This window comes from Schistocerca gregaria, chromosome X, assembly GCF_023897955.1.
Source record: "Schistocerca gregaria isolate iqSchGreg1 chromosome X, iqSchGreg1.2, whole genome shotgun sequence".
Lineage (NCBI taxonomy): Eukaryota > Metazoa > Arthropoda > Insecta > Orthoptera > Acrididae > Schistocerca > Schistocerca gregaria.
In genome coordinates this window covers 35922475-36499190 of record NC_064931.1, presented here as the reverse complement: position 1 = coordinate 36499190, position 576716 = coordinate 35922475, and the positions used below count along the sequence as shown (strand labels likewise).

At 41.1% G+C, this 576716-nt stretch overlaps 1 protein-coding gene across 1 annotated transcript; it reads left to right on the top strand.

Moving 5' to 3' along the window:
• Positions 1–133714: 133714 nt before the first annotated feature.
• LOC126298656 (zinc finger FYVE domain-containing protein 9) lies at positions 133715–523852 on the top strand. Its single transcript, XM_049990071.1, has 19 exons — positions 133715–134280; positions 199436–199500; positions 231638–233738; positions 271215–271537; positions 292342–292441; positions 304798–305013; positions 327100–327255; positions 352226–352312; positions 380569–380724; positions 388729–388893; positions 394780–394939; positions 422460–422610; positions 444931–445035; positions 452155–452308; positions 471741–471859; positions 482057–482181; positions 509980–510100; positions 519063–519224; positions 522552–523852. Exons 1-19 carry the CDS (start codon positions 134223–134225, stop codon positions 522708–522710), a joined length of 4683 nt encoding a protein of 1560 aa, XP_049846028.1. The 5' UTR covers positions 133715–134222; the 3' UTR covers positions 522711–523852.
• Positions 523853–576716: the final 52864 nt, after the last annotated feature.

Sequence of the window (576716 nt, the reverse complement as noted above, 5' to 3'; positions counted from 1 at the left end):
GAGAAAGATTTGTGCAAAAAGGTCCCCAAAAATCTCACACCACAACAGCGAGAAACACGAAAAAATGTGGCAGCCACTCTGTTAGAGCAAATGAAAATCAATCCAGAATTGTTGAGCTGTATTATCACTGGTGATGTAAGTTGGATTTTTCAGTACGATCCAGCGACAAAACACCAAAGTTCGCAATGGTGCTTAAAGGGATCACCCAGACCCAAAAAAGTTCGCATGTGAAAGTCAAAAGTGAAATCATGCTTGTGTGCTTCTTTGATTTCAAGGGAATTGTTCATAGAAAGTGGGTGCCACCTGGACAAACGGTTAACCAATATTACTAAAAAGAAATTTTAGAAAGACTTCGTAAGAGAGTTCTTCGTGTCCGTGGCAACATTGCTGATAATTGGATTCTGCATCCAGATAATGCCCCATCCCATACTGCTCTGTCAGTACAGCAAGTTTTAACCTCAAAACAAGTTTCAGTACTACCACAGCCACCTTATTCACGAGATATCGCTCCTTGCGACTTTTTTCTATTTCCAAGAGTCAAAACGGCGGTCATGGGACACCATTTTCAAAAGCTGTGATGAGGGTCTTGGAGGATATTAGAGAAGATACTTCTGTAAAGTTTGGAAAGTAGGAGACGGATACTGGCAGAAGCTGTGAGTACCAGGCGTGAGTCGTGCTTCGGTAGCTCAGTTGGTAGAACACTTGCCCGCGTAAGGCAAAGGTCCCCAGTTCGAGTCTCGGTCGGGCACACAGTTTTAATCTGCCAGGAAGTTTCATATCAGCTCACACTCCGTTGCAGAGTGAAAATCTCATTCAGGAGCTTTTGTTGTTTATGCAGATTTAGAACGCCAACTAGCTCCTGTGACGCGTTGTAAAGGCAACCAGAATGCCCCTCATATTACCTTTGCAGTGTGACATTTACCTTATGCAGCCATATATCAAATTCTATGCTGGGACGACTCTAATCTTAACCAGTTCGAATCATACATCAGAGATAATCCTGTGAGAAGACTGCTCAGCAAGCTCGAAGAACTTGTATAGTTGACCAACTCACAGGAGAATGATGTCTTACACAAGCAGGTAGTTGACTGTCACATTTGTGAGCTGCAATTAGATACAAAAGCGGAGATGCCCTTTAGAGTGCGATTGTGGTCCGATGGGGAAGTTCCACAGGGAGCACACAATGCAGTACCAGCTACCATGACACTTACCATCTTTCTCTCACAATCTGATTGGGTATGATCCTCACTTTGTTGTCGAGAACTTGGGTGAATCTTCCAAACGAATCACACCAAAACTATCGCTTTGGTCCCTGGATTTCCCACACATCATGGAAGAACCTTCTCAGAAACTTGCTGATAAACGTGCTAGAAGGACATGCAGATCACTAGAGCTGCTTATCCCAGTGACAAGTTTCAGCTTGTGACAAAGAAAAGGGTTTTTAATTACAAGTATCTTGATTTAGAGGAGAGATCTGACGAAACCACATTGCCTGCTATTGCCCCATTCCATAAAAAAATTATAGGCATTGCCATAAAAGATTTGAAGTATGGCAGAAATTCGAGGTTCCAGGGCTTTCGTGGGATGCAAATTTAAAAGACACATGTAGACATCAAACTGTTCATTGATGTTGACATGCTTCGTTTCTGAATGTAGGGGATTCACAAGGTGGATGTAAACAGCGCTGTGCACCAATCTCCTTCAGTTGGTGGGTTCAGCTGGCTGTCAAAAAGGAAATCGTCAGATTCGGTATATTCAAAGATATGACTCTGTCGTAGAAACAAAATTGCCATGTCCCACCCATTTGCATGACGAGCTCAGTGACTTGCAGCAGTGACTGGAGCAACTGGTTCTGTGCAATTATTCCATCCCCAGGCTGATGATGACGCTGGGGAACATACATAGATCCATCATGAGTAGCAAGTGGGCCAATTCAGTGCATTAGTGGATTATTTAATGATCAAACTCACTCAGCCACAAAAATAAAATACAAAAAATTAAATCAATAAAAATGTATTCAAGCAATGAACTCTAGATTGTGAGATTCGTTATAATTATTTTTAGTTCTCTTCATTCCTTTATACTTCAGTTCAATATTACCACCTTCAAAAAAATTGAAAGTCCCAATTAGTTATTATTTTACTAAATCTGACTGACAAAATAATTCTAAATTTAGTATCAAGCTCCATACAAATTTTCTCCCCATATCTAGTTTTCAAATATTCACATCCCATATGTAATACAACTCATTTACTTCTAGTTCACTAATCTTTCAAAACAAATTAGAATTGCCTACATTATTAAGCTTTGTCAGTATAGTTTCCATTTACATAGAATAAAAAAATAAGATTAAAAATGTTCACTCAAAATTCTATGCTGGGCATAATATGTAAAATTTTCTTAATGTACATGACTAAGTAGGCCACTGTAACTTTCTGAAGTTTAACATTAAAAGTGACAATTAATTTCATTGTAGTTTTCTGTTGCCTAATACATTCATTCACCTACACATGTTACAACAAAAATAGGATAATTTTGAATAAAACTGAAGGGATTTACATTGACATCGTCATCCAAGTTCAGTGACTCTCTTAACATTGAGGAAAGGGTCTTATGCTTTCAGATAATTATTTGGTGAATTGTTGTTGTTGTGGTCTTTAGTCCTGAGACTGGTTTGATGCAGCTCTCCATGCTACTCTATCCTGTGCAAGCTTCTTCATCTCTCAGTACCTACTGCAGCCTACATCCTTCTGAATCTCCTTAGTGTATTCATCTCTTGGTCTCCCTCTACGATTTTTACCCTCCACACTGCCCTCCAATGCTAAATTGGTGATCCCTCGATGTCTCAGAACATATCCTACCAATCGATCCCTTCTTCTAGTCATGTTGTGCCACAAACTTCTCTTCTCCGCAATCCTATTCAATTCTTCCTCATTAGTTATGTGAACTACCCATCTAATCTTCAGCATTCGTCTGTAGCATCACATTTCGAAAGCTTCTATTCTCTTCTTGTCTAAACTATTTATCGTCCATGTTTCACTTCCATACATGGCTACACTCCATACAAATACTTTCAGAAACGACTTCCTAACATTTATATCTATACTCGATGTTAACAAATTTTTCTTCTTCAGAAACGCTTTCCTTGCCATTGCCAGTCTACATTTTATATCCTCTCTACTTCGACCATCGTCAGTTATTTTGCTCCCCAAATAGCAAAACTCCTTTACTACTTCAAGTGACTCATTTCCTAATCTAATACCCTCAGCATCACCCGACTTAATTGGACTACATTCCATTATCCTCGTTTTGCGTTTGTTGATGTTCATCTTATATCCTCCTTTCAAGACACTGTCCATTCCGTACAGCTGCTCTTCCAAGTCCTTTGCTGTCTGTGACAGAATTACAATGTCATCGGCGAACCTCAAAGTTTTTATTTCTTCTCGATGGATTTTAATACCTACTTCGAACTTTTCTTTTATTTCCTTTATTGCTTACTCAATATACATATTGAATAACATCGGGGATAGGCTACAACCCTGTCTCACTCCCTTCCCAACCACTGCTTCCCTTTCATACCCCTTGACTCTTATAACTGCCATCTGGTTTCTGTACAAATTGTAAATAGCCTTTCGCACCCTGTATTCTACCCCTGCCACCTTTAAAATTTGAAAGAGAGAATTCCAAACAACATTGTCAAAAGCTTTCTCTAAGTCTACAAAAGCTATAAACGTAGGTTTGCCTTTCCTTAATCTTTCTTGTAAGATAAGTCGTAGGGTCAGTATTGCCTCACGTGTTCCAACATTTCTATGGAATCCAAACTGATCTTCCCTGAGGTCAGCTTCTATCAGTTTTTCCATTCATCTGTAAAGAATTCGCGTTAGTATTTTGCAGCTGTGACTTATTAAGCTGATAGTTCGGTAATTTTCACATCTGTCAACACCTGCTTTCTTTGGGATTGGAATTATTATATTCTTCTTGAAGTCTGAGGGTATTTCGCCTGTCTCATACAACTTGCTCACCAGATGATAGAGTTTTGTCAGGACTGGCTCTCCCAAGGCTGTCAGTAGTTCCAATGGAATGTTGTCTACTTCTGCGCCCTTGTTTCGACTCAGGTCTTTCAGTGCTCTGTCAAACTCTTTACGCAGTATCATATCTCCCATTTCATCTTCATCTACTTCCTCTTCCATTTCCATAATATTGTCCTCAAGTACGTCGCCCTTGTATAGACCCTCTATATACTCCTTCCACCTTTCGGCTTTCCCTTCTTTGCTTAGAACTGGGTTTCCAACAAAGCTCTTGATATTCATGCAAGTTGTTCTCCTTACTCCAAAGGTCTGTTTAATTTTCCTGTAAGCAGTATCTATCTTACCCCTAGTGAGATAAGGCTCTACATCCTTACATTTGTCTTCTAGCCATCCCTGCTTAGCGATTTTGCACTTCCTGTCGATCTCATTTTTAAGACGTTTGTATTCCTTTTTGCCTGCTTCATTTACTGCATTTTTATATTTCCTACTTTCATCAATTAAATTCAATATTTCTTCTGTTACCCAAGGATTTCTAATACCCCTCGTCTTTTTACCTATTTGATCCTCTGCTGCCTTCACTATTTCATCCCTCAAAGCTAACCATTCTTCTTCTACTGTATTCCTTTCCCTCATTACTGTCAATTGTTCCCTTATGCTCTCCCTGAAACTCTGTACAACCTCTGGTTCTTTCAGTTTATCCAGGTCCCATCTCCTTAAATTTCAACCCTTTTGCAGTTCCTTCAGTTTTAGTCTACAGTTCATAACCAATAGATTGTGGTCAGAGTCCACATCTGCCCCTGGGAATGTCTTACAAGTTAAAACCTGGTTCCTAAATCTCTGTCTTACCATTATATAATCTATCTGATACCTTTAGTGTCTCCAGGGTTCTTCCATGTATACAACCTTCTTTCATGATTCTTGAACCAAGTGTTGATTAAGTTATACTCGGCGCAAAATTCTACCAGGCGGCTTCCTCTTTCATTTCTTAGCCCCAATCCATATTCACCTACTATGTATCCTTCACTCCCTTTTCCTACTGACGAATTCCAATAACCCATGACTATTAAATTTTCGTCTCCCTTCACTACCTGAATAATTTCTTTTATCTCATCATACATTTCATCAATTTCTTCCTCATCTGCAGAGCTAGTTGGCATATAAACTTGTACTACTGTAGTAGGGGTGGGCTTTGTGTCTATCTTGGCCACAATAATGCGTTCACTATGCTGTTTGTAGTAGCTTACCCGTACTCCTATTTTTTTATTCATTATCAAACCTACACCTGCATTACCCTTATTTGATTTTGTATTTATAACCCTGTAATCATCTGACCAAAAGTCTTGTTCCTCCTTCCACCAAACTTCACTAATTCCCACTGTAAGTAACCTTAACCTATCCATTTGCCTTTTTAAATTTTCTAACCTACCTGCCCGATTAACTGATCTGAAATTCCACACCCCTATCTGTAGAACGCCAGTTTTCTTTCTCCTGATAATGACGTCCTCTTGAGTAGTCCCCGCCTGGAGATCCGAATGGGGGACTATTTTACCTCTGGAATATTTTAGCTAAGAGGACGCCATCATTATTTAATCATACAGTAAAGCTGCATGCCCTCGGGAAAAATTATGGCTGTAGTTTCCCCTTGCTTTCAGCCGTTCGCAGTACCAGAACAGCAAGGCCATTTTGGTTAGTGTTACAAGGCCAGATCAGTCAATCATCCAGACTGTTGCCCCTGCAACTACTGAAAAGGCCGCTGCCCCTCTTCAGGAACCACATGTTTGTCTGGCCTCTCTAAGAGATACCCCTCCATTGTGGTTGCACCTACGGTACAGCTATCTGTATCGTTAAGGCACACAGGCCTCCCCACCAATGGCAAGGTCCATGGTTCATGGGTGGTGAATTAAGAGTCCCTAATTCGTGAGGAAAAACTTCATTTCTTCCATAAATATTTTGTAATTTAACATGATCGAATAAAGAAGAATCAATTAGTTGATTATTTTTTGTTTAGTTCGGAAAACAGAACAAATAAAGTAAGGCACATCAAATTCCGATGAATTATAATAATTAGTAACATCTAGTTCAAAATTTCTTTCTCCTTCTAATCCTGCTATTTCAACTCTTTGGATTCCAAGAAAGAAATTGAAATTTTTTAATTTTTTAGTCTTTGTTCTTCTGGTTCTAGTGAATATTCTGGTTCATATTTTATGACAGGAACACAATCTTCCATAGATTCTACTTCGATTTTACCTTCTTTTGGAAGTGTATGTTTTATTTCATTTCCAGCATCGTTTTTATTAGCCCATCTAAGATTAGCATCTCCAGCACTTGAACTCAAAGGAAAAATTACTGTTAAATCTCCTTCCCACATCAGTTCTATAATCTTTGAAAAATCCAACAAACAGATCTAGTGGAAAAAGTACCTCATTTCCTTACTTTTTATCTTACTGTTATTAAACATATGCCCTTCCATGGTTAACTCATGAGCTATAGTCGAAGTTAATCTCATAACGACAGATGAAGAAATGAGTGAATGTTCCATTATAGAAATAAATATTGTTTCCTGTCTTTATAGTGATGACCTCAAACAAATTCGCCACATAGTTATCAATTAATTTTTTATTGGATTTGCCATCATATGATGGAGAATCTGTATCATTAGCTCCAATAACACTAAAACACATATATAACTATGCATGATTCAGCTGAACCCATCCATCTTCAATATTTATACTAATCTCTGCTTTCTTGTTGCAAAGATTTAGATTATTTTTAGTCTCCTCATATAATGGGAATGAGTAAACTGATAACTCGCAATTAAGTTCATGATTTATTAAGGAAAAAATTTAGTAGCGTTAGCAAAAGCAGACTTATGTGTCAGCAAATAGCTGACTTTGTATCAGCAAATAGTTGACTTTGCAGCAGCAAATAGTTGGCTTTGTGTTAGCAAAAGCTGGCTTTAGTCTGTGACTTAGGCTGTGACTAAGACATTTCTAAATTACAGTTACATAAACACCATTAAAGTCAATCAAATTATCATTTTTGTCAGTTATAGTCATTTCTAAGTCTTGAATAGGTTCAAAAATTTGATTATATACAGGATAATGTGGTTTATGATGTATTTCACCACCAATTTCAGAATTAGTTTTAAATGAAACATTAATATTATTTTCTCAATGAAAATGATCGTTATGTCTAACAAATATTCCATCAGCAAAATTAAAATTTACATTAATTATGTCGACTGGAATCATTTTAGGAACATCTTTAGCAATAGTTTCTTTATTTAAGTTAATAATTCGATTATTAAAGCCTAGCATACTTGCAAAATTATTTTCTTTTATATCCATATAAAATTTTACAACACTTTCAATTTCAGCTCTATTTAAAATTCCACCTGCTTTAATATGAATATTTGGCTTTTTTGACTGAATAAATTTTTCTATATTTTTCAAACTATATTGACCAACAGGACTTTCTATTGTTTCTCCATCACAATATAATTTATTATTTTTTAAAGTATTATTTGGAGTTAAAAAGTTGAACAAAAACAAAGTAGTGCAACATTACTGAAGGTGTCTTGTAGAGGTACAGTCAATTTCTTTTCGAGAACAGATGGCTTATCACTCAATTGAAATAATGTGCTCGTTTAGTACTAAAAATTTATTAAATAAATGAAAACTGATTGGGAACCAAAAATAAGAATTCTACAAAAGGAATCAAAAATAAAACATGGTAAAGTTTGACAAAATTCTATTTGATGTGTAATTATAGGACTAAGTGGTGTTGTAAAAACAACATTATTTACCGATAGTTATATTTTTAGGATGGTTGAACTGGAATAAAATTAATCATTTCTACATTAATTTTAAAGTTTAGATCAACCGAAATATCGAGAATTTATAAAAGATGTGAAAAACTGAAGATAATCGCAATCATAAAAATTACTACTTTTACTGAAAATATGAAGAAATTATTCCATTAGATCAATGTCTATATAAATCTGTAGTAGTATTTGAATACTTCATTCTTGAAAATCAAGATATAGTTAGAGAATATTTTACTAGAGGAATACAAAAAGGAACAGATTGTTTTTCTTTAAGTCAAATATATTCAAAAATTCCAAAACACTTAGCTGGAGATACTTTAAATTTTTAAATATTTTAGACAAGATGATACAATTTTAAATCGTACTTGTCATGAGTTTGTTGGTGGTGATTTAAAGTTTGATGAATTTAAAGAATTGGAATAAAAGTAAATTTGAAATTTTGACAATAGATATGACTAGAAATCCGAATGAAGGTAAGTTCAGAAATGAAATACAAAGTTTCATAACATTAAAAATGTTTAGTTATTGTTTTTCATATATAATAAATCTTTGTAAAATATGATGTAGGAGTTGTTAAAAAAGCTAGGCAAAATAGAAGAGTAAAGGAACAATCGAAAGAAGAGTTTGAGAAATGGAAAAAACAATCAAGAACAGAATGTGATAAATTAAAACAAGATCATGCAGTTATAGATACAATAGAAAACGTTAACTAAGGAACTGAAGGATTAGGAGAAAAAGGTTTAAAAGCAATTGTAGTAAATAGAGAAGTTGAAAGACAAATGGTACCTTATTCTCATTATCAGTTAGAAGAATTTAATGATTGCACTTACACAATATGGAAGTCCACAGCGTGACTATACTTTAAGTGAATCAGAGATACAAGATTTATTGAGTACGTGTGGAGAAGAGAAAAAAGGATAAAAATTTTAAAGAATAAATGTAAGTGAAAGAATGTTAGAATATATTAATCGCAGTGAAGTTGAAGTTTTTGGATTAAGACCTGTTGGCTCATTTTAATTCGTTGGTAAATTACCAGTAAAATTTGGTGGAAATAAATTAACAATTGGTGATAAGACATTTGAAGGTAAAGATAGATTAATGAATCTTTTAACTAAAAAACAGATAACTGTGGAATACATGAATACACTATTTTTATGTTCTGATTTATCAAATTATACAGCTATATTATACCATTTAGGATCATTATATTCTGCTAATAATCCAAATAAAATGAAATCGAATAGAGGAAATAAACATAAATATTTCATAACAGAAATTGTTGATGACTTTTTTCCAGTGTTGGGACAAAATGCTTTAGATGATTCATATCAAAGTGAAGAAGAAGAAAAAATGTTGAATGTTTAATTTAAAAAAGTACAGAAAAAGAATCGAATATGGTGAAGAATTAGCTTGAAATTAAAATTATCATAATGAAGATGTTGGAATAATGAAATAGTCGGAATAATGCCAATGTCAACTAAGAAATTAAGTGATTTTATAATTAGCAATCCAAAAGGAATTCCTTATTTAATGCAACTACCAGAATATAGTTACTGATGGCCATTTACTAAGCTTGAAGGAAGACTAGCACGTGGTGATCCAGGAATAAACAAGTTGAATGTAGAATGTAAAAAACATGATATTGCATACAGAGATAATAAATACTTAGAAAAAAAGGGACAGTGAGCAGATAAAGAACTTAACTTAGTTACTAAAGAAAGAATGCATGAAACCAATGCTTCCTTAGGAGAAAAATTAGCAGCAACTGCGGTTAGAGGAATTATATATGAAGAGAGAAAAAAGGAATGGTCTTAGGCGTGGATGACAATGGTCAGTGAGTATAAAAAATATTAATTCTTATAAATTCTTAATCTATATTAATGAATAATCGTTTCAGTTGATTATACTTTGCTACAAAGTAACAAGACTAAACCAAAATCAACTAAATTTAAATTAAACAATGAACAATTACACAGTATTGAACCTTTCTTAACTGATGTTCAGAAAGAATGAAAGGGAAAATAACTGGCGGAAATTTACTTATTACGTTAGGCATTCCTGTTGAGTAACAGATTATTGAATATCTGACAAAAAAGAATGAAGGTAAAGGACCAACACAACATGAAGGTGGATTTCGTCTATTACTATTAGTTGCACTATCTAATTTAGCAACTAATGGTTCATTTGCTGGTGGTTTGGCAGCAATTGCAAATGCAGTAATAAACAAGAAAAATGTTGATACAAAAGTGTAAGAAATGAAATGACATAATTTGGAAATGGAAAAGAAAGGGAGAGGAGTATAAATTTTCGAAGAAATAATTAAAAAATGTAATGGTCTTTATCTAATTCTGACATTGAAAAATTAGTTAAACAATTTAAAATTAAAGACTTTCCTGGGGTTTTTATGATTGAAGGATTAGCAAGTCACCCTAGAGAATACGAATCTGGAATAGTTAATTTAGATACATTTGATCATGTTTGTTGTCACTGGATTTGTTATTATAAAAATAAAGATATAAAATTTCTTTTAGAGTCATTTGGTGCTAATATTCCAACTAAAATAGTCACCTATTTTGGAAAAAACTATCTATGCTACAGTTGTGAGAAAATACAAAATTTTAATCAAGTAATTTGTGGTCATTTATTTCTATTTGTGTTAAAATTGCTATCAGCGCCAGCTGAAGCAGGCTTCGGCCTGCAGCTAGATTATTACAAGTTTAATGATATTTTGGCTTTATTAGAGGTACATTTTTGGAAATAAGATCATTAACGAAGTAGATTTTCCACCAAAAATTAATAATATTCAATCATCAATAGACTCAAAAATACATAATGTAATTAAACAATTTCAGAAAGAATTTAATGCTATTTTTAAGATTACTAGAGGTTATATTGGCTTTACAGGTAGAAGAATTGCGAATGTAAATTACCCAGTTGGTGCAAAAGATGTAGTGAACGAACATTATTTACAGAAAGAGTTTGTTGTTACAAAACCTTAACATACAAGTATTCTAACTGAATTCAATAATTATAAGAAGAATTATGAAACCTTGTCACAAAAAATAAATACAGCAAAAATTTACAGATTAAAGACAAAGAAATGGCCTCTATAATGGTGTCATAGAACATCATAATAAACAAATATTCGACATGAAAACAAGTCTTTGTCATCATAACTAAAATGGATATACTAGAAAGGAAACTTAACTTGCTTCATTCGAAATTTAACAATTTACATGAGAAAGTTGGTAAAGATCTATAAAATAAAAAATTTAATAAATTTTTATTCTATATGAATGGATAATTATAATAACCTCTACTTTTGAAGTGTATAAAGTTTACTGAAAAACAGAGTAACAACTAAAAACGGAAGACAAAGAATTGAAGGTCTTTGTACAGTATGTAAAAGAAAAAAGAGTAAATTCATTGAAAAAAATTGTAGGTGGAGATTTGAGAAAATCTCTCACCCCTAATATTTGTGTAGAAATTATTAATGAGTTATGTAAACCAATGAAAAAATAATTTAAATGAATAAATGTTGTTTCATTTGGTATAGATGATTTATGGGAAACTTATTTATTTGAAATGGATTCTGGAAAGTTGAAAGGAATTTCGAAAATAAATAAAGGATTTAAATATTTGTTAACTATGCCAGACGTTTTTTCTAAAATTTGATTGAGGGCTTCCAGCTACAGATAAAACAGGTCAAAATGTAAGTAAAAATTAATTCTTTTGAGGAAACATTTGAGTCAAGACACAGTCTCAAGACTTCTTTTGCTGTTGCAAGAAAACCAAGAAATTTACAAACAGATAATTTCAAAGAATTTTATAACAAATAATTTCAAGAATCGATGAAAAATATAATTTTAATTATTATTCAACTTTTACTGAATAAAAAGCAACTGTTATTGAATGATTTAATAGAACATTGAAAGAAAAAATGTGGAAAAATTTGCTCTTCAAGGAAATTATAAATGGGTTGAACAATTTTCGAAATTAGTTGATGAATATAATAACATAAAACATTCAAATATGAAACTGAAACCAATAGAAATTAATAAAAAGAATCATGGACCAACTGTTGTTGTAGCTAAAGATAAAAATAAATTAAAAAAGGGGCTAAGGTTAGGATTAGTTAACTTAAAGGACTTTTTGAAAAAGGGTACACTGCCAATTGGTCAACAGAAATGATCGAAACTAAAGATCTTATTCATTCTAACCCAGTCACATACAAAAGATATCGAAGGACATTTTTCATGAAAAGAAGTAAAAAAAAAAACACAATGTATATCTTGTCGAAATTATTTTGAAAAAGAAAGGAAATAAGGTTTATATTCAACGGTTTGGTTTCGATAATTCACATAATAGTTTGGTAAATAAAACAAATCTAAATTTGTAAAAGTTAGATCATTTTATTAATAAGATTTTTGTCTGGATGTAAGTGTAACTGCTGGTTACGCTTTAATCTAAGTAATTTTTAATATTTTATAAAAGTTAGACCTAGGTCTAAGAGGAAAAACATTTCTATTAATAAACTTTTTTCTCCATATATGGCTACACTAAGAATGAAACAATTTGCACTTTCATTGTTTCTATCTTTACGTTATCCAAATGAAGAGACCTCCACGGTCATAACTTAATTAACTGATGAAAGGGTGAATTACTTGTTCAGACTCAAAGGAGACAAAGTTTGTATTGTTTATGAATACTTAAAAAAACAGACTTATATTAATTCAGTCTGATGAAGATGATAAAATATGTATAGTAGATTTACTAAAGTTAAATCGGTACCCTCAAATATACATTCTAATACTGCTTTTTCTCAGTGGTCGATTTTTTGGATCGCTGACTTTCTTTAAGTTGAATTTTTGTGAAGAAGATTCATTATATGACTTATCAATTATTTTTGTAAATAACTATCCAAAATATTTAAATAATTTCGATGGCAATTAATTCTTAAAGTTTCTTTCTTTCGATATACAAATTCACTGAGTTTGGTACATATGTAATTCTCAAAAATTCTTCACAATTTTGATGTCTATTTATGATAACATTTATTTGATTTTGTACATTTTTAAATTGTGCTCGAATAACATCATATTCATAATTAAAATCATATAAACTTAAAATAACAAAAGTAGGACTTAAATTACCATTATTTAGCTGAGGAACAACATGTGGCAATAATGTATTTGTTTCTTTGTTTCTTCTGTTTATTACATCGTAAGCCATATCAACAATTTCTTTCAAATTTTCTACATTTGTTTCAGCCAATTTAATTATATTCTTTGGTCATTCTATACAATAATTTTTGTATTCTGTTTGATTTCTATAGGAATCTATCATTACTCTTCAAATTATGTATTCACCATGTTCACGAATTGCTGTTAATTCTTCATGTATAGCAATATTTATAAATTGTTTTGCTTCTTCTCTTTTATATTAATATTAATCAATATAATCCACAGATTCATTGATAAACCTTGTCTTTATTTAGCAATTCTGAGAGGTAGAGGTGGAAGTAAAGAAATAATAAATTTACCTGAAGACAAAAAGACTAAAAAATGTCTCACAAGAATTAATAATAATGATAATCTATGTTGTCCTAGAGCAATAATAGTTGTATTAACATACCAGACAAATAGTATCTTAGGTAGAGAACAAACTGCAAATGAGATTAAGAAAATTAGAGAAGGAGATAAATACAAATTACAAAAAGAGTTAAATGAAATGTTATGTAATCAGTTGAGAGAATATAACGAAGAAGGCTTTACTTTACATGACATTAAAAATGTGGAAGAATAGTTGGATTGTCAAATAAATGTCGTATGTGCTGAGAATTTCAATTCAGTTATCTATAGTGGTTCTGAGAATGAAAATAAAGATATATCTGTATGAAGATCACAACCATTTTGATGTAATGAACTTTATGAAAGCTTTCTTGGGATCATCATATTTCTGTGATAAATGTAACAAACCATATAACAACAAATACAAACACAATTGCAAAATAGAGAGAAAAATCTGTAAATTATGCAACAGGGAAGAAGGCGGTAGTGAGGAAAATAAGATTTATTGTGAAAGCTGCAGTAGATACTGTTATAATGAAGAATACTTAAAAAATCACCAAGAAGTTTGTGAGACAGCTTATAAACTTAAAGGATGTAAAAAGATCTGTTTGACAGGAAGGAATGAAGAGAACTAAAAATAATGATAACGAATTTCACGGTCTGTGGTTCATTGTTTGAATAAATTTTTATTAATTTAATTTTTTATATTTTATTTTTGTGGTTGAGTGGGTTTGATCATTAAATAATCTTCTAGTGTGCTCAAGTGGCCCACTTACTAGATGGGTAAGTCTGATCATTAAATAATCCCCTAATGCACTGAATGGTCCCACTTACTACTGTCATGCACTACAGAAACTAAGCAGTGTTTCAGTGCTTCTGTTTAGGAAGGGAACTTATTAAACTCACCCACACCATGATGTAATTCTACAGTTTCACCCTGCATATTTGTTGATCTAACATCTACATCTACATCTACATCCGTACTCCGCAAGCCACCTGACGGTGTGTGGCGGAGGGTACCCTGAGTACCTCTATCGGTTCTCCTTTCTATTCCAGTCTCGTATTGTACGTGGAAAGAAGGATTGTCGGTATGCTTCTGTGTGGGCTCTAATCTCTCTGATTTTATCCTCATGGTCTCTTCGAGAGATATATGTAGGAGGGAGCAATATACTGCTTGACTCTTCGGTGAAGGTATGTTCTCGAAACTTTAACAAAAGCCCGTACCGAGCTACTGAGCGTCTCTCCTGCAGAGTCTTCCACTGGAGTTTATCTATCATCTCCGTAACGCTTTCGCAATTACTAAATGATCCTGTAACGAAGCGCGCTGCTCACAGGTGTACTGCCGGTTCATAGTGTCCAACAGGCACAATGTTTCAGCTATCAGGCATATCAGCATTGTCAGGTGTGTTGACAAACTGAGCTAGTAATTTTTTATAGACTTTCGTTCCCAAGGGAGGGTTCTCACACTCTTTATGGCCATTGATATTTGTGCTGTTGCGACTATTTATTATATGAACCTGGGATACTGGGCTGGGGGAGGGCGTTTCTCCTAATTAGCAATTTTGCAGAGGGCATTTGGGGCATAGCTCTTGCATTTGCCTTACAGTTGAGAGGGAACCTCCAAAAACCATGGCTAGAGCTGCAGGTGTTGTCAACTTAAGTATTATTCCTGGATTTCTGACAGTAATACACACTCTTTCCATTAAATTCTAGAAGCTCTTGAGAGCTCATCAGGCAGTTGAACTTTTTGATTACCTCATATGTCTGTATCTCTTTGGACCTCTTCTCTAGACCATCCTCGCTGATGTTTGATTATGGTTGTGTCCACTGGTGTACCTCGTATTCATCTGTTCGGGAGGACGACGAGGCAAGCTGGTGTGCGCCTGTTGGCACCCTCACGACTCCATTGTCAGCCGACAGTGGTATGCCTGCCTCAGCAGGAGGCAGGCAGCCTCCATCTCCACATGTAGCACCATCTGAAAGCGAGACTCAGCCTCTTCTATGGTGGTATCAAAGCTGATGCACGAACTGTCTGTGTTGCTGGGGGTGCCACTGTGGCATCTTATGCGCCATGACGTGCTAGTGAGGACTGCCTTGACCCTATGCTGGGCATCTGGCTTCACCCCCCCCCCCCACCACTTTCACTGGTGGAGGGGGCCGCTGGCTGCACGTGATGGGAGGCTGCTGCTGGCTCGCCACTGCTCGCTACCAGATCAAAACCCATGTCTTTGCTGTGTCTGCTTCCTCTTCGGTGGCGTTTCTTCTTAGTTCCGCCAACTTCTTACAAATTCCTCTGCTCATCGCCAGGTGTCTATTTTGTGGTGTTGTTACTGACTGTAAAGGCTTTGCATCCATGCCAGTTTGCCACATGAGCGCTCTACACCAAGTGCATGTTGGCCTGTCCTTCTTCAATGTTCAACTGCGGCTAGCGTGTTTGCCAGCGCACAGTACACATTTTGGCTGATTGCAACAGTGTTTCGTCATGTGCTCTACTTATTGACACCTAAAGCACTGAGGCTCAGTGTCCTGTCCCAGTGGGAGAGTTTCGACGTGCATGTGGAAGCTGACTGGCTTGTGCACTTCGAAGATGGCATTAGGTAGCAGCAGAGGAAGCTCTGCTGCTGACTCCCTCCTACGTCCATCCACTAAGAAGAACAGTGGTGATTACCTCTTGTTGGTCCCATTGTGCAGCCAGACTGCCACTTCTCCGAATCCAGTCTGTAGCAGTCCTTTGTAAATCATGCCTTCATTGCACAGCCAGGTTAATACCCTCAGGAATACCTTAGCTGTGGTCGTCTTCTTCTTTTGCTATGGCAGGTTCTCTGGTCCAGGGACGATGTATTTGTTCGGGAGTGGTGACAGGGCCTCACAGTCGCTCCAGGATTCGACTTGCACCTTGACGAGAGCTGCGTTAGCTCGACACTTTATGCCTCTTTCTCCAGTTGCAGTTTCCTCCAAGGAGCCGAGTAACTCCATCCACATCTCTTCCTGGTCTTGGATGTAGAATGTGTGAGGGAGTGTCGGCACCGCAGGCTACCTGGTGACCTGCTCAAATTTTACATCCCTCAGCTGTGAGTCGTCTTTGCAGTCACGATGGTAGGCATTATCATCAGCGACGGGTTTTGCTCAGTTGGTGCACGTTGTGCCTGCGAGGTGCCTATCGTCGGCTTAAGCGTCCTCCTCTTCACCTCGTGTCTACCTTTGCCCATCGTGGTGCTCACAGCTACGCACGACGACTATGCTTGTCGCTGTTAAAACAGCAACACGGTAATCTGCTTAGTTGTGCGCACGCCACTGGCCAGACATACGTCTCAGTAACAGCAGTGCGTTCAACACAACGATGCACTCGCTACTACTGCACGGACGGGACTGTATCGAGCTCCTGCAAGCGCGTGACCGACTAATATACCTGTCCCTGAAAGCCACTCCCTCCGCAGTCCGCGCCCGCGGCCTCGGGTCCGCAGTGGCGGAGACGCTAGCGTCGGCGTCAGTGACAGCGTTGAGGTAAGTTCTCTGTCACCCAAACGTCCTCATGTCATCCAAATTTTTGTTCGTTATGTGGATGACACGTTCGAAGGGATTAACTCCTTGACTTGATTACACATTTGAACTCCAAAAAGCCCAACGTCAAAATCACTTTGAAGACCTAAGCGGAAGGAAGATTACCTATCCTGGGTGTCATGATCAAGAAAAGAGATGATGACACCCTGGGCCACAGGTGTACACTAGTACACAGGGCGCGTACCATTTCAGACACAGAGAGTCTGCCCCAGGAGTTGATACACCTCAGAACTGTATTCCGAAAAACCGGGTACCCACAATAGCAGATTAGTCACCCTCTCCGCCGCACCACAACAACACAACCTGTGGATACAGAAGAAGCCACAGAGAAAGAGGCAGCCACCGCCTTTGTACTGTACACTGGCGCACTGTCGGGAAAAATTGGACGCATATTGCAAAAGCAGGGAGTAAAAACTATCTTTTGCCAACCCAATAAGAGACGAGCATTATTGGGAAGCGCCAAAGAATATCTCGGTTTGCGGAAGGCCGGCATCTACCATGTTCCATATCAATGTGGAAGGACTATTGGACAGACAGTGCACATGGTTGAAGATCGTTGCCGAGAACACCAAAGGCACACTCGACTAACGTATTCTAGCAAGTCAGAGGTCGCACAGAACTGTTTGTCCGAGAATGAAGTACAAACACACAAGTATCTTGGCACAGATTTTCAAAGATGCAGCCGCAGTCGTGGACCACGGAGGGAACGGCTCTCGGGGACAGAGGATATTAGTCGCTGCGCGCCCTCTATGAGATCGTGCGTGCTGCAAGGAAGAAGTCGGCATTAAGTCCGTAGACTCTGATGCCACTATTGTTCCGCAAGCAGCGTACGTGGACGACAATAGTGCACTGAACAGCGCTACCTCGTCGTGGGAACTACAGAGAAGACAAAGACGCTGCGGAAACAGCGCGAGAAGGTAACCGAGGCGTTCCTCTTTGGGCTACCTTGGATCTGCCACAAAGCAGCAGTCTGGGAAAGCCTGTGGCACTCTAGTTACTGGCAAGCAACAGTCAAACTACACAACTGAACCAATACGAAGAAGCCGCCACTGTTTATTGTTGTACAAGTGGCAGTGGACAATGGCGACATATTCCAGTTATGGAGACTCCTCGGCTTCCTAGTGAAAGCGGAAGTTCTCCCTCCCCAACTGGACACTAAGTACCAGAACTTCAAGTGCCAGGGACAGTGACATGTGGTGAAATACTGCCGCAACGCTCTCAGGTGCATCAAGTGCGCCAGAGTGCACGACCGCTGCTCCTGCTTGAGAGAAAAAGAAGAGGCACCGACAACCGCCTGCTGCGGAAGTCGCTTGTCGCAGACTGGCTGTCCAGCCTTCTCAGGGCACACCATGGCCACAGACAAGAAGAAGAAGCGCCTCCATGAAGAAGAAGACGTCGAAAGACGCCGCAAACCAAAACGTCTGCACCGAGTGAGAAGAAGACGATGGCTACGCGCCCAACTGGCATGGATAGCAGCGCGCCACGAAGCCCCCCCCCCCCTCCCCCACCACCCAGTGAAAGTGGGAGTGGGGGGGGGGGGCGACCCAAAGCGGAAACTCAAGCACCGACCGCAGAGAAGACATTGTGGCTAACCGACAAAGCGGTTGCAAAGGATGCGCCAGAATCCCAACCACCAGCGAAGGAGATACTGCCACACTGTGCACCACCGCCGGGGAGCAGATGACCATGCTGCAAACCGCGCCAAGAAGGGGGCCTTCCTAGCTTCACATTCACCACTTCCACTAAAAGTTCATTAGAACAAACTTTGCTGATCCATGCTTACTTAATTTGCATACAGACAGTTTCATCTGTTGGGTGAAAGTTTGTAATAAATATCAAGTAGTAAAATACCGTTCTGAAGCACTAGATATGTCCAGATCTGCGGCTCATAATTCTTAAGGCATTACACCTTGAAACAAGATTATCGGCTTGATGAAGGACAAGGCGACTGGTTCAAGATTGTAGAGTTTTGTGGGGCTCATATCTGAAACGTACACTTACTGTACAGATATGGCATCCATCCAAAGATGGGCTGAGAATGAGTATCGTGAGACGTCAAATTCTCTCTCAATCGAAAATTACAAGAGATGCCTCCTCAAGGGTGTAGTACCACTCCTAAATTGATGCGCCAAGCAGTCTATATCGCGAGACCATGAGGTCCATATTGCTTTGCAAGTGGAAGTTGGAGTGTCGTGTCATGCAACAAACTGTCATCTGCGGTAACAGGATCAGCATCCTCCTGTACTCGCATTAGTCATTGCATGATTAAGTATGCAGCTGTGTATTTATTTACAAGTAGTGTATGTATGTGCAGAATGGATGAACCATTTGTCATGGTGTGTGGACATGCACATTTCATTGCACACTACATGTGTGTATAAAAAGTGGTACACCTGCATAATATCGTGTTGGGGCCCCACAAGCATGCAGAAGTGCTGCAAAACGATGCGGCATGAACTCCACTAATGTCTGAAATAGTGCTGGAGGGAACTGACACCATGAATCCTCAGGGTTGTCCATAAATCCATAAGAGTACGAGGGGGTAGAGAGGGGGTGGAGATCTCTTCCGAACAGCACGTTGCAAGGCATCCCAGATGTGCTCCATAATGTTCATGTCAGGAGAGTTTGGTTGTCAGTGGGTGTTTAAACTCAGAAGAGTGTTCCTAGGGCCACGCTACAGCGGTTCTCAATGTGGAAGGTGTTGCATTGTGCTGCTGGAATTGCCCAAGACCGTCGGAATGCAAAGTGGACATGAATGGATGCACATAAACAGACAGAATGCTTATGTATGTGTCATCAGTCAGAATCGTATTTAGACATATCAGAGTTCCCATTTCACTCCAACTGTACATGCCCCACACCATTAAAGACCCTCCACCAGTTTGAACAGTCCACTGACATGCAGTGTCCATGGATTCCTGAGGTTGTCCCCATACCCATACACGTACATCCACTCGATACAACTTGAAACTAGGCAATATGCTCCACTCATCAACAGTCCAATGTCGGTGTTGACGGCCCCAGGCGAGCCATAAAGCTTTCTGTTGTGCAGTCATCAAGGGTACACGAGTGGGTCTTCAGCTCTGAAAGCCCATATCGATAATGTTTCCTTGAATGTTTGAATGGTTGACAGGTGTTGATGGCCCAGCATTGAAATCTGCAGCAATTTGCGGAAGGGTTGCACTTCTGTCACGTTGAACGATTCTCTTCAGTTGTCATTTGTCCTATCCTTGCAGGATCTTTTTCCGGCCGCAGTGACGTTGGAGATCTGATGTTTTACTGAATTCCAGATATTCAATTCACGGTACACTCGTGAAATGATCCTATAGGAAATTCCGCACTTCATCGCTGCCTCGGAGATGCTGTGTCCCATCGTTATTACGCCAACTATAACACCAAGCTCAAACTCACTTAAATCTTGATAACCTGCCACTGTAGCAGCAGTGACCGATCTGCACTCATGCTCATAAATTAAGGATAATAGCAGAATGTGGTGCCACATAACGCGACACTACACAAAACTGCCGCTAATAGCACAGGCACATAGGGAACACACACGACACAGATCTGTAAGTCCACAGTATTGGTGATAAGTTGAGAAAACCGTCCTGAAACACATGTGCTACAAAACGCCACTGTTTCCTGGGCATGTACCCCGACAGCAATGTGGGATATGATCACCATGCAGATGCACATAGGCAGCACAATGGGTTGGCATACTCTGGTGGTCGAGCAGCTGCTTGGGTATAGCCTCCCATTCTTGCACCAGTGTCTGTCGGAGCTCCTGAAGTGTCATAGGGGTTTGAAGACGTGCAGCGATACATCAACTAAGAGCATCCCAGACGTGTTCGGTGGGGTCTAGGTCTGGAGAACAGGCAGGCCACTCCATTCGCCTGATATCTTCTGTTTCAAGGTACTCCTCCACAATGGCAGTTTAGTGGGGCCATATGTTAGCATCCATCAGGAGGAAGGTGGGACCCACTGCACCTCTGGAAAGGAGGACATACTGGTTCAAAATCATGTCCCGATACACCTGACCTGTTAGAGTTCCCCTGTCAAAGACATGGAGGGGTGTACGTGCACCAGTTATAATCCCACCCCACACCATCAAACCATGATCATATGTGGACTGCTGCCAGCGCCACCATACGAGGACCGTAGGTCAAATGCACCATGTCCCGAGGTGATTTAAACCCGCAAACCGCCCACCAGAGCGTTGTTTCACCATGTAACAACATTATCCTTAATTTATGAGCATGAGTGTAATAACTGTGCCAGATGCTTGTTGTCTTATATAGGTGCTGCCGACAGCAACCCCATATTCTGTCTGTTTACATTTCTCTGCACTTCAATATGCGTGCCTACACCAGTTTCTTTGGCATGGCACTGTGTATTGTGTAATATGTACACGACTGCACACTATACATACTTATAAATACTGTATATGTTTGTGTGTGGGGGGAGGAGGGGTGCCTGGGTATGTATTTCCTCACCTGCTACTAGTCTTACCAGTTAGTCTTGCTGTTCCTATTTATTCTATATATTGCATAAAAGTATATAAACATCCAATGAGAAATGTAGTAATATACCTCTGGTAGATACGTATTTGTTAGTTTTTTATTAAAGTAAAATTAACGATTATATGATAAAGTAACGTTGAAAAAAGTAACTTGATAAAATTGTCCTTAATAAACAAGGATTTTGTTATTTTTTTCGAGACTTAGTACAGTTCTTGAATGAATGTCGAAACTCACACAACTAGGAGAATGAATTCAGAGGAAGGGAGGGGGATCTTCATCCCTAATGGTTATTGGCCAGCGACCTCAGTATATGAGGACAATAGCCCTTTGCCCCAGAAAAATCCATGTGGTTGGATAACCTAATTATCTTTTTCTCTTATTACTCTTCTTCTTCTTCTTGTCTGTCATACTTTGTGTTTTCTTTTCACACATAAAATAATATCTGTATACTGCGCCCATATCATTTCCTTCAGTATATTCTAGTTGTTCTCTTATCACCATCGAATTCTTCTTCACCTCTGACTGATATAATTAGTCCTGAGACATATTGTACCACAACTAGCACATAAATAGGCAAATTTAGTTATTCCACACTTTTATATCCAGTTGGCATTCCATGTCAGAACTGATGTAATGTGGAATGTGGAGCAGAAATATGGAATGTAGCTCCAGAAATCTTATAATGGGTAGACCATTAATGTTCAGAATATATACTGCATGTCTTGCTGTCTTTAAACTTTCTTCTTCAATTAAATTTCTTTCAAAACCTTAAACTGACTCTGTATTGTTACCCAGCTCAAAATCAACGCATATATCACCCTTCACCTCACACCTTTGTAGTAGAGTAATGGCAGTACAAGCACATTTCGTTAGTGCAGATTGCATACATTCAGTGGCAAGCATACATTCAAAAGAAAAACGTCACTGATTTATAAGACCCTCCCATTACCTTATTTTTCTGTTAATTGATTTATGAGCCCCTGGGGTTGACCACCTGAGGACAATCCATACTTTTGAGAAACCCTCGCCACCCCTCCCACTACCTCCCCCCCCCCCCCCCCCACCTCTGCCACCCATCTGGAAAATCCCCAACTCTCCCTCCTCCAACTCGCCACCACAAGAACACTTTTCATATCAATTTAATTGTCTATTTAATTAAACTGATCAATTAATTACCCCATCATTGCTGCGAAAACCACCAGGCCTCTCCTACCCTCTTCCCCACTTCCCCCTCCCTACCTAGACAAAATAGCGAGAAAATACCTCAGTTTGTGCAGAGCTGTTGGTGTGGAAGGTGCAAGTAGTAACACTGTCCAGCAACTACCCATCCTGATTATGTAATTACACTGCTGTAGATTGGTGCCGTCATCTTGTTGCAAAATTTTTGCGTGTGTGCTCACCTTGATGTGCGGAATTGACTAGGCTAGTTCACAATGCTGCTGCCACCAGAGGATGCCCCACCAACTGGCCCCTCCGTCTGTACCCCTCCCGAAAAAATTGTGCTGGAAAAATCTCTGAGCTGAAGGATTGGAAGGATCTCATGACAGGAAATTCAACTACACTGGCGAGGGTATATTAATATGATGGTTATTTATAAAATTGATTTCACATGGATATCTCTTTTTTTTTGGTGGGAAAAACTCTTTATTCTCCGCTGTTTTGGAAGATGGGGGTCTTTTAAAATACATCGAAAAGAAATAATTAAACAGATAAATTTTTGCCGACTGCACAAGATTGTGCTTAACATATCTGGCGAAAAAACAACTTTCCGATTTAAGACACTTGCTTCTTCTGGCACGACATATGGAGAGTTATGTGTGCTGATGGGGCCGTGGCCGCATGCACATTGAACAATGGGCAGTAACTGTGGGAGTAAAAGGCTTTGGTGCAGAGCCGGGTGGAGGGTCTGAATCAGAGGCTCAGACGGTTTTGCGACCGTATTGGCTGCAGATTCCTTGACTTGCGCCATAGGGTGGTGGGGTTTCGGGTTCCGCTGAATAGGTCAGGAGTTCACTACACTCAGCTGGCGGCTACACGGGTAGCGGAGGCTGTGTGGCGTTGACTGGGCGGTTTTTTAGGTTAGAAGGCCTCGGGAAAGTGCGGGATGGGCTGCAATGTCAAAGGGTGCTTGGCAATTACAGGACGTGCTTGGATCAAGGAACAGTCGGAATTATAGTTGTAAATTGTTGTAGTTGCGCTGGAAAAGTCCCTGGGCTTCAAGCGCCAGCACAGAAGCTGATATCGTTATAGGTACAGAAAGCTGGCTAAAGCCTGAAATAAGTTCTGCAGAAATTTTTACGAAGTCTCAGACGGTGTTCAGGAAAGACAGATTAGGCAGAATTGGTGGTGGAGTGTTTGTGTCTGTCAGTAGTGGTTTATCTTGTAGTGAAGTCGAAGTAGATACTCCATGCAAATTGGTATGGGTGGAGGTTATACTTAACAGCCGAATTAAGTTAATAATTGGCTCCTTCTACCGACCCCCAGACTCCGATGATACAGTTGCGGAACAGTTCAGAGAAAGTTTGAGTCTCGTAACAAATAAATACCCCACTCATACGGTTATAGTTGGTGGGGACTTCAACCTACCCTCGGTATGTTGGCAAAAATACTTGTTCAAAACCGGTGGTAGGCAGAAAACGTCTTCAGAGATTGTCCTAAATGCATTCTCCGAAAATTATTTCGAGCAGTTAGTCCACGAACCCACGCGAATTGTAAATGGTTGCGAAAACACACTTGACCTCTTGGCCACAAACAATCCAGAGCTGATAGAGAGCACCATGACTGATACAGGGATTAGTGATCACAAGGTCATTGTAGCTAGGCTCAATACCATTTCTTCCAAATCCATCAGAAACAAACGCAAAATAATTTTATTTAAAAAAGCGGATAAAGTGCCACTAGAAGCCTTCCTAAAAGACAATTTCCATTCCTTCCGAACTGACTATGCGAATGTAGACGACATGTGGCTCAAATTCAAAGATATAGTAGCAACAGCAATTGAGATATTCATACCTCATAAATTGGTAAGAGATGGAACGGATCCCCCGTGGTACACAAAAAAGGTCCGAACGCTGTTGCAGAGGCAACGGAAAAAGCATGCGAAGTTCAGAAGAATGCAAAATCCCGAAGATGGGCTAAAATTTACAGACGCGCGAAATTTGGCACGTACTTCGATGCGAGATGCCTTTAATAGGTTCCACAACGAAACATTGTCTCGAAATTTGGTAGAAAATCCGAAGAAATTCTGGTCGTATGTAAAGTACACAAGCGGCAAGACGCAGTCAATACCTTCGCTGCGCAGTGCCGATGGTACTGTTATCGACGACTGTGCCGCTAAAGCGGAGTTATTGAACGCAGTTTTCCGAAATTCCTTCACCAGGGAAGACGAATGGAATATTCCAGAATTTGAAACACGAACATCTGCCACCATGAGTTTCTTAGAAGTAGATACCTTAGGGGTTGCAAAGCAACTCAAATCGCTTGATACGGGCAAGTCTTCAGGTCCAGATTGTACACCGATTAGGTTCCTTTCAGATTACGCTGATACTATAGCTCCCTACTTAGCACTCATATACAACCGCTCGCTCACCCATAGATCTGTACCTTGTTGTTGTTGTTGTTGTCTTCAGTCCTGAGACTGGTTTGATGCAGCTCTCCATGCTACTCTATCCTGTGCAAGCTGCTTCATCTCCCAGTACCTACTGCAACCTACATCCTTCTGAATCTGCTTAGTGTACTCATCTCTCGGTCTCCCTCTACGATTTTTACCCTCCACGCTGCCCTCCAATGCTAAATTTGTGATCCCTTGATGCCTCAAAACATGTCCTACCAACCGATCCCTTCTTCTAGTCAAGTTGTGCCACAAACTTCTCTTCTCCCCAATCCTATTCAATACCTCCTCATTAGTTACGTGATCTATCCACCTTATCTTCAGTATTCTTCTGTAGCACCACATTTCGAAAGCTTCTATTCTCTTCTTGTCCAAACTAGTTATCGTCCATGTTTCACTTCCATACATGGCTACACTCCAAACAAATACTTTCAGAAACGACTTCCTGATACATAAATCTATATTCGATGTTAACAAATTTCTCTTCTTCAGAAACGCTTTCCTTGCCATTGCCAGTCTACATTTTATATCCTCTCTACTTCGACCATCATCAGTTATTTTACTTCCTAAATAGCAAAACTCCTTTACTACTTTAAGTGTCTCATTTCCTAATCTAATTCCCTCAGCATCACCCGATTTAATTTGACTACATTCCATTATCCTCGTTTTGCTTTTGTTAATGTTCATCTTATATCCTCCTTTCAAGACACTGTCCATTCCGTTCAACTGCTCTTCCAAGTCCTTTGCTGTCTCTGACCCAGAATTACAATGTCATCGGCGAACCTCAAAGTTTTTACTTCGTCTCCATGAATTTTAATACCTACTCCTAATTTTTCTTTTGTTTCCTTTACTGCTTGCTCAATATACAGATTGAATAACATCGGGACCTACAGATTGGAAAATTGCGCAGGTCGCACCAGTGTTCAAGAAGGGTAGTAGGAGTAATCCATTTAACTACAGACCTATATCATTGACGTCGGTTTGCAGTAGGGTTTTGGAGCATATACTGTATTCAAACATTATGAATCACCTCGAAGGGAACGATCTATTGACACGTAATCAGCATGGCTTCAGAAAACATCGCTCTTGTGCAACGCAGCTAGCTCTTTATTCGCACGAAGTAATGGCCGCTATCGACAGGGGATCTCAAGTTGATTCCGTATTTCTAGATTTCCGGAAAGCTTTTGACACCGTTCCTCACAAGCGACTTCTAATCAAGCTGCGGAGCTATGGGGTATCGTCTCAGTTGTGCGACTGGATTCGTGATTTCCTGTCAGGAAGGTCGCAGTTCGTAGTCATAGACGGCAAATCATCGAGTAAAACTGAAGTGATATCAGGTGTTCCCCAGGGAAGCGTCCTGGGACTTCTACTGTTCCTGATCTATATAAATGACCTGGGTGACAATCTGAGCAGTTCTCTTAGACTGTTCGCAGATGATGCTGTAATTTACCGTCTAGTAAGGTCATCCGAAGACCAGTATCAGCTGCAAAGCGATTTAGAAAAGATTGCTGCATGGTGTGTCAGGTGGCAGTTGACGCTAAATAACGAAAAGTGTGAGATGATCCACATGAGTTCCAAAAGAAATCCGTTGGAATTCGATTACTCGATAAATAGTACAATTCTCAAGGCTGTCAATTCAACTAGGTACTTGGGTGTTAAAATTACGAACAACTTCAGTTGGAAGGACCACATAGATAATATTGTCGGGAAGGCGAGCCAAAGGTTGCGTTTCATTGGCAGGACACTTAGAAGATGCAACAAGTCCACTAAAGAGACAGCTTACACTACACTCGTTCGTCCTCTGTTAGAATATTGCTGCGCGGTGTAGGATCCTTACCAGGTGGGATTGACGGAGGACATCGAAAGGGTGCAAAAAAGGGCAGCTCGTTTTGTATTATCGCGTTAAAGGGAGAGAGTGTGGCAGATATGATACACGAGTTGGGATGGAAGTCATTACAGCATAGACGTTTTTCGTCGCGGCGAGACCTTTTTACGAAATTTCAGTCACCAACTTTCTCTTCCGAATGCGAAAATATTTTGTTGAGCCCAACCTACATAGGTAGGAATGATCATCAAAATAAAATAAGAGAAATCAGAGCTCGAACAGAAAGGTTTAGGTGTTCGTTTTTCCCGCTCGCTGTTCGGGAGTGGAATAGTAGAGAAATAGTATGATTGTGGTTCGATGAACCCTCTGCCAAGCACTTAAATGTGAATTGCAGAGTAGTCATGTAGATGTAGATGTAGGCTGCCATCAGTAGCAGCCTCTGGTCACCTGGTACATAATCCCTGAATAGCGCATCAGGTACGAATGACCTTTACTTCTTGTTATGCTACCAAATACATACCTTCCATACCAGGTCAGGGGAAGCAGCTGCTCTATGTGCTCTCCCAACTGTGCAGTTACTGACTAAGTTAGTTCACAATACCACTGACAGAGCAACCTCTCCACCCCTCCTCCCACCAATCCCATCTTTCCCCCAACTCACGCGTCTGATTACTTCCTGTTGAAGAAAACATTATATGATGGCAACTCTTTGATATTGATACCTGAGAAATTCCTTTTGAAACACATGCTCTCTCCCTTCTTCTCTCTCTCTCTCTCAAGTGGCTACTTGCTGTTTGACTGTGGACCAACGTCTCCAAACACACAGGCAGAGGTATTCAACCCTCTTCAGAATACTGTGTTCCTATTGGCAAATACTGGAGACAAAGGGAGAGCTGTCACAGTTTCGGTATCAAAAATAAAGAGAAACAGTGCGTTTGCACTACGCTACCAAATTAATTGTTTAACAATTTACAGGATCCAAATAGATTGCTTAAAACACTCACTGACACCTTATGATGATTCTTCTTTGTAATAAAAGATATTTCAGCGTTTCAGAATCAAACACAAACATTTTGCAAGTCAAGTAATTATATTTCCGCCACAAATAGATCGTACCGTTAAATTTATATAAGGTCTTGTATTCACCGATGTATGACAACACAAGCACCCTTTCTACCGCAATGTTTCCTCGGAACATATCTGCTGAAGTAGACACTCATACCCAGCATCCACACACTGGCCCTGCCGAATGCTCAGAGGTCAGAGACACTATCACAAAGCAGTCAATCAATCAATTTACATGGGGGAATAACCATACATCGCCAACACCCATCGTATTGACTCTTGTATCACAACATACATATGAGCTTCTGTCACCGCTCACCAGCGTACTGGGCACTTTGCTAGACAGTCATCCAGAGAGTGCCACCACCGGAACTATTCCCCATGGAAGTGGGCGAGAACCAACAGGTCGGAACATTCTTTGTTACTAACCAACCGTCACAGGCTAAGGTAACCCGCGACTTCTGGTCGACTGAAGACGTGTGCCAACTCGTGCCGCCAGCTGTGGCGCACTGCAAGACAACAGGCGGAGCCTGGAGTATAGCTTTAATCGCAATTCCACTCCAATAGAGACTCTCCCCAGTTTAAAAACCCCACCTCACCCAGTCCGAGACAGAAATGTTGTTGAACATACACCTCGAATTTCTCACATGGAATGTAGATTTTTACCTTTTATTCGAGTTATTTTCGAAGACAAAAGAAATCGGGGCTTACACGCGTTTTCACATCACTGATATACAATTATTGCATGAGAAAATTCTGTAACAGTGTGGCATAGGCTATATTTTCTCTAAGTATTCTCTCATCGGGTAAAAAAAAGAAGTGTTATAATCAACTTAATATCTGTTACGTCGTGCATCACAGGACTGGAATATTAAACACATTTTTGGCTCATGGTGGAGTGCTAAGATCTACCTCTGTCACAGAATGCTTCCTCACTTTTAAACTCTTTAAAAGTAATCAAAGACTTCATCATATTCAAAGTCTCTTAAGGTAACAGCCGAGCAAGTTGTAAATATCAGGTTTCTACCATGTATACATTATAAATTCAATACTAGAGCTGATTTTATTACGATGTCATCTCCCTTTGTGTAGGTGGCAGACTGAAATTGTTTTTTTAAAGAACGCCTGATTACTGCTGCAACTGCACCACACCTGTGGTGCTCCAGCCCTCACTTCCACCCAGCTGTAGAAATGGGGGCAGTTGCAAGATGCATAGGGGTGACTAAAACCACGTTGTAATTTTACTGTAGCGCCTAGGTTCAGGAAAGGTGACTCGTTTTGAGATATGAGAGTGCCAGAAATATGATTCACTTGTGGGTGTGATCGGATGCAGGGCCGGCCGGCGTAGCCGAGCGGTTCTAGGCGCTACCGGCTACAGTCTGGAACCGCGCTACCGCTACGGTCGCAGGTTCGAATCCAGCCTCGGGCTTGGATGTGCGTGCTGTGCTTTGGTTAGTTAGGTTTAAGTAGTTCTATGTTCTAGGGGACTGATGACCTCAGAAGTTAAGTCCCATAGTGCTCAGAGCCATTTTTTTCGGATGCGGGTATGTGCTTGAATGGAGAGACCTGATTCCAAATGATTGAAGTCATTTCTACATCTACATCTACATCTACATCTACATACACACTCCGCAATCCACCATACGGTGCGTGGCGGAGGGTACCTCGTTCTACAACTAGCATCTTCTCTCCCTGTTCCACTCCCAAACAGAACGAGGGAAAAATGACTGCCTATATGCCTCTGTACGAGTCCTAATCTCTCTTATCTTATCTTTGTGGTCTTTCCGCGAAATATAAGTTAGCGGCAGTAAAATTGTAGTGCAGTCAGCCTCAAATGCTGGTTCTCTAAATTTCCTCAGTAGCGATTCACGGAAAGAACGCCTCCTCTCCTCTTGAGACTCCCACCCTAGTTCCTGAAGCATTTCCATAACACTCGCGTGATGATCAAACCTACCAGTAACAAATCTAGCACCCATCATTTCTAGAGATCTGAGAAGGTAGTGTACATTTTCCTTCTTACGACCTTAATCAGCACCTCATCTACTACTACTGTTTGCATTCCTTCTCAATCAGCCATTACCTATTACTTAGTGGATATATGGCAGAATGTCTGATATGGTATGGAGCCAGAATGTCTTGCAAATACTAAAGATGTTTCTAGTTGGGGCGATGTGAGGGAGTCGCAAATACCTCTTACACACCACGTTGCTTAGCTGAATCACTTTCAAAGTTCATTAATTTTATCATGAGGTTACATCATTGGCTGATAATATGTATTCGTACGATCATCGTCACGATATTTGTCCGGAAAACACCACCTCACTCAGAGGTAATGTCGTACCTCAATTTGTAAAGCGGGTATAGCGTTTATCATGGATACTTGTGTGCACCTGTAGAATGAAGACCGCTTGCGACAGTAACATGCACGAGCTGTTGGGATAGAGTTTCTTTTCTTTAACATCTGGTCGACTACGTCTATAACACGGTAGTAGGACTCGCAAGGAGAAGTTAGAGACATGCACACCCATCGTTGATTTTCGGTCAGTATTATTTCGTATTGTAGGCAAACAGTTATTGACGAAATATTATACTTAGTATTAGTGCTGGGTGCGTGATATGTTCGCATTTGAGCATCAGGTTTATAAAGTATTTGTGTTTGTATAAAGAAAATGAGTATGTCCAGCCGTAAGGTCTGTATGGATTAGACTTGGAGAACTGTGATAGCAAAGGGTAGAGAATGTCCAGTCGTAAGGCAGGTACAGATATTTCCCTTTCCTGAGCCACCGTCTTCGGCGAAGTGTATTTACGATACTTCGCTCATTGTCGAATGACCTTCAGTTGAGATCGCGATCGTAACATTTAATTGTAAGTATAATGATAAAAGATATATGTGGCCCGTTTTCTGGAATAATTCCATGTACGCAAGTGCTGTGGTGGAAATGATTCACGTTCCCCATTAACGGCAGCAGCCGCCCGAATGCTCAGGCCTGTAGGAGTGTAGGAGTGTTGGAATGTATATGAGTTAACTTTGACGTCTCTAGACGATCAAATAGAGAACTAACAGTTGGTATAAGGTGGGCGGTTTTCGTGATCAAGGGGAAATTTGAGAAGATTGTGCGTTTGCTCTGGACTTTTATTCTCTACCACGTAAACTGTTCGGATAACTGCTTCTGCACATTTCAAGTCTTTATTTAGTTGAGAGAAGATGGATTGTGGTGTGTGCATCTGGCATGTTGAAGATACTTTTGCCTGTTGTCTAGACATGGAGTAAACCTTAGTTGGCTCTTAAATTGTATGGCTGATTTGGAGTATGTTAGATCAGCGAGATCGGTATTCGCATGTGGAAATATGATTTTTCATGTGTTTGTTTCTAGTTAGTCAGTGGTCTGGAGCACTCTCCACGTAGCTTAAGTTTCGTTTTTGTAGAGAAATGATTTCGATTCTATATATCGGGAATTATGTTGTGCTAGCGATCGGTAGGACGCAGCCTAGTGCTTGATATGGAGAAGTATCGCGAAAATGGTATAATATTATGGCGAAAATGACTGTGTTTTTGTAATAGGCGTGTCTGGAATGTGTATAGAAAAGCGAGCAGGCAAGGAAGCAGAGACAGTAAAGTGTCTGTGTCGAGGGGAAACGATCGCGAATTTGTAGAACAGTTCTGAGAGCGACTTCGGCCCACTGATGTAAAAGGGGTGATTTTGTATGGTGGGGTATATGAAGTGTATGTTCGCTAGATCGGCATGGTACGCGTTGGTATACTGCTGAGTTGGAGATCGGTTTCGTGCACTAATATTCAAGCTCCAGGCCCAAGTGGCAGGAGAGTGTAAATGAGTAGGTGTGTTTACGTATTTGATGATCTTTAGACACTTTTGCAAAGTTTAGTTGTCGGTGTGAAATGGTGATCAGTGTATAGTAGTTTATTACCGCTAAATGTCGCATCTGTAGAAAGAAAGAAAAGGCGGAACGTGATGCCCTGGGACTGGGTGACATCGTAACATATAGCCGGTGTGAGTGTAGGCGTACGATAATTTGTTTGGGTGCTGTACAGATATAAAAGTTAAGTGTGTTGTTTCTGTAAAATGTATATGTATTGTATTGTAATGAAATGTTTATATGTTCCTTTGTAAAGTAACTATGGTATGTGTTATGCCATGACTAGAGAGGATGACAATGTGTCCTATTGTGAGGGACGCATAGATTCAGCACATCGATAACGAAGAGGGTATGAGAGAGAGTTTTTACGTGGAAAATTATATGCGCTATAGATACTGAAGGACAGACGTCAAGAGGAGACATTACCTGGAGAATGACTGGTGTCAGACTGTAGCAGCAATGGTAATATTTAACTGTAGTTTGATTGGTAAATATATTCTGGGTTTGCAATATTCTTGTGAGTCTGATATGTATTTGATAATGTGGAGACAGTTTTGCGGGTTTAACTGTCAATGCAATTTAGCCATCTGTGTAAAATAACCGCTGCAAGTCCGAGAAAGAGTAAGTGGATGGTGCTTTGATACCGGGGGCATAAGTAATTCGGCGTGTAAATTCGATAAGAACAAGTAAGAATGCTTGATTCATTGACATCGTTTGTGCTGGGATATAGGAGTCTCTACAAAGAGGAGGAACGTTTGCATGTGTTGACATCTGGAAGGGTAAGACGTTAGGAGCGATGGGAAGACTGCATTCGGCGTTATTTTCGTAAACAGATTCTGTTAGGGTAAGAATTTCCGTGCATACAATCTGAGGCACTAAGACAGCGAGCGTTAGCTATTTCTGGAACACATTACAATTCCCGGGAGGTCGACTTGGCTCTTATTTGTATACAAAGCGATGTGACATAAGAATAACATTGTTAACGTTGTTAGATGAATTTGTAATTATGGGCGTGCAGTTGGCGTTGTTGCTTCACTCAATCTAGGTAGTTAAGTATGGTTAAGCGCGTGTGTAATGTCGCCCTAGGAGCAATGCGCGGTGTGCTGTTCTGTCATAGGCGGTAAAGACATCTGCCCATTTGCTGCTAGGATGTGTTTCGCGTACTGGGGCTGTGCCTTGGAATTCTGCGACGTCGGTATAATGGTTGCTGTATAGACCCGACTTTCATCTATGTACAGTGGCCACGGCTCGGGGCTGTGACGGAGTGTGGTCCTGAACGGTCGTCTGTGTGTGCTTTGACAGCAACGGTCGCGTCAACTGCACGCTCGCGCGAACGAGATTGTAGCGTGTGGGCTCTGTAAATATATCTGCGCTCCGGTCCGATCGCGTCATCATCAGTGTGTAGGTGAACACATACTGTGATACCAATATCTCAGAAATGAAGTATGAAAGGGATGTGACCGCCTGCGGGACCCGGGAGGAGGCCTGTGTGTGGCTTGACAGCTGACGGCCATGGCACGTCATGGGGGCTTCCTGGTTGCTCTACTGGACAGGAGTTGGCGGAGGATGCTTGCGGGCGTTGATTGAATTATTTTGTGAGCAGGTGTGTAGGCTGTGCTATGAGTTATTTGAACAGTTTACGAGTACTGAGCGTATCTAGACATAACTGTGCTGAATTATTTAGGAGGAGTGTGAATGTCTGTACTTAAATTATTTGCGTAAATTAGCAGTTGTTTGCGTGTCTGCAGTCTGTGTATTGTGAGCCCAAGCATAAGATAGCGAGTGTTTTGCGTCAGTGTGAGAAACATATTCGATAAGTAAATAAAATGTTCGAAAATAAATAGAGTGCACCCTGATTAATTTTTCACCATTCTCGCTCCTACAGACCACCATCTGGGATTAGGTCATAGGAGGGATGACAGTATGTCTGGTGGTAGTAATGTGCACTAGGTCAGTTGGACAGTAAATCACGTGGTGGAGACACCGTCTGCAAAATAAAGACTTGTCTTGAGATCTGTTTTCATGGCATTTCACCCCTTCATCTGGGATGACGTGATGCGCTGTGCACGGTAGTACACGATAGTGCTGGTTAGTGCACGCTAGTGCACGTTAGTACATGTTAGCCTGTCAACATGGGTCGGTAAGGGCTTGTGGTGCTAGCTTGACAATAATGGTGGAGACTTTAACTATTTGATTCCAAGTTCAGGTGGGTGTGGATTGGTGAAAATTGATTCCAAGTCCTAGGTTCTATGAAGTTGAATCACGTGACTAATGCAGTAGCCAACAGGAGTGCAGCATTATAGGGGTGAGGGTGGTACATCATGAATGAATGCCATGCTGATAGTGGGAATATGTGGAACTCCTAAGTTGATCATTGAATATTGAAATTGTAAACTGACTTATTGAATATGATTAAAATTGAAATGGAGTTAAATACTTTGGTAATTGATAGGTTAGATGAACGCTGTTGGTGCTACATTAGTTAGAATATTTAGAAAAGACCATGTCCAGTGCGAGTATAAAGGTGTGGGTTTGAGGCTGTGATGTAAGCGGCTCTAGGGGCAGCTGGCGCACCGTGTGTCCGGTTATAACAGGAGCGTGAGAGATAGCAGACGATCTTGTGTCATCACCTGACTTCACGGTAGAGCCCTCTGGTGGCCATGATATGAACTAAGTCAGTTGGGCTCTGGAGCTCGTGGTGAAAACACTGAGTGCTGTCATCTTGAATACCGGCACTTGCGTCATGATCTGACGTCAGGAGAGCGACCTCTGGTGGCTCTGATATGAACTAAGCCAGTTGGGCTCTGACGCTCGTGGTGAACACGCTCTGTACGGCCATCTTGAATAACGCTACTTGCGTCATCACCTGATGAACTAAGCCAGTTAGAGTCCAGACCCAGTGGAGAACACTCCTGCTTGAAACTGGTTAAATAATAAAGACAAGTCCTTTTTTCCCGCCATTTTCTTTGCTTCGTAGAGATAAGCGTGGTGCGATGCATTACCATGTTGGAATTTGAGCTTCACGCCATTTTTCTGGGCGAAGGGGGTGTAACTCCAGAAATGCATATCCTCCAATTTCCTTCTATTGTACTATAAATTTTTTCCTGATTTTGTTACCTGAAGACATGACATTTCTTTGCTTTATATATTGTTATTGTTTAGCTATATATATATATATATATATATATATATATATATATATATATATATATATATATATATCGATGTATAATTGGTTTGTTTTTTAAATAATATTTGTGTTTTTACGCTGGATCTTGCGTAGGGAAAAACATGCTACCAAACGATTACAGCAATAGGTCGTGTGTAGAACCAAAGTGTGTAGGATCTTTGGTAGTGTTAACTCTGCCGCAGGGAGCACGGGCAGAGCTGAATCTGGCTGGAGTAGGGCGGTGGAGCAGGTGTGTTGTGTGAGACTCGCGCAAGTTGCCGCGCTTTTGGGGTTTGGCTATGATAGCTTCTGACATGGTGGCGTGGACGGGAAGCATTAGCTGGCGCACATCAAGAGCCCATTTTGCCTGGTGACCATGTCGAGAAGAAGGCGCACCAACATCGAGCTTCTGCAACAGCGACGGCCGACAATGAGTGACTGTCGCCACCTCCCCGATCGAGGACTGCAAACCTTCAATCAACCAGCAAGGAAGACTAAAAGCACGTGAAGTTTTAGAACTGTATGTGCAGACCTCGGCTTTTCAAACTGTTGCATCAAGTATTCATAGCTGGCTACAATATTTAGATTACACAAGCAGAAATTAAGAGAGCGAGTTTTGTTACCATATTTTAGCTTACCTGTGACTGCAGCTCAGCGTGATATGTACTAAATTTTACTATAGTTAATTGTTCAGAATCATTTAATTCAAGATCAAAGTTAAATCTCTTATTTCTAAATTGCGTAGATTCAAGTAGCTTTTGAAATGATTGTTGAGGTAGCCCAAGATTAACCTTATTTTACTGAATTTCGTAGTGCTTCAGGAACAAAGTTCACTATTAGTTTCAGTCACTAAATTAACTTTCAATTTTCCGGTTTTATTAATTCTTTTGCTAAATTGAGTAAAAGTGTAGCGAAATTTATTACTTCTGACAAACATTCAGTTTTCACACAACACGTGTCAACCTTCAGTTGCCATGCTTTTAGTGCTAATTATATGTGCATTAATCTTTCATTTTCAGTTATTACAGTAGTTGTCCATAGGACTGGCGACCATAATTTTCCCAAATCTCAAATATATAATTAATGCCAATTAATTGTTAATGTAACGACCGCACATTTACTTTGTTTATTAATTTTACCCTTTTCTCAAAATTAATTTTCACCAATTTCATTTGCATTTTTCCTTTCATTTGGATGTAACCATTTCCTCCCTCTTTATCGACAAATTAACTTCGGTGACGATTGCTTTCCCCAAATTTCCATTAGGTGCACGCAGTTTAATTTTTCGCTGTCATGAAGGTCAACAAGTGAGGGGGAGGTTGGAGGCACATGGCACTTTCCCGCCAAAATTCAAACTTCACTCCAAAATCCGCCATCTTGATTGACATCATCGCTGCCATCTTGGATGATGTCATCGCCGCCATCTAGGATTACGGTACTTTGGCGCCGAACTGGTCTTGCCCCAATACTTGCAGTCACTTCACAAGATGAATGTGGCATATTAAAAAAGAAGCGGTATAGAGTTCACTTCATGACCCCATTTAGTCACAGTATCGCTTACCTTGTGTATTCTCATGAGTCTTCCAGTCTTCGATATGTGGCATTTCAGTCCATTCATACGAGTAAGATGTGTCCCCCACCATGTTACAGACCCCTGTTAATTCTCTCAAAGTCTCATCACATTCAAACAGAACTTTCCATTAGTTAGAAGAATGTGTAGTGCTCCACCTGTCACTGACTAGGTAGAGGGCTATCGCAACCAGAAAACTAGCACACTAATGTATGGGGGGAAATTCACAACCATGCAGAGTACAGGGGACTACAAAAAGAAATTCAGAAGCATAACGCCTATAATTCATCGATATCGAATAACTGTCTATAAATGTGACCCTATACTTGTCCTAATCTCCTTTATAGTTTACCTGTGATTACTATATTAGAAATACGACAGTGTAATTGGGTTGGAGACCGAAAGCACAATATCTCTCTCTCTTTCTCTCTGTCTTGTCTATATAATCATTATTTTTCTAACATCCAAAGGAGTAAAACTACAAACTATAACAAGTTCGCCAACATCACCTGGTAGAGAACTTGGTAAGATATTATCGCATATCTCTCTTCTGATATAACAAAAACAAATCCCATAAGTGTGTTGTCATCAAGCATATTAAATATATATAAATATACCTATTGGTTCATTGGACCAAGTGGCCAGTGATCGAAATCGCTGGCACAGACCTGTGTAAAGTTTTATCACCCATACTGTAGGAGGTCTATATCCCACAGATTACCAGTCACAAGAGAGGGTTCCTGTGTTGCACTTTCATAAGTAGTTTGATACATTGTTTTTGTCTGTTGAAACACAATCAAGCAGTGTATGACTACATATTTCTACACTGTCATACATTCTGCTTTCCTGCCATTACTTTGAGGTCTGTGTCAAATGCTAAACCGGCATTAACATATTTCGATCCATCGGCTCTCACCATAAGCTGGACATTGTATGGTTTAAGTTAAGCTGCTTCCACAACACACAGGTTGGTTGAAAGAAAAAAACAGTGGTGGTGTTTCTTGTTGACAAAAATTGTGGAAGACATCTCAATGTATGAAAACTGGAAGAATTTGTGGCATTGTGGAGAGCTTCCAAACAGCTATCCAAAGGTGATCTACTCTACATTTAATATCGTTTCCTACACCGAAAAAATAAAAATCAGTTGGGTGGTTGCCAATAACTTTGGGATTACACCTGGGTGCTTGTGATCGGACATACATAAATTTATTGTTCTACATTTGGTAGTCATCCACAGTGAGATATCTATTCAAGCCATCTTATCGCCGCCCACGAAAAATCACTGTTTTCCTGGTTCCTAGTAGTTCCACCTCTAATTTTTCTCATACTTCTCTTGCTGTCACGTTCTCCTTCACATGTACAACATTTTTTACACACCAAGCAGACATGTAAGTACTCCCTCATTCACCCTCAATTTCCCAATATTTTCACGAAGATTGCCTCAATTTATACGTCTTTTCTATAAACTTATGTAATTTTACCGATATTGTGTCACTTATGCCCATGTAATCATGACATCACTTCTCGCCACGTATTCTAAAACCAGTTTCATGTCGGTGGCCCCATGGCAAACAGTAGTTTTGGGTAGGTTCAAATGGCTCTGCGCACTATGGGACGTAAGATCTTAGGTCATCAGTCCCCTAGAACTTAGAACTACTTAAGCCTAACTAACCTAAGGGCATCACACACATCCATGACCGAGGCAGGATTCGAACCTGCGACCGTAGCAATTTCTCTCCATAGTGAATAGAATATAAATCGTACAGGGTGAATGTATGTCATGTGTTGCAATATACACTCCTGGAAATGGAAAAAAGAACACATTGACACCGGTGTGTCAGACCCACCATACTTGCTCCGGACACTGCGAGAGGGCTGTACAAGCAATGACCACACGCATGGCACAGCGGACACACCAGGAACCGCGGTGTTGGCTGTCGAATGGCGCTAGCTTCGCAGCATTTGTGCACCGCCGCCGTCAGTGTCAGCCAGTTTGCCGTGGCATACGGAGCTCCATCGCAGTCTTTAACACTGGTAGCATGCCGCGACAGCGTGGACGTGAACTGTATGTGCAGTTGACGGACTTTGAGCGAGGGCGTATAGTGGGCATGCGGGAGGCCGGGTGGACGTACCGCCGAATTGCTCAACACGTGGGGCGTGAGGTCTCCACAGTACATCGATGTTGTCGCCAGTGATCGGTGGAAGGTGCACGTGCCCGTCGACCTGGGACCGGACCGCAGCGACGCACGGATGCACGCCAAGACCGTAGGATCCTAGGCAGTGCCGTAGGGGACCGCACCGCCACTTCCCAGCAAATTAGGGACACTGTTGCTCCTGGGGTATCAGCGAGGACCATTCGCAACCGTCTCCATGAAGCTGGGCTACGGTCCCGCACACCGTTAGGCCGTCTTCCGCTCACGCCCCAACATCGTGCAGCCCGCCTCCAGTGGTGTCGCGACAGGCGTGAATGGAGGGACGAATGGAGACGTGTGGTCTTCAGCGATGAGAGTCGCTTCTGCCTTGGTGCCAATGATGGTCGTATGCGTGTTTGGCGCCGTGCAGGTGAGCGCCACAATCAGGACTGCATACGACCGAGGCACACAGGGCCAACACCCGGCATCATGGTGTGAGGAGCGATCTCCTACACTGGCCCTACACCTCTGGTGATTGTCGAGGGGACATTGAATAGTGCACAGTACATCCAAACCGCCATCGAACCCATCGTTCTACCATTCCTAGACCGGCAAGGGAACTTGCTGTTCCAACATGACAATGCACGTCCGCATGTATCCCGTGCCACCCAACGTGCTCTAGAAGGTGTAAGTCAACTACCCTGGCCAGCAAGATCTCCGGATCTGTCCCCCATTGAGCATGTTTGGGACTGGATGAAGCGTCGTCTCACGCGGTATGCACGTCCAGCACGAACGCTGGTCCAACTGAGGCACCAGGTGGAAATGGCATGGCAAGCCGTTCTACAGGACTACATCCAGCATCTCTACGATCGTCTCCATGGGAGAATAGCAGCCTGCATTGCTGCGAAAGGTGGATATACACTGTACTAGTGCCGACATTCTGCATGCTCTGTTGCCTGTGTCTATGTGCCTGTGGTTCTGTCAGTGTGATCATGTGATGTATCTGACCCCAGGAATGTGTCAATAAAGTTTCCCCTTCCTGGGACAATGAATTCACGGTGTTCTTATTTCAATTTCCAGGAGTGTATTTCCTGCGCTGGAGTATTAACAGTGTTTCATTCCATGTGACTAATATACTGAAAATCACACTGCTTTGACATTATACCATGCTGAAGCGCAGAACTGTGTAGTCTTAGGAGCGTGTGATTATGGTCTGCGATCATTTTTATCTTCCCAGTACCTTCTGAGTATGGATTCCAAATACTACAACAGCTCTACAGAACTGATGGCACAAGACATTTTTGTAAAATGTTTCAAACTCCTTCTGTCTGGACCTCCATTAAGCATAAGTCATACGCCTTTTCTACTTCTTAATCGTCTCTTACATCACCACATTACCCTCAAAAGTATCAGGGTCATATCTACCATATAAGGAGTGCTAAGCTCCCCCACATGTAAACATCCTGAGAGATTGTGTGCAAGTGGACGGGTGTTGTGAGTGAGATTGGTACGGAAAGTCTTCACAGAATGGCAGTTGGAATGAGAATACCGGTCTATATTACTAACGTTGGTCAGAGAAAGTAAACACATGCTATACTCTTTGAGAAACAAAATATCGAAGTGTATTGATTACGTGGGACTCAGCTCATTCTGTTCCTTCATGAGACATCAGATGTAGCACGTATACTACCCTCCTACTTCTGTTCAGTTCCAAATTAAATCAGAGACAATGTTGCACGGAGAGTTACTTAATGACGGAGGAAGAACTACAAGATGCCTAGAAAGAGACCCTCCAGAGTTTTTCTCAGGGTCCTTAGCAGATATGTTCAACGAAGGGGTAGCTCGTATCGAAACAGAGGGCAGAATTAAACTTTGAATCTCTGACTTTATCCTATGAATGTGAGAATACTTTGTGACTCCCATCCGCATAGGGGGAGAGACCAAAGGTAATAAAATCTTACTGAATTAGAAAAAAATGTCGTTAGCTGATAGCATCACAAGATCTATGTGATGAGACGTTTTGTTGATGTGACAACTCGTCGACAATGGTAGTTTGGATCTCGGGTAACGGAGTAAAATGTGTTGAAATTATGGAAAACCTGGTAAACTGACGAAACTTGATGGAAAATACGTAAAGTTGATGAAAATATGACAAAAATGTGGAGGGATGAGGGTACTTACACGCTCACCTGAATGTATGAAAATCATTCCATTGCTCTACCAGTGAGATTGACAATTGACGGCGCATACTACACATGATCTATGGGTTTAAGTCTTGAGGAATACCCCCTTGTTCCGCATGTAGTTATGCATTGTATGACATAAAATGCAAAGGCGAAGTATCCAAAGATTGGGGGTCTACGATCAAATACCTGGGTGCAATATGCACCGCCAACATGAAGTGTCAGTGTTCAGGGTCTCTTCGGAAACAGAACACCGATACATCTGCTACCCCATCACTGTGGAAGATGAGATTAAATGTAGAGTTCATGATCTTCGGATAGCAGTTTGGAAGCTCGATGCTCGATGTCAACACACTTATGGGGCTTGTTTTTGATACATCAGAAGAGAGTGACACGGTCATATCTTACCGAGTTCTCTGCCAGGTGACGTTAGCGAAGTTGTTATAATCCATAGTTTTACTCCTTTGGATGTCACAAAAATAACGAGGAGAGAGGGAAGAGACAGAGCTAGAGAGAGAGAGAAAGAGAGACGGAGAGACTGTGCTGTCAGCTAAGTATTCGGCACAATTACCTCGTCGTATTTCTAACGTAGTAACGGTAGGAATACAATAAAAGAGGTCAGGACATGTAAGGTTGATACAGGCCGTCATTTGATATCGATGAATTGTAGATGTTATTCATCTGAATTTCTTTTTGCTGTCAGTCTGTACTCTGCATGGTTATGAATATCGTTGTGTACGTTGGTGTGCTAGTTTTCTCGTTGTGATAGCCCTCTACCTAATCAGTGACAATGGAACACTAGGCATCTTCCCAGCTAATGGAACAGTGCTGCCGGAATGTGTTAGGACTTCGAGAGAGTTAGCAGGGGTCTGTTATTTGATGGGGGATATGTCTTACTCGTGGAAATAATGTGTAAACGAATGCGATATATCGAAGACTGGAAGACTCGTGAGGATACGGAAGGTAAACGACACTTTGACGACAGAGGAGTTGAGATGTGGGCTCTACACTACTTTTGGGCAAACATATTTTAACCTCCCACGTTCATCTCGCTAAGTGACTGCAGTGAGAAAATTAGAAGCATGTATGAAGATTACAAAAGTTCTGTCCTTTGTTTTCTTTATAAATTAGAGACAACATTATTCCATAAGTTTTTTGTGCCTATGAATAGATGGAGTGACATCTTAATAGGTAGACTAAATTTACATTTGTATCTATATGCTTAATTCGCAAGCCATCATATGGAGTGTGGCGGATAGTACCCTGGACCACGAGTAGTCACTCCCTTTCCTATTCCACTCGCAAATAGAGCGAGGGAAAAGACAGAGTATACGACCTGTTCAAAAAAACTTAAATCCACCCGCACAAACCATGAAGGCCCGATGGTACTGACTGGCCGCCGTGTCATCCTTGGCCCACAGGTGTCACTGGATATAGATATGAAGAGACATGTGATCAGCACACTGCTCTCCTGGACAGATGTCAGTTTAGGAGACCGGAGCTGCTACTTATCAATCAAGGAGCTCCTGAGTTTGCCTCACAAGAGCTGAGTGCATGCCGCTTGTCAACAGCTCGCGGCAGATTGGATAGTCACCCGTCCATGTGCTTGCCCAGCCCAGCAACGCTTAACTTTGGTGGTCTGACAGGAATGGATGTTACCACTGTGGCAAGGCCGTTGGCATATGACTCCTTATGAGAGCTAATTTCTTGTATCTTATCTTCGTGGTCGTTATGAGAAATGTATGTTGGTGGCGGTAGAATCCTCCTGTGGTCAGCTTCAAATCTCGGTTCTCAATAGTGTTCCTTAAAAAGAACGTTGTCTTCCCTCCAGGGATTGCTACCTGGCTAGTGTAATCTGACTGATGGAAAAAAATTATCCGCCATGCAGAGTGAATCTCATGATCAGTTTAATTAATTAGCCTATCAATTTGATATCAATGACATGCCACCGGAGGGCTGGAGCACCAGCGCCTAGAACCGCTCGGCCACACCGGCCGGCCCTGCATCCGATCACACCCACAAGTGAATCATATTTCTGGCACTCTCATATCTCAAAACGAGTCACCTTTCCTGAACCTAGGCGCTACAGTAAAATTACAACGTGGTTTTAGTCACCCCTATGCATCTTGCAACTGCTCCCATTTCTACAGCTGGGTGGAAGTGAGGGCTGGAGCATCACAGATGTGGTGCAGTTGGAGCTGGAGCACCACAGATGTGGTGCAGTTGGAGCAGTAATCAGACGTTCCTTAAAAAAAAAAAAAATTCAATCTGCCACCTACACAAAGGGAGATGACATCGTAATAAAATCAGCTCTATTATTGAATTTATAATGTATACATGGTAGAAACCTGATATTTACAACTTGCTCGGCTGTTACCTTAAGAGACTTTGAATATGATGAAGTCTTTGATTACTTTAAAAGAGTTTAAAAGTGAGGAAGCATTCTGTGACAGAGGTAGATCTTAGCACTCCATCATGAGCCAAAAATGAGTTTAATATTCCAGTCCTGTGATGCACGACGTAACAGATATTAAGTTGATTATAACACTTCTTTTTTTTTTACCCGATGAGAGAATACTTAGAGAAAATATAGCCTATGTCATACTGTTACAGGATTTTCTCATGCAATAATTATATATCAATGATGTGAAAACGCGTGTAAGCCCCGATTTCTTCTGTCTTCGAAAATAGCTCTAACAAAAGGTAAAAATCTACGTTTCATGTGAGAAATTCGAGGTGTATGGTCAACAACATTTCTGGGTGAGGTGGGGTTTTTGAACTGGGGAGAGTCTCTATTGGAGTGGAATTGCGATTAAAGCTATACTCCAGGCTCCGCCTGTTGTCTTGCAGTGCGCCACAGCTGGCGGCACGAGTTGGCACAAGTCTTCAGTCGACCAGAAGTCGCGGATTAGCCTGTGACGGTTGGTTAGTAACAAACAATGTTCCGACCTGTTGGTTCTCGCCCACTTCCACGGGGAATAGTTACGGTGTTGGATCTCTCTGGATGACTGTCTAGCAAAGTGCCCAGTACGCTGGTGAGCGGTGACAGAAGCTGATGAGTGTGTTGTGATACAAGAGTCAATACGATGGGTGTTTGCGATGGATGGTTAGTCCCCCCATGTAAACTGATTGGTAGACTGCTTTGTCTCTCTGACCTCGGAGCGTACGGTAGGATCGGCGTGTGGATGCCAGGGATGCTGATGCGTATTGGTCTCTCCTGACTGGCACCCGCACGACGGCACGTTGTTTCGGCTTTGGGTGCAAGTCGGCAGACAGTGCGCTCTTAGCGATTGCGAACGTCTGTGATCGGTAGGATTTTTTTCATCTGTTATGTTTATTGCAAACGTTGTGGTAGAAATTGCGCTTGTGTTGTCAAACGTTAGTGCATACAAGACCTCAGATAACTTAAATGCTAGGATCTATTTGTGGCGGAAATGTAAGTACTCGATTTACAAAATGTTTTCTTGTAATTCACAAAAGCTGAAAATATGTTTTATGACAAAGAATAATATCGTAAGGTAGTGATGGCTATATTAAGCGATCTTTTTGGCTCCTGTGAATTGTTAAACAATTAATGTGGTAGGGTAGTGCAAATGGAATAACTGGGGAAGTGAGTGGGGGTGGGAGGAAGAGGAGATTGGAGGGAGGAGGCGTAGGGAGGTTGCTTCTTCGAGCGTCCTGTGCCCGTAGTATTGTGAATTAACTCAGTCAGTGTTTGCTCAGTAGGGGGAACACATAAAGGAACTGTTTCCACTGACCAGGCAGGAAAGTGTGTGCCAGCAAAACAAGCAGGAGTCTGGTGTCAAATGGACATCGCCACCTGACGCTTTATTTGGAAATTAACTAGCAGACGACCAGAGGCTGCTACCGATGGTGGCCCTTTACTCCCACAGTTGGTACCCATTGTTCAATAAGCATGTGGCCACATCCCCATCACCACACATTACTCTGCAGAAGACGTGCCTGAAGAAGCAAGTGTCTGGAATCGGAAAGTTGTTTTTTCGCCAGATATGTTCAGCACAATCTGTTATATTGTAATTATGTGATGTGAGTGTTTTGTGTTGACGGTATTCCTTTTAGCAAAATATGATCTATTTAATTACTTCTTTCGATGTATTTTACAAGACCTGCATATTCCAAAACGACAGAGAATGATGAATTTTTCCTGCCAAATAAAAGTTAGTTCCAAGCCATGTGGATTCAATTTTATAAATAAACAATATATTAATATACCCTCTTCAATGAAGTTGATTTTCCCGTCGTGAGATCCTTCCAATCCACCAGCTCACCGATTTTTCCGGCCAATTTTTTTTTTGTTGAGAGAGGTGAGGATGGAGGGGGCGATTGGTGGGACATCCTCTGGTGGTAACATACTGAACTAGCCTAGTCAATTCCATACCCCAAGGTGAGGACAGATGCGAAAATATTGCAACAAGATAATGCCTCCAATCTGCAGCACTGTAATTACATAATTAGGACATGTGGTTGCTGGACAGCATACTACTTGCACCTTCCACTGCAACAGCTCTGCACAGTCTGAGCGATTTGGTGCCAATTGTTTTCTGAGTTGGGAGGTGAGGGAAGGGATAGGGGTTTTCCCAGGATGTTGACAGGTACTTCACTGATCAGTTTAATTAATTAATCAATTAATTTGATATCAAGAGTGTGCTTGTATCAGTGAGGATTCCCTAGAGGGGTGGTGGAGGTGGAGGGGGAGTGGGATGGGTGGTAGCGGTTTCTCAGAAGGACAGATTATCCTCAGGGGTCGTAAATCAACCCCAGGGCTTCATAAATTAATTAACAGAACAATAGGTTGAGGGAAGGGTCATGAGATCATAAATCAATCCAGTTTTCCCCTGAATGTACACTTGCCACTGAAAGTATGCAACCTGTACTAACAAAATGCATTTGTATTGCAATTACATTACTATTCCTCAGTTGCGAGTTTGTTGTAACTGATGTTCAGTTTTATGTTGATTTTTTCTTTATATCCACTTTACCTTTACAGCCATTCTTGATGTTCTACGACGCTATCGCCTTCAACAAGGCAGAAACAATATGATGGTCTTGATGAGTTCCACACTTTAAATTAACTCTGTCCAGAATTACCTGACAACCTATCTGATTATAGAAGTAGACGTTATTGCTTCTAGGCGTCTGGGCCACGATGTGTACGAAGGATTAGCGTGATTTTTTGCTCATTTATATAGTGACAGTGTACTGGGTTCTCATTTGTCCTATAGCATAATCCACGATGGAGGTTATACAATGAGCGGAAATCAATGTAGCAACTTTAAGTGAAGCCACTAAAATTCTCAAGCGTCAAGTAGCCACGTTACTCCAGACTACAGCAGGTCAAAACTGGATTAATGAAGAGTTGGAGAAGGAACTGGAAGCCTTACAAGTCGTGAGTGGGCAGGCACAGTCCCAGAGAGGGGACATCAAGACCTCAGTGAACATACCTGTTCTGATCACTGATTCTATGGCAGGCAGTCCCATTATGCCTTTTTCTGGAAAGGCATGTGAGGATGTGCCAGTCTTTCTTGCTGATGTGAGGGCCGCAGTTAAGTTAGGGAATCAGTCTTAAGAAACATGCGTCTATATGCCTACATTACGATTAGTGCTAAAAAGTATGTGATGTACTATGACACCCTCAGTAATCCTGGTTTCGATGTGGGGCGGCGGTGGGATAAGTGGACTGCTGTAACCTGTTGTGGGGTTGTGTATCACTGAGGCTACGGCAGGGACGATGCCTCTCCATCGTTTCTAGGTCCCCAGTTCAATACAATACAATACAGTACCATGACACCCTTAGTATGGCACAGATATTTGACCATCTGGCTGAAGGGCGCATTCAGCGATATTGTAAGCATAATAACACCAGGTTTTCCAGGAAGAAACTCCCTGGATTGATGCAGAAACATAATGAGTCGGTAGAGACACTCTCTGACACAATTCATAAAGTGAATTTACAGACTCACAAACTGTCGCACAATGCAAAGGCATATAGGGTCCTCTTGTGGGAAGAAGAGAATAGGATCTTGGATGTATTTGTAAGGGTTGTTTCGATGGATATGTCGCGGTGGGTGAGGATGAAAAATTCTAGCGATTCGTGCTCACCTATCAATACTGCCATGCAGCTAGAAATGATGGATCTTGATACGCAGGTACAGAGTGTCTGTGTTGTCTTCTCCTCTGACGTCAAGTTTACAGCTGTGGATAGGTGGGCCACATAGAGAAGAGATGTCGCCAGCCGCAGAGTTTTGAGTGTGTAGATGGTGGGTATAAGGTGTGTCACTGCAGAAGTAGGAAGCAGGATGAACATAACCAAAGAAGCGTTCGTTAAACGCAAATATGAATGTCTTAACTGTCGAAAGTCATTCCCAATAAAATGATACACAGCAAGAATGTCTGCAGGGACGGATTGTAGCTTACTTGGCACAGTGAATAATAAGGAACAGAAATTCTTGGTGGACACGGGTGCATATACATCTGTTGCCAATAGGGACCTCTTCGGTGGAAACAGACTTGTGTCTCTTTGGTATAGGTTATGTGGGATGGGTAACAATGAGGTGGAACAATTGTAAACAACATTGCTCTCCTTTAGCATTTGGGCTAAGAGTGCTAAGGAGTATACAGAAGTGTTGTCACGTGTTGGTGAGTGGTACTGTGCAAACCTCAGACTTGATTTTCTGGGCAAACATCTCACTGTAATTAATGTTACACAGCATACAACTGAGCTTGATGGAACTTGGTTTTTGCTGGGGGAGAGAGCTACTGGTGAAACAATGTCATGAGGTGCACCTGTCAGGAAGGTATTGCCAGCTAAACTATGTACAAGTATGCAAAAGGTTAATTTGTGGGACTACATGTCAGTAAGTACAGAAAAATTGATCTGCATCTCACTATGTAGTAAAATTAGATCGAACATCAATACATGTTATGCATATATTGACAGAAAAACCTGTTTTGTGGGATTATGAATGAGATGTATCATACAGTAATCTGGGACCTTTGCCTTTCGCGGGCAAGTGCTCTACCATCTGAGCTACTGAAGGACGACTCACGCCCGGTCCTCACAGCTTTACTTCTGCCAGTATCTCGTCTCCTACCTTCCAAATTGGCAGAAGTAAAGCTGTGAGGACCGGGCGTGAGTCGTGCTTCGATAGCTCAGATGGTAGAGCACTTGCCCGTGTAAGGCAAAGGTACCGAGTTCGAGTCTCGGTCGGACACAGAGTTTTAATCTGCCAGGAAGTTTCATATCAGCGCATACTCCGCTGCAGAGTGAAAATTTCATTCTGGATACAGTAATCCATTTGAGGTGCTGAGAACGATAAAGTACATCATCGCCGACTGTGAGACTGTAGCATTTATTCATGCTTCTGGTATCTGTTGATCTTATCGTGGATCAGGTTTATCTGTGCTGTAGACCAACACTGTATATATGAACATTAACGAAAAAGTGTCTTTCTGGCTTCTGTGATATTCAGTTAAATGTGGGATCGATGACGGAGTGCTTTTGGCCCTTATGGAGCTGAGCACCTCATTTCTACTTTAGTCAAGTGATCATGTTGGTAGACAGTACTGCATGAATTTAACCATTTCCATAAACGAAAGTTTGTCTTTGAAGTTGGTTGTTTACTGTGCTGGAATCTGCTTTTGTGTATAGTGTCAACATGAACTCTGTTGAATCTCTTTTAAGTTCTGAAAGAAAAGAAAATTACCAGGAAATGTTAGCCAAAAAGGAATTGGGGCCTCCCAGATCAGATAGATTGACTGAGAAAGTGAGGAAATGAAATAAGCGAGAGTACAAGTAAACAAAGAAGTTTATAATAAGTATAAGTTGTTGTGTGGGTGCAGCAAAAAAATGTCTGATTTGCAGCCCACAAATTAATTCATTAACTAATACATGTGTTATCGATCTTCTACATTTGTCCGAAAAATTTAAAAAAAGCATGAAAACTCCCACTGACACAAAAATGCGAAACAGAGAGTAACGAAAGCTTACACATTATTTCGTTCTTGTCCTGAACTTTAGGTAATTATGTACAAAATAACAAAAGTACTCATAAACAATTTTTTATTTCTTCTAGACAAGATATGTATATTTTTATTATTATTGTTGGCAGTGGGTGTAGTTGTGTAAACATGTTGATAAGAATAACTATTATACAGGAGATGCTATTATTATCTTAATCTAAAAGTCTGTGAACATGCAGAAAGTTTGCTCACAAGCTACCACTTCATTTATGGCTGTCAAAGTGGCATGCGCCAGTTTGGAAGGCCAGGGGGGCTCAGCTACATGCTATATCCTGGTAACTTCCCAGCAACAGAGATTAATGGTACATGTGCATCCCATTCCCAGCTTCTTTCCCTTTCTGGTTTATGTTAAAGGAAGAGAAGGAAGGCTGTGCAGCTGTTAAAGGCAGGTGATAATGGTGCAGCCCCTATGAATCTCAACTCTTCTAATGACACGTGTCTTATTCTTTCATGCTCTACAATGCTGAAACGGTTCAGGTATAACTCAGAGTACATATTGTAGTCTTTTACAGTGTTTTAGTACATATTATTATTTATTCATTATAATTTTAGTGAACAGGTATATTTTTAATTATTTTAAATTAGTTTCTGCTTAAGTGTGCAGTTGGATTGCTGAAGCAATACGAAGTAGAGGGCTCGTCAAAAGATACAAATACTGGGTGATCAAAAAGTCAGTATAAAGTTGAAAACTTAATAAACCACGGAATAATGTAGATAGAGAGGTAAAAATTGATATACATGCTTGGAATGACATGGGTTTTATTAGAACAAAAAAAATAAGAAAAACAAAGTATCGCTAGACGCGTGAAAGATCGCTTGCGCGCGTCGTTTGGTTATGATCGTGTACTCAGCCACCACTTTCGTCATGCTTGGCCTCCCAGGTCCCCAGACCTCAGTCCATGCGATTATTGGCTTTGGGGCTACCTGAAGTCGCAAGTGTATAGTGATTTACAGACATCTCTAGGGATGCTGAAAGACAACATCTGACGCCAATGCCTCGCCATAACTCCGAACACGCTTTACAGTGTTGTTCACAACATTATTCCTCGACTAAAGCTATTGTTGAGGAATGATGGGGGACATATTGAGCATTTCCTGTGAAGAACACCATCTTTGCTTTGTCTTACTTTTTTATGCTAATTGTTGTTATTCTGATCAGATCAAGCGCCATCTGTCGGACATTTTTTGAACGTTTGTATTTTCTTGGTTCTAATAAAACCCCATGTCATTCCAAGCATGTGTGTCAATTTGTACCTCTCTATCTACATTCTTCTGTGGTTTATTCACTTTTCAAATTTATATTTACTTTCTGATCACCTGGTATATCAAATTGTTAATTTGTGCTGGGAAGTCTGGAAACATTCTGGATGGACTTAGATTTGAGGGGAAAAGTGACGTGATCAAACAGGGGTGGCCTACACCAAATCTTCTACATTTAAATACAACAACTAAAAATTATGCCACACACTTTCAGGAAACTTCTTACTCTTCTTACAGATTTTTATGTTACTGTAAAGAGGCACAAAAATTGTACTGTTAGGCGTGTGTTTTCTTTTTTTCCAATATGTTGTGGACAAAACATGGCGTGAGTGACATCAACAATTTCAATAACTAAAGGAAACAGCACGAAAATTCCAATGATCGTACTACGTTAAATTTGGCGGTACGAGGATATATTTTTGTTTGAACTGTACCTTGATATTAAATGTACAGAATCATAACGAACAAGCGAGAAAAAATAGACACATTGTGACCTGTTCAACGGTTGTCACATGTTTCCTAGCTGCACAAGAAAATCCTTTCAGAGGATATGATGAAACAGAGGATAGTGATAATCAGGACAATTGACAATTATGTTAAATTGTTACACTTGATGGCACAAAAAAATGAATGTTTGTCCAATCACTTGCAGTCTTCAACTGTTTTTCAAGGTATCTCAAGTGACGTACGGAATGACCACGTCAGTTGCCTTTACTAAAGTCATTCGCACAAAAATTTCGAAAGAACTGAAAGAAACACCATTTGTTGCTGTTATTACGGACGACGCCGAGATAGATGTTTCAAGCTAGTTACAACTTTCTATTGTTTTGCAATATCTTTTATCCACTGTTGAAGTGTGTGAAATATTTTTGGGATTTGTTGATGCCACTAATAACTAATGTGTTGCTAACTTAGTGGTGCATCTGTTTTTGTGCATAAATGAACTTGAGTGCGGTAGAAAAGTTCTAGTTCAAACATATGATACCTGCGCTGTCATGGCTGGGCAACATAACACGGTATAAAAACTTGTGGGAGGCAAATATTCCACACCTCTCTTCATACATCACTATGCTTATGAACTGAATTTAGTAATGAAACAGTCTGTTGAACATATACAGGAGTGAAAAATATTTTTTCAGACCGTATGTGGTTTTGCTTCTTTTTTTCTCCAAATCCTCTAAAAGATCCAATGCTTTAGATGAATCTATCAAACGATGTTTTCTTCAATATCCAACTCCAGATGATTATGCAACAGCAGGTTATTAGAGCTAGTGGTGTACTATAATACTAAACTGGAAGACGTTTTGAGACCTAAGAAAGGTGATCCTAATGTGTGGTTGGCGAAACAGGAGAGTTTACTAAAGGTTTTTCCCTGATACTTAAGCAATTTAGTTTCAGTTTCTACAGGATTACGAACAGATAACAGAGTGTGGTGATATAACAGATGGTTAAGGATAAACATGTGCTTTCTGCATGATGGAGCCCCAGACGGACACAGCTTGAAACATTTTACATAAATCAACTGTGCTATCAATTCTGAAGTATTGTTCCAGTGTGTGGTGTCCCTACGAAGAAGATACAGGAAAAAGAGAAATGATTGTGGAACGTAAACAAATTCCAAAGTGTACAGGGCTCTGCACTGAAACATGCTATAATGCTAAAGCAGTGTCATTTCCAACTAATTAATCATGTGAAATGCAACACTGTTAATAGTCCAATGTAAGAAATATATTTCCAGCACATGACAGATAGTCTCCAAACAAGTTTCTCTACGATAAACTACCACGACAAACTGTAAGCTGATAAAACAACTACCTTGTACACTAAAGAAAACATCGATTTTTTGTAACACAAACACCACATCGGTTTCTGGAGGTGTATGACACCTGCTGTTTTCGTAGTTCAAGCATGATTACGGTTCGGAATGTTCAGAATAGTCCTATAAAATGATCGTTGACAGCCGAAAATGCATATGAACAAAAAGTAACATCTTATGAAGAAATAAAAACCACGATCAGTAGCCAGAGGATTAACAGTCTTACCACAGTTTACCACCACTTCTGGTAATCTTGCTCTTGCACTCAGAATTCGTGGTCCGACGTTAGGTTGAATTGCTCATGTGGAGACTTCTGCAGAATACCTCCTCTTTCCACTCCTAAGGTGGGTATATGTAGCACCAGTCTACTCTCCTTCTCCAGAACACACAATTTTATTGACCTCTGTCAGTACTAATTTCATGATATTTTCCTATAGTTGTATATATTCTCTGTCAACTTCTCTAAGTTTACTAGTTTTTCGCTATTTTACATATTTCATGTATTTCCCTCAATTTTTATGTATTTCACATAAATTCTTCGTTATTATATTAGGGTTTCCTCGAATTTTACCGATTTTATGTCATTTTCCATATTTTTTTCCATAGTTTTCATCTGTATCTGATCATAATGCTGACATACCCTTGTGCTCTTTGATTTTTTACAAGTATATTTGTGCATCTTATACACCAATCTACTCAAAATTCCTAAGACTTGCAGTCTCTCCAATGATCTACATGCATGCATTTTGGATAGAACAATCACAAAAAGTATAGTAACACTCGTTTCCTACCTATATGAAACTGAAAACTCTATTAATATCCCAGATGTAATAGAGAAATGGAGTACTTCGCATACATCTTTGTTTGCCTACAACAGAGTGTTGTAATACGTTTTCCATCGATGAACATGACTTTTGACAGATGCATTTGAAACCCTCTGCTGACAATGGTAAGGAAAAGAAGCGAGTGTTAGTATACTTGGTGTGACTGAGAACTGTCACGACCGATACAATGTTGTCATTCAGACATGTGTTGTGTATTTCTGCAGAAATTGCACATATGGCGTGACTGGGAGCTGTCACTCATTCCCATGACTGTGACTCTGTTATCCATTGTTCTGCAACTGTCCTGAACTGGAATCACAACGAACACCACATGCAGCTGCAATGGAATTGGAGGACTGATGACTCAGTAGAGCAATACCATGAATGCAGCGACCTGCTGTTGTAATCTGAGGGACAGTTCAGGCCTGAAAGTTCTTCTTGGGATCAACCAAGTTCGAGAACCTGAAAACCAATCACTCAGCACCATGCCTGTTGGGACCTGCTGGTGCAACTAGATAGCATATGGAATGTCAAATCAAACACTTTTCAGTTATCTAAATTTCAAAATTGTTATTTTATTGGGCTATCATCTTCAGTCCCCCCGATCTATGTGTAGAAAGATTACTACCTCGGTTCTGGTTGGAGCAGGGGCCAGCATTCAAAGACTGCTATCTGTAGATTTTTGATACAGCAATCACTTCAAACATCATCTGTCCAGAGTTATGAACTCAAGGGCTCCTTGCTTAAGGGCACAGCCCAAGATTCATAGAATGAACTACCAAATTAGACCCATTGTTAATTATATTGGTAGTCTGGCCTACAAGGCCTGAAATAAGTTGAATTACATATTAGTCCAAAATTATGTGTTAGAGTGGGAGTTTACTGTTAAAAATACTTATGACCTTTTTGAGACAATTAAGAATGTTTAGATACCAAGTAACTACAGATGGATGTCACTAGACACCCATATACTAAGGTCATTACTCTTGTGAGGAAGAATTGTATTAAAAATGGATTATAGTATATGTATGAGAATTCTAGACAAAAGAGAATATTTTTTCAAAATTTCAGATATGCAACCAAGATTTTAATTTCGCTCTTTCCCCTATTTAAAAACTTATCTATTACCATGACCAAATTTTCATTTATTCAAAAAATTAAATATTTAATAGATTTTTCTTTATAAAAAGATTCTGTGAGATTGTGTTTAACTATAGCCATGGACGAAATTTTCATTAATTTAAAAATAAAAATCTAATAAGTTTTTTCTTTGTAAATAAGTTCTGTCAAACCTAGGCTATCTATATGAACTGATTCAAATTTTAATTAAAAATTCAAAGGAACGTTTGAACCATAAATGCAGCTATAAACATTTCATTTTTTTAAAAAAAATTAATTTTTTCTGTATAAATCAAAGCTAAGCAAAATGTATTCCAAAGCAGAGGAATTTCAAAAATTAGAAAATTATTATAAAGGAAAACATGGATTAAGGTATGCTGATTTAGAAAATTATTATAAAGAAAAAGGTTATTCAAATGTCACTAGACAAGATCTAGAGGAATTAATTGGTTATTTTAATATGAAAGAAATGAGGAAGAGAGAACTGGGATATAACAATATGAAGTAATTTAAAACAATTTGTAAAATGAGAAATTAGATAAATTATTCTTAAGTTAGTAATGAAAAATTAATTGTTCTTAATCTAAATGCTGTTGAGAATGTTAATTAGAATAATAATGAACTGCCTGAAAAATCATAAAAGGAACTTAAATAAATATGTAAAACAAAAAATTTAAATAGCATTACAGTTTTATATATAACTATTAATTGATCTTATAAAAAAACCTGTTGACATATCAATAATGATAATGAACTGAATAATAAAATCTTTAAAAGAACTTCATGAAATCTGTAAAACAAAATATTTTAAAAATTATTCTAGATGTAATAAACAACAAACAATCGAACCTCTCAATAGGTATGAGGGCAATATTAGTAATATCGATAATGATAATTATGTCACAAGCTTGTAGTAGATAAATAACGAGAAATTAAATGAAAAAATTTTGTTTGAAATTTACCTGCATTGAATTTTCTAGATGATGTCGATTTTTTTAAAAATCAACTACACAAATTAATGTAACACCATCTGCTTTTAAATCGAGATCAATAATTTACAAAATTAATAATGTCGATAATATTGTCGCCCTTTAGAATTTTTGAATCATATTTAAGATACTGAAAACGCTAAATTTAAGAATATTTTAATACAAAGGAGAGAGATTAAAGTTAATAAGAAATTTTATTGTAATTTTAAAAATAAAAATGAAGCACATGAATTTAATTTTAATACAATTAATAAAATTTTATTTTGAACCTTGATTTAGAAGGTTATTATAAAAAAAGTCAACAAGTAAACTATTAACTGAAATGCAGGAAATGGAAAGAAAAAATCAGAATGGTCATTATTTTATGTAAAAAGTTAAGAATTAATGGTTAATAGGCAAATCCATTTTTCGTTTTTCTTATATCGATTTAGCAAACGAAAAAAAATAAAAATGCTGTATTAAGGAAAAAGCGCAGATCAGAAACGTTTTCTTTATTCATTAAAATCAGCTTCATATCCAGCAAAAGATCATTCTGATAGAGTTAAAAATTATAAATGTCTTGGATCACAATTATATGAAATTTTTGAAAAAAAGAAAATTAATTTTTCTGTTCAATTAACAGATATTCAAAAACCTGAAAAAAGCCAAATATTTCAATTAATGTTTACACATACAATGAAATATTTATAGTATATCCTCCTTACCATTCAAAAAAGAACAACTTAATCACTAAATTCGAGATAAAAATAATTCACATTATTGCTAGGTAACAAATTTATGGAGATTATATACAAGCAAACACAATGGAAAAATTTTGCCTTGTGATAGATGTTTAAGTTATCTTTATTCTCAAGAAAAACTGGAAAACCATGAGAACGATTACAAAGAACACAATGAAGTAAAAATAGATATGTTTGTATTAAAAAAAATTAATTTAGAAATTATAATTATTCATTTTGAGTATGTTTTTGTAATTGATGTCAAAAGTCTTTTAAAAGATGTGAACACTTCAAATCCTGAAAAAGCATATATTAATAAATATCAAAAACATTTACGTATATGATTTAGCTGTTATATTAAATATTCTAATGACAATTGTAAAAAACCTGTAACTTACACTGGTAAAGATTGAGCAAAACAGCTATTTTATTTGTGAAAAGAAATTTACTAGTGAAGAAAAAAGTAGGTAATCATTGCCATTAAACAGAAAAATATCAAGGAGATCCACTCAAAGCAAAATTCTAAATTTATTTCAGTTTATATTCATTATTTATTAAATTATGATGCCACTATGTTTATTAAAGAATTTGCAATAATCAAGAATATATTAATGCTATTCCAAATACTGGAAAAAGTATATTTCTTTTAGTAAGGAGGCTTAAGCTGGATTAATTTCAGACTTTTGGATACACTCAAACTTATGGCTGCAAATATTTATAACTTATCTTCAAATCTACATCTACATCTACATCTACACCATACTCCGCTATCCACCTGACGGTGCATGGCAGAGAGTACCTTGAGTACCTCTATCGGTTCTCCCTTCTATTCCATTCTCGAACTGTTCATGGAAAGAAAGACTGTTGGTATGCCTCTGTGTGGGCTCTAATCTCTGATTTTATCCTCATGGTCTCTTCGCGAGATATACGTAGGAGGGAACAATATACTTCTTGACTCTTCGGTGAAGGTATGTTCTCGAAACTTTTACAAAAGCCCGTACCAAGCTACTGAGCGTCTCTCTAGCAGAGTCTTCCATTGGAGTTTATCTAGCATCTCCGTAACACTTTTGTGATTACTAAATGATCCTCTAACGAAGCACGCTGCTCTCCGTTGGATCTTCTCTATCTCTTCTATCAACCCTATCTGGTACGGATCCCACACTGGTGAGCAGTATTCATCAGTGGGCGAACAAGTGTACAGTAACCTACTTCCTTTGTTTTAGGATTGGATTTCCTTAGGATTCTCCCAATGAATCTCAGTGTGGCATCTGCTTTACCGACGATTAACTTTATATGATCATTCCATTTTAAATCACTCCTAATGTCTACTCCCAGATAATTTATGGAATTAACTGCTTCCAGTTGCTGACCTGCTATATTGTAGCTAAATGATAAGGGATCTTTCTTCCTGTGTATTCGCAGCGCATTACACTTGTCTACACTGAGTTTAAATTGTCATTCCCTGCACCATGCGTCAATTCGTTGCAGATCCTCCTGCATTTCAGTACAATTTTCCATTGTTACAACCTCTCGATATACTACAGCATCATCCGCAAACAGCCTCAGTGAACTTCCGATGTTATCCACAAGGTCATTTATGTATATTGTGAATAGCAACGGCCCCACACCACTCCCCTACGGCACACCTAAAGTCACTCTTAGTTCGAAATACTTCTCTCCATTTAGAATGACATGCTACGTTCTGTTATCTAGGAACTCTTCAATCCAATCACACAATTGGTCTGATAGTCCATATGCTCTTACTTTCTTCATTAAATGACTGTGGGGAACTGTATCGAACGACTTGTGGAAGTCAAGAAACACGGTATCTAGCTGGGAACCTGTGTCTATGGCCCTCTGAGACTCGTGGACGAATAGCGCGAGCTGGGTTTCACACGATCGTCTTTTTCGAAACCCATGCTGATTTCTACAGAGTAGATTTCTAGTCCCCAGAAAGTCATTATACTCGAACATAATACATGTTCAAAATTCTACAACTGATCGACGTTAGAGATGTAGGTCTATAGTTCTGCACATCTGTTCGACGTCCCTTCTTGCAAACGAGGATGACCTGTGCCTTTTTCAAATCTTTTGGAGTACTATGCTCTTCTAGAGACCTACAGTACACCGCTGCAAGAAGGGGGGCTAGTTCCTTTGCTTACTCTGTGTAAAATCGAACTGGTATCCCATCAGGTCCAGCGGCCTGTCCTCTTTTGAGCGATTTTAATTGTTTTTCTATCTCTCTGTCATCTATTTTGATATTAACCATTTTGTCATTTGTGTAACAATCTAGAGAAGGAACTACAGTGCACTCTTCCTCTGTGAAACAGCTTTGGAAAAAGACAATTAGTATTTCGGCCTTTAGTCTGTCATCCTCTGTGGCAGGACAATTTTGGTCGCAAAGTGTCTGGACATTTTGTTTTGATCCACCTACTGTTTTGACATAGGACCAAAATTTCTTAGGATTTTCTTCCAAGTCACTACATAGAACTTTACTTTCGTACTCATTGAACGACTCTCGCATAGCTCTACTCCCACTAAATTTCGCTTTGCGTAATATTTGTTTGTCTGCAAGGCTTTGATTATGTTTATGTTTTCTGTGAAGATCCCTCCACTTCCGCAGCGGTTTTCTAACTCCATTGTTGTACCACGGTGGCTCTTATCCATCTCTTACGATCTTGCTTACAAAAAAAAGAATTTAGAGATCAGCAAAGAACTTTAAAATGTGCACTATTAGATTTAATAATTTAAAAAGGAATCTATCTTTGTAAATATATGGATTATGAATAAAAACCGCAAGTAACAAAATTATCTAAGAAAGTTTTTATTCGAGACTTAATAACGGAAATATTTCTGCTGAAAATTACAATTGTGAAAAAACAGTTTGGAAAAAATTCGATATTAAAAATTGAGATGAATACATAAAATTATGTAATAATTCTTACATTTTAAGTTTAGTACATATTTTAGAAAATGCATTAAATCTTATGAACTCTATCCATCTAGGTATTTTACAGTTTCTGATTTATCTTCTATCTTAAAAAAATAGAAAAATGAATTTAATTCGATCGTTTAAACATGAATCGCATACAGTTGAAAGTCATATAATTGTTTTATGTTCTGACGATGATAACCGCATGCATTACAGGGTGGAATTAATAACATTAACATATACATATTATAAATTAAACTCAAATACAATAACAGACGATTACAACGATTTCTTATATGAATTAAGCAGTTGAATAGAATATTAACCAAAAAGAAGTAATAAATTAAATAATTAATCAGTTTTAATCCTTTTTATGGTATGCTAATTTCTGATGTGTTTTCAGATGTACTTTCCATACAGATTCTCCACAAAACAGCCAGCTTTTTATCATACCTTTCGTCATGTTTCTGATTAGTAAATAGTATTTTATATTTTTTGATCGAATATAGTAACAGTTCTGAATATATTTAAAAGAAATTATTATTTCTTTTTTTATAATTTTCAAAAATAAATGTTTTTATATTTGTGTTATTGCTACATTCTTTTTGTTTCTTTTTTATAGAATCAGTACTATCCATCTTTGAAGTTCTATTCTACTTTGTAATTTTTACTACTTTATGAATCTCTCACTTCTTATAGAATTGACAAATAATTTTATTTTCACTTTCCACTTATAAACAAAAAATTTCTACGATTTAAAATAAATAAAAATAAATAATTTTATTGTATATAATTGTTATCTTTTATAGTCCTAAAAAGTTACTAATTTATATATAAAAAACAAGTTTTAATTTTATTGATGAAAACATAATCCATTATGCAAATCAAGTTGGTGATATCGCAGGATACGAACATTCTCAAGATGCTGTAAAACAACACATAAAAAATTGTAAAACGTATAAAAATTTCAATAGCGATGAAATGTTACATTGAAAAACATTCATCCATATACAATATTCATAAATGAATTTTGTTAATTTTCTCTATTTATGAATTTTAAAATGACATTTGCAGAAAGTTTTGAAGATTGGGTTTACCATCAATTCGAAAACAACATGAACATAAAATAAAGAGCAATGTAAAACCGATCTATGAAGGCCAAATAAATTGTTTAAATGATATAAATAAAATTAAAGGTTGAGATATTCCCTCTGCAGCGGAGCGTGCGCTGATATGAAACTTCCTGGCAGACTAAAATTATGTACCAGACCTACACTCGAACTCAGAACCTTTGCCTTTCACGGGCAAGTGCTCTACGAACGGAGCTACCCAAGCACAGCTTTACTTCTGTCAGTACCTCGTCTCCTACCTTCCAAACTTAACAGAAGCTCTCCTGCATCGTTGCAGAACTAGCTCTCTTGAAAGAAAGGATATTGCAGAGACATGGCTTAGCCACAGCCTAGGGGATGTTTCCAGAATGAGATTTTTCACTCTGCAGTTGAGTGTGCACTGACATGAAACTTCCTGGAATATTAAAACTGTGTGTCAGACAGAGACACGAACTCGGGCTAAGCCATGTCCCCGCAATATCCTTTCTTTCAGGAGTGCTAGTTCTGCAACGATGCAGGAGAGCTTCTGTTAAGTTTGGAAGGTAGGAGACGAGATACTGGCAGAAGTAAAGCTGTGAGGGAGGGGTGTGAGTCGTGCTTGGGTAGCCCAGTTGGTAGAGCACTTGCCTGCGAAAGGCAAAGTTCCTGAGTTCGAGTCTCGGTCTCTCACACATTTTTAATCTGCCAGGAAGTTTCATATCAGCGCACACTCCGCTGCAGAGTGAAAATCTCATTCTGGAAACATCCCCTAGGCTGTGGCTAAGCCACGTCTCCACAATATCCTTTCTTTCAGGAGTGCTAGTTCTGCAAGGATGCAGGAGACCTGTTATGTTTGGAAGGTAGGAGACGAGTTACTGGCAGAAGTAAGGCTGTGAGCATGGGGCGTGAGTCATGCTTGGGTGGCTCAGTTGGTAGGGCACTTGCCTGCAAAAGGCAAAGGTGCCGAGTTCGAGTCAGGCCTGGCACACAGTTTTAATCTGCCAGGAAGTTTCAAAATTAAAGGTAATTACACAAATCTCAAATGATATATTATTTAATATTACATGAAAGAATTGAACAAATAAATAATTTTTTATTACATGCTGTTTCTAGAACATTTGATGATAACCTGCTTTTGTTTTTTAAGAATAAATTGTATTAATTGTAATTATGATTATTATGGAATCCCAAAGAAAGCAGGTGCTGACAGATGTGAAAATTACCGAACTATCAGTTTAATAAGTCACAGCTGCAAAATACTAACGCGAATTCTTTACAGATGAATGGAAAAACTGGTAGATGCGGACCTCAGGGAGGATCAGTTTGGATTCCGTCGAAATGTTGGAACACGTGAGGCAATACTGACCTTACGACTTATCTTAGAAGAAAGATTAAGAAAAGGCAAACCTACATTTCTAGCATTTGTAGACTTAGAGAAAGCTTTCGACAATGTTGAATGGAATACTCTCTTTCAAATTCTGAAGGTGGCAGAGGTAAAATACAGGGAGCGAAAGGCTATTTACAATTTGTACAGAAACCAGATGGCAGTCATAAGAGTCGAGGGGCATGAAAGGGAAGCAGTGGTTGGGAAAGGAGTGAGACAGGGTTGTAGCCTCTCTCCGATGTTATTCAATCTGTATATTGAGCAAGCAGTAAAGGAAACAAAAGAAAAATTTGGAGTAGGTATTAAAATTCATGGAGAAGAAATAAAAACTTTGAGGTTCGCCGGTGACATTGTAATTCTGTCAGAGACGGCAAAGGACTTGGAAGAGCAGTTGAACGGAATGGACAGTGTCTTGAAAAGAGGATATAAGATGAACATCAACAAAAGCAAAACGAGGATAATGGAATGTAGTCAAATTAAATCGGGTGATGCTGTGGGAATTAGATTAGGAAATGGGACACTTAAAGTAGTAAAGGAGTTTTGCTATTTAGGAAGTAAAATAACTGATGATGGTCGAAGTAGAGAGGATATAAAATGTAGACTGGCAATGGCAAGGAAAGCGTTTCTCAAGAAGAGAAATTTGTTAACATCGAATATAGCTTTATGTATCAGGAAGTCGTTTATGAAAGTATTTGTTTGGAGTGTAGCCATGTATGGAAGTGAAACATGGACGATAAATAGTTTGGACAAGAAGAGAATAGAAGCTTTCGAAATGTGGTGCTACAGAAGAATGCTGAAGATTAGATGGGTAGATCACGTAACTAATGAGGTGGTATTGAATAGGATTGGGGAGAAGAGAAGTTTGTGGCACAACCTGACTAGAAGAAGGGATCGTTTGGTAGGACATGTTTTGAGGCATCAAGGGATCACAAATTTAGCATTGGAGGGCAGCGTGGAGGGTAAAAATCGTAGAGGGAGACCAAGAGATGAATACATTAAGCAGATTCAGAAGGATGTAGGTTGCAGTAGGTACTGGGAGGTGAAGGAGCTTGCACAGGATAGAGTAGCATGGAGAGCTGCATCAAACCAGTCTCAGGACTGAAGACAACAACAACAACAACAACATGTCAATCGTACTAAATTTCAAAATGTTGAAAAACAAATATATAATCTTAGAAAAAATATTTTAAAGAGTCAGTTATGTACTAAATTCAATAACTTTATTCCTAAGAATTAAAGTTTTTGGATAATTATTCAGAAGCACAATTGTATGACTGTGTAATTAATCTTAGCGATTCTTTTTTGAATAGAAAACTAAGTTTCTAAGCACTTTCAACAAAACTGAATTTTAAATAACATTCATTAAAATTAATTCAAATTTAAAAATCATGAAATCATTTTCATTTGAATTCCAAAATATATTCCATCTTCTTTAATAAAACTGTAAGCATAATGAATGTTTTATTCAATTCCAAACTTGTAACAATTTTCAATAAGTAACTTCATTTATAAATAAAATTTTAAAGAATTACATTACGTTTAATTACCCAACAATTGTGTGAATTATCAAAACCTTCACATTTACCATTTAGTTTTCCTGTCTTATCAAAAACCTTTTCAGCAAGATTTACATCTGGATAAATCATTTTCATTGTTTCTTGTTCAAAAAAATTTCCCTGTTATGCAACATCATTTAAATCTTTAACTTTTTATACGACAGGGTTACAACGAATAACATCTTCAATTCTAAAACTTTCTGTTGAACAATTTGATGTATATTATTTTTCAAAATTTATTATAATTAATTATTCTTAATTTTTCACCAGTTTTATATTTAACATTAGTATGGAACAAATTATTTACAAAAACAGTTTCTATAAATTTAATTGATTACCATTGTTTTTATCATTTTGGGTTTCTTTTTTTTTGTTGAATATTTGGAGCTAATAAATTCATCAGTTAATTTAGAATCTAGTTCAACCACATTGTGATTTCCTTGAGGAACAAACTTTTTCAATATTTTTTCATTAATTGTTTTATTAAATTGTTCAGCAATGTACTCTAAGTACAGTAAAAGATGAATAATGATTAATATTAAATTTTTTCTTTAATTAGTGAAATTCTTCATTATAAAATTGTTTACCATTATCTCTTTGTAATTTTTTGAGTTTCCTCAAAATAATCAACTATATTTTTTCTTGTTTTATCTTTAACTGGAATAGATGAAGGAAACTTTTAAAAACGTCTATAACAGTTTATAAATATTTGTATCATATATTTAATATTTGAAATTCCTTTTAATTTTCCAAAATATGTTTTGACTAAAACAGCTTGCCAAAAATCATCTATTCCAAAAGAAATAACATTTTCTGTTTTCAAATATTTTCTCATTGGTTTATGTAAGGAACAATAAGTTAAGGACTTGTCATTCAAAAGGCTGGATTATTCCCAGTGGGTCTTAGTCCTCTTAGCAGAGGGATAGCTTAAGAACCTCTCAATCGAAAGAGAACAACAGGTTTGCCCCTGAATGTGTGCTTGCCCTGTTGTAGGCAGCCTGCAATGTGCAGTGAAACGAAGTTTGTCATACTACTGCTATTGCGTGCTGCTGCAAAGAAAGAAAGAACACTGGTTATTTGTAAGTAGTGTGAGCAAGTATTACCTAGTTTGCTCTGCCTTCTTGGCATCTTCCTTATCTCCTCATACTAATGAAGGTCTCTGTCAATATTGGAACAAAGCTGGTCCTACCCCAAAGTACTGTTATCCAAGGTGGCGGCGATGACGTCATCCAAGATGGCGGCGATGACGTCATTCAACATTGCGGATTTTGGCGGGAAATTTGAATTTTGGTGGGAAATACCACGCCCCCCCCTCTCCCCAAAACAGTGGCAAGAAGTTCAAATTCCAGCAGGATAATACACCACAGCCCGGTTATCTTTACTAAACAAAGAAAATGGCGGGAAAAATGACTTGTCTTCATTATTTAACAAAATTTCAAGCAGTTGTGTCCTCCACTGGGTCTGGTCTCTAACTGGCTTAGTTCATATTGCGCCACCAGAGGACACCACTGTGACGCTAGGTGATGACACAAGTTGCGTTATTCAAGATGGCGGTACCCAGTGTGTTCACCATAGATCCAGAGCCCAACTGACTCAGTTCATATCGTCACCACCGGAGGACGCCACCGTGACGTTGGGTGATGATGCAAGATCGTCTGCTCTCTCTCTCTCACACACACACACACACTGTGACAGCAGCCCGCGAGCGCGTGACTGCTGACGTTACAGCCCCCAGGCTAGACCTTTTTAGTCTCACTGCACAGTCTCCTGTAAACATTCTGATTAAAGTAACACACAAATCGCGCATCTAATGTATGAATTACTTAAGTACTTAATTCCATTTCAATTTTTCTTTATAACTTCGATATTCAATGAAAAAATAACAAGTTTCTCATTTTCCCTCTAGGAGCGCAGTGTTCCTTCATGACGTACCACCCCCAACCCTAGAATGCTGCTCTCCTATTGCCTACAGCACTAGTCCTGTGACTCTATGTCATAGAACCTATATAAACCAGACCACAACCCAACTCACCCTCACTCTGCTCCAATACTTTATTCGATATGTGTGTGTGTGTGTGTGTGAGTGTGTAGAAGTGATTGTGCATTCAGTCATTATGAAGTGAGCATTCAGCACCAGGTAAGTACATTTTCATTGCTCCGATATCTGCATCCTTTAACTCAGTGTATGTGTCATACATACGTTTTCGATCTCACTCTATAAAGAATGCTTCGTCCTTTGACAGATTTTGTGTGTGTGTGTGTGTGTGTGTGTGTGTTTGTGTGTGTGTGTTTGTGTGTGTGTGTTTGTGTGTGTGTATGTGTGTGTGTCTATATGTTCTATGTGTGACTATGTTATATCCGTTTTGGACCGCTCTCTATACAGTTTGCCATGTCTTTTAACAGATTGTATGTGTCTATGTGTTCTGTGTGTGTCTATGCTATATCTGTTTTGGTCCACTCTCTACAAAGATTGCCAGGGCACTTAACAGATTGTGTGTCTACATGTTCTGTGTTACATGTTATATCTGTTTTGGATCGCTCTCTATCAAGATTGCCAGGTCATTTAACAGATTGTGTGTCTGTATGTCCTGTGTTACATTGTATATTTGTTTTTGAGACTCTCTATAAAGATTGCCAGTTCATTTAAGAGATTATTTGTGTCTATATGTTCTCTGTGTGTCTATGCTATATCTGTTTTGGACCGCTCTCTATAAAGATTGTTAGGTCATTTAACTGATTGTGTGTCTATGTGTTCTGTGTTATGTATGTTTCCCTGTCTTGGAGACGAAGCTCCTCAAAGTGCTAGAAGATCCGAGATTTAACGCCATTAAATGCAAAGCAGTATTATGCTGTGAATTGGGTTCCCAACCCCCCCCCCCCCCTTCCCTAAACATCGAGGTGATGAAGAGACAACTCTGCACTAGATATGGGGTGATAATGGCGTTATTTCTCCAAGCACACCCATTGCTTAGTGGTATCGAGAATCCACCTTCCGAGTGTTATTATGGCCCGATTTTCCGAGATGGAAGTAAATGGGTCTGCTAAAGTTCTCAGCTATATACCACACCTCGGCATCCATATACATGGACACTCCTGCAAATGGAAAAAAGAACACATTGACACCGGTGTGTCAGACCCACCATACTTGCTCCGGACACTGCGAGAGGGCTGTACAAGCAATGATCACACGCACGGCACAGCGGACACACCAGGAACCGCGGTGTTGGCCGTCGAATGGCGCTAGCTGCGCAGCATTTGTGCACCGCCGCCGTCAGTGTCAGCCAGTTTGCCGTGGCATACGGAGCTCCATCGCAGTCTTTAACACTGGTAGCATGCCGCGACAGCGTGGACGTGAACCGTATGTGCAGTTGGCGGACTTTGAGCGAGGGCGTATAGTGGGCATGCGGGAGGCCAGGTGGACATACCGCCGAATTGCTCAACACGTGGGGCGTGAGGTCTCCACAGTACATCGATGTTGTCGCCAGTGCTCAGCGGAAGGTGCACGTGCCTGTCGACCTGGGACCGGACCGCAGCGACGCACGGATGCACGCCAAGACCGTAGGATCCTACGCAGTGCCGTAGGGGACCACACCGCCACTTCCCAGCAAATTAGGGACACTGTTGCTCCTGGGGTATCAGCGAGGACCATTCGCAACCGTCTCCATGAAGCTAGGCCGTCTTCCGCTCACGCCCCAACATCATGCAGCCCGCCTCCAGTGGTGTCGCGACAGGCGTGAATGGAGGGACGAATGGAGACGTGTCATCTTTAGCGATGAGAGGCGCTTCTGCCTTGGTGCCAATGATGGTCGTATGCGTGTTTGGCGCCGTGCAGGTGAGCGCCACAATCAGGACTGCATACGACCGAGGCACACAGGGCCAACACCCGGCATCATGGTGTGGGGAGCGATCTCCTACACTGGCCGTACACCTCTGGTGATCGTCGAGGGGACACTGAATAGTGCACAGTACATCCAAACCGTCATCGAACCCATCGTTCTACCATCCCTAGACCGGCAAGGGAACTTGCTGTTCCAACAGGACAATGCACGTCCGCATGTATCCCGTGCCACCCAACGTGCTCTAGAAGGTGTAAGTCAACTACCCTGGTCAGCAACATCTCCGGATCTGTCCCCCATTGAGCATGTTTGGGACTGGATGAAGCGTCGTCTCACGCGGTCTGCACGTCCAGCACGAACGCTGGTCCAACTGAGGCGCCAGGTGGAAATGGCATGGCAAGCCGTTTCACAGGACTACATCCAGCATCTCTACGATCGTCTCCATGGGAGAATAGCAGCCTGCATTGCTGCGAAAGGTGGATATACACTGTACTAGTGCCGACATTCTGCATGCTCTGTTGCCTGTGTCTATGTGCCTGTGGTTCTGTCAGTGTGATCATGTGATGTATCTGACCCCAGGGATGTGTCAATAAAGTTTCCCCTTCCTGGGACAATGAATTCACGGTGTTCTTATTTCAATTTCCAGGAGTGTATATGATCAAAAAAATGGAGGGTCCAGTTATATTAAACTCCCTAAAGATATAGCTAATAAGCATGCATGCATTAATGTCAAAGATCACTATGATAATGCTTGTTTTGCATGGACAGTCCTGGCTTGTGAGGGAAAGTACCATCACAGAGATCATGGTTCAAATGGCTCTGAGCACTATGGGACTTAACATCTGAGGTCATCAGTCCCCTAGAACTTAGAACTACTTAAACCTAACTAACCTAAGGACATCACACACATCCATGCCCGAGGCAGGATTCGAACCTGTGACTATAGCGTTCAAGCGGTTCCAGACTGAAATGGCTAGAACTGTTGGCCACACCAGCTGGTACAGAGATCATCCCGAGTGTCCTGGCAGTTACAAAGTCAAGGATATTAAGAGACAGTACAACTTTTATGGCATTGAGTTCCTTGTAAAGATCCAGGACATACATAAGTTTGAGGCTTAGAATACCAGAATATCGGTTCACGTTTATGGCCTGGAGAAGAAGAAGAAAAGCAATTCAGATGAGGAAGACAAGCACATAGTAGTCGGTCCCCTCATTTCTCAAAGTTTGCAGGTGAGCGAGAGTTTCATTTAAACATGCTGCTCTTCTCTGAAGGTGATAATTATCACTAAATCTGGATCACAAAGACATGTCCCCACTCCTTTCCACCCAACTATCAAAAAATTACCGTAAAAAGGCATATTTGTTTAAGATGTTTAAATTATTTTTCATCTGAAGAGTTATTAGCGATACATCTATTAGATTGTTCTTCCAAGGATGCGGTATGTGTGATTATGCCTACTGAGGAAAATATCTTCATTAAATTTAAAAATGCTCACCACCAGCAGCGATGTCCTTTTGTAGTGTATGCCCACTTTGAATGTCAGCCGGCCGCTATTACGCACTGTGAAGGGAACCCCTTAGACTCACACACAAATTTCACAGAAAAACACGTACTTTATGTGGCAGCGTTCCAAGTTGTATGTGCATATGATTCTTAACTTAGTCACTGTCAGTCTTATGTAGGGAACGATCCAGCTGTTTGGCTTCCCACTGAGCTTGAAAAACTCTCATAGGAAGTTGACAGGCTCTACAACACCAACATTTCCATGCCCAAATCAAAGGAAGATGATGAATTGTATGAAAAGATGGTCAATTGTCATATTTGCGGGCTGGCCTTAGATAGAAAAGCGGAAACTCCTTGTAGAGACCACTGTCATCTTACGGGTAAGTTCCGCGGTGCAGCTCACAATGCATGCAATTTGAAGTATTAGTTACCTAGACACATACCCGTCTTTTTTCAAAATTTGAGCGGGTATGACGCTCATTTTCTCATGAAGCATTTGGCTAATTTCGGTAAGAAGAACGATCAGGTCAGTGTCCTACCTGAAAGTGTTGAGACGTGCATTTCTTTTTCAAAACGAATGACGCCAAAAATTACGCTCGGCTTCCTTGACTCTTTACGCTTTATGCAGACATCACTCCAGAAACTGGTTGAGACTTTATCTCGGAATGATATGCATATCTCTCGATCTGCATTTCCCGATGAGGAAAAGTTCCAACTTGCGACTAGGAAAGGCGTTTTCCCATACGAGTATGTTGATAGTATGGCGAAACACAATGAAACCAGCCTTCCTGACGTATCTGCATTTACCAGTACTCTGACATTCGATGCCATAACTACAGCAAATTATGAGTGTGCCGTGAATGTCTGGTGGGAATTCTACACCACCAATTTGGGAGAATATGCAAGGTTATACATGGACACGGACGTGCCTTTGCTTCCAAACGTTTTCGAAAAGTTCCGGAGTGTATGTATGACCACATACCCTTTGGACCCTGCCTTTCATTACAGGCACCTGGGTGGTCGTGGAACACTATGCTCAAAAAAAGAGGGCGCACCATTGAACTTTTGACTGATGCTGCAATGCTTCTATTTTTTGAGAGGGGATCCGTGGGGGACTTTGTCAGTGTGCTCACAGGCACGCCAAGGCAAATAACCCGCAGACAGGTGTCGAGTTCAATGTATCCCTTGATTCTAGTTGCATTTTGTACTTAGACGTCAACAACTTATACGAGCACGCCATGATGCAGCCACTGCCGTTTGGTGGGTTTCGAGTTTCGATGGGCGCCCAAAAACGAATTGAAGGGATTAGGTGGACAAATAATGGGTCTTGCGGCTGATTCTGATGTAGGGTATGTGTTTGAGGCAGACATCGCATATCCTAATAATTTGCATGGAGAGACAAGCGACTTGCTGTTATGTCCAGAGAAATAAATTCCACGAGAAGCACCATCCCTAAACTGTTGGAGATAAGCAGAGGTACATTATTCATTATCGTAGCCTCCAGCAGTGCCTTAGATTAGGGATAAAGCTTGTTAGGGCGGTCGCGAGTAATGGTTTTCAAAAAGACTTTTATAAATTAATGAATAATTCCATTTTCAGGAAAAATATGCAGAATGTAAGAAATGAACGTGATATTGTGATTAGAACCGCATGGGAAGGGCATTATGGCGTGAGAAAGTGTATCGCCAGGCCAAATTTTAAGTTTGCCACAATCTTTAATGAAAACTTTGTTGCTGTGGAGATGTCAAAGACTGCAGTGTAGTTTATGAAGCCTATCTATTTGGGGATGTGCCTATTGGATATCTCCAAATTCTACACGTACCGATTCCACTATGAGTTTACGAAACCTCATTTCATAGAACCAAAGTTACTTTATATGGATACAGACAGCTTTATCCACTGGATCAAGAACTGTGATCAATATGAAGTAATTAGGTGCAATGGTAAGGAATTCGACACGTCTTCTTATGGGGCCGATAATCCTTATGGTATTGTTCCTCAGAATAAGAAAGTTATCAGTCTCATGAAAAACGAGTCGAATGGTTTACCGATTGTAGAGTTTGTGGGATTGAGATCCAAAATGTATGCATATGGTACAATGGACGGGGGCAGTCAGAGGTGGGCAAAGGGTGTTAGACGCATGGCATCTAGTGCTCTTACTGCTGAAGACTATATGCAATGGCTGTATGGTCGTAGCATTCAAGGCACTCATCCACACATGATTCAGCAAACTAGCATTCTATCACGAGGTCACGATGTGTACACTGTGCTGTAGTGTAAAGTCGGATTGTCTCCTCACGACGATAAAAATAGTCTTTTGTGAGGATGGGGTGGAAACCCTCCCATACTCACTCTATTTACTTGAAACGAAAGTAGAGGTTGGGGACTCTGGTTGATTGATAGAGAGGGGATGACTGTGTGAATGCAGTGAATGGGAGTTATGCATGGAAATAGTATGGCTCTCCCCTTATCATAGTGTAAATATTGAATGAGTGTGTTGTGTGGTGTATACCAGTGTCTATGCTTCCGTGTATGTCTGAGAGTGCAAATGAGTGTGGGAGCCTGTGTTAAGGTATGTCTGTGTAAATATACATTCATTATTTTAACAAAGAAAATCATAAAAACGAAAAAGATTTTAAAACTGAAAAAGTATTAAGGAAAAAAAACTGTGTGTGTGTAAATATTTTTCAACCTTATTACTAGTTGACATATAAACAAAAGGTAAGTTTTCGCACTTCACTTGTACCTGTATGAAGAAAATAGCAACGTTTCGCACTTCATATGTGTTTCCGTGTGAGTGGTTATAGATTAGATTTTAGTTGTAAGTTTCAGCTACCGCTAGCCTTCCAGTCAGAACTAGTTTTAAGTATGTGAGCTCCATCCAATTAAATTCTTTAAATATGTTTACATGCTCGTTGTAGTAGAAGATGTTTAGAGCCATAGACTTCAAAGAAATATATATCTAGTGGAAAATATATTAGAGCCATCCATTTCAAAGAAATAAGTTCGCCTTTAGTTAAAAGCCTTTTCTTTTCCGGGAGGAACTTCACTAGCGATAGTATTTATGGTGTGAGATAGTGTAATTAGCTTGTAGTACCTCTGCATTAGTTGTAAATTATATATATATCTCAGCAGAATGCTCATATTTCTCAATAATGTTGAAAGGTCCTGTAGCCACCTTTCATTAGTCCGGTAGCCCATTTTCACTAGTATTTCTCTTTCTTTCCTTGTTTATCTTTTCTCATAACTCATAGAGGTGTGATTGAGTGAATGTCGTTGTGTGTCACGTTGCTAGACGGTGGCGTAGTCTGCTGCAGAAAGTCTGTGATTACAGATTCAGCAGCAGTTGTACAGAATAGCCAACTCTCGTAGTGGTCAAGTAGGCAAAGAGGTTTGCACTACTTGTGAGAAATCCCCCTGCGTTAGGTTGGTGGCGGAAATGGCATCTTTGGGTTTTCCGGTCTACGCGGAGCATGGAGGAGGCTGGAGAGGAAAAAGGGTGGCAGTCTGCCGCCGGTATGGGAAGCGTCCAAAGCTGTGCTTCAGTCGAAGAAGGGTGAGTTAGACTGACCGCGTGGCGCGCTGTTACTTGGAGAGAGGAGACCTGTTAGCTTTTGGACTCGCTTTTCAAATCTGAAAGATTGTTTTGCCTTGTCGCAGCAAGGAATGCAAAACTTTGGCAGATTTTTCTTTTAGTAAATTTCTGTAGCAGACTTGGATCCGCCGGAAGAGCGCCACACAAAGGTGTCGATAAGAAGTGAGCACTCGCTTCTGTATGAATGTCTGTTTGCCTTCAGCTGTGCCTGTATAAGCTTTCATCTTTCTAAATATTTATAGCTTTGCCTTCTCGTAAATTTTCCTTGCTTTATGTGCCTTTCGTCCATGGGGAGCCAACCACATGGTAGAACATTATAGTTTGTTGGGCTACCAGCATCACTAACTGCCCGATCGCATGTTTGTTTTAGATAATGTTAACATGATTGTGTGATGTGATATTGTTGCAATGTGGGCACTATACCTAGAAATTGTGTCTCTACAAACCACGTGGGCACACGGGTGTACTGCAAAACGTGTACCGTTTCACGAGTTACTGCCATCAGTTATCAGGCAACAGCAGTTGTATGAATGATGGACACCAATGATTTTAGGTGCAGATTATAGCGGTGAATGTATCGACTCTCTTCTTCAATGTTATCAGGAATTGTGTACATGCTTCACATCCATGTCTTATAAATGATTTTATCCACAATTTCCTCTTGTATTCGGAGGTTACGTTTTTGCACCTAAGCCACTTACCTCGTAGTTTTCCTGTTAGCACATCCAACGCGCTTCCTTAGCACAGGTCCAGTGATTAGTTTCCCCTTGTATTTTATAATAAATGCTTTAGATTAAGTCTTATTTTCAGGTGTGTTGCTGGGATCTAATCTTATGCAATGTTCATGCATTTTCTATTTTATTTTAAATGTTTGATGGTAGTGAACAGTGCACGGGGAATACTATTAATTAGATCGTATCCCCTATGAGCGACATCACAACATATGCATTTTTGTGAGTTTTTGGTCTGTGATCAAATTAATTTATTTTCCGACTCGACCAAACCTTTGATTAGTTGTATGGTTAGAGTTGGTGGCGACCCTTATCTTCTCACGTTAATTTCATAAGCAATAAGTATTTCCATTCCCAATAATAACGTAATAACCCGTAGTAACAGGTTAGTTACAATGTAAAATCTGAAACACGTATCTGCAAACATCAGAACATTAATATTTTTCATCAAAAAATGTAAATCTCAATGATGTAAATGTAAACTGTTATAATGTGAAAACTGAATGATGTATGTCTAAATTGATATTTCGCAAACACTGTTAAAAAAATTCTGAATTCAATAATAAATTAACTTGTTTTATTGCAAAAATGTCTAATGTTATTATTTAAAGATTCAATCATCATTCTTTTTATTAAAATGTATTTGTGTACAATGTGTGGGTACATCCACATTGCACTGCACATGCCTATAACGTATGTTGCTTTAAAACAATGATTTCTGAATGACACGCGTTGAACTGCGTCTGGCGGCGATGATGCCGTGCAAGAATCGCCCCTGAGCTGTCACTTTCAGGTCCGGCGGCTGTCACGCGCACGTGGCTGGTACATGACGCGTCGCATCTGAGCTGTCGCTTTGAGTGGCTTCTGTGCAGGTGAGGTGAAAGCTCGTCCATTAATGACGCCCACAGAGTTACTCATCAGGTGAAAGTGTGCTCAAAGGCTGAGGTATGTGCCTCAGATATTTCCAGTGTAATGCGTCTCAGGTACAGTATAACCAATAAACTTACTTGCTACAGATATGGCTGTCACAGAAAGAAAACAGGTAGTCGTATGGGTGAATAAACAATTATTTATTTCTCATCCAACTTAAAAGTAATTTTACATACTCATATGCAGATGCAATAGCACTTTTTTGATAAATGTTCTTGATTCGATGGATAGATAGACAGCTGTAGAATTCCAGGTCTTGAACAAAAACAAATTTAAATATTTGTCGCATCCAGGAGATTTTGTCCTTTCCCTTCATGTAATTGATGGTTGTCCATGTGATCGAATAATTTAAGTGCGGTCACCATATCTTTATAGGGTATGCCAGGATCATCCTAATGAATTACATGATAGAAATGAGTTAACCACTTTGCACTCTTCCATGTTTTAGAGCACATCACTTGCTTGAAGGGTCTTGGTGATTCAATATTTGCAGCGAATGTCTCTATTAATCCAGCATCTCATGTGTATGTTACAAATGAAACATCTTTAAATATGAACTGTCGACGCTCACAGTCATAGAATCCTTGAATGTCTGCAATGATGTTCACTGCATGACAACCCATCATCAAATGAACTATGTACGGGGCAGTACTTATTCATTTACACAGCTCGCTGCACAACACCTGTGAGCGGACAGTAGTTGATTACATGATCGTGTAGAACTAAATCATATGCGGCAGTGTGTTCTGGGAAATTTGTCGATGATTCCAATTCGATTCGCACATCTATTGGTCCAGACTTAATTATCTCATTTTGTTTAGAGCAGTCTATTACAATGATCGGTGAAAGCTCTTTGAACTTATATGGAGCGCGTAGACAGCCCCCTCTCTCTCCTTCAGCAATTTCATGGTAAAAAGGGCGAAACATTGCATACATGTCATACGCTAGGCTGTATACATTTTGGTTCCACTGCAGATATAGATTGTCATATGGGTAGAATACTGAATTGAGGTAGACTTTGGCATTAGTTAACTTGCAGTTATCGAACTCTTCTATCAATATGAAACGCGAGTATGATGAATCTGGGTGTCTCTAGATGTCTGGAGGTCTTAATGGCCCATGTTTGTCTGCTCACTGTCGGTAACACTGGGTACTCGAAAATCTCCCATGAGTGGAATGTCAGTGACGGAAATGTACCTGAATTCAGGAATTTTAAAAGCTTCAAACGCTTCCCGTCGGATACAGTAATGAGAGGCATTTTCCATATTATCTTGTTGATTGTGACCATATTCTCCTCTTGATCTCCTTGAATGTATGAGTTCTTGTTTACCATTCATAATAATCTGTCTCATGTCCTCAAAGTATCCCATAAGCATTTTTAGAGGTATGCGTGCAGTATATCACCTGCACTCTTCAACTGCTCTATCTTCTAGCTCGTCTATGAACCATCCTGCATTTTCTATACTATGCAAATCTGTTGGTTATGCCGAGACATATGTTTTAAGTGTTGATGTTATGCTTACATTGCGTGTATGGTCGATCGCAGAGCCATTGAGTTCATAGGGTATCTCTTGGAAGAGGAATGCTAAAGCATTCCTTGTCAACTTGAATCTCACTGTATTGCTTCTGTCAGTTTTCTTGAATTACCCCTCTAGATATATGAAACTCTTGCACGGAAGCGTGAGTGCGTCTTGGTGCTGGATGGCAATCCGGATTTCATCATTCTTGTTAAACGTGGTTGCATGCAATTGTTTTATACCGTACCCCCATCCTGTCTTAGGAGAAATCATACAATGATTTCCTCACCGCGAAAGTCAACAAGTTGATTATTCTGGTCCACAATACGCAGCTCCAAATAGTTCAATGTCTGAGCTGTCTCCATAAGGTATATTGCATTGGCAGGGGTCTCAACAATCTTATGCCCCGTTGCAACTGAGGGAAGAATCCGTAAATAGTGTGAATGAGACTATCGTTGAGATAGGAGCTCGTTGCAATGTTACACTCGACACGTATTGTGCCGACTGTCCACTGGCTGATTGGACTTGTAAAATTTGCTTGGATCCTTCTTCAAAATCTGCCCTTTTCTGAATCCCAGCAGGCGTCCTATTGATCCTTTCTGGTTAAAGTCAATCGTTACATTTACAGTTCTTATTCCAGATTTACGTGTGTTCATGTTTGCAAGTAGTTCAATACCTTTTCTGGACTGTTTTAAGACTACGTTTAAATAGTCGATATCGTATGCACCAGGTTCTATTTCCAGAATATCTTTTTCGCCATTAATATCGAGATGCAGTTCACTGTCGTCTCGGTTATATTTGGGATGCTGTTGTATGTCTCCAGTCCAATCAATGCAACACTCCATTGACCAGCGCTCAAATCAATTGGCGGGAAGTAATTTGCACACAATACAGTTGATCGTCATTTTAAGGTCAAAGTGTACGACATTGCATCTTATCTCAACTGATGAATGAATGATTAAATCTCCTCCTTATATAGCGTGCTTCTTCTGCTTTGTCAACGTCAATAGAAACATGATGCATAGATGTCCGCAGAGGTGTGTATTAAAGTCCTGATAGCGTCGATAGTTATAGAGTACATGTCTTCTGAGAGTGAAGTACCGCTGTAACTCTTCTGGCGGCTGCGGGTCACCAAATGAGTCGAAACAGTAGACAGCCTACGCGTCTTTGTTGACATATGCCACCCAGTGGGTGCCGGGACCTCCAGCAACATCTAAATTCACAATACCGCATTCATCAGTTTTCCACATAGTCTTTGGTGATGTATTCCGCATAAACACACCATGGAATCTTTGTATCTTAAATTTATCTCTAACAAAATTAAGAAGGTCTGTATTTGTGAGTGGTCGATATGGTAGAACCGCAAAAGGGTTTTTTTTTATGAATAGACCAAGGCCCTTTCTGTACGGACGACGACGGTTCAATCCCGTGTCTGGCCATCCTGATTTAGGTTTTCCGTGATTTCCCTAAATCGCTCCAGGCAAATGTCGGGATGGTTCCTTTGAAAGGGCACGGCCGACTTCCTTCCCTAATCCGATGAGACCGATGACCTCGCTGTTTGGTCTCTTCCCCCAAAACAACCCAACCCTTCCTGTACGGTTTCAAGTATAGTCCTTTTACGATGACTGCGGCTTCCATCATGCGGTAATGTCTTCTCGCCTTTACTAACTGCACTTCAGAGTTTTGCGCTTTCTTGACCGTTCGAGCAATAGCTGCGGCACCGCCGCCGAGGGAGCCTACCGTCAAGAGCTAGGAGAGGACCGAGATGAGAAAAGGATATCTTGGGTATTGGTAGAACACAAGGTGCTTCGATGGATCATCTTCTTTTGGCATCTTTCCGATTCCTTGCGTTTTAGCTGCATACATACAAACAGCCCTTCTTGCTCTTGTTTAGTGCGTAACGTGCAGCGTACATAACTCCTAAACCCAACTTAATTTTTCCACGAATGGTTTTATCAACTCAAATGCTGCTATGCGTTGACCTATACCAATATCCTTTCTTCTCCATATTGCCGTAGCCTTATCAGCTAAAATCCTATCTGCAAATGTAACGACTTGATAGACCTTTATTTGCTGTGTATGCAATGTCGTGTTTCATACACGCTTCTTCGAGCAGATTGACTCCCTTATTGCCCCGCGCCAAGCTTTTCTGAAGCTTTGTCCCAGGCCCACAGGTCCGGCCGGTGTGGCCAATCGGTTCAGTCTGGAACCGTGCGACCGCTACGGTGGCAGGTTCGAATCCTGCCTCGAGTATGGATGTGTGTGATGTCCTTAGGTTAGTTAGGTTTAAGTAGTTCTAAGTTCCAGGGGACTGATGACCTCAGATGTTAAGTCCCATAGTGCTCAGAGCCATTTGAACCCAGGCCCACAGTAGTTATACCCGGGGATGTGTAATTCCACAGGTAGTTTGTCTAGAACACCATCCCCTCCTCTGATGTGTCTTCTAGCGCGCATGTTACGCTAATGTGGTGGTTGTTGACAATGCACGCCCATTATATAGCAAATCTCTGGCATCAATTCAACTTTTTTTGTGTAGCAGGAAAAAAAGCCATTTGACTAGTGCCTTATTTCCCCGTCGTCTTATGACTCTCTCCACGAGAAAAAAACACTGGTTCTGAGCTTTTCTGCATCTCCTCAGTGTAGAATGAGCCCGCAATTTCTTCACCTTTACTGTCCTTCAGTATATAAGTCCTAGGATTCGTTCGTTGAAGTTTTGAAACTGCAAATATCTCAGTTGACCAGTTAGGTAGGCATGGTTTTTCAAATGCGGTCTTGTGTTTTGAGAGAAGTCCCAAATCACCTACATTAAATTTCTGTTTGCGTGGATCTAGTAGCATCTTAATGCGAAAGTACACGGTATCCATGAGTCCATTATCACGAAAATCAATTCATCTCATTTTTATTGTGCTATGTTTGGTTCTGTTATATTGAGCAATTATTTCTGGGAGGATATCCGTCCATTTGTACGGGCCGCGAAGGTTAAAACGCATCCACATTCAACCTTTTATTATTCTGTTGAGACGCTCCACGATACTCGCCTTCAGGTGAGTGAATGTCGAGTAGTGATGTATTCCGTACCGCTGCATCACTGTCTTGAAATACCTATTGTAGAACTCCCCACCATGATCGTTTTGGATGTAGTCTGGGTATCGATTCGTTCCTGACTGTAGCAAACGCTCAAAAACATGAGCCACATTTCGACTGGTTTTTGTTTTGACGGGTAATGCCCAGGCAAATTTGGAGCATGTATCAATAACCATTAAGATGTATTTGAAATCATTATTGTCGTGTGAATATTGCTGCATATCTACTAGATCAGCTTGCCACAAGTCATCCAACACTTCAATCATAACATGTCTGCGAGGGTATATTCTGCGTGCTGGCTTGTGCACTTCTCGAATTACCGGTCTCCATACTTATTCGATGATACCTCTCTCTCGAAGCTCCAAGATTATCGGAACAGCCTCATTCGAATGAGCTGTATTATCTGCAGCAGCTGATGCCATGAGCAGCCGTAGTCGATCTATTAGTTCGTTGGGGTTGTCATAATATATATATTGAGCGATTCGATTGTTCACTGGTTTATGCTCAGTGTCAATACCATCACCGCTGCTGCCACCGTTGTTGTTGGATTGGTTTGTTTTGGGGGAGGAGACCAGACAGCGAGGTCATCGGTCACATCGGATTAGGGAAGGACGGGAAAGGAAGCCAGCCGTGCCCTTTCAAAGGAACCATCCCGGCATTTGCCTGGAGCGATTTAGGGAAATCACGGAAAACCTAAATCTGGATGGCCGGGCGGGGGATTGGACCGTCGTCCTCCCGAATGCGAGTCCACCCATTGTTGTTTTCGCCTTCAAGTATTGGCTTTATAATGGTTTTATACTTCCTGTTGCTCAGGCTTTTCGTAATCTTGTGTACAATAGTCATATGCAGTATTTCACGGTACATGTCCCTATGATTAACTGAATAATTTATGGGTTTTTTGGTAGGTCTTAGGAAAATAAGATTCATTAAGCCACGTGTTCTGTCAAACAGTCTATCACCGATCTGAATTTTGTCTTCAGTTACAGTTATGGGGTGCGCACCCAACGTGTACGGTCTTTCCCTTCTAACGCCGAATGTTCTGTCTATCAGACATGGAGTGTGACAAATAATGAATTCATCAATGGCAACACCCTCGTTATCGCGTGTTTTTGTTTTCGTTGAGAGCTGTCGGAGAGATTCAGTAACCGGCTTAAAGGTGTCTCTTAGTGTTTGCTGCCGATCCATATGCCCTAACCTCAGCAGCCGTAATTTCTCACGAACTGCTTTACGCACCTGAATCACTTTCTGCTTCGTTGACATCTCGGTTAAACTAATGAGACATCTCCACGGTGTGAGGCTTCATATATCCAGTCATTTTCTTCCTCCTCTGACTATGAACCTGATCACCCTTCTCAACAACAAGGAAGACAACATCTATCTTCCCCTGAATAGCACGGACCTTTTCAGTTAAGTCGGTTACTTTCTTACTGACTTGATTAACTAGCTCACTTGACGCTTTCACCATTCTCAGAGGAGTGTGGTAATACGCTTCTAGTTACCTGTGCTCAAAAGTATCCGAACGACCTGAATTGCATTTCGCCTGATTCGCATACAACCCTCATAACGCAGCTGTCTAGCAGGTCCTCTAATCGCTCCTCGGTACAGTCGTCTGACTATTGAAAATGCTTCCAACAAATCACCACTAGAAAACACTGCTCTGTATCGCAATAACTCAAGATGAAAAGTAATACCACGATACTTTAAATATCAGGGAACACCTTATCACAGATCAGACTCCCCTTAAGGCTTTTAAGCTCACATTTATTACAATAAATGACATACCTGAAATATTAACACTCATTATTACGTCAGATAGATAATGCACGTAGTAAGTTCGTCGTATTCATGATTTCCTCTTCAAAGTTACATAATGTACTTATTTTTTAACACAAAATGACACTACAAATTTAAGTTATTCACAAGCTGCTAGTTGACAATATGTATGAACTTCAGATGACACGACGAACCGTCTCGTTCTGCATATGGATTCAAACCCAGGTCATGCAGACTAAGCAAAGATTTCGTGACTGACGGAAACTAACAGTCATTCCTGACTAGGCATACAGAGAGTGATATACCTCGATTTTAGACAGTATCAGTTAGGAAAATTCAACTTTAAATTACATAACGTAAACATTTTTAACGGACGCGAATTCCTAGCCAGCATCTATTGTCCCTGTTAACGAACCACGAGACATGTTAAACATAACTTCTTCACAAGTAATTTACTTGAAACGCCGTGAGATAAAGCTTTGTGTTGGACAGGGAAACGAACCCAGAACCTAATCGGATTGTTATCTAAGCACAATCAACTGTGACATATCGCATTTTCTCGGCAGTAGCAAGATGTTTTAACTGAAACGACGAGACGGATAATTAATTTTTTCCTTCCCAGGGCTCCAACACAGCACCTATCGCTGTTATATTCTACAGAAAACGAACGTTAAATATGGGTTTGTTACAACAGCAGCGACATGTGAGCATGTTTGTACTAGAAGTAATATGACGAAGAGTTCAGTGCAGACTGGTAATCGAAAACCCAATACATATCGTTCTTAACTACAACTCAAAGACACGTCAGCTACCGATTTTTTCTGCACCAGCAGCTCTGAATAACATCCTTGAACTTACAGTGGTCTCGCAAATAGTTTTGTGTCTCACTGGGAGTCAAAAACGTCAGATATCGTTAGTGTTGACAACGAATGAAAATGTATTAAAAATCAAAATTATTATCCACCAGCAGACAGGTGTTCTCATGCTAGAGCTTGATTATACATAATGAAAAATTTAGTGACGGGCCAAGATTCTAACCCATTCACGCGCAATATGTGGAGATGTTGAGGAATCTGCAGTTTTTAACAAACAACAAATAGTAGTCTGGCTGTATTGTCATGAAGGGATCAAATTCCGCGGTCTGAGTTGCATTCCCAGTTCATAATCAATTTAATCGAGATACAGAAGCTCAAATAAAAGATGGACTAAGTGCCCTGTGACTCTACATAGCGTTTTTTCGTCACTAGAAATAAATAACCAGAATAAGAAAGGTTACTGATTATAGAGATCCCACATTTCGCCACTCCTGAGTTTATTGTGGTTCAACCTAACATCTACTTGGTACAGAAGGAATATCACATGTAATGTGAATTCCAGACCACAATGCCATTATACTTTCTTAATTTGAGGAAGCCAGAAGAGAATAGAATGTGTCTCTCCCTACTAAATATCATCGGCAGAAGTTGGAATCGAACCGAGACCATCATCGTAGGAACAATTCATCTATCCAACAGAGCAGCAAACCCTATTCCATGGGACACATTGTTCTAACGCAATATCGGTGCAGCACACTCGATGAGAATTCTGACACACAGGCTTCCGGTAGTGGTTATCAGCATGTTCAGTACCTTCATTTACTTGGTTGACTGAATCGCCATGAACTTGCTGCCTCGGCTACCCAGTGAATACATACGACACTATTTTCTAATCACCGAAATAAAATAACGTAACTGTCACCTACACAGAACTGCCAACAGTGTAGGATGCAGAAATTTAAATAGGAAGTGTTCCTTTCCATTTGAGCTACTCTATTGCACTATCTGTTAGTTGAAAATGTAGTAACTGTCCGTCTCTCAGAAATCTAGATCCAGCCATATGCATTATTTCACAGCAGTGTGGAATGCGGAAGTTCTGGAGGAACTGTTGTTGACTTCTGCAGGTGCTGTAGCTACATAACAGGTAGAGAAGCGGCGCGAGTTCTGTTACATTCACTGCTACATTTTCTAAAACCCAATTCTGCTGTCTGCTGAAGTTATCAATTTAATGGAATTCCCTTCACTTCTCAACCCAAATAACTGCATGTGGAAAAAGGGCTGACTTCCGCGAAGTTTGCCCTTTTGAGGTTTAATAGACGGCCAGGCAGCAGATGCAACTCAAAACTTTTGTATTATGTATGGGAAGAGAGCATCGTCCCAAAATCGTCAGAAAACTATTTTCTACATTAGCTGTCGTCTGGTAGTGGCATTCTATTCTTCTTCAAGCCTTGTTTGACAGCTTTAACTCAGAACACTAATTCGTAAAATACTTCTCACTTAGATTTCGTTGGGTGTGTGTTTAATTGGTATACTGTGTCATACTCAACAAGTATGCAAATGTGGCATTTCATAAATAAAGTTATGTATTCTTAGAAACCCAAAATTTTCTTGTCAGCAGTGGAGAGAGGCGTTACCTGTTGTGCAGCATTGTTAGTTTTTCACCATTGCGCTATGAGCTGAAAGTATTTTCTTGCGATTTCCTCATCGATGTCTCATCTGGCTGCTTGTAGCTCTGTCACAGAATGGATAAAAACGTTGCAGTCAGCGAGGCTGAAACCACGAACTATAACGGACGCTTCTTCACAGGTCAGTACGTCACCACAGAGCTAGCAAAGAGGCATGTGTTGTCTCTTCCTCTTACGAGGCCAATAGTGGCTAGAATTCGTAAACCGCTATTTAAGAGACGAGATTAGTTGCGATTTCCACGTGCAACGACTTTCCTGGGCTGAAAACCTTACATTTACGATCTTTTGTTACACCTCAAGCGATAATAACTCAGATTATTCAATGGAAATGACAGGAAGATTCAAGTGAAATTTCAGGCTTAATTCCATGCACACCAGGAGGCAACTTGTCAATCAGAGAGTTGCCAAACATACCTTGCCTTGTTGCCAAATCTCAGATACAGTACTAGCAGTAAGAAGACAACCGTTGTGATCCTATAGTGGGCTGGAAGTGACCATACCTGGCGTCTCAAAGACGCGGCTGCTACGGCCTGGAATATGTAATGCGTCTGATTCGCATTTCTGTAAATAGGTTTAGGGACTGGAGCGTAGTTACTAATAATACTCAGAACTGACTGCAAATTAATCATCATAAATTAGTTACACTAATAGTTGGTTTTTATATTTCTTTCGTAACTGTAATCAAAACTAAGAAATTCATTCACAGACGTTTTCGTGCCTCGCCGATAGTCGAGCACACCAAACAAATAAAAATGAAAAAAGAAAGTGTGTGTGTGTGTGAGAGAGAGAGAGAGAGAGAGAGACAGAGAGAGAGGGGGGGGGAGGGAGGGAGAGAGAGATAGAGAAATAAAAAAGGAATAAGAGAGGATAAAAAATTGTTGTAAAGAAATTGAATACTGGTATGTAAACAATTCTTTCATTAACATGACACGTTCCATATCATTACGAAATGTCGTATTCATGAGCTGTGGAACAAGTATTAATCTAATCTAATCTAATCATATCATATTGCTGACTAGCCGTGAAGAGTCATGAATTACCGAAATTTTCGCCATTATCAGTAACCAAATTTAAACTTGAAAATAAAAGACAACACTTTTTGTAATAAACCGGGGCTCCTATCAAGACCCTTTTATCCTTGTTAACTAACCACGAAAGATGTCTGATGTACCTCCATTCAAAAGCAACAAAGTGTGTATGCATTTAAAGATGAAGCGCGTGATGTGAAGTTCTGTGACGGAAATACGAACCCAACACGTAATCAGATTGTCAACTAAGTAAAATCAAAGGTTACCTAACGGTTTGTCTTACCAGCTGCTAGGTGTTTGAATCTAAAATAAGGATACAAATTTTTGTGCCTGAGCGACAATCGAACCACACTCCTATCGTTCTTCTTTAACGTCCACGAATATAGCTTAAGTGTCAATTGCTTACTCACCATTAGTAAGATATGTGCGTTTTTGACCAGAAATTGTTGGCAACACATGAACAGACATTAAAAATACACGTTAATTTTCACTAACAGGCCGGTGTGCACGTGATAGGGCTTGAAATGAAATTATGAATATTTTTGTACTGGATCAGGAATCGGACCCACATACTTACCTTTAGAGGAGCCTTACAGAAGATTGCAGTCTTGGAAAAAGGAACGAAAAGATTGAACTATACTGTTCTGAGAGATTCAGAAAATCGGAAGAACAGATACGAATTCGAATCAGAGTCCAGCACCAAATTTTTCAACGTCTCTAGGTCAATCAAGAATAAATAAAATAAGAGCCCTGTTCCTTTAAATTGCTATCGGTTTAGCAAATAAAATAAAATTTTCTAATGTTAGTAAGTTTACTGGCGACAGTATTTCTGTTTAAAAATGACCTACGCCTGTGGCATTTCCCAAAGTAAACCGGCTCTGCCCAGTTGGGAATGAAGGATCGTGATGTTTAATGCAGATTCTAGGTTATAACGTCTTTCTCTTGAGCTTACCAGACGGAAAGTAAATCTGTCTGTGCCTCTTAAAAGTAAATGCCGGAACCCATGCGTTGCACATGAGATAGTTCGTTCCACCAGACCATTATGGCCACATTTCCCAGCCCCAGGAGTAGCTTACAAAATTAGCTACGGTGGAAAAATTGCGAGTCTATTAAATGGTTAAGTAGAAGCAAGCTTCTGACGCGGAGATTATGCTATTCTCACGTCAGCAGGATGTAAAGACTCTTCTAGGCATCGTAGCCTCGACATGAAGCCATTTTAAAATTTTCACTAATTCAGGATATTTCTTCGTTCGAGAAAATCCACTGTGAAGTGTGAAGTTACCGGATAATTCGATTATTAGCGTCATTATTAGTATCCTTTTCTTCATACCGCTGCTGGAACACGTGTGCTTGAAGATCATTTAAGGCTTTTTGGTCATCATAGAAGTAGATGCCCAAGAACAGGTTCTTTCTCTGTCTATGGAATCCTTTTCATGTTAATATCAAACATCTGCAATTACTCGTAGATTACATTAAAACTAAAGTAATTGATGAAAACGTTACTTGATAAGAAAAACGCGCTGCCTTTCTTCATTTACTTGCGCCTAGAAATGGCTGTCGAATACTGCCAAACCAAAAGCCAAGGGATCTTACTGCCTTCCGATATACGTCGCTGTCAGTTCTTCCATATGAATTGGTCGACGTGACCTGTTTCAAGTTTTGTATGACACAGAATGTTTTAGAATATCAATTGTTTTCCTTTGCAATAAACAGAAAGATTTTCATTCTAAGCTATCCAAGTTCAAAATTTTCGCAATATTAGTTCAAATTTAATATTTCACAGTTGCAAAATCCGCATCCGACTCTTTGTCCTTACACGTAGTCGCTGACCATAAATTCTAGCTCAGAGTGACACCAGTTTAAGTAACCTAATGTAGCGAAGACTGTTTCCCAGTGCTCTTTCTCACCGGAAAATATGCAATTCACTCATTGGGCTCCATAAGTACACTGCAACAGTAATTTCTGTGTGTATGCAATGCATACGGATTGTAGAATTTGGTGGTGCTCTCTCTTCCACTTCTGTATACAATGTGCCTGACCTATATGGGTCCTTGACATGGGCCCTTTATCATTACAGACCCTGGGCGGTGCAACATCATACTGACAACAGTAATGTGCCTATACTGACTACCTCACTGTTCGTTTTACCAGATTTTGTAATCATTTAAATAAAACAACATGACCTTCCAGTGGGAGACATTTCGTCCCCCTTTTCCTTCTGTGAAAGTTGTCAGTAAGTTTTTTGCCTTCCAACCAACGAAATGTGGTAGAGTACGGCCGGTAAACGATTCACAAACCACGATTTAGTGCCGTTAAGACGATTTCCTTAAACATTGGCGTAGCTGAAGGAATTAAGTTTCTTCTTAAATCGTCTTATGCAGCAAAGTTCACAGATGTCTCCTATAGGAAAAGCTCTATATCTAGGTACAATGGTTGTAAAACAAACTTCCCACGGTTTGCGTCAGGTTGATCTTTTCGTCTGACAGCACTGCGTAAGTATTTTGTCTACGAGTGTTCCTGTATCTGTGGGAATCATTGGTTCAACAAGTTTAACACTAGTGGATACAGCACTACTAAATATTCAAAATTATTATCAACCTAGGTCGGAGTTCATCCACAAACTAAGGCGTATTTATAATATTGAAGCTAGGCTGTGTATCCTTGTCTGCCTTGAGTGGGCATTGGAAGGCGTTTACACACACGTATACGAGGGTAATCCCAAATGTAAGGTCTCCTAAGGGACACGCAAGTGCCAACGCAGGCGCGAACAAGAGATCCTTGATTTCAACGCGAAGCAGTGTCCACTGTAGTGGCTGCATTGTGGCAAAGTGGTAAACAGCTGGACTACATACACTCCTGGAAATGGAAAAAAGAACACATTGACACCGGTGTGTCAGACCCACCATACTTGCTCCGGACACTGCGAGAGGGCTGTACAAGCAATGATCACACGCACGGCACAGCGGACACACCAGGAACCGCGGTGTTGGCCGTCGAATGGCGCTAGCTGCGCAGCATTTGTGCACCGCCGCCGTCAGTGTCAGCCAGTTTGCCGTGGCATACGGAGCTCCATCGCAGTCTTTAACACTGGTAGCATGCCGCGACAGCGTGGACGTGAACCGTATGTGTAGTTGACGGACTTTGAGCGAGGGCGTATAGTGGGCATGCGGGAGGCCGGGTGGACGTACCGCCGAATTGCTCAACACGTAGGGCGTGAGGTCTCCACAGTACATCGATGTTGTCGCCAGTGGTCGGCGGAAGGTGCACGTGCCCGTCGACCTGGGACCAGACCGCAGCGACGCACGGATGCACGCCAAGACCGTAGGATCCTACGCAGTGCCGTAGGGGACTGCACCGCCACTTCCCAGCAAATTAGGGACACTGTTGCTCCTGGGGTATCGGCGAGGACCATTCGCAACCGTCTCCATGAAGCTGGGCTACGGTCCCGCACACCGTTAGGCCGTCTTCCGCTCACGCCTCAACATAGTGCAGCCCGCCTCCAGTGGTGTCGCGACAGGCGTGAATGGAGGGACGAATGGAGACGTGTCGTCTTCAGCGATGAGAGTCGATTCTGCATTGGTGCCAATGATGGTCGTATGCGTGTTTGGCGCCGTGCAGGTGAGCGCCACAATCAGGACTGCATACGACCAAGGCACACAGGGCCAACACCCGGCATCATGGTGTCGGGAGCGATCTCCTACACTGGCCGTACACCTCTGGTGATCGTCGAGGGGACACTGAATAGTGCACGGTACATCCAAACCGTCATCGAACCCATCGTTCTACCATTCCTAGATGGGCAAGGGAACTTGCTGTTCCAACATGACAATGCACGTCCGCATGTATCCCGTGCCACCCAACGTTCTCTAGAAGGTGTAAGTCAACTACCTTGGCCAGCAAGATCTCCGGATCTGTCCCCCATTGAGCATGTTTGGGACTGGATGAAGCGTCGTCTCACGCGGTCTGCACGTCCAGCACGAGCGCTGGTCCAACTGAGGCGCCAGGTGGAAATGGCATGGCAAGCCGTTCCACAGGACTACATCCAGCATCTCTACGATCGTCTCCATGGGAGAATAGCAGCCTGCATTGCTGCGAAAGGTGGATATACACTGTACTAGTGCCGACATTGTGCATGCTCTGTTGCCTGTGTCTATGTGCCTGTGGTTCTATCAGTGTGATCATGTGATGTATCTGACCCCAGGAATGTGTCAATAAAGTTTCCCCTTCCTGGGACAATGAATTCACGGTGTTCTTATTTCAATTTCCAGGAGTGTATATAAACGTGTCAGGTTCAATCCCTCGTCCGGCCCGCCATTTTTATGTGCCATTTTACACTTATTTCCCCTCGAAAAATGTTGAGTTGCACTGTGGTCCAAAAGCTACGTTAAACTGTAGGTTCCCCTATTAACTGGCTAGGTGAGTCAACCCAAAGTTCGGAGGAAAGCAACGGCATACCACCTCCAAGACCGCGCCTATTTAAGCCCTGTGATGTTCAAACCACTCTTCCGGCTGATGACTGCTTTACTTTCTATGGGCTCCAAAGTTAATGATCTTCGGGTTATTAACACTTTTGTGCTTTCATGCTGTCGCCTTGATACCAGTAAGCGTAGGTAACCGGCCGAGCACTGTCACCTTTCGAGTTGTCAAGGTGGTAGACGGCGATGCTGTCGACCCCAGTTACAGTTTTTGTTGTGGTTGGCAGGAGAGGCAAACCGTATTGCTAAAGAAGGCCGAAATGCACGCGTTTTAGCTCACGCAGGCTGGCGTGAGGTCTGGAACATGACAAGGGAATTAGAATTGAGAAAAACGGACGTAGCTGGTGGAATACTTAACTTTAATCCATTAATGGCGAACGTCGCTCTTGACATTTAAGTAGGCTGTTTAGGTTTTCTTATTGGTAACACCGCTTAGCGCTCGGTATGAAAAATCACTGCCTGTGCTGTGCGCAGTCTGTGTTTAGTTTGCATTGTTGTCTGCCATTGTAGTGTTGAGCAGCGGCAGCTGGATGCTAACAGCGCGTAGCGTTGCGCAGTTGGAGGTGAGCCGCCAGCAGTGGTGGACGTGGGGAGAGAGATGGCGGAGTTTTGAAATTTGTAAGAATTGTTGTCATGAACTGCTATATATATATATATATATTACGACTAGTGAGGTAAATACATTGTTTGTTCTCTCTTTCATTTGCTAAGTATGCCTATCAGTAGTTAGTGCCTTCAATAGTTTGAATCTTTTATTTAGCTGGCAGTAGTGGTGCTCGCTGTATTGCAGTAGCTTGAGAAACGAAGATTTTTGTGTGGTAAGTGATTTGTGAAACATATAGGTTAATGATTGTCAGGGCCATTCTCTTGTAGGGATTATTGAAAGTCAGATTGCGTTGCGCTAAAAATATTGTGTGTCAGTTTAAGCACAGTCGTGTATAATTTTTTCTAAGGGGACGTTTCAACATTACATGATTCACAGTACCAATAGCAACAGATAATGGCGCCTTGCTAGGTCGTAGCAAATAACGTAGCTGAAGGCTATGCTAACTACGTCTCGGCAAATGAGAGCGTAGAAGTCAGTGAACCATCGCTAGCAAAGTCGGCTGTACAACTGGGGCGAGTGCTAGGAAGTATCTCTAGACCTGCCGTGTGGCGGCGCTCGGTCTGTAATCACTGATAGTGGCGACACGCGGGTCCGACGTTTACTACCGGACCGCGGCCGATTTAAAGGCTACCACCTAGCAAGTGTGGTGTCTGGCGGTAACACCACATTCCTCCCTCGCAAATCGGCGTACGGTTGTGGTATAAGGCTTCCTCCCGCCGTGAGGAGAATCGCATGTTGACGTATGCGACGAGGTGGGGAGCCGAACAACAGGCGAGGCTGTGCCACCTGCACCCTGCCATTCGGACAGCGGGGAGCTAGGAAACGCCTGAAAACCTGCTCCAGGATGCACGCCAACATGCAGTGTATGCGCCCGTAGAGAGACAGGAGGGGCCGAAGGGTCGACCTCCATCGGGCCGGGGCACCCGACGGGCGAAGACGACATATGGTCCGGAGCGGGCATGAGTTCCATGTCGGAGGACAACTGGTCACGGGAAGCGATCGGCGGCGCGAGACCCAGGGGGCGCCCGACGGGTGCAGCGGCGCTTCCACAGAGGGCGTCGCCGGCGGGAGAACAGGCGGCGGCGGTGGCGGTGGTGGCTGCGGCGCGTCGCCATGAGGAAAAATGGAAGGCAGCGCCGGTAACACCTGGGGCTGAGGCGAGCCAGTAGATGGATCCCCGGGGGCTGACCGGACGGCACCGTCCCTGAAAGCAACGGCGAGCGGCAGATTCCGTGCGACGACAGAGGCGCAGCTGACAGATGCCGACGTACCTCACCAGAGGCCCCCAAAACCAGATACATAGCGCTGCCGAGGCAGCGAAGAATGCGCCCTTCGCGCCAACGCTGTGAACCTCGATAGTGGCGATAGTAGACAACGTCGCCTGGAGCAAAAGAAAGTGTCTTTCACTGCACAGGAACCTGATGCGGCGGATGTAGCAAAGACATAAAGGTTCGATGAGAGCGACCGTGGTGCAACTCAGCTGGCGAGCGACCATCTCGGGGCTGAGAGCGATACGAGGACAAAAAGAGCAATAACGCGTCCTCCCGAGAATGCGACTCTTTCAACTTCAACATCTCTGACTTGAAAGTCCTCACCAATCGTTCAGCGGCACCGTTTGAGTGTGGCGAAAACGGCGCGGACGTTAGATGTTGAATACCATAGGCCTTGCAGAATGACTGAAATTCTGCGGACATGAATTGTGGGCCATTGTCGGAAACAATAGTCTGTGGAAGGCCTTCAATGCAAAAGATAGCGGATAACGTTTGGATGGTGCAGATGATGTGGAAGACATCCTGACAACAAAAGGAAAATTACTGAATGAATCTACCACAACCAAGCATCGAGCATTCCAGAATGGACCAGCAAAATCGATGTGTAAGTGTTGCCAAGGGGAAGTGGCTTTTGGCCATGCAAAGAATTTCCGCGGTGTTGCTGATTGTTGTTCGGCACACACCATGCAAGAACAACACATATTCGTAATCGCGGCATCGATTCCGAACCAAGTACAGTGCTGACCAGCAAGCTGTTTCGTTCTCACTATAACCCAATGTCCTTGGTGGAGAAGCTGTAACAGAGGACTGTAACGAATGTGGTACCACGACCCTGCACTGATCATTATCAGAACGCAACAGCAAAACACCACGTCGTACAAAAAGTCTCTCCTTGTGAGCAAAAAATCGGCGAACCAACGGGTCCCCGATCCGTGACTTTGACAAGGGCCATTGCGTAGCAACAAAGCGCAGAACGGGAGCAAGGACAGGGTCGGCAGCTGTGGCTGTAGCTACATGACGAAAATCAATCGGAAACAATTCGACCACGTCATCGATTTCCGCATCAATGAACATGCAAGCAAGTTAGGAGGAATCGAATGCCCTATCAGCAACAGGCAAGCGGGACAACGAATCGGCGTTTCCGTGCTTAGCAGTGGACCGATACAAGATATCGTAGCGGTACTGCGAGAGGAAAATAGACCAGCGAATGAATGTCTGCGCTGTACTTGGAGGTACAGGCTTGGTCGGATGAAAAAGCGATGTCAAAGGTTTGTGGTCAGTGATTATGGTAAAGTGACGACCATACAAGAAATCATGAAACTTTGTAATACCAAATACGAGAGCCAATGCTTCTTTCTCGATCTGTGAATAATATCTTTGCGCAGACGAGAGCAATTTGGACGCAAAGGCAATAGGGCGATCGTGCGATCCATCTTTGTGCGCAAGCACAGCACCGATCCCGAATTCCGATGCATCCACCATCAACAAAAGGGGCTTCTGGGGATCGAATGGCGTAAGGCAAGTATTGGAAAGCAAAGCCGATTTCAACTGGCGAAAGACGCGTTCGCAGTCCGTCGTCCAGACGAACGGTTGGTTGGTTTGTTGGGGGAAGGAGACCAGACAGCGAGGTCATCGGTCTCACCAGATTAGGGAAGGACGGGGAAGAAAGTCGGCCGTGCCCTTTGAAAGGAACCATCCCGGCATTTGCCTGGAGCGATTTAAGGAAATCACCAGACGAACGGAACACCCTTACAGCGTAAGCGATGAAGCGGAGCTGAAACGGAAGAGGCATGCGGCACATAGCGATGGTAGTAATTTATTTTTCCCAGCACACTCTGTAGCTGCTTCAAATTCTACGGCGACGGCAAGTCTTGTATGGCACGAAGGTGCGTGGGACTGGGATGTATGCCTTGGGCATTGAGTACATGGCCCAAGTATGGTAAGTCCCGCGCAAAAAACACATTTGTCCTTCCGCAAGCGAAGACCATTTTGTCGAAAGACCTGAAATAATGTTCTGAGATTGGCCAAATGTTCTTCTTCCGTCTTTCCAGAGATCACAATATCGTCCAGATAATTTGCTGCAGTAGGGACCGATGCACAAACAGTTTGTAGATATTGCTGAAACAATGCAGGGGCGGATGCACACCCGAATGGCAGTCGTTTGAATTGATACAAACCAAGATGCGTGTTAACCATCAAAACGCGCTATGATTCTTTGTCCACCGGTATTTGCAAGTACACATCTGCGAGGTCCAACTTCGAAAAATATTACCCCGGGGACAGTTTGTCAAAAAGATCTTCCGGGCGGGGTAAAGGAAAAGTTGCAATCACTAGTTGTGGATTCATTGTTGCCTTGAAGTCCACACAAAGTCTCAATTTGCGGGAGGTTTTGGCAAAATTACAAAGGGTGATGCCGAGAGAAGCCTGCACACGTTCAATTACACCTTGTGATTCCAAATCGCGTAATGTTTTTGTGTCCTCATCTCGCAATGCGTGGGGAACATTGCGCGCTCTGAAAAATTTCAGTTGCTCGTTTACTTTCAGTTCCAAATGTGCTTTATAGTTCTTAGCGCAACCGAGGCCCGGTGCAAAAATCTCTGCAAATTCTTCACATAGACGAGAAACACTGTCTGAAGGCACAGTCTGGTTCACTGATAGGACCTGATTTACTATAGACAAGTTAAACAACTGAAATAAATCGAAGCCAAACAAGTTCACTGCAGAAGAAGAACGAAGGACGTAAAATGACACAAGTTTTGTTTGTCCTTTGTATGTCGCAAGAAGGCTGCACTGTCCTAACACAAGGATACCTTGACCTGAATAACTACTTAATTTAACATTTGCGGCACGCAACGGAGGTGTGCCCAGCAGTTTGTAAGTGTCTTGATTGATCACTGAAACTGCAGCACCGGTATCGAGCTGGAATGGTATCACTTTGGCGTTAATGTCCAACTCCACGAAAGTTTATTGTCCTGCTGACGACAAAAGCGACTGTCTCGTGCAACGTGAGCTGACACTGGTACATAATAACTTGCGACTTGACGGGAGTTCCGGCGATGTCGAAGCACACTATTTTTGGGACGTACACAGTCACTGTTAGAGAAAGTGGCTCTGGGTGGAGTGGAATGAACTACATGAATTTCCATTGGCGAAGTTTCGCGAGCCTGAGTATCCTTGGTTCGATTCCGATTCCGGCGCGAAGCAAAGGGGCTGGAACGGTTTTGAGCTTCCGATCTGAGCTTTTTCTGGCAAACACTCTGAACATGTCCTTTTTTATTACAATAAAGGCAAATAGCTTGGCGTGACGGGCAATTCTCACGCGAATTATTAGTAGCACATCGCGGGCATGATTTGATCACTGCATTTGCTTGCCTGCGCGGCACACGTGGCTGAGAGTTTGGCGGCCGGGCGCGAGGGCTGTTTACTGCTCCGTGCAGCTCGCCCGGCGGGCCGGTTTGACACACTGCTGGCGAAGTTTCAAATGATTCCTGAGAAAAGTCAAGTGTGTCCTGCCGATCCAATATGTCCATCACTTGTTGAAGGGAGAGATTTACTAGTTTCAAAATCTGTTCCCTTATACCAACATCAGAAACGTTCTGTGCAATTGCATCACGTACCATAGTATCTGAATAAGGGAGTACACATTGACACTCAAAAGCACAATTCCTAGTAAGGCCTTGCAAGGTTGCAACCCACTCCAGATTAGTCTGACCTGCCGTACGATTTGTACGAAAGAAGGTATACCTTTTCGCAACTACATTTACTGATTCTTTGAAATATGCATCTAATACAGACAAAATTTCTTCGTAGGACAGAGTTGCGACGTCGCGTCGGGAAAATAATTTGACTATCACACGGTACGTGTTCACGCCGACAGAAGACAGCAAATAAGGCTGCCGCTCGTTACCTTGAATTCTGTAGGCGGCGAGATGGAATCCAAGTTGGCGTGACCACTCCTTCCAGCTTTCCAGTGCAGTATCAAAAGGTCGAAAAGTGGGTGCAACAGCGTGTTGTGCCTGCGTTAGCGTTTGAGCGGCTGCTGCCGCATCGTTTTGCATCGCACGTTGACCCTGGACGAGCTGTCCAAGGGCATCCAGTAAGGCCTGCGTCTGCTGATTCTGTAAACGATAAAATTCGGACAGTACATCGGATATTGTGGCGAAGCCATTACACAAGTAAATCAGTGCAATATCGATAAGAACACTTTTACTCTCGTCGCCAATGTTGTGGTTGCCAGGAGAGCCAACACAGTATTGCTAAAGGAGGCCGAAATGCACGCGTTTTATCTCACGCAGGCTGGCGTGAGGTCTGGAACACGACAAGGGAATTAGAATTTAGAAAAACGGACGTAGCTGGTGGAATACTTAACTTTAATCCATTAATGACGAACGTCGCTCTTGACATTACATGAGTCACTGTACCAATAGCAACAGATAATGGCGCCTTGCTAGGTCGTAGCAAATAACGTAGCTGAAGGCTATGCTAACTATCGTCTCGCCAAATGAGAGCGTAGAAGTCAGTGAACCATCGCTAGCAAAGTCGGCTGTACAACTGGGGCGAGTGCTAGGAACTCTCTCTAGACCTGCCGTGTGGCTGCGCTCGGTCTGCAATCATTGATAGTGGCGACACGCGGGTCCGACGTATACTACCGGACCGCGGCCGATTTAAAGGCTACCACCTAGCAAGTGTGGTGTCTGGCGGTGACACCACAGTTTTTATATTTCTTTCGTAACTGTACTCAAAACTAAGAAACTCATTCACAGACGTTTTCGTGCCTCGCCGATAGTCGAGTACAGTGTGTGTGTGTGTGTATGAGAGAGAGAGAGAGAGAGAGAGAGAAAGAAAGAAAGAGAGAGAGAGAAATAAAAAAGGAATAAGAGAGAGGGTAAAAAATTGTTGTAGAGAAATTGAATACTGGTATGTAAACAATTCTTTCATTAAAATGACACGTTTCACATCATTACGAAATGTCGTATTCATGAGCTGTGGAACAAGTATTAATCTAATCTAATCTAATCATATCATATTGCTGACTAGCCGTGAAGAGTCATGAATTACCGAAATTTTCGCCATTATCAGTAACCAAATCTAAACTTGAAAATAAAAGACAACACTTTTTGTAATAAACCGGGGCTCCTATCAAGACCCTTTTATCCTTGTTAACTAACCACGAAAGATGTCTGATGTACCTCCATTCAAAAGCAACAAAGTGTGTATGCATTTAAAAATGAAGCGCGTGATGTGAAGTTCTGTGACGGAAATACGAACCCAACACGTAATCAGATTGTCAACTAAGTAAAATCAAAGGTTACCTATCGGTTTGTCTTACCAGCTTCTAGGTGTTTGAATCTAAAATAAGGATACAATTTTTGTGCCTGAGCGACAATCGAACCACATTCCTATCGTTCTTCTTTATCGTCCACGAGCATAGCTTAAGTATCAATTGCTTACTCACCATCAGTAAGATATGTGCGTTTTTGACCAGAAATTGTTGGCAACTCATGGACAGACATTAAAAATACACGTTAATTTTCACTAACAGGCCGGTGTGCACGTGATAGGGCTTGAAATGAAATTATGAATATTTTTGCACTGGATCAGGAATCGGACCCACATACTTACCTAAGTAAGTCAACTTAAAGTGCTCTATAATTAAAGCGTCACATCCTGTTCTTTTACCTTTCACAGGAGATTCTTCAAATAATTTATTTTTGTCATGGATTCATATGTGTTAGTCCAGGCACAGTAACCAAGAGATTCCTTTCCTTCATACTTATCACGCTGGCATGTGAGTCTTAAGTTAAGAACAATATTGAATTTCGTATCGTTGGTGGTCGATTCGAATTTCTTCAGAGATGCTTGTGTTGTGAAGCAGAATGGCAGCCAGAAAGCCGAGATCTATGACCATTAGCACAACCTACTGTGTCGATCTACCAAGAGGATTTGATGTGTAAAGGTTTTCTCCAGATTTCGTTACAGAATATTTTCTGGAACTTCGAAGCCCCATAAAATAAATCAGAAAAAAAGCTCGCACATGCTGGCTCCTACCACAGTTAGAACTGACGACTCATTGAGCCAATGCGACACGAGACACGGGCGGTACCACGGGGCTACGGACACGCTGCTGCCAGCACGCCACTCTCATCATGGTGTTGGTCGCTCAGGCTCATAACGCATCGTGAAAGGTAATAAAAGCTGTCACTTATGTGAAGAATGGCATTTCTTTAGCCAAACAATTGAATTTTCTGTCTCAGTGTCTTAGATTACACGACGATTATATAGCACGAGTCATTCAAATGGAAAGGGAATATCAAGTAAATATAGCGAGTCAATTCAGTACCATAAGCGGAAATGATTGCGCTGTCACAGTGTTGTCAAATGTTTGTGACGATGTTGCCAATTCTCAGATGTGCTGGGAACAGATCTGTATGGGAGGGGAATCCCGCGCTCGTGTCAAAGGAGGATATGCTGAGGAGGCGTGGGGTTTGGTTAATATGCAGCGTTTTCTCCTACCTGTTGTGTCAAGCACTCAAGTGTGCAATCTTCCATCACGATTAGAGTTTCCCACAAAATATATACAAATAAAACACTTACCTTGTTACTTTGTGACAAAAGATTATTTCAGTACAATAAAATGTCTTTGGAAATCAACTTTGCCCACCGGTCACCAAAAGTAAGATAACAAACACTTTGCACTTCGAAATCGATTGCATCTATGTGCAGTCTTGTGATCATACAAGTAGAATTTCATGAATTGCACGAGACTGTAGAAAAATGTTGGTACGAGTGGAAGCTTTAAGAAACACAGTCGACTAATTATTCTGTACAACGTAATAATCAATTCATTTGAAAATTCAGAAAAGAAGAGTTTGGTTGGGTTGTTTGGGGAAGGAGATGGTTCAAATGGCTCTGAGCACTATGGGACTCAACTGCTGTGGTCATCAGTCCCCTAGAACTTAGAACTACTTATACCTAACCTAAGGACATCACACACATCCATGCCCGAGGCAGGATTCGAACCTGCGACCGTAGCTGTCGCACGGTTCCGGACTGCGCGCCTAGAACCGCGAGACCACCGCGGCCGGCTGAGGAAGGAGACTAGACAGCGAGGTCATCGGTCTCATCGGATTAGGGAAGGACGGGGAAGGATGTCGGCCGTGCCCTTTGAAAGGAACCATTCCAGCATTTGACTGGAGTGATTTAGGGGAAACCGCGGGGAAGCATATATCAGGATGGCCGGACACTGGATTGAACCGTCGTCCTCCGGAATGCGAGTCCAGTGTCTAACCACTGCGCCACCTCATTTGGTGAGAACAAAAGAAGCTAAAAATTATGCCCATTAAGACAGAAACTGACGTGCAGATTCGGGCACTGTGCAGATCTGCACTTTTTCATCTTCAGATCTATACAAATAATATATGCTAACCAGTCTATTCATTGCTTTCGCAATGTTTACCTCTTGTTTAGTTTTCTAGTGATGAACTGGATCCACACCCATGAGTCTGACGGTTTCTTTGTATCCTTCCATCTACTATCTTTGTGTGTTATTGTTCGGTGTTCAAAAAGCAAAATGTTATGCCTGCTCCCACGAGGAATTAAAACGAGGTCGCAAGAGGGCTAACGAATTATAATCAAAATACAGTGAGACCCCAATTTGTCTGTCGTCATGGTGTTCAGACGACAGAAATAGTTGGGTGTTATTGCCTGCATCACCGGCATGCCGTTGTCGTCTTCTCTTATTGAGATTTTCATATTGCCCTGAACACAAGACGTCGAGGTAAATGTGTATGTTCTCCGTGACGAAACATCCCACATTCCATTCATCCTGATCCATTAGTTACGTGCATCAGCAGCAATGAGTGATAGGAAAGCTGCTGTGAGGTGACGAATAACTATACAAATAGTAGTAATAACAAATCAGTAATTAAGGATGTTTACTGCATTACAGACGATTAACAAAATAATCAAGAAAGGCTGAGTGTTTAATTACCCCACTCCATAGGTGTTCTTACCACTTTGTTACTGAATTCTGTTCTGGTTGTTTGCAGAGAGAAAAGTAAGAACCCTGTAGCCATACATATCGCTAGTACAACGAGATATTACCTATCAACTATCCTTGCTTTATATCACGAGACGAACATGGCGTCACCGAGCTGATTTTTGAAATACATTTCTGTTTTCTCTCTCTGTCTCTCTCTTTATTTTTTGAGGAAAGCATCGAGAAGCGCCAATAATAAACAAGTATGCATGTAACCTGTTTACAGTTATTTTCATTAGGATACATAAACGCAAAAATACAACTTTTAAGTGTATTATTGCGTAATTCCAGTTATTGACGGTCTATTTGTGAGCTTGCTCGCATTCAGTGGGGCGAAACCTGTCACAGAATCAAGCAAAACATAAATATTTCCTGCACCATGCGCAACTCACAAACGAAATCTCGCTGCATTTACGTGTTGTCCGACATATTGCACGGAAAACATAAGTGATTCATGTTGATAAATACAGCTATATCAGATATCAATTTGAATGCGTACCAAGTGTATAAACGAATATCGTGAAATACGCAGAAAGTCACGTAGAGATATTCGGCTGAAACATAGCCATCACCAAGATTGTAACTGGGGTCGACAGCATCGCCGTCTACCACCTTGACAACTCGAAAGGTGACAGTGCTCGGCCGGTTACCTACGCTTACTGGTATCAAGGCGACAGCATGAAAGCACAAAAATGTTAATAACCCGAAGATCATTAACTTTGGAACCCATAGAAAGTAAAGCAGTGATCAGTCGGAAGAGTGGTTTGAACATCACAGGGCTTACATAGGCACGGTCTTGGGGGTGGTATGCCGTTGCTTTCCTCCGAACTTTGAGTTGACTCACCTAGCCAGTTAATAGGGGAACCTACAGTTTAACGTAGCTTTTGGACCACAGTGCAACTCAACATTTTTCGAGGGGAAATAAGTGTAAAATGGCACATAAAAATGGCGGGCCGGACGAGGGATTGAACCTGACACGTTTATATATGTAGTCCAGCTGTTTACCACTTTGCCACAATGCAGCCACTACAGTGGACACTGCTTCGCGTTGAAATCAAGGATCTCTTGTTCGCGCCTGCGTTGGCACTTGCGTGTCCCTTAGGAGACCTTACATTTGGGATTACCCTCGTATACGTGTGTGTAAACGCCTTCCAATGCCCACTCAAGGCAGACAAGGATACACAGCCTAGCTTCAATATTATAAATACGCCTTAGTTTGTGGATGAACTCCGACTTAGGTTGATAATAATTTTGAATATTTAGTAGTGCTGTATCCACTAGTGTTAAACTTGTTGAACCAATGATTCCCACAGATACAGGAACACTCGTAGACAAAATACTTACGCAGTGCTGTCAGACGAAAAGATCAACCTGACGCAAACCGTGCGATGTTTGTTTTACAACCATTGTACCTTTGAGACATCTGTGAACTTTGCTGCATAAGACGATTTAAGAAGAAACTTAATTCCTTCAGCTACGCCAATGTTTAAGGAAATCGTCTTAACGGCACTAAATCGTGGTTTGTGAATCGTTTACCGGCCGTACTCTACCGCGTTTCGCTGGTTGAAAGGCAAAAAACTTACTGACAACTTTCACAGAAGGAAAAGGGGGACGAAATGTCTCCCACTGGAAGGTCATGTTGTTTTATTTAAATGATTACAAAATCTGGTAAAACGAACAGTGAGGTAGTCAGTATAGGCACATTACTGTTGTCAGTATGATGTTGCACCGCCCAGGGCCTGTAATGATAAAGGGCCCATGTCAAGGACCCATATAGGTCAGGCACATTGTATACAGAAGTGGAAGAGAGAGCACCACCAAATTCTACAATCCGTATGCATTGCATACACACAGAAATTACTGTTGCAGTGTACTTATGGAGCCCAATGAGTGAATTGCATATTTTCCGGTGAGAAAGAGCACTGGGAAACAGTCTTCGCTACATTAGGTTACTTAAACTGGTGTCACTCTGAGCTAGAATTTATGGTCAGCGACTACGTGTAAGGACAATGAGTCGGATGCGGATTTTGCAACTGTGAAATATTAAATTTGAACTAATATTGCGAAAATTTGGAACTTAGATAGCTTAGAATGAAAATCTTTCTGTTTATTGCAAAGGAAAACAATTGATATTCTAAAACATTCTGTGTCATACACAACTTGAAACAAGTCACGTCGACCAATTCATATGGAAGAACTGACAGCGACGTATATCGGAAGGCAGTAAGATCCCTTGGCTTTTGGTTTGGCAGTATTCGACAGCCATTTCTAGGCGCAAGTAAATGAAGAAAGGCAGCGCGTTTTTCTTATCAAGTAACGTCTTCATCAATTACTTTAGTTTTAATGTAATCTACGAGTAATTGCAGATGTTTGATATTAACATGAAAAGGATTCCATAGACAGAGAAAGAACCTGTTCTTGGGCATCTACTTCCATGATGACCAAAAAGCCTTAAATGATCTTCAAGCACATGTGTTCCAGCAGCGGTATGAAGAAAAGGATACTAATAATGACGCTAATAATCGAATTATCCGTTAACTTCACACTTCACAGTGGATTTTCTCGAACTAAGAAATATCCTGAATTAGTGAAAATTTCAAAATGGCTTCATGTCGAGGCTACGATGCCTAGAAGAGTCTTTACATCCTGCTGACGTGAGAATAGCATAATCTCCGCGTCAGAAGCTTGCTTCTACTTAACCATTTAATAGACTCGCAATTTTTCCACCGTAGCTAATTTTGTAAGCTTCTCCTGGGGCTGGGAAATGTGGCCATAATGGTCTGGTGGAACGAACTATCTCATGTGCAACGCATGGGTTCCGGCATTTACTTTTAAGAGGCACAGACAGATTTACTTTCCGTCTGGTAAGCTCAAGAGAAAGACGTTATAACCTAGAATCTGCATTAAACATCACGATCCTTCATTCCCAACTGGGCAGAGCCGGTTTACTTTGGGAAATGCCACAGGCGTAGGTCATTTTTAAACAGAAATACTGTCGCCAGTAAACTTACTAACATTAGAAAATTTTATTTTATTTGCTAAACCGATAGCAATTTAAAGGAACAGGGCTCTTATTTTATTTATTCTTGATTGACCTAGAGACGTTGAAAAATTTGGTGCTGGACTCTGATTCGAATTCGTATCTGTTCTTCCGATTTTCTGAATCTCTCAGAACAGTATAGTTCAATCTTTTCGTTCCTTTTTCCAAGACTGCAATCTTCTGTAAGGCTCCTCTAAAGGTAAGTATGTGGGTCCGATTCCTGATCCAGTACAAAAATATTCATAATTTCATTTCAAGCCCTATCACGTGCACACCGGCCTGTTAGTGAAAATTAACGTGTATTTTTAATGTCTGTTCATGTGTTGCCAACAATTTCTGGTCAAAAACGCACATATCTTACTGATGGTGAGTAAGCAATTGATACTTAAGCTATATTCGTGGACGTTAAAGAAGAACGATAGGAGTGTGGTTCGATTGTCGCTCAGGCACAAAAATTTGTATCCTTATTTTAGATTCAAACACCTAGCAGCTGGTAAGACAAACCGATAGGTAACCTTTGATTTTACTTAGTTGACAATCTGATTACCTATTGGGTTCGTATTTCCGTCACAGAACTTCACATCACGCGCTTCATCTTTAAATGCATACACACTTTGTTGCTTTTGAATGGAGGTACATCAGACATCTTTCGTGATTAGTTAACAAGGATAAAAGGGTCTTGATAGGAGACCCGGTTTATTACAAAAAGTGTTGTCTTTTATTTTCAAGTTTAGATTTGGTTACTGATAATGGCGAAAATTTCGGTAATTCATGACTCTTCACGGCTAGTCAGCAATATGATATGATTAGATTAGATTAGATTAATACTTGTTCCACAGCTCATGAATACGACATTTCGTAATGATATGGAACGTGTCATGTTAATGAAAGAATTGTTTACATACCAGTATTCAATTTCTTTACAACAATTTTTTACCCTCTCTTATTCCTTTTTTATATCTCTATCTCTCTCTCCCTCCCTCCCCCCCCTCTCTCTCTCTGTCTCTCTCTCTCTCTCACACACACACACACACACATTCTTTTTTTATTTTTATTTGTTTGGTGTGCTCGACTATCGGCGAGGCACGAAAACGTCTGTGAATGAATTTCTTAGTTTTGATTACAGTTACGAAAGAAATATAAAAACCAACTATTAGTGTAACTAATTTATGATGATTAATTTGCAGTCAGTTCTGAGTATTATTAGTAACTACGCTCCAGTCCCTAAACCTATTTACAGAAATGCGAATCAGACGCATTACATATTCCAGGCCGTAGCAGCCGCGTCTTTGAGACGCCAGGTATGGTCACTTCCAGCCCACTATAGGATCACAACGGTTGTCTTCTTACTGCTAGTACTGTATCTGAGATTTGGCAACAAGGTAAGGTATGTTTGGCAACTCTCTGATTGACAAGTTCCCTCCTGGTGTGCATGGAATTAAGCCTGAAATTTCACTTGAATCTTCCTGTCATTTCCATTGAATAATCTGAGTTATTATCGCTTGAGGTGTAACAAAAGATCGTAAATGTAAGGTTTTCAGCCCAGGAAAGTCGTTGCACGTGGAAATCGCAACTAATCTCGTCTCTTAAATAGCGGTTTACGAATTCTAGCCACTATTGACCTCGTAAGAGGAAGAGACAACACATGCCTCTTTGCTAGCTCTGTGGTGACGTACTGACCTGTGAAGAAGCGTCTGTTATAGTTCGTGGTTTCAGCCTCGCTGACTGCAACGTTTTTATCCATTCTGTGACAGAGCTACAAGCAGCCAGATGAGACATCGATGAGGAAATCGCAAGAAAATACCTTCAGCTCATAGCGCAATGGTGAAAAACTAACAATGCTGCACAACAGGTAACGCCTCTCTCCACTGCTGACAAGAAAATTTTGGGTTTCTAAGAATACATAACTTTATTTATGAAATGCCACATTTGCATACTTGTTGAGTATGACACAGTATACCAATTAAACACACACCCAACGAAATCTAAGTGAGAAGTATTTTACGAATTAGTGTTCTGAGTTAAAGCTGTCAAACAAGGCTTGAAGAAGAATAGAATGCCACTACCAGACGACAGCTAATGTAGAAAATAGTTTTCTGACGATTTTGGGACGATGCTCTCTTCCCATACATAATACAAAAGTTTTGAGTTGCATCTGCTGCCTGGCCGTCTATTAAACCTCAAAAGGGCAAACTTCGCGGAAGTCAGCCCTTTTTCCACATGCAGTTATTTGGGTTGAGAAGTGAAGGGAATTCCATTAAATTGATAACTTCAGCAGACAGCAGAATTGGGTTTTAGAAAATGTAGCAGTGAATGTAATAGAACTCGCGCCGCTTCTCTACCTGTCATGTAGCTACAGCACCTGCAGAAGTCAACAACAGTTCCTCCAGAACTTCCGCATTCCACACTGCTGTGAGATAATGTATATGGCTGGATCTAGATTTCTGAGAGACAGACAGTTACAGCTTTTCTTTTGCACTTCACGACATTTTCAACTAACAGATAGTGCAATAGAGTAGCTCAAATGGAAAGGAACACTTCCTATTTAAATTTCTGCATCCTACACTGTTGGCAGTTCTGTGTAGGTGGCAGTTACGTTATTTTATTTCGGTGATTACAAAATTAGAGTCGAATGTATGCACTTGGTAGCCGAGGCAGCAAGTTCATGGCGATTCGGTCAACCAAGTAAATGAAGGTACTGAACATGCTGGAAACCACTACAGGGAGCCTGTGTGTCAGAATTCTCATCGAGTGTGCTGCACCGGTATTGTGTGAGAACAATGTGTCCCATGGAATAGGGTTTGCTGCTCTGCTGGATAGATGATCTGTTCCTACGATGATGGTCTGGATTTGATTCCAACTTCTGCCGGGAGAGACACATTCTATTCTCTTCTGGCTTCGTTAAATGAAGAAGGTATAATGGCATTCTGATCTGAAATTCGCATTACACATGATATTCCTTCTCTATCAAGTAGATGTTATGTTGAACAACAATAAAGTCAGGAGTGGCGAAATGTGGGACCTCTATCATCAGTAACCTGGTTATTTATTTCTAGTGACGGAAAAACGCTATGCAGGGTCACAGGGCACTTAGTCCATCTTTTATTTGAGCTTCTGTATGTCGATAAAATTGTTTATGAACTGGGAATGCAACTCAGACCGCGGAATTTGATCCCTTCATGACAATACAGCCAGACTACTATTTGTTGTTTGTTAAAAACTGCAGATTCCTCAACATCTCCACATACTGCGCTTGAATGGATTAGAATACTGGCCCGTCACTAAATTTTTCATTATGTATAATCAAGCTCTAGTATGAGAACAGCTATCTGCTGGTGGATAATAATTTTGATTTTTAATACATTTTCATTCGTTGTCAACACTAACGATATCTGACTTTTTTGACCCCCAGTGAGACACAGAATTATTTGCGAGATCACTGTAAGTTCAGGAAAGCTATACCGAGCAGCTGGTGGAGAAAAATTTGGTGGCTGATGTCTCTTTGCGTGTAGTCAACACTGATATGTGTGGGGTTCGATTCTCAGTAAGCACTGAACTCTTCGTCATATTATTTCTAGTTCAAACATGCTCACATGTCGCTGCTGGTGTAACAAATCTATATTTAACGTTCGTTTTCTCTAGAATGTAACAGCAATAGGTGCAGGGTTGGAGTCCAGGGAAGGAAAGAAATTAATGTTTCGTCCCGTCATTTCAGTTAAAACATCTTGCTACTGCCGAGTTAATGCGATATGTCACAGTTGATTGTGCTTCGATAACAATCCGATTAGGTTCTGGGTTCGGATCCCTGTCCAACACAAAGCTTTACCTCAAGGCATTTCAAGTAAGTTATTTGTGAAGAAGCAATATTTAACATTTCTCATCTTTTGTTAACAGGGACAATAGATGCTGGGTAGGAATTCGCATCCGTTAAAAATGTTTACATTATGTAATTTAAAGTTGATATTTGCTAACTGATACTGTCTAAAATCGAGGTATATCACTCTCTGTATGCCTAGTCAGGTATGACTGTTAGTTTCCGCCAGTCACGAAATCTTAGTGTGCTGACCTGGGTTTGAATCCATATGTAGAACGAGACGGTTCGTCGTGTCATTTGAAGTTAATACATATTCTCACCTAGCTGCTAGTGAATAAAGTAAATTTTTAATGTCATTTTGTGTTAAGTAACAAGCATGGTATGTTACTTTGAATAGGAAATCACGAATAAGACGAACTTACTACGTGCATTACCTATCTGACGTAATAATGAGAGTGGTAACATTTCAGGTATGTCATTTATTGCAGTAAATGTGAGCTTACAAGCCTTAAGGACAGTCTTATCTGTGTAATTTAACCTTCCTGATATTTGTAGAATCGTGGTATTACTTTACGTCTTGAGTTATTGCGATACAGAGCAGAGTTATCTAGTGGTGACTTGTTGGAACCATTTTCAATAGTCAAACGACTGTACCAAGGAGCGATTAGAGGACCTGCTAGACTGCTGCGTTATGCGGTTTGCATGCGAATCAGGCGAAATGCACTTCAGGTCGTTCGGATACTTTTGAGCACGGCTGTGCACCCATCCTCTCGAGTTGAGAGGCGGCCATACACGCGAATTTGTCTGTGTTGTAACGTAGACTCCTCTCCTATCGGGCTATACATGCAAATACTCTAGAAAGTTTCGCCTGTACCTACCATCATTCAGTTTTCTTGCTTTATCAATAACGAAAACCCCATACTGTGAATGATTCCATCAATCTGTGCATGTGTTTTAAATCGATGTTGTCTTGTTTGAAGGCTATAATGAGGTTTGCCCTAACAAGCTGTTTGGGGATTCTGGAATATGTTTGACTTCGATAAAATACATCAGCACCCATATGATGACCGAAACAGACGTATTTTCGAATTTGGTCTTGATATTTCACGGCAATATCGCCAAATACGAAGACTGTGCTTGGTTTGCCTTTTTCACGTTGGGGGATATCACCGCTTTCTCTGAATGTCTTGTATGTAACACAATCTACACCCTGCAATATCTCTTGCAATAGCTGAGTCTTGGGTTGAAATAGTGTTTTTGTGAATACACAGACATGTTCAAATCGGACTCCGTCTACATGCTTTTGCAGAGTCATGAGGACATTAGTCGTCCTTCAATCGGATGGGCCTACAATAATTACTCGTATATTATCGGGAACGAGAATTCCGTACTTCTTGTTCTTCTTCTTCAGCTCTTCACTTGAATCTTCACAAGACCAGTCACCGACAACAAAGTCCTTGGGGTGAGGTTGCTTCATCCGGATCCTCCATGATATTAAATGCGTCAGGTACATATATGTAGTTGGTATATATATATATATATATATAGAAAATAGACTTGAAAGGATAACAATAATAATAATAATAATAATAATAATAATTGTATTTGTTTGTAGCCAGTATGGTTCAATCAGTTAACCGATTGAACTATATTGACTACACGTAGAAAAGAAGTTGATATTTACTCATTAAGAGTAACATGACAATAATCTCAGCAACTGGTATAGCATTGCAAAGAATTATTCTTATACTTTGATTATAATGAGAAAGTGGTATGAAATAAAACACATACACGACTTGACATTAGATATTAATTATTTATTGAAAATCGTACATTCGATGTAGTATTTCAAGGCTATCTTTAGAATTGGTATGTGTCTTCTTAGCACCTGTTCAATATCTAATAAATAATAAATTAATAGTGCTTCACTGACTGGAACACTGTCCCTCAAAGTTGAACTACATGTCAAAAAATGGTTCAAATGGTTCTGAGCACTATGGGACTCAACTGCTGAGGTCATAAGTCCCCTAAAACTTAGAACTACTTTAACCTAACTAACCTAAGGACAACACACACATCCATGCCCGAGGCAGGATTCGAACCTGCGACCGTAGCGGTCGCGCGCTTCCAGACTGTAGCGCCAGAACCGCTCGGTCACCAGTGGCCGGCTTTGGTTGGCAATAAATCCAGCATATATCTCACTCAAGCCAATGGGTGACTCTCAGTGCTCTGGTTTTTGACAAATGTATTTCATCTGCTTGTCTTTAGATTTAGCGGTCATGTGCAAACGAAGGTGCTGCTTAAGATCGTCAATATGTATACTATTCACATGTAGGGAGTTTACAACATCATTGTGTGTGGCCTTTATGCTAGGCAACTATCGATTCAGTCTCTCCAGCGCAAGCCATATGGCAGAGCCTAGATTGTATAACTTCATAGCTGACGGATGTCTTAGATAGACGAATTTGTCACCTGATTTCACACATAAGGCGCAGTCATCATATAACGTAGTAATAGAAAGTGTAGCATCAGTAAGACAAATGTCTGGGGGAGAAGGAGATGGATTATATTCGGTGGTCATTTGCTGTTTGATGTAGTTCTCCGCACCGCACATCTCATCCCAGTCGAACTCGGAAATTAGCAAATGATGCACGTCTATAGCAACGTTCACATGTTTGGATCCACTGGGGATTAAATTGTATGTGGTGGTGAAGAGCGTGGCTACACTCAATGTATTCTTTTTATCTACAGTATTAATCTCTGTGGATACACTAAGACAGGAATGTTCGACTGGGATGAGTCATAGGTTGGCACCCAGTACTGACCTCCATCTAATTGCTGTTTAACACTACCAGCGGTAGCATTCAATGTGTCGTGTGCAGGTAGTGTTTCCTCAACACACAAGTTGCTGAATGGGACGGAGAGCAGCAACTCCTTGTCCTGCTCCAACAAGTGGGCTATGTGGGCTACAGGATCCCACATGGTCGCTACTGGACAGGACGGGAAGGGTGACATTTCTGTAGGTTTTGACGATATGGCGGTCGAGGCTGATGCAGGTCCTGATACGTCTGCGGAGCATTAGATATGAGCCAATATGTGAAAACTTTGAAAAATAATAAGGCTAACCAACGAGATAGAATTATGTGAAGTATGATACCTATCCGCTTAATCCTATTCTGCATGACTGTGCTGGAGTTCGACTGCTGCTTCTGCTGCTGCTGGCGCTTCATGGTTCTTCTTCTTCTTCTCCTGCTGACTGACCAAGACTGAGGCCCCAGAGCTGCTTAGCTTAACCTATATCTCGTACAATGACTCAATACTTCAATCCTATTGGCTGAAGTCTAACATGTGACTCGATTAAAGGCAGATATTGGATCCTGCCATTTCCCCCACCCCAGAACGTCATCAGCTGATGTCACGATAGAGCCCTCAGGTGGCGACGATATGAACTAGACCCGCATCACTTGGTGGATACACTGGGTACAACCATCTTGAATAATGGTACTTTGGAATGATCTGACGTCACAGTCGTGTCCCCTGGTGGTGACGATATGAACTAAGTCAGTTAGGCTCTGGAGCTCATGCTGAACACTCTGGGTACCACCATCTTGAATAACGCTACTTGCGTCATCACCTGACGTCATGGTGGCGAACCTCTGGTGGCGACGATATGAAATAAGCCAGTTGTAGTCAGACCCAGTGAAGAACACACCTGCTTGAAAATGGTTAAATAATAAAGAGAAGTCTTTTTTGCACCCAAACTGGTAACATGCACGTAAAAAAGGAGCAAACTGACGATTAACGCACACTACAGTGATTGATGACGGAGTGAGGGTGACTGGACACAGATAGACGCAAATGCAGCAGCTGGACGAGCCTCCTAAGCTCGGCCTGGAGCAGGCTAAGCTCAGAGTACTGTTCCTGCAGTACTTAATGGGATCGGCACTTGTGTCCTGACGGATTGAGGGTCCTAACAGTCGATTTGGGTTTGTCCCAAGTCCGGATGCAGTTCGATGATGGCTGAAGGCAGATGGCGAGCCCAAAGATATGCGAATTTTGCAGTGGTCTCAGGGGAGTGAAGTAGGTCTGGAGACAGATCACACAGCAGAGACCGCTGCTGACTTGATTGGGACTCCCCTGCCAACACGCACTTGGCTGAGAGCACAAAAATGTGTTCCCAGTCAGAGGGCGTGAAGGTAGGGTGGCTATTGATAAGGTTAAGGTCCTTCCTCGATATCAGAGAGCGCAGAATCCTATGATGCCTTACAGGACCATAGGTCTCACGAAAAAGAGAAGGTGTGGGCCTGTCTGGAGGAGTGACAGGGTAGGCGTTGTCCATCTGCATCTACGACTCGTCTCAGGGCAATGTGGCGACCATCTGTAGCGTAGGCTGCACGCTGCGCTCGTCTGGGAGCGGCAGACAGGCATGCAGGGTGGCCTCCAACACTGCCTCAAAGAGAGAGGACGTCACTGTGTGCGTCACTTCGACATACGTCCGTTGGTCAGCATCCCCTTCAGGAGGGAGATCAGACGGCTCCACATCCATGTCAGTGGAGGGGGGGGGGGGGGGGGAGACGAACGGCTGAGTCCTTCTGGATGACGGCGTCCACCCCAACTAGCCGCCTCATAGGGGACAGAGGTCTCCTCGAGAGCGCACAGTTTGTCACGCAGCTGTTGCAGCTGGCAGTGGGCAGTAGTAAGCTCTTCCTTCTTGGCAGCCCTCTCCACCACAAACGCAGCTCGGAAAGCAGTCGGTGCATCGTCGGTGACGGGTTCAATGCGGCTGTGAGCAGTGTGGAGGGGGAGGGGGGGGGGGGGTTGCCGCCTTGCTGACAGAGATCGCCACACGGCTTGGGACAACCTTCTGACGTCTGAAGACTTTGATGTAGTTGCAGCTGCGCGAGTTGGCGGCGTGGGCACCTCGACAATTCACTCACTTGGCAGCCACATCTCGCAGCTTGGGACAGGCACGTGTATTGTGCGCCTGTGCGTACTTCAAAAACGTGCCTTGGCGACATGCCCCATGCGTTCAAACTTACATCATTGCTGCACAGTGCTCATCATCGTCTTCCGTTTGCCACCACGATCGTAGCAAACGACTTGCATCAGAAACTCAAGCGTGGCAGCAAGCTTGCCTCCCTTTCCGCGTCCAGACATTTCAGCTGGCGAAGTGTGAGGGACATAGGCGAGCGAGCGACAAAGTGACCTGCAGTGGGTCGAGCAGCAGGGCGCTTGCGTGACGGGGGACTGCGCCCTCCAGTCACGACTTCCCCCAGGGAGCCAATAGTAACAAAGCCTTCTACCGCACCTGCAGATGAATGCTGGTCTGAGTGCGCTGGACAAGTCTGTGCGGTCTATGAGCACCGCCTGAGATCTGCTGGTTGTGGGATTTTTGCTATTCGACAAAGCCACACCTAAGATTAAATGGAGGTAATACTCACCCCCATTTCACAATAACTCTATGTCCAGCTGTCTCTGTGTCTAGCGTTGTCATAATTTGTTTCTGACAACTGGGACATATCTCTAAAATTGACTAAAAATGAACGTACACTATGTGATCAAATGTATCAGGACACCACCAAAAACATACTTTTTTTCAAATTAGGTGCATTTTGCTGCCATCTACTGCCAGGTACTCTATATCAGCGACCTCAGTAGTCTTTAGACATCGTCAGAGAGCAGAATGGGGCACTCCGAGGAACTCATGGACTTCGAATGTGTCACTTGTGTCATACGTCTGTAGGCGAGATTTCCACACTCCTAAACATCCTTAGGTCCACTGTTTCCGACGTGATAGTGAAGTGAAAACTTGAAGGGATATGTACAGCACAAAAGCGTACATGCCGGCCTCGTCTATTGACTGACAGAGAGCAACGACAGTTGAAGAGGGTCGTAATGTGTAATTGGCGGACATCTATTCAGACCATCACACAGGAATTCCAAACTGCATCAGGATCCCCTGCAGGTACTATGACAGTTATGTGGGAGGTGAGGAAACTTGGATTTCAAGGTCGTGCAGCTGCTCATAAGCCACACATCAAAACCACTAAATGCCAAATGACGCCTCTCTTGGTGTAAGGAGCGTGAACATTGGACGACTGAACAATGGAAAAACGTTGTGTGGAGTGACGAGTAACGGTATTCAGTGTGGCTATCGGATGGCACGGTGTCGGTATGGTGAATGCCCGGTGAACGTCATCTGCCAGTATGTGTAGTGCCAACAATAAAATTCGGAGACGGATGCGTAATGATGTGGTTGTGTTTTTCATGGAGGGGGCTTGCGCCCCTCGTTGCTTTGTGTCGCACTATCACAGCAATTCGGGGATGGTAATTGCATCTTTCAACACGATCGAGCACCTGTTCGTAATGCACGGCCTGTGGCGGAGTGGTTACACAACAATAACGTCCCTGTAATGGACTGGACTGCACAGAGGCCTGATCTGAATTCTAAAGAACACCTTTGGGATGTTTTGGAACGCCGACTTCGTGCCATGCCTCACCTACCGACATCGTTACCTCTCCTCAATGCAGCACTCCTTGAAAAATGGGCTGCCATTCCCCAAGAAAGAGTCCAGCACCTCATTGAACGTATGCCTGTGAGAGTGCAATATGTCATCAAGGCTAACGGTGGGGGAACACCATATTGAATTCCAGCATTGCGGATGTAGGGCGCCACGAACTTTTCATCCAGGTGTTCCGATACTTTTCATCACATAGTGTAATTTGGGAAGGAGAAATCGGGGCAAAGCGGGCTGCTTCTTTGAAGCTTACAAAAAGTGAAAGATTGGAGGAAATGCCGCTTTTAGTTGCGAACAGAAAACACGTTGTAAGCAGTAACTTTCTCTTTTCCCAGAGAAACCATAGTCCTCAAGGCTAATTGTCGTAACTTACTGAAGAACTAAGAGCTCTAGAATAGTTTTTCTAATCTGTGGGTGCACCTGTGTTCTTCACTAAACAGAGCTGCTCAGTCACTATCCCCCTTTAATAACGATAACTAAAGCATGACCACATTTGGCACAATACACTCGCTACCACTCCTCAGATTCACTGTTAGATTTACGGCATTACCTTATTCACAGACATTCTGCACACACTTGTAGTTGAATAACTGAATAACGATGGATTCGTAGTGATTATTCAGTCACATAAAGCTGGTGCACTGAAAGGGACAAACAGAAGTCTATTGTACATATAGAATAAAGCATTCTTTGCAATCAAGCCAATAGGAGGTCTCTAAATAACATGGTAATCCTTTTTGGAAATTTAGCTCCCGCACACAAGTAATAGGAGCTAAACAGGTATGTATCATTAAGTCGACGTTTCTCGCATATAAAACGAAAAAAATATTTATAGACGTTCTAGCAGACTCTTTTGATTTTTCGTAACAAACTCTATTTTGCCAGCTGTAACAACAGATCAGTCTCGCGGAGATCCTCCTCCTGCTCCAACAGGAACTTAAAAATGAGCTTAGACTTGATACAAAACAGTCTTGCGATTTCTCCACCCATCTGCTTGTCCCCTGAAAATTAACTCCAAATGGATGTACTCTAGTATATATTAGTCTCGCAGTGATTTCTTAGTCAATGGAAATTTGAATGATCTGAGTAGGAGGTAGGTCTACGGTAGGTATGCAAGGAAAGCACTTACACAACCCCTGACTTGGCGGTCTGAATGTATATAAGATGCCACTGTGTGTTGGCTGTATTTACAAGTATCAAAAATACGTAAAGGTTTTTGGAAGCGGTGAAATGGATAAAAAAGACGCTAGCGCTTTTTTTAAATTAATTGTAATTACATCATACATTTGTTTGCGTGACCATTTTCCGCAGCAGCTGTTAAAATCCGTTACTATTGGTTATCCGTTTTGAGCTGATCGCAATTCGTCTAAAAAGATTTACACCTGACGCATTTCGCTTTATATGTGATGGCGGGAGGCCTTTTCGCTACTGGGTAGTGCGAAAACGACACTCCGCTCGTGCGAGTGTGGATGTACGGTATCATAATTTTCTTTGCACACCTTAGAATGAGTCAGAAATGTTATGCTTCTGCTTGAACGTAAAGGTACTGTGGCTTATATTCCGATATATCAGCAGACGTTTGAGGATGTAATCAGACTACTATTCATGTTCAAAAAATACGTACGTCTAGTTGTAAGGGGAATTTGACGTGATAAATTGTGATTTTAACGCTCTGAGGAGTGTTGGACTCTGTAACTGGCGGCAGCTTCCAAACTTGGCAGTATAAGTCTGCTCCTGTCGGGAGACCTCGTAACCTACGTGCATGTAAGATTAGCGCCGTGACAACGACCGAGCAGGTAGCTTCGAGACGGGAATGTGTGTGTGTGTCTCACCTAAGCCAAGAGCTGCAGCTGCAGGTGGCGCGCTGCCTGTGCGTATTGTAAAGGATATTAGAATAAACATTTATACTAGATATTGTGTTCCGTCTAATTATTGTGAGTGGAAATAAGGGAGGACAGTGAGTCCTCGCGCACTATACGCTCAAATTCAAATGTACCAACATGGGAGGAAGAGCCAGCATTTTTTGGTTCTCCGGGCCGGGTACAGTGACCATGCGGAATTTATGTTCGCGCGGATTTATTTTCCGATAATTGAGACTTTTAAAATTAAAACCACGTGTAAGCTGCGCTCGTTATAGGTTTCGTTGATGACCGCTACCGAGTGTCCCAACGTTTGTTCGGGACTTCGACAATAACAGCCTTAACAACGGTGATCGGGGACATAGTTGTGAACGTTTAACGTGGCTCGAACTCAAACGCGAGAAGCACAGTAACAGCCAACATCATCGGTGACGTCACCTCCCGCTACCGCCGAAACTTCGCGCCGTCGGAGACTGCAACGCCTGCCACTCTAGCTGCCATCGCCCTTGACACCGCTGCTGTTCCAGTCCGTGCTGTCTCGTATTGCCGCTGCAATCTGGTAAGTGCAACTGTTGGCTTCCTACTATCACCTTCCCAGTCGTGAAATGCCCTCAGAGAAAACGAAATTAGTCAAGCAGAGAGGTGTAGCAAAGGCCACTCTCGCGCGCTTATCGAGCTTTGTGCAGTCTGCGGACAGTGCCAGCATCGAAGTGCAGGACTCAAAATAAAGCCGATTGACTCGTACTCAGACTGATTTTGAATCGTCCCAAACACGGCTGGAAACTGAAGACGAATCGGCAGATCATAGTAAGGACAGGACAGAATTCGAGGATTCGTGGGACTTGCTGAATCCACTACCAAGAGTTCACTGAAGAGTTACACCCAGCTTTCTCAGCCTTTGGGCAGTGTCAATTCTTTGAAACTACTTGCTGTTAACTTGCCAAATTTTGAAGGCAACTACCTTACGTGGTCATCATACAGGGATAAATTTTTGAGACTCATTATGAATAACAAATTCAATTGATGAAGTTCAAAAACTTCATTACCTTAACTCGTCTTTGCGAGGTGAAGCTAAAGACCTATTGAAACATATACCTGCCACAGCGGGAAACTTGTCAACAGCCTGGGGACTTATTACACAGAGGTATAATGACCCAAAAATAACTGCCGCCAGACATGCTAAGGCTTTGTTGGCCTGACCTACTGTCGGCTATGGCGCAGCGAACGATTATAAACAACTAATTAATCACGTATGTAGCCATTTGAAGGCCTTAGAAGCTTTCAAACCTGATGCTCCACTTCATGAAGTTATTCTTTCAGAAGAGATTCTGTCTAGTATACCACCCACGGATCGTCATGAGTGTGAGACAAAGATGTCTGCATCGACATTAATCACATTAAATCAACTGATAGATTTTTTGCAAACAAAATTTTAAGCCTTTGATTTGATTAGGTTCAGGGATATCACCTCAAGGGCTCCGCAAGGAAATACCAATAATTCAAATCAAACGAGACATATGAGGAGGGCTCATCTGACTAATGCTGAAACGGTGGAGTCATGTAATTTTTGTAGTGAACCTCATGCTATCACCAAATGCAAGGGGTTCTAAGCACTAAATATCGATGAGTGGCGGACATGAGTGACAAAAAATAAGCTTTGTTTTTTGTGCAACCGTTCTGGTCATTTCTCGACTAAATGCAAGATTTCTCCTTGTAGGACCTGCGAAGGAAGGCAAAACATACTGCTCCACAAACCTACAGATCCAAGGAATGGGCAGAATAGTGAATCCAGAGACCATTCCTTGGCCCATCAAACTGCGAAGGGGAAAACAAACATCCATGTAATGTTTTGTTGACCACAGCTTTTGTCAACATTAAGGACAGCATGGGTAGACAGAAGGTTTACAGAGTTCTGCTAGATAATGCAAGTTAGCTATGCTTTATATCTAAGGGAATGGCAGAGAAATAAAAGATGAAAAGAAGTAAACAGTCGTTTACTGTGAAAGGCATAAACAATGCCTTTGCAGCCTCAGTGTCTTACACCTGTAATATGGAACTGTCGGCTAGGCTCAACGACTTTCATGTTAGAACCTCTTGTGCTATCGTAGGCAATGTCACCAGTGACCTACCATCGAGCTATATAGACACAAGGTCCTGGAGTGTCCCATGTAATCTTCTGCTCGCTGATCCAGAATTCAACAAGCCTGCCACAGTAGATTTAATTCTTGGTGCTGAGGTTATCTTTGATGTTGTTTGCAAGGAGGGGCTGGTGAAACCAAATCATCCTTCACTGATCGAAACAAAATTTGCCTGAATTTTGTCTGGTAGGATGCCTTCAGCTACATGCAGCATGCCTCATTCTACAGTGACCTCGTGCTTTGTTAGAGGTGACAATTTAGATGCCAAACTGCAAAGATTTTGGGAGCTAGAGGAACTGTCTATGTATACGATGAGTAAGCAGGATAAAATATGTGAGGCTCACTTTCAGCCCCACATGGCGCGATATGAAGAAGGCATATTTGTGGTTCCACTGCCAGTGAAACCTGACTGTAAACCATTAGGTGAATCACGACAACAAGCCTCTCGGAGACTGACGCATCTTGAGAGGAAATTTTAAAGGCAACCGAATCTGCAGAAGGAATATGCTGCATTCATGCACGAATACGTTGAACTGGGACCCATGGTGGTCTATAATTCTCAAGGTATTATTGGTCCAAGGTGTCCAAGGTCCATGCAGTCTTCAAGGAATGCAGCTCCACTACTAAGTTGAGGGTACTGCTGCCACTTCTAATGGAGTATCTCTCAATGATATCTTCATGGCAGGTCCCACTGTCCAGCCATATTTATTTTCCATTATTATAAAATTTCCGTCATTTAATGTGACTCTGTCAGCTGACATAGCAAAAATGTATCGCCAAGTGTCTCTACATCCTGATGATCAGAACTTACAGAGAATTCTGTGACGGGAATCACCGTCTGAACCGATGCAAGAATATAGACTGTGTACACTCACTTATGGAACCGCTCCTGCTGCGTTTTCTTGCTTCTAGGTGTCTTCAACAGTTGGCTTTGGAAAGTCAAAACAGGTTTCTAATGGCATCGCAAGCGTTGATGTCTAGCTGTTATGGAGATGGCTTCTTAGGTGGACCAGTTACAGAAGCTGAAGCTCAGGAACTTCAAACCCAGCTGACTCAACTACTTGTGTCTGGGGATTTCCAATGAGGAGATAGTCCTCCAATAGTCACAAAGTCTTGGAAAACATTCCTGTGCAGGGCAGAGAAAAGCCTTTGTCTTGTCATCTTACAGGTGAACAGGCCATGAAAACGTTAGTATTATTATGGCACTCTGACTCTGACACATTCCAGTGCCATGTGCAGCTGAAGAGCCATTGGCTTTCAAAAGTTACCAAGCACAATGTCCTATTTACAATAGTATCAATCTATCACACACTGGGGCTTCTAGGTCCAGCAGTCATAAGAAGTACATTGTTGTTGCAGCTCTTGTGGCAACTAAACCTTGATTGGGATGAAATTCTTCCATCCAACCTGACTGATGAATGGTATTTTGATTAACAGGAAGATCATTCCTTGCCCCCATTATATTAAATTAGAAATTCATGGTTTTTGTGATGCTTTCCAATAACAATGTGTTAATCTCATTGGCTGCAACCAAATCTCGTGTTGCCCCTGTAACATAATAGTCTCTTCCATGACTGAAATTATGTGGTGCTCTCCTTCTTGTTTGACTCATTCACAAGGTGGCCAATGCCTTAGACATCATAGATAGTGTCGACATTCATTTGTGGATGGACTCCACAATAGTCCTCTGTTGGCTTCAGCATAGTCCTGGTCATTGGAAAACTTTTGTTGCCAACAGAGTCTCAGAAATTCAGGAACTGAGTTCAGTTGCCAACTGGAGACATGTCAAATCAGAGGACAATCCTGCTGATCACTTACTATGTGGTATTAATCGAGCTGCTTTGAGTTCACTTTTTCAGTGGTGGTCTGACCCATCATGGCTATCCACTTGCGACCTCGACTGCAACACCTGTACTTCACTTAGTGTAGAAGATTCACCCGACAGAAGGTGTATACAAGTATCCTTGGCGTTGGTCATTAAACTTGATGATGAACTACTGGGTAAATATTCATCATTGAAGAAAACCTACAGAGTTTTGTCCTATATGCTGAGGTTTGCTAATAATACTAGGCTTCAGAAATCAGACAGGATAACTGAGCCACTCATTCTACAGGAATCCCAAAACGCTAACAAAAGGGCCTTTGGCACAGCTCAGCATAGTGAATATGGTAATGAAATCGCTTTGTTAAAGGCCATTCCCCATGTTCTACATAATAGAAAATTAAGGGATTTGCACCCTTTGTTGGTGCTGAAGGTATCTTACAAGTAGGAGGGAGATTAATGAATGCTGATGTACCATATGATTAGAGCCATCCTATTATTGCACCACATAAGCATCATTTGAAAAAACTTCTCATAATATATGAACATGAAAATCTGTTGCATGCTGGCTCACAATTTTTGTTGGCTATGTTCTGTAGGAGGTTTTGGATCCCCAATGGGAGTAACACAGACAAAGGAGTTATCAGGAAATGTTTAAAATGCTTTAGGCTTAAGTCGATGACAGCAGTTCAACTCATGGGTCAGCTACGTACAGCTACAGTAAACCAGTCTCGTCCATTTCAACACTGTGGAGTAGATTATGCACCCTCTATTGTTGTAAAACATGGTGGAAGACGGAGTAAGGTTACCACCAAGGCTTATATTGCTCTATTCATCTGCATGGCAACCAAGGCCATCCACTGAGAATTAGTCAGTGACTTTGTAACAAGTTCATTTTTGACTGCCCTCAGGGCATTCATCGCAAGAAGAGGGAAACCTTCTCAAATGCACAGTGACAATGGCACCACATTTTTAGGTGCAAACAATGAACTTAAACGTTTTTTCTCTAATGATTCTACTACAAGGAATCAGTTGGAGGTTCACTCCACCTCATGTCCCTCACTTTGGTGGACTCTGGGAGACAGGAATTAAATGTATGAAGTCTCATCTCAAATGCATCATCGGCAATGCAGTACTGACGTTTGAAGAACTGACTAATATGTTAATTCAGACAGAAGCATGCTTGAATTCAAGGCCATTGTGTCTTCTCTCTGATGACCTAGATTCTCCTGTCACTCTCACTCTTTGTCATTTCCTAATTGGACAGCCCCTTTGTGCTCATTGTGAACCCTCTGTCCTTGAGGTTCCCACCAACAGGTTGCACAGATGGCAACTTTTACAGCAGTTGCAACAGTTATTTTGGAAGAGGTGGTCCACAGAATACATACATAATCTGCAGCAACATAGGAAATGAACATCAGAAGCGGTACGGCAACCCCAGATCGGCGATCATGTGCTGATGTGCTGGTCAAGGAGGATAACCTGCCTCCCTTGGTGTGGAGCCTGGGTGTCACTGACCAGTTGTTTCCTTGTCCTGATAAGTGTGTACATGTGGTGATGGTGAAAACTGCTAATGGGCAGATTAAGAGGCCTGTAGCAAAAGTGTGTCCCCTGCCTAAGCAGTGAATCAGTTAAGTGTTCCCTCAGATCTGTGTAGTGGTACGTGATACAGGCCCACTGCCAAATTGCCATTTACTGGAATAACCTCTTAATTCATAAAATCAGCTTGAGAAGCTGTTGATGTTTTCTTGTGGAGTGACTGCTGTTAGTACTGATTGTCACGTCTTTATGCAGTATGATATTAATACTTTATTGTTTTGTGCTCTACGTGTTAGTACCCATCATGTTTTACATACAGTGTGAGAGTGGTGTTTTGGTGGTGTGTGCATTCCAAATGTTAGTGTATTCATGTTTTATGTGCATTGATACGGTGTCTAGCGATATTCTTATTGTTTTCCTTGTTTTGGATTTGTTGTTTGTTAAAATTATGGTTATTTGTAAAATGAGAAGCTTCGTTTTAGAGTGGGAATATGTTTGGAATCTACAACTCACTCCAACTGCCATCTAGTGGCAGCTTCCAAACTGGGCAGGTCAGACTATCCAGTATAGTCTGCTCCCTGTTGGGAGACCTTGTAACGTACATGCAGAAGTGGATCTCCCAGGTCCTTTGTGCATGTAAGTAAGTTTAGCGTGCTGTAACGGCCGAGCAGGTAGCAGATGGGAGTGTATGTCTCTCAGCTAAGCCAGGAGCCTCAGTCGGCATGCTGCCTGAGCACATTGTAAAGGATATTAGAATAAACATTTATACTAGATATTGTGTTCCATCTACCTGTTGTGATTGGAAATAAGGGGAGGACAGCGAGTCCTCTCGCACTATACACTCAAACTCAAATGTACCAACGTGGGAGGAAGACCCTATGCGAACAAGCAGTACATCCTAACGTAAGGGGTGATAGATTCATTTCGTAAACAGCTGCACAATATAGCAATGTCTGAGTTCAACTGGATCTGCTGTAGTGTTCAAACAGGACGATCTATGTGGCTGTAACAAAATGGATGCACAGAACGTCCCGTCATCGGCTGCACTAAGCAGATCCTCACTTTGACTGTGATATTGATTACAGTACACCAACTCATATCATTGTTCTTTCCAACGCTTTCGTTTGTGGGACTGCTGTTGATTATCAGATAGTGCTAGACGCCTGTGTTTTACAACACCTGCTTGAGAGAGTCTTGGCAGTGCTGACTGTTAGAATTAAACATCAAATAATTTCATAGAGCTCAGGAAAATCAAGACACTTAGCCGGTGAGTGTTGGCATACGATAATTTTTTCGGGTGTTGTACACACATAAACGACAGTTGCACTGTTTGTCTTAAATGTGTATATGTTGCAATGTAAAGTTACTGTGGCTTATATTCTGGCATGTGCAAAGAAAATGTCTTTGTCCCATCATAAAGGAGGTAGAGATTCAACACATTGATAGCTGTAAGGGTATGAGAGGGGTTTTGCATGGAAAATTATGTGCTCTATAGATACTAAGATTTGTTCCAGAACCATAGCCATGAAGAGGAGTGACTTCCAGTAACTCTCCCAGTGTCATATTGCAGCAGCAATAGTACTATTTATTAGTAATTACGCACATAATATATGTGCCTGGTTCCCAATATTCTTGTAAGTCTAGAGATGGCTGTCGGGAGAATAGTAGCAAGAGAGGAGGTCGAAGCCAGAAACAGTATCTCAGCGGACACCTTTGTTCTGGGCTGGGACTAGCCCATCGTTTGTACCCCAGTTCTGAGAGTCCGAGAAAGCTTGCACCCTGAAACAGGTTATGAAAGTTTGGCTGACGACTCATCCTTAATGTATGAATAGTGAACCAGTACCCAGTCTGCATTGGACCACTTTTGGGACCGCGTGTGTTGCAAGTACACTGCATGATTGTTGGCGCTGGTAATATTTACAGCATTCGAATTCTTACCACTCAGGTCTGTCTGGGGGGAAGACCCTCCTTGACTGACAGGCCTCTCTCTGGTTGACACGTGCTTCCATGGCTATGGCCATGCACAGTGTTTATGGCGATAATTTTCTCCGGTCTCTGACAATTGGCGCTGTACTGCGGCACCGGTGCGGGTACGTGGAATGTAAGAGTGTTTTCAGTGACCTCAAACGTATAGCAATGAATGGATAGTGTTTCTCAATACATCACAGCAGTGTTTGTTGTTGTTACTATCCTATCATGTGGCAGACACTTTCCTCCCTCCTTCTTCGTCGTGGTGTAGCTAAGAGAACCATTCAACTTATGAATTCTGTACTTGTTGTTGTGGTTTTCAGTCCAGAGACTGGTTTGATGCAGCTCTCCATGCTACTCTATCCTGTGTAAGCTTCTTCATCTCCCAGTACCTACTACAACCTACATCCTTATGAATCTGTTTAGTGTATTCATCTCTTGGTCTCCCTCTACGATTTTTACCCGCCAAGCTGCGGTCCAATACTAAATTGGTGATCCCTTGATGCCTCAGAATATGCCCTACCAACCGACCCCTTCTTCTAGTAAAGTTGTGCCGCACATTTCTCTTCTCTCCAATTCAATACCTCCTCATTAGTTATGTGATCTACCGATCTAATCTTCAGCATTCTTCTATAGCACCACATTTCAAAAGCTTTTATTCTCTTCTTGTCTAAACTATTTATCATCCATGTTTCACTTCCATACATTGCTACACTCCATACAAATACTTTCAGAAACGACTTTCTGACACTTAAATCTATTCTCAATGTTAACAAATTTCTCTTCTTCAGAAACGCTTTCCATTATCAGTCTACATTTTATATCCTCTATACTTCTACCTTCATCAGTTATTTTGCTCCCCAAATAGCAAAACTCATTAACTACTTTAAGTTTCTCATTTCCTAATCTAATTTCCGCAGCATCACCCGATTTAATTCGACTACATTCCATTATCCTCGTTTTGTTTTTGTTGATGTTCATCTTATATCCTCCTTTCAAGGCACTGTCCTTTCTGTTCAGCTGCTCTTCCAGGTCCTTTGCTGTCTCTGACAGAATTACAATGTCATCGGCGAACCTCAAAGTTTTTATTTCTTCTCCATGAATTTTAATTATTACTCCTAATTTTTCTTTTGTTTCCTTCACTGCTTGCTCAGTATACAGATTGAATAACATCGGGGATAGGCTACAAGCCTGTCTCACTCCCTTCCCAACCACTACTTCTCTTTCATACCCTCGACTCTTATAACTGCCATCTGGTTTCTGTCGCTCCCTGTATTTTACCCCTGCCACCTTCAGAATTTGAAAGAGAGTATTCCAGTCAACATTGTCAAAAACTTTCTCTGAGTCTACAAATGCTAGAAACGTAGGTTTGCCTTCCCTTGATCTATTTTCTAAGATAACTCGTAGGGTCAGTATTGCCTCACGTGTTCCAATATTTCTACAGAATCCAAACTGATCTTCCACGAGGTCGGCTTCTACCAGTTTTTCCATTCGTCTGTAAAGAATTCATGTAAGTATTTTGCAGCTGTGACTTATTAAATTGATAGTTCGGTAATTTTTACATTTGTCAACACCTGCTTTCTTTGGAATTGGAATTATTATATTATTCTTGAAGTCTGAGGGTATTTCACCTGTCTCATACATCTTGATTACTAGATGGTAGAGTTTTGCTAGGCTTGGCTCTCCCAAGGCTGTTAGTAGCTCTAATGGAATGTTGTCTACTCTTGGGTCCTTGTTTCGACTTAGGTCTTTCAGTGCTCTGTGAAACTCTTCACGCAGTATCATATCTCCTATTTCATCTTCATCTACATTCTCTTCCACTTCTATAATATTGTCCTCAAGAACATCGCCCTTGTATAGACCAAGGAAGAGCGGCGCGTTTCGTAACAGCGTTATTTAGTAAGCGTGACAGCATTACGGAGATGTTTAGCAAACTCGAGTGGCAGACTCTGCAAGAGAGGCGCTCTGCAACACGGTGTAGCTTGCTGTCCAGGTTTCGAGAGGGTTCGTTTCTGGATGAGGTATCTACTATATTGCTTCTCCCTACTTATACCTTCCGAGGAGATCACGAACGTAAAATTCGAGAGATTCGAGTGCGCACGGAGGCTTTCCGGCAGTCGTTCTTCCCGTGAACCATACGCGACTGGAACAGGAAAGGGAGGTAATGACAGTGGCACGTAAAGTGCCTTCTGCCACACACCGTTACGTGGCTTGCGGAGTATAAATGTAGATGTAGATGTAGATGTAGACCCTCTACATACTCCTTCCACCTTTCTGTTTTCCCTTCTTTGCTTAGAACTGGGTTTCCATCTGAGCTCTTGATATTCATGCAAATGGTTCTCTTTCCTCCAAAGGTCTCTTTAATTTTCCTGTAGGTAGTATCTATCTTACCCCTAGTGATATGCGCCCCTACATCCTTACATTTTCCCTCTAGCGATTCTGTAGTACTTTTAAAAAAGAAAATACGGTTTCCAGACCTATAGTGGTCAGGAACTCCGTAACTGTGATGGTATAAATTCGACTCGAAATGGAGATTCTAACTATCACTTCACTCATTAGTCCTTCCACTCGTGATGTCAAATAATAAAAGGCTTTGATTATTAAATGAATTTTCTCGTCAAGAAACATAACACTATTTTTTGTGCATACAAAAGTAGTAGGGCAACAAGGACGCCAGCACATTTTGTTCGTGTGGGCTGTCTACATCAGGGCAGGTACGCACTCAGGGGTAAACCTATTGACTGGTACTTAACCTATTGTCCTCCTTAGATTGACAGATAGTGAGTAATTATGTGGGCTTCAAACTGCTGCAACTACTCAAGCCATTCCTCTTCTTGTTCATAAAATTGGCGAAAAGGCTGTATAGCACTTGGAGCTGCTGTAGATGTAGTTTGTTGTTCTATTGGGCAGGCAGCATTTTCCAATAGCTGCTGCACCATCTTCACCAGGGTTGATATATGTTGGGTCTGACACTGAAACCTCTGCAGTAGCTGTGTTGCATTTGTCACTTGCAGATGAGGCGCCTGTGCAGGGGGTGAGTGACATGTGATGTTCATATCGGAAGACACAAAGGCAACCAATAAAAATAAGTACAAAAACAAAGAAAATTTCTGCAATGCCTGCCTGAAAACATTTATTAGCAAATACACAATATGAGATACTGTTAAAGCCCAAAACAGAAAAGCCCATGAGCAAAAACAGGTTGTCGCTATGGGATCCGTTGACCTTCTCGTCACCAATGTTGTAGCCAGCCCACTCGTCAAATATGGGGTACATAGGAAACCTGCTTTCTCGGGTCACTTAGACAACAATTAAAGGCAAATCGTATTAATGAATTTTATTACAAAAAGTGATCATTATACTTTGTGAGATACAGATGTGTTGCGAGTAAAGGGCGACAGACAAACAAGAAATCTCTTCAGTGTATATGATTTGTAATACAAGAGGAGTAACAATGTTCCTAAATCGCTGCTATACAAGTGCCTGTTCTTGATGCCGCCGTGAAAGTCGGCGAACTGCTAGTCTTCAACTGGGCTGTGGCCAAGTGGTGTGCACATGTCTTCATTGCGTCAAGGGTACTGCTGTCGAGTTGTCGTCCCAATTTTATATCAGAAGTGGTACTGGGTTTTCGAGAGGGCGGGGAGGGTGTGAGGGTGACATGAAAAACCACTTAACCAAACAATATAGATAATCCCCAATGGGTTATAATGCTCTAAGCAGAACAATAAGTTAAGGGCATGTCAATCAGAGGAGAACAATAGATTTGCCCATGAAGGTATGCTTACCCCTGAATGTAGGCAACCTGCACTAACAAACTGCACTGATGTCCTTGTTGCCCTACTACTTCCTCTCTGTATAAATGATTTTGGGTCTCAACCGAACCTGGCGACTTATTTGTTTTCAACTCATGCAGTTGCTTCTCAGTTCCAGGGTACCTATTAGGCTCCATTAAGCTATTACTTTGTCCTCCATATTTACGTCTGTGTGACGGTCAAACGACTGTATGTTTGTATGATCTTCCTGAAGAAATTACTTTTAAACCTGAAGTTTGAAGCTCAGGTTACCATTTGCTGTCTTCTACTGCCACACCAGACTGGTCAACAAATGACTGGATATAAGCCTCCGTCCTGCTTGGTGATTTTAAGTAGAACCAGAATTTTCTGAGGTTCTCAGCGATACCTTTTTCTAAGGTATGGTAGTGCTAATTGTTGTATGTTTCGCTCATCGCTCTTTTCACAGGTGCATGAACATCTATTAACTTTTGTCTGTTGTTGTTTACTTATTTTTTTTCTAACCAAGTGTGCAAAAGTCTCTGCTTTCTCAGTATTTTCCGAATTTGATTATTAAACCATGGAGGCTCTTTAACGCTCCTCAATCCGCCTACTTTGCACATACAGGGTATGATTGACCATCAGTTTTATACTTTGCCCATAGTTTCTCTAAATCTGTCGTATTGGATCTACATACTGTGTATTCACTGTGTAAGTGAGATACTAAAAACTACCTGTTTGCTTTTTCTGGCATTAATAGTCTCCTAGCCCTGTTAAAGGATTTGTTAAATATAGTAAGCTTTGTCTCTATGATGACATCATGATCACTAATCCCTGTCTCTGTACCGACACTGCCGATAAGGTCAGGCCCATTAGTAGCTACAAGATCTAAGATATTTCCATTATATATGGACTGTTGCACTAGCTGCTTAACATAGTTTTTGGAAAATGTGTTCAAAAGTACTTCACAAGACAGCCTGTCTGTATCAACTGCTACTAATCTGTAGAATTCCTAGACTATACTCTGTAGGTTATAACCACATCCACTTAATATTGCAATACATTCTGTTCTTAATGTCAATATTTGTAGCTGCTTCGGGCTTATCATTTAGTGTTCGCACAATACATTTTAGTTTAGTTAGTCTAGGGGTATATACCATCTCCTAACTTCGATAGCTTTCTACATACATTTTGACTCGGTAATTAGATATATTTTGGATTTGAATGGGAAAATATTCATGAAATTTGACTTTAATGGTCTCAAACATGTGACTGAATGCATCATTTGTTGCCAATTACTCAAATATTTTGCGCTAGTCTATAGTAGATAGACTTGTTGTGAAAGCATCAAAACATTTCTCAATACATAATTTGAATGCCAGCTGATAACATATTGCATGCTCACTGACTTTGTCCATAGCTTAGTGTTTACGCCACTGTGATCTGCATAGGGTCAACCACATTTACTTTGTAGTCCCAGCTACTGAGGTTTGTGACAATTGTATCAAAACAGACATCATGTCTTATTTGTAGATAGTCCTTAGTTGCTTACTAAGTTCATAAAAGCTCTGTTTTCTTCATTTTCCTCCCAGATATGAATGCTGAAGTCTCCACATTAGTCCATTAAATGATACAGACAGTTTTCGAACTGATTGATGAAATTTTCAAAATTGCCATCTGAGGAACGATACATGGAAGCGAATTAAGTTAGCGTCTGCTAGCCCAAAACTGTAAGTTTTAGGTTCAAATCTATCCAGAACTATTGAGGTCGACTTCCTTAACATTAAGCTTACTATAGCGACGCAGCGCGAGTGGGGCAGCTACAGTGAAGTGATGGTGGGGCGGTGGAGCAGTGGGCTGTTGAGGGCACTGGAGATGGCCACTGGTGGCTAGGAAAACTTAGGTAAAATCGGCTGCTAGGTATACAATCTTTATTCAGTCTTATGCTACAATAATCTAAGTGCTGCAAAGCCATGGACCCCCCCTCCCCCCACCCCCCTGCAGGTATGTGGTCTGCCAGCTGCACCGTCACCTGCAGAAGGTCATGGCACCTGGCTGGGCATCTCTTTACACGTTTCCCAAGTGTTCAGGGTCAGTTTCAGTGCCCAACTGTGGCTAGTGAGTATCACATCTTCATGTGTCACGAAAAATAATCCCGTTTCCATCGATAGTACCTGCAGGGAGCCCACTCCACTCCCAGTGAAGAGATGGAACACCGCCAAGACAAGCACTCCTCTCATCTCTACATCGACCTGTGGCATCCTGTGACAGGGAATCGTCATCACTCCCCTCCTCCCTTTGAAAAGTCTGCTATCTTGCAGATATACAAAAGAAAACACTACCCTAAAATACCTAACTTACATACAAATGAACACAATGTTATAACACTACATATAGCATGAGACACAACTCAATCTCCCAATTTTCACAACCATTCGCTACATTAGTCATTTATGCTTCCACATTAACCACTAGATAACCACTTATCATTTCAATTGTATACATCTTAACATAAAACATAAGCTATTCTCTCCTATTATTTAGTCTTAATCCATATGAAATATCACATGCAGGTCACAGAAGGTTTTTCCCCTTCCCCTTCTTCCTACTGTCCATAACTGTAACCTCAGCTGAAGACGACACTTGTGTCAATGCACCTGGAACACATTGAAACACCTTGAGGCACCCAACACGAATAATCATTGCACAAGTCTGTAAATAAGGTTTGATGATGACCAGTTACACTGTTGCAATAACCTGGCTGATATCTGCTCATTATGCACATTGTATTTCATATCTCACATATAAATACACATCTTCTTTCCTTGACTTCTCCAAGTAGTGTACTGCCATTCCCCTATTCATTGTTCTAAAACCACCATGTCCCAAAAATAAGTGGTTATGCACTTTCCTCTTTTAACTCTACTGGCATGACTGCCTTCGGTCCCAAACAAACTACCCATCACAAACAGTAATATGTGGCGTCACTGTGTGCAGTTCACATTCTGTATCAGCATGTTGTGCTGTTTGCCAATGAGTAAAACTGTGATGAGGTGTCTGTATCACAACTACCTTTAGGCTTAAACCATCCACTTTTGTATGTTTCTTACCAGGTTAGCATAAGCTTGCATTGGGCTTCATACTCGAATTCACTCAACCCCAATGCCTATTTGGTCAATCTACTAGAAGGATCTTTCAGTCCTAACAACCACTTAAAAGCTGCATTGTCAGTTATTACTTTAAACTTCTTTCCACACAAATAATAGCAGAAATATGTGATTCCATACATCTCTTTTTCTTTTATGGAATAGTTTTTCTCTGCTCTGTTCAATTCCCTAGAGAGATATGCTACGAATGCTTCTCTCCATTTACTATTTTACCGGGAACACACTCATAATCCGGAACAAATAGTATTGTCCTTTATGTTAACGCCCTCTTTAGCTCCTCAAATATGTGTTGATATTCCTTTACCCATTTAAACTTTATGCCCTTTCTTAACAGTCGCATAAGTGTTCTGTCCACACCAGCAAATCCTTTTATGAGTCTTCTGTAATAATTCACTAAAATCGTGAAAGGCTGTAACTCTTTAGTATTACTAGGAATTGGAAATTCCTGTACTGTCTGTACCAATCTGAGATCCATCTTAATTCCTTCACAGCTAATCACATGTCCTAAATATGCTACTACTTCTAAAGTAAAGTGACGTTTTTTCGTGCTCAGTATTCAATGTGCTGCTCCTAACTATCTAAAAACCTGTTGCAAATGTTGTGTATGTTCTGCCATATCCTTTGCGAAAACAGTTGTATCATCTAGGTATGCCATGCACTGACAAGGTTTCAGTCCCTTCAGTTTTCCATCTAGCAAACGTTGAAACGTTGCTGGATCATTATTCAACCCAAGTGGGATCCTATGATATTGATAGTGGCCCCAGGTGACCGAGGATTCTGTTTTCGGATGGGCTTCAGAGACTACCTCTGTCTGGTGGTACCCTATCATCAGATCAATGCTAGAGAACGACTTATACTCCCCTAATTTGTCTGTAGCCTCAGTGCTGTTTGGTACTGGATGGGTATTGCTAGCGATTTTTCTGATAAGGTGTCTGTAATTACGGCAGCACATATATCTCTAGTACCACTTTGTGACTTCTTTGATGCAACCACCATGGCTGCCTTCCTATGGACTAGTGCCCTCCTCTATCACTCCATCTGCTAGTTGTTGATTAATATATTTTTCCAACATTGGTTGCAAATATAATGGTCTGCAGTAATGTTTAGAATATACCAGTGATTCATTTCCAGTAGGGATATGATGTAATGTTATAGGCATCAATGATAAAGACCATCATGGAAAAGGCAAATCCTCTAACTCAAACAATAACTTCTCTATTTCCAGTATGTCCATGCATTTAAGAAGCTCTACTTTCTTAAGCAATTTAGTTTTATCGGCAGTTTGCATATTATTCTGGTGCACACTGACTGAGTCGCTATCCACATTATGCAGAACTTCCAAATTAGATACCAACATTCCTTTTGTCACCTCTACTCCATGAGTTCCAAAATTATCCAAATTCACACGTACCACTTTTCCATCCAACCTCTCATGTGTGCATAGAATGCTTCTTCTTGCACTTCAACGTGGTGTGTCTAATACATCATTTTCCTGTTAGAGAGCTCACAGTTCGTAGTAATTGATGGAGAGTCATCGAATAAAACAGCAGTGGTTTCTGGCGTTCCACAAGGTAGAGCCTTCTGCTGTTCCTTATCTATAGAAACGATTTAGGAGATAATCTGAGCAGCCATCTTAGGTTGTTTGCAGATGATGCTGTCGTTTATCGTATAGTAAACTTATGAGAATTTCAAAACAAATTGCAGAAAGATTTAGAAAAGATACCTGTATGGCCCAAAAATTGGCAATTGGCCCTAAATAATGAAAAGTGTGAGGTCGTCTACATGACTGCTGAAAGGAATCCGTTAAACTTTGGTTACACGATAGATCAGTCAAATTTAAAGGCTGTAAATTCAACTAACTACCTAGGAATTACAATTACAAACCGCTTAAATTGGAAAGAAAAGATAGAAAATGTTGTGGGGAAAGCAAGCCTTGGACTTCGTTTTATTGGCAGAACACTTAGAAAATGTAGCAAATTTACTACAGAGACTGCCTCCACTACACTTTTCCTTCCTCTTTTGGAGTACTGCTGCGTGCTCTGGGATCCTTACCACATAAGATTAACGGAGTACATTGAGAAACTTCAAAGAAGAGCAGCACGTTTTGTATTATCGCAAATTAGGGGAGAGGGTGTAACTGACAAGATACAGGATCTGGGGTGGACGTCACTAAAACAAAGGCGTTTTTCATTGCGGCGGAATCTTTTCACCAAATTTCAATCACCAACTTTCTCCTCTGAATGCGAAAATACTTTGTTGACGCCGATCTACACAGAGAAGAACAAGCATCATTACAAAATAAAGGAAATTAGAGCTCACATGGAAAGATATAGGTGTTCGATTTTTTTCACGAGCTTTCGAGATTGTAATAATAGAGAAGGTGGTTCTATGAACCGTGTGCCAGGCACTTAAGTGCGTATCCATGTAGATGTAGATGCGAGTGGTTCTATCAAACACAATGATTTAACAGGCCATTGCAGTTCCTCATTGACCCTGAACAACTCCCCGGTACCATGCGGCACAATAACATGCAAATTAATCCTTAGTGTTCTTGACTGCAGTTCAAGAGGTACATCCCTAAAGACTGAAATACATCTTGTGATAGTGCTTCAATGACTGGAACACTGTCCCTCAAAGTTGAACTACATGTCAAAAAATGGTTCAAATGGCTCTGAGCACTATGCGACTCAACGTCTGAGGTCATCAGTCGCCTAGAACTTAGAACTAATTAAACCTAACTAACCTAAGGACATCACACACATCCATGCCCGAGGCAGGATTCGAACCTGCGAACGTAGCGGTCGCTCGGCTCCAGACTGTAGCGCCTAGAACCGCACGGCTACGCCGGCCGGCCTACATGTCACCTAAGATCGATTTCAGCATGCTGTGTTATCAGAAGTCTAACCAAAGATTATGCAGTAGCCTTCCCTTACATGGGCCATGACTTCTTTTTATTGCTAAAACTTGAAATATCTTCTATTGGTGATCCCAAAGACTTCACACATAAATTACAGCATTGAGGGTTCAGTCACCTCTGCCCCACGAAGTCCATACTTACAACTGGCACATACACCACTGTGTCCAATAAAAACTTGTGCTTTCTGTCCTTCACTACTCCCATTATATTACATTTCGTGTTTGTATCTATGCTTATTGTATCGAAATTTATCACAGACTCCACACAGTGGGCCTGGAGTTCTCTCTTGCATTGAGCAGGTGTTCATCCCTTGCTTCCCCGTACCATTCCTACAATCACGCTGGTTGAGCCCAACTATACCACATCTACTACAATGAGGTTGGTGACATTGCACATATTCTGTCCTCTGACATCTGAGGCATCCATTGTTAGTGAAAAATACTCCTCTTTTATACTGCATTCCAGTTGCTACATCAGTCTCTTCAAACTGTGTGGCTAACCTAACCACAGAATACAAGTCCTTCGCAGTACCTGTTCTCGCCCATCGCAACATATGTAGCATCAACACCCTTAAAATGTGTCCAATACCCTCTGTTACACTTCCACTTCCACTTTATTTGCCTCGTTACTAACCCCTAACTCATATGTCAGTATATTCACCTTACATGTCTTGTCTGCAAAATTCACTACTGACTCATTATGTTTCTTCGACAGAGTACTCAACTGTTTGAAAAAACATTGTGCTGTTTTGCTTCTTGTACTTTCGAAGTGAGCGCAGTTTCAGTTCATCAAATACTTGTGAGTCTCTTGGTCCTTCTATGTATCTGACGTACATCATGGCTTTTCCTACCAAATGCAACTTCGCCAGCTGCAGTAACTGACCGAGTGACCATCCTCCAATGCTGGCTACTCATTGCAGATAATTTAAAATACAGATTACATCATCAGTCGACTTCTCACAGAAAGGTGTAATCCAACTGGTGGTGACTGGATCTAGTGAAGGACTCAGTTGCTACGTTAGTTTTAACTGTTCATCCTTAGTTGAAGGCTGTCACACAAGTCTGTATCATTGTCTCTCAATTGTGCTTCTTCAATAACTAATGCTTCAACTACTTCCAGGCCAGCGACACCTCAGGTCTGAGACTCTGTCATTGTGAAATATTAATCTCTAATACACACTAAGTAACACAGAACATTCTTGCAATACATCATACACAACAATACAACATTTACATTTTATGTTTAATCATCAATCATCTTGACTCTGTGCACTGAATAGTCACATGCATGCACTTATGACAATTAACGCAAATTACCAGTACAGACTATGTACAGAGTACAGAATGCTCGAGCAAATTACACTGACCATATCTCATTGGTCATAAATAATGCTCCTTTGTAGTTCTGCAGAGCTGAGAGAGATCAATAGGTTTCACTGGCTGTATAAGAGTAACTCTCAAATTTCTGTGACCCCCCTCCCCCAACTGATACTCCACACCCTCTAAACTCAAAACAGGGAAAACCAAAAACAAAAATCATTAGTCTGCTTAATCTGCTCACTCATCCCATTGTGTAACAAAACTATGTGCTGTGATTATGAAGTGGTCGGCTGTGCTGACACCAGCTGCCAGACCAGGTCCACTGACACTAAGACCAGGTCCACTGTCACTAAATACGCCTGACACCAATTTGTAGCGACCTGTGGTGAATGGAGCCACTATGGTGTAGAGATGGTGGTGTGGTGGGATGTTGGGGAAGTTGTGATGGCCAGTAAAACTGGCCTACAAGATAAAACATCTTTATTCAGTCTTTTGCTACAACGATCTAACTCCTGGGATGCCACGGCAATGCCCTCCTACAAGCACATGGTCTGCCAGCTGTGCTGTCAACTGTAGAAAGCCCTAGAGTGATGCTGAATCTGTATCATCTGCATCTTGTTTTGCTGACACTGTTTTCTTCATTCAGCAGCTTGTGCTCAAGGTAGCACTATGCAACTGTGAACCAGAAGTGCCAGTGATGTGAACATCTGCCCAGTTTCTTGTGGTGGTACATTGCTACCAAAAGAGCAGATAGCCCTCGTGCAGGTGGCGTTACCACCTTGGCTGTGAACCACTGACCTCCAAAGCAGAAGTCAGGCTGCTGCTATAGAGCCTGGAGATAGCTCAGCTCATCCATTGTATTGTATGTTAACCGGGGCCTAGAAACGACGGAGAGGCTCTGTCTCCACTGCAGCCACAGTGGCCCACAGCCCCACAGCGACCACCGCAGTCCACTTCACCCCTATGCCGCCCCACACCAAACCACTCTTTCAGGGTTATTGTGCAGTTCGGTCCCTGGTGGACCCCCTCCCCCCCCCCCCCCCCCCCCCAGGGAACGTCTCACAGCAGACGAGTGTAACCACTATGTTTGCGTGGTAGAGTAATAGTGGAGTACGGGTACGTGGAGAACTTGCTTGTGCAGAAATTGCCGACATAGTGTAGCTGAAGTGACATAAGGGGAACCAGCCTGCATTCGCCAAGGCATGTGGAAAATCGCCTAAAAACGATACACAGACTGGCTGGCTCACCGGACCTCGACACAAGTCCGTCAGGCGGATTTGTGCCGGGGACCAGACACCCCTTCCCAATCTGGAAAGCCATGCGTTAGATCGCATGGCTAACCAGGTGGGCTTAGCTCATCCATAGTACTGCTACAAGCCTACAGATGCAAAAGTAAGTCCAGGAGCTGGTCTGGTGAAGTTGGCTGATCGAACAGTGTTGGCTGCTGGCTGGCCCATAACATGGTGGAGACTTCCATGGGCTCTGGTGTCATGAAGGGTGCTGCCTAACTATGCATGACCGTGCCAGAATCAAAGGGTGCTTATTAGTGGCAAATGGTACTTTTGTTGTGCTGATGTGTTGCTTCCAGGCACTTGCAGATCAACACTTTTGTGCCCCAGTGGTGTGGAACCTCCTCTCAGGAAGGTTCGTAGCTACACTGTGATTCTGCAATGTTGCCAGAGCTGCTCTGCTCGGCCTGACCGTCTTGTGGTACTGTAGAAAAGCAGGCTCTTTTATGGAATCACATGCCAGCACCTTTGCACCTGCCTGCTCGCCTTACATACTGCTGCAATGGAGCCGCTTTTCTCACGGTGAGAATTAGAGACGGTGTTACACTTACTATTTTCATATACAACCGCACCACCGTGAATAACACTTTCGCTGCACCATTTCCACATATTCTATACATCAGTAGTATTCTGTTTTTGGTTGGACTAGCCATATACCCAATAAATCAGGTCTCACTTCCTCAACAAAGAATGATAATACATCAAGTTTTGTCCTCAGGTGCACTGCCTGTATTCAAGTCTGCATTTTTTCAATGTTCTCATTTCTTTTTTACTGGAATATTTTTGGTGTTGAGGGTTTATCGCACTGGAATGAAAAATGTGTTACCGCAACATTCTTATTGTTCTTTATTTTATCTTTCAGTCGAAATCAAATCAATTTTGAAGCTAATATTCAGTCTCTTCATTTTCAATTTTTGAACTTAAAACTGATGCCAGCTGAGAAAGTATTTTGTAGAGAAATTTGTTACATTTCGATTTATAGTGTCACCTCTTACTTTGCTAAGGTGGAACCTAAGATGATGAACCGTATACAAATCAAGATTTTTCTGTTCGTAAAGTGAACCGTATTTGCAAGACCCTAATTGCTATAATTCGATTAACAACTTTGACAAGTCATATGCGTTGGGCGACGTAGACGCAATACGAAGTACTCAGACCAAAGATGTCTTATTTTACCGTGTTTCGCTGATGAAGTGAGAGCTTGTTTACCCAGTGACAGATAATCAGTGCGGTTATGAAATTGTTTTCGTAGTGTTAATGACGGTGCACACTGTGAGTTTTGTCTGAAAGTAAAATGCAGAAACAATACATTTTCGACCTGTACCATATTTTCACGTATTTTGAAAATTTATGCGAGTTTCAAAAGTCCGTGCATCACAGAGAAACACTGACTATTTTGACAAGTCTCTTCAGTCGATGCGAGCCTGCGTTTGTAATGTCATTTATTTCTTCCAGTCGGTAATCCGTACCTTAGACAATCCTGTTAATCTCGTATGACAACATTCTGAAAAATGGAAAAATTTACAGTAGATTTGGACAAAGTTTTGGATGAATTTGAATTCAATGAAGGTAAGCCTTACATGTTGTAAACATATACCCTAGTTATCAGTCATTTACTTCGTGATAAGAATATAACAAATTTCGAACAACAAGCTAAATTACTAGATAGTGAGAAATGCATTGCTAGGTTAAACGATTTAGCAGATGTCACACTGTATTCAAAACACAGTTTTAATTATCGTATGAGGAAACAGCAAGTTACTTTCAGTATTCGGAATGTAGTGGGAGAAACTGGATGACAAGTCATACTAGAGTAATTCTGTGAACTGAATTTGAGAATGATCATTTTTGTTGTGTCTAACGTGATATTCATATCTATGGTGCTTTATCAAATATGTTTGTGACACATGGAGACTGGTCATTTGTATAGTATTAATGGAAAAAATATATGTGTGTGTTCGGACAACGGCATTATGCATGATCAGCCCCTATGCTTTATGCATTCCAACATGAATAATCTCCAGTCACTCCATTAAGGTATGATGAACACTTGCTCAATGCAACAGAAATGGCTCCTTAAATCCGCCAGGGAGAAAAAAAAAATTGTCTGTCAAGATGTATACAAATTTTACAAAACTGAACAGAAAAATATGACATAAAAGTAACTCCAGAACAGATAAAATATCACAACATGTTAATGTAATGTACCTATTATTTGTAACATACTCAAGCAGTGGAGAAGGTGGTATATAGAATGAAAGGATCATCAGGCATTGGGCATGGCAAGACATCCTGTGAAACATTACTGAATGTCTTCTCTGAAAACTACCTAGAACAGGTAGTTCAGAACCCCTTTCATGATGGAAATCTGTTAGATCCAGTGGCTACAACTAGGTGTGACCTCTTTGAGGAAGACGACATCAAAACTGGTCTACTGATCACAAGGCAGTTATAGCAACATTGAATACCAAAACACAAACAGCAACTAAAACAAGCAGAAAGATTTATAAGTTCAGCAAACTAGACAGAGAAACAGTAGTGTCATAACTCATTGAGGAACTTATAACTTACAGCACAGTGCAGGAGCATTTACAGCTCAAGTTTAAAAGAATAGTTGACCATGCACTGGCTACATATGCACCCAGTAGGACGATTCACAATTGGTGAGATCTTCCATGGCATACTTTCACTGTAAAGAAACATCTAAAGAAACAGACTACTCCATAATAGATATAAAACAAAGCAGAGGGCTGTAGGTTCATGAATGAAACACATTTGGCAGTCAGGAGAGTAATGTGTGTAGCATTCAGTGACTACTGTAGCAAAGAAATTCGGGTCATATGCAAAGTTATCTGATATCCTTGACACCCATTTGTTGTAGAATCTTAGAACATATTCTGAGCTCAACCATAAAGAGATATTTTGAACATAAAGATCTCCTTCATGCCAAGTAGCACAAATTTTGAAAATGTAGATCATGTGAAACCCAACTTGCACTTTTCTAACATGACATCCTGAAAGCTATGAATCAAGACAGTCAGCTAGAAGCCGTATTTCCTGATTTTCAAAAAAGCATTTAACTCGGAACCACACCTAAGCACATTATCGAAAGCACTGTCATATGGTGTATCAGAATGAAATAAGTGACTGGATTGAGGATCCTTGGTAGGGAGGATGCACATGTTATCTTGGATGGCGAGTCATTGATGATGTAGAAGTAGCTTCAGGTGTACCGCAGGGAAGTGTGCTGGGCCCTTTGCCATTCATGTGGTATATTAATGATTTGACGGACAATATCAATAGTAATGTCAGACTTTTCGCAGTTGATGCAGTCATCTGCAACAAAGTACAGTCTGAACGAAGCTTTACAAATAGTCAGTAAAACCATACTAAGATTTTAAAGTGGTGCAATGAATGGCAGCTTGCTGTAAATGTTCAGGGATGTAAGATTGTGCATTTCACAAAACAAAAAACATTGTATATTATGCAGGTGGAATCTGGAAACTCGTAAAAATGCTAAGGTAGGGGCATTAAGTGAAACAATCACATAGGCTCAGTTGTGGGTAAAGTAGGTAGCAGTGTCAGTTTATTGGTAGAATACTAGCGAAATGCAATTACTCTACGAAGGAGATTGCTTAGAAATCACTTGGGCGACCCACTGTAGAATATTTCTCAATTGTGTGGGACCTGTACCAAATACAATTAGCAGGGAGTATTGAAAGTGTGCAGAGTGTGACAGCAGGAGTGTCACTGAGATATTGATGGGACTGAACTAGCAGACTCTTGATGATTAATGTAAACTGTCCCAAGAACTGTCAATATTTCAAGGACCAGTTTCAAATGATGACTCGAGAAATATACTACAACCCCCCACATATTACTCCAATAGGGATAGTAAGGATAAGATCAGATTCATTACAAGATGGCCAGGGGCATTTAAACTGTCATTTTTCCAACACTCTTAAACAGGAATCGAATGGGAAAAAGCCCTGCTAACTGGTACAGTGAGAGGTACCCTGAATCATACACTTTACAGTGGTTTGCAGAGTGTAGATGTAGACGTGTCTGTAGGTAAATGTGGAGGAGATAATAGCCAAGTTGAGCATTGAACAGACAATTACATAAAGGCCCATCATTAAACTTGAAATTCTGCAAGATTCATGTTAGCTATAAAAAAGAACATTTTGTAGCAAAATTTGTCATCAGTTCAAATATTCTTGAAACATTTGTTTGTGTGTGTAGTTTTCCTTGTGCGTTGCTTGGGTTTCCAAGAGCTATGAGCTTGTATATATTTTATCAGCTATATTTATGAGACTCGTTACGCTAGTCTTCCTTAACTCCTCACTGACTTGTAGCTGAATGTGAACCTTCGTTTTTCAAGTCATGTGTACAACATTTATTTATAGGCTAGAAGGAGGTGCTTTATTAATGGACTCTGTATCTATATTAGTGATTAACAACTGAGAGTTCTTTGTCTATTTGTATTTTTCTGTTACGTTAGTAATATTTTCCTTTTGCATCATTCTGAAAATTGTTCCAGTGTGTGTCATTGAGCATGTCTATCTTACTACACCGAAACACCAATGTAAAGGGAGAACCAAAACTATTACTATTTTCTGTAAGTTAAGATATATTTCACACATGTTAGAGGTAAATATACTGTTGGTCCTACGGTTTGTTAGTGATAATTGACAGGGGAAAAAAAAAAAAAAAAACCTGGTTGGTTGATTATTGAATTCCAGACATAAGGATTTCTAGTGTGACACTCACTACAGTCATAAATAAGTTTGGTGTAGGGTACAGTGTGATCCATTGGTATATTATGTGAAGAGTGACATACATTGTGTACATGGCTTCTTTTTGTGTGTGTGTGTGTGTGTGTGTGTGTTAGTTATTAATGTGGGATGCATGTTTTCTTATGGTAAGTCTTATAAAATTTGATAAGTCCAGCTGAAAGAAGCAGCAGATGTGACTGTGTCATGTGCAGAATCAGCTGAGGTGCGGTGGAGCAAAATCACCTTTTCGGATAGCTTACCATGACACTTCATCTTGACAGCTTCTTTCAGCTGAGGTGAATCCCCATTTAAAGTGTTTGCTTTGATCTATTGTCTCAAGGTCACTAGGATATGGCCAGCACTCATCTGTGATGATTAGGAGGCTCAAGAAGTCATCTGGATTGTTGGGACACAACTGCAACAATTCCACATTTGTCTCAGTTCAGTACTCTCTTTGAATAGGTGTGAACAGTCACAGAACCTTTGTCATGTTCAAAATGTTGTGCAAGATGTTGAAAACTGGTCCACAACCGATTTTCAGTTGCCGGCCGCTGTGGTCTTGCAGTTCTAGGCGTGCAGTCCGGAACCGTGCGACTGCTATGGTCGCAGGTTCGAATCCTGCCTCGGGCATGGATGTGTGTGATGTCCTTAGTTAGGTTTAAGTAGTTCTAAGTTCTAGGGGACTAATGACCACAGCAGTTGAGTCCCATAGTGCTCAGAGCCATTTACACCATTTTTTTTTATTTTCAGTTTTTGCTTATTGCCTCAGTTGTGATATGCCAGTCTTCAAGCACCACAACCTTTGCTTCTCTTGTAATTCCCAGTTCTTCACAGAGAGATGGGTGGTCACTTTCTTCATTGCCATTCAGACGTTTTATTGCCATGCTGGTAGTGTCTGAACTTCCTAATCAATATGATGGTGCAGTGTTGCTGCCTTCTCAGCATGGATTGTTGCAGTGTTTTTAATCTTCAGATGAAATCGAGATGAAAGAAAAAGTATTACATGTGATATTCTATTTTATAAATAGACAGCACCATTTTTTTTGCTCCCCTAGTTGTGAACTACAGTACTGTGACATGGTGGTTTCAATGTGGTTTAACAGGACTGCATGCGTGTACCTGCAAGCAGCAAAATTCATTATGTAACCTACCCCTCTCTCTCTCTCTCTCTCTCTCTCTCTCTCTCTCTCTCTCTCTCTCTCTCTCTCTCTCTCTCTCTCACACACACACACACACACACACACACACACACACACACACACACCCTGATGTGTGATCAGCATGTGCTGGGTGGTGGGGAGATTGGTGGGGGGTAAGATGGAGGTATTGGGTAACATTATGAGGACAGTATTAGGGTTGCTAGGTGCACTGTCGAGAGACTGTGCTGGGATGAGAGAAAGAAGAGAAGGGAAAAGATTAGTGGGTATATTGACAGGATAGGAGTGTGTAACGTTGCAGTGGGAGCACGGAAGGGGGTAGGTAGGTGGAGGTCAGAGACTAGGGAAGGTTAATGCCAAGTAGGTTATAGGAATCAAGGACAAGAAAGCTGGTGTTGGCAGGAAGAATCCATATGGCACATGCTGTGAATCTGTCATTAAAGTGAATCGCATAGTGTTGTTTGACATTTTAATCAGCTAGGTGGTCCAGCAGTCTCTTGGCTATTGTTTGGCAGTGGCCACTCATGCAGACAAAGTTTCTTAGTTGTCATTTCCACATTGAAAGTTGGACAGTGGTCGCAGCTTAGTTGCTAGAGCACAACACTGCTTTCACAGGTGGTCCTGCCTTTGATGGGATAGGAGATGCTTGTGACAGAACTGGAATATGTGGTAGTGTGAGGGTTTCTGGGACAGGGTCTAGCATCCATGTCTTTTGCTGGGATAAGAGTCATGAGGCAAGGGGGTAGGAGCAGGGTGGAGTAGGGATGAACAGGGATATTGTGTAGGTTAGGTGGGTGACAGAATAACACTGTGGGAGGGTGGGGAGGGTATTCTGCAGTTTAGTGGACAATGAGAGGTAGTCGAAACCCCGGTGGAAAATGTTATTCAGTTGCTCCAGTCCTCAGTGATACTGACTCACGAGTTGAGTGCTTCTTCATGCCCGTGCGAGTCGAGTGCTTCTTTGTGGCTGGACAGTGACTTTTATCATGCTGTACTCAATGTGCGGTACAAAGTTTCTAAATTATGGTGATGCCATATAGGGATACAAAGGACAGGCAGGGCACGACACAGCTAACGAGCTTTCTTCAAACACTGCAGCATATGGGAGATGGATCTGCATTGACTGCAGCTTTTAATATGTTCCCTTACAATTATAATATTAACATCCATTGTGAAATGTTTGGTACTTTGCATGGATGGGCAAAGAAATCATAAAAATTTTTGTGAATGGAACAATTACAGGGCACATGTATTCATATCAATTTAACCACATCTCTAAAAATTGTCGAAAAATTTAAGTAACGAAGTTGCTATCCTCATTGTTGCCACCCTCACTAGGTACATCAAAAAAAGTATTAGAATGAGGTGAATGCTGGTTTGCTGGTGTCCGAATACATCCAATTCCTTGGCATCTTTCAGTGTAAGTTCTAGGGATATTACACAACTGTTGGTATTGATAACCTGATTTTTCTTTGGGCTGCTATACAACTGGCCTTTCTATGCAAACATCACCTATAGATATCCTTTTTTTTATCTTGGAAAGCCTTACCGTAGTGTTGGGAGGAATATATGTGCCCATTTACATAAATGAGGCTTTCAAGCATATCTTCCTATCTTTTTATGAGCCATTCGTGTCCAATATTATTTTAAATAACAAGGAAATTCAGTTCTGCCACATTAACTCTTCGTCATATCAGCCATCTCGACACTATTTTAACTTAACTATTCCATTCCCTTGTGGCTGGGCTTTAACTTCAGCCTAGTATGTTCCAACTTATTTGTGATGCTTTTCTTTCCTCACTTCAGTCCATATTTTGTCAGTTTTGGTAGCTGCTCTTTAAGCATCATTTTCAGTGGGAGATATTTCTGGATACCCTTGTGTGTTACTCTCACTTCTTGCATGTCCTTTTCTACTTCAGTGAATCAGGTCTTCTTGATTTTCTTGTTGAGAGAGTAGTAGAGGATCAAATTGCTCAGCCTTGTAGGACTCTCACAAGCAATGTGGCTTTAGAAAACAACCGTCCTCCTGAGATTTTTTTGGACATGGGTACAGAATTCAGTTTTATTTGACTGGACGTAGGATCTTCATCAAGATTCTTTTCTTATATCTAAGTTCTTGATCAGACTAATTGTATTTATAGTGAGGCATTCTGTGGCATATTCAGGGTGTCTACAGGTCATGAAAGTCATGAAATAGTAATGAAAATGAACATATGGTCATGAAAGTAATGAAAATGTGATGTAATTGAGTGGGTGGACAAGAATTTTGTTTTGTGTGTCAGTCAGGGGCAGCAAATTAGCACTACCTCAAAAATGTTATACCCTGCAGTTCGCTTAATACAAATTTCACTAGCACTGTTATCTGTAGGAAACTTGTGTGCCCATCTGTGCAAACCGTTACCAGAGCCTTGCTGGTGTGGTTTGCGTCCTTGATGGGCAAGTGCGGATGGAGAAATTTGGAGGTTGGCTTTGTTGAGCTATATGTGGTGTATACATCTAGTGTAAATGATGTATAAATTGTAGCTATGCCCATAACAGTGCTGCCATCTTGTGTTTCTGGGGGAGTGTCAATTAGAACAACTTTTCTTTATTATGTCCATTCTCATATCTATTTAAATCTCCTCAATCCTCATATTTTTGGAAAGACATTTCGTTAAAGGGTTTTTTAATAATTAATATTAAACAATGGGTATTTTAATCTTGTTTTAAAGGTATTAAGGATTATCAGAGTAAAATCGATTTCTTGCAAACCAAAATGTATCCCACGCCGTAGTAGTACTACTCCTGCACTGTAACTTGGCATCTGTAAAGCAGGGAAAGTGCACAGTATTTACTGTGGGAAGAGATGGAGTGCAGGGGGGAACACACTCCTCTTCCATGTATGATAAGCACACATTGTGGGCAACACAAACTTGTACTGTGAGCGCCCATGAAAGCAGCATTGTGCATGATGAATTTGTCAGGTAAGTTATGAAAAGGTTACAAATTTTTATCCTCTGAAAATCTGTGGACACCTTGATATGGGGCCTCCTGTGATATTACTGTGTAACAATCTCATATCTTGGCATTAATGGATATGGTTTCTTCTTGTAGACAGTTTTGGTTAGTTGACATGCTGTTTGTAGTTTCCTGATCCAGCATGCAAAGCCTTCTTCCTCAGAGGTGTTTGATTCTATCCGCTCTCCTATGTATCTAAAATTCACTGTTTGTTTGATCACTCTTCTTGCACCTCGAGTACTGTGGATGGTGACTTGATGATAGTTACAAATTACGTTTTGTTGATGGAGATATCTGGTCCTGAAACCTGAGTCAATTTTCATTACCTTTGTCACTCATTTCTTGTGGCCCCTACCAGATCACTTTCTTGAGCGTGTGATTGAGAAGTAGATGTGAGGGTCAATGTCCTTGCCTGCCTCCCCTACTGTTTCCAAAATCATCTGCGATCTCTACAATAAACTTGTCTTTGGAGGAGGCCTTATTAACAGTCTATCAGATACTAGTCCTTTTTTTTATTTAAACCAGTTGCTTTCAGAATTCCAAGAAGAGTTGCTTGGTCAACTGAATTGTAAATCTTTTTAAAATAAAAAAAAAAATAAAAAATTACACCGCCCCCAGGATTTGCATAGCTTGTTTCTGTTTTTGAGTAAAACACCTTCTACAATATTCTTTTGCCCACAGGAAATCTATGAACATCCCAGTGTAGGGGTGTATAAGTCAACCTGAATTGTTAATGTACTCCAGTCTATCAAACTGTGTCTCCAGTTCTGAAGGAGACAGTATGACTGGTGTAGGCTGTTCAGTCTTCAGCATATCTTTGAAGAGTCATTTCAGGCTTACACTGGAACACACATTCCCCTCAGGGAACTCTCAGTTCCTCTGTGAGTACGTGTGTGGCAAACATGGTGCCCCAAGCAATTGCAACACTTGTTCCCTTCCTGTGGTGCAATTGTACACTCGTGACTATATATTTTCTCAGATTTACCATGCAAGACAAATTTCCTGCTGACAGCCTAGCTTGCTTGAAGGACATTGAATATGGCTTTTCCACTTTGTTCCCATTATTTAATATCATGTATTATGTTTAACTTTCATTTGGTCCACAAATCTGGGTATGACCTCCACTTTTTTTTAAACATATTTACAGAATGTGCAAGCCATGTGCGACAGGTTCACCCAGTAGCCAGCATGATAGCCAATCCATGTGGGGGAGGGAGGTATTTGGTAGCCCCCAACTGTGCAGGGATTGCACTATTGATATCCGAGCTGTAATCTCTCTGTGCATGCTGTCTGTCTGGGGGGACTGGGACTTCGGGACTAGCCATCACTCCAGGTGGACATAGCTTTGGCTGGGTGGTGCCCATTAGGAGAAACCCTCATTCGGGGTAGGTGGCATCGTGTTGGATATTTGGTATCACAAAATGGCCAAAGTTATCAGCCAGTGGCCATGAAGCTGTGGCAGTCGCTTCAAGCAGAGGGCAAGTGCAGGTTGTCAAGACCCTATAAACTTTCACCACTTCTGGTATTGGGAGCTAGAATAGACCTGCAGTTATTCCTTACTTGTCATAAGAGGTGACTAAATGGAGTCTTATACCTAACAAAGCTTTTAAGTTTTATGATTCAGCTGTTATTAGGACTCCTGTCAGTTTTCTCTCATTTCATAACCTTTCCGTCAACCTTTTTGGCATACTTACTTATGACCCCCTTTTGGCATTTGAGCTCCACTCTCTGAAATTTCACAAAAGTGCAGGCCATCTGGGGCAGGACACCTATGTGGTGTATAAACTATCCATTGTGTGCTGTGATCTTTTGCACCTTCTATTAGATTAGATTTATGTTCTCACCCGAAATCCAGCACGGTAGCCAATCCCTCAAGTGGGACCCCTTACATGTATAAACTGCCCAGAATTCCACCTCCCTTGTTAGCCAATGTGTTCAGTTTTCAAGAGGGCGAAGAAATCCAGGAATATAAAATGCTTGACTGCCTGTCATATCAAGACATGAAGAAAAAGTTTGAATGAATCTCCCACTGATATGATGTCTGACTTTATTGCCAGAATCCACACCTACTGTGATGACAAGGTCTCAGATGGTAACTACTGGTCCTAGCCACATATTAGTGCCTATTTTTCTGTTTGGAGAGATGACATCAGCTCCCTTGATCTACAATCCCACAGCATCAGTGGTAATCATGCCCCCCCCCCCCCCTTCCCCCGCAAATCTCTTCCTCTGATCAGTGTAGTTGGAGGTACCTTGTCCTCAACCGTCATAAAAGATGTAGACACTTGCCAAGGTGTCCCCTCCCAGCACAAAATAGGCCAGTAGTCAACCACTGTTGGCTGACAGAACCACAGAGCTGCAAGCTGTAGAAAAGAATGCTATTCTTCTGTGCCAGAAGTAGAAACAGGAAATCATACAGAAACTGAAACCTCACAGGGATGAGAAGTTAAACCAAATTCTGCTGCTACAGTTGATACTGCCCCCATCTCCCCAGAGATCGAGCCTATGAATACTGGTAAAGACTTAGACATTTGGATGGAACATGATTCAGCAGCAAAGTAGTTCATGCTCCCATTTCCCATTTGCTGCTTTGTCAGATCTCCTTCTGACATTCCTTGGATGGAACTGCAATGGCTACCATCACCAGCTGGCTGTACTCTATCAATTAATAGCTGCGTACTCTGCAGTTGCCGTGGCACTTCAGGAGACACAGATCTCAGAAATCCTACTGTTAAAAACTACGAATATTATTGTTAAGATCACATTAATGCTGAAAGAGCATTTGGAGAAGTTTACACACTCATACACGTGGGCACTTTCAGTGAGCATTTGCCAAGGACCACTACATTAGAAACTGTGGCTGCTCTTGTCTGCCTGTTAGTTATGGTAACAGTATGTAATATCTGTTTACCGCCAGACAGATCTCTACCATAGCACGAGCTGGTGGAAGTAGTGGAACAGCAACATTCACATTTTCCCTACTGGGGGACTGCAGTGCCCACAGTCCTCTGTGGGGCAGCAAAACCACATCTAGCAGAGACTGAGTAATGGAATAATTAATTTCAGGACTGAGTATCTACCTACTTAACACTGGAGTTCCAGCATACTGCAGTACAGCTTATGGAACATACTCGGCCATAGATCTTACTGTCTGCAGCCAAGCATCTCACCCTTGTTTCAGTGGTCCGTCCATGTTGACCTCTGCAACAGCGACCACTTTTCCTATCACTGTCTCTTTCTCATATCACCAACAGAGTGAACAAGCAACCCTTCTGAAAGCCAACTGGCAAACTTTCACCTATAAAGCAACTTTTGAAACCGGTCAAGAGAAAGATATTGAACGAGTAGTACCAGGTACTGATGACTTCATTGCACACGCTGCAGAAGCTACGATATCCTATTCTTCAGGCCCTTCCTACCAGAAACTACATCTACACTCCACATGCTACCTTGTAGTGTTGGCAGGGGATACTTTGTGTACCACTGCCATTTCCCTCCTTACTGATTCCAGTTGCGAATGGTTCACAGAAAGGTCGATTGCCTGTAAGCTTCCATGTGGGCTCGAATCTCTCTCCAATTTTATCTTTGTGGCCTTTGCATGCTGTATATATAGAAGGAAGCAATATATTTGTTGACTCTTCTAGGAATATACACTCTTGAAACTTCAGCAGTAAGCCATGCTGTGATGCAGAATGCCTCTCTTGCAGCGTCTGCCTCTGGAGTTGGTTGATCATATCTGTGATGCATTTGTGCTTATGGAATGAACATGTAACAAAATGTGCTGCTCTTCTTTGGACCTTCTCTGGTTCCTCTATCAGTCCTACCTGGTGTCGATCCCATATAGAAGAGCAATATTGAAGTATTGGTTGAACAAGTGTTTTGTAAGTTACTTCCTTTGTTGATGGAATGCAGTTCCTGAGGATTCTTCCAACGAATTGATGTGACATCTTCTGCATTACTTGCAATTAATTTTTCGTGTTTGTTCCATTTCAAATCATTCCATGTGCGTACTTCTAGATATTTTATGGAATAACTGCCTCCAGTGACTGTTCTGCAGTTGTGCAATAATACAATAACAGATCTTTCTGTATTTGTATTCACAGCACATTACATTTGTTTATGTTGGGCATCAATTGGCACTTCTTGCAACATCTTCCTGCATTTTAATAGTTTTCTAGCATAGCAACTTTCCTGTATACTACAGTATTATCTACGAAAAGCCTCATGGAACTTCAGACTTTATCTACTAGGCCATTTATATGTATTGTGAAAAGTAATGGTCATGTAACAGTCCTCTGGGGAGCACACAAAGTTACTCTTATGTCTGAAAACTTCCCTCCATTCAGAAGGACGTACTGTGTTCTGTTTTCTATAAACTCTTCAGTCTGATCACACAGTTGGTATGATATTCTGTATGCTCATATTTTATTCATTAGGTGGCAATGCAGAACTTCATATAATGACTTACAGGAGTGAAGGAACATGGCATCTACCTCAGCACTTGTATATACTGCTTTCTGGGTCTGATGGATGGACTGAGCAAGCTGAGTTTCACTGAGGAGATTCACATTCTCCAGAAACATCATAGAATGCGAGTGTAAAACATGTCCCAAAATTCTACAACTGACTGTCGTCAGAGATATAGGCCTTTAGTGTTGTGCATCTGTTTGATGACCCTTCTTGAAAATTGGAATGACCTGTGCTTTTTTATAATCAGGAACACTTCGCTCCTCTGAAGATTCATGGTACATTGCTGCTAGAAGAAGGGCAAGTTCTTTCACGTACTGTATGTAGAACTTGTGCCATGGTGGTCCGAAGGAATCGTGACAGCTGTCAGGTAGTGTTGATGGGTACTCCAGTGAAACAAACTCCATCCTGCTGCAGAACATCTAATAGCATTCTAGAGACTTTGAGCAAAGGCATGGTTTTTAGTAAAGTGCAAGCAGCAGCAGTGTTGGGAACAGTATGTATCATCTATGAGAGCCCACACTCCACCTCAAGTATGGACTAAACTCTTCCACATTTGCGGACACCTGCCATCAACAGTAATTCCTGGCACCACCCTAAATGGTGACATATGCACTGATCCCGTGGTCATTGCTGAATGTTTCATAACACACTTCGTCAAAGTTTCCCCAGATGCAATAAGCTATCATCCTAATTTCCTGCCTCAGAGGTGCTTGTAAGTGTGAAACTACTTATCCTTCTGTGCACAAGGCCTGGCTTGACTCATACACTGTTCCATTTAGTGAATGGAAGTTGCTTAGTGTTTTGAATGTTGCAACACAGCCCCTAGACCTGATACAATCCGTAATCAAATGCTTAAACAGCATAGCAATGAAAGAATGGTGGGTATTATTATTTTTAAACTGGAACTGGGAAACGACTGTCAAATATTGACTGCCTAAGGAGGGCATGGTTGGCTGCTGACACTGGTGGTGCCTGGAAGCCAAAGGACGTTTTTCACAATTTATAAGTGGCTTTAGGGTGCTCCAGTCCACCACAGCCCAACTGATTCATCTGCTGGAATATGCAGTGCACAGTGCTTTCATGTGCACCGGCACCTGATCGCTGTGTTCTTTGATCTATAGGGGGCATTCAGTACCAGCTGGCACTATCACATTTTGTCTACCCTGCATGAGTGGGGCTTCTAGGGCTGCTTATCCAGTTTCATCCAGAATTTCTTATCCCTGTGACCGTTTCGGGCCCAGATAGGTTCAGCGCTCAGTGAGAAATACGTAAAGGAAACTGGGACCTCTCAGGCATCGGTTTTGGGCGTAACCCTTTTTTCATTCCAGTTAATGGTGTCATGACTACAGTGGACTCATGATCTCACTGTCACTGTATTGGGCAATCTTTGTATTACAGCTCTAAATCATTGCCCACCACTTCAGGGGGCTATACCAAAAGCACGTAACTGGGTCCTGACTCATAGATATCAATTCTCATGACAATCACATAGTGCAGTTTTGTATAGACTCAGGACTGTGCATCCACACACAGTTAATGAAACTTTCAAATTCTTAGGACTCTTATTTGACTATGAGTTAACATGGTTGCTACATTTATACCAGCTCAAGGCAAATTGCATGAGGAAACTTAATACCCTCAGATTCTCAGTAGCACCTCCTGAGATGTAGACCACATGGTTCTTCTGTGATTCAGCAGAGTGCTAATTTTATACCAGGCATATGGGTGCATTACTAACGGATCAGCAGCACAGTCAGTGCTGAGTTGTTGGACCCTGTCTGCCACAGTGTGTGGTTGGCAACTAGAGCTCTCCGTAAGAGACCTATAGTCTGTCTCCTGGTGGATGCTGGTATGCCACAACTGAGAGTCAGGCAACAGCAACTGTTGGCAAAAAACATGTTCACAATGTGTCAGATGCATTCCAATCCATGTTACTTGACACTGTTCCACAACCAACAGTTCAGACTGTTTAAGAATCACCCAGAAAATGTGTAAACTGGCTGGGATACGATTGGAACCTTTATGCAAGAACCTCAACTGCCCTTCTTGTCTGTGTTCTGAGTGTTTCCTCTCGGCACCTCCCATTGTATATACCCAGTCCTGTGATTCGGGTGAACCTCTTTTGTGACTCTAAGGAAAATGCTGATCCCAACATTCTCAGATCTCTGTTCTGTTCACTTCTCCGTGGCTACCCCAAATTCAACATGCATCTTACACGTATGGATCTCAAGTCAATGACAGGATCAATGTTACTTTTGTACACACAAGGGACATGACAGGTACTCTCTGCCAAGTGCATAATTTGTGTACAGTGGAGAGCTGGTAGCCATATCAGGGCTCTGCAGTACATTGAAACTTTCTTCACAAAAGACTTTCTGGTTACTAGAAACTCCATTAGCTGCTTACAAGGCTTGGTCACTAACCTATTAGTTGACCTCCATAGCTCTGGTATGACATTGGTCTGACATTGAGCCACATGGGTATACCAGGAGTTGAACTCACTGACAAATTAGGTAAAGAAGCAACCACAGGAGAAAAATTTAAACTTGTAGCACCAGGAAGAGAATTAAGACTGCAACTGTGACCCCACATTTTGAAAATCTGAGACATTGAATAGCAGGCTATCACAACCTTCTAGAAAGTGAGAGCAGTCGAGGGCACCACCAAAGTGTAGCATACTTCTCATCAGGCCTTTCAGAAAGATGCCAGTGTTCCATATTGACTGCGTATCAGCCATACGAGACTTATCCATGGGTTCCTTGTGCGTCAAGAGGATCCTCCCTCAATGCAACTCTGGTAGCCCTCTCATGATGGCCCATACACTCACAGTTTGTGCCCTGCTGGCTGATTTGAGACAAGCAGTCAACCTGTCTACCTCATTTCATAAGACACTTGGGGACATTTGCTTAGCAGCTACCAAAGTGGTATGTTTCCTTAGAGAAAGCATATTTTATAGCAAAATCTAATGCATTCCTACATTCGTCATCTGGGGTGATTGTGAAAGGAATACCTCTTGCTGTGGTGTGTGCCCCAAGTGGCCACGGGCTACTTTTTCCATCTGTGCTCATCGCGTTTCAGTCCCCTGGTGCAATTATCCTTGCAGAGATGCTATCCGTGCTCGACAACGTGCTTTACGTACCTTTCGCTGCCATCCCACACTGGCGAATTGTACACTCCTGGAAATGGAAAAAAGAACACATTGATACCGGTGTGTCAGACCCACCATACTTGCTCCGGACACTGCGAGAGGGCTGTACAAGCAATGATCACACGCACGGCACAGCGGACACACCAGGAACCGCGGTGTTGGCCGTCGAATGGCACTAGCTGTGCAGCATTTGTGCACCGCCGCCGTCAGTGTCAGCCAGTTTGCCGTGGCATACGGAGCTCCATCGCAGCCTTTAACACTGGTAGCATGACGCGACAGCGTGGACGTGAACCGTATGTGCAGTTGACGGACTTTGAGTGAGGGCGTATAGTGGGCATGCGGGAGGCCGGGTGGACGTACCGCCGAATTGCTCAACACGTGGGGCGTGAGGTTTCCACAGTACATCGATGTTGTTGCCAGTGGTCAGCGGAAGGTGCACGTGCCCGTCGACCTGGGACCGGACCGCAGCGACGCACGGATGCACGCCAAGACCGTACGATCCTACGCAGTGCCGTAGGGGACCGCACCGCCACTTCCCAGCAAATTAGGGACACTGTTGCTCCTGGGGTATCGGCGAGGACCATTCGCAACCATCTCCATGAAGCTGGGCTACGGTCCCGCACACCGTTAGGTCGTCTTCCGCTCACGCCCCAACATCGTGCAGCCCGCCTCCAGTGGTGTCGTGACAGGCGTGAATGGAGGGACAAATGGAGACGTGTCGTCTTCAACGATGAGAGTCGCTTCTGCCTTGGTGCCAATGATGGTCGTATGCGTGTTTGGCGCCGTGCAGGTGAGCGCCACAATCAGGACTGCATACGACCGAGGCACACAGGGCCAACACCCGGCATCATGGTGTGGGGAGCGATCTCCTACACTGGCCGTACACCTCTGGTGATCGTCGAGGGGACACTGAATAGTGCACGGTACATCCAAACCGTCATCGAACCCATCGTTCTACCATTCCTAGACCGGCAAGGGAACTTGCTGTTCCAACAGGACAATGCACGTCCGCATGTATCCCGTGCCACCCAACGTGCTCTAGAAGGTGTAAGTCAACTACCCTGGCCAGCAAGATCTCCGGATCTGTCCCCCATTGAGCATGTTTGGGACTGGATGAAGCGTCGTCTCACGCGGTCTGCACGTCCAGCACGAACGCTGGTCCAACTGAGGTGCCAGGTGGAAATGGCATGGCAAGCCGTTCCACAGGACTACATCCAGCATCTCTATGATCGTCTCCATGGGAGAATAGCAGCCTGCATTGCTGCGAAAGGTGGATATACACTGTACTAGTGCCGACATTGTGCATGCATGCTCTGTTGCCTGTGTCTATGTGCCTGTGGTTCTGTTAGTGTGATCATGTGATGTATCTGACCCCAGGAATGTGTCAATAAAGTTTCCCCTTCCTGGGACAATGAATTCACGGTGTTCTTATTTCAATTTCCAGGAGTGTATTTATTACAAACGAGTCCGAGCGCAATGTCGTCGAGTCATCAGAGACAGCAAAAAAGCTTGTTGGGCCTCTTTCACAAGCTCCTTTAACAGTTTTACTCCCTCTTCTGTCGTCTGGGGGTGGCCAGCCTGTGCTGTGCTGTGTCGGGCATTAAGGCCCAGTGCTTGATACCTGGCCTGACTTCTCGTAATGAGATACTTGTGGACCTTGTGGATGTCAATAACGCCTTCGGCCGCTTTTTGCGGAGGTTTCAAGCTCTGCCCATTACCACTCTGCCTTACTTTCCAGAAAAGAGGCAGAAGAGGCTCGGCGACCTTCCTTCCACTCGCTGAATCTGGAAGATTATAATGCCCCTTTTACCATGCGGGAACTCGAACGTGCACTTGCACTGTCCCGGTCCTTTGCTCCAGGGCCAGATGCCATTCACGTTCAGATGCTGACACACCTTTCTCCAGCGGGCAAATGCTTTCTTCTTCGTACCCATAATCGCGTCTGGACCGAAGTTCAGGTCCCCATGCGTTGGCGTGAGGCCGTCGTTGTTCCCATACCCATACCCGGGCAGGATAGATACCTTCCTTCTAGTTACCGCCTCATTTCTCTTACAAGCTGTGTCTGTAAGGTGATGGAGCGCATGGTTAACGCTCGGTTGGTTAGGATTCTAGAATCTCGATGGCTACTTACCAATGTTCAATGTGGCTTTCGTTGACGGCGCTCCGCTGTTGACCACCTTGTGACCTTGTTGACATTCACCATGAACAACTTTTTGCGAAAGCGCCAAACGGTAGCTGTGTTCTTCGATTTGGAGAAGGCTTACAATACCTGTTGGAGAGGAGGTATCCTCCGCACTATGCACAGGTGGGGCCCTCATGGTCGCCTGCCACTTTTTATTGATTCTTTTTTAACAGATCTAATGTTTAGGGTACGTGTGGGTTCCGTATTGTCCGAAGTCTTCCTCCAGGAGAATGGAGTGTCTCAGGGCTCCGTTTTGAGCTTAGCCCTTTTTGGCATAGCGATCAATCCAATTATGGATTGCATTTCATCTAATTTCTTCGGCTCTCTTTTCGTCGATGAGTGCGCGATCTACTGCAGTGCCCAGAGAACGTGCCTCAAGGTGCGCTGCCTTCAGCGTTGTCTTGACAGCCTATACTCATGGAGTGTGGCTAATGGCTTCCGGTTCTCTGAAGAGAAGACGGTTTGCATCAACTTTTGGCGATATAAAGTATTCCTTCCACCATCCTTACATCTCGGTCCCGTTGTTCTCCCATTCATCGAGACAACGAAGTTTTTAGGGCTCACACTGGACAGAAAACTTTGTTGGTCTTCGCATGTCTCTTATTTGGCTGCCCGTTGTACAAGTTCACTTAATGTTCCGTGTTCTTAGTGGTTCATCTTGGGGAGCGAATCGCACTGTCCTGCTTGGCTTATATCGGTCCATAGTCTGATCAAAGCTGGATTATGGGAGCCTTGTCTACTTGTCTGCTCGGCTATCCCTCTTACGCTGTCTCAACTCCATCCATCATCGGGGGTTACGTCTTGCGACCGGAGCATTCTATACTAGTCCCGTCGAGACGAGTCTTGATGCTGAAGCTGCCGAATTACGATTGACCTGCCAGTGTGACGTACTGCTTTGTCGGTATGCCTGCCGGCTATTGTCAATGCCCGACCACCCTTCTTATCAGTCCTCCTCCGATGATTCGACCGTCAGTATGGGTTGTATGTGTCTGCCCTGCTGCCCCCTGGAGTCCGCTTTCGTCGCCTGCTTCGACAATTGGTTTTTGCCCTCCCTACCACCTTCAGAGAGGGTGAGAGCCCGACACCACCTTAGCTCCAGGCTCCAGTTAACATTCATCTTGACCTCAGCTTGCTCCTGAAGGAGGGTACTCTGGATGCAGTGTATTGCTCACGGTTTGTCGAATTTCGTGCGCGACTCACCGGTAACACCTTTATTTACACTGGTGGCTCCAAAACTGACTATGGTGTTGGCTGTGGCTTTGTCGTCGGAGACATCACCTTTAAATACCCGCTCCTCGACCAGTGTTCCAGCTTTACGGCCAAGTTTTTTTTCTCTCTCTCAGGCCGTTTGGTATGTCTGCCGCCACTGCCATTCTCCGTATGTACTCTGCTCTGATTCACTCAGTGCTCTTCAGAGCCTTGGAGCTCCATATTCGGTCCATCCCTTGGTGCAATGGATCCAGCAATCCCTCCATTCTTCTGCTGATGATTGCTCTCCTGTTACCATTATGTGGGTTCCAGGCCATGTAGGAGTGCCTGGGAGTACGGATTAGTAGTGATTTAAAATGGAATGATCATATAAAGTTGATCGTTGGTAAAGCAGAAGCCAGACTGAGATTCATTGGAAGAATCCTAAGGAAATGCAATCCGACAACAAAGGAAGTAGGTTACAGTACGCTTGTTCACCCAATGCTTGAATACTGCTCAGCAGAGTGGGATCTGCACCAGGTAGGGTTGATAGAAGAGATAGAGAAGATCCAACGGAGAGCAGCGCGCTTCGTTACAGGATCATTTAGTAATTGCGAAAGCGTTACGGAGATGATAGATAAACTCCAGTGGAAGACTCTGCAGGAGAGACGCTCAGTAGCTCAGTACGGGCTTTTGTTAAAGTTTCGAGAACATACCTTCACCGAAGAGTCAAGCAGTATATTGCTCCCTCCTACGTATATCTCGCGAAGAGACCATGAGGATAAAATCAGAGAGATTAGAGCCCACACAGAAGCATACCGACAATCCTTCTTTCCACGAACAATACGAGACTGGAATAGAAGGGAAAACCGATAGAGGTACTCAGGGTACCCTCCGCCACACACCGTCAGGTGGCTTGCAGAGTATGGATGTAGACGTAGATGTAGAATGAGGCTGCTGATGCTGCGGCCAAGGCTGCAGTCCTCCTGCCTTGGCCAGTTTGCCTTTGTGTCCCATCTTCTGACATTAGTGGGGTTGTTTGTAAGAGGTTTGTGTCATTATGGTGGGATACTTGGTCGTCACTTCAAGAAAATAAGCTCCGGGCCATAAAACCATTCCCAACAGCTTGGACAACCTCCTCCCGACCCTCTCGGCGAGAGGTCATTTTGGCCAGGTTGTAGATTGGGCATTGCCGGTTTAGCCGAAACAGCAAGAAACAAGACAAAAGCTATAAATACTTATGCTATACCAATATTGACCTATTCATTTGGAGTAGTGAAATGGAGTAACACAGACCTAGAAGCACTCAATACACTTAACACGATTACAGTGCCACAAATATAGAATACATCACATACATTCAGCAACAGAAAGATTCACATTAAGCAGAAAGGAAGGAGGAAGGGGATTTATCGACATAAAAAACCTACATTATGAACAAGTAGACAATTTAAGAAAATTCTTTATAGAACAAGCAGAAACTAGCAAAATACACAAAGCAATCACTCATGTAAATACATCGGCTATACCATTGCAATTTCATAACCACTTCTACAACCCTTTAGATCACATAACATCAACAGATACGAAGAAAGTAAATTGGAAAAAGAAAACACTACATGGCAAGCACCCGTATCATCTAACACAGTCACACATCGATCAAGACGCATCCAACACATGGCTAAGAAAAGGCAATATATACAGTGAAACGGAAGGATTCATGATTGCAATACAGGATCAAACAATAAACACAAGATATTACAGCAAGCATATTATTAAAGATCCCAATACCACAACAGATAAATGCAGACTTTGCAAACAACAAATAGAAACAGTAGATCACATCACAAGCAGATGTGCAATACTAGCAAATACAGAATACTGCAGAAGACATGACAATGTAGCAAAAATAATACATCAACAGCTTGCCTTACAACATAAGCTTATAAAATAACACGTTCCCACATACAAGTATGCACCACAAAATGTACTGGAGAATGATGAATACAAATTATAGTGGAACAGAACCATTATAACAGATAAAACAATGCCACATAACAAACCTGACATCATACTCACCAATAAAAAGAAGAAATTAACACAACTAATCGAAATATCCATACCCAATACAACAAATATACAAAAGAAAACAGGAGAAAAAACTGAAAAATACATCCAACTGGCTGAGGAAGTCAAGGACATGTGGCATCAGGATAAAGTTGACATTATACCAATTATTTTATCAACTACAGAAGTCATACCACACAATATCCACCAGTACATCCACGCAATACAGCTACATCCAAACTTATATATACAACTACAGAAATCTGTAATTATTGATACATGTTCAATTACCCGAAAGTTCCTAAATGCAATGTGACATATACCGTACAGTTAAAAGGAAGTGACGCTTGATCAAGGTCTGCGTCACTTTCCATTTTTGACTAGACATAACATCTGAGAAAAGAAAGAATAATAATAATAATAATAATAATAATAATAATCTCAATAATCTCGTCCTCCTCCTATGAACTTTCTCTGCTTGTTCCCACTGTAGAAAGAAACAAACCCAACGAATTGCAGACAGTTATTCCCCTCAGATCCTGGTTTTACATGAACAAACAACTGGATGATATATATGTTACCGTAAGATGCCACCAGAATCTAAACGTGGTATAGGGACCAATATTTCACCGTCACTTCAGACGGATAAAGTACTACATGAACACTTGGAGAAGCACGGGATTCATATCGTATACCACATGCATTGAAGCGTGACAGAAAATAACATTGACACAAGCACGTTCGTCCTTGCTTTTGACAGGGATTCACATATAGAGAAGATCAAAATCTTGTTTATCCCAGAAATGACTGTTTAAATGTCAGTGACTTGCACGCATAACTTTCTGTTGTACTCGTGAACTGATTTGTGGAGATTGGACAGCTACTTCATGAAATTTCACCATGTCTGTGTCAATGGTGGAAGTAATTACTCTCCCCATTCCCTGAAATGTGCTACCCTAATCAAGGAATACAAAATCCAGGAACTGAAGGTCACAGATTGCCTCTTTTGAAGCTTGGAAAAATATGTGGTTGTTTGTATCCAGTCTGTGATGTTAACTTTTGTCACTACTGTCACTAGGTTGTCTACAGTACCTGGCATATTTCCTCCCTCAGTGTCAACCTCTTGGTAGTCGTGCAAATGAACTTGACCATTGTGGCTTTACGCCCTCCCCTCTTATGCTTCCTGCAGCACCATCATTGGGGACCACTCCCTGCACCTGCCTGGAGAAGGAGCATCATCTTCTGGCATCCACTAGTGACATGACTTTCTTTTGGGAACCCTCTCCATTGATATCCATAGATCAGCAAACTGACACGAGGCTGAAGGAGGCAAGGCTGTCCACTCTTCTTCTGTTCCTACACCCACAGTAGATAGCCTGCACAAGATTCTTGACCATAAAAAGACGTGAAAGAAGAAAAGGAGGAACCTTGGGAGGCTACTCTGGTGACCCCAGAGGCTCCAGACCTCCCCATGGTGTCAGGCTCCAACTGTTTGATGATTTACACCACCACCACCACCACCACCACCACCACCACCGACAGTGTTCATGGGGTGGGACGTATTCTCTTGGCGCCTACACACCTTACCAGAACACCCTCAATATGATGATCCAATGGGTAAACAATGAATATTACTATCACTTGCCTGAACTACAACGAATTTATTCTTGTTCTGTGGCCTGTGTTACTCTCCACAACCCTCCTCCCTCCCTCCCCCTGTGGGTCCGGGGGTTAGAATAGGCCTGAGGTATTCCTGCCTGTCATAAGAGGTGACTAAAAGGAGTCTCACCATTTTTGGCCTTTATGTGGTGGTCCCCTGTAGGGTTTGACATCCGTTTTTCAAAATTTTCCCGAATTGGTGAAGGGCACCTTACACGGACCATCATGTCCATCGTGCATTGAGATCTTTAGCCCACTTTCTCATCATCGCATTTCAGTCCCGCTCATTCTCCATCTCTTGGGCGAGGACGCCGCTGGGTGCATTTTCCATCATGCACTATGCAGTGTCGCTATACGCATTGACAATGACCGTGGACATCTTTGCACCAGATATCTAGAACTATAGTCTGTTGTGGTGGGGCCACCATATACCCTGTCGGTTGTAGCCCCCTGAACACACAGCGACTGCTCTGCTGATACCTGCGCCATTAACTCCCCATGTTTGCCAAGGGGTAGATGCCCATCCCCCTGGAGCAATACCCCCCCCCCCCCCCCCCCCCCCCCCCCGCACACCCAGGGGGCTCACGGTCCTTGCTTTGCGATTTGGTTTTGTTAAGTAATTACCTCATCCTCTTGGCATTCTCTGGTCCCACTTTGGAGGTTTGACCTCCGTTACTAAATTTCTATTCTGTAGTGTGTGTCATTCGGGGAAGAGCACTGTATCTAGTGTCTCTGGTGTGTGCTCTCCTAGTTCCTTCCATCTTTTCCTTCACGTCATTGTCTGATGCTAGGGTACATAGCCAGCATGGTAGCCAGCCCGTTTGGTGGGGTCACTATGTATCCTTTTGGTTGACCCCCCTGAAAACACAGGAATCACACTTCAGATACCTGAGCTGTTACCTCCTCATGTAAGCCTAGGAGTGGTTGCTTGTCATCATGGAGCATTGGAACTCCTGGGAATGGCTGCCGTGCCAGATGGCCCTTGCTGTGGCTGGGTGGTGCTCGTGTGGAGAGCCCCTGATCAGAGTGGGCGGTATTAGGGTGGACGCTATGCAAATGAAACTATATGGGTCCAGAACTCTGGCCTTTCTTCTACGGCCGCCTCTTTGAATGGAAATGATTCTTCTACTGCTACTTCTCCTGTCCCTTCGGCCTTACCTTGGGAGGAGGGTCAGGCTTGTCGGTTAGGGGCGAAACCTTTCCCCTGCTATCTGGTTTGCACGAGGAGTGATGGGGATACTTTCACCAATACCAAACCTGTATTTTTTGTGGATCACATTGAAGACAAGTTTGGCGAAGTGGACACTCTGAGCGAGATGTGGTCGGGTTCGTTGTTGATCAAAACTGTTTCAGCTGCCCAGTCTGTGGCCCTTCGTGCTTGTGATCAACTTGGCAAAATTCTTGTGCCCATTACCCCCTCCCCCACCAGTCTTTGAGTATGGTTCAAGGTGTAATTTTTCACAGGGACCTCATCCTTCAAACTGATGAAGAACTTAGGGACAATCTAGGACGGCGGGGTGTTCACTTTGTTCGGAATTTTCAGAAGGGCTCAAGGACAATCGCGTTGATACTGCAGCCTTTATCCTGGCCTCTGAAGGGGATACCCTCCCTGAGGTCAAGATTATGGTTTATTGATGTGGCGTGAAGCCGTACGTCTCACCACCTATGAGATGTTTTAAGTGCTTGCATTTTGGACATGTTTTCCCACTCTTTGCAGACCCCTCTCTGTGGTGACTGTGGACGTCCACCCCATGAGTGGAGTTCCTGTGTTCCCCCTCCTGTGTGTGTTAATTGTCATGGCAATCATTCTCCATATTCACTGGATTGTCCGATGTATAAGAAGGAAAAGAAGATACAGGAATATAAGTCCCTTGATCGCCTAACCTACACTGAGGCTCGTAAGAAGTATGCACATCTTCGTCCTGTGTCAATGATGTCTAGCTGTGCTTTAGTTACATCTCCACCCCTTTCTCCGCCTTCCTTACCATAGTCCCGAGCCCCTCTCCTCACCCCCTCTCCTGCGTTTCCCACACCCTCCCCTCCGGGCACCGCTCCCCCTCCCCAGCTGGAGAAGTGTCCCACTTCTTCGGCGTCTGCCGGTCAAGGGCGCCCCTCCCGGGATCCCCCCCCCCCCCCCAATCCCGGCACCTTCCAGGCCAAAGGTCTACTGCCACATGACGACCACAAGAACCATGGTCTGTGGGCCCCCAGGTCATCCGCTCTCTTTCTGTTCCAGATCTAGCTGCAGCTGGCTCCTTTTTGCAGCACAGCCCTCCTCGATCTCAAATAGAAAAGAAGAAGAAGAAGAAGAAGAAGAAACATAAGTCCTGGGGCAAGCAGCCTCTGGTGTCGCCAGAGGTCCAGACCCCACCTTCACAACCTGACTCTGACCTGCTGTTCATGGATATTGTCCCCTCCTTGATGGTGATAACTGGTGACCCGGCGGCATGACTGGCCTTAGCCTGTTCACCTCACCTCCTTCCCCCCCCCCCCCCCCCCCCCTTCCCATTTGAATCATCGTTCTGTGGTAGCAGGGGCTGAGGTCTGAAAGATTCCATTCCCCTGATAGTGTTCTGTTGTTTTTTCTGCCGAATTTTATTGGAGTTATGGGATGCTCTTGTTTTTTTACACTGATGGCTCTAAATCTGCTGATCGTATGGGATATGCCTTCACGTCCTCTGTTGGCATGGAAAATCATCTCCTGCCAACTGCACGTGGGGTGTTTACTGCGGAATTAATGGCAATTTCCCAGGCCCTTACCTTTCAGTCCCAACTCAACCGCGTTTTGTTATGTACGGACTCAGTGAGTGGCCTCCAGACTGTTGATTGGTGTTTTTCCCGCCATCCCTTGGTCTCGGCCATCCGTGCCCATCTCGTTGATCTTCACCATGCTGCTTGTTGTGTGGATTTCCTTTGGGTCCATGGCCATATGGGTATCCCAGTAATGAGCTTGCTGATTGTTTGGTTGGAGGAGCAGTCACTTGCCCCCCCCTTCTCTGTAACCCCTCCCGCTTCATATCAAATCCCACTTTGCACAATCATGGGCCAACTCTTGGGAGGCTACCTCCCTGTCTAATCAATTTCGTGCTACCTGTCACGTAGCATTCTTCCTGCCGCCTCTCCCAAAAAGACTCGACCACCCTGTGTCGTCTCCACATCGGCCATACCAGGCTGACCCATGGTTTTCTTTTGTGTAATAAGCCACCCCCACTTTGTGGTTGTGTGGAGCCTTCCAGTCAGTAGCCCACATTTTGGTGGCATGCCCCTTGTTTCGGCTCTGCGTACTAAGTACAGACTTCCCCGCACTTTACCTTTAATATTGGCAAACGATTCCCGGATGGTTGAACTGGTTTTCAGTTTCCTCTGTGAAAGTGGTTTTTATTTTTGTTCTAAGGTTTTTAATCTCCCTCTGGAGTAGGGGCAGGGTGGTGAGTGTTGGTGTGTCTCCCATTATCAGCTGTGTTTGGAGATTCCTGACTCCCCTTCCTGGCCAAGATCCTCCCTTTTACTCTGTTTTTATTGATTTTAGAGTCAGTTAGTCTCCTTTTACAATATGCACATTTACATTTTAACGGTTGAACGCTTTTGAATATCAGGTGGTCTTGCCTGTACTGCATCGGAGGTGGGATATTTCCTGCCTCTAGCATAGCCTTGGGATTGCCCACTTTCTGACTTTCCTCCTCTTGTTTTCACCATTGACAACATGACTGCTCTTTTTTGCTTTTTAGCCTTTTATCTTTTATTGTTATGACTCTTCTGAGATGTAAATCCATCCGGATGGACCACATTTGAAAGAAGGGACAGATGACCTTGCTGTTTGGTCCCTGCAACGCCAGTCAACCAACTAACCCCTGGGGCATCAGGACTCACAGCAATGGCCATCCTGCCAGGTTGCCTTTGCTGGTGATGGGTGGCGCCTGTGGGGAGGGCCCCTGGTCGGAGTGGGTGGCATCAGGGTGAATGACACGTGATGAAGAGTAGTCCGTCATCTCTTGCTGGTGTTGAACCACCAGCAGTCTCTAAGCGTTCATGAGCTCAATTCAATGCACAGAAGTACAACCCCAAATTGTTCCCCTCCATGGCCACACCGTGGGGGGAACATCAGGCTAAGGATGACAGCAGATCTTATTCGCCTTGGTACCTTGTATGTTTGAGAGCTGATGGGGAATTGTTCATGATGATGAAGCCTTTGTTTTTTGTTAAACATTTAGAGGACATGTTTGGGGAGGTGGAGGGATTGTCCAAAATGAGATCTGGGTCAGCCTTGATCAAAACAGCATTCTCTGCCCAGTCACAGACGTTACTCGCTTGTGACAAGCTGGGGGATGTATCTGTAACCATCACACCCCATAAGAGCTTAAATATGGTCCAGGATATCATATTTCAAGGGACCTCCTTCTGCAGTGTGATGATGAGATGCGTGCCAATTTAGAGTGGCGAGGTGTACATTTTGTCCAGTGTGTCCACCGGGGTCCAAGGGATAATCAGGTTGCCACCGGTGCCTTCATCTTGGCCTTCGAGGGTGATACACTGCCCGAGAAGGCAAGTTGGTCTACCACTGTGATGTAAATCCCTATATCTATCCCCCGATGCCGTGCTTGAAGTGTTGGAAGTTCGGCCATATGTCTTCCTGCTGTACTTCCAGCGTCACATGTTGAGATTGCAGACGCCCATCACATCCTAATACTCCATGTGCCCCACCTCCCATCTGTGTCAGCTGCGGAGAGCACCATTCGCCTTGCTTGGCAGATTGCAGGATTCGCCAGAAATAAAGGTAAAATCATGAAGTACAAGGCCCTGGACCGACTGACTACACTGAGCCTAAGAGAAAATTTGAATGCCGGCATCCTGTACGTATGAAATTGTCTTAGTTCTGGCACCATCAGCTCTGCCAACCCCAGTTGCCTCTCAGAGCTGGAAGACTACACCTGCCCCCTTGATGTTTGGGGGGGGGGGGGGGGGTGGGCGGGGGGGGGGGGGGCGGAGCATTTCCTTCCCTGTTGCTCCTGCAATACCTACTTTGAGAGCAACACCCACCCCTCCCCTCCCTCCCCCCAACCATCATGGATGTCTGTCCCCACTTCTAAGCTGGAGATGCGTAACTCTTCTTCAGCGTCTCTCGCTAGAAAGGGGTCCCTTGGGTCACTCTTTTTCCCAGATTTCTGCTAGTGGGAAAGATGACACCCGCCAGTGACTGAAGAGCTCAATAGCAGCTGGTCATAGGACTTCACGCTCGTCCTCAGTCCCAGAGACTGAGCCAGTGAAGTATTCCCAGCCAAGGAGCAACGAGAGAAATCCAAAAAGAAACCCCTAAGACAAGGGAAATTGCGGTGGCACCCACACCACCACTACCTACAAGTTCTGCGTCTGGCGATGGGGTGGAGATTCTGGTGTCCGCTGAGGACCTAGATCTTGCAAGACTCCTCAGACATAATGGATATAGACTGCTCAGGCAATAAATTGGTGGCAACAGGTGACACTAAGGCGTAAACAGCCTCATTCAGTGTTCCATGCCTTCCCAGTCTCACGATAATGTCTTCCTCCAGTAGAATTTCGGCTGTTTTTTCCACCGCCTGGCTGAGCTACCGCAATTGTTAAGCTTTACACCTGCTATCTGCATTGCCCTCCAGGAAAACTGGTTCCTGGCAATGCGGACCCTTGCCCAGGCGGCTATAAGGGATATTACGGGAACCGTAGCGACTATAATCGAGTGTCAAGTGGAGTTTGCATTTATGTCCTAAATTCAGTCTGTAGTGACCATGTGCCCCTTCAAACTCCTTTTGAATCTGTGGCTGTCAGAATAAGGACGACACAGGAAATAACTGTCTGCAATGTATATCTTCCTCCAGATGGTGCAGTACCCCTGAATGTATTAGCTGCACTGATTGATCAAATCCCTAAACCTTTCCTACTTCTGGGAGATTTTAATGCCCAGAACCTTCTATGGGGTGGTACCTTGATTACTGGCCGAGGCAGAGATGTCGAAACTCTACTGTTGCAGTTAAACCTCTGCCCTTTGAATACTGTGGCTGCCACACATTTCGGTGTGGCTCATGGTAGTTACTCAGTCACTGATTTATCAATTTGCAGCCCAGGACTTCTCCCATGTATCCACTGGAGAGCACATGACGACCTGTGTGGCAGTGGTCATTGCCCCAGTGTCAGGCACATGGACACCTGCCCAGATGGGCTTTGAACAAGGTGGACTGGGGAACTTTCACCTCTGCTGTCACTGCTAAATCTCCCCCACACAGTAACATTGATGTGATGGTTGAGCAGGTGACTAGCACAATTGTTTCAGTGGCAGAAAACGTGATCCCTCGCTCTTCAGGGTGCCTGAGGTGTAAGGAAGTCCCTTGGTGGTCGGCGTAAGTCGCTGAACCAATTATGGAGTGTCGGCGAGCTCTACAGCAGGATAAGCAGCACCCTTCCCTGCAGCATCTCATAGCCTTTAAACGGCTCTGTGCCTGTGTTCGCCAACTTATCAAACGACAGAAGCAGTAGTGTTGGGAGAGATATGTCTCGACCAATGGGTGCCATGTGTCACCTTCCCAAGTCTGGGCAAAGATCAAATGTGTTTTTGGGTAGCAGATGCCAACAGGTGTTCCCGGTGTTACTATAAATAGCGAGCACTTAGCTGAGCACTTTGCATGAGCCTCTGCATCGGAGCATTACCCCCAGCCTTTCGCACTCTTAATCGGTGGTTGGAAGGGAACGACCTCTCATTCACTACATGCCACAGTGAATCCTATAATGCCCCATTTACAGAGTGGGAGCTCCATGGTGCCCTTGCACATTGCCCCGACACAGCTCCTGGGCCTGATCGGATCCACAGCCAGATGATTAAACATCTCTCATCTGAGAGATGTCCTAATTATCTTCAACTGGATCTGATCTGATGGCGTCTCTCCATCGCAATGGCAGGAGAGAACCATCATTCCGGTGCTCAAACCCAGTAAAAACCCACTTGATGTGGATAGCTATAGGCCCATCAGCTTCACCAACATTCTTTGTAAGCTGCTGGAACTTAGGGTATGTCGGCGGTTGGGTTGGGTTGGGTTTGGGTCCAGGAGTCATGTGGCTTGCTGGCTCCATGTCAGAGTGGCTTCTGCCAGGGTCACTCTGCCACTGATAATCTTGTGTCCATCGAGTCTACCATCCGAACAGCCTTTTCCAGATGGCAACGCCTGATTGCCATCGTTTTTGACTTATGTAAGGCATAAGACATGACCTGGCACATCATATCCTTGCCACATTGTATGAGTGGGGTCTACGGGGCCTGCTCCCGATTTTTATCCAAAACTTCCTGTCGCTCCGTACTTCCTGTGTCCAAATTGTTGCCTCCCATAGTTCTATCCGTATCCAGGTGAATGCAGTCCCACAGGGCTCTGTATTGAGTGTGTCTCTATTTTTACTGGCCATTAATGGTCTATCAGCAGCTGTCAGGGCCTCCGTCTCAGCTTCTCCGTATGCTGACGACTTCTGCATTTCGTACTGCTGCTCCAGTACTGTTGTAGCTGAGTGTTGCCTACAGGGAACCGTCCACAAGGCGCAGTCATGGGCTCTAGCCCAAGGCTTCCAGTTTTCAGCTGCAAAGTAGTTTGTCATGCTCTTCTGTCGGCTTCGTACCGTTCATCCGGACCCAGAACTTTACCTTCATGATGATCCACCCACTGTAGTGGAGACATATCGATTGACTTGGCTACCTCATCTTCGTCAGCTTAAGCGGAAGTGCTGGCAGCACCTCAATGCCCTCCGTTGCCTGAGCAACACCAATTGGGGTGCAGATTGCCCTACACTGCTGTGGCTCTACATAGCCCTTGTCCAATCCGAAATTGACTGTGGGAGTGTGGTTTATGGTTCGGAAGCACCTAGTGTTGCATTTACTCGACCCTGTGTACCAGTGCGGGGGTTCGACTAGTGACAGGAGCTTTTAGGATGAGTCCGGTGACCAGCATACTGGTGGAGGCTGGGGCCCCTCCTCTGCAGATAGACGTGCACAACTGCTCGCCAGTTACACAGCTCACATTCGTAGCTCTTCTGAGAATCCGTATTACTGTCTCCTTTTCCCACCCGCGGCAGTCCATCTCCCGCATCTGCGGCCCAGGGCGGGGCTAACGATTGCGGTTCGTCTATCCAGAATGAAGTACTTGCCTTTACCACCTCTACTTGTGGTCCATTCACGTATGCCTCCATGGTATATGCCTCAGCAGCAGCTTCGTCTGGACCTTTCACATGACCCTAAGGATTCTGTTAACCCTGCGGCTCTCCACTGTCACTTCCTCTCAATTCTTGACGTGTTCCGGGGCTCTGAAGTGGTTTACACAGACGGCTCGATGGCTGATGGTTGCGTTGGCTTTGCCTACGTTCACGGTGGCCATATTGAACAGCATTCCATACCTGATGGCTACAGTGTATTCACTGCGTTGCTGATGGCCATTTCTCATGCACTTCAGTATCTCCGTTCATGCCCTGGAGAGTCTTAAATGTACTGACTCCTTGATCAGCCTTAAAAATATCGACCAGTGCTATCCTTGTCATCCTTTGGTAGCATCCATCCAGGAGTCCATCAGTGCCCTGGAACGGTCCAGTCATTCAGTGGTGTTCGTCTGGACTCCTGGTCACGTCGGAATCCCAGAAAATGAACTTGCTGACAGGCTGGCCAAACAGGCTACCCGGAAACCACTTCTGGGGATCAGCATCCCCGCAACTGACCTGCATTCATTATTATGCCGCAAGCTTTGGGAGATGGAATGGCAAACTCTGTACGCACAACAAACTGTGAGCCATTAAGGGGACCACGAATGTGTGGAAATCCTTGATGAGGGCCTCTCGCAGGGACCCCGTGTTTCTCTGCTGGCTCCGCATTGGCCACGCCTGGGTGACACACAGCTATCTCCTGCGCTGTGGAGACCCACCTCACTGTTGGTGTGGCACCTGGTTGACAGTGGCCCATATTCTTCTGCTCTGCCCTTCTTTGGCTGCCCTGTGACTTCATCTTTGGTTGTTGGACTTATCATTGATTTTAGCAGACAATGCCTCATCAGCTGATTTTGTTTTACGTTTCATACATGAGAGTGGGTATTACCATTCTGTCTGAGTTTTAGCGCATGTCCTTTATCCTTCTGTGTCCTCCACCGTAGTGCTTTTAGGGTGGAGGTTGTAATATGTTGCAGGGTGGCTGGCTTTTCCTTTTATTTTCGTGTTCAGGCAGCCACTATAATCTGCATCCTTGTTTTACTCTCTTCTGTTTCTTGCATATCTTTGTTGTTTTCTTGTCTTCTTTTGTTCCTTTTAGTGTTCATTGCCTTTCCTTCATTCTTGTGGTCTTTCCTTTCTTTCCGTTTTATGTTATAAGTCTCGTCTGTTATATTCTCACTCTTGTGGCATTGTTTTAATAGGAACAAGGGGCCGATGACCACGTAGTTTGGTCCCTTCCCCACCTCTTTCGAACCAACCAACCAACTTTCCACAACATATTTCACTGATGACCATTCTCCAATTTTTTGAGGTTATCATGCAGTATGCAGGAAGCATATGTGCCCCAAAGAGCATCTGGTTGCAGTAGCAGTACAAATGTAAATGGCCTCAGCAATCACTATTTGTATGTTTATCTATCTCCAGGCAGGGAAACTTAAGATGACCACTGTATGCAAAATCGATCCCCTCCCCCCACCCCCTCCTCTTTCCTATTTGAGGGTTTCAGTGTTCACCATCCCCTGTGAGAAGGCATCAGTTGACCTGGTAGGTCCTTCTAACTAACCAGCTTCTTTCTGATGTCGATCTGTTTTTCGTCATTGGTGGTATAAGCTCCTTGTCTTTGAGAGAAAAGTGCTTTGGAAGATCTTCGGTCCGGTTCTGGATGCAGATACAGGGGAATGGAGGATAAGATACAACCAAGAGCTTCAGGAACTATACCAGCAGCCCAACGTAGCAGGATCTGTCAAAGCCAAAAGAATGCAGTGGGCCGGCCATGTGGCCCGGATGGAGAATCACGGATGGCCTCGGAAGCGCCTGGATTTCACACCTACAGCAAAGAGACCACCAGGGAGACTCAAGAAGTGTTGGAGGGATGGACTCAATGAAGATTTAAAACAAATGTCAATAGATGTGGACGAATGGCGGATAGCAGCAATGGACAGAATACAGTGGAGGAGGAAACTCGTAGATGCGTGCGATCCACAGGGCCTGGTCACGTCGTCGTAGTAGTAGTAGTAGTAGTAGTAGTAGTAGTAGTAGTAGTAGGTGGTATATCTACCCAGTTCATTGTCACCCACGGCACCTTTTTGGCTGTCAACCTTGTGATCTATAGCTCCAAACTTGTGCCTTCGCTACACTGGTAAATGCACTATGATCTGTGAGACTGACCACTTTCCAAGGATTCTGTCCCTTCCTTATCACTGACAGACACCCCCTCTCTGTTAGATCACATGGATGAGGTATTGGGGGACTTCTCTGACATAGCAACTTGTACCACTGGATCTGCTATCTCCCTTTGTAGAACCCAGTTGGCCACTGACTGGTGTCATGGTTGACCAAAGACATTGCAACAGCTATTCAGGATCTTTGAAGGAGCCTGCAGCATCTCATGCAATATCCTTGACAAACCACCCTCGTCACTTTTAAGTGGCTGTGTGCTAAGGCTTGCTGTCTAATTAAGCACCCAAAGAGCCATATGTCTTCGTTGGAGTGTAAACCTCTTCATCCCAGGTGTGGACCAAGCTCTGTAGTTAACTGTACTGCTAAAGATCAACAACTTTCCCAGTCTCCTCATTCATGATGATATATCTAGGAATGCTTTGGTTCATGTCGAACGTCTCGTGACCCACTTGGAAACTGCTTGAAACTGCATCGGTGTCCCCTACTTATTAGCCTACCTTTCGAATGCATAAAAGACAAGTTGGATGTACTACCTATCCTTTTCTTTCTGTCATGCCAAAGTATATAATGAAAATTTGTCTGGGAATTGCTTCAGGCTCTTTACTTAGTGTACAAAATGGCCCCAGGCCCTAATTTGATTCAGAATGTGGTTGAACATCTGAATGTTACTCAAAGACTCCATCTACTCAGAGTCAGTGTTTGGCTGGAAGGTGTTTTCACTTCACACTGGCAGGCTAGTATCATGACCCCAATCCCTAAACCAGGCAAAAACCAAATGTCCATTGACAGCTACTGTAACTAATTAACATCACCAGTGTGATCAGCAGATGGCTTGAAAGGATTATAGTCTGACAATTATTCTTAGTTCTCAAATTATGGGGCCTTTTGTTGTCACCCTATCAATGTGGTTTCCAGGAGGGTTGATCAACAACCAACCACCTGGTTAGGTTATAAATAACAGACAGGCTTTTACTAAATACCAACACATCATTTCAGTCTTTTCTGACATACAGAAGGCTTACAACACAACTTGGTTTCATCAGATTTTACTTTCCCTCCATGACTGGGGCTTTGGAGGCTCCCTACTGATTTTTATTCATCATTTTCTATCCCATGGGTCATTTTGGGTTAAAGCTGGTATGTCACTAAGCTCCCCACAGGTCTCCACACTGAGTGTTACGTTCCCTCATCATCATCATCATCATCATCATCATCATCATCATCAAATAGCGACCTCTGTCAGACCACTGGTCACATTCGTGCTACATGTTGATGACTTTTGCACTTGATATAGCTTCCAATCTGTATTGTTGGCTGAATGTCAGCTCCAAGGTGCCATCAGAAGACCTACACATGGACCCTGTCCCATGGTCTCCAGTTCTCTCCCATGAAAACACGAGTTGTGCATTTGTGTTGTCACACCATGGCCCATCCTGACCCAGAACCATACTTGGTTACCCAACGCTTGACTTTGTTGCACAGTCATGTTTCTTTTTTTTTTGGGGGGGGGGGGGGGGGCTACCTGTTTGATAAAAAGATGACTTGGATGTCCAGTATTTTTCAACTAAAGACTAACTGCATGTGGAAGCTAAATGCTTTCTACTTCCTTGCCCACACCTGTTGGGGTGTGGATTGTGCTGCTCTTTTCTGTACTTGCCGAGCCCTGGTATCATCACAGTTGGACTAGGGTTGCTGGTTTTATGGCTTAGCTCAGTGGTGCCTTCAGCTTTGAAGTTAAGCCCTGTCCGTCATTGTGAAGTAAGACTGGTCAGTGACACCTTCCAGACTAGGTCCATTGACAGGCATCTTACTGAAACATGTCTCTTCCTGCTTCATTTCTGACAATACCATCCCTTGCTCACTTATGCAATCACCGTCTGAGAATTTCCTAATCATCCAACTTATTCTTTTTGCATCCAAGAATCATCGATCCCCTCGAGTGGAATTACCAATTGGAATGCACCTCGAGGCCTATTGTCGAGACCTCCTAACTTTCTTAGGATGTGCTACCCATGTTTCCCTGCACGTCTCCCCTTGGTTAGTAACCAAACCATGAATCAAGACTGATATGTTCCACAATACTATAATTTCTGTCATCCTCATGACCTTACAGTATCTGTTCCTTTCAGTTCTTCAGGAGCATCAGAGTATTTCTGTCATTTAGACTGATGACTCTAAAGATATCTGTAGTACAGGATATGCTTTCTGCCAGTCAGAAACATCTTTTGTTGCCAAGAACATGTAATGTTTTTTACAGTGGGGGCATAGCCATTAACATAGCACTATGTTTTATTAAACACATTTCACTCAACAGTGTTTTAATGTGTAGCGACTCAGTGATCAATCTCCAGGCTGTTGGTTGATGTTACTCCTGTCACTTTGTGATATCTGCTGTTCATGACTTTCTTTCTGCCCTTACTTGTATTGCCTGCTCAGTTGTCTTTCTCTGGGTCCCAAGACATGCGTATCAGAGGGAATGAACTGGTGACTGACTAGAGAAGCGATTTATGTTGACAGTCCCAAATGTGTGGCTGCAAATAACACCTCTCTTCACTTGGAGATGGAATGACATCTGGTGAGCTACTGCCCTTTCTAATAAACTCTGCACTATCGAGGAGTCTAATGCTGCATGACACTTATCTTGGTGCTCCTCCCAGGAAGAACCCACTATATGTCCCCTCTGCATTAATCATACCAGACTGACCCACAGTTTTATTTTGCGTAATGAGCTACCCCCACATCGTAGTTATGAAGCTCTCCTGGTGAGTGTCTCCTCCTCCTGCCTCTTCAGGCTAAGTGTGGTCTTCAGAGTTCTTTGCCTCTCATGTTGCCAGATGACTCACAGGCAGGTGAACTGATTCTTCATTTTCTCCATGAAAGTGGTTTCCATTCTCAGATATAACATTTTAAACTATGTTTGGGTGAGGTGTTTCGGGTAGGGGGTGACCCCTGTCACATGCTCAGTTAGGGGGTCCTTGACCCTGCCTCCTTTGCCTGCTGCAACTGCTATCCCTCTGTCTCTGTTTTACAGTGAAACCTCTTTAAGGCAACCACTTGATTTTTGTGAGAAAGTGGTCATCTGGACAGGCATTTTTTTTCAAACGATGACCAAAGTAAAATGTGATGCTGAACATAATTATGTAAACACAATGGTAGCAAATGCTAAAGGGAAGAACAAGCTCATATAATAATAATAATAATAATAATAATAATAATAATAATAATAATAATAATAATACAGTATGCACCTAATTTTTTACTTAGTAAAATACATGTAAATTGGCATCTGCACACACTTTTCCATATGTTTGTTTGCACACACTTTTTTCATATATTTGTTTACAATCACAGTCTCATATTCCGTTTCCATCTCAGATAGTAGGTACCTCAGTTTCTGGTTGGAAAGCACAGAAGCAAGTGAGTTGGATCTAGCAATACTATGTAAGGCATTGCCTAATGGGATTGCCTCAACAGGAATTGTCATCTTCACTATCACTGTTGTCTCTACACTGAGGATCTCCTTAACAGAGGGTGGTCTAGAGACTAGCATTGCTACCTCTGGATCATGATGTCCCGGGTTCAATTCCTAGCTGGGTTGGGGATTTTTACTGCCCGAGGACTGGGTGTTTGTATCATCATCATCATCATCATCATCATCATCATCATCATCTGTGACAGTGGCTAGATTGGACTGTGTACAAATTGGACTGTGTACAAATTGGACTGTGTACAAATTGGACTGTGTACAAATTGGACTGTGTACAAATTGGACTGTGTACAAATTGGACTGTGTACGGGCACTGATGACCACGCTGTCGAGTGCCCCACAAACCAAACATCAAACTGAGGATCTAGGTTAATTTCCTCAATGACATCTTCCCAATTATCAGCACTATTGAAGCATTTAATTTCCTCATTCACTGCAGAAATGTCTAGTATTGGCAGCATCATACAGGTGACTCAGGATATTTGATTCATTGCCACCTTCTACTTCTCCAGCATACCCATTTTGTGAAGACTGAAAACCAGATTTAACGAAGCATTTTTAATTGTTCCATTTTGCACTTCATTCCATGTACTTTTAATCCAGCTGACAGGGTCACGTATGGTCACATACTTAGCAGGTTCATACATGGATGTTGCGTTGTCCATTTTTGCAACCAGGGAACACAGAAGTTTCTTTTCACAATTTAATTTAAAAGTCTGGATCACTTCTTGGTCAAGAGACAGAACACACGATATTGTTAGCTTTTGGCAAAAAGGCATTCATCACAATCAGACAACACAGACACACGCACGTGCAAATGCAACTCGCACACACATGACCACAGCCTCTGGCTGCTGAGCTCTGGCCTCGGCAGCCAGAGACTGTGTGTGTGTGTGTGTGTGTGTGTGTGTGTGTGTGTGTGTGTGTGTGTGTGTCAGAAGGCCTGTTTGGCTGGAAGCTTAGTTGTTTGACAGTCTTTTTGTTGTGACACTCTGCAACTCAGCATCTATGCTACACTATGTGATCAAAAGTATCCGGACACCTGGGTGAAAGTGACTTAAAAGTTCGTGGAACCCTACATCGGTAATGTTGGAATTCAGTATGGTGCTGGCCCACTCTTAGCCTTGATGACAGCTTCCACTCTCGGAAGCATACGTTCAATGAGGTGCTGGAAGGTTTCTTGGGGGAATGGCAGCCCATTCTCCACAGAGTGACGCACTGAGGAGAGGTATCGATGTCGGTCGGTGAGGCCTGGCATGAAGTTGGTGTTTCAAAACATCCCAAAGGTATTCTTTAGGATTCAGGTCAGGACTCAATGCAGGCCAGTCCATTATAGGGATGTTATTGTCGTGTAACCACTCAGATACAGGCTGTGCCTTATGAACAGGTGCTTGATCGTTTTGAAAGATGCAATTACCATCCCTGAATTGCTCTTCAACAACGGGAAGCAAGAAGGTGCTTAAAACATCAATGTAGGCCTGTGCTGTGATAGTGCCACACAAAACAACAAGAGATGCAAGCCCCCTCCATGAAAAACACAGCCACTCCATTACACCACCGTCTCCGAGTTGTGATGTTGGCACTACACAGGCTGGCAGATGAAGTTCACTGGGCGGTTTTTTAGGTTAGATGGCCTCGGGCAAGTACAGAAAGGGCAACAGCCTCAACGGGTGCGGGGTAAAGTCAGGACATGCGGGCACCAAGCAGCAATCGGTATTGTAATTGTAAACTGTCGAAGCTGCATTGGTAAAGTACCGGAACTTCAAGCACTGATAGAAAGCAGCGAAGCTGAAATCATTATAGGTACAGAAAGCTGGCTGAAGCCAGAGATAAATTCAGCCAAAATTCTTACAAAGGCACAGACGGTGTTTAGAAAGGATAGATTGCACGCAACCGGTGGTGGCATGTTTGTCGCTGTTAGTAGTAGTTTATCCTGTAGTGAAGTTGAAGTGGATAGTTCCTGTGAAATATTATGGGTGGAGGTTACACTCAACAACCGAGCTAGGTTAATAATTGGCTCCTTTTATCGACCTCCCGACTCAGCAGCATTAGTAGCAGAAAAACTGAGAGAAAATTTGGAATACATTGCACATATATTTTCTCAGCATATTATAGTCTTAGGTGGAGATTTTAATTTACCAGATATAGACTGGGACACTCAGATGTTTAGGACGGGTAGTAGGGACAGGGCATCGAGTGACATTATACTGAGTGCACTATCCAAAAATTACCTCGAGCAATTAAACAGAGAACAGACTCGTGGAGATAACATCTTGGACCTACTGATAACAAACAGACCCGAACTTTTCGACTCTGTAAGCGCAGAACAGGGAATCAGTGATCATAAGGCCGTTGCAGCATCCATGAATATGGAAGTTAATAGGAATATAAAAAAAGGAGGAAGGTTTATCTGTTTAGCAAGAGTAATAGAAGGCAGATTTCAGATTATTTAACAGATGAAATCGAAAATTTCTGTTCCGACACTGACAATGTTGAGTGTTCATGGAAAAAGTTTAAGGCAATTGTAAAACGCGTTTTAGACAGGTAAGTGCCGAGTAAAACTGTGAGGGACGGAAAAACCCTCCGTGGTTCAACAACAAAGTTAGGAAACTACTGCGAAAGCAAAGAGAGCTTCACTGCAAGTTTAAATGCAGCCAAAACCTCTCAGACAAACAGAACCTAAACGTTGTCAAAGTTAGCGTAAGGAGGGCTATGCGTGAAGCGTTCAGTGAATTCGAAAGTAAAATTCTATGTACCGACTTGACAGAAAATCCTAGGAAGTTCTGGTCTTACATTAAATCAGTAAGTGGCTTGAAACAGCATATCCAGACACTCCGGGATGATGATGGCATTGAAACAGAGGATGACACGCGTAAAGCTGAAATACTAAACACCTTTTTCCAAAGCTGTTTCACAGAGGAAGACCGCACTGCAGTTCCTCCTCTAAATCCTCATACAAACGAAAAAACGGCTGACATTGAACTAAGTGTCCAAGGAATAGAAAAGCAACTGGAATCACTCAACAGAGGAAAGTCCACTGGACCTGATGGGATACCAATTCGATTCTACACAGAGTACACGAAAGAACTAGCCCCCCTTCTATCAGCCGTGTACTGCAAGTCTCTAGAGGAACGGAAGGTTCCAAATGATTGGAAAAGAGCACAGGTAGTCCCAGTCTTCAAGAAGGGTCATAGAGCAGATGTGCAAAACTATAGACCTATATCTCTGACGTCGATCTGTTGTAGAATTTTAGAACATGTTTTTTGCTCGAGTATCATGTCATTTTTGGAAACGTAGAATCTACTCTTTAGGAATCAACATGGATTCCGGAAACAGTGATCGTGTGAGACCCAACTCGCTTTATTTGTTCATGAGACCCAGAAAATATTAGATACAAGCTCCCAGGTAGATGCTATTTTTCTTGATTTCCGGAAGGCGTTTGATACAGTTCCGCACTGCCACCTGATAAACAAAGTAAGAGCCTACGGAATATCAGACCAGCTGTGTGGCTGGATTGAAGAGTTTTTAGCAATCGGAACACAGCATGTTGTTATCAATGGAGAGACATCTACAGACATTAAAGTAACCTCTGGCGTGCCACAGGGGAGTGTTATGGGACCATTGCTTTTCGCAATATATATAAATGACCTAGTATATAATGTCGTAAGTTCCATGCGGCTTTTCGCGGATGATGCTGTAGTATACAGAGAAGTTGCAGCATTAGGAAATTGTAGCAAAATGCAGGAAAATCTGCAGTGGATAGGCACTTGATGCAGGGAGTGGCAACTGACCCTTAACATAGACAAATGTAATGTATTGCGAAAACATAGAAAGAAGGATCCTTTGTTGTATGATTACATGATAGCAGAACAAATACTGGTAGCAGTTACTTCTGTAAAATATATGGGAGTATGCGTGTGGAATGATTTGAAGTGTAATGATCATCTAAAATTAATTGTTGGTAAGGTGGGTACCAGGTTGAGATTCATTGGGAGAGTCCTTAGAAAATGTAGTCCATCAACAAAGGAGGTGGCTTACAAAACACTCTTTCGACCTATACTTGAGTATTGCTCATCAGTGTGGGATCCGTACCAGATCGGGTTGACAGAGGAGATAGAGAAGATCCAAAGAAGAGCGGCTCGTTTCGTCACAGGGTTATTTGGTAACCGTGATAGCGTTACGGAGATGTTTAGTAAACTCAAGTGGCAGACTCTGCAAGAGAGGTGCTCTGCATCGCGGTGTAGCTTGCTCGCCAGGTTTCAAGAGGGTGCGTTTCTGGATGAGGTATCGAACATATTGCTTCCCCCTACTTATACCTTCCGAGGAGATCACGAATGTAAAGTTAGAGAGATTCAAGCGTGCACGGAGGCTTTCTGACAGTCGTTCTTCCCACGAACCATACGCGACTGGAAGAGAAAATGGAGGTAATGACAGTGGCACGTAAAGTGCCCTCCGCCACACATCATTGGGTGGCTTGCGGAGTATAAATGTAGATGTAGACATTCGCCATACCCACACCCTACCATCGGATCGCCACATCGTGTACCGTGATTCGCCACTCCACACGTTTATCCATTGTTCAATAGTCCAACATTTACGCTCCTTACACCAAGCGAGGCATCGTTTGGCATTTACCAGCATGATGTGTGGCTTATGAGCAGCTGCTTGACCATGGAATCCAAGTTTTCTCACCTCCTGCCTAACTGTCATAGTACTTGCAGTTGAACCTGATGCAGTTTAGAATTCCTGTATGATGGTCTGGATTGATGTCTGCCTATTGCACATTACGACCCTCTTCAACCATAAGTGGTCTCTGTCAGTCAACAGATGAGGCCGACCTGTACACTTTTGTGCTGTACATGTCCCTTCATGTTTCCACTTCACTATCACATCAGAAACTAGGGATGTTTAGGAGTGTGGAAATCTCACGTACAGACATATGACACAAGTGACACCAAATCACCTGACCATGTTCGAAGTCCGTAAGTTCTGTGGTGTGCCCCATTCTGCTCTCTCACGATGTCTAATGATACTGAGGTCGCTTATATGGAGCAACTGGCAACACAGTGCACCTAATACGAAAAATGTATGTTTTGGGGGGTGTCTGTATACTTTTGATCACATTGTGTATATGGTGTGTTTAATAGTTACTGTAAGTGTGTACTTCTATGATATAGTAGTCCGCCGGCCCTGGTGGCCGAGCGGTTCTAGGCGCTTCAGTCTGGAACCACGCGACTGCTACAGTCACAAGTTCGAATACTGCCTTGGGCATGGATCTGTGTGATGTCTTAGGGGACTGATGACCTGAGATGTTAAGTCCCATAGTGCTCAGAGCCATTTGAATCATTTTTGATATAGTAGTCAGGTGATCATTATATGATTGAGGCCATGGTATGTCATCATTAAATGAAATGATATGACCCCCAAACAGTTGGTGAATTACTGCCATAAAATGTTGAGCAGTGTGTGACGTGACTACCTCACACTGAAATCACATGCTTGTGATGGTATCATGGTAATTGTTATGTAGCTTCCATTAAATGAGTATTCAAAGTATAGTAGTGTACTAAGCCAATCTTATGGTTGCTCACATGCCCCTCCCCCTCTTAAATATACATTGAATCACCAAAGAAACTGGTATAGGCATGCGTATTCAGGTACAGAGATATGTAAACAGGCAGAGTATGGCACTGCAGTCAGCAACACCTGTATAAGACAAGTGTTTGGTGCAGTTGGTAGATCGGTTACTGCTTCCACAATGGTAGGTTATAAAGACTTACCGTATATACTCGGATAATCCGCGCACCCCAATTTTGAGGAAGAGGAAAAAAAATATTTTTTGCGTAAATTCATTTTATTTACAAAAAAATTGTTTATCGTTATGATGTGTTCAAAAGTATGTATAATAACTACTGGTTTGAAGCAACACTGCTGTGCAGGTTGATACATTGTTAAAACGCAACCGATTCAGCGGCGTGCAGCTGGCCGGCTGGTCCATTAGACGGGTGGGCGGCCGGGGGAACATTATCACCACCAGCCGGGACTCTACGCGTACCTACAATAGAAAAAAGAAATGTGTATTATCTTGTTTAAGAATATGTTAATACGGTATGTGCAATAAAATATTTTAGTCAATACCGGTACGTTTCCTCTCTTACTTTCATCACTTTCATCGTCATCACTAGCAGGAGAATCATTGTCGTCTTCACCATCTTCCAATAGAGCGTCGTCCTCTGTTCCATCCAGTGAATTTGTGATTCCTTATTTTTTGAAGGATTTTTCCACCAGTGGTTGTGGAATGGAGTTCCACGCACTTTTCACCCATTCACAAATCTGGGACAAATCTGGTCGTTTGACTTTTCCACTAGGTGTGAACTTATGGTTTTCATCAGCCATCCATTGCGTATACCGCTGTTTAAGTGCAGCTTTGGATAGCCGATTTATATACACATCTAGTGGTTGTAGGATGGATGTTAGGCCTCTAGGGATAATGACCAAGTCAGTTTTCCCTTTTTGTAATTTGTCTCACACTTCCTTAGTTGTATGTCCGCGGTAGCTGTCCAGGACAAACATGTTGCGTAAATTCAGTAACGCACCAGGACCACAAGGCCAAACATGTGTCATCCAGTCAATTATAAGTTCATTGTACATCCACCCTTTCGGATTCGCTCTCACTAATACTGGTATGCCTTTTACTGATATTTTCGGAATAGTTTTCCTTTTAAATATCACATAAGGTGGTAGCTTTCGTCCATCGCCAGTTACACACATCATCACTGTACATCTCAGTTTCGTATCATGATGCTGGATTCTCCTTTCTGTGTTGTCGACTGGCATCTCAATACAGACTGACGTTTGATCTGCATTACCAATTTGCGATAATATGTAGGATTGTTTACGGCACAAATTTATCACATAACGATGAAAATTCACTATTTTCCTCCGGAATCTTAAACCATTTCGGTTGAAAAATCTTGATAGCCAGCCCCGGTTAGCTTTGAAACTGGTAATGCCTAGTTCTTTGGCCAAAGACAATGCTTTAAGTTGGCACATTTCACTCATCACCGCATATCCGTATTGTCGCTTCTCATCTACATAATCGTAGAGTCTTTTCTCGAGGTCCGGATGCTTCGCTTTTTGGTTTCTTGAAGCTGCATTTTATTTTTTCGCCAGTCGAATACAATTCTCACTCACGTTGTACTTCTTCCTACTGCACGGTTTCCAATATTCTCAGCTTCTTCAATAATTTTCACGTTTTCTTTAGCAGTGTACGAGTGATAACGAGAACTTGTAGTCACAATTAACAAGTTTGAAGACGTTAATACTTCATCCCTAACGTGCTACTGATCCGTCACAGACGGAGGCCGCAACAATGCAATAGTATAATGGGATGTATTGTTGGAGGCGGAGCAGTACCAACAATGTTCTGAATAATCCATGCATCCCAGTTTTTTGTCCTAAAATTCGGGAAAAAACATGCAGGGATTATTAGAGTATATACGGTAATTGAGACTGAACGTGGTGTTACAGTCAGTGCACAAGAGATGGGACACAGCATCTCTGAGGTAGGGATTAAATGAGGATTTTTTCGTATGACTATTTCACGAGTGTACCATGAATATTAGGAATCTTGTAAAACCTCAAATCTCCAACGTCACTGTGACCGGTAAAAGATCCTGCAAGAACGGGACCAACAATGACTAAAGAGAATTATTCAGTGTGACAGAAGTGTAACCGTTCCACAAACTACTGCAGATTTCAGTGTCGGGCCATCAACAAGTGTCAGTGTGCGAACCATTCAGCGAAGCATAATTGATATGGGCTTTCTGAGGTGTAGGCCCACTCGTGTACCCTTGATAACTGCACAACACAAAGCTCTACACCTCGCTTCGGCCTGTCAACATCGACATTGGACTGTTGATGACTGGAAACATGTTGCCTGGCCAGACAAGTCTTGTTTGAAATTGTATCAAACGGATTGATGTGTACGTGTATGTGGAGGCAACCTCATGAATCCACAGACCATGCATATCAGCAGGAGACTGTTCAAGCTGGTGGAGGCTCTGTAATGGTGCGGGTGTGTGCAGTTGGAGTGATATAGGACCCCGATACATCTAGATGCGACTATGACAGGTGACACAACGTACTTGCTCTATTCCAGCAGGACAATGCAACATCCCAAATGTTCAGTAATTTCTCATACTCATTTTTAAATTTTTGTGTGAATTAGAAGTAGTAACTGTTTTGTGATTTTCGCTGAAACAGTTTCAGAAGACAGGAGGCTCAGTCCATGGTTACAGATATAACATTTTACAATGTATATTGTGAAAATAAAGATAGACTAGAATATGACACTATATACAGCAAAGGTTTTATTATGTGAGCTGCTTTGATTTGCCACTCATTACACTTTCAAAGTTATTACAAAAGCATGCTCCCTACCAGGTTCAAATGAAATCTAATTCTTGCTGAAAAGATAATTGAACAAAGTTGAAATGAAGTTACAGACAGGGAGAGGAGCGAAGGTTGTTCACTACCATACACTATCCCAATTGAGACTGGCAATTTTGCAGATACAGTATAGAGAAATGGACTTTAAAGTAAGACAAAAAATTTAGGTCACTAAGCACATTCATTTTGCGGGCACTTTGTATTTCAAAATGGATATTCAAACTTATGTACCTCTTTCAAATTAGCTTTCCATTTCTGTTTTGTTTTACAGTACTGTATTAAATATTATTCAGTTTTTGTGATGATATCCTGTGTTGTAATTAATCATTATGTGATGTTTTTATTCTGAAAGTAACAGGGTTGTCTTACTAGTTAAATACGGATTGTAATAAGACATTTATATTTGTATTTCATTAGAATATATATTGGGTAGTGTGCAGTACCTGTTCGTTATGTGCAGTAATGTGGTAAGTATTGATTTATTATCAGAGGATGTATTGTTAAGATTATATGTCATTGTATTATGGTATTAAAAATAAAAAGGATTGTTTCTTGAAGTTTTTTTGCTTATTGTAGTTATTGACAAAAGTGAGAGGAGAGGGGCCAAGGCGATGACTCGAACAGTGAGTGGTGACACTGTGGTTTTGAGTAAGAGGGATGGAGAAAAACATTGAGGTGGTGAAGGTGAGGGAGCCACTTTAGATATTTGCCCTAGGGGAAAAGGGATGAAGTTACACCCTTGGATGATACTGATGACATATGCACACCCATTATGATTTTTAAAAGAAATCTTAGTGTAATATTAGAGAAACCAGTGCAACAGCCAAACTAAAATCAAAGTGGAAACCATCAAATACTGCTTCATTCAAGGTTCAGTATGTAGTCTATTCCATTTCTGAAAATCTAGCCCTACAATGTGAAAGTCATTGGAAACCTTATTAAAGCTTTCACAGTTTTGTCGGTGATAAGAGCACTCCCAACTAAGACAGTTAAAATAATAATTAAACAAGTTTATAATTAGTTTCATTAAACTAATTCAGTACCAGGTGGGTTACATTGTGCCCACCTTCTGAAAATACTGTTATCTAGTCTTTTAAAATTTTGGAAAAACCCCTTTTATTGTTTTCAATGAAGTCTTCTACTTATTCCATAAATGTTTTAAATATTTTTGTTAAACTTAACCCATAAATTTAAGTCTTAATAGTAGATGTGACTTTCTACAATGATTTTCATACTCAGTATTTTCAGATTCAGGACTCTACTTACACATCTGTCTCTCTTTAAAAATTATGTTGTGAGTAAGTAAATAATTGCCCGCCCGGTTAGCTGTGCAGTCTAACGCCCTGCTTTCCGAGCGGGAAGACGTGCAGGTCCATGGCATGGATTAGTGGATTAGTGGTGAGGTCCAGTGTGCTGGCCAGTATCTGGATGGTTTTTAAGGCAGTTTTCCATCTGCCTCAGTGAATACGGGCTGGTTCCCCTTATTCTGCATCAGTTACACTATGTCAGCAATTGCTACGCAAACACTTTCTTCATGTGCGCGTACAAGATAAATACTCTACCACGCAAACATTGGGGTTACACTCATCTGATGTGACACATTTCCGAGTGGTTCCACTGGGGGCCAAAGAGCACAATATCCCTGAGTTTGGTGTGGGGCGGCAGTGGGGTGAGAGGTCTGCTGTAGCCTGTTGTGGGGTTGTGAACCACTGAGGGATATGGTGGGGATGAAGCCTCTCCATCATTTCTAAGTCCCCAGCTCAATACAATACAAGTCAATAATTAACTAAATCTGTATTTTTGACAATATTATGAGGAGGATATATTGCTAATCACAATATAGTGGAGATGTTGAGTCTCAGGAAAGCACAACAAAAGGACTGCTTAACAAGTGATTTTTCAGCCAAAAGTAGACAATACAGAACATGAAAATAAATACTACCAAAATATGACAGCAAAATAAACACATTCACTTCTATGGACACAATAAGGCACTCCAAAAAAGATCAATTGTTGAATAAATTTAGCAGAGCACTAGAGGGGGGGGGGGAGGGGGGGGGCAAGGTTGCTGAATTGAAGTACATGAGATGCAAGAAGCAGGCACACATATAGCAGCCTCTTTTTTACTTTCCATAATTAATGTTTTAATATAATTGAAACTAATCAATTTCACATTTTTATATCTATTATAGGTTTCATCTTTTTGATGCTTGTGATTTATCTTTCATTTACTTCTTAAGAAGAAAACAAACTATGGATAAAAAAGGATCAAAATTTTGTTGTAATCCCTTAGAAACACCTGCACTGGGTGAGTAAGATCTTAGAAGCATAAGTTCTTGGATGAATGATCTGAACTTAAGTGTTGAAGAAGAAATGAAAATCTGCACTTCGTGTCGACTGAAGAAATTTAATGAAAGAAAAGCTGAACTGCTGTTAATGGAAAGCAAAGAATCTTATGGAAAGGTGCAAGTGAGCCGTAGCACATCTGTTGACCCTGAGTTTGTGCATGTTCAAGGCAACTTACATTTGTTGAGTGTGTCTTCGATTTCAATAGCAGAATCCCCAGTAGTCAAGAAACATATCAGCTCAAAGAAATATTGCACAGATACAAAAACTTAAGTGCAGAATAGTTGGAACATCCTTTCAGGGAGAATCAGAAAATAAGTCACTATGATGGTCCACTAACGGAAATAATTGATCAGTTTAAAGACAAATTTAAGACTTCTGGGCAAAAGTGAAAAATTTTGTGTGTTGACTTCACTACCCAGAAGTTGGCCATGCACTTGTATAGAGAGTGAGTTTGGAGTGAGCAACTACATGGCAAAGGGAGGGGGGAGGGGGGAGGGAGAAAAGGGCATACTATCTACTCCTGATCCTAAGCCTCGACAGACCTTGTTTGCAAAAACCGTTCTGGTAGTGAAATACTTTTAAATGATGATATTAGCAGGCAAATGCCTAGCAAACAGGCCTATGCATGCTGAAAATGATTAATTTTAGGAAACTTACGAGAAGGGCACAAACTTTTCAAATCAGATTACCTGCAAATCCAAATTGGATTCTCAAAATTTGCTGAAGTAAAGCCAAGAAACTTTATTACAGCTGAAGCAAGTCGGACATACTCTGGTTGAATTTGTACAGCTCCTCAAAATGTGAAGCTAATGATAGCAGATACAAACTTGAGCAAGGTCTCCATACCAGATTATGAAAGCTCACTTCCCACATACAAATGATGCATGTTCAAAATTGTGTGCAACCCCCAAATACTCAGTGCTTCACAGGTGAATGAGAGTACTGTCCTGATGCAAGCACTTTTAAAGATTCCTTAATTTCTGCATTTGAAGAGGAAGTGACAAGGAACACATCTTACAAACAGTGGATTACTGTTGATCGCTGCATGTTTCAGACTGTAACCAAATCAAGAGAGGAATTTGTGCACAATTTTTGTACACAGATAAAATGACATGACTTTGTTGCAAAACAGCAGTCTTCTTTTTTCTAAAAAGAAAAATTCACTAATGCAGAATGAAGCTTTTATTGCATGTTATTTTGCTGAAAATTTTTTGTTTGTGCTTAAAGATGAAGGCCATGGATTCCATTGGAATAATTCCACTTGCATAATGCAGCCATGTGCTGTTTATTGTGAAACAATATATTAAAATAATAAAAACAATATCCTCACCTACAAAAGTTCTGTTTTATGCCAGACAGTTTGATGCACAACTCAGTACTTGTACATGTGAGATGGTTCAAAAGCACAATATAAGATTCAAAAAAGCTTTACTACTTTATGTCATCATACTAAAAATTTTGAAGGAATTGAGGTAGAATGGCATTTTTACACTACTACGTGTGGAAAGGGAGTGTGCAATGGCATTGGCAATATAGTAAAAAGTCTTGCATCCAAAGCTAGTCTGCTAAATCCTATCACTAATGAAATATTATTTCCCTTCCAATTGTCTGAGTGGCGTAAAGTGAACATCGTATCAGTCATTTTTTTTCTGTGTCTGAGTCGATGAGCATACATCAGAAGAATGGATATTGGATGGGGGGGTGGGGGGGGGGGGGGTGGAGCTATACCAGTTGCAGGGACTCGGAAATATCATTCATTTATTCTTTTGAACAAATACAAGGTTAACACAAAAGTTATTTCTAATAAATCGGGGTTCGCAAGAAACCTCAATGTGACCATAACAGCATTCATAACAGATTCTGGTAATGAATGTTTATGTGAATATGTCTCATTTCTGTTGTTGAACTTACACCAATCGTCTTTCGGACACAGACTATGCATTGGTGTTTGGTCAGTGGATAGTTTGTGGAAAAAAATTGCCCACACAGCACGCCTCATTGCCTCTAAATTATGTGTGTTTTTCCTGATAGCTCTCCCATAAAATAACTGAAGAGAATCAATTTCTAACAGAGTAAGCCTGCCTTTTCCTACTAGTGGTTTTCCATCTTCAAGTACTTCACCTTTCTTATCTTTCAGCAAGCAACAAAGCCTTCCACCAAGCCTCTTTTGGATGTGGCCAACAAAATCCAACTTCTCTATTGTTGTATTGTACAGATTTTTATCTGTTACAGCTTTGAACAAAGAGGAGTCCCCATCATCAAGGTATTTAGTATATCTAATACCATACTGGTCCTCAGATCTAGAGAACATCCTCACAACTACAGCAGTCTCCAACCCTCACTTGAGCCACTGGCAAGAAAAATTATGCAGTTTCTCACTGTCTGCATTGTTGGAAATTTTCCTTGTTGCACACTGGTGGCAGAATTTACACAATTTCTACACCTAAAACTGTACCTGAGTCAATATCAATAACAGATGCAACTCAATGCAGAGAAAAGGTGAAGGCATGTTCAGAAAACCACACAATAAATTACCTCCTTCCCTGCCCTGTCCAAGGCATCTCAGAGTATATAGTAACCTAAAATTGCTTTCATAGGTACCAGTGTCAGTTTTTTTGAAGGAGGAAAGTTAAAATTCATAGTCACATGAATTACAAATTAATTTAAAATCACAAGCTATTCCCACATTCTTTCTTCAAATACAATCATGCTTTCCATATTTTTACAGCTAACACATGAACATGAAAACTTTATAGCTTGGTAGAGAAACTGTAAATCAAAAAGTCTGAATCTAGTGGCATCCATATCATCATCATTCACGCACCTGTACAATTCTCCTGCCCCAGTTTCGATGCTGAAGCTGAGAGCCTATGTTCTTCATTTTGAGCTGCTTCCTCTTTATTGTTGGTAAACCTATGTCCATGAAACCTTCACTTCCTAAATACATTTTTCCAACATACATAATGCATAAATCTTGACTTCCACATAAAGGTTTGCAAATTCATTCTTCCATCTACTAATGTATGTTAGTATTGTCAAAACATAAATAAACCACATGCAAGAAAGTTTTCAGGCAAAGATATAGATGTAAGCCAAAGATATCGAAAGAAAATAGCCTTCACACTGACAAAAATTCTGCTGAAACAAGCAGTTTCCCAAATGTCGGAAAAGGTGGGAGTGCCCGCCAGTGCAGAGTTAATCAGTTTAACAATTTAAAGGCATTTCTAAAGCTGCTATCACGATAAAATTCACACAAAACATAGATTAAACTGTGTAGACCAAGAAAATAATTTTTTTGAAAAATTGATTTTGTGGGCCAAAATATATTACAGCCCTTCTTAATAATGGGAAAATTCCTCAGTAATCTATCCATGAAACAGAGTACATATTTTCTCCTGAGTTTATGTCAAATTGGAGTTGATTATGTGCTAGCTGTTTGTGAGCTGTTGGTTAAGTCTGAATGGACTGAAAACCATTTAGCTCTGTCTCTCTCAATTATTTTTATTTGCAACCACAAATTGAGAATTTTCTAACAATATATGGTCAAAAGTGGACCTAATTGCCATGTGTATTAATTGGAATCAGCTTAGAATTGCCTGAAATAGATGTGCTGTATATTTGGGACAGTTAAATGAAAATGAGACAATTGGAGAAAAAGTAATCCTTGTAACTGTTAACATATCTATTCCCTGTAAGACAAGATGGCCTACTTCTTTATAGAAAAGTATTTGCAGTTGCATACAGAACTGCTATTGTACCCAGGCATGCACCTCTTCATGTGAAGCAAATCAACGTTCATGAAAGGAGACAAATGTCTTTCTTCAGGGTGCTAAAAATGTGGAAATCACATGGGAGAGACTGCACGGAGGATGCGTTAGGACTTCCCAGTTCAATTTCTGTGGCATACTCTTTACAACCTTGGCAACATATGGGCCTGCCTGTTCTCGCATTTCAACTATGCTGCAGAAGTTCTGCTGGAAAGCCCATACACATCCTCCATACTGTCCCTATCTTTTCCCTTGCAATTTCCATCTTTTTGGAGTCATGAAAAGAGACATTCACGGCAGCCAATTTGCTTCGGACGAAGAGACTCTTTCCTGGGTACAATTGTGGTTCTGTAGGCAACAGCAAACAGTTTTCCATGAAGTTGTTGGTCATCTTGTCTCACAGCAGCATAAATGTATTAAAAGTTACAGTGATTACATTTGAAACAAGAAACACTTTCCAGAATCAAACTGTCACTCTGCAGCGGAGTTTGCACTGATAATAAACTATCTGGCAGATTAAAACTGTGTGCCAGACTGAAACTCTAAATTGGGACCTTTGCATTTCGCAGCCAAGTGCTCTACCGACTGACCTGACCTACCAAAGCATGACTCATGACCCATCTCCTATCTTCCAAACGCAAACTACCCCCCCCCCCCCCTCCCCCCTCCTCCAGGTGGCCTCACCTCTGTTTGGTGAGTATGTGCATGGCTACCACAGTCTTTGCAGCACTACATACTCTTTCTGTGCAGCGGACCTACGCTTAGACTCACTCTTACATCCTCTGATTTTTCGTCGGATGGCTCTTTTGGTGCAGACCTTGCCTGGACTTGGCTCACAATTTTGGCCTTGATTTGTAGTTCCACTTCTGGCACTATCTTCATCTTCCATTAACAGTTATATGATCCCCATTATTGGCTTTGGTCTGCCATCTTTTCCAAATTTGAAGGTCACTCACTATGGTGTAAGCTCTGCCTCTGTGCCCTTCCACCCTGGCACCCAGCACAGTAGCCATCACGTTGGGAGGGGGGCGAGTGACTTCCGGTACCTGCACGAGTAGCCCCATGATGAGACAGGGATCGTACTGTTGGTGCCTGCGTTGCACACTCCCCTGTATGCATGGAGTATGTGCCCATCATGACTGGGGCATGGGGACTCCTGGCAGCAGATTACTGACCAGGTAGCCATTGCTGTGGCTAGGTAGTGCCCATGGGGAGATCCCCTATTTGGAGTGGGAGGCACCATGATGGCTAGTTTGAACACAAAGTGACTTAAACTTTCTTCTGCTGGTGGTCACACAACTGCAGCAGTCTCTTGAAACAGAAAGGCCTCATATGATGCAACAAAGTATGATCTCAATGTTTTCCCTTCCCTCACCACACTGTGGGAGTAACACACTACTAGACAACAAGGAGCAAAATCCTCCCACCAATACCTGGTTTGTACCTGGACCAACGGGGACAACTGTTTGGGCACAAAGCCTTTATTTTTTGTGGAACACATCGAAGACAAATACAGGGAAGCAGCAGCCGTCCCTAAGATGAAGAGTGGTTCCATCCTGATTAAAATGTCATCTTGTTCTCTGTCATACGGTGTTGCTCTCTTGTGGAAAGTTTAGTGACATTCTCATGACTGTAACTCCCCATAAGTGTCTCAGTATGGCCCAGGGCATTATTTGCACCATGATCTTCATTTTGCAATCTGATGATTAGCTGCAGGCCAACTTAGAACGATGGGGTGTGTACTTCATCTGTAATGTCCATAAGGGACCAAAGGAAAACAGAGCTGCTACTGGGGCCTTCATATTGGCTTTCAATGGTGATAAGTGTCCTGAGAAGGTCAAGATGATGGTCTACTGGTGTGACAAGAAACCCTATGTTCCTTCTCCTGTGAGGTGCTTCAGGTGTATGAAGTTCAGATATGACTTCCCATTGCACCGCTACCCCTGTCTGCAATGATTGTGGATACTTGCTGCACACAAATGTTCCTTGGGCCCTCGTATGTGTAAACTGCAGTGAGCTCCACTGTCCCTGGTCACCAGTTTGTTCCATTTTTAAATGTGAGATGAAAATCCAGAAGTATAAGACCCTGCGAGCTCACAAGCTCGCATATCAAGAGGTCAGAAGAAAGTATGAACATCTTAATCCCATACAAATGACACAACCTTACACTACACTATGGCTGCAGTGTCATCCTCTGCGTTGTGCAGTGGGCCCTTGGAGCCACCCGTTGATACCTCCCTCCCACCCCCACCCCCAAAAGGCAGCTGGGCCCCCTTCTGGTGTTTCCACTCATTTCAGGAGCATTGGCTCCCCACCTGCCAGGGACACAGGCCCCCATTCCCCAGCCGGAAGTGCCTCATCCTCCTCCGGCTTCTCTAGCTAGGAAGAAGTCACTTGGGGCTCTTCCGGAAGGAAGTTCCTGCTGATTCACAGCCAGATGTCAGCAAGTGGCTGAAGGAACCACAGGCTGCTGGCCATTGGACTTCTCATTCTTCTCTGTCCCTAAAACCAGTTCAAGGACACCTTCCCAGTCGTCGTCTTCTGAGGAGGAAGCGGATGAGAGAGAAAGAGAAAGAGAGAGAGAAAGAAGTCCTGTATGACAAAGGAAACTCTGGCAGCCCCCAAGGAATCGGACTCTGCATGTACTCCTTCTGTGCCCAAGATGGGGATCCCAGTGGCCCCTGAGACACCAGATCTCCACTGGCAATATGCTGCTGAATGTATGTCAGTGGATCCCCTGATGTCTCAGCTGGTGGCAGCACATGACCCTAAGTCATAAGTAACAGATTTTTCCACCATCTGGCTGAGCTTTAGGAGCTTCTAACCACTTGCTCTCCATTCTGTATTGCCATCCAGGCAACGTAGTTTCCAGCAACTTGAACCCCCCTGCCTTTCATGGCTGCTGAGGTTATTTTAAGAATCATATGGACTATGAGAGGAGTTTGTATATATGTCCTGGACACTGTATACAGTGACCTTGTGCCTCTTGTTACACATTTGGAGACTGGCTGTTCAGGTAAGGGCACATCAGGATTTTACCATCTGTAATGTTTATCTCCCTCCCAATGGTGTCATGACCCAGGATGTACCGTCTGCATTACTCTCTCAGCTCCCACCTCCTCCCCCCCCTCCCCACCACCCACCTTTCCAAGTCTTCGGTGACTTCAACACCCATAATCCTTTGTATGGTGGTACAGTGATCACTGGCCATGTAAAGACATTGAAACTTTACAGGCACAGCTCAATTTTTGCCTCTTGAATCCTCATGCCCCACACACTTCAGTGTGACATGGAACTTAATTGGCCATTGATCTTTCCATGTGCAGCCCTGGTCTGCTACCATCTGTCCACTGGAGGGTCCATGATGACCTGTGTGGTAGTAGCCACTTCCCGATCTTCCTGTCTTTCCCCCAGTGTTGCTCCCATGGATGCCTGCCAAGATCGGTTCTCCATTATGCTGAGTGAGATGGGTCACATGTGCTGTCATCCTCAGCTCCCCACTGCAACGTAGCCTATCAATGCAGCTGTTCAGCATACAACAGCAGCCATTCTTTTGGCACCCAACTGGCCATCCTCTCATCCTCAGGATCCCCCCGTCGGAAGATTGTACTCTGGTGGGCCCCAGAGATTGCTGCACCATTAGAGATCATAGGCAGGCTCTCCGACACCATAAGCAGCACCCTTCACTGGGGCACCCCATTGCATTTAAACAGCTGTGTGACCATTTTCGCTATCTCATAAAAACGAAAGCAATAATCTTGGGAACTGTACGTTTCCATCATGTACCTCTCCATTACAGGTATGGGCAAAGAACAGACACCTCTATGGTTCCAGTCCCCTGCAGATGTACCAAGTATTTCTGTAGATGATACCGTTTGTACTGTTCCAGAAACTGTCATCAAACATTTTGCTGAGCATTATACTCACGCGTCTGCATCTGATAACTACCACCCTGGCTTTCGGCTCATTAAATGGTGGTTGGAGTGAATGTGCTTATCTTTTACTACCCATCACATGGAGCCTTATAATGCTCCATTCAGTGAATGGGAACTCTCCAGTGCTTTAGCCCATTGCTCTGATATGGCCCCAGGGCCAGAGCACATCCACGACCAAATGCTGAAACATCCTTGCCATCTTTAACTGGATCTGTAATGAGGGTGAGTTCCCATATCGGTGGTGAGAAAGCACGATAGTTCAAGTACTGAAACTGGGTAAGAACCTACTAGGGATGGACAGTTACTGCCCAATCAGCCTTACCAACATTCTCTGTAAGCTGCTCAAACACATGGTGAACTAGCAGATGTGTTTTCCCCTTGAGTCTTAGGGCCTTTTGGCTGCTTATCAGGGCAGTTTCCGCAAAGGCCACTCCACTGCTAATTATTTGGTTCACCAGGAGTCCACCATCCAGATTGCCTTGCAAGTCGTCAGCACCTCATCACTGTCTTTTTCAACATTCACCACATCCTTACTATGTCACATGAGTGTGATCTCCAGGCTCCATTCCCAGTATTTTTCAAGAACTTCCTGTCGCAAACATATGTTCCAGGTGCAAGTGAGTACTTCACACAGTACTGCCCATATTGAAGAGAATGAGGTCCCATAGGGCTCTGTACTTAGTGTCCCTCTCTTTCTGGTGGCTATCAGTGGTCTAGCAGTGGCTGCAGGGTCTCTGGTACCACTCTCCTTATTTGCCAATGACTTCTGCTTTTTATTATTGCTCCTCTAGTATGGGTGTATCTGAGCATTTCCTATAGGGCACAGTCATGGGCTGTCACCCAAGTTGTTGTTGTGGTCTTCAGTCCTGAGACTGGTCAGAAGCAGCTCTCCATGCTACTCTATGCTGTGCAAGCTTCTTCATCTCCCAGTACTTACTGCAATCTACATCCTTCTGTATCTCCTTAGTGTATTCATCTCTTGGTCTCCCTCTACGATTTTTACCCTCCACGCTGCCCTCCAATGCTAAATTTGTGATCCCTTGATGCCTCAGAACATGTCCTACCAACCGGTCCCTCCTTCTTGTCAAGTAGTGCCGTGAACTCCTCTTCTCCTGAATTCTGTTCAATACCTCCTCATTAGCTATCTGATCTACCCATCTAATCTTCAGCATTCTTCTGTAGCACCACATTTCGAAAGCTTCTATTCTCTTCTCGTCCAAACTTTTTATAGTCCATGTTTCACTTCCATACGTGGCTACACTCCATTCAAATACTTTCGGAAACGACTTCCTGACACTAAAATCTATACTCGATGTTAACAAATTTTTCTTCTTCAGAAACGCTTTCCTTGCCATTGCCAGTCTAAATTTTATATCCTCTCTACTTCGATCATCATCAGTTATTTTGCTCCCAAAATAGCAAAACTCCTTTACTACTTTAAGTGTCTCATTTCCTAATCTAATTCCTTCAGCATCACCCGACTTAATTCGACTACATTCCATTATCCTCATTTTTCTTTTGTTGATGTTCATCTTATATCCTCCTTTCAAGACACTGTCCATTCCGTTCAACTGCTCTTCCAAGTCCTTTTCTGTCTCTGACACAATTACAATGTCATCGGTGAACCTCAAAGTTTTTATTTCTTCTCAATGGATTTTAATACCTACTCTGAATTTTTCTTTTTGTTCCTTCACTGCTTGATCAATGTACAGATTGAATAACATCGGGGAGAGACTACAACCCTGTCTCACTCCCTTCCCAACCACTGCTTTCCTTTCATGCCCCTCAACTAATAACTGCCATCTGGTGTCTGTAAAAATTGTAAATAGCCTTTTGCTCCCTGTATTTTACCCCTGCCACCTTCAGAATTTGAAAGAGAGTATTCCAGTCAACATTGTCAAAAGCTTTCTCTAAGTCTACAAATGCTAGAAACATAGGTTTGCCTTTCCTTAATCTTTCTTCTAAGACAAGTCGTAGGGTCAGTATTGCCGCACGTGTTCCAACATTTCAACGGAATCCAAACTGTGATCTTCCCCGAGGTCGGCTTCTACCAGTTTTTCCATTCGTCTGTAAAGAATTCGCGTTAGTATTTTGCAGCTGTGAATTATTAAACTGATAGTTCAGTAATTTTCACATCTCTCAACACCTGCTTTCTTTGGGATTGGAAATATTATATTTTTCTTGAAGTCTGAGGGTATTTCGCCTGTCTCATATATCTTGCTCACCAGATGGTAGAGATTTGTCAGGACTGGCTCTACCTAGGCTGTCAGTAGTTCTAATGGAAAGTTGTCTACTCCCGGGGCCTTGTTTCGACTCAGCTCTTTCAGTGCCCGGTCAAACTCTTCACGCAGTATTGTATCTCCCATTTCGTCTTCATCTACATCCTCTTCCATTTCTTTAATATTGTCCTCAAAAACATCGCCCTTGTATAGACTCTCTAGATACTCCTTCCACCTTTCTGCTTTTCGTTCTTTGCTTAGAACTGGGTTTCCATCTGAGCTCCTGATATTCATACATGTGGCTGTCTTTTCTCCAAAGGTCTCTTTAATTTTCCTGTAGGCAGTATCTCTCCTACCCCTAGTGAGATAAGCCTCTACATCCTTACATTTGTCCTCTAGCCATCCCTGCTTAGCCATTTTGCATTTCCTGTCAATCTCATTTTTGAGACATATGTATTCCTTTTTGCCTGTTTCATTTACTGCATTTTTATATTTTCTCCTTTCATCAATTAAATTCAGTATCTCTTCTGTTACCCAAGGGCCCCCAGGGGCTCAGCATTCATTTGCTGGGTACGGGCTTGGCGACCCTGGGGTTTCTGAGCTGGGGACTGGTAAGCGCCGCCAGTCCCTTGTTACCGTAAGCTCTGGCCATACTTCAACGACCACCATGCGGCGCGGCGGTGGAATGTTGTGTGTCTCAGGGAGTGGGGATCTTGGCTTGGCCGCCCGGATCGCGGGGATGGAATAAACCTCTATAAACAACCCCTCAATCTCAAGGTGTGCTGCGCACTGATAAGATGCATGGCTGTTGAGGTGGAACAGTCATTAGCGGGCAACCTCTGGGGAACCTGCCGCACCTCAGTTGTATAAGGCTTACCTAGGCATGCGGGGCTCTGTCTAGGTGGATTTCTAGTTCCCTAGCTGCTTGTGGGACCGAGATGGATCCTTCAAAATCCTCTTTTCCTCCTCCCAGCGGCTAGGGTGGGCCGCTGGAAGGTTCTAACACCCAGTCTCTGAAGAGGGCTCGTGCAGTCAGTCCCCCTGACTGCAGCACATCTTTGACAAGTGAAGTCTTTAGTAACAGAATGCATTCTGGTACCTAGACTGTGTTTCTCATTGTGAAACGGAAGGATGGTAGTTTTGAGAAGGTTTCGCCCTTCTATATACAGAAGGGTCTGGAGGGCATCTGTGCTCCTTAAAATCAGTGAAGCGTTTGCGTAATGGGACCTTGCTCGTGGAAACTTCCACTTCCCAGCAAGCCACTAACCTGCAAGCCGCTAAATGCCTTGGGGAGTATGCCATAGACACTGAACTGCACAGCACCTTGAATTATAGCAAAGGTGTTGAGACATGCAGGGATCTAGTCGACATTCCCAAAGACAAACTGCAACGTGAGTGGGCTCCGGAAGGTATCGTTGATGTTCAACATATCATGAAGAGGGTTGATGGCAATCTTGTGCAATCCGACTCTTTTATTCTAACCTTCAGTAGCACAACACTTCCAGAACATATTAAAGCTGGCTTCCTTCGCCTTAGTGTGCGCCCTTATTTCCCGTCACCAATGCACTGTTTTAAATGCCAGCGTTTTGGCCATACCACCTTAGGGTGTAAAGGTGAAGCGACTTGTGGCAAATGTGGTAAGGCTGCTCATGAAGGAGTTGGTTGCTCATCTCCAGCCAGATGTATTAATTGCTCTGGGAACCACCCTGTTTGGAGTAGGGACTGCCGAATATTTTTAGAGGAAAGCAAAGTCCAGGAAATAAAAACAACCAAGTGTATCCCCTACGGTGAGGCCAAGAAGCTCTATAAGTCGATGTAACCTCCCACATTTGCTACATCTTTCGCATCCCTGGTTCAGAAGCCTACTCCAAAAGTCGATGCCTCAACGCAGACCGAGGTGGTGAGTGTTGGCACTAACACCTGCAGCTGTCAATGCACTTGCAACACAGCCAGTGTTTCAGAGCCGGTAGCCCCTACTCGAACGGCAGACAAGGGTACAGTGGCGAACTTGGGCCAGCCCCTGTTGCCTCCAAGAGCTGAGGCTGTTCCCAAGCCCAGTGCACCAATTACCATTCCCACATCAGCTCCCCCAAAGCCCACCAAACCACAGAAAGCTCCTGTACAGCAGCAACACTGGGTCAAATCCCGTGGTAAGCAGTCTGACGATGCGGCTGTTGTTTTACATGAGGCTTCATCTGACTCTTCCCCAGAGTTGATGGAATACGACGTATGTGTGGGGCAATCATCTCGCCCCACACCTGCCCCTCCACCTGCTGCGGTCTCCCCGCCTCATTGGAGAGACAGTATGAAGGTGCTACCCCCAACATAGACGGCTCCCATACTTCAGTGGAACTTGCAAGGGTTCAGGATGCATGTGGAGAACTTCATCTCCTCTCTCAGGGTAGACCACTGTGTCTCTGTCTCCAGGAGACTTACTTCCATCCCTCATACTCCCCTGAGCTGCGAGGCTATACACTCTACAAAAAGGATGACCTGCGTGGAGAGAGAGCTAGAGGAGGTGTAGGTATTTTCGTCAGGACGGACTACCACTCCTCGCTTATGACGACTTTACAGGCTGTCGCTGTGTCTGTGCAAGTACATCATCGATTGACTGTCTGTTCACTTTACTTGCCCCCACATGACGCACTCGATGAAGTGGCCCTCACCGACCTCCTTACACAGCTCCCCCAACCATTCATTATTTGTGGTGATTTTAATGCCCACAATGTGCTTTGGGGCTCTGCAATTACCTGCCCCAGGGGTAGAGCAATTGAGAGGCTTCTCCTGTCATCCTGTGCCTACTTGCTCAATGGAGGACATAGTACTCATTTCTGCACAGCGACTGGGTCGTTCTCGACCATTGATCTCTTGCTTTGCTCTCCAGCTCTTGCCGCCAGTGCTCACTGGGAAGTGGTCGCTGACTTGCATGGCAGTGATCATTTCCCCATCTGGATTCACCTGCCAGATGGGCGTGGGCCCCGAAAGGAGACCACCACGATGGGTGCTCAGTGGAGCTGACTGGACACTTTATAGCCAGTTGGCCCAATTTGAACACTGTGCGACTGTTGAGGTGTGGGTGGATCATATTAACGAAACAGTCCACCACGCTGCTGCAGCATCCATTCCACAGTCCACGGGACCCCGGAAGAGGCCACCTGTGCCTTGGTGGAGTGCCGAAGCCGCTCTGCAATCAGGACCAGGCGTGCGGCTCTGCGTCGGTTCAAGTCTCGGCCGACTGCTGAGAACCGTGCAGTATTTCGGGTGGCGAGGGCAAGGTGTCGCTGCATTATTCGTGAGAGCAAGAAGAGGTCATGGCAACAGTTCCTGAACACCATTAATCGTTCCACCAAAAGTTCCATTGTGTGGGAGACCATCGGGAGAATTTCTGACAGGAGGGAGGTGCCCCATAGCTGCTGTAATGAATAACGGCACTCTCCACACGGATCTGCGAGACATTGCCCAGACTATGGCAGCATATTTTGCTACAGTTACTGCAACAACCAGTCAGGATCCAGGTTTCCAGTGCCATAAAGCGTTTGCTGAGAGGTATACTCTGGACTTCCAGTCCACCTCTCATGAAGTTTACAACTGCACATTTTCTATGTGGGAGCTGGATTCTGCATTGTCTGGAGCTCGTGACACATCCCGTGGTCACAACAGGATCCATTACAGTATGCTATGGCACCTCACAATGCACAACAAAGAAATCCCTCCTCGCACTTTTTAATGCAATTTGGGCGTCGGGTTACTTTCCTGACGCGTGCCGTGAGGCAGTTTTAATCACTTTTTTAAAACCTGGAAAAGACCGCACAAGCCCAAGTAGCTACCGTAGTGTTGCCCTCACTAGTTGCATAGGGAAGACTTTGGAGCGGATGGTCAACCGCCGCCTTGTCTGGATGTTAGAATCCCGGCAACTCCTTAGTCGCTTTCAGTGTGGGTTCAGGAGGTTTCATTCCACCTTCGATAACCTTGCCCTCCTGGAGGCGGCTATACAACAAGGTTTCCTACCCCGTCATCACCTTCTCGGTGTATTTTTCGACATTGAGAAGGCCTACGATACCACTTGGAGGTGTCTCATCCTGGAGCAACTTCACGAATGGGGTTTTCGTGGTTGTCTTCCTCTTTTTATTCAGTCTTTCCTCTCGCCACGATATTTTAGATACCGAATTGGTGATGTCCTGTCTGATCGCTTTGAGCAGGAGAACAGTGTCCCTCAGGGTAGCGTTTTAAGTGTGACACTCTTTGCCATCGCTATTAATAGCATTACGTCCATAGTGAAAAGTCCTGTCTAGTGTTCTTTGTTTGTGGATGATTTCTCTTTGTTTTGCTCTTCTTCAAGCCTTGCAACGACAACTCGTCAGTTTCAACTTACGATTAGATGTTTGGATGACTGGGTGTGGAGGAGTGGTTTTAAGTTTTCCACCGAGAAGTCTGTGTGTTCTTTTTAGCCGTTCTTGTTCGATTTTAACCTTTCCTGAGTTGCGGATGAGGGACACTGTTCTTACTTTTAAAGACATGGTGAGGTTTCTGGGGCTCATTTTTGACTCCAAGTGGTTACCTCATCTTAAAGACCTGAAACGGCGGTCACTTAAGACCTTAAGTATTTTAAAATGTCTTAGCCATAGTACATGGGGAGCTGACAGGACTTGTCTGCTCCAGTTTTACAGGATGTTTGTGCGATCTCAGCTCAGTTATGGGTGCACGGTGTATGGGTCTGTGAGGCCTTCTTACTTAAAGATGTTGGACGTTGTGTACCATGAAGGGCTTCGGTTGGCCACTGGGGCATTCCAAACTAGCCTGTGCAGAGGCTGATGAACCGCCACATCCTATGCGGCGACGGCTACTTACAGTGCGCCAGGCGTATAAAACTTTGTCCACACCATACACCCCTGCATTCCATACCATACCATGCCGTTGCTCAGCCCCCTCTGGCACAGTAATTTCATAACCGGCAACGTGCGACGCAGCCCCATGGGATTCGTGCACAGGATTGCCTTGCTGCGATGTCTATGGCTGGCCTTCGTGTTTTGCGTCGCGGTTGAAGCAGATCTCCACCTTGGCTCCTCCGCAGACCCAAACTCATTTTAGATTTGACTAATTTTGAGAAAGATTTTACATTCCAATCTGTTTTTTTAACATTTTAGATGTGCATCACAGTTTCACTGTCGTGTATGCTGATGGCTCCAAGCAGGAGAATTTCCTTGGCTATTCTGTAGTGTTCCCTGATCAAGTTACCTGGATTCGCCTCCCTGCTGAATATACCGTTTTCGCAGCGGAGCTCCACGCAATCCTGAAGGCACTGGAGCAGATGAATCGTGTTCGGGGCGATCGATTTCTTCTCTGCTCCGATTCTCTTAGTGCCTTACAATCACTGCAGAACCTGTACCCGACTGAGGAGATGGTCCAGCTGATACATAACCAACTGTACTTGCTCCAACGGTGGGGTACGGAAGTATCCTTCTGCTTGGTGCCTGGTCATGTCGGCATATGGGGCAATGAACAGGCCGATCACGCTGCCAAGGAGGCCTGCAGAGAGCAAGATGTGGTCCAGTGTCCTATTCCCTTGCAGTCAGTCATCGCTGCACTCCACAGGAAGTGCATGGAGTTGTGGGAGGACGAATGGCTGGCGGTGACGGCCAATAAACAGCAGTTGATAAAGTCAACCACTCGGCTGTGGCGTTCGTCCTGCCGGTTCCTCAGGCGGGAGGAGGTGGCCCTCAAATGTCTTCGGATCGGGCACTGTCCTCTCACACATAGCTTTTTATTACGGCGGGAGGATCCACCATTTTGTGATGCTTGTGGTGTGCACATCTCTGTCCGTCACATTTTAACAGACTGCATTTTATGATGCACGGGCAGAAGCACAAGTTGATGGGATCTGCCTTCTGTTTTAGCTAATAATGAGATGTGTATGTCTAGGGTTTTTAAGTTTTGTGATGTGTCTGGACTCTGGCCTAAAATTTTAGGCTGTAGGTTTTAGTGTATTGCAGAGTGGCTGACTCCTCCCCTTTTTTTCTTGCGGTCAGCCAGCCACTTCCATCTGCTACATTGTTTTAGCTTCCTCTATCATTTTCTTTCTGTGTTGTCCATGTTTTACTGCTGACGCTCTGCTTCATCCCATGCTTTGGTGTGGGTGAGTACATGAGTACACGATTGTTACCCATGTTTTCTGTTCCGTTTTATATTCCTGTTCTGGGATTTTTCTTGACACCCGTCTCACTAAGTTACTGAACGGGCGCTGAAGACCTTGCTGTCATGCGCCCAAAACCCCTCTACTACTACTACTACTACTACTACTACTACTACTGTTACCCAAGGATTTCTACTAGCCCTCATCTTTTTACCTACATGATCCTCTGCTGCCTTCACTATTCATCCCTCAGAGCTACCCATTCTTATTCTACTGTATTTCTTTCCCCCATTCCTGTTAAAATTGTTCTCTTATGCTCTCCCTGAAACTCTGTACAACCTCTGGTTTAGTCAGTTTATCCAGGCCCCATCTCCTTAAATTCCCACCTTCTTGCAGTTTCATGGCTTTCACTTTTAAGTTGCCAAGACTTGCATTATACACTTCGGTCACCATCGTAGTGCCCACCCACACCCTATCTAGATGATCTGTTACTTCTTGGATTCACCGCTATATGGGGCTGATCTTCTATTCCCAGCTGAAGTAGCTTTCCCACCTTTGCCAACTTGAGCGAAAGTACTGGTGCCACCTCAGTACACTCTGCTGCTTCAGTAACACCAGATGGGATGCAGATCGCTCAACCCTTCTACTGCTCTACAAAGCTCTGGATCAGTCCCATCTTAACTATGGGACTCTTGCATATGTTCATCATCACCCCAGCATTGCGTATTCTGCAGCCCATTCAACATTGTGGGGTCTGACTTGTGACAGGAGCCTTCTGAACTAGCTCTGTAAACAACCTACTAGTAGAGGTTTGAGTCGTCCTATTACCTATCAGGCAGCCAATAACAGCTGCTGAATTACACTATATGCAGTCATAGCTTCCCTGAATAGCCCAACTTCTGTGTCCTTTCCCTTGGAGAACGATGTGGGTCCACAACAGTGACCCAGAACTAGGTTTACAATTGCTGCATGCCTCCAGTGTCTCTATAACTGAAACTTCCTCCATTATCACCTCTGGTCAGGGAGACATTGTATCGGTCCCCACGGCTTGTGCTCCGACCTTGTATGTGTCTCAAAGTATCCTTTGGGCCAAAAGATTCCATTGACCCCACAATTTTTCGCCGACTGTTCTTGGCTGTCCTTCAGACACATCTGGATTCGGAAGTGGTATTCACCGATGGCTCAACAGTCGATGGACCAACAAGCTTTGCATACACACACACACAGTGCAGTGAACTCCACTCTGTCAGATGGCTGCAGTGTCTTCACTGATGAATTGATGGCCATTAAACTAGCCTTTAGCCATGTTCATTCATCCACTGGCAAGAGTATCCGAATCTCTAGTGACTCCCTTAGCTGCTTTCAGGCTATAGACCAGTGCTACTCTCCTTGCACACTGGTTGCAGCTATCTGGGATCTTGTCTCTGACTTCCATCAAGATGGATGGCTAGTCGTTTTCGTTTGGACCCCTGGTTGTGTTGGGATTTTGGCAAATGTATGAGCTGACTGGTTGACCAAGCTGGCCACCAGGATGCTAATTCTGATTCTGGAAATGGGTCCCCAGAACCAGACTTTCAGTGGTTTATATGCCACAGGTTGCTGAAAGTCTGGAACTCAGAATGGTCTGCCCTGATCTCCCCAAAGAAACTGAGGACAATTAAGGAAACCAAGACCACAGGGCAGTCTTCCCTGTGTCCTTCTTTCAGGAATACACTGTCCTCTGTCAACTCCACATTGGCCACACTTGACTGACCCACGGCGACATGCTCCGATGTGAGGATATCCCTCACTGCCAATGCGGAGGCGGAGCCTGCCTGACGGTGGCCCACTTACTCATAGACTGCCCTAATTTAGCTCCTTTGAGGTGGCATCTTAATATTCCTGACACACTCCCTCTGGTGCTAACAGATGACGCCAAAGCGGTTGATCTGGTGTTACGTTTCGCCTGCGAAGGTGGTTTTTATTAATCCCGGTAAGGTAGGGCTTTTTGGCCTCATTGATTGCCTGAGGGTTTGTAAGGACACCCCACTCCACCACCCCCCCCCCCCACCCCTTAACGCTCATCAGAAATGTAGTAATTAAATACATAAAGTCTCTGGGCGTAAAAAACAAAAACTGTTTGTTTGAATATTAACACATTCCAGTTGTGAACAATTTTTAATATGTGAAGTCCCTATGTTAAGTTCATACTACTGTAGAAGTGATGTGACACATCTTTTTTCTTGTTTCTGTGTGAGACATTTATATGGCATATATTTACTTTTAAATGAAGTTTTTACAGATGACTAAAGTGCCTTACAATATAACTTATGAACTGTGCAAGGGAGCCAAAATGTAATCAAAAAAATTATTTTTCTTTGCAGATCGTGAAGAACAGCTTCTAATGGTTGGAAAAAAAGGATTCAGCGGTATTACGTCAACAACCAGTGTAAGTAACCTTAATTCGTACACACACTCTCAGAAAAAAGTTGCAATACCGAGGAGGAGTATTGCGATGTAAACAAAAGTTGATAAGCACATTTCTACATGTGAAAATAATGTCTGTTAAAAATTTCGTACAAGTTGCATAAGAGTGGGGCTTGTAGTGCCACTCTGAGGATGTAAATCATGTTTGATCTAAATACATACTGTAAAATCCGCGAGCATTAGTTATCTTTGAGATTGGACATGGTGCATTGATGACATTCATCGAGGATGTCTTTAAGGCAACAATGACACGATTCGATTATCAACACCTTATTGAGTCTGAACAAGGTCATGTAATAGGGCTGTGAGAAGCTGGATGTTCCTTCTTTGATATTGCAAAAAGACTCTGCAGGAATGTAGCCTTTGTACATGATTGCTGGCAGCAATGATCACAAGAATATATCGTTGCAAGAAGACCAGGCTCCTGACAGCCATGTGGCACTATCAAGAAGGAAGACCATTGTGTTCAGCATATGGCTCTGGCGCATTGTACTGCATCTGCAGCAGCAATTTGAGCAGCAGTCGGGCTCACAATGACGCAACAAACTGTTACAAATGGTTATTTCAACAGTTCCGAGCCAGATGCCCTGTAGCGTGCATTCCACTGACCACAAACCAATGCCATTAGTGAATTCGGTGGTGTCAAGCGAGAAGCTCATTGGAGGGCACTGTTAAGGTCTGTTGTTTTTTCCGACGAAAGCTGGTTCTGCAACGGTGCCATTGATGGTTGTGTTTTGGTCAGGAGGAGGTCAGTTGAGGGCCTGCAACCAACCTGTCTGCATGATAGACACACTGCACCCATAATTGCACGTATTGTCTGGAGTGAAATTTCGTGTGGCAGCAGAAACATCTCGTGCATCCTGACTGCAAATTTGTATATCATCTGGTGCTTCAATCTGTTGTGTTGCCGCGCCTGAAGAGCATCGCCGGGGATCTTTCCCAGCGGAATAACACTCACCCCAATACCACTGTTGTAACCCGACACCTTGACACGTCGCCTTGGCCTGCTCGATCTCCAAATCTGTCTCCAATTGAGCACAAATAGGACATCATCAGATGACAAATCTAGCATTATCCGCAACCAACATTAACTATCCCTGTATTGACTGAATAAGGGCAACAAGCCTGGAACTCCAGCCCAACAAATGACATCGAGCACCTGTACAACACAATGCATACTTGTATGTTACCTAGTCAAATGCATTCCCAAAATTTCATTACTCTACATTAATTATTTTTTGGTATTACAATTTTCTTCATCAGTGTAGTTTACTAAATTAGAAGATAATTTCATTTTATGGTGATTGTTGGTGGATAATATGTTCTTTGAGAGCCTCACATCTAGTCTACAGTAATTTATAGAGTTATGTGCTTCGAAGGGTATGATGCCGTAGATTTTTTGCAGGAATGTGTATGTTTCTTTAGGTTTCAACCTCTAAAGATTTTAGAATATTACACTGAGATGACAAAAGTCATTTGACAGTGATATGAACATATGCGGATGGTGGTAGTACCATGTACACAAGGTATAAAAGGACAGTATATTGGCAGAGCTGTCATTTGTGCACAGGTGATCACATGAAAATGTTTCCGATATCAATATGGCCACACGATGGGAGTTACCAGACTTTGAATGTTGAATAGTAATTGGAGCTAGATGCATGGGACATTCCATTTTGGAAGTCGTTAAAAAATTCAATATTCCGAGATCCGTGATATCGAGTGTGTGCTGAGAATACCACATTTCAGGCATTACCTCTCATCACAGACAATGCAGTGGCTGATGGCCTTCACTTAACGACCGAGAGTAGCAGCATTTGTACAGAGTTATCAGTGCTAACAGCACTGCACGGACATACCCCGAGGCGATTAAAACCTGCAAACCACCCACCAGAGTGTTGTTTCACCATGTATCAGCATTATCCTTAATTTATGAGCATGAATGTATATATTAATACCTTCAGCTGCTGACAGGCATTGATATATATCAACAGGGACAGGTGAAAATGTGTGCCCCGACATTCTTACCAAGTCCCGTAAGAGTTCGGGTAAATATGCGTGCATCCGCACAGGAGGAGGAGGTCACAGCTGGTAATGCCAGAACTATATACTTTATATAGATAAAGGGTACCTGTTCTTTTGGACATGTCCGAAAGAACAGGCACCATATCAATATAAGTATATAAAACTCCATACAGTCCGTGGACTAAATTTGAATGCTTCAGAAAAGGGGTTACTATCCAATAAAATGTGTAATCATATTTAGAGGAACAATGTGGGAAATACAAGTGGCAAACAACCACAGATTACAAAGTGTTGAAGGTTGAAGGCAAGTTGTAAACAGTCATCAGTCAGATGTAAATTATCAAAATGTTTAAATGAAAAAGGACAGAAGCAAACAATCAAGTCATCAGCCAGACAAAAATTATGAAATGGTTTAAATGGAAAAGGGTGCTAAGCAAAGTTTCAGATTAGAGCCCCTAAATCGTAGGAAATAAGTCCGCAGTGAAACAATAGTGCAGTCAGCAAACATAAGCCATGTTGCCTAGAACCTCATTAACAAATACTATAAAACATGTACAAACAATAAATATCAAATGTGAACATCAACTGATAGAGGTACAAAACTGTAACATTCTTAACAAACATTTCATCTCCCCTACTGGCAACATAACTCCAAACACAGATCCATCCAATATCTCAGTATGCTGCTACACAATAGATACGGACTTCAAATTTGAGGCAGTAAAAGAACAAGACATAAACAAAATAATTTTACAGCTTAAGTGGTTGTGATGGTCTTCCCAGCAAAGTAATTTTTAAAAAAAAATCACAAATGTTATGGTTAAACCAATTAACATACCAACTGTAGTTTCAAAGAAGGTGTTTCCTAATGCATTGAAAAAGAGCGTTGTCAGACTAATATACAAAAACAGGATCAAAGGAGGAAGCATCAAACTACAGACCAATCAATATCTCTTGAGTCCTACATTTAGTAAGATTATTGAATCAGTAATACTGGTACAGCTTAGTTACTTTTCCACTTAAAATAATATTCTTGCAAAAACCAACATGCATTTTGAAAATATTGCAACACCACAACAGCCGTCATCAACTTAACTAACCGAGCGAGGTGGCGCAGTGGTTAGCACACTGGACTCGCATTCGGGTGGACGATGGTTCAATCCCGTCTCCGGCCATCCTGATTTAGGTTTTCCGTGATTTCCGTAAATCGTTTCAGCCAAATGCAGGGATGGTTCCTTTGAAAGGGCACGGCCGATTTCCTTTCCAATCCTTCCCTAACACGAGCTTGCGCTCCGTCTCTAATGACCTCGTTGTCGACGGGACGTTAAACACTAACAACCACCACCAACAACTTAACTAAAAATGTAAACAATAGACAAACATAAGTTATGAAAATGAGGTCAAGAAAGTCAACAGTATTTCAGTGTGTGCTGCGGGGGTTAATTAGGGGCCATTTCTTTTTCTTGTGTATGTCAATATTATACATCCTTCTAATTCCTGTATAATTACTTATGCTGTTAACACCTTTCTACTGTTTTATAGTGATGTAAGGAGGAAAGAACATTTTTCAACACATGGGATATCTGAGATTGCTAAATATTTTAGTAACGAAGGCCTAAAAGTAAATGCCAAAAAATCAGTTACTGGAGCTCTATGCAGGCAACGCATGCCACAGATGTGTAAGAGATATTTGTGGAATTTAATATACAGACAGTGTAAATTGTCCAACTATCCAGAACTTTATGAAGGGGGGGGGGGTGGAGGGAGGGAGTGAGTGAGTGAGTGAGTGAGTGCTCTATTAGAGAATTTTCCCATTTGTAAGCTATCGAATATGGATTGGGGGGGGGGGGGGGGTGTATGCTGCTGATATGCACTTCAGTGGAATACTGATGCTACAAAACAGATCTTTTAGGCTGATGCATGATCTAGGATACATGAAGACCTGTCATGATGCCCTTATCAAAGTAACTAATTCACTGTATTTCTCTCTCTCTCTCTCTCTCTCTCTCTCTCTCTCTCTCTCTCTCTGTGTGTGTGTGTGTGTGTGTGTGTGTGTGTGTGTGTGTGTGTGTGTGTGTGTGTGTGTGTCACATTTTTGTAAGCCACCAGGATGACACCCAATTGCTACGATGTACAAAACCACAACACAAAAAATAAGAACAGTAATTACAGACAAAGAACGACATTCAAAGTGCTATGCCATGTTCCATATATAAGTAGCTCAGTGTGGTACAACAAATTACCAGAATTAATAAATGTATATAATAGGGCTCATTTAAAACAAATTGAAGACTTTTCTTGTGAATAAATGTGTGTATGCACTGAGAGAATTCTAAACTGTTGTTAAATATGTTATGTATTAAACCTGTGTACACAAATATGATATATACTATACCTTTGTAACAGTATGATGTTTACAAAAGCCACCATTTGATGACCACACAAAAAATAATTTTAAATTAAATGAGGGTTGTATAATAACTGCACAGGATTTCGCCATCGTAGTGTATCATATCAAAGAATGACTAGAGATTCATAATGGGCACAGGGACATTGTAAGTCACTTCATTTTCTTCAAAAAATGAGTATATACAAAGGGCAACCTGGACAATGAAAAAAAAAAAAAAAACATTGTACATCAGGGTTTAAAATTCAGCGACACACACATACTTAGGAAAACAAGAAAGTCCTAAGACATCTTTCTCCATTGCCTTGGATTCATAACAATAATGATGATGAAAGGTAAACGTCACTGGCAACGTGGCTCTCATAATTTAGTTCAATATGAACAAATTGATGATAAATATATAAATCTATACTAAAAAAAAAAACACTTTATGTAATGAGATAGGGATTACTTTGTGTGTCACTATCATGCAATCTGCCTTTTTTTTTGTGAATGGAGCACAGTAAAAATTACTTGTTGATAAGTCTTCATATGAACATTAATTTCTCTGCATTTTCCATCATGGTCAATGTGCAAAACAAATGTAGGAGCAAGCAATATGTTGCTTGATTCGAGTAACTATGATCTCTGAATTTTTATGTGAAACTGTCACAGTTACTGGATGAATCTGTGATGAAATTTGCTGTGCTTTCTTGAGTCTCCTATATCTCATTTATTTATCCTTCCTAGTAATGACCCCACGAAGACATACAGTAATCAAGAATCAATTGCATGATGCTTTTACAAGTTACTTCCAGTATGAGTGAATTACATTTCCCCAGCATTCTCCTAATGAGGCTCAATCTAGCATCCGCCTTCCCTTCAACTGATTGTGGATGTTTAAGGGCTACCAATTCACCATGGGACTGTAGTCTGCACGAAAGTGACCTCCATGGTTGTGACTAGGTCAAATGTGGATTGCCTGTTTGGTAATTATACACACTGTTCCCTACCAATACCACTTGCTAGCAGATTGTAAGCAGTCACTGCCTGAATGTGTGTGTGGAGCCTCTGCTAATACCTGTCTGTGTGGTTCAGTAACAAGCTTAATCCTCACAGGGAAAATTCTTGCCTTTAAAGAGACCTAGGGATGCACTTTGATTCTACTATGTATTCGATATCAGTTGTGTTGAACTGCTCAGTGGAAAACTGCTACTAATTTTCTCTTGCCATACCACTTCCTAATATGGAGTCATGTTTCTGAATTGTAAATGCCTGAAAGGGCACTGACTTGACGAAAGCGTAACAGGGATAACTGGTTGCTCTATAGCCAGCTGACTGTCTCTGCATACCAAGGCAGTGTCTAGGACATAGTGGAGGGAGCATGTTAATCAGTGTGTCACTTACTCACAGAAGTGTGCATCCCAGTGACATCTAGTTAGCTCAGGAATGAATGGGGAATGCCACTTGGTAGTCAGGGACAGGCATGGAACTATAGATCTTGCCCAGCCCCACAATCACATGCAGTTGCAGCTGAGCATCAGGAAACTGGAAAAGTGGGCAGATAAGAATTTCATCTGAGAAAACAACATGTGTAACCGACCAGTTCTGAAAATGGAGACACTATTTTAAACTTTGATTATTGTATTGTATGTTAACTGGGGACCTAGAAACAATGGAGAGGCTCCGTCCCCATTGCAGCCGCAGTGGTCCACAACCCCAAGACAACTACCGCAGTCCACTTCACCCCTCTGCCGCCCCACACCAAACCCAGAGTTATTGTGCAGTTCGGCCCCTGGTGGAACCCCCCCCCCCCTCCCTTCCCCCCCTCCCAGGGAACTTTTCTCACCAGATGAGTGTAACCTTTACGTTTGTGTGGTAGAGTAATGGACGTGTACTCGTACATGGAGAACTTGTTCGCACAGCAATCGCCGTCATAGTGTAGCTGAGTCGGAATAAGGGGAACCAGCCCACATTTGCCGAGGCAGATGGAAAACCGCCTTAAAACCATCCACAGACTGGCCAGCTCACCGGACCTTAACACAAATCCGCTGGGTGGATTTGTGCCGGGGCCAGGCGCTCCTTCCCACCCGGAAAGCCATGCGTTAGACCACACGGCCGACCGGGTGGCCAAACTTTCATTATACTTTACTATTTTTGGGCCTAATCTTTGACAAGACATGTGCCTTGTTACAGCAACTGAGTTTTACAAGAATAGCATGCAAAAAATCAGTAAACCGTAACAGACACCACTTACTAAACCAGTCCTGTTCTTTTGCTGTGTGTAGAGGATACTGAACCACTTCTCCAACCACAGCAGGACTCCCTCACTAGTGTTTAGTGCAATAAACTGTCCAAATGTTAAACACATGTTCAGAAATGAGCCATTAGTGGAGTTCACTGTATCAGACCTTAATTTCACTATCCAAGGATGAAGTACACCGTTGCCTTGGGTATTTCACAGGCTGACTGTGACTTTAAACTCAACTGAGAACAAGGAATGTTGCACTCTAGACATATTTTTGAAAATATGTTTGCCTCCATTTTAGTGGTGTTACACGATTTTATCACTACATATACTGATGGGTGTAAGCAAGGGTACATCTTAGGGTGCTTCACTGCATTCCCTAATGATTCTGTCAAATGTTTCCTTCTTGAACAACTAAGAAATTATGGTGCAAAAGTTATGCAGTTCTGAAGACATTGTAGTGGGTCTAAAAATCTCACAGCAGAATCTCACCTGCTTCTCACAATAGTGGTTACACAAATTTTCCCCTTTAAGTCTCTCAACCCTTTGAAGAGTACATGTGTGTAGAACATGTGCCGCATTACAGTACTCCTTCCTTTTCTTTGCTAGTTCTTGCTTCTGTCTACCCTATTTTCCCACATGTCTACCTTGCAAGCCACCTATATGGCAATATGGCTCTTATTCAGGTGTTGCTTTAGTTCATTCTTGTTTCTCCTCTATCTTTTTCACACTTTTCTTCTATTTACTCGTGGTCTTCATTAGGGTTTCACCTCTACTTTCTTCAAAATTCTTCCCAAGTGCAAGCTGTGTAGGGAAGGACACCCATTGTGCCATGTGAATACCCTTAGTGTGATTATTCTGGCACCCTTCTCTTGGCAGATCACACACTATACTCAGAAATGGTCTGATTGTAACCATACTGAGAGGTTACTCTTAGCAATTCAACCACTATACCAGATACCCAATATGATAACCAGTTTATGTTGGAGGAGTGGGAACTGTCATCAGTACCTGCATGGTTGGGCCCAATAAAATCCCTGGCAGATTCTATACGGAAATTGCAACTAAGATAGTTCCCCTGTTTTAACCTCAAAATACTGTGTGTCCTACAAATAAAAGAATTACACAGTAGTTGAAAGAAGACAGATCACATCTGTTTACAAGAGGGGTTGAGGAAGTGAGCCACAAAACCACATCCCATATCATTGATGTCCATTTGTAATAGAATCTTAGAATGTATTCTGTGCTCAAACATAATGAGGTATCTCTAACTGAATGATGTCCTTAATGGCAACCAGAATGGATTCTGGAGACATCTTTTATGCAAAAATCAACTCGTGCTTTTCTTACATAACGAACTTTAAACCATGGCTCAGTGTAATTGTATGCAGTAATTCTTGACATCCAAAATGCATTTGACTAATATTCCACACCAATATTTGTTAGTGAAAGTATGGTCATATGGGGCATCAGACAAAGTTTGTTACTGGATGCAGATGGTGCAGTTATCTATTGTTAAGTACTATCTGAAAAGCAACTCCAGAATAAGTCAATCTGATGTTGATGAAATTTGAAAGTGGTGGAAACATTGGAAAGATAAAATTGAAGGGGCTTGCAGAAGACAGTGCTAACTTACACGAACATAAATCAGTAAGACTGAGCAGTTTACATACTACACAGTATTTTCTGGTAGTACATAGGAAACATGTTGTTAGTGGCATGTGGTACATTTTAAAACACAACAGAAAGCTTTATCTTACTAGTTCTTACTAAATTTAGGGTTTTCACTTCCTTCTGCCACCCCCTTCAATTATACACATCACAAAACACAAAACTGTTGTATCATAAGGCTAAAATATCGATGAGTCACAATTGAAGACCTAAGGACCAAATATAAAAGTAGTGTGTGTGTGTGTGTGTGTGTGTGTGTGTGTGTGTGTGTGTGTGTGTGTGTGTGAGAGAGAGAGAGAGAGAGAGATCCAGGAAATATAAACTGTACTGCAAGTCCAGAGAAAATTGCTTTGAATTGTGCAAAATAACCTTATTCACACTAAATGGGTTGAGTCCAAAAGAGATATCATGCTATAATGCTTGACAAAACACCTAAATATAAATGTCTTAAGACATGTGAACAATATGAAACAAAAATCATCAGTTTGCAGTATCATTACTCAAACCAATAAAAATCTGACAATGGTGATGTGCAATATTCCAGGTGAGGCGATTTTGATATGTGCAGCAGAACTGATGTGTAGCTTTGTTGTTTTGTTGACTTCATGAGCAGCACTAAAATAAATGCTTTAATGGATACCGTCTAAATTGTTTCCTGGTCACGCTACAATCAAACCTAGTTCTGACAAGATTGGAGCTGTACAGTATATAAATGAAATACCTACCTGTATTTTTTCAGATTTTGCTGTAATAGTTTTCCCAGAACTTGTAGTATACTTTGCCGCATTAACTTGTGGATTATGCTATCAAACTTTCACAGATCAGCAATGTTATTAGACATTACCAGTGTCATTTTTTGCCTTATAGTGAATAAAGTCAGACCTGAGAGAAATGGTAGTTAGCACGTTTAGAATGTTAGGTCTTCAGTTGGTATCAATCTACTAGTATTAATATCTGGTTGTAATACTTTGTGGTGATATGAAATGGAATGGTCATGTCACATAGGCCCAATTATGCATAAAGCAGATGATAAACTTCAGTTCATTAGTACGCTACTGGGGAAAATAAAGTCAATTCACAAAGGAGATTGCCTAAAAAACACTTGTGCTACCCATTCTCCAATTCTGCTCAAGTGTGTGGGACCATGCCAAATAGGACTAACAGGTGGTATTGGATGTATACAAAGAACAACATGAATGGTCACAGGTCTGTTTGACGCAGGGCAATGTCACGGAAATGCTGAAACTCTTGAACTGGCAGATAACTGAAGATAGACACCAACTATCACATGAAAGCTTACTTACACATTTTCTAGAATCTGTATTTAGTGTGAAAACTAAGAATATGCTACAACCCCTATGTATCACTTATGTAGAGACAAGATTAGACTAACTGCAGCATGCACAGACATTTAACCTGTCATATGAGAATGGAATGGGAAGAATCCCTTTGGAGGTACCGTCCGTCATGCACTTCAGTGGTTTGCAGCATGTACGTGTAGACTGTTGATCATTAACATGACCTACTCAAGGTTTTTAACCTTACCTGGCTCAGAGATAGAATTCCCTCACATTGGTGAGACACTATCGTCATCCCAATTCATAAGCCAAGCAAAAATGCAAGTTCCTTTTGCAGCTATTGACCAGTCAGTCTCAGTTAAGAGCTGTTCACATTGCTGGGAAAGATGGTCGTCCATCGATTGTGCTTGATTATTGAAAGGCCATGCTTTTCATCCACATATTAGTGTAGCTTCCAAAACTGACCAACTGGAGTGTTGACACTGAGAGAATTAGGCTGCTAATATAAATCCAAGGTAAATAATCATGATACTAGTGCTTGTGAGGGGAGAACTGTATATTTGGTGGAATCTGTAAATACAGTTATGGAGATACACCTCATAATAAAACAACAAACACAACCATTCCTGACCATACCAAAGAATTCAATAATGAACACTGGAGTAATGATTCCAGATTATGTACTTTCTGTCACAGTCTTATTTCAATAACAAAAATTTTAACTGTGACATTGTTACAGTGGAACTGCAATGACAGCTGTCACCACATAACCAACCTCCAACAACTGATAACAACCTATTTATTAGTATATATGGATGTAGACTCCCTTGGGATATACTGTTGATGAAAAGCTGTTAGGTTTCCAGCCAGATGTCAGTGTTAAAATACTGTGATGTTTCAAATAATGTCATACTTGTCATTTTCTGGTGAAATGTTGAGATGTTGTGGAAGTTGTAACACTTTCACCAACACTGTGCCGCACCCACCTGGCTACAGGCTGCTGGACGCTATCCAGCTGACAGGTGGCGAGAGGGTTGAGGTTGACGGATGGGGAGAGGGTTGAGGTTGCATTGGAAGGGGGGGGGGGGGGAGAGGTAGTGGGCGCACCATTCCCATCTCTGTTTGGGCATATGAGATGCATTTTGCGTGCTGGGAACACTATCATTGTATTGTCACTAATGTGGCTTCCCAGGCTGTGTTCAGTTGGTATCCTTCGTCCCTATTGAACAGATTCTCATGAATCATTATTTCACTGGATTCCTGTATGTTGCTGTTGGAATAGGCTGTTGCTTGGCATAGTACCTTAGTGTTCTGAAAGACAAAGGTGTGATCTTCATGTTATGCTGTGTTATAGGTGATTTCACCCTGTGTCCCAGTTGTACACAACTGAAGTGCTTCTTGCAGCATTTTGAAATGCAACACTACGTTTGTTCAATATGTTGGTTGTCAGATTCACAGGTAATGATGTGTATCCCATTATTTTCAGTTTTATTGGGTCTTTTTCTGAGCATAGGTACTCTTTTAAGTTAGGTTGTAGTTGGAAGATGGTTTTTATGTTGGATTTTTCAAGTAGCCTCACTATTTTGGCTGAGAATGGTCCCAAGTACAGAAGGTGAGTGAGTCTCTTGTCTTCTTCCTCCTTTTTCTTGTTTAATGTGTCCTTTCTCTTCTTGAATGTCCTACTAATCTGTGTTTCACTGTACCAATTTTTGTGAAACAGTTCCTTCAGGTTTTACAGTTCAGCTGAGAGGCATTCTTTATTGCAGATGATGCGTGCCCTATGTACTAGGGTGGGCAACACTGTCTCATGTTGTGTACTAGATGGTGGCAGCTCATTGCATTCAGGTACAGATCTGTGGTGTCTTCTTCCTGTATACTGCATGGTGTGAAGTACCACCACTCTTCCTTATTACTATGTTCAAAAGTAGACAACCATTCTCCTCTATTTCCACAGTGAAGGCAATGTTTTGGTGAATGCTGGTAAGGAACTCCAGAAGCTTGTCCAGCACCTTTTCACTATGCTCCCACACCACAAAAGTGTTGTCAACTAGCGAAAGAAGTGCGTAGGTGTTTGGTAAGCAGTTTGAAACTCACTGTTCCATGTAGAGCTTTGCAATCCCGGGAGCCAGTTAGGATCCCACAACCACTCCATCCGTCTGTTCATAAAACTCCATTGCACATGAAGTAGGCGGTCTTCAGTGCATGTTAAAAATTTTTAACTGTTTGCAGCTCAAAATGTTGGGTAAGTAGTGCCAAGAAGTCTTGAATAGTGACGTAACATCAAAACTCGTGAGCAGGACATCTCTTTGTAATTGCGTGTCCTTAAGTACTTTCACGAAATTGGCTGATTTCTTCACATGATGACGACAGTGTCTCACAAGTGGTCTTAGAAGCATCATGAGGTATGTGGACAGTCCTTAATTGTGCTAGTTAATGGTGTTGACTACTGGCCACAGAGGCACCACTTCCTTATGGATTTTGGGCAATCCGAACAGGTGTGGTGTCACTGTTGCTCTAAGACACAGCCACTTCTTAACTGCCTCTGATAGATTTGAGCTCTTCAAAAGAGCCTTTGTTTTCCTGGTTATCGTCATCCACTGTGAGTCGGCACCATTGCATTCCCTTTGTCTGCTGGAAGAACTATAGTGTCAGCATGTTGTCTCAGTGACTGGAGAGCTTCCGTAGCAGTTATGTTCACTTTCAGAAATCGGGACCTATTGATGATACTGCAGGTTTCCCACAAGATCTCCTCTGCTTCTTCTTTTGGTAATCCTTGAATTGGTTCCTTCACACCACACATAATGTTCCATTTCAGTATTGCTCTTTGGCGTTGTGAAGTTCAGTCATTTTGAGAGGGCCAAAGTTGTAGCTGACTCCATTACTTACTTTGTCTGGTTTACAATGGGTCTAGTATTATTCACCTCCTTGTTAGCCGTCTGATGTTTCGACAGTTTGTCAAATTTGCTGAACTGTTTTTCAGCTGTGTGTCTGTTCTGTACCTCAGTGTCGGTGTAAGGGCTGCAGTGCACCAAACCCAAGTGTTTGCTGGTAGTGCTTTTGTGATACTTAGGTGGAATTATAGCAATGTATGTGCATTCTTATCCAGCTCTTTCCATGTAAAATGAATGCGCTCCCTCATTGTGACCATGCCCACTTCTTGTAAAATCTGATGGGTCGTCTTCAGTTTCACTGAGTTTCACAGTGCCACAGGTTGTTCTCATCTCAACACCATTAAAGGAAAGCTAGTGTGCAGAGATGTTACACGTTCCTGGAGCATTCTTTCTGCAGTTGTTCAATCTGCTTAGCATCTCCTCAACATTGAGGTGTGTTGTGTGTGATTGTAGGTTCTCTTGGTATTTTGAAAGCTTGTGATATCATGTGGTGCTAACATATGCTTACCTGCCAACATTCTATTCTATTGGTTGTTTTGATTGCATACCATTGCAAATCTCAGTAACCTACCCATAAAACAAGTTTCACGCAGTTCTCCATTGCAATCAGTGGCATCATATCAAATGTGAATCTGAAGGTCTCACCATCACTGTACGTAGGTGATTCCTGCCTATGCTGTGGTGCCTCATGAATGAGCATTGCTGGATGTCAACTCCAAGAAACCACCTGGAAAATATTAACACTGTGTAATAAACACTGGGATCTGCACACTTTGAACCCTGAGCTCTATTTAGGTAAATAACTAGAATTATGTAAATAGCGTCACTAGCTGTAACTTGGGTATTGCACATGTCAACTAGGAGCCCACTGCTTGATAAGTCAGTGGCACTATCCTGTGAACTGATCGCGTGATCCTCTGAATTTTTTATGAACTCATAGTACTCTTATTCTTGACCAGAGATTGACAGCATATGAATCCACATCACAGTTGTTGATGTGGCTATTAGATCCTGTATACTATAAGGACATAAAGGTGGCAGCTGGTTAATCCTACATGAACCTTGTCAACAGCTTCATAGCAAAATCGTACAGCCCACTGCTATGAGTCCCACAGCAGCAGCTACTTGTAAACTATGCAATGATGATCCATCAGATGTCATACGACCTGTGTTGCCTGGTTTTGTTCCAAAATCATCTTAGGCTCTTCATAAACTTCCACAGAACTAGCAGAGTACTGAAGTAAGATTGGAGACTTTGAGAAATTACCTCAAACTTCCCCACATGTAACGTTTGTATAGACTTCCACCTTTTTTATTTCATTGGTGAGCAGCATGTTTCCTGGTAAGTCTCTATCTGTATTGTGGACCCTTGAATAAAACAGCTCCCACAACATTCTGATGACTTTCTTTCAGTCCATCATGTGTATCCCAATTGGATAACTGTTTATACCGATGATTCTAAAGTAAAAGATAGAGTTGACTACACAATCGCATACAGTGGAGTGTACCAACAATACCTACCAAGTGTTTGCAGTCTGTTGACTGCAGAACTACCAGTCAAGCTGTACATTACATGCAACAATGTTATCATTTTATACTGTGAAAGAGTTGCCAGAATGTACAGTTACAAAAAATACATTAACCAAACTGAATGGTGCTTGACCATAGTTAGCTGGACACCAAGCCACATGAGAATTTCAAGAAATAAACTTGTGGGTGAAAAGCAGAAAGCTGGCTGGAAGAGTCGAAAGACCTTGGAATCCATGGCACTGATGTGAAGGCACAAATAAAAGCACTGAATCCTAAGGTTGTAGGAAATGGAGAGGCAAACTACAACCACTACCAACAAACTAGGAGTGATCAAGTGAAACACACACACACACACACACACACACACACACACACAAACACACACACACACACACACTCACACACACTTGGAAAATTTTTGTAGTTACCTAGGAAAGAATCTACGCATGCCCTTGGCCAACGTGAGAACTGGGCTAAATATGAATACCTCCTTACCCTACAAATCACTTGTAGAATCTTTTACCATAAGGAAACAAGGGAGATGGTGTTGTTAGGGGTGGCCGGTGTACTCTTTCTACAACACAAATGCACATATGAATTAATGATTTTTTATTTACATGAACTGTAGGTTTTACTTAACTTGGATAGAGTCCATGTTCTGTGGTACAAGCTCATCAGTAATAGTAATCTTGCTATTGCAATAATTGGGTTGCTGTGCCTGCGATAACTGTACCACCCTGAGAATGAATGACGTATGCTGACCTGGAGTATTGAGTCGAGTCAGTGTGTGAGGCCCTCCAGTCAGTGACGGTAGCCTAAATACTTGCTGTTGAGAGGGCGTTGGTGGCATGTTGCTTGTTGGTGTCTCTCTGGCCTCTCTCATGATAAGTGCACTCGATCCGGTGCCTACTATCGATCTTCGCTAAACATCTTTGCCCACCAGTGTGCTGGCTGCAGCTTACGCCAGCACATCACTGGCATCAAAGCTTCTGTCGGATTACTTCTGTACTTCATGAAAAAGTTGCTTCTGCAGTCAAATTATATTACCTCTCCAACTCAATATTGGGGACAGAAATGGTGCGGCATACCTTCTAGAGTGCTGCAGGCACAATCCCATTCTGAGTGGAACTCTCTTGGATGCAGTGTGTGCGATAAGGCAAGTAAGTTCACACAGCTTGGAAGAAGGTGTTGGAAAGTGTTGAAGGTGAGGGACACTATCTCATGTAATGACACAGCTGCCTGTGCAGCTTACATAGCCGTGCAAAATTGACGAGGCTCAGTGTGCTTCCTCTACATCTGGCACTGTATTGTAATGTAACTAACTACCATGTTTCTTTAGCTGTGAGGAACAGGCCACATACCTATTGGTTGCGGTCAGCATGATTCCCCCCCCCCCCCCCCCCCCCCCCCAAGGCCCTCTTGTGCATGTGCATACATGTGTGGTGTGGCACGCATGCACGGGGCCTTGAGTTATTGCAACCTTTCTTCTCTCCTGGCTGCTTTCCCTTCCCCATATCCTGTCTCCAGTCCTTCCCATCCCCATCCCCATCCCCATATCCAGTCCTTCGCATCATAGCTCCTCCTTGTCCTGCCAACCCCCCTCCCTTTTCCCTCGATGTTCGCTTGAGGATGGCCTGGCTATTCCCTCAGTTCCGCTGCTCTATTTTGTTCTTCTGTCTCGTATTTTAACTCTCCTTTTTTTGGCTTTTTTGGGCTTGACCTCCCTTTGTACATTGTTTCCATAGGGTGAACAATTTTTGGAAGAATTCCATACCTAGTGTCTCTGGGATGGGTACACCCCCCCCCCCCCCCCTCTTACCCTGTCATACCCTCTTACCCTGTCATACCCTCTTACCCTGTCATACCCTCTTACCCTGTCATACCCTCTTACCCTGTCATACCCTCTTACCCTGTCATACCCTCTTACCCTGTCATACCCTCTTACCCTGTCATACCCTCTTACCCTGTCATACCCTCTTACCCTGTCATACCCTCTTACCCTGTCATACCCTCTTACCCTGTCATACCCTCTTACCCTGTCATACCCTCTTACCCTGTCATACCCTCTTACCCTGTCATACCCTCTTACCCTGTCATACCCTCTTACCCTGTCACACCCTCTTACCCTGTCACACCCTCTTACCCTGTCACACCCTCTTACCCTGTCACACCCTCTTACCCTGTCACACCCTCTTACCCTGTCACACCCTCTTACCCTGTCACACCCTCTTACCCTGTCACACCCTCTTACCCTGTCACACCCTCTTACCCTGTCACACCCTCTTACCCTGTCACACCCTCTTACCCTGTCACACCCTCTTACCCTGTCACACCCTCTTACCCTGTCACACCCTCTTACCCTGTCACACCCTCTTACCCTGTCACACCCTCTTACCCTGTCACACCCTCTTACCCTGTCACACCCTCTTACCCTGTCACACCCTCTTACCCTGTCACACCCTCTTACCCTGTCACACCCTCTTACCCTGTCATACCCTCTTACCCTGTCACACCCTCTTACCCTGTCACACCCTCTTACCCTGTCACACCCTCTTACCCTGTCACACCCTCTTACCCTGTCACACCCTCTTACCCTGTCACACCCTCTTACCCTGTCACACCCTCTTACCCTGTCACACCCTCTTACCCTGTCACACCCTCTTACCCTGTCACACCCTCTTACCCTGTCACACCCTCTTACCCTGTCACACCCTCTTACCCTGTCACACCCTCTTACCCTGTCACACCCTCTTACCCTGTCACACCCTCTTACCCTGTCACACCCTCTTACCCTGCCATAGAACCTCCTACCCCACCCCCTAGGTCACCAGTACAGTAGCCAGTCCATGTGGTGGTGCTGTTGTGTACCCATGTGACTGAGCCCCTGATAACACAGGAACCACACTTCTGGTACCTGAGTGTCATGATCTCGTGTAAGACGAGGAGTGGTTGCTCATCTTTTTGGGGCATTGGATCTCCAAGCAGTGACTGCTCATGCTGCGGTTCGGTGGTGCCGACATGGTGAGCCTCTTATCGGAGTGGATGGTACCAGGGCAGACACTCTGCACATTAAGCATGCCAAGCTCCCCACTTCTAGGTGCTCTTCTGTGGCCACCTGATCAGAAAGGAACAGTTCACTATCTGCTCTTACTCCTTCTCCCTTGACCTTACCCTCCCTGGTCAACTTCTGAGAGGAGAGCCATGGCCATCAGCTTGAGATCAAACCCTTTCCCCATTACTTTGTTCATTCCAGAACACATGGGGAGACTTTTGCTGTTACCAAACTGCTCTTTTTCGAACACACAGAATATAAGGTTGGTGTAGTAGACGTGACGTGATGTGATGTAGATGTGATCTGGTTCCCTATTGATTGAAACCCCTTCTGCCAGTCAGAGAGCTTTTTGCTTGTGATTGCTTAGGAGACATTCCAGTGATCATCATTCCTCACCAGCCTTAAATATGACCCAGGACATTATCTTCCATAGGGATCTCCTCCTTCAGTTTGATGAACTAAGGACTAATCTGGCACAGCATGGTGTTAATTTTGTTTGGCAAGTCCAGAGAGGTGCTAAGGACAATCACATTGATACAGGCACTTAAATTCTGGCTTTTGAGTGGGATATGCTCCCAGAAAAAGTCGAGGTTAAGGTTTACCATTTCAGCATGAAGCCCTATAATCCACATCCCATGTGCCATTTCCAGTGTCTCTGTTTTGTCCACGTCTTCACGAAGTGCTGTAAAAGGTATTTGTGATGACTGTGGCCATCCTCTCCTTGTGGGGAGTCCTTGCACCACACTGACCGAGTGAGTGAACTGTTCCAGCTCACATTATCCTCACTCACTGTCACTGGATTGCCCTATCTATAAAAAGGAAAGGAAGATTCAAAACTCTTGACCATATATACTACTCTGAGGCCTGACAGAAATTCAACTATGTCCACCCAGTGTCTCTAACATCAACCTTCACTTCTGTTGTGGCGTTTCCTCCTCCTCCTCCTCCTCCTCCTCCTCCTCCTCCTCCTCCTCCACCTCCCCCCCCCCCCCAGGTTCGTCCCCCTTCTTTCTCCTCCCCCCCCCCAAGGGTTGTCCCCTTTCCTCCTTACCTCTGCCTTGTCCCCCTCCCCTTTCCTCCTCCTGGGTGGTTTCTGTTCCTTTCTATCACAGAACCACTTCTTCTGTGTTACCTGCTGGGAATGGGGTCCCTCGAGGAGTACACTCACCAGCATCTCCAGGACAAGAAGCCTATTACTAAGAGTCAGACATGGGAACCACAGTCTGTGGGCCTCAAGGCCACTCGTTCTCTCACTGATCCGGATATTGCTGTGACTTGCTCTCTTCCCAACCCCTTCTCTCACCCTCCAGACCTTCTGCCGAAAATGGGTTGGCCCTTTACGAGCCTTTGGTGATGTCTGTGCATTTGTCTGCACAGACATCGTTAGTTCTTGGATTCCTCTTGAATCTGTGCTGGGAGCGGTGGCCTTTCAGATGCATTTAGACTCTGCAGTAACAATATGCAATCTTTATCTCAAGCCCAGACTGGCCTTGTACCCATCCTGTTCTTCTTGCCCTCCTTTGACAGCTCCCTTCACCCTTCCTCCTCCTTGGTGATCTCAATGCTCCTAACCCTCTATTGTAGGGTGGTACTGCGACCACTGAGCAGGACAGAACTATTGAAGACCTGCTGGCAGGACTTGATCTTCACCCCCGCAACATTTGAGCTCCAACACAAGTTAGTGTGGCAAACAGCACTTTCTCATCCATTGATCTCTCCATTTATAACCCTGGATTCCTCCCCTCCATTCAGTGGAGAGTTCTTAATGATTTGTGTGGTAGATCATTTTCTGATTGGCTCATCTTTTATACAGCCTCACTGACCTGGATGCCTTTCCAGGTGGGCCTTTACTAATTCGGATTGAGATGCCTTTTCCTTGGCTGCGACTGCAACTGCTCCACCACACAACAGCACTGATGGGTCTGTACAAAGTTTGACTGACACCATCCTTTTGGCAGCTGCTTCAGAAATTTCGTCTTCCTTGGGATCTCCTGGATGGAACTGTCCCTTGGTGGACCCCTGAAATTGCTGTCACAGTTAAACACTGCCACTGTGCCTTCCTGTGGTACAAATGGCATCCATCTATTGAGCTCCTCCTGGCCTTCAAACTGCTTCATGCTTGGGTCTGTTATCCAATTAAGCACCAGAAACAGATTTGTTAGGAATAATATGTTACTGCCATAGGGCTGCATACTCCCTCTTCACAGGTATGGGCAAAAATCAGGCATATTTTTGGCTCCTGTCCTCCTGTGCTCCAGGAATTTCCCTGAATGGTGTTGTTCTCACCAGCCCAGACTTAATCACTGAGCATTTTGCTTGGAATTTTGCCCAGGCCTGAGTATTGATCCACTATCCGCCTGCATTCCATCTTTCCTAACACCATCTGGCTCCCTTTATCTTTCGTTCCACATCAGCTGGAACCTTATTACACCGTGTTTAGCGAGTGGGAATTAGCCAGCACCCTTACACTCTGCCTCAACACAGCTCCTGGACTGGACCAGGTGCACAACCAAATGATCCAACACTTATCGGTGGCCAACCAATGTCATATACTTGCACTTTTCAACAGCCTATGGAGCGAGGGGGAATTCCCTTCCCAGTAGTGAGAAAGTATCGTTCTTCCAGTTTTGAAAATGGGTAAACTGCCTCTTCAGATGAACAACTCTTGTCTAATCAGTTTAAGCAGTGCCCTCTGCAAGTTCCTTGGATGAATGGTGAGTCAAAGACTGTATTGGATCTTTGAATCCAGGGACTTTTTGGCTTCAACACAGAGTGCTTTTTGCTGAGGCTGCTCTACTGCAGGTAATTCAGTCCAATTGGAGTCTGCTATCCAAACAGTTTTTGCCTGACGTCAACACCTTGTTGCAGTCTTTTTTGATCTGTCACATGGCACCACCAAATCCTTGCCACATTACGTGAGTGGGCCTCAATGGCCTGCTTTCAATTTTAATCCAGAACTTTCATGTTGCACTTTCCACGTACAGGTTGGCACCTCCCATAGCACCTTCCATACACAGGATAACTGGGTACCAACAGGGCTCTGAGTGGCTGTCAATGGTCTGGCGCCAACTGTGGGACCTGCAGTGTCACTGTCTTTGTATGCTGATGACCTTTGCATTTATTTTTATTCACCCTCAATGGGCATTGCTGAACACAGATTGTAGGGAGCAAATATGCAGAACACAATCTTGGGCTCTCACCGATGGCTTCCTATTTTCAGCTGCCAAGACCTACGTTATCCTTTGCTGTATAAGGTATCCCCATCTGGATCTGTACCTTGATGGGCAGCCCCTCAATGTGTTGGAATCTCATCATTTTTCAGGACTGGTCTTTGATGCCTGGTTGGCATGGCTTCCATCTTTGGCAACGAAAGCAGACACGTTAGTCATACCCCAATAATCTTCGATACCTCAGCAATACCAAGTGTGGTACAGACCACTCTGCTCTGCTGCAGCTCTACAAAGCATTGGTCCAGTCGTGTTCAGATTATGTGGGTCTCACATACGACTCAGTGACACCTTTGGCATTATGGATGCTGGACCCAATACACCATTGTGGGGTACGGCTGGCAACTGGCAAGTTTTAGACTAGTTCCATGATCAACCACCTAGCAGGGGCATGGGTCCCACAGTAGCGTGTTCTGTGTGAGCAGTAGTTGATCACTTGTGCATTAAGCATCCGCTTCTCCCTGGAGCACTCGAACTACCATCTCCTGTCTCCATATACAGAGATCCACCTTCTGCAATGGCAGGCCAGGTCTGGGGTTATGATTGCCGCCTGTATCTGGTCCCTTTTTTTTTTTTTCAGAACTCCAGCTTTCCCCTCTACCACCTTTTTATACTTCCATGGTGCACCCCCAATCCACAGCTCTGTCTTGACCTATCACAAGGTCCAAAAGACTCGGCTCAATCTGAGACCCTCCGTTGCCAGTTATTCTCCATTCTCAGTGTGTTTCGTGATTCGGAAATAGTCTATACTGATGGCTAGATGATTGCCAGACACAGTGCCTTTGCTTATATCCTTGTGGGATGTAATGAACTCTGTTCATTGCTGGATGGTTGCAGTGTTTTCACTGCAGAGTTGGTAGCCATCTCTCATGCTCTTGAGCATATCCGTTCCTGCACCGGTGAGTCCTTCCTCATATGTAGCTACTCCTTAAGTATGTACAAGATCGTGACCAGTGTTACTCTCACCATCCCTTGGTCCTGACTATCCAGGATTCCTTTTTTACCCTCAATGTGGACACTTGGTGGTCTTTCTCTGGATCCTGGGGAATGAACTTGTTGATAGGCTGGCTAAATTGGCTACCAGCAACTGCCTCTTGAGGTCAGTATTCTGGCATCAGACCATTGATAGGTATTATGTCTTCAAGTTCTAATGATTTGGAATATGGAATGATATACTCTGACTTCGCCCATCAAACTACGGGCAATAAAGGAGACCACAAATTTGTGAAGATCCTCTATGAGTGCCTCTCATAAGGACTCCATTGTCCTTTGTCATCTCTGCCTTGGCCATACTTCGCTGACTCATGGTCATTTTTCTCTGTCATGATGATGCACCCCAATGTCATTGCAGTGCCCATTTGACAGTGGACCACATCCTCCTGGACTGTCCTAACCTCACCGCCATATGGCGGACTCTTAATGTTCCTGACTCACTACGCCTGGTGTTAAAGAGCTGTTGTCATGAGTTTCTAAAGGAAGTGGTTGATGGTCGGTAAAATCAGAAGTAGGTGACATCATCTTAAACATTTATGCTTTATCTTATGATGTGGAGGTCGGTGGCTTGCCCACTCTGTAAAGCAGGATATGTAGCAGTTTGTGCCAGATCTGATGACATAGTACAGTGCTGGTGCAGTCACAAGTATTCCAGAGTACACCGTTCAGTGCATGTTGTTAACATGGTGTTCCAAATGAGACCTTATCTCTTAAGACTGCAGGGGGCACAGGATAATAAAGACTGGACCATGGAAACATGTTGCCTGGTCAAATGAAACTCATGTGATGGTAACTGAAACAGCACGACAGTTATGGACTACATAAGCATTATTGCAGACCACCTGCACCCCTTCATGTCTGATGTCTTCTCAATCAATGGTATCTTCCAGCAGGATAACTGTCCATGTCACAAGGCCAGAATCTTGCTATAAAGGTTTTTGGAGAATGACAGTGAACCCACATAGTCGTGAAGGAGCTCAGAGTAAGAGAGAACGCAACTGGATGTCCCTCGAGCTCATCTTTATAGGGTAAAGCACACTCCATAGCCAATCACCACTTGCCTCTGAAGAGTAGTTAAGGTGTAAACAAGTTTTTACCAATAGTTTTAGCTTGAATAGTAACACATGTTGTTGGTACTCTGCCATAAATTGTAATATCAGTAAAATTGTGGAGAGTTTGGAGATATGGAGGCCAATGCTCCAGGGAAAGGTTCTGAAACACTGCATCAACGTGGTGAAGTCGAGCGAGCAGCAGTCATTCCCCATCATTCACTGTCCACACTTTCATGCAGGTGAGCACATTCTGACTGCAACTCAATAGGCCACCAAGTTCACCATATCTGAACCTGAACCTGTTTGAACTCATCTGGAACATTATTAGGCACCAGATCCACACCCACAAACCACCAACATATCATTTACAGGAATTGTGCATAATTACCTCGTGTCGTGTACGTCAGGAAATGTGCCAAGGACTCGTCGAAACAAAGCCATGCGGAATCACTGCTGTATAGCATTTCAGATGTGTATCAACTCATAATTAAACAAATGATCAGAATGAAAGAACAATGAAATCCAGACCATTAGCTGCTTACAGGCATTGATAAATATCAACGGGGACAGTTGAAAATACACTCCTGGAAATGGAAAAAAGAACACATTGACACCGGTGTGTCAGACCCACCATACTTGCTCCGGACACTGCGAGAGGGCTGTACAAGCAATGGTCACACGCACGGCACAGCAGACACACCAGGAACTGCGGTGTTGGCCGTCGAATGGCGCTAGCTGAGCAGCATTTGTGCACCGCCGCCGTCAGTGTCAGCCAGTTTGCCGTGGCTACGGAGCTCCATCGCAGTCTTTAACACTGGTAGCATGCCGCGACAGCGTGGACGTGAACCGTATGTGCAGTTGACGGACTTTGAGCGAGGGCGTATAGTGGGCATGCGGGAGGCCGGGTGGACGTACCGCCGAATTGCTCAACACGTAGGGCGTGAGGTCTCCACAGTACATCGATGTTGTCGCCAGTGGTCGGCGGAAGGTGCACGTGCCCGTCGACCTGGGACCAGACCGCAGCGACGCACGGATGCACGCCAAGACCGTAGGATCCTACGCAGTGCCGTAGGGGACTGCACCGCCACTTCCCAGCAAATTAGGGACACTGTTGCTCCTGGGGTATCGGCGAGGACCATTCGCAACCGTCTCCATGAAGCTGGGCTACGGTCCCGCACACCGTTAGGCCGTCTTCCGCTCACGCCTCAACATAGTGCAGCCCGCCTCCAGTGGTGTCGCGACAGGCGTGAATGGAGGGACGAATGGAGACGTGTCGTCTTCAGTGATGAGAGTCGCTTCTGCCTTGGTGCCAATGATGGTCGTATGCGTGTTTGGCGCCGTGCAGGTGAGCGCCACAATCAGGACTGCATACGACCGAGGCACACAGGGCCAACACCTGGCATCATGGTGTGGGGAGCGATCTCCTACACTGGCCGTACACCTCTGGTGATCGTCGAGGGGACACTGAATAGTGCACGGTACATCCAAATCGTCATCGAACCCATCGTTCTACCATTCCTAGACGGGCAAGGGAACTTGCTGTTCCAACAGGACAATGCACGTCCGCATGTATCCCGTTCCACCCAACGTGCTCTAGAAGGTGTAAGTCAACTACCCTGGCCAGCAAGATCTTCGGATCTGTCCCCCATTGAGCATGTTTGGGAGTGGATGAAGCGTCGTCTCACGCGGTCTGCACGTCCAGCACGAACGCTGGTCCAACTGAGGTGCCAGGTGGAAATGGCTTGGCAAGCCGTTCCACAGAACTACATCCAGCATCTCTACGATCGTCTCCATGGGAGAATAGCAGCCTGCATTGCTGCGAAAGGTGGATATACACTGTACTAGTGCCGACATTGTGCATGCTCTGTTGCCTGTGTCTGTGTGTCTGTGGTTCTGTCAGTGTGATCATGTGATGTATCTGACCCCAGGAATGTGTCTATAAAGTTTCCCCTTCCTGGGACAATGAATTCACGGTGTTCTTATTTCAATTTCCAGGAGTGTATGTGCCTCGACCGGGACTCAACCCTGGGAATACCTGCTTACATGGCAGATGCTCTGCTTGACTGAGCCATCGAGGACACAGAGGATAGTACGACTGCAGGGACGTATCTCTGGCATGCTCCCCTTGAGACCCACACTTCAGCTTACTGGCCAATGATCTCCTTCAGTGCGGATGCACTCACATTGTTCAAACTCTTAAGGGAATTGGTAGATGGACTGCCATGAGTAATGAGTATAGTGGACAGGACGACTACAAGTGTAGTGTGTGGACAGTAAGTTGGAAGTGTGGGTCTCACAGAGAGCATGACAGAGATAAGTCCCTGCAGTCGCACTACCCTCTGTGTCCTCGTGGCTCAGACAGATAGAGCATCTGCCATGTAAGCAGGAGATCCCAGGTTTGAGTCCTGGTTGGGGCACACATTTTCAATTGTCGCCGTTGATATTTATGGGTGCCTGTAAACAGCTAATGGTCTGGATTTCATTGTAATTTGATTCTACGAGAGCTGCAAGATCATTATCTTCATATACGTAATGATCATAATGTTTAGCCTTGTCAGTGTATAAAATAACACTAATGTCACTGCTGTTAATAGAATTATAATTATTACAATAATAACAATAATATAAATTCGCTTACTGTGTATACTTCAGGTTGTGCATTGAACATTAGTGTTTATTTTTTGAAAATGTTTGTGTGGTGATAGCTATTTTGCTTTTAGAGTGATTATTATGGCTGGCATAAACAGGAAACAAGAAATTGTACATGAACAATTTAAAGCAACAGTATTTCTTGTTCATTCGTTTTTTTTTTTTTTTTTTTTTTTTTTTTTTTTTTTTTTTTTTTAAATGAGAAAGTTTCTGCTACACAAAGTCTCTCCACATGGAGCATGACCTAGCCTTTTCAGGTGTATGGAGAGAACCCATAGAGCATTTGGTCTGGGAAACAGACTGAGAGCATAATGGTGATACAACAAAATAACTGTCTCTATGTGCACAAAATGCATTACATACAGAGTTATTTACTTACACACTGCTGAATGTTTGAAAGGGACCATTGGTGAACTTTACCCCTTTCCAGTAATGTTTCAACTTATGCAAAATTAAACCCCGTCACAGAATCAAATGTTTTTGTTAAAACAAAAAGAGTACTTACGGTCATCAGTTTATCATTTAATCCTGAAGGACCCCAAGAGGGCTCACCACTCGTTGGAAGATATGTTCTTGGCTACCACGGGGCCCCAGCCTTTGCAGCATCCTTTCCCATCCTCTTTCTGTTCTTTCCCATCCCTCGGGGAACATGTCTAGGCTGTTTTTGGAAATGTATTCTGCATTTTCGGTAGCCAGTATCAGAATACTCTCCATTGTGTTTCATTCCTCTTTTCTTTCTTTGTTTTGTTTCTCGTGTCCTTTCTCCGATTCAGCTTTGAGGTTTCTCATTTTCTTCGCCCTCCCTGTGCGCTCATGAAGGCCAGCCCCATATATCTGACACGTAGCGGGTGACTGGGTAACGTGTAATTCCTAATGTCAGGTCGACATGTAGTGTTCACATTACCTCCTGGTACAGGCAAGGCCCAGGGAGGGTTGAGTGCCTGAGCTGCTGCCTTCCCAAATTGCCAATTGGTCCCTCCATCAGGTGCCTGGGAGGTGTGACCTGAGGTGTGAACAGTCACATAAGGCGGGTGTGCCCCCTTCTGAAGGGGCCCCCTAGTTGGAAGGAGAGCACCATTGGAGACAATGTAATCTTGGGGAATTTTCTCACAATGAACCAATCATCATCTTCACAGTCCACAGCTACAAAATGTAAACGGAATGAGGCTAACGATTCAAAGACCCTCCCAGCTGCACTGTGGTTCCTTGTAGTTTCACATACTGAAGACGGTCAGCCCTTCTCTCCATTTACTATTCAGAAAGGTGCTGGTGCAGTTGCTGGCCTCATGAAATTGTGCACTTCTTTGCGCAATGGCACTTTGCTTTTGGAGACTATTACTTATTCTCAAGCACAACAACTGCTTGCAGCTTCACTTCTCCATGGCTATCCTGTTCGTGTTGAGGTCCATTGAACGTTGAATTCTTCCTGTGGTGTTAATTACTCTAGGCTGCTTGATGGTCTGACCAAGGGGGAAATCCAAATGTACCTCTCTGATCAGGATGTAATTCAAGTCCATCGGGTGATGAGAAAAGTAGATGCCTCCTTAGTGCCCACATGCACTCTCTTCCTCACCTTTGATAGAGTGGTTGTTTCATCAAAGATCAAAGGAGATTATGAAGTTGTCACAGTGAGACTATGTATTCTGGACCCAGTGTGCTGCTACCAGTGTCATCATTACAACCACACTAGAGAGCCCTGCCTCCACGCAGCCAAATGTAACCTGTGATAGGGACACAAATGAGGGTGATTGTCCGCCTCCTCCACGCTGCAACTGCAATGGCGACCGTGCCATCTCCTCCCCCCAATTGTCTCGTGTATCTCGATGAGCAGGTGGTCCAGGGGATCTCGGTGAAGCAGAAAGTGCCTTACCTGGTCGCTCACAAGTTGTTGGCTAATCGGAAACCCTGCATTCTACCATCTGATACCTACAGTACTGTTCTTGCAACATCTCGCTCCACGAAGGAGATGCCCACGCAGACCTGCAATCTCAAATTTAGCATCGCAGTCATGAAATCTCCCAGTGCCATGGTAGTATCCCCATCTCCCGCTCCAGCTGTGCAACATGCCACCAAACTTCTGTCTCACAGGCAGGGCAAATACACCAGCTACAAAACTGGCAGGCCTGAAAAGACCAAAGGAATACTCCCGTGAAGACTTCCTACATTCCTCCAGCCAACCCGAAAGGCTCCAAAAAGTCAAATGGTCTTCTTGTTCACCGACTAAAAGATCCTCTATGATGGTGTCACCACGCAATACCCTTGCCCGGTGGATTTCTGTATTGCCGGTGCACATCACCAACTGTTTTTCTGTTGTGGACTCAGCAGGCCGACAGAAGGAGAATGCCGATGCTTCTGTACACGTCATGGTGCAGGATACTCCTGCTTCTGTCCCCTGTAGCAGTGAGTCTTCAGAGGCTGGCACTCGGCAGCCACCAAGGTAACACCCCTTCATTTTTTCTTCGTCATGACTCTCCTCAAATTGAAAGTTCATGGCCTTCGACCCGACAAAGTGGACTTACAGCTGCTCTTAGAATTGCTGCATCCACTTGTTCTCTGCCTTCAGGAAACAAAATTGCCTCTCAAGACCGCTTTGATTTCTCGCATTTCTTCCTGATCCGTTTTGACCTTCGCCCTGAGGCTGGCATTCCATCTCATGGGGGAGTCATGCTGCTCTTATGGAATGAAGTTCATAGTCAACCCATCTTCCTTACTAACCACAATCAAGCAGTTGCAATTTGCCTTTCCCTTCCTCATTTGACCTTTTCTCTTTGTACCGTTTACATCCCTCCATCATTTTATATGACCAGGGCAGACTTCCTCCAGCTTATTGGATAGCTACCTCACCCCTTTCTGCCACCCGGTGACTTTAATGCGCACCATCCCCTTTGGGGTTCTCCCAGAGCCTGTCCGAGAAGTGCCCTCTTGGCTGACCTTCCCAATCAACTTAAACTCTTCTGTCTTAACGCAGACTCCATGCACACCTATTTCCACTTGGACCTATGCTTTGCACTGCCCAGCTTGCCCATCATCTCAAGTGGTCTGTTCTCTCTGACACATACTTGAGTGACCATTCCTTGTGTGCTGTCTGTAAGCTGACTCCTACACCACCTACATGCAACTTACTAAGGCTGACTGGAGGCTTTACTCCTCCCTTGCGAGTTTTGATGTACAATATTTCCCCAGTTGTGATGACCAGGTAGAATATCTTACAAATGTTATCCTTACTACTGAAGAACGTACCATTCCTTGCACTTCCTCTTTACCATGCTGTGTCCGAGTCCCTTGATAGACTGAGGCATTCTGCGACACAATTCACGTGCGGATACGTGCTCTCTGTGTTTTTAAGAGTCATCCTACAGTGGCAAATTGCATTCATTATATACAGTAGCATACAAATTGTTGTCATGTTCTTCAGCATAGCAAAACAGCTAGCTGGATTTCGCTCACCAGTTTAACAGTTCCACTTCCTCTTCCGTCGTGTGGGCCAACCTCCGATGGCTCGATGGGACCAAGATCCATTCCACAATTTCTGGCTTTACAGTAGCAGACTGTCATCATGGACCCTATTGCCATCTCCAGGTGATCTCCGGGTGACAGCCTTCTCTTCTCTTCTCTGAATCAAGAGTGCTACAATGCTGCTTTTACTATGAGAGAGCTAGATCATGCTCTCACTTCATCCTGATACTAAACCCCCAGGACCAGTTGATGTTCGCATCCAGATGTTGCAGCACCTTTGTCTTGCGGGCAAGCACTTTCCGCCTAATATATACAACTGCACCTGGGCAGAGGGCATGTTTCCTAGATGCTGGCGTGAAGTCCCTGTCATACCCATACCTAAGCCTGGTAAGGACAAACACCTTCCTTCTAGTTACTGCCCCATTTCTCTCACAAGCTGTGCTTGCAGGGTGATGTAATGTGTAATTCATGGCTTTCTGGTATGGTGGCTCGAGTCTTGCAATTTCCTAACCACTGCACAGTGTGAATTTCGAGTGTATGCTGTTGACCGTCTCGTCACTTTGTCCACCCATGTCATGAATGGTTTTCTGCGGACTGTGTTTTACTTTTTATCTGTCATAGCAATATGACGAAGGCCATTAAATTTTTACTTTTGGACCTCCGTTTCTCTATGGTGTAGTTTTATAGACCTTTCTCCACATTCCTGTCTTCTATTCCATCAATTGGGATTGACATGTAGTCATTTTTAACTCCTCTTGTCTTCATGTTCTACAGTTTTGACATGGGTGCGTTCGACCCTAGTTGTTTTTGCACCCTAAGACAAAACAATTTGACCCTGAAAGAACTTTACACCAAAAACTATAAATTGCGTTTGCCAGATTCTGTTTTTCTGAAGCTAAACTGATAGTATGACAATAATGATATGTGGGGATGTGGTGCTGATTGTTTATGCGTAGCTTTCTTAGGAATCCTGGGCAACATTGATGGTAAAGATGATGAGCTGTAATTGTCTACATTATTTTTTTCTTTCTTATGAAATGGTTTTGTTTATGAGTAGTTTAACTGGTGTGCAAACTTATCACATCTGAAAAACATTTACTGCCAGGAATATCAACACCACTTGGGAAAGTGTTACAGATCTGTATACTGACTGACAACTTGCCATTAGGTGGCTTTGGTATGCATTCAGATTTTTAATGTATAGAACACTTCTGAGAGCAGTACATTAAGTATAATGTTGTTTGAAATTTTATAGCAGTCAGATAGCATTTGAAAATCATTTAGCATTAAATTATGTAGCCAAATATAGCATTGATACTTATGTTGTGAATGTTTAATTCTGTTCTGAGTGCTCCCCATTCTCTTGGTGTGAGGATTAGAAATTTGTTGGACTCATTGAAGGCAGTTTGATTTTCACAATATTTTTTCTTGTATACATACATTTCTATCCCTTTATAAACTAAGTTTTGCACCACTCTCATGATTGTTTTTCTTGTGTGTGTGTGGTGTGTGTGTGTGTGTGTGTGTGTGTGTGTGTGTGTGTGTGTGTGTGTGTGTGTAGGCATGCGCACATGCATGTTTGTTCGTTTGAATATATATCAGAAACCACTTTCTCAGCCCTTTTTTTTTGACACAGGAAATTATGATGCACAGGAAGCACATATAATGGAGGTAGAAATAAATGTGCATTCTATGTTCAGTTCAGTAGTGTGCACTATGACTTCAGTTGTGAACAGGACAATGTGGCTTTTGACGTAGCTCAGACTGTTAACATGTCCTGAAGGGTCATTTTGAGCTAAGACTGTGCATCGTCACTGTACAAGAAATTAGTATGAGACACAGAATATTGAAGATCTGCATCATAGTGGCCACCTATGGCCAGCGAGATCAGCTCATGACCTACGACCTACAAATTTTGGATCACAGATACTCAACGGAAAATGCAAACAGGAAGCCAATCACACTGCCTTTTTGGAGGCTATTGGGACAGTTCTATTGATCCAGTTTGCAACCATCTCCATGTCACTAGTTTGGTCTCTAAGCATCCATAACAAACAATAGTACAAATCCTCTATACTGCTGTAGTTTGGTCTCTAAGCATCCATAACAAACTATAGTACAAATCCTCTATACTGCTGTACAACGAGAAGGTGGGCAAGTGACAAACACCTGGAATGAGACTGTTTTATTCACCAAATAAGTTTGGCACCGAATATAATGGTAGGAAGAGGCAAACTCTCAACCACCGAAAGCAGTTGACGCAGTGATGTGGTGTGCTTGCACATGTCAACTGTCTCATAACAGGGAAATATTAGACTATAAGAAAAATAACGTGGGCAACACAATGAGTAACAATTAACGTACATTTATTAAAACCATATCTGTTCACTCAAATTCAGTATGATGATGATGTGAAGGCCTGGCACTGAGGTTAAAGTTCAGAACACTGGTCTAAACCTAACTGAGTGAGTGAAGAATAATTAATAATTCATATCAACAGGAAGGTGGGTCAATCATGTTTACAGATGTCGGACGCCATTCAGCAGTCTCGAGGGTAATTTGAGGGCTGTACTGGATGGGGCAGATTCTTCCAACCCATGAACATTAGTTGATGTGCTGCATGAGCACATTATTCACACCTCTTGAACACATTATTTGAATGGGATGGCCTCCAGTATCAACTACATAAATTGTATTGACCATGCTTGTGGCCAGTTTTCAAACTTGTTGTAGAAATCCTACTGTCACACTTGACCACCTCAGGAGAGGTGCTGTTGAAGAGTGGGGCAAGCTTGAGCTACAGTATCTTCACCTTCTTGTGGACAGCATTCCAATGAGAAGCCAACATGTTGCAATGCACTGGGTGGAGCAGCACAGTATTGAATGTTACCTCGCTACAGTGTTTGACTTTATAGACATGCCTTTTCAGTTGCCTATAGGTTGGTTATTATTTTGTATTTGTTTCACTGTAATGCTATTTTTATAGGATCATAATTATTCTTTCATTCACTGCTTTCCTTTACTGTAACCCCACACACATTCACAGATGTTTCAGGTGATGCACAACTCTCTTTGAGCATTTTTTGTTGTCATTTACTTTATTTAATTACACAAAATTTGTGTATTCCTCATTTAGACTGCATTTGATTTGGCACTAATGTTTCTTTGTGTTGTCTTCTGAAGTCTCTCTTGTCCTCCATTTCTAATTTTACATGTACTTTGTGGCTTCAGTTTGTTATGTGCTGTATTATTGTGTAGTGGCTGGAGGTGTAAGTGAACTGAATAACCAGTGTATAATGTTGTTATAAATTTTTGTGAGCTGTTAGCCATTTTTGGTTGGAACTAATATGAATAAAATGTTTGCTACATATATCTAAATAAAATGAATCTGTAATATGCATAATATGTGTATTTGTCATAATGAAATTTAAGCTCTGTTCATGTGCTAACAGAAAGTAATGATGAGTTAGAAGGGTCTATTTTCTTTCAAGAACACAGTGTTATAGGTGTAACATGTGTCAGGGTAAAACAAATTGCATTCTTGAAGAAGGTGGGCCATTATATTTTATTATAATGTATTTGTCACTTAAACTATTTAATTTGAAATTATTTTCATTTCAGGAGAAGAGTATTCTACAACATGAAGCTACTCCACCTCGCACAGAAGGATTTGAATCTATCAGCTGTGCAAAAACTGTTACACCACCTATAAATTCAGTTCAGATATCAGTGTTGAGGAATAATGTGCTGTCTCCATTAATTGAAACCAACTCCTGGGAGATTAAAGGGAGAAAAGATAGCAGTACAAACAGTAAGGACTATGTGGAAAAGGTTACCTCCAGTAATAAATTTAATGTTAGTGGTGTGTTTTCTAGCCTGAATGAATATCTGAATGCTGGAAATTTGAATGTCAATGTAACAAGTGTGGAAGGTATAAAGGAGGGTATTCCTTATGAGGACAATAAACACATTCAAGAGAAAGAGTCAAGAACTGAAATTAATGAGAATAAATCAGAGACAAGTTATTCAAAAAGTAATCAGCAAAATTTGTCTTCAGAATTGTTGAAACATGATCACTTGTACAGGTTTGGTGAAGGTCACAATCATTCTTCGGTTCATACAGCCACTGAAAAAGTAGAGATTATTGAGGATAATACTGATGTGGAAAAATCATCATCAGTGGGCAGGGCTTCTGAATATGGCACATTATCTGAAGTTGTGGGAATGTCAGAGTCCGGTCCATTGCCAGAACTTTTTAATGTGTCTAATGTTAACACAACTAGTGAGCTACAGGATGATGTGACACTCCCTGGAGGGGCAGACCTTTTACCTGCAAACGATGAAATAAAATACAAAACCAAAGAAGAAGACCACGCACTAAACGCTGATGGTCCTGAAGCTTTTGGAAGTACTGAGGACTTTACTTCTACTGTTCCTGAAAATGAGCATAATGTTAGTGAGGTTAAATTTAATGACAAGACACTAACATATGAAAGTGTTTCAGATAACAGTCATCATAAAGCATCAGAAGAAGTTATTAGTTTCAGTGCCATAGATGAGTTGAGTGATAATGAACTTGACTTGTATCTACAAGAGCTGGAACAAATATATGATACTGATATAGCTGGACACGAATCAGATGAAAGTAGCGAGCAGAGTGGAGAACGCCATAACAAAAAAATGCCACCAGAGACTGAAACCCAGAATGAAAGCCTACCACAGGAGCATAAGGGCAGCATTGTGCCAGGCACTACTGCTTCCAATATAAAACCAGATAATAATGGTGATAAATATGTTGAAATCATCAGCAGTTCTGTAAGTGCCGATGTGTGTGAAACGTCTTCCACTAATATTGATTGTGAAGTTACAGTTTGTGAAAAGGCAGCTAATAGTTTGGTGAGAGAGGAAGGACAAAACATTGAACAAGATCCACAAAATGTGGATCATTTGAGTGTTGTCTCTGGTGAAGAGAGAGCATCTGTGAATTCTGCTACTGACTCATCTCAACATTTATCTACTGTCAATGAATATAGAACAGCCGGTAGTATTTTACCTGTCGAGAATAATTCCGGAGATCAGGCAACACAAAGCCTATTATTGTCTGTCGATACACATACTAGTGGCATAGAAAATACAGAATCGTCTCGTAGTGAGTACCCAGACTGTGCTCCTGTGTGTAATGATTCTGTGGGACATGTAAATATTTTAAGTGCAAGTCAAGGAACAGCTAGTGTTAGTAATGTTGTTTCAATAGAATGCCAACAAATAAAAAGAAATTCATTAGAATCTCAACTCGGCTGTGAAACTGGTGTGAGAAATAACTCTTCTGGCACAGTTGAAAGTCTGTCAGCTCTTTTCACTCAAATGAAACTAGAAGATGCCTCTGCTGGTGTATCTGGAACAACTGAAGCTATAATGGAAACAGAAATAGACCATAAACAGGCTAGGGACACCCTTGATGTGCACGATGACAAATTAGGTACTAATTGTACACTACGGACTGTAGAAGGGGACAGTGATGTTAATAATTCAGCAAGTTCGTCTTCAGAATCAAGTACACCTGAGCGTGCTGTTGTTGAACATAAAGCAACAACATCAACATCCTCCATCACTGAAAGTGGAGAGAAGCCTTCTAGACCCAAATATTTACATTTACCATCTAAAATAGTAGTTGAAGATGAGGAAGAAAATGTGCAAGGACTTCAAAGAACACCCTCAGTAGGTATGTGCATAGTCTATCTATATTTCTGCAGACTAAAAATACAATAAGTTTTTATTTTATGTCACTTTAATTAAATTAATAAGGGAGAAGATATGAAGCTATAATAACATACACTCCTGGAAATGGAAAAAAGGACACATTGACACCGGTGTGTCAGACCCACCATACTTGCTCCGGACACTGCGAGAGGGCTGTACAAGCAATGATCACACACACGGCACAGCGGACACACCAGGAACCGAGGTGTTGGCCGTCGAATGGCACTAGCTGCGCAGCATTTGTGCACTGCCTCCGTCAGTGTCAGCCAGTTTGCCGTGGCATACGGAGCTCCATCGCAGTCTTTAACACTGGTAGCATGCCGCGACAGCATGGACGTGAACCGTATGTGCAGTTGACGGACTTTGTGCGAGGGCGTATAGTGGGCATGCGGGAGGCCGGGTGGACGTACCGCCGAATTGCTCAACACGTGGGGCGTGAGGTCTCTACAGTACATCGATGTTGTCGCCAGTGGTCGGCGGAAGGTGCATGTGCCTGTCGACCTGGGACCGGACCGCAGCGACACACGGATGCAAGCCAAGACCGTAGGATCCTACGCAGTAGGGGACCGCACCGCCACTTCCTAGCAAATTAGGGGCACTGTTGCTCCTGGGGTATCGACGAGGACCATTCGCAACCGTCTCCATGAAGCTGGGCTACGGTCCCGCACACCGTTAGGCCGTCTTCTGCTCACGCCCCAACATCGTGCAGCCCGCCTCCAGTGGTGTTGCGACAGGCGGAATGGAGGGACGAATGGAGACGTGTCGTCTTCAACGATGAGAGCCGCTTCTGCCTTGGTGCCAATGCTGGTTGTATGCGTGTTTGGCGCCGTGCAGGTGAGCGCCACAATCAGGACTGCATACGACCGAGGCACACAGGGCCAACACCCGGCATCATGGTGTGGGGAGCGATCTCCTACACTGGCCGTACACATCTGGTGATCGTCGGGGGGACACTGAATAGTGCACGGTACATCCAAACCGTCATCGAACCCATCGTTCTACCATTCCTAGACTGGCAAGGGAACTTGCTGTTCCAACAGCACAATGCACGTCCGCATGTATCCCGTGCCACCCAACGTGCTCTAGAAGGTGTAAGTCAACTACCATGGCCAGCAAGATCTCCGGATCTGTCCCCCATTGAGCATGTTTGGGACTGGATGAAGCGTCGTCTCACGCGGTCTGCACGTCCAGCACGAACGCTGGTCCAACTGAGGTGCCAGGTGGAAATGGCATGGCAAGCCGTTCCACAGGACTACATCCAGCATCTCTACAATCGTCTCCATGGGAGGATAGCAGCCTGCATTGCTGCGAAAGGTGGATACACACTGTACTAGTGCCGACATTGTGCATGCTCTGTTGCCTGTGTCTATGTGCCTGTGGTTCTGTCAGTGTGATCATGTGATGTATCTGACCCCAGGAATGTGTCAATAAAGTTTCCCCTTCCTGGGACAATGAATTCACGGTGTTCTTATTTCAATTTCCAGGAGTGTATTTACCAGAGTATAAGATGACCCTGAATCTAAGACGACTATTCTTTTTTTAACAGGTTCCTTGAGAAAAATTTATTTTTAACATGTTCTACTAATCAGAACCAGAACTGTTTTATTGATATAAAGTATCTGCCAAAAAAAGGTAACATTATACCTATTCTAAACATACCCCCTTTATTGATTGTCTACATTTTGATAATACTAGGAAAAATAAAATAAACAAAAAGAAATGGTTTACATTAATTTTCGGACCGTTTTCGTCTTTTCTTTTTTCAATTTTTGCTTACCAAACTATTTGTAACTATCATCGTCGCCGTTGTCGTCTATCATAGCTCTGAAATGTATATCTTCCAAGTCCCAAATATTTTTCTGTTTTCTGCCAAATGTGTTGCTAAATCTGAGGTGGTGGTTGGAGTGGGACCTGACAACGCAACTGTTTGTTTCTGAATAATGTCCGATTCCGCTTTTGTATTGAAGTGAGGATGTAACAATGTCTCACTTCCAAACAGATCACCTGGCCACTGCTCTCTCATAGGCTGTGCAAAAACTTTTGCCACATACCGTTTCATTCCCATCATACGTCACACTAAGCATCGACAACATTGCAGCAAGTAATACGAATGTGCGCCACTGACCCCTATCAAAACTTATACCGTTTCCTGCAGAAATTTATACTATCGTTCAGTATTTGTCCCGTTTTAAACTCAATTCAATTTAGACTACAAATTAATTCAGGCAGACTGTAATTTAAACGTGGTAGTCGTTCATAAAAAGCCAAAGTACATTATATAGATTTCCATGGTTGGCAGCACGACATAATTTGCTGCTCCCCCACCGCTCCTCTCCCCGCAATCACGATAGAGCTCTCAGCCAAACGGGTGTCACGGTTTCCCCTTGGTGCAATTACGTAGCGCTGAGCTTGAGCAACTGAAAAACGGACTGCAATATCTTCTAGTGTGCAGGTAATATGTAGCAGCACCATCGAATATATAAATGAAACATACCAATTACGATTCAGTCCCATTCTCGAACTCACTCTCGCCCTTCTATCTGGTGACGTCTGTTGGTACTCTAGCCACGACAGGTCTTGTCACTGTAATTAATTCCCGCGATAACAATTAGTCATTTTAATGTAACTTATTTCCTTCGTTGCAAGTTTCACTCTGGATTAATGTTCCTTCTTGTGTCAACTGAATGTCGCTGTTGATGTTCCAAAGCGGATTAGAAGCTGGTAACTTTTTTACCCGGTGTTCTGATACGTGATAACCGACCGAATTTGTCAATTGCAATCCACGTAGGAAGTCACTACAGTTTCTCAGAGCCAAATAAAATACTGGTATGGGTTCTCAATCAGCTAATGTTTTTCGAAGGACATTTGCGTTATTTAATGTTCCTTTTACTTAAAAAGCGGCTTTAATGTTTGTATACGGTATCCGTACATATGAGAATGTTTATTGCAAACCTGTTAAAATACAACAAAAGTTTGTAAGATGAATTTAATGCTGTTTTCTCCTGTGTTTCAAAAAATTGTCAAATTGTAATCAGCCTGTTTTAGTGGCTATTTTATAGTCGTCTCTCCCCTGCAGTAACGCCGCGCGAGCCACTGTCACGCGATAGTTCGGGCAACGTCTGTACTGTATCAAGTAGAGCTCCTATGTTATATATAATTGGATGAATCGTCCGCCATGTTTTCCCCAATTCTGAGGATTCCGCAATGTTTTACATTGTGGATGATAAGCTTGTTCACGCAACTTTTTACAATATTTCTTATAAAATATTTTCTACTTCATGTATAAGGCGTGTCGAACGTTAGTAACGTGTGTAGATATATCTAGCATGTCCTTTTCTTTTAGCAGAAAAAGTGAAATGTAATATCACACGGCTTTGGAAATGTAGGCTCATATCACTATTAAGCCCCTATAATTGCACAATGCATGAACTCAACCTTAAAAGTATGTTCATATAGGCCTGTTACCCAAAACTAACATTTTATATTATAGTTTTGTTCATTAGATTAAATTAGTTCGTGCCCTGTAGGTTGGTATGAGTAACCACCCACCAGACACCAAATGTAATTTTTTTTTGTATCTGGAATTCATGATGTTATTAAATGTCTTTATTATTAACACAAAAATAAGACAGAAAATTTGTTGCTAGGTAAGTTGTGATCAAAACTTTATTCTTAGAAGATTGTGTTACTTGGTCAGCTTCCCCCACAATGACTAATCAGCTATAAAAATATCTTAATTGTCATTCGTCCTACCATTGTTAAGTGTTATTCACTTTTATGTATGTTTATGATAACGATGTATAAATGCAACACAATAAATATTCCACTTCAATTTGCCAATTGCGAAATTTCTTTTCGTTTGGGGTCATGTGGAAATCTAAACGTGAGAAAACCATTTTTGCAATGTTTAGTGAAATTCACAGCTGAGCAACCAACCTTATTTACGACTAATTGTTTGATACATTTGATTAAAAATCTCCACTCACGTCTTGACTGTTATGCAAATAATCATGATTATTCTATACTTTGGGGAAAACATGGCGGGTCGTACAGCTCATGTTATAGAAGTCTTAGTATCAAGCGTTCCGTAGCATTGGGAAATTTGGAAAGTAAGTATCTTTTGCTGAGCCCTGCCCTTGCAAAGTTTTTAGAATAAATTTGTGCGTGACCTCAATAGCAAACCCAATCATCTGCATTGGATCTGTCTTGACGTGCAAGAAAATAATAAAGTTTGCCAGATAACAACAGATGGCACTACTGCACCTTTCTCCTGTCTAACTTCGTTTCATACATATATTGTAACGTTTAGTCTGACAGTTGGTGTTTTGGCAGCATTGTTACTACATTTGAGAGTCAGTTCCCTCCTAAAAGTCTGAGACACAAGCTGTACGGTGGTGTAGATGTAAGGGAAATGGTAAAGGTTTTTCATGTAGTTGTAATAGTGATATAGGCAGTAAGTTTTGGTATTCATTATAATTATTAGGCACGTCTAATCTTGAGTTCGATTGGAATTTCAGAAATCAGCCAAACTAACAAACGTTTTTGATGATTAGAACAGCTTTACTCTATGGCATGGAAAGAATGACAAAGAATGAATATCACTTTACAGACAATGATTCAGACACAGACGCAAATTTCCATATAGCTAGCGATCACAATAGCAGTTTGTAGCAGTCTGATGACAAGGAAGTAATGGATGATGCCAGAAATGAGTCAGAAAACGTAGCTGAACCTAGTTCTTAGGTACGAAAGAATGATGCATAATGGGAAAAAAATCTCCTCCTCAGAATATGCGAGCTAGAAGTTGCAATATTGTGAAGAAATTGCGTGTTCGCAGCATTACAAAACAAGCAATTCTGGGGCAACTCGTCAAACTGAGCAAAAGTTTTTAGCATGCAAAAGTGTGCAATAAGAAACATAATTGTGATATAAATTCAAGAACATCATGTAGAAACCTGTTCAACGAACTTTTTGTTCTAACCACTGTTTCTCATTATATTTATTCCTTAATGAAATTTGTGACAAGTAATATATCTCTATTTGCAACCAATAGCTCAATACATAGTATCGATACTAGGAATAAGAGCAATCTACATAAAGATGTAAAATCACTTACTGTGGGCAAAGAGGGGTCCAATATTCAGGAACACACACTTTCAATAAATTGCCAGCAACCATTAAAAACTTGGTTTCAGATAAAGCACGGTTTAAGCAGAGTTTGAAAGACTTTTCATAGCAACTTCTTGTACCCTATAGGTGAATATGTTAGTGGAGACTGTTTTAGGACAGCTTAAGTAAAAATGACTTTTAGATTTCAGTTTTGACAGCACTTTGTCACAACAGTCAACGTTAGGTATTTTGTGTATGATAAATTTGTTAACAACAATGTTCATTCTGACAGAATATTAATTCTGTAAATATTAGCTCTCCCAGCATACTGTATTGTATTCACCTAGTTTGACAATCTCCTGACAAATGATCCAGGTAGTAAGTATCATTTTCAAATGTTTTATGTTTTTATGGTATAGTTTCTGTCGTGTTCCACACCCACGAGAATCATCTAATTTTTTGGGTCTACTGAACCAAAACTGAATCTAATGTAATCAGGATTAGAATGTTTCTGCTCATGATTAGAATGTTCCTGCTCTCACGTTGCTCCTTTGCTTCAGGTTCCTGATAGTTATTCGACTTGATGACGTTACATCTAGGCCATAGAGATAAGAAGTTGTTAGATTAGCACCCATGAGAGGTATATTTCAAACTTTTGTAGAGCACTGTCAGAAGCATTATTGCCTAGAGCTCATTTCATTTAAAATCACCCAAAATAAAGAAATCTCATTGCCATCATGTCACAGATCTTTGTGAAAATTTGGTGTAAGAAAGTACATAAATAGAAAGTGATAAAATAAATTTAAAAAAATCAAAACTGTAGTCAAGGGGCCATTTTGAAATGTCTGGCATTTTCTCTATTTGGGGTCAGTACGAAAGGTCTCTCAAAGGCCTTTGATTGTGTAAATCATGGAATTCTTTTACATAAGCTAAATCATTATGGTTTGAGGGGGGGGGGCAGTGCACAAATGGTTTAATTCATACTTAACTGGAAGAATGCAGAAAGTTGAAATAAGTGATTCATGTAATGTTAAAACAACAGCTGATTCCTCAAACTGGGGGGGCTGTCAAGTACGGGGTCCCACGGGGTTCGGTCTTAGGTCCTTTACTTGATATACATTAATGACTTACCATTCCACATTGATGAAAATGCAAAGTTAGTTCTTTTTGCTGATGATACAAGTGTAGTAATAACATCCAAAAACCAAGAACTAAGTGATGTAATTGTAAATGATGTTTTTCACAAAATTATTAAGTGGTTCTCAGCAAACGGACTCTCTTTAAATTTTGATAAATCACAGTATATACGGTTCCGTACAGTATATCACTATAACAATGGTGCAATTGTGCATATAAATATGTGCAAATCTGTAATTAGTCTTTTTTTTTTTTAATTTTTACAACCTTCATGAATTTTTTCGTCAAAATCACAAGTTTCACCATTTTAAATTTTGTCTCAAAGAATTCCTATTGTCATACATTTCAACATAAAAAATATCAGAAGGGTGTTTGTTCTGTTTAATCATTTAAAACAGAAAGAACGTAAATAATAATATACACGTTTCATTTTGTGACTCTTACCTATTGGTCATAAGTGATGATCAGTTCTTGTAAACACTTCATAAAATTCTAAAAAGCATTCATTCTTTCAAACAAACTTTTAGTGGACAATGTTATGTCTGATTCAAAAGTATATAAAAGACCAGTACTTGTGATTGCACTAGGAGCAGACAAAGTCATTAAAATGTTTTCATAAGCAAACATCAGTGTAAAGTGGCCATGAATAACTTGAGGAAGGCGCCACTTGGACTCATGAACTTGACTTTTGCATCTCTGTGTTCTTCACTTATCTCTAGAATTTTTCCAAGCCACCACTGGTTATCGTAGATAGCTGCGACAAATGTTTCTTCTTTAATTGTGTTAGAGGCAGTGTTTTGAATTCCAAGAGGAACTTGAATGAATTTAGTAGATGATGAAACACGCTTTATCAGCAACTTGTTTTCATTCAGTGGTTTGAAAAAATGATTCACTCTTGTCCCAGGAATGGTAGAACCTTTCTCATATCATTTTTGTAACGTGTCTGTGAACTTTGTTATCTCCTCTGTTGTAACATAAAAGGTTTCTATTTCTGGAACATGAGTTTTGGCAAATGTAAACAGATCTTTTGGACTTAAAAATGTGACTGTCACATGGACGCTGTAAACTTGCTCTTGTTGCTAAACGTGTAATAGTACCACCAACTCCATGACATGCATTTTTGCCATCAGCTAGTTGCAAAAAATTCCATTCTGCAGTTACTCCATGATCATGCTCGTGGTGACACAAATTTAAAAAGTTCTTAAAGTTTTTATACTGTGCAGAGCTGCCATCACCGAACTACATAACATGCTGGATGTGTGGTAATTGCTCCAATGCATAAATGAGAGCAGTTTTCTGGAAAACATAGAATGTGTTTGTATCATGATGCAAACAGTCAGTTATACAACACAATGTCATTGACTTAATGCAATCATATGTTCTAAAGTACACCACAAAAGGATGAAGGGTGACTTGAATGTTCTGCCAGTGGAATCTTTGTGCAGCATCCTGAAGCAAACAGGTATAGTTCTCTGCAAAATCCTCTATGATGATGCATGTAGTATCAGGGAGGGTTTCTTTGCTTGATTTGAAGTAGTGACTCAGAGATTTTGATACATAATGATGTTGTGTTAAGTTCTGAAGTTTTTGCAAGAGATACTCAACAAATTCGTCAGTCGTCTTCATTAATGTCTTCAGTGTAGGTTGATCAGTTTGCATCCATTGTTTGAATACAACATTTTCAGAATTTTGTAAGGACTCCAGCTCCATTAAAAACTTGCACAGTTCATATTCGTCAGGACACTGAGAACAGCAATGCAGCATGCACTCCTCATTTTCCAGATTGCACACAAGTTTCTGTAGAAGTTCGGTGTACAGTTCTTTCACATGCATTAACAGTTTTACGTTTTGGTGATACATGCATACACAAACGTTATGCATTCCACGACTGTTTACAGTAACACATTCTTTTGGCCTAAGTTCACAAAATTTAGTAGAACCAATTTTATCTTCAGGGTATTTTTCTCTGAAAGCTAAGTATACAGCTTTCAGATTATTTAAAATGAGTCTTTTTGTCTTATATACTCTTTTGCCATTTTCTGAAGGGACAGACATATTGTCTTTTTTTACTATCAAATGCAACTTATATCATCTTCACAGAAAAAAATCTTGACACGTTTTTCCACACCCTTACCTATTCTGTTTCCCACTTTGTAACTTCCTTTTGACAAAATACCATCTTCTTTTAGCCATACCCTCGATTTCTTTACCATGTATTCGGCAGTGTTAAAAAACATTTGGATATGTTCTTCACTCCATGAAACTGGTGCTAAGGTAAGTATTTGTAGTTTTTCTTTAACAGAACTTCTGCTGAATTTCTCTTTAAGTTTTTGGAAAAAATATTACGGTCTGTACATTCAGCACTGCCAGTTTGTTCACACACATTTTTCACTGGAACATGTAGCACTTCTGATACTGTTAGCTGGAATTTTAAAGCTAAGCGATGAGACTTGGGTCGAATGTATTCTGGACGCCTGTCTTGTGCTCTCTTGGTAACCTTAAAATTTCCAGTAATTCACAACTTTCATTAAGTTTTTGGAGAGCTGTAGATGGATCTGGTGTATATTCTTGATCTTCAACTTCACATTCATCCATCCCTGGAAGGTTATCCCCCATAGGAAATAAAATGTCCTTATGGCATGTTATGTGCAGCTTTGTACCTGGGATAAGTCCAAGGGTTTTATATTTCCTTGCCATGGTTAAATAAATAGATTTCAAAGGTATCTTAGCCGTCTTTTTACCATGCTTCTTAAAATGGTCACAGCAAATTCTTTGTCTTCAAATGTGAGAAGAACAAACTCTCTCAATATTTTCACAGGTGCTTCTTAGCTTCAGTAATTCAATATCACCTTGATTCAGGCTTGACATATATATTAAATCAAGCTCTTCACTGCTACTCTATTTCTTCTGACAGACAACTGCTGCTACAAATCTTAAAGAACACTTGTTTTCCATTTTGATTTTTAATCAACTGTGTATGATACAGAAAAGAACTGGATGGTTTGAAACTTCTTCGTGTTCTCTAATTACCAGACAGAATGGCTGCTTATGTAACAAGCACAAAATCAAGACAAAAAAGTCCTTCAGATATATAAAGCGCACATACACACAAAAACCCAACACACACAGCCTGTGTTGCATGTGTGTGTGTTGCTGCTAGATTGAATTTTTCATTGTTGTTTCAAAATTGTTGATTAGCTATTTGAAGCAATTAATTATTACAGCATTATTGAAAAAGTAAAAGATCAAATAATAGAGGACAAACACCCTTCTGATTTTGTTGTTGTTGAAAAGTATGAGGTAGGAATTATTTGAAACAAAAATTCAGATGGTGAAACGTGATTTTGCTGGAAAAAAATCTTGAAGGGGGAAAAAAATGATGGTGAGAAATTACATTAATTACAAATTTTTAAACATTTGTCACTTAGACACAGCACTTTAATCATTTTTATATTATAGCTCTATTCTTTTAATTTCCAATGACACCGAATTGAATAAAATTGATTCATAAATAAGAAAGTTATAGTGGTTACAAACTTAAAAGGTGCGTCGTTTCTCAACACCAGTTGGTAGAAAGGGCCCATATTTCAAAATGTCTCCTAATTACAGTTTTGGTCAAAAAATTCCAGAAAAAATATTTTAACCCTAACTCATTATGTACATTCTTATATCAAATTTTCAGAAAAATCTGTGACATAGGGGCAACGGCCGTTGGGTGATTTCACGTGAAATTACCCTTAGGAGAATTTTCCACACTTGATGAAATGCTTTTAGCCTTCAGAGGTAGATGTGAATTCAAAGTTAACATCCCATTTAAGCCTGCAAAAAGTGGGCTACAGGTGTTTTCATTAGCTGATGCCTTAAACTTGCTACATATATAACCTAAAAAAACACTGTGGAAAACAGCCTACAGGGCCATTTGAAAACACCAGGCGAACCTCCACCAGAGTTCATATGTTCAAAAGATTGAAAGGTGCATTCTAGTTTGTTTGAGTTCCAAGAGGACACAACTTGTGTTTCCTGTGTGTCAAAGAAATGAAAGATAATTACGTTTTTATCTTCCGTGCACTTTGATGATAAGATTGATGCAGACATGGGACCACAACAAACCTGATATCATAATGTGCTACAATGCAACTAGAGCTGGAGTAAACTATTGAGGAATTATCATCTCTCTATAATGTGGGCAGTAATACCAGACGATGGCTTTTGGTAATATTCTATTCATTATTGAATGTTGCTGCTATTAATACTTTCATCATTTATAAAAGAGCAATTTTTTTAATGGAAAAAAGAGACATAATTTTATAAAAGAACTAGCATTTGAGTTCACAAAAGAACTTCTCGAAGAAAGAGCATATTCTCAGCACTTGTCAAGAGAGACAAGAACTCTGGCATTAAGGATGCTGAGGAAGAGAAAAGAACAATAGCCAAGGACTGTTGCAGTGGAAGGAAATCGAGAGAGCTGTTGTAAGTGTACAAAACAGAGAATTACTGTATTTCATGCAGAACATATTTTTACTCTGAGCACTGTTTTATGGTGTGTGAAGATTGTAAACAATAAACATTGCACGGTGTTAAATATCTTTATTATATGTGTTAATCATTTGGTTCATATTTTTAATAATGTCTTCTTATTTTGGAGTGAGTCATTTTATGTTTTGGTACATTACATTGCTAAATAGTGTTAAAAGTATACACATTCATATTGTTTTATTTATCATGCTAGGATCAAGCAAGTACTCCAGTCATTAATTAAAATGTTTAAGTGTCGTTCTCACATATTAAATCGATAAATATGTTTCAGAACCACAGAATAGGTAATTTTAAATTTGAATTAAATTCTAGTCTCTCAGACCCAACCCATCCATTCCTGATAAATTTTCTCATCCATCCGTCGCAGGGCTAAATGTAAGACAACCCCTGTAAATGTAAGACTACCCCATATACTCTACAAAACAATGTAAAAATGTTGACCTCAGTAGCAATTTTATATCTGCAAATATAAGACAACCATGTATTTTTTTTAATGGCAAATAACCCTGTCTTATATGGTACCCTGTATTTGGCTTTTTCATACATGGTACTGGCATGTGTCATTGCCTTGTGATTTTTATCAGCTTGTCTGTGCTGCAGATAGTTCATTCTTATCAGTTGTTGTCTGTCGGTTTCTGCTATTCCATTGGAGATGTCTTTTCTAGCTCTAATATTTTTGTTGCTGTCATGTACCAGTGTAGAAAATTTTGAGATATGGAGTGGAAATGATGAATTTTTATGGCAACTGTTCATAGCTCTATGCGGATTGTTACAGTACTTTAAAAGAAGTTCAAACTGACATTTTTTGTGTGTTTCTGTTACAGACAATGTTAGTTTTTTTTTTTTTCTGTTCCCAATTTCTTTCATTTGATAACTCTAGAAGTTGATGCCTTTTTGAATTACTTGGCTGATTTGTCATTGAAGTCATGTTTAGTGGTCAAGGCTCCTGTCATATGATTATCCTCATATAATTTCTCACATAAGTGTGCAGCACTTCTTCCGTTTTGCAACCATGAAGCCAAAATGCTGTTAATCGATTAAGTTCATGGAAGTTCGTTTGAAAGTTTACTGATGTAGTGTGGTAGTGATTCTTTTGTGTTGATTGTATTTTGAAGTAACTTGTAGATTGGTATTTATGTTGGACTATATATTGGAAACAAAGATTCCAAGACTTACCAAGCGGGAAAGCGCCGGCAGACAGGCACATGAACAAAACACACAAACACACAAACACACACACAGAATTACTAGCTTTCGCAACCGATGGTTGCTTCTTCAGAAGGAGAGGGAAAGACGAAAGGATGTGGGTTTTAAGGGAGAGGGTAAGGAGTCATTTCAATCCCGGGAGCGGAGAGACTTCCCTTAGGGGGAAAAAAGGACAGGTGTACACTCGCGCGCGCCCACCCACACCCACACCCACACCCACACCCACACCCACACCCACACCCACACCCACACCCACACCCACACCCACACCCACACCCACACCCACACCCACACCCACACCCACACCCACACCCACACCCACACCCACACCCACACCCACACCCACACCCACACCCACACCCACACCCACACCCACACCCACACCCACACCCACACCCACACCCACACCCACACACACACACACACACACACACACACACACACACACACACACACACACACACACACACACACACACACACACACACACGTGGGCGCGCGCGCGCGCGCGCGCACGAGTGTACACCTGTCCTTTTTTTCCCCTAAGGGAAGTCTTTCCGCTTCCGGGATTGGAATGATTCCTTACCCTCTCCCTTAAAACCCACATCCTTTCGTCTTTCCCTCTCCTTCCTGAAGAAGCAACCATCGGTTGCGAAAGCTAGTAATTCTGTGTGTGTGTTTGTGTGTTTTGTTCATGTGCCTGTCTGCTGGCGCTTTCCCGCTTGGTAAGTCTTGGAATCTTTGTTTTTAATATATTTTTCCCATGTGGAAGTTTCTTTCCATTTTATTTACATCATCATTAATTTGGACTATATATTGGTGTTTATTTTATTCCTTCACCAGTTTCAGCCACCTAGGGCCTTCCTTCAGGTTTTAATTATCGTATTTTTTGCAAGTGTCAAAAATAATATACCATTTTGTACAGCCACTATGATCCATATGACAACTGCATTAAGCTGCATACATCTTACGTTTGATGCTCCGAAATAGTGTGATACCTGAAACCGGTAAGGAATAAAATTACTTTTGTGCAACTGGTTGTTGAAAATTTCAACACTTGCAATTATGGAATGTCTCTCACGAGAAATGATCATTATTCAGGAATATGATGGGCATGTCAGTTGAAGCAGAAAACTTCATATGTACATACACTGTATTCTGAATGGTTCCCAAGATAGAACACATTAATGTATGCTGTTCTTTATTTGTTGTATTATTCAGTACATTGTCAGGTTTGAACATTTACACATATTCAACAGTTTGTAAAATACATGTTGTAATGTTTACCAAGTATCAACTGAAAAATGCGTATTTTTAACACATTCACCTTTAAGCATTCTCATAAACACCAGATTACAATTATTGTACTGTTCACAATAAATGATTGAATTTCCCCCCATCAACTGCAGTTCATTTTGCACTCTTCGTAGAACATTTTTTGTTGCTTGTCTGAGTATCTCATGTACACACCTCAAACTTCATCCAACCAGGTAAATGAAAATCTTTTGGCGTAGGGTCTGGTTATCTTAGTTGTTGCTTAATTATACAACCATGACCAATCCAGTGATTAGGGTAAGTACAGGTGAGATGTTTCCTCACACGTGTGGTAAAATGTGGAGGGGCTCCATTGTGCTGCAAGTACATTGCAGTTTGTGCGGCCAGTGGAATATTCTCAAGGTATTTAACAAATGAATTTTCCAAAACAATGTAAGTAAATCTGTCTCATCGTTGACTCTTCAAAAATAACTATATCTGTCAACATGTTACCAATCCTGCCACACCAAACACTAATCGAAAAATTAACTTGGAAAATGGTTTCCACTGTAGCCTGTGGGTTTTTCTGTGACTATCAATGATACATTTTTTGTTGATTCTCTTCTATATAAATGTGGCTTCATCAGTGAATAGTATTAATGGAAGCAAATGACAGTTGTCACTTAACCAGTGACATTTATTTATTTAGTGTGTGGCCAAATTACAAAAAAAAAAAGTTAAAATTATCTTTAACTACAAACTGATATTAAGGCCACGAATATATAGTCTGCTGGCACCTATGTCATCGTCAGCAACTCTGTAGGATTGCCAGGGAAGATTCTCAAAGGAGAGTCATGAATTACACAGCAAACAGTCTGCCTTTCAGTGCAACAGTTGCACATTGCAGAAGTTGCAGTGGTTCTATGTCATTTCAGTTAATGAGTCCTTTCTAATTAGAAATAACCTCTGTTTGACCATGAGGCTATTGGAGTGCGAAATAGTACCAATTGTGTGCAGTAACTGGTAAGTAATTATTCTTACACAATGCAGTTCACCAAACAATAGTTGACGCAAGCTATTGTACATGAAATAATTAATTAGAATTTTAAGATGAAGAGAGGGGCGTTAATAATCGAGCCAATAACTCCAAAGTTTGAGGTGACTAATGGTCAGACACGGATGCAACACATTAGCGAAAATACTCGCTGCTATCTGCATTTATGATTGCTAAAGATATTAACATATAAATCACTTCAGACTCAACATTATGTACATAAATGTTATTCGGTAATTAATTGTATGATTGACCCGCATTGTACTTACACCACAGTAAATGCTGTGGTGGGTCAGGTTTAGTTAGGCTAGCTATAAGTGTGAGAAACAAGTATTTCTGGTATCTGAAAGTGTGCAGCAGGTCACTGTATTGTAGTTATGTGAAAGACAATATTCAACTGAACGTGATGCAAAAAACCTTACTGATTAAGCAAGCAATGAAAGTAATGGTTTCACTGAACTTCAGTCATCACAGTGCATATACTGCTTAATAATGAGTTTGGAGGTTTCACTTTCGATATCTGCTTCATTGTCCATTCCACAACCAGTTGATAATGTTGCTACAGGAAGGTGAGTTATTTAGCTGATTCCATTGCATTAGTTGATTTCAGAACATACTAATTTCAAATATCAGCTTTCTTTCATGGTTGTTGAATATGGAAACAGATTTTAGGTACATGGCGCATAGGATTGGGTTGCACTCACTACTTACGTTATGAAACATGTAAGACCATTTTCACTGAACAGAGCAGTAATTATTCAGAATAAAGCACCACACTTGAGAGTTACTGGCTTCACAAAATGAAAACTTAACTTTTCATAATAGTATCCTGAGTTTGTGTCTGTTGATAGCACAACATATACAATAAAAAATAGTTCAGTCTGTTGTTTTTTCAGTGAGCAGTTTGTGCCTCTGTTGGATGTGCTATGTAATTTCACATGGTTGTATCCATTAAATATTTGGCTCCATACAGCAGCTTGCAATCCACATAACCTGCTGAATCATTTGTATAAATAGTCAGCTGCCATCCACAAGATGAATTACAATGTCCATTTCACTGCTACAATACCGGCTTTTAATTACTTATAGAATTTCGGCCAAAATACTCCGCCATGACGATGTGCAGGTGCTGTGTAAACTTTGATTCTGAAAGTAGCAGTTTACACAGTTTGTCGCGGCTTAATCCATCTGCTCACAAAATTTCACATAAGCAACTTCACCCAGAAAGATAGTGACTCACAAAGACTAATGAAGAAATGGGATAGTATCACTTTTTTTGCCAAGTGGTAAATCCCATGAGTGATTTAGTAGCTGTTTCTTTACGGCCATTGCTCTCTCTAATTATGAACACATTTAATGGTTTGTTTTATATACAATATAATTTAAATATTTAAACATATTAATCATTTACAACTATTGCATAAAACACAATAAATAATGCAGTTGAATCATTCAAATCTGTAGCGCTACGTAGTAGCACCTTACAGTGCTTTATTGTATCATAATGCCACACATAGCTAATTCACACTCCTGCCACTAGATGTAGTAGGTTTGCACGTAACTAATAGAGCCGTACTGAAATGTCCCTTATGACAGAATGTCTGCACTGCAGACACTTCACCATTACATGAAATGAAAATGGATTCTTATTCAATTAAGAACCAACCTGATCTAGGGAGGCACTTTAAATTCAGTTGGCTTGGTCTATATGCATGATACCTTAATTTGTTACACCATAGCATCAATCTGCCTTGTGAATCTCCAACAGTTATCAATATTAAAGCTCTTTTGAACTAACATTCTTACGGTTGCCAGGGGTAAGTGATAAGGGTGAAGCTTACCTATGGTGGTGCTTGGAATGTCTGTGTGAATAGGGAGGTTAGGATTTTTCTGTAGTTTTTTCGTGTTCCCATACAAGTGCACTCGTTCATCATGGAGGTGGAGAGGGTATGTGGCTTCAGTATGGGTGGGAAAAAGGTTGTTGCAGGTCTCATGGTATCAGTTCTAAGATGCATGGTATGGTTGATCTGTTTACAACAAATTTTGTGTGAGCAGTATTTGTTATGATGTGTAACCGTTATGTTCTGATGGATCAAATGTTATGTCCGCACTCTAATGATAAATTGGTGGAAGGTGGCCAAGGGATCTGTCACTTTGGACAGGCAAGAATAAAACAGTCGGCACAAGTCCACTTTAAATAAATACACATTACTCATCTTGTTGCTGAAGAATTGCTACACTGTTGACAACTTTTGACTGCCATGGCTAGCTGTAAGCAGAGCCTGGTGTGGGTGTACATCTACGAGCACTGAATGTTTTCCAGTAGAGTTAGTCGCCAACAGCTCAGTGTAACGTTTGGCACCATCTATCAACACAGAACTAATCTCGAACTAGAAGACTGGTGCCCAGGTGCCCATCACTTACAACACCATCCTGACAGTCTTCATTTGTTAGTGGTCTGGAGGTTCGTTGGTCAGCTCATCCTACTGATGCTGGTGTTCAAAGCACCACTCAGGGTACCTGCTGGAATCTGCAGTGAGGCACTGCAATACTACACTGTTCATTCAGGCTGGTGAGCAGTATACCACGTCTGGGTAAACCAATCCCATAACTGAAGTGCAGAGTGTTATTGCAGTTGATCCCCGTAATGTGCCACAGAGTTTCTGGAGGATATTATTTTGTGTCATATAATGGGGATCAATTGCATAAATACTCCATATTTCAGCTCTGGGATTGGTTTACCATTCTCACCAGCCTGGATGAATAGTGCTCACACGAAACTTGTGGATACATGGCTCATCCATATCATGTGTCTTATAACTGGTGCCATCAGACCAACACTTACTGAGTACCCATGCTTAGCCACATATAACTTCAGTTTCTGTAGCAAGAAAGTACACTTGTATGGGAGTGCACAAAACCAGTGGCAGAATTAAAGTCATGTGCCTTTGTCACCAGTGAGAAGATTGTCGACACACTGTATGTCAAATGAGTTTTCTGCATGTAAAAGTCACCATACACGTTTTTGTGGGACATTGATATTTGCAAAAAGTCTCTGGATGCTGGTAGTAGGACTATGCTGCATCATTTCAACAAGGTGTTGCAGCTCCTATCCAGGCTGTTGAACTACAAGTTCAGAAGAAGAATGGGTACTTGCAAGAATATGTTTCAATTTTTACAGTGGAAGAATATGTTTCAATTTTTACAGTGGAAGAATATGTTTCAGTGTCCTGAAAACTCCGGTAAACACTGGACAAAGTGCTGATGGTATTCTTCAATAGCAGCATTAACACTGTCATCAGAGAAGCCATAAGCATACACCATATTTGTGTGTTTTTCAGTAGTGTAGAGGTCTGGCATTTTAGCAAGCCCATGTATACACACAGTTAACCAATGCTTCTCTCTAACACTTTCTCAACCCCCGCACTTCTTCACTCGCAACACACCATGGGTGACAGCATTTAACAAGCTAGTATGATAGCAGAAAGATTCTAGGGAAAAGAGATTGAAAGCAATAAGGTTGATTGTTGTAGAATAATACATCTAAGATGTTGGGTGGGTGAGACACATACATACGCACAACTACCCCAAAAACAAATGTATATTAAATGGGTTCTGTCTTGGAGACCATTCAGAATTAGTTGAAATTTCTAGCCAGTGATGGCCATGTATGATACAGGATACATAGAAGTTCTAGTGTGTCACTCTGTCTTGGCCTTTAACACCATGCATGCCTGTTGAGTAGTTAACTCTGAAACCATTTGAGATTTGAGCAAAACAGGAACTGAGAAATATGTATGTGATTGTAATGAGTGCAGTATTTCATCCTTGCTTCATACTAGAGCAACCTTGAAAGAACAACCTCTAAAATTGGATATTCGTATTCAGATGTAAACAGCTCATTTGCAATTGTCTGACTAAAAGCACTGGGCAACTATGCTAATGCATGGGGGGTAGTCTGTCTCCCACAATACAGTTTGGTTGGAGCTGTTTGCAAAGCCTGCACATCTGCTTCAGTGTCACAGACATCATACCAAAAACCATAATTTACCAAAATAATGAAAGATGTAAAATGCAATAAAAGTGAGGGTGGGAGGAGAAATTGCCTACTGTATGGAATTACTTACAAAAATTCAGTAACAACTGTTCTCTAGTGCTGTGCAACCGGAAACACAAACAGGAAAACTATTTAATAGTAAATACTAGCCTTGAGTACTGAAGCTATGTGACCCAAGCACAAGCGCAATATGAAACAAACATGAGTTTGGCAAATTATGTGAAGTGGGAACGTGGGAAGTAACAGCAGAAAGACGGATCCATCGCAACATTAAGAGGGAAGACGACCTTTACATTTAAAAAACAAGAAAAAATATTAAGTTGTATGGGCACCTTAAAAACTGTTCATTCATTAATTGTAAAGAGAGAGTGGGAATGAAGACTTCATAAGATTTTAATTTCTTCCAGAACATTGAGCATCCGACCTTTCTCTGAAGTGTGTAAGGCAGATAAGTTATTGCTAACCTGCTGCTGGTTGTCAGTCAAATGCGTTGTAGAGCTGACCTGGAATGGGCCAGGTCTGTATGTTCTTTAAGGGGAGTTCAACTGGAAATATTTTTTCACATTTTTGGATTTTTATCTCATTATAAAATTTGAAATGTTCCTAATAAAACGATTATATATATATATATATATATATATATATATATATATATATATACACACACTCCTGGAAATGGAAAAAAGAACACATTGACACCGGTGTGTCAGACCCACCATACTTGCTCCGGACACTGCGAGAGGGCTGTACAAGCAATGATCACACGCACGGCACAGCGGACACACCAGGAACCGCAGTGTTGGCCGTCGAATGGCGCTAGCTGCGCAGCATTTGTGCACCGCCGCCGTCAGTGTCAGCCAGTTTGCCGTGGGATACGGAGCTCCATCACAGTCTTTACCACTGGTAGCATGCCACGACAGCGTGGACGTGAACCGTATGTGCAGTTGACGGACTTTGAGCGAGGGCGTATAGTGGGCATGCGGGAGGCCGGGTGGACGTACCGCCGAATTGCTCAACACGTGGGGCGTGAGGTCTCCACAGTACATCGATGTTGTCGCCAGTGGTCGGCGGAAGGTGCACGTGCCCGTCGACCTGGGACCGGACCGCAGCGACGCACGGATGGACGCCAAGACCGTAGGATCCTACGCAGTGCTGTAGGGGACTGCGCCGCAACTTCCCAGCAAATTTGGGACACTGTTGCTCCTGGGGTATCGGCGGGGTATCGGCGAGGACCATTCGCAACCGTCTCCATGAAGCTGGGCTACGGTCCCACACACCGTTAGGCCGTCTTCCGCTCACGCCCCAACATCGTGCAGCCCGCCTCCAGTGGTGTCGCGACAGGCGTGAATGGAGGGACGAATGGAGACGTGTCGTCTTCAGTGATGAGAGTCGCTTCTGCCTTGGTGCCAATGATGGTCGTATGCGTGTTTGGCGCCGTGCAGGTGAGCGCCACAATCAGGACTGCATACGACCGAGGCACACAGGGCCAACACCCGGCATCATGGTGTGGGTAGCGATCTCCTACACTGGCCGTACACCTCTGGTGATCGTCGAGGGGACACTGAATAGTGCACGGTACATCCAAACCGTCATTGAACCCATCGTTCTACCATTCCTAGACCGGCAAGGGAACTTGCTGTTCCAACAGGACAATGCACATCCGCATGTATCCCGTGCCACCCAACGTGCTCTAGAAGGTGTAAGTCAACTACCCTGGCCAGCAAGATCTCCGGATCTGTCCCCCATTGAGCATGTTTGGGACTGGATGAAGCGTCGTCTCACGCGGTCTGCACGTCCAGCACGAACGCTGGTCCAACTGAGGCGCCAGGTGGAAATGGCATGGCAAGCCGTTCCACAGGACTACATCCAGCATCTCTACGATCGTCTCCATGGGAGAATAGCAGCCTGCATTGCTGCGAAAGGTGGATATACACTGTACTAGTGCCGACATTGTGCATGCTCTGTTGCCTGTGTCTATGTGCCTGTGGTTCTGTCAGTGTGATCATGTGATGTATCTGACCCCAGGAATGTGTCAATAAAGTTTCCCCTTCCTGGGACAATGAATTCACGGTGTTCTTATTTCAATTTCCAGGAGTGTATATGATGTAAATAAAATAGAAAGAAACTTCCACATGGGAAAAATATATTTAAAAAAAAGATTCCAAGACTTACCAAGCGGGAAAGCACCGGCAGACAGGCACAATGAACAAAACACACAAACACACACACAGAATTACTAGCTTTCGCAACCGATGGTTGCTTCTTCAGGAAGGAGAGGGCAAGACGAAAGGAAGTGGGTTTTAAGGGAGAGGGTAAGGAGTCAAGGAGTCATTCCAATCCCGGGAGCAGAAAGACTTCCCTTGGGGGGAAAAAAAGGACAGGTGTACACACACACACACACACACACACACACCCATCCGCACATACACAGACACAAGCAGACATATTTAAAGGCCTTTAAATATGTCTGCTTGTGTCTGTGTATGTGCGGATGGATGTGTGTGTGTGTACGAGTGTACACCTGTCCTTTTTTTCCCCCAAGGGAAGTCTTTCCGCTCCCGGGATTGGAATGACTCCTTGACTCCTTACCCTCTCCCTTAAAACCCACTTCCTTTCGTCTTGCCCTCTCCTTCCTGAAGAAGCAACTATCGGTTGCAAAAGGTAGTAATTCTGTGTGTGTGTCTTGTTCATTGTGCCTGTCTGCCGGTGCTTTCCCGCTTGGTAAGTCTTGGAATATATAATCACTTATAAACTTACATGGGAAGTATTTTTTTTTTAATATAATCTACATTGGTTGAAAATGTTAAAAATTTTACTTGCATTACTTAAATATCTAATAAAATCAGTTATTTTTTATATAGAATGTTAAATTACATGTTTGTATTGGTAGCACTGTCAAAAACTGTATTGTATCATTTTGTAGCATAAGCACAGATCGTATGTCGAAGTGTTAACGTTTTTCCGAGGAAAAGTGACGAATAGATTGGTAAATCTCCCAAAAAGTAAAGTATGATGCCAAAACAAAATCTTTTAAAAAGCTTGGCTTTCATGGTAACAGATTTTCTAATAAAGGGAAACACTGTGTTCAACATGTGGCATGTGAAGTTACAGGTAAACTCATCAGTATCTAAAGAAACACCTATTAGTGCTTCGAAGATTAAAATAAAACTTTGTGATATGCAGTTTTCTCTAAACCAAAGGGATGTAAATGGTAGGTTAGACTACATTCTGATAGATTTACACATCTGAACAACATTGTTAGTGAATGTGTGTATTGTAAAATATGTGGAGGGCCAATTAGTTTACATGAAGGCAGTGAGGTATCAAATGGACTAGCCAGGAAACCTATCATTAATTGTGCCAGTTGTAAATATACTCATTCGTTTTGGAATTCTGATAAGTGTAAAGATAATTATTTTGAAATAAATGATAGGTGGTTTTATGGATTGAGAGCTATAGGCAAAGGACACACTGCAGCAGAAACAATGTGTGCCGTGATGAATATACCACGCCCACCTCGTAAAATCAACAAGTATCAGCATTTGTTGAAGCTGCTGTGGAATCTGTTGCATGTGAGTCAGTGAAGGGTGCTGCAAATGAAGCTGTTGAAATAAATGATGGTATGACTGTCATACCAGTAGCTTTTGATGCCACTTGGTAGAAGTACTGTTACAGTTCTAAGAATTCTGTTGCTACGGTGACCAGTGTGGATACTGGGAAGGTAATAGATTTCCGGATTTTAACCAAACATTGTTATAACTGTAAATCAGGGAATGAAGAAGGGCATATCTGTGACAGAAATTATGAAGGAACAAGTGGTGGTATGGAGGCCTTTGCAGCTACTGAAATTTTTAATCGATCTGTGAACGAAAGGGGAGACTGTTACACTAAGTTCTTAGGTGAAGGAGGCTCAAGAGCATATAACAGTGTAGTAGCCGCTACATGTTGGTCATGTCCAGAAGAGGATGGGCAGCAGATTAAGGAAGTTGAACCGAAGTTTGAGAGACAAGAAAATTTCTGATGGTAAAACTATAAGAGGCAAGTTGACAGACAAAATGATTGATGAACTACAGCAGTATTATGGGATGACCACTAGAAATAGTAATGACGCTTTGTTGAAAATGAAGCAGGCAGTATGGGCTACCTTCTTCCACAGACTGTCAAGTGATGAAAAACCAGTACACCATCTTTGCCCTCCTGGACCTGATTCATGGTGCAATTACTGCAATGCCCAGTACTCAAACAGTTCATACAGCCATAAACATTCCATCCCAGCAACAGTCCTGTACATCATAAAACCTATTTACAGAGACCTGGTAAATCCTGAATTATTGAAGAAGTGTCTACATGGGTAGACTCAAAATCCCAGTGAGTTGTTCAATAATCTTATATGGACTTGCTTACCAAAAAATGTTTTTGTTGGAATGAAGACATTAAACTGAGGGGGTCAGTGATGCTGTTATTGCTTTTAATGAAGGCAACATTAGTAGGGTGAAAGTGCTACAGCATATGGGAGTTAATCCTTTAGCAAACTGCATCAGAGAACTTGAATGGATGGACAAGGTTCACATTGATAAAGCAGAGTATGCAGTACAGTTGGCCACTAAGTAGTCCAGAAAGAAGAAAAGAAGAAAAAACTTGGAGAAAGATCAAGAGGATGATATACAGTATGATGCAGGGTGCATCTGAGTGACAAAAATAAAAAAAAAATAAGCCTATATTAAGTGAGTTACAGTCTTCTGAAACTTTAGAAGCCGTTCCTGAAAATTTACATTTTTGTAGCATTTTTCCCTAAATCTCAGAAACCACTTCGAGTAGAGTATTCAAATTTCTAGGGAGTATTAACATACATATCTTGAGTCTACTGAAGAGAAAGAAGAACATAATGTGATGTATAATTAAAATTATTTAGGATGATGTACAAAAAAGTACACAAAATTTTAACTGTGTAATTAAAAAATTGTAGTTTGGAAAGCAGTGGCTGAAATGCAATTATTGTAATTCAGTAGACTCAGAACATACAGTTTAATGTCAATGGCTACAGTGGTTCCTGTAATACAGGGAAGCCAAGTCAATAAAATTAACATTGTCGGGATAGGGTGTTCCAACTCCCCTTAAATCTTGTGTCAAAATTCCTGCCTGTCTGGCCAATTTATCTGCTCTTACACAACTGGCTTTTATCGCACTCATTACGATACACTCCGGAATAGGAGAATAGATCCTTTTTGAAGACTTATGGAAAATATGCTTGAGCTATGTTGACTGGCACCACTTTCTTTCCAGTCCTCTCAGGTTTGTATCTGTGATATGGGATCTTATAAAACTTGTTCCTTTTCTGTTTCTGTACTGCCTTCAGAGTGATTACCTCCTATGGTCCACTCCATATCGCTAGTATTTTTTTATTCAGTTTGTCAGTCATGCTGGCCGGTGTGGCAGATCGGTTCTAGGCACTTCAGTCTGGAACCTCGTGACCGCTACGGTTGCAGGTTCGAATACTGCCTCGGGCATGGATGTGTGTGATGTCCTTAGGTTAGTTAGGTTTAAGTAGTTCTAAGTTCTAGGGGACTGATGACCTCAGATGTTAAGTCCCATAGTGCTCAGAGCCATTTGAACCATTTCTGTCATAAACCCCAGATACCTATTACGCATGGCAATATACTTTATTACACCAAATATCCTTTCGTATGAAGCTTCCAATGTTAGGGTAGCATAATTTAATCTGTTTAGGAGGGATTTAAAACCGAGCGAGGTGGCGCAGTGGTTAGACACTGGACGCATTAGGGAGGACGACGGTTCAATCCCACGTCCGGCCATCCTGATTTAGGTTTTCCGTGATTTCCCTAAATTGCTCCAGGCAAATGCCGGGATGGTTCCTTTGAAAGGGCACGGCCGACTTCCTTCCCCATCCTTCCCTAATCCGATGAGACCGATGACCTCACTGTCTGGTCTTCTTCCCCAAACAACCCAACCCTTTTAGATTTAAATGTGTAGTTTGATGCCATATTCAGAGCTAAACAAGTAGTAGACTCTTCTCTGTAGATGTCAAACTCTACCTTCCCACCATTTCAGGTAGTCCTTTAGTCTAATTATGGCAAGGTCCCCTTAATCTGATGCTGAACAGAGAAAGAAATCTTTGCATGGAATATATTAAGTTTTTTATGTAAAGTGTCACACTATTCCATGCTGCCTCCATAAAGAACAAAAATGTTATTGACAGCACCACCTTAGCAGACTCCTCCAGATACTCCTTGAAAAATTCATACCTGAAATGAGACACAAAAATATTCACTAAATGCAAGCGAGGGACAATCTGCCGTACAGCTGGTCATATGCCGGCTACTTCTGTCTGCAGCACAACACCCGCAACCAGTAGGTAGTCTTTTCTCCAGGATCTTCTATAATGGAGACAGTACTCGTGCTGAGAAATAAAAGCACACCACATGCTTGGCAACAATACAGCCAACAAATATGAGCATGTGTATTGACAAGTCAACCATCAGCAGGCACCACCAGATGCCAACCTCCCCCACAAGCAGAGCACACCCTGATGACAGCAGTGCTGAGATTGTGGTACCATTTTACATCCATGCATCATGTGCTTGCTCACCATATGACACCATATGTCCTTCCGTCTGCTGCCTATTAAAGATGCTGCCCAATTGCAAGCAAGCAGCATAAGCTCATGCTCATGCTCATGGCCTTACACTGGCTGCGCCCAGTTTTCCATCAATCAAAGCTCATGCCATCTGCCCCTCACTGATCCACCAGCCATCACTCTCCGAGCCTTTGCTTCATCAGATGCTGACCTTCCCCGGACCCAATATTTCTGCATCCATCCACAGAAAGTATACAATTGCATCCACACTGATCTGCCAGCAATCACCTGCGGAGCCTGTGCCTCATCTGATGCTGGCATTCCTCGGCTTCAGTGTCTTCCGAAACTGGTATTATGCTATGTGAACCTGTACCTACATCACAACAGACTCTGACTTCACCATATTCGTACCAGATCAGAGTAACCTTTTTAGTTATGGCAGTCAGAATCAACATTATGTTGAACTTTGTCCTTTAAATGCTGTGTTAATAATGTCAGTTAAATGCACTATTTACAATATCATTATTTATTGCATATAGTCTACTATTCCAGTCACTAAACAATTGATGCGGAAACGAAGTTTGCTTGGGCTGATAACCCATACCAACCAGCGGCTGGGTGTAAGTATGTCAGAAAACAGGTTATCTGACCCACTCTGATAGTCAACATGATATTATTCAGGCATGTGATGCAGATGTGGAGGCAGTTTACTGGGGATGAAATGAAGTCCAGTACATCTGACATGATCTCTTACAGTTGAACAGTACAAGACCTGTTATAAACTGAGTTGCATTCTCCAGTCAACCAGTACTTTCAGTGGGACAAAGCACAGCCATATATTTCATGAACGGCCAGAATGGTTTGAGGAAGACCCCACCTACATGACGATACTTGTGTGCATTTGCATTTGCTGTTCATACCTGTCTCGGAATCTGCGGCTGGGTTTTGGTACCAAAAAAAAAAAAAAAAAAAAAGTTTTGGGGTGTTTCTCAATAACAGATAAAGATTTTTGAAAATGGCTCTTTTAGATAAATGCATAAGAAATATGAGTAATTTGTTTTGGTTCTTTATTATTTAGATTTCACCTCGTACCAGATTTTACGTGTGGAAGTAGAGTAAATTTGAATCTCTGTATCTCGGAAATGGATAAAGATATGAAGAAAATTTTCAAGGTTATTAGAGATTGCGATCTTAGGAATATATCATAAAAATTACAGCCAATTGCTGTGCATAGCCATTTGGAGTCCTCAGCTGGGTTGTTGTCCACAGGTGGAAAAAAAATCTCCCCCTTTCCCCCCTCTCTGAGAAACTGCCTATGAACTAATGGTGCCTCCATAAATCCCATCTAGCCCACTGTAGGCCATGCCAAATGCAAAAAGAAGCAACTGATTTTCTGTATTTGCCTAAGCAGGAGAAAGTGTGTAAAATTCATACTTTGACCGTTTACTGCAGGCTAGTGACACTAAGATGGTTCTTCTGTTGGGTATACAAATGGTTCCTAACCCAAGGCCTATCCTTTCTCCAGGAAGAGATCAAGTGATGTGGCTAGGCACTTAAGCCACTGAACTCACATTTAGGTTAACCTGAGTTTAGTACACTCTTGGACCATCCAGGTTTAGGTTTTCCGTAGTTTTCCTAAACAGTGTAATACAAATGACAGGATGGCTATTTTCAAAAGGATTGAGCTCATTTCCTTGTCTTCTGTACCTTTTACTCCATATTTCTCTCCTTCCTTACAAAGAAGAAAGAAAGAAAAAAAAGGTACAGCCAAAGTAAAATCCGCATTAAGATTGGAAAAATCCTCAAAAATATTGAGAGAGAAACCTCATACATTACGTGGAAATTGGTTGGAAATGGAGCTCAACATGTATATTGAAGAACCAGTGAGCCACTAAAACACCACAATCTTGAATTCATGAAAATGCTTAAATGGATCCTGTAAGTTAGTTCAATATAAATGTACACTGTAAGGAAGAAAGGAATGCACCATGGAGGAATTATCTGAATGGGACAAAAATTGGTAGATGTTATGTACATGCACAGATAAACAAATGGTTATAATTTCGGAAAAATTGTTTGATTTATTCAAAAGAAGAACTTCACAATTTGAAGAAGTTAGTAATGTGTTGCTCCATCTTTGGCCCTTACGCAAGCAGTTATTCAGCTAGACACCCATTGATACAGTCCACTTGGGAAATTAGATCGTCAAAATACCGAGGTGGTTGGAGGGCCTTGCCATGATGCTCCAAACATTCTCAACTGGGGAGAGATCCAGTGACCTAACTGGCCAAGGTAGGACAAGAAAAGTAGTAGAAACTCTCACTGTGTACAGGCAGGCATTATCTTGGTGAAGTGTAAGCCCAGGATGGCTTATGGGGCATAGAATATCATCAGTATACTGCTGTACTGTAAGGGTGCTGTAGATGACAACCAAATGGGTCCTGCTATGAAATAAAATGGCACCGCAGACCATCACTCATGGTTGTCGCACTCTGTGATAGGTGACAGTGAAGTTGGTACCCACCACTGTCCAGGGCATCTCCAGACACGTCTGTGGCCTGTTATCTTCTTGACTGGAGTAGAATTGTTTTAGATGATCAGGCTCGCTTTGAACTGAGCACTGGTGACCAGCAAAGACATGCCCATAGATGTCGTGGACAGCAGTGGAATACCAACCTGACTGTATCCCACCATACGGTTCGACTACTAGAAATGATGGCCTGGGTGCCATTTTTAATTGCAGAGCCGCTTTGGTTGTCAGCCGCAGCATTTTTATGGCACAGTGATATTTCGATGGTATTCTGTGTCCTGTTTTGCTGCGCTTCTTGGCAAGCAATATTTGGGGTTACTTTTCAAGAAGATAATGGCCACCTACACATGGTGAGAGTTTCTACTGCTTGTTTTCCTGATTGCCAAATCCTACTTTGGCCAGCAGGGTCGCCAGATCTGTCCCCAATTGAGAATGTTTGGAGCATTTGGGGCAGGGCCCTCCAATCATCTTGGGATTTTGTTGATCTAATGCGCCAATTGGACAGAATTTTGCACAACATCTCTCAGGAGGACATCCAAGAACTCTACCTATCAATGCTAAGCTGAATAACTGCTTGCTTAATGGCCAGGGGTTGAGCAAAACATTATTGACTTGTTCAATTTGTGAAGCTCTTTCTCTTGAACAAATGATGATATTTTTCTGCAATTTTAATTGTTTGCTTGTCTTTACATGTACTGCACATCTACCAATTTCTATCCCTTTAAGATCATTCCTTCATAGTTGTGTGTGTGTGTGTGTGTGTGTGTGTGTGTGTGTGTGTGTGTGTGTGTGAGAGAGAGAGAGAGAGAGAGAGAGAGAGAGAGAGAGAGATGAAGTTTTTGCACAGGGAAGATTGTTTTGCTTGTATCTCAAGAAGACACATTTCAAAGATAACAACAAGGAGCTGCAACATTCACAAAAAGGTTGCCCTTGGTGGTGGTTTCAGTTGCCCATGACATGGGCCACTCTTCACAAACCACACTTATTGTACAATTACAGGGAAACCAAATTTGTGTGTTTTACTGAAGACCATGGTGTGCTTTTTATACCAGCCATCCCATGATCCTTTATAGATGTAGTTCAGAGACCTCCTTTGGCAATTCCCTCGCCCCTCTAAGTAGGCTTCAATACCCACAATTTTCCAATTCCTCCCCATATAATCAGGTTTGATGTGAACTGAATGGTGTATTTTTCAAAATTATATGTAACATTCAAATTACTTCCCACATTGAGGGAAAGATTTGGAGGACTTCAGTAGCTGATTGCTTATTTTACAGAAGTGTTTAATATTTTATTCTTATGTGATTCACATTGTTTTTGCCCACATCTTTTACTATTGTGGTTTTTTTGTCACTGGCCCCATTGTGAGACACATGAACACCAAAATATCTCAACTATTCTCTTTTCCTTTTCAAAGGACTCTTCTTTGCTGAAAATGTGATTTTTCTAGGCAGATGTTCAAATTTGCCTCTCTCTAATGATTTTTTTAAGAGTTCTCTCTCTGAAGTTAACATTTTATCAGAAATGTTGTCCTTTCCTTTTACTGTTGATGATTTTATTTGTCCATAACTGTGTGTTTCATTGCTTATAAACCAGTTTAATAACATGGTGTACAAATTGGTGCAGTAATAAGTTTTGTGAGCTGCACCTGCTGTTGTAGAAATGTTTCCAAAGCTTGTGTGGGATTATGATGATGCACCACATGTCATTATTTGTTGCATGGTGGATGACTGCATCTGCCTGGCATATTCTGTGCCATGAGTCGTAATCTGTGCATGGTTGTGCAGGAACTGACAACTGTTGATGAGCAGGTCAGTCCTGACTTGAAAGGAGCAGACCTGCTGTAGGAAAAGTTCGTTATTGGTGGCTTCCACTGTTTGGTATGATTTAACAGGAAACTGTGTACCCTCATGTTGGGTGGCTTTGTCAATGTGGATATACGAATTAACAGTCTTACTGAAGTTAGCGTCAGGTCCTGTGGGTAACCACAATAACCCATCTACGCTAATGAGCTGATGTGATGAATATTCTGATAACTGTAGGCACTTAATGAGCAACACCCAATGCTTGAAGTGTTGTACTGTTTTCTCTGGAGGCTTATGTTTTGGCCCAGAACATTATGGTCTGTACTGTAACCCTGTATGTAATATGTGGATACGCACCACGGCACCATAAACTACAAATGTTTCTCCAACGGCATCTGTGTGGACTGGCCACCAGAGGCTGCCTGCTGTTAGCACATAGCACACACCGGGCCTTATACAGAGGGCCCCCCTCTGCATTAAAACATTAAAACTGCAGGTCAGCAGGCACTCGCTCACATATTGTCTTGCTATTTATGGTCAGTGACTGCTTGTATCAGTACCTGGACTGTTTCTATGTATGTGTCTTATGTTCTCAACTGAGTTTGCATGTACGGGGGAGAATAAACTTTGATTCATTGTGGTCATACTGTTGTTTGTATCTTACATTACAACAATCTGTCATGTGGAACTTGGTACTGTGGTTATGTCAATGGAACATAGTTGTTGCACTCATAGTTGTGAGTGCCTCACACTCAACAAGAGTGTAGTTCTAGTGGGCTGCTGTTAACATCTCAAGTGCATATGCAGGTGGCTACTCAGTCTCAGCGGCATATTTTTGGGGGAGCAGTGCTCCCTTGCCATATGCCAATGCATACGCTGTGAGGATAAAAATACAATCAGGGTCAAAGGCTGCTAGTACAGTTGACAATTTAAGGCAGTCTATAAGTTTTGGGGAAATTGTGTGACAGACAGGTGTCCATTCAAAACCCTCTCCCTTTCCCTTCAATTGATTTGGTGGACATGCGATCATGGCCATCTCCAGTATAAACTAAGGGTAACTGTTTGATTTCCCTAAGAAAGCCTGTAAGGTCTTCAGGTTTGAAGGAACTGGTTATTGGTTGAGTGCCACTATGTTTTGCTGTTGTGTAAGACATTGGTTTATTTTATACAGTCGCCAGAAATTAAAAGAAATAAACCGGCAATAAACATAATACTTGCTTTAACTTATAATACATTCTTCAAGAGGGCACTGCCATCATAGGAAAATTGCCACATATTCTAGGTCAAACTTGTGGAAATATCACCTAGCTACTGACAGCTAGAAGTATGCCTGTTTTTCATGGGTGCTGTGCTGAGAAACTTTGCTTTCCACTAATTTTTTGGTCTAACTTAATGCTATTAGCTGTTAAAATTTGATGTTCAGGTGCTACTTTGTGTTATCTGAGAGCAACAAATAATTTGCAACCCTTTTTTTTTTGTGTGGACATGTTGGCACATCCCTTTGAGAGGTAATTCGATTCTTAGTGTGTAACATGAATCCTTTACCAAAGAATGGAAAAACTGGTAGAAGTCGACCTTCGAGAAGATCGGTTTAGATTCTGGAGGAATGTAGGAACATGCAAGGCAATACTGACACCACGACTTCTCATAGAGGAGAAGTTAAGGAAAGGTAAACCTATGTTTATAGCATTTGTAGACTTAGAGAAGGCTTTTGACAATGTTGACTGGAATACTGTCTTTCAAATTATAAAGGTGGTGGGGTAAAATACAGGGAGACAAAGGTTATTTACAACGTTTAAGAAACCAAGTGCAGTTGAGGGGTTCGAAAGGGAGGCAATGGTTGAGAAGGGGGTGGAGCAGGGTTGTAGCCTATCCCAATGTTATTCAATCTGTATGTTGAGCAAGCAGTAAAGGAAACAGAAGAATATTTTGGAGTAGGAATGAAAGTCCAGGGAGAAGAAATAAAAACTTTGAGGTTTGCCGATGACATTGTAATTCTGTCAGAGAGAGCAAAGGACTTAGAAGAGCAGTTGAACAGAATAGAGAGTATCTTGAAAGTAGGATATAAGGTTAACATCAACCAGAGCAAAACGAGGGTAATGGAATGTAGTCGAACTAAATCAGGTGACACTGAGGGAATTAAATGAGGAAATGAGACATTTAAATTAGTAAATGAGTTGTACTATTTGCGAAGGAAATTAGCTGATGATGGTCCAATTAGGGAGGATATAAAATGTAGACTGGAAATGGCAAGAAAAGTGTTTCTAAAGAAGAGAAATTTGTTATCATCAAGTATAGAGTTAAGTTTCAGGAAGTCCTTTCTAAAAGTATTTGCACGGAAATGTATGGAAATTAAACATGGATGATAAACAGTTTATCCAAGATGAGAATAGAAGTTTTGGAAATGAGACACTACAGCAAAGTGCTGAAGATTAGATGGGCAGATCACATAACTAATGAGAAGGTACTGAATAGAACTGGGGAGAAGAGAAATTGGTGGTACAACCTGACTAAAGGAAGGGATCAATTCATAGGACACATTCTGAAGCACCAAGGGATTACTAATTTTGTACGGGAGGGAAGTGTGGTGGTTAAAAACTGTAGAAGGACACAAAGAGATGAATACAGTAACCAGATTCAGAGGGATGTAGGTTGCAGATGAGGCAGGTTGGAGATGAGGCGGCTTGCACAGGATAGAATAGTATGGAGAGCTGCATCACACCAGTCTTTGGACTGAAGACGATAACAACAACAACAACAACAACAACTACTACTACTACTACTACTACTACTACTTCATAAATGGCTGATTTGTGGATATATGCCTGTTCATAAATAAATTTGGTTATTGTTCTACATGTCTATTTTTGTGCAAGTGAAAATTTATGAAACTATTGAAAATCTAACATTTGTTTGCAGTGTTCCCAACTGCATTATTCTTAAACTTTTGGTGACTTTAGCCCGTTATTGTGATATAAACATGGTTTTCTAGTAAAAAGAAATGGATGATTTTCTCACCTAAAGTTCCTGGTTTCATACTTCAAAATATTTTTGAGCTCTCCACTGATTTTCTTGACTTGAGAAGTAATAATTTGTATTGGTTTGCTCAAATTATATCAAGAGTATCATTGTGTGCTGAATACACCAATTGATATGTTCCCCCACTGCAGTTCTGTGCTATACACTCCTGGAAATGGAAAAAAGAACACATTGACACCAGTGTGTCAGACCCACCATACTTGCTCCGGACACTGCGAGAGGGCTGTACAAGCAATGGTCACACGCACGGCACGGCACGGCACAGCAGGAACTGCGGTGTTGGCCGTCGAATGGCGCTAGCTGCGCAGCATTTGTGCAACGCCGCCGTCAGTGTCAGCCAGTTTCCCGTGGCATACGGAGCTCCATCGCAGTCTTTAACAATGGTAGCATGCCGCGACAGCGTGGACGTGAACTGTATGTGCAGTTGACGGACTTTGAGCGAGGGCGTATAGTGGGCATGCGGGAGGCCGGGTGGACGTACCGCCGAATTGCTCAACACGTGGGGCGTGAGGTCTCCACAGTACATCGATGTTGTCGCCAGTGGTCGGCGGAAGGTGCACGTGCCCGTCGACCTGGGACCGGAAAGCAAAGATGCACAGATGCACGCCAAGACCGTAGGATCCTATGCAGTGCCGTAGGGGACCGTACCGCCACTTCCCAGCAAATTAGGGACACTGTTGCTCCTGGGGTATCGGCGAGGACCATTCGCAACCGTCTCCATGAAGCTGGGCTACGGTCCCGCACACCGTTAGGCCGTCTTCCGCTCACGCCCCAACATCGTGCAGCCCGCCTCCAGTGGTGTCGCGACAGGCGTGAATGGAGGGACGAATGGAGACGTGTCGTCTTCAGTGATGAGAGTCGCTTCTGCCTTGGTGCCAATGATGGTCGTATGCGTGTTTGGCGCCGTGCAGGTGAGCGCCACAATCAGGACTGCATACGACCGAGGCACACAGGGCCAACACCCGGCATCATGGTGTGGGGAGCGATCTCCTACACTGGCCGTACACCTCTGGTGATCGTCGAGGGGCACTGAATAGTGCATGGTACATCCAAACCGTCATCGAACCCATCGTTCTACCGTTCCTAGACCGGCAAGGGAACTTGCTGTTCCAACAGGACAATGCACATCCGCATGTATCCCGTGCCACCCAACGTGCTCTAGAAGGTGTAAGTCAACTACCCTGGCCAGCAAGATCTCCGGATCTGTCCCCCATTGAGCATGTTTGGGACTGGATGAAGCGTCGTCTCACGCGGTCTGCACGTCCAGCACGAACGCTGGTCCAACTGAGGTGCCAGGTGGAAATGGCATGGCAAGCCGTTCCACAGGACTACATCCAGCATCTCTACGGTCGTCTCCATGGGAGAATAGCAGCCTGCATTGCTGCGAAAGGTGGATATACACTGTACTAGTGCCGACATTGTGCATGCATGCTCTGTTGCCTGTCTCTATGTGCCTGTGATTCTGTCAGTGTGATCATGTGATGTATCTGACCCCAGGAATGTGTCAATAAAGTTTCCCCTTCCTGGGACAATGAATTCACGGTGTTCTTATTTCAATTTCCAGGAGTGTAGTATTAATGGATAATAGGTTTCAGTGACACTAGTGCATTTCAGCAGCAGGGCATTGTATTCTGTTTTATTAATCCAGTAAAAATATAACATTTTTACAGTGGCTCGTGATCATAAAGAATTAGTTATTTGCATGTTCCATGGATAATAATTGCACTCTTTCCTCATTGTGTGGAACATTAGTTTACATATGTAATACACTCTCAGTGAAATATATGGCAATGTGTTGACTATTCAGATGATTGTCTTTGACATAAGTAACAACACACTTTTAAACTGTACTCCTCTCTCTCTCTCTCTCTCTCTCTCTCTCTCTCTCTCTCTCTCTCTCTCTATCTATCTATCTATCTATCTATCTATCTATCTCTCTATCTCTTGCATTTTTCTCCATTACCATGTTAAACACTCAGAATACACTTATGGAGTAGAAGCTGTCAAGAAGAAGCTGTTAGTATTTTAAGTTAGTTTTATTATGCATGAAATTCATGTCAGTGGGTTAACGGGCAAAGATTTTTATGGGTGATTACTTCACTTCTTTCTCCACTGCACGAAAGCTGAGCGAGTTATTTCTCCTTCTGATATTGTACAGGGGTGGACAAAAGTATGGAAACACCAAAAACAGAAGACATTACACTGTCTAATACGGTCTAGGAAAACCATTGGCATTCAAAACAGTGTCCAATCATCTCGGAAAGTTTCAATAAATAAGTTTTTCAAGGTAATCGTATACTCTTCTTCTTGCAAAATAGTGGTTCAGGTAACGATCATGCAGATGGATAATGATAATGCATCATTCTCTCCAAAGTGAGAGGTGGTCAGGGGCGATGCAACATTTTAACCTCGTGCTCGCAAAACAAGTCCTTGGTGATGCGAGCTGTGTGATCAGGAGCCCTGCCATCATGTAACATAACATCACCAGTGGGGAACAAATATTCTGTTGTGGGATGGATCTGATCTGCCAAAATGGTCACATAATCCTTGGTATGGCTGCCCAAATTGTTACTGAACCCCTGCGATGTTTCACTCTTGGCAGCAAGCAGGCCATGCCATAGGCCTGGGATGGCATATGCCGAATGTTAACTTGGTCAGAAGTTGGAAACAGTTTGATACAACACTCACCTGACCAAAGGATTTTCTTCTGTTGCTCCATACTCCAGGTTTTATGGCTTTGGCACCACGTTTTCTGCTGGGGGATTTTGGAATTCCAGCTCATTGTGCACTACCCTTCTTATGGAGTTCATTTCATGCTGTTTTGCTACTGACAAGGTTAGAGTGAATATGACATACGGTTGTGCAGTGACTTTTGCAGCTGTCATCCTCTTTTTTTGTCCATCATGATAATTCAACACACGCTTTCTTCCATGTTATGACTTAGTGGATGATGTTTTTCCACTGTCCCCATATGCAATATAAATTTCGATGCTGAAATTGTGGCTGTCTTTGTCGCCTAAGCATATTAGAACCAACAATTTGCCCAAGTTTGAAATCACTTAGCTCTAACGTAATGCACTCAAAGCTATACAAACCACTGTTCTGACCCTGATTGACACTTGCTCCATATTGAGGGGATTGCACAAGTGCCGTTTGTGGTCAAATACAACATCGCCACCAGAATGCTTGGCTGGCATCTGCATTTATGTTCAAACATATGTTTCTCACATTGTATCCGTACTTTTGTCCAACTCCATTATTTATGAATGTCACTGGTTGTAAAAGTTCATTTATGGAGAGGCAGTTAATGTTTCAGCACAATTTAAATTATATTTTCAAATGTTAAAGTTTCTTGATTAACTTTGTTATTATATAGTTGCATCATCAGCAAAGACAACCCGATGAACTTTAGTGATACACAATGGCTGATCATTTATATACAGTGTGTCCCAGGAGGAATAATGAATATTCAGGGATAGGAATGGAACAATCATTCGAAGCAAAAAAGTCTAATAAACATGTGCTCTAAAATACATGCCATACATAAAAGCTGTGAGCACATGTTCAGTGGAAGAGACATGTTTCACAGCAGCAAAGATTTTTTTCAGCACTTTTCCAGCTTTAGATTCTCAGTGTCATGTACCTGCATCGAGTTACTGGTGATTTTAATTACACTTTACCCAACGAGGGGCAGTCAAAAATATTATTTGTTGCACTGTTAGACACCTGTTGATTAGACGTTCTTTGTTTTTATTGCCTACTGCAGATATCTTTGCTAACACATTGAAAATCTTTCAAGAGATGATTCAGTTGGCCCGTGTTACTGAAGGGAAAAAGGGTGATGGATTTGGGGGGTGGGGGGGGGGGGGGGGGGGGAGAGAGAGAGAGAGAGAGAGAGAGAGAGAGAGAGAGAGAGAGAGAGAGAGAGAGAGATAGATTTGAGTTGTTTGGGTTTTACACTGAAGAGGCAAAGAAACCGGTACACCTTCCTAATATCATGTAGGCTCCCTGTGAACATGCAGAAGTGCCGCAACATTATGTGGCATGGACTTGACTAATTCTCTGAAGTAGTGCTGGAGGTAATTGACACCACGAATCCTGCTGGGTTGTCCATAAATCTGTAAGAGTACGAGGGGGTGGAGATCTATTCTGAACAGCATGCTGCAAAGCACCCCAGATATTCCAATAATGTTCATGTCTGGGGAGTTTGGTGGCCAGCGGAATTGTTTAAACGCAGAAGAGTGTTCCTGGAAACACTCTGTAGCAATTCTGAACCTGTGGGGTGTTACATTTTCCTGCTGGAATTGACCAAGTCCATCGGAATGCTCAATGGACATGAATGGATGGAGGTGATCAGACAGGATGCTTATGTACGTGTCACCTGTTAGTCGTATCTAGATGTATCAGGGGTCCCATATCACTCCAACTGCAGACACCTGCACCATTACAGAGCCTCCTCCCAGCTTGAACAGTCCCCTGCTGACATGCAGGGTCTGTGGATTCATGAGGTTATCTCCATATCTGTACACATCCGTCCCCTCAATATAATTTGAAATGATACTCGTCCGACCAGGCAACATGTTTCCAGCCACCAACAGTCGACTTTCAGTGTTGACGGGCCCAGGTGAGGTGTAAAGCTGTGTGTCATGCACTCATCAATGGTACACGAGTGAGCCTTCAGCTCCAAAAGCCTGCATCGATGAGGGTTTTGAGTGGTTTGTACACTGATATGATTCTCTTCAGTTGTCGTTGGTCCTGTTCTTGCAGAATCTTTTTCTGGCCTCAGCAATGTCGAAGATTTCATGTTTTAGCTGATTCATGATTTTCATGGTACACTCGTGACGTGGTCATATGGGAGAATTCCCACTTCATCACTACCTCGGAGATGCTGTGTCCCATCACTCATGTGCCAACTATAACACCACGTTCAAACTCACTCACGGCACCACATACTTGTTGTCTTGTATAGGCATTGCTGACTGCAGTGCCGTATTTACACCTATTTGTATTTGAATATGATATGCATACCTATACCAGTTTCTTTGGTGCTTAAGTGTATATTACTATTGGCAGTATTATGGTTTTATCTTACATTTTTCTTTTTATTCTTTTCTAGGATCACAAGCTGAAATTCCTGCAAAATGCAGTTTGACTGAAGAATCTCGAGCAACAGATGTCCAAAGTACTGTGTCCTCTGAAAGTGATTCACATTCATCACCTGAGATGTCTGAATCATCACCAGTGGAATTGCCATCATCTCCTGTTCCTCAAAAACCACCAGCTAACAGTGAAACTACACATACCTTATCTCCAGAAGAAAGAAACCTTGGAAAATATCCACCTTTCTGGGTACCTGATGCTGATGCACAGAATTGTATGCTGTGTAATGTGAAATTCAGCGTTATCAAAAGAAGACATCATTGTCGAGCTTGTGGAAAGGTATTTATCTGTTTGTTGCTCTAGACTCAAATTCTTGATGATTGCCAGTGCTCCATGACAGTTTTAACTTCTGCTCCACCAATAAATAAATATTAGTTTTATTTGCCGCTAAAGAATTAACCATCAGCAGTCACTTTTGGTCATTGTCGTTCTGTCAAACGTGTTTTACTGAAACATAACTGTTCACTAGGTTGGAGAACTCTTATGAAACTGAGTATTAGTCTAGAGCTACTCGTATCACAGCACATATTTCTAACAAGGGCAACTCACAATCGCACCACTCTTCCAAAACGGAACGCAAGAGTCATAACATGTGCTACTTGTGTAGAACAAATAGGAGGTACATATGTCTGGAGGTCCCTTCCTTACATCTCGCTGTTGCAAATGGATGTTACAACACAACACAGACACAAATTTAAATATAGTGAAGAGACACATCAGGATGGAAAGTTTGTAATTTTGTGAAGAAAATGGGGCATGAGGGAGATGTGAACCTGGATCTCCCTCATTGCAGTCCAACTCCATTACCATGTAACCACAATGCCAAGATCACTGCGGTTTCTTTGATGTTGCATATCTTGAGCTTGGACCGTTCACTGTTTCAATGTTGCTTCTTTTTTCACTGTTCAGTACAACTACTTCCTGTTTTCATGCTTGATCTGCGTTCAGTTTTTGACAGGCTGTCCATGGGCAATCTTACCACCAAATCTGAGGGGGCAGGGGGCGATGGGGAGTTTCCCTTGTAAGAAGTTGACTCAGGAAGTGTGAGATAGATGCAGGACCAGACAACACTGCCATTTTCCCAATGCAATGGGTGTTTCAGGCAAGCATAGTCACAGCATAGTGAATGTTACAAGCACAAAATATAATTTCTTATGTATTAGCTGTGACCAAGTGCTCAAATGAACATTAATATTAAAGAGAATTCTTTATTTTGTATACTCATTAAACCAACAGTACTATGACCATTGAAGGAGAAGAATCTTCAAATTCTGTATGCAATCACTCGTAGTACTGGTTTGCACTCAAGCCCAATTCAAAGGCATAAATGGTCATTGCACGGAAGTAATCACATTTCTCTGACCTTGTTGACATTTTCAGATATTTAGTGACACAATAGAAGCCTTTGTAACACTTTCAATACTCATACATCACAGAAACTTGGAACACTACATTGTATTTTTTGCTATAATCTTACGTTTTTGTACGAGGTGTAGAAATAAATGAGGAGTTTGTCAGTCAGAAAACTGAATGTCCCTCTTATGAACATAGTCCATCACATGGAGCACTCAAAATGCTAAGATCATGTGGCAAGCACATGTTTAAATAACATTACCCTGCACTGTTGAAACAGAGACTTCTTGATTATGAGCCATATCTTTTATAATTGTTTTGGGTCATTAAATGTAATTCAAGCATAGCTATATTCTATACGCTAATTAATCACTGCTGATTTCATTGTAAGTGTGTCTTTGTGGTTCATGTCATAGGTCTGACTTACAAGGAGCACCTTGAGTGCGAGATCATAATTTTAATCTTTAGTAAGGCTCATTTGAAAGTGTTGTATTAACAATTATGACAGGACAAATATTAGTTGCTAATGACTAACCACATGTATCAGGAGAGCGACAAAATAAGGCTCTGTCAAGTGCAGAAATCAACCTTCTATGGGACGTACGTATTACACTTCACAAAATAGACATAGTCAAACTTCAACAAACATTCAAAACAAACCATTAACTTGCACCATGAACACCGGTTGAAAAATGGTACGCCACAGTCATCACAAAGGTTCCCACCATAAAGATCGAAGGCAAACTCACTGGGAGTTACAAACCAATGACGTGCAATTAGGTATCCACTCCTAAATAATGCATATAGAATCATATTGATGTAATGGGGTGATGAGAACTGTTGGAATGTCATGGAATGCAACTGAATGCAAAGCAGTGTGTTGTGGAGCTTATCATGAAAATGGCTGTCCTTTAAGGTGTAACTACAGATAGTACCATAATGTTTTACAGGCATGAAAACAACAAACATCTAGAGGCTGAATTTGAATTTGCCCAGTGGTTAGGTAGTATGAACTCCAATGTCACACACTTTTCAGGAGGCATAGTTTGTGATTTTTATATGAAGACCAGGAATTGAGCCAAAATAAGTTATTTTGACCAACAATTGTCCAAAAGCAGTGCTCATACCATAGTTGTCGTTCTCTTACGCCTGTTTACAAACTCTTGCTGCTGTGGCATAAGTATTCCCTGCTGCCCTTGCAGTATCTCACACACAAGAAAGATTTGTGGGGGGCAGGGCACCTCCATCTTCTTGCAGCACAATAAATAGCTTTCTGACAATTTAACATCCAGATTAACAGCTGGCATATTTGTATATGAATGCATTAAAGGCACTGATGTTAGTTGACCTTGATACAACTCTCTTGGTACCCCTAATCCCTGGGTTCCTTTCATATGCATTTCCTCTTCAAATCTTGATTGGTTGGAGTTGAAAACAAATTCCGTACTGAATGATGGGATAAGTTTGTTTATACCATCTACAAATTTTCGGGCCGAGTCCGCAGTTCACTGTGCATCTAGTCGGTGATTTGTTGGAAATTTCATTATCTCTAGTCTTTCAGTTCTGTAGCAGTGTTTGAAGTTATGCAGCCATCCACTGCTACCCTTGAAATTTCTGTAATCTATGCTGCGCACAATTTGATGTGCATAACGTAGTAGGTTTGCAACCATGTCTATCCTCTAAATTGTATTGAGCATCCTTGAATGCCCAAATGCCAGTGTTTGTAACAAGTGTGCCTTGTCCTCCCTTGATTATGTATGATTTGTCTTTTGCACTACATGGTGAATATAGCTATGGACATATTCGAAGTCTGTTCATAATTGTTTTTATCATGCTGCTGATGATCGTCGATGTGCATAATTATGTTTAGTACCAGCTCCTTGGACAGCAATTGTCCATAACTGGATAACACTGGAGATGGGAACTGTGGCTCTGGATGGAAAATCATATGCAGCATGTAAAAAAATCATTATGAACAGATTTAAATAAGTTTACATAAGTTTACAGCAATCTGACCATGTAGTGCACATAAAAATTACAGATGTTCAAGGGCGGACAATGTACGTTTGTTACAAAAACTGTTGTTTGTGCATCGCAGGGATGTTCAATACAATTTATAAGATGTGTACGATAGTGATCTAGTCCATTATGCACATCAAATTGCGTGCAATTTAGATTACAATGATTTCAAGGGAAGCAGTGGATGGTAGCATAACTTCAAAGAGTGCTACAGAATTGGAAGATGTAAAGGTAATGAAATTTCAAACAAAGTATCAACCTGATGACACATAGCAAACTGTGGAATCAGCCTAAAAATTTGGAGATGAGATAAACAAAATTATCCTATTATTCAGTAAGGAATTTGTTATCAACTGTGATCAATCGAGATTTGAAGAGGAAATGCTTGTGGAAGAACCCTGGAAATTAAAGGTACCAACAGAGCTATTTCTGGATCAACTAATATCAATGCCTTAATGCATTTGTATACAATTATACTGACTGTTAATCTGGATGGTAAATTGGTGGGAAAGTTATTTATTGTGCTGCAAGAAGGTGGAAGTACTCTGCCCCATGTGATTCTTTCTTGTGTGCATGATTTTGCATTGGCAGTAGAGAATATTTACGTCACAGCAGTAAGAGTGGGGAAAGGGCTAAGAGAACTACTACTATGGTATGTGCACTGCTTTTGGGCAATAGCTAGGCAAAATAACTTGTTTTTGCTCGATTCCTGGCCTGCAAATAAGAGTCACTATCGTTTAGAGCAAACTATGCCTCCTGAAAAGTGTGTGTGTGTGTGTGTGTGTGTGTGTGTGTGTGTGTGTGTGTGTGTGTGTGTGTGTGTGTGTGTGTGTTTGTTTGTTTGTGTTTGTGTGTGTTTGTGTGTGTGACATTGCAGTTCATACTATCTAACCACTGTTTAGCCTCTGGGTGTTTCTTGTTTCCATGACTGTAAAACATAGCTTGGCCTTAAAGGATAGCCAGTTTCATGATAATCTCCATTACACACTGCTCCACATTCAGTTGCATTCCATTATGTTCCAACAGTTCTCATCACCCTGTTACACCAATATGATTCTATATGCGTTCTTTAAGAGTGACTACCTAGCTGAACGTTCTGCATGGTTTGTAACTCTCGAGGAGTTCACCTTCAAACTTGATGGTGTGAACCTTTGTGATCACTGTGGCGCACTGTTTTTCATTCGGTGTTCATGGTGCAAGTTAATGGTTTCTTTTGAATGTTGACTATGAGTATTTTGTGAGGTTTAATACATACATCCCATAGAAGGTTGATTTCTGCACTAGCCAGGGACACATTTTCTGTTGCCCTCCTGTTGCAGGTGGCAAGTCATTAGCAGCTAATATTTGCCTTGTCATAACTGTTGACACAACACTTTCAAATGAGGCTTACTAAAGACCTTGCACTCAAGGAGTTCCTTGTGAGTGAGGTGCAGACAGATTAAGACACTAAATTCACATTTGGGAGAAGTGTGTTCAAAATTCTCACCTGGCCCTCATATTTTACATTGGAGAGCCAAATAAACTGGTACACCTACCTAGTACCATGTAGTGCATCCACGAGCATGCAGAAGAGCCGCACCACAACCTGGCATGGACTTGATTAATGTCTGAAGTAATTCTGGAGGGAATTGATACCATAAATCCTACACTGCTGTACATAAATCCATTAGATTATGAGGTAGTGGAGATCTCTTGCGTGTTGCAAGGCACCCCAGGTATGCTCAATAATGGTCATATCTGGGGAGTTTGGTGGCCAGTGAGAGTGTTTAAACTGAGAAGAGTGTTTCTGTAGCCACTACGTAGCAATTCTGAATGTGTAGGCTGTCGCATTGTCCTATCGGAATTGCTCAAGTCCGTTGGAATCCACAATGGACATGAATGGAAGCATGTGATCAGACAGGGTGCTTAGGTACATGTCACCTGTTAGAGTCGTATCTAGGTGTATCAAGGGTCCCATATCACTCAACTGCACGTGCTTCACACCCTTACAGAGCCTCCACCAGCGTGAACAGTCCCCTACTGATACACAGGGTCTATGGATTTATGAGGTTGTCTCCATACCCATACATGTCCATAGGCTCCATAAGGCCATATCGATGATTTTTCGTTCAATGGTTCATACACTGACACTTTTAGATGGCTCAGTATTAAAATCTGCAACAATTTGCAGATGGGTTGCACTTCTGTCACCTTGAACGATTCTCTTTAGTCGTCATTAGTCCTGTTCTTGCAGGATCTTTTTCCGGCCGCAGCAATGTCGGGAATTTCACATTTTACCGGATTCCTGATATTTGTGGTACGCTCATGAGAAGATCGTGCGGGGAAAATCCCCACTTCATCGCTACCTCGGAGATCCTGTTCAAATAGTTCAAATGGCTCTGAGCACTATGGGACTCAACTGCTGTGGTCATTAGTCCCCTAGAACTTAGAGCTACTTAAACCTAACTAACCTAAGGACATCACACACATCCATGCCCGAGGCAGGATTCGAACCTGTGACCGTAGCAATCGCACGGTTCCGGACTGCGCGCCTAGAACCACGAGACCACCGCGGCCGGCGGAGATCCTGTGTCCCATCGCTCATGCACCGACTATAACTCCATATTAAAACCCACTTAAATCTTGATAACCTGCCATTTTAGCAGCAGTAATTGAGGTAACAACTGCACCAGACACTTGTTGTTTTATGTAGGCATTGCCGACTGTAGCTCCATGTTCTGCCTGTTTAAATATCTCTGTATATGAATATGCATGCCTGTACCAGTTACTTTGGCACTTCAGTCTAGATTTTCTATAGTTATCCTAAATAACATCAAGCAAGTACCTGAATTTTCAGGGTCATAGCTGATCTACTCATTAATTTTCGCTCATCCTGAACTTGTGATATGTTGCTTACACCACCATTGTTAACAGCACATTAAACCTTGGTCAGAAAAATAATGTATTCCCCAAGAGACAGTAAAAAATTTCTGAAGGGTACTGTTACTGCTCTTATTGAAAAGACTATTTAAACTCTGGGTTACAGTGAGAATGTACTGTGAATTCTGTAGGTAAGAAATTACAAGCTACAAGTAATTTTTTTTTTTTTTAAATTGTAAATCTCACTATCAAAACAGTTCAAACAACATACTTTCAAGCATATTATGGCATTATAGGCAGTGTTGGAATATACGTTACATATATGCAACAGGGACTGAAGGGTTTTAGGAGGTGATATCTCAGAAGGATCCATCCAATGCCTGTTACTTTTTCTTGCATTTGTTAATGATCTTTCATAATGACATTGACAGATGCTAAATTTGTGCCATTTTCAGGTAATATAAAAGATGTGATAAACAGGAAGAAAAGAATAGTTTTAAAGAAGCTAATAATTTTCATGGACATTAATAAATTATGTATCCAATTCATCACAACTAAACTTTGGAAAGGCGCAGTACATGCAGTTCAGATATGCATAACTTGTCAGCACAAATGAACTTATTTAGCTGATGAGTTTGCATTGGTGATCTCACTGAAGTTTCTCTTCGGTTCTCCCCTTCACGTTCTATTTGTCCCAGTTCTTGGTTTGTCTCCACAGATTGATGATAATTGACAAATGTTCTGAATTTAAATTTGTGCTGTATCATGTCACCTGTGATGCCAATTTCCAGAAAATATCTTTCAGTTTTAAGTAGACAGTTGTTCTTAACCTTTACACAAATGACAACATACATTTTGGTTCAGCTGTCATTATTCATTTTGAAAATTTCAGATTTTCTTAGTATGCTGATAAGATTCCTTTATAATCCACATTCCTCCTATACAGACGGGCCAAAAATTTTCTTTGCACTCTTCCTTTCTGTATTTCTGTGCCCTGAATTAGTGATTCACATCCAGTTGTCAAGGTCAGCAATGTATAAACTGCTTATGGTGTAATTACTGTGCTGTTGATGCCATGGTTTTCATTCCAGGTGATAGATATTTTATTGTATCCGTGCCGGGTGATTCTATAGGCTTTTTGTAGTTGAGGAATTCTCTCTTTGTTTACTTCATTGTTTAATCATGAAAGTTAATGATGGTGACAATGCCCTTCAGACATGAATGAATGTCCGAAGGAACAAATGTTCTGATGATTACAGCTGTGGTAATGAAAGTTGTATACTTTCCCATTAGGTTCTGAGTTATCTGTGTATTATTAATAGTAAATACCACATAACTGTAAATGTGACTTCATGTAACAGTGTTATTTCATTTTAGACTCTTTATTACAACCACCTAGGGATTATTTTATGTATTTAAGTGTGTACATATTTACACATTTATGACACATATTGTGTTAATTTTTCTTGTAAAATGAGCTATGTTTCCTTACTTCATCTGCACCCATGAGAAACCACATCATTTAGGACTTACAGGATGAACATATAATCTAAGCATATCAGTTGTTTAGTTATATTCGGTGTTGGAAATTCATCCGTCACCATTCTTGTCTTCAAGGTGCCCTCATCAAGCTGAGCAATTTGTTTAGAGAGCATGTTAATTAGAAAATTAGAAAAGTCATTAACTGAAAATATTCAAGGCAATATGACCCTGATGAAAATTTGAGGTGAGCTAGGAGACATATTTCGGTATAAGCACATGTACTATTCAATAGTGCAAATTCCCAGCAGTCAAGAAACTCATTTTATGTTTCTTGAAATTAATTATCTTGTATGGTAATTGAATAGGAGTTAATAGAGGTTGCCACTTTCCATTGTAAATTCTTTCATAACTACTTAGAAATTGTGTACTTAGAGTAAATACTTTTGTTACTTTAATTTTTTTGTACAAAATGACATACAGCAGCATTGATCCATTAACTCGGTAACTGATAATTTCGTATAATTCACTTTAAGTTGCAGTATGTGAACAGGATGATTCACATTTGTGTAAGGATAATAGTTACATGTATTTTCGTAAACCTATTACCAGCAACATTTTCTGTAATCCAAAATTCTGTTGGTTCTGGAAGTCCATATAGTTTAACTAAATTGTAGATCATCAGCTGAGTGTAGTATGTGACTATCTATTTATCTGTACAAAACTGACATTGCTTTGTTCACCAATCTTAACTTGGTCATGTACAAACATACTTCGTCTTACCAATTACCCAGACTGACAGCAGCTTCCAGATTGTCAATAAATGCTGACACATTCATAATCGCTCTACTCGAGAAAGGAGGCACCAGGCTAGTTGCAGTGGAATCCACAGAAGGAACAGGTACACTGAATGAAGGTTATAACTCTTCTGTCCCAGCGAGTTCACATTTTCTACTTGTTATCTGCCATTAAAGTAGGTGAAGTGTCCACATGCCTTCATAACATGGGAATATTCTGTGATAGCTCAGCCGTCTGCTTCATCAGATTCGTCTACTTCCTGTATCATTATTGCTCATTTTTTCAGGCATTTGTCCAACCTCTATCTACCAAAAATGCAATATACTTTAACTGCATCACACATTAACAAAGCAGTGGCAGCTACCACAAACATTCGAGCACAAGTACAAAAAAATCATATCAATCCATACGATGGATCATCCGATCGAGACTCGAGAACACTGCTGTGCCTCGTCCCATAATGTAGGCAAGTACTACAGGTAACTGGTACTGGCTGCATACATGTAGTTTGTGACCTGCCAAATTACAGTACTGGCACCTCGTTGGCTGTAAATAGTACTCCCTACAATTTCCGTTTAGCTGTAATAAATCTGTCAGTACGCATGGTTTGGTAAATTATACCTTCACATTCTTATACACCTCACTTCTAGCTATCATGGCAGTACACAAAACAAAAGGCCTCAAAAATATAAAACTCACTCAGCAAAACCATATTGCTGAACTGTATGTTGTGGATCAAAACACGGTCCTGGACCCAGCTACAGACATCAGTGACCATTTCTGATACCATATAGAGGGCAGGGGTGGCAGGCCTCTAAGGTGGATGGTGGAACTGGGATTGCAGAGGTCAGGAGGCCATTAGTTAACCACCATGGGTGTTGGAGTGGTGCAGTGATTGGATAAGTGGTAGTGGTTGAACATATCATCATGAAAACATCATTATTAAAACATTCATCTATTGCTCATCAACTACAACAGTCTTGGCGATACTCGGAGAAGCCGACATCCCGCAGATGTAAGCAGCAGCCTGTGAAGAGGTGCGTCCGTCGACAGGTAGTCCGCCAGTGTGCAATATTATTTAGCTGGTGGAGTGACGGCATCAGCAACTCGATAAGGGTACTGATTACAGCAGTGAGCGGCAGCCCACAATGCAGACTAGAGTCTGCACAGCATTGGGCACAGCGTGGAGTTGGACACTAGTTGATACTTCTAGAGTCATAGAGCATTGCTGGACTGCCCTCAGAACTGGTGGCTGGCAGACTGCTATCCCTCTGACTAGAACTAAGGAGTATTAATACAGGCTTGACCAGTCCTTGTTTTGCTAAACCATCAGTTTGTGTCATGTAAGCCATAACAGAACCATGGCATATAAGTGAATCAATCAGGTCAACATGCCACAGCGGCTCTGCCTATCTGCTGCATGAGCTCTATTAACTTCTGATCCCTCTGCTTGGCCTTAGCATGTGGTAACCTTAGGAAACCTCAGAGACAGTGCTTACCATATAACCAGGTACCCCTGATCTCACCTCACGTAGCCAGCCTGAACTGACCTGTTTTCATGGTCTCTTGCGTTCACAGTTGAAGACGTCTCAGTTTCACTCAGCTGTGCCCAGTAAATTATTTGTGGTGCAACTATTCTGTGTGGACAGATTGCTAATTACATTGTAAGTATTGAACCAAAAAGTGAAGTGTTGTAATTTGGAAGTTTTCTCTTTCTTTATTTTTTATTTTTTTCTTTATACATCAACTGTTGTGGGATTGTTCGTCCTGACTGCAGGTGCAATTTGTATCTGTATCCATGTATTCTGTATACGTGAGAACTATTTGAGTAGTTTTGTTTACAGTACATAATCTATACATTTCCAGTGTCTGTGGCACACACTGAAATGTGTGACTACACTTCGGTGAAAATTTTTGGTGACTTGATCAATCAAGTTGAGAAGTGGGAGCAAGCTATAATCCATCTGCAATATTTTCTTGGGTGCCCCATGCTCATTATTATTATTATTATTATTATTATTATTATTATTATCATCATCATCATCCCATCTTGAGGAGATGTGTGGCCCATTCTCACCCGACTCTAAGGAAACCGGCTGCCATGTGTATCACCTGTTGTAATTTCAATCCATTGTAAAGTCAATGTTGATATCCTACCTTACTCATCACCATGGTTTGCCGCCAGGAAATACTTGTCGGATGAGCACTGACTATGTTATTGACCCGATAGTGATCAGCTCCCTCATGGAGAGAGCTGCTACTTTACGTCTGGTTTATTGCACTGATCATAGCACTTCTACGATGTGACTTTTCAGCGGGAAAGTGACAGTGGCCTAGTTAGCTATTCTGAACCATTATTTAATAAAATACACTGATTGAATAATAACATTATTCAATATTTGTCAACAGTTAGTTAAACTTGGTGAAGTCAGCCTATTCAGAAAAGGTGAGCAATAGTCAGATTCAGCTACTGACAACTGACTGTGCTTCATCATATCCCTATCTTTCCTGTCGCCTCATAACCTGCAAAATAAAGAAAAAAATATTGTAGTTTGCATCACTGAATGTGCACAAATGTCATATTAGGTTTCTTGCTGCTTCCAGTGAGGGCTCATCTTCTAATAATCACATGAGCATGTAATATGCTATGCAATGCTGCCACAAAAGTACACAGTACAATGAAAATGCTAAAGACAACTGATGCATTTGTGTTTACTTTCAGTACCTGGTGTTAATTAAGTATTTTAAGGCAGGCTTCATTTGACTGAAAGTAAGGCCTATTACGCCAAATCTCCTAAGTTGCCTTAAAACCCAGAGGCTTCACCATAGTATCTTATGAGATAAAGGCAATGCAACACATGGAATGTGTAATCAAGCCATGAATTAACAAGTAAATGGTTATTACCACCACAGTGCATTAACTGCACAAAGAAACACATAGTATTGAGCCAGGAACGTCCTAAGTTCAGTGAAGAGAAGAAAATCCAAGAAATTAAACCAACAGAACACATGTGAGATGCTGAAATGAAGATCTTTAAGTCAATGCAGCCACGTAGCTTTGGTTTATCGTTTGCATTCACATTCATTAAACCAACTATTGAAGAGTATGTCCAACCCAAACCTGTAATGCTGTTACCAGCGTCTCATTGTGAAAATGCACATGTAAAGTTGCATTTAAAAAATTAAGAAAAAAGAATCCATCGTCAATTCTAATTTGATTCAGTCAACTACAGAGATCTGCCACTTACTGAAAATAGAGTGTGTCTCCCCAGCTACAGCTCTACTCCCCTCAAAGCAAAACAGAAAGGCAGCAGCCAGAGGCATAGCAAAGAAAGAACCGTGAAAGCCATGTGATCAGGAAACTTCAAAAAGGTCTTACATAGGTTGTGGTAGTCTAGATTTAGGCACTAGTACTGTATCAAAACCATGTGTTTTCCTAACCTGTTTGCCTGTCAGCAAGCCAACTATGCAGAAGGAGAAACCTATGTGGATAATGGCACTCATATGTCATTGGAAAATGAGTGGTTACAGAATGCTCATAGAGGACCTAAACATCCTAGTACTGGCAAAACCTCTGTGATTATGTCTACACTCAAGTTCTTAGATCCCACCATGCTGAGGATTGCAAGCTTTAATAGTCCTCACTAATAACCCTTAACAAGTTGTCTCACTTATTGGTTCAGGGCAACACCCCCTGTGGGCCTGTGCACCCACTCAGTGACGTCACACACATAGTCTGGTGCCGGTGCTCGCAGTCCGTTTGGCCACAGCAATAGACTGTTAAGGGAACCGCACGAGGAAAAATTGTAAAGAAATCTGACATACCTCTCTCATGAATTACAAGATTTCTTTTCTTAAATGACCCACCTCTTTTGTCTGTAACTTATTTCTGCATACCTTTTAGCCCCGACGTAAAAAGTGGCTGTAATAACTTCCACTATCTGAGGCATCAAAACTGCCAAATGAATGGACCCATTTCATTGTAGTTTATTTTAAAGTTGCTTTAATGGGGATTGTCACGACTTGTTTAATGACAGTCTGGTTAGCCGTTCAAAGGTCGTCAGCTATACAAAGTACAAGTGTTTGCCGCCAGTGTGCTCTTTTCCAATACCATTCCTAAACTGTAAGTGCTGTAGTATAAATTGTAAATTTCGAAAAGGCCTGTCTAAACGTCTGCAATGGTATATATTTATCTTTTATGGCTGACCACCATTCACCATTCTTCCATTTTGTAGTTCCTGTGTAAGATGATTTTTAATGACAAAAATTTTGATTGAAGCCACCCACAAAAGATTCTCGTATGCTCTCGTGGACTTTCTATTAGGGGTTTTGTTTTGTTTTTTAAGTTAAATATTGCATCACTTTGACGCAGGTCTAATAATGTGGACGGCATTTTGCAAAGTAGCAAAATGGCAGCTAACGTTTTATGGACACTGTTATTGCCACTGTTTATTCCTTATGTAGCAAAATCCATTTTAAAACCTGATTGGATGATATACCTGTGAATTAAAAAAAGAAACGCAAAAATTGGGCAAATAGTGTTCAAATTATAACAGCACCCCCTATAGAGAGACACTGGTAATAAGCAGTTGTATGAGTCATTTCAAAAACTAACACTACCATGAAAGACATGTTCTACGTATGTTTTAGTCCACCATTTCAGCAACCTTGTATTCATGCTTTTTTTTAATTTAAAGAAATTTCTCCTGTTAATAGTTTTTAAGTGAAATGCAGTTCTAATGAATGATATGATATCTCTTCTCAGTTTGTGCACCTTTCCCTAAGAAACTTTCTTTCCATTAAGAAAATCTCACTGACCCAAGATGAGTATGTAATGGTATTGCCAGAAAGTTTTGGTATGCCAATACAAATTTCAATGAATTCTTTCTCCGTAAGTTAACTAAATTTTCAATTATGTATTGAAATTACATGACGTCTCACAATACAGATTACCAGGTTAGAATTTCGCTGCTCTAAACGGAATACCTTTGAGGAAAGAATGTTTCTGTACTAAGAAATATATACATTAGAAACAAACTGTTTGCATGAATTACACATAAATAAATTTCGACTACGTAATAAATTTTCATTTCATCTGTTGAGAAGTTTTATCAAGTGATCTGACCTGTGATGAAATAATTGTGAAAAGTGAACACTTACCTTCATTTGGCATCACATTTGGGCTGCAATCACCAATGGCTTAGATACTTCGTTCTTCCATAAGTTGGGGGAAAGGGTTGGGGGTGGTGGTTCAGCTCTGTTTAGTTGCAATACTTGAACAGATCATCATTCCAAATTATGTATACTGGTAAACTATTAGAAACAGTTTAATTGTTTAGAAGTGGAACACAAGTTTCATCTACTGACCATGCTGATATGAATGAATGCAAATGAAATAAAAAATTCTGTGTATGAATGAATTTATTTATTTCTTTTATTCATCTTCCATACACTCTTGTCAATAATCACTAACACATGGAATGAGAAAAGTTTTAGATTATAGTGGTTCACAATAGAATATTATAGATGTACAGCATTAATATTATGTAGATACAAAATAATTAAGACTTATGGACACCAAGTCCAAACATTAACAATAAGCACATTATTGAGACTTAAGTTTCATAATTTTAGTAATAATAATGATAAATTTTGAACAACATTAATTATTAAATTGCTATTTTATTATCTCCAGGGTAGTAATGGAAGGTCTTTAAGTAACTGGGACACTAAAAGAATGCAAATAAAATGCTGCACCATAAAGTTTTGTGTAGGAAGAATGCATATGAAAGCACTGTAGTAGAAAAATGGTGATGCATATAGACATTATATTACGTCACCCTGTAAATTGCAAGTAATTACCATATGTAAGTGCATTTTATGTGCAAAAATGTGTCAATTGGTGTTGTAATATGATCAGTAATGCACTAGTTGGATCTGGACACATTAATTAGATTAGGTGAGTGAAAAGCAATTGTGATAGGCTTAAGCTTTTTGAATATTCTTTTATAAACAAATATATTCAAAAAGCCAACAGGGGGGCGTACCTGAGAGTCCACCTCAAAGATTTTCCTCGTCAGCGAAGATGAGCTAACAAGAAGGCACTTTATGGCACAGAGCAAGCATCTATTTAAAGAGCTCAGTCATTAGTCAACCTGAGGATTAGTAGCACTCAATAGTGCTTGTAACAGAAGTGAGAGCTGTTCCACAATTACATTACTATTAGATGAGGAGACCTGCCAATCATTATACACAAAGGAGGCCATGAAAGTACTGCAAAGCCCTCCCCTACCAGCTTCTCCATTTGTAATGGTAGTAAAATATATACAAATATGATCTACATAAGAAAATGTTGAGAGAACAACAGTTATAACAGATGTAGAGAAAGTAGTAAACTCAGAAAAAGAGAGGCAATTGTCGCAGAATGCACATCTGCACTCATAACAATGACATTAGTTGAAGACAGAGGAACACCACAAACACTACGTGAAATTGAAGTTTGTCTACCTAAAGAATACATAAATACTATAGTAGCTTTTTCAACAGTAACAATTAATGAATCATTACAAATTGGCAGATTCCTCACATATATCACAAGCTATAGTAATAACTTCAGTATACAAAGAAAAGTTTTGCAGAGAATGTAGAAAACTATAGTGCAATTTTGCTCTTGTCTTCCATTTATAGAAGAATGGGAACTATATTTATCACCAAAACAAACTAACCTTGTATGCAAAAGAAGTGGAGTCTGCTATAGCACAGTTTGTGTAAGTTTTTCTCAAAATAATAAAGGAAGGTGATCAAAATGGCATTGCCTTGTCTTTGTCAAAGGCATGTGCCATGTTGGACCACATAACTTCATTACACAAATTACAAATACTATGGATAAGGCATACTCGGAAAACCAAGTGAATTGATTTTTAGGTTTCACATACTATAAAAATATTACTATTGGTCCTTTCTGCCTGCCACCCCCCCCCCCCCCCCCCCCCCCCCCGGTATATATCATTCACCACCCAAACTTCAACTGAGAAAGAATTAGTGTAAGATTCTTTATATTAAAGGTATTCGATAAATATTTCAAGTTAAGCTTTTAGTGTTCATAGCTGTTAGCACCTGTATATTAAAATATTTATATAAACTCTCAGCCATAAGTTGCAATTTGGCAAGTTTGACTAGTTTCAGATTAACCTAATTAGTTCAGGTTAAGAGGCATTTGTTGATGTGCCAATATTACTGATGACAGGTTTTGTATTAACGATTTAAAAAGAATGTAGGATAAAGATTTCAAAATTATGTTGTAAGAGTTATAGTTTTTGCTGAGTATTTTTTGAATTTTTTTCCATTAACCTTTTTAAAGTAGTTGTTTAAAAATATCTTGACACCAACCCAAACAACACTTTTCATTATTGCCTGGGATGAATGTCCATTACAGCATACCCCATCAAATAATAAAAAGTCATTTTCGTGAAGAGTAGCAAGTGCTACTGCACAGGCAATAGCACATTGATTCATACAAGCCAGAAAATCTCTTTCATGTTCTTTTAGAAGTTCGCTGACGACAATATAAGTGTAGACAAACATATTTAAGTGTCTGATGGGTATTTCAGTCCTCCATGCTCAAGTCTCTGCATCAAACTAATATGTTCGTTTATTGGCAACTCCTTTTCAATCACAAGTTCATTAAGGCAACTCTCACATTTCAGCTTCTTAATCACTGCACGAGCACAGTAGCCTGCCATGAAAGTTAAAGACGTTGCAATATCTTTCACTGAAAGAACATTGTCTACAGTTACACTGACTTCTATGTCTAATGTGTTTGTTTCTTCAGCTTCAGAAGCCATAAAATTTTTTATGGCCCCTACTGTGATATTGCCATAGGAAGGAGAACATAACACTAAAGGCATTACACTTTGAATTCGAAGCTTCTTTTCTGCTTCATAGACTTGTGTCACTGAAACATTGTATTGGGTACCTGCAAGCTGTCTATACTTTCCAAAATGCCGGTCAAGCACATCTGTTTGAAGCTTGGCTGTCAGTAAATAGCTCATAAACTTTTCAGTACAATGTCGAGCAATCTCTACAATGGCATATGTTGTGTGCTGAATAGCAAAAAAAAAGTTTCTTTTGTGAGAAACCCACTTGACAGACCCTTTGCTTTCCAGACGTCAAGCCAGTCTAGAAAATCTAGCAAACATTGCATAGAAACGCTATCAGTTGTCAACAGATCCATATAAGGATTCTGTTTGTGTTTCCCTTTAAACATTGATTTCACATTCATGACATCAAATCATTTTGTTATTATTCGAATGTATTCAGCTGTTGATGGTGCATGTCTCAAATCAAATTTATCACTAGCTACCTCAATGCCCTCTGACACATGTCGATTGAATATCTGCAGCACTAGTTTCATGCTCTGTTTTTCTAACGATGTGAGGCAAAGTGATTAGAGAGACAATGTGTGACAATATTTTACTAAAGAACTGGAATCTATTTCATAAATCTGTTTCAGTGTTTTAAAAGAAGCTACAGAAAACTTATTTTCTTCCACTTCTTTTCTAACTAGAAACAGAGGATAAAACATATATTTACCATCATTTTATTGGTTCAGCCACACATTTCTTATGCATTTAACAATATGTATGGCATCAATTAAAAAGAAAAGTGGGTGATTAGGATCAGATGGATGTTTAAAAACTATATTAACAGCTTTATCCAGAGAAAACATGGACATGGTTTTGCTATTGATTTTGTTGTTGTCAGTTACAACACGAAAAACCCTATAGCCTATTAGTTCAAGGCCATTTATTGTGGCCAGTAGCACATAGTATTATGCCTTAGATGAAATAGTTTTCACCGGTAAAATGTGAACAACATCCCTGTACACAGACTTGACACTCTGCAACATAAATACAAATGCTGAATTTGCAGCACATTCCAAGTTATATGACATGCCCAAAACACTACCTCCTTCGTATTCCAAATAAGAATTTAGATGAACTTCATCTACACTCAAAACAACATTGACATCATTGCTGTTCAAGTATTGAAATTTCTGTCTTGCATAGGACAGGAAATTACTTCCCCCAAGCCTTTCGTGAGATGGATTTACATTAAATTTGCTGCAGGTCCTACACAGAGTGCTTCTATGTGGCATTTTCATTAATGAAGTGCTACGTAAAAAATTATAAGCATGAGATGAAATTGAAAATAGCAAACAACACACTATCATAAATGTAGAACTAAACCTATGATTAAATTTCTGGACATTTATGAGACTAACTTGTTCGTATCTAAAGTCTACCATCTCCTTTTTACTCTCCTGTAAACTGTCTTTCCGCACTCCTAGACTGTCTTTCACTATATCTACAATACTATCTATAGAAGTTTCGGAGTGCCCACAATCTGTCTCTGAAAACTCTTGCAGTACACAGACAATTTCATGGATATTGGTTACAATTACAGGAAAAGATCTTTTTCCTAATGTCTTAATTTGTACATATTTCTTAAACAACGAAACATTTAAATTACTATCTATAACGACAGAATGTGTGATTAATGGTGCTGGTTTTCTTATTATATTTAAAAAAAACACACAAAATCACTGTGTTTTTCGATCACACTCCACTCGTTGGGCAATTCCACTTCCTTCATATGCAACATCAACTCTTCTAAAGAACTGAAGCTGAAAGTGTTTTCATAGTCCTTCTGTGACACTAAACTATATTGTAACGCTGCAGCTAACTGCTCATTTTCAAGCCTTTGCTTTTTCTCCTGTGGCCCTTCACGTCTGCTTTCTTCCTTTGAAAGGTAGGAAGGACAGTTTGGGAGTAGTGATGGAACTGCATCTGGTCTCAAACGTGGTTTTTGAAGGGGGGCTCTTAATAACTGACCAGTCCTTTCGTCCACAATTTATGTTTCCCAAATAACATCATCCTTGTGGAAGTGAACATGACATACCTGTAATTAAAAATGAAAAAAAAAAAAAGAAAAACGTGCCTACAGATGAATGTGATGGCAATATTGACAGTGTGAAAATATTTTATGTATATAAAGCTAGTTTCTAGTTCTAAAATACAAATAGATTCCCAACTAAAATGCAGAGGAATACTCAAGTGATAAATGTGGCCATGACACATAACTGTAAAACAGTAACACTACAATATCAAAACACATGCAGTCACATGTCATGGCGACAAGCTCTTCAAGAGATGGTGAAATGAAGAAAGTACTTGCCCCATCAATAATTACAAACATTGACTGATGTTTGTAGCATAATTCAGTAACAGTGATAATTTTTTTTATAATTTAGCCTTGAAGCTTATATATTCACTAGAAGGGTGGGATTTTTGCTTAATGTCTTGCTCTATTGCCGCCACCTCACCCCCCCCCCCCCCCCCCTCCACCCATACCTCGGACACAAGAAAGCATGATGACACCAAACTCACACAGGTGTAATCCATAGAAGCAACTGTGAAACAGTAACAGAATAATATAAAGCAATTGTCACCCTGTGTAACCTTTAGAACTATGAAATACTTAAAGGTAGTGCTTTTTATCAGATAGGCACTGTTTTGCTTTTGTATTTCAGCTGCTATTTCCTAATCAATATATCAGTTCATAACTTACATAAAAACTGACAATATGATGAACTGATACATTTCCAGTTATGTGCTACCTATTAGGCTAAACATAGCCTACAATTGCTTTCAACTACTTTAGCTGTGTATCTATAAGACAGCTGTGTAGGCCAATGGAATGTATCTGAAATTCCTGACCCAGAAAGTAAGAATTTGTAAAATCTTCAAGTATTTTTTAATTTTTTACATGTTTTCACAGTTTCTCCGTTTGCATTTTGTGATAGCCTGTTAATCCATTCATGTAATCATTCATTTTTCCTGTCTGTGGTTCACTGTGAAGTCGAAAGCCTACTATATTCCCTAATAGTAACATTCCTTGTATTGACTTCAAATTCCCACCAATAATTTATTAAAAACAAGCGACTGAGACACTGTTTTTACTTCATTTTCCATTTCTGGGTACACCACTTTCCTTGTTTTTGAACAGACAACTTCCTAAAGACTTTTACAGCAAAAAGAAACAGAACTAAATACTGGAACCAGAATACGTCGAAAGTCATCTGTATCTTAAGTGCATGTACTTAATTATAAACAGAGTTTTATTCCTAACAACAAACAGCAAAAACAGTAATTATAAAGATATACTGAGATATTTAGCTACTTAAGTATGACTCTGCTTAGGCTATACTGGTTGAACTTGCAGGATACAGAATTCGTATAACCTAAACCAGCTAAACTGTAGAATTGCCAGGGCAAGAAAATGAAACACTATTTTCTTTGACACTTATGAAGTTAAGATCTGATATATTAGTCAAAATGTCGCTGACCTCCCTTACTGCATAAGTGCCTATTCTTTGTTAGCACACTTAACCTCTTTTAAGAAATAAACAAAACAAATACTCACTCTTGAACTTGAAGAAGGATTGAAGTTATCTCTGCGAATACTTGACAACCATTTCTTTCTGGCTTTAAATGTTCTTCATATGGAAACTGTTTCCATTGATTTTGGTTATTTACATTGTCTCTTTATTTTGCCTTGACTTTGCATGAAAGGTATCGTTTTAAATTCCAGCAAGTTAATTAGGCTTTTGGATTTAATATTTGATGAGAAATTGACTTGATTGCCACATCTCAATGAGTTGAAAATCAGATACCAGAAAGCATTTTAAAATCCTGAAATGCCTTAGCAAATATATGGTGAGTTACATAAATAATGTGAAAAATTTCATAAAAAGTTATTTACTGTACATATTCATAAAATTAATCAAAAATGTTTGAAATAGCATACTACTATGCTTCTCAAGGTAGTGTTTCCAGGCTCTATACAAGATGTCCTTTAGAGCCGATGTAACACAAACCTGAATGTACACAATTGTGTCCCAATGTTTCAAACCTGCTTTTCAATGAAAAAAGAAGAAAAACATGGGGGGGGGGGGGGGGGGGAGGGCAGTTTAGATTGTAGCAACAATTGGAAAGCAATGAGGTGTGGGTCCTGGCCAGAAAAATTCATTGACAATGAAGGTGCAATGGCCTGGCACATTGCCATGATGCAATTTCCACTTGTCCTTAATGTAGCTTTAACACCATGTGAGCTCTCTTTTCAGTGTTTTCAGCACTTTTAAATAGAAAGCTGCATTCACAGTGGTACTGTCTGTCAGAATACAAACAATCACACACACTTCAAATTTTTATCGATTTGGTAGGTTGATGGATGCCCACTAGCAACCACTTCCAAAGGCTTGCTAAATTAATGAAAACATTTTGGTGATGGACTTCCAAAATAAACACAGAATGACCCATTTTGCTTTGTTATGTATCCTCAAAACTGAGTTGTCCTGACTTTCTAGAGATGATAGGTCAGGCAACATTGTCAGCTAGAGCCCTGAAGAAGAAATTAACACTGGGGAAAGTTTTACCACCAGTGAGTGATAGTGTTAAAACACTGTATCATGTAATACTTCCTGAATATGTTTTAATTATGTCCTTATTTTTTAGGTCCTGTGTTCAAAATGCTGCAGTCTGAAGGCAAGTTTAGATTACATGGACAATGCTGAGGGTAGAGTATGTCACCCTTGTTTTGGAATTTTGGCAAAAGGTAGGAGTGCTAGACTTCAAAATGTATTATGCCAAAGCTTTATCAGAATTTTCTCCACTATCACTATAATTACTCTGCTAGCAGTACAATTACAAATAGTCAGTTCTGAAAGTGGTAGAATCTGTTATATATATAAAACGAAGGTTTAAGTAAACATAAAATTGTTAGTATTGCTGGCCAGTACTTAACTTAAGTCTTGCTGATGGAGACACACATAAAAGTTCAAGAAACTGCCATAGCTTTAGGGACTATTAGTTCCTTCTTTGGGGAGGAAAGATCAGTTGTAATATGCAGTGTTTTTCTTCCTGGTGGTATGCAGCTGTATTTAGTGCTATCACCTTTTCCCTTAAGTTTTAAAATGTGTTAAAATTATTTAGAGCAAAATGTGTTATAAGTATGTCAGTAGATGGCACTGTCTTCACGAATGAAATTTCCAATTTTATTTCGTACAAGTTGGTACCACACTTTCTTGTTTCATATGTTGGCCCCAGAAACAGGAAGTTATGCTCAGTTCACTTGCTATATCAGTGTTTCTTGTTCTGTGGTGTTTTCACTGTTACTAGTAGGTGTTTGGTAAATTTGTGGCTGCTCCAAGGTGAACATTCTGAAGTTGACAGCAAAAGCAGTCTAGAAATGATGAGTGTATATTGGAGGACATATTAAAATTTTGCATCATGTAGGTAAGCTATGGCCAGCAATTCTGTTGTCCAATTTAATAGTTTTCTCAAGTGAATTATATTCAAGTAAGTAATTTATCAGAATGGGCGCTGGGAACTACTCAGTTACTTTTCCACATTTCACAAGACAGTGCAAACTTCTACATTGTTCCTTTGAAACTGTATTGCATGAAATATAATTCTATAATGTAGATCTTAAGAGAGTTGTTATGTAGATGAAGTTTGCTTTCTTGTGATGTAGCTGCAGTGCCATGCAAATTAATGACACCCCTGCCACCCTGATTAATTTATATGCTTATACTACCTAATCATTTATGCCACCCTTGTTCATATCCCCATATTTTACATAGCTTATGTGTGTAAAAATTTATTTGTAAAATTTGGTATTACTTTAGTATCAGATATTCCGTTCTTTAGATTTCAAATTAAACTGGGAGTTTACGAAATACTAGATGAGAAAGTTTCTTACATGTAAAGATGACAAAACATATCCAATATGGTATGAAAATTCCATATAAAGCACTTGAGGTCTAAATTAACATTGAGATTCATGACTGCTTTACTTATGTAGTACACATATAACAGATGGTAACGAAAAAATCATCATGGCAGCAAGAGGTACTAACAAATCAAGATTTATTGTGGAAATTAAGTGATAGATTTGATTAAAAATTATGTATGTACCACCTCAAAAAGAAGGTAAAATGATTTGGAGATACGTTTATACACACTAATATTTGTGAAAATTTCAACATGATATATCACACTAAGCAGATTCAGAAGGATGTAGGTTGCAGTAGGTACTGGGAGATGAAGAAGCTTGCACAGGATAGAGTAGCATGGAGAGCTGCATCAAACCGGTCTCAGGACTGAAGACCACAACAACAACAATATCACTTATATGTAGGTCCAAGTCTTTGAGTGAACAGGAAGGGCAATGTTACACTGACCACAGTTGGTAAAAATGTCAATGTCATATGGCATTGTTGGTTGGGATATTTCACAGGGGTGGTTCAGCCATCTTTCTGAAGGGTTGCTTCCTCTGTGTCCATTGACACTTTCCTTGTGGATATGAGAGAGTTGTGTCTTATATGTATTTGTGGAATGTAGGTGAGTGTAACACATGCATGTGTGGTGCAGTGTTATGTTTGTGTTGGGTGTGATGATAGAGGAAAAAACACTACATTCAGTTATGTGCAACAAATAGTCATACCAACAATTAATGTATCACATGAGCAGGAGTCAGTAAATAGGGTAGAATGCTCCAAATTTTTGGGTGTGCATATTGACAAAAATTTCAACTGGAAAGAAGCGTGTCAAATTCCTGACATATTTAGCATATTTCCACTTAATAATTTATATGGAATAATTTTCTCGGGAACTTGTCACTTATAAAGAAAGAATTGATAGCACAAAAGCAAGTAGTAAGTAGGTACCTCTTGAAGGAGCTAGGCATTTTAACCGCACAATCACAATACATATATTTGTTAAATAATCCATCACAATTTGAGAAGAACAGTGATGTCCATACTTACAACACTACAGGGAAAATGACCTTTATTACCCATTTTTAAAGCTGTCAGTGGCTCAGAAAGGAGTTCAATATGCAGCAACAAAATTTTTTGATCATTTGCCCATAACATGAGATGTATGACAGGTAGCAAAGTAAGTTTTAATCTAATTTAAAATTATTTCTCCTGTACAACCCTTCTCATTTTTACTTAAAACCTGGTAGCCAGCAAAAAAAGTGTAGTTGCATGAGTAGAACTAATGTGTTCATTAACATTAACACTAATCATGTATACATGTCCTGTAGTTGACTCATTCCACATAATTTCAGTGAAAGAAACATTCAAATTATCTATGGGACATGTAATTAACTATAACTAACTAACTAAGGATGAAATGTGGTACCAGCACATAGCCTACTCCTCTCAAATAGCAATAAGGGGACCACCAAGCTTAACATCCCCATCCAATGGATTGATGAATGGATGTATGGATGGATGGATGGATGACAGTCCGCAGTGTTATGTACCCAGGTTTCACGAGATATTGCAGAGATGTGTGGAATGTAACCTAGGATGTTGATGCAAAGGCTGGTGATCAAGAACTGTATAAAAAACACACTCCACCCCTTTCGCCCAAGTACTTGCAGTGAAAATATTGTCTACCACCATTGTGCATACCGGTTTATAATCAAGTTGAGCCCCACCACACAGTAACCTCATCTACAGAGGTGGGAACTCAGTTGGTGGAAAGTCCTAAAAGAAAGTGGAATGTAAAAAGACACTGCCAGTTTGCAGCATCTATGACAGAGTGTGTTGTATCAGCATATGAGCGTCCCTGAATGAGGCAGAGTGATAGGTACCTGGCAGATGAGTTTGTCGTATAATATGTAATTTTGGCTTAGACAAGGCATGTTGCAGTTGAAGTGATTCACATGTGGATAGAATGACAAGTGGGAACTGAATCATGGAATGTAACCACAGCTTAGGGTGATCACTCTCTTATCCAAATATCTGTTATAAAACATTTTCTGGTAGTACGTACTGCCCTTCCTTCCAGTCAGGCAATGCCATGGCACATGTGATATGGAGTGTGTGCAGTCCTACAAAGAAGGGATTGTGAATTCATCTTACATGGCCTTCGGCCACCTAACATGTTTGGAATACAGTTGATCAGCATATCATCCATTATTGTACTCAGTGACCATGGTTGCTGGTTTAGAGACTTGTAGACAAACATCATGGAGGGAGAGTCCATATAAACATATTCAGCCTTCTTCAGTTCCATGTCATGATGTTTAACACTAGAGCCAGGTAACTTGATCTGAAATATTGTGTCTGTAATGACATTTCCTTTTGTTGTAAAGCTTTGAAGTGTTGTGACTGCACTGTAGAAATTGCAGACCTGTAACTATAATCATTGCCTTTATTTCTCATTGTATACCTAGAATTGTGACAGCTTTCATTTTGACCACTTAAATTTTCATTAGACACACGTCACTTAAGAGTTTAGCAAATGTTAAGTTGTGTTACACATGACAGTAACATGGTGTTGCAATGTATGCCAAAGTTTCGGAGCTGGTTATTGGGCCTCCCTATACCTAACGTTAATGATTTTCCCTTTATGGGGGACCAGAGTCATCTAGAAATTTTTGAAAGACATTTCAGCTATTTGACTGTTAATTGTGCCTTTATTTCACACAGTCTTGATTTCGGCATTGTAGTCATTCTCAGGTGAATTTAAAATATTAAAATAAGTCTGACCTGTTGGTTGGTGCATTGGGGAGAGGAGACCAAACAGCGAGGTGATAGGTCTTATCAGATTAGGGAAGGATGGGAAAGGAAGTCGACTGTGCCCTTTCAAAGGAACCATCCAAACATTTGCCTGAAGCAATTTAGGGTAATCATGGAAAGCCTAAATCAGAATGACAGGACACAGGTTTGAACCATGGTCCTTCCAAATGCGAGTCCAGTGTGCTAAACACTGTGCCATATTGCTCAGTAGTCTGACCTGACGGTGACATGCCATTGTTGGAAAAACATATTTCTGGTCTTATAGACCAGTTGTCATGATACAGGTACATATCCAAGATACATAATATTGCTGACAGAATGTGCAGTGAGGAACTATTAAAATACAGTATGGTATATTTAACAGCAAATATATTCATGTGACTTGCATTCATCTGGTCACAGGTTCTTTATTGATGCAGTGTCAAGGGATAAATTGGAAGACATTATGAATTTTTAGCTCTCTGATATCTGGAAACAAAGTTCAATAAGACTCAAAACAGACAAATTGTCTTTGGTATCAGAAGTTTGGAATCATTTCATTGAAAATAATTCCCTGCTATACAGTTGAGGACAAAACATAATGTTCGATGAACAGCTGGTGAAGATTTACACAGTATGTGGCTAGTAAGGCAGATAATATTGGCATCAAATGTTGCTTAGCAACCAATGTGGGGGCTAAATATATGTTGATCAGATTTCCACAACTGGGAAAGGATGAACGTCAGTCACAGAATGAAACCATTTCTGAAATATGTTGTCATGAAGTAGAAGGAATGTGATAACAGGGTTTTTCACATCTTTGCACCTGTTCGAATTATTGATAAGAATATAAGCTTAGTTGGTAGAGTGAGTGGGTTCGAGAAGAGGATGCCAATGTCAGTGTGTCAAAAGCACCACTGTATGAGACTACTGTGATGAATCATTGAGACACAACTGTTTCTCTTTATCAGGGCAAGGAAAAAAAAAAATGTTCTTGTTCTCTCTGCCCTTCATTCAAGTATAGAAAGTGTAGGATATTAATAATAAAATGAAACACAGGGTGTATATAGACCAGAAAAGGTGACAAGAAAATGTTCTGTGAAATCAACTTTGTGGAGGTGGTTAGTACAAGCATTCTATAATTTTTTTGAATTTTTGCTGGAATAAATGTATGCATTCTTTATAGAACTCCTAGAGGGAAAGTTGTCAGTCATAATGAATTTCTGCATCTTCTTCGTGAAGAACTAATAGGTGAACATGCACAAAAATATGCACCTCTAATCAGCAGCTGGTCAAATAAGGAGGAGGAACCTGTGAGTGAAAGAAACAGTCTCGAGTGTTAGAATGTGAGAATGAGATGATTGACATATGTGACACCCATAGGAAGCTGCTGTGTGGTTTAGGTATCAAAAAAGTCCTGCTGTTCTTGTGGTAAAGGGTCTGAATGTAGCATGTGAGGGTTTCACATTAAACTAAAGTCTTGCTGCCAGAACGATTCTACAGTCCTAATCAGTTATGTATTGTCAGTTGCCTAATTTATTGATGTTGCAGTTTTCACATTCTGTGGTGTGCTCGTCATTGACTTGTACAAGACATGTATAAATGAAATGAGTAGTATGCTCTGACCATTCTCAGCTTATATCAGTTATTGCTTGCAATTAGAAAAGAACAACACGCAGGGGTTGGACAGAAGAAAGAGAAAACCAAGATCACAACACTTTACTATGCCTAATACGGTGTAGGAAGCCCGCTGGCATTCAAAACATCTTCTAGTTGTCTCAGAATGTGTGAACATGGGTCTTTTATGATTTTGCAGTGAATGTTACAACATTTTTCCTGCAAAATAGTGGCAAGTTCAGGTAACGATGATGAAGGTGGGTAGTGATCGTGCACCCTTCTCTCCAAAGTAGACCACAAAGACTCAATAATTTTGAGATCTGGTGACTGTGGTGGCCAGGGGAGATGTGACAGTTCATCACTATGCTCACAAAACCAGTACTGGATGATGCGAGCTGTATGAACAGAGGCCCTGTCATCATGTAATGCTGCATCACCATAGGGAACAAAAGTTGTACCTTGGGGTAGACCTGATCATCTGCAGTGGTCACACAATCCTTGGCAGTAACGAACCTTGCAGGGTAACTGTGGAGCCCTTGGAATACCACGATATGGCTGCCCAAAACATGACACAACCCCTCCTATGTTTCGCTCTTGGGATGTAAAATTCGAAATGGTGTGAAAAAGGTTAATCCAACCAAGTGAATTTCCTCCATTGCTTGAGAATCCAGGTTCTTATGCCTTCAGCACCATGTATTCCTTTTAGGGGCATTTGCATCACTGATGAGTGGCTCTGGAATTCCAGCTTGCCCTGCAGGTCCCTGCTTATGGAGCTCCCTTTGTGTTGGTTTGGTGGTGACAGGGTTTGGGAGTGTGATATTCAGTTCTGCAGTGACTTTTGCATCTCTCTCTCTCTCTCTCTCTCTCTCTCTCTCTCTCTCTCTCGTCTTCATTGACTATCACAGTCACTCAACACACACTTCGGTCTGTGCTGTGACTTAGTGGATGATGTTTTTCCATTATCGCTGTACACAGTATAAATCTTCGATACAGTGCCTGTTGAAACACCAAACACTTAGACTCCCACTGTACAAGCACATACAATTTGCCCAAGTTTGAAATCACTTAGCTTGGACATAATGCACTCACAACTAAACTGAACATTGTTCTAATCACTACTGACACTTGCAATGTATTGAGGACATTGCGCAGGTGCCATTCGTGGTCAAATATTGCAGCGGCACATGCACACTTGGCTAGCATCTAAATTTATGATCAAGACACGCAGTTCTTGCTGTGTTTCCATATTTTTGTCTAACCCCTGTGTATTTTTTACAGGTGTGAGATCCTGCACATGTAACTTTAAATGAGGAGAAACACGTATAAAATTAGGGAATAGATTAGAACCAGATTGCCCGTCTCTTCATACAACATAATTCACCTCCAAACATTCAACGAATCTGTTTGTCATTTGATGCTTGCTATGTGAGGTGATTTTTATAGGAACCCGGAAGACGGTAATAGTTGAAGGTGTCCTATCTAATGGCGTTCGGGGGCAACACAAATTTTATTCTGTCTTTTGAGTAATTATTGGCTGAATTTAAAAATTTATAATACTGTCATAACCTATTGATGTACTCAACGTGAACGTATACACAATACAAGTGGATTGTAACGTGATTTTCTTGCAAACAATGCACGGATACATGCCATGTTTACGCTATGCAACCTACCACGTATTATGGTCATCTGACATACGTACTACAATCACCCATTGTTTGCGTAGTTGTGCCGTGTAAGCCACATTGTGTAGTGTACCATCGACGGATTCGTTCGCTGTGTAGTGTATGGTGTTAACTGAGTTCGTACAAGCTCTGCTAACAATGCCACACATCTACAGTAGTAAGGAATATGCAGATACAGTGTATGTTTATGGCTTCTGCAATGGCACTGCTACCGCTGTAAGAGAATGATACCGCAGGCGCTTTCTGACTAGACAATTACCTGATCGCAGGGTGTTTACCAAAGGGTTTATCACTTTGCATACAACAGGCTCTCTTTTAAGTAGACATTTCTAGTCTGAGTGTGCACGTCAACTGACTTTGCAAGAACAGGAAGAAATTATCGCAAATGTTGAGCGAAGTCCCAATACGGGCATACGAAGAATGTCCCTGCGTATGAATGTCCCACAGACACGTGTATGAGAAACATTACATGCGGAAAACCTGTATACATTTCACATACAGCGTGTCCAAAATCTCCATGTTGGCAACAATGCCCAACGACTTCAGCTCTGTCACTGGGTAATTGAGAATGGTCACTTGTTTCCATACATACTATTCACTACAAAGCTCAGTCTTCATGCTGTGGAATAAACAACACATGCAATAATCATCGATGGTCACGGGAAAATACACACACTTCAGTGGATAGAAATTTCCAAGTTCATTTTGCCATAAATGTTTGGTGCGGCATGATCGGTAACCTTTTGATAGGTCCATTTATTATCAATCAGCGATTGACGGGAGAGAGGTACCTGCATTTTCTGGAAAATTCATTTGTTTAACTATTGGTAGACGTTCCTTTAGCCAATTGAACTGGAATGTAGCTTCAACATGATGGGGCCCCTCCACATGCTACCTTACATGTGACAGACCATCTCAACTGCACCTACCCTCATTGCTGACCTTACACCTTTAGATTTCTGTTTATGGGGTTGGATGAAATCAGAGGTGCACAAAGTGAAGGTAAATACACGAGATGAACTGCTTCGTCACATCATGGACACTGCTGAATTGATTAGGAACCAACCACGGGCAATTGAACAAGCAACACAACATGTTATCACTAGAGTGCGAAAGTGCATTGACGTTCGTGGTGGGATATTCAAACCTACTCTGTGTACTATACAACATCTGTACGATAAATGTTTAAGTCGTTTGTAAAAGACGTGGCACATCTTTTTCAACTGAATACATGTAACATGCATGTTGTAATGCATTATGTGCTAAATGCAAAGTAAATAAACATTATGTAAAAATGTGTAACATAACTTTACTTTCCTGTAATGTTGTTTTCAAGAAAATCATGTTACAGTCCAGTTGTATTGCGTATAAGTTTTTCAGAATTAAAGTTCCTTTCAATTCCCATACCTCCGGAACAAAGTATTTGTGGACCTATGTTCATATAACATTTTTTGTTCAGAATTACTTACAGTATCACTGTGTGACCTTTCCTCCCCAAGCACCCTGTGTAGTGTTATGTTAATATCTTAACACAATAAGACAAGCATCACAGAAACTGTGCGCTTGTCTTGACTGTGTGCGCATACCTGGACTTTATTCAACCAGTATTTGAGAATGAGAGCACTAAGTGACTTCCAGCAGAATTGACACACAATTTCAAACCTGTATGAAACTTTTTATCACTGACTCTATTTGCGACACTGTTTACAGACAGTGTCTACATACTGGGTGATCAAAAAGTCAATATAAATTTGAAAACTGAATTAATCACGGAATAATGGAGATAGAGAGGTACAAATTGACACACATGCTTGGAATGACATGGGGTTTTATTAGAACCAAAAAATATAAAAGTTCAAAAAATGTCTGACAGATGGCGCTTCATCTGATCAGAATAGCAATAATTAGCATAACAAAGTAACACAAAGCAAAGATGATGTTCTTTACAGGAAATGCTCAATATCTCCACCATCATTCCTCAACAATAGCTGTAGTTGAGGAATAATGTTGTGAACAGCACAGTAAAGCATGTCCGGAGTTATGGTGAGGCATTGGCGTCGGATGTTGTCTTTCAGCATCCCTAGATATGTTGGTCGATCATGATACGCTTACGAATTCCGGTAACTGCAAAGCCAATAATCGCATGGACTGAGGTCTGGGGACCTGGAAGGCCAATCATGACAAAAGTGGCGGCTGAGCACACAATCACCACCAAATGACGTACGCAAGAGATCTTTCACCCTTCTAGCAATACTTTTTTTTTTTAAGTAAATTCCCATGTCATTCTAAGCATGTGTGTCAATTTATTTTTTACCTCTCTATCTACATTATTCCGTGGTTTATTAAGTTTTCAAATTTATATTGACTTTTTGATCACTCGGTAGTTCACAAAATGTGCCTGCAAAATTATAAGGGGCAGCAAATGAAATCGGGACAGATGGAAAGAAAGTAAGTAAACTCTTTACTGTTTCAAAAGTAATCACCATATCTGTTAATAACATTGTGAAACAAGGTGGTGAATGCCTTGATGCAAAAACATTTGCAGTTGCCTACGGAACCATGATTGTACGCAGGCATACACCTCTTCATCCGAAGCAAGTCGATGGCTATGAATGTCTTTCTTCAGGACTCCAAAAATATGGAAATCACATGGGGTAAGATCGAGACTATATGGTCCCAGTGAAATTTCTACAATTTAGTTGAAACAACTTTGGTCCTGAAGAAAGATATTCGTGCCTGTCGATTTGCTTTGGATGAAGAGGTGCATGCCTGGTCACAACCATGGTTCCATAGGGAACTGAAAACACATTTCCATGAAAGCGTGAACCATTTTGTCTCACAGTGGATAAAGTGCGTTAACAGTTATGCTGGCTACTTTTGAAATAATAAACAGTTTATTTATTGCTTTCCATGGGTCTCATCTTTTTTTGAGTGCCCCTTATGTGTCATTGTATGGCGCATGGTTCAGGAAATATGACATCAAACACTGAGATGCATGACAACCTTGCTTTTGCTTAAAATGACACTAATTACCCAGACTGTATTCACCCCGTGTTTCATAATGAGAGCACTAGGTGACTTACAACAAACTTGAAATGTAATTTCAAACTTTTTCATTATTAAATTTTGGAACCTTATGTTTGGATCAGGATCATGATCATGATTTTCTTGCTTAGGACATAAGGACAACACTGATACCTACATATAAGAATAAGGAAAAAAGAAAGACAACAGAAGATGAGTATGTGCCATGAGATGAATGAGTGTTAAATAGAGGCTCAGTAATGTGTAACCTCTTTTGCCAAATCTCTTATTTTGTATAATTTGTGCAGCTCATGGTTTTTCTATTAAGTAGTGAATTTAATTCCTTCGCTTGGCATTGGGTGGTTAGAAGTAAAATGAAGCAATAATAAAAGAATGCTTCCCAAGAACTTTGGTGTGACCTTGAGTAGTTCTTGCTTACAACAAATGAACCTGCTAGAATGCAGAAAGAGTTTACTCATTGCAGGGTCTCCATAATTTTTGCATTAAGATATTTTTAAGATAGTTCAAAACAAAGATAACATAAGCAAACTATAATGTGGAAAAGAATGAATTATGTCAAAACCAGTTATTTGAGTTTCTGAGATGGGGATTGATTATGTAGGCTTTTATTCATGCTTACAAATTTTCATAAGTGCTCCAGTTTCCTGGGCAGAGTAGGTTTGCTTGTGTTGGCTGAGAGTACACAATGTATTAGATACAAGATGTTGCTTATGCAGCACCTGCTAGAACATAACTGAGATAAAAAAGATAAAAAGAGCTAAAAATTAATTTATACCTTGAAAAAATAACTACTTTCACTTTAACTTTTAATTCACCGGTAATTAGATGGTGGGTCCGATCTGACCTAAATGCTGTTTCAAGTAAAGAACCCCTGGCATGGAAATGCTGAGGAATTTGTAGAAAACAAAGTGTGCATTATTCAAGCAATCACATGACTTGGAATTCAGGGTTTGGAAACAAAGAACTCCAGAATTGACAATTATGGAAAGTATAAACTGCTACTCACTGCAAAGATGACATGTTGAGTCGCAGACAGCCGCAACGAAAAGATGATTACACACTTAGCTTTTGGACAGTGCCTTGTTCAGAAAAGAAAGGAACACACACACACACACACACACACACACACACACACACACACACGCAAAAGCAGGCACCTGATGCACGCATGACCACTATGTCTGGCATCTCTGGCCAGACTGCAATGTGTTACAGCAATGTGTTGTGTCTGGTGTGGAACAGGGAAGGTGTACGAATAACAGGGTAGGGAAGGGTTACGACTAACAGGGTATGAGTGTGTGGAAAGAAGACTGCTGTCTGGCAGAGTGCATAGGGACTAGATGGAGGCAAGACAAGACTGCAGGGGACAGCATCGGGAGGCTATTGGGCAAGGAGGTGGGGTGGGGAGAGTGGAGGGGGGGGGGGGGGGGGGAGGGAGTGCGGGAATGGGGAGCAGGAAAGTAGAGAAGCAGGGAAGGGAAGATGGGCAGATGTGTTGATACAGTGAGGGTGAGGAGACATGAATGGGGAAATTACTGGGAAAGTTGCCATTCATTAGGCTATGAGTGAGTTATTGAACTGTTCTTATTGTAGAATATATGCCTGCCTGTTGTGGTATGTATTAAACATGTGACTGTCTGAACATGTCAGAATTGAAACTGCTTGCTCTTTGCTTCTCTCCACTTTGCTTAAATTAATATTAAATGTAACATTATCGTAAGTTACCAATAAGTGTGTAACTTTTTTTGTGGTTGCAAGGAAAATTTGTGGAAAAAGCCAAATCTGTTGCAGTATATTTGAAAGTCTGAGAGGCATTTGGTTGTTGTTATTACTATCTGTGATTGCCATGTGATGATGTTTTATAATATATCAGTAAAGGAAAAACTGGTATATAATATAGATATTTTATGCACAACTTTAACTGCTGTGGGTATTGGATGCGGAAGCAGTGGTGGTGGCGGTGGTAGTGGTAGTGGTAGTAGCAGTAGCAGTAGCAGTAGCAGTAGCAGTAGTGTAGCATGTGAATAAACATTATTTAAATTTGTTGCCAGCATTCATAAACGACCATGTGGAAAACATCGACACACCTGCAGTTTCAAATAATGAAAATAGCCTTACCTCATCTGGAACTCCTTTGGGTAGGCAGCCAAACCCTAACAATCCTATGGAGTACTGCTCTACAATACCACCGTTAGAACAAGCTGCTAGTGCTGTGCATCAGCCACTTCCAAGTGTTCTGGTACCTGTTGGAGTATTAAAGAGAGAAGGTAAATAGCATACAAGCCATACATTTTGTGTCACTTTCTGCTGTCTAGTTTAATGTATATTCTATAATCAGTCTGTGCATTACAAATCATAGTTATTAAGGTAACACTGTTTGCAGTGCAAACCAGTTAGTAGACTCATAATGCTTTTAAAAATTAGCTAGAAGCATTATGTAGAATCTGAATGATAGTAGTGAAGGGCTTATCAGAAATTGTGGAATTTATCTTTAAACTTGTTACTCATTATTTACTATATTAAGAAATAATTTGTATCTATTGTTTCTTTTAGTATTCTTACCTTTTTTCTTCCGTGTTCTGTCTTGTGCATTAAGTGTTCTTGCATCAGAAGATGGAGAAGTGTGAATTGACTTTATTTAAATATGAAATCTTTGTAATGCCTTTTGCTAAGATACATGTTGGCACAAGTGTTGATTTAAATGATTCCCGACATTGGTTGAGTTGAATGCTTTTATGGTCACAAGTTAATAGTTTATCACCAGTGTTGTAATGAAAGTTACCAACGTTCCACTTGATTTACCCACTTAGAAAAGATTCTGAATTTGGTTTTTGTTGCAGACTGTTATACACAGCCCATGATTTTGATTCAATATGTAATTAATTGGAGATACATTGCTTGTCTAGGCATTACTTTGATTAATTTCCTGTGCTATGTGATTCTGCCATTAGCCTCATGTACACAGGGTGTATACGATCCGGGACAACCGGGAGATCCGGGAAAAACCCGGGAATTTTTTCATCCGGGAGAAAACCGGGAAAAACCCAGGATATTTTTAGAATTCCGGAAATTTTTCATTGTTTGAGTTTTCGGTTAAATTTTTGGAATTTTGACAGGGAAGAACCGATACTCTATCAAAGGATATTACTGTATCCTGCTACTGCAGAATTATACTTCAACAATAAAACATAAACGAGAGAAAAAAATGAAAAAACTTAAATTGCAAAGGAAATGCCCATATACAATGATGACACACAGTGTTCATGCAAGTGTCTGCCAATTGAAAATGTGTCAAAGGCTTTAGGTAGACTATGCAGTGCTTCATAACAACAAATTGCCTCCAGTGAGCGTGAAATTGCAACTGTTTACAGTCGATTTGTTTTAGCAATTACACACGAGCTCATGCGCATGTGCAGTTGAGTCACGTTTGGGTAGTAGATTCTCCCACTTCTGACTACAGAAATGTGGCTGTTGGCTGTGAAAGCAGTCGCAGCAAGCAGCTAGATGCTTCCAGGAAAAGGGGGTGGTAAATTTATGTTCTACAGGGAAAAAAAAAAACCTTGTTTCACAAAGCGCCTAGCATCCAGCGCACGTTTGTCTATCGATTATTCATATGATTTTGAAAAGCTTCCCTGTTGGCTTTTGAACACATTTTAAGTTGATTTCTGAATGAATCATAAGTTGACTTTTCAATGCATGCATAACGTACATGATGTGTGCCAGAATAATTCTCGTCGCATCTAGAAATAAACTTTCCGCAATACGAGCTGAGGGAGTAAAGTCGAACGGATGAATGCCAATCGCTGTCTGATTATGTGGTTGATTGGGTTTGCGAATGATCAGTATTGTTATAATTACTAGCGTAATCGATAGATTCAGACTACCAGAATGGAAATAAACGACTAACAGGAATAACAGGTGTGAAAGATTACATATTATCTTCTCGGAGTATCCAAGAAAATGAAATTTTGACAGAAAATTTTTGGCCAGATCGCTACATTAGTAAGGACCAGTTGTGTAGTCCCCGGCTAACAGACTTGTAAGTTCTATTCTGGAAGTAACCAGGAAAACGTGTTGTTCGAACACGTAATAACGCCTAACCGGACAATAATCGCGGGATAACTAAACCTGTGGTTCTGATAGGGTTAGTGAAGTTAATTGGCAAACAGATTTTGACAATGGCAGGAGTAGCTACAGAATTGGTGATGACAAGATTGTTTGTTAGAACGAGGAAGGAGAAGAAACCGGGACATCACACAAATTATGGGAGAATAAGATGATTCCAAATTTATATAAAAATTTTGTAATACTACTTTTCGATCTCATGCTTGAGAAGCTGGTGGGTATGAATGAAATGTGAAACTATTTCCTAACAAAAAGCTTTTTGCTTGTAGTAGGCCTAATAAGCATTTGATATTGGTACTTCGTGGATTATATTCTGTCGTGTTATAAAAATGGCCATTTGTGCCAAAACAGTCTCATTTATTTGGTGTGTTACGAAATTGCTACCATATTAGAAAGGTCTATTTTGTTTTATCTAGCAGAGTTACAAAATAGACGTAATCAGATCGAGAAACTACACCAGTCTTGGGTATTATTTGTATTAACAGCTTTTTCAGTATTACATAACGAAATTTTGATTTTCCGTGTAGCAAAACGTTTGATGAACTTTGATGAGGTAATAGATTTTTCTGCAGGAAGGAAAGCACGCCATGTAAAGCTGTAGCAAGATTAGAGAGAAAAAAGAATGCTAGGAGCTAAGGTTTGAAGAAATGTGTAATTTCTTGCTTATCTCTTGTCAATATTGGTTTTATATATCCTTTATTTAATTTTATGTCACACAAAACAGCAAGTTATTAACTAATAGGCAATAAAGAGTTCAGATTTGCTGAAGAGTTCTTGTTCTCTTGATTACAAATAATTCCATCTGCTATTCATTGCGAGATTTTTTTATAGAGGGGCAGGCTGTCAAACCGGCCGACTGGGAGCAGGAGAGGGACCACAGGACATTTCAATTTCCACTCGCCTGAATATAGTTTGGACATGCGGTAGAAAAATGCTTAATGAAGAGTGGCACTGTACTTTGGCATACTTAAGACCAAATAATATGGCTTACATTTCCTCGAATATATATGTTTTATGTTTCAGACTTTTCAGAAGGATGTGTGCTACAAGATGAACATATTTTTGAAAATTCGTTTTTTTTTTTTTTTTTTTTTTTTTTTTTTTGTAGTAGTAGTAGTAGTAGTAGTAGTAGTAGTAGTATTAGTATTGACTCAGTTCGCAAATGTCGTAGATCCGGGGCTGATGTGCAGAGCAGTCTGAGTTATAGTGGGTAGTGTCCACATCACATGACCCGTGTTTACATTTAGTTATTTTGCTGTTTCCCCTTCGTTTACTCTCATGTCAAATGAAAACAAAACAGATATCTGTGGCCGGGAGCTATCAAGTGAATTAAAACACACTCACATAATTACGGAAGACTAAAATATGTCATTAATTTCATATTTTATTTTATTTCCACCTTTCTGACAGTCAAGGATTAATCGCCTTGTGGAACAATGAAGTTATTTTTGTCTGTCTGCTAAAGAAATTTGACTTTTGTTAACCTTTTCCGCAGAGGCAGTCAATGTATCTGAAACGAAATGTTTAATTCCACTGTACTGGCTAGTTTCAACTGTCCGCTGCAATTCTCAAGTGCACAATTTCATTTTCTAGCATGTATGGCATTATGTCATAATAAAGAACCAAACATGATATAATACAGTACTGGTGCTCCAAGAAAATTTACATCCCAAGAAACACACTGAAAAGTTTAAAATCAGGTCAAGGTCTACTTCATTGGGAATCCGGACGTACGAATGTGCTCTTTAAGTATGCACTTTAACCTGTAACTGGTGAGGTGATATTTTTGTAACACAACTGGTGAGGTTGGGTTGTAGGTACCCAATAATTTCCATGGCCCTCATACTTCAGTGGTCAAGGAGAAATGAGAAGTTTCTACATACATTGCAGAAGTAACTTTTATTGACATCTCTGAACAACTTTTGCCAGCAGAAAATTATTTACAGTGAACAGAATAGACAATTTTTCAAATATATGTAAGTCAATAACAAATTTTGCAACATGTCACGAAATACATATATCTGCAAATTTTTTGTAAACAAATAAACCAAATTTGAATATTACAGTATAAAGCAACAATGAACCTTTATAAAAGCACATTATTTTTTGACAAGTTATTATGCACAGAAGAATTGACAAACCATTATTCTACGCAATATTGGCATACAGGAATCGTGCAGGTTCCGCAAATTGGTATGTTGCAGCTGTTACAGACCTTTTTTGTTTTTCTTTCAGAGCCTGGTGGGCACTTCTTACACCTCACTTGTTTGCCCAAGTCTTGTCTGGCTTCACATGGAACTGGTATCTTGAGAATTCTGCTGATGTTTAGCAGCAATTCAGGGGGCAAATTGTCGTTTTGAAGTCGACAATTGAGATGAGGGTCTACGAGTTCCTTGGCAGGATTTTTTATGTATTCCAATCTGGTTAGCTCTGGATTCCCTGGGAATCCACAGTAGATAACATAGGCATTTACTAGGCTAATGTGCATTAGAGTGAAAAATATGGCTAATGGCCATTGCCTTGGGCATCGACTTGTTGAGTATACTGTGTAATTCTCATCTAAGGCGTCGACCCCACATTTTGTGTTGTCATAAAAGGCAATGATTTGTGGTTTCTGGATCAGTTGACTGGGTATGGTGCAATGAGAATACAAGTAGGATGGCCTTGCCTTTCTTTTGTACATAAGAGAGTAGTGTTGTCTCCTTTGTGAAACCATAGAGAGCTTCTCCTACTTTTCTTTCCTTGGCACATAAAAATTCTTTCGGCATTTCTTGTTTTTTTTTTTTAGTGTTCCTGCGTATGCCAAGCCCCTTTTACATAGTTCCTGTATGAGGGCAATGGACAAAATCCAATTATCTGCTGTGATATTGCGGTTACTTCCGATAATGGGTTTGGTCAATTGCAACACTGCTTGAGTTGGCTTGGAAAAATTTCCTCTCCTCATCAGTGAGTGTTCTGCCATCACTATCCTTTCCAGAGTAAATGTAGGTGTTTAGCAAGTAGTGGGTTTTTGCATCTGCCAAAGCCATTATTTTGAGTCCATATTTTCTAGGTTTGCTGGGGATATACATTTTAAAGTGGCATCGACCACAAAAGCCCACCAACATTTCGTCAATGCAAGCGTACATTCCAAGTGAGTAACTAGCCATACAGTTTTTCATAAACTCTTGGAAAACCCATTTTATACTAGCTGTTGCATCACATTTTTTCCTCCCATCTCTGTCTGAGGTGTCATCAAAACGTGTACTGAGCAGTAACGCCAAGATCCTCTTCAGTGACATTGTACAACGAAAAATATCACGACCAGTACCGTTGGTTGCAAACATAGCTTGAAGATCTTCATTATTAGATTTGAAGATGGCTGTGAACATGAGAATCCACGAAAAAGCCTTGAACTCGATCAGATCCAAGTCTTTGTTGACAGTTCTTGTGTCATCAGATAACTTTTCCCTCATGAGGGCCAATTTTTTTATTGGTTTGCAGAATTATTTCATTCAGTATTCTCTCACTAAAAAGTAGCGTCCAAGCAGTCTGGGGTCTACAAATCTGACCAAGGGCTTTAGCAGGGCCAATTATTCCCAGTAAATGTGAAACGATATTATGTTTCCTTGTGCAAACATTTGAAGCTGGAGGTTTTTTGGACCATATGAAACAGTTCTTCCCATAATACATCTTTCGCTCGTATTAACGATTCTGCCTTTTTGAAAGGGGTTCTTTTTCGTCTGATGACCATGTGGTTGTAGTGAACTTGGTTATGATCAAGGAACTGTAGCATTAGGTATACCATGCACTTCAGTCTCAGCTTCACATACTTTTTGCTCTGATTCGGTTTCATGGGCACTCTGTAAACCATTCTCTATAACATTTTCATCCCTATTACATTCACTCTGACTCATCCAGTATAGATCTCACCCAGTCACCAAATCCAGGATCACTAGATTTCATAGACCACCTTCTAGATGGCATGTCAGCTGAAAATTGGAAAACGAGGAAATCTCAAGGTAACTAACGTGGTTATCAGTAAGCAGAGTTTCTAGTAATAATGAATCAATTAAACTCACTGCTTTGATGAGAACTGCATTCAGGGTTATTATTTATCACAGGAAACCTGCTAGATGCCATACTACCTATAAAATAGAATACGAGAATATTCAAAAAAAAAAAAAAAAGTTCCACAACTAGTGAGGTTGGGTTAAAAATACCCAGTAACTTTAAAAAATCAAACAACTCACCGCTCTGTTGAGTACCACGCTTCAGGCCGACTTACAACAAACTGACTTGAAGGTATAGGACAATAAAGGGGCTTCAAAGATTTAGGTGAGTATCTGACATCCAACCATCACCAGTTACGGGTTAAATGTGCACATTTTAATATTGTTCACGAAATTCTGATGCTCTTGCAGTATCGTCTGATGTCTTGTTTCTTTTATGACATAATGTATGATCTTTCAGTGTTTTACATGTACATACATACGGGCTTCATACGTCATGATAGCTTCCCAAGTGCGGTGTCGCCTGTCATCTGCGCTTTCTGGCAACTGCTGAAATGAAGCTATTTCCAATAGGCCATGGGAAAATATTGCGAATAGTCTTTTTAAAAGCGTTACTTTAAAAGTAAATAAACTTTTACGTAAATTGAACTATGTGCAAGAATGTGATTCTTGAGTTTCTCCCGGCTGATGCTGGCAACATGTATGATTGCCGAAATATTGTGCCCGTTGGACACTGTAGACCGGCAGTACACCCGTGGATATTTTGATTATGTTCAAGAATGTACCATGAATTTATTAAATCAAAGAGCGTTTGACTCTCATTTAAAAATCAACTCTTTGATGACGCGCCATTTAGAATAATTTCGAACCCTGAAGATCAGACATTTATGTCGTCATTAAAAAGTTTACTGGCACATTTGTGTGATATATTTCAAGTGTAACACGTGCAGAAAAGATCAACAGTATATGCAAAAGCTTAGCTTCTCTTGCAGCTTGAGAACAATATTATATGTGAAAACTTTGCTTTTCTTGTAGCAACACTATGTAAATTAATTTAAACTATTAACTTTCCCTATTTGTGTGTTCATGCTACTTAACAGTGATGTTGCTATTGGCTGACTACATCACATGTCCTATGCTCTGAATACCCGCTGTCATCGGCTGGCAAGATCACGTGACATGAGCTACGAACGGCCTACAAAAGTACATCGAAAACTCGATTTCCATGCTTCGGAAAGTAACATGTGGTGTTTGGTGGAATTCCAGTGTATACTTTCGTAGTACGAAAATACACAGCGTACATGTTGCTGCACATCAAAGGTGTTTCCAAAACGTGTCTTGTTTTCCCTGAGTTTTGTTTTCTAAAGTGCCCATGTATAAAACTGTAACCATTCAAAGGATTGATAAGAGAAAATATACTGTCAAAAGTGTACACCAAAAATAGACTTTAGAAGATCTCGCAAAGTGACTACGTGTGCTGGTAGAGAGTTCAGTTCAGAATACCAGCATCAAATTCCAACTAAACACATATGTACCATTCTCAGGTTATGTTTCTTGCCAATTTGGAAAATACAGTTTTGAGGAGGACACATTTAAAGTATTGGATTACATTTGTGGTAGTTAAGTTAAACATGCTTCTAGTCAGCGATCCCTGAACCCTACAGCAATCCTTCCAAATTCAAATGTAGGTCTTCCTCCATCTTTTTTGTGTCTGTGGTGGTCCTGCAGGCCTTTTTGGCACCATCTGTCATCCACTGTTAGAAGAGCAGATTCTTTCCATCTGATTTTGTGTAGATGTTGTAACAGGTCAGTCCTATCCTAAGTTCAAGCATGTTCATAATTTCCACAATGCCTGTTACTGTTAGGTCGTCTTTGAAATTATGTGCTGCCACGTTGGCTGCAACATCGACTATTTTTTTTCCCCACTGTGAGTAGCTTTCAGACAACTTTTCCACAAATCACCTTGTAACCTTATAGTGGAGTTCCTGGCAAACTTAGGATGAACACTAAAATAAAGTAGACACCCCAGAGAACATTTTAAGCCAAAAATATCAGATTCCTATAAAAATATCAAATTCCTGACCCCTTAAGGTCAGTTATCTCTCAATAACTAACATTATATTTTGAATTTAACAGTTTCATCCTGATAATAGCATTCATAAATAGGTTTGAATTTCAGAAGAGTTGCTCTGCTGAGATTGCCATTTACACATTCATCAACCAAATTTTACAATAATTAAATAACAAAATAGCACCAATTGGCATTTTCTGTGACCTACCTAAGGCATTTGACTAAGGGACTCACAGTATTCTCCTAGATAAACTGAGGTTTTATGGGGTGTAGCCAAATGATGGATAATGGCATATCTAACCAAAAGAATGCATGGAATTGTACTTTATAGCTAAACCAGTGTGAGCAGGGCTGAGTCTTGTGACTGGGGATAAATCACTTATGGGGCTAGGCAACGCTTGCTCTCAGATCCACCTTGTTTCTCATACGCATAAACGAATTTTGGTCTAATACGCAAGAAGTGGAATGAATTCTTTTTGCGGGTGACATTAGTTTTGTAATCAGTCAAAACATACATACAGCAACAGAAGAAATGGTAAATAATCTTCTTGAAAGTATTATTGAGTGGCATTCTATAAATGGTCTTTTTCAGAAAGGTACAATATATTCAGTTCTGAACATCTAGAGGTACTACACAAATGATAAGTGTAACACATGGTAAGGAGGATGAAAACGTCAACAATTTTATGTATCCATTTTGATGAGAATTTAAACTGAAAAAAAGGGAAAACATTTTTGGAACTCCACAAACAACTCATTCCAGCCACATTTGCACTTCTGATCATTGCAAATCTTGGGGAGAGGCAAGCCAGTAGGCTGACATGTTTAGAGTATTTTCATTCAGTAATACTGTTTGGAATAATGTTCTTGTGTACATTATCTTTAAGAAACAATATTATGGAAAGTTTCTACTCACCATATAACAGAGATACTGAGTCGCAGATAGGCACTACAAAAATACTTTCACAATTGAAACTTTTGGCATTTAAGGCCTTCGCTCTCTCTCTCTCTCTCTCTCTCTCTCTCTCTCTCTCTCTCTCTCTCTCTCTCTCTCTCTCTCTCCAGTTGCCTGAGACTGTGAGACTGCAGTCAAGTGTGCGAGTTGGTTTGTGTGTTTGTGTCTCTGTCATCTATTGTTGATGAAGGCCTTAACGGCTGAAAGCTTTAATTGTGAGAGTCTTTTTGTTGTGCCTATCTGTGACTCAGCATCTCCGCTATATGATGAGTAGCAACTTTCCTTTTCATAATATTGTTACATACCATCCTGAATATTCTGGTGTTTGATTATCTTTAAGAAAGGTCTTCACTGCTTGAAAACATGCTGTGGGAATAATATTGATCATCTTGTAAATATTTGTTTAAGAAGTTAGACATTTTGCTTACTGATTCACCCTATATTTATTCCCTCATGATGTTTGTTGTAAATAATCCACTGCAGCTCAAAAGTAGTGTCCTCTCTTAAGAAAACAGAAGAAAAAACTACATTAATTATGCCACATTAAGATTAGCTTTAACACAAAAACATGTGCGTAGTGCTGCCACCAAATTTTTGAGCACTTACGCAGTGATATAAACTATCCAATGGACAATAAAGTGAAATTTTAAAATGAACAAAACTTTCCCTTGACAACTGCTCCTGTTCCATAGAGAAATTTGTGTTTTTGTAGTCTGTAAAAAGTGGCAGTTAGGAATCACCAACTCCAATCTGTATTATTTTTTTTTTTACTTTTTAGGGAAAAAATGCAACTTTTAAGTGGTTAGCATATAGCTGTGTTTACATATGAATATGTTATTTGAATGTAAAATGACTCGTTCGGCATCATTATGATAAATCATACAAATAATCTATGAAACGTGAAACTAGCTGTTACAGTAAGTATTTGGTACAGTATATGAATAGGTGTTACCATGAAACTTCCTGGCAGATTAAAACTGTATGCTGGACTGAGACTCGAACTCGGGACCTTTGCCTTTCGCGGGCAAAGAGCACTTCCCCGCGAAAGGCAAAGGTCCCAAGTTCGGGTCTCAGTCCGGCACACAGTTGTAATCTTCCAGGAAGTTTCATATCAGCACACACTCCTCTGCAGAGTGAAAATTTCATTCAGGTGTTACCCTGTCATCTTGTGCAAAGACCAGGTTTGCCACAGGTTATAGGATTCAGGGAAATCAGAGAATTTCAAACATGTCAGGGAAATTTAGAATAAAAAAACCACTGGAAAAATCTCATTTTTGTCTCAGTAGGTGAAATGGTTTGTTTCCTGAGGTGTCATGCATCATCGCTGGCTGGGTGCAGCTGAGCACCTGTGCTGCTTCCCTACTTCATCATTCTTAATGCTTCTCCTCATTGTATTACTCCCCTCAGCTTTCAGTCAGTGCTGCCAGCACGTCTTGCCACTAGCCTAGCAGCTACTGACAAGAGGCAGGGAGGCATGAGGAGTGATTTGTTTGTATCTGGTTCTCAGAGACTGTAGATGCAGTGGCCAGAGACGGCAGTCATGTGAGCATGAGTTGTTTCTGAGTGACTGTGTGAATGCATGTGTGCTCTCATTTTCTGACAAAAGCTATAGTTGAAAATTTGGTGTGCGAGTGTGATTGTCTTTTCTACGTGCCTGTCTGTTGCTCAGCAAACACCTTTACAGTGAGTTGCTACCTATCCTCATTATTATTGATTCTCAAAGTACTTGAACAAGTTACTGTTGCTTGATTGATTACCGTGGTCTGATTTCATCAACATCAACATCAACATGCTGTCTGTGGCTCGTAAATAGCTGGCCATATGAGTGGATTTCTGTGGCTGGCCAAAACTCTAGGCCGTTTCTGTGGGTATCTGTAATGAATCGGGCCTGCTGGTCTGAAGCCATTCGGTTTCCACTAATGTGCAAGCCCTGCCCGTTTGATCTAGTCTTACCAACCTGCCTGCAGGTTGGGTCTGTCTGTGTGTATAGCATAATGGGCAGATTTTCGTGGTTTATCCTTGGACTCAGGGCAGTGCTCCTCAGCAGGCCAGAGGCCATGAGGAATTGCGAGTGTCTCACAGCAAGTACATTGTACAGTGTGGCGGTTTATACGCATTTTATTTGTTCTAGTACATTCTGGCACTTCAAAAGTAGTTTATATGTGAAAAAGTATGGACGATAAGAAAATGAAAATTGTGTCAGTCACCGGAAGTTTGTACACTGTGCACTCATATATTTCTCGAAAGAAAAATCACAAAATATGTGTAAAATAATAGATATACCACAGTGGGTAATAACCGACAATAACAAACATAGTAGAAACAACATTTTATTGGTGGTCACCTGCAGTGTTTACACAATTATTCCCCGCATTATACACTTCTTTCAAGAGGCCTACGTTTTGCTGAGATTATTTCCGAAATCAGTGAAGGTATTTTAAATCTTTCTTGCCACTCCAAGGAAATGTGTGTTTTTGTCACCAAATGTGGTGGTGGTGGTGGTTAGTGTTTAACGTCCCGTTGACAACGAGGTCATTAGAGACGGAGCGCAAGCTCGGGTTAGGAAAGGATTGGGAAGGAAATCGGCCGTGCCCTTTCAAAGGAACCATCCCGGCATTTGCCTGAAACAATTTAGGGAAATCACGGAAAACCTAAATCAGGATGGCCGGAGACGGGATTGAACCGTCGTCATCCCGAATGCGAGTCCAGTGTGCTAACCACTGCGCCACCTCGCTCAGTCACCAAATGTGTTTTGTTTTATTGAAATAAACTAACATCAGTGGTCTGAATGAAGCACATATACCAGGCTGTTCCAGCTCGGCGACTCCGTTGTGAGCCGCGGAGCGCTCCCTGCTCCAGGAAGCCGTGTCGCTCGCTGTGACCTTTCAAGTGGGCCGGCACGTGGGACGACTGGCTGAGGCAGGTGACAACGCAAGCGTTTTGATGTGTCAGCTGCATCTTACAAGATCGACAACCTCATACTCTTAGCTGCTAAGACGTGGTGACATGCTACACCAGGAAATACGATGTTCAGGAAATAAATAAGAAAAAACTATTTTACAAGAAATTGCACACTAAATTTATTGGGCCTCTGTAGCTTGACATTTTCTTTTCATTACAAGATCGGAAATATCAGGCGTCAAAGTGTTCACAGCGTTATTGCGGAGGATGGCTTTCATTGTTGCATTCTGAAGAAACAGTTGTCCCTTACTTTTTACTCTTTTCATTGCTGAGAAAAGCTGCTCACAACAATACGTAGATCCAAACATGCACATGATCTGAGCGACATTGTTGTGAAACTTGGGAAATGTTTTTTGCTGTAATGAATGATACCATCGTGACAAATCCAACGTGTTGTAGTACCACTCTTTCAACAAAGTTGAATTTTGCAAATCTATAATCTCCAATTGAAGTGACGGTGACAAGTCATCGGAGGAAATTGAAAAAGGAGTGTTGAACACCTTAAGTTCCATTTCCAAACTAGTGAGGTCTCGGAATCGTGTTTCAAACGATGTGATGAGGTGCTTTAACTTTGCTCGGTAATCGCCGAAAGTAGTACCTTCAGGGAGTTTTAAAGAAGCAAGACGATTGAAGAACGTTAAATGTCCATTACTCATTTGCCTCTCAAATAAACGTAACTTTTCCATGAACACTTTGATCTGGTCATGCATGTCAACGATTAGCTGCCCTTTGCCCTGCAATGACAGATTTAAATTATTCAGATGCATATTTCCTGGCGAATGGCAAAGAAAACATCAAGAACTTTTCCCCGACTCAGCCAACGAACTGTACTGTGGTAATGTATATCCCCATACTCCGCTTCCATATCTTTCAGGAATCCTTTGAACTGGCGATGATTCATACCATGACGCCACACAAAATTCACACAGTTCACGACATCTTGCATTACGCCACCTAGCTCTACTGTTTCAGCACCCAGGGCCTCTTGGTGAATAAAACAATGAAGAGTCAAAATGTCTTTTCCCGAATTCCTCCCTGAGTTTATTTTTCAAACGAGAAGCAAAACCTTGGTGACGCCCGATCATTTGTGGTGCAACGTCTGTCGCTACAGAATGGAGCTTATCCCACAACAAATTCATATTGTCTACTGATTCACAAACAGCTTCAAAAATGTCACGTCCTGTTGTGGTGTGATCGAGTGGTACAGCGTCCAAGAGTTCTTCAGTTACTTGCAGCTCCATGTTGACACCACGCACAAAGACTGGAAGCTGAGCACAGTCCGATATGTCGGTGCTTTCTTCAAGCGCTAGCGAAAATGCGACAAAGCTCTCCATCTTTTTCCTGAGCTGTGTCTCTAAATCCACTGCCATGTCCAGGATTCGACGAGACATTGTTTGCTTCGACAGGCAAACCCCTTCAATTGCCTGCACCTCCCTTGGAAACAAACATTCTGCAACTGCTACCATGCACGATTTTACGAGTGGTCCCACCGAAAATGGCTTGCCACTGGTCGTAATGATGTGAGCGACACTGTAGCTTGCTCGAATTGCAGATTCAGTAGTGTTTTCTCTGCTCTCATTCACTTGAAAATTATAAACGCATTACAGAACACGAACTATGTTGCACGTTTTGATACCCTCCATATTACGAAACCGTTTTAAAACTTACATCTCCTGTTATGTCGTTCTTAAGCCTGGCTACCAGTTTTCTGCGTGCAACGCCTTCTACCTGATCGTAGTGCGCTGCGTGAAGACGTGTATAATGTCGTTGTATATTGTACCTCTTTGCAGAATGAAATACTTTATGACATACAAGACACTGAGGACGACCATCCCTCTCAATGAATAGAAAGGTATCCTCCAATAGAGGTACAGGGCTCCCGCGGCTAGTCATAGCTGTCATTGAACACGGATTATTGCGTCAGTTGCGGCTGCATGGGGCAGTGAGTTTGCTTTCCCCCTCCACGCGGGCTCCGAGGTGCCGGTGAGCGCTCTGGAGCGCTCCGGCTCCCTGGAGCTCGGTTGGAAATGCCTGACATATACCATTTGGCTTGCTTTCTCCATCTAAAAATAGTTCATTACAAAAGATGTTGGTGCTGGTACTGAAGATTTTTGCTCACATCAGGAAACGCCATCTGCTTACAAGCTTTTTGTTTTAGATATTTCCTTGTTTGCGCTATTGTTTCTTGTACCATAGTTGCAAAGACAGTTTGTCAACTTATGTTTTAACTTACCCTTGAGATCTCAAAGTTTGTCAGGGAAAAATGCTAAAACTTGTCTGGATATCAGGGAATTGCACTTTCGGAAACTTGTGGCAACCCTGAAAGACATTGGTGACAGTGCTTATGTACAATGTATGGCAACTCCTTCCTACATCTACTCACTCTTATCTTCCCCTTGAGGTGATGTTTCGTAGTTGTGTTCCAAATTCATTTCAGTATGTGGTACAATAACTCTAATATATCTTCATTAGGCAGTAATATAATTCTTAAATGTCATATACATTGTGGCAGGAAAAACAAATCGCTCATTACTATGGTTCAAGTGCTCACCTCTACAAAAGCCTGTCGGCTGTCCAAGGTATTTTCCATGTAATGTGGTTTCTTTGTAGATCTTCAGTATCCTCTATATACACAAATGATCTGACACACAGGGGTTAGCAGCAGTCTTCAGCAGTTTGCTGATGATTCTGTGGTGTATGCGAAGGTGTCATTGTTGAGTGACTGTAGGGTGATACAGGATGACTTTGACGAAATTTCTAGTGGCTGTGATGAATGGCAGCTAGCTCTAAATGTAGGTAATGCAGATGAGTAGTAGAAACAATCATGTAATGCTTGAATACAGCATTAGCTACTTGACACAGTCACATTGATTAGATATTTGGGCTTGATGCAGCAAAGTGAAATGAAATGGAGCAAGCATTTGATTGTAGTAGGGAAGGCGAATAGTTGATTTTCATTTATTGGGAGAATTTCAAGAAAATCTGTTTCATCTGTAAAGCAGATCACATACAGAGCACTAGTGCAACTCATTGTTGAGTACCGACTGAGTGTTTGGAATCCTCACCATGTTGAATTAAAGGAAGACATTGAAGCAATCCGGAGGTGGCTGCTAGATTTGTTACTGGTGGGTTCAATCATCATCACAGGTGCTACAGAGATGCTTCAGGAACTCAAATGGGAATCACTGGCAGCAAGGTGACGTTATTTTCGAGGATAAATATTGAGAAAGTTAGAGAACTGGCATTTGAAGCTGACTGCAGAATGATTCTACTGCCACCAACATATGTTTACCTTAAGTGCCATGAAGATAAGAAAAATTAGGACTCATACAGAGACACATGGACAGTCACTTTCTCCTTACTCTACTTGTGAGTGGAACAGTGAAGGAAATGACTAGTAATGGTACAAGGCACTCTCTGCCATGCACAATATGGTGGCTTGCAGAGTACATATGTGGATGTTGATCCTGTAGCAGTTAGTACTGATGGGGCACTAATTTTGATGATTGCAACACAGCTGCTGAATAATGTTTCTCTCAGATTTGTTGCCCCTATGTATGTTTGTATTTGTTGCAGGTTATTGTGATCTGTCAGAAACTGATTTAGTTTCTTATATATATTACTCTTCTGTCTGCCAAGAAGTATCATAGTGCTTCACACTTTTCATAGAAAATTATTTAATGTGAAAGTTAATAATTCTACCCTTCAGGCTATCGTATTTAGTCTGAATACCAACAATATGTTTTAAATATCATTGCAGTTAACATAGCCTGTTTGTTGAAAATGAGTAGTACACACTCTGATGGGGATAGTGGTATGCACATGCACAGATGGTTATAGTATTGCATACACAAAGTATAAAAGGACAGTGCATTGGTGGAGCAGTCATTTGTACTCAAGTGATTCAAGTGCAAAGGTTTCCGGCGTGCTAATGGCAGTGTGGTAGGAATTAAAAGACTTTGAATGTGAAATGGTAGTTTGAGCTAGACACATGGGACATTCAATTTCTGAAATAATTAGGGAATTCAATATTCCGAGATCCACAGTGTCAAGGGTGTGTCGAGAATACCAGATTTCAGGTATTACCTCTCACCACGGATAAGGCAGTGGCTGACAGCCTTCACCTAACGACAGAGAGCAGCGGCAGTTGTGTGCAGTTGTCAGTGCTAACAGACAAGCAACACTGCATGAAATAACTACAGATGTATTACGACATGTCTTTTAGGACAGTGAAGTGAAATTTGCCATTAGTAGGCTGGGGAGCATGACATTGACTGCAGCAGCGCTCTTGGGCTTGTTACCATATCGGTTAGACCCTGGATGACTGTAAAACTGAGGCATGGCCAGATGAGTCCTGGTTTTGGTTGGTAAGAGCTGGTCAGTTGGTAAGATTTGGTAGCAGGGTTAGTGTGTGGTGCTGACTCCACGAAGCCATGGACCCAAGTTGTCAACAAGGCAGTGTGCAACCTGAACTCGGTCCTCTCTGCTCCAACTGAACTGATCATTGACTGGAAATAGTTATGTTTGGCTGCTTGGAGACCATTTACAGCTATTCATGTACTTCATGTTCCCAGACTACAATGGAATTTTTAAGAATGACAGTGCGCCATGTCACCAGACCACAATTGTTCGTAATTGGTTTGAGGAACATCCTGGACAATGCAAGCAAATGATTTGGCCATCCATATTGCCCGGTATGAATCCCACTGATCATTTATGGGACATAATTAAGAGGTCAGTTTGTGCACAGACTCCTGCAGGGGCAACACTTTCACAATTATGGACAGCTGTAGAGGCAGCCTGGCTCAGTATTTTTGCAGGGGACTTCTGACAACTTGTTGAGTCCATGTCACATTGAGTTGCTGCACTACACTAGGCAAAAGGAGGTCTGACAGAATGTTAGGAGGCTGATGAGGAGGAGATGACTTTTGTCGTCTCAGGGTATGTTGTTCATACTTTATTTCAAAGTGATATTCAGTTGTAGATATGCTGATGAATGTTAAATATTGTTGTTATAAATCAACTGTAAAATAAAACTGTTATTTATTGGAGTCGGTTAAGAAGACTATGTAGGGAAGTGAATGCCAGATCAGTGAACTACCATTCCTTCTGTTCAGAAAGTATCACCAAAGAGAGATCAGTATGAGCTTTATGGTAATGTAATGTTGTGGAAAGCACTTGGTTCAGATTATGGTCTCAATATAATAATTTCTGTTTCCTGGTGCCCTTCCCACTTATGCAGTGTTGGGATTTTTCTTCAGTAAGACCAAGGCATGTCTCCGGACCAGTATTTGTCAAAGCTGAGCTGTAACTCTGACCCCAGTGACTTTGCTTTTGAGAGGACCTGAAATTCTGGGCAGAACAAGTGACTCTGGTTTAAAAAAAAGATGAAGTTTTTGAAAAGATTCAAACTAAATTTTAAACTAATCTGAAGCGATCCTACAATCAGAATACCACTTTCTCCTGGTAATGTGGAACACATTTCGATTATGGCTCTCTAGGGCCACAATTTAATCCCTTTGTGTGTTGAGCAATGATCTGATGCCTTGCACTGGAAAAAGAAAGGGCAAGGGGAAACATCATTGACTTATTTCCCTATTTATTAACGAAAGGTCTGTCTTAAATTTTTCTTTACCATCCTGCAAAATGAGCAGTGAGACTGTACCTCCACTGGCCCCATGGGAGGGCTGTTGAGAATCCTGTGAATTTCAGTTATGTCTTTTGTATTTGAAGTATGCCTTGGGTCACTCCATTCCCAGGTTTCTTCTAGTGGGAAAGATGACACCGCCAGTGGCTGAAGAGCCCAAAAGCAGCTGGTCGTAGGGCTTCACGCTCATCCTCAGTCCAGGAGACTGAGCCAGTGAAGTCCTCCTAGCCAGGGAAACCCAAGGAGCAGCAAGAGAAATCCAAAAAGAAAACCCCTAAGACCAAGGAAATCGCTGTAGCATCCACACCACCACTACCTACAAGCTCTGCGTCTGATGTAGTGGTGGAGATTCTGGCGTCCGATGAGGACCTAGATCTCGCGAGACTCTCAGACATAATGGATATAGACTGCTCAGGCAATAAGTCAGTGGCAGCAGGTGACTCTGAGGCGTAAACAGCCTCATTCAGTGTTCCATGCCTTCCCAGTCTCACAATGATGTCATCCTCCAGTGGAATTTCGGCTGTTTTTTCCAATGCCTGGCTGAGCTACGACAACTATTATCTTTACACCTGCCATCTGCATTGCCCTCCAGGAAAACTGGTTCCTGGCCATGCGGACCCTTGCCCAAGCAACTCTGAGGGATATTACAGGAACCGTAGCGATTATAATTGAGTATCAGGTGGAGTTTGCGTTTATGTCCTGAACTCAGCCTGTAGTGAACATGTGTCCTTTCAAACCCCTCTTTAAGCTGTGCCTGTCAGAATAAGGACGACACTGGAAATAACTGTCTGCAATGTATATCTTCCTCCAGAAGGTGCAGTAATCCCTGAATGTATTAGCTGCACTGATTGATCAAATCCCTAAACCTTTCCTACTTCTGGGAGATTTTAATGCCCGTAAACCCTTGTGGGGTGGTACCGTGCTTACTGGCCGAGGCAGAGATGTTGAAACTCTACTGTCACAATTCGACCTCTGCGCTTTGAATACTGGGGCCTCCACTCATTTAGGTGTGGCTCATGGTAGTTACTCGGCCATTGATTTATCAATTTGCAGCCCAGAACTTCTCCTATCTATCCACTGGAGAGCACAATACGACCTGTGTGGTAGTGATCACTTCCCCATCTTCCTGTCACTGCCCCAGTGTCAGGCACATGGACGCCTCCCCAGATGGGCTTTGAACAAGGTGGACTGGGGAACTTTCACGTGTGCTGTCACCGCTGAATCTCCCCCACACAGTAACATTGATGTGATGGTTGAGCAGGTGACTAGCACAATTGTTTCTGTGGCAAAAAACGCGATCTCTCGCCCTTTAGGGTGCCCGAGGCGTAAGGCAGTCTCTTGGTGGTCGGCAGAAGTCGCTGAAGCAATTAAGGAGCGTTGGCGAGCTCTAGAGCATCATAAGCGGCACCCTTTCCTGGATGACCTCATAGCCTTTAAATGGCTCCGTGCCCGTGTTCCTTACCTCATCCAGCAACAGAAGGAGGAGTATTGGGAGATATATGTCTCCACCATTGGGTGCCACACATCACCTTCCCAAATCTGGGTAAAGATTAAATGTCTTTTCGGATACCAGGCCCCAACAGCTGTGCCTGGTGTTACCATAAATGACGAGATATGTACCAATGCAAACGCGATTGCCAAGCACGTTGCTGAGCACTTTCCTCGAGCCTCTGCATCGAAGAATTACTCCCCAGCATTTGGCACACTCAAATGGTGTCTGGAAGGGAATATCCTCTCATTCAGTACATGCTGCAGTGAATCCTATGACACCCCATTTACAGAGTGGGAGCTCCTCAGTGCCCTTGCATATTGTCCTGACGCAGTTCCTGGGCCTGATCACATCCACAGCTAGATGATTAAACATCTCTCATCTGACTACAGGCGAAATCTTGTCATCTTCAACCAGATCTGGTGCGATGGCGTCTTTCCATCGCAGTGGCGGGAGAACACCATCATTCCAGTGCTCAAACCTGGTAAAAACCTGCTCGATGTGGATAGCTATTGGCCTATCAGCCTCAGCAATGTTTTTTGTAAGCTGCTGGAACATATGGTATGTCAACAGCTGGGTTGGGTCCTGGAGTCATGTGGCTTGCTGGCTCCATGTCAGGGCGGCTTCCGCCAGTGTTGCTCTATCACTGACAATCTTGTGTCCATTGAGTCCGCCATCCTAACAACCTGTTCCAGACGACAACACGTGATTGCTGTCTTTCTTTACTTACGTAAAGCATACGGCACAACTTGGGGACATCATATCCTTGCCGTATTGTGTGAGTGAGGTCTCTGGGTACCACTCACGATTTTTATCCAAAACTTCCTGTTGCTCTGTACTTTGTGTGTCCAAGTTGGTGACCCCCATAGTTCCATCCATATCATGGAGAATGGAGTCCCGCAGGGCTGTGTATTGAGTGTCTGTCTCTCTATTTCTAGTGGCCATTAACAGTCTAGCAGCAGCTGTTGGACCCTCCGTCTCACTTTCTCTGTATGCAGATGACTGCTGCTCCAGTACTGTTATTGCTGAGCATCCACAAGGTGCAGTCATGGGCTCTAGCCCACGGCCTCCAGTTTTCAGCTGCAAAGTTGTGTGTCATGCATTTCTGTCGGCATCGTATCATTCATCCGGAACCCGAACATTACATTAATGACGGTCCACTCACTGTAGTGGAAACATATCAGTTTCTAGGACTGGTTTTCGATGCTCGATTGACTTGGCTCCCTCATCTTTGTCAACCTAAGCAGAAGTGCTGGCAGCACCTCAATGCCCTCCGTTGCCTGAGCAACACCAATTAGGGTGCAGATCACTGTACATTGCTGCAGCTCGACAGAGCCCTTGTCCAATCCTTAATTGACTATGGGAGTGTGGTTTATGGTTTGGCAGCGCTTTCAGCTTTGCATTTACTTGACCTTTTGCACCACTGTGGGATTCGATTAGTGACAGGAGCTTTTAGGACAAGTCCGGTGACCAGCGTACTGGTGGAGGCTGCTGTCCCTCCACTGCAGATGAGGCGTTTGCAAATGCTTGACAGTTATGCAGCACACATTCATAGTACCCCTAAGTATCCAAATTATCTTCTTCTTTTCCCACCCACGGCAGTCCATCTCCCGCATTGGCAGCCCAGATCGGGGCTAACGATTGCGGTTCGCGTGCGGTCCTTTCTCTCCGAACTGGAGTCCTTCCCTTTACCACCTCTACTTCCGGTCTATTCACGTACGCCTCCATGGTGTACGCCTCGACCTTTTTCATGGCCCTAAGGACTCCGTTAACCCCACTGCTATCTGCTGTCACTTACTCTCAATTCTTGACGCGTTCCCGGGCTCTGAAGCAGTTTACACTGCCGGCTCATTGGCTGATAGTCATGTAGGCTCCGCATATGTTAATGGAGGACATATTGAGCAGCACTCCTGGCCAGTTGGCTGCAGTGTTTTCACTGCAGAGATGGCGGCCATATCTCGTGCTCTTGAGCACGTCCGCTCATGTGGTGACGTGTCATTTCTCCTGCATATTGACTCATTGAGCAGCCTACAAGCTATCGACCAGTGCTACCCTTGCCACCCTCTGGTAGCGTCCATTCAGGAGTCCATGTATGCCCTGGAACAGTTCTGCCATTCCGTGGTGTTTGTGTGGACCCCAGGCCACGTCGCAATCCTCGGCAGCAAACTTGCCGACAGGCTGGCCAAACAGGTGACGCAGAAACCACTTCTGGAGATAGGCATCTCCGAAGGTGACCTGCGTTCTGTCTTACACTGCAGTGTTTTTTTTTGCTTTGGGAGACAGAATGGAATTACAGCACGCACAACAAACTGCGTCTCATTAAGGAGACTATGAATATGTGTGAATCTTCCATGCAGGGCCTCTCGCAGGGAATCAGTTGTCCTGTGCCAGCTCCGCATTGGCCATACGTGGCTGACGCATGGTTACCTACGCCGTCCTGAGGCCCCACCTCATTGTCGCTGTGGCTCCCTAATGACAGTTGTCCACCTCTTGCTGGACTGCCCACTTTTAGCTACTGTGCAGCGGGATTTTAACTTTCCCAGCACCCTACCCTTGGTGTTGGGTAACAATGCCTCCACAGCAGCTTTAGTTTTATGTTTTATCTGTGAGAGTGGGTTTTATACTTCTATGTAGGTTTTAGCATTTGTCCTTTGTCCTTCTGTCCTCTCCACCCTAATGCTTTTAAGGTGGAGGTTTTAATGTGTTGCAGAGTGGCTTTTCCTTTTTATTCTTGTGGTCAGCCAGCCACTGTGATCCGTTTACATGATTTACTATCTTATGTTTCTTGCGTCTTTCTGTTGTTTTCGTGTCCTCTTTTGTTCCTTGTAGTGGTAGTTGCCTTCCCATCGTTCTTGTTGCTTTTACTTTCTTTCCGTTTTGTATTATATGTTTCATCCGTTTTATTCTCACACTTGTGACATTGGTGACATTGTTTTATTAGGAACAAGGGACTGACGGCCTCATAGTTTGGTCCCTTCTCCCGCCTTTAAAGCAACCAACTAACCTCTTTGTTGTATGAATTTTACTATCATAGGTGTAAACTTAAAAAAAAAAGATTTATTGGAGGTGCTTCAAAGTTAATATATTTATCTGGTTTCATGAAACATTTTCAGGTAGTTCAAGGCCAAGAAGTGAAGTCACTAAACAGGTAATGTTTAGTGATGGTATTCGTCCTGGCGGAGACTTAACGGAGTTGGATGGTTCATCTGAACCAAGAATACCTTATCGCCGCCAGGAAAGGACTTCGAAGAGGATTGGTACACCACCTGGTCAGTAGATATATGTTCATATTTTTTTGTCTTTAAGTGGCTTGCATGAGGAACTAAAACAATTACTGCTTTACTGTACTCATTTTCCGATCCCTTTTTCCAGCAATAAATGTTTCCAAAATTTCAGTGTCAGAAGCATACCTACAGTTAAACAGATCTGAACAGTTGTAAGACACACCACATTTTAATGCATAGTATTCCATTATTGTGTTCACAGAGAAAAAAAGAATGTTGCATTTCTATTGCAACTACTGCATGATGGTGTACTTAACTGCATATACCAGAATCAAATGTAGAGGAAGAGCACACAACAACAGCAAAAATTCAGCTGCAAGATGCATTGGTTTCTTGTTGTAGAGTTATCAGGGGGACTGATAGGACAGGCAGAAGAAATGTGTCTTGTGGTAAGCTGAACATGATCTTTGAAAGGACAAATCTCTCCACTCAGAGCTTGGGGAGATACACAATAGAGTATCAGTACTAGATTCCTGAGAGTGCGGAAGTGCTTCTTATAAGATGGCAGTCTGTATGTTAGTAGACAGAACCCTTGTGTTAAGGTGAAATAATTTCAAATATATAAGAAGAAACACAGTGTGATGAAAAAGACTATGCATATGAAATAAAAGTGCAAGGAAAGGCAAATGCAGTGTTAAGGGTTTGCAGCAGCGAAAACGTTCGAAAGATGAGGATAATTAAAACGATGGTGAGTGGACAAGGTAGTGTGAAGTAGGCAACAGTGGAGAATTGTGTAACTTCACACCTGCAGTTGATAAGATCAAAATCTATGTTGCAGAGAAAATTCGCAGCTGTGCAGTTATGATGTCCTATTATTTGGAGCAAATATTCAAATTATTTGAGAAGATATGTCCTCGTCACTGCATACATGTTACGAGGCAAAGAAACAGATTTTAGAGGAAGGACTCTGAGATGGTCAAAAATTTTAAACGAATATATCGTGCAATGCCTACACAATGTAAGGGGTTTGTTGATAGGTTGAGAAAAATTTTAGGTGGTTCATACCTCGGGGCATATTTGATTAGCATTCCTATCAGTATACTGTAATTAGTTTGGTCTTGATCTTTGTATATTTCTTGGTAACCTTAAGCGTCAATTTTTTTCTATTCCTGTAGCTAATCCTGAAAGCTTGAGATTTGAGGGAATTTTCCATTCTCCCTGCTTGCTCATTGTATAAGAATTGTTTGGCTGAAAGTAATTGTTATATCTGCTTGATTATTTTAAGAGTGTTGTTGCTTGGTTGTAAGTACTTGTTACATCTGTCATTAATGTAGATATGGTAATTGAACATCTGAAAACATAAACATAAACAATTTAAAAAATTAAGGTTACATTTCAGCGAGTAACTGCGGCACATAATTGCCGATAAGCACATAAACAAGATGGAACTTTGCATACTATCTTTTGGATGAATTATTTATTGCTAATGTATTTACTACATCAGTGATTTTTATGTAACTTGTAATTTTTCTTCAGCTTTCAGATTAGAACATACCTAAAACAGGAAGACATATAAGTAACTATTCTTCATTTGCTCCTTCCATTAATGGTGCAAGAAAAAATCCTAATGTATGGCAGTATCTTCGTAGTGATTCACAGAGTATAGATGTTGTTGACTTCCATACTTACGATTGACTTCTTAAGATAACTTCAAAGCTGTAAACCTTGAGTTATTATTTCTTGTCTGAGTGTTTATACAGTCTTGACTACGTTCAGCAGTTATGCTTTTTAGTGTGTATTGATGTCCAAACAAATTGTTTGATTCCATTAAATATTTGCTGGTGCTAAATTTAGTTATTGAGAAAGGGACAGTTTGTGAAGAATTTTTAATTACATGTTCTAGCACCCAATGAGTAGCATATGTGTACGAGGTCAACAGTTGCTACTTCACTCATGAAATATGATCATTTAATACTTAAAGATATATTTCTTGCTATAACATGACTGAAGTAGTATAATTTGAATCGGTTTTGTTACACTCGTAGCCGTGACAACTTCCTCATAAGTGATGGATGGCCAAAATAGTGTACAAGGGAGTGCAGACAGTATGATTATGTTGTATTTGTTGTCTGCTTTTTGTACTGTTAGAAAACCTAGTGCTTCTGAGGTAAGCTCTATGGTTCTGCAGTTTCTTCATGTATGTAGTTTGGTAGTTGTTTATTCATCCACAGCCCATTTTTCAATGATACTAGACATTTCAGCTTAATGAAACAGTAAAACACAATGAAAAGTTTACAATTAAACATAATTTAAGTTAAGAAATCTGTATAATTCATTTAAGATCTAGTTTCACCAGGACTTAGACATTGTTTACAACTGGACAATTTTAATGTGCCAGAAAAATTCAAATTAGCACAAACTTCAGTGCAAATTGAAAAACTCTCTCTCTCTCTCTCTCTCTCTCTCTCTCTCTCTCTCTCTGAAAATACCCTTGCCTTTCCATCAATTTCTTCATGCTTTGACGCTTATGTGCATGAAAAACTGACTCGGCATCCTTTTATGATTAAGACTTAACGTTGTCACAGTGGTAAGACACTAAACTGATGTTTGGGCAGAATGGATTCAATTTCTCAACCAGCCATCCAGTTTTATGTTTTCTGTGGTTTTCCCAAATAACTTAACTAACCCAACTAAATACCTTAAGACAAATTCTAGGAAAGCTCCTTTAAAAAAGCCAGTTCCAATTTCCTTCCGCATCCTACCCCAATCTGAGCTTGTGCTCTGTCTTTTGTGATGTTGTCGTTGGAATTTTAAATCCCAATCTTGTTTTCTATCTTCCATAATTAAGGATATGTTGAATGCGGGAAGATGACTAGAGGTTAGTATTCTCCATCACAAATACTGAGTGAATGAATTTTAGTAACATATATTAAAGTGGAAGTACATTGTAGAAATGTTTTATTATTCATTTATATTACATTTTTACTGGCTTCTGCTTTGTGTTACATGTGATATGTTACTGTATATGCTAGCCAATGGCCACGCTACAGTGGTAAACACTGGTTCCTGTCAGATTACCGAAGTTAAACACTGTCGGGCTTGAGTAGCACTTGGATGGATGTCTGTCTGGGTCTGCCAGGCACTGTTAGCAAACAGGGTGCACTCAGCTCTTGTGAGGCCAATTGAGAATATACTTGATTGAAAAGTTGCGGCTCCAGCCATGAAAACTGACAACACCTGGGAGACCGATGTGCTGACCACATGCCCCTCCATATTTGCATCCAGTGATGCCTAAGTGTTCAGACGGAGGGACATCAAATTGTGCAGTTTCATTCCCTGGTAGAAAATTTTGTTTTGAGTTTATTTTCCCTTGGTAAATGTATGGTAATGCTAGATCCTGTTCCACAGTCATGGGTAGGGCTATTTGTGTAATAACAACAGATATTTTACTTAGGGTTGATAGATGCAATCGTGTGATGCTGATGAGCCGTATTATTATTATTGTTGTGGATGGCTGGAGAGCCAACACCGTGTTACTAGAGGAGGCCGAAAGGCATACGATTTAGCTCACGCAGGCTGCGTTAAGTCTGGAACAGACAAGGAAATTAGAATTTAGAAACAATGGATGTAGCTGGTGGAATACTTAACTTTAATCCATTAAGGATGAATGTCGCTCTTGACGGTATATAGTTCTCAATATCAATAGTGACTGATAATGGCGCCTTGCTAGGTCGTAGCAAATGACGTAGCTGAAGGCTATGCTAAACTATCTTCTCAGCAAATGAGAACATAAATAGGCAGTGAACCATCGCTAGCAAAGTCGGCTGTACAACTGGGTGAGTGCTAGGAAGTCTCTCAAGACCTGCTGTGTGGCGGCTCTTGGTCTGCAATCACTCATAGTGGCGACACGCGGGTCCGACGTATACTACCAGACCGCAGCCGATTTAAAGGCTACCACCTAGCAAGTGTGGCGTCTGGCGGTGACACCACATTCCTCCCCCGCAAATCGGCGTACGGTTGTGGCATAAGGCTTCCGCCCACCGTGGGGAGGACCCCATGTTGACGTATGTGGCGAAGTGGGGAGCCTAACAACAGGCGAGGCTGTGCCACCCGCACCCTGCCATTCGGACCGCGGGGAGCTAGGAAACGCCTGAAAACCTGCTCCAGTGTGCACGCAAACATGCGGTGTATGTGCCCGTAGAGAGACAGGAGGGGCCGAAGGGTCGACCTCCATCGGGCCAGGGCATCCGACGGGCGAAGACGACATATGGTCCGGAGTGGGCAAGAGTTCCATGTCGGAGGACAACTGGTCACAGGAAGCAATTGGCGGCGCGTTACCCAGGGAGGCGCCTGGTGGTTGCAGCGTCGCGTCCACTGCAGGTGTCACCAGCGGGAGAACAGACGGCGGCGGCGGTGGCGGCGGCGGCGCATCGCCATGGGGCATAATGGAAGGCAGCGTCGGTAACACCTGAGGCTGTGGCGAGCCAGTATATGGGTCCCCGGGGTGCTGACCGGACGGCATCATCGCTGAAAGCAGACGGCAAGCGGCAGATCCCGTGCGACGTCAGAAGCGCAGCTGATTGAGATACCGACGCACCTCATGAGAGGCCGCCAAAACCAGATACATAGCGCGTCCGAGGCAGCGAAGAATGCGCCCTTCGAGCCAATGCCATGAACCTCGGTAGTGGCGATAGTAGACAACGTCGCCTTTAGCAAAAGCAGGTCTCTGCCGCTGCACAGGAACCTGATGCAGCAGGTGTAGCAAAGACATCAAGGTCCGATGAGGGCACCCGTGGAGCAACTCAGCCGGCGAACGACCATCTCGGGGCTGAGAGCGATACGAGGACAAAAGAGCAATAACACGTCCTCCCAAGAATGCGACTCTTTTAACTTCAACATCTGTGACTTGAAAGTCCTGACCAATCGTTCAGCGGCACCGTTTGACTGTGGCGAAAACGGCGCGAACGTCAGATGTTGAATACCATTGGCCTTGCAGAATGCGGACATGAATTGTGGGCCATTGTCAGAAACCATAGTCTGTGGAAAACCTTCAATGGAAAAGGTAGCAGATAACGCTTGGATGGTGGCAGATGACATCGTGGAAGACATCTGGACAACAAAAGGAAAATTACTGAATGAATCTACCACAACCAACCATCGAGCATTCCAGAATGGACCAGCAAAATTGATGTGGAAGCGTTGCCAAGGGGAAGTGGCTTTTGGCCATGCAAAGAATTTCTGCGGTGGTGCTGATTGTTGTTCGGCACACACCATGCAAGAAGAGCACATATTTGTAATCGCGGCATCGATTCCGAACCAAGTACACTGCTGACGAGCAAGTTGTTTCGTTCTCACTATACACCAAAGTCCTTGGTGGAGAAGCTGTAACACAGAGGACTGTAACGAACGTGGTACCACGACCCTGGACTGATCATTATCAGAATGCAACAGCAAAACACCATGTCGTACAAAAAGTCTCTCCTTGTGAGCAAAAAATCGGCGAACCAAAGGGTCCCCGATCCGTGACTTTGACAAGGGCCATTGCGTAGCAACAAAATGCAGAACGAGAGCAAGGACAGGGTCCGGCACCTGTGGCTGTAATTACACAACGAAAATCAATCTGAAACGATTTGACCACATCATCAGTTTCCGCATCAGTGAACATGCAAGCAAGTTCGGAGGAATCATATGCTCTATCCTCAGCAACAGGCAAGCGGGACAACGCATCTGCGTTTCCATGCTTAGCAGTGGACCGATACAAGATATTGTAGTGGTACTGCGAGAGGAAAATAGACCAGCGAATGAATTTCTGTGCTGTATGTGGAGGTACAGGCTTGGTCGGATGAAAAAGCGATGTCAAAGGTTTGTGGTCTGTGATTATAGTAAAGTGACGACCATACAAGAAATCATGAAACTTTGTAACACCAAATACAAGAGCCAATGCTTCTTTCTCGATCTGTGAATAATTTCGTTGCGCAGACAAGAGCAATTTCGACACAAAGGCAATAGGGCGATCGTGCGATCCATCTTTGTGCGCAAGCACAGCACCGATCCCGAAATCCGATGCATCCACCATCAACAAAAGGGGCTTCTAGGGATTGAATGGTGTAAGGCAAGTATTGGAAAGCAACGCCAATTTCAACCGGTGAAAGCCGCGGTCGCATTCTGTAGTCCAGATGAACGGAACACCCTTACGGCGTAAGCGATGAAGCGGAGCTGAAATGGAAGAGGCATGCGGCACATAGCGGTGGTAGTAATTTATTTTTCCCAGCACACTCTGTAGCTGCTTCAAATTCTGCGGCGAAGGCAAGTCTTGTATGGCACGGAGGTGCATTGGACTGGGATGTATGCCTTCGGCATTGAGTACATGTCCCAAGTATGGCAAGTCACGAGCAAAAAACACACATTTGTCCTTCCGCAAGCGAAGACCATTTTGTTGCAAGACCTGAAATAATGTTCAGAGATTGGCCAAATGTTGTTCTTCCGTCTTTCCGGAGATTACAATATCGTCCAGATAATTTGCTGCAGTAGGGACCGATGCACAAACAGTATGCAGATATTGCTGAAACAATGCAGGGGTGGATGCACACCCGAATGGCAGTCGTTGGAATTGATACAACCCAAGATTCATGTTAACCACCAAAACGCGCTGTGATTCTTTGTCCACCGGTATTTGCAAACACGCATCTGTGAGGTCCAACTTCGAAAAATATTTACCCTAGCACAGTGTGTCAAAAAGATCTTCCGGGCGGGATAAAGGAAAAGTTGCAATCACTAGTTGTGGATTCACTGTTGCCTTGAAGTCCACACAAAGTCTCTCTGATGCCCAGAGAGAAGCCTGCACACGTTCAGTTACACCTTGTGATTCCAAATCGTGTAATGCTTTTGCGACCTCATCACGCAATGCGTGGGGAACATTGCTCGCTCTGAAAAACTTCGGTTGCGGGTTTACTTTCAGTTCCAAATGTGCTTTATAGTTCTTAGCGCAACCGAGGCCTGGAGCAAAAATGTCTGCGAATTCTTCACATAGATGAGAAACACTGTCTGAAGGCACCGTCTGGTTCACTGATAGGACCTGATTTACTATAGACAAGTTAAACAACTGAAATAAATAAAAACCAAACAAGTTCACTGCAGAAGAAGAACGAAGGACGTAAAATGACACAAGTTTTGTTTGTCCTTTGTATGCTGCAAGAAGGCTGCACTGTCCTAACACAGGGATCTCTTGACGTGAATAGTTAGTTAACATTTGCGGCACGCAATCAAGGTGTGCTCAGCAGTTTGCAAGTGTCTTGATTGATCAGTGAAACTGCAGCTCCGGTATCGGGCTGGAATGGTATCACTTTGCCGTTAATGTCCAAATCTACAAAAAGTTTATTGTCCTGCTGACGACAAAAGCGACTGTCTCGTGCAACGTGAACTGACACTGGTACATAATCACTTGCGATTTGACGGGAGTTCGGGCGATGTCGACGCACACTATTTTTGGGACAAACACAGTCACAGTTAGAGAGAGTGGCACTGGGCGGAGTGGAATGAACTACATGAATTTCCATGGTCGAAGTTTCGCGAGCCTGGGTATCCTTGGTTCGATTCCGATTCCAGCGCGAAGCAAAGGGCCTGAAAAGGTTTTAAGCTTCCGATCTGAGATTTTTCTGGCAAACACTCTGAACATGTCCTTTATTATTACAATAAAAGCAAATAGCTTGGCGTGACGGGCAATTCTCACGCGAATGTTTAGTAGCAAATCGCAGGCATAATTTGATCACTGCTTTTGCTTGCCTGCGCGGCACACGTGGCTGAGAGTTTGGCGGCCGGGCGCGAGGGCTGTTTACTGCTCCGTGCAGCTCGCCCGGCGGGCTGGTTAACCTGACACACTGCTGGCGAAGTTTCAAATGATTCCTGAGCAAAGTCAAGTGTGTCCTGCCGATCCAAGACGTCCATCACTTGTTGAAGGGAGGGATTGACTAGTTTCAAAATCTGTTCCCTCATACGAACATCAGAAACATTCTGTGCAATTGCATCACGTACCATAGTATCTGAATAAGGGAGTGCACATTGACACTCAAAAGCACAATCCCTAGTAAGGCCTTGGAAGGTTGCAACCCACTCCCGATTTGTCTGACCTGCCGTACGTTTTGTACGAAAGAAGGTATACCTTTTCGCAACTACATTGACTGATTCTTTGAAATATGCATCTAATACAGACAAAATTTCGTCGTAGGACAGAGTTGCTACGTCGCTGCAGGGAAATAATTTGACTGTCACACCGTATGTTTTCACCCTGACTGAAGATAACAAAAAAGACTGCCGCTCGTTACCTTGCATTTTGTAGGCGGCTAGATGGAATCCAAATTGGCATGACCACTCCGTCCAGCTTTCCAGTGCAGCATCAAAAGGTCGAAGAGTTGGTGCAATAGCGTGTTGTGGCTGCGTTAGCAGTGAAGCGGCTGCTGCCCCATCGTTTTGCATCACACGTAGACCCTGGACGAGCTGTCCAAGGGCATCCAGTAAGGCCTGCGTCTGCTGATTCTGTAAGCGATAAAATTCGGACAGTACATCTGGAGATTGTGGCTAAGCCATTACACAAGTAAATCAGGGCAATATCGATAAGAACACGGTTGTGCCTCGTCGTCAATGTTGTGGTTGGCAGGATAGCCAACACCATGTTACTAGAGGAGGCCAAAAGGCACACGATTTAGCTCACGTAGGCTGCGTGAGGTCTGGAACAGGACAAGGAAATTAGAATTTAGAAACAACGGACGTAGCTGGTGGAATACTTAACTTAATGAACGTCGCTCTTGATGGTACATACTTCTCAATATCAATAGTAACTGATAATGGCGCCTTGCTAGGTCGTAGCAAATGACGTAGCTGAAGGCTATGCTAAACTATCTTCTCGGCAAATGAGAACGTAAATAGGCAGTGAACCATCACTAGCAAAGTCGGCTGTACAACTGGGCGAGTGCTAGGAAGTCTCTCTAGACCTGCCGTGTGGCGGCGCTCGGTCTGCAATCACTCATAGTGGCGACACGCGGGTCCGGTGTATACTACCGGACCATGGCCGATTTAAAGGCTACCACCTAGCAATTGTGGTGTCTGGCGATGACACCACAATTATTATTGTCATTATTATTTTGTTCTTATGGATCTTCTCTACATTTTCAAAATTATATCCATATTTTAATAATTTAATCTCCAAAAATGAGTCCATAACTAAAGAAAGAGTAGTCATGAGAACTGTATGCAACAATGACTGTGTGTATGTAACAATGACTGTGACACACTTGCTATTACATGTTGTTGATAGGATTATAATGTTAGAACATGTTGTAGATAGTCTCCTTGCTAGTATCTTTATAAGCTCATTCCACTTCAGCTGACGATCACCAGTAAAAACTTCATGTTGTACATTCAATGGAAGTATCATCTACGTTTAATGTGACACTATAATTTCCCCTATTTCAGCAAATATTAGTGACATTTGATTCTTTTGTGTTGTGTGTTAGTTTATTACATACTGACTGATTGTAAACATCTTTTGTGGTGTTTTATCTGAGATTACAATGGTGTTCTCATAAACGAAGATACTTACTTCCCCATCTCTAATACATTCCTAAGTCACTTCTGTATATCAAGAGCAATTATGTTCCTTACATATAACCCAAAGATGAACCTGTATTAATTTATTTTCTGTCTGATAATGCTTCACAAGATACACTGACGAGCTGAAACATTATGGCCATCTGCTTAATAGCCTGTTGGGCCATCTTTGTGACTCAATATATTTACAATTCTGCGTATTAACAATTCTACAGTTTTTGGTATATTTTTGGAGCTATGTAAGCACTAGTTGTCTATGCACAAGTTGTGTAATTCCCGTAAATAACTGGTCGCTGATATGTGTATGCGGTAATGGCGCTAGATAGCCATACAGATGGGAACCATCGGATGCACATCAGGTGAATTTGGTGACAGAGACATTAATTTGATTGCGCTGTCATGCTCCTTGAACCACTGTAGCACGATTCTGGCTTTTAGACACAGTCAGTTGTACTGCTGAAAGACGACGCCATTGTCAGGGAAGACATCAAGCATGAAGGGGTGCAGGTTTTCCACAGTTGACCTGATGTCTTTGATTACTACCACAGGTCCCATGCAAGTGCAGAAGACTATCTGTCATAGTGTAATACTGCTCCCACCAGCCTTCATCTGTGGCATGGTGCATGTTTTGAGCAGTCGTTTTCCTGGATGATGACATTTGTGGAGACGACCATTGACCTGGTGTAGGAAAAACTGATTCATCCAAAGAGCTGACATGTTTCCAGTGATACACAGTCCAATCTCGATTATCCCAAGTTCACTACAATTATAAATGACAGTGTTATTGGGCTAACATGTGAATATGCTGGGGTTGTCTGCTGCGGACACCCTTGTTCAACAATGTGTGCTGAATTGTACATGTGCGTCCACCGGCATTGTGCTCTTTCACCAGAGGTGCCACAGATCGCCATCTGTGATATTTTACATAGCAGACAAGCCTCCAAGAAGAGTTGTGGACAGCCAAACACTTGGCGACTAATGGTAGTTTCACTGCACTTCTACCACATTCTGTAGATGCTCACGACAGTAGCATGTGAACATTCGACGAGTTTCACCATTTTTGAAATACTTGTTCACAGGCTCTGCATAATAATAATCTGCCGTTTGGCAAAGTCATTTATCTCAGTGGATTTCACCATTTGCAGCGCAAATCGTTGCTAGGGTAATCCCCCATCCATCTCTGCTTACCTTACTTTTCTTACTGCGTCATGTGCCCGCAACACCACCAAGAGGTATCCAACTTTACAGTGGGCAGTGGTCATAATATTTTGGCTTATCAGTGTATATTTATGCTTAATTTAAGTTCTCTCTACGTCTATACCCTGTTTCTCATATATGATCTGAGACAGTCGTTGTCTTATTCTTGTTGATTCTAGCTTTTCTGTTATATGGTCAACAGTGACAGTGGCCATGGGTAGATTTGAGACCAATGTCTGGCCGACTGGTGAATTAAATGTCCAATTCTTTAAACCCCACCTTTGCTAATTCTGTATTTCTGTGGCAAAAGGGATACTCTACCTAAACCTACAATGTGTGAAGTTCTCCTGGACAGCACACTGCTCATTTATATTTTCAAGTACACAGTAGCAATAAACCTGTGAAACATTTCACGATCACTGTAGGTGAGTGGCCAGTAACAATGTAACAAATGATACAATACGTGAAAGAAAAGCTATTGGACTTTGTTTAACATTCTTTATAAATGTTCTGTGTGTCCACCCTTCACCACACGGCATACATCTGATCCGTAATCTAATTCCACCTATACCCAACTCAACATATTGGGTGAAGTGGATTGGGGGTGACGCGTTGCTTCTGTGTATAATTGGGTTGTGGCAGCGGCTCATGGCAGGGGTGCAGGCTGATGGCAGCTCAGTAAAACAATATTAAAGGTCAATCACTTTATTGTAACTTGTGCAGCTACACTCATAAGCCACAGTGTGGTGGCAATGCCCCCTTGGTGTGTGGTGCTGTAGGTATGTACTGCACGGTGTTGGCTGGCACCCAGCTGGTAGACCGTGATATATGTGCACTGGAAATCTAACACCCACCGGCAAGCTAGCAGTGCATGACCCATTTAGGTGTGGTGCAGTTGCATGCAGGTGGCGTCAGTGGTGCAGAAGATGGCTGGGAACACTTGCAGAGGATGCAAGGGAAGGGAGGATGGCTGTATTCCCCCAATCATGACTCACTGTCACCTGGGCAGGAGTCATGCTGCTGCTGGAGTTAGTTGGGAAGTACCCCACCATACAAGAGGTGTCAAGTCTGAGAATGAGGGTTTGGTATTGGAAAATGGTGCAGTAGTGGTGGCTGACAGGGTTTATAATGGTTCCTTGCTGACACAAGATGCTGCAGTGCTTGGCGGGGCCCCATCATCATAGCAGGTGTGCTGGACAGTGAAACTCTCTGTTAAAAATTGATTGTTATTTATACTGGTCAGTAGGTCACTTTCACTTCTGCTAATGCCACACTTTTATGCTTCCAAAGTAACGGTAAAAAAAAAAAAAAAAATAGTGATGGGTCTATACAGGAGTGATGATAACAGCTGCTGCGAGATAGTGTTGCAGTCTTCAAGGTTGTGTAGTAGATATGGAACATAAACGCTATCTGTGATGTAACCTCATCAAGAAAAAATCGCAATAGTCAAGTCTAGCAACCCTGGTGGCTACTCTGATAACTTCAAGTCAGTAGCCGCAACACGACCTATCCAGCAATGTGGCATTGTCTCAGTCAGGTAATCTTGTACACATCTACATCTACATTTATACTCCGCAAGCCACCCAACAGTGTGTGGCGGAGGGCACTTTACATGCCACTGTCATTACCTCCCTTTTCTGTTCCAGTTGCGTATGGTTCGCGGGAAGAACGACTGTCTGAAAGCCTCCGTGCGTGCTCGAATCTCTCTAATTTTACATTCGTGATCTCCTCGAGAGTTATAAGTAGCTTGGTTGTTGAGTGTAACCTCCACCCATAATATTTCACAGGAACTATCCACTTCAACTTCACTACAGGATAAACTACTACTAACAGCGACAAACATGCCACCACCGGTTGCATGCAGTCTATCCATTCTAAACACTGTCTGTGCCTTTGTAAAAATTTCGGCTGAATTTATCTCTGGATTCAGCCAGCTTTCTGTACCTATAATGATTTCAGCTTCGCTGCTTTCTATCAGCGCTTGAAGTTCCGGTACTTTACCAATGCAGCTTCGACAGTTTACAATTACAATACCAATTGCTGCTTGGTCCCCGCATGTCCTGACTTTCCCCCGCACTCTTTGAGGCTGTTGCCCTTTCTGTACTTGCCCAAGGCCATCTAACCTAAAAAAACTGCCCAGTCCATGCCACACAACCCCTGCTACCTGTGTAGCCGCTTGCTGCATGTAGTGGACTCCTGACCTATCCAGCGGAACCCGAAACCCCACCATTCTATGGCACAAGTCGAGGAATATGGAGCCCACACGGTCGCAGAACCGTCTCAGCCTCTTGATTCAGACCCTCCACGCGTCTGTACCAAAGGTCCGCAGTCAGTCCTGTCGACGATGCTGCAGATGGTGAGCTCTGCTTTCATCCCGCTAGCGAGACTGGCAGTCTTCACCAAATCAGATAGCTGCTGGAAGCCAGAGAGGATTTCCTCCGAGCCATAGCGACACACATCATTGGTGCCGACACGAGCGACCACCTGCAGATGGGTGCACCCTGTACCCTTCATGGCATCCGGAAGGACCCGTTCCACATCTGGAATGACTCCCCCCAGTATGCACACGGAGTGCACATTGGTTTTCTTCCCCTCTCTTGCTGCCATAAATTTTGGAAATGTGAAAAGGTGCCTTATTGTTGAAAGTTTAAGTCCCTGCTATGAGTTTTAAGTTGTGCTGTGAGCCACGTTTGTAGCATGTCAAGGTAGGCGATACCATTGACAGTTTTCTCAGCTAAGAAGAAAGGTCCATGAACTGTCTGGTTGGACATGACACACAACAAGATAACATGTTCGATGCTTGCATGTGATTTTGTCTCCCATGTATGTTGTGTAGGTTGACCTTTCCTGGCATATGGGGGGAAAAAGTGGCTACATCATTGAACATTTATTTGTTTGTAAAGTTTTGATTTTCAAGTGGGTCTGCTTGACAGTACAGAACTGCAGATGGTGTAATTTGTTATTGTGGCATGCAAGAGCTGCAATTTGTACAGTTTCACTCTTAATTGCTTTCAAAGGATTATTGACCCCCTTGGATAAGAGATGTTGAATTTTGCATTGGCTTGGTAGGTAAGTTTTGTGGGGTTTCGCAGCATTACGTCCCTCACTTGATCCTCATCCTCTTTCTGTTCTGACATACCTGCTCATATGCCCAAACATTTTCCATTGCAAAACCAACCATCATCCTCACATTTCTTGTACCACTTTCTGTGCTCTTGTAAAATGGTGGTGTATTGTGAAATTTGCTACAGAAAGTTCTTTACACACTCGCTACCAGTTGCCAGTAGGCACATTGCAGCACAAAAATGGTTTTCTGTTCTTAGTTCGCTGCAATTTTCGGTAACTATGTCAGTGGCGCTCTTGTTGGTAATTTTCCAAACTAACTTGCTGCACTACATTAACTTTAGAAGTTTATCTTTCATGTATTGTTTGTCACGTTATATTTAGCCATTTCACTATACCAATTTTTTTAGAATGTTTCATGGACATCATAATTATGCTGTAGTTTTTACACGTGTAATAAATGATTTGCTGTTGTTGTCTTAAGTAACTAAAGCACAGTTGGGAGCTCATATTAATTGATGACAGCTCAGAAATTAATACCTCTTAACTGCACATAATGCTGTCAGGTACATGTAAATAATCATAAAGACCTGGCCAAACAGAATGCATCCTTCCAGCACAACTTGCATTGTCATGAATGAACACAACGTTTTTCTGTGTAAGAACCCATAAGCAGAGCAGCTGGCTGCTGCAATTGCAGCTGCAGCGGTCACCATGTGAAAATGGCTTAGAGCAAAGTCAGTATTTGGTTGGCATTTGCCAGGCAAATGTCATGTTGGCAGCCAATGTACTAACCTCACAAAAGACACACATTTTTCATAGAAACAAATCTGTTGGCCTAGGAACACCTCCACCTTATACTAGCATTGTTAAAAGATTGTGAATTGAAACACGGTTCCAGTATGGTAGAGGCTTTGGAAAGATGTTACCAGAGATGTTCACATTCCATTTTAACCTGTTCATGATTGCCTGTTAGGGGGGGAAGCTGCCACATGTTATCAGCGGAAGGGACAGGTTGCTTTGCTCTCATCTGAGCCAAGCTGTGCCCAACCTAAGCAAGCTAAAGGAATCCTGCTTGCCATCTTACCACTGTGCTACACTATGCAGCAGGTGTTCCTGTATGCTTTCATTGCAGTGTTTTTTATAGGGTTTGGAAGTTGATGAAAAATCATCTTTTTGTCTGAGTATCACAAATGAAGCTAAAGAAATATGTATTCAAATTTGGCTCATTTTAGACCAGATAATGATGTATCTTATTCATCCTTTTTTTTTCAGTGTATTTTGTGATTATTTATTTATTTATTTTCACGTGAACATTTTTCTCTGCAACTTCACCCTTTTTTCTCTATTCAACCCATCATCATGTCACCTCTAATATGTGTCTTCTGTAGGAATTAGAAATGTCTCTGAAAGCCAAGGTCTTCTGCACTTACGCCTAAGTACCTGAAGATTTCTATTATAGTGCAATGCCAACTAAAGTAAGGTTTTGGAAGTTGAGTTTCTGTAACCTTGGTGTGTTTCAGTCAAATGTGGCCCCAAGTTACACCAATTTTAGTTATTTTTTTCCAGGATGTATATTGCGTGTACGCTGAATTCATTCTAAGTAGACAAAAAAAGTTCATTTTTAATTCCCTGAATGCATTTTGGTGAACATGAAGTTTATTTCTCATATTAATTAATCTATAAAAGTACATATCTGAAAGAAGAACATTTGCTTTCGTACTAAGCTTTCTTCGCACTACATACATTCCGTACCATCAGAATGTGGTTTGTAACATCCACTTAGCCATTTTTTTTCCTATTTCAATCAGTTTTTTTCCTAAGTTAGAAAGCCTGTATACTGCTAAATGGCCTTAAGCCCTTAGCTCAGATCTCCACACACTATGTCCTGTTTCAAAATATTTATGGAGTGAGGAAACTGCTGGTCAAATGTACAGACATGTTGTAACATACTTGATATTTCTGAATGAGTGTTTAGTACCTTTTTACACAATTTGCGTTGTGAGATGCCTTCTGATTTATTTGAAGCTGCCTCATAAATACTCGAAAACTTTTCTTTTGCTGTAAGTGGGCTCTTGTTTCATGTCTGGTATACATTTCCTGATTCTTAATTTTTCCTCAGTCTCCTTTAAACTTGGGGTGTTAATTTCACTGTGCCCACTGTTATGATAAATTAGCTGCAGTGAAACTATCTGTGCAAACATATACCTGGTCATTTGTTAGTCATATTGGACTAATAGCGCGACCTGCTGTCAGGTGCAGCAGGCTGAACAGCTCCCGTGTAGCTTGCAGAAACTCAAGTTGGATGCTTTAACCACTGTGCTTCAGTATACACCCACTTGTGTGTGTGTGTGTGTGTGTGTGTGTGTGTGTGTGTGTGTGTGTGTGTGTGTGTGTGTTTTGCGGCGGGATGAGCTGCTTTAATGGTTGTGGTGGAAATAGGGACAGGCAGGGTGGAAAGAGAATGTGTGCACCTCTGGGTGTTACCAGGAGTAACAAGTCTTCTGAGGCCATTCTGTAAACATACTCTCTGGGGCTCATGTTGGCAGAGAGAACTCTGCCTTCCATATGCTGAGTTTTTTCCCCTTTAAAGAAACTTGTCCACTACATGAGCCCTTTGTTGTCAAGTTTTGTAGGACAAAATTTTCAGTATTGAGCATTATACTGAAGGTGTTAACATAGTATGCTGCCACACACAAAAGTATTTGATAACTGGTCAACATAGTGTTAATATAGCAGGGCTTCTAACACTGGGCCTACTGCTAAGGTCCTTCAGTAAGCATATGAAGGTAATAATGCAGTAGTAGAGAATGAGGAATGAAGTTAGTGCTAGGAAACAACATACTGGCAGTTCTTTGTTGTAGCCGATCATTTAAGCTGCCTCACAACCAGTGGACACGCCCATGTGACACAATTTAGGTACAGCTTGTGGTTCATGTAATGTTAAAACAACAGCTGATTCCTCAAACTGGGGGGGCTGTCAAGTACGGGGTCCCACGGGGTTCGGTCTTAGGTCCTTTACTTGATATACATTAATGACTTACCATTCCACATTGATGAAGATGCAAAGTTAGTTCTTTTTGCTGATGATACAAGTATAGTAATAACATCCAAAAACCAAGAAATAAGTGATGTAATTGTAAATGATGTTTTTCACAAAATTATTAAGTGGTTCTCAGCAAACAGACGCTCTTTAAATTTTGATAAAACACAGTATATACAGTTCCATACAGTAAATGGCACAACTCCAGTATTAAATATAGACTTTGAACAGAAGTCTGTAGCTAAGGTAGAATTTTCAAAAATTTATAGGTGTGTCCATTGATGAGAGGTTAAACTTGAAGCAACACATTGATGGTCTGCTGAAATGTCTGAGTTCAGCTATGTATGCTATTAGGGTTATTTCAAATTTTGGTGATAAGAATCTCAGTAAATTAGCTTACTATTCCTACTTTCATTCACTGCTTTCGTATGGCATCATATTCTGGGGTAATTCATCATTGAGTAGAAAAGTATTCATTGCTCAAAAACGTGTAATCAGAATAATTGCTGGAGCCCACCCACGGTCATCCTGCAGACATCTATTTAAGAATCTAGGGATACTCACAGTATATATATATTCACTTATGAAATTTGGTGTTAATAATCCAACCCACTTCAAAATTAATAGCAGTGTGTATAGCTATAACATCCAGAGAAAAGATGATCTTCACTATGCAGGGTTAAACCTGACTTTGGCACAGAAAGGGGTAAATTATGCTGCCACAAAAGTCTTTGGTCACCTACCAAACAGCATCAAAAGCCTGACAGATAGCCAACCAACATTTAAATATAAATTAAAAGAATTTCTAGATGACAACTTCTTCTACTCGTTGGCTGAATTTTTAGATATAAATTAAGGGAGGAGAAAAAAAATCCAACTTAAACATTAGTGCCATGCAATATTTTGTGTAATGTAATATCTTGTACAGACATCTTTTATTAACCTGACACGTTCCACATCATTACGAAGTGTCGTATTCATGACCTATGGAACAAGTATTAATCTAATCTAATCAGAGTTTTTGAAATTATCTACAGTGACACAACTTGCAGAACATGTACTGTGTCGCCATCTGGCAACATTGGAGCATCAAGTAGAGATACAAAAATTCATTATCTCTTTCAATGGGTTAAGAATAGAAGTAGAACGTCATCAAAACATTGACAGTTAAATGTGGAAAGACGTGGATATATATGTGTCCTAATCATATATCAACCCACACAAAGATGCTGCTGCAGGCAGAGACAATCTTTTCAATGCTGTGCTTATGCTTCATAAAGTATTTTGGCATCTCATCAGATGTTTTAAAAAAATGATCTATTATTTCTTATGAAGAACAGCAAATGTCATTTGTCTTGGCCCAGTGTAGGTCTGGGCCATCCTTGCCAAACCTGATAGGTGCTGAACCTTCCTGCTGATAGAAGTTTTTGCCATCTTTTTGTGTGTACCTGACCTGCCTCCGCCCCTTTCATTAAATTGGGGGCATGCAAACAGGCCTTCCACATATGTTCACAGTACATTATTGCCAGCCATGCAGGGTTAATTTTGGTTGATGATATATTGATGAGAACAGAGGTTACTAATTAGCGGCAAGTCGTAATAAATACCATGCAGTATTTAGATTTTAGAATTAGGGAGCTTCTCCTCAACAGGATGATTCTGGAACATTGGTGGTTTGAACGAAAAGAGGTTTGCATGTAGCATTACATCTCCAGGCGGCGTAGTAAAATAGTCATGCAAGTAGCAGGAGATCACTCACATTGCCTGGTTCTGAGGTTGTCTGATGCTGTGTAGCCACAAAGCTGCAGTTAGGTTTTGCTGCAATCTTTAAACATGGCAAGTGTCTTCTGTTTTCTGGTTGAAATGCAATAAATGTGTGATCAGAATAAATAAAAAAAATGTGTTGTAGCTTGTTACTTATAATATAGTCAGTGTTTGTTCTTAACAAATTATTTCTACCAACAGCATTTTTTTTTTTTCCGTATGCATTGGGAAATAATACAGTACACATTATTACATCCATCACAATACTACTACTTATCACCATAACTATTTCTGCTATTAATGAAAACTACACTTACTACCATATCCGATTATGTCTACCACTGTCATTGCCGTACTACTTGATTCCTTCCTACCTTTCATTAGTATAGACTACAACTAATTGAAACAGTTATGAACATTAATACCACCACTTTTTGTCTTCCATATGTCACTATGCATTCCATCGCATCCCAGTCCAGGACACACCCTGCCAGTAACTTGGGCACTGTAGAGGAAATTGTGGTTGCATTGGCTTCTTCTGTTGCCTGTCAGCTTTCTGGTTGCAGGCGACAATGCCCTTATTCTGATGGACAATCATTACTGTAGTGATGAGTGCAGCCACATGCCAACCCATGTTACCTCAGTTCTAGTTCCTAGGGTAGTGAGTGACAGCTCACGGCTATGATTCCACTCTGTTGTTATGATCACCATGCATCTGCTGTCACCTGTTTTTCTGCTATAACTGTTAATCTCAACTGTCTTTGCTGCGTCTGTTGTCAGTCTTCTGTCACAACCTACCATAGTGCAGTAGATTGGGGATAATTGATGAGCTAACACCCTACCCAAGCCTTTCTGGAAATAACATGGTGATATTATCCATGATCTGCCATGTTTTCTCACAATGCAGTATCACCTTGACATAGAGTCATCAGTCCCAATTCAGCTGCTGCTGATCAGTATTGACAACATTGGCATACAGTGGACATCCGCATATAGTATGTTCAGGTGCGCCTTTTTCATCACAGGCACGTTCAGAAGGATGCTCAGGTCATCAGCATATGCTACTACTCCTACAGTTGCTTCTTATCATGCAGCTTGCCTAACACCAAGATGAGTACCAGATTTCAGAAGAGAGGGCTACTTACAGATCCCTGTGGGCAGCCTTTAGAAGTTTCTTTTGTACAAGTTTCTCCCGGACATGACAAAGTTGCTCTCTGTTTTAGCAGTTGTTCTCAAAACAGTTGTATAATGGTGAAATGAAATAAATTCTGACATCAGCCAACACTGTGCTTGAAATGAATTCAGTAGTGACAAGTGAAAATTTGTGCTGGGCAGGGACTCGAACCTCAATTTCTGCTTATCACAAGTGGTTGCCTTAGTGCTTGAGCTGTGCAAGCATGGTTTCTGTCTGACCCAAATTTCCAACTTGTCGCACAATGCTTACGTAACACCCCCTGTCCACCGTACCCATTGCTCACCGCATCACACTGGATTCTCGCAAGAGTTCAGGAGAGAGAGTGCATCAACACTGAAATGAAATGATCTTAATGGCCATCAAGCCATATACATTTATATATGTGTAGTGTCTGTTCTTTTGGACATATCTGAATGAACAGACACCACACACATATATATACAAAAGGTGTATAATGCTTGGGGGCAGTCCAAGCATCTCATGTGGTCAAAAAGAGCTGCCCGCCATAAAGGATTGCAAGTCCACCCTTACAGTTAAAACATACAGGGTGTTTCAAAAATGACCGGTATATTTGAAATGGCAATACAAACTAAACGAGCAGCGATAGAAATACACCGTTTGTTGCAATATACTTGGGACAACAGTACATTTTCAGGCAGACAAACTTTCGAAATTACAGTAGTTACAATTGTCAACAACAGATGGCGCTGCAGTCTGGGAAACTCTATAGTACGATATTTTCCACATATCCACCATGCGTAGCAATAATATGGCGCAGTCTCTGAATGAAATTACCCGAAACCTTTGACAACGTGTCTGGTGGAATGGCTTCACATGCAGATGAGATGTACTGCTTCAGCTGTTCAATTGTTTCTGGATTCTGGCGGTACACCTAGTCTTTCAAGTGTCCCCACAGAAAGAAGTCACAGAGGTTCATGTCTGGCGAATAGGGAGGCCAATCCACGCCGCCTCCTGTATGTTTCGGGTAGCCCAAAGCAATCACACGATCATCGAAATATTCATTCAGGAAATTAAAGACGTCGGCCGTGCGATGTGGCCAGGCACCATCTTGCATAAACCACGAGGTGTTCGCAGTGTCGTCTAAGGCAGTTGTACCGCCACAAATTTTTCGGATCTGAAAAATGGGCCAATGATTCCTTTGGAAGAAATGGCGGCCCAGACAAGTACTTTTTGAGGATGAAGGGACGATGGGACTGCAACATGGGGCTTTTCGGTTCCCTATATGCACCAGTTCTGTTTATTGACGAAGCCGTCCAGGTAAAAATAAGCTTCGTCAGTAAACAAAATGCTGCTCACATGCATATCGCCGTCATCAATCCTGTGCACTATATCGTTAGCGAATGTCTCTCGTGCAGCAATGGTAGCGGCGCTGAGTGGTTGCCGCGTTTGAATTTTGTATGGATAGAGGTGTAAACTCTGGCACATGAGACGATACGTGGACGTTGGCATCATTTGGACCGCAGCTGCAACACGGCGAACGGAAACCCAAGGCCGCTGTTGGATCACCTGCTGCACTAGCTGCGCGTTGCCCTCTGTGGTTGTCATATGCGGTAGCCCTACCTTTCCAGCACGTTCATCCGTCACGTTCCCAGTCCGTTAAAATTTTTCAAACAGATCCTTTATTGTATCGCTTTTCGGTCCTTTGGTTACATTAAACCTCCGTTGAAAACTTTGTCTTGTTACAACAACACTGTGTTCTAGGCGGTGGAATTCCAACACCAGAAAAATCCTCTGTTCTAAGGAATAAACCATGTTGTCCACAGCACACTTGCACGTTGTGAACAGCACACGCTTACAGCAGAAAGGCAATGTACAGAATGGCGCACCCACAGACTGCGTTGTCTTCTATATCTTTCACATCACTTGCAGCGCCATCTGTTGTTGAAAATTGTAACTACTGTAATTTCGAAAGTTTGTCCGCCTGAAAATGTACTGTTGTCCCGAGCATATTGCAACAAACGGTGTATTTCTATCGCTGCTCGTTTAGTTTTTATTGCCGTTTCAAACACCCTGTATTTATGCAAGTCTTTATCACCTCATTTATTGTGTCTTCTGTTGACTTCCCACTTCTGAATCCATATTGTTGGGAGTTCATTTCATAAAATAGTCTTTTTCTCTTGTAATATACCACATAACAGCTTATCCAAAAATTTCACTAAGGTATCGAGAAGGAAAACTGGTCTTAGGACTTTGGAGCAGCATTTAAACAATAAAATTCGATGACAGAAATTATAGGACGTGCAACATGTGTTGTGCAGTCTTACCTCATTATCACAACAATAACTCTCATTCTATCACAAAAGATTCAGTTTTCTGTTATATGCTGATGATACTAGCGGATTGCAGTAACGCTGGTTTAGATATGGTTGGCTTTTTTGGCGCTACTGTTGTAATAAGGTACTCGTCTATCATGCCATTCGCTTTCTTATCCTTTCCAATCTAGATTTCAAAAGTTCTAAATTGCAATCATTCTAAATTTATGCTCTTCACCAAAGGCTGATTTTGTTCATGGCCATCATAAGCTCTGTTAAAATTAGACTAAAGTTTCTGTTAGAAATGACATCAAGCATAAGTACATCATTAAAAAAAACATTTGGGCAAACATACCATTTTGAAACAAGCCATCTGTTAAAAAGTTCCTCTTCACAATTAAAGCATAAGACACAAGACACAGGTGATTACAAACAAACACTGAAGTCATATTCATGATACCCTCTATTGTCTGTTTTGTTGGTTCTTGGTAGAATATTTGATAGATTATGAATGAAACACACACAACATTTGTGTAGTATTGTACAATACTTAGTATTTGTTTCATAAATCAGTTTTTGGCTGTTATGCCATCATCAGGTACAAAGATAAGTATGTGTTGCAGTGAAATTTTGTTGGATTAAAGATTTTAAACTAGTACATATACAGAGTATTTCCATTTTCAGGGATGAAAAATGTTAATGTTAGAATTTATAGGAAACCTACCACATCGGAAATGGTAACACTGGCCTATTGTCAACACCCAGTGACCCATAAACATGCTGCCATTCATTCAATGGTACATTGCCTAAACTCATCCTCATGAGTGAAGGCAACTTCCAAATGCAATTAAATGCATTCAGATAAACAGCATCAAATAATGGCTATCCTCTTACCTTTGGTCTCAATAATGCACAAAAAGTGCAAACAACAGGCGTACCCTCTTCTTTACCCTTTTCTTGACCCACCACCTTAAGAACACAACAAATGGTGCACAATTACATACTTAGGAAAAGTCTCACTGGATGGAGCCATTAAGCTTAAATACAGGAATGTAAAAAAATCATTTTATGTGCACAACACTTTTTACCCAATGGTAAAGACAACACTCCAGCTTTGGAAAAGAGTAGAATGTATAAAATTACAAGTAATTGTGACAAATTCTGGCAGGGCAACATGTACCCAGTTGACGCAACACCACAGAAGCTGGAAACTTTTACAGGCCACCTGTGTAAAGAAGACCATAGTTACAACATGAAGTATTGCATCACATCCTTGACGGAAGGAAGATCAGCTGTCTTAAAATAATGGAAATTAATAAACACATGTCCATCAACCTAAGCTTAGTGCTGAATGACAAGACACAGTTTCCTTACTCACCACTTCTAAGGGCAGAAACTATGCATAACCCCATCCAGGCCGTGTCGTACATTACCCCCCTTACTCATATGCCCCATTTTTCTTTATTTAAGTTACTATAATTTCTTTCATTGTGTTAAAAAAATTTACTTTGTATAATGATAACTGCTTCACTCATGTGCTTAATATCACTATTATATCTTATCTGTTCTCTTAGGACCTATTAAAGACAAGACTATTTTGTTCAGCCACATCTTTGTATTATGCTACCAGAGTTATTTGTTGAATTATTTTCTTGTACGTATAACTGATGTAATTTGTCCGTAGTTTGTTAGTTTATGCGTCACATATTTTTTCTTAGTTAAACAATCTTACATCGCATTTACACTTAAATAATCCCTTTTGTTTTATTCCTAATTCCAACATTAACATTTTGCATCGCTGGATATGGAGTTGCTTTGTAGATGCACTAGTTTAAAATCTTTGATTCAACAAAATTTCAATGCACCTGTGCACGTGATGATGGCATACCAGCCAAAAACCAGGTCATGTAACAAATAACAAATATTGTAAAATATTACATAAATGTGGTGTGTGTTTTTCATAATGCTCTGTGAGTGTGGAGCAACACAGATGACCTTCCCCCTGCTCCAGTGTACCCAATGTCCAGCAACATGCACAACAGACGATCTGCTAATGCAATGCCAAAAACAATAGAGGTTGCTAACTTCTGGGTGGCAGAAGTGTAAATAATTGTCTTGTAAATATATATACACACGTCATGTAAATATTGTACATTATTTTATACACCGTAAATGTTTCTGAGACTAATAAAATAAAATAAAAAATGTACATTCACCACAGCCAGAGGGCAGCACTTCCATATGTTGAATGCCATATGAAACTTCTGTGTGTTACATGCAAAAAATATTATGCATAATTTTGTCACATGTTAAGTCTTCATTGGTTTTGTACAACTTATCTAACAGCAGAGACAGAAAATCGATAACGTATGCCTCAGTCACAATGTTAAAATCAACATTCAACAGTGAATGTTTAAAACTTATGTCAAAATACATACTATTTAAAAGTCTACACCAGAAATGTAGATAAAATTAGCATGAAAATGAAAGTGCATTAAGTTCTGCTAAATTATCAGATTCATTGTTTTACCCAAAGCAAACCAAAGCAGAGTACCATCTGTAACTCTAGAACAGCTGTGGCAATATAATTTTATCTACATTTGTTTACAATAAATCTGTTAAATACAAGCTACACATTAACTTATTTACTGTTGCAATAACAGTCAGTATTTAAATCCATTTTCCAGGTAAAGTACTGGACAAGTTTTTAACATTACTTGCAAAAAATCTTGTATTCAGTTTAAGATAGAGCAGGATGTTATGGCTTCCTTTACAGTGTCAAATTTGTGCAGTACATTTATTAGAAATATTGATAATGAAGTTGCTTTCTTTATCCTAATGTAGTGTGAGCTGTAATTAATATGATTTGCCTTTCAGGAACACCATCCACCACAAGTCATCGGACATTAAGGGCATTACTTCCTTTGGACCCCAATACTAAAAGTTACATCCCGTCATATAAAGGTAAGAGCACAAAAATACAGCTGTACAACATTTTTGAGTTTTTATAGCTTTTATTAGATATTTGGTTTTAGTCAGAGTCAAACATTGGTACATGCTTGATTTGTTCATGTAGCAGTCCTCTTATTACTGAAAACGTGACCAAAGTTTATTTTTTATGCAACCATTCATTTTACATTTCATACTAAAAGGCCTTATTCCATTTAACTGTCATTGCAGTTATCACCACATGGTGAAATAATGTGAGTTTGCATGCATAACAAATGCCTGCAATTAGAATTAAAGAAATTTAATATTACTACTTGGGGGAGTCATCCCATGTGTGGAACTGGTCGTTCCAGATGCCATGATGAGCACATAGTGCAGTTATCTGCAGGTTGTGGCTTACGTGGGTACCAACAATGTGTGTCACTTCAGGTCAGAAGGGATTCACTCTGATTTCTGGAAGCTATCTCAAGTGATAAAGATAGCCAGTCTTATTTCTTATTTTAAGGCAGACTTCAGCATCTGCTGTATCATCGACAGAATCGATGGACCTTTAGTACAGAACTAAGTGCAGGATCTGAAGCAAAGGCCAGACATTTTACAACAATGTAAGCTACTGATCACTTGACTTGGGTCATAGGATGAAGAGGTTTCAAGTCCTCCTTAATACACCGCTGGAAAAAAATAGTACATCCTTTTAGACCTTTCCAATTCACTCAAGATTTATTGTTGTGGCAGTGCATGTGCAGTGTATGAAATGATTACATTTACAGATTAGTAGCACGAGCTGGTTTTGTGGTACCAGGTATCAACCCATACTGAAACACCCATGTAATATGGGTGTAGCCTTCACGGACGACAATGCGGGTGCTGATTCTGGCAACTAGTCAGTTTTACAGATGGCAAACACTGTGCTGGGATACATTATGCCGACCCTGCTCAGCCTGCTCACATAGTTCTGTGAGTACCGATGACCGTAGCAGTCTGGTCCCTTTAACCCCCACCATAGTTTTGTGAGAGTTATTGGTTGATGAAGAGTCACTTCTCGTCCCATCATATCCCATACATGCTCAATTGGAGACACGTGGTAGCTAGGGATGTTGGTGTGAATCTTGCAGATAATGTAGAGTTTCGTGGGCAGCATGTGGACGAGCATTATCCTGTTAGAACAACACACCACCTTCCTGTTGCAAAAATGGCAAAAGAGTGAGTCTAATAACATTTTCCACTGGTTAGCATCCCTTCCAGAAAAACCTAAGTTGAACGAGAGTTGTAGCTTATGGCAACCCAGACCATAAGGCCTGGGGTGGGGTCAGTGTGTCTTGGGCGAATGCATGCTATGAGGCAGCACTCACCAGGTCTACATTGTACATGCAAATGGCATGCAAGCAGAATTTGATTTCATCCCTGAAGACTATGGCATGCTGTCCCATCTTCCACGTGATACTCTAATGGCACCAGTTGAGCCATGCATGCCTATGTTGTGGTGTGAGTGGAATATGGGCTAGAGGTGTGCGTGCCCATAGTTCCACTGTCAATAACCAGTTCGCAAAAGATCGTGTTGGCGCATCTGCGCTCACAAGCCGTCTTATTTGTGCTGTGGTAGCTGTACAGTACGATGATCCTGGCAGGCATCTGTGCTGTGTGGACATCCAGAAGCTTGTCTACAGGTGTGTGAATGATCACATGATCACCGATACCAGCATCATGGCACAACTGATGCAGCATGTCCAACTTGTCTGGCTGTTCTCTGAAAGGACCATCCCACCACTTGGAAGGCCACAATTTGACCCCTTTCAAAGTCATTTATAGGCTGTACGAAGCAAGAGTGCATCACCATGGTATGGTTGCCTGCTTGCTTTACATGTTTGCACCACATTGAGCCTCCTGGCTGTGAGTATTCCCTGTTAAAGGGTAGCTACAGGTGGTGCTGTGGTAGCTGTGCCGTATGCTACGCAGGTGATGTTGGAACCATTATCAATACATCTTCTATCCCCCAGGTGGCATATCCTGTCATCAGATCAAAATTGACAACTTCCTTCCAAGTGTACTAACCACCCCCAAGCAGTGTATGTGAGGTGTCCACTACACACAAGAGGTGGTTTTATGAGCAGCAGGATACGACTTTTTTTTTTTTTTAGGTTAGAGGGTCTCAGAAAAGGAAAAATTGAAATTGTTGAAATTGTTGTTGTAAATTGCTCTAGATGTGTTAGGAAAGAATGAGAGCTCCAATTGCTCATACAAAGCACTGAAGCAGAAATTGTTACAGATACTAAAAGTTGGCAAAAGCCAGAGATAAGTTCAGCCTAAGTTGTACCAAGAATCTATTGGTCTTCAGAAATGATGGATTAAATTCAGTTATGATCACATGTTTGTTGCTGTTAGAGGTAGTTTATCACATAATGAAATAGATGGTTACTGTGAGTTAGTAAGGGTGGAGGCTATGCTTGACAACTAGAATAAATTAATTATAGATTTCTTTTGTCAGCACCCACTCCCACTCCAAACGCAGATGATACAATCGCTGAAAGGTTAAAGGAAAATTTGAATCACATATCCGATACAGTTATAAATGGTGATGACTTCCGTTTACTCTCAATATGTTGGCAAAAGTACTTGTATAAAGTTGATGGTAGTCATAAAACATTGTCATAAATTGTAAAGATGTTTTCTTTAAAAATAATTTTAATTAATCAGTTAGTTTAGGAGCACACACGAAGTGTAAATGGTTGCCATAATGTGCTATACCTCTCAGTGATAAGCATTCCTGAGGAAGTAGAGATCATCATGATGGATATGGTAGTTAGTGACCACAAGCTCATTGTAGCGTGACTGAGTGCTGTAACATCCAAAACCATCAAAAACATATTATTTAAAAAGCAGGTAAAAATTGTCTTGTTCTCTACCCAATGGTGGAAGTCTTTGGTGTTGGCCTGGTTAGGTCTCTTAGGGGCCTACTTTTTCCAGTATTACCTTTATCCATTTACTTTGCATAACATTTGGGCTGAAGTAATTTTGGTCTTCTTTAGGGTTTTGACCTACATATATTTTCAAAAACTTTTTCTGTAGTATGATTCCACTGGGAAGAATACAGTGTTGAAGATCCTCTGCACATAGTACTGTGTAGACTAGCGTACATGCTTAAAAGCCAATACAGTAGCCAATCCAATGTGGTAGGGTTGTTATGTACCCCTTAGGTAGAGCCCCCTGAAAACACAGGGATCACACTTTGACGACTTAGCTGTTGGTTCCCCATGTATACCATGCAGTAGATGCCTGTCTTTGGCATTGTGTACTCCCAGCAGTGGCTGTCACAGCAGATGACCCATACTATCGCTGAGTGGTCCCTTCCTGAGGAGAGCCTATGGTCGGAGTAATTGGCATCGGGGCAGAAGTGGCACTCATGAAATTTATCAAACAAAATCTACACAATAGCTATACCGATGTGGCTGTCTAAACAGATAGGTGTCAATATTTCAGTGCAGACAGTTAAAATCTGACTGCATTCCCTATCCTGGTCACCCCATGGGGAGAGAGACAAGCCAGAAGTCTGGGAACTAAACATTTTATTCGATGCCTGATGTGTACTGGCGCATATGGCTGTACTTGAACAGAGATTTGCCATTATTTTTCATAAACACACAGGAGAAAAATATGGAGAAATAGACACACTGGGGAAAAAGAGAGAGAGAGAGAGAGAGAGCCTCCTACTGCACAATGTCAAGCACTTCTCACACATGGAAGACTGCTGACATACAAGTGACCTTTACTCCTTCTACAACTTTGATGAACGTGGCACAAGAAGTTATCTTTCATGCAGACCTTACCCTCCACACAGATGATGAGCAGTGAGCAAATTTAGCATGAAAAGGCGTATATTTTGTCTGACAGTACAAAAAGGACCAAAAGATGAGCGAATACATACAGATGCTTCCATCTTAGCTTTTGAAGGAAACATCCTGTTATGGTGTGTAGGTGTGATCCGAAACCTTACATCTCATCACTTATGAGATGTTTTCGCTGCTTACATTTTGAACACATCATTGCACTGCCACAGCAGACCCAAAATACAGAAACTGTGGAAGATGCCTTCATGAAGGTCGTCCTTGCAAACAACTGCCTTTCTGTGCAACATGTTTGGAACACCATCCACCAGAATATGAACGCGTGCACCCAGTTGACTTCATGACAAATTTGTGTCGAAGTTATGGCTATCATCCCATGTACCTCAACTTTTGCAAAACCAAATCTACCATCCATTACAAACAAAGAACGTACAACCAAAACAAAAAAAAATATATGCAAGAGAGATTCCCATCTTTCTTGATTTCCAATCTTACATAGTCAGCAGGAGCCTTCCAGCGGATGGAGACAATTTGCATCCCTCCAACAGCACAAGAGGGGAAGACCCCAGTCCACAGTTTCTTCCTTCCAAAATACGACTAATGTAAAGTTTGATACTAGTCAGTATATAAAAGAGACTAAGGGGTTAAGCCAACGAAATGTTCATCATCTTATATCAACCTACAACCTGAAAAATTACAGGAAGGGAAACAGTGGAAACAGAAAAAGAAGGAAAAATACAGAAAACGAACAAAGCAAAGAACTAATTCATTGGTTCTGATGGGGTTTGGACACTCCTTGACCACAAAATACTGTCTGAACACCATGCCAAAAGCTCAAAGAAGGCATTGGGCTACTGTTCTCTCTCTCTCTCTCTCTCTCTCTCTCTCTCTCTCTCTCTCTCTCTCTCTCTGTGTGTGTGTGTGTGTGTGTGTGTGTGTGTGTGAGAGAGAGAGAGAGAGAGAGAGAGAGAGGAAGGGATTGGGGGGGGGGGGGGGTTGTCATAATTAATGGCGTGGTAGTATGGACCAAAATAAGAAAAATATTTGCAGCAAACACGTGCTCTAAAACACATACCGTGAAAGTTAGGAGCACTTGATCATTAAAAGAGTTGTTTCAAAGTAGCAAAGATGAACAAGTGCTCATAGCTCTTAATGAATGCATTTTAGAGCACGTGTTTACCAGGTGTTTTTTTCTTGTTTTGGTCCATGCTACCAGTTCCCAAAATATGTAAAGCAAAGAACTTGCAGTAGAAGAGATTCGTTTCACAGTATCGAAGGTGAAAAATTGCTCGTTTCCAACCCTATGTTTATTGAGGCTTTTTTGCTTCTAGTATCGTGTACTTTCAACTGTATGCATTTACGCCATTAAGTGTGTGTGTGTGTGTGTGTGTGTGTGTGTGTGTGTGTGTGTGTGTGTGTGTGTGTGTGTGGGTGTGTGTGGGTGTGTGTGTGTGTGTGTGGGTGTGTGTGTGTGGGTGGGTGGGTGGGTGGGTGGGTGGGTGGGTGGGTGGGTGGGTGGGTGGGTGGGTGGGTGGGTGGGTGGGTGGGTGGGTGGGTGGGTGGGTGGGTGGGTGGGTGGGTGGGTGGGTGGGTGGGTGGGTGGGTGGGTGGGTGGGTGGGTGGGTGGGTGGGTGGGTGGGTGGGTGGGTGGGTGGGTGGGTGGGTGGGTGGGTGGGTGGGTGGGTGGGTGGGTGGGTGGGTGGGTGGGTGGGTGGGTGGGTGGGTGGGTGGGTGGGTGGGTGGGTGGGTGGGTGGGTGGGTGGGTGGGTGGGTGGGTGGGTGGGTGGGTGGGTGGGTGGGTGGGTGGGTGGGTGGGTGGGTGGGTGGGTGGGTGGGTGGGTGGGTGGGTGGGTGGGTGGGTGGGTGGGTGGGTGGGTGGGTGGGTGGGTGGGTGGGTGGGTGGGTGGGTGGGTGGGTGGGTGGGTGGGTGGGTGGGTGGGTGGGTGGGTGGGTGGGTGGGTGGGTGGGTGGGTGGGTGGGTGGGTGGGTGCGCGCGCGCGCGCTGCGCGCGTGTGTGTGTGCGCACTAGTAAAGTCAAACATGTTCAGTGAACAGATACCTACACTAGACTCAAGCATAGCTGGTAGAGTACAGTTCAGTGTAATGATGACAATCTGCAACATCTACATTCCTCATGACACAGACATTACCTACAGAGAAGTGAGTAACCTAATTAACAGTTACCCCAGCCTTTCATTTTGCTGGGAGATTTTAATGCCGATAATCACATATGGATCAGCAGTCTAACTCCCTTGACAGTCTGGGAACTAAATAATGCTTTAAAACTATGTAGGGATACATCGCCAGGGCTAATTAACATTCATAGTAAAATGTTTCAACATCTTGGTGATAATAGTAAAAACTCTGTTCCAAACTCTTCTAACAGGATTTGGCGAGATAGCAAATTTCTATAGAGATTGGGAGTGGGAGTGAGTGTGTCACTAATTGAAATAAATTGTTAGAAAGGATGGTTAATGTGCAATTTAGAGGGTGTTTAGAATCTAAGAGATGTCCTTTCCCAATTCCATTGCAAATTCTGAAGGTGTTGAACCACCACTAATCATCTCAAATGATTGGAGTGTGGGATTAGTGTGCCCTATACTGACATCTGATCACAGGTTGTTTGATTTACCCAAGGTGTGGAGTTGTCACACTTTATCAACCACAAAATTTTCATCACTTAGACAATTTAGAGTCAGGATGGGCACAACCCTTGGTAACAAATATGTTCAGGAAAAGGGAGTTCCACAGGGATCAGTTTTAAGTGCCACACATTTTGCAATTGCAATAAATAGTGTAGTGACGTGGTGGGATGTACACCAGCATTGTATGTTGATAATCTTTATTTATAGTTCTTTATTTCAAATTTCAACTACAGACAGCTGTATGGAAGACACGAAAATGGGAGCAAAGCCATGGGTACTATTTCTCACCAGTTAAGTCAAGCATTAGGCATTTCAGTAGAATATGGCTTTCCCATCCCTGACCATCACTATACCTCAAAACCTAGCTGATCTAAGTAGTAAACAAGTAAAATTTTCTAGGACTTCTTTTTGATCATAAACTTACATGGTTACCACACGTACAAGTCAAGACTTCCGGCATTAAGAAACTCAGTACTCTGTTTCCTTGGTAACATTTTCTAGGATACAAATCCAACTGTTCTGCTAATATTTTATAAAGATTTTTGAACAAGCCCAGTCAATAGCCTTCTTGTAGAGGTGGCTATACCAACATTGAAAATATGATGCCAACAAAATTAGTTCACTACACAGTCATGATTAATGAAATGTGAAACTACCTCTGTCATCTCATTTTATTCCACAATCCAGCAGTTTGCTTACTCATGAACCGCCTGGGTACAGGACGATCAGCAGCAGTACGACTGGAAGACCTCTGACAAGAACTTCAATTTCCTCCTGTTACCTACATGCAATACTGTCGCTCTTGGACACCTCCATCGTATATTCCCCAACCAGCTGTAAGAATGGACCTATAGTGTGACACCAAAGAAAATATAACTGCCAATTTTCGTATCTGTGTATTTTATTCAGCAATCCTGATGGCTCCAAAGATAATGACTGATTCAGCTATGCATAAGTACACAACCTGAATAGAGAACAATGTTCTTTAACAAAAGAATGCAATATTTATACTGCAAAGCTAATAACCATCTGTAGAACACTACAAAACATAATGGCTTTCCCTCAACAGAATTTCACTACGTGCAGTGAGTCCTTGAGTACTTTCCCAATAATAGACAAGTGCTGTACAAAACGTCCAATGGATCTCTACCATCTGTAATCAACTGCATTCCCTCCACAGCACAGGTATATCTACAGTTTTTCTCTAGACACTGAGTCACGTTCCCATTCCAGGTAATGAGCTGGCTGACAAACTTGCATAATAAGCAGTGGGTATGGAAACACTGGAATTGGATATTCCAACTGCTGATTCAAGATCACACGTTTGATGCCATGTCCTGAAGAAATGGGAAGACAAATGCCAAGAAACCACAGAGTGCAATAAATTATGGACCATCAAATACACCTCCAAGGTCTGGTATTCTCTACAGAGCTCAAGAATGGAATATGTTGCCTTATGCCATCTCAGAATTGGACATACCAAAATAACTCATGAATTTCTACTATGACAAGAACAACCCCCATGGTGTAGTTTTGGAGAAACATTAGTGGTTTGCAACATCTCTGAAGATTGTACAACTACATATGACCTGTGTCATAAAGTGAACATTAAACACCACTAATCAGAGATCCTAGTGGACAATAAAACAGTTATAAGTCATGTGCCACACTTCCTACAAAGGAGTGTATATTACAACAAGATTTAAAGCCAACATAGTTTATATGCCGGCTTAGGGATCGGAGGTGGGAGAGCGCGCCCCTCACTGCCGATTTAGCCCTGAAGTGCCACCCAATCCATTCTTCACAACTGAACCTTCCATGGACAACAGAAATCTCTTGTTTCGATCTCTGAACCTAAGATACTAACTACATATATTAGGTTCCAGTTTTGACTTTTACACTGTGATCTTAGTTTTATATTTTGACAGTTGAATTTTTGTAGGCTAGTTACCATTCACGTACCTAGTGCAAAACATATGTTAGTTTTATTAACTAAAGAGAGGAAAAAAAACCTTTGGATGACGAGAGGATCAGTGGACTAATAACCACATGGTTGGATACCGTTAATGTATCATCATCATCGTCATCGTTGTTATCGTAAAAATTTACCTGATGCCTTCATGGGAGATATTCTTCATTCTTTTCACATTACATTCTTCATACTATGTAAACATACTCCTCCAAATGTGGCTTCAGTTCAAAGAAATAGCGTTGACAGCAGTAGAGCTTTATATCAAGTAAATTAATAAGAAACAGAACAGATTCCACATGGAACACAAAACAGCTGTGAGCAAAGTTGCAGAAGCCTTGAAAAAAAAAAAAAAACCATGCCAGATTTAAAAGAATGCAAAATCTCCAAGGCTGGCAATTATTTACAGACGTTCAACACTTAGTGTGGCCATCAGTGTGAGATTTACATGATGAAACTCTGTCTTGGAATTTGGCAGCAAATCAAAAGACATTCTGGTCGTATGTAATGCATACCAGCAGCAAGGCACAATCAGTACCTTCACTGCATGATAGCAATGGTAATGTAACCGATGACAGTACCACTAATACAAACATGGTTTTCTGAAATTTGTTCACCAAAGAAGATGCAGTAAATACCCCAAAATTTGAGTCAAGAACAATTTTCAACATGAATAATTTGTAAGTACATACCTTTGGTGTAGTGAATCAGTGTATGTTACTTAATAAAGGTGATCCTTGCAGTCCAGACTCTGTACCAGTTAGGTTACTTTTGGAGTATACTAATGAAATAGCTCATACTTTAGCAGTCGTATCCAGCCAGTTGCTCAGTGAAAGATCCATACTTAAAGATTGGAAAGTTGCATAGGGAACACCAATACACAAAAAAAGGGATAAGAAGTAATCTGCTGAATTATAGACCCATATCATTGATGTTGATTTGCAATGGGACTTTGGAACATATACTGTGTTCGAACATTGTAATATACCATGAAGAAAATAAGCAATTGACACATGACCATCATGGTTTCAGAAAATATTGCTCTAGTGAAACACAACTAGTTCTTTATTCACACAAAGTAACATGTGCTATCAACAAGTGATCTCTAATTGATTCCCTGTTTGTAGATTTCCAGAAGGCTTTTTACATGGTTTCTCGCTACAAACTTCTAATCAAATTGCATGCCTGCAGTGTATTGTATCAGTTGTGCAACTGGATCACAAGAAGTCTTATAGGCCCTCTGCTGTTCCTAATCTACATAAAAGATTTAGGAAACAATCTGAGGAGCGCCTTTAGATTGTTAGCAGATGATACTGTCATTTACCATCCAGTAAAATATGATGCGAGATGTGGCAATCGATCCAAAACAATAAAAAATGAGAGATCTATCATATGAGAACTAAAAAATTCCTTTAAATTTTGTTTACACAACAAATTACACAAATTTATAGGTTTTTGATTAATGTATGTATTTAGAGATTACAGTTATGAACATTTTAAAGTAAAACCAGAAGATATTGTGGGAAGGTAAACCAAAGATTGTGTTTTATTAGTAGGACTCTTAGAAGGTGCAACAAATCTACTAAGAGGAATCGGAGCTTGCACCAAAAGATTTAGGTGATTAGTTTCCCTACATACTATTTGAGAGTGCAATGGTTGAGAACAAGTCTGAAAGACATTGTATGAACCCTCTGTCAAACACTTTTATCTCTGGTGAATAACTTTGAACTGTTCTGCTAGTGGGGGCATATATTCTATGTACGGTTAAAAATCCTCTTTTGGAGTATTTCTGTATGGTATGGGATCCTTACCAGGTAGGATTCACAGAGAACGTAGAAAAAGTTCTAAAGAAGACAGTTTGTTCTGTGTTATCACAAAAGATGGCAGAGAATGTCACAGAAATGATTAGAGAGTTGGGATGCCAATCATTAAAACAGACATTTTTCATTACAGTGAGTTCTTTTCATGAAATTTCAATCACCAGTTTTTTTTTCCAAAAGCAGTAATATTTTTTTGACCTCTGTGTACATAGAGAGGAATGCCCATCATAATAAAATACGAGAAATCAGAGCTTGCACCAAAAGATTTAGGTGATTAGTTTCCCTACATAGTACGTGAGAGTGTAGTGGTTGAAAGCTAGTCTGAAAGGCATTGTATGAACCCTCTGTTTAACACTTAATATCTCTGGTGAGTAATTTTGAACTGTTCTACTAGTGGAGGCATATATTCTAAGTATGGTTAAAAATAAACAGACATTACTGGTCAAGCTGGGGCTTCTTTCTGTACAAAGCCTACATAATATGAAGATGACGATACTGATCTGGAGCAAGGGAACAGTTGAATCTGAGTTTTATACAGGGCATATTATTAGGGGAGGAACCAAAATTTAATAATTCTAAATGTGGGAAGAGGTCATTATATTAACCACCATGGTTGGTGACTGTTTGTCTTGCAGCAAGTCAGGGAAAACATTGAGGAATGACCATGTCTCAGAGTATGGTTGTTGCAAACTATTAAGATCAATTGAAACACATTTTCTATGGATGCAGGAAACTAGATGCTGTTAGACAACAATGCAGAGCAGAATCATAAAAGTAATAACTCTCCCAATGTTGTGACAAATTCATAAGAAAGAAATGGAAAATGGAGGGTTTTTCTTTCTTGTCTCTCTCTAATTCATTTAACAAATGTGAGGAGATTAGAAAAAATTAATATTGATAAAATTAGCAATTTTCGAAAATTGACAAGAATTGATGCTGATATCACTGTTTGTGGAAAGAAATTTCAAATTATAGTAAAAGATGTACTTCTGATACTTAGACTTATTTTATGACACTTACTAGTTTGGTTAACACATTATTTGTGAAAATTCTGTGGGCTCTGTTTAAAAAGTGATAAAATTCACATAAAGGATTCACGATTGTACATTATCATGTTGAAATAACTAATTAAATAAAGGAATCAAACAATAGGAAGTCCAGAGTGCTATGTTGACTGTCTGTTTCAGCATGTGATGACACAGGCTTATGAGGGGCGTTTCAAAAGTCCAAGAGGTGTCATCACTGGCGCGTATTGAGGTCATGTTTAATTAGTAGCATCTTTGGAAAGAACTCACACCAAGTTTCAACTATATTGGTCTATTTCTTTGTGTTTGGCATTCGTGTGAATCAAGGAAGTCGAGTGATTGTCAAAAAATGGATGAAGAAGAATTTCGTGTGGTGATGAAACATTAGTTTATGAAAGGCAAAATGCCTCAGGAGACTAAAGAGAAGCTTGATAAACATTACGGTGACTCCACACCTTCGATTAGAACAGTTTATAAGTGGTTTCAAAATTTTTGGAGTGGTCATATGGGTACAATTCATGCTGAATGTTCCGGACGCCCTGTGGGGGTTATAACTCCAGAAATCATTGATAAAATCCATGATATGGTGATGGATGGCAGAAGAGTATAGGTGTGTGAGATTGCTTGTGCTGAGGGCATCTCGAATGAATAGGTACATAATATTTGTTGTGTTGGCAGAAGAGCCAACACCGTGTTACAAGAGGAGGCCGAAATGCACACGTTTTAACTCACGCAGGCAGGCGTGAGGAGTGAAGAACTATACTGACGTGAGGTCTGGAACATGACAAGAAATTATAATTCAGAAAGCGGATGTAATTAGTTTGATACTTAACTTTAATCCATTAATGATGAACGTCGCTCTTGAAGGTACATGATTCAAAATATTATCTGTTCAGAAGACATATAGTAACTGAATATGGCGCCTTGCTAGGTCGTAGCAAATGAAATAGCTGAAGGCTAAGCTAAACTGTCATCTCTGCAAATGAGAGCGTATGTAGACAGTGAACCATTGCTAGCAAAGTTGGTTATAGTGGCGACACGCGGGTCCGACATATACTAACGGACCGCGGCCGATTTAAAGACTACCACCTAGCAAGAGTGGTGTCTGGCGGTGACACCACAATATTTTGCATAAAAATTTGGACATGAGAAAGCTATCTGCAAGATGGGTTCTGCAATTGCTGACGCTTGACCAAAAACGGAATGATGTGAAGTTTTGCAAGGATGGTTTGCAGCTGTTCAGGAAGAATCCGCAGGACTTTAAGCGTCGTTTTGTCATTGTGGATGAAACATGGATACATTACTATACTCCTGAGACCAAACAACAATCTAAACAATGGGTTACCAAGGGAGAATCTGCACCAAAAAAGACGAAGACCAGTCCTTCAGCTAGAAAGGTTTTGGCGATTGTCTTTTGGGATTCGCAAGAGATAATCTTCATTGACTATCTGGAAAAGGGGAAAACTATTACAGGTGCATATTATTCATCGTTATTGGACTGTTTGAAGATTAGCTGCATGAAAAACGCCTGCGATCAGACCGAAAAAGCCCTTTTCCATCATGACAATGCACCAGCACACACCTCAGCAGTTGTGGTCGCAAAATTAATGGAAATAGGATTCCATCTCATTTCACATCCCCCCATATTCTCCAGACTTGGCTCCCTCAGACTACTATTTGTTCCCCAATTTTAAGAAATAGCTTCCGGGACAAATATTTTATTCAAACGAGGAGGTGATTGCAGCAACTAATAACTATTTTGCAGACTTGGTCAATTCCTATTATTCAGAAGGTATCAACAAATTAGAACAGTGTTGGATAAAGTGTATAAGTCTAAAAGGAGACTATGTCGAAATATAAAAAAAGTTTACCCCAAACACATAAGTAGTTTTTGTTTTTGCATGGGCTTTTCAAACACACCTCATATGGCTTAATGCTTAGAGCATTTGAATTTAAAAAATACAAAGCTATTTCCTCCTCTAGTAGATGGAATGGACAATGCCAAGTTTTTGAAAACTGGAAATAAATGTCTGAGCTGTGATTGAGATCAAATAAATTTGGTTATTGCACACACAGTGATTTTCATGCTCCTACGGCATTTGCGTCTTTTGATCAAAAGAAATAGTGAGTTATGTTGATTGTTTTACTAACTGTTAGGCAGATTATAATCTTGAACTGTTACTAACTGTTAGGCAGAGTATAATCTTGAACTGAAATCAAAAGTTTCATTTGAAATATTTTTGAGATGATTACTGTTCATTTAAATAAATTTTAATAAGTGTACTGCGACATACATGGTGCCAGTGGCAAGGATGGTGTCACACAGTGCCATGGTGGTAGCAGAAAGATTGTTTGAAAACAGCTTGGGCTGTTCATGTTATTGTCGGAGGGTAGGAGGGTTGGAACTTAAATAGTGGAAACTATTTATTCACAACCGATAGAAAAGAGATACATGTTTGCACCTGTTGCTCTCCTTCAAAGTAGTCACCAGCTTTGTGTAGAACCCATTGCCAGCAATGTGGAAGGCATAGTATACCATTAGCAGAGCCTATTCTATTGATAGTGTAAGTGGGGTGGTTTAAAGTTATGGTGATTCTCGTGTACGACTGTGATGGTGTTATCCTAACGCATTACATTCCTCCACGACAGACCTTCAATTCACAGTATTACTGTCTGCTTTTGGAGCATCACCTGCAACCAGCTTTGCGAAAGAAGCGGCGACACTTTCTGCGCAATCCACCCATCATTTTGCAAGACAATGCATGGGCGCATTCAGCCCTAGGTATGGCTGCTCTGTTCGATCAATGGGACTGGGAAGTCCTGTACCATCCACCATCCTCTCTGGACTGAAGTCCTTGTGACTTTTTACTTGATTCCGAAGATGAAGGAACCACTTCGTGGCATTCGCTTCAGAACTGTTCTCCAGAGATTCGACAGGCAGTAGACCGCTCCATTCCCACCATCAGAACAGACTCTGCTATTGGTATGCCAAGCCTTCCACATCACTGATAATTGGCTCTACACAAGGCCGGTGACTAATTTGACAGACAATAACAGGTGCAACCATGTAACTCATTTGTATCGATTGTGAATAAATAGTTGCCAGTATCTAAGTTCCAACCCACGTATAAGATCTCCTGTGGTAATGTTGGCTGTGGGTTGCAGTTGCAGCAAGCTGCTGTCTGTACCTGTACTATTGGTTGTATCACAGGTAACCAAACTAACAGAATAACACTCTTGACTACACAGTATTGACCTCAATTGTAAAAACATATCTAGATAAAAAAAAATTCTCTCACCATGCAAAAATGGCTTCTTCAACAAGACGTAGACTAGTTTCCTTCTTGAGATTTGTCAAATATGAGTTAATGTCCCATTTCTCGTTACCTCAACATCAGTGCCACTGTAGAGGCTGGGAGTAGCTGGCCTTTACAGTGGATGATGGAACTGGGTTGTTAAGAGGTCAGGAAGCTGATAGTTCACCCTGAGTGGGGTAGGCCAGTGGTGGAATGGCGAGTGGATGCCTGGTTGTCATCTGACATTTTGTCATGAAAAAAGCATTGTTAAAACATTGATTTATTGCTCAGCAAACTGCAACAGTCGTCACGATACTCAAAAAGTCATCACCACAAAGCATAAGCTGTACACCGCTGGCAAGAAGGTGCTGCTACCAGCGAGTAGCTTGTCATTTCTGGCTGCTAGCGGTGTCACTCAGCTAGTGAAGTGATGACAGTGGCAACTCGGCAAGGACACTGATTTCAGCAGCAGGCAGTGGTTCACAATAGCAGCCACACAGGCTAGAGGCAGCAATGAGATTCGGGCATGGTAAGTTGGGCACGCAGTATCACTCTGTGTGGAGGAGATGCCTCTCAGCAATAGTGCCTGCCCATGCTAGGGGAGGTGGACAAAAATGAGTTTGCCTATGGTGACTGACCTGTTTTTAGCCTCAGGCTCGAGCTGTAGACAAACAGCATTGGAGGCCAGCAGGGGTTGAAGTAGGCCAGGAGGTGGCCACCAGTTCAAGAGTACTATGTCAGCAGCAGCAGCAATGTCACGAACAGCAGGGCCACACATAAAACTGACAGAGTCTAGCAGTGGCATCTAGTTGATCCATCCAGACTTGTAAACCAGACCCCCCCCCCCCCCCCCCCCCTCTCATTTCCCCATTCCCTCCGGCTCAGAACTGGTTGGTGTCAGACTCTTACTGTCCAAAATACGCCTCAACCAGTCCTCATTTTGACGAGATGTCGATAAGATTCGTGTAAGTAACAACAGAGCAACAATTCAGACACGGACAAATCAGGTCATTGGCAACACAGCTGCTCTGCCTTTCTACTGCATCAGTGATATTACACCTCTGGTCCCTCTGCTTGGCCAGGCTGTGTGACAACTGTTTGATGCTTTGATGACAGTACTTGTTGTATCACCAGGTTACTCCTGACCTGCTTCCATGAGGCTCTCGCATTACCTGTGGTAGTGCCAAATTTTTATTCAGCCATGCCAAGTAAATTAGCTGCAGTGCAACACTATGTTAAACTTGACACTTCTCTGTGTACAAGGCCTTGATATGACCCTGTTCTTGAAATATGGATTCACTGTTATTGTTCTATTAGGTCATTGCACTTAAAAAATTGTACATATGGTGCATAAAGAGTAAATTTGCATGTGCATTTACCATCTACTCTATTACTGGTCTCTGTACTCCTTGAGCACCTGCAAGTTTTATCATTGCGAACACTCCATATGAATCATCTGTAAGGAATAAAGTTTCCTGGTCTTCATATGAAGTACTGTCTTTTGGGAATTATTATAGCAAATATTGAAAATTTTTGCCAAAATTTGAGTAGATTGTTAGCTTGGCAGATAAGATGGTTCAAAAATGTTTAAAAATTGTAACTCAGTATTATGTACTGTTTTAGATAAGAATAGATTTGAGCAAATCCTACAACTTAGCTGGTAGCCAATAATGAACATTAATTTAGTTAGATAAACATGTGACATTAGTGATACAAATGATCTGATGATGCACTCATTGTATAATCTGTGACAATGTGTTGCTTTTGAAATGTTTGAAACTGATATTTGTATAAATTTGAAGTTATTTCTCTTGGACACTTTACATGACTGTATAGTAGTAGTAGGTTACCGAGTAAACAATAAGTTTTACATTTAACCATGTCAGGACATTAATTGTGTGAGTAGAAAGATATGACTTCTGCACAGCAGTGCAGATGGTACAGGACTGTGTGTACAGGAATGTACTTACTAACAGGCAAGCCATCCAACTATTTCTTCTTATTATCATTGGGTTCCTGAGTGAGAATCAGTAGCTCCACATGCACTGGATACAGATAGACAAAGATTCAGCCAGACCACCGACTGGGAAGAACACATTATGCAAGCTATTGAAGTAGTTCCAAGTGGTCGAGGTGTGTGATACATCTCAGTGCATTGCATGGAGGATACTTCAAGGGCAGTTCATTATCACCACCATCAATGTGGTATTTTGCCAGCCAGTCACCACCCACAGGAGAGAGAACTTTGATCGTTAGTTTATTACATAAACTGATATTCGGTTGTTGTACCTCCAGTCTTGTGTATAGCTGAGAGAATATTTGGAAGATATGGAATAGCAAACTTTCACACCCAGCATTTGTGAGCAGAAGAAAATCATCATGGTACAGTTTAGGCAAGACACCAGCAAGAATTTAATATGTTGAGTGGAAATATACCTTAGTGTCTGGTAGGTCCATATGTTCTCTCATAATGTTTTGCTTGTGCTCTCTATTCACTACAAAGACTTTATTTGGAACACTCTACCAGACATGCTACAGACTGGACTACTTTGAAGCAGCTTATGGGTTATGCAGGATGAAACTGAAGCACATATCAATCATAAATTTTCTGCAACAAGACATTTATAATCTACACACACTTCATCATTGAGTCAAGGAAGTCTGCAAAACCACTCGGCACTTTTAAGAATGATTAAAAAAGTAGTGAGTCCATAAGCTGATAAGTACATGTTTAGAAGCAAGAGGAGGACATTTTAAACATTTATAATAACTTCCTAACTTGACAGCTTTGTAAACAATTATTTCATTAATAATCCAAAAAAAGTGTTGATAGCCATATGGTTATATGGACATTTTTCCTGGTTTTGTTGTCGGGAATCTGGTCCCAGATAGTTCTGATACTCGATGCATATTGGTAGGATGAGGCAGGATGAGTCCATTGGTTGTTCAATAGTTTTCCTTCCCGTGTCTTTAGAATTCAGCCCCTAGAGGAAGTTAAAGTATTTAGTGCAGAGTAGGGCAGAGTTCCTCATCTGCTCCGCCATCCCTAACACCATCAAAGTATTTCACCAAGTATACACAACCAATATAAATTTCCCAATACACATAGGGCTCCTTTATCCTGCTCCATTCTCCTTTAATAACAGGAAAGAACAACCCATTCTGCTGAATTGAAGGACATTAGACACTGAAGGAGTCAGATTCAAACGCCATTCGTCCAAATGTAAGTTAGCATTGTTTCTTAAATACCCTTCAGGATATTGTTGGAATGGTTCCTTCTGGTAGCCCATGACCTATTTGATTCCCCAATCTTGGCCAACTGAACAAATATATGGTCTCTCTTGACAGGATGGTAAACCTAGGCTTTCTTCCAGAGAAACAAGTAAACAGATATTGGAGAGTGTCAAGGAACACAAAATTAAAGAATATGCAGTTCTCACTTAGGATATCAATTTTCTGTTGAGCCTGGCCATTGTATATCAGTTGGAGGAGAAATAGCCAGAAATGAAGGTGAAGCTGTCTAGCCAAAGTTTACCACTCCTATCGCTGGGCTGGGGCAGAGTAGTTTTGGACTGCCTGGATTCATGTTGTCTTCAGACATATTTCATTTTATTCTCACGGGAGACCTTCCTGACAGTGGCATACACACTTTAGTGTGCTGCCATACTTCAAAGGAATGTGTCATAATCTCATTAGGGCAACTATAAACATGATGGAATTATGGCCTACCCTTTGTTAACTAATGAGAAGATTATTGTACTATGCTTATTAAAATGTGGTGTATTACCTACACATAAGAACTGCAGTGATGATTATAGTAATGTATTTAGTTGTTCTTTTTTTTTAATATTGTGTATATTTCAAAAAAGAATCGTTTTCTTGAATTTTTAATGCACGTACCCGTGCACTGTGTGTGTGTGTGTGTGTGTGTGTGTGTGTGTGTGTGTGTGTGTGTGTTATGGGCCTTTAGCAATATTTTAACTGTCATACATTTTTAACCACATAGTTTTGAATGGACTATAAAGAATACGCTGTCAGACATCTCAACAGAAGCCATCATCATTGTCCTTTAGAAACAATTCATGTAATATCTGTTACCTGACCTGCTAGTTACATTGGTGATTGTTATATCGGTGATTGTTATAACCATAGGCACATCACTCAATGTTACTGAAAACTCACACTTGGTAGTAATATTATGAATCAGTTATTTAATGGCATCAAAATTTTTGTGCATTACTGCTATTGAAGGATGTTTAGAGCACAGATTAGATTCAAAAAATATTTTTTTCCAGTAGAACTTTTGAAACCAGTTTCTGTTTCTCTTGAAGGGAAATACAGTTGCAAAAAGCAGGTCAGTGAACAGTGCCAGTCTTCTGTGCTAAATCTTTTTTGTGATTATCCAAAAAAGTACCATAACAGGTATATTTCAGAATGTGGGTTATTCAGACTCATGAAATGTAGGAAAGGGAAAGAGTGGGTGAGAAATTGTAATGGCTACCTGCACAGTGCATGGTGGTATTGTAATGACAAAAGTTGAAAATTTATACTGGACTGGGACTCAAATCCAGATTTACTGCTTCTCATGAGTGGTTGCCTTAAAAACTTGGGCCATCCAGATACGGCCCCTACCAACTCAAATTTCCAGCTTACTGCACACTGCAAGGCAATGTCTCTCATCCAATAAACTCACTGCTCACAAAACCTGATAACCATAGTAGTTGGGATGACATTTGTGCACTAGCACAGAAACAAAATCCAGGAGCCATTACCCTCTCTTTCAGAAATGTGTATATTTGAGTGGTATCTATTCTGTCAGACATATCTGTCTGCTGGAGTGGTTGAGGCAGCTGCTCATGAGAAGCAGTAAATCCAGGTTTGAGTCCCAATTTTTATCAAAAGATTAATAGAAGAAGGATTCTGTGTGAATTTTCTCTTCCGGAAATATTTGGCGCCAGGAAAGTTCTCTGAAGTCAAAATACTGTCTTACTATGATACTTTGCTATGTCTCAATGTGCATATTGATACCTTTGGGATTCTCACATGAAGTTACAGTTTGGTTTTTGAATTGATTACTAAAGTTACTTTCTGATTGGTTGCTCATTTGTGACCCTATTCCTAATTTGTGTATTTGATGACATAATCAACTTGCGGAGTGATGTTTTGGAGTCTTGATAATGAACAAGACTAAAATGCCTATCATTTATAAACTTGCGTCTAAATGACATCACTAAATATGTTGCATATTATCATGAATAAATGATTATAAAAATTTTAATGATCAGTGTAAATTTACTGAGAGACAGGAGTTAATAATACTTAAGCAAATAATGCAGTAATGCTCATTCAATCTGCCCTGATTCCGTAGTTGTCCCTCAGAGGGCATTTGACATTTACACGCAGCAGATGAAGTAGTATAAAATAAACAACACATTTGTCATATAATGCATCGTCAAGGGAAGGAAGTATCAGTTTTTTGGTTGGTGTGTCACACAAGAATCCAAGACAATGACCAGGCTAATGTGGCAGCAATGGTCACTTGCTACAGAAAACAGTGTACTTTCACATGCTGTAGCTTCAAAGATTTGGCTGCTGATGATTCTGCCGACCCCGCCACTCCAGTAGCTAGATGGACCCTGGGGCTATCCATTCTGTGAACGTGAAGTAATGTGTACGATCCACGAGAGCCTTTACCTCAAACAAAAATAGGTACTAAATTCCTTGAAAAAGGCAAATGTTGTCATATACAAGAAAGGGATTGGCAAAGATCCATTGGTGTCAGAATTGTAACAAGCCCTGTGGTGCCTGTTTAATGTTGTATCCAAGCTACAGAGAGAATCTTGCTTACCTCTGACTTGAGGAGCGTAGAGCCTGAGCAGATTGGCTTCTGAAAGGCTCTGTGTGCAGAGTTTCTCAGAATGACGGACACCTCAGATGCCAAGTCTGTCACAGAAACAGTGGTTGACATGGGCAGAGCCTTCGACAGCGTTTGGTGCTAAGTACTGTTTGACTGCCCAAGGGATTGAAATGTAGAAATTGCTGCAGTGACAGATGAGCTGTTCTGCCAACCCTTGGGTGGGTGCTAGAGAAGCAGACCATAAAAGGATGTCCACTCGGTCCAGTCTGTGGCCCAGTGTTGTAGGCTTCGTTGCATTTGCAAAGAACTTCACAGGTGGCATAAGACAGATCGAGTGTTGGGCTGCACCAATGGAGCAAAAGTGCCAGTATATTGGTTTTGAGGAGAAAATTCTTTTCTTAATGTGGAAATCAGTGGGTGAAGGTGATGATGATGATGAGTCCCATACTCCGTTTACCGAGCGTAGGGGAGCGACGCGGGAGACCCGCGCCGCCATACTAGGCAAGGTCCTAGTGGAGGTAGTTTGCCATTGCCTTCCTCCGACCGTAATGGGGATGATTGATGATGATGATGATGAAGACGACACAAACACCCAGTCATCACGATGCAGGTGAAAAATCCCTGACCCCGCCGGGAATCGAACCCGGGACCCCGTGCTCGGGAAGCGAGAACGCTACCGCGAGACCACGAGCTGCGGACTGGGTGAAGGTACAAAATAAAAAATAAAAAATAAATAAAAACCTGCTGTAGTTTAAGTTGAAAGTGGCTTCAGAATGATTAAGAGTAGTATGCTACCCTCTGACACATAGCAGCCTCCTCCTGCAGGAGACACCCCAGGGGGCTCACAACTCTTGTGAGCATGTGCGTGGCTACCATAGGGCTGCAGCCTTTGCAACATTACTTCCTTTCCATACTGCAAGCATATCTTCCAATATCCCTTCCCCCCTCCACCTCATCGGATGGATTTTTTTGTTGCCAGCACTGCTTGGACCTGGTTTATAATTGAGCCTCGAGTTTCTGCTTTAGGCAGATTGTACAACTTTTCAGTAAATAAACACATGGTCCTCATTGTTGTGTTTGACCTACCACTAATTTTCAAAATTCTCCAGAAGTGCAGATGATGCAGGGATGGCCACCCAATGCAGTGTATGCTCCACCTCCGTGCCTTTCTGGCTGTGCACTCTTCCCTTCAATCAGGTAATACACCAAGAACCCATCACGGTAGCCGTCCCATTGTGGGAGGGGAGGGCAGGGAGGTTGTCAAGTATTTGGCACTGAGGCCGTGTGGTGCCCGTGGGGAGAGCCCCTGTTCGGAGTGGGTTGCACCATGGTGGATGAGATGCAAATGAAGCGGATGAAGTTATCTCCTGCTGGTGGCCATACAAACCCACCAGTCTCTATGAAAGGACAGTCCTCTTTCAACATAGAGAGATGCAGCCCTAAAATTTTCCCTTCCCTGGCTACGCTGTGGGAAGAATATAGGGCTAAGCGGCAAGCGGAGCAATACTCCTCAAAATACTTGGTTTGTACAAGGATTTACAATGATTCATTCTTGGCCACAAAGCCCTTATTCTTCGTGGGAACTTAGATGACAAGTTTGGGGAAGTGGCAGCCATCTCTAAAATGTAATCCCGGGTTCGATTCCCGGCGGGGTCAGGGATTTTCTCTGCCTCGTGATGGCTGGGTGTTCTGTGATGTCCTTAGGTTAGTTAGCTTTAAGTAGTTCTAAGTTCTAGGGGACTGATGACCATAGATGTTAAGTCTCATAGTGCTCAGAGCCATTTTTTTTCTAAAATGTAAAGTGGGTCAGTTTTTATCATAGTGGCATCCCCTGCCCAGTCAATGGGCACTGTTCCATTGTAACAAGATGGGTGACATACCAGTGATTGTCACTCCACATAACAGTCTAAATTTGGTTGTGGGCATCAGTTTCCACAGAGACCTGTTCTTACAAACTGAAGATGAGCTACATGCCAACTTGGAGTGATGGGGTGTGCACTTTGTCCATAATGTATGTAGGGGGCTAAAGGGCAATATGGTTGCTACTGGTGCCTTCATCTTGTCTTTGAGGGCAATTTATTGCCAGAAAAAGGTATACCAGTGGAATGTGAAACCGTATGTTGTCTTGCTGCTTCCCCGACACCAACTTTGAGATCGATGGGTTCCCACCCACCGGTGACATTGGCCCCCATCTCCCAGTCTGAGATGAATCACCTTTGTCTGGCTTCTTTCACCAGGAAGGGAACCCTAAGGCATAACCTGCCCCCTTGGTCCCTTCATGGCCTCACAGTACATCGACAACGTTATTCTCCAGTGACTTTGAATGGTTTTTTCCATCACTTGGCTGAGTTACAATATCTGTTAAACACTTCCCCTGCCTTCTGCATTGCCCTTCAGAAGACTTGAGTTTCTAGCAATGCAGACGCCAGTCCTTCATGGGGATGATATAAGAATTGTGTGACCTATGACAGGGTATCGAGCGGGGTTTGCACATATGTTCTAGACACTGTGTATAGTGAACTTGTGCCTATCAGTACGCCTTTGGAGGCTTTTACCATCTGCAGTGTTTACCTCACTCCCATTGATAAAGTGTCTCGAGATGTACTGTTTGTATTGGTGTGTCAACTCCCCCCCCCCCCCCCCCCTCTCAACCCCACCTTTCCTTATCTTGGGTGATTTCAACACCCATGACCCCTTTTGGGGTGAAACCATTTTGACTGGCCTGGTAAAGACCTCAAAAATTTACTGGCCCAACTGGATCTCGGCCACTTGAATGTCAGTACACCCACACACTTTGGTGTAGTACACAGAAGTTTCTCAGCCATTAACCTTTCCATCTGCAGCCTTTGTCTTCTCCCATCCATCCACTGGAGGATCCACAATAGCCTGTGGTAGCGACGACTTCTCGATCTTGCTATGCCTCTCTCAGCATCAATCCCCTGGATGCCTGACCAGATGGGCTCTAAACATTGCCGACTAGGGTACTTTCACCTGTCCTGCCGACCTTGGCTCCCCATCACGTGGAGATATCGATTAGGCAGTCCACAATACAACTACAGCCATTCTTTCAGCAGCTGATTTAGCGGTCCCCTGTTCCTTGGGTTCACCCTAATGGAAGACAGTACCTTGGTGGTCATTAGAAATTGCAGAAACCATTAGAGGTTGTAGGTGGGCTCTCCAACACCATAAGTGGCACTCATTGTGGGGCACCTCATTGCCCTTAAGTGGCTCTGTGCCCTGGTCTGCCATGTGATAAAAAGATGGAAGTAAGAATTGCTGTGAATGGTATGTTTTAACAATAGGACCACGTATCTCTCGTTCACAGGTTTGAGCTAATATCAGACGTCTCTACGAATACCAGACACATGCAGGTGTACCTGATATTACCTCAAATGGCACTGTCTACACTGACCCAGACACCATCGCCAAACATGTTGCTCTGCACTATGCTCGAGCCTCAGTGCGACACAATTATCAATCTGCATTTCGTGTTCCAAAACAGCTGATGGAGTGAAAAATATAATCTCTTACTACATGCCATGTGGAGCCATATAACGTGCTATTCAGTTAGTGGGAATTTGTCTGTGTCCTAGCCCACTGCCCAGATACAGCCACAGGGCTGGACTGTATCCACAATCAAGTGATCAAACACCTACTGGCAGATTGTCAGTGTCATATCCTTGCCATCTCTAACCCCATCAGGGAAAGGGCAAGTTCCCATCACAAACGTGATAAGACATCATTGTTCCAGTTCTGAAACTGGGTAAGCACCATCTAGAGATGGACAGTTATCCTCCAATGAATATGTCCAGTGTTTTCTGTAAGTTGCTTGAACGTGGAGTGAGCCAGCAGATGTGTTGACTCCTTAAGTCTGTGGATCTTCTGACTCTGTCCCAGGATGGTTTTCAGAAGGCCATTCCATTACTGATAATAGGGTTTACCTGTAGTCTGCCATTTGAACAGCTTTTGCTTGATGTCAACACCTTATAGCCCATCTTCTTCGACCTGCAAAGGCTTATGACACCACACCCTTGCTACATTAAAAAAGTCTGGTCTCTGGGATCCACTCCCGGTTTTCATCCAGGACTTCCTGTTGCAGTGTATGTTTCGGGTTCAAGTTAGTGCTTCCCACAGTACCCCCATATCCAATAGAATGGGGTCCCGCGGGGCTCTGTACTTTTTAGTAGCCATAAATGGATCAGCAGCAGCTGTGGGATCCTTAGTATCAACCTTCTTGTACACTGATGACTTTTGGCTGTACTATTGCTCCTCTAGTGTGGGTGTCGCTGAATGTCGATTATGAAGCGCCATATGAAAGGCACAGACATGAGCTGTCACCCATCACTTTCGATTTTCAGCCACCAAAACTCAAATTGTGCGCTTCTGTTGACATTGTACTCTTCACTGACCTTGTACTATTCGCCCACAAACAGAACTTCACCTCGACAACCAGCTACTCAATGTGATGGATACTCATCGCCTGTTAGCACTGGTCTTTGATTCTCAATTGACTTGGATTCCCTATTTTTGCCTGCTTAAGCAAAATACACTTTGTTGCCTGAGTAACACCAGCTGGGGGGGTGCAGATCGTACTACCTTCTGCAGCTTTACAAAGCACTGATACAATTATTATGGGAGTCTGGAATATAGTTCAGCATCGTTCTTAGCATTGTGGATACTGAATCCGATACACCACTGTGCGATTCAACTTGTGACAGGAGCCTTTTGAACTAGCCCTGTGAAAAGCTTACTCGTGGCCATTGAGCATCAGGTGCCAACAACAGCTTGTCAATTATGCTACCCACATTGGCATCTCCCCTAAGCATCCAAACTACTGACTATTCCTTCCAAACATGGTAATCAATCTCCTGGAATGGCAGGGATTACGATCGCAATCCGCATCCAGTCTGCCTCTCTTAACTTCAGTTGTTTCCTCTTCCACCTGCCCTCTGGATCCACTCCCATACACCTCCACAGTGCATCCCTCAGCCACAGTTTCATTTACGTATCACAAAGTCTCAATGACTCGTTTCATCCGAGGCCCTCTGCCGCCAATTTTTCCCCATCCTTGGTGCATCCTGGGATTCAGAAGTAGTCTATACTGGTGGGTGGATGGTTGCTGTTCATGGATGCTTTGCTTATACTCTCACGGGACATATTGAACTGTGCTCCTTGCCGGGTGGCTGTAGTGTTTTACTGCGAGTTGATAGCCATCTCTCGCTCTGTTGAGCACATTTGTTCCTGCACTGGTGGGTCCTTGCTCATCTGTAGCGAATCCTTGACCAGTTTGCCAGCTATCAACCAGTGCTACCCTTACCATCTCTTGGTCATTGCTATCAAGGATTCCCTGTATGCCCTTGAACAGTGTGGACGCTCAGTGGGATCATGGTCCCAGGGAATGAACTTGGTGATACCCTGGCCAAACTGGTTACCAGTAAACTGACTTTCAAGATCGGTATTCCGGAAACACCTCAAATCAGTATTATGCCATCAAGTTTTAAGTGCCCGGAATATGGAGTGGCTCACTCTGGCACTTAATCAAACTAACTGTGGGTAATAAAGTAGAATACTGGTATGTAGAGATCCTCCATGCAGGCCTCTCGCGAAGACTCTACCATCCTTTGCCAGGTCTGCATTGGCCATACTTGGCTGACTCACGGTCATCTCCATAGTGAGGACCCGCACCACTATCCTTGTAGCTCCGATTTGACGATGGTCCACATTTTGACGGACTGTCTCAACCTAGCTGCCCTGCGATGGGCACTTAATCCACCTCACTCACTACCACTGGTTTTAGGAGATAATGTCTCAGTGGCTGACTTAGTTGTACGTTTTGTTTCTGAAGCAGGCTTTTACCATCCTTACACCACTTAACATCATTGGCACCTTGAGGGGTTGGCAAAGCACGTTGTCTCCTCTGCCCAGACCAGGCTGCAGCTGTCTGGGCTTGTCGGTCCACTCTGGTCCTCACCCTGCCTGCTTTTTAACTCTTTTTCCTCCCTCTTGCTTGCTCTGTTAGACTTGTTCATATTTTGTCTCTCCGTGCTTATCTTGCACTGTCCATGTTGCTAGTCTTTCCGAGGCAATCTGAGTGGAGTACCTATGGTAAGTGGCAGGTGCTAAGGGGATGTATGTCCCTCACTGTACTGTTTTCAGGGGCTTATGGCTGCTCCCTAGATGGGGCACCTTGCCTGCCTTCCTTTCTATGTCTCCCTTTCTTATTTTTGCCCCCTATCTCAGCTTTGCTGACCTTGGTAGACCTTGAGGTTTTCTTCCCGTGGGTTTTGCATAGTAGGCTGCATTGGATCTACAGTCATATAGATGTGTCTGTTCGAGGAAGAAGGGACTCATGATCTGGTAGTTTGATCCCTTTAATCATCCAACCAACCAATTCAGCAGGAGAACCCACAAGTGTACTGTTGGCATGATGTACCAGTTTCAGTGCACCATATTTTAATTTTCTACGTGTTATACACTGATAAGAGAGCAGCAATTTGTCTAGATAAAATTCTGCCCTCCGTTATGTATAACAAAAGGACAGGTATGGAAAAAATTGCATGTTTTGTGTGTAGTTCATATTCTTGCCCAAATTAATGGGTGTAGTATCAGTGTAATTCTTTCTTGGCTGTCATTTACTATATTACTTATTTAACCATACCTGTAGCAAAGTAATATAAGCATGGACACTAAAGAATGTTTTGATGTGTACCACAAATGTAGAAACTACCACTTTGATCACACAAATTGTACAGTATTAGTTCAACCCTTGTAAATTGTTCCTACAGTAATTACATTGTTTGTGTATGAAACTAAAGGACATTGTTAGTTAAAATTCTGTAAACATTAGTTGGCTGCATTGCTGGTGGTGAAAACTACTATTGTGGTTTCACAGCAGCAGCCTGTCTGCACCAGAGGAGGAGTGTAAACAGCTGTTCATCTGAGTGAAAGTGCAGGCATTAGAAGGTGATTTTTCAGTTTGGAAAAGTGAGTCTGCAACATACAGTATCTCACCGAAGGCGAAGATAGTGTCAGAAACACTTGAAAGATGATATACACTCTAAGACACAGAAAAAAAGAAAGACACACAACACCAAGTAATTATCTGAGTGCGATGGAAATTGGTAGTTTCTACTGCTTGTCTTTGTGCTTGCCAAATCCTACCTTAGCCAGCAAGGTCTCAGAGTCTCTCCCCAGTTGAGAACGTTTGGAGAATTATGGGTAGCATCCTAGAACCAACTCATGATTTTGACAATTTATCACACCAGTTGGACATATTTGGCATGACATTCCTCAGAAGGACATCCAACAACTGCCAGTTATTGACTAGGTCAATTTATGAAGTTCCTTCTGTTGAATAAATCATCCAATTTTCTCTGAAATTGTAATGGTTTGTGTGTCTGTGCAAGTGCATCACATCTCAACCGATTCCCATCCAATTTGAATAATTCCTTCAGGGTTCTCTCTCTCTCTCTCTCTCTCTCTCTCTCTCTCTCTCTCACCTGTTCAGTAAGCTTTATTTCTTTAACTCATAGTAGGTTTCAGAAACAAAAGTGAATTTGTGATAAGATGATGATATTTCATTTATGATTTGGTCCTTGATTCTGGAAAGGTTTTCTAGGTGTCTTCAAATTTCTGACTTTCTAAATCATAGATTTATTTTGTGGACTGTCAGTGGATTTTACATTATAGGAGATACAGCACAGTGTCAGTTTTACATTTCCAAATCACAAGTAATAGTGATAGTTTTTACTTTCATGAACATAATTTTCTTAAAAAAATGTTAAGCTGGAATATAATTATTGTTTCATTTGTACTAGGTCTTCCTCCACTGGCTACAATCATCAAAGGCGAACTGCGATTGGATGAAGAACTGGATACAGAAAAATTAATAGTGCGTCTCAAGAATGAAGATGAGCCTCCTGTTACATTTGCTCTCAACAGGAATCTATTTGTTCAGCTAAAAATTGTTAACTGTGAGTAATTGAATGTCTTCTGAAGTTACCTATAGAAACAATTGATAAATAGGTATGGTAACGTCAACAAAATAATATGCAGTTACGAAGAGCTGTAAGAGATGTTTTGCCTACAAAAATTTTACTCGTAAGAATTCAAGAAACAACGTAGTACTTCAAACATATACATGGTTATAATACATGGTTATAAATGCAGTTGCAATAGTAGCCTCACATAAAAATAGTTATTACGTTGAAATTGGAGACAATTTTAGTGTTTCACATTATCATACTGACTGTAAAAATCTTTTGAAATTAGTTGCTGTGTTCCTTCCTCCAGTGATATTACTTAGAGATTGCAGGGTAGTTAGTGCAATATGAATTTGTGTGATGTAAAGCTTCTGAAAATGTAAGGTTGCATTGTCTGACGTCATATATGAAAAAAGTAAGGTGATACAGTTCTGCAAAGAGGTAAATTTTGTGTATAAATTCAGTATTTATATACAGAAGACATACAAATTGTCACACACTAACCCAATTAACTTGCTTCACATATGATGCTAGTGTATGGTCTAGTTGAAAAGGCAGTATGATATTTCAAATAATTAATTTTCATTCTTCAAGTTTTTTAGGAAAATTTGCACTAACATGCAATTAATCACCACTACCTTCTTAGGGGCCTCAGCCAAACTAGAGTCCGGTCAGTGCTGTCAATCCTCTTTAACAATAAATGGTAAATGTGCTTCAACAACCACTATTAATAATAACAGTGTAACCCTGCAATGTTAATTTGCACCTGATTTTCCATCAACATATTTATGATTTTCCTGCGATTTACACATTACAAGAAAATGTTTGTGGAGAAAAATGACACTGACATGATGTTGGCCATCCAGTAGTGTTTACAAATATTATGTAGTTAGTGTTTACAAATATTACATGGTTGTTTGTTGTTGTGGTCTTCAGTCCTGAGACTGGTTTGATGCAGCTCTCCATGCTACTGTATCCTGTGCAAGCTTCTTCATCTACCAGTACCTACTGCAACCTACATCCTTCTGAATCTGTTTAATGTATTCATCTCTTGGTCTCCCTCTACAATTTTTACCCTCCACACATCCCTCCAATACTAAATTGGTGATCCCTTGATGCCTCAGAACATGTCCTACCAACCAATCCCTTCTTCTGGTCAAGCTGTGTCACAAACTTCTCTTCTCCCCAATCCTATTCAATACCTCCTCATTAGTTACGTGATCTACCCACCCAATCTTCAACATTCTTCTGTAGCACCACATTTTGAAAGCTTCTATTCTCTTCTTGTCCAAACTATTTATCATCCATGTTTCACTTCCATACATGGCTCCACTCCATACAAATACTTTCAGAAACGACTTCCTGCCACTTAAATCTATACTCGATGTTAACAAATTTCTCTTCTTCAGAAACGCATTCCTTGCCATTCCCAGTCTACGTTTTATATCCTCTCTACTTCGACCACCATCAGTTATTTTGCTCCCCAAATAGCAAAACTCCTTTACTACTTTAAGTGTCTCATTTTCTAATCTAATTCCCTCAGCATCACCTGACTTAACTCAACTACATTCCATTATCCTTGTTTTGCTTTTGTTGATGTTCATCTTATATCCTCCTTTCAAGACAGTATCCATTCCGTTCAACTGCTCTTCCAAATCCTTTGCTGTCTCTGACAGAATTACAATGTCGTTGGCGAACCTCAAAGTTTTTATTTCTTCTCCAAGGATTTTAATAACTACTCCGAATTTTTCTTTTGTTTCCTTCACTGCTTGCTCAATGTGCAGATTGAATAACATCGGGGAGAGACTACAACCCTGTCTCACTCCCTTCCCAACCACTGCTTCCTTTCATGTCCTCGACTCATAACTGCCATCTGGTTTCTGTACAAATTGTAAATAGCCTATCGCTTCCTGTATTTTACCCCTGCCACCTTCAGAATTTGAAAGAGAGTATTCCAGTCAACATTGTCAAAAGCTTTCTCTAAGTCTACAAATGCTAGGAATGTAGGTTTGCCCCTCCTTAATCTAGCTTCTAAAATAAGTCGTAGGGTCAGTATTGCCTCAGGAGTTCCAACATTTCTACGGGATCCAAACTGATCTTCTCCGAGGTCGGCTTCTACTTGTTTTTCCATTCGTCTGTGAAGAATTTGCATTAGTTAGTGTTTACAAATATTACGTGGTGAAGTTTCTTGACACCACAGCACTTGACTCAGCGGATTTGAACTGGTAAACGTGTAAAAGTTGGAACAATTCATGCCGTATCTCCCGCTGCTGCCAAGCTCTGCTCGGCAAAATGGCTGATGGGAGTAACTAGGTTTGTTTGAATCATGACAACAATTTCCAAACTGTTTCTACTGTGCAAATGCAGTTTCATGATTTTTCGTGGTCATCGTGACACCTTTGTCAAGCCATGGTTAGTGTGTTTTGGCGTATGGCAACTTGGAGCGCTAGTTCACACTGTCATTCACTTTGCAATGCTCAAATGTTTTTAGTTTAAACACAGTGCCGGTTACGTATTTTGTTATGTTGAGCAAAACGTATTTCGAGAATTTATTCTCGCTGTCAAGTGCAGCATTTGTGTATGTATTTTTTGTGATGTTACAGAAACAAATAATGTGAGTGATAGTTTGCGTTTGTGTGTGGTTTTCTACATAACTGATGAGGCACAGTACCTGATAATCTCAAAAAGATGACTACAGTGCAAGAGACGCAGAATAACACACATTCAGACACCATAAAAAATACTTATTTACATGTTTGCACTTGGCAATGAGAAAAAACTTTTTTGAAACACGTCATGCTAAGCATGATAAAATACATAACTAGTGTAGTATTTCATTATTTAAATATTAAACAAGTCCATGATAAGTCTTTTGATGCCTACTATGCACATATGTCATACACAAAGTACAAGGGGGGCATCCTGTGCGTTACTTTTACAGCTTAAAATGTTATTTCCCACAGTTTACGTTTTCCTGTGTTCTGCACCATTTTTTGGAAGCCCCTTGAAAAGTGAAAATGTGAGGTTTCACTGTATGTTGGAACATGAGGTATCAAAAATCCTGCGCCTTCCTTGCTGTTCATGTTAATACCAAGGGAACTACGGGGGTGGGGGGTAGAAAATGTGAAGAACGTGGACCACTAGTTAGTACTAACACACAACAAAGATGAGAAAAATAGACTACTGCAACAGAATTTGTCTTGACGTACCATATGTTGCTATAACTGTCAAAAGTTCAGACAAATTGTGATTGCATGTAGCTCAAGCAGCTTGTGGAAATAGAAAGTCTGGATCAACTCCTTGCACATAAAGCCCCATTTTGCATCAGTTGTGGGGAAACCATCAAGAGTGTTTGCTAAAGACCAAAATATGCTAGAACAGAAGGCCACCAAATAAATATCTTTTGCTGGAGCACAGAAGGGATTTATATTAGTGCAGTCATCAATGTTTTTGAAGTTGTTTGCCTTTACTGTTTATAAATTTATTGTTAAGGTCCATAGTGTTACACTAACACAAGATGGTATAGCCTGCACTCGTGAATATACCTGTAAAGCAATCACCACAGTCGCCAGTTTGGAGTACTGGAGACCTCCATCAGTCTCCCTGCCTCATGCCTGAACACACAACTTCTTTCTTTGTAAAAGAAAAGAGTATAGACAAAGGAAAACGAGCACTGAGGAAACAAAGTTGAAGAATGTCAGAGCAGACATATGCCTCTGTTGTAGAAAGGTCCAAAATTGAGCACATCATGTATACCATGCAACCAGCAAGTTCTAAAAGAGTCCTCACATACTCCATATTATCGCACAACATTTATGCCTAGGAGGCATCAATTAGAACTCTCTTCTTCATAGTGAACGTGGTGGTGCTCAATGATGTAGAGCTTGAATTTATTGTGATTGCGGTCACTACATGCTGCTGAAATAAAAACAAGAAGCAGCAGTGATGTGCAACAGATTGGCTTGTCAGGTGGTCTATACACAACCGTACTATCATGCTAATAGACCTTGCAGCAGAGTAAGACGGCTATTGAAATTTTGTAAGGATGAATGAGGAATCTTTCAGTGAATTGGTGAACCTTATTACATCTTATGTACACAGAAAAGATACTGTCATATACATGTTGAATTTCACTTTGAACAATGCTGGAAGCAATCTATAAACTTGAAAAGAGTAAGATACATTACTGTAGAGGATAGACAGCTAGCACTGTTATTGTGCAATAAATAATTACACTTTTGAAACGAACAAATAAGCAGTTGTTGTGTTATTTCCCTGCACTTAGAACACTTTTGCTGAATGTTTCCACAGCTAATTACTGAATAAGTTTTACGTGTGTAATCCGACCACCCTAAATGCATTTAAACAGATGATTCCTTTCATCAGTCTTTCCTAATGTATTCTTGTTCACTATCAGTTGTTTACACATTCGCAAATCACAAAGTCTCTGCAGGAACTGCCATGTATTGTACTGTATTACCCTTATACAATATGATATATTGTGCAGTATAATGAGCAAACATCAATATTTTTAAGGCTCTGCAGTCTCCTTCAATATATTTTCTGAACCATCAATACCACTGTCAGATTGTCAACGTTATTGCACAATGACTTTTGAGCATCCCAGGGCCCCTTTTGGTGTCTTTCTCCAACATCTTTGACTTGTCACCAGATTTGAAGGACGAAGACATGTCTAATCACTGAAATGATCACCATTATTTAGTGGAATAGGAATGGGTTGATGATCCATGTAGAGTAATTGGAGAGCGTTCTGCAGGAAAGTTCCTTATGTGTGTCTCCAGGAGATATGTTTCAAAGATACGAGCACACTTCTGGTAAGCGGCTACAATCTGCATGAAATAGACTACTTTCGTGGAGACAAGGTCAAAGGCAGGATGTCCATATTTGCTAGTGACACACATTCTTCTTAACCAGTGTCACTTCACTCTGAGCTAAAAACAATCACCATCAGTGATGGTTTGTGTGTGTGTGTGTGTGTGTGTGTGTGTGTGTGTGTGTGTTTTGGAGGGCGAGGGGGGGGGGGGGAGGGGGGGTTGCACACATCACTGAGTGTGTGTGTGTGTGTGTGTGTGTGTGTGTGTGTGTGTGTTTTGGAGGGCGAGGGGGGGGGGGAGGGGGGGGTTGCACACATCACTGAATGTAATCGAGTGCACTTTTTATATGCCAGTGCGTGATCGTAAGCAACCTCAGGCAAGTATACCCTCCATTCCCTTCGAAATCTTAATGCTCAACATCATGTTGAGTTCTGCTGATACAAGCCTAGGGAGTAGAGTTATAGGAAAACTCATCCTCACAGAAGACACCGATCCATTGAACAGAGCTTTTCAAATTTCTACAGAAAACGTCCAATGTGTCATATTAGGGGACAAAAAAAGATCTTGGGAAGAAACCCTGAATTCCATTAACCATTTCACATCAACTACACAGTCACTTCAAAGTGTAAATTGTAACTTCTCGTTATATTGTACCAATTCCGTTTTTATGTATGGTTTGTTTTGTAGCATTTGGATGGAGTAAGAGTAATAAGTTGGTAAGCTTGCCAAGTGTGCCTGTCAAATGTTTGTCGTGATGGCAATAAACTCAGGTTGTAATATAATAATAATTTCAGATGAAATTCACTAGTAATGTTTTAGGTTGTTGTTGTTGTTGTTGTTGTTGTTGTGTTCTTCAGTCCTGAGACTGGTTTGATGCAGCTCTCCATGCTGCTGTATCCTGTGCAAGCTTCTTCATCTCCCAGTACCAACTGCAACCTACATCCTTCTGAATCTGTTTAGTGTATTCATCTCTTGGTCTCCCTCTAAAATTTTTACCCTCCACACTGCATTCCAGTACTAAATTGGTGATCACTTGATGCCTCAGAACATGTCCTACCAACCAATCAATCACTTCTTCTAGTCCAGTTGTGCCACAAACTTCTCTTCTCCCCAATCCTATTCAATACCTCCCCATTAGTTATGTGATCTACCCATCTAATTTTCAGCATTCTTCTGTGGCACCACATTTCGAAAGCGTCTGTTCTCTTCTTGTCCAAACTAGTTATCGTCCATGTTTCACTTCCATACATGGCTACGCTCCATACAAATACTTTCGGAAACAACTTCCTGACACTTAAATCTATACTCGATGTTAACAAATTTCTCTTCTTCAGAAATGCTTTCCTTGTCATTGCTAATCTACATTTTATATCCTCTCTACTTCGACCATCATCAGTTATTTTGCTCCCCAAATAGCAATACTCATTTACTACTTTAAGCATCTCATTTCCTAATCTAATTCCTGCAGCATCACCCGAATTTAATTTGACTACATTCCATTATTCTCATTTTGCTTTTGTTGATGTTCATCTTATACCCTCCTTTCAAGACACTGTCCATTCTGTTCAACTGCTCTTCCAAGTCCTTTTGCTGTCTCTGACAGAATTACAATGTCATCGGCAAACCTCAAAGTTTTTATTTCTTCTCCATGGATTTTAATACCTACTCTGAATTTTTCTTATGTTTCCTTCACTGCTTGCTCAATATACAGATTGAATAACATAGGGGATAGGCTACAGTCCTGTCTCACTGCTTGCCCAACCTATGCTTCCCTTTCGTGTCCCTCAACACTCATAACTGCCATCTTGTTTCTGTACATATTGTAAATAGCCTTTCTCTCCCTGTATTTTACCCCTGCCACCGCCAGAATTTGAAAGAGAGTATTCCAGTCAACATTGTCAAAAGCTTGCTCTAAGTCTACAAATGCTGGAAACGTAGGATTGTGTTTCCTTAATCTTTCTTCTAAGATAAGTTGTAGGGTCAGTATTGCCTCACGTGTTCCAATATTTCTACGGAATCGAAACTGATCTTGAATGAGATTTTCACTCTGCAGCGGAGTGTGCGCTGATATGAAACTTCCTGGCAGATTAAAACTGTGTGCCCGACCGAGACTCGAACTCGGGACCTTTGCCTTTCGCGGGCAAGTGCTCTACCAACTGAGCTACCGAAGCACGACTCACGTCCGGTACTCACAGCTTTACTTCTGCCAGTATCCGTCTCCTACCTTCCAAACTTTACAGAAGCTCTTCTGCGAACCTTGCAGAACTAGCACTCCTGAAAGTAAGGATACTGCGGAGACATGGCTTAGCCACAGCCTGGGGGATGTTTCCAGAATGAGATTTCTGCAAGGTTCGCAGAAGAGCTTCTGTAAAGTTTGGAAGGTAGGAGACGGATACTGGCAGAAGTGAAACTGTGAGTACCGGACGTGAGTCGTGCTTCAGTAGCTCAGTTGGTATAGCACTTGCCCGCGAAAGGCAAAGGTCCTGAGTTCGAGTCTCGGTCGGGCACACAGTTTTAATCTGACAGGAAGTTTCGAAACTGATCATCCCCGAGGTCGGCCTCTACGAGTTTTTCCATTCGTCTGTAGAGAATTTGCGCTAGTATTTTGCATCCGTGACTTATTAAACTGATAGTTCGGTAATTTTCACGTCTGTCAGCACCAGAATTCTTTGGGATTGGAATTGTTATATTCTTCTTGAAGTCTGAGGGTATTTCGCCTGTAATAATAGTATTTACCACATGACATAGTTCATTCATTTATAAAGGGACATTTGTAATTGCTATAGACTTTGTTGATGTTGCCAGTGATAAAAATATAAATATGTCTGCTGATGAAATGTGATTCATGTTTCATAAACTGCTCGTTAAAGAGCACTCAATTTGAAAAATACAGCTGTGGAACTGCTTGTGTTGTTAATAAGACTTTTTTTTACACCTTTTAAAATTACAGGTCATGACTTGCATTTTCAATGATTATTTTCTTATTTTGTGGTAAAGGAAGAGTACAAATAGGTAATCTGAAATATATTTTCATGAAGTAGGTGACTGGAAGATTACACAACAGCAGAAAAGAAAACAGAGTCATACAAACTATTTCTTTTAGTTTTGAGAAAGTAGTCTTCTAATATTGACACTAATTATTTTTACCTGAACTTTGCAGTGAACTGCTGTGTGAATAGGACATGTTGGTGTTTTTCAACTATTGGAATGAGCTCTGTTGGGCAGGATGAAATAGTTATAATTCTTGAATGTCTACCAGATGAATCTTCAGTTCCAAGGGATATTTTTACACACCTGAGCACCTTGTATCAGGAGGCATCTAGAGGTAAGTCACTAAAAGTTATGAACTAAGAAACATGTTCTCTCTTAGTTATATATAATGGAAATAAGAAGCAATTTTTCTGGAAAAAGGTCTCCCATATAAATAATTCTCTGAAGTAACTAGTTTCACTGTGTCTGGGGAGTTATTTTATTTTACTTCTTGTTTAATGTCTGCTGTGAGAGTTTGAATTAGTACATTGAAAAAACCGAGCTTGCAATGTTTACTTCTTTTCAAGCTGTGAGTTCTGTTCTCTCATGTTTCATTCTTAACAGAAGTTACATTGAGTAGTTGTTAACATGAGCACAATTTTCATTTAGTCATTAGAGACTTCATGATATCAGCTTTTAATAAAACTATGCTGAAGTGCATAACATCTAATGGAAACTTTTTAAAAGATTCTGAGTAGAAAGAAAAATGAGACACTTAGAAATTTAGACCTGTGGAGACTTCACAAGACATTGTCACACTTAAAATTTCTTTGTCTTTATTGTGTTTACTGTTTAGTTATTTAAAGAAATCATTTGCACCAAAAGCTCAATATCCTGTAGGGTTGACCGTGTTGATTTCTGGTATATTGCCACATTATTTTCTTTGCCTCAGCATGTAATGATTCCTCATTCAGTGAGGTAAAAAACAATCTTTTATTTTTGATAGTTAATTATTCCACAGTGTTGTGATATAAGTCGAGCATTGCTGTGTTGTCTGTAGGGTGATCAAATAAGGAAATATTTCAGGGAGCATTCTGATTTGTGGACACAGCTAGGAGGCAGATTTAAATGTTTAAAGTAACGTTGTCTTAGATATAATAGAATGAAAATAATGGACCTAAAAAGTAAATTAAACAGATACAGTGAAGGTATGTAAATCATATGTATGTAAAGAAAGGATACAATTTACAAGAACAATACCAGCTGAAAAAAAAGCTGTGGAATTAAGTCCAGAAAAGTAAATAGAATAGCCAGTAGATAGTTTTTGTCATAGCAAGGCATGCAGAATGTCACATAATAAGACACCAGCCTTGGCTTGGCTGTGTTGGATGGCGGACGTTTTGAGCAAGAGCAATCGCGTTGTGTCATTGTACAGAAATTTTTAGAAATTAAAAATGGTGTGTCATGATTCGAGCCTAAGTGCAGATGTGCACACTATCAGGAACTTATTGCAAGTGCATAAGCCATGTCGAACATTCACAGAAAGTGCAGTATTTGTGTACTTACTAAGCAGCAGTATGAAGCAACAATAGTCGGAAACTTGTAATATGTTAATAGACCCATTGAAAATAATGTGTGGTTAACTTTAACACCTCATTCAATAGATATTGTTTTGTTTATCCACAATAGACTACCCAAAGAAGTTAATACAGCTGTTCATAGGACATCAGCTGCTGTTTTGAATGAATACAATCGGTACTGCAGATCCACTTGCAGCAATCCTGCTTAGTTACCCATATCCAAACTCATTTTTAAGTCTCTTTCCAGTATGCAGGATAAGTAGACGTTAAAAGGTAAAGAGTGTATGAGATGCAGTATGCAGTAGTCATAGTTGCTGAAGGTGCGGCATTGTCGAAATTGCTAAAAAGTGAGTCATGTCCATGAGATTGGGAAAAATCAGCCTAGTGTCCAGTGAGTGACATTCAGTGCATCAGTTTATTCAGTTAATACTCGGTAATGAACTTCCATTTGAAGAAAACTCATGTTATTGCATTGAAAGTCTCTGTAACTAAAAGTAGTACTTCAACTGCTACTATTTCAAATAACCTATCACTATGGTATGTCCTACTTTTTCTACATTGCTGCTGTTGGTGTTGCTGCTTGTCCAACAAAACTGAGCAGTTTGGAGCGCACAATGCCAGTATTGTTCTTGAAATTATGAAATTACAATTGGTAATCACTTTTGACAGATAAACAATTATTTGGTTAGTTGTTCCCACAGACTGCGTGAAGGTTCCTTAACGTAGAAAACATGTTATGAGTGCCCCTCTACTGAAAAGGAAGTGCTGACTGGAGTAGGAGCTGGAGGAGGAGAGAAAAAACTCAATCCCAACCAGCTGAGATCCAGATAACATTGGACAGGCATACATGGAATGACAAAATCATTGGCAGCCTTGTGGTATCCAAAATAGGAATTGTAGACATCCCAAATGAACTCATATGTAAATGGTTAACATCAATAAACATTTAAAACAAGATCAGTAGTTACATTGTCACTCACCATTTAAATGTCCACTTGGCCTATAACTATGTATGAAATCTAAGTGGAAAGAGTGATTGAATCTTGGCTGAATTATATTTAAGTTAATCATATTTGTAGTCCAGTTTGCCATGAAAGAGCCACTGAAACAGATTGTTACAATAAATCTAATAATTCTTGCGAACTTAGAGTATACTCTGATTTATATCAGACAAAGTGGCACATTTTTTTTCAGAAGATGCACATGCATTTTAGAGAAGTATGGTCCAAATGCACATCTTGCCGTTGCAACAAGTGCCAAACATTACTAGTCAATTCACCATGTCTTATCGATCTGCCTGACTGTGTAATTAGTTAATATCAGTAGGTTTGCAACTATATTCACATCTCTGATACTGATACTGATACTGTATGTTGATCAATTTTGTCTTAAAATGCCCGTAGCACCTAGTTATTCCTTAAACTGACTCATAAGATAACTCTGCTAAGGCCATAACAATTGAAAATATTGCAAACTATTCTGCCATTACTGAATGGGATGATATCATCATCACTGCTTCTGAAAACATCATTTATCCTAGCAGGTTCTTGTTTAACAGGATTAGCATGCATTAATTACATTACTGCCGTAAATAAATCTCATCATAGTGTAAAACATCATTAAGTTTTTCGCAGCCCAATATGCAGTTGTTGTCATTGGTCGCTAAGACCACCAGCAGTATTAGCGCACACAACTAATCAGTCATGAGCACAATTACGACCAACAACTGCTCGGAAGTCAACACATCTGGAATAAACCCAATTTAAACTGAAGGTCAGTGACACAGTAAATATGACTTCAAGCCCCCTGAGTAAACCCCATTCAGACCTTGAAAATCTATTATCACAATGTCCAATCCTTAAGCAACAAAACTGATGACTTAAGCATTTTGCTGATCAGTGAACTCAGTGATACCTCAGTAGTATGCCTAGCACAGCAGTGGCTCTGCACTTATGTAGGTAAGTTAATCTCCCTACCAAATTTCAAATTGTGTGAACACTAATCCAGATCAAAGGATGGACATGGTGGGGTTGCCATCTTCATAAAATGACATGTTGAATATAGCCCACTTCCTACCCCAAGGGAAATAGGAACAGACGACAGAAACAGGGAGACATTGATTAACATTGCAAAAACTTATAATCTGCATGGCCTTGTAAAACGAGCCCACTAGAATAACACCCACATCCAAGACAGCTCTAGATCAAACTTTGCAAATAGAAATAAACTTAACCCAACATTAGAAGTATACAATGCAGGATTCAACGACCACCAAGTTGTCATTCTAAAGGTTGATGTTAGCAAAGATACCTCAAACTTAGTTCCACCTAAACCTTTATGAAGGTTTTTCACTCAAGATAACTTGAACAAGCTAAATGCCCTTCTTAGTAAAGAAAAGTGGACAGAGATGTACACAGCCAATGATGTCAACATGAAATTCAACATATTTCTTGACACAATGATCCACCACTCTGAAGAGATTTTCCACAAAAACCAGTAAGAATAAATAATAATAAGAGAAACAAGACTTGGATTACACCAGCTGTAAAAATCTCTTGCAAATATAAAAGACTACTCCACATGTTATGTAAAAAAAGTAGTGACTCCCACCATCTAACAGAATACTGTAAAAACTACACATGTATCGTAAGAAGAGTTATAAGACAGGCAAAACGCATGTAAAATGATGAGTACATTGTCAAATCCAGCAATAAAGTAAAAGCAATGTGGAATATTATAAAAAGGGAAAGATGGGAAAGCAAAACTACACACACGTACATAGAAATCAAACTCAACAATGAATCTATATCTAATCCCGAAGTTGTGGTGAACTCTAAACAAATTCCCTACAAGCATAGCTGAAAAATTAGTAACAAATAATCGTAACACAAACTACCAACCAGCAAACCAAAAATATCACACATGTTCAGAGTCAATTTTCATTACCAAAGTCACTGTAAATGTTGTTGCAAATGCCCTCAGAGAGTTAACAAATTCATATTCAGCTGGAATTGATGGTATCTCAGCAGCAGTCATCAAAAATTGTGTACACACAATTACTGAACCATTAACTCACCTCTGTGATTGTTCTTTCCAAGCAGGTACTTTCCCTGAAGCTCTGAAACTTTCTAAAGTAATTCCTGTCTTCAAAAAAGGTGTTAATAAAGATATGAATAACTACAGGCTTGTCTCAATCTGATCCTGCTTTTCTAAAGTTTTTGAACAAATAATGTACAAAAAACTGATGGACTTCATTGGGGGGGGGGGGGGGGGGGGGGAATAGATTTCCTAAGTTTAGCTCAACATGGTTTCAGAAGCAACAAATCTACAGAAACTGCAGTATATGATAGCATAAATACACTATTAGATCTGTTAGACAAAAAACAACTAAGTGGAGATAAGGTTGAAACCCTGAATCCCACATGTTGAATGAGGAATCTCTTTCACTTTAGTTACTGTATGATACACAAAAATATTTTGAATCTATTTCCATGTCAGTGAATAGGTACTATAGCCTAATAAAATAGTTAATGTCATCTTATCAAAATCTTACTAGACACTGAGATCCAGGCATCAAATTAATTTTATTATTATTATTATTATTATTTTCAAATGAAGCTATACTATTTTTAACTTTCAGAGTAGTAGATCGAATCGAGTTCTGCTCCTCTTTTCTTCATAAGTTAGTACATCGTCAAGTAATTCTTCAATAATAACCTACAACTGTTATGAGTTAAAAATGCGGCTCCCTGAATAATTCTATAATCAGTGTAAACTAAATGAATTTCAGTATATATCCCAGTATGTCCAATATATGAAATAATTGTACTGCTGTGTGTGTGTGTGTGTGTGTGTGTGTGTGTGTGTGTGTGTGTGTGTGTGTGTGTGTGTGCACTCAGTTCACTCGGCGCTGCGATTTAGTTGAGAAGAGGCAAAGCATGACTCACAGGACCTGACTAAATGCCCCCAGTCAGCTACTGTCCAGTATCTGTGTTATTTGGCCCATGGGAGACATGCAGTTTTGTGTGGTGCTGTGAAGAATGCCCTTTGCATGGTATCCAGCTACAAATGTTCATCACTTGCAGTTGCCTTCACAATGTTTACTCAGAAATTGCTTGAAATGGACCTGTGTTCACTGACACCAGCAATTCTTGTTGAGTTTGAAACCATTTGTCACAGACAGGACTTGACATTCACCTTTGCTGTGTGTCAGAATATTTTTATGACCACTGTTGTTGCACTCTCTGTGTTACATGGTTGCAAGTGATACACCATTACTTGTAGACACATTGGACACTTCACATCCACATTTCATCTCATTTTACTACACTGATACGTTGCAACTGACTGACCCGTATGTACCATTTCACTGCCATGACCTCTGTCTGTGGGAGTGGGTCACCATTCCTACCCCGTATACAGCCCTTAATGAGGTTTTCTGTATCTTTATGTTAAAGGAAAGCTGATTGGCCTGAGAATCTTGACACATTTATTGAAAAAGTTGTACTTTCTTTTATGTAGGAGATAGAAATATCAACCATTTTTGCTCTGTGTAGGTGAAGATTCTAAAATTACTATTTTAAGCCCTGTTCTTGAGTCAGTACCCTTTCAGTGGCAAACAAGAGTAACTCATTATGTTGTAAACATTTCATTTCTTGCAGGTAGAATGGTGAGTGAATTGGGCCATTCTGTTTTACAAGGATCAGTCTTCCTGGGCTCATCAGAATATGGTGGTTTTATTTATATTAGACCATCCTTCCAGTGCTTACATAAACTGATTCTTCCACCTGCTCCCTTTTTGATAGGAATCCTCATTCACAGGTGAGTAATTTTTGTATATTTTATTTTACAATTTCTCTCAAATTTAATGCTGTCTCCCCCCCCCCCCCCCCCCCTTTCAGAACACACATTTGCCTGTGGTGAAAAGTTGATAATATTGCTGAGATATAAGGTTATGTATTGGTAGAATAAATATAAAGAAGATTAATGAGCGGACAGCTCTGTGCTGTGGAAGGGAGGCATGAAAAGAATAGATGAACAGAAATTATATCTAAAGTTTATTTAAGCAGAGCTAACGTACAGATATGATGAGAACTTAATTCTAGCTATTTAAGACCGAATGTTATCTGTCAGCAAGCCATGTTAGAAAGCTTCTGAACAGTTATGAACAGTTAAAAACTGTGCTGTACTCAAATCAAGACTCTTCAGGCTGTACTAGAATTTGTGAATGACATTGATGCTCATCTAACTGGAAATGCTCCTTAATAATATTAATAAATAATTCAACTGAAGGCTGTAGAAAAGAACATTTTTGAGTATCAGGAGATTTCAGCTTAATAACATGGTAAATTGGGATATTAGAATACAGTAACGTGTGAACTGAGAAGCAGTGATATGAATGAATCAAAGTGTAGCATTGATGTGAAAAGACAAGAGAAGCAAATAGTCATTCCTATAAATGGAAGTGGTTTTTCATATAACAACATAAGAAATTACTGTCAAGAATCCATACTAAAAGAGGACATTAAGTTGAGAATGTGGGTCTCACGGGGAGGACGCCAAAGATAAGGCCCTGCAGTCTCACTATCCTCTGTGTCCGGGGTGGCTCAGAATGGGAGTGCATCTGCCATGTAAGCAGGAGATCCTGGGTTCGAGTCCCAGTTGGGACACCATTTTTAACTGTCCCCGTCGATATTTATCAACACCTGTAAGCAGCTAAAGGTCTGGATTTCATTGTAATTTCATTCTTTGAGAGCTGCAAGATCACCAATGGTATCTGTTCTTTCGGCCATGTCCGAAAGAACAGATCCCATCTTCATATTCGTATATATTCTCACTGTGTCCCCAGCTAACAACTGTTCTGTCTTCTGCATAGTTAAGCACTTACTGTACACTGTCGGTAGATAATGAAGACATGATATAAACAATAAGAGTTCCAGAACTGACCCTTGCGGCATGCCACACTTCACCATGGCGAGACTAAAGTTGTATTCTTTAATAATGTTAATGTACCCCCCATGAACCATGGACCTTGCCGTTGGTGGGGAGGCTTGCGTGCCTCAACGATACAGATAGCCGTACCGTAGGTGCAACCACAACGGAGGGGTATCTGTTGAGAGGACAGACTAAGGTATGGTTCCTGAAGAGGGGCAGCAGCCTTTTCAGTAGTTGCAGGGGCAACAGTCTGGATGATTGACTGATCTGGCCTTGTAACACTAACCAAAACGGCCTTGCTGTGCTGGTACTGCGAACAGCTGAAAGCAAGGGGAAACTACGGCCGTAATTTTTCCCGAGGGCATGCAGCTTTACTGTATGGTTAAATGATGATGGCGTCCTCTTGAGTAAATAGTCCCCCATTAGGATCTCCGGGCGGGGACTACTCAAGAGGATGTTGTTATCAGGAGAAAGAAAACTGGCGTTCTATGGATCGAAGCGTGGAATGTCCGATCCCTTAATCGGGCAGGTAGGTTAGAAAATTTAAAAAGGGAAATGGATAAGTTAAAGTTAGATATAGTGGGAATTAGTGAAGTTCGGTGGCAGGAAGAACAAGACTTCTGGTCAGGTGAATACAGGGTTATAAATACAAAATCAAATAGGGGTAATGCAGGAGTAGGTTTAATAATGAATAAAAAAAAAAAAAGGAGTGCAGGTAAGCTACTACAAACAGCATAGTGAACATATTATTGTGGCCAAGATAGACACGAAGCCCATGCCTACTATAGAGTACAAGTTTATATCCCAATTAGCTCTGCAGGTGACGGAGAAATTGAAGAAATGTATGATGAGATGAAAGAAATTACTCAGGTAGTGAAGGGAGACAAAAATTTAATAGTCATGGGTGACTGGAATTCGAGCGTAGGAAAAGGGAGAGAAGGAAACATAGTAGGTGAATATGGATTGGGGCTAAGAAATGAAAGAGGAAGCCGTCTGTTAGAATTTTGCACAGAGCATAACTTAATTATTCTCTTTCTCTTCCTCTAACCTATCTACCTCTTCTATATCTCTTTCACCCCATTCTATCGTCTTATGTCTCTGCTCGATGAGAATAACTCACCAGCTGCAAGAACATAACGAGAAAATTCCCAACTAACAATAGGACTGACATTCACAAAAGAAAAGTATATGCATAGTCATTACTATTATTATTATTATTATTATTATTATTATTATTATTATTATTGATTGTTATAATAATTTTTTTGATTGTTATAATTATCATTGTACTACTGTTATAATCTCTATTTTTTTTCCTTAACATCAATACTGTATAATATGTTATATGTCCTTAATGTTCTCTAGAAACTGTAACTCGTTCAATCTGAGTATGCCTGGTTAGGTGTAAGAGAGGGCCTGAAGGCCCTAATCTTGCCAGGTAAAATAAATGCATAAATAAATAAATAATCATAGCTAACACTTGGTTCACGAATCATGAACAAAGGTTGTATACATGGAAGAATCCTGGATATACTAAAAGGTATCAAATAGATTATATAATGGTAAGACAGAGATTTAGGAACCAGGTTTCAAATTGTAAGACATTTCCAGGGACAGATGTGGACCCTGACCATAGTCTATTGGTTATGAACTGTAGAAACTGCAAGAAGGTGGGAATTTAAGGAGATGGGACCTGGATAAACTGACTAAACCAGAGGTTGTACAGAAAATGAAGTAGGCAAAAAGGAATACAAACATCTCAAAAATGGGATCAACAGGAAGTGCAAAATGGCTAAGCAGGCATGGCTAGAGGACAAATGTAAGGATGTAGAGTCTTATCTCGCTAGGGGTAAGATAGATACTACCTACAAGAAAATTAAAGAGACCTTTGGAGAAAAGAGAGCAACTTGTATGAATATCAAGAGCTCAGATGGAAACCCAGTTCTAAGCAAAGAAGGAAAGCAGAAAGGCGGAGGGAGTATATAGAGGGTCTATACAAGGGCAATGTACTTGACGACAATATTATGGAAATGGTAGAGGATGTAGATGAAGATGAAATGGGATATATGATACTGCGTAATGAGTTTGACAGAGCACTGAAATACCCGAGTCGAAACAAGGCCCTGGGAGTAGACAACATTAGAACTATCGACGGCCTTGGGAGAGCCAGTTCTGACAAAACTCTACCATCTGGTGAGCAAGATGTATGAGACAGGCAAAATACCCTCAGACTTCAAGAAGAATATAATAATTCCAATCCCAAAGAAAGCAGGTGTTGACAGATGTGAAAATGACCGAACTATCAGTTTAATAAGTCACAGCTGCAAAATACTAATGCGAATTCTTTACAGACGAATGGAAAAACCTGTAGAAGCCGACCTCAGGGAAGATCAGTTTGGATTCCGTAGAAATATTGGAACACGTGAGGCAATACTGACCCTACGACATATCTTAGTAGAAAGATTAAGGAAAGGCAAACCTACATTTCTAGCATTTGTAGACTTAGAGAAAGCTTTTGACAATGTTGACTGGAATACTCTTTTTCAAATTTTAAAATGTGGCAGTGGCAGTGTGGCAGTGGTAAATACAGGGAGCGAAAGGCTATTTACAATTTGTACAGAAACCAGATGGCAGTCATAAGAGTCGAGGGGCATGAAAGGTAAGCAGTGGTTGGGAAGGGAGTGAGACAGGGTTGTAGCTTCTCCCCGATGTTATTCAATCTGTATATTTAGCAAGCAGTGAAGGAAACAAAAGAAAAATTCGGAGTAGGTATTAAGATCCAGGGAGAAGAAATAAAAATGTTGAGATTCGCCGATGACATCGTAATTCTGTCAGAGACAGCAAAGGACTTGGAAGAGCAGTTGAACGGAATGGACAGTGTCTTGAAAGGAGGGTATAAGATGAACATCAACGAAAGCAAAATGAGAATAATGGAATGCAGTCGAATTAAGTCAAGTGATGCTGAGGGAATTAGATTAGGAAATGAGACACTTACAGTAGTAAAGGAGTTTTGCTATTTGGGGAGCAAAATAACTGATGATGGTCGAAGTAGAGAGGATATAAAATGTAGACTGGCAATGGCAAGGAAAGCGTTTCTGAAGAAGAGAAATTTGTTAACATCGAATATAGATTTAAGTGTCAGGAAGTCGTTTCTGAAAGTATTTGTATGGGGTGTAGCCATGTATGGAATTGAAACATGAATGATAAATAGTTTGGACAAGAAGAGAATAGAAGCTTTCGAAATGTGGTGCTACAGAAGAATGTTGAAGATTAGGTGGGTAGATCACGTAACTAATGAGGAGGTATTGAATAGGATTGGGGAGAAGAGAAGTTTGTGGCACAACTTGACTAGAAGAAGGAATCGGTTGGTAGGACATGTTCTGAGTCATCAAGGGATCACAAATTTTGCATTGGAGAGCAGCGTGGAGGGTAAAAATCGTAGAGGGAGACCAAGAGATGGATACACTGAGCATATTCAGAAGGATGTGGATGCACTAGGTACTGGGAGGTGAAGGAGCTTGCACAGGATTAGAGTAGCATGGAGAGCTGCATCAAACCAGTCTCAGGACTAAAGACCACAACAACAACAACAACAATAATAATGTTAACCTCTTTGTGTTTGATTTACATAACTGTATATTGGTCTCATTGGTATGATTGTAAGACACGTATTGTTAATTCTCTTATAATATAAATTTCCAGTTTATTAAATGGCATTTCTTGAGGAACCACAGCAGTGTGATTGCAAGTAACAAATCTGCAACCCTTTCTTTTCATACTCAAGTCTCACACAGAGATGATGCAAGTCTGTAACCATAATCATTAGTAAGTTTTTATGACATAATCTGTGGTATAAAGTTGATTCTTCTTCTTCTTCTTCTTCTTCTTCTTCTTTTTCCATTTCAAGCAGAGGGTGTTGGTTCATTCCAAAATCAAAGAAATTTAACAAAACTGTTTTCCCATCTCTTCATTGGCTGCCCAACATTCCATCTACCTTTTTGGTTGAAATATAATGATTGCCATGGTAGGCACTCAGGTGGTGTCTGGCATCCATTTGATGTGGTCACACCACATTTCTTGGTGACGTCTAATCTTTTCTGTCATTATTGTTTTCACATATAGTTGCTGTCTTATGTCTTCACACCACACACTGTGTCGTAGAATTAGCCAAGAAGTGACCTCGGCAACCTCATCTCAGATACTTCAATTCTTTGTACCTCTCCATTTCTTAGAAATCAGTTTTCATTATCATACATAAGAGCAAGCTTAGCCACCACCTTGTGTAATCTTATCGTATTAATTAGTACATGTGTCCGTCCGTGTCCTCACACTTCTGATGATACCTTAGTGACTACCTCACCATGTACGCTTACAATAGGTTGCTTGTCATTCTAAAGCATCAGAATTCCTAGCAACGGCTGTCTTGCCAGATGCTTTGTGTATGAAATACATTAACCTCCATGAAAATGGGTATTCTTTTATGGCTATATCTTTAGTTGGGAATGGATATTTTAATGCTGTTTCTTATGGCCCTGCAGCCTTCCTTTTCCTGGCTACCACCTGGGAGGAGGGCCTGACTCAGCGTCTTGGGGTGAAACCCTGTCCCCGCTACCTTTTGAGCTCAGTGCTTTCTGTATGAACTGGGTCAGCCCTTTAAGGGCTTTTGGTGATATTTGCACTTTGTTCTGTGTGGACATTTTTAGCATATAGATTCTGATTTGTATCACATTGGAAGTGGTTGCCATCCAGGTCCACAGTTGCTCACAGTTTGCGATCTCTATCTCCCTTCCTGCAGGCCGTCTATGCCAGCCACCTACTTGCCTGTCTCTGTGAGCACTGCCGGGGCAGATTTGTGGCTTCACACTAAATTCCTTTTCGCTCGGTTGTGGATCAACTCTTGGGGGCCACCCCTCTGTCTAACAAACGTTGCTCAGTTAAGGGGAATCCCACCATATAGCATTCTTCCTTCTGACTCTCCTGGTGGGAATCTACCACTGTCTATGTAGCAGCCCTGTTAGGTTGATGTAGGATTGTTAGTCCAAAATGAATCACTTACCACTTTTGTAGTTGTGGATCCCTTCTCACAATGATCCCTATTTTGTTGGCCTGCCCTCACCATTTGGCCCTTCACACTAAATATATCCTCCCACTCTCCTTGTCCTGGGTGTTAGCAGGTGACTCTTGCACGGTTACGACTATCCTTGGTTCTTGTTGTGAAAGTGATTTGCCCTCGCAGATTTAAGTACCTGAATCCCTTTCTAGAACTGGAGTCCCAAAGGTACCATTGGTGTTGGTCTGTGAGGCCTTCAGCCGTGCCTTTGCACCAGACAGGTTTTATCCCACTTTCTTGTACTTTTGTCTGGTTTGTTTTGCCTTTTCTTGTGTCTTCTTCCCGTTGTGTCGCGTAGTATGGTTGGGGATCGGGATGGGTCAGCAGCGGTGCCAGTGCCCCATCATGCAAAGTGTCTCTGCAGCCTCCTCTGCTTTTGCCCTTCCTCACTTTCCCCCATCACTCATGTCCTTTTCTCTTCCTGCCATCCTTACATTCCTGCTGCCTCTGTGTTTGCCCATTTTTCTTTTTCAATGACTGGACTGGACCATACTTTTGATGTTGTTCTTTCCTCAGTTTCTGCCACCTTGGGTCTTGGGACCAATGACCTTGTTGTTTGTTCCCCCCACCCACTATGGCCGCCACCTGATGCTCATCAATAACCCAACCATATAACATTACAGGATTGTTTTTCCTACTCCTCTGCATTAACGTACATTTGTTCTACACTTGGAGCAAGCTGCCATTCATCAACAAACTAGAAATTTTTGTTGTACATGTTTTGTCAAAAACACATTAATAAATCAAATGTTATCTTTTTAATGGATCATAATGATTACATTTGAATAAATTAAATTAATCTGAATTATGGCTACCAGTGAGTAGTGTATAATATAGTGATTATCCAGTTTTCTCTGATTTTGTGACACTGAATATGTCTTTCTGGACAGTTAAGTGGATTAAGGCATTCCTAAACTGCATCTACATAGCACACTACCCAGTGTGGGATGTGTGGTTCCCTACTTCAGCAACGTCGTATGGGTTTATATTAATGAGCCATAACGTTATGACCAGCTGCTTAATAACATGTTGATCCACCTCTGGAATGCAGTGCAGCAACAGTTCTGCACAGTATGAATTTGACAGTTCCTTGGTAGGTTTCCAGAGGTATGTACACAGGTCACACATTTCCATGTTCATTTGGTTTCAGGTTAGGTGAATTTGTACACCATGACATCAACACGAGTTCACTATCATGTTCCTGAAACCACTGTTACACAATTCTGGCCTACTGACGTGACAATTACCCTGCTAGAAAATGCCTTCGCCTTATGGAAGACATGAAGTATGAAAGGACGCTGGTGGTCTGCAATAATGTTCACATAACCCACAGCTATCATAGTGTTTTACATTACTACTACAGATCCCATGGAAGCACATAAAAATGGTCCTCATAGCATAAAAGTGCCCCCACCGGTCCATGCCCATGATGGGCTGCTCTTTTCTAAGCTGGTATTTGCCTGGATAACAGTGTATCTAGACACGACCATCATCGTGGTGTAACAGGGTGTATACGACCCAGGACCCTGGAATTTTTTCATCCAGGAGAAAACCGGGAAAAACCCGGAAATTTTGTAGAATTCTGGAAGTGTTTTTTTCTGATAAGAATCAATACTCTAACAAAGGATATTACTGTGTCCAGCTACTGCAGAATAATACTACAGAAGTAAAATATGAAATATGAACGAGAGAAAAAAAAAGACCGAAAATAAAACTTAAGCATAACAACAAATTGCCTCCAATGCGAGGCCAACGTCTCGTGGGCCTCGCTCCTATGAGCATGGTGTCACGCTACCGGCCATTAAAATTGCTGCACCATGAAGATGATGTGCTACAGATGTGAAATTTAACCAACAGGGAGATGCTGTGATATGCAAATGATTAGCTTTTCAGAGCATTCACACAAGGTTGGCGCCGGTGGCGACACCTACAACGTGCTGACATGAGGAAAGTTTCCAACCGAATTTTCATACACAAATAGCAGTTGACCGGAGCTGCCTAGTGAAACATTGTTGCGATGATGCCTCGTGTAAGGAGGAAAAATGCGCACTATCACGTTTCTGACTTTGATAAAGGTCAGATTGTAGCCTATCGCGATTGCGGTTTATCGTATCGCGACATTGCTCCTCGCATTGGTCGAGATCCAATGACTGTTAGCATAATATGGAATCGGTGGGTTCAGAAGGGGAATATGGAACGCTGTTCTGGTTCCCAATGGCCTTGTGTCAGTAGCAGTCGAGATGACAGGCATCTTATCCGCATGGCTGTAACGGATAATGCAGCCACGTCTCAATATCTGAGTCAACAGATGGGGACGTTTGCAAGACAACAACCATCTGCACGAACGGTTCGACGTCGTTTGCAGAAGCATGGACTATCAGCTCAGAGACTATGGCTGCGGTTACCCTTGAAGCTGCATCACAGACAGGAGCGCGTGCGATGGTGTACTCAACGACGAACTTGGGTGCACGAGAAGCAAAACGTCATTTCAGGTTCTGTTTACAGCATCATGATGGTCGCATCCATGTTTGGTGACATCGCAGTGAACGCACATTGGAAGCGTGTATTCCTCATCGCCATACTTGTGTATCAGCCGGCGTGATGATTTGCGGTGCCATTGGTTACACGTCTCGGTCACCTCTTGTTCGCATTGACGGCACTTTGAACAGTGGACATTACATTTCAGATATGTTAAGACCCGTGGCTCTACCCTTCATTCGATCCCTGCGAAACCCTACATTTCAGCAGGATAATGCACGACTGCATGTTTCAGGTCCTGTACGGGCCTTTCTGGATACAGAAAATGTTCGACTGCTGCCCTGGCGAGCACATTCTCCAGATCTCTGACCAATTGAAAATGTCTGGTCAATGGTGGCCGAGCAACTGGCTCGTCACAATATGCCAGTCACTACCCTTGATGAACTGTGGTATCGTGTTGAATCTGCATGGGCAGCTGTACATATACATGCCGTCCAAGCTCTGTTTGACTCAATGCCCAGATGTATCGAGGCCATTATTACGGCCAGAGGTGGTGGTTCTGGGTACTGATTTCTCAGGATGAATGCACTCAAATTGCATGAAAATGTAATCACATGTCAGTTCTAGTATAATATATATGAATACCTGTTTGCCGGCCAGTGTGGCCGTGCGGTTAAAGGCGCTTCAGTCTCGAACCGCGTGGCCGCTCCGGTCGCAGGTTCGAATCCTGTCGCGGTCATGGAAGTGTGTGATGTCCTTAGGTTAGTTAGGTTTAAGTAGTTCTAAGTTCTAGGAGACTGATGACCACAGATGTTAAGTTCCATAGTGCTCAGAGCCATTTGAACCATTTTTGAATACCCGTTTATCATCTGCACTTCTTCTTGGTGTAGCAATTTTAATGGCCAGTAGTGTATTAGGTTCGTTTGAGCAGTTGGGAGCAGGCTCATGCACATACACAGTTGAGTCGCGCATGTGTAGCACCTTCTCCGACTTCGGGCTACAGAAGTGTGGCTGTTAGCTGTATAAGCGGTAGCAGCAAGATGCTACCCGAAAAAATTTTACTGGTTCGCAGAAGCTGCCAGATTCATTGGGGACAAACTGGGGTATCCGGCCCGGGTGGCAAATTAATTGGGGGAAGGTGGGGGGGGGGGGGGGGGGGGGGGGGGTCACCGAATTCACATTCTTCAGGGGAAGAAAACCTTGTGTCACAAAGCGCCTAATATCCAGCGCACGTTGATCTATCAATTATTCATAGATTTTGAAATGTATCCCTGTTGGTTTTTAAACATTGTTTCAACATATTCTAAGTTTATTTCTGAATGAATCATAAGCTTATTTTTGAATGCATGCACATTGTACGTCATGCCTCTGCCAGGGGAATTCCCATTTCATCTCGAAATTAACTTTCCTGCAGTCAGAAGGGAACAGAGCTACACGAGCTGAGCAGAATAAAGCCGAAAGGGCGAATGCCAATCACTGTTTGGTTATGTAGTTGATTGGGTTTGCGAATGATCAACGTTGTTTTAATTACCAGCGAAATCCGTAGATTCAGACAACCAGGGTGGAAATAAATGACTAACAGGAATAACAGGTAAAAAAGATAATACGTAATCTTCTCGGTGTATCGAAGAAAATGAAATTTTGATAGAATTTTTTTGGCCAGACCACTACACTACTAATGGGCAGTTATACAGACCCCGGCAGCAGCTGTCTAAGTACTATTCTGCGAGTAGCGTGGAAAATGCATTGTACGAACACGTAATAATGCCTAATCGGAGAATAAACGCAGGGGTAGTGAAGTTATCGTGAGAACAAGTTTTGACACTGGTAGAAATATTTACAGAATTAGTGATGACAAAATGGTTTGTTAGAATGAGGAAGGAGAAGAAATGGGGACATCAGACAAATTATGGAAGAATATGACGATTCCAAATTTATGTAAGAATTTTTTACTACTACTTTTCCATCTCATGCCTGAGAAGCTGGAGCATATGAATGAAATCTGAAGCTATTTCCAAACATAAAGCTTTTTGCTTTTAGTAGGCCTAATAGGCATTTGATATTGGCACTTTGTGAATTATATTCTAACATGTTAAAAAAGTGACCATCAGTACCAAAACAGTCTCGTTTATTTGGTGTGTGTTAACAACTGCTGCCATATTAGACTGGCCTATTTCGTTTTATCTAGCATACAGTGACAAAATACACATAATCATATCAAGAAACCACGCCAGTTTTGGGTACTCTTTGTATTAATGACAACATTTCGGTTTTTCATGTAGCAAAATGTTTGATGAAGTTTGATGAGGTAATAGATTATTTCACGGTAAGAAAAGCATGCTATGTAAAGCTGTAACACTTGTGGACTGTTTTAGCAAGAAATACGCTGGGAGAAACTGAAGAATACCATCCAATATTAATTGCGAAGTGTTTTTTATTTTTTTTATTTTTTTAAGGAGGGGGAGGGGCTGGATGCCAAACTTGCCGACTGGGAGCAGGAGAGGCACCACAGGACATTTTAATTTCCATTGTTCTGAATATAGTTTGATGGCATCCATTACAAAATATTATACGTTTGAACTCCACAGAGCGAAATACAATGACGTGTGATGGAAGAATGCTGGGTAAGACGCATGGCATTGCGCTTTGGCACACTTAAGACCAAATAACATGTCTTACATTTCCTCGAACATATGTTTTATTTATCAGACTCTTCGGAAAGAAACTACAAATGAATGAATTTTTGAAAAGTAGATTTTTTTCTGTAATTTTTGTGTCCTTCCTCAAACGCTTGAGGGAGGTAGGAGGGGGTAAGACCACTGATATTGCCACGGTTCGAAAATATCTTTGATCGGGTGCTGATGCACAGAGCAGTCTGTGTTTTAGTGGGGAAGGTGGATTGTCTCCACATGACCCGCCTTTACATTTAGTGATTTTGCTGTTTCCTCTTCGTTTATTGCCCTCACGTCAAATGAAAATAAAACGAATTTCTGTGGCTGGGAGCTATCAAGTTAATTAAAATACATACACATAATTACGGAAGGCTAAAATATGTTATTAGTTTCAGATTTCGTTTTATTTCTACATTTCTGACAGTCAAGCATTAATCGCCTTGCAGAACAATGAAGTTATTTTTGTCAGTTTGCTAAAGAAATTTGGCTTTTATTAATCTTTTCTGCTGAGGCAGTCAATTTATTTGAAACGAAGTGTATTCTACACTAATGGCAAGTTTCAAGTATTCGCTGCATTTCAAAAGTGCATCTTTTGATCTTCTAGTACGTATGGCATTATGCAATGCAATAATAAAGAACCAAACATGAGATAATACATTACTAATACTCCAAGAAAATTTACATCCGATTCTGAACATACAAATGAGCACTTTATGCCGAATTACGCATTTTAGAATGGTTCATGAAATTCCAATGCTCTTGGAGTATGCTATGTTGTCTTGTTTCTTTTATGACATAAGTGTTTTACACACACGAACATACAGGCTTCCTGCGTCATCGTAGCTGCGCACTCTGGCAATTTTTGAAACGAACCTATTTCTAACAGGTCTTTGAAAATATTGCGAATGGTTGTTTGAAAAGCGTTACTTTCAAAGTAAATTTCCTTTTATGCAAGCTGAATTATGTGCAAGAATGTATGATGAATTTCTTAAATCACAGAGCGTTTGACTCACATTTAAAAAACAATTCTTTTAGGATGACCATTTAGAAAAATTTTGAACCCAGAAGATCAGACATTTATGTCTTCGTTAAAAATTTTACTGGCACATTTGTGTGATGCATTTTAAAGTGTAACAAGTGCAAAGAAGGTCAGTGTTGTATGTGAAACTTTAGCTTCTCTTGCGGCTTATTAATCTTTGAGACCAGTATTACATGTGAAAGCTTTGTTTTTCTTGTAGCAACACTACGTGTATGTATATTAACTTTTCCAATTTGTGTATATGCGCTACTTACCAGTGATACTGCTATTGGCTGTCTGCATCACGCGTCCTATGCTCTTAATATCCGCTGTCGTTGTCTGGCAAGATCACGTGACATGAGCTATTACAAAAGCCCATCGTAACCTTGATATCAATGCTTCAGGAAGTAACAAGCAGTGTTTGGTGGAATTCAAATTTATACTTTCTTAATACGATAATATGCAGCTTACATGTTGCTGCACATCAAAGATGTTTCCAAAATGGTTTTCTTTACTGAGTTTGGTTTTCAAAAGTGCCGGATATTCTACGCTGGTTGCTAAAACCATAACCACTCAAGGGATTCGTAAGTTTTACTGTTCCGAGGAAACGTACACTGTCACTGTCACTGTCACTTTCACACAGGAGAAAATGTAGTTTGAACCGGGAAATCAGGGAATTTTTTTTCTTGTCCACATATACACCCTGTGTAACAAGAAACACGATTCATGTAACCAGGTAACACGTTTTCGTTGATCTGCAGCCCAATCTTGATCCCATGTCCAGGGTGTATACGCCCCAGGAGATCCGGGAAAACCTCGGGAATTTTTTCATTCGGGAGAAAACCGGGAAAAACCCAGGAATTTTTTAGAATTCCGGGAATTTTTCATTGCTTCAGTTTTCAGTTATTTTTTGTAATTTTGACTGGTAAGAAACAATTCTCTATCAAAGGATATTACTGTATTCCGCTGCTGCAGAATAATACTTCAACAATCTAACGATAGGAAAAAAACTTAAATTGCAAAGGAAATACGCAATATACGACGTCACACATTGCTCATTCAAGCATCTGCCAAAAGCAAAATGTGTCAAAGGCTTTAGGAAGACTGTGCAATGCTTCATAACAACAAATTGCCTCCAGTGTGTCAAAGGCTTTATGTAGACTATGCAGTGCTTCATAACAACAAATTGCCTCCAGTGAGCGTGAAGTCACAACTGTTTACATTAGTTTCGTTTTAGAGTTACTAGAAGGCTCGTGCGCATGTGCAGTTAAGTCGCGTTTGAGTTGTAGATTCTCCTGCTTCTGGCTACAGGAATGTGGCTGTTGGCTGTGCAAGCAGTCGCAGCAAGCAGCTATATGCTACCGGGTAAAGGGTGCACTGTATTCGTATTATTGAGGAAAAAAATTTGTTTCAGAAAGCTCCTAGCACCCAGCACCCGTTTGTCTATCGATTATTCATATGTTTTGAAACACATCCCTGTTGGTTTTTGAACATTTTTGAACACATTTTAAGTTGATTTCTGAAAGAATTATAAGTTGATTTTCGAATGAATCATAAGTTGATTTTTGAATGCTTGATGTCTCTGTTAGGAGAATCCTCGTCGCATCTAGAAATTAACTTTCCGCAGACAAAAGGGGACGGAGCTATATGAGCTGAGGGAGTAAAGCTGAACAGATTAATGCCAATTGTCTGATTATGTGGTTGATTGGGTTTGCGAATGATCAGCGTTGTTATAATTACTAGTGAAATCTATAGATTCAGACTACCAGAATGGAAATAAATGACTGATAGGAATAACAGGTGAGGAAGATTACGTATTATCTTCTCACTGTATCCAAGAAATGGTCGTGCGGTAGCGTTCTCGCTTCCCATGCCCGGGTTCCCAGGTTCGATTCCTGACAGGGTCAGGGATTTTCTCTGCCTCGTGATGACTGGGTGTTGTGTCGTCTAGCGGTTCTAGGCGCTCAGTCCGGAGCTGCGCAACTGCTACGGTCGCAGGTTCGAATCCTGCCTCGGGCATGGATGTGTGTGATGTCCTTAGGTTAATTAGGTTTAAGTAGTTCTAAGTTCTAGGGGACTGATGACCATAGATGTTAAGTCCCATAGTGCTCAGAGCCATTTGAACCAACCATTTTGTATCCAAGAAAATGAAATTTTGACAGAAAATTTTTGGCCAGATTGCTATACTAGTAAGGACCAGTTGTACAGTCCCCGGCTCGCGGCCACTTGACTTCTGTTTTGGAAGTAACATGGAAAACGTGTTGTACGAACACGTAATAGCTCCTAAATAAATAATAAAATAATCACAGGATACTTAAACCTCTAATTCTGGCAGGGTTAGTGAAATTTATCGGCGAATAGATTTTGACAATGGCAGGAATAGCTACAGAATTGGTGATGACAAGATTGTTTGTTAGAACAAGGAAGGAGAAGAAACGGGGACATCATACAAATTATGAAAGAATAAGACGATTCCAAATTTATATAAAAATTTCTTAATACTACTTTCCGATCTCATGCTCGAGAAACTGATGCGTATGAATGAAATGTGAAACTATTTCCTAACATAAAGCTTTTTGCTTGTTGTAGGCCTAGTAGGCATTTGATATTGATACTTCGTGAATTACATTCTGTCTTGTTATAAAAATGGACATTTGTGCGAAAACAGTCTCATTTAAAATGGTTCAAATGGCTCTGAGCAGTATGGGACTTAACTTCTGAGCTCATCAGTCCCCTAGAACTTAGAACTACTTAAACCTAACTAACCTAAGGACATCACACACATTCATACCTGAGGCAGGATTCGAACCTGTGACCGTAGCGGTCGCGCAGTTCCAGACTGTAGCGCCCAGAAACGCTCGGCCACCCTGCCCAGCAGTCTCGTTTATTTGGTGTGTGTTACAAAATTGCTGCAATATTAGAAAGGCCTATTTTGTTTTATCTAGCAGACAGTGATGAAATTAGATGTAATCACATCAAGAAACCACACCAGTCTTGGCTATTATTTGTGTCAACAGCTTTTTCAGTATTAGATAATGACATTTCCATTTTTCGTCTAGCAAAACGTTTGACGAACTTTGATGAGGTAATAAATTCTTTCGCAGAAAGGAAAGCATGCCATGTAAAGTTGTATCAAGATTAGAGAGAAAAAAATGCTAGGATCTAAGGATTGAAGAAATGTGTAATTTCTTGCTTATCTCATGTCTTTATTAGTTTTATGTCTCCTATATTTAATTTTATATCCCACAAAACAGCAAGTTATTAGCTAATAGGCAATAAAGAGTCCAAATTTTCTGAAGATTTCTGACCTATCCAGTGTAACCCGAAACCCCACCACCCTATGGCACAAGTCAAGGAATCTGCAGCCCATATGATCGCAGAACTGTCTCAGCTTCTGATTTAGACCGTCCACCCGGCTCTGTACCAAAGGTCCGCAGTCAGTCCTGTTGACGATGCTGTAGATGGTGAGCTCTGCTTTCATCCTGCTAGCAAGACTGACAGTCTTCACCAAATCAGATAGCCGCCAGAAGCCAGAGAGGATTTCCTCCGATCCATAGCGACACACATCATTGGTGCCGACATAAGCGACCACCTACAGATGGGTGCACCCTGTACCCTTCATGGCACCCGGAAAGACCCTTTCCACATCTGGGTTGACTCCTCACCAGTATGCACACGAAGTGTCCATTGGTTTTCTTCCCCTGCCTTGCAGCCATATCCCTAACGCCTGACGTTGGAGCTCCCAACTACCAGTAAGCCTACCCTCTGCGACCGCCCAGATCTTGCAGACTGAGGAGCAACCTCTGGAACAGGACAAGCAACCATGTCTGGCTGAAGATCAGTATCAGCCGGAGACAGAGCCTGAAACCGGTTCGTCAGACAAACTGGAGAGGCCTTCCGTTCAGCCCACTGGAATATGTTTCGCCAATGCCACACCTCGAGATGGCCTCACACTCTACCACAGGTGACGGGTCAGTCTCAATGTGGGCAGTGATGCTCCCACAGTGATGCCCATTGGCAACAGCCTCAAGCTGTATGACCGAAGCCAACACTGCCTGAAGCTGGGAGCGAAGGTATGCCAACTCAGCCCGCATCCGAACACAGCAGTCACAGTCCCTATCCATCCTAAATACTGTTGTGCAACGTCTGAACTAATCTTGAGAGAGCACAAACAATTCAACACAAAATTTAAATGTTATTAAAATACAAGTAAATGTAGCAATGCTGCTACTTGTGCACTGCTGACACACTGCTCAGCAGCAGGAGGCTAACTGTACTCTGAGTAACATACAAAGACTATTTGAAAGAAATAAACAAATTACAGACGATTACGCTACACTACGTGCTGTGTGCGGGTGCAGGAGGAACTGGCCGCAGTTCGCGAGCAGCTGAGCATGCTGTTGGCCTCGGTCAGCCGCCTTCAGGCTGCTGCCTCAAGGTGCAGTGACAGCGGAGGGTCTGGTGCGTCGCTTGAGACACTCCAGGTGTCGCTTGCTGCGTCCGCTGACTCAGCTGCTGAGCCACCTTCTAGTGTACCCGGCACGTTGGGGCTGTCCTCACCTCAGGGTGAGTGGCGGACTGCAACACGTTCGCATTACTTGAGGCGGAGGGCCAATGTGGAGGCTGGCCTCGCCCATTCATCCTGTCAGTGGGCAGGTGGCCACACCTTCAGCAGGGCCCGAGCAGGCACACGGGGGACAAAGGCTTGCTGGTTATTGGGATCTCTAACATTAGGCATGTGATGGAGCCCGTTAGGGAAATAGTGTACAGGGCTGGAAAGAAATCCAACGTGCACTCGGTTTGTCTACCGGGGGGCCTCATACAAGATGTGGAGGTGGCCTTGCCTGCGGCTATCGAGTGTACGGGCTGCAGTCGTCTGCAAGTAGTTGCTCACGTCGGCACCAATGATGCCTGTTGCTTGTGTTCTGAGGCGATCCTCAGTTCGTACAGGTGGCTGGCGGATTTGATGAAGACCGCTGGCCTCGCAGGCGGGGTGCAAGCAGAGCTCTCTATTTGTGGCATCGTTCCCAGAGTGGATCGGGGTCCTTTGGTTTGGAGCCGAGTGGAGGGTCTCAACCAGAGGCTTCGTCGACTCTGTGATGGTCTTGGCTGCAGATTTCTAGACTTGCGCTATTGGGTGGGGAATTGTAGGATGCCTCTAGATAGCTCAGGGATGCACTACACAAAGGAAGCGGCTACTCGGGTAGCAGAATACTTGTGGCGTGCACATGAGGGTTTTTTAGGCTAGGCAGTAGTGCGAGGTGTCCTGATGAATACTCACAAGTTGACGTGCAGGCAGGGAAATCAGGACACGCTCAGTGTAAAGACACTTCAGCTATTAAGATATTAGCAGTATATTTTCAGAGTGTTCCTAATAAAGTTCCTGAATTTACTGCCCTCCAGGAAGCTTGTGGCGTGCAAATTATTCTCGGGACTGAGACCTGGCTGAACCCTGAGATAGGAAGTTCTGAAATATTTAGTGAGGGTTGGAACGTGTATCAGAAGAACAGATTGGACACCGTAGGAGGTGGTGTCTTCATTGCAGTTGACAAAAATATTGTGTCTACTGAGGTCGAAGTAGAGTGTGATTGTGAAGTTATCTGGACACATTTAACAGGGCTGGGGGAAATAAAGTTAATTGTGGGGTGTTATTGCCGGCCACCACATTCCACCATGACAATTCTATAATCATTCAGAGGTAGTCTACATTCTGTATCGCAGAAGTACCCGGATCATGCTCTATTAGTCGGAGGCGACTTCAACCTACGTAGTATAGACTGGAATGTCTGTGGATTCATTACAGGCGGTACAGACAAGCTGTCGTGTGAATTACTTTTGAACACATTATTACAAAACTTTCTTGAGGAGCTAAATCAATAGCCAACGCGTAATGGAAATATTTTAGATCTGGTAGCCACGAACAGACCAGACCTCATCGACGGTCTCAGTGTTGAGATAGGGATTAGAGATCATGATGCTGTCATTAAGACTATGGTTATGAAAGTTAAAAAGTCGGTCAAGAAGGCTAGGAGAGTATTCCTACTAAAAAGAGCAGATAAGCAGTTGTTAGCATCCCACTTAGTAAATGAATCGACTTCATTTACTTCCGGCACGATGGATGTGGAAGAATTATGGGCAAATTTTAAACACATTGTAAATCACGCATTTGACAAGTATGTGCCGAAAAAGTGGGCTATGGACAGAAAAGACCCACCATGGTTTAACAGCGCAATTCGGAGAATGCTCAGGAAGCAAAGGCAGTTGCACGCTCGGTACAAGAAAGATCGGGAGAATGAGGACAGGCAAAAGTTAGTAAGAGATTTGTGCTGCTGTAAAAAAAAGCAATGCGTGAAGTATTCAACCACTACCACTGTCATACCTTAGCAAAAGATCTTGCTGAAAACCCAAGGAAATTCTGGTCTTACGTAAAATTGGTAAGTGGGTTGAAGGCTTCCATCCAGCCACTCACTGATCAGTCTGGCCTGGCAACGGAAGACAGCAAAACGAAAGCTGAAATTTTAAATTTAGCATTTGAGTAATCTTTCACACAGCAGGATCGTACAAACATACCGCCATTTGAGTCTCGTACAGATTCCCGTATGGAGGACATAGTGATAAACATCCCCGGGGTTGTAAAGCAGCTGAATGGGTTGAAAATAAATAAATCGCCAGGTCCTGATGGGATTCCAATTCGGTTTTACAGAGAGTACTCTACTGCATTGGCTCCTTTCTTAGCTTGCATTTATTGCAAATCTCTTGCCCAACGTAAAGTCCTGAACGACTGGAAAAAAGCGCAGGTGACGCCTGTTTGTAAGAAGGGTAGAAGGACGGATTTAACTAAACAAGTGCGCTAAGAACACTCAAACAAATTTTCAACTTGACTACTACGCTTATATGAAAGCTAAATAAGTCACTTGCTGCCACTTGCTGCCACTTGCTGCCACTTGCTTCCACTTGCTTCCACTTGCTTCCACTTGCTTCCACTTGTGCACTGCTGACACACTGCTCACCGGCAGAAGGCTAACTGTACTGTCAGTAACGAAAAAGAGTATTATATCTGAAAGCTTAGCTTCTCTTGCGGCTTATTAACCTTAGAGACCATTACTATATGTGAAAGCTTTGCTTTTATTGTAGCCACACTATGTATATTAATTTAAACTATTAACTTTCCCTGTTTGTGTGTTCGTGCTACGTAACAGTGATGTTGCTGTTGGCTGAGTACATGATGTGTCCTATGCTATGAATATCCGCTGCCATCGGCTGGTGAGATCACATGATATGAGCTATGACTGGCTTACAAACATGCATCGCTGTATTGATTTCAGTGATTCAGAAAGTAATATGTGGTGTTTGGTGGAATTCCAATGTATACTTTTGTAATACGAAAATGCGCAGTGTACATGTTGCTGCAGATCAAAGATATTTCCAAAACATGTCTTTTTCCCTAAGTTTCGTTTTCTAAAGTTCCGGGAAATTCTACGCCGGTGTATAAAACCATAACCTTTCAAAGGATTGATAAGGGAAAATATACTGTCACTTTACACAGAAAACATGTGTTTTCACCCAGGAGAAAGTGTATTTTTAACCGTGAAATCTGGGAAAACTCCGGGAATTTTTTTTCCTTGTCCCCGTATACACCCTGATGTCTCATGTGTAACACTGTGCACTGAATGGTGTGCTCTGAACCACTTCTGCTTGCACAAGCTTTGTAGTCTGTTGTCAGATCTGCCACTGATTGATGTCTGCCGCCTTTATAGAGCAGGCATTTGTGATGAGGCCTTGTCACTTATTTATGATTGGGTCAGTTTTTCAACCATGTTCTGCAGATGCTCTCAGCAGGAGCATGCAAACAGCCGACTAGCTTCACATGTTCTGAGATGCTCACTCCCAGGTGAGAGGCCATAACAATTGGCTCTTTGTCAAAGTTGTTTGTGTCAGAGGATACCTGCATCTATATACATACTCCGCAAACCAACAAATGTGGCCATATTGTGGCTAGAATGATACCCCAGTCATCTCTACATTGACATACTTTGCTTAGTGCGTCACATGCCTGCAATACCACCAGGCAACAGTGAGTCTCACAGTGGGCAGCAGTCGTAATGTTGTGGCTCATCAGGTTACATCATGCTTGTGATATAGAAGTTTATGTTCATCCAGTATCATTGAATTATCTTTCAAACTCTGACAATAGGGTAGTCAGTACTTTACTTTCCATTTTAGCTGAGAATGTAAAGAATCTGACACAAGTTGTTGTTTTAGTTGAACTGTATTTTAAGAACATTTGAAACAATAGAAGATTTTAATAGTTCTTTTCCCATTGGCAACAGGATGGGAATCTGTCCACGCTCTTCCACTAACATTGACAAATACAGATTAACATACTGACCCCATTAAGATAGGGGGTAAGGCCAGGTGGAAGAAGAAGAAGAAGAAGAAGAAGAAGACTTGAGAATTGGGAACCAAGAAACTTGTCAGTCCAAAAATATTGTGAATGGAAAACCATATTACTACAATACCAAGAAAACACCCATTCTGGCCGGCCATACGCAAATATATTTGTAGAATATAGAAACGTGACGAAGACACATTTGGCGGGCAGTGGTAAGGTAAATGCTTTTTACGACGCTTGACGTGTAGTTGGCCAGCCTCGCAAATAAATCTTTGCTTGATGATTGCCATTGCCCACCAAATGTGTCTTAGTCACTTTTCTATATTCTACAGATGTATTTGTGTATGGCCAGCCAGAATGGGTATTTCCTTGGTATTGTATTAATATGGTTTTCCATTACTCCCCATTCTGCGAGTTTAATAGACAGAACGAGTGCCATGCTGATGGGAACGCACAATGAGTGGCTGTGCATCTTGGTACACATGTCTGTCACCCCCCACCTGTTCCTGTGCCCCCTCGGTTTGTTTCTGACCTGCCATTCCTTACTTTTATGTGCCTATGCAGGTATTCATAGTCGGTCCGTTCTACATTCATGATGTTTGTATAGTTGGTGAGAGCCTTTTATAGCAAGTTAGTACTGTTCTGGCGCATACAATACCTAAGATCATAGTGCCGAGACAGGTAAAACCCAGCATACAGGTTTTAATCACTCGTCACATTGTATCCAAGTCATGTTATGAACAGCTTACTGTGCGTTTATTCCTAACTTCCATATATGAATAAGGGTAAATTTTAATACATAGTTTTGTATGGCGTTAATATGAATAATACCTTTGCTTCAGGTGTTTTTACTCTGTAATTGATGTACATTATAGTATGTATAGTATGTACAGTAAGTGTATGCGAAAGTGTTCTTTGCATGGGTATTTGATTAACAGCAATAGTAAAGTTGTATTGTATTAGCAATGAGTGGTTATACTGTGGGACTGTGTGTGCACTGCTTGGACAGCACTATCTAGTGGTCGGTTGTGAACCACTAGAATTGTAGCTGGTATACCTGCATGGAAAAGGGCAGTGTGATGCTGACTGTTGTTAGTCGAGCAGCGGTCATGTACCATATAGTTTTATCTTGTGACTACAGTTTTACAAATCTTACGAAAAGAATAACCGTGAGAGCAGTTGTTTTTTATTTTTTGTGACAATGATTTTACATCAACTGGTCTGCCTCATGTATCGTTATATCCAAATGGTTTATAAATGTTAATTTACATTCGGGTATGTGGTACTGTACTACTAGTAATGTAAATAGTGTAATTCATGTAAGCCCTCCTTCAAACCGGTCATGTTATATCTTCACAGATCCGATGATGGCACCTTCAGAGTGTTGAAACCAATTATCCAGTAAACAGTATTTACGTGATCTTGGCTTTTGAATTATTTCTACAACAGTGTGATTGCCCCACTATGCACTATGTGTTCATTGCTAAACAGTTTTTCTTGTCCTAATTTGCTTTGATTTTCCGGAATGCAGATATAAAGCTGCAGAAATAGTAATACACTGATACTTATCACTGGCATTGTTGTATACGAATGTGGCACAGCATTTATTGGCTGCATTTGCTCAAAATGGTAAAGTGTGATTTGCATGAAACCTGACATACTGGCTCCACATGCGGCGTTTTAGGGGATAACAAGAACCTTCGTCTTCACTTCAGCTATGAATTACCTATTAATTACATCTCCTCTACACATTTACTTAACGTAAACTTCATAATTTTGTGACTTCCTTATCCATATTAGTTCCTGAATCTGTTTAACCAGGTCAAAGAAGCCTGGAAATCAGTAGATGTTGAACCTACTTGCCATTCAGAGTGGCAAGTGTCACAGATTTCTCTTGGTAACCGTATATTGACCCTTATATGTTGTTCTAAAACTATTCAATAGTTTTTCTTTCATACTTCTGCAAGTTTCATTGTGGTGCATATTTCATACTTCGTGTAACTTTTTCTTCCGTTTATGCAATTCACGTTTAGATCTTACAAAATGAAACCAGCTTTGCTCATTGCTTAACTTTAAGTGCTTTCTCCCTCCTTCGTTTAATCAAAAAATTCACAGCCTCACGTTTGTCACTGAAAGCTGTTACTGTGCATGTGTTCTTTGGGCTTGGGAGGTATTCTGTTTTTGTTCAGGACTTTGTTAGCACAATAATCATCATTCGAACAACAGTTAAAGAAACATCAGAGTTATTTATTCTAATGTTTCTACAAATTCTAACGAAATGTCAACATTATTTGAATGAGTGTCCATTAAAGTAATATATATATGTAGGTCATTGGGAGTAGTAGGTGATTTTGATCGCATACCACGTTCTTCATATTTTGTCTGCTCAAAGTTAAAAACATTTATTGGATTCTACGTTACACTGGAACTCTGGAACCTACACAAATACAGATGCTATTAATATGAAATATTCACAAAGAAAAATAATTAAATTTTTCCTCCATTGTTAACACTTAGTGAGTGAGACAATTGTAAAATTATTGTTGATATTGAATGAGTTGCAAATTCGAGTGACAGTAATTGTGAACAGTTGCGCCAGAGAAACTATCAACAAAAGCTGTAATTTGCTTTACAAATAATGAACACATTGTGTCATGTCATCTGTTTATCGATGTACCGACAACAAAGGCATTGTGCATGTTATCTGTTTGTCAGTGTGCTGACAGCGAAGGTTATGTGCCTGCAGTGTTGTGGACACACTATCTGCTGTAGCTACAGCAAGGATTTGCACTACTCCAGTCACCTGGTGCACTATGAATTTGGCAGCTGTCAACATTTAAAAAAAATAGTTGCAGTGTGTCATAGCAGCTAAAATTTTTACATTGTGCTTCTTCCTGTATAAAAAATTTCAGGGCAGATTTTGACATGACAGGTCGGATTTTCCCCTTGTAAGATGGGAAAATTTAGTTGAAGCTCATAAGAAAAAGAAGCTACATTGTCTAACAATGAATTTGCAGATAGAAGTAAATACTGATAACTGCATTATTTGTAACCTTTGTTTTGTAATCTACAATTTCTGAAGTATAGTTGAAACATTTATGTGTAACAGGTGTGATGTTATATCAAGAATCATGTGACACCTTAGACATGTGTTGCTGTGATCCTAACAAAAATCAGTAAGATAGTACCTTCTTTTCATTATGTGGTTGTTAGTCAATAAATGTGAAATGTGAAGTAAAATAATAATAATAATAATAATAATAATAGTAATTATTATTATTATTATCATCATCATCATTGTTGTTGTTGTTGTTATTATTGCTTAAGAATAATAACTTGTCTTCCACCTGCTGTGTGGCACGTTCATTTTGGATTTTTTTTTTCTTTTCTTTGTGTGTGTGTGTGTGTGTGTGTGTGTGTGTGTGTGTGTGTGGAAGTGAAACATTTCTCTCTGTCTTTGCAATACTCTGCAGTAGGCCAGTAGCTCATTAAAAGTTACTAGTCCCGAAAATTGTGTTCCAGACCTTTTCTCTGTGAAAATGTCTTGTTCTATGTATTTTCTTACTGACATGACTTGCTTGTTTCATTAGCAACACATATTGTGGCTCATCCTTTTACCTTTGAAAAACCTCTATTGCACAGACATGAAACTTGAGTTCTCCCAGACATATAAATGTTAAATTCTCAGTTGAATCACTGGGTGATGTTATAGACGACCACTGACATTTGGACAGATGAATACACTGTCATTTTCAAGGCACAAGTGCAATGAGAGAGCACTGTGCAAAGAAATTTGAACCCTCAGTAGTGGGGATATGCTGAGCAAAAACCATAATTTGACATATGAAGTAAGACCACATGCACGTGACTGCACATGCACACCTGTGCGACTGTGTGTGTGCATCCCCCCCCCCCCCCCCCCCCCCCCACACACACACACACACCGTAAAAACTAACGCCACAACAAAAGATGAAAAATGTCTGAAATTATCGAAGTGAATTTTATTACCCACATGTGAGCAAGTAACATTTAACTGTACCCATGCATTGTTTGGCTGGAGAAAGAGCAGAAGTCCAAGCAGAATTAAACAGAAACTTCCTTCACTGTTAATGACGTGACATGCTAATTTAATCTCAACTCTTCCTTCTTAACACTATCGTAATAGTTAGAAGTACATGCCAGTCTCTCTGTGTTATGTTCAGTAGGGTATTGGTGCCAGGGCAGTGTTCTGCAATAGCAGATTCTCTCAGTTGTTGTAAGCATCTTTGATACTTATGCACTATATGATATATATGATTGGTAGACAGCCACCTTACGCAATCCAAGGTCAACTCTGATCTTGGATAGCAGTCGAAAAACACACTTCACTCCATGTTTCTGCAGATTACCGCCAGTCCTGTTGTAAATGCCACTTGTGTATGGCAGAAAAGATGCAGACTTAAATACCACCCCATTGCTTTCATCACTAACCTTATTTGCACCAACTCACAAGCATTTACCAGTTTTTGTTTTGGTTGGTTCTGTCACACAGGCTGTTTTCAAACCACATCCAGACACTGTTGAGGAGGTTAGGAGAGAAACGTGTGTTGACTGGACCGTGTTCATTCAAGAGTAATATTATTACAACAAATAAAAACTGAAGAGTTTCCTCATAGGTCACCCCTTCTATTCTGTTGAGGAGTTTCATGAAAAATTAAGTTGATTCTTATGTTATATTGTTGATTACATTTACTTAAACCTATGGCTTGACTTTCTTTGAGTTCATAAACATTTTATTTTATCTGTTATTATTTTTATGTTGCAATTTCATGTACTGACACAGTCCATGACCTTGGAGATTTTCTCCTCAATTTGGTCCTGCAGAACTAGATGTGTAAATAAATAAGTAACAGCTGTGAGTAATGTTTTGTGTACACTCAGTTTGGATCCTGATAGTTTCATCTTACTCACAGACAAGGACAATACAGTGGTCATGTTGGACAAGCAATAATTAAATTTTCCCCGAGACATTTAAGTCTCATCTTTATGTACGATAATGATGGAAGCTGAAGAAATGAATTAAAATTTGTGCCATGGCCAGCAGCCGAACCCAGGTCGTCTTGCTTACTAGGCAGAAATGCTAACCATTACCACTGCTGCACTATGGTCAACATTGCTGCACAAACAATGTAGGGGGAAAATAAGCTGAAGATAAGAATTGAAGTTTGTCTTGGGGAAGGGATTTGACTTGAGTAGTTCATCCAGCATTGTTGACCATAGTGCTGTAGATGTGTAAAATGGTTAGCATTTATGCCTAGTAAGCAAGAATACCTGGGTTCGAGTCATGGCCGTGGCACAAATTTTAATTCATTTCTTCAGCTTCCATCACTATCGTAGATAAGCAGCATTATGTTCAAAAGATGCAGTGTTTACTACCTGATCCACCATAGTTGCTGACGCCATGCTGACCCAACAAAAAGGGTTTAGTCATTAGTGGGAGACCAACAGTCTCTCGCAGAAAAGTTTGTTCTTGCAAGAGTCTATAAAGATTCCTAACTGTTGTTGTCTTGTCTGTACTAAACTGTATGGTCTTCAGAATATCCACTAGGAAAGGGTTCCTGCTTGTTCTTTTGTAGATGACACTGGTGCTCAGACATACAGTGTATCCCACTAATAGATCAATGTGCATATCGCTTTAGGAATTCTGTAGGTTTCTGATATTTTAATAAGTTTTGATGCGGTCTCTCTCTTCACTCGTGTACCTTTGTCTGATTCGTTATGCTTAATTGGCAATAGGATTGGTGTTTAATTAACTAATCTGTTTCAACATTTGTTAAAATACACTTACTTCTTATTCAATTACCAGTTCTACAAGTATACAGATGGAGATGTGGAGCCCTTTGACACCAATTGTTGCCTGTCTGTTTATGGAAGATTTCAAGGAATGTGTCCTGGAGTCGGCAGTATTGAAACTTACATGCTTTCTTTAGAATGCCAACAATACTTTTTTTGAACACCTATATTCAGTCCATTCGAATATTTGCTTCAGTGTGGAGGTGGAGAAGAATGGCTGCCTTCCCTTCCTTCCAGGAGGAAGGTTGATGTTACATTGGGACATGCTCAGCTCAATTCACACTGATTTGTATCTTCAGACTTAAAGTTGTCACCACCTAGCTCAGCATAGAGGAGTACATTGTTCCTCGATATATAGAACCCACGTCATCTCAGATTTTTAAAGTTTTTCAGCTGAATTAGTCCAGCTCAAGGTCACTTTTTGACAGAATTGATATAGTGAAAGAGTAACAATAAGGATATTCTGTCATGCCCTTCCAGCATTTGGGCTAGTGTTATTAAGGAGGCAGTTGCAATAAAATTAGGATATTCTCTCATGAATAGGTTGGAGGTTTTTGCTCAAATTCTGCTGAGAATACAGCTCTCTTAATGCAATTACTGTATAAAAATGATAACTTCTGACATTGGTCATCCTTGGTTGTACAGTGGTGCTGGTTTTTATAGTGTATGTGTTATCTTTCTACATGTGCTGTATTCTGGTTCTCGGTCAATGAAGCCCTACCTCCGAGGGTCTAAATTTTCTTGCGTGGCACTTTCTCATTGCATTTGTGCCTTGTAAATCCATGGTGTTCATCCACTGAAATATCGACAGTTGTCTAAAATGTCATCTGGCTGCATTTCCATAAATTGTTTGAATATTATATAAATCTTTTTCATATACACTCCCAAAACTATTTCTTTCCAGATGGGAAACTCCATGGGCAAAAGTCTTTCCAATTCGGCTAATGCTGAGACTCGGTGCTGAATTCAGGTACTACCCATGCATGCTGGTGTCTGTCCGAGGAAGAAGACCAGTGTATTGTGAAATAGGACACACAATTATTAATCTTCTAGCGGTGAGTATTCAAGCATTTTCTTATGCTAAATATTTATAATTTGTTATTTCATTAAACTTGAATTACTCAATCATTAATCTTATAACTACAAAAGCACAAAAAATATTGCATGGCAGAAACATGATCAGCAAATTCACAAGAGTCATAAATTCATTACCCTTGTTTTACTTTTGTTGATTTTCATCGTACAACCTCTTTTCAAGACACTAACTTTTCCATTGAAATGTTCTCCCAGGTCCTTTGCTGTCTCCAACAGAATTACAGTGTCATCAGCAAACCTTAAAATATCCCACCCCCATAAACTTTAACACCCTTTCACAATTTGTCATTTCTTTCCTTTAATACTTGTTAACATCAGGGATAGGGTACAACTCTGCCTCACTCCCTTCTCAAGTGGTACTCCCCTTTCATCCTCTTCCACTCTTAAAACTTCAGTGTGGTTTCTGTACAGGTTGTAAATAACCGCTTACTCTTTTTATTTTATACTTGTTACCTTCAGAATTCTAAAGTGTGTGTTCCAGCCAACATTGTCAAAAGCCTTCTGTAAATCGACAAATGCTATAAATGTAAGTTTACCTTTTTTCAGTGTCTCTTCTAAGGTAAGTCATAGGACCAGTATTGCTTCACATTTCCCTACATTTCTCCAGAACACAAACAGAATTACCCTGTTGGCGACAAATCACTGTAAACGGTAACTACTGTAAAATACCTTTGAGTAGCCATCTATAGTAAGTCTTAAGTGGAATGACCACATAAAACAAATTGTAGGGAAAACAGATGCCAGATTAAGATTTGTTGGGAGAATCATACAAAATTTAATTAATTCGTGAAAAAATTGTCTTACAGAGCACCTGTTCAACTGATGATGGAGTATTACTGATCAGTTGGGGACCCTTGTGAGATTGGATTAATACAAGAAACAGGGAAGATACAACTAAGAGTGTTGTGTTTCATCTTGTGATTATTCAGTTGGCATGGGAGCATTACAGAGATTCCAAATAAACTCCAGAATGTTAATGCTGCAAAAGAAGTGGCATATATCATGGGAAGTTTACTATTGAAATTCTAAGAGCATAAATTCCTTTCACACAAAATGATCACATCAAAAAAAAAAAAAAAAAAAAAAAAAAGAAGAGAGAGAGAGAGAGAGAGAGCGCGCGCTCATGTGGAAATATACTGACAATGATTTTTCCTTTTGAAAACATTACTGGAAGTTAACAGCAGTCTTATAGATAATTAAAATACTAATCAGTCACGATCACAAAGATTTATGAAAAACTAAAAATAACACATTAAATGGTAAGCAGTTTTGTTTTCATCAGATATCATCTACAGACCATGTCTCAGTAGGTGGTGAGCAGAGATGATGGGAGAGCATTGGTAAGTGTCAGAGGAGACCACTGGTAACAAGACATGGTCTGAAGATGATTTTTTGATAAAATTACTGGTTACCATTTTGAGATGTGATTTTTAGTTTTTAATAAATCCTTGTGATCAAGGCTGATTAGCATTTTAATGATTTTTTCCATGCATTATATTCAAATGGAAAAGAGAATGGCAGAAATGTAGAAGTAAAAAAGTACCCTTTTACACTCACTGTATTGTGGGTTGTGGAGTGTTGATATTTTAAAACAATTTTCTTGTGGTCTTAGTCATTCGAATTGACATGCTTTGCATGTTAGTGAACAACTCATAATTGAAAATCTTTCTTAAATGCAACTTGTTCCCATAGTGATCTCTTTTCTCCTCCTATATGTAACACGTCACAAACTTTCGGCACTTTTTTTCCAGAGAGATTACAATATGCCATTGTTAAATCCCTTTGTAAGAAAGATTATATGGGAGATGACAGTAACTACTTGGCCATTTCACTAGTGACATCATTTTCCAAAATTTCTCAGTAGGTGATGTATTCTATAATATTATTCCAAGTGAGCAAAAGTAACATCCGCAGTAAACCGCAGTTTGGATTTCAGAAGAGTTGCTCAAATGCGATTGCTATTATCACATTCATCCAGTTATCAAATTTGACCAGCATTTAATAAACTAAGGTTTTATGCTGTATAGTCAACCAATGGATTATGACATATCTAACGAAAGACTGCAGAAAGCTGTACTTTATAATTCAACCAGTGTAAGCAGCAGAGATTCTTCTGACTGGGGAGAAATTGCTTAAAACAAAGTAGTTCAACCATATTTACACTTCGAACCAATGCAAATTTTGGACGAAAGAAAGCCTTAATTACTCAAAAATGTGCTGTAAGAGTAATATGTTTTGCTCCCTCATGATCCTCTTGACATCTGTTTAAGGAGTCAGGCATTTTGAATCCTCAGATAGGATCACTAGGCTGAGTGTACCCTGTACGAGTCCTCCCACCGAGGAAAAATCCATGGCAGCACTGGGAGTCAAAACCAGGTCCTCAGTATGGTAACCATATATCCTGACCGGTAAGTTAAAGAGGTGGATGTCTTGACTATTGTTCCACAGTATATCTATTCCCTCATTAAGTTGGTTGTAAATAAGCCACTGCAGTTCAAAAGGAACAGTGATGTACATAATTACAATATCAGAAGAATCAAGTAATATTAATTACTCTGTGTTAAATTCATTTGTAGCACAAAAGGGTACACAATGTTGCAACCAAAAACTGTGATCACTTACCAGTGGTATGTCTGCCAGACAGCAAAGTAAAATTTGAAAGCAAACTGAAAAAGTTTCTCCTCGACAACTACTCCTGTTTCATAGAAGAATTTCTATTTTTGTAATGTGCAAAAGGCGGGAGATAGGAATTACTAACAAAATTGTTTTTTATTTGTTGTAAATGGTCATTACGTAACCATATTTACAAATGAATGAGTAATGTGAATGTAAAAATCACTTGTTCCACATAATTACAATTAATCATGGAACATGAAACTAACTAGCTACATGTAACCCCATTTAGAACTGACAATGACCAATGGTAGTAAGAGCATAGAACTGTCTTTAATGATTTGTATGTATAAGAAATCAACTTTATCCTCATTTGTTAGTGTTACAACAGCTATTAAACTTGACTGAGTTATTTACAAGATCCTCTTTATCACGTAAGCAAGAATAACTATTTCTTATTTTTTGATTTTATTGGAAATGAATTTTTATTTTTGTTTCAAGCCAAATATGTTAACACTTAGTTGTTTTATGGCATCTTCAGGTGTCTACAAAGGAATTAAAGAAAATATGTAATTGATTGTGTAGCTTTATTTGACAGCAGCATTTCTAGGCCAATTAGCTCAATAAAAAAAGCCATGGTGTACATAACAATATCACTGATAAGCAAGAGACCATTGAAGTTTTTCCAGAAGAGTCAACTGATGTGTGTGAGATATAGGAGACATAAAAGATATTGTTCTATTTACACTCCTGGAAATGGAAAAAAGAACACATTGACACCGGTGTGTCAGACCCACCATACTTGCTCCGGACACTGCGAGAGGGCTGTACAAGCAATGATCACACACAAGGCACAGCGGACACACTAGGAACCGCGGTGTTGGCCGTCGAATGGCGCTAGCTGCGCAGCATTTGTGCACCGCCGCCATCAGTGTCAGCCAGTTTGCCGTGGCATGCGGAGCTCCATCGCAGTCTTTAACACTGGTAGCATGCCGCGACAGCGTGGACGTGAACAGTATGTGCAGTTGACGGACTTTGAGCGAGGGCGTATAGTGGGCATGCGGGAGGCCGGGTGGACGTACCGCCGAATTGCTCAACACGTGGGGCGTGAGATCTCCACAGTACATCGATGTTGTCGCCAGTGGTCGGCGGAAGGTGCAAGTGCCCGTCGACCTGGGACCGGACCGCAGCGACGCATGGATGCACGCCAAGACCGTAGGATCCTACGCAGTGCCGTAGGGGACCGCACCGCCACTTCCCAGCAAATTAGGGACACTGTTGCTCGTGGGGTATCGGCGAGGACCATTTGCAACCGTCTCCATGAAGCTGGGATACGGTCCCGCACACCGTTAGGCCGTCTTCCGCTCACGCCCCAACATCGTGCAGCCCGCCTCCAGTGGAGTCGCGACAGGTGTGAATGGAGGGACGAATGGAGACGTGTCGTCTTCAGTGATGAGAGTCGCTTCTGCCTTGATGCCAATGATGGTCGTATGCATGTTTGGCGCCGTGCAGGTGAGCGCCGCAATCAGGACTGCATACGACCGAGGCAAACAGGGCCAACACCCGGCATCATGGTGTGGGGAGCGATCTCCTACACTGGCTGTACACCTCTGGTGATAGTCGAGGGGACACTGAATAGTGCACGGTACATCCAAACCGTCATCAAACCCATCATTCTACCATTCCTAGACCGGCAAGGGAACTTGCTGTTCCAACAGGACAATGCACGTCCGCATGTATCCCGTGCCACCCAACGTGCTCTAGAAGGTGTAAGTCAACTACCCTGGCCAGCAAGATCGCCGGATCTGTCCGCCATTGAGCATGTTTGGGACTGGATGAAGCGTCGTCTCACGCGGTCTGCACGTCCAGCACGAACGCTGGTCCAACTGAGGTGCCAGGTGGAAATGGCATGTCAAGCCGTTCCACAGGACTACATCCAGCATCTCTACGATCGTCTCCATGGGAGAATAGCAGCCTGAATTTCTGCGAAAGGTGGATATACACTGTACTAGTGCCGACATTGTGCATGCTCTGTTGCCTGTGTCTATGTGCCTGTGGTTCTGTCAGTGTCATCATGTGATGTATCTGACCCCAGGAATGTGTCAATAAAGTTTCCCCTTCCTGGGACAATGAATTCACGGTGTTCTGATTTCAATTTCCAGGAGTGTATATGTGTAGTTACATATAAAATGAATATAAACCCATTGATTGCTGTGGCAGTCTTTGGGACTAAGTCCACCAAGGACCATCTGGTAAGCCCATAGAGTGCCACATCAGTTATGTATTTGACACTAACATTCTTCTACTGGGCTGCACCAAACACACAGGTGAAAAACTCTGTTTTAGAGGAAACTGTTACACATCAGGTTGACACCAAGCTGGATTTTGAATCCTGTCCTGAAGTTTTAGACATAGAATGCTTGGCCTCTTGTGCACAACAGAAGAATATTTACATGAATACCACGTGTACAAAATATACTGCTCATACTTCACAAATAACACATTTATTAGAATGTTATTTATACCTAAAATACTTATTTTCATAGGGACAGGGTAATTACTTGTGATCTTTTCAAAGTAGCCCAAACATATTATAATTTCAGAATATTCGCTGGTGGTGCTAATGTGCCTCGCTTTCTTTTTTTCTAGTGACACATCTTTTTTCAGTTGTCTTCAGATTACTGTAGCTCAATATTGCGTTCATGTCATTTTTCTTTACTGATCCCTTTTTGTCTGAAAAGGTGCACTTTACATAAAGTATGTTATCCATAGTCACTTCCATCCATCACCAGATCTGATACCATATTTATCAGAGAATAAGATGACCCTGAAAATAAGATGACACCCTCTCTTTCTTTCTTCTGTTTTTATCTTTTTATTTTGTAAGGCTTCTTGGGGAAATTTTATTTTTAACATAATTTGGTCAATGAACTTTAAAAACTGTTTTGTTGCTATAAAGTATCTATCTACAAATGTTAACATTATACCTATCAAAACTTATGCCTTTTATTGATTGTATATGTTTCGATAGTAAAAGAAGAAAGAAAATTAAAAGGATTTATTTTCAATTTCTTGTTTACTTACTATTTCTGTTGTACCAGTATTTTTAGTAGTAAATAATAATAATAATAATAATAATAATAATAATAATAATGACAATAATCACTCCTATAACTATCTTCATTTGTAAGCCTACTGGCATTTCTTCCCTCCTAATACTCCTTGCAAAGCAAGTCATCTTCTTAGCTATCTGTAGCACTGGATATGCATACCTTTTTAAAAAATCCTTTCATAATAGATTTACTCAAGGTTCTGCCCCAGGCAGTAAAGATCCATTGGCCCATGATGGGTACTGAGGGTTTCCTTACCTTCCCTGATGGGGCAAGGGCATATTCTCCCGGCAGAAGCCACTAACTGTAAAACTGTCACAGGTGATCCTTAAAAGTTCTAGTCACCACAACAACATCCATTACTCAAAGTTGTATGGTCAAGCAAGCAGAAATTATCATCAGGTCTGTGTTGTTCTATGCTGTCAGATTTTTAACTTCCTGGGAGAGATGTTCCCTGAAAGAGCCAATACGAGCATGTTCCTTCTGTTAAGCAGAGAGCCTCATATTTTGTTCCAGATAACCTTAATCCAATCTAGCATCAGGTCATTTGTGATACAGCTCTTTTCTTGGCATCTAAAGATAATCCCTGCAGGCAGTTTTTTGTTTTCAGTGTTATTTTCCTGCAAAGAATCACAAACCAGGGGGAGCCTCCTTCCACCTGCTATTGCACCCAGCATTACTGTTATTCTGGACATTTAATTGCCAGAAGTACTTATAGGCACATTAATGCCCTTCACATCGACAGTAACATTTGACAGCATATCAAAGTAAAAAGGAGTCTGATGGGCATTGCCAATATGACCTAGCAGTCAGTCATTCTGATTCCTAAGATTGATTATATGTCATATGCCATGGGAAGTTACTGAGCTAGCATAGTTCTGCAGTTTTAATGTAAGCACCACCCTCTTCATCGTGCTCACACACCAGTCAGTAGTTGCTTTAAATATCGCAATGCATGCTGTTGGAAAATTCTTCTTCATGTCCAGTGTCTTCATTTGAATAATTTTTCAAGTAATCGGAAAGGCTTCATTGCATTTCTCTTGCACATACTGAACAAAGTAGTGCTCCAAATTGTAAAACTTTCCCTGTTTAAGTCACCTGAAAGTTTGATATGTAGAACTGATGTCTTTTAATTTACTTTTTATCTGATGCCACCTATGAACATTCTCTTCTGTGACATAAAATTTTCCTCCTGCTATACAGTCATGTGTGACTCTGCTTCGTGAATCACCATTAACTTAAAATTAATGTTTTATTGTCTGCTTGAACCAGTTGGGAACTGCAAACTCGTAGATTTACGTTTCTCAGCTAAGTCTCAGCTGTAATTTGCATCCATTATTGGTTGCTACAGTTTACATTTTTTACCGGTTTGACAATGTAAGCATACTGAGTGACAACTACGTGATGTCTAGGCTCCCTACAGCTGAATCTGGAGAAATCGGATTAATGCTGTAACCAGCCTAGAAAATCAGCCGTGCTGTAGAGCAGTGGCAGCTTTAAGGGCGCCACACATGAATGATGGAAATTGCGATATATTCAGAAATAAACAGAGCAATGTTTTCGACAAACAAGGATATAAAAGTGGAAGCATAGCTTTGTGTTTTCCAATACATTTTCTGTATTAATTTGAGACATGAACTTCATTTGCATGGTCATGTTGTCCTCAATTGTTATATGAATATCGAACATATTTCAAATATGTTGCTGGCCGTTGTGGCCATGCGGTTCTAGGCTCTACAGTCTGGAGCCGAGCGACCACTACGGTTGCAGGTTCGAATCCTGCCTCGGGCATGGATGTGTGTGATGTCCTTAGGTTAGTTAGGTTTAATTAGTTCTAAGTTCTAGGTGACTGATGACCTCAGAAGTTAAGTCACATAGTGGTCAGAGCCATCAAATCTGTCTTTGAAACAAATGTGTTTTGTTTTATTGAAATAAAACATCACAAGAGGTCTGTAAAGAAAGATAGATAGAATTTGGCTTGCTTTCTGGACTGGAAAACAGTTTGTTCCAAAAGATTTTTATGATATTTTACAGTATTTTATGTCCAGTTTTCGGTCACATGAGGAAACACTGTTTAATTTCATGTTTTCAAGTTATTCCTTCATTTGGCATGGCTGATTCCAGCCTAATCCCACATTACAGAACTGTGCATTTCGTGATATAAAACACAACTCAATGCAGCACGACAAAGTGATGTGGGAGTAGGCTGTAATCAACAGTGCCAAAGGAATTCCATGGAAACATGAAAGCAGACAGCATTTCCTGATGTTACCAAAAATTGGTCTTAAAATGCCATAAGTAAATTCAACGTCTTTCATAATGAACTGTGTTTGGATCCAGAAAGCAAGCCAAATTGTAATTGTCCGTCATTACTGATCGCTGGTGATGCTATATTTCAATAAAACAAAATGTGTGTGGTGACAAAATATGCATTTTCTTGTAGTTGCAAGAACAGATTTAAAATACCTTCAATATTCATGGAGCAGTTAGACACAAATGAAGTTAATGTTGCAAATTAATACTGATGTAGTCCTAAAAAAGCGAAGCTATGCCTTCAAAGATTGCGGTGTGGCAACAACATAAGCAGCACTGATGTTTATTCTTGCTTGTCAAAAATATTGGAATGCTTGTTTACAAATATGTTGTAACTTCCACCGCTCATGTGTGGGGCCCTTAGAGCAGCCACTGCTCTTACAGCATTGTTGATTTTCAAGATTAACTATAGTTTTAATCCAGAATCCTATGAGGTCTGCCAGTTCAGCTGCAGGAAGCCTGTAGGACACTATATTGTTGTCATTCAGTATGCTTGTATTGTCAGTGCTGTGAGAACTGTAAACTGTTGCAACCAATAATTGCTGCATATTACAACTGTGACTCAGTTGAGAAACAAGGATCTACAATTTCAGCAGGAAGAAAATTTTGTGTCACAGAAGTGAATGTTCATAAGTGAACAGCCAGTGTCGGTTGATCACAGCCATTGTGCTCCCTGCCGCCGTTGGATAAGCAGCTGCAGCAGCAAGTCGTATAACCCTAGCTTACTTATTTGTTAGATAGTTTAATTAATTTCTTTGCGTGTTTTTGGGTACTTGCATTGTTTAATTCATATATTTCGGGTGTATTATAGTATTTGACAGTTGTAGCATCGCACTTTAGTGTTTACTTGGTAGATTCTTATTTAAATTGCTTGTGAGTTTCGTATAGGAGGTGCAATTTCGAGTTTTAGTTACTGTAATCGTAAATTCAGCAGATTGTAGCGCAGTCGTTAGGCATTTGTACAGGTTAGTTGATACATTCTTTGCGTGTTTCGCTTGCGTTATCTAGTCACAGACTCGTATTTCAGTAACTGTTGTTCAACATAGATTAGAATGGACAGGGACTGCGATTGCTGTGTTCGGATGAGGGCTGACTTGGCATCCCTTCGCTCACAGCTGCAATCGGCGCTGACTTCGGTCGCGCAGCTTGAGGCTGTTTCCAATGGGCACCACTGTGGGGAGCCGGACTTGGGTACCACAGGAATGTCAACCTCGTCCCATCTGTCCCCAGATCGGTCTGCCGCTGTGGTTGCCCCGGTTGCTGCCCGCAGTGGGGCTGAGCCCTCGCCTGTGGTTGATTGGGAGGTTGTTCCAAGGCGTGGCAGGCAGCGAAAGGCGTCCCCGGAGGCTGATCAGAAAGCCTCCCCGGTTTCGCTTGCGTTATTTAGGCACGGACTCGTGTTTCAGTAACTGTTGTTCAACATTGATTAGAATAGACAGGGACTGTGATTGCTGTGTTCGGATGGGGGCTGACTTGGCATCCCTTCGCTCACAGCTGCAATCGGCGCTGACTTTGGTCGCGCAGCTTGACGCTGTTGCCAATGGGCACCACTGTGGGGAGCCGGACTTGGGTATCACGGGGATGTCAACCTCGTCCCATCTGTCCCCAGATCGGTCTGCCGCTGTGGTTGCCCCGGTTGCTGCCCGAAGTGGGGCTGAGCCCTCGCCTGTGGTTGATTGGGAGGTCGTTGCAAGGCGTGGCAGGCAGTGAAAGGCGTCCCCGGAGGCTGATCAGAAAGCCTCCCCGGTGCGTCTGACAAACCGGTTTCAGGCACTGTCTCTGGCTGAGCCAGATGCAGCTGTCTGCCCTGTTTCAGAGGATCATTCTCAGCCTTCAAGGTCCGGGCAATCGCAGAGGGTGGGCTTATTGGTAGTTGGGAGCTCCAATGTTAGGCGCGTAATGGGGCCCCTTAGGGATACGGCGGCTAAGGAGGGGAAGAAATCCAGTGTGCACTCCGTGTGCATTCCGGGAGGAGTCATTCCTGATGTGGAAAGGGTCCTTCCGGATGCCATGAAGAGCACAGGGTGCAGCCAGCTGCAGGTGGTGGCACATGTCGGCACTAATGATGTGTGTCGCTTTGGATCTGAGGAAATTCTCTCTGGATTCCAGCGGCTATCTGATTTGGTGAAGGCTGCCGGTCTTGCTTACAAGATGAAGGCAGAATCTGCAGCATCGTTGACAGAACTGACTGCGGACCTTTGGTGCAGAGCCGGGTGGAGGGTCTGAATCAGAGGCTCAGACGGTTTTGCGACCGTATTGGCTGCAGATTCCTTGACTTGCGCCATAGGGTGGTGGGGTTTCGGGTTCTGTTGAATAGGTCAGGAGTACACTACACTCAGCTGGCGGCTACACAGGTAGCGGAGGCTGTGTGGCGTGGACTGGGCGGTTTTTTAGGTTAGAAGGCCTCGGGGAAGTGCGGGATGGGCTGCAATGTCAAAGGGTGCTTGGCAATTACAGGACGTGCTTGGATCAAGGAACAGTCGGAATTGTAGTTGTAAATTGTTGTAGTTGCGCTGGAAAAGTCCCTGAGCTTCAAGCGCTAATAGAAAGCACAGAAGCTGATATCGTTATAGGTACAGAAAGCTGGCTAAAGCCTGAAATAAGTTCTGCAGAAATTTTTACAAAGTCTCAGACGGTGTTCAGGAAAGATAGATTAGGCAGAATTGGTGGTGGAGTGTTTGTGTCTGTCAGTAGTGGTTTATCTTGTAGTGAAGTCGAAGTAGATACTCCATGCAAATTGGTATGGGTGGAGGTTATACTTAACAGCCGAATTAAGTTAATAATTGGCTCCTTCTACCGACCCCCAGACTCCGATGATACAGTTGCGGAACAGTTCAGAGAAAGTTTGAGTCTCGTAACAAATAAATACCCCACTCATACGGTTATAGTTGGTGGGGACTTCAACCTACCCTCGGTATGTTGGCAAAAATACTTGTTCAAAACCGGTGGTAGGCATAAAACGTCTTCCGAGATTGTCCTAAATGCTTTCTTCGAAAATTATTTCGAGCAGTTAGTCCACGAACCCACGCGAATTGTAAATGGTTTGGAAAACACACTTGACCTCTTAGCCACAAACAATCCAGAGCTGATAGAGAGCATCATGACTGATACAGGGAACTGATACAGGGATTAGTGATCACAAGGTCGTTGTAGCTAGGCTCAATACCATTTCTTCCAAATCCATCAGAAACAAACGCAAAATAATTTTATTTAAAAAGCAGATAAAGTGTCACTAGAAGCCTTCCTAAAAGACAATTTCCATTCCTTCCGAACTGACTATGCAAATGTAGACGAGATGTGGCTCAAATTCAAAGATATAGTAGCAACAGCAATTAAGATATTCATACCTCATAAATTGGTAAGAGATGGAACGGATTCCCCGTGGTACACAAAAAAGGCCCGAACGCTGTTGCAGAGGCAACGGAAAAAGCATGCGAAGTTCAGAAGAATGCAAAATCCCGAAGATGGGCTAAAATTTACAGACGCGCGAAATTTGGCACGTACTTCGATGCGAGATGCCTTTAATAGGTTCCACAACGAAACATTGTCTCAAAATTTGGTAGAAAATCCGAAGAAATTCTGGTCGTATGTAAAGTACACAAGCGGCAAGACGCAGTCAATACCTTCGCTGCGCAGTGCCGATGGTACTGTTATCAACTACTGTGCTGCTAAAGCGGAGTTATTGAACACAGTTTTCCGAAATTCCTTCACCAGGGAAGACGAATGGAATATTCCAGAATTTGAAATACAAACATCTACTAGCATGAGTTTCTTAGAAGTAGATACCTTAGGGGTTGCGAAGCAATTCAAATCGCTTGATATGAGCAAGTCTTCAGGTCCAGATTGTATACCGATTAGGTTCCTTTCAGATTACGCTGATACTATAGCTCCCTACTTAGCACTCATATACAACCGCTCGCTCACCGATAGATCTGTACCTACAGATTGGAAAATTGCTCAGGTCGCACAAGTGTTCAAGAAGGGTAGTAGGAGTAATCCATTTAACTACAGACCTATATCATTGACGTCGGTTTGCAGTAGGGTTTTGGAGCATATACTGTATTCAAACATTATGAATCACCTCGAAGGGAACGATCTATTGACATGTAATCAGCATGGCTTCAGAAAACATCGCTCTTGTGCAACGCAGCTAGCTCTTTATTCGCACGAAGTAATGGCCGCTATCGACAGGGGATCTCAAGTTGATTCCGTATTTCTAGATTTCCAGAAAGCTTTTGACACCGTTCCTCACAAGCGACTTCTAATCAAGCTGCGGAGCTATGGGGTATCGTCTCAGTTGTGCGACTGGATTCGTGATTTCCTGTCAGGAAGGTCGCAGTTCGTAGTAATAGATGGCAAATCATCGAGTAAAACTGAAGTGATATCAGGTGTTCCCCAGGGAAGCGTCCTGGGACCTCTGCTGTTCCTGATCTATATAAATGACCTGGGTGACATTCTGAGCAGTTCTCTTAGATTGTTCGCAGATGATGCTGTAATTTACCGTCTAGTAAGGTCATCCGAAGACCAATATCAGTTGCAAAGAGATTTAGAAAAGATTGCTGTATGGTGTGTCAGGTGGCAGTTGACGCTAAATAACGAAAAGTGTGAGATGATCCACATGAGTTTTAAAAGAAATCCGTTGGAATTCGATTACTTGATAAATAGTACAATTCTCAAGGCTGTCAATTCAACTAAGTACCTGGGTGTTAAAATTACGAACAACTTCAGTTGGAAGGACCACATAGATAATATTGTCAGGAAGGTGAGCCAAAGGTTGCGTTTCATTGGCAGGACACTTAGAAGATGCAACAAGTCCACTAAAGAGACAGCTTACACTACACTCGTTCGTCCTCTGTTAGAATATTGCTGCGCGGTGTGGGATCCTTACCAGGTGGGATTGACGGAGGACATCGAAAGGGTGCAAAAAAGGGCAGCTCGTTTTGTATTATCACGTTATAGGGGAGAGAGTGTGGCAGATATGATACACGAGTTGGGATGGAAGTCATTACAGCATAGACGTTTTTCGTCGCAGCGAGACCTTTTTACGAAATTTCAGTCGCCAACTTTCTCTTCCGAACGCGAAAATATTTTGTTGAGCCCAACCTACATAGGTGGGAATGATCATCAAAATAAAATAAGAGAAATCACAGCTCGAACAGAAAGGTTTAGGTGTTCGTTTTTCCCGCTCGCTGTTCGGGAGTGGAATAGTAGAGAGATAGTATGACTGTGGTTCGATGAACCCTCTGCCAAGCACTTAAATGTGAATTGCAGAGTAGTCATGTAGATCAGATGAAGAATAATTTGGGGGGGGGGGGGGGGGGGGGGGATGTGCCTGATTCACATACTCCGATGTTACCAGTGTGCCTAAAATATTAAAGATAAACAAGTAAAATTTAGTAAATATATACATTCAAAATAAAGTAAATAAAAATGTCAATTTTAATACATCTATAATTCTTAATGTTCTTTTTCTTCATAACCTACTGTGGCATGCTGAAAAGTAATGAGTCCTGATTTTGTATGTGAAAGCTCTTAAGTTTTTATAATATATGAAACAAATGTTATTAACATTCTACATCTTTGTTCTTCATGTCAATATATTTCTCAAAATAGTCACTGTGACAACGAACACATTTCTTCTTATGAGAGACCAATTTGTTGATACCGACACTGTAGTGTTTCTGACTTTGTTTTCGAAACAGATGAAAATTGTATGGGGCCAAGTCAGGACTGTATGGAGGATGATCGATGACAGTGAATCTAAGGCACTGGACTGTTGCAGATGTCACAGCACTTGTGTAAGATTTGGCATTGTCATACAAAGGAGAGGATGCTCCGTGTGTGGTGGAACTCTTTGAATTTTAAATTCTATTATAGCACTCTGTTTTTCACAGACCGACATTGTTAAGTTACACGCTGCCATATTACACACTACAATTCAGAACCACGTAGTGGCAGAGAGCTGCAAATATGTTCACTTGAAGAATAAAGATATAGAAAGTTTATAATGTTTGTTGTTTTAAAAAGCTGTAAGAGTTTTCACATAAAATATGCAAAGGTAGTACTTTTCAGCAGGTCCTTGTATTAATACACTCACATCCAAAGCTGAACTGTTTTTTGTCTACATCCGTATAAACATTCGTATATAATCAGTTTTTAATGTCTATGATAAAAAAGGTTTTATAACCTTATGCATTTTTTTGGTAGTAATCGATATAGGAAATTCAGCACTATTATCTACACATCTCGTCTTAAAAAACACATCTGAAAATTTCTCTCTCTCTCTCTCTCTCTCTCTCTCTCTCTCTCTCTCTCTGTGTGTGTGTGTGTGTGTGTGTGTGTGTGTGTGTGTGTGTGTGTGTGTGTGTTTTGCACTGTGAGAAATGTATGGGCCAAATATGAAGGCATTATATCACGGATGTCAGAGGAAAAGGTACATGAATATCAGAAAATGTAGCTTCCAGGAAAATGAATTCAATGATTAAACTTAACATTTTCATCAATTTTACCATATCAGAATACTCCATAACTGTGCTTGAGATGATCTTTGTTCTCAAGACTTGTCTTATAACTTATTTTTCATTTGTCTTGTTTCTTTTGCTAGGTCCTGAATAGACATTTCAGCTCTAGACACATGATAGTCATATTTCTCAAGAGTTGGTAGGGTGAATGAGCCAGCCCTGCAGTGGAAACACTAAAACACTTGTCTCTCCATGATTACAATCAGTTACACCATCATATGTTGCAAGTTTTTGCAATTGTAGGTGGTGATAATGCTATTCTGTGTCTTCGTTTCTGGAAAGCATCAAATCACACACACACACACACACACACACACACACACACACACACTTGTAATGTGATTTAGGAAATGAAATTTTGGGAAACAGTTGTCAATAAATTTTACTAAACACCAAGCTTTCAGGGGACCAAAGAAGGAAGATTTCATGATTTGGAGCAGTAGGTGGTTCAGTACGTGCTTGAGAAATGCAATGAAGGTTTATCAGTTACTCAAGAAATTACCCAAATGAATGCTCTGGAGGTAAAGAAGACTTTTCCAACTGGATGCATTCTATGGGCAATGTGAAGAACATTTAAAGTGTTCCTATAAGGACTTCTGGCAGTGAAAGGGCCAGAATAACAATAATGCTGGGTGCACCAGCAGGTGAAAGGTGATTCTTTGCAGGAAAATGATACTGAAGGAAAAACTGCTTGCAGTTTAGATGTCAAGAAAAGGGATGGAAGGCAGATGATCTGATGCTAGATTAAAATAAAAATTTCAGATCACAACATTTTCAGCCATCTAAATTTCCAGTTTTATTTTTATTTTAATTTTGCTGCTAGTTTCTTCATTACATTACACCATCTTTAGGCCCCCTAACCGATGTGTAGGAAGAATCCCACATCTTGTACAATCAAAATAGGGACCAGCATACAATCGCCAGCATCCATAAGCTTCTTTTAGCAAAGTGATCCCTTCGGTCACCAGCATCTGGTATAAAGATGGACGGACGTACAGAGACTTGATGCTAAATTGGTTGGTCGTTTGGAACAAATATCCCGCTTTTAGCTTAGGGAGTATTCCGGTCTTGGAGCCTCATTTTACACCTGTTTTCAACATCTTTTTCTGTAAAAAATTATTTTATCATACAAATCAACATTAATGAACAAAAATATCTATCATAAATACTATTTAATTAATTTTTGACTGGTAAATTGATAAGTCTTTGCAGCACAAAATGGTGGCCAAAATACTTCTGTGTAGATTGCACAACTAAACAGTTCACACGGTTGAGCGTGAATTATATGTCTGTAATCAAAATTAAACACATGTGAATTAACAGAATTAAATTTTCTATGGCGTGAATCTCGAAAATCAAATTTCTTGGAATGCATTTCAAAATCGCAGCCACTTAAAAAATGTAAGTACCAAAAAAATCAACCTATTTTGTTGCCTTTAAATGCAAGTAAATAACAGAAACTGAAAAAAAAAATTTTCAAGTTTATGCCAAAATTACACGTGCCTGTTTTATTAAATTCAAAATGGCATCCATGATTTCCCTAAACAACCACAGGCAAATGTCGGGATGGTTCCTTTGAAAGGGCACGGCCGACTTCCTTCCCCATCATTTCCTAATCCGATGAGACCGATGACCTCGCTGTTTGGTCCCCTCCCCCAAAGCAACCAACCAATCAAATTGGCATCCAATTTTACCAGTTAGTGTGTTTTAATCAATTGAACTAGTTTAAAAAACACTCTCATGAAATAAGCACTTAAAGTTTTGAGCTCGATTTTGGTGTGTGTAACTTTCTTCAGCTTAACCTTCCCTTACTTCCTGGTCAATACAGTAGACCTTCATCTTCTTCAAGGCTCTCGTATTCCAAAGCATGAGTCTCTCTAGCTGAAATTCTAGCCTCAACATCGCTCTGGAACAAATGCCAGTCAGAACACTTCAGGCATTTCTCCTCCCTTTTTCTGGTGAATCAGCAAAGTGTGTGGCCGATAATGACTCTCATGACTTTCATGTTACATGGACCACTCTTAAATCCATCGTTACAAATGTCACACACGCAATTGTGATCAATTTGAACAACCTTTAAATCAAAAAACGGGTTTTGGAGCATAAGTCCCCATTAATTAATTCAGCGCTTGATTGTTCTTCCGTATGTAGGCTGTGAAGCATCTCCCCATCAGATTGAAGTCAGTCAGATGTTTGTACACATCAGCAGTAGTTTCAATAATTTCACTCTTCAGTCATGGCTTACAATCAGAAGTATCCCGTGCTCCATTCATTTCAGCGTGCTGCAGATTGTCATTCATTGAGCTCCTGTCACCAAAACCACATTTTTGATCCCACTTTTATCAAAAGCATGTACTTGAGACATCTGGTGATCGAGTACAACAACCTATTTCAATATTTTCTCCGACCTAGAATGTTACAATAGCTTTACAAAGAAAGAGAGCTCAATTAGAATCGCAACAGCCCAAGCATCGAGAGCGGCTAGGAAGGGCTAGGTGTGCTTCTATTGAACATGATATTCAGGTATAAAGAATAATTTCCTGACAAAATCCTTTTTGTCACATATTCACTTCAAGATTGGAGAACCCCCCTTAACAGAAGGCAAATATTGACGGCAGATTTTTTTAGGGGCAACCTCACCCATGAAGTAAATGATCTGATTGCAAAAATTGCACAGACCTGGTAATAATTTCTGCTGGCATGACGTCACAACTTCAAGTAATAGATGTTGTTGTGAAGAGACGTATTGAGGTTAACCTCTGGCAGCTTTATAGTGAGTGCTTCTTCAAGAAGACCATGCCCTCACTCCAAGGGGGAAGTTAAAGATAGCCTGAAACAGAATCTCAAGTAAAGCTGTTACGGAAGAATTCAAAAAATGGTGCATATACAGTACTATAAGTGGCTTAGTTGATGACATACTTTGGTATGAGTATCAGGAAGGAAAGAATGACAGTAGGCTTAAAAATGTAGATAGTGATACCAGTGATGACACTTGTTGTTGTTGTTGTTGTTGTTAGAAATACTGATCCCTCTGAGATAGTAAGCAAAAACGGAAGTGAAAATAGAAATTAAGGTAAACCATTTCTTTTTGTTTATGTTATTTTTCCTTTTATTATCAAAATGTAGACAATCAGTAAATTGCATATGTTTAGAACAGGTACAATGTTAACATTTTTAGGGAGCTACTTCATTTCATTAAAACAGTTTGTTAATTTGATTTGTTAGATTTGTTAAAAATAATTTTTTTCCAAGTAGCGTCGGAAAAAGGGTGTCGTCTTATATTCAAGGTCGTCTTATACTTGCGTAAATATGAAAAATGAAATGGAACTAAGCTGTAATTATGGCAGCAGCATCTGTAGGAACAATATTAGTGAGAAAAATTGTATCAACCAGCAGCTTACCAGAATATGAATCTTCAGATTGTTTGCACTCGGATAGTTCTCACTCCATTCCAGAATCATTGAATTCTTCCTCTTGAGCTTCCAAAAATTTCATGCTCACTCAGGAAATGTGACGTATCTGTATCAGAATTACAGTAAACTGCAATATCTAATGAGTTCACACATGACTCTTACAACAACGGAAGCAGACAAAGGCACCGTCAGGCGATGACAGCAGCTCGTATGTTCACTACTGATTCTTTCAAAGTAATTCTAGAAATTTATAGCTGAAGACAGTAACTGCCAGAGGATAGGTAGCGAGTCATCTGTTCATTGTTCTCAGACAAAATTTAGAACAGTTTTCAAGCGATAGTTTGCTTGCACATCATGATAATTGCAGCCCAACAAATACTCATGCGCAGTAATTTGAGCACAGTGTTGAGGCCAGAATTATGCTCAGGCTTGGTTGCCAAAGTGTTACAACTGAAGAAATTGCATAAAGGTAGGAAATGCTGCATGTGTGCAAAGTTATTGGTCGTCCCTGGTTTATAAAATTTGTATATTCAGCAAAAGTGTTTAACAGTGGTTATCTATAAGTTTTCAAGAAACCAGACTCCAGTGTAAGAGTTCAAGGACTTGAAAAGGCTAGGCAGTTGCTGATAAGGGAGTAAAGGCATTAAAATTCAGAGACAATAAATAAAAACTATTTCTGTTTGCTGCTGATGACATTGTAATTTTGTTAGAGATGGCAAGGAACCTAGAATTTCAGTTGAACAGAATTGATAGTGCTTTGAAAAGAAGTTGCAAGATTAATATCAAGGTAATATAATGTAGTCAAATTAAATCAGGTGACTCTAATGGAATAGATGAAGAAATGAAACACTAGAAGTAGTTGATGAGTTTTGTTATTTGGAAGCAAACTAACTGATGATGATAGAAGTAGAAAAGACATAAAATCCAGACTGGCAGTAACAAGAAAAGCATTTAGAGGCTTCACAGGATTTTTTCGAAATGTTGACTGCGACACCCAATTTCTTGAACTGTATTGTCACTGAGGATAAAACCTGGTGTCTTTGGTACGACCCTGAAATGAAACGGCAAAGCATGAAATGGCATTCTCCGACATCACCTTGTCAGAAAAAGGTCAGAGCTGAAAAATCACGCATCAAAACGATGCTCATCACCTTTTTCGATAGTCAAGGCATTATCCACAAGGAATTTCTACCTGAGGAAATGACGTTGAACACTGCATGGTGCTATGAAATTTTGCCCGATTTCATGCAACATCTACGCAGACCCCTGTACACACAAGAAGGTTCCTGGTTTTTTGTTCACAACAATTCTCTCCCACACACAGCCAATATTGTCTAACAGTCCTTGGCAAAAAAGGGGGTGGTTCAACTTGAACATCCACCATACTTGCTGGATCTCAATCCTCCAGACTTCTTTATATTCCCTCGATTCAAACTCACTTTGAAAGGGAAGAGATTTGATGATGCACCTGACATCCAACAAAACATGACACATCTTTTGAACACCGTCCCAAAGGAAGAGTTAGTGCAAAGTTTCCAGGACATGTATTACAGAGCTCAGCGGTGCATAGTCATGGGGAGTGACTATTTCAAATGCCAGTAAGGTAACTGTAGTTCATAGTTCATCTACATTAATGTTACAGGACTGTTCGCTGAAGTTTGTCAGACGTTGTAAAACAGCTTCATACTTTATAAATGAGTTAATGTGTTAAATATTTTACATTAAGCATATAAGCAATGGGAAAGGTTTGAAATTATGCTTGAAGTTTTTTGGAAGTCACTTAATTAATAGCATTATAATTTTATGTATCTCAGTGTTCAAGGTCATATCTACTAAATGATCCTTTCATACAATGATGTAATTGCGTAGGTACATCAATGGTATATGTGGATACTGTCTGCATTTTGTGTTGCAGATAGAATAGGTAGTAAAGAAGTAATAAATTAAAATGTCGTGTTTGATTCTGAAGTGGGTTGGGTTGGGTTGTTTGGGGGAAGAGACCAAACTGCGAGGTTATCGGTCTCATTGGATTAGGGAAGGATGGGGAAGGAAGTCAGCTGTGCCCTTTCAAAGGAAGCATTCTGGCATTTGCCTAGAATGATTTATAGGAATCATGGAAAACTAAATGAGGATGGCCGGACGTGGGATTGAACTGTCGTCCTCCCGAATGAGAGTTCAGTGTGCTAATCATCGCGCCACCTCGCTCGGTGGTGCTGAAGTTTTACAGCACCAACAGTGAAAATGCAGTAAGAAGTAAACTTTTTTCCTTTCATAATTTTGTGAGGAACATCAGCACTAAAAAGTTTTGTCAAGGTTTGAAATTATGAATAAAGTGTATTGGTAGTCACTTAGTACTCTCTTTCTCAAATGCTGGGTGACTAAAATGCGGGTATTCACATGCAGTCAGCTATGCTGCCTCAAGACAAATGCACAGTTTGTAACTTTGATACTTGTTGTATTATTTTAAACTTTTTAACCTAAAATTATACTGCTTAATGGGTAGATTATGACATCTTTGTCCACCTGCTTAGCTGAGTGATAACGTGTTTGCCTACCATGCAGCAGGCCCGGGGTCGATTCCCAGCTGGGTTGCTGATTTTTCTCCACTTGTGGACTGGGTGTTGTGTTGCCCTCATCATCCTTGATCATCACTGTCACGCAAGTAGCCCAATGTGGCACAGCTGAAGTAGGACTTGCAACTCGACAGCCAAACTTCCCCAAATGGGGCCTCCTGGGCAACAGTGCCACACCATCATTTCATTTTGTTTATGACAGTCAAAAAATGTTTAATTTTGTCAATAATTACACAAAAAATTCAAAATAAAATTTTTGTTGCCCCTGGAAACTGTTAGATAGGCAACCTGCAACTAGTTCTGGGATAGTTGCTTAGCATTATATGAGGGTTGGAATTTTAATAATGGCAACTATTTATTTACAGCTCATACAAAATAGATACATGTTTCAAAGTTTTACTGACCTTCAAAGTATTCACAAGCATTGTGTATAACTCGTTGCCAGTGTTGTGGAAATCGTCAGATACTTCTAGCAGTGCCAGCTGTGTTGACAGTTCGAGCAGCGCGGTCTATTTCCCGATGAATTTCTAGCAGCTCTGAAGCAAATGTTATGAAGTATTTCCTTCAGTTTAGAAACTGAGTTGAACTCACGAGGGCTTAAGTCAGGGGAGTGCAGTAGATGGTATAGCACTTAGCAGCCCTATCATTCAAACAAACCAGTAACAGGTTGCACTGTACGTGCTTGAGCCTTGTCCTGCAAAATGATTGTCAGGTCCTGCAGAAAGTGTCATCACTTCTGTATCTATGCGGTTCATTTTTGGAACACAACTTACAACCAGCTTAGAGACAGAAGTGATGACACTTTCTGCAGGACCTGACCATCATTTTGCAGGACAATGCTCAAGCACGTACAATGCAAGTTGTTACTGATTTGTTTGACTGATGGGGCTGCTAAGTGTTATACCACCTACTGCTTCAGAACTGAGACTGTGCCCCTCGATCTGTCAACACAGCTGCCACTGCTAAGAGTATCCTATGACTTCCACATAGCTGGCAACGGATTACACACAATGCTGGTGACTACTTTAAAGGTCAGTAAAACTTTGAAACACGTATCTATTTTGTACGAGCTGTAAATAAATAGTTGCCTCTATTAAAGTTCCAACCCTCGTAGGTTTTGTAGTGTGGCAGTGTGCAGAAGTGTGGTGTGACCAATAAACAGAAGAGAAGAGAAGCTTTCGAAATGAGATGATGCAGAATAATGCTGAAGATTAGACGGGTCAGTTGACTAATTAATGAAGAGATACTGAATCAGTTTGGAGAAAAAGGAACTTTATCGTACAACTCGACTAAAAGAATAAATATGTTGTTCGGACATATCCCGAGGCATCAAGGAATTGTCAAGGGAGGTAAATGTGGCAGGTAAGAATTGTCAATGGAGACAAAGTTTCAAAATAATTTAGTGTGGTGTATTAATGCAGAGATCAATAGGCCTGCAATAACAAGCTTTTATATTGGTTATTTTGTCTACCTGCTGCTTTCTCCAATATGCCATGCCATCTGTGCAGTATCCTACCACATTAAGACTTCTTGTGCATCATTCATAGTATTCCTTTTCAGGTTTTAGGATTGTTTTCTAGTATTCATCAAATAATGGCTTGTGGTGAGATATTGAAACCCTGCCATTGTGTCTGCTGCATGCCATCAGGAATTAAGTTTTGTTCAAAAATGTAATTTCTGTTTTCAGAAATAGTCAGCCATATGTATAATTGCATTTTCTTATTATACTGTGCACAGGATTTCCGTAATTTGAGTTATACCCTGCCATCTGTTAGAGGACTCGTGATTCATATGGAAGACAGACGCACGTCAGTACTTTTACCGAAGAACAGATATGATCAGGTAATTATCATACTTTATAAGTTTTGAATATATTTTAATAAATTCCCATGAAGTGTAATAATTAGAAAGAAAGGATTTTTGTAACAATTGAAAACTAAACTTCTCTTTGGTGTTACTGAAGATTTGAATTTTTCTAATTAAGAAAACTTAAATCATGTTAAAATTTATCTCAGCTGTATTGAAGAAGTAATAAATAATTTATTGATCATTTTCTATGAATGTAGAATGCTTGTACGCATGCAGTTTGTGTGTATTGTATTAATGAAAATTATCTACTCAAAGTTTTGCACCTCATGCAGATCTGTGTCGTCATAATCTGCTGCTAGGTAACATTCAGCTCTGCGAGTCATGGTGCTGCAAAACTTTGTCCACAATATTAATTAGTTGTTTGTGAATTAATGTTTCAACACAGTTCATCCTTATCCAGGGTGGTGGTTTTGTTTCAGAAGAATAGCGATTAGTAATTCAAAATAACACACAAACTTTATTACAAGCAAGATGAAACATAACTGTGCAGAAGTGAGTGGCCATCTAAAAACCCAAGAGAAAATTAATGCTCCTCAGCTTAGTAGTTGTGTTATTGCTTTGCTTCATTACACAAAACAAGTTTGACACTTAGTAATGGCGCCCTGTTGATTGTACATGTCAACTAATGGTACTTTTCTTGTCTAAAGAAAGAAGCGTTGAGAGTGAAATTTACTAATGTTGCATCTTTCTGTTAATTGTGCATAATTTTGACTTCCATCAAACTGTGTCGAATGCCACTTGTTGTTGTTATACCATTTATTATGGTTTTTTTAATATGTAAAGGTGGTGATTTATGTTGTTAGGCTACATGTTTCAAAAATACATCTCAGTGATTTAAATTACTTTATTTCAGAATCAGTGTTCTGCAAGTATCTTGATTGTAGAACAGGTTTTTTTTTTTTTTTTATAGAAAAGCCACAGTTGTATTATTTTGGGAATTATCATTACATTAACAAACTGAAGCTTTGTGGTCAAATTTCAGTACCTTTGTGAAAAAACTCTGTAAAGAAAAAAGGAAATTGATTGTAATAGCTGATGACTTTCATATTAATATCACAGTTGAAAGCAGGGATGCGTCAAGGTTCACTGACGTAATAAACTTGATTCAAGCCACTAGGGTAAATGCGCAGCCAGTGACCTGTATTGATAATATAGTAACAAATTATGTGTTTGAAGATGTTTATAAATTTTCTTAGATTTATTAATATCCAATCACACAGCGATATCCATTGGATTACCAAAAATAAATAAATTAATTTCATGTAGCAAAAGTCATGTGAAAAGGAACTTCAATGAAAAAAATTTAACTGTGTTTCATAAGTAAAGAGAGGTTGGATGGTCTTATGACAGCTACAGGTGTATCTCAAGTAATAGTAACTTCAACGAATATTTAAGTAGCTCTCAAAATTTGTAATGAAACTTTTTCACTAAGAACCCCATTTAACAAAAGAATTGGGGTGTAAAAATTCCTAGTGTCAGGAAGAGGCACGTCCACAGCAAACTGAGATATATATATATATTTTTAAAAAAATGTAATTTTACTGAGTATGCTATACATTATAAATCTGTATTTAAGAAAGTCGTGAAGGCAGCCAAACATATGGCAGACTTCAAGTTCATTTTAAAACATAAATATAAGACAAAGGCATTGTGTTCTGTTGTCAAATCAGAGTTAGGCATTAGAGTTATTAAAAATGTAATTATCTGGGATTAAAGTAGATGATAGCCTTATAGTAAACCCAGCTAAAACATCAGAGGCTTTAAATGAATTCTTCATAAATGTGGGAAAGCCAGATGTTGACGTAGCAGAGTATCAGAGTAAAGTTAATTCCTTTGGACTCAACCAAGAACCAGAGTACCTTACACATTTTAAAAAAGTCACAATAAACGAGGTGGAAAATGTTATATTATCATTTAAAAAAATAAAAGCTCTGCTGGTTGAGATGGGATACTTACTAAAATGATTAAAGCAAATATTGCATAACAGCACCTCTGCTAACTTAAATCTTTTGAACAAGGGTGTTTTCCTGGTGTGCTGAAGTATACCAAAGTCAGAACTCTGTTCAAGAAAGGTATGAGGGGAGACATGTGAAACCATTGTCCTATTTCTGTTTTTCCAGTCCTGTCAAAAGGGTTAGAAAAAAATAGCTGCATACCAGGTCAAAAAATTTAATGTAGAAAATTATATTATTTTAAGCAGCTTATTTATATTCCAATAAGGAAAAATACACTCTGGATACAGAAAATACCTTTATTGAAAAAATATGCAAACCAGTGGACCATAGGAGTATGAAGTAGCAAGTATCTTCTGTGATCTTGCAAAAGCCTTTGACTCCGTAAACAGAGCATTGCATATCTACGCACTCGATAAATATGGTATCAAGGTAAATGATCTGAAATGGCTTAAATCACACTTGAGAATAGAAAGCAAGGCTAACCATCACTTCAAATGAAGTGAACTATTATTCTAAATGGAGTTCAGTATCACAGTGTGTGCCCCAGAGCTTCATTTCAGGGTATATCCTGTTCCTATACCACATAAATGACTGACCCATAAATATAAATTCCTCATCATTTCTATTTCCTGACAATAAGTTTGTTTTAGTTGAAGATGATGATGCACAAAGATTTCAGAGTTCTGTTGTAAGCACACTGGATACTCTGGAAAATTGGTTCTGATTAAATGGGTTGAAACTGAACATTGTTAAAACTGATATGGTACATTTCAACACCAAACATTCAAAATTTGTAGAATTTAAAATACAATTTAACAATTGACTTATGGAAGAAGTTGACACAATCAAATTCCTTGGACTGAACTTAAGTTGAAATACACATATTGATTTTCTGTCATTAAACTAAGCAGTTGTACATTTGCAATTCAAATACTAGCAAATTATACTGATATGCACACACAATAAACAGTGTATTGTTGCAATTTTGAGTGTGTCATTGGGTATGGAATGTTATTAGATATGTGTGTACTGCATAGCAAAAAGAATCTTGTTGTCCATTATTTCAGAAACTGCATATCCTGCATATCCTAACTGTCCCCCCCCCCCCCCCACCCCCTCCCCAAATATACATTTATGAGATTATAATCTTACTTCAAAGAAGACAAAAGTTATTTGAAGAGAATCATTTAAACTACACATAGAACATGAGAAATAAAAATAATTTTTTGCTACCCACACACCAACTGAAGTTGTATGCTCAGACTCCGCAGTAGATGAGGATGGCAACATATAAGAAAATTAATGGAAAAAAAACCTATTTAATATGAAGCTGGAGACTCTAAAATTAAGGCTCCAGTGGATTTTGTGGAATAAATGCTACTATTCGGTAGAAGAATTCATATATGATGAAATGATGATTTTAGCAAGGAGTAATTTAATGTCCGGTTTTTAATTTTATGTGTAAATATAACAAAACAGTATTGTTACTAGGATGCTGTTATTAACATTAGCTGTTCTATGTTTATGGTGAAATCTTACCACAGAGAAGTCATGCCTGAAGGACTCATTGTCAGTGTTTAAGGAGTCATGGTACACTGACAGTCTTTCATAATCTCATGGCTTTTAGTGAGTTCTTGATATAACCCTCTTTTTTCTCCCCATGTGTAATTAGTTTTGGTGTACCAATCTTTAGCTCCTCATCTCATACGAACTAATGGTAACTATGACCAAGAAAGCTAGCGCTTCTGTACCAGATCATGTTAATCATGAGGTGTCATCATTACTATACATTTATCGATTGCCACTTCTGCAATGTACATTTACATAGATGTAATTCGAATGTGTAAAGGTTGTAGGTGCCAGATTAATTTATTTCCAGCAGAAATTATTATGCTGTGCCTGCTGGAAGTTAAGTTGCACGTGATATCAAAGAAAGTTTTATAACTATAGCTGTAACAGGAGAAAACATGGCATCTGTAGAACACAACAGAAAGCTTTTATAGAGGGAAAAGATTCTGTAGTGTGGAGTAAGTGAAGTTGGAGGAGACAAGAAGAAAATTTTGTATAAAAACATAGCTGTGAATATGGCAGCCCAATCCTTGGTTGTGGGAAGGTAATTCTCTTCTGGTTTTGCTGAATGTTTTAAATATGTTGATCATGCTTCCTGCCAGTGTTGTACAAAACGCTTTTGCCCTGGAAATTAATTATTATTCCATACCAGTTTTATATTATAAACATTTACAAGAAGGTATATAATTTACATTGACAGTCATAAATACATAAATAAATGGAAATAGGTTGACAAATTTAAAACAGCTACTCCTGATAAACAGAACTTGCTTACAACTAAGCAAATGCCTTGGATATATGTGATGTATGAAAATAATGATATGAAATAAAATATCTCGGACAAAATTTCATTAAATAAACATGATATGAAAGAACTAACATAGAGGTCCTGTAAAGTTTCAGTCGGGAATATGACCACCTTAGACACTATGTTAGCTGTACAGTGATTCTCCATTATCTCCGTATGAGCTAAAAAAATGGATTGGCATCTGCAGTCAATGTGTTTGGTGGACAATAAAAATAATAATCTATGGCTTGTTGCCCACTCAGTTCTTAACATTTTAAATTGTTCATCCATAACCAACTTGTTCACAAAGGGTTCAATTGATAAATCCCTGTGGCGCATTCTGTGACTGGTATGTAATGTTAATAACAAATTGTAGACCTATTAATACAACTGTGCTTTAGTTTTAACTGAATCCAGTAGTTGGTAGCTCTTACCTGTCAACACAACATATTCCTCACTAATTCTAACACAGCTCTTATGACTATGGCCTGACAGTGTGTATGTGTCATGTGGTAGTTGAATTCTGTGATTTTGCTGTAGTATTTGTGATTGGGACTTTGCAATAGCAAACATGATTTGTGACTTCAGTCATTGAGAGTGATGAGAACTTCATTGACATCTCTGAGAGTTGGCAAGACAAGGTTGGTGACAAAACTGAGACAAGCATTAACTGGGCACAATTCAGCAGTGCATTCTGGCAAAAGGTGACTTCAAGGTGTCTATCTCAGCTGATTGGCTATAATCACAGACAAAGGGTTCTCCATCACAACTTTGTATGCTCATAGAACTGGTCACTGAGTAAAAAGTAATTAGATGTCAACACACATCAAACTAGATTATTTAATTCAGAGCCAAATGTAACCCAAATTAACTGTAATGAATTAGGCAGAGGAACACAGGTCAAAAGAGGGAGACACCACATCAATGCTTATTGAAATACCAGAGATCCAACAAGTTCCTAATATTATGTAGCCACTGACCCATTAGTGGGCTAAAAGGTATGTCTGACCACCAATTTTACTGATTAATAGCCTAAGTGGAAACCCTATCAAGTGGAAATTCAGAAGGGCATATAGTTTACGTGGAACAGCACAATTTGAATTAAGACTCTTGCTAGTATCTTGCAACAAGGAACTTTCCTTCAAGAGGTTGGTGGTCTTCCTCCCAACCCTTTTTTTGGGTTAGCATGGGGTCTGAAATATACTGGATCAGACAGTAAACACAGCATCTCTTGAACATAGTCCTCCTTGTCCAGCAGAACTGTAGCATTGCCATTGTCTACAAGTCGGATAGCAATGTCAGAATCAACCCAAAGGTATACACAAACCTTCCCTCTCAGCTCCTGTAAAATTACCCTTGAGTGAATGTTCCCATTTAATGCATTACATGCTTCTGTTGTAACCTTCTGTGCAATGCCTAGGAGTAGTTTAAAAACAGTCTGTTCAGCAAAACTAGTAAAATAAACAACTGGCAAATGCTTGGGCTGAGCCATGGACACGTTCAAACTTAGCCAAATGTCAAGCAGTAGAAGAATGAAATTCTCAGTCAGACCATTCAGCCAGTGCCAAAACTGTTGAAGCACTTGTAAAATAAAGCCAAAGTAATTCCACAGAAACAAACTCCAGTTGTTGCTGAGTATAGCGTATCCCTGCACGAACAGGAGCTAAACCAGTACTTGATGCAATTAGCAGTAGGAGAATTAACATGATGCAAATGCCAAATGCTTGAATAACATTGTGGTCTGTACACAGTATTAAAAAGAGGGAGGAAGGGGGGGGGGGAGGTTGCACATTGCAGTCTTACTTCTACTGTGAAATTATTGAACTCCTGCAAGAAGTGATCCTTATTCTTCCCACAGGGGTAAATAGTGTGGAACTTGAGTTTCTTCCTGTTTATAATATTTTTGGTCAACGTATGGCAACGCAGCCAGATGACTGTCGTTTGGAATAATAATGTTTTATGGTCCGTAAAGGGTGATCTTGGATTGTGTAAGGTGGGTATCTTCTATATGATATGCAGTTGCAATGTGTCACTCGAGGACCAGTGTGTAGAGCATAAGCATCTCTCTTGCTTTCGGCAGCTTAATAAATCTACTATTGCAGAACATTGCACTGATACCAGTCATCCTATGGAGTACAGCAGCACAGATCTTCAGTTATGAGCTTCGAGCAATTGTGATATTGTTGTTAACAAAGCAGTTGAGATTAAATTAGCAAGTGACCTCATAAATAGAGGCAGAGATTTTTGCTTGAATTCTGCTCAGGGTCCTGCTCTTTCCCTGGTCACATGACAAAAGGATGGAGTAAATGTACTTGCTCATCCTTTGGTAACTAACGTTCATCATCAACAGCTTCTGACATTGGTCATCGTTGGATGTGGGGTGGCTAGTCGAAAACTTCCCCTGGCTGCATTCCCTTATGTTGCTTGAACATCTTATACACGAGGAAAAATTAAAAGTTTCACATTGATCACATGTATAATGTGTATTCAGATGTGTAGAAATTATTAGCTCATATGCATTGTATGTGATATTTCTTATTACTAGCTTCTTAAACAGTTTAAAGAAAATCAGAAGTGTGTGTGTGTGTGTGTGTGTGTGTGTGTGTGTGTGTGTGTGTGTGTGTGTGTGTGTGTGTGTGTCATGTTTTGATTTTCAGGGGATTAATTTCATTATATTGTGATTTCATAGATTACTACAGCTTCATGACACTGAATTTAAAACATTTGCAATTAAGTTTCTGTGTTTGTTAAATCTCTTTTTTTTCCCCTTGGTTTGTGTAGGTGACACGTGCTCTGAATAATTCAAATGACCATGTCTTGGCATTTGCTGCAAATTTTAGTTTCTCTGCTGACTCACATTTGGTGTGCATTCAGTCTGGTGGAGATGAAAGTTATCATACACAAGCTATAAACATTCACAATAAACCACGAAAAGGTGAGTTTTGTTTCTCATTCTTTAAATAATTAAACCACACCATATTTGCATTTTAATTGATAAGAGCTGTTCATATTATGTGTATTCATTAATGATATGAGAACTTCATTTGTAATTTCCCATTTGTTTCATAACTCTATGTTTACAACAAAGATAAATCTAATTCCATATTATTTTTCCCCCCAGGACAGAAATTTCGCCTATAATAATCTGTACACTGATAGCACACACATTTCCAATGAACCGTTATTGATTTATGAGATTTTGTATAAATTAATCAACATTCCAAAATAATATCAGTTAGTATGTTTTAGCTTCTCTGTCAATATTTTAACAGCTATGTCCTTATGTTGAAGAGGTAAGAAGCATGTACATTAGCTCGATTTTTTAATTTCCCAGTCTCACCATTTTACTCCCATTTGCAGTTATGTATCTAGAAGCTGATTATTTGTACACAAGTCAATAATGATTACTTACAACATAATCACATAGAAATAGTACCAATATTTCAACTTCTTGGGCTCCAGACACGTGAGATAATTTAGTATCTTCAAACTTTTAGTTGCATTCTCTTCCATGACTTGCCACTTGATAATGGCTGAGGAGAAATTGATCAAAAGCTTGTGAATATGAATTTATACCATGCAGCAGAAAGTGTAGAAAAACTTTGATTTTGTAGCTGTGTAGGACTATTTATGAAGATCAACCATATAAGGAAGAGAGAGATTGCTATTCACCATAAAGATGAAATGTTGAGTTGCAGACAGGCACAAAGGAAAGACACTTACACATCAGCTTTCGGCCAAAGTCTTCGTCAGAAAAGGAAACACACACACACACATTCATTCACACAAGCAAGCATACCTCACCAACATGTGATTGCCATCCCTGAAAACTTGGGCAATATTCCGGTACCACACACATTATCACTTGGTACTCTTGAGTGCAAACTCAAATTTTTGCATAGGAGGAGAGATTTGCATACCACACCTAAGTCATCCTGATTTAGATTTTGCATGGTATCCTAAAATCACTTAAGGTGAGAGACAAGCTTGTTGTTGTTGTTGTTGTTGTTGTGTGTTCTTCAGGTTTCCTTTGTCCATCTGTGTCAACCTCTTAAAGACTTCATTGGCGTGTTAAACTCAATCTTTAGTTTTTCTTGTGTGCAATCCTTACATAACTGCCCCAAATCCTGTATCACAATAGAGCCAAATACGGTGTTTGAAAATGATTGTGACCTTTGAACATCCACATTTGTATCTTGGGTTACTCATGTACCATGGCTTGCTGCACTCAGATTTTAGTCAGGTGAAATACTCTTGAAATGAGCAGTCACTTCCCTGCTTTTATACACACTTAGTTTTTTCTGGCCACCTCACCAATTTTGTTGCGTTTGTGTTTTATGTTCTTGCTGCACTTGTCACAGATACCACATCTATAATTTGCCTCTAAATTGGAAGTGGACTTTGTGGTCATTGGTGAAAAAAATCTGGTATGTTATTTAAAAATAATTATATTGTGAGAAATTGTCAAATTCAGTAATAACATAATCGTGTTGGTTCACATGAATGTCCACGTACTGCTTCAACAATAACTAATTGATCTGTACCCTATCACTTGGTTCTCTTTATATATAGTACCACTTCATCACATCCCAAATACAAAAGGTACTCTTATCAAATTTAAATCTTGGTTTGCTATTACACCAATGGTGCTTCTTGGTTTTTTCCAATCATATCTCTCTAATGGCAATTTTTATATGTATGATGTTAACACTAATAACAACAACAACAATAATAATAATAATAATAATAATAATAACAAAGGAAATAACTTATGATAGTGTTGTACAATTCGTTATGGCTAGCATCATGTGGTCTCTACTCTTTGGTACTTATGATTTTACCTGGTGGAAAAAACCAAGACATGTTCTTTTATCGGTAGACAGTTGCTGCATCGCTGATGAAACCCAAAAATTGTGCTGTATACTATGGGTGCTGGCCTGCCTCGGAAATTTTCTAAATAGAAATGCTTTGAGTGTACACGTGTTGCCAGTAATCAGGTGTAGATAGAAGTAAAATTCTCCAGAGTGGCAGAAACATCAAATCTTGCTAAATTGTTGCTAATATAACCGGCAACTGAGGACCTACTTCTTGTTCGTGGATACTACCTTGTAGCAGTTCTTTTTTTTATACTTAACGTTTCTTTTATTTTTTACCCTCTCCAGTTGCTACTGAAAGTCAGATTTTCATTTTCTGCTACCCTGTCAAAGAATAAAAGGTCATAGATCATTTATTTTCATTTTTCAAAAGTAATAATTTGAAAAATTTGGCTCGGAAACCTGTCTTATCAAAATGTCAAATTTCACAGATCTTTTAAAAATAATGACTCTTCATGTACTTAACAATAATACGGTATACTAATGCATGCATGCAAAACAAAAAGTATTAAAATGAAACACAGCCCACTCTAAAATGCCTCCTGGTTGTGCATGAAGTATATCGTCATACTTCATTCTGAGGCTTTAATATGTTTGTGTAAACAGAACTACATATAAAGAGGACTACTGCTGGACATCTTAACATACAAAGAATTCATTCCTATCTAGTTTTCAACTGTGTGGCATAGTGGCAATAGCACTATATCACACTGAAAGAAATAGTTTAAGAGGTATTTGACATATTAGTATTTGCTGTCGATTCTGAAGGAAAGACTTGTGTTTCTGAGAAGATTTTGAAGTCTTTATGATTTCTATTATACTTGCTATTGATAAATTCATACTTACATTATGTACAGAGCATTTAAAGGCTGAGGTCAAAACAATGCTCCTTGAGTTCATGAGAGTCACTCAGGCCTATTGACATCCTTGGGAGAGTCAACCATGACAAAACTATTCTACTTGGTGTGCAGGATATCAGACTGCAAAAATAACCTCAGACGGAAAGAAGAAAAATACTAATTATAAAGAAGACAGGCACAGACAGTTGAGAATATTACCAAAAATTCGTAGACTTCAACCTTGGGAGGGAAATCAGTTTGGGTTCCAGATAAATACAGGATCCTCTGAGGCTACACTGACTTATCTTGGAAGATAGATTGAGGCAAGGCTAACCTATGTTTAAAGCATTTGTAAATTTAGAGATAGGTTTTGACAATGTTGACTTTACTACATTCTTTGAAATTTTGAAGGTAGTGATGATAAAATACACGGAGTGAATGGTTATTTACAATTTGTACGGAAACCAGATTGCAATTATAAGAGTTGAAGGGTATAAAAGGGAGGTGGTAGTTCAGAATGGAGTAGGACAGTGTCATCACCTATCCCCTATGGTATTCAGCCTGTAAATTTAGCAAGTTGTAAAGTAAACGAAGGAGAAAAGGAATTAAATTTGTGGAGGAGAAATTTAAGAAAAAATGAGGTTGCAGGAAACATTGTAATTCTGACAGAGACAGCAAAGGACCTGGAAGATCAGGTCAGCAGAGTTGAAAATAACTTGAAAAGGAAATATGACACAAAAATCAATAAAAGTACAACAAGGGCAATGGAATGTAATCTAATCAAATCAGGTAGTACTGAAGAACTTAAATTAGGAAATTAGGCACTGAAATTAGTAGATAAGTTTTTGTGAGCAGGAAAATAACTATAGATGGCAAAAATAGAGGGGATATAAAAGTAAACTGACAGTTGCAAGGAAATAACTTCTGAGAGAGAGAAATTTACTAACACTAAATGTAAATTTAACTGTTGGTATGTTTCTTTCTGAGGATGTGTGTCTATACTGTAGTGTTATACAGAAGTGACACATGAACAATAAACAGTTCTGACAACAAGAGAATAGAAGATTTTGAAATGAAGGCTGTTGAAGATTAGTTGGGTTGATTGAATAACTAGTATCGTACTGAATCCCATTGGGGAGAAAAGAAATTTGGCACAACTTGATTGAAAGAAGGGATCAGTTGATCAGACATATCTTAAGGCATCAGGTAATCATCAGTTTGGTAATGCAGGTAAGTGTGAAGCATAAACATGGTAGAGGCAGGCCAAGGCTTGTATACAGTAAGTAGTTTCAAGTGGATATAGGTTGCAGTAGTTATGTGGAAATGAAAAGGCTTGCACAAGATAGTATGGAGTGCTGCATGAAACCAATCTTTGGACTGAAGATAAACAACAACCGCATATACAGTCCTGCCCAGGTGATTGGTTAATGGAAGTTAAAAATATATCTTTAATATGAACTCATTTACGAACCAATTTAGCCTTATCAGTATTATTTCAAGTGATCCGTGTCAACGCTACCAAAGAAACACACACACAAATTATGCGTGAAAAGTAAACAGGTACAGGCAAGAAAGTGCAGCAAGGAAAGACAGATTAGGTTAAAACCTTCATCTACGGCTATAAATATTTACAGATTACTGCTACTTCCTGACTTATTCGTAACTTGCGCTATGCCAACTAAATTATCGAGAAATCTGTGTCTTAATTTACAAAAGCTGCCAGATTCTGGCTGTTATTGTGGTTCATGGTAGAGGATTATTCTGATCTTATGTGAGTTTTCACAGGGTGGTGGTTTGTCTGGAAAACCTGGAACTATCAGGGAAGTTAATTTTATCTGAGAAGTGAGAGAAATATTGGGTAGTTTTGAAAGGCCTGATAGGGTTTCAAGCATTTGGTGGCTGAAGTTGTAGTCAGTCATTCAGTTATAAATTGTTGTGGAGAGCTTTGAAGAGGAATTCCTTGTTGTGTCAGTAATAAGGGAAGACAAAGCAGTGCATCAAATTCTACTAATTTTAATACATGTCTGTACTTTGGTGATTTTCTCACAGAGTTGTGCTTCAAGTAAATTATTACCATAGCACTTATTTTTATATGTGATCAACCACTGTTATCAAATATATAAATATTATTGTTGCTCCTTGCAAGGCCTATTTCTTTGGGATTTCACACTAAAAAATGACTGAAAGTATGTAACACATTAAGACAGTAGAATTGCTTCAATTTCAGAAAATTACAGAGCATTTCTTGAAAAAATAGACAGTAAAATATTCCTCTAATCTCTGTGGTCAAAACTGCCAGTAATCTTCATCTCAACCTTATTGAAACTAATCTTCATTTGAGTCTCTCTCTCTCTCTCTCTCTCTCTCTCTCTCTCTCTCTCTCTCTCTCTCTCTCTCTCACACACACACACAAAATTAATTGATTCATTGAGGACCTAGCCACACAGAAAAATGGTTTTCACTTCTGGGAAGCTATTCTGAATGAAAAAAAGTTTGAATACTTCATGTACACAGTTATCATAATTAAATGCAGAGTGATGCTTCTCTATGAAAACAGTATGTTGGTAATATGAAAGAGCAGTTAGTTGTCACATGTTATAAAGTTTGTGGCACCATCATGCATCAGGGTGGGATAGAAAACCTCCATCAAAATTAAGTTAATGTTGCAGGAGGCATGTAAGAAAAGAGTACTGCTCAAAGTAACAGTTGCATAATATAGAAAACACCAAACAGAGGTAGAAACAATCCAACCCAAGGAGGGAAAAATGTAAAGATTTGGAGCAGTAGAAAATTTATTTTTCATTGATTAAGATATGTTGATAATCAGACCAAAAAAAGATTTGATGCAGCATAGAAAGTCTTCTGCGAGATTAGCTTACTGTACCACCAGTCCAGAAGAATAAATCTAAATGATGTAGCTTTTAGCAGAGCAGAAAAAATTAATTCAAATGAATATGAAAGCATTGGGATTTGAAAAGTGCTCCTGCAAGTCATGCCACTTGTATTTTGATTGGAACAGGTGATTATTGGCTTTGTGGTGTGTCCAATTCAGAATTATCCAGTTTAGTTGTTCTGTGGTTATCTTTCGTATATTAAATAACTGTAAACTTACAGTCAGTTTGTCTAATGGCATATAATACTGTTGTAAGTTGCTATACATCGTTATATGTCTAAAATGCTTGTGTGCACACTTCTCTTATAATTTGGCCAAAGTTTAACATGGCTTGGATGATAATAGAATGAACAAGGAGTGTTTTTTAATTTGGGTCCATTTGAATTTAAGTACACAACGAAAAGTTATTTCAAAAAAGTAAATTTATTTTCAGAAAGTACATACTTCGCTCTATTTTTTGACATGGTTATCAAATTTGTTCAAACACGTATCATACCTCTCATCCAATTTTAAAACACCCTCTTCATAAAAACTTGTCACCTGCTCCGATAACCAAGAGTTTACTGCTGGTTTCACATCGTCGTCGTCATTGTTAATGGTTGCCACTGAGGTGTTGAGGTGGAGGAACAGATGATAATCGCTCGACGCAAGATCAGGACTGTAGGGTGGTTGGTCTAAAACTTCCCAGCCAAAATTGTCCAATAAATTGCGGGTCTGACCTGAAATGTGAGGTCTTTTGTTTTGAATCGCTCTGCGTAGCTTTCTCAGGGTTTTGCAGTATGCTTCTGCATTGATAGTGGTTCCTCATTGCATGAAGTTGACCAACAAAACACCATGCCTATCCCAAAACACCAATGCCATGATTGTGTTCATAAACAATGTTGTAAAGGTTGGTTGATTGTTTTGGGGAAGGAGACCAGACAGCGAGGTCATCGGTCTCATCGGATTAGGGAAGGATTGGGAAGGAAGTCAGCCATGCCCTTTCAAAGGAACCATCCCGGCATTTGCCTGGAGCAATTTAGGGAAATCACAGAAAACCTAAATCAGGATGGCCAGACGTGGGATTGAACTGTCGTCCTCCCGAATGTGAGTTCAGTATCTAACCACTGCGCCACCTCACTCGGTAATGTTGTAAAGCACTGATCTTGACAAGTCAGGAAATTTGTTTGAGAGACCTGTTATTGTGAAGTGCCTGTTCTCACGAATCCTTGTTTCAACTGAAGGCATCAAATCGTCTGTAATCAAAGAAGGGCGACCGGAGTGGTCCTCATCATGGATGTTGTCACGGCCATTTTTGAATTCTCGTACCCACTTACGCACTTTACTTTCACTCATAAAAGTATGACCATACACTTGCAAACCTGTCGATGAATTTTTGCAGCAGACAAGTTCCTTGCTGACAAAAACCGTATCACTAAGCGAACCTCACACACAGCGCGCGAGTTGATAGTCTTAAACATTTTGAAAGCACAGAACAGAACTGTACAGGTTAAGTGCAGAGCTGAAATTGAGCACTGTTCCCGATGCATGGCATTACACGACACACGCACTCGATGCAGTATGTGCGTGAACTACTACTGTCTACAACAAAATGGACCTTACTTAAAAAACATGCCTCATATGTTCTCTGTCTAATTTGGATTTTGTACATGGAAATGATAACCACATTGTACTTTAATTCTATAGGGTGGTTGTTGTTGTGGAGGTGGTGGTCTCTGCTCCAAAGACTGGTTTGATGCAACTCTCCATGCTACAATGTACTGTGCAAGTCTCTTCATCTCCAAGTAACTATTACAACCTACAGCCTTCTGAAACTGCTTGTATTCGTCTCTTGGTCTCTCTCCATGAGACTAAATTGGTGTTACCTTGATGCCTCAGAATGTGTCCTACCAACTGAGCCCTTCTTCTAGTCAGGTTGTACCACAAATTTCTCTTTTCCCCAATTCTATTCAGTATCTCCTCATTAGTTATATGATTTACGCATCTAATCTTCAGCATTCTTCTGTAGCACCACATCTCAAAAGCTTCCATTCTCTTCTTGCGTAAACTGTTTATCATCCATGTTTCACTTCCATACGTGAATATATTCAATGAAATGTGTATTAAGCCCAACCAACAGGCATTACATGGATTGAGCAAAAATAATAGTGCATTGAGAATGCCTTGCTTCTAGCCGAAATCTAGATCTGAACAATAAAATTTAAAAAGGACGACTGATCGCTGCAAACTATAATTTACATGTCAATATGACAGTTGCTGAGTGCAACAGCTTTCTGAATGGAAGGTAACCTGAATTAAGTTTTAGTTGTAACGTCATATCCATGAATTCATGCTTCATCACCTGTTGTGACATATTTCAGTAGTTCTGCGTCATTGTTGACTTCATTCTGCATAGTTGTCAACTTCATGTAGTGACTTCTAAAAAACTTGCTTTTTTTTTGCTATGTTTGTTCAAAATTCAGCTGTTTCCAGACAAATTTTGGTGTCACACATTTCATAATAAAAACCCTCAAAAAAAATAAAAAAAATTGTGGCATGAATGAATTGATATGTCAACATCATCATCAGTGACTTCTTTGATTGTAATTCTGTTACCGTTCATCATCATTTCTTTGACAACAGTGAAAAAATTGTGCAAATCAGACTAATGCAAATCCCTGTTACTTTTTTGAATACATCTTGTGTGTCCTTTTCCAAATTTCACAGATAACTTTCAGAAAATAAAGTAGCATGGGAACTTAAGTCTTGAAAATAAGTCCATGGGTAGAACCATTGAACCACAGGATATGGAGTATACCAAGAACAAAAGGAAAAGACTCTCCTTTCAGACACACACAACTAAAAGGAGCAGTGTGTACATGCTTTACAGCCATGGTTTGCAGACCAGTTTTTATAGTCATAGTACTTATAGAAATACTGGTAATTGCAAGTTACAACATTATCGAAGTTGTGTTAATTTATTACTATTACAGTTATCAAATTAAGAGCACGACACATATACCATAGTTATCAAATTTTTGTACATACACTGTTGAGTTGTAATTTTGCGGACGTTATGCTAGAGCAGTGTACTTTCATTGATGTATCAAATTATTATTACTCAGAATAAGTGAAATGGGGACTTAAAATAGGTTTTTTCGGTGGCCACAGGAAATTTGGAATTTTAACCAGAAAAAAATCCGGCGTATGTAGCTGTATATGTAAACTGCTGTCATTTTCATCTGAAGAACCGTAGTCAAATATCTGAAATAATTTGCAGTTATGTGTTACTCCTCACCCCCTCTACAGACTATCCAAGTGGCCACTTTTATGTGACGTATATATGCTAAAATGCTCCTGAAAGACAAGGGTAACTGATGGGTGTCAATTTCAGTTCATCAGGTGATTAGCATTTCAGTACAGCTACACAAGGTAGATAGGAATAATGCCTTCTATAGTTTGGCTATGAGGAAAGATTACGAATTGAATTTCTCTTTCAGAAATCGCATGGAATGTTGGTGGTTGTGAGAAGATCATGTTAAGAACTGGGTTAGAAAAGTCTGGAAGCATATGTTGGAATTCGACAGGATCGTGGCCTTTCAAGACTGCAGTTTATTGTTTTGTGGTCTTGGAAATTGTTGCTTGTGTCAGTTGGGGTCCAGTGATTGTTGAGCGAATATAGAATTGATGCTTTCAGGAGGGCTGTACTTAACGCAATCTGAGATATTGGCGACTCCATGTAACTGATGCCAAAGAGCACAAACATATTGTTCACTTGACCATGCAGGACTGTATAGTCACATTCCATTCTCTTGAGTCAGGAAACAGGCATGTTTGGAGTAAGACAAATGTCCGTATAAATAGTGCAGTGATTGCCTGGAGCACCATGGACTGCTAGCACTGCAGACTTGTAAATTTTTTATACAAGTTAATTCCTCCATTTTAGAGACAGGTCATGCTACAAGAACTAAATTTTATAGGTGAAATAACTCTTGTGGACGCCTCTGTCCCTACTATACTGTAAACACAGAATAAATATTACTTTGTTATTTGATAACCACCTTGGTGTTTTAGTTTTAATCACCAGTAGAGTAGAGTGTGTGTGTGTGTGGTGTGTGTGTGTGTGTGTGTGTGTGTGTGTGTGTGTGTGTTCAAAAGTATCCGGACACCTGGCTGAAAATGACATACTAGTTCTTGGCGCCCTCCATTGGGTAAGCTGGAATTCAATATCCCACCCATAGCCTTGATGATAGCTTCTGCTCTCGCAGGCATATGTTCAGTGTTTCTTGGAGAATGGCAGTCCATTCTTCACTCCCCCTGTGGGTCCATGGGTTCGAATAGCCCCGAGGTATTCCTGCCTGTCGTAAGAAGCGACTAAAAGGAGTCTCTCACTTCGGCCCTATGAGTTCAGGTCCCATCCTATGGTTTGACCTGCCACTTTCAAAATTCTACAGAAGTGCGGGCCATATGGGGAAGGACTCCTTACGTGGTGCACAAGCACCCTTATATTCGATCTGCTGAATCACTTGTCATGGCTTTGCATCTCCACCTGCGATTTAACTATCTGGGCAAGGACACTTTCCGGGTATGTCATCTTCTTCCGTTGTCTTCTGTCCTCTTTTGCCCCCATGACAATATTGGATTTCTCTGCATCCAGTATCCAACACAGTAGCCAGTCTGTTGTGGTGGGGCCATCATGTACCCACTTGGTGATAGTCCCCCGACAACACAGGGATCGCACTGCTGATGCCTAAGCTGTACACTCGCCACGTACACCAAGGAGTAGATGCCTGACTTCCTGGGGCATCAGGACTCCCAGCAACAGCCATCATGCCAGATGGCCTTTGCTGTGGCGGGGTGACGCTCGTGGGGAGAGCCCCTGGTTGGAGTGGGTGACATCAGGGTGGATGACCCACAATCTTCGACTAAGTCACCTCTTGCTAGTGACCGTACGGCACCAGCAGTCTCTAAGAATGGCAAGATAGAATACAGTGCCAACAGGTATGACCCTAAGTTGTTTCCCTCCCTCGCTACACCATGGGAGGAACGTAGAACTACAGAACAGAGAGAGCCATATTCGCCTTGGTTTTTAGTCTGTAGCAGAACCGATGGGGTCCCTTTACTACCTACGAAGTCTCAGTTTTTTGTTGAACACCTTGAGGATAAGTTAGGAGAAGTGACAGTGCTGTCCAAGATGCGAAACGGTGTAGTCTAGATTCAGACAACATCCCCAGCCCAATCCCGAGCAACACTTGCATGTTACAAGCTGGGTGATATTTCTGTTTCTGTCTCTCTCGATAAAAGCCTCACCGTGGTCTGGGGGATTATTTTCCATCATGACCTCCTCTTGCATTCTGATGACAAACTCTGCGCCAATTTAGAATGGCGGGGTGTACATTTCATCTGGCGCGTTTACAGGGGACCCAAAGACAACAGGGTTGCTATCGGTGCCTTTATCTTGGCCTTTCAGGGTGATTAATTGCATGAAAAGGTCAAGGTGATGGTTTACCGCTGTGATGTTAAGCCATACGCCCCTCCCCCTGTGCGGTGCTTTGAGTGCCGGAAGTGCGGGCACATGTCTTCCCACTACACTTCCAGCACCACATGTCAAGACTGTGGACGTCCACTGCACCCACATACTCCATGTGCACCACCTACCACTTGCATCAACTGTGGAGAGCACCACTCCCCCTGCTCACCAGACTGCCCGGTACTCCAAAAGGAGCAGAAAATTATGGACTACAAAACCGTGGACAAGTTGACTTACACAGACGCAAAATGTAAATTCGAAAGATTACACCCCATTCGGTTGACGTCGACATACGCTGCAGCTACGTCACCATCACCGTCCCAAGTGCCAGTGGTTTTTCACTCTGTGCCACGAACCAGAATACATCCGCCCCCCTTGGTGGTAGGGGGCAAATCTTCCTCCGTTGCTCCCAAAGCACCTACTTTGGGAGCAAGGGAGCAAGGCTCCCCCCCCCCCCCCCAGACGCAGGGAACATCGGTCCCTCCCCTCACCCCTGCTAGAGAAGCAACAGCCTCCTCTGGCTCCTCTCGTATGGAAGGGGTCCCTTGGGGCCCCCTCTCCCAAGGTCTCCATTAATGCCATGGTGGACACTCGCCAGTAGCTCAAGGAGCCAAAAGCTGCTGGACGAAGAGCTTCACAGTCTTCCTCTGTGCCTGAATCTGCTTTGGAGAAATCTTCTCAGCAAGCCCCTAAAGCGAAACGAGAGAGCAAGCAAACTAAGAAGAATTCTGCTAAGAAACAGGACCCTCTGGTAGCCCCAACACCACCACACTCTATCAATGCTGCATCTGAGGATGCAGTGGAGATCTGAAGCTCACTGACACGCCTAATCCACCATAGAAATGGCTACAAATACTCAGTCGGAGGCAGCAGGTGACCCTGAGGCATAATCTGCCTCCTTGAGTGCTTCATGCCTTCTTAGCCTCATGATAATGTCATCCTCCAGTGGAATTGCGGCAGTTTTTTCCACCACCTGGCTGAGCTACGGCAGCTGTTAAGCTTTATACCTGCTTTCTGCAGTGCCCTCCTGGAAACCTGGTGCCCAGCAATGAGGACCCCTGCCCACTGTGGCTATAAGGGATATTGCAGGAACTGTGGCAACTATAATAGAGTGTCAGGTGGTGCTTGCATCTATGTCTTGAACTCAGTATGCAGTGAACCTGTGCCATTTCAAACCCCTCTTGAAGCTGTGGCTGTCAGGATAAGGACGATGCAGGAAATAACAACTGTCTACAACATATATATTCCTCCAGTTGGTGCCGTACCCTTGAATGCATTGGCTGCATTGATTGATAAACTTCCTAAACCTTTCCTACTTTTGGGAGATTTTAAGGCTCATAACCCCTTGTGGGGTGGCACAGTTCTTACTGGCTGAGGCAGAGATGTAGAAAATTTACTGTCACAACTCGATGTCTGCCTCTTTAAGTACTGGGGCTGCCACACATTTCAATGTGGCTCATGGTAGTTACTTGGCCATTGATTTATCAATTTGCAGCCCTGGACTTCTCCCATCTATCCACTGGAGAGCACATGGTGACCTGTGTGGTGGTGACCGCTTCCACTTCTTCCTCTCACTTCCCCAGCCTCAGGCCCTAGAACGCCTGCCCAAGTGGGCTTTAAACAATGCACACTGGGAAGCCTTCACTTCTACTGTCACCTGTCACCATTGAATCTCCCCCACATGGTAACTTTGATGTAGTGGTTGAGCAGGTAACTACAACGATCATTTCTGTGGAGGAAAATCACTTGTTCTTTAGGGTGCCCCAGTGAAAGACAGTCCCTTGGCAGTCGCCGGAAGTTGTTGAGGCAATTAAAAAGCATCGGCGAGCTCTACAGCAGCATAAGTGGCACCCTTCCCTTGAGCAGCTCATAGCCTTTAAATGCCTCTGTGCCCGCGTTCACCAGCTTATCGAAAGGCGGATACAGGAGTGTTGGTAGAGGTACATGTCGACCATTGGGTGCCATATGTCACCTTCCCAAGTCTTGGCAAAGATCAAACGAATTTTTGGGTACCAGATCCTAACAGGATTTCCCAGTGTTAACATAAATGGCGTGTTATCTATCGACACAAACACGATTGCTGAGCACTATGCTCACGCCTTTGCTTTGGAGAATTACCTACCAGCCTTTCGGTCTTTCAAACGACGTACGGAAAGGAAAGTACTCTCATTCACTATACGCCACAGTGAACACTATAATGCCCCATTTACAGAGTTGGAGCTCCTCAGTGACCTTGTACATTGCCCCGACACAGCTCCTGGGCCCGATCGGATCCACAGTGAGATGATTAAACATCTCTCATCTGACTACAATGATATCTCCTTGTGATCTTCAACCAAACCTGCTGCGATGGTATCTTTCCATCGCACTGGTGGGAGAGCACCATCATACCAGTGCTCAAACCTAGCAAAAAACTGCTTGATGTGGATAGCTATTGGCCCGTCAGCCTCACCAATGTTCTTTGTAAGCCACTGGAATGTATGGTGTGTTGGCAGTTGGGTTTGGTCCTGGAGTCCTGTGGCCTTCTGGCTCTGTGCCAGGGCAGCTTCCACCTGGGTCGCTCTACCACTGATAATCTTGTGTCTCTTGAGTCTGCCATCCAAACAGCCTTTTCCAGATGTCAACACCTTATTGCCGTCTTTCTTGATCTACAAAAAGCATATGATACCACCTGGCGACATCATATCCTTGGCACAATATACGAGTGTGATATCCGAGGCTCGCTCCCGATTTTTATCGAGAATTTCCTGTTGCTTCATACTTTCTGAGTCCAAGTTAGTGCCTCCCATAGTTCCCCCCATATCCAGGAGAATGGGATCCTGCAGGGCACTGTGTTGAGTGTTTCTCTGTTTTTAGTGGCCATTAACGGTCTAGCAGCACCTGTAGGGCTGTCTGTCTCGCCCTCCCTGTATGCAGACAGCTTCTGCATTTAGTACTGCTCCAGCAGAACTGGTGTTGCTGGTCGATGCCTTCAAGGAGCCATCCACAAGGCGCATTCATGGGCTCTAGCCCACGGCTTTCACTTTTCGATCACAATGTCGTGTGTTATGCTCTTCTGTCAGCATCGTACTATTCATCTGGAACCAGAACTTTACCTTACTGATGAACCCCTCGCTGTAGTGGAGACGTATCGATTTTTAGGACCGGTTTTCGACACTCGATTGTCTTGGCTTCCTCACCTTTGTCAGCTTATGTGGAAGTCCTGGCAGCACCTCAATGCCCTCCGCTGCCTGAACAGCACCAACTGGGGTGCAGATCACTCTATGCTGCTGCTGCTATACAGAGCCCTTGTTCAATCCTGCCTTGACTATGAGAGTCTGGTTTATGGTTCATTGGCATCCTCAGTGTTGCGTTTACTCAACCCAGTGCACCACTGTGGTGTTCGACTAGCGACGGGAGCTTTTAGGATGAGTCCAGTGACCAGCGTCGTTGCGGAGGCTGGAGTCCCTCCTTTGCAGATCAGGTGTAAACAACTGCTCGCCAGTTATGTTGCACACGTTCGTAGTTCTCCTGAGCATCTGAATTACTGTCTCCTTTTCCCACTCACTGCAGTTAATCTCCTGCCTCGGCTACCAAGGTCAGGGCTTACAGTTGCAGTTTGCATCCGATCCCTTCGATCTGAACTAGAGTCCTTGCCTTTACTACCTATACTGGAGGTCCAATCGTGTACACCTCCATGGTGTACACCTAGCCTGCGACTTCTTCTGGACCTTCCACATGGCCCAAAGGACTTGGTTCACCCCATGGCTCTCTGCTGTCACTTCTTCTCGATTCTTGACCTGTACCAAGGCCATGAAGTGCTTTACACTGATGGCTCAATGGTTGATGATCACGTCGGCTTCACGTATGTCGATGGAGGACATATTGAACAGCATTCCTTGCCCAGTGGCTGCAGTATTTTCACTGCCGAGCTGGTGCCTATATCTCGTGGTCTTGAGCATGTCTGTTTGTGCCCTATGGAGTCGTTTCTTTTGTGTATTGACTATCTGAGCAGCCTACAAGCTATTGACCAGTGCTACCTTCATCATTCTTTAGTAGTGACGATCAAGGAGTCCATCTACACCCTGCAACGGTCCGGTTGTTCAGTGGTGTTCGTGTGGCCCTCAAAACATGTCGGAATCACAAGCAACGAACTTCTTGACAGACTGGCCAAACAGGCTACATGGAAACCGCATATGAAATCGGCATTCCAATAACTGATCTGCATTTGTTTTTACGTTGCCAGGTTTTTTCGGCTTTGGGAGACGGAATGGCATAGTCTCAGCACGCACTATAAACTGTGTTCCATTAAGGAGACCAAATGTGGGGCAGTCGTCCATGCAGGCCTCTCGCAGGGACTCTGTGGTTCTCTGCCAGCTCTGCATTGGCCACACTTGGGCAGTGCAGTGCTACCTTCTGTGCCATGAAGACCCACATCAGTGTCTGTGTGGCACTTGGTTGATAGTGGCCCATATTCTGGTATACTGTCCCACTTTGACTGTCCTGCGACAAAATCTTCAGTTACCGGACTCGTTGCGGCTAATTTTATCTGACAGTGCCTCATCGGCTGATTTAGTTTTACGTTTTATTCATGGGGGTGGGTTTTATCATTTGATCTAAATTTTAGCACATGTCCTCTGTCCCCCTATGTCCTCCAGCCTAGTGCTTTTAGAGCGGAGGTTTTAATGCGTTGCAGAGTGCCTGGCTTCTCCTTTTTATTCTCATGGCCAGCCAGCCATGGTAATCTGTTTTCTTGTTTTAACCTCTCTACCTGTTACTTGCATTTCTGTGGTTTTCTTCTCCCGTTTTTTTTCCATATAAGTGTTTGTTGCCCTTCCGTTGTTCTTGTGGTTTTGTCTTTCTCTCCATTTTGTGTTTGCAGTCCTGCTTGTTTTATTCTCACCCTTGTGGCATTGTTTTATTCGGACCGATGACCAAGCACTTTGGTCTATTCCCCCCCCCCCCCCCCCCCCACTTTTAAACCTACCAACCATCCATTCTTCACAGAGTGATGCACTGAGGAGAGGTATCGATGTCGGTCGGTGAGGCCTGGCATGAAGTTTGCGTTCCAAAACATCCTAAAGGTGTTCTATAGGATTCAGATCAGGTCTCTATGCATGTCAGTCCATTACAGGGATGTTATTGTTTTGTAACCACTCCACCACAGGCTGCCCATTATGGACAGGTGCTCGATCGTATTGAAAGATGCAACTGCCATCCCCGAATTGTTCTTCAACAGTGGGAAGCAAAAAGGTGCTTAAAACATCAATGTAGGCCTGTGCTGTGATAGTGCCACACAAAACAACAAAGGGTGCAAGCCCTCTCCATGAAAAACACGACCACACCATAACACCACAGCCTCCAAATTTTACTGTTGGCACTACACACCCTGGCAGGTGATGTTCACAAGGCATTCACCATACCCACAACCTGTCATTGGATCGCAACATTGTGTACCATGATTCGTCACTTCACACAATGTTTTTCCACTGTTCAATAGTCCAATGTTCACACTCTTGACACCAAGCGAGGCGTTATTTGGCATTTACCGGCATGATGTGTAGCTTATGAGCAGCCGCTTGACCATGAAATCCAAGTTTTCTCGCCTTCCACTTAACTGTCATAGTACTTGCAGTGGCTCCTGATGCAGTTTGGAATTCCTGTGATTGTGTGGATAGATGTCTGCCTGTTATACATTACGACCCTCTTCAACTTTCGGCAGTCTCTGTCAGACAACAAACGAGGTCGGCATGTACGCTTTTGTGCTGTATGTGTCCTTTCATGTTCCCACTTCACTATCACATCAGGAACAGTGGACTAGGGATGTTTAGGAGTGTGGAAATCTAGCGTACATACACATGACACAAGTGACACCCAATCACCTGACCACGTTCAAAGTCTGTGAGTTCCGCGGAGTGCCCCAGTCTGCTCTCTCCTGATGTCTAATGACTACTGAGGTCGCTGATATGTAATACCTGGCAGTAGGTGGCAGCACAATGCACCTAATATGAAAAATGTATGTTTTGTGGGTTGTCCAGATACTTTTGATCACAAAGTGTAGGTAACGGAGTTAGAGGAAAGGAGAAAATGGAGATATCTGTTTATACTCTTGTCGTTTATCACCTGGCCAGATAGATGTACACGTTAAAGTGCAGATTCTGGATTGAGAAGGTGCGCCAGCCCCAGATTGAATATGCTCGGCAGATTAATGATGAGGGTCATTGCACCGGCTAGCCTGAAGATGACTTTTGGACAGTTTCCCACATCTGACTAGGTGAATACCGAGTGGGTATCCAGGTCCCACCTCATTTACATGATTTGCGAATATTTAACAAATGTTTGTACACTTTCACATAACTCACACCTCATGCAGACAGTTGGGTACACACATTCCATCCTGGAATGGGGTGGGGCATTGTAAGAGGATGGCGACAGGAAGGACATCTGGCCACCCCTTAAGTTAACCATGCCTAATGTGTTTATAACAATACCGACCCTATGCTGATGCAGAACAAAGCCATAAGAAAAAGATGACTTCTCTGACGTTCATCAGTATGTCAAATCTGAACATTTGTGGGCACTTGACAGTAAAAAGGTTTATGTGCTTACTTCATCAAACATTGTAAATGACTTAAGTTAATATTGTTTCCTTTTGCTCTGAAGTTCTGGTCATTGTTTTATCCACTGAAATTGTGTGTGCTTTTCTAGACATCTGATATAAGACAAAACATTTGCATTGTTCATCCAGAACATTATGACCACCTACCTAATAGTCAGTATGTCCACCTTTGGCACAGATAACAGCAGTGACACCTCGTGGCATGGAAGCAGTGAGGCCTTGGTATGTTGCTGTAGGGAATTGGCATCACATCTGCACACACAAGTACCTGTTTCTGATTAAACTCGGGGGAGGGACTGATGAGATCTGATGCCACATTCAATCACATCCCAGATGTGTTCGATCAGGTACAGATGTGGTGAGTTGGGGGCAGCACATCAATTGGAATTTGCCACTGTTTCCTGGAACCACTCCATCACACTCCTGGCCTTGTGACACAGTGCATTATCTTTTTAAAAATGCCATTGCCATTGGGAAACATGTTGAGGTGTATGTGGTCTGCAACCAGGGTACAATACTCCTTGGCCACCGTGGTGCCTTGCATGAGATCCACTGGAGCCCTGGATGCCCATGTGAATGTTCCCCAGAGCATAATTGAGCTGCTGCCATATTCTCTCTGTCCCACAATACAGGTGTCACAGAGCTGTTTCCTGGAAGACAACAAATTCGCACACTCCCATTGGAATGATGATGAAGGTATCAGGACTCTTCAGATCATGCAACACACTGCCACTGTGTTGTTTGTCACGTGCCAATTTCACTCATGGTGATAACATTGGCACACACATACCGTAGGTCCCATCATTAGGATCTTTTGCTGTACTGTGTGTGACACACTTATACTCTGCCCAGCATTAAAGTCTGATGTTAGTTCCGCCACAGTTCACGACCTGTCTCGTTTTACCAGTGTATCCAGCCTATGACATCCAACATCTGTAATGAGGGGTGGCCACTCAACCCCATGACATCTGGATGTGATTTCTCCTTGGTTTTGCCACCTGTTGAAGACACTCAGCCAGCCGCGGTGGTCTCGCGGTTCTAGGCGCGCAGTCCGGAACCGTACGACTGCCTCGTGCATGGATGTGTGTAATGTCCTTAGGTTAGTTAGGTTTAAGTAGTTCTAAGTTCTAGGGGACTGATGACCACAGCAGTTGAGTCCCATAGTGCTCAGAGCCATTTGAACCATTTTTTTGAAGACACTCACCACAACACTCCTCAAAGACCCAACAAGTCATGCAGTTTCCGAAATGCCCATGCCAAGCCTCCAGGCTATCACAATCTGCCCTTAGTCAGTCTCAGATAGATTGCGCGCCTTCTCCATTCTACACACAGACAGCATGCTCACTGATACTACATGCACTGTGCATGTGTGTGACTAGAAGTCATTCCTCACCAGGTCATGCTGAAATCACCAGGACAATTTATATCACGAGTAGATCAGTGGTCATAATGTTCTGGCTGATCAGTGTATGTGATTACTACTGTATCTTGAGGCCACAAATGAATAAATACAATGGTGAAAATAGATATCATCTTATTACAGTATTTATTTACAATTTACCATGTGGAAATTTATTTTCTTGATAGTTGTATTCATAGCTCTGTAAGAAACTTATTGTGGAAGATAACAGCTATTAATTTTAAATGCATACAGTTACAGGAGCTAGTTTTGTGGTATTTAATGGAGCTCTAAAAGCATCCTCAAACTTGACTGCCAAATCCAGTATAGTTGAAGATGGACTCATGGTTCAAATTACTCCTGACTCAATACAGGTAAGCCAAATAGCTACATGCACCACTAATTCATTATTAATGGACATTGACAACTCTGTGTGTGTCAAAATTGTAATTATTTAGCAGTATAGGTTTTAAGTGCAAGAATTGTATGTTTCACATGTTGTCTGTAAGACTACTGAGTTTCACAACCAGTTCAAAAAGTATGAGAATGAGTTGTACCAAGTTATTCTGTAAATCACTTAAAACAAATGCAGGAATGATTCCTTGCAAAGGGAAAGTATGATTTCCTTCTTCCATTGTACCAGTTTTCCAGTGACTGAAATCTAGGCAAGACGGAACCTAAATGTAGATTGATTTGGGGAGAGATTGAAGCATTAGAAAAGTAATGGGGTCGGTAGAAGGCTTGAAATTTTTCAAAACAAAAAAATTAAAGAAAATTTATCGTGATGGTAGCATCTGGCTGTGGAACACATTTTCTCGAATCTTCCAGAAGCAATAAGGCCATTTAGGTATCAGCATGAAACATGAGCTGGAACCACTTGTTGTGAGGTATTTACAACATTTAATCCAGGGTTGAAACTGACTACTACCCTGGTTACAGCAGATACCCAAAGTAATTTTAAATTTAGTGTGCTATAGGAGAGGCTGCACTCCTGCATCTGTTTTTAATAGAGTATTTTAAATGAGCACCTCTGCTATAAGCTGTTTTAGTGGATTGATCTAAACAAGGAGACTCTGTTGGGTACTCTGTTGTTTTCCCTGATCGTTTTCTCAGAATCAGCTTATCTCAAGAATTCGTTGTGTTCAATGCATAATTATATGCCATCTTGAGGGTGGTGAAGCAGAAGAGATGTGTTGTGACTGCTAAATTTGTGTGTGTTATGACTCTCAGGAGCACTTTTATCCCACAAATAAAATAGTCCAAATTATGCAGGATGCCCTTCTCCACCTACAAAGGATGGAAAGGAGTTTTTCTCTCCCGAGTACCAGAGTACGTGGGGATTAAGGGAAACAAAATGGCTGAGGTGACTGCCAACGGGGCTTTTCATGATAAACAGATTGTTCAGTGTGACATCCCTCTGCATGCTGTCACCTTGCTATTGAGGTACAGAGTCATGTGTTGATGGCAAGAAGAGTAGCTCAATGTAACAAATGAAAAGCTTCTCGTAGTAATGTCGGCAGATCAACCATATTGTACCTCCTTTCAGCCACATAGACAGAATGAGGTTCTTCTCATTTGTCTTGCCATAAGACCCAGCCCTATGGCATGTGGTTTCATGCTACATGAGAGGATTCCCCAGTATGTGGTTCTTGTGGTGTACCGATCATAGTGCACCACATTTTAGTAGACACCATTTTATATTCAGATGAGGGAGCAGCAGCTAATTTACCAACAGATTTTCCCTCTATTTTAACTGACACTCAGATGAATGTGGTACACTTTCAAGGTTTTGTGAACTGTCTGACTTTCTCCCTGAAATTTTAGAGCAAAGTTTTCAATGTATTGTCAGGGTGGCTGACTCATCCATGTTTTCTGTACATGTTCAGCGAGTCAAATAAGCCTGTGTAATTATTTTAGTTTTTCCCTTGTATTACTTGTGTTTCAACTGACAGTTTTAGAACATCTGGCTAGATTTACACTACCTTAAAAGATGTGGGATTGTGTGATTGCGCAGGTGACAGTGAATTAGATTGGAAGAGAGTGAGTGCAATTTTATATAAGATTGACTTTTACATTTTTCATAACATTTTAGACTTTTTAACACATTTGTTTCTACTAAGGTTGCTGATAATCTTGCCTTTGAGAACCCATCAAGCAAGCATGTGTTACGCTACCTCCATTCTATGTCAGAGTTGGAAGATTGCTTCATTATTGTGGGGAAAGGAATTTTTAGTTATGAAGCTAGCTACCTTTTGAGTAATGTGAAGGGATAAATACCTCAGGTAAGGTGAAGGAAACACAACACTGAAATACACAGGGTTGCATATTTAAAAAAAGCTAAACAACTCTTCGGCTACAATCTCTATAAGACTGTGTTCTCAGTTCTGGGGTCTTGTTTCAACTCTAGGAGGATGATGAATTCTTTTAATGCTTATGTAGCAAAGAGCCATAATTTTTATATATACCTGGAATTGCAGATCTCAGACAGGTAGATAATTTGAAGGGATAAAAGTCCCATTATAAGTTAATTGAAAAGCATATTTTCTTGCTATTAGGAAATAGGGGCAATGTGAAACGTCTTCTGGTATACTGAAAGCACCTCTTGTGTCCAAGCCCAGGCAGCTGTCTTCACACTAGAGCAAAGCTGATAATGACCCATGTTCCCCCCCTCTCTCTCTCTCTCACACACACACACACACACACACACACACACACACACACACACAATAAATCAATGTAATCTGTGATGCCAGTAAACAACATAATGTCACTGACACATATATTTTCTTTTTCAACATAACACTGAAAGGCAATAAAATAAAACTGAAACAAGAACCATATGGTATTTCAAAAGTAATCCTTCAGAAACCTACAAAAACTGGCAGAAAATAACATCAAAATTAACCATACAACAAAATGATATTTTCTGGGAAAAAAAAAAAACACCCACCTTAAGTCGTCCCTGACAGGCCATGAAGGCCCAATGGTACTGAGCGATAGCCATGTCATCCTCAGCTCATCAGCTCATAGGCGTCACTGGGTGCGGATACGGAGGGGCATGTGGTCAGCACACCGCTCTCCCGGCCTTATGTCAGTTTTCAAGATCGGAGCCACTACTTTTCAATCAAGTAGCCCCTCAGTTTGCCTCACAAGGGCTGAGTGCACCACGCTTGCCAACAGCGCTCGGCAGATCAAATGGTCATCCATCCAAGTGCTAGCCCAACCCGACAGTGCGTAACTTCGATGATCTGAAGGGAACTGGTGTTACCACTGCACCAAGGCTGTTAGCATTTTCTGTCCATACACTTAGGAAAAACATACAATTCCTGTTGGAACTTTCGTAATGTGTATCAAAACGAAGGAAAACAATTGAATATAAATTAGGAAGACACAAAAGAACAAAATAAGCTGCTGTAACATGAGTAAATGTGGTGGCAGCAGGTTAAGTTCAAATGTTAGCAGAGGACGTCACACGTGTACCACCATTATCACCATCAAAACATTCCCACCAAATATTCTTGACACTGAAGTTCTGTTCTGTTGACGGTCCTTGTGAATGATGCCATTTGACATGCAGTGTGAAATGTTCTGACGTTCTGTTCCATGGTGTCCAGTGTGAATAGACCTATAGGCTTGATTATAATATTTGCACCATCAGCAAAAAGAACTATTTCAGCTTTTGAATACACTATAGCAGATCATTTATGTGAAGGCCTATATCCTTCTGCAAGGTTGGGGATATGCAGCAGCAGCAAATTGACCCAAGTTGCAACAGGAAAATCAAACACTGTTGAAACCAACCCAACTGTACAGGATTTTGCTTTTCATTTGGTTTCAGGTGTTGACAGTTATTCAGATGAAGGGAAACCTAAGATATGCAAAAAATAATTCATAAGTACTGTAAACTATAGGCGTACTACATGTACATAATAGGTCCCTGATGAAAATTATATGCAGAAAGGCTCCCTGTGTCATTTAAGAACTAATAATGATCTCTGAACTGTTATAATATGTAATACAGTGGCATAAACCAATCAGTGATTGTAAACAAATTGATTAATATGAGAAACAAAGAAAATGTGTATAGTAAATACATTTTCTTAAAATTCCTGTTATGTAACATTTATGTTGTCTTGAAATATTATCCAAAGTGGCCTTACTATATTGACACCGTAGGGCTGAAAGCAAAGGGAAACTATCATGGTTATATATCCCAACACCGTGTAGCTCTGCTGTATGGCTTAATGATGAGGGCATCCTCTTAAGTCATTCTATGAGACAGTGTGTGGGATGTTAGATCCCCTGCTTGGATAGCTTGGGTAGGTAGGTTAGAAGATTTAAAAAGAAGTATGAATAAGTTTAAGTTAGATATAGTGGGAATTAATTACATGTATTGGTGAAAATAACAGGACTTCTGGTCAGGTGAATACAGGGTTATAAATACACAATCAAATGGAGTAATGGAATGTGGGTAAACTACTATGAACAGTGTAATGAGTACATTATTGAACAAACGTACAAACAAAGAGGACACACACTGCAGTAGTACAAGTCCACATGCCTACTTGTTCCACAGATAGAGAGATCGGAAGGATGTATGAGGACATAAAGGAAATTACTTAGGTCACTAAGGAGGACGAATACTTATGATGGGGGTGATGGGGGACTGAAATTTGATAATGGGAAAAGGACAAAGAAGGAAAAATAGTAGCAGCTCATGGATTTCGGGAGAGGAATGAAAGGGGAACCCACTTGGTAGAATTTTGTACTGAGCACAGTTTAATCATTGCTAACACGTAGTTTCAAATCGTGAAAGAAGTTTGTATACATGGAAGAGACCACGTGAGACTGAAAGGTTTCAGATACATTATATTATGATAAGACAGAGATTTTGAAAAAAGATTTTTAAACTGCAAAGCATTTTCAAGGGCAGGTTTGGACTCTTGGCTCTGACTGGTTATGAAATCTACATCTACATCGAAACTGTGCAAGCCACTATAGGGTGCATGGTGGAGAATACCATGTACGATTACTAGTCATTTCCTTGCCTGTTCTACTCACAAATAGAGCAAGGGGAGAATGACTGTCCACACTAGTCCTAATTTCTCAAATCTTATCTTCGTTATCCTTAATGCGAAATGTATGTTGGCGGCAGTAGAATTGTTTTGCAGTCAGCCTCAAATACTGGTTCTCTAAATTTCCACAATAGTGCCTCATGAAAATAGTGTCACCTTCCTTCTGGGATTCCCTTTTGAGTTTACGAAGTACACAACTTGCATGTGGATCAAACCTGCCGGTAACAAGTCTAGCATTATGCCTGTGAATTGCTTCTATTTCTTCCTTGAATCTGACCTGGTGGGGATCCCAAACAGTGGAACAGTACTCAAGATGTACTAGTATTCTAATGTTGTCTCCTTTGTAGGTGAGCTACACTTTCCCAAAATTATCCCAATGTAATGAAGTCTAGAATTGCCGTACCTACTACCAACCTGATATGCTCATTCCATTTAGTATCACTTTACTTAGATATTGACTTGATTGTGTCAAATAGCAGCCTCCTATTGCTGTATTTGAACGTTACAGGATTGTCTTTCCTATTCATGAGCATTAACTTAAATTTTTCTATATTTAGAGCAAGCTCGTATTCATCACACCAACTAGAAATTTTGTCTATGTCACCTTGTATCCTCCTACAGACACTCAACTATGACACCTTCTTGTACACCACAGCATCATCGGCAAACAGCTGTAAATTGCTACCCACCCTATCCATCAGATCATTTGTGTATATGAGAACACAAGCAGTTCTGTCACACTTCCTTGGGGCACTGCTGATGATACCCTTGTCTCCAGTGAACACTTACCAATGAGGACAATGTACCGGGTTCTATTACTTAAAAAGTCTTAGAGACATTCTGATATCTGAGAACCTAATCCGTATGCTCAGAACTTTGTTAGTAATCTGAAGTGGGACACTGTGTCAGATGCTTTCAGAAATCTAGGAATATGGAATCTGCCTGTTGCCCTCTATCCATGGTTTCTAGGATATCATTTGAGAAAAGGACAAGCTGAGTTTCATGCGAGTGATGCTTCTAAATCCATGCTGATTTGTGGACAGAAGCTCTTCTTTCTCAAGGAAATTTATTATACTCAAACTCAGGATGTTTTAAAGAATTCTCCAGTAAACCGATGTTAAGGATATTAGTGTGTAATTATGCGGGACTGTTCTTTTACCTCTTTGTACACAGAAAAGTCACCTACACTTTTTTCCGATCACTTGAGACTTTGTACTGGGTGGGAGATTCGCAATAAATACAGCTTAAACTGAAGAAATTGCAGAAAGGTAAGAAATTAAGGAGATGAGACTCAGATAAATTGAAAGAACCAGAGGCGGTTGGGGACTTCAAAGTTAGCGTTATCCAATGATTGACTGAAAAGGGGGGAAAGAACACAATAGAAGATGAGTGAGTAGCATTGAGAGGTGAAGTAATGAAGGCAGCAGAGAAACCTATAGACAGGAAAACAATAGCTAGAAATGTAAAAATGCAGCAAGTGAAACAGGAAAAAGGGAATACAGACGTTTAATAATGAGACTGATGGAAATTACGGAATTGCTGAGTAGGATTGACTAGAGGATAAACAGAAGGCTGCAGAGATGCCTGTGACTATGTGAAAAATAGATGCTGCTTCTGGGTTAATTGAAGATACTTTTGGAGAATAGAAAATCAGCTTTATGAATATAAAGAGCTCAGATAGTAATACAGTTCTAAGCAAAGAAGGAAAGGCCAAAAGCTGGAAGGAATATATAGAAGAGTTACAAGGAAAATGAACTTCAAGACAATATAATAGAAAGGGGAGAGGAAATAAATGAAAATGAGATGAGGCATGACTCCACAAAAATAATTTAACAGAAGACTGAAAGGCCTAAGTCAAAACATCCTGGAGTAAATGACATTCCTACAGAATTATTGAGACCCTTTGGAGAACCAGCCTTGACTAAACCATGCCATCTGCTGTGCAAGATATACACTCATGCTGATAAATTAAGGATATTTGCAGAATGTGGTGCCACACAACATGGCACTACACAAAACTGGCACTAATAGCATAGGCACATAGGGAACACACACACAACACAGATCTGTAAGTCCATGGTATTGGTGATAAGTTGAGAAAACCGTTCCAAAACACATCTGCTAGAAAACGCCACTGTTTCCTGCGCATGTACCTCGACATCAATATGGGATATGATCACCATTCTCACGTACACAGGCCGCACTGCGGGTTGGCATACTCTGGATCAGGTGGCCTTGCAGGTCTCTGGGAGAATAAACCATGTCATTTCCGTCGTCTGTAGACTGTGTGTCTGGAGACAACTGTTCCAGTGGCTGCGGTAAGTTCCCGAACAAGGCTACCTGCAGTACTCTGTGGCCATCTGCGGGATCTGATGGTGAGATATTGGTCTTCTTGCGGTGTTGTACACTGTGGACGTCCCGTACTGTAGCGCTTGGACATGTTTCCTGTCTGCTGGAATCGTTGCCATAATCTTGAGACCACACTTTGTGGCACATGGAGGGCCCATGCTATGACCTGCTGTGTTTGACCAGCCTCCAGTCGCCCTAGTATTCTATCCCTCACAACGCCATCAATATATGTTCTTTGAGCCATTTTCGACACACAGTCACAATTAGCATGTCTGAAAACGTATGCATATGTACTCGCTGCACCATACTCTGAGATGCACCAACACACCTCTGCGTATGTGGACTGCTACTAGCGCCACCATGCGACAACCACAGGTCAAATGCACCGCATGGTCATACACCAAGGTGATTAAAACCCGCAAACCGTCCACCAGAGTATTGTTTCACCATGTATCAGCATTATCCTTAATTTATGAGCATGTGTGTCTATGAGACAGGCAAAATATGCTGACTTGAAGAAGAATGTAGTAATCCCAACTCCAAAGAAGGCAGGTTATGACAGGTGTGAATTTTTCAGACCATCAGTTTAATAAGCAAAATGAAACAATGGATAGTGTAGGTTGGATTATCAACAGTATTATGAAAAGGATACACTGCTACTCACCATAAAGATGACACGTTGAGTCATAGAAAGGCACAACAGAACGACTGTTAAACATTGGGCTTTTGGCCAAAGCCTTCTTCAGAAAAGAAAATGCGCCCACATTCACTCAAGCAAGCACACTTGATGCACGCATGACTACTATCTCTGGCCGCATAATTAGTGATTACATAATACTGACATGAAGTATTTACAGAAGTTTGGATAAACTGGTAGATGCTTGACCTCAGGGAACATAAGTTTGAGTAGGAACACACAAGACAGTACTACAACATAACTTATATACTGAAGGAAGGAAAACTTACATTTATAAGATATGTAGATGTAGAGAAATCTTTTGGCAGTGTTGAAACTTTGTGGCAGATTAAATCTGTATGCTGGACTGAGAATATTGTAATACACGCTTTGAAAATCTGAAAGTAGTAGGAATAAAACACAGTGAGCAAAAGGTTATCTACAGCTTGTACAGTGGAAACTGTGCTGTGGCTTTGAGTTTGAAGGACAAGAAAGCGAGGCAGTAGTTCTGACAGGAATAAGACATAATTGTAGCCTCAGCTCAATGTTATTCAGTATGTACACTGAGCAGTCAGTCAGAAAAACCAGTGAGGAAATTGGAAATGGAATTAAAGTTCATGGAAAATAAATAAAAACTCTGTTGTTTGCCAATGCTATTTTAATAATGTCTGATGGCAAAGGATTTTGAAAATCAGTTGAACGGAATATCACATAACATGGATGCAATTTAAGTAAGGTCTGTAATTTGTTCCTCTCTGTTCATTGAACCAGTTTGGTTTCATTTATGTAGATCTGTAGAGTAGCAGAGTGTATCCCATCTCATTGCTAAAAGGTACAGGTGATCCAGTTTTGGTCAAGGACAGATGCTTAAACCGTCAGACCTGTTTCACTGATTTCAGTCCATTCCGATATTAAGGAAAATGGTTTTATTCACATGTAATACTGTTTAGATGTCAAATAAGAGCACTGTGGAACTCAACATGGATTTTGAAAGCATCAGTCACAATAAAGCCAGCTCATTTTTCTGACTGACAAGGTCTAAAAGACTGTAGAAGGCATAACCAAAGTTGATCCTGTGTTACTCAACTAAACGAAAACATCTAACTTAATTTCGTACTGCTGCCTTGTAAACAAAATACACACATACAAAATACCAGACCACTTAAGTGCTGGAATAATTAGAAAATCGTTGCGAAATGCAGAAAGATCTACAGATGATTAGCATGTATCACAGAGTGTGGCAGCCAACTCTCAGTATCATCAAATATAAAGTTTTATGTGCATAAACAGGCTAAAAGACTATTTGTTTAAGCATGTAATTAGTAACAATCACTGGGTGCTGTTTAAAATTTAAAATGTCTGAGGATATCTATCTGGATCAACTGAAGGTGGAACGACCACATAAATGTAGTTTTGGTGAAGGCAAATGGCACACAGAGGTTCATTGGAAGTTCCTAAGAAACTGTAATTCATCAGAAAGGAAAATTATTAAACTGACATCTGGCTAATGCTCAAGCTTTTTGCAGTGGGTACTAGAACCAAGTAGATTAGGAGAACAGATGTAGAATATTGAGGAAGAGCTGTGTGAGCCACCTAGGGTTTATTTTGTTGGCTTGGAACTTCTCAAAAATGCCCAAGAAACTCCAGTGAAAGACGCTGCTAAGAAGATTTAGTGCATTACAGAAAGGTTTACTTATAAAATTGGGAGAGAAGGTGTTCCAGGACACTTTTGGAAACATACAATTCCTTTTATGTCTGTCTCTCTGATAGTGAAAATGAGTGTGAAAGTAGTCACCAGCTGCTAATGTTATAAGAAGATGGGAAGATTATACTGATACACTTCATTCACTTTGCAGTGTGCCATACATTGGTTTGCTCAGTACAGAAGTAAATGTAAATGTCTAGAATGCTAAAATCCTTCCTGAAGCTATGTTTCTCCATGTCTAGTTGTAGTGCAGCTGTCTTTATTAGATTATACTTTAATCTTTTACAGCACCTATAAGGCACACACATTTGCAGTTCCTGTATTGACACAAGCATGTTGCAAGACCATATGTGAGGCATGGAAAATGATTCCCTCTTGCTAACTACAGCAGTTGAAATAGGCAGTATGTTTAATGGCTATTGATTACCATTGTCCACCAGCCAGTCTTTACAGTCATAAGTTTCAGATATTTCTTTTAACAGCATGTAATGTGATCATGTAATAGAAATGTAAAGCTATAAAATGTCAGTCTCAGTCAAGGAAGTTTGAAATGTTGACGTTAGGGCATCGGAAATTTTGCCCCATTTTAATTTAATTTAATTTAATTTAATTTAATTTAATTTATACACTTCACTGTGAATGTGCTAGTATAGGAGTGGAATTCAATGAATATCTGTTTCTCTTAACATTAGTTTCATATTTTATTTATATTATTTTCTTATATAAAACAGTAACATCTCACCATTTTGCCATTAAATGTTTTCAGGAACTTCGTTCTGCATTGAGGAATATGAAAGATTTCAGTATCAGCTGTGGACCCACAGGAGTAGAACAACCAGATGAAGTGGTTTACATCAAGTGGGTGCAGGATGATAAAAATTTCAACATTGGGTAAGTAATGTGCCAGTTACTGTAGTCAAAATGGATATACTCTCAGAGTATGGCTGGTGGCATGTGATTACCATTGTCCACCAATTTGGATTTTCAAGTATGAGATTCAGGTAATTCTTTAGGCAGTATGCATCACGATCATGGAATGGAAGTGGTAATGAGTTAACCATTGATGGGAGACATAATGCATTGTATATTATCTATTTATTATGAATTTGATGTTTAGGTGTTATTTCTTTATTTTTTACCAGTTGACACAAGGCGTTAAATCAAAAAATATCTGCACAATTTATCTCTAATCAATAACAATTGCAGTACAAAATTTACAGTGAAGTCATTTTTCAACACAGTCACTCTGATTTTCAGTGCACTTATTCCACTGTTGCACAAGCATTCCAATACCGTTACGATAAAAATAGGTTGATTGAACAGCAAAACACTTATGCACTACTTCCTTCACCTCTTCATTGGAAGTGCATCGGCGGCCTCTTCAATCATCTTTTATATTCCAGACACAAATCCGACTGTATGCATGGTGCCTCAACACCTTGAAATGCATATTTTGCACGGTTTATATGGCAAATGTGTCAATATGTGGATCAACTTCGTCATGTGAAAACACTGTTTGACAGTACACCTCAGTGTTTGTTTCAAATTGCAGGCTTCAACTAGTTAGAAAGCATGTCACTGTAACACCGACTGTTTACTATTGACCCTTTTTCCAAGTAATTTTCCAGAATTGACCTTTGTTTGTATAAAAAAATAATAATAAAGGAAAAAAACACATGTTCATTAACACGGTGGTACAGTAGCTGCTGAGACTTCCACTTGACTGACATAAGTAAAATTTTTTTGGGACCTGTTTTGCACTAACTTTACAGAAGTTGAGTGTGTTGTGAATAATTTCATATACAGACCATGGATAATGTGTATTTGGTTTGCCACTTCATCAACAGACACTTGTTGGTTTTTCAAAATCAGATCATAGACTTGCTCGATGCTTACATCAGTAACGGATGTGAGTGGATGTCCTACTCTTACTTGATCAGTCACACTCATTCAACACTTTTGAATTGTTCAGTTCACTGGTAAACACTTTGTCATGATATTACATTTTCCCCATATTTTGCTAAATGTCTTCTATAGGTATTAGTTCCTGATAGGCTTTCAAACCACAAAAGATGGATTATGGGATTCTGAAAACTAAGTAAATTTCAGTCTTGTGTACCTCACAAGAGCACAACTTGCTGCAAACTGTATTACTGTTGTAATATATAGGATGTAAGAGAAATGTTTTGCAGTGCAGCACCATATATTTTACTTCCTAAAAATAGTTTACAATACACTTACAGCATCTCCTCAGCCATTGAAAGGGCACACCAATCATTTCTAAAATGTTTTACAGTAGTTGGGTACATTCATACTGCCACATGAAATCTCTGTCTGTAGAATGTTGTTATCCTTTTAGCTAAGTTCTCACATGTGAAAAGTAGGATAAGTCTGCTGGGTAGGGAGCACTTAATGACTGTATAGGTTACTGCAGCTGAGCTGAGTAAGGAGTGCAACTGTTTGCCATTGTGTGGGGACATTCCATTGTTATATATACACATGCGCGTGCACGAACACTTTTTTTATTGAAGGAAATATTCACTTCTTACTTTTTGACTGCAGTCCATTGGCTGCAGCAGGTGTCCGCTGATCTTCAACAACCTCTTTTTTTTCCCCAGCTTAATTAAAACATTGTAATATAAATTATTTTTGTTTCCTGTGCTGATAGCACACTATAAGCTGACTATTGTGTGGAGGATGCTTGGAAGCAAAGCTTTTGTGAAATGCTTCATAGCACATTAGCTGCTGCGACAAGCTCTGCCTTCTAATGTCGCAACCATCTTATAGCTTATAAAAGAAATGAACATGTAATGGATTAATGCACCAGAGAAGTGACACAAAAGTAAGCCTCACTTTAATGTTTGGATGGTCGAAAACTGAATCTTATTGGTACAAAAAACCATTATGTATGAAAACTGTAAAGATGTAATATAGAACTAAAAACCTAATAAAACCATGAATCAGTTCCACTGTTATCATCCGTAGCCATGTTCATGCAGGAGTTTTCAGACACTGCGATGCTGCCTGAACCCACATCAACGATGTTGTCTACAGCAATTTGCATAAGACTGTCTCATTTCCAACAGTCTTCCTTCAACTTGTACACCTTTCGACAGTAAGCTTCAGTCCTTGGTGGTGATTGACTGGTAGAATGCATCGGCAAGGCTTTGCAGATTTGCTGCAGATTTATCCCCCATTATGTTTTCCTCTTTGGAGGTTGCATTCTGTTTCCGTCTATCTTGTTTCCTAATACTGGCAGCAATTTACTGACTTTGTACAATTTTCATAAGGGTATAAATTTGATAAATTGTGCCTCTAATTACCGGCATATTAAAACCATTGATTGCTGCTTCAAGTTCACCACTTCTTTTTCTGAAAGAAAAATAATTCTTAGAAGGTTGAACTGCATTCAGTGCTGAATACATTGAAATGAGACAAGATTACATCTGTAGCTCGTACAGTGTACAACTATGCTTCTATAAAAAGTGATTTGGCAGTAATAGTATACCTGTGAATACTACCTGACCAATAAAGATGGCAAAATAGAAAGATCCTGTGCAATTGTGGACAGTTATGAACCATAGATAGAAGCAGGTTGTGACCCATCCAACTGCTGCCTCACATTCTAAAATTTTCCTAATAAGCTTCAAAAATTGTGTGTTGTAGTTGAAGAATAATGTGTGAAACTGTCAGTGTGTGTGTGTGTGTGTGTGTGTGTGTGTGTGTGTGTGTGTGAGGTGTTTTTTTGAAAAGGTCCACAGCCTCAACATGTTTCAAAAATGAAGACATAGTTCAAGTAGAATGTAATCTTTTCATTATCTGTGTGATGGGCCAGTTTCAACCTTTGATCATTGTCAAGCATGTATCTTAAGCTTCCAGCTGCATTTTGCATCATAATACATCACTGGTACATGTGGGTAGAAATACTTCTTATTTCTGAATGAGATGTATGCCTGTCCAAATTTATTAAAGTGTAAAATGAAGCTGGAAGATTAAGATACATGCTTGCTTGAAAATGACCCAAGGTTGAAAATGTCTGATCACACAAATAATATAAAGAATACAGTCTACTTGCCCATGTTTACATTCATAAAAGTGTTATAGATTAATGATGAACTTTAATTCAGTTCTGACTCAAAATTTTTAACAGTTATCCTTTCATATGTTAATGTACTGTGTGCTCATAGTATTCTACATAGAGGTCATACAAAAAATTGTAGTCTGTGCACAGAAATACATTCTCATCTGGAGCGAATCTATTTTCTTGTGTCAAAGAGGGGTCACGTCAGTTGTTAATTGAAGATTTTTTCCCCTGAGATTAGTCAGACGCTTTGGATTTTGAACCTTTGCATTTGTCAAATTATTAGTCATAATATGTTGTAGGATTGTTTGCAGACATGCTAGCTGTAACTTAGAAATTCTGAGAGTTAAACATTTGTGGAAGATGTCGGCTGTCGAATGCAACCTACCCTACGGCACGGTGACCCCACACAATGGGTCCCCCACCACCACCGTTTTCCTCACCCCTTTCACGCTGTCTTTGCAGACATCGGCCAAGTTTATTCTATGAACACTCAAACTGGCTCCATTTTCATTATAAATAAGAAATAGTTTGTGAAAAGTACATGGATATTTTTATGAAGGAAGAATAGCAGTAATTTCTTTATTTCAGTCGATTAAGTTTTGAGTATTTAAATATGAATCGAACAAAATTTATCTCGATGTACATTCAACAGCAAAAAAGCTTAGCCACTGTGGACAAAATGGCAGAAAAATTTGGCAATAATAGATAAATATTGGACCAAGACGTGACATCAGAAAGAAGGAGCAAGTTGTCAATTCAGGAAATACGAAGCATCAGACAGTCACTCTATATTCACCTATGCCCCATGTGCTAAGGATTTAAGGATTGATTACTTTCCAGCACAGATTATGGACTTGTTTGAATGTTTGACAGCTCTTGGGTACCAACAAATGTGAAGCACAGAAGCTATAAAACTCTCTAAGAATAAGCTTCTGATAGCTCACTAGTGACAATTCTGGATTAACTGAACATGAAAGATTTATTTTTCCAGCAAGTGTTTTATTATTATTATTATTATTATTATTATTATTATCGTCATCATCATCATTATTATTGTCTTTCACTACTTGAAATGAAATTTTGCACGTTTTCCAATAAATATTAAAGCCACAAAATTACCTTTCACAATTGTATTGACTCGTGTGTTCATGGAGCACTGTATTACATCTGTTCCTTGTGGTGTAATGATTAGAAAAGTTGAGCGGTAATCTGAAGCTGCATCATTCAAAGCTACATGTTTGCATTTTTCTTGTTCTATCGTTTGTATGAGTTCACTAGAAAGAAAAATAAACCCAAAATTTTGGACAATGTTTTCCCAAATTATGAAGTTGAATGTGGAGTAACGACATAGCTGGGTTTACTGTGTGTCGACTTTTCTGTAATTCAGATGTGTTTTTTCAAGCAGCTAAATTCATTAAAAGTACAGTGTCTTACGCCAGAGAAAATATCCATCAACAAAAACAATGTTTGAAGAGCTGTTCCTGAAAAATAGAACTGAACATGAAAGCATTACCAGTTCAACATAAGAAATGGTACAGATTTGTAGGGGTAGACCTTATGGTTATTATTCCTAATTGTTTATAAGCAGTGATAAAATTTTCTCTGTAAATTAGTGACCGAATACTTCGACCGACAGCAAACAAGTAAGGATGCAAAGAGTACTTGTGTACCTACAAAGAGCCATTAAAGATCTCCTGAATGTGCAGATTTATAAAATTAGTAACACAACATTACTGGATTGCCTGTTTCTCAGCAAATATTAACTGTAATATACAAAATCTATGACAGACTTCTAGAAGTGAATTATGCCCACAGTTCAAAGCTAGACACAGGAGTCTGAACTCTGACAGTCGGATAATGATATTAAGTACAAGTAATGGGTTTTTAGTTTGGTATAGTTCATTAAATACAGACCAAACATCATGGTAAAAGGATGAAAATAGTAAAAATCATTATTCACTGTAGCTTCATGTCGCTGGTATAATTAAGCAAAATATTGCATCACAATGCACTATTACTCGTATATACCTACGAATCTCAGCTGTCAAATTTGCCAAACTATTGTTTCATTCCCATGCCCAAACTGCATAGGACCCAGTGCAGTGTCGATACTGGGAAGTGCAATTGCAGAAACACATCTGTTCTAAAAAAAAAAAAGAAAGTTTCCAACTTTTTTATGGTGTATAATACCAAGTGTTTATAATTAAATTTTCTGTATTTAACACGGTATAACATGGAAACTAATTACCGTACGAGCACCAAACTTGGTAGCATTAATTTCCAGAGTATAGAGTGCATGATTTCCGTGCATCACAGTGCCACCGTCCAGTTGCAACGGTGGCCACCAGGTGACGTGAGCAGTCATCATGACGCACTGTCTCACACAATTGACTAGACGCACTGCACTTGTTGATGTGTTAACAGGAGCTTGAACAAAAGGAACAGGACATTATTAGTGATGCTTTATTATCAAAACAACAGTAATGCTGCAGCTGTGCTTGAAGAATATCGCGAGCTGAAAGGATTATGGAAGAGTCCACTTTGTCCACCTGCAATGTGGAGCATGATGAAGTAGTTCGAATCAACTGGAGAACTGGGCATCACCCTGGGAAGAGTCCGACGACCGGTTGCACTACAGGCGGTTGATGAAATTGCTGTTGCTGTGACAGACAACACTGCGTGCAATTGCCGATCTTCAGGCAATACGTGTGCTGTGTCACGACAGTTGAACATGCTGTAGTCCACTGTATGGAAGGTACTTCAAACGATTCTCAAATGGTATCCATACAAGATCCATATTGTACAGCTGCTCACACCACAGGATGCACGACAACATGTTGACTTCGCTCTCCACTTTTTCACAATGATTGAAGTTGACAAGGGCTGGTCCTGGACCACCCTATGGACAGACGAAGCTCATTTCTCTCTGGCGGGTGAGATGAACACAGAGAATTTCTGAGTGTGGAGATCTTCGCCTCCAGTCACTGTGCGTGAAGTTTTTCTGTATGGTGAACATGTCACTGTATGATGCGGCTTCATGACTACATTCATCATTGGCCCATTCTTTTTTGAACAGGTTGGTGCTCAAGGACAAAAGACATGCTGTGTAACTGGCCAGTGCTACTGTGATATGCTTTGCCAGCATATCATACCCGCCCTATAGGAGAGAAACGCTTTGAAGTTGACAATTTTCATGCAAGATGGAGCCCCACCACATATCGCTCATGAAGTTCAGCTGTTTCTCCAAAACACATTTGGAAGTGATCGAATTATCAGCCAAATGCTTGGCCTGGCACGATTAACTGATTTCACCCCCTGTGATTTCTGGTTGTGGAGCTACCTGAAGGACATGGTTTACCAGAGGAACATTCAGACATGTGAAGCACACCATATCAAGAGCGGTAGCCAGCATACCTATGGACATGCTTCTTTCTGCTGTGCAGAATGCAATCTTCGCTTTCAGGCTCTTCTGGACACTGATGGGTGCCATATTGAGCCCCGTTTGTTGCAGTAATAGTACTGTTATGTAATGCTATGATGTACCATAGCAGCACATGAAAAGTGTTTCAATTGAATTGATTCTGCATTATTTCTCTTCCCCATGTCCTTGACATTAATGCTACCAAGTTTGGTACTCGTGCAGTAATTAGTTTCCATGTTACAACATGTTAAATAGCAAAAGTTTAATTATAACCACCCAGTGTTACTGAGATTACAGTAGTGTACAGTTTATGTTGTGGACATGAATTCGGGGACATATTGTGTGAATGCATCTTCAATTATTTGCAAGCAAGTTAACAACAGACTAACTGCCCCTAAAAGAAAAAAAAACAAACTGGATGGGAAAGACAAGGGAGATGATGGTGAGACGAGTTGCAATCATGTGGTGGACCATACATAGTGAAGGACACAGAGCTGTGGAAGAAGTCTGGAGAAGCCTCTGAACAATGGTGGGACACTAACTGCTAGTAACAAACAATCATACAAACAAACACACCCATGGCCTTGAACCGTTAACCTCTGGTTAACTGTAATATGCTCGTTGTGCTGATTGTGGATGGATGACTGTTATTGAGATGTTGTCAAACACAACATATTGATCTGATGTTGATTTCTGTCTCTCCGTGCTGATGAGTTGAAGGTGTTCAAAGCAGTTTTCTTCAGCTACATGGCCTGTCCTCTGGGCGTCTTGCTGCAACTGCAGTAAACACATATGTTATGCACTAAAGTGACTTGGTATCCGTGTGCATCGCATATCTGGCATGTTTGAGTGGTCTTTTGCCAGAATGAGCTAAGTGACATTTAGTTAGTTTTGAGAAATAAAGGACTGAAGTTATGAGTTTACAGCAACTTATTCAAAAATATTTATGGTTATACATGTGGTACGGTGCATAATGGGTGTGAAAAAAATTTTACAGCCATTTTGAGTCTTGCAGCACATTATTTAATTACAGTATGAAACTTAATGCTGCAGAGAAACAGTGTAAAACATCCTTGTACATCAGATTATTTTGTTTTCACACCACACTAATGCACCTTAAATACAAAGAATAAAGTAAAAGTTTTATTGTTTTGTATTATATTCATACATAGATAATTTGGTAACTGAAACACACAAAAATAATGTAAGTATGTATGTAATACAGCATTATTAAACAATTTTTGTAATTAGGAAAGAATATTGGAATATACTTAAGGCGATGCTTATGCTTCCCTGTTACCCATATGGGTACTGTATCATCTTCTTCATTACTGCCATTGCTCATTTCTGTTACTTCAGCCATTTTCAGACCCATGTAGAAGTCGTGGTATATTAGGGGTTTATACATTAGAAGGTTCTGAATATCTTTCACTTTCTCAGGGTGTAGTGTGCACCCTGATGGATACAGTGTAGGTTAGTGCAATGACTGATGAAACAGTAGTGGGCATTTAATCCTTTATTGAAATTCATTGAAGAATATTCTTCCATGCCATTGTGACTGTATTTGTAGTCCATTACCCCCACCTCCTCTTTTGAAAATATCATTTTCTTAATCCTAAGCCACTCAATCTTTTTTCCAGAAAGATTTACTTTTCTGTTTTTTCCAGTACCATAGTACTTTTGAAGTCACTATTGTCCATTTTTACAACTTTAAATTTACCTTTCTTCACTCTGGCACACTCAGTAATACAATAAATCTGTTGTGGGCAAATATTTCTGGATAACGCCTTAGTATCCTCTCTATATTCCCAAAATCACTGTCATTTGGAAGACACGAGTGACCAGGTTCAGCAAATTTGTGAGTAATTTCCTCACTCTTATTTTTGTCACTCTGAACCAAATACATCCAAATTGTTGTAATTTTAAAATTCCTGTTTTGTCCCCCATACAAATCCGACCATCCTAACATCCTTGGACCAATCTCATGAGATTCGATATACTTCAGTACACAAGAGCCCACCTCTTGAGCTCCTCCTGAAGCAATAGTTTCATTCCTGCAGTGCATGCTGCCTTTCCACTTTTAAAGTCATGAATTCCAAGATTAAAGCAGGAGAGTTTATGTTTGTAGTATGCAATACCTGGTGTCGATTTTGGCAGCAGTAATGCTTTTTGCAAATCAGATCAAAAAACTGTAAGATTATCTCCTGTCCTGGAGCTCTCCATATCCCTTTTCAGACAATTTCTTGCAGCTTCAGCCTTCGTGTGGTGCAATTCCTGCTCCTTTTTTAATCTTCGTAGCTTCTCAGTGTCTACCTCACCAGACCTAAGTGTATCCCCTGCTGTAATTAGCATGTTAAGCCTGTCGCATGTTTGACACATATCCTTTTGAGGAAGCTTGAAACTGAGACCAAAGTCTCGTCTAAATACTTTTTGGTACAGTGATTGTCTGGGAGGTTTAACATTGGCATCTTCTTCTTTCGGCTTATCAATGAATAATCTGTTCCTCAAATTAAGATTAAGTAGTGACTCGATGTAGTGGGAAAACTATTAAAATGATTGTGGATGTGAATAATCATTGAGTCAGTACTTTTATTATGAGGTACATGTTTTCCACGCTGGTCATATAAAGAGCTTGTCCTTGCTTTGACTCTGGCTTGATGCATCCTGCCACCAGAAATCTGCAGTGTCTTCAGATACACTACGTGATCAAAAGTATCTGGACACCCCCAAGAACATATGTTTTTCATATTAGGTGCATTCTGCTGCCACCTAGTGCCAGGTACTCCACATCAGAGACCTCAGTAGTTATTAGACACCGTGAGAGAGCAGAATGGGGTGCTCCACGGAACGTACGGATTTCAAACATGATCAGGTGATTTGGTGTCACTTTTGTCATATGCTGCCTGTACACGAGATTTACACACTCCTAAACATCCCTAGGTCCACTGTTTCCGATGTTTGTAATGAAGTGGGAATGTGAAGCGACATGTACAGCACAAAAGCGTACAGACCAACCTCGTCAGTTGACTGACAGAGACCGCTGACAGTTGAAGAGAGTCGTAATGTGTAGTACGCAGACATCTATCGAGACCATCACACAGGAATCCTAAATTGCATCAGGATCCACTGTAAGTACTATAACAGTTAGATGGGAGGTGAGAAAACTTGGATTTCATAGCCGAGTGGTTGCTCATAAGCCCCACATCACACCAGTTAATGCCAAATGACACCTTGCTTGTTGTAAGGAGTGTAAACATTGGATGATTGAACAGTGGAAAAACATTGTGTGAAGTGACGAATCATGGTACACAATGTGGTTATCTGATGGCAGGGTGTGGGTATGGCAAATGCCCTGTGGACGTCATCTGCCAGCGTGTGTAGCACAACAGTAAAATTCGGAGGCAGTGGTCATGTGGTCATGTTTTCCATGGAGGGGGGGCTTGCATCCCTTGTTGTTTTGCATGGCACTATCACAGCACAGGCATACATTGATGTTTTAAGCACCTTCTTGCTTCCCACTATTGAAGAGCAATTTGGGGATGGCAATTGCATCTTTCAACATGATGAAGCACCTGTTCATAATGCACAGGCTGTGGCAGAGTGGTTATATGACAATAACATTCCTGTAATGGCCTGGCCTACACAGAGCCCTGATCTGAATCCTATAGAACACCTTTGGTATGGTTTGGAATGCCAACTTTGTGCCAACCTTCACCGACTGACATCGATACCTCACTTCACTGCAGCACTCTGTGAATAATGGACTGCCATTTCCCAAGAAACCTTCCAGCACCTGATTGAATGTATGCCTGAGAGAGTGGGAGCTTTCATCAAGGCTAAGGGTGGGCAAACACCACATTGAATTCCAGCATTACCGATGGAGAGGGACACGAACTTGTAAGTCATTTCCAGCCATGTGTCCAGATACATTTGATCACATAGTGTAAGTTTCTTTGCATACCTTCACATTATTTCCATCTGCACTAGGAATATAATAGTTCCTAGTAAACTCCTACTACTTGTCATTTTTAGAATGCTTCCTTTTGATGGGAGCTTTTTTAACTGAACCATATATTATTGTCTGCACACCCCAAGACACTCTTCCATAAAATGTATCAAACTTTTTCTCCTCACAATTTAGTTTTTGCAGCATTTTTCTCTACATGAACAATTAAAATCAACAAATGTCTTCCTGGGACAGTCTCCCCTTTACTGTTAACCTAAATTTCCCCACTATTTTTGTTCTTCATCCTTAGGATTTTCTTCTATTGTTCCCAGTTTCCTTTTCTTCGTTTATAGCCAGAAATTTCATGTTCATCTGAAAAACAGATAATTTAGATCTACAAAGTCGTTTTAAAGATTGATTTTATAAGAATTCCAATTGTGAGAGCACATTAAGATTTTCAGCTTCATTACTTTGGTGGCTGACAGATATGACAATTCTTTAAGAAACTCTTTTGCCAGAGTGAACCATCTCCACTTTAAAGTGTATTTCCTGCCCTAAATAAAGAGGTATGTATTTCCACAGGATCAGTATTTCTCTCCCCTCATTATTGTGTGGCAGCACTGGCCGAAATATCGACATACACTCACTATCGATTGTGCAGTGACCATAGATTTACCACTCATGGTCATGATTCATTCTGGCCTGTGAGATAAACAACATAATGTCAAATAAAAGAGTTTATTCTATAAACGAAAGTATAACTTCTTATTAAAATCCACTTACCATCTGATGATTGAGAGGGACCATCACTAGCTTTATATACATCAGAAGAACCAGAACTAAATGGCTCGTCTTCACAATTAGCATAATTTTCTGCCATTGCATGGGAACGTGTAACTGAGCTATGTACCACGGTAGCTATCTTGTGATGTCACATGGTTCACTTAGGAATAGGAGAATGAATAGTACCAACCTTCTGCCAAAGAAATCCCTTGCTGCAGCAACAGAATGAGGCAAGTTGTTAGTTTGTTTTGGCATAAGACAAAATAAAACCCCATCATTTTAAAACTGAATAACTCAGGTTTTTTTTTTTTTTTTTTTTTTTTTTTCGAAAAAATTTTGCTTAGGTCATTCTGGCACAAGACCATTCGTGTATGAGTCTTTTGGTATCTTGCATCCATACAGTAGTGATTAAATGTCACTAACATTTAGGGTCAAAGGCATGAGTATGGGAATGGAAGTTGCCTGTATATTGGGAACTGTGGATTAATTATCACCTTGTGTGATGATTGTAACCTCATAATGTCAGAGACTCAAATTCTAGATCCAATAAATGCATGGTATTAGTAACAAACCAACAAGAGCCCAACACAGATTACGCATGTTTTTTGTATTTATTTCAAATGACACGATTCTTTTTCATTTGTTTAAGAGTTTTACATTAAAGGTATACTTATTTCAGTGATCCATATTCTTGAAATTGGCATTTGACAATTTGAGCGAACAGCCATTTCTTGTGTTTTATCAACATCGTTATGACTACCTAATTACAGAAAAAGATGACACAAACTCTGTACATAAATCAGCATGCCATGGACCAAAGCTGAATCTGCTACCTCTGTCATACTGCCTTAGTTCCATTTGTAACAGCAGGTCTGCCAAACAGAGTGTTTCTCTTTATTTAGATATATGTGTTTCAAAGAAACCGGCTAACTACTATAATTTAGAAACTGTACTGTACAGCTGTCAGTTGCTATTAGAGTTCCATGCCTCAACCTGCAAAAAGTGAATCAGAGCACGGGACTTAACATGAAACCAGGACAAAACTTATGTTCCAGGTGTATTACATTGCTAAAAAATGAAGAATATTCTGATAATTTATATGACAGTGATGAAGAGTATCAGCCACCTACAACCACAGCAGATGAGCAATTAAATACTTCAGTGACTGCTCTTGGTTTGTCTCCCACGAAGACACACAAAGTTGGGAAAAGAGACAGGCCCAGCTATGGTGAAGAAAACTACAAGAACCTCAAATGGAATTAAAACACAAAGTAGCTGACATGCTAATAGTGGAAGAGGAAGAACTATCTGCTCCAAAGGAACAGAAATCATGCCAGAAATGCTCTGATTTGGACAAAATTGTGGATGATTTGAAAGAAAAATATTCCATATCCACACGCCAGAAAAAAGTAGCTATTCTTACCCTTGCATCTGCAGCTGGTCTGTTGACTACACTGCAAAGGAATTCAATGTTTCTACATATATGGCAAAGCAAGCTAGGGAAATAAAAGCAACCCAAGGAGTGCTTCCACAATTTCAGCAGGCTCAGGGTAAGCAATTGAGTTCAGAAATAAATGTGCTAGTGTCAGAGTTTTATGACAATAAAGACTACAACCGAATAATGCCTGGAAAAAAAAAAAACACTATGTAACAGTGAAAATGGGAAATGTATGTGTACAGATGCAAAAGAGACTGTTGCTATGCAGCATATCAGAACTATATGTAGAATTAAAGGAAAAGTATCCCAATACCAAATTAGGTTTATCATCTTTTTTCAATCTTCGGCCAAAATGGGTTGTGCCTGTAAGTGCAAGGGGCACACACAATGTTTGTGTATGTGAGACCCATCAAAATGCTAAGCTGATGTTTGCTGCTATAAAGGATTCTGGTCTGGATTACAAAGGTACAATGAAGCTGCTAGTGTGTGGCATCAGTTCCTACCAGTGCATGAGACACAGGTGTGAAAAGTGTCCTGGTAAGGCAAATCTTGCAGAACACATGAATGACAAACTGCGTGGTGAAGTCCTTATGGATGACAATGAACTTGTTTCTTATAAACAATGGTCACACATGGATCGCACAAGTCTTAAAACGAAGCAAAATACAGTGGAAGATTTTGTTGAAATGTGTTGTCAAAAAACGGACAAACTGACCACACACAGCTTCACAGCAACAGCACAATCGGTTTATCTCCAGTTTTATAAGGATAATTTGAAACAAGATGAAACTATAGTAATACTAGACTTTTCTTAAAATAATGCATTTATATTTTAAGATGCCACCCAAGGATATCATTGGGACAACAGTCAAGCAACTCTCCAGCCATTTGCGATTTAGTATAGAGATGAATCAGGTGATGTGTCTGTCATGAACCTGTGCATTTTTAGTGACTGTTTAATTAATGATGCCATTGCAGTTCATGCCCACATTCGCACTGCCATGGCACATGTGAAAAACAAGCTGCCTCACATACATTTTGCGAAATACTTCAGTGATGGGGCAGCTAGTCAGTACAAAAACTGTAAAAATATCAAAAATTTATGCTTGCTTTACCATGATTTTCAGATTCACACAGAATGGAATTTTTTTGCAATAAGTAATTGTAAAAATGTATGTGATGGTATTGGTGCTACCATTAAGCACATGGCATCACGAGCTAGTCTGCAGCACTCTACAAAAGGTCACATTCTAACACCTCTTCAATTATTTACCTGGGTACAGAAAAATATCTCTGGCATACAATCATTCTGTGTTTCGAAAGATAAGGTGAAATCAGTCTAAGAGTTGCTAAAAACCAGACTAGAACACATTAAAACTGTTGCAGGCCAAGGAGCCATCATCACTTCTCTCCAGCGAACTCTGACAATGTGCAGATGAGTAGACTGTCCAGTTATAACTATAGGTTCATGCACAACATGTGTCTTCACAGTGTGTCTGACTCAGGATTCAGAAGCAAAAGTAGCAACATACAACCAGGTTGCTATGTTATTGCTGTTTATGATGACAAATGGTACTTAGGATGTGTTGCAGAGCGCTGTGAAGCAGAAGGTGATGCATTTGTGAACTTCATTGCACCAGCAGAAATATGTTGTTGGTGTTTTGATTCATGGAGTGTGTTCTCTAAATGGATATTACTAGGTTGTAAAAATTTCACTGCACTGTGTGGAATAGTTCCAAAGTTATTAAGACCTGAAGTTGGGTCTGAAGATAGATTGCCAGATGCGGGTTGCAATTTCTGGGTCATGCCGCTTTCTTTCACAAGTTATAGTTCGGGAACTAATTGGTAGGGGAAACTAATACTTTGTACACGAGTGTTCCACAATATTAGAATTTGTGTACTGAATTTTAGTCAAATCTGAGACTATGAGCCGGAACCCCTGGTTGAACTGACATGGAATGTTATGTATGTTCAGGCTAGTCCGAGAAACTATTATAGAGATTTGATACAGTCTTTGAATTCCCGGGACCTAACATGTGTACTGAGTGAGGTGGCGCAGTGGCTAGCACACTGGACTTGCATTCAGGACGACGATGGTTCAATCCCACATCCAGCCATCCTGATTTAGGTATTAAAGGACACACACTCAATACAAGATAATGGGTGAGTTCAAACCTACAACCTGTGGAACCTTTGTGTCTTGGCCACGAGGTCGGTTTTCAATTGGAGATCCTGGCAAGTGACATGGCGTGCCATTTACTATTGCAGAGAGATGTTTGGGGAATGACTTGGAAAGAGGTGCTACTAACAGAATTCTTGGATCAGGCAGGAAGAGAGAGAGAGAGCACACTTCAGGACAGTGAGCTTGTGCAGAAGAGCTGACGACGTCTCTTCCTAAATGTGAACCGGTTGCAATGAGAGACAAACTTCCTCAATTCCAGTGACCCGCTCACTAAACATTAAGGAAAGCTGAACAGCATGCATGAAGACCCACTGTGAAACAGGAACTAAGAGTGGAAAAATTTTCATACCAGTAGGTGTTCGTAGATTTCCACCTGAAAACGATGTGGAAAAATATAATTTTCGCGGATGAGATGATGTTTTCCTCATGTAAAAACTGTTCAAAAGTGGTTTACTGATCGCGAGGGACACGACATTCTGAAAAATATGCAGCGTCAAGAAGAAGTAGTGGGCAGCTATATGTTTCCTATTCAGAACTGAAGGAGCTCTTGGTAGCAGACAGTACACCCATATATTGAAGAGTGTGATTCAGCCTACAGTGTGAATGCTACGCCCACCAACCGGCTACAGCTGACACTCTTCAGGACTGCATTCTCGACACCTGGGACAGAGTTGACTCTTCTAGCAATTACATGCGATGCCTCATAGATTTAATGGAAAGATGCATGATGGAATAGTCGGGGTTCTGGACAAGATATTAGAAAAACATGCTATTTTTATTACTTGTTCTTTTGTTCAACTTTCTGTCAGAGTGAGCCAGTGGAAGGTCACTTGGTTACAGATGAGTACTCAACCCAAGATAACACAATATAATTTGTATTTCTTTTATGTTACGTTTTTAATTGAAATAAGTTTTTTTTAAATATATTTTTTAAATTTTGTATTTCTCTTTTAATTGATGTCTGCCTACATACTTGAAGGATAATGAATTAAGGAGGACTTTTTTAAGGCTACTTGTTGTTTCTTCAAATTTCTCTCTCTCTCTTTCCTTCTGTTGCTACCACTTGTGTTCTCCCAAAATATATGAAAGATTTCTTCTAATATTTATTTACCTTTAATTTCTCTTGCATTTCTCTCTTTGTATCACATGCTTATCTCACTTGCCTGTCACTCCGCCCTCCCAAAATTAATTTAAAAAAATCAAACATGTCTCACATGCTTATCTCACTTGCCTGTCACTCCGCCCTCCCAAAATTAATAACAAAAAAATCAAACATTTTTTGCTGAAATTATTTACTTCTTGTAATGTCTCCCTCTGTCTCTCTACATTTTGGGTTTGGAAGGACTGTAAGTATGTCTCTGTGCCTAGGCATGGATGTTCATTGGTAATTTCCATCTTCTGCACTCATGTTGTGATTAAGTGCAGCAGTGCAAGAGATTATGGCAGTAGCTCCAAGTAGTGATGGCTGCCAAACAAACTGTATCTACAGTGATAATTACTGAAAATTCACAAATCTTTAAATATTTAATTTGCTGTGCCAGGGGCCTCTAGGAACTTGAGGAAACAGCGAGTCAGTTATTGTCACTTGTTGGGGATGGAAGAGAGGTCCTAGTGGCCAAGTGTATTTGTATTTATTTCAGTAGTATATAATTTTATCAGAACTGACATTCGGGAGCCATAGGGATTGGCCAAACTCATTTTGAGAACAGAAAGACTACAATAATACATTCTGTTTTTATGTGCAGGTGCTCAGTCTCATCACTGGTATTTGACATGTGAAGGCAAGTGTTGTTGTTTAGTACACAAGCACTTGACTTGACGGTGGAAATTCCCAGTGTTGACTGGTACATCAAGTTTTGTTCTTCAAGGTATTGTGTATGGAAGTGGAAGAAGGTTGTGCAACTAAGCAGAGCCAGCCTTGTAGAGCACATAAATAGCAATTGGTGTTAATGGCTGTTGTGAGGCTTGTTAAACTGTAAATAAACCACATTATTTTGTTTGACATGCTTTTTTGTTTTGTTGAAATTTCTGCTCCCATTTCAGGGTGCTAGCTGGGACTTAAGTGACGTATATTTGTTTAAATTTTGGATTACACAATGACTTGTCATGTTTTTCCATGGTGGTATGATCTTGGAGCTCACTAGTTTTTGTGTCTATTGGTCGCTGTGGTTGTGCACTAGTTACGTGTCCAAATTTTTTCAGTTAAAAAAAGAATTGGTAAGTAATAATATCCGCAGACAAGTAAATGTTCTCAAGGGCTATCTTGAAGGAGTTTTTAAACCCATACAGTTGACAGGCTTTATGGCATGTTTTATATCATGTTAAATGTTTCAAGGCTGAGAGCAAAGAATGAGTGCTACCTTATTATCCAAATTTCCACATAACATAGTAGTCTGTTGTAGCATATGCTCCTCACTGATTATCATATGAATATTGTGATGGCCTAGGTAAGTCTTTGATAGGAAACCATCTGACAAGAAATTAAGAAAAGGCAATAAACTAAAGAAAAACAGCACTGGCTACAAGGCATTGCTTTGCAAATGTTCGCCGTGCTCCACTATATGAACCCCTTACTGCTATTTCCATCTCTTTCTGTCATAAGCATACTGAAAATTGAATAGCTAACTCATCTGAAGATTTTTGCTTTGATGAACAAAGCATCAGACAACAGATGTTTTATAAACATTGCGGGTAGAAGTTACTTTTCATTCTTCTCGTTATTATAGACTGTATGACTGTTGTAGTTCATAATGAAATATTAAAGACTGTACTGTTGGGATACTGTGCTCTGTTTTCACACTCCCTGATTTAATTTCTTTATGCATTTGCAGCAAGTTTTCGTTAATGGCGAATCATTTCATTGCATATTTGTAGTTTACAGATTTCTCTGTGGATGTACACGGTTTGCACTCGATACTCTGTCGTTATCTTCACATTTGTATTCCTCTGTTTTGGAGCAGTGCCAATGACAGTGTTCCCAAGTAATATATTTTTCAAGTCAGTAAAGATGAAAAGACGTTTGCTCACACTACAGGCACTTCTAAAATTGAATCATATTTAGTGAATGAGCTTCTCAGTTTACAGTACGCTTAATAATGGAAAAACAAGAATAATTGTGACAGCTACTGATTTGTGATTTAAAGCCCACAGTCGGTCCATCAGTGTGTTGTTAGTATCTGTGCTCCAGCCATTAAGCAGAGTTGCACAAGTGAGAGTAAAAGTCATTGGCCAATGCTTTTGATATATCAGTCCTGGTTCAATATGGCAGTACACCTTTGAGATGTGAGCTGTGCCCATCTTTTTTAGGCCTGTTCAGGAAAACATACTGTTTCTGTGGCTAGAATAATTGGCAACATTGCATAACCTGTTTGGCAGCTGTGTGATTGACGAGTTACTTCCTGTAGTGACACAATGGCAATGACCAATCAGTGAACACAGCAGTGGCTTGCTACCACAGTGGTAATGTGGCTGCTGTCTAAAGTGATTTCTCTATCAGCTATGGGTTCTAAGCTGGCTGGAGGACTAGTATATTACATCTGCATTTTTCCTCACTTTTTAAACTGCCAGACTGAATATTGGCAATGAAATCTTTTTAAAAAAAGGTCTGCAATGCAAGTCTTCTCATAACCTTTATTCAGTACGTTTTAGATCTGAAGGTGAAAAATTTACAAAACCCCTGAATTTACACACTTTTTAATACCAGCATTTTTCTGCTTCAGCCAACAAAATTTAAATTTCTTGTGACTGCATGATCTCATTAAATACTGAGTGCCATTGAACAATTTATTAAGTAGGTAGATAACTTAATTTCATCTGTTGCAGACTGAGACATTGTTCTGGAAGAAATAAAAGATGGTTCCAGGTGGTCAACCCACCTTGAACCCACAGCATGTGAATGGAATGTAAATTATGTTTCTCGATGTAATCTAATGTTGTGTTTTGTGAACAGTGTTCTCTGTTCAGGCTAAATGCACTGATGGAGAGATGTACAGGGTAGTTACAATTAAACTTTTGTCACTTTAGGCGAACCCCCATGAAAAACAAATAATTGTAGGACAATGAAATTTTGTGGAAATTTTTGTAAGGGTCTGTGAAAGAAAAATCATGAATAAACCATTGAAAGAAACACATTTTAGTTTCCATATGTGAGGGGGTAGCATTTTTTGGTTGTGAACCATGTTTACCTTCCAGCGTACAAATGTTATTCAATGTGATAACTATCTGCATCCACAACAGTGTGGAACCACATGACAGATTGCTGTACTGCTGACCAAAACATCTTGGGTGGTATGCTGGTTACCTCCCTCGCTACACTCGTCTTCAACTTCCAACATGTTTTAGTGTCCCATTTTTCAGCCATGCTAGCAGTAACTTCTTCCACAATTTGTGTAGCAATTGGCCCCTCACAGGAGCAATTCCCAAATCACCAGTTAATTGGAACTTTAGAATCATGTTCTTCAACCCCGGTGTGGAAAGAGGACCTCTCTGTATTCCTTTAATGCATCAGTACTCACGTAGAGCAGTAGCACTATTGCCGTTGTTTTGATAGAACAGCTTCACTATAGTTGGAGTTATGAATGACAGCAGTTGAGTTTAGGCTTGTTCTGTGCACCTACATCACACATACTCCAACAGCCAATCAGCATACAGTAGTACAGTGCTCTGCTTTGAATGCCGTAACTAATGCGAGCATTAAACGTGATCTCAGAGAATTGTTTAGTGAATTTCTATTTCATCTGTTGCGAGTTGTCATCACTGATAATGGTAGTAAGTGATAAATTCTGCACAAGCAAGCAAGAGACATAATTTACAGGATATACACTTAATTTAAGCAGAAAGCATGTCTGTGCACATACTGCAACTGTCACTGAGAAACGTCAACAATGCCATTCCCATTAGTGCCTCGACATGTGCACACCACTGTTGTTTGCGGATTGGACTATGGTAAAGCGCTTCTCACGGTGTTCAGACCCATGTTGATTGACTGCAACTGTAATGCACACTGATGCATGTGATTTCATCTCTGCATTGTCATACCAGTACCGGTGCCTAACAGAAAGTTGACACGTAACACTCCTAACAATGCAGATCCTGCAGTGCACAGTCTGAACATCGTTCCTATAAAGTTGGGTACCCAAAGTGTAAATAGTTTTCTGTCTACACTGACTCAAGTAGCAAAAGCTTAATTATAACCACCCTGTAACTATAATGTTTTAATGAATGAAAACATTTTATTTCACCTCATAAAGTGTTCAGCATGTCCTAAACTAGTCAAATCTCTTGGAGGCTATTGTAAAGGTAGTATACTGTATTCAAGGTAGGTCCTGGTAATATCAACCTGTCTTCTCATACTGTTACTCATCAGCTCTGGCTTAAATGAAAAATTATGAGTCACATAAATATAATGTAATGGAATGACAAATGGATATCAAGATTAGCAACCCCACAGTTGTAATTGCCATGGAAGAACTTGACAACATGATAAAGAACTTCTGCATACCCACTTTCCACATCTCTACTTTGAACTACAAAATTCCTGACCAGTCATCCCTACTGTCAGCTACCGCCATAATGTCCTGCACCTTTGCACTTAATCACCATATAACTTGGAAAATCGAAATCTGTTGACAAATGTCCGTGCCCAGGCATAGGGACATAACTTACGGGGAGTATAAAAACAAGAAAAATACATCTTATAGAAAAGTACGCAACAGTCCTTTTATCTTATGGCAGAGAGAAGTGGGATAAGGCAAGGGTGTTTTCAGAACAGTGAGTGGGTAATTAAACAGAGGATTGAAAAGAAAACTGTTTCATTGGTTTTGTGAGTAATAATAGAGGAGGAAAGTACAAAGGGGTTTAAGTAGAGGGAGACATTATAAGAAAACAAAAATGCTTTATTTGTTTATTCATTTTGTGAGGGTGGAGTGACAGGTAAGTGAGTGTGTGTGTGTGTGTGTGTGTGTGTGTGTGTGTGTGTGTGTGTGTGTGTGTGTGTGAGTGAGTGAGTGAGTGAGAGAGAGAGAGAGAGAGAGAGAGAGAGAGAGAGGAGGGGGGGGGGGGGAGGTGTGAGGGAAAATTAAAGATGAATAAATATTAGAAGAAATCTGTTACATATTTGTGGGAGGATGCAAGTGGTCGGAAGAAAAGGGAAGGAGAGATGCATGTGAAGTAACAAAAAGTAGCCTTAAAAAAACTCCCTCTTAATTTATTACTTTTCAAGTACGTTGACAGAGATCAGATTAGAGAGAAACGAAAAATTCAAAAAATTTGTTGAAAAGAAACTTATTTCAATTAAAAATGTAACTTAAAGGAAAATTAACTCATGTTGTATTATCTTGGTTCAGTTCTTTTCTGCAGACAAGTGAACTTCCACTGGCTCACACAGAAACTTGAGCAAAAGGGCACATAATTAAAATAGACTGTTGTCCAGAATGCCCCATTATTTCTATTGTGTGTTTTGGCATGGTATCGTGAGGTGTCAGGTGGAATTGACAGAAGATTCAACTTCATCCCGGGCATCAAGGAAGAGTCCCAAAGGGTGTCAGCTATAGCCAGTAGGTATCATTACCAGATATCTGACAGTGACTGTGCTACCTCAATCCACATGTTCTCCATCCGATTTGTATCAGCAGCCTGTAGTGGCCAGTCCGTGACCTGAATGCTAATGTTGGACAGCTGTTGCTAAATGAATGTGCACTTATGTACAGGAGACTGACCTTCCTCAAAAGTGAATTCTCCTTTGCTTTATAGTATTTGCATTGAAGGCAGCATCATGTGCTTAACTATACAGGGTGTGTCATTGTTATTGATGGTGTAAATGCATGCAGTTCAGTGACACAGTACTACAAACGATGTTGTGGTTGTTGTTGTTGTTGTTGTTGTTGTTGTGGTCTTCAGTCCTGAGACTGGTTTGATGCAGCTCTCCATGCTACTCTATCTTGTGCAAGCTTCTTCATCTCCCAGTACCTACTGCAACCTACATCCTTCTAAATCTGCTTAGTGTAGTCATCTCTTGGTCTCCCTCTACGATTTTTACCCTCCATGCTGCCCTCCAATACTAAATTGGTGATCCCTTGATGTCTCAGAGCATGTCCTACCAACCGATCCCTTCTTCTGGTCAAGTTGTGCCACAAACTTCTCTTCTCCCCAATCCTATTCAATACTTCCTCATTAGTTATGTGATATACCCATCTAATTTTCAGCATTCTTCTGTAGCACCACATTTTGAAAGGTTCTATTCTCTTCTTGTCTAAACTATTTATTGTCCATGTTTCACTTCCATACATGGCTACACTCCATACAAATACTTTCAGAAATGACTTCTTGACACTTAAATCTATACTCGATGTTAACAAATTTCTCTTCTTCAGAAACGCTTTCCTTGCCATTGCCAGTCTACATTTTATATCCTCTCTACTTCGACCATCATCAGTTATTTTGCTCCCCAAATAGTAAAACTCCTTTACTACTTTAAGTTTCTCATTTCCTAATCTAATTCCATCAGCATCACCCGACTTAATTCGACTACATTCCATTATCCTCGTTTTGCTTCTGTTGATGCTCATCTTATATCCTCCTTTCAAGACACTATCCATTCCGTTCATCTGCTCTTCCAAGTCCTTTGCTGTCTCTGACAGAATTACGATGTCATCGGCGAATCGATTTTAATACCTACTCCGAATTTTTCTTTTGTTTCGTTCACTGCTTGCTCAATATACAGATTGAATAACATCGGGGAGAGGCTACAACCCTGTCTCACTCCTCTCCCGCCCACTGCTTCCCTTTCATGTCCCTCGACTCTTATAACTGCCATCTGGTTTCTGTACAAATTGTAAATAGCCTTTCGCTCCCTGTATTTTACCCCTGCTACCTTCAGAATATGAAAGAGAGTATTCCAATCAACATTGTCAAAAGCTTTCTCTTAAGTCTACAAATGCTAGAAACGTAGGTTTGCCCTTCCTTAATCTAGCTTCCAAGGTAAGTCGAAGGGACAGTATTGCCTCACGTGTTCCAACATTTCTACGGAATCCAAACTGCTCTTCCCCGAGGTCGGCTTCTACTAGTTTTTCCATTTGTCTGTAAAGAATTCGCGTTAGTATTTTGCAGCTGTGACTTATTATTAAACTGATGGTTCGGTAATTTTCACATCTGTCAACACCTGCTTTCTTTGGGACTGGAATTATAACATTCTTCTTGAAGTCTGAGGGTACTTCGCCTGTTTCATACATCTTGCTCACCAGATGGTAGAGTTTTGTCAGGACTGGCTCTCCCAAGGCCGTTAGTAGTTCCAATGGAATGTTGTCTACTCTGGGGACCTTGTTTCGACTCAGGTCTTTCAGTGCTCTGTCAAACTCTTCACGCAGTATCGTATCTGCCATTTCATCTTCATCTACATCCTCATCCATTTCCATAATATTGTCGTCAAGTACATCGCCCTTGTATAGACCCTCTATATACTCCTTCCACCTTTCTGCTTTCCCTTCTTTGCTTAGAACTGGGTTTCCATCTGAGCTCTTGATGTCCATACAAGTGGTTCTCTTATCTCCAAAGGCCTCTTTAATTTTCCTGTAGGCAGTATCTACCTTATCCCTAGTGAGATAAGCCTCTACATCCTTACATTTGTCCTCTAGCCATGCCCGCTTAGCCATTTTGCACTTCCTGTCGATCTCATTTTTGAGACGTCTGTATTCCTTTTTGCCTGCTTCATTTACTGCATTTTTATATTTTCTCCTTTCATCAATTAAATTCAATATTTCTTCTGTTACCCAAGGATTTCTACTAGCCCTCGTCTTTTTACCTACTTAATCCTCTGCTGCCTTCACTACTTCATCCATCAAAGCTACCCATTCTTCTTCCACCATATTTCTTTCCCCCATTCCTGTCAATTGTTCCCTTATGCTCTCCCTGAAACTCTGTACAACCTCTGGTTCTTTTAGTTTATCCAGGTCCCGCCTTCTTGCAGTTTCTTTAGTTTTAATGTACGGGTCATAACCAATAGATTGTGGTCAGAGTCCACATCTGCCCCTGGAAATGTCTTACAATTTAAAACCTGGTTCCTAAATCTCTGTCTTGCCATTATATAATCTATCTGAAACCTGTCAGTATCTCCAGACTTCTTCCATGTATACAGCCTTCTTTTAGGATTCTTGAACCAAGTGTTAGCTATGATTAAGTTGTGTTCTGTGCAAAATTCTACCAGGCGGCTTCCTCTTTCATTTCTTTGCCCCAGTCCATATTCACCTACTATGTTTCCTTCTCTCCCTTTTCCTACTACCGAATTCCAGTCACCCATGACTATTAAATTTTCGTCACCCTTCACTATCTGAATAATTTCTTTTATTTGATCATACATTTCTTCAATTTCTTCGTCATCTGCAGAGCTAGTTGGCATATAAACTTGTACTACTGTAGTAGGTGTGGGCTTCCTATCTATCTTGGCCACAATAATGCGTTCACTATGCTGTTTGTAGTAGCTTACCCGCATTCCTATTTTCCAATTCATTATTAAACCTACTCCTGCATTACCCCTATTTGATTTTGTGTTTATAACCCTGTATTCACCTGACCAAAAGTCTTGTTCCTCCTGCCACCGAACTTCACTAATTCCCACTATATCTAACTTTAACCTATCCATTTCCCTTTTTAAATTTTCTAACCTACCTGCCCGATTAAGGAATCTGACATTCCACGCTCCGATCCGTAGAACGCCAGTTTTCTTTCTCCTGATAACGACATCCTCTTGAGTAGTCCCCGCCCGGAGATCCAAATGGGGGACTATTTTACCTCTGGAATATTTTACCCAAGAGGACGCCATCATCATTTAATCATACAGTAAAGCTGCATGCCCTCGGGAAAAATTACAGCCATAGTTTCCCCTTGCTTTCAGCTGTTCGCAGTACCAGCACAGCAAGGCCGTTTTGGTTATTGTTGCAAGGCCAGATCAGTCAGTCATCCAGACTTTTGCCCCTGCAACTATTGAAAAGGCTGCTGCCCCTCTTCAAGAAGCACACGTTTGTCTGGCCTCTCAACAGATACCGCTCCGTTGTGGTTGCACCTGCGGTACGGCTATCTGTATCGCTGAGGCACGCAAGCCTCCCCACCAACGGCAAGGTCCATGGTTCATGAGGGGGACTAGAAACAAAAAGTTTAGTAAATATGGCCTCTAAATGCATACCTGAAGGACTATGGGCACTACTTCAGCTTTGATTCTGGAAAAATAGAGTCTTGTCTACTACAAGCGCTTTGTTTTCCATATTTTGATAGGAGGCAGTATGGAAAAAAAAAAATCTAGTAGATATTGCCTCTGAAATGCATGTCTCAAGAGCTATTGTAGATTGTATTTTATTGGTCCTGTTGTCTACATAGCAGCTTATGCATAAGACATTGGACAAGTCAACTTATAAATATACCGGCTGAAAGTAATTTCAAGGCATAAATATTTAAACTTACAATAATACACTTTACACGTAAGTATTTATATAACACATTTCATAAATTTAAATATTCTTCAATGGAGTAAAAGCTATGCACATTTGTTAAGTAAAAGCGATGTATTTCACAGTAGTGAAGGTAAATAAGTGCTCATAGCACTTAAGGTATGTACTTTAGAACCCCTGTGTACTAGACTTTTGTTTTGGTCAATACTACCAACTCTCAAAATATGGAAAACAAAGAGTACAGTAGAAGAGATGTTTTGCTATATCGAAGATGAAGCAGTGCCCATAGCTCTTCAGGTATGCATTTTAGAGCTCATGTTTAATAAACTTTTTTACTTCTAACATTATGTACTTTAAACTGAATGCATTTACTTGCGCCATTAATTATGATACACTGTGTATAGGTATACTGCCTTCTATCAAGAGTTCTCCCAGCTCTGTGAAGTACTCCTGTTCCTCTCACAGAAACCCAGTCCTAGCAGGAAACCAATACCTGCCCACTTCCTACCATTCCTACATATTCATCACGATGTCTTGTTGCTTGTGGTCTGTGAACCACTCTTTGACCATTGTTACAAGTTCAAAACACCTTTTCATCAGTGAAAATTACGTTTTACCATACCACAATCGGATGGATCTCTGGGAATACCAACTACTTTCCTCAGGTGGTCACTCATCAAAACTGGTTCGCTTTTAGTAATGAAAGCTATCAGGTCTTATTCACAAGCTCTGTGTTCTCCTCTTGTGCTGAGTCTCTTCCTGCCTAAGCCAGGAACTCTTTTGGTAGTGCCTTATTCACCACAATTCCTCCTCTGTCTCTTTGCAGGAGGAGGTGTCACACCAAACCACGTGACAAAATCTCAAATTGAAAAGCTGCCTTTTTCAATCACAACAACAATTTTTCTCTCAAACTGTATGCTTCCAGTGAGCTACTGCAAACGGACTTCCCACGATTTGATTTCTGTTTACAATTCGTATACTGATGCCTGGAAAGAAGTAAACATACTTCTGTCAAAGGAGTGGCAGTGGTGACAGCTTGAAGGAAGACCTATTCAAAACTTTTTGCTGCTTTAACTCTTCCCATAAACCTATGTGGGTCTGGTTTTTGAAGGCCAAGTTGGCCAAGACACTAACCAGCTTTTTTGTAGGTCATTGTTTTGTAGTTAAGGATAATGGAGTTTGATATAGAGTAGATAAAAAATAATTTTTGTCTTGTGTTGTTTCCCTTCATTGTATTGCCTCTGCATGAAACACTATCAGTAGAATGTACAGGAGGATTAATACAATTTGAAAGATGGATTATCAAATAAAGTATGAGAATCTCTCAAACATTTTAGTGGTGGACAATCTCAATACCATAGATATATACAGTAAGTTTATTAAATATGTGTTATCATATAGTTACACTGTGGAAAATACACAAATAAGTCTTTTGTACTGAATATTGTAATTTACAAGGAATGTAAATGACAGCAATGCCATTCGTGCTCAAGCTCTTTTGAGTAGGATAGCACTCCAGTAGGAGAAGAAAACTGAAACATGTCTTTGAGAGATTTTCAGTTTTAAAATAGGTGGTTTTCTCTATGTTGGCTGTATCAAGCAAAGAATGAATCAACTTAAAGTTTAATTTTGAACATCACAGTACTTCAGTAGAAATAGTCTGATTATTCGTTATGCACTTGGTTTCCTGCAACTCACATACAGGTTCACTCATCCAGCTGCATGGCCTAAAGTTTGACATTTTCACATGGAATCTGTGTCACAGTGCATAACCCCTCCCCCCCCCCCCTTCTGCCCCCACCCACATCCTCCCCCTTGGTGCCATATCTATATTGCCAAGAGAGAGGAACTGTGTCAAGAACAAAAAAAAAAGTGTGTGTTTATAGTCAAGCAAATAATAGCATGTGCCTTCATTTAGGGTGCTACTATTTCACAACCATTTAATGTAGAGTTAACCTTAAAATTACATTGAAATTTATTCACATATTAAAACTGTGACACACTGAGAATCCAACCTCAACCCTTGGCTTTTGTGAGCAATGTTCTTCCAATTTCACTCTCCAAACACAACCCATCTAACTGCTTCTGTTTGATAATGCCTTTCTCCTACTTGCTAAAATCTTCAAAAGTTGTACTGTATATTTTGTTTGGTTTATTTTTTAACTTATCAGCAAGTTTAATAACAGATTCATTCAGGAATGAAATTTATATAATGTGTGTAAACTATTTGGTATAAATAGTTCAGCATGCAATTAACCATGGTATGGAATGAGTGAATCAATATTGCAATGGCTTAGAAAATTTAAAAAATCAAATTACGTAAGCAGTACAATAAAGCAGCTCATAGTAAGTTTGTAACTTAGCAAACTATGACCATATTCCTCATTTTTTATTTTCAGGGTGAAAAGTCTAATTGATGGACGTCCACTTGATGGTATTCCTTCTATTAGAGTGCATAATGGCACTGATTATATGGGTAGCTCAAGATTTATTCGTTGGACGGAAGTGTTCATTCTTCAGGTACTGTAACTGGCGCACAACAAAAAATGCGCCTCGAGTTTAATGTTTTAACACAGAATAGAGACATATAAAGATAGTTATTGCACTAAGAAATGACAGTCATTTTAAATTTTTGTCATTGTTATTGGACTTCCTAGATAGTTAAATTATCATTAGCAAAGCCGATATTTTTCAAAACACACCAGTTATAGATAGTACTGGCAACACGTATTGTGTCAGTGGCATAGAGGGGGGAAAAGCAAAGATGCCTCAAGATTGCTATTACACACACACACACACACACACACACAGAGAGAGAGAGAGAGAGAGAGAGAGAGAGAGAGAGAGAGAGAGAGAGAGAGAGAGAGAGAGAGAGAGAGGGGGGGGGGGGGGGGGGGGGAGCGGCACCCTGTTTCCTCTGAGCTTTCTGAGACTTGGGACATGAACTTAGGACACATGTCTACGTGAATCTGTCTGGTTCCAGTTGCGATGTGGTGTTCATGGAACAATGGTTCACAATCAGATTCTGTGTGAAATGTCTCCAGCTGGCATTTGGGAATGAATGTCTGTCAAACCAGTAGGTTTTTTTGGTGGTACAAGGCATTGATAGCCTGGACGACATTGGCAAACACTCTTTGTAGAGACCCAATAACATAAAAAGGTGAAGACATAACAGTGAAAACAATCAATTTCTGACAATATAATGTAATTGGATAGATAAAAAAATTTACTCACCAAATGGCAGCATAACATGCATATAAAAAAAGATTATAATTGTGCAAGCTTTCGGAGCCTATGGCTCTGTCTGACAGAGGGGCTGAAGGGAAAGGAAGAGGGATCGAGTAAAACGACTTGAGAGGTCTAGGAGAAGTGGTAGACTTTGGAAAAGTCACTCAGAACCGCTGGTCAGGGGAAACTTACTGTACGGGATGAGAAGGAAAACACAGATTGTTGGTGACTGCACCAATGAGATTCAAAAACCTGAGAGCTTAAAGGTGGAGGTGGAAGATGGGGTAATATGCAAGACAGAGATTACTGCTAAAACTTTGTGCACAATTTAATAAGAGTGAAAAGCTAAGTGCATTGTACAAAACAGAGATGGGAGGGGAACGGTGGAAAATAGACAGGTATGAAAATGAAAGATGTAGAAAACTAAAAAGGAGTGAAGGAACTAGTAGTTACTGTGAATAAATACTGAGGCAGAAGAAATTAATGTAAATTAAGGCCAGGAGGGTAGCAAGAACTAAGGAAGTGTAGTGCCAGTTCCCACCTGTGGAGTTCTGAAAACTGGTGTCTGGGGGAAGAATCCAGATGGAGTGTGTGGTGAAACAGGCACCAAGGTCACAACTGCCATGTCGTAGAGCATGCTCTGCAAAAGTGTACACCTTCTGTCTATGATCATTCATCTTAACCGATAATTTGGTGATAGTCATGCCGATGTAAAAGGCTGAACAGTGTTTGCATAACAGCTTATACGTGACACGTCATTCCACAGGTGGCACTCTCTCTGATAGTGTATTGCTTGTCAGTTACAGGACTTCCACAGGTGGTGGTAGGAGGGTGTATAGCGTAAGTTTTGCAGTGGGGACAGTCACCGCGATAGGAGCCATAGCATAGAGAGATAGGGGCAGAAGGAGCATAGGGTCTGACAAGGATATTGTGGAGATTGGGAAGGTGACGAAAAGCTATTCTAGGTGTGGTGGACAAAATCTCAGACAGAATGGATCTAATTTCAGGGCATGATTTTAGGAAGTTATGGCCCTCTCAAAGTAGCTGATCAACACATTCCAGATCAGGATAATACTGAGTGACAAGTGGTGTGCTCAAAAATTTTATTTTGGAGAGATTTGCAGTACCAGGATTGGATGAGATAGTCCGGGAAATCTGCATTTGAACTAGGCTAGTGGGGTAATTACGTACAGTGAAGGCTGAGGTGAGAATGGTGGTGGACTGCTGTAAAGAGTTTGTATTCGAACAAATATGTTTGCCTTGGATACCAGGGCTGTGTGGGAGGGAACATGTCAAAATGTGGGTACTGTTGTTTGTTGGTAGGTTTAATGTGTATCTGGAAGTGTGTAGCTGGCCTTCAGTGAGGACAAGATCAACATAAAGGAGAGTGGCATGGGATTCGAACTATGACCATGTAAAATTTAATTGGGAGAAGGTATTCAGAGATTCTAGGAATTTTAGCAGGTCAGCCTCACCATGAGTCCGGTAAAGATGTAATCAATGTATCTAAATACTTAAACCAAACCAGGGGCTGAAGACTTACAGATCCCAGGAAAGCCCATTTCAAGTGACCCATGAAAAGTTTAGCATAGGAAGGAGCCATCCTAGTTCCAATGGGCGTACCCCTGATCTGTTTGTATATCTGTCCCTCAAAGGTGAAGTAGGTGTTGATAAGTATAAAGTTGATTAAGGTGAGTAAGAAGGATGTCAAGGTTTAGAATCAGGTGGGTACTGACTGAGGAAATGTTCAGCAGCAGACAGACCATGAACATGGGGGTGTTGGTATACAGGGAGGTGGCATCAGTGGTGACAAGCCAGGGGTGTAGTGTACTCCGAAGTTGTTTTGTGGAGGGATTAGTAGTACCAGGACTGGATGTGATGACACGGGAAATCTGCATGGATTTCATACGATCTAGGAAATGGTTGGTATCTTTGATGAAGGAGGAGAGTTTTTGTACTATGGGTTGCAGGTGTTGATCAACTAAGCCAGATATACATTCGGTGGGCACTTCGAAGCAAGCAGCTATAGGATGGCCAGGATGATTGGGTTTGTGGATCTTAGGAAGAAGGTAAAAGGTGGGGGTGAGTGGTTTTGGTTGTGTAAGAAGTTTTTTAGATTGAGGTGTTAGTCCTAGTGAGGGGCCTGAGGTTTTAAGAAGGGACTGCAAGTCAGTTTGAATCATAGTGATGAGATCTTGATGGCAGGTGCTGTATGTAGAGGTGTCAGACAGCTGGTGTAGACCTTCACTTCACCTTCGGTCAAGTACTACAGTGGTACATCTTTGACTGCTGGGAGAATAATAATGGAGTCATCAGCTTTTAGGGAACATAGAGCCTGGAGTTCTGCAGGGGGTATGGTAGGCAACATCTGACATGAAAAAGATGACAACTGTCAAAATGTAAGTATCGTTGCTTGTTATTCTTCTTTTATTGTTCAACTCTGAGGTTGGTTTGCAGCAGAGCGCCATTCCTCTCTTCTGTCTGCCTTCCTCTTCATTTTCACATATGTCTTACATCCAACGTCATTCATGATCTGTTGCATGTATGACATCCTTGGTTGCCCCTGCCGATTCCTTTCCTCAGTAGCGCCATCTGCTATTGTTCCAATGATTTTGTTGTGTTGTAGAATGTGCCCTACAAGTTTATCTCTTCTTGTTTGGATGTGCTTCCACAGAGATCTGGTTTCCTGTACTCCTCTAAGCACCTCTTCATTTGTTACTTTGTCTCTCTAGCTTATCTTCATCATCCTTCTATTGCACCACATCTCCAGGGTCTCTAGCCATATTCTCTCTTCTCTTCCAACTGTCCAAGTTTCACATCCGTATAGGGCCACACTCCAAATGAAACCTTTCATGATACGTTTTCTTATTTTCAGACTGATGTTGCTACTGAGGTGGGGATCAAAATTAAAAATGGCTTTGAGCACTATGGGACTCAACTGCTGTGGTCATTAGTCCCCCAGAACTTAGAACTGCTTAAACCTAACTAACCTAAGGACATCACACACACCCATGCCCGAGGCAGGATTCGAACCTGCGACCGTAGCAGCAGCGCGGCTCCGGACTGGAGCGCCTAGAACCGCACAGCCACTGCGGCCGGCTCAAAATTAATGGGCATAAGATAGACATGCTATGTTATGCAGATGATATTGCTATAGTCACGGAGACAAAAGAAGATCTAGAGGAAGTCCTCAGAACAATGAAAAAAATTCTATGCAATCAGTATGGAATGAGAATAAAGAAGAAAAAGACTAAAATGATGGTATACAGTATAGGAGCAGAATATGAACCTCTGAGAATGAGAATTGGAAGAGAGGAGCTGGAAGTGATACAGGAATTTACTTACCTGGGAAGCAAAATCACAAGAGATGGTAGAAGCCTGAAAGAAATTGCGACCAGAATACAAAAGGCCAAAATTGCATTTAATCAGAGAAGGAACTTACTCACCAGCAACAACATCAGTTGCTTGTTAGTAGGTTTAATGTCAACAGAAGTGTGTAGCTGGCCTTATGTGATGCCACCTCCCTCTATACCAACATCCCCCACGTACATGGTTTGCCTGCTGCTCTTTACAGCAGACACCACCATCCTCACCTCAGCCTTAACTGGGCATGATTACCCCACCAGCCTAGCTCAAAAGCAGATTTCCCGGACCATCACATCCAATCCTGGTACTGCTGATCCCCCCCCAAAAATGACTTCGAAGCACACCACTTGTCACTCATTATTATCCTGGTCTGTAATGTGTTAATCAGCTACTTCAACAAGACCAGGACTACCTAAAATCATGGCCTGAAATGAGATTCATTCTGTCTGAGAATAGCTTTTCGTTGCCCTCCCAATCTCTGCCATGTCCTTGTCAGACCCTATGCTCCTTCTCCACCTACCCTATGGCTCCAACCCCCTGTGACTGTCCCCACTGCAAAACGTGCACTATGCACCCTCCTATCACCATCTATACCAGCCCTGTACCTGGCAAAAAATACACTATCAAAGGGAGTGCCACCTGTGAAACGACGTGTCATGTACCAGCTGTTACGTAAACACTGTTCGGCCTTTTACATTGGCATGATTATCACAAAATTATCAGTTATGATGAATGGGCATAGGCAAGAGGGTGTGCACTGTCAACACTTAATATCATGTCGCTGAACATGCTCTACAACGTGACAGTTGTGACCTCGGTACCTGTTTCACCACACACGCCATCTGGATTCTTCCCCCAGAACCCATTTTCCCAGAACTCTGCAGGTGGGAACTGGCGCTACAACACGTCCTTGGGTCTCGCCACCTGCCTGGCCTTCATTTACATTACTTTCTTCTCTCCTGGCATTTCTTCACTGTAACGTCTCCTCTCTTCATTCCGTTTTAGTTTTCTACACCTTTCATTTTCATACCTATCTGTTTTTTGCCATCCCCCTCCCATCTCTCTTTCTTACAATGCAATTAGCTTTTCACTCTTATTAACTTGTGCACAAAGTTTTAGCAGTAATCTTTGTCTTGCATATTACACTGTCTTCCATCTCCGCCTTTAAGCTCTCAGGTTTTCAAATCGCATCTTGTGCAGTCCCCAACACACTGTCTTCTCCTTCTCGTCCCATGCAGTAAGTCTCCCCTGACCAGAAGTTCTAAGTGACTTTTCCAAAATTTAACATTTTCCTTAGACCTCTGCAGTCCTTTTCCTTCATCCCTCTTCCTGGTCCTTCATCCCTTCTGCCAGACGGAGTCACTGGCTCCAAAAGCTTGCATAATTATAATCTTTTCTTACATGCATGTTATGCTGCCACTTGGTGAGTAGATTTTTTTATCTGTCCAATAACATTAAAAGGTGAATACAGTGTGACGCACGTGAGAGAGAGAGAGAGAGAGAGAGAGAGAGAGAGAGAGAGAGAGAGAGAACTTTGGCACACAGACTGTAGAATGAGTATTCATCATATAGCTCAGACTCTGGCTATACCCAAACACTCTTGTCCATGACACTGTAACCGAACAATTGCAGATAAAGAAAATGTCTGCAAAACTAGTCTCGAAAATTTTGACAGACTATCACAAGTTCAACCAAGTGCTGATTTGTGAAGAACTTTTGGAAAGGTGTGGAAATGATGGTACTTTTGTGGCAGTGTTATAACAGGAGATAAGTTGTGGTTTTCAAATATGAGACACCTCAGAGTTGCACATCGCACAGTTACCATGTCCCAGGAAGGCATACATGAGGAGGCACAAACTAAAGGCAATTCTTATTTCTTTTTCAGTGTTAGTGTTATCATTCACCACAGTTTGGTACCTACTTGACAGACTGTCAATGCTGCCTTTTATGTGGAAGTGCTCAAAAGACTGAAAAAGGGGTTGCACCTATCAGATCACACATCACTGGTTCCTGGAAGCTATGCTCCACCAAGACAATGTGCGCAGCGATGCTGCTTTCTTGGTTAGGTACTATCTGTTACAGAGTGTGTACGCCCCGGGACAATGGGGAAGTCCAGGAAAAAACCGGGGACTTTTTCATTCAGGTGAAAACTGTGAATAACCCAGGAATCTTTTAGAATTCCAGGAATTTTTCATTTTTCATTAATTTTTTTTAGTTAAATTTTTGTAATTTTGACTGCTAAGAACCGACACTCTTACAACAAATTTTACTTTTAGCCCCATAATGTGGAATAATACTGCAGTAATAAAACATAAACGAGGGGAGAAAAAATAAAACCTGAGTTGCAAAGGAAATGCATAATTTACAACAACAAAACATAGTGCACACACAAGCGGCTGCCAACAGCAAAATGTGCCAAAGGCGTTAGGATGAAGACTTTGCAATAGCACATAACAACAAACTGCTTCCAATGAGCATGACATAACAGTGGTTTACATTAGATTTGTTTGAGCAATTGCCAGCAGACTCATGCACGTGCGTGGATGAGTCGTGTATGAGCAGTATCTTGATCTACTTCAGGCTACTTGAAGTGTGACTGTAAGCTGTAGCAACAAGCAACCAGGTGCTTCCCGAAAAAAAAATTCTGGTGTGCCAAAGCTGCCAGATTCGCATGTACGCAGAGCAGGCTGAGTTGTTAGTGGGAGGGGGCTACTCTCCATGTGACCTGTGTTTACGTATAGTGATTTTGCTGTTTCCTCTTCGTTTACAGCTCTCATGTCAAATGAAAACAAAATGGATTTCTGTGGCTGGGAGCTATCAAGCGAATTAAAATATATTCGCATAATTATGGAAGGCTAAAATTAGTTTTTTTTATTACATTTTATTTCCAAGTTTTTAGCAGCCTAGCATTAAATGCCTTGCAGAACAGTAAAGTTATTTTTGTGAATTTGCTGAAGAAATTTGGCTTTTATTAATCTTTTCCACAGAGGCAGTCAATTTATTTGAAACACTATTGGCTAGTGTCAACTATTTGCTGAATTTCAGATGCACATTTTTATCTTGTGGCACATATGGCATTATGCCATAGTGAAGAACTTACCATTAGATAATACAGTAGTGGTGCTCCAAGAAAATCTGCATCCCGAAAACCACACTGAAAACATTAATATCATGTTGGGTCATACTTTTTTGTGAATCTGGACATACAAATGTACACTTTGAGCTGAATTATGCATTTTAGTATGGTTCACGAAATTCCGATGCTCTTTTAGTATCCTGTAATGTCCTGTTTCATTTATTAGATAATGCAAGATCTCTTAATGCTGTACACATATGAAGATATGCACTTCCTACGTCATTGTAACTGTGCGCGCACACGCATTTTCTGGCGCTCTCTGGCAACTGCTGAAACGAATTCTAACAGATCATTGGAAAATATTACGAATGGTGGTTTGAAAAGCATTATACTTTCAAAGTAAATTTCATTTTATGCTGCCGGCCAGAGTGGCCAAGCGGTTATGGGTGCTACAGTGTGGAGCCGCGCTACCACTACTGTTGCAGGTTTGAATCCTGCCTCGGGCGTGGATGTGTGTGATATCCTTAGGTTAGTTAGGTTTAAGTAGTTCTAAGTTCTAGGGGACTAATGACCTCAGAAGTTAAGTCCTATAGTGCTCATAGCCATTTGAACCATTTCATTTTATGCAAGATGAATTATGTTATGTGTGCAAATGTGCTTTAAATTTCTTGAATCACTGAGCATTTGATTTTCATTTAAAGTTTAACATTTTGAGGACCAGGCATTTAGAAAAATTTTGAGCCCAGAGGGCCAAACATTTATGTCATTATTTAAAATTTTAGTGGCACATTTGTCTGACGTATCTTAAAATGGAACACAAGCAAAAACGACCAACATTATATGTGAAAGCTTAGCTTTCCTGGTAGCTACACTATGTATATTAATTTAAACCATTAACTTTTCATATTTGAGTGTTTGTGGTACTTAACAGTAATGTTGCTATTGGCTCACTACATCACGTGTCCTATGCTCTGAATACCTGCTATCATCGGCTGGCAAGGTCATGTGATATGAGCTATGATTGGTTTACAACAGTATTGCAATCTCGATTTCAGTGCTTCGGAAACTAACGTGCTGCATTTTGTGGAATTAAAATACATACTTTCATAACCTAAAAATATACAGCGTATTGTAATACAGAAATATGCAGCATACATGTAGCTGTACTTCAAAGTGTTTCTTTTTTTTCCTGGGGTTCATTTTCTGAAGTGCTGGGAAGTTCTACGCCAGTATATAAACCCGTAATCATTCAAAGGATTGATAAATTTTATGGTTCCGAGGGAAAATGTACTGTCACTTAACAAGGAAAAAGTGTATTTTTAACCAGAATCCAAGAAAAATCTGGGAATTTTTCTCCATGTCTGCGTATACACCCTGTATTAAAAAACTAGATGACAACACTGCACCAGCGCCCCCCCCCCTTCCCGCTCCCTTACCATCCTGACCTTGCTATGGAAGATTTCTTTTGTTTGTTCCTGGCTGAAGACAACCCTGACAGGAGTCCATTTTCGGATCATCAACAATATGAAATCTTCTATTACGTGTGCCCTAAAGAATGTCCCAACCCAGGCCTTCCAGTAAGCCTACAATACTTGGAAACCATGATGAAAAAAATGAATTGGCAGGAGGGTTCTGTTTTGAAACATTTTGATGCATTGTACTGTTCTGATCAATAAATTAGTTTTTATGGACTTAGTTGTATTACCTTTCTTACAAACCTTATCTGTTAGTTAGAATAGATATTATTTGTTGTTGGATGAAGACTTGTGAAAATATTTCAAATTACCATTTTTTTTCTTTTTTTTCTTACAGTCTGAAGAAGTGTCAGAACAGGGAAGTGATCCCATAGATATCAGTCGCTTAACAGAATCAATAGCAAGAGCTACCTGCCTGGCTGTGATTAATCTTCTAGATTTATTAGCACAGGCAGGTCTAACGAAGATAGCAGTTCGAGCAATGATACACCCAGAAAATGTAAGTTAATTGCTACAGTTTTCATGAGTACCATCACAGAGAGCGCAAAGGAAACTTAGATGTGTGTTCTTAACTGAGCTTAAAGTGTTAATGGCTTTTTATGATACAATGTTTTCAAAAGAAAGAAAATTGGTGTCTGGTTTGAGAAATTTGCCATAAGGTAGCCAGTCTGTTATATCTGTATATAGTTGGTATTTCTCTTCAAGTTGGTTGAAATACATTGCAGATTTATAGAGTGTAGAATATAAAAATTGAATTCCCTCACAAGGCACATGCAGTGTGCTTCTTATTTTAACATATCACTATGCACAATGATTTCACCCTTCACACCAGTGATTGTGTTACTTGGGGTGATTCATACAATGTTGTCACAGAAGAAGCTGAGTAGCTCAGTGGTATAGTGGTTTGGTACTAAACTGTTGCATTGAGGGTCGTGAGTTCAAAACTCACCTGGACTAAACAATTTTAATTTGTATATTCAGTTTGAGTACATTCTAGAAGAATCCACAAATGTCAAGAATCATATACTGTATGTGTTCTGGCCGGAGGCAGTTCACTCCATGCTCTTTTATGTGCAAGTGCTGAATAAACCTTTGTTAAGTGAAGTTAGTGTTTGCCATTCATCTAATTACACCTTCTTCTACATGACAATATTAACTAGGATGTTTCTACCACTTCTAACAATACAAGTTAGATTTCAAAGGAAATTTGTATTGCTCAAAAAGAGGACTGTGTTGTAGGTAAATACATAATTTTTGCAATATATATTTTAGTGGTTATTGGGTTTTGGACTTGAATATCATTGGTTGATACATCATCAGGTACACTATACGCCCAGGATCATATTCCATTAAGACAACATCTTGATCAACCAATACTTAGCTCATATTTATCACAGCATAATTATCTTGATACAATCGAGCTTCAAATAAAAGTGTAGGAAGCATGCTTTTATTTGCACTATTTCCCTGTATCTTGACTGAAAAATTCCTTAACTTGTGAAGAAAAAACAGTAGAAAAGCCAGCATAAAATAAGAAATTAGAAATTGATAGATTGCTACTCATCACATAGACGATGCATTGATTGGCACACAGGTATGTTGAAAGAAAACTACTAGATAGTATCAACTGCGAGGACGTCCACCTTGGTCAGAGTGTCAGCTTGACTGACCACACCTTTTACACATTTCCTCTTGTTTCATCTCTCACTCATTACACCCTGTCATTTCAGCTCTAACTCATTACAGTCTATGTTAGCCACACGACTACACTAAACTTGAAACAGTGGGTTGTAGAGGAGCATTGTACTATACAATGGGATCTTTGTTGTCAACTGGTTTCACTGATCAATGAAACAGCTCATTTCGCCATTACCCGTATGTCCAGGGGCTTAGGAGAATGGCATTCTGCTAACTCTGTAGTGGTAGGATACTCTTCTGGCAGTCTCAGCTAATAATTTGTTTGCTTGGATACATGCTTGGAATAGCTGTCAGGCACAAAGTGTGTCAGAGTAAACGAGCAACTTCTCACCTGTGCGAAATGCCATCTGATCCACAGTGACAGTCAATATTCGGCATAAAAAATGAAAAATTTGCTTAAAACCATTGCTGCCAAACAGTTTAATTTTGTAACTGGTATCTTTTGTGTTGGTGCCATACATTGATGATGATGATGATGATGATGATATGGCGGTTTTTTATTTCTAATAATATATTAGTAGTGCGAGTGGCTTGCTAAAATATTAATTGCTGTAAGGTGTATCACATCTCCATTAACTACATTCTTTAATCTACTCATTTGTATTATATTAAAGTTTTTTCCTGTAACATTATAGAATTAATTGTTTCCTTGCTAAACATGCAGTAATAACTGAAAACTTGCATACCAATGACTGTGTTAATAGATTGGGCACTGATGAGGAACATTCATAATGTTTTCTATCACAAACCTAAAAGAAGATACTTTGTCAGGAGTCTTCAGACTGAAACTAATCACTCTCCACATATTTACCATGAAAAGTGGCTCACTTCTGTTACTTATGGATGAGCTAGTTGATATCCTTCTTCAATAAATGCTCAATTTGACTTCTGTTCCGTCTTTCTTATTATGCTATTGTCATCCTGGAAATGCTCGGCAAACAGTTGGCTCTTCATACATTGAAAGAACATGTCACAGGGTTCCAGTTCAAGGAAATATGGAGAATGGGACAGAGTTTCATATCCCACACAGCAACGTGTGTCACTGCTGTGAGTAATGTTCTGGCATTTTGTTGGAATGCTTGTCAGTACATTTTTGCATGATTACTTACCAGGGTATCATGGTAATATTGTCCAGTAACTGTCTGTCAACCACACACCATAAAAATAAAAATTGTCAGCATTACTGCCACTGAGTGATGTGTGTATCCAAACTCATTCTGGTGGTGGTGATATTGAATATTTCCACTATGTGGCAATGAGGTGATAAAAAAGTCACTTAAATCACACTGGTAGAGCTCCTTTGTTTTGGCTACTGCTTCCTTCCAGCATAATTTTCATTGGAAACCCAGAATATAATGTCAGCAGACAGGCATAAAGTGTGAGCTCATACAGCAGTGTAAGGTGAGACACTTGATGTTTCCTAAAGCATGTGGGTGATATTTGTCAGTGACCCGTGACTTAAGTTCCCTTTCCTCCACTATCGTCTAGAGAGAAATGTGATGGTATTGAGGCATCAGGACCCCCACATGTATGAGAATTTATCATTCCTCACTGAGTGATGGGCTTGACTGCAGTCTCATTTGGTCACATTATAAAAACCTATGCTATTTAACAATATATCAAACTTTGGAGCACTGCCTGCATGCATGGAAACTTGTTCATCATGAATGTCCTTCCAAAAACAAAGTGACATTCACATAAAACAATTTAAGTGGAAAACCAACAGGAACATCTGCTGCCCCTGCATTGCCAAATGTGAAGCTTATTCTTTATTCTTGCACCCAAAACTATGACATTTATGTCCACCATAGATATGCTAAGGAATTAAGCATTCATTGTAGTGATTGAATGAAACACATTACTCTAGTTTTTAAAATGTTCACAAATAACAGAGGAAATGATTAACTTACCAATGGGTAGGACAAGTAGTACCGCAGCTGCATGTAATGTATGTCATAACACAAGGTTGTTTACTTAAAAAATAAGACAGGGTTTATTCTCATACAGGGCTATTTTCAAGTGACAAGAAGTACATATTCAATAAGTTAGCAATTTCTTGACATTTAAAAACAGTTTTAGAAAAATAATGGGAAATATTAAACTTCAATGCATACCTTTTGTCTTTTAGGTGGGCTATGAAGCTGGAAGCCAAGGAGAAAAACTTCCTCCAATTTATATGAATAGTCTTGACAATGAGCTGATCCCCATTCTTCACAAAGCTGCATCAATGTCTCAGGACAGCCCTGCTGTTGTTTTGGAACTGATTTTTCATATAATGTTGCAGTGATATAAGTACTGATGCAAATTTGTAACAAATATGTGCAGTGTAATGCGGTAATCATGTATTCTCCACTTGCTGTTACAAACAGTAAGGATGTGTTTGTGTTATTTGAAGAACTGTGTTATTACTCACAATTAATATTAAATGGTATATGACTTGTATAAATAATCGTCCTCACTTAGTTCAAAGTGTATCTCTTTCTCAATTTAAAGTCATCATATGAGTTCATAGTGATTTTATTTGTGATGTAGAAAATCTTTAATATGTCAAAAAGATTTTTAAATAGTTGAAAACTATTTTCATATTAATGTTTTTCCTCTTTTATTACTTTAGCTGTCAGTCTCTGAAATATGTATATTGTTGTTATTTGTTTTAAGTGAGCATATTTTGTGTGTTTATCATAATAATTTTATATACCAACTGTTTTTCAGACTGTAAGATTCAAGGAAAAGGACTTGTTTGAGAATTAGGGATTTAAAAGGCTGTGTGGTCGGAAGTTGAAGTTAATTTGTTACTTTTATTGTACCGATCAATTACAACGATCATTTTCTTACAATAGTCTGTGAAAAGTGATTTTACAAGTAAAGCTCAGGGTAAATGTTGGAGTATCATACTGGAATAGCATCAGTGACTTCTTTTATTTTTGGAGTATATTATCAAACTGTATATAGATAGAATATTTAATGAGTATACTCATGTTTCCAGCCAGATTATTAAAACTGCAAAAAATGTAAGTTTTTAGCAATCTTATCACTCATGTTACCATTATAGCATTAAGGTCTTGTGCATGTAAAGATACTTTTTACTGGAAGACACACCTCCATTTAGAATTTCAGCATACTTAAGTCATCTGTCGTATAGGTCACCTGTTAGAAAAGACTGTATTTTTTCAGTCATTAATCTGGTTTGAAACCTGATCTCTATTTGAAAGGATCCTTTAAAGTAATGGTGCTAAACTAATATTGTAATTTTTCAGTGTTCCAGGCTTATATAAGCAATTAAATTTGTGAGTTTTCCCTAGTGTATCTAAAATGCTCCACCAGTCTCGTATTTTAGGATGACTGTAGTGCCTTATGAAAACTGAAATTATTTTAAAAATTTGTGATCATAAATGTGATAAAAAATATATTTTTGTGTTATTAACTGTATTTATTTTTTGCATTTTATGATCCTTACATTTATATTTTACTGCATATCTGTAACTATCTCAGGAAATACATATCTGAAGAACAACACACATCAGTTTAAAATTCATTTCGGTACTATTAATGTAATCACATAACACTGTTTGGGCACAGGGAGAGAGACTCTTTTTGCATGTACCTGGAGCCCACAGTTTTATTTAGTTTTAAATATGCTGTATGCTTATTTACATATTAGTGACAACTGTAGGGTTCATAAATTATTGATATTTCCCATTTTAACTGTCCATTTTCATACTGTCCATTCTAAAGTTAGTGTAACGGATTCATTTACGTTAACCTTTATAAAAAAAGCTGATGGATTTATAAAAGGAAACTGTAGTTGTTACTTTTGTAGAAATAGAGTGTAGTACTGTAGAGAATTTTGCACTGAGTTCTCAATTAAACACACCTACCCCCATTTCTCCATCTCAAAAAATAAATAAATAAATAGGAAACTGTGCTTACAAATCTGGAGACAAAATCTTATCAAATTATTTGATCTGTTTTGTAAACTTGCATTTCTTCTATCGGAGTAATTTCATTATCCTCTTCTTAAATAAAGTAAATTTTTTAAACTGTGACTACCAGATGATCCACAATTGTACATTTTGCTTGCTTCAGCCCATGTCAGAGTTAAGGTTCTAACTTCTAGTGACCAATAATTACAGGAACTTGGATGCATATCACCAATCATGTATGGAAGTCATTTATGTCACTTGAAACCCTCCAAGTACCCAGTGTCAATTATCATTCTATCTTGCAAATAAAACAGTATCATTTCAGCATAGTAATGGACTTGATCAAACAGTAGCACCGAGGGCATGCAGAAACAAGCATTAATTTCTTTGTCATAAAAATATTTTTAAAAATTATCTAGTTGCATGAATGTGTGAGCATGGTATGGGAGCACGTGGAGGACGAAGTTATTAATTATGATCAGACTGATACTTGAATAACTAACCTCTTGATTGAGAGAACACATTTAACTTTGTGTTACTATGTTATACTGTGTTTATTGCCTTTATGATATCCAATAACTTTCAAAAATAACTCCAGGGTGTTTTAGATACCTTATCTGCTTATTTTGTGTTGTGTTATTGACACAAATAAGCTGTTACTTTTTAGGGGTATTAGATATACGGTTTAGAATGTCCCTCACTAGTGGAACATGTCTGGATTCACTCTAACATTATTTTTTCATTAGTTACCATTTGGTTTAGGTAGGTCAAATATAAATGGATGGTCAGCACTTGCATAATATACAAATTTATGAAGCATTTAAGCACATATAAAAGTTTTTATTTTTTTAATAGAAAATTAAAATTTATTTCTATTACAAGTAGCCAGTCATGATTTCTACGCTTCTTAATTGCCATTTTGACCTGGGAGATTATATGCATTTTCTATATTCCTCCACCAACCATTTCTGTTCCTGGCTTTCACAGTCCGTTCATTTTTCAAGCCTATCACCTCCAAATCCTGTTGATATTCTCATTCCATCTTGTCCATATCCTTCCTTGGCCTGTTCTGCCCTTCGTGGATCCTAAGAATGCTACTCATGGCAGTCTTCCCTCTTTCATCCTAGTTAGGTATCCTGCTCACAACAATCTTCTTTTTTTCATGCTTGGCCAATATCACCTTGTGCATATAGGTTTGTCAGTTCCTAGTTTTTTAATATCCTCCATTCCTCTTGGGGCAAAATACACTGACTGAAAAAAAATCACAACACCAAAGAATAATTAATGTATAAGCCATTGGAAATGTGAAATGCTGGTACATTAATAACCGGAGTAACCTCGAGAATGTTGATTGCATGCATGCAAACATGCATGCATTGTGTTGTATGGGTGTGGGGTGTTAGTTTGTGGGATGGAGTTCCATCACTGTTGCCCTTTCTAGGTCAGTACAGGGATGGCGCTGGAGTTGTCGTACAATGATGCCCCAATTGGGAACAGATCTGGTGATCTAGCTGGCCAAGACAACATGTTGACACTCTTTAGAGCATGTTGGGTTACAGCAGTGGTATGTGGGTGAGCTTTATCTTATTGGAAAATGCCACCTGAAATTCTGTTCGTGAATGGTAGCACAACAGTTTCAGTCACTAGAATGCCATACAAACTTGCAATTAGGATGTGTGGGGTAACCACGAGAGTACTTCTGCTGTCGTACAAAATCACACCCCAAACCATAACTCCAGGTGTAGATCCAGTGTGTATAGCCCACAGACAGGTTGGCTGCATGCTCTCAACTCGCTTCCTCCTAACCATCACACGGCCATCGTTGGCACCGTGGCAGTACCAGCTTTCATCATGAAGAAACAGCAGACCTCAAACCTGCTTGCCAGTGAGCTGTCTCTCGACACCACTGAAGTTGGAGCTGTCCTTGAAGTAACCAATTTTTAACAGTTCATCATGTCACTGTGGTGCCAACTGTTGCAGATGCAATATCATGCGCCTGAGCCACACTCCAAACATGATGGTATTCCCTTTCAGTAGTGCCACGTGGCTGTCTGGAGTCAGGTGTTATTGCGGCCATACTTTTTTGTAGAAGGGACATTTGACTTGTCATCACCCTATTACATGACCTTGTTCAAACTTGGTGAGGTGCTGATAGTGGCATCTTTGTTGCCTTAAAGGTATTCTTGACTAACATCAACTCACTACATCTAATCTCAGACTAACACTCATGAATGTTACAGCGTGTATTTAAAGCAAACCTGATTTATATCCCCATAGTGGCACTACTAACACCACTCGTATGCGACAATGTGAAATTTGAATAGACATCACCTTTAATATGTAGAAACATGCCTACCAACTTTCATTTATACTGCGCAACTCCTCCTTGGTGTTGTGGGTTTTTTTTCCATCAGTGTATTTTCCTTAATACCTTTCTCTTGAAGACCAGCAGTTTTTGTTCATCTGCTTTCCTTAATGTCGATGTTTGAGACCCATATAGAGCTACCAGAAGAACTACACCCTGGTACAGTCAGATTTTAAAACCTATCGAAACAGCTCTAGTGTACAGCATGTCTCATAAACCAAAATATGCTCTATTTGCCATTGCGATCCTTCCCTTGATTTCAATTTCCATTCTATTCTGTTCACTGGAAATGCCCCCCGCATGTTTAAATACATCTGTTCTTTTTGAAGAGAGACTTCATTGACTGTCAGTTAGGTACCATTATTGGGTGGCTTACTCAAGACTGTGTGCTCTGTTTTTTCGTCATCAACTTGTTACCCTGCTATCCTTGTAATACTTCTGAAAGAAATACCTTGAGAGCCAGTCATGATATACAAATAAATAATGTATTTGGAAAACATGCATTGCCCATGGCTTTAGCTTTCAGTAAGATAACAACTGAGAAACTGATTCGTATGAAAAATATGCACTTAATAAAGTTTCATTTTACAATTACATTGTGTACAAAATTACAGATTGCTTCCAATACTTGATGACACCTGCTTCCTTGTATCAGTAACTGCCAAGAAAAATGTAAGCAGATATAAACAGAATAGGTTACAGTACTGAAGTTGTTCTGCATCAGTTGCTGGAGGTTATATGTTGTCACTAACCGTTCTGATCTGAAACTTACCAGGGTTACAGGTATCTTTGAATGAAGGAAGAAAAAACATTCACCTGGATAATTAGATAATTTTTCTTTTTAAGACAACATATAGGATATGAAAGAAGATATACAACCAAACCAGTTCAGTTATCTTGAAAAAATATGTAGGCAAGTAGCTGCATACCCTTTGATCTCTCACATTACACATAAATATACTAGATGTACATTCAAACACCTTCGTAGTGTTCCCAAACTTATGGCACTCTGTGTAGAAAATGACTCAACATCAGATGCCTCCAAGTATTAATCTTTAACAGATATACTAGGTTCATTGGCAATATTCACACTGGTGGAAAGTTACAAGTAATTATACAAAGCATGAATAATAATGACTGCAGTTACATAATAATATCATGTGAATATTGTTGGACCCAAAACTCAAGAACCCCACTCTTGGGGGCAAATTGTATAAAGCATTTAACCCTAGGTTAAGACAGAAAATGACCTCGAATAAAACTTAACCTTGAAATCTGCGTGGTATACACATTAATCATAGATCATATTTGACTGGTGAAAATTCGCAGTTCGTCAGTTTATTGGCACTACAATTCACTGCTTTTGTTTTTAGCAAATATCAATTGAAATAATAAAAAATTGTTATTAACAGAATAAATGGCAAGTAAATATCTGACTATGATATTCCCACACCGCTGATGCTCAAAATGCTCCTTTAAAAAAAAAAAAAAAAAAAAAAAAAAAAAAAAAAAAAAAAAAAAAAAAACCTTCAATGTTAGGTTAAGGAAATTATTGACTACCACGTGTACTTAATGATCAATCTCATAAAAGCTCTTCGGAGATGACTCATAATTTATGTGATTAGTTCAAAGGCATTTAATAGACACTTAGCAGGGTAGTAAGAAAGGAAAACCTGAAATATTTGCAGTAAACAGTTAGGTATGGGAATTTTGACAGCAACCAATAATGATTCAACATCACTTATACATGTTCTTTCAGTAACTACACAATTCATATTAAACTGTTAACTACTGAACACGCCCTTCAGCTTCTATGACAATTCCATATGCATTTTTTTTCCATTTCTTACTACTTTCTCTACATTGTTGGTCATAAAGATAATTACAACAGCGTCACCATGCCTTTCCATACCATTGAAACCATTCTATACTCTCTTGTTTTCTGAGAATTATGGACCACCATTATGCAAAATTCTGTGTACAATAACAAATATCTGAGCATTCAGATATATCCACAGAGAATGCTGATGATGAGATACAATGAGCTGCCTGCACAATTCATAAGAAAAATGCCTTTAGAAAAAACTTACAATTAAATTTATATTCTATGTTAAATTTCTCTTCTTCAGAAATGCTTTTTTTGCCATTGCCATTGGCATCTGTACTTTAGTCATCATCAGTTATTTTGCAACCGAAATAGAAAAACTCCTCTACTACTTTAAGTTTGTCATTCCCTCCGCAATGCACGATTTAATTGAACTACATTCTGTTACCCTTGGTTTCCTTTTGTTATGTTTCTTGTACCCTCCTCTGAAGACACTGCCCAATCCGTTCAGTTGCAATTCCCAAGTCCTTTCCTGCCTCACTGACAGAATTACAATTCATCAATAAACCTCTAAGTTCTTTTCCCTGAAGTTTCATTCATTCTCGAAATTTGTCTTTGGTTTCCTTTATTGATTGTTCGTTGGACAGACTGAATAACATCACTGATAGGCTGCAACCCTGTCTCACTCCCATGTACTACATCTACATCTACATGCCTAGTTTGCAGTCCACACTTGAGTGCCTGGCAGAGGGGTCATTGAACGACTTTCACACTGTTTCTCTACCGTTATGCTCTCAAACAGTGCACATGAACAATTAAATCTTTCTGTTTGAGCTCTGATGTCTCTTGTTTTATTATGATGATCATTTCTCCCTATGTAGGTGGGTGTCAACAAAATATTTTCTCATTCAGAGCAGAAAGTCTGAGATTGAAGTTTTGTGAAAAGCTCTCACTGCAATGAAAAACACCCTTGTATTGATTGCCACCCCAACTTGCATATCATATCTGTGACACTCTTTCTCCACTATTTCAGATAATATAAAATGAGCTGCCCTCCTTTGAACATTTTAGATGTGCTCTGTTAATACTATCTGGTAAGGATTCCATACCATACAGCAATACTGTAACAGAGGACAGACAAGCATAATGTAGGCAGTCTCTTTAGTGGATTTGTTGCATCTTCTAAGTGTTCTGCCAGTAAAACACAGTCTTTGGTGCATCTTCCCCACGTTATCTGTGTGACCATTCCAGTGTTGTTCGAAATTGTTATCCCTAAGTATTTAGTTGAACTGACAGACCTTAGATTTTTGTGATTTAACTTGTAATTGAAATTTAACAGACTCCTGTTAGTATCATGTGGATGACCCACAAATTTCATTATTTAGTGTCAGTTACCATCTTTTATACTGTACAGGTATGTTGTCTAAATCATTTTGCAATTGGTTTCCATCTTTTGATGACTACTAGATAGCAAATGACAGCATCATCAGCAAACAATATAAGATGGCTCCTCAGACTGTCTCGTAAGTCATTTGTATATAGAATAAGAACAGCTGAGAGCCTATAACACTTCCTTGAGGAACACCAGATATCATTTCTGCTTTACTTGGTGACTTTCTCACAGGTACTGTGAAGTGGGACCTTTCAGTCACATAACTGACATGACACCCCATAGGTACACAATTTGATTAGAAGCTACTTGTGAGGAATGGTATCAAGAGCCTGTATTCTCTTACCCTGTATCATTCATTCATTGCCTAATGCTCCTCTGGAAACTTTTGAAGACATCTGGTTGTTTCAACTTAGCCAGATTTGTATTAGTGTATTAAATTATGTCAGACTTTGACACTGGTTATTTGTTTGACTTTTGGGGGCTTTTCTACATAGGGTTCAGTCTATGGGAATAGGTAATGTTACATTCATTTCTGAACTTGGCTTTTTTACTATAAAAATTGGAAAAAATGTGTGACAACTGAGTTATTGAAATGTATTTTATTGCAGTATAATTTCAGGCTTTGTTACACTGATTACATGTATTGTTGAAGTACTGTACATCTTCAGATCATGGTTACTGTAGATTACCTGCAAATCATGTTGCTCTGTGACTAATATGATCTGAAAATGATCAGTGTTTGAGAGAAATTAGTAATCAGTGTAAAACAGATAGTAGGACATTAGACTACAATAATAAATGTTTAAATTGAAAGTCACAGTTCCAGATTAACTTTTTTTTGCTGTTACCATTTTAAGGAAACTACATAATTTTCTGCGTTCCATAACTCACATTGCAATTTAACGCTTAACAATCAACTGACATTTTGTTATATTGGTAATTCTTATTTTGATACTTTGAAATCTCATTCGAAGTGCCCACAGTGAAAAATTTAGTCACTGGGTAGACCATTTTCAGTAATATACTGTTGTGTACAAAATATAGCTAATGTATGACTGATTTTAAACCTGGGAGTAGTATACATATTTTATTTATCTATTGGATGTCTTACCACACCACTCTGATTTCAAAACCATCTGACTGCACTGTTGTATGAGAGTGTCTACTGTATATCGTTTATTGAGTCTTTGTAGTCACAAAATTTACATTTCATTAACTATTTTCTTTCACTTTTTACGAAATCAGTCAGAGATAGTTTCACATCAGTGTTGAAAACATTTTGCTGATGAAACTACGTTCACCAATTTTTATTGTAAGTAAACTTTAATAAAATTTCTGTGAGGCATATTCGAAAAGTGAGGTTCTTTCAGTCATACAAAAACAAATATTAATTAGAAAAAGCTGTTATCAGTACTTTTGGTTTCCTAAAAACATACTTCCAAGTTTCCACATAGTCACAGGTCATTTCTAAACACTTCTTGTAACATTGCACTATCTTTCCCTCTACATAGAAACTGTGTGCCTTGAAATTGAATTAGTTGACAAATTGCTCACAAGTTCCTTGTCATCATCAGACCTTTGTCCATAAAGCAATTGCATCAAATGCAAGAAGTTGAGGCTGTAAAGTGAGCAGTTGAAAAGTCTCCAACGGAAATGCTGAATCACATCCTTTGTTTAGGCAGTGATGTGTGGAGTTGCATTTCTCACACCATCAATTTTGCATGGCAGTTCTCGGTTTGGTGAGCATTTTACAGTACACGTCAACTTAAGTGTTGATCTATGTCCACAAAACCAACAAAAAAGCATCATTTTTGTCCCAGAATACTATTTGACATTTTTCAGTTTCAGAGATGTTGAATAGTTCCATTGCACTTATATTTTTTTAAATGTTATTTTTATTTATTTATTCATTCATTTTTATTCTGTTTTGCCTTGTTGCTTGTAACAATGTAGAAAAGTAAATTTTCTCCGCCTTGATGATCGTCTAGAAATGTTCATCTGCTTGACTTTCTTTGCATTTCTTGTTGGGCAGTAAGCATTTTCAGTACCCACCTCGTACACAATTTGCAGTATCTGAGATTTTCTGCGACTATCATTATGCATCCAAAATGAGGAAATTTATCAACCAGAGCACCAATTGTCGATTGGATAACAGTTTTTCTTTATCAATCTGGATACTGGGACTGCTACTCTTTTCTTCTTCATGTACATATGTACTGCCACTTCAAGACTGAACATCAGTGTCTTACCTTTCATTTACTGATTAATGTAGGCTCATAAACGAGCCACACCTCCTGGTGAATTTGAGCAACTGCAGATCCTTTTTGATAATCTTAATTACAGCATGCACTTTGTGGTTTAGGAGAAAATTGATTTCCTAGGCTGTTATTGTTTACTTTCATCCATAGTTGAACAACAGTGAAGTCATAGCAATGAGTTCATGACTTTGTGGTACTGCATTTGTGCAACTTGTCTGAGCTGCCATTGGCCATTAATTTTTGAATATGCCTTATATTTATTCTGAAACAGTTGAACGAACACATTTAATTTTCTTTCTTTCATTAACTTTTTGAAACACAGGAACATGTAGCAACCTTTCCATTGTGTTTCTTGAAGTTTTCCCAACAGAAAACAAATTGAGGAAAAATGAGATACAAATACACTGCTCATTTTTTCTAGTGGACTGATAGTTTTGAACCGGAAGAAAACAAGCAGAAAGTAGTTGTTTCATTCAGTAGCAATTAGACAGTTACTACAAGTAGCTTTTTAAATTTTCATCAAAAAACTCCTAATGATTAATGGTACACTTCCCGTGTTCAGCTGAGTTGCTGATTCCATTTTTCTGCTCAATATTTTGACAACTGGCCCAGTCGTCTGCTTCAGATGATGTGAGCTGCGTTCTTATGCATACTCACTGCCTGGGTTATAGTCAGATTGTGAAGTGTTATTGGAGTCATGCTATTATTTATGACTGAGTCCAACTCCCAGGACCCTTTGATGCTCATTTGTTTTCAGAGCTTACACTGGTACTTAATGAAATGCTCATTCTGTTACAGTTTTAGAGCTTTAATAGATGAGATAGTCATTAAGATAAGATAACTAAATGCTGGATCACAAGCCTTGCTTAAATTGAAACCTCATTTCAGGTTTAACCCATTTTCTCCCACTGTGTCATACACACAATATGAAGTTTAATGTCAGAAAATCAGTTAAAATGAACATGTTCTCAGTAAATATTTTTTTATATCTCACAATTACTCTACCACTTTGTGAAAAAAATAAATTATGGCACTGAAAACTTTGTGTTGCATGTGTGCAACACTTGGAAGATATGGGTTAATATGTTTTCCTTTATTTTTGTGATTCTTTAATTATGCCATCCCAGAAACTTGGCAGTTGCAACGATACTGGTCTCATTGTATTTCGTTATGTGATTAAACTTGAGACAGTTCTTTGTAAGAGGTGTTATTCTTGGTTGTTTTAATTAGGTATGTCACTGATGTTTCTTGCCCTTCTGTCCAGCTGTTCTAATAGTCTTCCACATATCAGACATGCTGCATTTGAATGGAATTGAGCACACATCCATCTTTTGGACTCACGGTTCATCTTCAATATTACAATTGTCGTTTTTGTTGATGAGAGTGTAGTACATGGGACACCATATTTCCCTAGAAATCTAATGATCTTTCTGGAGACTGGGCCAGCATAAGGCAAATAAGGAATTCTGAGCTTTTCCATTTCATCCTGTGTGTCCTCAGGCATTGCTGATTTTGACTGCAATGGCTGCTCAATTTGTCAGTCTGTGTACCCATTTCGTATTTGTAGGAATTTTAATTCCTTGGCAAAGCTCCCCTTGTCTGACAGCATTGGAATTCCATGGGACATAATCTTTAGTATGGAATTTGTGATGGGTGGTGATGGCTCCAGCCATAGAGGAGGACTGAGTGTGTGAGGGTTTTCCATATGCACTGTGATCCAGCGATCCATCTGTTCTTTTCCACAATTAGTTCCAAAGATTTTAAAATTGGGGCTGTCCTAAAGAGGGCAACTGTATCAAAACTGACCATAATATATGTCTCTCAAAGGCAACTGACTTAGACAGTGTACAAAGTGATCACAGTTGCAAATGTTCCATTTGCATTTCCTCACACATTCAGTAGAAATGCATTACAGGTATTTTACCAGTTGGAATGTAGGTGTCACAATTATACTAATTATAGATCTGAACAGAAATGGCTCCCATGTGTATATTAGGAAGCCTGCATAGTTAGGTGACACATCTGCTTACATTCCAAGATACTTACAGGCATTACATTGCATGCCTGAGATATTGAGAAGTCTTGGAAATTTCTCGAGTATTCAGCCAGGTGACATCATCTAAAAGGTGCGATATTTTGGCAGGACTACTTCTTGCTATATTCGTGCCTGAAAATAAAAAGAAGTCGTCTTGCTGAAATATTGTGCCTTTTGTACGACGCTATGCGGCTGAATACCCTAGAAATTTTCAAGATTTCTGTACGCTGGGAAAACCTCAGATCACAGATTGAGAAGTCATAATCTTTCTCTCAATTTCATTCATATGATTGGTGTCTGTCTCTCTCTCTGTTGGCAATGCCATTCAAAAGATTGAAAATAATCTTGTTGTAGTCCACATATGCCATTAGAACCATAGTGTTACCTTCATGTGCAGGGAGAATTACAGTTACTTTGTCCTCCCACATATTTATGAGTGCTGCTCATTCTTTCTTGGAGTTGTTGGATCTAAGCTTTCTTTCTTTCTTTTTGTCATTGCTAAAGAAAATTTGACACTGCCTTTCAGGGAAATGATTTACCTGTTCAATGAACCCTCTGCCAAGCACTTACAGTGCACTGCAGAGTAGTCATGTAGATGTACATTGACAGCAAAAAATTTGGACTACTCTAGACAAAATGGCAGAAATTTTGGACCTTTTGCAGTAGCAGCAGAAAAAACTGTCCTTGGTGTAATATCAGGCAAAGGAAGCGGGTTATTGATTCAGGAAATTGAGATATATGACATCACTCTGTATTCACCTATGCGCTATGCGCTAATAATAGCTTACTTGACTGGCTGCAGAGGGTACTTCAGATCTTCTGGTGGTTACAAGATAGATTGTGGACTTGAATAAATGTTCAAATTACAGTAACAAATAGCGAATACCAACAAATTCTTGCATGAGGTGTGAAAGCTGTAAAACATTTAACACTTTGCTTACAAGGGCTCACTATCTATCATTCAGGTTTAACTAATAGGAGATAAGTAAGAATTAAAGAGTAATTTTTTACCTACAAGCTCTCTTTTTCTAAAATTGCTTGTCTGTCAACTTGAAGTTATAACTTTGCACATTTTGGAATGCTAGAAGCGTGGAGTGGTCAGTTGAAGATGCACAGTTCAGACCTACATGCTTTCATTTTTCTGTCATTCAATGAACAAACTCACTAGAAGAAATCAGTGATGAAATTTCAGACAATGTTTAGCCAAAGTATGAAATTGAGTGTTAGAGTAAATAAAATAGATGGCCTTACTCCATATTGGCTTTGCTGTGATTCAAATATTTATCAAGTACCAAAAGGTACAGTGTCTTATGCCAAATGCTGGGGAGAAGCTTGCTTCACTCGAAACTTACTGAGAGCCATATCAAAATGACATGTACTTGTCCAGCACATTTGGTGACTGCTACTGAGTTTCATGGTCACATAGAATTTTTTGAGTATGAAGTATGTGGAGGGAGCAAGTAAAGTTGGGTGAAGGGAGGGGGTGCTTTCACTTGAAGCTGATCTGGTATTGATGAGGCCTCTCCTGTAATGGCAGAGACACTGTGATTGTGTTCATGCAATGCCAGCTTGCAGGAAACTTTAAGCTTACAATTAAATGTCATTAAGTAACAAATCAGTGGGAAAAGCCTCCAAGAGATCCCAAGATGGAAGACAACTGTCACTAATAGTACTAGTTCACATGTTTCATTTTCACACAGTTCAGAAAGAAAACATGCAGTTAATACAGGATTAAATCATGAAGTTTTGTCTTGTCATATTCGAATTAATTAGACTGTGTCCATTGATTCATCCATGGTCCAAAATCCATTCTATAAATGTGTGGTGATGCAAATAGTTGAACAGGAATACCAGGAAAGAAAGTGTGGAATATCTATATCACTGATTGATGAGGTCTTTGGTGTGTTTCCTGTTGCTACCTTTTTTTATGTTGCATAACATTTATCTTCTGTTGTGTGCTAAATGTATGTTTTTGATAAATTAATAAAATGTGTGTTATTAATACTGCTCACACTTAATCATGGATCATCATTGCCATAAGTGGTGATCCTAACAAGTATCATGGGAGATGAAAAACACATCAAAAGTGGTATTCCTCATAAGAAGTCACTGTGATCATGGATCATCATTGCCACAAGTGGTGATCATGACAAGCATCATGAGAGATGAAAAACACATCAAAAGTGGTATGCCTCATAAGAAGTCACTGTCCTTTCACATGTGATGATAAATTTTGGGCAAGTGCTAGGCACTTCGAGTGATATGCAGCTCATGGACATTTCACAAATATGCTGAATTGTGTGTTCCACACTGTGTGGAAAATTCATCAGTTCAACATACATGCTGCAAGAACTGGACCTATGGTTGCAGCTTTTAGAACTTTCCTTCACTGCCTGCTGTGTCACTGATGGAAACCTACAAATTGTTCTCAAAATTAGAGCATTAGACTCTCAAACCTTTATTGTCTGAAATTGTGCATAATGTACCACAGATGTACAAATACACACACCTTTAGGAGAGAGTGCTATGTCGAGTGCATACACCAACTGTTCTTTGCTTCCAACAAGTCTTGGAAAGTAAAGATATCCATGACAAATTGCCTTCTGTAGTCTGGTGTCAGCTCTGATCTCTAGCTTCTGAAGCTGAAGTTTCTGTGGCAACACTGAAACAAGTGTGGATTAATCAGCTATTTGTGGTCAAGAGTGCTGTAGTTGCTAGTAACACCTCAAATTTAGACTCACTGCTGAGCAGGTATATAATGTGTTATAAAATAATGCAAGTGGGACCTCGAAAATTGGACATGGGATCACGAGTCTAGTTACAGTGAACACTACTAGAGAACAGCTTCCACTACCAGAACTAGTTTACAGCACAACTTCAACACTCTCTGATGGCAATTCCAGCAACCTCCAGATAATCCCAGTAGTCCTCAGCATGCCAGATGACACAGCACTCACAGTCACATCAGCAAGTGCCCTGGGCAGTGTTGGCATCATTCCAGTTTTGTACAAATGACTAGAAAATGCATCCCTCTGTGCAACTCTCCAAACAAAGACATTGATTACAAATAGGTATGACTGATCGCTCTGATGTAAAGTGCCTACAAACCACCTCTTCAAGAATTTCCACTTCATAAGAGCTGACAGCAGCTGTGAACACACAGTTGGATGACAGCAGTTTTCTCCCTTGTATCGAAAACATGACTGTACAAGGCATATCTGACCAACATTCTGCTGCTCACTGTTTTTCCACAACACATTGCTTGTGTGTGTAGGACACTTGCAGTGTATGCATTTATTTAATCATCTCAGGATCAGATGTCTGTGTTCCGCCAGCGAAACTTGACGACCAATCTGTCGCCTCCTGGCTCACTGTTACAAACAACTCTAGGATAACTGCTTTCAGACAATGCAGTATTAAGGAGAACTTGCAGTGAACCTATTTTTGGGTGGTTTTTTTTTCAGACACATGAGCTGTTCGCATTAAGCTGTCTCCCTAGTAAACAACATATAACCAATCTGCCTATGCTCAATTTGGACATGGGAGAAGTGTGGATCCAAACCCAGAGGCAATACAGTAAAGATAATTCATGTTTAAACAATAATAACAAGAATCCAAAAGTTGTAGAGATGTACAGTATATCTAAGATTACAGAAACAAATTCATATTAAACTGCTGGAGGCAATACAACAGGCAGTGGGGCTTTCAAAACAGAATGGTGCCTTAAGGCCTCCCTGTTAGCTGCTTTCAGAAAGAAATTGACAAACAAGGCCCAGAGAAAATTTAAAACACACATATATAATTAGTCACTTGGGGATGACAAACAAAGCTGTCAATCATCCTCCAATATTAAAAAGAAATAACAGTTAGTAAGAATCAGACTTGCTCAGTGAGTATTGCCATGGTTAAGAACTTCAATTTAGTAATGACTCAGAGAACAGTGGCTTAGAAGAATCCCATGTTTTAAAGATATATAAGATATTTAAATAGTAAAATTTTAAGGAAATATACTGCTCGGTAACTATTGACATAATCAAAAAACTTCAGTTTACTGGACTCAGCCATGCCTAACATAACCATATAAATCTTACATTGGCTAGAAGAGCCCAAACTGCAAATTTAAAATATTTAACCAGAAAAATTCATACTTGGCTTCCTGAAATCTCTGAGCAGAAGTCAATCAAAGCAATTTAGGTCTGACCACTCAAAGCAGTGGTTACTGAAAAATCTGCTGTTAACCAAGGAAGTGAACCACCACCTGAACAAGTAAGTAGATTAATATCTAGAAAAGTTTATCAAATAAGTCTGTGCCTGCAGCCCTCAAAATCTAGAAAACCTAAAGGTACAGTTGCCTACCACAGTTTCAGCCAGACTAGTAAGGCACAAGTTCAAATCCAATTTAAATATCTTTACAAGTGGATATGATGCTCACCATTTGATACACTGAAGTGATAATAATTTTTTACCATCAAACTTCATCAACAATGCATCAGAATCATTCACCAAACACAATTAGTTGATAAACGGTCTGTGAGCTCCGTTGGTTGTACCATTCAGCCACTCAAAATAACATCAGTTTCACCAGGCCATATTCACCAACATACACCGCAGCTGCCACATCCAGCTCTTTCCGAGATGCACTGACAACAGTTGACAATCCATTAAACAGAGCCCAGTTGAGAGCCCCACACTAGCTCTTGCCTCTAACATGGTCAACAAGTGCTCACTGTCTGGAGGAGGCATTCCTAGTTTAGCTGATCATTTACAAGGCACTCATCACTGACACACTGCACGGACCTCCTGAGCTGGGCTGCAGGCTTCCTTTGCCATCACTGCCTCGTCTCCTAGCCTGGCACCAAGGTGGCACCATCTTGAGTATAACTGCAATCATTGCTAACTGGACAAGCTCACACACGACACTCGTGAACTGAAAAACGCAGCAGTTTTGTGCTCAGCAGCACCCGAAGGGATACCTGCCTGTTCAACTATCAGTATAAATTAGTTGTTATTAAAAGTTTGTTTATTACTGAACTACTTAGAAAACTGACAACCTTGGAAAAAGAGAAAATACGCTTTATTGCAGATAATGATGTGTTATATGCTTGAATTACCACCACCCTCAAGAGGTCAAATTATGTATTTTACTGGAAGACATCACTCTCCAGGCAAACTTGGATGGTGTAGAACAATGGCCTGCACCACTTCCCAGAATAACGCACAATGCTGGCCATCACATTTCTGTTAGGCCAAGACCGCCATTGGCTTCAGAAACTTACTGGTTAGCACCTGAGAAGTAAGCCATTGTGAGGAAAGAATTTGAAGACTTATTGGCTGCTGGGAATATTCGATGTTCAGGTAGCACGTGGGTGTTCATTTAGTAAAGGCAAAAGACGGATCCTGTCGCGGGGACTATCGAAGGGTGACTCGCAACTGCTATCCTGTTCCACACCTCCAGGACTTTACAGCCATGTCACTAGGCACTCAGCCATTAAATGTTATCAATTAGGACAAGCGTACCACCCGATACCAGTGGCACTGACAGATATGCAGAAGATGGCAGAGATCACACCTTTAGGCCTCCTCGAATATATCAGGACGCCGTTTAGCCTGAATAACACAGATTAAATATGGCAGCATTTCCTTGGCCAAGTGCTTTGGAGCCTGCCCATCTGCTTCGCATATCTGAATGATATGTTTGGTTTTCTCCAGCTCTGCTGCAAAACATGACAAACATCTGCAGATTATTTTTGGTAGACCTTCCCATTACAGATAGTAGATCAACAAAGACAAATGTGCGCTTAGACAGAAAGAAGTAGACTTTTTAGATATCAGGTGATCTCCTCTGGCATTTGGTCTTTACAAACATAAGCTGACTTGATTCAGGCTGTGCCTCTCCTGGAGAACTTCCAACAGTTACACTGTGTTTTGAGTATGGCGAATCTCAACAGGCATCATCTGGCCCATGTTGGAGTCATACTGGAACCCATCGCTGCTGTGCTGTCAGGACCAACTTCCTATGCAAGACTTCACGCTTATTTCTCCAACTAATTGGTGGAAGTAGTAGGCATAATGGACATTTAAGGAGAAACAGTCGCACAAACATTTATAACCACATGGATTTTGTGTTTTGGCTGCTCGAGGGATGTAACAGTTGGCCAGAGTCACTAATATGAGTCCACCTTGTTATGCGAAACAGTGGATTAATGTGGTTTCATACTTCATCTAATGATCAGTTACCACCCATCCAGTAATGGAATGGTGGAATATTGGCACCAAACTTCCCTGTGGGCCATAATGGGCCTTACTGCTTGGTTTGTGCGCAGCACTCAAACCAGATCTTGGCACATCAATGGCAGAATATGTGTACGGTAAGACCATCAGGCTTCCGTCAAAATTCTTCAGTCAACAACCGGGCTACCCAACTTGCGATCCTCCCTCTTAGTACAGCAAATCAAGAACTGAATTCTCAGTTTCTGTCCATCCACCGCAGCCCACCATGCAGACGGGCGCATTTTCATTCACAAATACCTCAGTACATGCTCTCCTATTATGCTATGCATGGACTATGTCAAGGCTCCTTTGTAAACCACATTATATAGGTCTGTATTCAGTATGTGTAGTCGTGTGATTCAGAGACAAACTGGAATACCGAAATCAGCTGTTTTCAGTATTTTGAAGGCACATCAATGTAATGCAAATCATATCACAGTGACACAGGCACTAACGCCGAAAGTTATGCAAATACACATGCATTTATGCCAATGGGCCTTGGAAATGATAAGAGATGACAATGATTTTTTTAGATACGTTATGTTCACTGATGAAGCCACATTCAAAAACAATGGAGAATTAAATCGTCATGATTGTCATTATTGGTCCCCCGTCAGTTCACACTGTCACAGACCCGTTGACAAGCAACATAAATGGTCGTTAATGGTCTGGTGTGGAATTTTAAACGCTTACTTGAGACTACCGTATTGTTTTGACCGAAATGTTAGTGGGGAATCTTATTTACAACTTCTCTGTGATGATTTGTTGGAGCTAATGGAAGATGTTGATTTAGAAACTAGGCAACGAATGTGGTTCCAATAGGACGGAGCAGCTCCCCATTATGCTAAAAGTGTGCGGAAAGTTTTAAATTTACGGTACCCTGGTCGGTAGATAGGACGTGGCGGACCAATTCAGTGGCCTCCAGACCTAATATCTCCTGATTTTTTTCTTGTGGGGTTATTTAAAAAAATATTTTTTGACAGACAGCCCACAGCCCGAAACGATATGGAACAATGCATTCGAATTGCGTGTGCAGCCATACCATGGGATGTGCTGCTCAGAACTGTGGACAACTTTCGCACACGATTGACTTTATGCATTGAAGCAAATGGGGATAATTTTGAACAATTTCTTTGTGGATAATATCGTTAATTAAGCACCCCAAATTGTGAGAGGCAAGTGGACTCACACTAATGAAGCACCCCAACATGTGAGAGGCAAGGGGACTCACACTAATGAAGCACCCCAGCACCCCAACATGTGAGAGGCAATGGGGGACACACTAATGAAGCACTCCATGGGAACCTCATTCTACTACATCCATGTCATTGTTCCTGGGTAACGCTAAGAGTAGGATACAGTACATTTTGTACAAAAATAGCTTAATTTAGCAATCTCTTATCGATTTTTTTCGGATCATTCTAAATAAAATGGAGTTCTTCCTCAATTTTAATTTTTCTCAATTTCAGCACCATCTGACAATGGTTTAAAAAATGTTTCAGACAAAACTTGATTACTTTTTATGGAGAATCCCAATCTGCAATAAAAATGGGTGTTTCCATTTAGAATTTAAAAGTTGCCCCCCGCCTCACCCAAGGGGGGTGGAGGCTGAGGTTCACATGTAGTATCATTTGATGTCCCCCTTTGAGCTTACAAACTTGTCTTACCCGCTCTTTTTACCTGATGTCTAGTTTTCGAGATAATCTCATCCGAAACTTCAGGTGGACCACCCTGTATATAACAGTAGTAGTCCCAGCACTGACCCCTGAGGCATGGTCCATTTAACTATGCCCCAATCAGATAACATCTCATAGCCATTCCATTATTGTGGACAATGTCCTTTTGCTGTCTGTTCTTAAAGCATGACACAAGTCAATTGTGAGCTGCTCCACTTATTCCGTAATGCACAGACTTCTGCTGTAATAGTCTGTGATCAACACAACGAAATGATTTAGGTAAATCAAAGAAGACGCCTAGAGTTCGCAACTTTTTTTAATCCATCCAGAGCATCACAGGTAAGAGAGAATAAGGAATTTATAGTTGTTAAATAACTTCTAAAACAAAACAGTATATTTGACAGGGAATTATATGAAATGATCAGTTACCCTTAATTCCTCCTTTTTTATAATGTAGTTTAACTATTAAGTAACTTAATCATTTGGGAAGCTGACCATCGCTGAAGGAAGAATTACAAATGTGGCTAAATACTGTGCTAACATAAGTAGCACAGAACTTAAGTATCCTACAAGATACTCCATCATACCCATGAGTCTTTAGTCATCAGCAATTTAGTTATTGACTCAGTCTCCCTCTTGACAGTACTGTGGTAATTTATCTCAGAAAGCAGTCTTGGAAAATCATTTTCTAAAAGAGTTATATGCTTTCCTGTAGGAACTAAGTTTTTATTTAATTCACCTGCGATATTCACAAAGTTATTTTAAATTCTGTGCCTGTATCTGACGTACCAGTAACACAAACATTCTCATTGTTTGTAATCTTTATATCCTCGACCTTGTGCTGTTTATCAGGCACTTCCTTCACGACTGAACGTATGGTTTTAATTTTATCTTGAGAATCAGCTGTTCTATTTGCTTACCACATGCTTTTTGCCTTCCTAATAACTTTTTTTAGTTCTTATACTCCTGTTTGTAATGGTCTATTGCAGCTCTATTGTGACTATTTCTAACATTCTAATATAATTCCCATATTGTCTGAACAATAGTGGGACACTGACTATTAGCACTGAATGTAGCAAATATATATAGACAAATAAAAGAATACATTACTGGATGTCATTACTCAGGCCCTGAGTTCATCTTGAGCTGTTGATCTTCAGTTAACTGCAATATACTCGTGGTACTGATTATGGGTGGAAGACTAACTGAAATGTTGGAAAAATGGTTTACAACTTATGTCAGACACAGCATATTAATTTGGTGTTGATCTATATCTCCTGTCATGCTGATGATGTTGAAGTTGGGGTGATGATGTGAAACTACGAGGGTGGTTTGAAAAGTTCTCGGAATCATCACGGGAGGTCAGCACCAGCGCAACTACTTGTTCACGTGATATTCATGTTGCCTGTAAACACGTGGCATGTCAGTACTCTTGGAAGAGAGCTTTGGCGGTGACATGGCTCTGTTGTTGCTCCCATGCAGTGATTTGCTAAGATGGGAAAAATCGAGATTCGAGCAGTGATTAAGTACTCCATAAAGGAAAGTATGAAAGCAAAGGACATTCATGCCAATTACCAGAATACACTGGGGGACTCTGCTCCTTTATATTCAACTGTTGCCAAGTGGACAAATGAATTTAAAATTCGTCAGGAGAGCTTAGATGTTGATCCGCCCGTGGTCGGCCAAGATGTGTCACTACTCCAGAAATCATTGCAAAAGTGCACAAAATGGCCATAGAGGATAGCCAATTGAAAGTGAGTGAAATTGCTCATGCTTGCGAGATGTCATCTGGAAGGGTATATCACATTTTAACTGAAGAATTAGAAACGAAAAAATTATCTGCGAGATGGTTGCTGCAAATCTTGACAATGGATCAAAAAAACATGAGAATGGACATATTGGAGCAATGTTTGACCCATTATAGGAGAAACGAGCAAGATTTTTTGCGCCGGTTTGTGAATGCAGATATAACTTGGGTACACTACGATACCACAGAGATAAAACAACAGTCAGAGCAGTGGAAACATGCTGATTTTGGAAATTTGTGGTAAGTTACCATGGGACCAAACTGCTGAGGTCATCGGTCCTAGGCTTACACATTACTTAATCTAACTTAACCTCTCTTACGCTATAGACGACACACACACACACACACACACACACACACACACACACACACACACACACACACAGACCCATGCCCAAGGGAGGACTGGACCGTCCGACGGGGGGGGGGGGGGGGGGGGGTTAGCCGCGTGAATCGTGGCAAGACGCCCCGGACCACATGGCTACCCCGAGGGGAAACATGCTGATTCTCCGCCACCAAAGAAAGCAAAGACAATTCCTTCGGCGGGAAATTTCATGGCATCAGTGTTCTGGGATGTGAAGGGGCTTCTGTTTGTAGATTATCTCCCCACTGGTCAAAGAATTACTGGAGAATACTATGCTAACCTCCTGGACAAAATGCAACAAAATATACGCAAACAAGCCACGTTTAGCAAGGAAGAAAGTCATATTCCATCAAGACAATGCGCGCTCGCACACATGTGCCGTCACCAGGGCAAAATTACACTAACTAAGGTATGAACTGTCACCACATCCGCCTTTTTCACCTGATATGGCTCTGTCAGACTTCCATCACTTTCCAACACTGAAAATTTTTCTTGGTGGAGGAAGATTCACTTCAAACGAAGAACTGATAGCAGGAGTTGACAACTATTTTGCAGTCCTAGAGAAAACTCATTTTCGAGATGGGATCAAGGCACTGGAACATCGTTGGACCAATTGCATTAATCTACAAGAAGACTACATTGAAAAATAAAAAAAAGTTTCAGTGATGTAAGTACTTTCTTTCTATTCCGTTCTGAGAACTTTTCAAACTACCCTCGTATTTTGTATCACCCCTGCAGTACCTTCATCGACTGCGCCCATCACGACAAGTGCCATTCACTGTTAAGCAAGAGATTGCATCACTTGCGGAAGAGGGGCTGGAGGGGGAGGGGAGGCATGCATGCACACCCAGCTAACAACGACTGAAGCACAGATGGCCAGTGGCCAGGTGCCACCTCCTCCCTTCCGCTCTTTTGATGCGAAACAAGAGGTGTTGACAGAATACCGCTTGCAGCTCGAGGAACATTTCGCTGCATACAGCATATCAGATTAATCACGAAGCACTTTTCGTCTTTCTTTGGTAGGAGTGCATATTTTTAGGTTACGTAGGAAGTTGTTTTTTCATTAAGAGTCCCACACCCTATGCTATGGATAAATTGCTAGGAAACTGGATGTCTTCTTCGAAGCTGAAATTCATGTATCCGCTGTCTATTTCAAACTCTTTCGTATGCATCATCATCATAATTAATTTTACCAGGAACGAATCACTGAACACAAATGTTCAAATGTGTGTGAATTCCTAAAGGACCAAACTGTTGATGACATCGGTCCCTAGACTTACACACTACTTAAACTAACTTACACTAAGAACAACACAGACGTACCCGTGCCCGAGGGAGGACTCGGACCTCCGGCGGTAGGGGCCGCGCAATCCGTGACATGGCGCCTCAGACTGCGCAGCCACTCCACGCGCCACTGAACTCGAGGGCACGATTGGAACTGTAAATTTAATTGCTCTTGTGGAGCCTCATTTCAAGACAAAATGCTTCAGAGTGCTTTCGAAATCTTGCTGGTAACATAATACTGAACGGCTCCTGCGTACCTAACTTCACACTTGCAACATGTGTGGGCCTAGGTACGGGCAGTCACTCGGCTTTGCTTGCTTCTTCTCAGCCGCAGCTGTAACAAAGCCACATCTCATTTAGCATTTTTCGATCGGTACAACTCTCTGAGTTCTGCAGAATCGTGATGTCAGCGATTTGTTCGTGATGTGAAGGATGTCCAGTGGCTGTTTGCAAAAAAAAAGGTGCAGTGTAGCGGCGAATCATCACAGTCCTTTAAAATGAATGAATAAAAACGACAGAAGAAAGGGATCAAAATTCGCAATTCGCATAAGTGACAGGTACTGTGTATTTGCTACGAAATGACATTACAGTACCTTGCACGAAGAATTTAAAGATTTAATCGACAATGAAAGAGCAAAACATTACAACTATCAACAGGTGGAATTCATTGTTCTGTACATTGAGAAGCCCTTTGTACTGAATTAGCAGGCATGGAGAACGTGAAGCAACTGTTGGTACAAATAGTAAAATTTCTGAAGTCGCAAGCGTTATTCCTTTGACGGTTGCAATAATTTTCAATGGAACTGAATGAGGAGTATGGAGACTTCACATATTACTGCAAAGTACGTTGGTTAAGCCAAGAGGTGTGCCTGGACCGATTTTTCGATTTAAAACTTGCTACTGTTGAATTTATGAAGGAAAGAGGGGTGCAGGAACGAAAATTAGAATATCCTAAATGCATTGCAGACTTCAGGTTTTAAGTGTACTCAGGGTAACTTCTTTCTGATTTGATGGGGATGCAACTAAAAAGAAAATCGTGTTGTAGAAGGGACACATTCTCAAAAAGACAGGTAGCTCTCTAAGCTCACTGGCGTTAAGAAAAACGCGAGGTCTGAACTGACTGTGGCCTTGGAAGAATTATAATGACAGTTTCCTAAAGGTTTAAGGATACTGCCTATCTTACACCTGTTTTCAAGCAGTTTTCGGGACCGTTTGTCGTTAAGAAGTTGACAGCGCCACTGTACGATTCAATCCAAATCAACACGTGCAGATATAACTGTTTGTTCTGCAAGGTAATTTCTGTTTTAAAGACAAATACCTGAATCGTTAAAACTGTCTACGACGTCTACATTGCTTTCCTCGGGTAGAGTTTCCACGTCTCCGTAACAAGATTTCGATCAACGTATCTGTGAGAAAGACGTTTTTTCGATTGTGAAACTGAATAAGTCACGATTACATGGCAACCTGAGTGCGAAAATCTGTGAAATTTCTGCGTCTGTCCGTATGACTACAGTCTGTACCAGAAAAAATTACATTATGAATAAGATAATTAAATAATACCGAAAATTAGTTTTGTTTTCGATCTGTGTTGTTGAAGGATGCGAAATATAAAACCAAGTCGTATGCATTGCTACTGCACTGCCACCATTCAAATGCGGCATGTTTCCAGTTTTCCCCTTGACTTTAATGTACCTGTTAATTTAAACCTTCTGGCGTCTTGTCTGAAATGTTATATAATGCAAGACCTCAATAACTGCTTTCTCCACCACGCGGAATGTCAACACTGCCATAAACGAGAACACACACACCAACTGCGCTTGCAAAGTAAATTCTGTGCCACATAAATCTCGACTTGAGAAAGTGGAAATAAGTACGATCTCTCATTCTGAATCTGTATTCATTCGTCCAGGTAATCCACACAGGAATCATGGACGAAAGCGATGAAATCGCCCAGCGGACTACATAGTGCAAAACTTACCTCGTTCTGACCAGTTCTTCCCAAATAATAGTATAGCTAATCGCTTTGTCAATCACAGTTCATCCAAGACAGTCTTCCAAAAGTCGAAACAGATAGTTGCATTCAGAGGACAAACCGCTAACTGTTCATATCTTCACAGATTCGCAATCAATCTCAACCATTTCTGTTAGATACTAGTGCTTCACTCACATTGATTAATCAAAGTACTTGTGAGCAACTAGGACACCATCAGGTACAAAAATCACGCGTTCACCTAACGGCCTACAATGGTAAAAGTATCCCTCTTCTTGGAACGTGTGCTTTGCAAACAAAATGTAGAAATGTGACTATATAAGTGACATTCAAAGTAGCTCAGTCACGTTCTAGCCCCAATGTTTTTGGCATGGATGCTTTTGATTTATTTGGTTTAGATATCCAGGAGAAAAAAGGTATCAGATAGATTACATAATGGTAAGACAGATTTAGGAATCAAGTTTTAAATTGTAAGACATTTCCAGGGGCAGATGTGGACTCTGACCACAATCTATTGGTTATGAACTGTAGATTAAAACTGAAGAAACTACAAAAAGGTGCTAAATTAAGGAGATGGGACCTGGATAGACTGAAAGAACCAGAGGTTGTAGAGTGTTTCAGGGAGAGCATAAGGGAACAATTGACAGGAATGGGGGAAAGAAATACAGTAGAAGAAGAATGGGTAGCTTTGAGGGATGTAGTAGTGAAGGCAGCAGAGGATCAAGTAGGTAAGAAGACGAGGGCTAGTAGAAATCCTTGGGTAGCAGAAGAAATATTGAATTTAATTGATGAAAGGAGAAAATATAAAAACGCAATAAATCAAGCAGGCAAAAAGGAATACAAACGTCTCAAAAATGAGATCGACAGGAAATGCAAAATGGCTAAGCAGGGATGGCTAGAGGACAAATGTAAGGATGTAGAGGCTTATCTCACTAGGGGTAAGGCAGATACTGCCTACAGGAAAATTGAAGAGACCTTTGGAGATAAGAGAACCACTTGTAGGAATATCAAGAGCTCAGATGGAAACCCAGTTGTAAGCAAAGAAGGGAAGGCGGAAAGGTGGAAGGAGTATATAGAGGGTTTATACAAGGGCGATGTACTTGAGGACAATATTATGGAAATGGAAGAGGATGTAGATGAAGACGAAATGGGAGATAAGATACTGCGTGAAGAGTTTGACCGGGCACTGAAAGACCTGAGTCGAAACAAGGCCCCGGGAGTAGACAACTTTCCATCAGAACTACTGACGGCCTTGGGAGAGCCAGTCATGACAAAACTCTACCATCTGGTGAGTAAGATGTATGAGACAGGCGAAATACCCTCAGACTTCAGGAAGAATATAATAATTCCAATTCCAAAGAAAGCAGGTGTTGACAGATGTGAAAATGACCGAACTATCAGTCTAATAAGTCACAGCTGCAAAATACTAAGGAGAATTCTTCACAGACAAATGGAAAAACTGGTAGAAGCGGACCTCGGGGAAGATCAAATTCGAGTCCATAGGAAAGTTGGAACACGTTAGGCAATACTAACCTTACGACTTATCTTAGAAGAAATATTAAGAAAAGGCAAACCTACGTTTCTAGCATTTGTAGACTTAGAGAAAGCTTTTGACAATGTTAACTGGAATACTCTCTTTCAAATTCTAAAAGTGGCAGAGGTAAAATACAGGGACCGTAAGGCTATTTACAATTTGTACATAAACCAGATGGCAGTTATAAGAGTCGAGGGGCATGAAAGGGAAGCAGTGGTTAGGAAGGGAGTGAGACAGGGTTGTACCCTCTCCCCGATGTTATTCAATCTGTATGTTGAACAAGCAGTAAAGGAAACAAAAGAAAAATTCGGAGTAGGTATTAAAATTCATGGAGAAGAAATAAAAACTTTGAGGTTCGCCGATGACATTGTAATTCTGTCAGAGACAGCAAAGGACTTGGAAGAGCAGTTGAACGGAATGGTCAGTGTCTTGAAAGGAGGATATAAGATGAACATCAACGAAAGCAAAACGAGTATAATGGAATGCAGTCAAATTAAATCGGGTGATGCTGAGGGAATTAGATTAGGAAATGAGACACTTAAAGTAGTAAAGGAGTTTTGCTATTTAGGGAGTAAAATAACTGATGGTGGTCGAAGTAGAGAGGATATCAAATGTAGACTGGCAATGGCAAGGAAATCGTTTCTGAAGAAGATAAATTTGTTAACATCGAGTATAGATTTAAGTGTCAGGAAGTCGTTTCTGAAAGTATTTGTATGGAGTGTAGCCATGTATGGAAGTGAAACATGGACGATAACTAGTTTGGACAAGAAGAGAATATAAGCTTTCGAAATGTGGTGCTACAGAAGAATGCTGAAGATAAGGTGGGTAGATCACATAACTAATGAGGAGGTATTGAATAGAATTGGGAAGAAGAGGAGTTTGTGGCACAACTTGACAAAAACAAGGGACCAGTTGGTAGGACATGTTTTGAGGCATCAAGGGATCACAAATTTAGCATTGGAGGGCAGCGTGGAGGGTAAAAATCGTAGAGGAAGACCAAGAGATGAACAAACTAAGCAGATTCAGAAGGATGTAGGGTGCAGTAAGTACTGGGAGATGAAGAAGCTTGCACACGATAGAGTAGCATGGAGAGCTGCATCAAACCAGTCTCAGGACTGAAGACCACAACAACAACACATCCAGGACAATGTGCATGCTATTAATAGGCAATTTTCCCATGGCAGTATCCATCAGTTATGTGATATCGCACTCAAGAACAATGCAAAACCTGTATTTTACTGTGCCCATCCCTCGTGGTCACGCTACAAGTGAACGGGAACGTTAGGCTTCGTGCCGACTTTAGAACTACATCTAACGCTCGTACAGTGATTTCCCTCCCATTTCCACATAGGCACGAGCTCATGGATTGCCTAGCAGGTGGAGACTCTTTTTCAAACACTGATTTAGCCTATGCTTATCTTCAACTTCCCCCGGGTGAGGAAACAAAGAGATTTATTGTGGCTAACAAAAACATCGGCTTGTATGAATACTTTCCTTCTGAAGTGCCTATGATCCTGCGTTATTCCAAAGCTATCTTGAACAAGTGACATCAAAAATTCCATCCTGTTTAAATTACGTTGATGACATCATTATATCCAGAAGAACACTGTAACGGCATCTCGGAAATTTTAAATCTGTTTTTCCTAGTTTTAACTAACGCAGAAATGTTCATTTTCCAATACTGAAATTGAATATTTGAATCATCCCATTGACACCACGGTACTCCAAGCTGTTCTTGCCAAACTGATATACTACGGGGAATTCATTCCAAGCACAGACCAACAGGCTGCTCCTTTGCATCACCTCCAGCGTAAAAACATTATTTTTATATGGACTAGAGAATTCGAACAATCATTACAGAAAAGTGCTTTTAGTTGAGGCATCATCACATAGGATAGGGGAAGTCTTAGCTCAGAAGGTTGGCAAACGGAATGCCTGTAACATTCGCTTCTAAGATGCCGAAACGAAGCCCAAGTCAATTACAGTTAGATGGTAAATAAAGCTTTTGCATAGTTTACGGTATATCTGCATGATAGAAAATTTTTTCTTGCTCTTTTCCATCTGGTGAAGGATGTAGCTGATTCTACAACACAGAAACTGTAACACTGGTCGCCACTTCTTTTCAGTTATCAGTATATATTGCCCTATGACACAGCATGCAAATGCAGAGACAATCTGTCTTGCTTGGGAAATCATCCGCGTTTCGATGCATGAGAAGTTTCTTGTCTTGAAATTCATTATTCTGATTCGCAAGCACTGCAAGCTTTTCCTATTGATCCTCAGCAGCTCGCACAGGCTACTGAACTAGACCAGTCACTACGATTGCTCAAGCACTACATTTGGATGGGTTGACCTCATAATCCGAGGTCAGTTTGCAAATACCATGCACAACGCAAGCGCCTTACTCTTGAGACTTGTAACTGAACAAACGTGGGCACTGATTCCCACATCTTTGCAACAGTATGTGTTGAAACTATTACACAGTGGGCATCAGGGAATAGTTAGAACTACGTAGCTAGTGCGCCGACATTTTTCGTGACTCAGGCTTCATAAACAGGTAGAAGATATAACCACCCGCTGCTGCACATGAGCTGATAAACAGGCAGCACCGTGCCAAGAATTTTTCAGTTGGCTCTGACTTGATGGGCCTTGGTAACATACTCATACTGATTTTGCTTCTCATTCCAGTTCATTCGACTATGAGCACTGACACTATCAAAGCACTAGCTTCTGCATTTTGCTTAGAAGATTTGCTACAAACAACTCTTTCGGACAATGATCCACAATTTTCTCAGAATTTCAACAATTTTGCCAATAAAATGGAATTCATTGTACGCGCAATCGAAGAGTAAAGCTGAATGTTTCTTTCGCGCTTTGAAGGCTCAGATGTCGAAATTTATTGCTTTGTACTCAAAGAAAGAAGTTTGTTGTTGTTTCTGAATACCTATCGCACCATGTCTGCCCACTTGTCAGCAGAACTCTTACACGGTTGTCGCTGTCACACTCTGCTGCATCTCTTGCACCCTCGCCACTCTGTTTCCAATGTTCACTTCGCAACGAAGTTACACATCAAGGCCAAAGTTACCTATCATGTCTATAACAAGGCTCTGAATTGTAAATCTGACGTCGTCACTCAGACGTCTGGCTGTGCTCATTACACCATTCGTGGCACATTAGCTACCTATCGACGGTACCGATACGAATTTAGTTTCCATCACTATCGTGATCCTGCTGTAAATTTTAATTTTTCAGACACACTCTGCAACCCAGCCTGCTGCCCAGAGGAGCACTTGTCAGTGCCTGACATCTGGGTGCATTAGTCGGCTGATGACTCTGCCATGGGGCCGCTGCCACATTTAACAGCAGCTTTCGCACCCACAGCCTTTCGTAGTGATGGCAGGCACGGTCATAAAGCCTGCATCAGCCGCACAACCTTCTGTGTCCTCGGCGGCACCAATGCTGCACCCACCTGTGGCGTTGCATGGACGTCCTAATTCCAATTTTCAGCAGGTGTTCCTAGTGGTTCACAAGACAAATGTTAGGACGCAGCTTCGTTGGCGCCATCTGCCATTGTGTCACAACCAAGCCGTGATACAAAACTCCCCTCACCATCGACCATACCTTCCCTGTGTGATGACGATCTGCAATTTTGGGGTGAAGGAACTCAATATCGACAGCACCTGTATTGATCACAGCGAGAGCGCTGCACGCCAGTCACAGCTATGTGGGAGATGACACATTTGAATCACACGTTAGTGCACCATTCGCTCTTCCATTGCTCATGGTCTCTGATGGGCAGTGCCACGTATTCAAGCTACTGGAGGATCTCAAATCCACAAGACCTAAGTGGTTGCGACTTTGATTGGCCAGCATGTCGTTTTAGCAGCCATATTCAGGATTTCATCCAGATTCAGTAAATCTACAGACTTATCAACCCCAGTATGGAAGGCTATAGTGAGGAAAATTAAATGAATATAGCACAGTATTACCAAGCATTATTACACTACTGGCCATTAAAATTGCTACACCACGAAGATGCCATGCTATAGACGCGAAATTTAACCGACAGGAAGAAGATGCTGCGATATGCAAATGATTAGCTTTTCAGAGCACGCATTCAAGATTGGCGCCGGTGGCGACACCTACAACGTGCTGACATGAGGAAAGTTTCCAACCGATTTCTCATACACAAACAGCAATTGACCGGCGTTTCCTGGTGAAACGTTGTTGTGATGCCTCGTGTAAGGAGGGGAAATGCGCACCATCACCTTTCCGACTTTGATAAAGGTCGGATTGTAGCCTACCGCGATTGCGGTTTATCGTATCGCGACATTGCTGCTCGCGTTGGTCGAGATCCAATGACTGTTAGCAGAATATGGAATCGGTGGGTTCAGGAGGATAATACGGAACGCCATGCTGTATCCCAACGGTCTCGTATCACTAGCAATCGAGATGACAGGCATCTTATCCGCATGGCTGTAACGGCAACCACATCTCGATCCCTGAGTCAGCAGATGGGGACGTTTGCAAGACAACAACCATCTGCACGAACAGTTCGACGACGTTTGCAGCAATATGGACTGTCAGCTCGGGGACCATGGCTGCGGTTACCCTTGACGCTGCATCACAGACAGGAGTGCCCGCGATGGTGTACTCAACGACGAAACTGGGTGCACGGATGGCAAAAAGTCTTTTTTTATGAATCCAGGTTCTGTTTACAGCATCATGATGGTTGCATCCGTGTCTGGTGACATCGTGATGAATGCCCATTGGAAGCGTGTATTCGCCATCGCCATACTGGCGCATCACAAAGCGTGATGGTATCAGGTGCCATTGGTTACACGTCTCAGTCACCTCTTGTTCGCATTGACGGCACTTTGAACAGTCGACGTTACATTTCAGATGTGTTACGACCCATGGGTCTACCCTTCACTCGTTCCCTGCGAAACCCAACATTTCAGCAGGATAATGCACGACTGCATGTTGCAAGTCCTGCATGGGCCTTTCTAGATACAGGAAATGTTCGACTGCTGTCCTGGCCAGCACATTCTCCAGATCTCTCACCAATTGAAAACGTCTGGTCAATGGTGGCCGAAAAACTGGCTCGTCACAATATGCCAGTCACTACTCTTGATGAACTGTGGTATCGTGTTGAAGCTGCATGGGCACCTGTACCTGTACACCCCATCAAAGCTCTGTTTGTCTCAATGCCCAGGTGTATCAAGGCCGTTATTACGGCCAGAGGTGGTTGTTCTGGGTATTGATTTCTCAGGATGTATGCACCCAAACTGCGTGAAAATGTAATCACGTATCAGTTCCAATATAATATATACCCAATTATCATTTGCATTTCTCCTTGGTATAGCAATTTTAATGGCCAGTAGTGTATTTACCAGTGACTTCTCTTATTATATCGCTCTACATGAATATTTGCTGCTATCAACATCATTTCTCTCATTGTATATAATTCAGCACCCAGAAGGACCTACCGCACTTCACAGTTATCAACATCTTAATTAGTAATTGCACATATTGGAAATATACTTATTAATGGGTTACCTTATTGTAGTGGCGTAGCGTGGTTGTAAAGGTTGGGGAGACTCTGCAGTTATTATAGGGAGACAAAATAGTACAATAAACAATAATTTAAACAAATGAATCAAAATGCATCAAATAAAACAACAACAGCTACTACTACTACTACTACTACCACTACCACCGCCACTAATAATAATAACTAACTTGTTCAAGAAATGAGGACAAATTTGCAGAACCCCAGCAGCAAGAGAAGAAGCACTTTTATTTTCTACACAAGTGCAATGCACCCGTTTTTTCTTTCCACGAATAAGTCTATAACTCTGTCTACAAAGATCTGATCACTGGATAGCTCTCCAGGTAGTGTCTTTTCTATGGCTAACGTGCTCATAAACGACAGCCGGATGTTGGACATTGCATTCATTAAATAATTCTTCACTCGATGTGTATTATCAACTTCTCGCGGTGTAATGAATAATTCTTCACTCTTTTAAGAGCACTCATGCTTCGTTCACTACTTGCTGTATAGTTGTGGGTAGGGTCAAAACCAAACGCAGGAACTTCGAAGTTTCTTCATAAACGGAGTCTAAATCATTGTTGACAATGTACTTTAAGAGAATTCTTGGAGATAAGTGTTTTTTCTCAAATTGTTCAAATGGCTGAGCACTATGGGACTTAACTTCTGAGGTCATCAGTCCCCTAGAACTTAAAACTACTTAAACCTAAGCAACCTAAGGACATCACACACATCCATGCCCGAGGCAGGATTCGAACCTGCGACCGTAGCGGTCGCTCGGCTCCAGACACAGAGATACAAGATGGCGGCTAGTGTTGATATGCATAGTGTTCATGCGGAAAAAAGTGAAAATTACACCGATAAAAACAGCGTGTGTACGAAATGTAGTGATGAAATCAGAAAGTTAAATGCTCGTTTAAGTAGTCTGCAACTAACCATTAATACTCTGATGAGCGAACTAAAAAAACTTACGTCCGTAAAGTGTGAACCTACATCAAACTTGCCTCACAGTAACCACGAAATTCCAGGCAAAGTGAAAAACAAATTGCCTCATTCTCAACAAAGGTTATTGTATGTGCCTAATACCGCGTTTACAAGCAGGTTCAGTGTGCAATCATCCGTGCAAGGTAAGAAACATTGTGCATGTGATAAAACTAACTTCCGAGCTGAATATGAAAATACAAATACGCGGAATGATACATCCAGAAGAATGCCTAACAACTCAACTACTGTTATGAAAGGAAATGAAACTGAAAGACCTGAACACTTGCGTGACCCAAATATCAAGTATTTATCCAGCGCTGATACTAAATTGTTTGGCCATAACGACGGTGGACCTTCTAAACAGGCAGAGAAACCTAAACGAAGAAAAGTAGTTTTGATGCCAGACAGTCATGGTCGTGGATTTGCTCGCCTTCTGAGCGGTCAGTCCAGTTTACAAACAATCGCTTACATAAAGCCTGGTGCTTTTATGTCGGAAATTTGCAATCATGTACGATCCACAGACGTTGCTGACTTATCCTCTGAAGACTTTGTTGTGCTAATTGGTAGGTCAAATGACGTATATAAAAACGAAACCCACAAAGCAAAACCAGAACTAAAAAGGTGCTTAGGACAGTTGACACACACATATGTTTTAGAGCTGAACATTTCACATCGGCATGACTTACCGCCTTAGTCATGCGTAAATAAAGAAATAATCAATGCCAACCAACAAATTTCATTACTTTGCACACATTTCAGAAATTTAGAACTCGTAAATGTTAATAATATTGGGCTCAGATTCCACACATTACATGGATTGCACGTTAACAACATGGGGAAAAAACTGCTCGTCGGAAAAATTGAAGAAATTATCACCAAGAGGCATCAAACACTCAAAAGCAAAATCATCCTGGATTGGCCCCCCACATATTCGAAGGAAACAACGCCAGCAAGACCTCACTCACTAACATCAACAACAAAAGAAGGAAGTAGGTGCCTCCAATTGTAAGGTGTCAGGCAAATCCAACACCTTCCATGAAAACCCTGACATGATAAGCAAATCCAGTAGCATGTCATATAGCTCCGAATAAATCGTGACATTAAATTAACCAAAGTAATACGAGTAACGAGTGAGCAAATGGAATACCACAGACTAACACAAAAGTGCCTAAATGCATGTCGTACCTTCCCACCGTGAGACCGACGCAATTCCGAGGGGAGAAACGAGAACAGAAGCCAAGAGCAGAACAGTGTTAAGCTAGAAGGCCCTACGATAAGGGACGGACTGGACACCCACGTCTCCAGCCTTCCTCTAAGACTACCACTCGCACGTTTTAGCGTGAGACGTTTTCGTGTCTCTGTTACGTCAAGGACCCCGCAGCCCATGTTAAAAGCTAGAGCCCTCCAGAAAAACAGTATAGATCTTACGATAACACAAAAAGGGCCACTACCACCTGCAAGTTTTAGCGTGAGCCTTTTCGCGTGTCTGTTACATTAAGACCACTCCCCAGCCCATGTTAAGAGATAGAGCCCTCCAGAAGAGCAGTATAGATCTTACGATAACGCTAAAAGGACCACACCAGCTGCAGGTTTTAGCGTGAGACTTTTTCACGTTCCTGTTACGTTGCAAACTTTAAAAACATTGCCCCACCACGAAAAGTATAACGTTTCTCATTGGATAGATAGAATTTTTGTAGGCGGAGCTTAAGGTTAACATTGAGACCCTGACTGGTCAGATGAAAACACAGCCAGACAGTTTTTTTTTTTTTTAAACCAACATCGGTAAATTGTAGTAAGGAGAAGTTAGGTGAGAGTTGCTTCCGAGATGGCGAGGTGAGCGGAGCTGTGCTGCCTGCCGCTGCCCTGATGCTGCCTAAACACCGACAAGGTAATGAACGCACGCGATGCCGCATTTTTGAGCGCATAAGGCTTCACTCAGAACTGCAGAAGTCTCATCTGTTACACCCCCTTTTTGCGTAATATTAGTGTCGATCGTCAATTAAAGCTCATGGTGTTCACATTTGCCACTTGAAGTAAAAATCTGAAACGCGATGATTTTTCTGTTATATAGTTATTGAGAAGCCACATCAGCCACTGTAATCTACGACAAGTTAAATAAGTAATTAAAGATAATTGAGGGTCACTGTAGACCATTTTGATAGTTTTCTCTTTTATGAAACTTAAATTAAACCTAGATTATAGATGTGATATGGCATAGGTCATCCTTCGATCGATTGTAGAACTTGGAAACCCATTCAGGGAATATTCGTTCACATTTTTGTTGAACGCAGTTGGTTTTTACCATCCTGTATTAAAACATTTCCTTTTATCAATAGTGCAATTTATAAACGATGTTTTGTGAGTAGAATAAAATTTCCAATGGTAAACATAACTGCTTTTTCGACGTTATTTTACCAGCTAACTAAAAATAGGAAAGCCTTGAACCCCTTCCACTAAATTTAGTTAGTATTAAGATTCTTTTACAGGGAGTGCAGTGGAGCTGACGCTGAGATCATTAAGTATTTGGTTATATCATCGCTAGTCTCACTGAACTCTTCTGAATTCTACATGTCATGTGTGGTCTGGCGTCTCCTTACCAGCAACAGGTCGCAGGTTCAAACTAGTTAATTCCCTAAAAAACACGTTCAGAGCGTCGTTGCGCGAAAGTGGTAGGGAGACACTATATAGAACAAACAGACACCACCATGAATGTTTAGACAATATCCAGGCACAATGAATGCAGTAACAGCTCTACCAATTGCAGACCCAACTCTAACTCCAGCAGCAATATTATAAACAGTAAGAGCAGCAGCTGAACAACTACCAGGGGAGCCAGAAACAGAAGAAAATTCTGCTGCAGATGATAATAGAAGATTAGGTGCAGGCGGGAAAAGAAAAGCAGCACTTCCAGCACACCTGAATGATTTTTTATTGACAAGGTAAAGGTAAGTGATCAATTAAATATGCCAAAGCCTAACAAACCCTTTAATTTCATGCTGATTCATCAAAATGTCCAATCATTGCTAAACAAATTAAGTGAAATTGAAATTTTATGTACTGATGAGCTAAAAAACGTTTCTGTAGTGTGTGTATAACTGAACACTGGCTGCCTAAAGATGCAATGTCAGTCGCAAAACTTCCAGACTTCAATCTTTCTTCATCATTTTCTAGAATCACATCCAGTCATGGAGGGTCATGTATATTTTTTAAAACTGGCATTGATTATTCTAACATTAAACCCATTGAACTGTTAGCTGGAGAGAAAATTTTTGAAGTATCCACAGTTGAACTCTCTGCATTAAAATTAATAATCATCTGTGTATATAGGAGCCCTGATGGGTACTTTAATGATTTCTGTCACCAACTAGAAGCAGCTTTAAATACTATAAAAAACTTCAACAAAACAGTGATCATATGTGAAGATTTTAATATAGATTTTCAAGAAATCTCAAAAGACCAGCAAAGTTTGATGACCCTACTGGAAACATATAACATAAAAGCCGCCATAGACTCTCCTACCAATAGCCCTACTGCCTGTATTTTCTAAAATTTTAGAAAAAGTTTTTTTTATAAGAGATTGTCTGATTTCCTAAATAAAAATAAAATTCTATCTCCTTCACAGCATGGCTCCAGGAACGGCTATTCAACTGAAAGTGCAATATTTGAATTTCTTAATGAAATGTATACTAAACTGGATGCAAGTGAGTTTGTGACAGGCATATGTCTTGATTTATCTAAAGCTTTTGACGTCATTGACCACAATGCCCTACTGCAGAAGCTTGACCACTTAGGAATTAGAGGTATAGCCAATGAGTGGCTCAAGACATACCTATGTGGTCGCAAACAGGTGGTTGAAGTGCAATATACTGACCATAACAAAATCAGCTACTACTATTCAGGATATGAAAGTGTGAAATATGGTGTCCCTCAAGGATCAGTATTAGGACCATTCTGTTTCTCCTCTATGTCAATGATCTTATGTACAATTATTGCCAAACTACCCTCCAATTTGCAGACGATACAAGCTTCCTTATTAGTAGTAAAACAGAAGAAAAACTAAAAGACTCCGCTATCCAAACAATGAACAGTGTAGAACAGTGGTTCAGCTACAACAAGCTAATTATAAACAAAGAAAAGACAGTAGCACTGAACTTCTATAATGTAAAAGGAAGACACCACCCAAACATAGAAATAGAACTTAGGGACAGAGTTCTTGAAAGTGTTGACAGCACTAAATTTCTGGGTCTCTGGCTCCAGAACAACACAAAATGGGAGGTACATATGGAATATTTGCAAAGAAAACTAAGCAAAACCTGTTACATGATATGGGTCTTAAAACTTCTTGCAGCAAAGCCAGCCTGTTAAATGTATACTACTCCTATGTGCATTCTGTAATTAAATATGGCATAATCTTCTGGGGCAATACAACAACAAATACTTTTCAGGATGCAAAAGAGAATACTAAGAATTATTGAAGGGGTAAACAATACGAAATCGTGCAAACCCATATTCAAAAAACTGTCAGTTCTTACTCTTCCTTGCATTTTTATCTACGAAACATCAGTTTTCATCAAACAATATATCGATAGACACCCAGATATCTTATTAAAAAATGAAGATATACATGCGCACAATACAAGACAAAAATCTGACCTTCATGTGAAACAGGTGAGAACATCATTGTGCCAAAAAGGCACACTACATACTGGGATAAAGATTTTCAATAATCTACCTAAACATATTAAATCAATAGGTAAACTCTGTAGTTTTAAGGCTGAAGTAAAGGCATATTTAATTGATCATTGCTTTTACAGTCTGACAGAATATATAAAAGCCAAACAACAAAAATAAAGATGCATTATTAATATTCTACTTTGTATGTTGCCTGTGAAGTTTCTTGTATTTAAGAATCTGTGCTAAATTACCTGAATATCTAGTCCTTAGCATTGCGATACAAACTGTATTTTATCTTGTAAATACCTAACCATGTCCTATATCCTTGTATATATTCTATACATACAGGATTTGAAGGACTAAATAAATAAATTGTTAAATAAATAAATAAACTGTAGCGACTAGAACTGCACGGTCACTCCGGCCGGCTGTTTTTTTTCTGATCAGCGTTTATGTTACACAGTTTATTTTCAAGTTGTTCTTGTTTGAAAAAGGAATACTGTTCTAATAATTGAAGCAGTTTCCACTTTAGGAACTCTTTTTGATAGTTCGGGAAACACTTTTTGTTCAAAAGTTCATCAAACTGAATTTGGGAAAACCTTCTTTCCATCTGAAAAATTTGCAAAACCAGTATCTCGTAAGTTAGTGCCCTGAGAGATGTCTTTTGACTGTCACAGAATGATAAGTTGCTATTCAAACACAAGCTGCATTTAATGCATTCATCAACGAATGTTTCCGTTCTTAATTCTTGTACGTTTCTCAAAACTGTTCTTATTTCGTCGTGGCAAGCAGTTATACTGACAGATTTTGACTGAAGAACATTAAAGAGATGATCAACATAAACAAAGAACCCTTGATAGAATCAAAGCAAGTAGACAAACGTAGGATCATCCAGCCGTCGTTTCATTTCCACAGCACAGCTCAAAGATTTTGGGTCCCACTGAGAGTTTGTATCATCAAATATATAGTTAAAAACACTATATAGCTCTGAGAAATTTCTAGATATTGTTGAAACTGTCCTGGAACGAAAGTTGCAGCAAGTGTTGCTTGCCGGTGGCAGTTTAAATACTTTCTCAGTTAGCAATACAGTTCGGTTTGATGATATGCTGAAAAACGAATGGAATGCAGTAAGATCACTTACAAACATGCGTACTTGTCGAATGATTTTGTTGGCATGCAACAGTACCACGTTCAATTGGTGTGCCTAACAATGAATAAACAGCGCATAGGGACAGAACTGCTTCACCAATTGTTGTTGTCCTCTTTCTCTGCCCGCCATTACTGAAGCGCCATCATATGTTTGACTAAGCACTTTTCCTTCCAGATTCTATTCTTTCAATACTGCATGAATAATGTTTGACAGACCTTCAGCAGTTTTATCTCCAGAAACATCGTAAAATCCAGCGAATCTTTAATCACTTTAGTCTGTGATACAGTACCTGAATATTACACTCATTTGACTCTTGCATGACACGTCTAATGTTTCATCAGCCTGAATCGAAATGAAATTGCAGTTCTGGATTTCCGATTTTATTTTCTCATTAACTGCCAAAGTTATCATTTCTATTACATCATTCTGAATATCTGGAGAAGTTCCTTTAAAGGTTGAAGATGATGACATGTGGTCTCTGATCATCTGCTCTCCTTGAGCTAGTAAACAATTCAAGATAGTTACCTTTGTTGCTGGAGTATTCGTCTTCTCGATGGCCGTGAAAGGCTAGTTCTCGTTTACAAACAAATACAATTGCCTGAATTAAGACGAGCCAATACTCTCCTGCTGAATGCAACTTGTTTGTTGTATTTTATTGCTGTCGGACGAGCGGCTTCAGAAAGGGCGTGCTCAATTCTACTTTTGCCCCATAACTGAAATGATTCTATGTTCTGCAGGTGACGTTTTGATATCTGATGCTTTTGTGCTTTCCTGTCAAAGTTTTTTATTGTACAAATGCCCTCATTGCATCATTCCTTTCCACCACCAAACAGAAGACATATATAACAATGTAATCTGTTATTAACTGCATTCACAGTCAGCCAAGCGTACTTTTCGTACCAGACTGTCTAAACACTGCGTTTTTGTTTGGCTTCACTTACAACTACACTGAGTATAGGAGTAGATCGTTTGCCCTTCAATTCGCACTTTTTTCGTACGTTAATGTAGAAAAAGGCGTTTTTAATAAAAATTCTATGAAGTGTTCAGTTGCTGGCTCACTCATGTTGGCGACACAACGAAAATGTGCACTAAAATCACACAGGAATGACCATGAACACAAACCGAGCGACTGTTCACTTCCGTGTTAAAAGCCAGCATAGAGGCGGCAGAGACTAGTCTCGATACCTGCCAGCAATTGCAGCGCACCGGCCTTCGTGGGAGTGGAAATGTAGGGGAGCCGAGAGTGCCACTAACACAGCCAGGTGAGGGAAGGGACGCAGAGACTGGGAGCAGTTGAGTCTCAAGCAGGCAAATACACCAATACTCAGGGTGCGGCGTGGGCTACAAAACTGATGTCTTCGCACATTTAGAGCTCTTAGCAGAAAGTTATTTATATTTTTGTTATGAATTACTATTGCATCTTTTATTAAGCACGAATACAAGGGATTCTAAGTCTCAAAGTCTCCCCTCATGCTACGCCACTGCCTTATTGTGAGTAGTGGGACAAAGCAGGAGCGACCCCACTGTACAGTGTTGCCAAATTTATTCAAGATGGCAGATCCAAGATAGCAGATCCAAGATGGCAATGATAGATTTGGCAACATTGCAATGACGTCATGGCAGGAAGTTCAAATTTTGGTGGGAAGATAGGTCAATTGGGCTACCTCCACTAACCTAACCCCTCCTCTCCTCCCTCCCCTCCCCTCCCCCAGGAAATGGCGGAAAGTTCAAATTCCATCAGGAAAATGCAGCACACCATGCCTATTTCTACTAACCTAAGAAAATGGTGGGAACAAAGGGCACTTTGGCTACCTCCACTAACCTAAGTCACCTGACCGCCACCTCTTCCTAGGAATTGGTGGGAAAAGGACTCGGCCAGTGCTGGATGAGTTGGATGTATGTCTTTATTTATTCAAATAATTTGAGGCAGTACCACCATCAAGTGTGCTCACCATGGGGTCCGGAGTCTGACTGACCTAGTACACAGTACCACTGCCAGAGGGCGCTGTCACATGTCGAGTGACGTAATCCAAGATGGCGGTCCGGGATGGCCGAAAATGGCGGGTCACACAGCTGCCAATGGCATGTGAAATCACGTCTACAGTTAAAGTTTTTCGAGAATTATACTGTAATATTTCTATCCAAATAAGCGCCAAGTCATCCCCTGGGCCACGGGTGCATGTGAGAAAACACAGTTAATCATAAAAGCATTCTTGTAACTTGGAGAGATAGTTAGATAGATAGATAGATAGAGAGAGAGAGAGAGAGAGAGAGAGAGAGAGAGAGAGAGACAATGGTCGCATCAAGCCCTTCCAGGAATAGTGATGTTTGAAGCTTCTCATTCGCTGTACATTCAAATTAAGCTCTCTCATTAGTCGCCTTGGTCTATGTATGAACCCACAACCAACCTTCATCATTCTCAGTCCGCTGCTTTCTGCCTAGTTGTGTGTTCCATCCTATCTGTGTGTGTTTGCTAGCTATTTTTCTCTGCAATATGAGGAGAGGTAGCTGCAGTAATACCCCAAAGTGTAGTGTCAAGAGGCTTAGAGTTCTGGAAACAGGATTACCAAGTGAGTAAGTAATTTCTATTTTGAGTGTAAATTTTCGTGTGTATGTTAAATTCCGTCTTCTTGTTATAGCACAACTCCAGGATTTTGTCTTGGAGTGTGAGGAGAGACAGGAGGGTGCTGGACAGCGACAGACTCTGGAAGTCCAGCCTCCTTGTGAGTATAATTTTCATTGTAATTTGTTCTTGTGTAGTAGTGAACTGTCTACACTCATATTTAAAGCTGTTGTATTTGTAGCATACACGCAAAAAGCTAGAATAATAGAGACATATTCAGCAAACATTGCATCACCAAGGTCTTTCATGTATGTGAAGTGTGCTAAGACGTGGAAGAGTGCAAAGTGGTTAACACATTTCTACCGTGGAATTCACTGGGATGATCCAGGCACACACTATAAAGACATGGTGACGGCACTTAAATTATTTGATCACTCAGATACCATCATCTACGTGAAGGGGAAGGAGAAGAGCTCATGGATGAGTCAAACCTTTAAGTTGCTGCTATTCAAGACCTGTAATTGTACGGGTATCCTTCTCTCCATCTATTCAAGAAGAAGAAGAAGGTGTGTGAGAATAGTTTTACTGTGTCTGCTTATGAGAATGTAAAATTACTTTTAAATTGGATAAGAAATAAATGAATGCTTACCTCACAACCTCTCTGTTGTTTGTTTCTACTTTTTTCAACCCTGTACTGTTATTCCAATACAGAAATACTTTTAACTTACACGCTACAGTGGTAGGAATTTTTTTTATAAATCTACTCTAAAAACTAATGTGGAGATAGTTTCTTTAGTACAACTACATTTCACAGCCCCAGTAGCATAGCTTTTACAATAATCTGATGGACTGTGCACACTTAGTATCTAATTTTAACAGTTCACAATGACAAAGGTTTTCACAATAACTATTCTGACGGACTGTGAGCTATAAACACTTAAAAACTATTCTGACTTGGATGGCTAGTGGCAGGTGAAAATTCAAAAGCTATTCTATTTGCAACACACGTGCATATATATATATATATATATATATATATATATATATATATATATATATATATATATATATGCAGGCTACACATATGTTGCATATGAACAAATATATAATATTTTTTGCTTTTTTAATATTTTTGCACTTATTCTTTCTTTCACACACATAGTGTGCAATATAAATATAAATTTTGTTCTTTTTATTTTTTATAGTCTTCTTTTCCAAACATTCTCTCTCTATGTATGGATATACACGTGTACATAGTATACAAAAATATTTAATGACACAGACACACACACACACACAAACACACACACAATTTCTTACACTATGATAAAAGGGTCACACTACTACTCCGCAGAAACTCTCTCTCTCTCTCTCTCTTCACTATCACTATCACTCAATCAGAGTACCCCACACCTTCTCTTTCTACAACTGAGTGGTGTGAGTATGGGAGAGTTTCAATCCCATCGCCGGCCGCGGTGGTCTAGCGGTTCTAGGCGCTCAGTCCGGAACCGCGCGACTGCTACGGTCGCAGGTTTGAATCCTGCCTTGGGCATGGATGTGTGTGATGTTAGGTTTAAGTAGTTCTAAGTTCTAGGGGACTGACGACCACAGATGTTAAGTCCCATAGTGCTCAGAGCCATTTTTTCAATCCCATCATCGCAAATGACCCTGTTATCATCATGAGGCTACAGATCGATTTTAGGCTGCAGCACAGAGTACACCTCATGCCCTCTCAATCGAATACTGGTCTGCCATACCACGTGTGATGGCTGCGATGCATCAAACACCATTGCACAGACACTGCAAATAGTCTTTGATGCTATACGACACATGCCCTTGGCCAGCCTCTGGGTGGCACATTTCAATGTGCGACATGCATATATTTTTGGGTGTAGACCTACAAACTCCACAAACAGCAATCCATTCGACTCATCCTTCATAAGACTGATAAAATTCTTGTTCTGTGGGATAATGCCATAAGAATTATTGGCCAAGTATGAGGACATGTCGAATTCATTACCGTGGCACCTAATTACTTCATGTGGATCACAGTTCTTAACACAATAGATGAGACTATCTGTATCCATATAAAGTAATTTAGGATCTGCGAAATGAGTTTTCGCAAACTCATAATGAAAGTGGTAGATGCAGAGTTTCGATAGGTCTAGTATGCACATCCCCACATAAATAGGTTTCGTAAACTCTACTGCAGTCTTCGCCATCTCCACAGCAACAAAGTTCTTATTGAATATGGTGACCTGCTTAAAATCTGGTCTGGCCACGCATTTTCTTACACCATAAAGCCCATCCCATTCGGTTGAAATCAAATTTTCACGTCGTTCCCTCATATTATCCATTGTTTTACCGAAAATTCAATTATTCATTAACTTATAAAAATCTTTCTCAAAGTCACATGTCGCGGAAGCTCTCTGTCTGGTATTCAGATCAATATACTCCTTCAACCAGGGGGACTACTTGAAGGAGATAGCCTGGGTGATTCTAACCAGCTCCATACCCAAGCTGAGACACTGCTGGAGGTTACGATAATGAATGATGTATCTCCACTTATCCCCCAGTATTGTCACGAGTTTTGGCGTGGAGCCTCCTCGTGGAATTAGTTGCTCTGGACATAGTGGCAAATCGGCATGCACATAATCCAAACTAATAGGGTATGTGAGTTCTGCCTCCAGCACATACCCAACATCATATATATGCCCCCCATGATTTTTCCACCTAATCCCTTGCATTCGTCTTCAGGCGGCCATCGAAACTCACCAGTCAGCAGTGACTGCTGCATGGCGTGCCTGTTGTAGAGAAATGTTGGACGAGGATGGGCTGTCAGGATGCGCCACAGTAAAACTCGTCCGAGTTTCCCAAGTGACTTATTATTTCCAGCTACAGTGCCCCCATTCCTCTCGGACTGCGTCACCGGATCCCGCAATGCTGAGGACACCAATTCGCTGTCTGCGAAAAAGCTTGGCGCGGAATGGCTGCCTCGGCGACCCGTGCGACGCCCTGCTGTGTGTCGGCCTTGTACGGCCGCGGAGTTGTGACGACGTCAGGATGCGCCGGCAGTTGACTCAGTGGTCTTCACCCCTTTGCCTCAGCGCTGCCCACAGGGAGCTGCAGGGCGGCCCATGGCGTGCTTCCTTGCCGGCACGGCTAAGATCGCGGCAACAACAAGTGCCCGTGATCCGACATCCGAATCTGTGGCCCTCACCTCGGAATTCCTCTGGTGTGTGTTGGGAACCAACAAGACTGCCCACAGTTTTCAATGTTTTCCCCCCTGTGTTCAGCCACCCTCGTGGCACCACTTCCTCCATCTGTCCTACCTGCTTCCATAGCATCTCATAAGCCTCATGCAATTTCTTATACTCCCTGGCTACTTCCTTCAGCATTCCCTTGCCCTCTGCACATTGCCTAAGCTTCTCAAACACTTCCTGAAGCCTCCTTACTTCATTACTTCATTCTGCATTTCCCATATGTTCCATACAAACCTTAATGCCCACTAGTGACTTGACACCACCACAGCTCCCTGCCTAATGTACAGCACACCTCCATCCTGGTGCTGCACCCCAATGATGAAGAGATGGATTATCTCCAACACTCCCTTTCTCAGTGACCTAAGGACAGGGATCACCATCATCCTTCCTCCCTCTTCAAAAATACTGCTGTTCCTAGCAGGCTCACAATACTCGAAAACACATAAAACATGTGTAAATACAATGCCTCATTAATCTACGCAAACCCAATGACACATAACAAGAAAACAAAAAATTATAATTACTCCACTACTTTCTGGATCTCAAAGCATACGGTACATAATGTTGTACTCTATCTTCCTGGTTTTTCCTGCGCTTAACACCTCTCTCCACTCTCTTTTTCTTCCTCTTCCCTTCCAGTGACATACCTGGAATGACATCCGGACTACCCTTAAATAGCCGAAACCACCCAATGTGAACTGTCGTTGTACTGGTTGGTAGCTGAACGGGGGATGTGGTTTAACTACTTGGTATGGCTCTTGATACCTCGTGACAAACGTCTTCGTTTTCCCTTTTGGCTTATAGGGGCTGGATAGCATTACCCATTGCCCTACTCTATCCTGTGGTAAACTTCCTTTCCACTTCACTGCGTCTTCCTGCCTTTCCAAAGACTTCGTATTCGCCTTTTGTACCTGTTTCCAAACATCCCGAATTGTTCACACGAATTGACGTATCGATTCACCGGTCCTTCCTTTCTGTAGCTTCACTAAATCAAACAGATATGGCATTTTTCCACCTTACACTACCTCATACGAAGACAAACCGGTATTGGTATGAACTTTTGCATTCTATGCGCATACAATATGCTTCAAATACTCGTCCCACTGACGGTGATGAGAATCCACATAAAAATTCAGCATCTACCCGATTGTTTTGTATACCTGTTCTGTCCTTCCATTCGCCTGTCGATGCAACCTGGTCGTCCTCAACTTCTTTACATGCAACAATTTACACAGTTCCTTCACTAAATCCGTCATGAAGTTGGTCCCTTGGTCAGTAATTATTGTGTCCGGTACACCAAACTTCAAAATCCAGTTATTTACTATCGCTTACGCGACCATCGCTGCCTGTTGATTTGGCATAGCCACCATCTCCACATAACTCGAAAAATGATCTATTATTGGGAGAACGAATCTGTTCCCCGATGGTGTTCGACTGAAAGGTCCTAAGACATCAACTCCCAACATAGAAAATGGCCATGTTGCTTCTGGCAATGGTTGTAGCCGTATCTGTTTCCGACTCAAATCTGCTCTCTGTGGACATGATATACAATTCTTGACATACTGATACACATATACTTTCCTACCTCTCCACCAATACCTCTCCGCCACTCTCCTATTCGTCGCTCTACACCTGCCATGACCAGATAACACCTTCCTTTAACACCTCATCTCTCAGTTTCGCTGGCACTACTACCCTTGGCCCTAACTTCGTTTCCCTGCACAGCATACCATCCTACATATTAAACGGTGGCTGTGTCTGATACAATTTAGAATCGTTGTCAGCGTCCTGTAATTCTTGCCATACTGCTAGGTCACAACCTATGACTTCTACTTATGCCACCTTTCTACTCAGTGCTTCCGTATTACTGTGCTTCTTCCCAGGCTTGTGCACCACCTCATAGTCGAATTCACGAAGCCTCACAGTCCACCTAGCGAGTCTAGTGGACGAATCCTTCAACCCCAACCACCACTTCAACGCAGCATGATCTGTCACTACCCGAAATCTTCTCCCATATAAATAACATTTAAAATATGTGATTCCATAGATTACACTAAGCATCTCACTCTCTGTTGTTGAGTAATTCCTTCACTACTGCATTCAACTGCCTAGATGCATAGGCTACACGATATTCTTTCCCATCAATTTTCTGACTAAGAAAACACCCTAATGCTGGATTCGTTGCATCGCATGCTAGAATAAATTCCTTTTCAAAACCTGGAAACACAAGAACCGGATTTAATGTTAACACTTCTTTCAGTTTGTCAAATGCTTTCTGACACTCTTCTGTCCACTCAAAGTTCACACCCTTCCGTAACAATCGCGTCAATGGTTATGCTAAATCTGCAAAACCCTTCACGAACTTTCGATAGAAATTGCAGGTTCCGACGAATGATTGCACTTCCTTAACTGTTTTCGCTTCCAGAAATTCCCTTACAGCCTGTACCGACCTCGAATCAGTTTGCACTCTATCCTTACTGATGATATGACCTAAATATTTCACTTCTTCCAGTGAAAAATGACACTTCTCCAGGCCCAACGTTAAACGAGCTGCTCTCAACCTCCTACAGACTTCCCCCCTTAACCGCTGTCTATGCTGATACTACTTGAAATCTCTATAATGTCATCCAAATAGACAACCCCTCAACACACTGTCTAATAACCTCTCAAACGTTGCTGGAGCGTTTTTCAAATCGAATGGCCATCTGATGTACTGGTAATGGCCTCCCGGAGTGGCGAAAGCAGTGTTTGGATGATCCTCTGGAGCCACATCTAACTGATATAACCATTTGTCAAATCCATCGTAGAAAAGTACTGGCACTGTCATAAATGATCCAAAGTCTCTGATATGTTTGGAATGGGGTATGCGTCCGTTACTATCTTATCATTGAGGTGTCGGTAGTTACAACTGAACTTGTATTTCTTATTTCCATTCATGGATTTTTTAGGCACAACGACAGCGCCCGCTCCCTAGCGACTATTACTATGCTCTATAATACCGTCCTCAAGCTGCTGATCAATGAAATCCTCCACAATCTGGGGCAAGTACCACAGTATTCTGTATGGTTTATAGTAAAAACGGCTCTGAGCACTATGGGACTTAACATCTGAGGCCATTAGTCCCCTAGAACTTAGAACTACTTAAACCTAAGAACATCACACATAGCCATTCCCAAGGCAGGATTCGAACCTGCGACCGTAACAGTAGCGCGGCTCCGGACTGAAGCGCCTAGAACTTCTCGGCCACCGCGGCCGGCGGTTTAACGTAGACAGGTGCTTCGTTACCTGTTGGTATCCTATGTTGAACTAATGGAGTTGCTGGTAACCGCCCTTGCGGAAAAACAAATCCTTAAATTCCCACAACAATTCTTCCAGAAGCTCTTTTTCTCCTCCTTTCAAATGCTTAACGTTGTTACTCAATGCAGTTCTATCGGTAGTCAGTGGTTGATCGCTACGTCTACCCACCAGTTTTCGTCATCTGATACATCCAAATTCGCGACTAAAACTCCTTTTCTCAAATTCGCATCTACAGCCATAAAATTATCCCCATTCACGGGGACTACTCACCCGTCGTTTCCCTCTTGTACGCGTACAATACCACGTTTCATAAAAAAACATAATAGATTCAAAAATTAATTATCCTCCAATGGTTCAATAACACATATCGTACCCATAGGTAGATTTGAATCTACACATACCCAAAGCGACTTCCCGGTGCCACTAGACACACACTCATGCGAAGTAAGCTATAATGCTAATGTACGCGGTTCAGTTGGTTTGTTCATTACGTTGAAGGCCCCTCGCGACAGCTCTGCATCGACAACAGCTTCCCCTAGCTGAAATAACATTCCATCAAGTTCCACAGTTCGTTGTCGAAGGTCAATTTTCGCATGATGATGATGCAAGAAATCTACTCCTAGGATCATGTCATAGCCCTCGCTTACCCATGGTACTACCTCCTTGCATGCATCAAATCGAACTTTCCCTGTGCGAAAGTCAACTGTGACTAACCCCAAAGGTGTGACCTCCGTATTCCCGACTCCACGCAACCTATAACATGGTGGGTCTAGCTTCCTTCGTCCCAATAAACTCTTAATAGCCACTGACACTTGCGCCCTTGTGCCCAGCAAAATCTTAAACGTTTTAGCTCCTATGGATCCTACCACTGAACATTCCAGCTCTGCGTAAGTATTTGTAGCATTGAAATTAAACGGGAGCTCTCTTAGGTGGGTCTTGGGCCCTCTCTGCCGTTTATTGATTGTCGACCTCTATTAACTCCACTTCTCCATCCCCCACGCTGCTGATTTGCACCCCTTCCTCTATTCGTCGGTGACTGGGTACATTGCATCTGCACGTGTCCCATACGACCAGACCTATAACATTTAATACCCGCTGTAAACACTGCTTGTCTATCATGTACCCCCATTGCCATGGCGTTTTAGTTCCTATGGATCCTACCACTGAACATTCCAGCTCTGCGTAAGTATTTGTAGCATTAAAATTAAACGGGAGCTCTCTTAGGTGGGTCTTGGGCCCTCTCTGCCGTTTATTGATTGTCGACCTCTATTAACTCCACTTCTCCATCCCCCACGCTGCTGATTTGCACCCCTTCCTCTATTCCTCGGTGACTGCGTACATTGCATCTGCACGTGTCCCATACGTCTATCATGTACCCCCATTGCCATGTCTATTTCCTCTCGTTGAATTGCCAGCTGAATGGCCGAATACAACTCTTTCGGAGTCCCTTCAAGCCCTATCCGTGACATATGCTCCCTCAAAAATACATCAAGTGCCTTTTGATCGGCCGGCCGCTGTGGCCGGGCGGTTCTAGGCTCTTCAGTCCGGAACCGCGCACCTGCTATGGTCGCAGGTTCGAATACTACCTCGGGCATGGATGTGTGTGATGTCCTTTGGTTAGTTAGGTTTAAGTAATTTCTAAGTCTAGGGGCTGATGACCTCAGATGTTAAGTCCCATAGTGCTTAGAGTCATTTTGAACCCTCCTGCAACAGAACACCATTCGCTTCTTCGCTCTGACCCAACTCGTAAGTATACTCGTTAATTTCTCTTATCCTGTCTGCAAATTTCTCTACCGTCTCCTCCTGCCTCTTCGTCATTGTTCTCAATCTCTCCCTCAAGTACCCAGCGCCATTCTGTTTCTTGTACCTCCGTAAAAGCCCCTCTTTCAACTGCTTAAACTGTCCCACCTTCCTTAAGGCACCTTACATATGTCTTCGCTTCACCCATTAATCTAATCTTGATTACATGTAACAACTGTTCGTCAGACCAACCATTCATCACAGCTGAAGTTTCCAAGTCGTCCACACACGAACGGACATCATCAGATGCCTTGCCAGAAAACAGAATAATCAAATTCGCGCCAGCTGTATCAATCTCCTGCTGCGGCACCCTAGGCAAAAACGACTGATCCGATGCAGTTTCCCACTCACATCTAGATATTAATTCACTTCTCAACTGCGCATTGTCCGCTGCCAATTGTGCTACCTCTTCCAAAAAAAAATCCGTATTGCTTCTGGTTCCGACACACTTGACTCTGCCATTGTGTTGCTTTCATTCCCAGTTAGTCCCGAAACAAAACATTTAAGTTCGGAATAACCTGACTTCCTACAGCTCCGTATCATCATACTCAGTATCATCATACACCAATACAAAAGTAATCAAATGCCACGAAAAACAATACCTTACTGCCCCCAAATTCACAAACACTTATTCTGACAAAAAAAAAAAAAATATGCCTACGCAAAACATCTAAAATGGTCTGGCAGGAACCATACTCAAAACACAAACAAAAAACGAAAGAAAACGTCCAACACTCAAAAAGAAAAATTGGTCAACACTCACAACATTTTGAGACAGTAATGTAGGCAGTGGGCTCGAACGTCGTACTGTACAGACGACGGCCACTATTCTGACACCAAAAGTATAGGAATGTTGGACGAGAATGGGCTGTCAGGAAGCGCCACATTACAATTCGTCCTAGTGTCCCAAGTAATTTATTATTTCCAGCTGCAGTGCCCCCGTTCCTCTCGGTCTGCATCACTGGATGCCGCAGTGCTGAGGACACCAATTTGCTGTCTGCAAAATGGCTTTTTGCGGAATGGCTGCCTCGGTGACCCGTCCAATGCCCTGCTGTGTGTCACCCTTGTACGGACACGGAATTGCGACGATGTCAGGATTAGAGATGGGCAAAACTGTTCTTTTCAGAGATCGGATCAGAACTGTTCACTTCCTGAAATGAACTAGCTCTTTTTCATGACCCACCACTCATTCACAATAGAAAATAAATGGAAGGCTCATTGCCCTTTAAACTTGGTTTATTACAGTGCTATACCTGTATTTTGATCTTATTTGATCCTATTTTGAAGTAACACAGATAATGAGTAAGAATTTTGTATTGTTTATTGAAATTTCCACGATATGACAAAGTTTTTGATTATTGATTTACTTTGCAGTATCGTGGTTTTTTGGGTGATCGGAAAATGTTGTAACTTGAGATTTACATTAACAATATATTTGGCTATAATGTATTAAAATTTCATTAACCTCGTATAAATACACCACAAGGCATATATTTTTAAAGTGATTGTTTCCTTCTGAAGACGCCTGAAACCGTAAAATCCGTACTACAATAAGAAAAAAATATATAAATTTGACTGTAAGACCAAAGTGCTGCATATAGCCTTACGCAGAATAAAACAAGGAAAATATTGGTGTATCACATTTTGCGATATGTTTATCGGTTCGCTCGTAATTAAAGTGTAAATTCGAGTGTCCATAATAAAAAATCCTGTAGTAAGAGGAGTCGTCAGGAACCTAATCTGATCAGTTTAAACAAATAAAAATAAAATAAAAACAAATGATGTATACATAACATAATTATGTAATATACATACCGTTATTACTACGAAGAACAAAATCCAGTACAGACGAACTCTGATGCAGAGGCGCTGAGTCAAGCACATCGAGCCGCGAGCTGTATTACTGCATGATTAGCTCATGCAGAGACCAGAGTGACACCTGAGTTGCTTTGCTCAACGCTCTGGCTAGAGTCGAGAACGATGGGGCGAGCGATGAGCGGGCGAGTTCCGAGGGTGGGGGGAGCAGTGAACGGCCACCAATCACCCGCTCCGACACAAATCGTCTGTTCTCTTGCGAGCAGGTTGATGCAAGTAGTTCTTATGTTCTCCGCTAGGAGTCTCTCTGTCCTGTTGCTCGCATCAACTGCCCAGAGGCAGGACGTGCGACTGAAACGATCGCCGATGGAGAGTGACACTAAGTTAAGGTGCGCCAGACACTGCAAGTGGCACAGGAAGCACAGAGACGGCACGGCATATGTGAAACACAAAATCCAATGGGGCACTGCACAATGCAGGCAGCCAAGGCAGAAGCAGGGCAGAGGCCGGCGCTGGCTGTGCTGTGTGGCGTGCAGTGTGCTCTGACAAGCAAAGGCCTCGCTGATCTGCTCCGACTCTCTCTCTCTCTCTCTCTCTCTCTCTCTCTCTCTCTCTCTCTCTGCTGTGGGAAACTTTTGGAGCTACCGTTCTTTTTTTCTGAATCATTAATTGTTCACTCCTTTGAAATATTCAACTCTATGAATCAGTTCAGGAGCAGATCCCCCATCTCTACTCAGGATGAGCTGGCAGTCGACTCAGCGGTCTCCGCCCTGGTGCCTCAGCATCGCCCGTGGGGAGTTGCGAGGTGGCCCGTGGCATGCTTCCTTGCCAGCGCGGCTAACACCACAGCGACAACGAGCGCCCTCAATGTAGCGTCCGAATCTGCAGCCCTCGCCTCGGGATGCCTCTGGCGTGTGTCGGGAGCCAACAAGACTGCCCGCAGTAGCAAGCCGTGGCGTGGACCGCCGCCGGCTGTCTGCGGACCCCGCGTTCGCCTCGGAGGGTCGAACCGGCGACCTGCCGTGGACTGGAATGCTGCTGTGTGTAGCCGGTGGTGTGACATGCCCTGCCATCGAGGACAGCTGTCACACTCGAATGCCTTGTTAGTGAAATGCAAACCACTGCGTTTACTCGTTTCAGCGGCCTTGTGGCCCCCTTTCTACTTTGCAACTGCCGGCAGTGTAACTTGCTGTCAACAGGCACCGCACCTGCCTATAACTTGTGTGCTGAGAAATACTGCACCAAAGCTAACCTCTTCCTATCTTAAATGGTGGTGCCACTACACTGTATAAGTTATTTACATCCAGATACATTATGTAACTCGAATCAAAGGATGCCTCTGTGTGCCTATGGACACATTGGAAAGGTCTCCCACAGATCCCTCGCTCGAGAGAAAAGAAGCATGTCAGCATCGGTCAATAATTCAATGCTGCACTTCGTTTTCTTGAGCATTGCGTCCCAAGACAACCCAGGTGCCATGTAATAAAAGGCGGGATGCAGAGAATATATGGTCATGCACAGACTCCAGAATATCTCGAAAACATCTGCAAGCAAGCACCCATCTGTGCCCACGCAAAGCCGTGCATACTCTCCTACAGTTGAAATTTTGAATTCCCTCCAGACATTCACGGCATGCTCATACTCTGCATCCATTATGGTATCGCCTGTAAGGTTGCTGGAGAATAAAGTTAGGTCCGGTAGCCTGGTTTCGTTGATTTTCGCCATACTATCCACATACTGGTATGGGAAAACCCCCTTCATAGTTGGAAGTTGAAACTATATCTCGTTGGGAAATGCAGCTCGAGTGATATGCGTATCCCCCTGTGGTAGAGTTTCAACGAGTTTCTGGAGTGGTGCCTGCATAAAATGTAACGTATCGAGGAAGCAGAGTATAATTCTTGGCGTCATTCGTTTGAAGAATGAAATGTGTTTCTCGATGCTCTCGGGTAGGACACTGACCTGATCTTTCTCCAAACCGAAGTCAGCCAAGTGCTCAATTAGAAAGTGAGCGTCATACCCCCTTAAATTGTGGAAGAAAAAGGGTATGTGTCTAGGTAGCTGGAACTTCAAATTGCACGCATTGTGAGTTGCGCCACGGAACTTTCCCGTTTGATGACAGTGGTCCATACGAGGAGTTTCCGCTTTTCTATCTAAGGGCAGCCCGCAAATATGACAGTCAACCACGTTATTATACAAATCTTCATTCTCCTTCGGTTTGGTCATGGGAACGTTGTTGCTTTAAGCTTATCAACCTCCCATGAAAGTTTTTAGAGCTCAGTGAGCAGCCAAACCGCAGGATTATCACTGACAAAAGATTTGTAGTGGTTAAGACTGGAATCATACGACGATACAACCTGGCACGCTGCTGCATATGACACGTGTTTTTCTGTAAAGGTGGTACGTGAGGATGTAGGGTCACCCTCACAGCGGGTCACAGGAGCAAGGAGGCATTCAAAGTCAGTGTGTACTACA

Coding starts and splice junctions, on each gene's coding strand:
- LOC126298656 (XM_049990071.1), top strand. CDS start 134,223: ATGGAAAAATTTACAGTAGATTTGGACAAAGTTTTGGATGAATTTGAA. Junction 292,442..304,797: donor TTTTGGAATTTTGGCAAAAG/GTAGGAGTGCTA, acceptor ATTTGTTGCCAG/CATTCATAAACGACCATGTG. Junction 352,313..380,568: donor TTACATCCCGTCATATAAAG/GTAAGAGCACAA, acceptor CATTTGTACTAG/GTCTTCCTCCACTGGCTACA.